The sequence below is a fragment of the Diorhabda carinulata genome, chromosome 4 (assembly GCF_026250575.1).
Source record: "Diorhabda carinulata isolate Delta chromosome 4, icDioCari1.1, whole genome shotgun sequence".
Classification (NCBI taxonomy): domain Eukaryota; kingdom Metazoa; phylum Arthropoda; class Insecta; order Coleoptera; family Chrysomelidae; genus Diorhabda; species Diorhabda carinulata.
In genome coordinates this window covers 16,627,460-17,204,175 of record NC_079463.1, presented here as the reverse complement: position 1 = coordinate 17,204,175, position 576,716 = coordinate 16,627,460, and positions in this window count along the sequence as shown.

The following is a 576,716-nucleotide window of genomic DNA, read 5'->3' as shown; positions in this document are numbered from 1 at the left end:
TATATAAGAAATGTTGAAATTCGACTTCAAATTAGGAAGATTGACTTTGAAAATTTTCAATCAACACAAAGTGACAATCGACCTCAATGGGCTTCAATGAATGTTTATCGACGATATCTGACAAAGTTAGATGCAAACTCACTCAAATATATAAGAAATGTTAAAATTCGACTTCAAATTAGGAAGATAGACTTTGAAAATTTTCAATCAACACAAAGTGACAATCGACCTCAATGGGCTTCGATGGATGTTTATCGACGATATCTGACAAAGTTAGTTGCAAACTCACTCAAATATATAAGAAATGTTAAAATTCGACTTCAAATTAGGAAGATAGACTTTGAAAATTTTCAATCAACACAAAGTGACAATCGACCTCAATGGGCTTCAATAAATGTTTATCGACGATATCTGACAAAGTTAGATGCAAACTCACTCAAATATATAGGAAATGTTGAAATTCGACTTCAAATTAGGAAGATAGACTTTGAAAATTTTCAATCAACACAAAGTGACAATCGACCTCAATGAGCTTCAATGAATGTTTATCGACGATATCTGACAATGTTAGATGCAAACTCACTCGAATATATGAGAAATGTTGAAATTCGACTCCAAATTAGGAAGATAGACTTTGAAAATTTTCAATCAACACAAAGTGACAATCGACCTCAATGGGCTTCAATAAATGTTTATCGACGATATCTGACAAAGTTAGATGCAAACTCACTCAAATATATAAGAAATGTTAAATTTGACTTCAAATTAGGAAGATAGACTTTGAAAATTTTCAATCAACACAAAGTGACAATCGACCTCAATGGGCTTCAATGGATGTTAATCGACGATATCTGACAAAGTTAGATGCAAACTCACTCAAATATATAGGAAATGTTGAAATTCGACTTCAAATTAGGAAGATTGACTTTGAAAATTTTCAATCAACACAAAGTGACAATCGACCTCAATGGGCTTCAATGAATGTTTATCGACGATATCTGACAATGTAAGATGCAAACTCACTCAAATATATAAGAAATGTTAAAATTCGACTTCAAATTAGGAAGATAGACTTTGAAAATTTTCAATCAACACAAAGTGACAATCGACCTCAATGGGCTTCAATGGATGTTAATCGACGATACCTGACAATGTTAGATGCAAACTTACTCAAATATATAAGAAATGTTGAAATTCGACTTCAAATTAGGAAGATTGACTTTGAAAATTTTCAATCAACACAAAGTGACAATCGACCTCAATGGGCTTCAATGAATGTTTATCGACGATATCTGACAAAGTTAGATGCAAACTAACTCGAATATATGAGAAATGTTAAAATTCGACTTCAAATTAGGAAGATAGACTTTGAAAATTTTCAATCAACACAAAGTGACAATCGACCTCAATGGGCTTCAATGGATGTTAATCGACGATACCTGACAATGTTAGATGCAAACTTACTCAAATATATAAGAAATGTTGAAATTCGACTTCAAATTAGGAAGATTGACTTTGAAAATTTTCAATCAACACAAAGTGACAATCGACCTCAATGGGCTTCAATGAATGTTTATCGACGATATCTGACAAAGTTAGATGCAAACTAACTCGAATATATGAGAAATGTTAAAATTCGACTTCAAATTAGGAAGATAGACTTTGAAAATTTTCAATCAACACAAAGGGACAATCGACCTCAATGGGCTTCAATGGATGTTAATCGACGATATCTGACAATGTTAGATGCAAACTTACTCAAATATATAAGAAATGTTGAAATTCGACTTCAAATTAGGAAGATTGACTTTGAAAATTTTCAATCAACACAAAGTGACAATCGACCTCAATGGGCTTCGATGGATGTTTATCGACGATATCTGACAAAGTTGGATGCCAGCTCACTCAAATATATGAGAAATGTTGAAATTCGACTTCAAATTAGGAAGATAGACTTTGAAAATTTTCAATCAACACAAAGTGACAATCGACCTCAATGGGCTTCAATGGATGTTAATCGACGATATCTGACAATGTTAGATGCAAACTCACTCAAATATATAGGAAATGTTGAAATTCGACTTCAAATTAGGAAGATTGACTTTGAAAATTTTCAATCAACACAAAGTGACAATCGACCTCAATGGGCTTCAATGGATGTTAATCGACGATATCTGACAAAGTTAGATGCAAACTCACTCAAATATATAGGAAATGTTGAAATTCGACTTCAAATTAGGAAGATTGACTTTGAAAATTTTCAATCAACACAAAGTGACAATCGACCTCAATGGGCTTCAATAGATGTTAATCGACGATATCTGACAAAGTTAGATGCAAACTCACTCAAACATATAAGAAATGTTAAAATTCGACTTCAAATTAGGAAGATAGACTTTGAAAATTTTCAATCAACACAAAGTGACAATCGACCTCAATGGGCTTCGATGGATGTTTATCGACGATATCTGACAAAGTTGGATGCCAGCTCACTCAAATATATGAGAAATGTTGAAATTCGACTCCAAATTAGGAAGATAGACTTTGAAAATTTTCAATCAACACAAAGTGACAATCGACCTCAATGGGCTTCGATGGATGTTTATCGACGATATCTGACAAAGTTGGATGCCAGCTCACTCAAATATATGAGAAATGTTGAAATTCGACTCCAAATTAGGAAGATAGACTTTGAAAATTTTCAATCAACACAAAGTGACAATCGACCTCAATGGGCTTCAATAAATGTTTATCGACGATATCTGACAAAGTTAGATGCAAACTCACTCAAATATATAAGAAATGTTAAATTCGACTTCAAATTAGGAAGATAGACTTTGAAAATTTTCAATCAACACAAAGTGACAATCGACCTCAATGGGCTTCAATGGATGTTAATCGAGGATATCTGACAAAGTTAGATGCAAACTCACTCAAATATATAAGAAATGTTGAAATTCGACTTCAAATTAGGAAGATAGACTTTGAAAATTTTCAATCAACACAAAGTGACAATCGACCTCAATGGGCTTCAATGAATGTTTATCGACGATATCTGACAAAGTTAGATGCAAATTCACTCAAATATAAATAGAAATGTTGAAATTCGACTTCAAATTAGGAAGATTGACTTTGAAAATTTTCAATCAACACAAAGTGACAATCGACCTCAATGGGCTTCAATGAATGTTTATCGACGATATCTGACAAAGTTAGATGCAAACTAACTCGAATATATGAGAAATGTTAAAATTCGACTTCAAATTAGGAAGATAGACTTTGAAAATTTTCAATCAACACAAAGGGACAATCGACCTCAATGGGCTTCAATGGATGTTAATCGACGATATCTGACAATGTTAGATGCAAACTTACTCAAATATATAAGAAATGTTGAAATTCGACTTCAAATTAGGAAGATTGACTTTGAAAATTTTCAATCAACACAAAGTGACAATCGACCTCAATGGGCTTCGATGGATGTTTATCGACGATATCTGACAAAGTTGGATGCCAGCTCACTCAAATATATGAGAAATGTTGAAATTCGACTTCAAATTAGGAAGATAGACTTTGAAAATTTTCAATCAACACAAAGTGACAATCGACCTCAATGGGCTTCAATGGATGTTAATCGACGATATCTGACAATGTTAGATGCAAACTCACTCAAATATATAGGAAATGTTGAAATTCGACTTCAAATTAGGAAGATTGACTTTGAAAATTTTCAATCAACACAAAGTGACAATCGACCTCAATGGGCTTCAATGGATGTTAATCGACGATATCTGACAAAGTTAGATGCAAACTCACTCAAATATATAGGAAATGTTGAAATTCGACTTCAAATTAGGAAGATTGACTTTGAAAATTTTCAATCAACACAAAGTGACAATCGACCTCAATGGGCTTCAATAGATGTTAATCGACGATATCTGACAAAGTTAGATGCAAACTCACTCAAACATATAAGAAATGTTAAAATTCGACTTCAAATTAGGAAGATAGACTTTGAAAATTTTCAATCAACACAAAGTGACAATCGACCTCAATGGGCTTCGATGGATGTTTATCGACGATATCTGACAAAGTTGGATGCCAGCTCACTCAAATATATGAGAAATGTTGAAATTCGACTCCAAATTAGGAAGATAGACTTTGAAAATTTTCAATCAACACAAAGTGACAATCGACCTCAATGGGCTTCGATGGATGTTTATCGACGATATCTGACAAAGTTGGATGCCAGCTCACTCAAATATATGAGAAATGTTGAAATTCGACTCCAAATTAGGAAGATAGACTTTGAAAATTTTCAATCAACACAAAGTGACAATCGACCTCAATGGGCTTCAATAAATGTTTATCGACGATATCTGACAAAGTTAGATGCAAACTCACTCAAATATATAAGAAATGTTAAATTCGACTTCAAATTAGGAAGATAGACTTTGAAAATTTTCAATCAACACAAAGTGACAATCGACCTCAATGGGCTTCAATGGATGTTAATCGACGATATCTGACAAAGTTAGATGCAAACTCACTCAAATATATAAGAAATGTTGAAATTCGACTTCAAATTAGGAAGATAGACTTTGAAAATTTTCAATCAACACAAAGTGACAATCGACCTCAATGGGCTTCAATGAATGTTTATCGACGATATCTGACAAAGTTAGATGCAAATTCACTCAAATATAAATAGAAATGTTAAAATTCGACTTCAAATTAGGATGATAGACTTTGAAAATTTTCAATCAACACAAAGTGACAATCGACCTCAATGGGCTTCAATGGATGTTAATCGACGATATCTGACAATGTTAGATGCAAACTTACTCAAATATATAAGAAATGTTGAAATTCGACTTCAAATTAGGAAGATTGACTTTGAAAATTTTCAATCAACACAAAGTGACAATCGACCTCAATGGGCTTCAATGAATGTTTATCGACGATATCTGACAAAGTTAGATGCAAACTCACTCAAATATATAGGAAATGTTGAAATTCGACTTCAAATTAGGAAGATAGACTTTGAAAATTTTCAATCAACACAAAGTGACAATCGACCTCAATGGGCTTCAATGAATGTTTATCGACGATATCTGACAATGTTAGATGCAAACTCACTCGAATATATGAGAAATGTTGAAATTCGACTCCAAATTAGGAAGATAGACTTTGAAAATTTTCAATCAACACAAAGTGACAATCGACCTCAATGGGCTCCAATAAATGTTTATCGACGATATCTGACAAAGTTAGATGCAAACTCACTCAAATATATAAGAAATGTTAAATTCGACTTCAAATTAGGAAGATAGACTTTGAAAATTTTCAATCAACACAAAGTGACAATCGACCTCAATGGGCTTCAATGGATGTTAATCGACGATATCTGACAAAGTTAGATGCAAACTCACTCAAATATATAGGAAATGTTGAAATTCGACTTCAAATTAGGAAGATTGACTTTGAAAATTTTCAATCAACACAAAGTGACAATCGACCTCAATGGGCTTCAATGAATGTTTATCGACGATATCTGACAATGTAAGATGCAAACTCACTCAAATATATAAGAAATGTTAAAATTCGACTTTAAATTAGGAAGATAGACTTTGAAAATTTTCAATCAACACAAAGTGACAATCGACTTCAATGGGCTTCAATGGATGTTAATCGACGATACCTGACAATGTTAGATGCAAACTTACTCAAATATATAAGAAATGTTGAAATTCGACTTCAAATTAGGAAGATTGACTTTGAAAATTTTCAATCAACATAAAGTGACAATCGACCTCAATGGGCTTCAATGAATGTTTATCGACGATATCTGACAAAGTTAGATGCAAACTAACTCGAATATATGAGAAATGTTAAAATTCGACTTCAAATTAGGAAGATAGACTTTGAAAATTTTCAATCAACACAAAGTGACAATCGACCTCAATGGGCTTCAATGGATGTTAATCGACGATATCTGACAATGTTAGATGCAAACTTACTCAAATATATGAGAAATGTTGAAATTCGACTTCAAATTAGGAAGATAGACTTTGAAAATTTTCAATCAACACAAAGTGACAATCGACCTCAATGGGCTTCAATGGATGTTAATCGACGATATCTGACAATGTTAGATGCAAACTCACTCAAATATATAGGAAATGTTGAAATTCGACTTCAAATTAGGAAGATTGACTTTGAAAATTTTCAATCAACACAAAGTGACAATCGACCTCAATGGGCTTCAATAGATGTTAATCGACGATATCTGACAAAGATGGATGCAAACTCACTCAAATATATGAGAAATGTTGAAATTCGACTTCAAATTAGGAAGATAGACTTTGAAAATTTTCAATCAACACAAAGTGACAATCGACCTCAATGGGCTTCAATAAATGTTTATCGACGATATCTGACAAAGTTAGATGCAAACTCACTCAAATATATGAGAAATGTTGAAATTCGACTTCAAATTAGGAAGATAGACTTTGAAAATTTTTAATCAACACAAAGTGACAATCGACCTCAATGGGCTTCAATGAATGTTTATCGACGATATCTGACAAAGTTAGATGCAAATTCACTCAAATATAAATAGAAATGTTAAAATTCGACTTCAAATTAGGATGATAGACTTTGAAAATTTTCAATCAACACAAAGTGACAATCGACCTCAATGGGCTTCAATGGATGTTAATCGACGATATCTGACAATGTTAGATGCAAACTTACTCAAATATATAAGAAATGTTGAAATTCGACTTCAAATTAGGAAGATTGACTTTGAAAATTTTCAATCAACACAAAGTGACAATCGACCTCAATGGGCTTCAATAAATGTTTATCGACGATATCTGACAAAGTTAGTTGCAAACTCACTCAAATATATAAGAAATGTTAAAATTCGACTTCAAATTAGGAAGATAGACTTTGAAAATTTTCAATCAACACAAAGTGACAATCGACCTCAATGGGCTTCAATGGATGTTAATCGACGATATCTGACAATGTTAGATGCAAACTTACTCAAATATATAAGAAATGTTGAAATTCGACTTCAAATTAGGAAGATTGACTTTGAAAATTTTCAATCAACACAAAGTGACAATCGACCTCAATGGGCTTCAATGAATGTTTATCGACGATATCTGACAAAGTTAGATGCAAACACACTCAAATATATAGGAAATGTTGAAATTCGGCTTCAAATTAGGAAGATAGACTTTGAAAATTTTCAATCAACACAAAGTGACAATCGACCTCAATGGGCTTCAATGAATGTTTATCGACGATATCTGACAATGTTAGATGCAAACTCACTCGAATATATGAGAAATGTTGAAATTCGACTCCAAATTAGGAAGATAGACTTTGAAAATTTTCAATCAACACAAAGTGACAATCGACCTCAATGGGCTTCAATAAATGTTTATCGACGATATCTGACAAAGTTAGATGCAAACTCACTCAAATATATAAGAAATGTTGAATTCGACTTCAAATTAGGAAGATAGACTTTGAAAATTTTCAATCAACACAAAGTGACAATTGACCTCAATGGGCTTCAATGGATGTTAATCGACGATATCTGACAATGTTAGATGCAAACTTACTCAAATATATAAGAAATGTTGAAATTCGACTTCAAATTAGGAAGATAGACTTTGAAAATTTTCAATCAACACAAAGTGACAATCGACCTCAATGGGCTTCAATGGATGTTAATCGACGATATCTGACAATGTTACATGCAAACTTACTCAAATATATAAGAAATGTTGAAATTCGACTTCAAATTAGGAAGATAGACTTTGAAAATTTTCAATCAACACAAAGTGACAATCGACCTCAATGGGCTTCAATGGATGTTAATCGACGATATCTGACAAAGTTAGAATGCAAACTCACTCAAATATATAGGAAATGTTGAAATTCGACTTCAAATTAGGAAGATTGACTTTGAAAATTTTCAATCAACACAAAGTGACAATCGACCTCAATGGGCTTCAATGAATGTTTATCGACGATATCTGACAATGTAAGATGCAAACTCACTCAAATATATAAGAAATGTTAAAATTCGACTTCAAATTAGGAAGATAGACTTTGAAAATTTTCAATCAACACAAAGTGACAATCGACCTCAATGGGCTTCAATGGATGTTAATCGACGATACCTGACAATGTTAGATGCAAACTTACTCAAATATATAAGAAATGTTGAAATTCGACTTCAAATTAGGAAGATTGACTTTGAAAATTTTCAATCAACACAAAGTGACAATCGACCTCAATGGGCTTCAATGAATGTTTATCGACGATATCTGACAAAGTTAGATGCAAACTAACTCGAATATATGAGAAATGTTGAAATTCGACTCCAAATTAGGAAGATAGACTTTGAAAATTTTCAATCAACACAAAGTGACAATCGACCTCAATGGGCTTCAATGGATGTTAATCGACGATATCTGACAAAGTTAGATGCAAACTCACTCAAATATATAAGAAATGTTGAAATTCGACTTCAAATTAGGAAGATTGACTTTGAAAATTTTCAATCAACACAAAGTGACAATCGACCTCAATGGGCTTCAATAGATGTTAATCGACGATATCTGACAAAGTTAGATGCAAACTCACTCAAATATATAAGAAATGTTAAAATTCGACTTCAAATTAGGAAGATAGACTTTGAAAATTTTCAATCAACACAAAGTGACAATCGACCTCAATGGGCTTCAATGGATGTTATTCGACGATACCTGACAATGTTAGATGCAAACTTACTCAAATATATAAGAAATGTTGAAATTCGACTTCAAATTAGGAAGATTGACTTTGAAAATTTTCAATCAACACAAAGTGACAATCGACCTCAATGGGCTTCAATAGATGTTAATCGACGATATCAGACAAAGTTGGATGCAAACTCACTCAAATATATGAGAAATGTTGAAATTCGACTTCAAATTAGGATGATAGACTTTGAAAATTTTCAATCAACACAAAGTGACAATCGACCTCAATGGGCTTCAATGGATGTTAATCGACGATATCTGACAATGTTAGATGCAAACTTACTCAAATATATAAGAAATGTTGAAATTCGACTTCAAATTAGGAAGATTGACTTTGAAAATTTTCAATCAACACAAAGTGACAATCGACCTCAATGGGCTTCAATGAATGTTTATCGACGATATCTGACAAAGTTAGATGCAAACTCACTCAAATATATAGGAAATGTTGAAATTCGGCTTCAAATTAGGAAGATAGACTTTGAAAATTTTCAATCAACACAAAGTGACAATCGACCTCAATGGGCTTCAATGAATGTTTATCGACGATATCTGACAATGTTAGATGCAAACTCACTCGAATATATGAGAAATGTTGAAATTCGACTCCAAATTAGGAAGATAGACTTTGAAAATTTTCAATCAACACAAAGTGACAATCGACCTCAATGGGCTTCAATAAATGTTTATCGACGATATCTGACAAAGTTAGATGCAAACTCACTCAAATATATAAGAAATGTTGAATTCGACTTCAAATTAGGAAGATAGACTTTGAAAATTTTCAATCAACACAAAGTGACAATTGACCTCAATGGGCTTCAATGGATGTTAATCGACGATATCTGACAATGTTAGATGCAAACTTACTCAAATATATAAGAAATGTTGAAATTCGACTTCAAATTAGGAAGATAGACTTTGAAAATTTTCAATCAACACAAAGTGACAATCGACCTCAATGGGCTTCAATGGATGTTAATCGACGATATCTGACAATGTTACATGCAAACTTACTCAAATATATAAGAAATGTTGAAATTCGACTTCAAATTAGGAAGATAGACTTTGAAAATTTTCAATCAACACAAAGTGACAATCGACCTCAATGGGCTTCAATGGATGTTAATCGACGATATCTGACAAAGTTAGATGCAAACTCACTCAAATATATAGAAAATGTTGAAATTCGACTTCAAATTAGGAAGATTGACTTTGAAAATTTTCAATCAACACAAAGTGACAATCGACCTCAATGGGCTTCAATGAATGTTTATCGACGATATCTGACAATGTTAGATGCAAACTCACTCAAATATATAAGAAATGTTGAAATTCGACTTCAAATTAGGAAGATTGACTTTGAAAATTTTCAATCAACACAAAGTGACAATCGACCTCAATGGGCTTCAATAGATGTTAATCGACGATATCTGACAAAGTTAGATGCAAACTCACTCAAATATATAAGAAATGTTAAAATTCGACTTCAAATTAGGAAGATAGACTTTGAAAATTTTCAATCAACACAAAGTGACAATCGACCTCAATGGGCTTCAATGGATGTTATTCGACGATACCTGACAATGTTAGATGCAAACTTACTCAAATATATAAGAAATGTTGAAATTCGACTTCAAATTAGGAAGATTGACTGAAAATTTTCAATCAACACAAAGTGACAATCGACCTCAATGGGCTTCAATGAATGTTTATCGACGATATCTGACAAAGTTAGATGCAAATTCACTCAAATATATAAGAAATGTTAAAATTCGACTTCAAATTAGGAAGATAGACTTTGAAAATTTTCAATCAACACAAAGTGACAATCGACCTCAATGGGCTTCAATAGATGTTAATCGACGATATCAGACAAAGTTGGATGCAAACTCACTCAAATATATAAGAAATGTTAAAATTCGACTTCAAATTAGGAAGATAGACTTTGAAAATTTTCAATCAACACAAAGTGACAATCGACCTCAATGGGCTTCAATGGATGTTATTCGACGATACCTGACAATGTTAGATGCAAACTTACTCAAATATATAAGAAATGTTGAAATTCGACTTCAAATTAGGAAGATTGACTTTGAAAATTTTCAATCAACACAAAGTGACAATCGACCTCAATGGGCTTCGATGGATGTTAATCGACGATATCTGACAATGTTAGATGCAAACTTACTCAAATATATAAGAAATGTTGAAATTCGACTTCAAATTAGGAAGATTGACTGAAAATTTTCAATCAACACAAAGTGACAATCGACCTCAATGGGCTTCAATGAATGTTTATCGACGATATCTGACAAAGTTAGATGCAAATTCACTCCAATATATAAGAAATGTTAAAATTCGACTTCAAATTAGGAAGATAGACTTTGAAAATTTTCAATCAACACAAAGTGACAATCGACCTCAATGGGCTTCAATAGATGTTAATCGACGATATCAGACAAAGTTGGATGCAAACTCACTCAAATATATAAGAAATGTTGAAATTCGACTTCAAATTAGGAAGATTGACTTTGAAAATTTTCAATCAACACAAAGTGACAATCGACCTCAATGGGCTTCAATGAATGTTTATCGACGATATCTGACAAAGTTAGATGCAAACTCACTCAAATATATAGGAAATGTTGAAATTCGACTTCAAATTAGGAAGATTGACTTTAAAAATTTTCAATCAACACAAAGTGACAATCGACCTCAATGGCCTTCAATGAACGTTTATCGACGATATCTGACAAGTTAGATGCAAACTCACGAAAATATATGAGAAATGTTAAAATTCGACTTCAAATTAGGAAGATAGACTTTGAAAATTTTCAATCATCACAAAGTGACAATCGACCTCAATGGGATTCAATAGATGTTAATCGACGATATCTGACAAAGTTAGATGCAAACTCACTCAAATATATGAGAAATGTTGAAATTCGACTTCAAATTAGGAAGATTGACTTTGAAAATTTTCAATCAACACAAAGTGACAATCGACCTCAATGGGCTTCAATGAATGTTTATCGACGATATCTGACAAAGTTAGATGCAAACTCACTCAAATATATAGGAAATGTTGAAATTCGGCTTCAAATTAGGAAGATAGACTTTGAAAATTTTCAATCAACACAAAGTGACAATCGACCTCAATGGGCTTCAATGAATGTTTATCGACGATATCTGACAATGTTAGATGCAAACTCACTCGAATATATGAGAAATGTTGAAATTCGACTCCAAATTAGGAAGATAGACTTTGAAAATTTTCAATCAACACAAAGTGACAATCGACCTCAATGGGCTTCAATAAATGTTTATCGACGATATCTGACAAAGTTAGATGCAAACTCACTCAAATATATAAGAAATGTTGAATTCGACTTCAAATTAGGAAGATAGACTTTGAAAATTTTCAATCAACACAAAGTGACAATTGACCTCAATGGGCTTCAATAGATGTTAATCGACGATATCTGACAATGTTAGATGCAAACTTACTCAAATATATAAGAAATGTTGAAATTCGACTTCAAATTAGGAAGATAGACTTTGAAAATTTTCAATCAACACAAAGTGACAATCGACCTCAATGGGCTTCAATGGATGTTAATCGACGATATCTGACAATGTTACATGCAAACTTACTCAAATATATAAGAAATGTTGAAATTCGACTTCAAATTAGGAAGATAGACTTTGAAAATTTTCAATCAACACAAAGTGACAATCGACCTCAATGGGCTTCAATGGATGTTAATCGACGATATCTGACAAAGTTAGATGCAAACTCACTCAAATATATAGAAAATGTTGAAATTCGACCTCAAATTAGGAAGATTGACTTTGAAAATTTTCAATCAACACAAAGTGACAATCGACCTCAATGGGCTTCAATGAATGTTTATCGACGATATCTGACAATGTAAGATGCAAACTCACTCAAATATATAAGAAATGTTAAAATTCGACTTCAAATTAGGAAGATAGACTTTGAAAATTTTCAATCAACACAAAGTGACAATCGACCTCAATGGGCTTCAATGGATGTTAATCGACGATACCTGACAATGTTAGATGCAAACTTACTCAAATATATAAGAAATGTTGAAATTCGACTTGAAATTAGGAAGATTGACTTTGAAAATTTTCAATCAACACAAAGTGACAATCGACCTCAATGGGCTTCAATGAATGTTTATCGACGATATCTGACAAAGTTAGATGCAAACTTACTCAAATATATAAGAAATGTTGAAATTCGACTTCAAATTAGGAAGATTGACTGAAAATTTTCAATCAACACAAAGTGACAATCGACCTCAATGGGCTTCAATGAATGTTTATCGACGATATCTGACAAAGTTAGATGCAAATTCACTCAAATATATAAGAAATGTTAAAATTCGACTCCAAATTAGGAAGATAGACTTTGAAAATTTTCAATCAACACAAAGTGACAATCGACCTCAATGGGCTTCAATAGATGTTAATCGACGATATCAGACAAAGTTGGATGCAAACTCACTCAAATATATACGAAATGTTGAAATTCGACTTCAAATTAGGAAGATAGACTTTGAAAATTTTCAATCAACACAAAGTGACAATCGACCTCAATGGGCTTCAATAGATGTTAATCGACGATATCAGACAAAGTTGGATGCAAACTCACTCAAATATATGAGAAATGTTGAAATTCGACTCCAAATTAGGAAGATAGACTTTGAAAATTTTCAATCAACACAAAGTGACAATCGACCTCAATGGGCTTCAATGGATGTTAATCGACGATATCTGACAAAGTTAGATGCAAACTCACTCAAATATATAAGAAATGTTGAAATTCGACTTCAAATTAGGAAGATTGACTTTGAAAATTTTCAATCAACACAAAGTGACAATCGACCTCAATGGGCTTCAATAGATGTTAATCGACGATATCTGACAAAGTTAGATGCAAACTCACTCAAATATATAAGAAATGTTAAAATTCGACTTCAAATTAGGAAGATAGACTTTGAAAATTTTCAATCAACACAAAGTGACAATCGACCTCAATGGGCTTCAATGGATGTTATTCGACGATACCTGACAATGTTAGATGCAAACATACTCAAATATATAAGAAATGTTGAAATTCGACTTGAAATTAGGAAGATTGACTTTGAAAATTTTCAATCAACACAAAGTGACAATCGACCTCAATGGGCTTCAATGAATGTTTATCGACGATATCTGACAAAGTTAGATGCAAACTTACTCAAATATATAAGAAATGTTGAAATTCGACTTCAAATTAGGAAGATTGACTGAAAATTTTCAATCAACACAAAGTGACAATCGACCTCAATGGGCTTCAATGAATGTTTATCGACGATATCTGACAAAGTTAGATGCAAATTCACTCAAATATATAAGAAATGTTAAAATTCGACTCCAAATTAGGAAGATAGACTTTGAAAATTTTCAACAACACAAAGTGACAATCGACCTCAATGGGCTTCAATAGATGTTAATCGACGATATCAGACAAAGTTGGATGCAAACTCACTCAAATATATACGAAATGTTGAAATTCGACTTCAAATTAGGAAGATAGACTTTGAAAATTTTCAATCAACACAAAGTGACAATCGACCTCAATGGGCTTCAATAGATGTTAATCGACGATATCAGACAAAGTTGGATGCAAACTCACTCAAATATATGAGAAATGTTGAAATTCGACTCCAAATTAGGAAGATAGACTTTGAAAATTTTCAATCAACACAAAGTGACAATCGACCTCAATGGGCTTCAATGGATGTTAATCGACGATATCTGACAAAGTTAGATGCAAACTTACTCAAATATATAAGAAATGTTGAAATTCGACTTCAAATTAGGAAGATTGACTTTGAAAATTTTCAATCAACACAAAGTGACAATCGACCTCAATGGGCTTCAATAGATGTTAATCGACGATATCTGACAAAGTTAGATGCAAACTAACTCGAATATATGAGAAATGTTGAAATTCGACTCCAAATTAGGAAGATAGACTTTGAAAATTTTCAATCAACACAAAGTGACAATCGACCTCAATGGGCTTCAATGGATGTTAATCGACGATATCTGACAAAGTTAGATGCAAACTCACTCAAATATATAGGAAATGTTGAAATTCGACTTCAAATTAGGAAGATTGACTTTGAAAATTTTCAATCAACACAAAGTGACAATCGACCTCAATGGGCTTCAATGGATGTTTATCGACGATATCTGACAAAGTTGGATGCAAACTCACTCAAATATATGAGAAATGTTGAAATTCGACTTCAAATTAGGAAGATAGACTTTGGAAATTTTCAATCAACACAAAGTGACAATCGACCTCAATGGGCTTCAATGAATGTTTATCGACGATATCTGACAAAGTTAGATGCAAATTCACTCAAATATATAAGAAATGTTAAAATTCGACTTCAAATTAGGAAGATAGACTTTGAAAATTTTCAATCAACACAAAGTGACAATCGACCTCAATGGGCTTCAATAGACGTTAATCGACGATATCAGACAAAGTTGGATGCAAACTCACCCAAATATATGCGAAATGTTGAAATTCGACTTCAAATTAGGAAGATAGACTTTGAAAATTTTCAATCAACACAAAGTGACAATCGACCTCAATGGGCTTCAATAGATGTTAATCGACGATATCAGACAAAGTTGGATGCAAACTCACTCAAATATATGAGAAATGTTGAAATTCGACTCCAAATTAGGAAGATAGACTTTGAAAATTTTCAATCAACACAAAGTGACAATCGACCTCAATGGGCTTCAATGGATGTTAATCGACGATATCTGACAAAGTTAGATGCAAACTCACTCAAATATATAGGAAATGTTGAAATTCGACTTCAAATTAGGAAGATTGACTTTGAAAATTTTCAATCAACACAAAGTGACAATCGACCTCAATGGGCTTCAATGAATGTTTATCGACGATATCTGACAAAGTTGGATGCAAACTCACTCAAATATATGCGAAATGTTGAAATTCGACTTCAAATTAGGAAGATAGACTTTGAAAATTTTCAATCAACACAAAGTGACAATCGACCTCAATGGGCCTCAATAGATGTTAATCGACGATATCAGACAAAGTTGGATGCAAACTCACTCAAATATATGAGAAATGTTGAAATTCGACTCCAAATTAGGAAGATAGACTTTGAAAATTTTCAATCAACACAAAGTGACAATCGACCTCAATGGGCTTCAATGGATGTTTATCGACGATATCTGACAAAGTTGGATGCAAACTCACTCAAATATATGACAAATGTTGAAATTCGACTTCAAATTAGGAAGATAGACTTTGGAAATTTTCAATCAACACAAAGTGACAATCGACCTCAATGGGCTTCAATGAATGTTTATCGACGATATCTGACAAAGTTAGATGCAAATTCACTCAAATATATAAGAAATGTTAAAATTCGACTTCAAATTAGGAAGATAGACTTTGAAAATTTTCAATCAACACAAAGTGACAATCGACCTCAATGGGCTTCAATAGATGTTAATCGACGATATCAGACAAAGTTGGATGCAAACTCACTCAAATATATGCGAAATGTTGAAATTCGACTTCAAATTAGGAAGATAGACTTTGAAAATTTTCAATCAACACAAAGTGACAATCGACCTCAATGGGCTTGAATAGATGTTAATCGACGATATCAGACAAAGTTGGATGCAAACTCACTCAAATATATGAGAAATGTTGAAATTCGACTCCAAATTAGGAAGATAGACTTTGAAAATTTTCAATCAACACAAAGTGACAATCGACCTCAATGGGCTTCAATGAATGTTTATCGACGATATCTGACAAAGTTAGATGCAAACTCACTCAAATATATAAGAAATGTTGAAATTCGACTTCAAATTAGGAAGATTGACTTTGAAAATTTTCAATCAACACAAAGTGACAATCGACCTCAATGGGCTTCAATGGATGTTTATCGACGATATCTGACAAAGTTGGATGCAAACTCACTCAAATATATGAGAAATGTTGAAATCCGACTTCAAATTAGGAAGATAGACTTTGAAAATTTTCAATCAACACAAAGTGACAATCGACCTCAATGGGCTTCAATGAATGTTTATCGACGATATCTGACAAAGTTAGATGCAAACTCACTCAAATATATAAGAAATGTTAAAATGCGACTTCAAATTAGGAAGATAGACTTTGAAAATTTTCAATCAACACAAAGTGACAATCGACCTCAATGGGCTTCAATGGATGTTAATCGACGATATCTGACAAAGTTAGATGCAAACTAACTCGAATATATGAGAAATGTTGAATGGGCTTCAATGGATGTTAATCGACGATATCTGACAATGTTAGATGCAAACTTACTCAAATATATAAGAAATGTTGAAATTCGACTTCAAATTAGGAAGATTGACTTTGAAAATTTTCAATCAACACAAAGTGACAATCGACCTCAATGGGCTTCAATGGATGTTAATCGACGATATCTGACAATGTTAGATGCAAACTTACTCAAATATATAAGAAATGTTGAAATTCGACTTCAAATTAGGAAGATTGACTTTGAAAATTTTCAATCAACACAAAGTGACAATCGACCTCAATGGGCTTCAATGGATGTTAATCGACGATATCTGACAAAGTTAGATGCAAACTCACTCAAATATATAAGAAATGTTAAAATTCGACTTCAAATTAGGAAGATAGACTTTGAAAATTTTCAATCAACACAAAGTGACAATCGACCTCAATGGGCTTCAATGGATGTTATTCGACGATACCTGACAATGTTAGATGCAAACTTACTCAAATATATAAGAAATGTTGAAATTCGACTTCAAATTAGGAAGATTGACTTTGAAAATTTTCAATCAACACAAAGTGACAATCGACCTCAATGGGCTTCAATGAATGTTTATCGACGATATCTGACAAAGTTAGATGCAAACTTACTCAAATATATAAGAAATGTTGAAATTCGACTTCAAATTAGGAAGATTGACTGAAAATTTTCAATCAACACAAAGTGACAATCGACCTCAATGGGCTTCAATGAATGTTTATCGACGATATCTGACAAAGTTAGATGCAAATTCACTCAAATATATAAGAAATGTTAAAATTCGACTTCAAATTAGGAAGATAGACTTTGAAAATTTTCAATCAACACAAAGTGACAATCGACCTCAATGGGCTTCAATAGATGTTAATCGACGATATCAGACAAAGTTGGATGCAAACTCACTCAAATATATGCGAAATGTTGAAATTCGACTTCAAATTAGGAAGATAGACTTTGAAAATTTTCAATCAACACAAAGTGACAATCGACCTCAATGGGCTTCAATAGATGTTAATCGACGATATCAGACAAAGTTGGATGCAAACTCACTCAAATATATGAGAAATGTTGAAATTCGACTCCAAATTAGGAAGATAGACTTTGAAAATTTTCAATCAACACAAAGTGACAATCGACCTCAATGGGCTTCAATGGATGTTAATCGACGATATCTGACAAAGTTAGATGCAAACTTACTCAAATATATAAGAAATGTTGAAATTCGACTTCAAATTAGGAAGATTGACTTTGAAAATTTTCAATCAACACAAAGTGACAATCGACCTCAATGGGCTTCAATAGATGTTAATCGACGATATCTGACAAAGTTAGATGCAAACTAACTCGAATATATGAGAAATGTTGAAATTCGACTCCAAATTAGGAAGATAGACTTTGAAAATTTTCAATCAACACAAAGTGACAATCGACCTCAATGGGCTTCAATGGATGTTAATCGACGATATCTGACAAAGTTAGATGCAAACTCACTCAAATATATAGGAAATGTTGAAATTCGACTTCAAATTAGGAAGATTGACTTTGAAAATTTTCAATCAACACAAAGTGACAATCGACCTCAATGGGCTTCAATGGATGTTTATCGACGATATCTGACAAAGTTGGATGCAAACTCACTCAAATATATGAGAAATGTTGAAATTCGACTCCAAATTAGGAAGATAGACTTTGAAAATTTTCAATCAACACAAAGTGACAATCGACCTCAATGGGCTTCAATGGATGTTAATCGACGATATCTGACAAAGTTAGATGCAAATTCACTCAAATATATAAGAAATGTTAAAATTCGACTTCAAATTAGGAAGATAGACTTTGAAAATTTTCAATCAACACAAAGTGACAATCGACCTCAATGGGCTTCAATAGACGTTAATCGACGATATCAGACAAAGTTGGATGCAAACTCACCCAAATATATGCGAAATGTTGAAATTCGACTTCAAATTAGGAAGATAGACTTTGAAAATTTTCAATCAACACAAAGTGACAATCGACCTCAATGGGCTTCAATGGATGTTAATCGACGATATCTGACAAAGTTAGATGCAAACTCACTCAAATATATAGGAAATGTTGAAATTCGACCTCAAATTAGGAAGATTGACTTTGAAAATTTTCAATCAACACAAAGTGACAATCGACCTCAATGGGCTTCAATGAATGTTTATCGACGATATCTGACAAAGTTAGATGCAAACTTACTCAAATATATAAGAAATGTTGAAATTCGACTTCAAATTAGGAAGATTGACTGAAAATTTTCAATCAACACAAAGTGACAATCGACCTCAATGGGCTTCAATGAATGTTTATCGACGATATCTGACAAAGTTAGATGCAAATTCACTCAAATATATAAGAAATGTTAAAATTCGACTTCAAATTAGGAAGATAGACTTTGAAAATTTTCAATCAACACAAAGTGACAATCGACCTCAATGGGCTTCAATAGATGTTAATCGACGATATCAGACAAAGTTGGATGCAAACTCACTCAAATATATGAGAAATGTTGAAATTCGACTCCAAATTAGGAAGATAGACTTTGAAAATTTTCAATCAACACACAGTGACAATCGACCTCAATGGGCTTCAATGGATGTTAATCGACGATATCTGACAAAGTTAGATGCAAACTCACTCAAATATATAGGAAATGTTGAAATTCGACTTCAAATTAGGAAGATTGACTTTGAAAATTTTCAATCAACACAAAGTGACAATCGACCTCAATGGGCTTCAATGAATGTTTATCGACGATATCTGACAAAGTTGGATGCAAACTCACTCAAATATATGAGAAATGTTAAAATTCGACTTCAAATTAGGAAGATAGACTTTGAAAATTTTCAATCAACACAAAGTGACAATCGACCTCAATGGGCTTCAATGGATGTTAATCGACGATATCTGACAAAGTTAGATGCAAACTAACTCGAATATATGAGAAATGTTGAATGGGCTTCAATGGATGTTAATCGACGATATCTGACAATGTTAGATGCAAACTTACTCAAATATATAAGAAATGTTGAAATTCGACTTCAAATTAGGAAGATTGACTTTGAAAATTTTCAATCAACACAAAGTGACAATCGACCTCAATGGGCTTCAATGGATGTTAATCGACGATATCTGACAATGTTAGATGCAAACTTACTCAAATATATAAGAAATGTTGAAATTCGACTTCAAATTAGGAAGATTGACTTTAAAAATTTTCAATCAACACAAAGTGACAATCGACCTCAATGGGCTTCAATGGATGTTTATCGACGATATCTGACAAAGTTGGATGCAAACTCACTCAAATATATGAGAAATGTTGAAATTCGACTTCAAATTAGGAAGATTGACTTTGAAAATTTTCAATCAACACAAAGTGACAATCGACCTCAATGGGCTTCAATAGATGTTAATCGACGATATCTGACAAAGTTAGATGCAAACTAACTCGAATATATGAGAAATGTTGAAATTCGACTCCAAATTAGGAAGATAGACTTTGAAAATTTTCAATCAACACAAAGTGACAATCGACCTCAATGGGCTTCAATGGATGTTAATCGACGATATCTGACAATGTTAGATGCAAACTTACTCAAATATATAAGAAATGTTGAAATTCGACTTCAAATTAGGAAGATTGACTTTGAAAATTTTCAATCAACACAAAGTGACAATCGACCTCAATGGGCTTCAATAGATGTTAATCGACGATATCTGACAAAGTTAGATGCAAACTCACTCAAATATATAAGAAATGTTGAAATTCGACTTCAAATTAGGAAGATTGACTTTGAAAATTTTCAATCAACACAAAGTGACAATCGACCTCAATGGGCTTCAATGGATGTTTATCGACGATATCTGACAAAGTTAGATGCAAACTCACTCAAATATATAGGAAATGTTGAAATTCGACTTCAAATTAGGAAGATTGACTTTGAAAATTTTCAATCAACACAAAGTGACAATCGACCTCAATGGGCTTCAATGAATGTTTATCGACGATATCTGACAATGTAAGATGCAAACTCACTCAAATATATAAGAAATGTTGAAATTCGACTTCAAATTAGGAAGATTGACTTTGAAAATTTTCAATCAACACAAAGTGACAATCGACCTCAATGGGCTTCAATAGATGTTAATCGACGATATCTGACAAAGTTAGATGCAAACTCACTCAAATATATAAGAAATGTTAAAATTCGACTTCAAATTAGGAAGATAGACTTTGAAAATTTTCAATCAACACAAAGTGACAATCGACCTCAATGGGCTTCAATGGATGTTAATCGACGATACCTGACAATGTTAGATGAAAACTTACTCAAATATATAAGAAATGTTGAAATTCGACTTCAAATTAGGAAGATTGACTTTGAAAATTTTCAATAAACACAAAGTGACAATCGACCTCAATGGGCTTCAATGAATGTTTATCGACGATATCTGACAAAGTTAGATGCAAACTTACTCAAATATATAAGAAATGTTGAAATTCGACTTCAAATTAGGAAGATTGACTGAAAATTTTCAATCAACACAAAGTGACAATCGACCTCAATGGGCTTCAATGAATGTTTATCGACGATATCTGACAAAGTTAGATGCAAATTCACTCAAATATATAAGAAATGTTGAAATTCGACTTCAAATTAGGAAGATAGACTTTGAAAATTTTCAATCAACACAAAGTGACAATCGACCTCAATGGGCTTCAATAGATGTTAATCGACGATATCAGACAAAGTTGGATGCAAACTCACTCAAATATATGCGAAATGTTGAAATTCGACTTCAAATTAGGAAGATAGACTTTGAAAATTTTCAATCAACACAAAGTGACAATCGACCTCAATGGGCTTCAATAGATGTTAATCGACGATATCAGACAAAGTTGGATGCAAACTCACTCAAATATATGAGAAATGTTGAAATTCGACTCCAAATTAGGAAGATAGACTTTGAAAATTTTCAATCAACACAAAGTGACAATCGACCTCAATGGGCTTCAATGGATGTTAATCGACGATATCTGACAAAGTTAGATGCAAACTTACTCAAATATATGAGAAATGTTGAAATTCGACTTCAAATTAGGAAGATTGACTTTGAAAATTTTCAATCAACACAAAGTGACAATCGACCTCAATGGGCTTCAATAGATGTTAATCGACGATATCTGACAAAGTTAGATGCAAACTAACTCGAATATATGAGAAATGTTGAAATTCGACTCCAAATTAGGAAGATAGACTTTGAAAATTTTCAATCAACACAAAGTGACAATCGACCTCAATGGGCTTCAATGGATGTTAATCGACGATACCTGACAAAGTTAGATGCAAACTAACTCGAATATATGAGAAATGTTGAAATTCGACTCCAAATTAGGAAGATAGACTTTGAAAATTTTCAATCAACACAAAGTGACAATCGACCTCAATGGGCTTCAATGGATGTAAATCGACGATATCTGACAAAGTTAGATGCAAACTCACTCAAATATATAAGAAATGTTAAAATTCGACTTCAAATTAGGAAGATAGACTTTGAAAATTTTCAATCAACACAAAGTGACAATCGACCTCAATGGGCTTCAATGGATGTTAATCGACGATATCTGACAAAGTTAGATGCAAACTAACTCGAATATATGAGAAATGTTGAAATTCGACTCCAAATTAGGAAGATAGACTTTGAAAATTTTCAATCAACACAAAGTGACAATCGACCTCAATGGGCTTCAATGGATGTTAATCGACGATATCTGACAAAGTTAGATGCAAACTCACTCAAATATATAGGAAATGTTGAAATTCGACTTCAAATTAGGAAGATTGACTTTGAAAATTTTCAATCAACACAAAGTGACAATCGACCTCAATGGGCTTCAATGAATGTTTATCGACGATATCTGACAAAGTTAGATGCAAACTTACTCAAATATATAAGAAATGTTGAAATTCGACTTCAAATTAGGAAGATTGACTGAAAATTTTCAATCAACACAAAGTGACAATCGACCTCAATGGGCTTCAATGAATGTTTATCGACGATATCTGACAAAGTTAGATGCAAATTCACTCAAATATATAAGAAATGTTGAAATTCGACCTCAAATTAGGAAGATAGACTTTGAAAATTTTCAATCAACACAAAGTGACAATCGACCTCAATGGGCTTCAATAGATGTTAATCGACGATATCTGACAAAGTTGGATGCAAACTCACTCAAATATATGCGAAATGTTGAAATTCGACTTCAAATTAGGAAGATTGACTTTGAAAATTTTCAATAAACACAAAGTGACAATCGACCTCAATGGGCTTCAATGAATGTTTATCGACGATATCTGACAAAGTTAGATGCAAACTTACTCAAATATATAAGAAATGTTGAAATTCGACTTCAAATTAGGAAGATTGACTGAAAATTTTCAATCAACACAAAGTGACAATCGACCTCAATGGGCTTCAATGAATGTTTATCGACGATATCTGACAAAGTTAGATGCAAATTCACTCAAATATATAAGAAATGTTGAAATTCGACTTCAAATTAGGAAGATAGACTTTGAAAATTTTCAATCAACACAAAGTGACAATCGACCTCAATGGGCTTCAATAGATGTTAATCGACGATATCAGACAAAGTTGGATGCAAACTCACTCAAATATATGCGAAATGTTGAAATTCGACTTCAAATTAGGAAGATAGACTTTGAAAATTTTCAATCAACACAAAGTGACAATCGACCTCAATGGGCTTCAATAGATGTTAATCGACGATATCAGACAAAGTTGGATGCAAACTCACTCAAATATATGAGAAATGTTGAAATTCGACTCCAAATTAGGAAGATAGACTTTGAAAATTTTCAATCAACACAAAGTGACAATCGACCTCAATGGGCTTCAATGGATGTTAATCGACGATATCTGAGAAAGTTAGATGCAAACTTACTCAAATATATGAGAAATGTTGAAATTCGACTTCAAATTAGGAAGATTGACTTTGAAAATTTTCAATCAACACAAAGTGACAATCGACCTCAATGGGCTTCAATAGATGTTAATCGACGATATCTGACAAAGTTAGATGCAAACTAACTCGAATATATGAGAAATGTTGAAATTCGACTCCAAATTAGGAAGATAGACTTTGAAAATTTTCAATCAACACAAAGTGACAATCGACCTCAATGGGCTTCAATGGATGTTAATCGACGATATCTGACAAAGTTAGATGCAAACTCACTCAAATATATAGGAAATGTTGAAATTCGACTTCAAATTAGGAAGATTGACTTTGAAAATTTTCAATCAACACAAAGTGACAATCGACCTCAATGGGCTTCAATGGATGTTTATCGACGATATCTGACAAAGTTGGATGCAAACTCACTCAAATATATGAGAAATGTTGAAATCCGACTTCAAATTAGGAAGATAGACTTTGAAAATTTTCAATCAACACAAAGTGACAATCGACCTCAATGGGCTTCAATGAATGTTTATCGACGATATCTGACAAAGTTAGATGCAAACTCACTCAAATATATAAGAAATGTTAAAATTCGACTTCAAATTAGGAAGATAGACTTTGAAAATTTTCAATCAACACAAAGTGACAATCGACCTCAATGGGCTTCAATGGATGTTTATCGACGATATCTGACAAAGTTAGATGCAAACTAACTCGAATATATGAGAAATGTTGAAATTCGACTCCAAATTAGGAAGATAGACTTTGAAAATTTTCAATCAACACAAAGTGACAATCGACCTCAATGGGCTTCAATGGATGTTAATCGACGATATCTGACAAAGTTAGATGCAAACTCACTCAAATATATAGGAAATGTTGAAATTCGACTTCAAATTAGGAAGATTGACTTTGAAAATTTTCAATCAACACAAAGTGACAATCGACCTCAATGGGCTTCAATGAATGTTTATCGACGATATCTGACAATGTAAGATGCAAACTCACTCAAATATATAAGAAATGTTAAAATTCGACTTCAAATTAGGAAGATAGACTTTGAAAATTTTCAATCAACACAAAGTGACAATCGACCTCAATGGGCTTCAATGGATGTTAATCGACGATACCTGACAAAGTTAGATGCAAACTAACTCGAATATATGAGAAATGTTGAAATTCGACTCCAAATTAGGAAGATAGACTTTGAAAATTTTCAATCAACACAAAGTGACAATCGACCTCAATGGGCTTCAATGGATGTTAATCGACGATATCTGACAATGTTAGATGTAAACTTACTCAAATATATAAGAAATGTTGAAATTCGACTTCAAATTAGGAAGATTGACTTTGAAAATTTTCAATCAACACAAAGTGACAATCGACCTCAATGGGCTTCAATAGATGTTAATCGACGATATCTGACAAAGTTTGATGCAAACTCACTCAAATATATAAGAAATGTTGAAATTCGACTTCAAATTAGGAAGATTGACTTTGAAAATTTTCAATCAACACAAAGTGACAATCGACCTCAATGGGCTTCAATGGATGTTTATCGACGATATCTGACAAAGTTGGATGCAAACTCACTCAAATATATGAGAAATGTTGAAATTCGACTTCAAATTAGGAAGATAGACTTTGAAAATTTTCAATCAACACAAAGTGACAATCGACCTCAATGGGCTTCAATAGATGTTAATCGACGATATCTGACAAAGTTAGATGCAAACTCACTCAAATATATAAGAAATGTTGAAATCCGACTTCAAATTAAGAAGATTGACTTTGAAAATTTTCAATCAACACAAAGTGACAATCGACCTCAATGGGCTTCAATGGATGTTAATCGACGATATCTGACAAAGTTAGATGCAAACTAACTCGAATATATGAGAAATGTTGAATGGGCTTCAATGGATGTTAATCGACGATATCTGACAAAGTTAGATGCAAACTAACTCGAATATATGAGAAATGTTGAAATTCGACTCCAAATTAGGAAGATAGACTTTGAAAATTTTCAATCAACACAAAGTGACAATCGACCTCAATGGGCTTCAATGGATGTTAATCGACGATATCTGACAAAGTTAGATGCAAACTCACTCAAATATATAGGAAATGTTGAAATTCGACTTCAAATTAGGAAGATTGACTTTGAAAATTTTCAATCAACACAAAGTGACAATCGACCTCAATGGGCTTCAATGGATGTTTATCGACGATATCTGACAAAGTTGGATGCAAACTCACTCAAATATATGAGAAATGTTGAAATCCGACTTCAAATTAGGAAGATAGACTTTGAAAATTTTCAATCAACACAAAGTGACAATCGACCTCAATGGGCTTCAATGAATGTTTATCGACGATATCTGACAAAGTTAGATGCAAACTCACTCAAATATATAAGAAATGTTAAAATTCGACTTCAAATTAGGAAGATAGACTTTGAAAATTTTCAATCAACACAAAGTGACAATCGACCTCAATGGGCTTCAATGGATGTTAATCGACGATATCTGACAAAGTTAGATGCAAACTAACTCGAATATATGAGAAATGTTGAAATTCGACTCCAAATTAGGAAGATAGACTTTGAAAATTTTCAATCAACACAAAGTGACAATCGACCTCAATGGGCTTCAATGGATGTTAATCGACGATATCTGACAAAGTTAGATGCAAACTCACTCAAATATATAGGAAATGTTGAAATTCGACTTCAAATTAGGAAGATTGACTTTGAAAATTTTCAATCAACACAAAGTGACAATCGACCTCAATGGGCTTCAATGAATGTTTATCGACGATATCTGACAATGTAAGATGCAAACTCACTCAAATATATAAGAAATGTTAAAATTCGACTTCAAATTAGGAAGAAAGACTTTGAAAATTTTCAATCAACACAAAGTGACAATCGACCTCAATGGGCTTCAATGGATGTTAATCGACGATACCTGACAAAGTTAGATGCAAACTAACTCGAATATATGAGAAATGTTGAAATTCGACTCCAAATTAGGAAGATAGACTTTGAAAATTTTCAATCAACACAAAGTGACAATCGACCTCAATGGGCTTCAATGGATGTAAATCGACGATATCTGACAATGTTAGATGTAAACTTACTCAAATATATAAGAAATGTTGAAATTCGACTTCAAATTAGGAAGATTGACTTTGAAAATTTTCAATCAACACAAAGTGACAATCGACCTCAATGGGCTTCAATAGATGTTAATCGACGATATCTGACAAAGTTAGATGCAAACTCACTCAAATATATAAGAAATGTTGAAATTCGACTTCAAATTAGGAAGATTGACTTTGAAAATTTTCAATCAACACAAAGTGACAATCGACCTCAATGGGCTTCAATGGATGTTTATCGACGATATCTGACAAAGTTGGATGCAAACTCACTCAAATATATGAGAAATGTTGAAATTCGACTTCAAATTAGGAAGATAGACTTTGAAAATTTTCAATCAACACAAAGTGACAATCGACCTCAATGGGCTTCAATAGATGTTAATCGACGATATCTGACAAAGTTAGATGCAAACTCACTTAAATATATAAGAAATGTTGAAATTCGACTTCAAATTAAGAAGATTGACTTTGAAAATTTTCAATCAACACAAAGTGACAATCGACCTCAATGGGCTTCAATGGATGTTAATCGACGATATCTGACAAAGTTAGATGCAAACTAACTCGAATATATGAGAAATGTTGAATGGGCTTCAATGGATGTTAATCGACGATATCTGACAATGTTAGATGCAAACTTACTCAAATATATAAGAAATGTTGAAATTCGACTTCAAATTAGGAAGATTGACTTTGAAAATTTTCAATCAACACAAAGTGACAATCGACCTCAATGGGCTTCAATGGATGTTAATCGACGATATCTGACAATGTTAGATGCAAACTTACTCAAATATATAAGAAATGTTGAAATTCGACTTCAAATTAGGAAGATTGACTTTAAAAATTTTCAATCAACACAAAGTGACAATCGACCTCAATGGGCTTCAATGGATGTTTATCGACGATATCTGACAAAGTTGGATGCAAACTCACTCAAATATATGAGAAATGTTGAAATTCGACTTCAAATTAGGAAGATTGACTTTGAAAATTTTCAATCAACACAAAGTGACAATCGACCTCAATGGGCTTCAATAGATGTTAATCGACGATATCTGACAAAGTTAGATGCAAACTAACTCGAATATATGAGAAATGTTGAAATTCGACTCCAAATTAGGAAGATAGACTTTGAAAATTTTCAATCAACACAAAGTGACAATCGACCTCAATGGGCTTCAATGGATGTTAATCGACGATATCTGACAATGTTAGATGCAAACTTACTCAAATATATAAGAAATGTTGAAATTTGACTTCAAATTAGGAAGATTGACTTTGAAAATTTTCAATCAACACAAAGTGACAATCGACCTCAATGGGCTTCAATAGATGTTAATCGACGATATCTGACAAAGTTAGATGCAAACTCACTCAAATATATAAGAAATGTTGAAATTCGACTTCAAATTAGGAAGATTGACTTTGAAAATTTTCAATCAACACAAAGTGACAATCGACCTCAATGGGCTTCAATGGATGTTTATCGACGATATCTGACAAAGTTAGATGCAAACTCACTCAAATATATAGGAAATGTTGAAATTCGACTTCAAATTAGGAAGATTGACTTTGAAAATTTTCAATCAACACAAAGTGACAATCGACCTCAATGGGCTTCAATGAATGTTTATCGACGATATCTGACAATGTAAGATGCAAACTCACTCAAATATATAAGAAATGTTGAAATTCGACTTCAAATTAGGAAGATTGACTTTGAAAATTTTCAATCAACACAAAGTGACAATCGACCTCAATGGGCTTCAATAGATGTTAATCGACGATATCTGACAAAGTTAGATGCAAACTCACTCAAATATATAAGAAATGTTAAAATTCGACTTCAAATTAGGAAGATAGACTTTGAAAATTTTCAATCAACACAAAGTGACAATCGACCTCAATGGGCTTCAATGGATGTTAATCGACGATACCTGACAATGTTAGATGCAAACTTACTCAAATATATAAGAAATGTTGAAATTCGACTTCAAATTAGGAAGATTGACTTTGAAAATTTTCAATCAACACAAAGTGACAATCGACCTCAATGGGCTTCAATGAATGTTTATCGACGATATCTGACAAAGTTAGATGCAAACTTACTCAAATATATAAGAAATGTTGAAATTCGACTTCAAATTAGGAAGATTGACTGAAAATTTTCAATCAACACAAAGTGACAATCGACCTCAATGGGCTTCAATGAATGTTTATCGACGATATCTGACAAAGTTAGATGCAAATTCACTCAAATATATAAGAAATGTTAAAATTCGACTTCAAATTAGGAAGATAGACTTTGAAAATTTTCAATCAACACAAAGTGACAATCGACCTCAATGGGCTTCAATAGATGTTAATCGACGATATCAGACAAAGTTGGATGCAAACTCACTCTAATATATGCGAAATGTTGAAATTCGACTTCAAATTAGGAAGATAGACTTTGAAAATTTTCAATCAACACAAAGTGACAATCGACCTCAATGGGCTTCAATAGATGTTAATCGACGATATCAGACAAAGTTGGATGCAAACTCACTCAAATATATGAGAGATGTTGAAATTCGACTCCAAATTAGGAAGATAGACTTTGAGAATTTTCAATCAACACAAAGTGACAATCGACCTCAATGGGCTTCAATGGATGTTAATCGACGATATCTGACAAAGTTAGATGCAAACTTACTCAAATATATGAGAAATGTTGAAATTCGACTTCAAATTAGGAAGATTGACTTTGAAAATTTTCAATCAACACAAAGTGACAATCGACCTCAATGGGCTTCAATAGATGTTAATCGACGATATCTGACAAAGTTAGATGCAAACTAACTCGAATATATGAGAAATGTTGAAATTCGACTCCAAATTAGGAAGATAGACTTTGAAAATTTTCAATCAACACAAAGTGACAATCGACCTCAATGGGCTTCAATGGATGTTAATCGACGATATCTGACAAAGTTAGATGCAAACTCACTCAAATATATAGGAAATGTTGAAATTCGACTTCAAATTAGGAAGATTGACTTTGAAAATTTTCAATCAACACAAAGTGACAATCGACCTCAATGGGCTTCAATGGATGTTTATCGACGATATCTGACAAAGTTGGATGCAAACTCACTCAAATATATGAGAAATGTTGAAATCCGACTTCAAATTAGGAAGATAGACTTTGAAAATTTTCAATCAACACAAAGTGACAATCGACCTCAATGGGCTTCAATGAATGTTTATCGACGATATCTGACAAAGTTAGATGCAAACTCACTCAAATATATAAGAAATGTTAAAATTCGACTTCAAATTAGGAAGATAGACTTTGAAAATTTTCAATCAACACAAAGTGACAATCGACCTCAATGGGCTTCAATGGATGTTAATCGACGATATCTGACAAAGTTAGATGCAAACTAACTCGAATATATGAGAAATGTTGAAATTCGACTCCAAATTAGGAAGATAGACTTTGAAAATTTTCAATCAACACAAAGTGACAATCGACCTCAATGGGCTTCAATGGATGTTAATCGACGATATCTGACAAAGTTAGATGCAAACTCACTCAAATATATAGGAAATGTTGAAATTCGACTTCAAATTAGGAAGATTGACTTTGAAAATTTTCAATCAACACAAAGTGACAATCGACCTCAATGGGCTTCAATGAATGTTTATCGACGATATCTGACAATGTAAGATGCAAACTCACTCAAATATATAAGAAATGTTAAAATTCGACTTCAAATTAGGAAGATAGACTTTGAAAATTTTCAATCAACACAAAGTGACAATCGACCTCAATGGGCTTCAATGGATGTTAATCGACGATACCTGACAAAGTTAGATGCAAACTAACTCGAATATATGAGAAATGTTGAAATTCGACTCCAAATTAGGAAGATAGACTTTGAAAATTTTCAATCAACACAAAGTGACAATCGACCTCAATGGGCTTCAATGGATGTTAATCGACGATATCTGACAATGTTAGATGTAAACTTACTCAAATATATAAGAAATATTGAAATTCGACTTCAAATTAGGAAGATTGACTTTGAAAATTTTCAATCAACACAAAGTGACAATCGACCTCAATGGGCTTCAATAGATGTTAATCGACGATATCTGACAAAGTTAGATGCAAACTCACTCAAATATATAAGAAATGTTGAAATTCGACTTCAAATTAGGAAGATTGACTTTGAAAATTTTCAATCAACACAAAGTGACAATCGACCTCAATGGGCTTCAATGGATGTTTATCGACGATATCTGACAAAGTTGGATGCAAACTCACTCAAATATATGAGAAATGTTGAAATTCGACTTCAAATTAGGAAGATAGACTTTGAAAATTTTCAATCAACACAAAGTGACAATCGACCTCAATGGGCTTCAATAGATGTTAATCGACGATATCTGACAAAGTTAGATGCAAACTCACTCAAATATATAAGAAATGTTGAAATTCGACTTCAAATTAAGAAGATTGACTTTGAAAATTTTCAATCAACACAAAGTGACAATCGACCTTAATGGGCTTCAATGGATGTTAATCGACGATATCTGACAATGTTAGATGCAAACTTACTCAAATATATAAGAAATGTTGAAATTCGACTTCAAATTAGGAAGATTGACTTTAAAAATTTTCAATCAACACAAAGTGACAATCGACCTCAATGGGCTTCAATGGATGTTTATCGACGATATCTGACAAAGTTGGATGCAAACTCACTCAAATATATGAGAAATGTTGAAATTCGACTTCAAATTAGGAAGATTGACTTTGAAAATTTTCAATCAACACAAAGTGACAATCGACCTCAATGGGCTTCAATAGATGTTAATCGACGATATCTGACAAAGTTAGATGCAAACTAACTCGAATATATGAGAAATGTTGAAATTCGACTCCAAATTAGGAAGATAGACTTTGAAAATTTTCAATCAACACAAAGTGACAATCGACCTCAATGGGCTTCAATGGATGTTAATCGACGATATCTGACAATGTTAGATGCAAACTTACTCAAATATATAAGAAATGTTGAAATTCGACTTCAAATTAGGAAGATTGACTTTGAAAATTTTCAATCAACACAAAGTGACAATCGACCTCAATGGGCTTCAATAGATGTTAATCGACGATATCTGACAAAGTTAGATGCAAACTCACTCAAATATATAAGAAATGTTGAAATTCGACTTCAAATTAGGAAGATTGACTTTGAAAATTTTCAATCAACACAAAGTGACAATCGACCTCAATGGGCTTCAATGGATGTTTATCGACGATATCTGACAAAGTTGGATGCAAACTCACTCAAATATATGAGAAATGTTGAAATTCGACTTCAAATTAGGAAGATAGACTTTGAAAATTTTCAATCAACACAAAGTGACAATCGACCTCAATGGGCTTCAATGGATGTTAATCGACGATATCTGACAATGTTAGATGCAAACTTACTCAAATATATAAGAAATGTTGAAATTCGACTTCAAATTAGGAAGATTGACTTTGAAAATTTTCAATCAACACAAAGTGACAATCGACCTCAATGGGCTTCAATAGATGTTAATCGACGATATCTGACAAAGTTAGATGCAAACTCACTCAAATATATAAGAAATGTTGAAATTCGACTTCAAATTAGGAAGATTGACTTTGAAAATTTTCAATCAACACAAAGTGACAATCGACCTCAATGGGCTTCAATAGATGTTAATCGACGATATCTGACAACGTTAGATGCAAACTCACTCAAATATATAAGAAATGTTGAAATTCGACTTCAAATTAGGAAGATTGACTTTAAAAATTTTCAATCAACACAAAGTGACAATCGACCTCAATGGGCTTCAATGGATGTTTATCGACGATATCTGCCAAAGTTGGATGCAAACTCACTCAAATATATGAGAAATGTTGAAATTCGACTTCAAATTAGGAAGATTGACTTTGAAAATTTTCAATCAACACAAAGTGACAATCGACCTCAATGGGCTTCAATAGATGTTAATCGACGATATCTGACAAAGTTAGATGCAAACTAACTCGAATATATGAGAAATGTTGAAATTCGACTTCAAATTAGGAAGATAGACTTTGAAAATTTTCAATCAACACAAAGTGACAATCGACCTCAATGGGCTTCAATGGATGTTTATCGACGATATCTGACAAAGTTGGATGCAACTCACTCAAATTTATGAGAAATGTTGAAATTCGACTTCAAATTAGGAAGATAGACTTTGAAAATTTTCAATCAACACAAAGTGACAATCGACCTCAATGGGCTTCAATAAATGTTTATCGACGATATCTGACAAAGTTAGATGCAAACTCACTCAAATATATAGGAAATGTTAAAATTCGACTTCAAATTAGGAAGATAGACTTTGAAAATTTTCAATCAACACAAAGTGACAATCGACCTCAATGGGCTTCAATGAATGTTTATCGACGATATCTGACAATGTAAGATGCAAACTCACTCAAATATATAAGAAATGTTAAAATTCGACTTCAAATTAGGAAGATAGACTTTGAAAATTTTCAATCATCACAAAGTGACAATCGACCTCAATGGGCTTCAATGGATGTTAATCGACGATATCTGACAAAGTTAGATGCAAACTTACTCAAATATATGAGAAATGTTGAAATTCGACTTCAAATTAGGAAGATTGACTTAAAAAATTTTCAATCAACACAAAGTGACAATCGACCTCAATGGGCTTCAATGGATGTTAATCGACGATATCTGACAAAGTTAGATGCAAACTCACTCAAATATATGAGAAATGTTGAAATTCGACTTCAAATTAGGAAGATAGACTTTGAAAATTTTCAATCATCACAAAGTGACAATCGACCTCAATGGGCTTCAATAGATGTTAATCGACGATATCTGACAATGTTAGATGCAAACTCACTCAAATATATAAGAAATGTTAAAATTCGACTTCAAATTAGGAAGATTGACTTTGAAAATTTTCAATCAACACAAAGTGACAATCGACCTCAATGGGCTTCAATGGATGTTAATCGACGATATCTGACAAAGTTAGATGCAAACTTACTCAAATATATAAGAAATGTTGAAATTCGACTTCAAATTAGGAAGATTGACTTTGAAAATTTTCAATCAACACAAAGTGACAATCGACCTCAATGGGCTTCAATGGATGTTAATCGACGATATCTGACAAAGTTAGATGCAAACTCACTCAAATATATGAGAAATGTTGAAATTCGACTTCAAATTAGGAAGATTGACTTTGAAAATTTTCAATCAACACAAAGTGACAATCGACCTCAATGGGCTTCAATGGATGTTAATCGACGATATCTGACAAAGTTAGATGCAAACTTACTCAAATATATAAGAAATGTTGAAATTCGACTTCAAATTAGGAAGATTGACTTTGAAAATTTTCAATCAACACAAAGTGACAATCGACCTCAATGGGATTCAATAGATGTTAATCGACGATATCTGACAAAGTTAGATGCAAACTAACTCGAATATATGAGAAATGTTGAAATTCGACTCCAAATTAGGAAGATAGACTTTGAAAATTTTCAATCCACACAAAGTGACAATCGACCTCAATGGGCTTCAATGGATGTTAATCGACGATATCTGACAAAGTTAGATGCAAACTCACTCAAATATATAGGAAATGTTGAAATTCGACTTCAAATTAGGAAGATAGACTTTGAAAATTTTCAATCATCACAAAGTGACAATCGACCTCAATGGGCTTCAATAGATGTTAATCGACGATATCTGACAATGTTAGATGCAAACTCACTCAAATATATAAGAAATGTTAAAATTCGACTTCAAATTAGGAAGATAGACTTTGAAAATTTTCAATCAACACAAAGTGACAATCGACCTCAATGGGCTTCAATGGATGTTAATCGACGATATCTGACAAAGTTAGATGCAAACTTACTCAAATATATAAGAAATGTTGAAATTCGACTTCAAATTAGGAAGATTGACTTTGAAAATTTTCAATCAACACAAAGTGACAATCGACCTCAATGGGCTTCAATGGATGTTAATCGACGATATCTGACAAAGTTAGATGCAAACTAACTCGAATATATGAGAAATGTTGAAATTCGACTCCAAATTAGGAAGATAGACTTTGAAAATTTTCAATCAACACAAAGTGACAATCGACCTCAATGGGCTTCAATGGATGTTAATCGACGATATCTGACAAAGTTAGATGCAAACTCACTCAAATATATGAGAAATGTTGAAATTCGACTTCAAATTAGGAAGATTGACTTTGAAAATTTTCAATCAACACAAAGTGACAATCGACCTCAATGGGCTTCAATGGATGTTAATCGACGATATCTGACAAAGTTAGATGCAAACTTACTCAAATATATAAGAAATGTTGAAATTCGACTTCAAATTAGGAAGATTGACTTTGAAAATTTTCAATCAACACAAAGTGACAATCGACCTCAATGGGCTTCAATAGATGTTAATCGACGATATCTGACAAAGTTAGATGCAAACTAACTCGAATATATGAGAAATGTTGAAATTCGACTCCAAATTAGGAAGATAGACTTTGAAAATTTTCAATCCACACAAAGTGACAATCGACCTCAATGGGCTTCAATGGATGTTAATCGACGATATCTGACAAAGTTAGATGCAAACTTACTCAAATATATGAGAAATGTTGAAATTCGACTTCAAATTAGGAAGATTGACTTTAAAAATTTTCAATCAACACAAAGTGACAATCGACCTCAATGGGCTTCAATGGATGTTAATCGACGATATCTGACAAAGTTAGATGCAAACTCACTCAAATATATGAGAAATGTTGAAATTCGACTTCAAATTAGGAAGATAGACTTTGAAAATTTTCAATCATCACAAAGTGACAATCGACCTCAATGGGCTTCAATAGATGTTAATCGACGATATCTGACAATGTTAGATGCAAACTCACTCAAATATATAAGAAATGTTAAAATTCGACTTCAAATTAGGAAGATAGACTTTGAAAATTTTCAATCAACACAAAGTGACAATCGACCTCAATGGGCTTCAATGGATGTTAATCGACGATATCTGACAAAGTTAGATGCAAACTCACTCAAATATATAGGAAATGTTGAAATTCGACTTCAAATTAGGAAGATTGACTTTGAAAATTTTCAATCAACACAAAGTGACAATCGACCTCAATGGGCTTCAATGGATGTTTATCGACGATATCTGACAAAGTTGGATGCAAACTCACTCAAATATATGAGAAATGTTGAAATCCGACTTCAAATTAGGAAGATAGACTTTGAAAATTTTCAATCAACAAAAAGTGACAATCGACCTCAATGGGCTTCAATGAATGTTTATCGACGATATCTGACAAAGTTAGATGCAAACTCACTCAAATATATAAGAAATGTTAAAATTCGACTTCAAATTAGGAAGATAGACTTTGAAAATTTTCAATCAACACAAAGTGACAATCGACCTCAATGGGCTTCAATGGATGTTAATCGACGATATCTGACAAAGTTAGATGCAAACTAACTCGAATATATGAGAAATGTTGAAATTCGACTCCAAATTAGGAAGATAGACTTTGAAAATTTTCAATCAACACAAAGTGACAATCGACCTCAATGGGCTTCAATGGATGTTAATCGACGATATCTGACAAAGTTAGATGCAAACTCACTCAAATATATAGGAAATGTTGAAATTCGACTTCAAATTAGGAAGATAGACTTTGAAAATTTTCAATCAACACAAAGTGACAATCGACCTCAATGGGCTTCAATAGATGTTAATCGACGATATCTGACAAAGTTAGATGCAAACTCACTCAAATATATAAGAAATGTTGAAATTCGACTTCAAATTAAGAAGATTGACTTTGAAAATTTTCAATCAACACAAAGTGACAATCGACCTCAATGGGCTTCAATGGATGTTAATCGACGATATCTGACAATGTTAGATGCAAACTTACTCAAATATATAAGAAATGTTGAAATTCGACTTCAAATTAGGAAGATTGACTTTAAAAATTTTCAATCAACACAAAGTGACAATCGACCTCAATGGGCTTCAATGGATGTTTATCGACGATATCTGACAAAGTTGGATGCAAACTCACTCAAATATATGAGAAATGTTGAAATTCGACTTCAAATTAGGAAGATTGACTTTGAAAATTTTCAATCATCACAAAGTGACAATCGACCTCAATGGGCTTCAATAGATGTTAATCGACGATATCTGACAAAGTTAGATGCAAACTAACTCGAATATATGAGAAATGTTGAAATTCGACTCCAAATTAGGAAGATAGACTTTGAAAATTTTCAATCAACACAAAGTGACAATCGACCTCAATGGGCTTCAATGGATGTTAATCGACGATATCTGACAATGTTAGATGCAAACTTACTCAAATATATAAGAAATGTTGAAATTCGACTTCAAATTAGGAAGATTGACTTTGAAAATTTTCAATCAACACAAAGTGACAATCGACCTCAATGGGCTTCAATGGATGTTAATCGACGATATCTGACAATGTTAGATGCAAACTTACTCAAATATATAAGAAATGTTGAAATTCGACTTCAAATTAGGAAGATTGACTTTGAAAATTTTCAATCAACACAAAGTGACAATCGACCTCAATGGGCTTCAATAGATGTTAATCGACGATATCTGACAAAGTTAGATGCAAACTCACTCAAATATATAAGAAATGTTGAAATTCGACTTCAAATTAGGAAGATTGACTTTGAAAATTTTCAATCAACACAAAGTGACAATCGACCTCAATGGGCTTCAATAGATGTTAATCGACGATATCTGACAAAGTTAGATGCAAACTCACTCAAATATATAAGAAATGTTGAAATTCGACTTCAAATTAGGAAGATTGACTTTAAAAATTTTCAATCAACACAAAGTGACAATCGACCTCAATGGGCTTCAATGGATGTTTATCGACGATATCTGACAAAGTTGGATGCAAACTCACTCAAATATATGAGAAATGTTGAAATTCGACTTCAAATTAGGAAGATTGACTTTGAAAATTTTCAATCAACACAAAGTGACAATCGACCTCAATGGGCTTCAATAGATGTTAATCGACGATATCTGACAAAGTTAGATGCAAACTAACTCGAATATATGAGAAATGTTGAAATTCGACTTCAAATTAGGAAGATAGACTTTGAAAATTTTCAATCAACACAAAGTGACAATCGACCTCAATGGGCTTCAATGGATGTTTATCGACGATATCTGACAAAGTTGGATGCAACTCACTCAAATTTATGAGAAATGTTGAAATTCGACTTCAAATTAGGAAGATAGACTTTGAAAATTTTCAATCAACACAAAGTGACAATCGACCTCAATGGGCTTCAATAAATGTTTATCGACGATATCTGACAAAGTTAGATGCAAACTCACTCAAATATATAGGAAATGTTAAAATTCGACTTCAAATTAGGAAGATAGACTTTGAAAATTTTCAATCAACACAAAGTGACAATCGACCTCAATGGGCTTCAATAAATGTTTATCGACGATATCTGACAATGTAAGATGCAAACTCACTCAAATATATAAGAAATGTTAAAATTCGACTTCAAATTAGGAAGATAGACTTTGAAAATTTTCAATCATCACAAAGTGACAATCGACCTCAATGGGCTTCAATGGATGTTAATCGACGATATCTGACAAAGTTAGATGCAAACTTACTCAAATATATGAGAAATGTTGAAATTCGACTTCAAATTAGGAAGATTGACTTTGAAAATTTTCAATCAACACAAAGTGACAATCGACCTCAATGGGCTTCAATGGATGTTAATCGACGATATCTGACAAAGTTAGATGCAAACTTACTCAAATATATAAGAAATGTTGAAATTCGACTCCAAATTAGGAAGATAGACTTTGAAAATTTTCAATCCACACAAAGTGACAATCGACCTCAATGGGCTTCAATAAATGTTTATCGACGATATCTGACAAAGTTAGATGCAGACTCACTCAAATATATAGGAAATGTTAAAATTCGACTTCAAATTAGGAAGATAGACTTTGAAAATTTTCAATCAACACAAAGTGACAATCGACCTCAATGGGCTTCAATAAATGTTTATCGACGATATCTGACAATGTAAGATGCAAACTCACTCAAATATATAAGAAATGTTAAAATTCGACTTCAAATTAGGAAGATAGACTTTGAAAATTTTCAATCATCACAAAGTGACAATCGACCTCAATGGGCTTCAATGGATGTTAATCGACGATATCTGACAAAGTTAGATGCAAACTTACTCAAATATATGAGAAATGTTGAAATTCGACTTCAAATTAGGAAGATTGACTTTAAAAATTTTCAATCAACACAAAGTGACAATCGACCTCAATGGGCTTCAATGGATGTTAATCGACGATATCTGACAAAGTTAGATGCAAACTCACTCAAATATATGAGAAATGTTGAAATTCGACTTCAAATTAGGAAGATAGACTTTGAAAATTTTCAATCATCACAAAGTGACAATCGACCTCAATGGGCTTCAATAGATGTTAATCGACGATATCTGACAATGTTAGATGCAAACTCACTCAAATATATAAGAAATGTTAAAATTCGACTTCAAATTAGGAAGATAGACTTTGAAAATTTTCAATCAACACAAAGTGACAATCGACCTCAATGGGCTTCAATGGATGTTAATCGACGATATCTGACAAAGTTAGATGCAAACTTACTCAAATATATAAGAAATGTTGAAATTCGACTTCAAATTAGGAAGATTGACTTTGAAAATTTTCAATCAACACAAAGTGACAATCGACCTCAATGGGCTTCAATGGATGTTAATCGACGATATCTGACAAAGTTAGATGCAAACTCACTCAAATATATGAGAAATGTTGAAATTCGACTTCAAATTAGGAAGATTGACTTTGAAAATTTTCAATCAACACAAAGTGACAATCGACCTCAATGGGATTCAATAGATGTTAATCGACGATATCTGACAAAGTTAGATGCAAACTAACTCGAATATATGAGAAATGTTGAAATTCGACTCCAAATTAGGAAGATAGACTTTGAAAATTTTCAATCCACACAAAGTGACAATCGACCTCAATGGGCTTCAATGGATGTTAATCGACGATATCTGACAAAGTTAGATGCAAACTCACTCAAATATATAGGAAATGTTGAAATTCGACTTCAAATTAGGAAGATAGACTTTGAAAATTTTCAATCATCACAAAGTGACAATCGACCTCAATGGGCTTCAATAGATATTAATCGACGATATCTGACAATGTTAGATGCAAACTCACTCAAATATATAAGAAATGTTAAAATTCGACTTCAAATTAGGAAGATAGACTTTGAAAATTTTCAATCAACACAAAGTGACAATCGACCTCAATGGGCTTCAATGGATGTTAATCGACGATATCTGACAAAGTTAGATGCAAACTTACTCAAATATATAAGAAATGTTGAAATTCGACTTCAAATTAGGAAGATTGACTTTGAAAATTTTCAATCAACACAAAGTGACAATCGACCTCAATGGGCTTCAATGGATGTTAATCGACGATATCTGACAAAGTTAGATGCAAACTAACTCGAATATATGAGAAATGTTGAAATTCGACTCCAAATTAGGAAGATAGACTTTGGAAATTTTCAATCCACACAAAGTGACAATCGACCTCAATGGGCTTCAATGGATGTTAATCGACGATATCTGACAAAGTTAGATGCAAACTCACTCAAATATATAGGAAATGTTGAAATTCGACTTCAAATTAGGAAGATAGACTTTGAAAATTTTCAATCAACACAAAGTGACAATCGACCTCAATGGGCTTCAATGGATGTTAATCGACGATATCTGACAAAGTTAGATGCAAACTTACTCAAATATATAAGAAATGTTGAAATTCGACTTCAAATTAGGAAGATTGACTTTGAAAATTTTCAATCATCACAAAGTGACAATCGACCTCAATGGGCTTCAATAGATGTTAATCGACGATATCTGACAATGTTAGATGCAAACTCACTCAAATATATAAGAAATGTTAAAATTCGACTTCAAATTAGGAAGATAGACTTTGAAAATTTTCAATCAACACAAAGTGACAATCGACCTCAATGGGCTTCAATGGATGTTAATCGACGATATCTGACAAAGTTAGATGCAAACTTACTCAAATATATAAGAAATGTTGAAATTCGACTTCAAATTAGGAAGATTGACTTTGAAAATTTTCAATCAACACAAAGTGACAATCGACCTCAATGGGCTTCAATGGATGTTAATCGACGATATCTGACAAAGTTAGATGCAAACTAACTCGAATATATGAGAAATGTTGAAATTCGACTCCAAATTAGGAAGATAGACTTTGAAAATTTTCAATCCACACAAAGTGACAATCGACCTCAATGGGCTTCAATGGATGTTAATCGACGATATCTGACAAAGTTAGATGCAAACTCACTCAAATATATAGGAAATGTTGAAATTCGACTTCAAATTAGGAAGATAGACTTTGAAAATTTTCAATCAACACAAAGTGACAATCGACCTCAATGGGCTTCAATGGATGTTAATCGACGATATCTGACAAAGTTAGATGCAAACTTACTCAAATATATAAGAAATGTTGAAATTCGACTTCAAATTAGGAAGATTGACTTTGAAAATTTTCAATCAACACAAAGTGACAATCGACCTCAATGGGCTTCAATGGATGTTAATCGACGATATCTGACAAAGTTAGATGCAAACTCACTCAAATATATAAGAAATGTTAAAATTCGACTTCAAATTAGGAAGATAGACTTTGAAAATTTTCAATCAACACAAAGTGACAATCGACCTCAATGGGCTTCAATGGATGTTAATCGACGATATCTGACAAAGTTAGATGCAAACTTACTCAAATATATAAGAAATGTTGAAATTCGACTTCAAATTAGGAAGATTGACTTTGAAAATTTTCAATCAACACAAAGTGACAATCGACCTCAATGGGCTTCAATGGATGTTAATCGACGATATCTGACAAAGTTAGATGCAAACTTACTCAAATATATAAGAAATGTTGAAATTCGACTCCAAATTAGGAAGATAGACTTTGAAAATTTTCAATCCACACAAAGTGACAATCGACCTCAATGGGCTTCAATAAATGTTTATCGACGATATCTGACAAAGTTAGATGCAAACTCACTCAAATATATAGGAAATGTTAAAATTCGACTTCAAATTAGGAAGATAGACTTTGAAAATTTTCAATCAACACAAAGTGACAATCGACCTCAATGGGCTTCAATAAATGTTTATCGACGATATCTGACAATGTAAGATGCAAACTCACTCAAATATATAAGAAATGTTAAAATTCGACTTCAAATTAGGAAGATAGACTTTGAAAATTTTCAATCATCACAAAGTGACAATCGACCTCAATGGGCTTCAATGGATGTTAATCGACGATATCTGACAAAGTTAGATGCAAACTTACTCAAATATATGAGAAATGTTGAAATTCGACTTCAAATTAGGAAGATTGACTTTAAAAATTTTCAATCAACACAAAGTGACAATCGACCTCAATGGGCTTCAATGGATGTTAATCGACGATATCTGACAAAGTTAGATGCAAACTTACTCAAATATATAAGAAATGTTGAAATTCGACTTCAAATTAGGAAGATTGACTTTGAAAATTTTCAATCAACACAAAGTGACAATCGACCTCAATGGGCTTCAATGGATGTTAATCGACGATATCTGACAAAGTTAGATGCAAACTAACTCGAATATATGAGAAATGTTGAAATTCGACTCCAAATTAGGAAGATAGACTTTGAAAATTTTCAATCAACACAAAGTGACAATCGACCTCAATGGGCTTCAATGGATGTTAATCGACGATATCTGACAAAGTTAGATGCAAACTTACTCAAATATATAAGAAATGTTGAAATTCGACTTCAAATTAGGAAGATTGACTTTGAAAATTTTCAATCAACACAAAGTGACAATCGACCTCAATGGGCTTCAATGGATGTTAATCGACGATATCTGACAAAGTTAGATGCAAACTCACTCAAATATATAAGAAATGTTAAAATTCGACTTCAAATTAGGAAGATAGACTTTGAAAATTTTCAATCAACACAAAGTGACAATCGACCTCAATGGGCTTCAATGGATGTTAATCGACGATATCTGACAAAGTTAGATGCAAACTTACTCAAATATATAAGAAATGTTGAAATTCGACTTCAAATTAGGAAGATTGACTTTGAAAATTTTCAATCAACACAAAGTGACAATCGACCTCAATGGGCTTCAATGGATGTTAATCGACGATATCTGACAAAGTTAGATGCAAACTAACTCGAATATATGAGAAATGTTGAAATTCGACTCCAAATTAGGAAGATAGACTTTGAAAATTTTCAATCAACACAAAGTGACAATCGACCTCAATGGGCTTCAATGGATGTTAATCGACGATATCTGACAAAGTTAGATGCAAACTCACTCAAATATATGAGAAATGTTGAAATTCGACTTCAAATTAGGAAGATTGACTTTGAAAATTTTCAATCAACACAAAGTGACAATCGACCTCAATGGGCTTCAATGGATGTTAATCGACGATATCTGACAAAGTTAGATGCAAACTTACTCAAATATATAAGAAATGTTGAAATTCGACTTCAAATTAGGAAGATTGACTTTGAAAATTTTCAATCAACACAAAGTGACAATCGACCTCAATGGGCTTCAATGGATGTTAATCGACGATATCTGACAAAGTTAGATGCAAACTTACTCAAATATATAAGAAATGTTGAAATTCGACTTCAAATTAGGAAGATTGACTTTGAAAATTTTCAATCAACACAAAGTGACAATCGACCTCAATGGGCTTCAATGGATGTTATTCGACGATATCTGACAAAGTTAGATGCAAACTCACTCAAATATATAGGAAATGTTGAAATTCGACTTCAAATTAGGAAGATAGACTTTGAAAATTTTCAATCATCACAAAGTGACAATCGACCTCAATGGGCTTCAATAGATATTAATCGACGATATCTGACAATGTTAGATGCAAACTCACTCAAATATATAAGAAATGTTAAAATTCGACTTCAAATTAGGAAGATAGACTTTGAAAATTTTCAATCAACACAAAGTGACAATCGACCTCAATGGGCTTCAATGGATGTTAATCGACGATATCTGACAAAGTTAGATGCAAACTTACTCAAATATATAAGAAATGTTGAAATTCGACTTCAAATTAGGAAGATTGACTTTGAAAATTTTCAATCAACACAAAGTGACAATCGACCTCAATGGGCTTCAATGGATGTTAATCGACGATATCTGACAAAGTTAGATGCAAACTAACTCGAATATATGAGAAATGTTGAAATTCGACTCCAAATTAGGAAGATAGACTTTGGAAATTTTCAATCCACACAAAGTGACAATCGACCTCAATGGGCTTCAATGGATGTTAATCGACGATATCTGACAAAGTTAGATGCAAACTCACTCAAATATATAGGAAATGTTGAAATTCGACTTCAAATTAGGAAGATAGACTTTGAAAATTTTCAATCAACACAAAGTGACAATCGACCTCAATGGGCTTCAATGGATGTTAATCGACGATATCTGACAAAGTTAGATGCAAACTTACTCAAATATATAAGAAATGTTGAAATTCGACTTCAAATTAGGAAGATTGACTTTGAAAATTTTCAATCAACACAAAGTGACAATCGACCTCAATGGGCTTCAATGGATGTTAATCGACGATATCTGACAAAGTTAGATGCAAACTCACTCAAATATATAAGAAATGTTAAAATTCGACTTCAAATTAGGAAGATAGACTTTGAAAATTTTCAATCAACACAAAGTGACAATCGACCTCAATGGGCTTCAATGGATGTTAATCGACGATATCTGACAAAGTTAGATGCAAACTTACTCAAATATATAAGAAATGTTGAAATTCGACTTCAAATTAGGAAGATTGACTTTGAAAATTTTCAATCAACACAAAGTGACAATCGACCTCAATGGGCTTCAATGGATGTTAATCGACGATATCTGACAAAGTTAGATGCAAACTAACTCGAATATATGAGAAATGTTGAAATTCGACTCCAAATTAGGAAGATAGACTTTGAAAATTTTCAATCAACACAAAGTGACAATCGACCTCAATGGGCTTCAATGGATGTTAATCGACGATATCTGACAAAGTTAGATGCAAACTCACTCAAATATATGAGAAATGTTGAAATTCGACTTCAAATTAGGAAGATTGACTTTGAAAATTTTCAATCAACACAAAGTGACAATCGACCTCAATGGGCTTCAATGGATGTTAATCGACGATATCTGACAAAGTTAGATGCAAACTTACTCAAATATATAAGAAATGTTGAAATTCGACTTCAAATTAGGAAGATTGACTTTGAAAATTTTCAATCAACACAAAGTGACAATCGACCTCAATGGGCTTCAATGGATGTTAATCGACGATATCTGACAAAGTTAGATGCAAACTTACTCAAATATATAAGAAATGTTGAAATTCGACTCCAAATTAGGAAGATAGACTTTGAAAATTTTCAATCCACACAAAGTGACAATCGACCTCAATGGGCTTCAATAAATGTTTATCGACGATATCTGACAAAGTTAGATGCAAACTCACTCAAATATATAGGAAATGTTAAAATTCGACTTCAAATTAGGAAGATAGACTTTGAAAATTTTCAATCAACACAAAGTGACAATCGACCTCAATGGGCTTCAATAAATGTTTATCGACGATATCTGACAATGTAAGATGCAAACTCACTCAAATATATAAGAAATGTTAAAATTCGACTTCAAATTAGGAAGATAGACTTTGAAAATTTGCAATCATCACAAAGTGACAATCGACCTCAATGGGCTTCAATGGATGTTAATCGACGATATCTGACAAAGTTAGATGCAAACTTACTCAAATATATGAGAAATGTTGAAATTCGACTTCAAATTAGGAAGATTAACTTTAAAAATTTTCAATCAACACAAAGTGACAATCGACCTCAATGGGCTTCAATGGATGTTAATCGACGATATCTGACAAAGTTAGATGCAAACTTACTCAAATATATAAGAAATGTTGAAATTCGACTTCAAATTAGGAAGATTGACTTTGAAAATTTTCAATCAACACAAAGTGACAATCGACCTCAATGGGCTTCAATGGATGTTAATCGACGATATCTGACAAAGTTAGATGCAAACTAACTCGAATATATGAGAAATGTTGAAATTCGACTCCAAATTAGGAAGATAGACTTTGAAAATTTTCAATCAACACAAAGTGACAATCGACCTCAATGGGCTTCAATGGATGTTAATCGACGATATCTGACAAAGTTAGATGCAAACTTACTCAAATATATAAGAAATGTTGAAATTCGACTTCAAATTAGGAAGATTGACTTTGAAAATTTTCAATCAACACAAAGTGACAATCGACCTCAATGGGCTTCAATGGATGTTAATCGACGATATCTGACAAAGTTAGATGCAAACTTACTCAAATATATAAGAAATGTTGAAATTCGACTTCAAATTAGGAAGATTGACTTTGAAAATTTTCAATCAACACAAAGTGACAATCGACCTCAATGGGCTTCAATGGATGTTAATCGACGACATCTGACAAAGTTAGATGCAAACTAACTCGAATATATGAGAAATGTTGAAATTCGACTCCAAATTAGGAAGATAGACTTTGAAAATTTTTAATCAACACAAAGTGACAATCGACCTCAATGGGCTTCAATGGATGTTAATCGACGATATCTGACAAAGTTAGATGCAAACTCACTCAAATATATGAGAAATGTTGAAATTCGACTTCAAATTAGGAAGATTGACTTTGAAAATTTTCAATCAACACAAAGTGACAATCGACCTCAATGGGCTTCAATGGATGTTAATCGACGATATCTGACAAAGTTAGATGCAAACTTACTCAAATATATAAGAAATGTTGAAATTCGACTTCAAATTAGGAAGATTGACTTTGAAAATTTTCAATCAACACAAAGTGACAATCGACCTCAATGGGCTTCAATGGATGTTAATCGACGATATCTGACAAAGTTAGATGCAAACTTACTCAAATATATAAGAAATGTTGAAATTCGACTCCAAATTAGGAAGATAGACTTTGAAAATTTTCAATCCACACAAAGTGACAATCGACCTCAATGGGCTTCAATAAATGTTTATCGACGATATCTGACAAAGTTAGATGCAGACTCACTCAAATATATAGGAAATGTTAAAATTCGACTTCAAATTAGGAAGATAGACTTTGAAAATTTTCAATCAACACAAAGTGACAATCGACCTCAATGGGCTTCAATAAATGTTTATCGACGATATCTGACAATGTAAGATGCAAACTCACTCAAATATATAAGAAATGTTAAAATTCGACTTCAAATTAGGAAGATAGACTTTGAAAATTTTCAATCATCACAAAGTGACAATCGACCTCAATGGGCTTCAATGGATGTTAATCGACGATATCTGACAAAGTTATATGCAAACTTACTCAAATATATGAGAAATGTTGAAATTCGACTTCAAATTAGGAAGATTGACTTTAAAAATTTTCAATCAACACAAAGTGACAATCGACCTCAATGGGCTTCAATGGATGTTAATCGACGATATCTGACAAAGTTAGATGCAAACTCACTCAAATATATGAGAAATGTTGAAATTCGACTTCAAATTAGGAAGATAGACTTTGAAAATTTTCAATCATCACAAAGTGACAATCGACCTCAATGGGCTTCAATAGATGTTAATCGACGATATCTGACAATGTTAGATGCAAACTCACTCAAATATATAAGAAATGTTAAAATTCGACTTCAAATTAGGAAGATAGACTTTGAAAATTTTCAATCAACACAAAGTGACAATCGACCTCAATGGGCTTCAATGGATGTTAATCGACGATATCTGACAAAGTTAGATGCAAACTTACTCAAATATATAAGAAATGTTGAAATTCGACTTCAAATTAGGAAGATTGACTTTGAAAATTTTCAATCAACACAAAGTGACAATCGACCTCAATGGGCTTCAATGGATGTTAATCGACGATATCTGACAAAGTTAGATGCAAACTCACTCAAATATATGAGAAATGTTGAAATTCGACTTCAAATTAGGAAGATTGACTTTGAAAATTTTCAATCAACACAAAGTGACAATCGACCTCAATGGGCTTCAATGGATGTTAATCGACGATATCTGACAAAGTTAGATGCAAACTAACTCAAATATATAAGAAAGGTTGAAATTCGACTTCAAATTAGGAAGATTGACTTTGAAAATTTTCAATCAACACAAAGTGACAATCGACCTCAATGGGATTCAATAGATGTTAATCGACGATATCTGACAAAGTTAGATGCAAACTAACTCGAATATATGAGAAATGTTGAAATTCGACTCCAAATTAGGAAGATAGACTTTGAAAATTTTCAATCCACACAAAGTGACAATCGACCTCAATGGGCTTCAATGGATGTTAATCGACGATATCTGACAAAGTTAGATGCAAACTCACTCAAATATATAGGAAATGTTGAAATTCGACTTCAAATTAGGAAGATAGACTTTGAAAATTTTCAATCATCACAAAGTGACAATCGACCTCAATGGGCTTCAATAGATGTTAATCGACGATATCTGACAATGTTAGATGCAAACTCACTCAAATATATAAGAAATGTTAAAATTCGACTTCAAATTAGGAAGATAGACTTTGAAAATTTTCAATCAACACAAAGTGACAATCGACCTCAATGGGCTTCAATGGATGTTAATCGACGATATCTGACAAAGTTAGATGCGAACTTACTCAAATATATAAGAAATGTTGAAATTCGACTTCAAATTAGGAAGATTGACTTTGAAAATTTTCAATCAACACAAAGTGACAATCGACCTCAATGGGCTTCAATGGATGTTAATCGACGATATCTGACAAAGTTAGATGCAAACTAACTCGAATATATGAGAAATGTTGAAATTCGACTCCAAATTAGGAAGATAGACTTTGAAAATTTTCAATCCACACAAAGTGACAATCGACCTCAATGGGCTTCAATGGATGTTAATCGACGATATCTGACAAAGTTAGATGCAAACTCACTCAAATATATAGGAAATGTTGAAATTCGACTTCAAATTAGGAAGATAGACTTTGAAAATTTTCAATCAACACAAAGTGACAATCGACCTCAATGGGCTTCAATGGATGTTAATCGACGATATCTGACAAAGTTAGATGCAAACTTACTCAAATATATAAGAAATGTTGAAATTCGACTTCAAATTAGGAAGATTGACTTTGAAAATTTTCAATCATCACAAAGTGACAATCGACCTCAATGGGCTTCAATAGATGTTAATCGACGATATCTGACAATGTTAGATGCAAACTCACTCAAATATATAAGAAATGTTAAAATTCGACTTCAAATTAGGAAGATAGACTTTGAAAATTATCAATCAACACAAAGTGACAATCGACCTCAATGGGCTTCAATGGATGTTAATCGACGATATCTGACAAAGTTAGATGCAAACTTACTCAAATATATAAGAAATGTTGAAATTCGACTTCAAATTAGGAAGATTGACTTTGAAAATTTTCAATCAACACAAAGTGACAATCGACCTCAATGGGCTTCAATGGATGTTAATCGACGATATCTGACAAAGTTAGATGCAAACTAACTCGAATATATGAGAAATGTTGAAATTCGACTCCAAATTAGGAAGATAGACTTTGAAAATTTTCAATCCACACAAAGTGACAATCGACCTCAATGGGCTTCAATGGATGTTAATCGACGATATCTGACAAAGTTAGATGCAAACTCACTCAAATATATAGGAAATGTTGAAATTCGACTTCAAATTAGGAAGATAGACTTTGAAAATTTTCAATCAACACAAAGTGACAATCGACCTCAATGGGCTTCAATGGATGTTAATCGACGATATCTGACAAAGTTAGATGCAAACTTACTCAAATATATAAGAAATGTTGAAATTCGACTTCAAATTAGGAAGATTGACTTTGAAAATTTTCAATCAACACAAAGTGACAATCGACCTCAATGGGCTTCAATGGATGTTAATCGACGATATCTGACAAAGTTAGATGCAAACTCACTCAAATATATAAGAAATGTTAAAATTCGACTTCAAATTAGGAAGACAGACTTTGAAAATTTTCAATCAACACAAAGTGACAATCGACCTCAATGGGCTTCAATGGATGTTAATCGACGATATCTGACAAAGTTAGATGCAAACTTACTCAAATATATAAGAAATGTTGAAATTCGACTTCAAATTAGGAAGATTGACTTTGAAAATTTTCAATCAACACAAAGTGACAATCGACCTCAATGGGCTTCAATGGATGTTAATCGACGATATCTGACAAAGTTAGATGCAAACTAACTCGAATATATGAGAAATGTTGAAATTCGACTCCAAATTAGGAAGATAGACTTTGAAAATTTTCAATCAACACAAAGTGACAATCGACCTCAATGGGCTTCAATGGATGTTAATCGACGATATCTGACAAAGTTAGATGCAAACTCACTCAAATATATGAGAAATGTTGAAATTCGACTTCAAATTAGGAAGATTGACTTTGAAAATTTTCAATCAACACAAAGTGACAATCGACCTCAATGGGCTTCAATGGATGTTAATCGACGATATCTGACAAAGTTAGATGCAAACTTACTCAAATATATAAGAAATGTTGAAATTCGACTTCAAATTAGGAAGATTGACTTTGAAAATTTTCAATCAACACAAAGTGACAATCGACCTCAATGGGCTTCAATGGATGTTAATCGACGATATCTGACAAAGTTAGATGCAAACTTACTCAAATATATAAGAAATGTTGAAATTCGACTCCAAATTAGGAAGATAGACTTTGAAAATTTTCAATCCACACAAAGTGACAATCGACCTCAATGGGCTTCAATAAATGTTTATCGACGATATCTGACAAAGTTAGATGCAAACTCACTCAAATATATAGGAAATGTTAAAATTCGACTTCAAATTAGGAAGATAGACTTTGAAAATTTTCAATCAACACAAAGTGACAATCGACCTCAATGGGCTTCAATAAATGTTTATCGACGATATCTGACAATGTAAGATGCAAACTCACTCAAATATATCAGAAATGTTAAAATTCGACTTCAAATTAGGAAGATAGACTTTGAAAATTTTCAATCAACACAAAGTGACAATCGACCTCAATGGGCTTCAATGGATGTTAATCGACGATATCTGACAAAGTTAGATGCAAACCTACTCAAATATATAAGAAATGTTGAAATTCGACTTCAAATTAGGAAGATTGACTTTGAAAATTTTCAATCAACACAAAGTGACAATCGACCTCAATGGGCTTCAATGGATGTTAATCGACGATATCTGACAAAGTTAGATGCAAACTCACTCAAATATATGAGAAATGTTGAAATTCGACTTCAAATTAGGAAGATTGACTTTGAAAATTTTCAATCAACACAAAGTGACAATCGACCTCAATGGGCTTCAATGGATGTTAATCGACGATATCTGACAAAGTTAGATGCAAACTAACTCAAATATATAAGAAATGTTGAAATTCGACTTCAAATTAGGAAGATTGACTTTGAAAATTTTCAATCAACACAAAGTGACAATCGACCTCAATGGGATTCAATAGATGTTAATCGACGATATCTGACAAAGTTAGATGCAAACTAACTCGAATATATGAGAAATGTTGAAATTCGACTCCAAATTAGGAAGATAGACTTTGAAAATTTTCAATCCACACAAAGTGACAATCGACCTCAATGGGCTTCAATGGATGTTAATCGACGATATCTGACAAAGTTAGATGCAAACTCACTCAAATATATAGGAAATGTTGAAATTCGACTTCAAATTAGGAAGATAGACTTTGAAAATTTTCAATCATCACAAAGTGACAATCGACCTCAATGGGCTTCAATAGATGTTAATCGACGATATCTGACAATGTTAGATGCAAACTCACTCAAATATATAAGAAATGTTAAAATTCGACTTTAAATTAGGAAGATAGACTTTGAAAATTTTCAATCAACACAAAGTGACAATCGACCTCAATGGGCTTCAATGGATGTTAATCGACGATATCTGACAAAGTTAGATGCAAACTTACTCAAATATATAAGAAATGTTGAAATTCGACTTCAAATTAGGAAGATTGACTTTGAAAATTTTCAATCAACACAAAGTGACAATCGACCTCAATGGGCTTCAATGGATGTTAATCGACGATATCTGACAAAGTTAGATGCAAACTAACTCGAATATATGAGAAATGTTGAAATTCGACTCCAAATTAGGAAGATAGACTTTGAAAATTTTCAATCAACACAAACTGACAATCGACCTCAATGGGCTTCAATGGATGTTAATCGACGATATCTGACAAAGTTAGATGCAAACTAACTCGAATATATGAGAAATGTTGAAATTCGACTCCAAATTAGGAAGATAGACTTTGAAAATTTTCAATCAACACAAACTGACAATCGACCTCAATGGGCTTCAATGGATGTTAATCGACGATATCTGACAAAGTTAGATGCAAACTCACTCAAATATATAGGAAATGTTGAAATTCGACTTCAAATTAGGAAGATTGACTTTGAAAATTTTCAATCAACACAAAGTGACAATCGACCTCAATGGGCTTCAATGAATGTTTATCGACGATATCTGACAATGTAAGATGCAAACTCACTCAAATATATAAGAAATGTTAAAATTCGACTTCAAATTAGGAAGATAGACTTTGGAAATTTTCAATCAACACAAAGTGACAATCGACCTCAATGGGCTTCAATGGATGTTAATCGACGATACCTGACAATGTTAGATGCAAACTTACTCAAATATATAAGAAATGTTGAAATTCGACTTCAAATTAGGAAGATAGACTTTGAAAATTTTCAATCAACACAAAGTGACAATCGACCTCAATGGGCTTCAATGAATGTTTATCGACGATATCTGACAAAGTTAGATGCAAACTCACTCAAATATATAAGAAATGTTAAAATTCGACTTCAAATTAGGAAGATAGACTTTGAAAATTTTCAATCAACACAAAGTGACAATCGACCTCAATGGGCTTCAATGGATGTTAATCGACGATATCTGACAAAGTTAGATGCAAACTAACTCGAATATATGAGAAATGTTGAAATTCGACTCCAAATTAGGAAGATAGACTTTGAAAATTTTCAATCAACACAAACTGACAATCGACCTCAATGGGCTTCAATGGATGTTAATCGACGATATCTGACAAAGTTAGATGCAAACTCACTCAAATATATAGGAAATGTTGAAATTCGACTTCAAATTAGGAAGATTGACTTTGAAAATTTTCAATCAACACAAAGTGACAATCGACCTCAATGGGCTTCAATGAATGTTTATCGACGATATCTGACAATGTAAGATGCAAACTCACTCAAATATATAAGAAATGTTAAAATTCGACTTCAAATTAGGAAGATAGACTTTGAAAATTTTCAATCAACACAAAGTGACAATCGACCTCAATGGGCTTCAATGGATGTTAATCGACGATACCTGACAATGTTAGATGCAAACTTACTCAAATATATAAGAAATGTTGAAATTCGACTTCAAATTAGGAAGATAGACTTTGAAAATTTTCAATCAACACAAAGTGACAATCGACCTCAATGGGCTTCAATGAATGTTTATCGACGATATCTGACAAAGTTAGATGCAAACTCACTCAAATATATAAGAAATGTTAAAATTCGACTTCAAATTAGGAAGATAGACTTTGAAAATTTTCAATCAACACAAAGTGACAATCGACCTCAATGGGCTTCAATGGATGTTAATCGACGATATCTGACAAAGTTAGATGCAAACTAACTCGAATATATGAGAAATGTTGAAATTCGACTCCAAATTAGGAAGATAGACTTTGAAAATTTTCAATCAACACAAAGTGACAATCGACCTCAATGGGCTTCAATGGATGTTAATCGACGATATCTGACAAAGTTAGATGCAAACTCACTCAAATATATAGGAAATGTTGAAATTCGACTTCAAATTAGGAAGATTGACTTTGAAAATTTTCAATCAACACAAAGTGACAATCGACCTCAATGGGCTTCAATGAATGTTTATCGACGATATCTGACAATGTAAGATGCAAACTCACTCAAATATATAAGAAATGTTAAAATTCGACTTCAAATTAGGAAGATAGACTTTGAAAATTTTCAATCAACACAAAGTGACAATCGACCTCAATGGGCTTCAATGGATGTTAATCGACGATATCTGACAAAGTTAGATGCAAACTTACTCAAATATATGAGAAATGTTGAAATTCGACTTCAAATTAGGAAGATTGACTTTAAAAATTTTCAATCAACACAAAGTGACAATCGACCTCAATGGGCTTCAATGGATGTTAATCGACGATATCTGACAAAGTTAGATGCAAACTCACTCAAATATATGAGAAATGTTGAAATTCGACTTCAAATTAGGAAGATAGACTTTGAAAATTTTCAATCATCACAAAGTGACAATCGACCTCAATGGGCTTCAATGGATGTTAATCGACGATATCTGACAATGTTAGATGCAAACTCACTCAAATATATAAGAAATGTTAAAATTCGACTTCAAATTAGGAAGATAGACTTTGAAAATTTTCAATCAACACAAAGTGACAATCGACCTCAATGGGCTTCAATGGATGTTAATCGACGATATCTGACAAAGTTAGATGCGAACTAACTCGAATATATGAGAAATGTTGAAATTCGACTCCAAATTAGGAAGATAGACTTTGAAAATTTTCAATCAACACAAAGTGACAATCGACCTCAATGGGCTTCAATGGATGTTTATCGACGATATCTGACAAAGTTGGATGCAAACTCACTCAAATATATGAGAAATGTTGAAATTCGACTTCAAATTAGGAAGATAGACTTTGAAAATTTTCAATCAACACAAAGTGACAATCGACCTCAATGGGCTTCAATAGATGTTAATCGACGATATCTGACAAAGTTAGATGCAAACTCACTCAAATATATAAGAAATGTTGAAATTCGACTTCAAATTAAGAAGATTGACTTTGAAAATTTTCAATCAACACAAAGTGACAATCGACCTCAATGGGCTTCAATGGATGTTAATCGACGATATCTGACAAAGTTAGATGCAAACTAACTCGAATATATGAGAAATGTTGAAATTCGACTCCAAATTAGGAAGATAGACTTTGAAAATTTTCAATCAACACAAACTGACAATCGACCTCAATGGGCTTCAATGGATGTTAATCGACGATATCTGACAAAGTTAGATGCAAACTAACTCGAATATATGAGAAATGTTGAAATTCGACTCCAAATTAGGAAGATAGACTTTGAAAATTTTCAATCAACACAAAGTGACAATCGACCTCAATGGGCTTCAATGGATGTTAATCGACGATATCTGACAATGTTAGATGCAAACTTACTCAAATATATAAGAAATGTTGAAATTCGACTTCAAATTAGGAAGATTGACTTTGAAAATTTTCAATCAACACAAAGTGACAATCGACCTCAATGGGCTTCAATAGATGTTAATCGACGATATCTGACAAAGTTAGATGCAAACTCACTCAAATATATAAGAAATGTTGAAATTCGACTTCAAATTAGGAAGATTGACTTTGAAAATTTTCATTCAACACAAAGTGACAATCGACCTCAATGGGCTTCAATGGATGTTTATCGACGATATCTGACAAAGTTGGATGCAAACTCACTCAAATATATGAGAAATGTTGAAATTCGACTTCAAATTAGGAAGATAGACTTTGAAAATTTTCAATCAACACAAAGTGACAATCGACCTCAATGGGCTTCAATGGATGTTAATCGACGATATCTGACAATGTTAGATGCAAACTTACTCAAATATATAAGAAATGTTGAAATTCGACTTCAAATTAGGAAGATTGACTTTGAAAATTTTCAATCAACACAAAGTGACAATCGACCTCAATGGGCTTCAATAGATGTTAATCGACGATATCTGACAAAGTTAGATGCAAACTCACTCAAATATATAAGAAATGTTGAAATTCGACTTCAAATTAGGAAGATTGACTTTGAAAATTTTCAATCAACACAAAGTGACAATCGACCTCAATGGGCTTCAATAGATGTTAATCGACGATATCTGACAAAGTTAGATGCAAACTCACTCAAATATATAAGAAATGTTGAAATTCGACTTCAAATTAGGAAGATTGACTTTAAAAATTTTCAATCAACACAAAGTGACAATCGACCTCAATGGGCTTCAATGGATGTTTATCGACGATATCTGACAAAGTTGGATGCAAACTCACTCAAATATATGAGAAATGTTGAAATTCGACTTCAAATTAGGAAGATTGACTTTGAAAATTTTCAATCAACACAAAGTGACAATCGACCTCAATGGGCTTCAATAGATGTTAATCGACGATATCTGACAAAGTTAGATGCAAACTAACTCGAATATATGAGAAATGTTGAAATTCGACTTCAAATTAGGAAGATAGACTTTGAAAATTTTCAATCAACACTAAGTGACAATCGACCTCAATGGGCTTCAATGGATGTTTATCGACGATATCTGACAATGTTGGATGCAACTCACTCAAATTTATGAGAAATGTTGAAATTCGACTTCAAATTAGGAAGATAGACTTTGAAAATTTTCAATCAACACAAAGTGACAATCGACCTCAATGGGCTTCAATAAATGTTTATCGACGATATCTGACAAAGTTAGATGCAAACGCACTCAAATATATAAGAAATGTTGAAATTCGACTTCAAATTAGGAAGATTGACTTTGAAAATTTTCAATCAACACAAAGTGACAATCGACCTCAATGGGCTTCAATGGATGTTAATCGACGATATCTGACAAAGTTAGATGCAAACTCACTCAAATATATGAGAAATGTTGAAATTCGACTTCAAATTAGGAAGATTGACTTTGAAAATTTTCAATCAACACAAAGTGACAATCGACCTCAATGGGCTTCAATGGATGTTAATCGACGATATCTGACAAAGTTAGATGCAAACTAACTCAAATATATAAGAAATGTTGAAATTCGACTTCAAATTAGGAAGATTGACTTTGAAAATTTTCAATCAACACAAAGTGACAATCGACCTCAATGGGATTCAATAGATGTTAATCGACGATATCTGACAAAGTTAGATGCAAACTAACTCGAATATATGAGAAATGTTGAAATTCGACTCCAAATTAGGAAGATAGACTTTGAAAATTTTCAATCCACACAAAGTGACAATCGACCTCAATGGGCTTCAATGGATGTTAATCGACGATATCTGACAAAGTTAGATGCAAACTCACTCAAATATATAGGAAATGTTGAAATTCGACTTCAAATTAGGAAGATAGACTTTGAAAATTTTCAATCATCACAAAGTGACAATCGACCTCAATGGGCTTCAATAGATGTTAATCGACGATATCTGACAATGTTAGATGCAAACTCACTCAAATATATAAGAAATGTTAAAATTCGACTTTAAATTAGGAAGATAGACTTTGAAAATTTTCAATCAACACAAAGTGACAATCGACCTCAATGGGCTTCAATGGATGTTAATCGACGATATCTGACAAAGTTAGATGCAAACTTACTCAAATATATAAGAAATGTTGAAATTCGACTTCAAATTAGGAAGATTGACTTTGAAAATTTTCAATCAACACAAAGTGACAATCGACCTCAATGGGCTTCAATGGATGTTAATCGACGATATCTGACAAAGTTAGATGCAAACTAACTCGAATATATGAGAAATGTTGAAATTCGACTCCAAATTAGGAAGATAGACTTTGAAAATTTTCAATCAACACAAACTGACAATCGACCTCAATGGGCTTCAATGGATGTTAATCGACGATATCTGACAAAGTTAGATGCAAACTAACTCGAATATATGAGAAATGTTGAAATTCGACTCCAAATTAGGAAGATAGACTTTGAAAATTTTCAATCAACACAAACTGACAATCGACCTCAATGGGCTTCAATGGATGTTAATCGACGATATCTGACAAAGTTAGATGCAAACTCACTCAAATATATAGGAAATGTTGAAATTCGACTTCAAATTAGGAAGATTGACTTTGAAAATTTTCAATCAACACAAAGTGACAATCGACCTCAATGGGCTTCAATGAATGTTTATCGACGATATCTGACAATGTAAGATGCAAACTCACTCAAATATATAAGAAATGTTAAAATTCGACTTCAAATTAGGAAGATAGACTTTGGAAATTTTCAATCAACACAAAGTGACAATCGACCTCAATGGGCTTCAATGGATGTTAATCGACGATACCTGACAATGTTAGATGCAAACTTACTCAAATATATAAGAAATGTTGAAATTCGACTTCAAATTAGGAAGATAGACTTTGAAAATTTTCAATCAACACAAAGTGACAATCGACCTCAATGGGCTTCAATGAATGTTTATCGACGATATCTGACAAAGTTAGATGCAAACTCACTCAAATATATAAGAAATGTTAAAATTCGACTTCAAATTAGGAAGATAGACTTTGAAAATTTTCAATCAACACAAAGTGACAATCGACCTCAATGGGCTTCAATGGATGTTAATCGACGATATCTGACAAAGTTAGATGCAAACTAACTCGAATATATGAGAAATGTTGAAATTCGACTCCAAATTAGGAAGATAGACTTTGAAAATTTTCAATCAACACAAACTGACAATCGACCTCAATGGGCTTCAATGGATGTTAATCGACGATATCTGACAAAGTTAGATGCAAACTCACTCAAATATATAGGAAATGTTGAAATTCGACTTCAAATTAGGAAGATTGACTTTGAAAATTTTCAATCAACACAAAGTGACAATCGACCTCAATGGGCTTCAATGAATGTTTATCGACGATATCTGACAAAGTTAGATGCAAACTCACTCAAATATATAAGAAATGTTAAAATTCGACTTCAAATTAGGAAGATAGACTTTGAAAATTTTCAATCAACACAAAGTGACAATCGACCTCAATGGGCTTCAATGGATGTTAATCGACGATATCTGACAAAGTTAGATGCAAACTAACTCGAATATATGAGAAATGTTGAAATTCGACTCCAAATTAGGAAGATAGACTTTGAAAATTTTCAATCAACACAAAGTGACAATCGACCTCAATGGGCTTCAATGGATGTTAATCGACGATATCTGACAAAGTTAGATGCAAACTCACTCAAATATATAGGAAATGTTGAAATTCGACTTCAAATTAGGAAGATTGACTTTGAAAATTTTCAATCAACACAAAGTGACAATCGACCTCAATGGGCTTCAATGAATGTTTATCGACGATATCTGACAATGTAAGATGCAAACTCACTCAAATATATAAGAAATGTTAAAATTCGACTTCAAATTAGGAAGATAGACTTTGAAAATTTTCAATCAACACAAAGTGACAATCGACCTCAATGGGCTTCAATGGATGTTAATCGACGATATCTGACAAAGTTAGATGCAAACTTACTCAAATATATGAGAAATGTTGAAATTCGACTTCAAATTAGGAAGATTGACTTTAAAAATTTTCAATCAACACAAAGTGACAATCGACCTCAATGGGCTTCAATGGATGTTAATCGACGATATCTGACAAAGTTAGATGCAAACTCACTCAAATATATGAGAAATGTTGAAATTCGACTTCAAATTAGGAAGATAGACTTTGAAAATTTTCAATCATCACAAAGTGACAATCGACCTCAATGGGCTTCAATGGATGTTAATCGACGATATCTGACAATGTTAGATGCAAACTCACTCAAATATATAAGAAATGTTAAAATTCGACTTCAAATTAGGAAGATAGACTTTGAAAATTTTCAATCAACACAAAGTGACAATCGACCTCAATGGGCTTCAATGGATGTTAATCGACGATATCTGACAAAGTTAGATGCGAACTAACTCGAATATATGAGAAATGTTGAAATTCGACTCCAAATTAGGAAGATAGACTTTGAAAATTTTCAATCAACACAAAGTGACAATCGACCTCAATGGGCTTCAATAGATGTTAATCGACGATATCTGACAAAGTTAGATGCAAACTCACTCAAATATATAAGAAATGTTGAAATTCGACTTCAAATTAAGAAGATTGACTTTGAAAATTTTCAATCAACACAAAGTGACAATCGACCTCAATGGGCTTCAATGGATGTTAATCGACGATATCTGACAAAGTTAGATGCAAACTAACTCGAATATATGAGAAATGTTGAAATTCGACTCCAAATTAGGAAGATAGACTTTGAAAATTTTCAATCAATACAAACTGACAATCGACCTCAATGGGCTTCAATGGATGTTAATCGACGATATCTGACAAAGTTAGATGCAAACTAACTCGAATATATGAGAAATGTTGAAATTCGACTCCAAATTAGGAAGATAGACTTTGAAAATTTTCAATCAACACAAAGTGACAATCGACCTCAATGGGCTTCAATGGATGTTAATCGACGATATCTGACAATGTTAGATGCAAACTTACTCAAATATATAAGAAATGTTGAAATTCGACTTCAAATTAGGAAGATTGACTTTGAAAATTTTCAATCAACACAAAGTGACAATCGACCTCAATGGGCTTCAATAGATGTTAATCGACGATATCTGACAAAGTTAGATGCAAACTCACTCAAATATATAAGAAATGTTGAAATTCGACTTCAAATTAGGAAGATTGACTTTGAAAATTTTCAATCAACACAAAGTGACAATCGACCTCAATGGGCTTCAATGGATGTTTATCGACGATATCTGACAAAGTTGGATGCAAACTCACTCAAATATATGAGAAATGTTGAAATTCGACTTCAAATTAGGAAGATAGACTTTGAAAATTTTCAATCAACACAAAGTGACAATCGACCTCAATGGGCTTCAATGGATGTTAATCGACGATATCTGACAATGTTAGATGCAAACTTACTCAAATATATAAGAAATGTTGAAATTCGACTTCAAATTAGGAAGATTGACTTTGAAAATTTTCAATCAACACAAAGTGACAATCGACCTCAATGGGCTTCAATAGATGTTAATCGACGATATCTGACAAAGTTAGATGCAAACTCACTCAAATATATAAGAAATGTTGAAATTCGACTTCAAATTAGGAAGATTGACTTTGAAAATTTTCAATCAACACAAAGTGACAATCGACCTCAATGGGCTTCAATAGATGTTAATCGACGATATCTGACAAAGTTAGATGCAAACTCACTCAAATATATAAGAAATGTTGAAATTCGACTTCAAATTAGGAAGATTGACTTTAAAAATTTTCAATCAACACAAAGTGACAATCGACCTCAATGGGCTTCAATGGATGTTTATCGACGATATCTGACAAAGTTGGATGCAAACTCACTCAAATATATGAGAAATGTTGAAATTCGACTTCAAATTAGGAAGATTGACTTTGAAAATTTTCAATCAACACAAAGTGACAATCGACCTCAATGGGCTTCAATAGATGTTAATCGACGATATCTGACAAAGTTAGATGCAAACTAACTCGAATATATGAGAAATGTTGAAATTCGACTTCAAATTAGGAAGATAGACTTTGAAAATTTTCAATCAACACTAAGTGACAATCGACCTCAATGGGCTTCAATGGATGTTTATCGACGATATCTGACAATGTTGGATGCAACTCACTCAAATTTATGAGAAATGTTGAAATTCGACTTCAAATTAGGAAGATAGACTTTGAAAATTTTCAATCAACACAAAGTGACAATCGACCTCAATGGGCTTCAATAAATGTTTATCGACGATATCTGACAAAGTTAGATGCAAACGCACTCAAATATATAGGAAATGTTAAAATTCGACTTCAAATTAGGAAGATAGACTTTGAAAATTTTCAATCAACACAAAGTGACAATCGACCTCAATGGGCTTCAATGAATGTTTATCGACGATATCTGACAATGTAAGATGCAAACTCACTCAAATATATAAGAAATGTTAAAATTCGACTTCAAATTAGGAAGATAGACTTTGAAAATTTTCAATCATCACAAAGTGACAATCGACCTCAATGGGCTTCAATGGATGTTAATCGACGATATCTGAAAAAGTTAGATGCAAACTTACTCAAATATATGAGTAATGTTGAAATTCGACTTCAAATTAGGAAGATTGACTTTAAAAATTTTCAATCAACACAAAGTGACAATCGACCTCAATGGGCTTCAATGGATGTTAATCGACGATATCTGACAAAGTTAGATGCAAACTCACTCAAATATATGAGAAATGTTGAAATTCGACTTCAAATTAGGAAGATAGACTTTGAAAATTTTCAATCATCACAAAGTGACAATCGACCTCAATGGGCTTCAATAGATGTTAATCGACGATATCTGACAATGTTAGATGCAAACTCACTCAAATATATAAGAAATGTTAAAATTCGACTTCAAATTAGGAAGATAGACTTTGAAAATTTTCAATCAACACAAAGTGACAATCGACCTCAATGGGCTTCAATGGATGTTAATCGACGATATCTGACAAAGTTAGATGCAAACTTACTCAAATATATAAGAAATGTTGAAATTCGACTTCAAATTAGGAAGATTGACTTTGAAAATTTTCAATCAACACAAAGTGACAATCGACCTCAATGGGCTTCAATGGATGTTAATCGACGATATCTGACAAAGTTAGATGCAAACTCACTCAAATATATGAGAAATGTTGAAATTCGACTTCAAATTAGGAAGATTGACTTTGAAAATTTTCAATCAACACAAAGTGACAATCGACCTCAATGGGCTTCAATGGATGTTAATCGACGATATCTGACAAAGTTAGATGCAAACTTACTCAAATATATAAGAAATGTTGAAATTCGACTTCAAATTAGGAAGATTGACTTTGAAAATTTTCAATCAACACAAAGTGACAATCGACCTCAATGGGATTCAATAGATGTTAATCGACGATATCTGACAAAGTTAGATGCAAACTAACTCGAATATATGAGAAATGTTGAAATTCGACTCCAAATTAGGAAGATAGACTTTGAAAATTTTCAATCCACACAAAGTGACAATCGACCTCAATGGGCTTCAATGGATGTTAATCGACGATATCTGACAAAGTTAGATGCAAACTCACTCAAATATATAGGAAATGTTGAAATTCGTCTTCAAATTAGGAAGATAGACTTTGAAAATTTTCAATCATCACAAAGTGACAATCGACCTCAATGGGCTTCAATAGATGTTAATCGACGATATCTGACAATGTTAGATGCAAACTCACTCAAATATATAAGAAATGTTAAAATTCGACTTCAAATTAGGAAGATAGACTTTAAAAATTTTCAATCAACACAAAGTGACAATCGACCTCAATGGGCTTCAATGGATGTTAATCGACGATATCTGACAAAGTTAGATGCAAACTCACTCAAATATATGAGAAATGTTGAAATTCGACTTCAAATTAGGAAGATAGACTTTGAAAATTTTCAATCATCACAAAGTGACAATCGACCTCAATGGGCTTCAATGGATGTTAATCGACGATATCTGACAAAGTTAGATGCAAACTTACTCAAATATATAAGAAATGTTGAAATTCGACTTCAAATTAGGAAGATTGACTTTGAAAATTTTCAATCAACACAAAGTGACAATCGACCTCAATGGGCTTCAATGGATGTTAATCGACGATATCTGACAAAGTTAGATGCAAACTAACTCGAATATATGAGAAATGTTGAAATTCGACTCCAAATTAGGAAGATAGACTTTGAAAATTTTCAATCAACACAAAGTGACAATCGACCTCAATGGGCTTCAATGGATGTTAATCGACGATATCTGACAAAGTTAGATGCAAACTCACTCAAATATATGAGAAATGTTGAAATTCGACTTCAAATTAGGAAGATAGACTTTGAAAATTTTCAATCATCACAAAGTGACAATCGACCTCAATGGGCTTCAATAGATGTTAATCGACGATATCTGACAATGTTAGATGCAAACTCACTCAAATATATAAGAAATGTTAAAATTCGACTTCAAATTAGGAAGATAGACTTTGAAAATTTTCAATCAACACAAAGTGACAATCGACCTCAATGGGCTTCAATGGATGTTAATCGACGATATCTGACAAAGTTAGATGCAAACTTACTCAAATATATAAGAAATGTTGAAATTCGACTTCAAATTAGGAAGATTGACTTTGAAAATTTTCAATCAACACAAAGTGACAATCGACCTCAATGGGCTTCAATGGATGTTAATCGACGATATCTGACAAAGTTAGATGCAAACTCACTCAAATATATGAGAAATGTTGAAATTCGACTTCAAATTAGGAAGATTGACTTTGAAAATTTTCAATCAACACAAAGTGACAATCGACCTCAATGGGCTTCAATGGATGTTAATCGACGATATCTGACAAAGTTAGATGCAAACTTACTCAAATATATAAGAAATGTTGAAATTCGACTTCAAATTAGGAAGATTGACTTTGAAAATTTTCAATCAACACAAAGTGACAATCGACCTCAATGGGATTCAATAGATGTTAATCGACGATATCTGACAAAGTTAGATGCAAACTAACTCGAATATATGAGAAATGTTGAAATTCGACTCCAAATTAGGAAGATAGACTTTGAAAATTTTCAATCCACACAAAGTGACAATCGACCTCAATGGGCTTCAATGGATGTTAATCGACGATATCTGACAAAGTTAGATGCAAACTCACTCAAATATATAGGAAATGTTGAAATTCGTCTTCAAATTAGGAAGATAGACTTTGAAAATTTTCAATCATCACAAAGTGACAATCGACCTCAATGGGCTTCAATAGATGTTAATCGACGATATCTGACAATGTTAGATGCAAACTCACTCAAATATATAAGAAATGTTAAAATTCGACTTCAAATTAGGAAGATAGACTTTAAAAATTTTCAATCAACACAAAGTGACAATCGACCTCAATGGGCTTCAATGGATGTTAATCGACGATATCTGACAAAGTTAGATGCAAACTCACTCAAATATATGAGAAATGTTGAAATTCGACTTCAAATTAGGAAGATAGACTTTGAAAATTTTCAATCATCACAAAGTGACAATCGACCTCAATGGGCTTCAATGGATGTTAATCGACGATATCTGACAAAGTTAGATGCAAACTTACTCAAATATATAAGAAATGTTGAAATTCGACTTCAAATTAGGAAGATTGACTTTGAAAATTTTCAATCAACACAAAGTGACAATCGACCTCAATGGGCTTCAATGGATGTTAATCGACGATATCTGACAAAGTTAGATGCAAACTAACTCGAATATATGAGAAATGTTGAAATTCGACTCCAAATTAGGAAGATAGACTTTGAAAATTTTCAATCAACACAAAGTGACAATCGACCTCAATGGGCTTCAATGGATGTTAATCGACGATATCTGACAAAGTTAGATGCAAACTAACTCGAATATATGAGAAATGTTGAAATTCGACTCCAAATTAGGAAGATAGACTTTGAAAATTTTCAATCAACACAAAGTGACAATCGACCTCAATGGGCTTCAATGGATGTTAATCGACGATATCTGACAAAGTTAGATGCAAACTCACTCAAATATATAGGAAATGTTGAAATTCGACTTCAAATTAGGAAGATTGACTTTGAAAATTTTCAATCAACACAAAGTGACAATCGACCTCAATGGGCTTCAATGAATGTTTATCGACGATATCTGACAATGTAAGATGCAAACTCACTCAAATATATAAGAAATGTTAAAATTCGACTTCAAATTAGGAAGATAGACTTTGAAAATTTTCAATCAACACAAAGTGACAATCGACCTCAATGGGCTTCAATGGATGTTAATCGACGATACCTGACAATGTTAGATGCAAACTTACTCAAATATATAAGAAATGTTGAAATTCGACTTCAAATTAGGAAGATAGACTTTGAAAATTTTCAATCAACACAAAGTGACAATCGACCTCAATGGGCTTCAATGAATGTTTATCGACGATATCTGACAAAGTTAGATGCAAACTCACTCAAATATATAAGAAATGTTAAAATTCGACTTCAAATTAGGAAGATAGACTTTGAAAATTTTCAATCAACACAAAGTGACAATCGACCTCAATGGGCTTCAATGGATGTTAATCGACGATATCTGACAAAGTTAGATGCAAACTAACTCGAATATATGAGAAATGTTGAAATTCGACTCCAAATTAGGAAGATAGACTTTGAAAATTTTCAATCAACACAAAGTGACAATCGACCTCAATGGGCTTCAATGGATGTTAATCGACGATATCTGACAAAGTTAGATGCAAACTCACTCAAATATATAGGAAATGTTGAAATTCGACTTCAAATTAGGAAGATTGACTTTGAAAATTTTCAATCAACACAAAGTGACAATCGACCTCAATGGGCTTCAATGAATGTTTATCGACGATATCTGACAATGTAAGATGCAAACTCACTCAAATATATAAGAAATGTTAAAATTCGACTTCAAATTAGGAAGATAGACTTTGAAAATTTTCAATCAACACAAAGTGACAATCGACCTCAATGGGCTTCAATGGATGTTAATCGACGATACCTGACAATGTTAGATGCAAACTTACTCAAATATATAAGAAATGTTGAAATTCGACTTCAAATTAGGAAGATTGACTTTGAAAATTTTCAATCAACACAAAGTGACAATCGACCTCAATGGGCTTCAATGAATGTTTATCGACGATATCTGACAAAGTTAGATGCAAACTAACTCGAATATATGAGAAATGTTGAAATTCGACTCCAAATTAGGAAGATAGACTTTGAAAATTTTCAATCAACACAAAGTGACAATCGACCTCAATGGGCTTCAATGGATGTTAATCGACGATATCTGACAATGTTAGATGTAAACTTACTCAAATATATAAGAAATGTTGAAATTCGACTTCAAATTAGGAAGATTGACTTTGAAAATTTTCAATCAACACAAAGTGACAATCGACCTCAATGGGCTTCAATAGATGTTAATCGACGATATCTGACAAAGTTAGATGCAAACTCACTCAAATATAAAAGAAATGTTGAAATTCGACTTCAAATTAGGAAGATTGACTTTGAAAATTTTCAATCCACACAAAGTGACAATCGACCTCAATGGGCTTCAATGGATGTTAATCGACGATATCTGACAAAGTTAGATGCAAACTTACTCAAATATATGAGAAATGTTGAAATTCGACTTCAAATTAGGAAGATTGACTTTAAAAATTTTCAATCAACACAAAGTGACAATCGACCTCAATGGGCTTCAATGGATGTTAATCGACGATATCTGACAAAGTTAGATGCAAACTCACTCAAATATATAAGAAATGTTGAAATTCGACTTCAAATTAGGAAGATAGACTTTGAAAATTTTCAATCAACACAAAGTGACAATCGACCTCAATGGGCTTCAATGGATGTTAATCGACGATATCTGACAAAGTTAGATGCAAACTAACTCGAATATATGAGAAATGTTGAAATTCGACTCCAAATTAGGAAGATAGACTTTGAAAATTTTCAATCATCACAAAGTGACAATCGACCTCAATGGGCTTCAATGGATGTTAATCGACGATATCTGACAAAGTTAGATGCAAACTCACTCAAATATATAAGAAATGTTGAAATTCGACTTCAAATTAGGAAGATAGACTTTGAAAATTTTCAATCAACACAAAGTGACAATCGACCTCAATTGGCTTCAATGGATGTTAATCGACGATATCTGACAAAGTTAGATGCAAACTAACTCGAATATATGAGAAATGTTGAAATTCGACTCCAAATTAGGAAGATAGACTTTGAAAATTTTCAATCAACACAAAGTGACAATCGACCTCAATGGGCTTCAATGGATGTTAATCGACGATATCTGACAAAGTTAGATGCAAACTCACTCAAATATATAGGAAATGTTGAAATTCGACTTCAAATTAGGAAGATTGACTTTGAAAATTTTCAATCAACACAAAGTGACAATCGACCTCAATGGGCTTCAATGAATGTTTATCGACGATATCTGACAATGTAAGATGCAAACTCACTCAAATATATAAGAAATGTTAAAATTCGACTTCAAATTAGGAAGATAGACTTTGAAAATTTTCAATCAACACAAAGTGACAATCGACCTCAATGGGCTTCAATGGATGTTAATCGACGATACCTGACAATGTTAGATGCAAACTTACTCAAATATATAAGAAATGTTGAAATTCGACTTCAAATTAGGAAGATTGACTTTGAAAATTTTCAATCAACACAAAGTGACAATCGACCTCAATGGGCTTCAATGAATGTTTATCGACGATATCTGACAAAGTTAGATGCAAACTAACTCGAATATATGAGAAATGTTGAAATTCGACTCCAAATTAAGAAGATAGACTTTGAAAATTTTCAATCAACACAAAGTGACAATCGACCTCAATGGGCTTCAATGGATGTTAATCGACGATATCTGACAATGTTAGATGTAAACTTACTCAAATATATAAGAAATGTTGAAATTCGACTTCAAATTAGGAAGATTGACTTTGAAAATTTTCAATCAACACAAAGTGACAATCGACCTCAATGGGCTTCAATAGATGTTAATCGACGATATCTGACAAAGTTAGATGCAAACTCACTCAAATATATAAGAAATGTTGAAATTCGACTTCAAATTAGGAAGATTGACTTTGAAAATTTTCAATCAACACAAAGTGACAATCGACCTCAATGGGCTTCAATGGATGTTTATCGACAATATCTGACAAAGTTGGATGCAAACTCACTCAAATATATGAGAAATGTTGAAATTCGACTTCAAATTAGGAAGATAGACTTTGAAAATTTTCAATCAACACAAAGTGACAATCGACCTCAATGGGCTTCAATAGATGTTAATCGACGATATCTGACAAAGTTAGATGCAAACTCACTCAAATATATAAGAAATGTTGAAATTCGACTTCAAATTAAGAAGATTGACTTTGAAAATTTTCAATCAACACAAAGTGACAATCGACCTCAATGGGCTTCAATGGATGTTAATCGACGATATCTGACAATGTTAGATGCAAACTTACTCAAATATATAAGAAATGTTGAAATTCGACTTCAAATTAGGAAGATTGACTTTAAAAATTTTCAATCAACACAAAGTGACAATCGACCTCAATGGGCTTCAATGGATGTTTATCGACGATATCTGACAAAGTTGGATGCAAACTCACTCAAATATATGAGAAATGTTGAAATTCGACTTCAAATTAGGAAGATTGACTTTGAAAATTTTCAATCAACACAAAGTGACAATCGACCTCAATGGGCTTCAATAGATGTTAATCGACGATATCTGACAAAGTTAGATGCAAACTAACTCGAATATATGAGAAATGTTGAAATTCGACTCCAAATTAGGAAGATAGACTTTGAAAATTTTCAATCAACACAAAGTGACAATCGACCTCAATGGGCTTCAATGGATGTTAATCGACGATATCTGACAATGTTAGATGCAAACTTACTCAAATATATAAGAAATGTTGAAATTCGACTTCAAATTAGGAAGATTGACTTTGAAAATTTTCAATCAACACAAAGTGACAATCGACCTCAATGGGCTTCAATAGATGTTAATCGACGATATCTGACAAAGTTAGATGCAAACTCACTCAAATATATAAGAAATGTTGAAATTCGACTTCAAATTAGGAAGATTGACTTTGAAAATTTTCAATCAACACAAAGTGACAATCGACCTCAATGGGCTTCAATGGATGTTTATCGACGATATCTGACAAAGTTGGATGCAAACTCACTCAAATATATGAGAAATGTTGAAATTCGACTTCAAATTAGGAAGATAGACTTTGAAAATTTTCAATCAACACAAAGTGACAATCGACCTCAATGGGCTTCAATGGATGTTAATCGACGATATCTGACAATGTTAGATGCAAACTTACTCAAATATATAAGAAATGTTGAAATTCGACTTCAAATTAGGAAGATTGACTTTGAAAATTTTCAATCAACACAAAGTGACAATCGACCTCAATGGGCTTCAATAGATGTTAATCGACGATATCTGACAAAGTTAGATGCAAACTCACTCAAATATATAAGAAATGTTGAAATTCGACTTCAAATTAGGAAGATTGACTTTGAAAATTTTCAATCAACACAAAGTGACAATCGACCTCAATGGGCTTCAATAGATGTTAATCGACGATATCTGACAAAGTTAGATGCAAACTCACTCAAATATATAAGAAATGTTGAAATTCGACTTCAAATTAGGAAGATTGACTTTAAAAATTTTCAATCAACACAAAGTGACAATCGACCTCAATGGGCTTCAATGGATGTTTATCGACGATATCTGACAAAGTTGGATGCAAACTCACTCAAATATATGAGAAATGTTGAAATTCGACTTCAAATTAGGAAGATTGACTTTGAAAATTTTCAATCAACACAAAGTGACAATCGACCTCAATGGGCTTCAATAGATGTTAATCGACGATATCTGACAAAGTTAGATGCAAACTAACTCGAATATATGAGAAATGTTGAAATTCGACTTCAAATTAGGAAGATAGACTTTGAAAATTTTCAATCAACACAAAGTGACAATCGACCTCAATGGGCTTCAATGGATGTTTATCGACGATATCTGACAAAGTTGGATGCAACTCACTCAAATTTATGAGAAATGTTGAAATTCGACTTCAAATTAGGAAGATAGACTTTGAAAATTTTCAATCAACACAAAGTGACAATCGACCTCAATGGGCTTCAATAAATGTTTATCGACGATATCTGACAAAGTTAGATGCAAACGCACTCAAATATATAGGAAATGTTAAAATTCGACTTCAAATTAGGAAGATAGACTTTGAAAATTTTCAATCAACACAAAGTGACAATCGACCTCAATGGGCTTCAATGAATGTTTATCGACGATATCTGACAATGTAAGATGCAAACTCACTCAAATATATAAGAAATGTTAAAATTCGACTTCAAATTAGGAAGATAGACTTTGAAAATTTTCAATCATCACAAAGTGACAATCGACCTCAATGGGCTTCAATGGATGTTAATCGACGATATCTGACAAAGTTAGATGCAAACTTACTCAAATATATGAGTAATGTTGAAATTCGACTTCAAATTAGGAAGATTGACTTTAAAAATTTTCAATCAACACAAAGTGACAATCGACCTCAATGGGCTTCAATGGATGTTAATCGACGATATCTGACAAAGTTAGATGCAAACTCACTCAAATATATGAGAAATGTTGAAATTCGACTTCAAATTAGGAAGATAGACTTTGAAAATTTTCAATCAACACAAAGTGACAATCGACCTCAATGGGCTTCAATGGATGTTAATCGACGATATCTGACAAAGTTAGATGCAAACTCACTCAAATATATGAGAAATGTTGAAATTCGACTTCAAATTAGGAAGATTGACTTTGAAAATTTTCAATCAACACAAAGTGACAATCGACCTCAATGGGCTTCAATGGATGTTAATCGACGATATCTGACAAAGTTAGATGCAAACTTACTCAAATATATAAGAAATGTTGAAATTCGACTTCAAATTAGGAAGATTGACTTTGAAAATTTTCAATCAACACAAAGTGACAATCGACCTCAATGGGATTCAATAGATGTTAATCGACGATATCTGACAAAGTTAGATGCAAACTAACTCGAATATATGAGAAATGTTGAAATTCGACTCCAAATTAGGAAGATAGACTTTGAAAATTTTCAATCCACACAAAGTGACAATCGACCTCAATGGGCTTCAATGGATGTTAATCGACGATATCTGACAAAGTTAGATGCAAACTCACTCAAATATATAGGAAATGTTGAAATTCGACTTCAAATTAGGAAGATAGACTTTGAAAATTTTCAATCATCACAAAGTGACAATCGACCTCAATGGGCTTCAATAGATGTTAATCGACGATATCTGACAATGTTAGATGCAAACTCACTCAAATATATAAGAAATGTTAAAATTCGACTTCAAATTAGGAAGATAGACTTTAAAAATTTTCAATCAACACAAAGTGACAATCGACCTCAATGGGCTTCAATGGATGTTAATCGACGATATCTGACAAAGTTAGATGCAAACTCACTCAAATATATGAGAAATGTTGAAATTCGACTTCAAATTAGGAAGATAGACTTTGAAAATTTTCAATCATCACAAAGTGACAATCGACCTCAATGGGCTTCAATGGATGTTAATCGACGATATCTGACAAAGTTAGATGCAAACTTACTCAAATATATAAGAAATGTTGAAATTCGACTTCAAATTAGGAAGATTGACTTTGAAAATTTTCAATCAACACAAAGTGACAATCGACCTCAATGGGCTTCAATGGATGTTAATCGACGATATCTGACAAAGTTAGATGCAAACTTACTCAAATATATAAGAAATGTTGAAATTCGACTTCAAATTAGGAAGATTGACTTTGAAAATTTTCAATCAACACAAAGTGACAATCGACCTCAATGGGATTCAATAGATGTTAATCGACGATATCTGACAAAGTTAGATGCAAACTAACTCGAATATATGAGAAATGTTGAAATTCGACTCCAAATTAGGAAGATAGACTTTGAAAATTTTCAATCCACACAAAGTGACAATCGACCTCAATGGGCTTCAATGGATGTTAATCGACGATATCTGACAAAGTTAGATGCAAACTCACTCAAATATATAGGAAATGTTGAAATTCGACTTCAAATTAGGAAGATAGACTTTGAAAATTTTCAATCAACATTAAGTGACAATCGACCTCAATGGGCTTCAATGGATGTTTATCGACGATATCTGACAAAGTTGGATGCAACTCACTCAAATTTATGAGAAATGTTGAAATTCGACTTCAAATTAGGAAGATAGACTTTGAAAATTTTCAATCAACACAAAGTGACAATCGACCTCAATGGGCTTCAATGAATGTTTATCGACGATATCTGACAAAGTTAGATGCAAACTCACTCAAATATATAAGAAATGTTGAAATTCGACTTCAAATTAGGAAGATAGACTTTGAAAATTTTCAATCATCACAAAGTGACAATCGACCTCAATGGGCTTCAATGGATGTTAATCGACGATATCTGACAAAGTTAGATGCAAACTTACTCAAATATATGAGAAATGTTGAAATTCGACTTCAAATTAGGAAGATTGACTTTAAAAATTTTCAATCAACACAAAGTGACAATCGACCTCAATGGGCTTCAATGGATGTTAATCGACGATATCTGACAAAGTTAGATGCAAACTCACTCAAATATATGAGAAATGTTAAAATTCGACTTCAAATTAGTAAGATAGACTTTGAAAATTTTCAATCATCACAAAGTGACAATCGACCTCAATGGGATTCAATAGATGTTAATCGACGATATCTGACAAAGTTAGATGCAAACTCACTCAAATATATAAGAAATGTTGAAATTCGACTTCAAATTAGGAAGATTGACTTTGAAAATTTTCAATCAACACAAGTGACAATCGACCTCAATGGGCTTCAATGAATGTTAATCGACGATATCTGACAAAGTTAGATGCAAACTCACTCAAATATATAAAAAATGTTGAAATTCGACTTCAAATTAGGAAGATAGACTTTGAAAATTTTCAATCATCACAAAGTGACAATCGACCTCAATGGGCTTCAATGGATGTTAATCGACGATATCAGACAAAGTTAGATGCAAACTTACTCAAATATATAAGAAATGTTGAAATTCGACTTCAAATTAGGAAGATTGACTTTAAAAATTTTCAATCAACACAAGTGACAATCGACCTCAATGGGCTTCAATGAATGTTAATCGACGATATCTGACAAAGTTAGATGCAAACTCACTCAAATATATAAAAAATGTTGAAATTCGACTTCAAATTAGGAAGATAGACTTTGAAAATTTTCAATCATCACAAAGTGACAATCGACCTCAATGGGCTTCAATGGATGTTAATCGACGATATCAGACAAAGTTAGATGCAAACTTACTCAAATATATAAGAAATGTTGAAATTCGACTTCAAATTAGGAAGATTGACTTTAAAAATTTTCAATCAACACAAAGTGACAATCGACCTCAATGGGATTCAATAGATGTTAATCGACGATATCTGACAAAGTTAGATGCAAACTCACTCAAATATATAAGAAATGTTGAAATTCGACTTCAAATTAGGAAGATTGACTTTGAAAATTTTCAATCAACACAAGTGACAATCGACCTCAATGGGCTTCAATGAATGTTAATCGACGATATCTGACAAAGTTAGATGCAAACTCACTCAAATATATAAAAAATGTTGAAATTCGACTTCAAATTAGGAAGATAGACTTTGAAAATTTTCAATCATCACAAAGTGACAATCGACCTCAATGGGCTTCAATGGATGTTAATCGACGATATCAGACAAAGTTAGATGCAAACTTACTCAAATATATAAGAAATGTTGAAATTCGACTTCAAATTAGGAAGATTGACTTTAAAAATTTTCAATCAACACAAAGTGACAATCGACCTCAATGGGCTTCAATGGATGTTAATCGACGATATCTGACAAAGTTAGATGCAAACTCACTCAAATATATGAGAAATGTTGAAATTCGACTTCAAATTAGGAAGATAGACTTTGAAAATTTTCAATCATCCCAAAGTGACAATCGACCTCAATGGGCTTCAATAGATGTTAATCGACGATATCTGACAAAGTTAGATGCAAACTTACTCAAATATATAAGAAATGTTGAAATTCGACTTCAAATTAGGAAGATTGACTTTAAAAATTTTCAATCAACACGAAGTGACAATCGACCTCAATGGGCTTCAATGGATGTTAATCGACGATATCTGACAAAGTTAGATGCAAACTCACTCAAATATATGAGAAATGTTGAAATTCGACTTCAAATTAGGAAGATAGACTTTGAAAATTTTCAATCATCACAAAGTGACAATCGACCTCAATGGGCTTCAATAGATGTTAATCGACGATATCTGACAATGTTAGATGCAAACTCACTCAAATATATAAGAAATGTTAAAATTCGACTTCAAATTAGGAAGATAGACTTTGAAAATTTTCAATCAACACAAAGTGACAATCGACCTCAATGGGCTTCAATGGATGTTAATCGACGATATCTGACAAAGTTAGATGCAAACTTACTCAAATATATAAGAAATGTTGAAATTCGACTTCAAATTAGGAAGATTGACTTTGAAAATTTTCAATCAACACAAAATGACAATCGACCTCAATGGGATTCAATAGATGTTAATCGACGATATCTGACAAAGTTAGATGCAAACTAACTCGAATATATGAGAAATGTTGAAATTCGACTCCAAATTAGGAAGATAGACTTTGAAAATTTTCAATCCACACAAAGTGACAATCGACCTCAATGGGCTTCAATGGATGTTAATCGACGATATCTGACAAAGTTAGATGCAAACTCACTCAAATATATAGGAAATGTTGAAATTCGACTTCAAATTAGGAAGATAGACTTTGAAAATTTTCAATCATCACAAAGTGACAATCGACCTCAATGGGCTTCAATAGATGTTAATCGACGATATCTGACAATGTTAGATGCAAACTCACTCAAATATATAAGAAATGTTAAAATTCGACTTCAAATTAGGAAGATAGACTTTGAAAATTTTCAATCAACACAAAGTGACAATCGACCTCAATGGGCTTCAATGGATGTTAATCGACGATATCTGACAAAGTTAGATGCAAACTTACTCAAATATATAAGAAATGTTGAAATTCGACTTCAAATTAGGAAGATTGACTTTGAAAATTTTCAATCAACACAAAGTGACAATCGACCTCAATGGGATTCAATAGATGTTAATCGACGATATCTGACAAAGTTAGATGCAAACTCACTCAAATATATGAGAAATGTTGAAATTCGACTTCAAATTAGGAAGATTGACTTTAAAAATTTTCAATCAACACAAAGTGACAATCGACCTCAATGGCCTTCAATGAACGTTTATCGACGATATCTGACAATGTTAGATGCAAACTCACGAAAATATATAAGAAATGTTAAAATTCGACTTCAAATTAGGAAGATAGACTTTGAAAATTTTCAATCATCACAGAGTGACAATCGACCTCAATGGGATTCAATAGATGTTAATCGACGATATCTGACAAAGTTAGATGCAAACTCACTCAAATATATGAGAAATGTTGAAATTCGACTTCAAATTAGGAAGATTGACTTTGAAAATTTTCAATCAACACAAAGTGACAATCGACCTCAATGGGCTTCAATGAATGTTTATCGACGATATCTGACAAAGTTAGATGCAAATTCACTCAAATATATGAGAAATGTTGAAATTCGACTTCAAATTAGGAAGATTGACTTTGAAAATTTTCAATCAACACAAAGTGACAATCGACCTCAATGGCCTTCAATGAACGTTTATCGACGATATCTGACAAAGTTAGATGCAAACTCACTCAAATATATAAGAAATGTTAAAATTCGACTTCAAATTAGGAAGATAGACCTTAAAAATTTTCAATCAACACGAAGTGACAATCGACCTCAATGGGCTTCAATGGATGTTAATCGACGATATCTGACAAAGTTAGATGCAAACTCACTCAAATATATGAGAAATGTTGAAATTCGACTTCAAATTAGGAAGATAGACTTTGAAAATTTTCAATCATCACAAAGTGACAATCGACCTCAATGGGCTTCAATAGATGTTAATCGACGATATCTGACAATGTTAGATGCAAACTCACTCAAATATATAAGAAATGTTAAAATTCGACTTCAAATTAGGAAGATAGACTTTGAAAATTTTCAATCAACACAAAGTGACAATCGACCTCAATGGGCTTCAATGGATGTTAATCGACGATATCTGACAAAGTTAGATGCAAACTTACTCAAATAAATAAGAAATGTTGAAATTCGACTTCAAATTAGGAAGATTGACTTTGAAAATTTTCAATCAACACAAAGTGACAATCGACCTCAATGGGATTCAATAGATGTTAATCGACGATATCTGACAAAGTTAGATGCAAACTAACTCGAATATATGAGAAATGTTGAAATTCGACTCCAAATTAGGAAGATAGACTTTGAAAATTTTCAATCCACACAAAGTGACAATCGACCTCAATGGGCTTCAATGGATGTTAATCGACGATATCTGACAAAGTTAGATGCAAACTCACTCAAATATATAGGAAATGTTGAAATTCGACTTCAAATTAGGAAGATAGACTTTGAAAATTTTCAATCATCACAAAGTGACAATCGACCTCAATGGGCTTCAATAGATGTTAATCGACGATATCTGACAATGTTAGATGCAAACTCACTCAAATATATAAGAAATGTTAAAATTCGACTTCAAATTAGGAAGATAGACTTTGAAAATTTTCAATCAACACAAAGTGACAATCGACCTCAATGGGCTTCAATGGATGTTAATCGACGATATCTGACAAAGTTAGATGCAAACTTACTCAAATATATAAGAAATGTTGAAATTCGACTTCAAATTAGGAAGATTGACTTTGAAAATTTTCAATCAACACAAAGTGACAATCGACCTCAATGGGCTTCAATGGATGTTAATCGACGATATCTGACAAAGTTAGATGCAAACTTACTCAAATATATAAGAAATGTTGGAATTCGACTTCAAATTAGGAAGATTGACTTTGAAAATTTTCAATCAACACAAAGTGACAATCGACCTCAATGGGCTTCAATGGATGTTAATCGACGATATCTGACAAAGTTAGATGCAAACTTACTCAAATATATAAGAAATGTTAAAATTCGACTTCAAATTAGGAAGATAGACCTTGAAAATTTTCAATCAACACAAAGTGACAATCGACCTCAATGGGCTTCAATGGATGTTAATCGACGATATCTGACAAAGTTAGATGCAAACTTACTCAAATATATAAGAAATGTTGAAATTCGACTTCAAATTAGGAAGATTGACTTTAAAAATTTTCAATCAACACAAAGTGACAATCGACCTCAATGGGCTTCAATGGATGTTAATCGACGATATCTGACAAAGTTAGATGCAAACTCACTCAAATATATGTGAAATGTTGAAATTCGACTTCAAATTAGGAAGATTGACTTTGAAAATTTTCAATCAACACAAAGTGACAATCGACCTCAATGAGCTTCAATAGATGTTAATCGACGATATCTGACAAAGTTAGATGCAAACTAACTCGAATATATGAGAAATGTTGAAATTCGACTTCAAATTAGGAAGATTGACTTTGAAAATTTTCAATCAACACAAAGTGACAATCGACCTCAATGGGCTTCAATGGATGTTAATCGACGATATCTGACAAAGTTAGATGCAAACTTACTCAAATATATAAGAAATGTTAAGATTCGACTTCAAATTAGGAAGATAGACCTTGAAAATTTTCAATCAACACAAAGTGACAATCGACCTCAATGGGCTTCAATGGATGTTAATCGACGATATCTGACAAAGTTAGATGCAAACTTACTCAAATATATAAGAAATGTTGAAATTCGACTTCAAATTAGGAAGATTGACTTTAAAAATTTTCAATCAACACAAAGTGACAATCGACCTCAATGGGCTTCAATGGATGTTAATCGACGATACCTGACAAAGTTAGATGCAAACTCACTCAAATATATGAGAAATGTTGAAATTCGACTTCAAATTAGGAAGATAGACTTTGAAAATTTTCAATCATCACAAAGTGACAATCGACCTCAATGGGCTTCAATAGATGTTAATCGACGATATCTGACAATGTTAGATGCAAACTCACTCAAATATATGAGAAATGTTAAAATTCGACTTCAAATTAGGAGGATAGACTTTGAAAATTTTCAATCAACACAAAGTGACAATCGACCTCAATGGGCTTCAATGGATGTTAATCGACGATATCTGACAAAGTTAGATGCAAACTTACTCAAATATATAAGAAATGTTGAAATTCGACTTCAAATTAGGAAGATTGACTTTGAAAATTTTCAGTCAACACAAAGTGACAATCGACCTCAATGGGATTCAATAGATGTTAATCGACGATATCTGACAAAGTTAGATGCAAACTAACTCGAATATATGAGAAATGTTGAAGTTCGACTCCAAATTAGGAAGATAGACTTTGAAAATTTTCAATCCACACAAAGTGACAATCGACCTCAATGGGCTTCAATGGATGTTAATCGACGATATCTGACAAAGTTAGATGCAAACTCACTCAAATATATAGGAAATGTTGAAATTCGACTTCAAATTAGGAAGATAGACTGAAAATTTTCAATCATCACAAAGTGACAATCGACCTCAATGGGCTTCAATAGATGTTAATCGACGATATCTGACAATGTTAGATGCAAAACTCACTCAAATATATAAGAAATGTTAAAATTCGACTTCAAATTAGGAAGATAGACTTTGAAAATTTTCAATCAACACAAAGTGACAATCGACCTCAATGGGCTTCAATGGATGTTAATCGACGATATCTGACAAAGTTAGATGCAAACTTACTCAAATATATAAGAAATGTTGAAATTCGACTTCAAATTAGGAAGATTGACTTTGAAAATTTTCAATCAACACAAAGTGACAATCGACCTCAATGGGCTTCAATGGATGTTAATCGACGATATCTGACAAAGTTAGATGCAAACTTACTCAAATATATAAGAAATGTTGAAATTCGACTTCAAATTAGGAAGATTGACTTTGAAAATTTTCAATCAACACAAAGTGACAATCGACCTCAATGAGCTTCAATAGATGTTAATCGACGATATCTGACGAAGTTAGATGCTAACTAACTCGAATATATGAGAAATGTTGAAATTCGACTCCAAATTAGGAAGATAGACTTTGAAAATTTTCAATCAACACAAAGTGACAATCGACCTCAATGGGCTTCAATGGATGTTAATCGACGATATCTGACAAAGTTAGATGCAAACTTACTCAAATATATAAGAAATGTTGAAATTCGACTTCAAATTAGGAAGATTGACTTTGAAAATTTTCAATCAACACAAAGTGACAATCGACCTCAATGGGCTTCAATGAATGTTAATCGACGATATCTGACAAAGTTAGATGCAAACTCACTCAAATATATAAGAAATGTTGAAATTCGACTTCAAATTAGGAAGATAGACTTTGAAAATTTTCAATCATCACAAAGTGACAATCGACCTCAATGGGCTTCAATGGATGTTAATCGACGATATCTGACAAAGTTAGATGCAAACTCACTCAAATATATGAGAAATGTTGAAATTCGACTTCAAATTAGGAAGATAGACTTTGAAAATTTTCAATCATCACAAAGTGACAATCGACCTCAATGGGCTTCAATAGATGTTAATCGACGATATCTGACAATGTTAGATGCAAACTCACGAAAATATATAAGAAATGTTAAAATTCGACTTCAAATTAGGAAGATAGACTTTGAAAATTTTCAATCATCACAAAGTGACAATCGACCTCAATGGGATTCAATAGATGTTAATCGACGATATCTGACAAAGTTAGATGCAAACTCACTCAAATATATGAGAAATGTTGAAATTCGACTTCAAATTAGGAAGATTGACTTTAAAAATTTTCAATCAACACAAAGTGACAATCGACCTCAATGGGCTTCAATGAATGTTTATCGACGATATCTGACAAAGTTAGATGCAAACTCACTCAAATATATGAGAAATGTTGAAATTCGACTTCAAATTAGGAAGATTGACTTTGAAAATTTTCAATCAACACAAAGTGACAATCGACCTCAATGGGCTTCAATGAATGTTTATCGACGATATCTGACAAAGTTAGATGCAAACTTACTCAAATATATAAGAAATGTTGAAATTCGACTTCAAATTAGGATGATTGACTTTAAAAATTTTCAATCAACACAAAGTGACAATCGACCTCAATGGGCTTCAATGAATGTTTATCGACGATATCTGACAAAGTTAGATGCAAATTCACTCAAATATATGAGAAATGTTGAAATTCGACTTCAAATTAGGAAGATTGACTTTGAAAATTTTCAATCATCACAAAGTGACAATCGACCTCAATGGGCTTCAATAGATGTTAATCGACGATATCTGACAATGTTAGATGTAAACTCACGAAAATATATAAGAAATGTTAAAATTCGACTTCAAATTAGGAAGATAGACTTTGAAAATTTTCAATCATCACAAAGTGACAATCGACCTCAATGGGATTCAATAGATGTTAATCGACGATATCTGACAAAGTTAGATGCAAACTCACTCAAATATATGAGAAATGTTGAAATTCGACTTCAAATTAGGAAGATTGACTTTAAAAATTTTCAATCAACACAAAGTGACAATCGACCTCAATGGGCTTCAATGAATGTTTATCGACGATATCTGACAAAGTTAGATGCAAATTCACTCAAATATATGAGAAATGTTGAAATTCGACTTCAAATTAGGAAGATTGACTTTGAAAACTTTCAATCAACACAAAGTGACAATCGACCTCAATGGCCTTCAATGAACGTTTATCGACGATATCTGACAATGTTAGATGCAAACTCACGAAAATATATAAGAAATGTTAAAATTCGACTTCAAATTAGGAAGATAGACTTTGAAAATTTTCAATCATCACAAAGTGACAATCGACCTCAATGGGATTCAATAGATGTTAATCGACGATATCTGACAAAGTTAGATGCAAAACTCACTCAAATATATAAGAAATGTTAAAATTCGACTTCAAATTAGGAAGATAGACTTTGAAAATTTTCAATCAACACAAAGTGACAATCGACCTCAATGGGCTTCAATGGATGTTAATCGACGATATCTGACAAAGTTAGATGCAAACTTACTCAAATATATAAGAAATGTTGAAATTCGACTTCAAATTAGGAAGATTGACTTTGAAAATTTTCAATCAACACAAAGTGACAATCGACCTCAATGAGCTTCAATAGATGTTAATCGACGATATCTGACAAAGTTAGATGCAAACTAACTCGAATATATGAGAAATGTTGAAATTCGACTCCAAATTAGGAAGATAGACTTTGAAAATTTTCAATCAACACAAAGTGACAATCGACCTCAATGGGCTTCAATGGATGTTAATCGACGATATCTGACAAAGTTAGATGCAAACTTACTCAAATATATAAGAAATGTTGAAATTCGACTTCAAATTAGGAAGATTGACTTTGAAAATTTTCAATCAACACAAAGTGACAATCGACCTCAATGGCCTTCAATGAACGTTTATCGACGATATCTGACAAAGTTAGATGCAAACTTACTCAAATATATAAGAAATGTTGAAATTCGACTTCAAATTAGGAAGATTGACTTTGAAAATTTTCAATCAACACAAAGTGACAATCGACCTCAATGGGCTTCAATGAATGTTAATCGACGATATCTGACAAAGTTAGATGCAAACTCACTCAAATATATAAGAAATGTTGAAATTCGACTTCAAATTAGGAAGATAGACTTTGAAAATTTTCAATCATCACAAAGTGACAATCGACCTCAATGGGCTTCAATGGATGTTAATCGACGATATCTGACAAAGTTAGATGCAAACTCACTCAAATATATGAGAAATGTTGAAATTCGACTTCAAATTAGGAAGATAGACTTTGAAAATTTTCAATCATCACAAAGTGACAATCGACCTCAATGGGCTTCAATAGATGTTAATCGACGATATCTGACAATGTTAGATGCAAACTCACGAAAATATATAAGAAATGTTAAAATTCGACTTCAAATTAGGAAGATAGACTTTGAAAATTTTCAATCATCACAAAGTGACAATCGACCTCAATGGGATTCAATAGATGTTAATCGACGATATCTGACAAAGTTAGATGCAAACTCACTCAAATATATGAGAAATGTTGAAATTCGACTTCAAATTAGGAAGATTGACTTTAAAAATTTTCAATCAACACAAAGTGACAATCGACCTCAATGGGCTTCAATGAATGTTTATCGACGATATCTGACAAAGTTAGATGCAAATTCACTCAAATATATGAGAAATGTTGAAATTCGACTTCAAATTAGGAAGATTGACTTTGAAAATTTTCAATCAACACAAAGTGACAATCGACCTCAATGGCCTTCAATGAACGTTTATCGATGATATCTGACAATGTTAGATGCAAACTCACGAAAATATATAAGAAATGTTAAAATTCGACTTCAAATTAGGAAGATAGACTTTGAAAATTTTCAATCATCACAAAGTGACAATCGACCTCAATGGGATTCAATAGATGTTAATCGACGATATCTGACAAAGTTAGATGCAAACTCACTCAAATATATGAGAAATGTTGAAATTCGACTTCAAATTAGGAAGATTGACTTTGAAAATTTTCAATCAACACAAAGTGACAATCGACCTCAATGGGCTTCAATGAATGTTTATCGACGATATCTGACAAAGTTAGATGCAAACTTACTCAAATATATAAGAAATGTTGAAATTCGACTTCAAATTAGGATGATTGACTTTAAAAATTTTCAATCAACACAAAGTGACAATCGACCTCAATGGGCTTCAATGAATGTTTATCGACGATATCTGACAAAGTTAGATGCAAATTCACTCAAATATATGAGAAATGTTGAAATTCGACTTCAAATTAGGAAGATTGACTTTGAAAATTTTCAATCAACACAAAGTGACAATCGACCTCAATGGCCTTCAATGAACGTTTATCGACGATATCTGACAAAGTTAGATGCAAACTCACTCAAATATATAAGAAATGTTAAAATTCGACTTCAAATTAGGAAGATAGACCTTGAAAATTTTCAATCAACACAAAGTGACAATCGACCTCAATGGGCTTCAATGGATGTTAATCGACGATATCTGACAAAGTTAGATGCAAACTTACTCAAATATATAAGAAATGTTGAAATTCGACTTCAAATTAGGAAGATTGACTTTGAAAATTTTCAATCAACACAAAGTGACAATCGACCTCAATGGGCTTCAATGAATGTTAATCGACGATATCTGACAAAGTTAGATGCAAACTCACTCAAATATATGAGAAATGTTGAAATTCGACTTCAAATTAGGAAGATAGACTTTGAAAATTTTCAATCATCACAAAGTGACAATCGACCTCAATGGGCTTCAATTGATGTTAATCGACGATATCTGACAAAGTTAGATGCAAACTTACTCAAATATATAAGAAATGTTGAAATTCGACTTCAAATTAGGAAGATTGACTTTGAAAATTTTCAATCAACACAAAGTGACAATCGACCTCAATGGGATTCAATAGATGTTAATCGACGATATCTGACAAAGTTAGATGCAAACTTACTCAAATATATGAGAAATGTTGAAATTCGACTTCAAATTAGGAAGATTGACTTTGAAAATTTTCAATCAACACAAAGTGACAATCGACCTCAATGGCCTTCAATGAACGTTTATCGACGATATCTGACAATGTTAGATGCAAACTCACGAAAATATATAAGAAATGTTAAAATTCGACTTCAAATTAGGAAGATAGACTTTGAAAATTTTCAATCATCACAAAGTGACAATCGACCTCAATGGGATTCAATAGATGTTAATCGACGATATCTGACAAAGTTAGATGCAAACTCACTCAAATATATGAGAAATGTTGAAATTCGACTTCAAATTAGGAAGATTGACTTTGAAAATTTTCAATCAACACAAAGTGACAATCGACCTCAATGGGCTTCAATGAATGTTTATCGACGATATCTGACAAAGTTAGATGCAAACTTACTCAAATATATAAGAAATGTTGAAATTCCACTTCAAATTAGGATGATTGACTTTAAAAATTTTCAATCAACACAAAGTGACAATCGACTTCAATGGGCTTCAATGAATGTTTATCGACGATATCTGACAAAGTTAGATGCAAATTCACTCAAATATATGAGAAATGTTGAAATTCGACTTCAAATTAGGAAGATTGACTTTGAAAATTTTCAATCAACACAAAGTGACAATCGACCTCAATGGCCTTCAATGAACGTTTATCGACGATATCTGACAAAGTTAGATGCAAACTCACTCAAATATATAAGAAATGTTAAAATTCGACTTCAAATTAGGAAGATAGACCTTGAAAATTTTCAATCAACACAAAGTGACAATCGACCTCAATGGGCTTCAATGGATGTTAATCGACGATATCTGACAAAGTTAGATGCAAACTTACTCAAATATATAAGAAATGTTAAAATTCGACTTCAAATTAGGAAGATTGACTTTGAAAATTTTCAATCAACACAAAGTGACAATCGACCTCAATGGGCTTCAATGAATGTTAATCGACGATATCTGACAAAGTTAGATGCAAACTCACTCAAATATATGAGAAATGTTGAAATTCGACTTCAAATTAGGAAGATAGACTTTGAAAATTTTCAATCATCACAAAGTGACAATCGACCTCAATGGGCTTCAATTGATGTTAATCGACGATATCTGACAAAGTTAGATGCAAACTTACTCAAATATATAAGAAATGTTGAAATTCGACTTCAAATTAGGAAGATTGACTTTGAAAATTTTCAATCAACACAAAGTGACAATCGACCTCAATGGGATTCAATAGATGTTAATCGACGATATCTGACAAAGTTAGATGCAAACTAACTCGAATATATGAGAAATGTTGAAATTCGACTCCAAATTAGGAAGATAGACTTTGAAAATTTTCAATCAACACAAAGTGACAATCGACCTCAATGGGCTTCAATGAACGTTTATCGACGATATCTGACAAAGTTAGATGCAAACTTACTCAAATATATAAGAAATGTTGAAATTCGACTTCAAATTAGGAAGATTGACTTTGAAAATTTTCAATCAACACAAAGTGACAATCGACCTCAATGGGCTTCAATGGATGTTAATCGACGATATCTGACAAAGTTAGATGCAAACTTACTCAAATATATAAGAAATGTTGAAATTCGACTTCAAATTAGGAAGATTGACTTTGAAAATTTTCAATCAACACAAAGTGACAATCGACCTCAATGGGCTTCAATGAATGTTAATCGACGATATCTGACAAAGTTAGATGCAAACTCACTCAAATATATGAGAAATGTTGAAATTCGACTTCAAATTAGGAAGATAGACTTTGAAAATTTTCAATCATCACAATGTGACAATCGACCTCAATGGGCTTCAATGGATGTTAATCGACGATATCTGACAAAGTTAGATGCAAACTTACTCAAATATATAAGAAATGTTGAAATTCGACTTCAAATTAGGAAGATTGACTTTGAAAATTTTCAATCAACACAATGTGACAATCGACCTCAATGGGCTTCAATGGATGTTAATCGACGATATCTGACAAAGTTAGATGCAAACTTACTCAAATATATAAGAAATGTTGAAATTCGACTTCAAATTAGGAAGATTGACTTTAAAAATTTTCAATCAACACAAAGTGACAATCGACCTCAATAGGCTTCAATGGATGTTAATCGACGATATCTGACAAAGTTAGTTGCAAACTCACTCAAATATATGAGAAATGTTGAAATTCGACTTCAAATTAGGAAGATAGACTTTGAAAATTTTCAATCATCACAAAATGACAATCGACCTCAATGGGCTTCAATAGATGTTAATCGACGATATCTGACAATGTTAGATGCAAACTCACTCAAATATATAAGAAATGTTAAAATTCGACTTCAAATTAGGAAGATAGACTTTGAAAATTTTCAATCAACACAATGTGACAATCGACCTCAATGGGCTTCAATGGATGTTAATCGACGATATCTGACAAAGTTAGATGCAAACTCACTCAAATATATAAGAAATGTTGAAATTCGACTTCAAATTAGGAAGATTGACTTTGAAAATTTTCAATCAACACAAAGTGACAATCGACCTCAATGGGCTTCGATGGATGTTAATCGACGATATCTGACAATGTTAGATGCAAACTTACTCAAATATATATGAAATGTTGAAATTCGACTTCAAATTAGGAAGATTGACTTTGAAAATTTTCAATCAACACAAAGTGACAATCGACCTCAATGGGCTTCAATGAATGTTTATCGACGATATCTGACAATGTTAGATGCAAACTCACTCAAATATATAAGAAATGTTAAAATTCGACTTCAAATTAGGAAGATAGACTTTGAAAATTTTCAATCAACACAAAGTGACAATCGACCTCAATGGGCTTCGATGGATGTTTATCGACGATATCTGACAAAGTTGGATGCAAACTCACTCAAATATATGAGAAATGTTGAAATTCGACTTCAAATTAGGAAGATAGACTTTGAAAATTTTTAATCAACACAAAGTGACAATCGACCTCAATGGGCTTCAATGAATGTTAATCGACGATATCTGACAAAGTTAGATGCAAACTCACTCAAATATATGAGAAATGTTGAAATTCGACTTCAAATTAGGAAGATAGACTTTGAAAATTTTCAATCATCACAAAGTGACAATCGACCTCAATGGGCTTCAATAGATGTTAATCGACGATATCTGACAATGTTAGATGCAAACTCACGAAAATATATAAGAAATGTTAAAATTCGACTTCAAATTAGGAAGATAGACTTTGAAAATTTTCAATCATCACAAAGTGACAATCGACCTCAATGGGATTCAATAGATGTTAATCGACGATATCTGACAAAGTTAGATGCAAACTCACTCAAATATATGAGAAATGTTGAAATTCGACCTCAAATTAGGAAGATAGACTTTAAAAATTTTCAATCAACACAAAGTGACAATCGACCTCAATGGGCTTCAATGAATGTTTATCGACGATATCTGACAAAGTTAGATGCAAATTCACTCAAATATATGAGAAATGTTGAAATTCGACTTCAAATTAGGAAGATTGACTTTGAAAATTTTCAATCAACACAAAGTGACAATCGACCTCAATGGCCTTCAATGAACGTTTATCGACGATATCTGACAATGTTAGATGCAAACTCACGAAAATATATAAGAAATGTTAAAATTCGACTTCAAATTAGGAAGATAGACTTTGAAAATTTTCAATCATCACAAAGTGACAATCGACCTCAATGGGATTCAATAGATGTTAATCGACGATATCTGACAAAGTTAGATGCAAACTCACTCAAATATATGAGAAATGTTGAAATTCGACTTCAAATTAGGAAGATTGACTGAAAATTTTCAATCAACACAAAGTGACAATCGACCTCAATGGGCTTCAATGAATGTTTATCGACGATATCTGACAAAGTTAGATGCAAACTTACTCAAATATATAAGAAATGTTGAAATTCGACTTCAAATTAGGAAGATTGACTTTAAAAATTTTCAATCAACACAAAGTGACAATCGACCTCAATGGGCTTCAATGAATGTTTATCGACGATATCTGACAAAGTTAGATGCAAACTTACTCAAATATATGAGAAATGTTGAAATTCGACTTCAAATTAGGAAGATTGACTTTGAAAATTTTCAATCAACACAAAGTGACAATCGACCTCAATGGCCTTCAATGAACGTTTATCGACGATATCTGACAATGTTAGATGCAAACTCACGAAAATATATAAGAAATGTTAAAATTCGACTTCAAATTAGGAAGATAGACTTTGAAAATTTTCAATCATCACAAAGTGACAATCGACCTCAATGGGATTCAATAGATGTTAATCGACGATATCTGACAAAGTTAGATGCAAACTCACTCAAATATATGAGAAATGTTGAAATTCGACTTCAAATTAGGAAGATTGACTTTGAAAATTTTCAATCAACACAAAGTGACAATCGACCTCAATGGGCTTCAATGAATGTTTATCGACGATATCTGACAAAGTTAGATGCAAACTTACTCAAATATATAAGAAATGTTGAAATTCCACTTCAAATTAGGATGATTGACTTTAAAAATTTTCAATCAACACAAAGTGACAATCGACTTCAATGGGCTTCAATGAATGTTTATCGACGATATCTGACAAAGTTAGATGCAAATTCACTCAAATATATGAGAAATGTTGAAATTCGACTTCAAATTAGGAAGATTGACTTTGAAAATTTTCAATCAACACAAAGTGACAATCGACCTCAATGGCCTTCAATGAACGTTTATCGACGATATCTGACAAAGTTAGATGCAAACTCACTCAAATATATAAGAAATGTTAAAATTCGACTTCAAATTAGGAAGATAGACCTTGAAAATTTTCAATCAACACAAAGTGACAATCGACCTCAATGGGCTTCAATGGATGTTAATCGACGATATCTGACAAAGTTAGATGCAAACTTACTCAAATATATAAGAAATGTTGAAATTCGACTTCAAATTAGGAAGATTGACTTTGAAAATTTTCAATCAACACAAAGTGACAATCGACCTCAATGGGCTTCAATGAATGTTAATCGACGATATCTGACAAAGTTAGATGCAAACTCACTCAAATATATGAGAAATGTTGAAATTCGACTTCAAATTAGGAAGATAGACTTTGAAAATTTTCAATCATCACAAAGTGACAATCGACCTCAATGGGCTTCAATTGATGTTAATCGACGATATCTGACAAAGTTAGATGCAAACTTACTCAAATATATAAGAAATGTTGAAATTCGACTTCAAATTAGGAAGATTGACTTTGAAAATTTTCAATCAACACAAAGTGACAATCGACCTCAATGGGATTCAATAGATGTTAATCGACGATATCTGACAAAGTTAGATGCAAACTAACTCGAATATATGAGAAATGTTGAAATTCGACTCCAAATTAGGAAGATAGACTTTGAAAATTTTCAATCAACACAAAGTGACAATCGACCTCAATGGGCTTCAATGAACGTTTATCGACGATATCTGACAAAGTTAGATGCAAACTTACTCAAATATATAAGAAATGTTGAAATTCGACTTCAAATTAGGAAGATAGACCTTGAAAATTTTCAATCAACACAAAGTGACAATCGACCTCAATGGGCTTCAATGGATGTTAATCGACGATATCTGACAAAGTTAGATGCAAACTTACTCAAATATATAAGAAATGTTGAAATTCGACTTCAAATTAGGAAGATTGACTTTGAAAATTTTCAATCAACACAAAGTGACAATCGACCTCAATGGGATTCAATAGATGTTAATCGACGATATCTGACAAAGTTAGATGCAAACTAACTCGAATATATGAGAAATGTTGAAATTCGACTCCAAATTAGGAAGATAGACTTTGAAAATTTTCAATCAACACAAAGTGACAATCGACCTCAATGGGCTTCAATGAACGTTTATCGACGATATCTGACAAAGTTAGATGCAAACTTACTCAAATATATAAGAAATGTTGAAATTCGACTTCAAATTAGGAAGATAGACCTTGAAAATTTTCAATCAACACAAAGTGACAATCGACCTCAATGGCCTTCAATGAACGTTTATCGACGATATCTGACAAAGTTAGATGCAAACTCACTCAAATATATAAGAAATGTTAAAATTCGACTTCAAATTAGGAAGATAGACCTTGAAAATTTTCAATCAACACAAAGTGACAATCGACCTCAATGGGCTTCAATGGATGTTAATCGACGATATCTGACAAAGTTAGATGCAAACTTACTCAAATATATAAGAAATGTTGAAATTCGACTTCAAATTAGGAAGATTGACTTTGAAAATTTTCAATCAACACAAAGTGACAATCGACCTCAATGGGCTTCAATGAATGTTAATCGACGATATCTGACAAAGTTAGATGCAAACTCACTCAAATATATGAGAAATGTTGAAATTCGACTTCAAATTAGGAAGATAGACTTTGAAAATTTTCAATCATCACAAAGTGACAATCGACCTCAATGGGCTTCAATTGATGTTAATCGACGATATCTGACAAAGTTAGATGCAAACTTACTCAAATATATAAGAAATGTTGAAATTCGACTTCAAATTAGGAAGATTGACTTTGAAAATTTTCAATCAACACAAAGTGACAATCGACCTCAATGGGATTCAATAGATGTTAATCGACGATATCTGACAAAGTTAGATGCAAACTAACTCGAATATATGAGAAATGTTGAAATTCGACTCCAAATTAGGAAGATAGACTTTGAAAATTTTCAATCAACACAAAGTGACAATCGACCTCAATGGGCTTCAATGAACGTTTATCGACGATATCTGACAAAGTTAGATGCAAACTTACTCAAATATATAAGAAATGTTGAAATTCGACTTCAAATTAGGAAGATAGACCTTGAAAATTTTCAATCAACACAAAGTGACAATCGACCTCAATGGGCTTCAATGGATGTTAATCGACGATATCTGACAAAGTTAGATGCAAACTTACTCAAATATATAAGAAATGTTGAAATTCGACTTCAAATTAGGAAGATTGACTTTGAAAATTTTCAATCAACACAAAGTGACAATCGACCTCAATGGGCTTCAATGAATGTTAATCGACGATATCTGACAAAGTTAGATGCAAACTCACTCAAATATATGAGAAATGTTGAAATTCGACTTCAAATTAGGAAGATAGACTTTGAAAATTTTCAATCATCACAAAGTGACAATCGACCTCAATGGGCTTCAATTGATGTTAATCGACGATATCTGACAAAGTTAGATGCAAACTTACTCAAATATATAAGAAATGTTGAAATTCGACTTCAAATTAGGAAGATTGACTTTGAAAATTTTCAATCAACACAAAGTGACAATCGACCTCAATGGGATTCAATAGATGTTAATCGACGATATCTGACAAAGTTAGATGCAAACTAACTCGAATATATGAGAAATGTTGAAATTCGACTCCAAATTAGGAAGATAGACTTTGAAAATTTTCAATCAACACAAAGTGACAATCGACCTCAATGGGCTTCAATGAACGTTTATCGACGATATCTGACAAAGTTAGATGCAAACTTACTCAAATATATAAGAAATGTTGAAATTCGACTTCAAATTAGGAAGATTGACTTTAAAAATTTTCAATCAACACAAAGTGACAATCGACCTCAATAGGCTTCAATGGATGTTAATCGACGATATCTGACAAAGTTAGTTGCAAACTCACTCAAATATATGAGAAATGTTGAAATTCGACTTCAAATTAGGAAGATAGACTTTGAAAATTTTCAATCATCACAAAGTGACAATCGACCTCAATGGGCTTCAATAGATGTTAATCGACGATATCTGACAATGTTAGATGCAAACTCACTCAAATATATAAGAAATGTTAAAATTCGACTTCAAATTAGGAAGATAGACTTTGAAAATTTTCAATCAACACAATGTGACAATCGACCTCAATGGGCTTCAATGGATGTTAATCGACGATATCTGACAAAGTTAGATGCAAACTCACTCAAATATATAAGAAATGTTGAAATTCGACTTCAAATTAGGAAGATTGACTTTGAAAATTTTCAATCAACACAAAGTGACAATCGACCTCAATGGGCTTCGATGGATGTTAATCGACGATATCTGACAATGTTAGATGCAAACTTACTCAAATATATATGAAATGTTGAAATTCGACTTCAAATTAGGAAGATTGACTTTGAAAATTTTCAATCAACACAAAGTGACAATCGACCTCAATGGGCTTCAATGAATGTTTATCGACGATATCTGACAATGTTAGATGCAAACTCACTCAAATATATAAGAAATGTTAAAATTCGACTTCAAATTAGGAAGATAGACTTTGAAAATTTTCAATCAACACAAAGTGACAATCGACCTCAATGGGCTTCGATGGATGTTTATCGACGATATCTGACAAAGTTGGATGCAAACTCACTCAAATATATGAGAAATGTTGAAATTCGACTTCAAATTAGGAAGATAGACTTTGAAAATTTTTAATCAACACAAAGTGACAATCGACCTCAATGGGCTTCAATGAATGTTAATCGACGATATCTGACAAAGTTAGATGCAAACTCACTCAAATATATGAGAAATGTTGAAATTCGACTTCAAATTAGGAAGATAGACTTTGAAAATTTTCAATCATCACAAAGTGACAATCGACCTCAATGGGCTTCAATAGATGTTAATCGACGATATCTGACAATGTTAGATGCAAACTCACGAAAATATATAAGAAATGTTAAAATTCGACTTCAAATTAGGAAGATAGACTTTGAAAATTTTCAATCATCACAAAGTGACAATCGACCTCAATGGGATTCAATAGATGTTAATCGACGATATCTGACAAAGTTAGATGCAAACTCACTCAAATATATGAGAAATGTTGAAATTCGACCTCAAATTAGGAAGATAGACTTTAAAAATTTTCAATCAACACAAAGTGACAATCGACCTCAATGGGCTTCAATGAATGTTTATCGACGATATCTGACAAAGTTAGATGCAAATTCACTCAAATATATGAGAAATGTTGAAATTCGACTTCAAATTAGGAAGATTGACTTTGAAAATTTTCAATCAACACAAAGTGACAATCGACCTCAATGGCCTTCAATGAACGTTTATCGACGATATCTGACAATGTTAGATGCAAACTCACGAAAATATATAAGAAATGTTAAAATTCGACTTCAAATTAGGAAGATAGACTTTGAAAATTTTCAATCATCACAAAGTGACAATCGACCTCAATGGGATTCAATAGATGTTAATCGACGATATCTGACAAAGTTAGATGCAAACTCACTCAAATATATGAGAAATGTTGAAATTCGACTTCAAATTAGGAAGATTGACTGAAAATTTTCAATCAACACAAAGTGACAATCGACCTCAATGGGCTTCAATGAATGTTTATCGACGATATCTGACAAAGTTAGATGCAAACTTACTCAAATATATAAGAAATGTTGAAATTCGACTTCAAATTAGGAAGATTGACTTTAAAAATTTTCAATCAACACAAAGTGACAATCGACCTCAATGGGCTTCAATGAATGTTTATCGACGATATCTGACAAAGTTAGATGCAAACTTACTCAAATATATGAGAAATGTTGAAATTCGACTTCAAATTAGGAAGATTGACTTTGAAAATTTTCAATCAACACAAAGTGACAATCGACCTCAATGGCCTTCAATGAACGTTTATCGACGATATCTGACAATGTTAGATGCAAACTCACGAAAATATATAAGAAATGTTAAAATTCGACTTCAAATTAGGAAGATAGACTTTGAAAATTTTCAATCATCACAAAGTGACAATCGACCTCAATGGGATTCAATAGATGTTAATCGACGATATCTGACAAAGTTAGATGCAAACTCACTCAAATATATGAGAAATGTTGAAATTCGACTTCAAATTAGGAAGATTGACTTTGAAAATTTTCAATCAACACAAAGTGACAATCGACCTCAATGGGCTTCAATGAATGTTTATCGACGATATCTGACAAAGTTAGATGCAAACTTACTCAAATATATAAGAAATGTTGAAATTCCACTTCAAATTAGGATGATTGACTTTAAAAATTTTCAATCAACACAAAGTGACAATCGACTTCAATGGGCTTCAATGAATGTTTATCGACGATATCTGACAAAGTTAGATGCAAATTCACTCAAATATATGAGAAATGTTGAAATTCGACTTCAAATTAGGAAGATTGACTTTGAAAATTTTCAATCAACACAAAGTGACAATCGACCTCAATGGCCTTCAATGAACGTTTATCGACGATATCTGACAAAGTTAGATGCAAACTCACTCAAATATATAAGAAATGTTAAAATTCGACTTCAAATTAGGAAGATAGACCTTGAAAATTTTCAATCAACACAAAGTGACAATCGACCTCAATGGGCTTCAATGGATGTTAATCGACGATATCTGACAAAGTTAGATGCAAACTTACTCAAATATATAAGAAATGTTGAAATTCGACTTCAAATTAGGAAGATTGACTTTGAAAATTTTCAATCAACACAAAGTGACAATCGACCTCAATGGGCTTCAATGAATGTTAATCGACGATATCTGACAAAGTTAGATGCAAACTCACTCAAATATATGAGAAATGTTGAAATTCGACTTCAAATTAGGAAGATAGACTTTGAAAATTTTCAATCATCACAAAGTGACAATCGACCTCAATGGGCTTCAATTGATGTTAATCGACGATATCTGACAAAGTTAGATGCAAACTTACTCAAATATATAAGAAATGTTGAAATTCGACTTCAAATTAGGAAGATTGACTTTGAAAATTTTCAATCAACACAAAGTGACAATCGACCTCAATGGGATTCAATAGATGTTAATCGACGATATCTGACAAAGTTAGATGCAAACTAACTCGAATATATGAGAAATGTTGAAATTCGACTCCAAATTAGGAAGATAGACTTTGAAAATTTTCAATCAACACAAAGTGACAATCGACCTCAATGGGCTTCAATGAACGTTTATCGACGATATCTGACAAAGTTAGATGCAAACTTACTCAAATATATAAGAAATGTTGAAATTCGACTTCAAATTAGGAAGATAGACCTTGAAAATTTTCAATCAACACAAAGTGACAATCGACCTCAATGGGCTTCAATGGATGTTAATCGACGATATCTGACAAAGTTAGATGCAAACTTACTCAAATATATAAGAAATGTTGAAATTCGACTTCAAATTAGGAAGATTGACTTTGAAAATTTTCAATCAACACAAAGTGACAATCGACCTCAATGGGCTTCAATGAATGTTAATCGACGATATCTGACAAAGTTAGATGCAAACTCACTCAAATATATGAGAAATGTTGAAATTCGACTTCAAATTAGGAAGATAGACTTTGAAAATTTTCAATCATCACAAAGTGACAATCGACCTCAATGGGCTTCAATTGATGTTAATCGACGATATCTGACAAAGTTAGATGCAAACTTACTCAAATATATAAGAAATGTTGAAATTCGACTTCAAATTAGGAAGATTGACTTTGAAAATTTTCAATCAACACAAAGTGACAATCGACCTCAATGGGATTCAATAGATGTTAATCGACGATATCTGACAAAGTTAGATGCAAACTAACTCGAATATATGAGAAATGTTGAAATTCGACTCCAAATTAGGAAGATAGACTTTGAAAATTTTCAATCAACACAAAGTGACAATCGACCTCAATGGGCTTCAATGAACGTTTATCGACGATATCTGACAAAGTTAGATGCAAACTTACTCAAATATATAAGAAATGTTGAAATTCGACTTCAAATTAGGAAGATTGACTTTGAAAATTTTCAATCAACACAAAGTGACAATCGACCTCAATGGGCTTCAATGGATGTTAATCGACGATATCTGACAAAGTTAGATGCAAACTTACTCAAATATATAAGAAATGTTGAAATTCGACTTCAAATTAGGAAGATTGACTTTGAAAATTTTCAATCAACACAAAGTGACAATCGACCTCAATGGGCTTCAATGAATGTTAATCGACGATATCTGACAAAGTTAGATGCAAACTCACTCAAATATATGAGAAATGTTGAAATTCGACTTCAAATTAGGAAGATAGACTTTGAAAATTTTCAATCATCACAATGTGACAATCGACCTCAATGGGCTTCAATGGATGTTAATCGACGATATCTGACAAAGTTAGATGCAAACTTACTCAAATATATAAGAAATGTTGAAATTCGACTTCAAATTAGGAAGATTGACTTTAAAAATTTTCAATCAACACAAAGTGACAATCGACCTCAATAGGCTTCAATGGATGTTAATCGACGATATCTGACAAAGTTAGTTGCAAACTCACTCAAATATATGAGAAATGTTGAAATTCGACTTCAAATTAGGAAGATAGACTTTGAAAATTTTCAATCATCACAAAGTGACAATCGACCTCAATGGGCTTCAATAGATGTTAATCGACGATATCTGACAATGTTAGATGCAAACTCACTCAAATATATAAGAAATGTTAAAATTCGACTTCAAATTAGGAAGATAGACTTTGAAAATTTTCAATCAACACAATGTGACAATCGACCTCAATGGGCTTCAATGGATGTTAATCGACGATATCTGACAAAGTTAGATGCAAACTCACTCAAATATATAAGAAATGTTGAAATTCGACTTCAAATTAGGAAGATTGACTTTGAAAATTTTCAATCAACACAAAGTGACAATCGACCTCAATGGGCTTCGATGAATGTTAATCGACGATATCTGACAATGTTAGATGCAAACTTACTCAAATATATATGAAATGTTGAAATTCGACTTCAAATTAGGAAGATTGACTTTGAAAATTTTCAATCAACACAAAGTGACAATCGACCTCAATGGGCTTCAATGAATGTTTATCGACGATATCTGACAATGTTAGATGCAAACTCACTCAAATATATAAGAAATGTTAAAATTCGACTTCAAATTAGGAAGATAGACTTTGAAAATTTTCAATCAACACAAAGTGACAATCGACCTCAATGGGCTTCGATGGATGTTTATCGACGATATCTGACAAAGTTGGATGCAAACTCACTCAAATATATGAGAAATGTTGAAATTCGACTTCAAATTAGGAAGATAGACTTTGAAAATTTTTAATCAACACAAAGTGACAATCGACCTCAATGGGCTTCAATGAATGTTAATCGACGATATCTGACAAAGTTAGATGCAAACTCACTCAAATATATGAGAAATGTTGAAATTCGACTTCAAATTAGGAAGATAGACTTTGAAAATTTTCAATCATCACAAAGTGACAATCGACCTCAATGGGCTTCAATAGATGTTAATCGACGATATCTGACAATGTTAGATGCAAACTCACGAAAATATATAAGAAATGTTAAAATTCGACTTCAAATTAGGAAGATAGACTTTGAAAATTTTCAATCATCACAAAGTGACAATCGACCTCAATGGGATTCAATAGATGTTAATCGACGATATCTGACAAAGTTAGATGCAAACTCACTCAAATATATGAGAAATGTTGAAATTCGACTTCAAATTAGGAAGATAGACTTTAAAAATTTTCAATCAACACAAAGTGACAATCGACCTCAATGGGCTTCAATGAATGTTTATCGACGATATCTGACAAAGTTAGATGCAAATTCACTCAAATATATGAGAAATGTTGAAATTCGACTTCAAATTAGGAAGATTGACTTTGAAAATTTTCAATCAACACAAAGTGACAATCGACCTCAATGGCCTTCAATGAACGTTTATCGACGATATCTGACAATGTTAGATGCAAACTCACGAAAATATATAAGAAATGTTAAAATTCGACTTCAAATTAGGAAGATAGACTTTGAAAATTTTCAATCATCACAAAGTGACAATCGACCTCAATGGGATTCAATAGATGTTAATCGACGATATCTGACAAAGTTAGATGCAAACTCACTCAAATATATGAGAAATGTTGAAATTCGACTTCAAATTAGGAAGATTGACTGAAAATTTTCAATCAACACAAAGTGACAATCGACCTCAATGGGCTTCAATGAATGTTTATCGACGATATCTGACAAAGTTAGATGCAAACTTACTCAAATATATAAGAAATGTTGAAATTCGACTTCAAATTAGGAAGATTGACTTTAAAAATTTTCAATCAACACAAAGTGACAATCGACCTCAATGGGCTTCAATGAATGTTTATCGACGATATCTGACAAAGTTAGATGCAAATTCACTCAAATATATGAGAAATGTTGAAATTCGACTTCAAATTAGGAAGATTGACTTTGAAAATTTTCAATCAACACAAAGTTACAATTGACCTCAATGGCCTTCAATGAACGTTTATCGACGATATCTGACAAAGTTAGATGCAAACTCACTCAAATATATAAGAAATGTTAAAATTCGACTTCAAATTAGGAAGATAGACCTTGAAAATTTTCAATCAACACAAAGTGACAATCGACCTCAATGGGCTTCAATGAATGTTTATCGACGATATCTGACAAAGTTAGATGCAAACTTACTCAAATATATAAGAAATGTTGAAATTCGACTTCAAATTAGGAAGATTGACTTTGAAAATTTTCAATCAACACAAAGTGACAATCGACCTCAATGGGCTTCAATGAATGTTAATCGACGATATCTGACAAAGTTAGATGCAAACTCACTCAAATATATGAGAAATGTTGAAATTCGACTTCAAATTAGGAAGATAGACTTTGAAAATTTTCAATCATCACAAAGTGACAATCGACCTCAATGGGCTTCAATGGATGTTAATCGACGATATCTGACAAAGTTAGATGCAAACTTACTCAAATATATAAGAAATGTTGAAATTCGACTTCAAATTAGGAAGATTGACTTTAAAAATTTTCAATCAACACAAAGTGACCATCGACCTCAATGGGCTTCAATGGATGTTAATCGACGATATCTGACAATGTTAGATGCAAACTTACTCAAATATATAAGAAATGTTGAAATTCGACTTCAAATTAGGAAGATTGACTTTGAAAATTTTCAATCAACACAAAGTGACAATCGACCTCAATGGGATTCAATAGATGTTAATCGACGATATCTGACAAAGTTAGATGCAAACTAACTCGAATATATGAGAAATGTTGAAATTCGACTCCAAATTAGGAAGATAGACTTTGAAAATTTTCAATCAACACAAAGTGACAATCGACCTCAATGGGCTTCAATGAATGTTAATCGACGATATCTGACAAAGTTAGATGCAAACTTACTCAAATATATAAGAAATGTTGAAATTCGACTTCAAATTAGGAAGATTGACTTTGAAAATTTTCAATCATCACAAAGTGACAATCGACCTCAATGGGATTCAATAGATGTTAATCGACGATATCTGACAAAGTTAGATGCAAACTCACTCAAATATATGAGAAATGTTGAAATTCGACTTCAAATTAGGAAGATTGACTTTGAAAATTTTCAATCAACACAAAGTGACAATTGACCTCAATGGCCTTCAATGAACGTTTATCGACGATATCTGACAAAGTTAGATGCAAACTCACTCAAATATATAAGAAATGTTGAAATTCGACTTCAAATTAGGAAGATAGACCTTGAAAATTTTCAATCAACACAAAGTGACAATCGACCTCAATGGGCTTCAATGGATGTTAATCGACGATATCTGACAAAGTTAGATGCAAACTTACTCAAATATATAAGAAATGTTGAAATTTGACTTCAAATTAGGAAGATTGACTTTGAAAATTTTCAATCAACACAAAGTGACAATCGACCTCAATGGGCTTCAATGAATGTTAATCGAGGATATCTGACAAAGTTAGATGCAAACTCACTCAAATATATGAGAAATGTTGAAATTCGACTTCAAATTAGGAAGATAGACTTTGAAAATTTTCAATCATCACAAAGTGACAATCGACCTCAATGGGCTTCAATGGATGTTAATCGACGATATCTGACAAAGTTAGATGCAAACTTACTCAAATATATAAGAAATGTTGAAATTCGACTTCAAATTAGGAAGATTGACTTTAAAAATTTTCAATCAACACAAAGTGACAATCGACCTCAATGGGCTTCAATGGATGTTAATCGACGATATCTGACAATGTTAGATGCAAACTTACTCAAATATATAAGAAATGTTGAAATTCGACTTCAAATTAGGAAGATTGACTTTGAAAATTTTCAATCAACACAAAGTGACAATCGACCTCAATGGGATTCAATAGATGTTAATCGACGATATCTGACAAAGTTAGATGCAAACTAACTCGAATATATGAGAAATGTTGAAATTCGACTCCAAATTAGGAAGATAGACTTTGAAAATTTTCAATCAACACAAAGTGACAATCGACCTCAATGGGCTTCAATGAATGTTAATCGACGATATCTGACAAAGTTAGATGCAAACTCACTCAAATATATAAGAAATGTTAAAATTCGACTTCAAATCAGGAAGATAGACTTTGAAAATTTTCAATCATCACAAAGTGACAATCGACCTCAATGGGATTCAATAGATGTTAATCGACGATATCTGACAAAGTTAGATGCAAACTCACTCAAATATATGAGAAATGTTGAAATTCGACTTCAAATTAGGAAGATTGACTTTGAAAATTTTCAATCAACACAAAGTGACAATCGACCTCAATGGGCTTCAATGAATGTTTATCGACGATATCTGACAAAGTTAGATGCAAACTTACTCAAATATATAAGAAATGTTGAAATTCGACTTCAAATTAGGAAGATTGACTTTAAAAATTTTCAATCAACACAAAGTGACAATCGACCTCAATGGGCTTCAATGAATGTTTATCGACGATATCTGACAAAGTTAGATGCAAATTCACTCAAATATATGAGAAATGTTGAAATTCGACTTCAAATTAGGAAGATTGACTTTGAAAATTTTCAATCAACACAAAGTGACAATCGACCTCAATGGGCTTCAATGAATGTTTATCGACGATATCTGACAAAGTTAGATGCAAACTTACTCAAATATATAAGAAATGTTGAAATTCGACTTCAAATTAGGATGATTGACTTTAAAAATTTTCAATCAACACAAAGTGACAATCGACCTCAATGGGCTTCAATGAATGTTTATCGACGATATCTGACAAAGTTAGATGCAAACTCACGAAAATATATAAGAAATGTTGAAATTCGACTTCAAATTAGGAAGATTGACTTTGAAAATTTTCAATCATCACAAAGTGACAATCGACCTCAATGGGCTTCAATAGATGTTAATCGACGATATCTGACAATGTTAGATGCAAACTCACGAAAATATATAAGAAATGTTAAAATTCGACTTCAAATTAGGAAGACAGACTTTGAAAATTTTCAATCATCACAAAGTGACAATCGACCTCAATGGGATTCAATAGATGTTAATCGACGATATCTGACAAAGTTAGATGCAAACTCACTCAAATATATGAGAAATGTTGAAATTCGACTTCAAATTAGGAAGATTGACTTTAAAAATTTTCAATCAACACAAAGTGACAATCGACCTCAATGGGCTTCAATGAATGTTTATCGACGATATCTGACAAAGTTAGATGCAAATTCACTCAAATATATGAGAAATGTTGAAATTCGACTTCAAATTAGGAAGATTGACTTTGAAAATTTTCAATCAACACAAAGTGACAATCGACCTCAATGGCCTTCAATGAACGTTTATCGACGATATCTGACAATGTTAGATGCAAACTCACGAAAATATATAAGAAATGTTGAAATTCGACTTCAAATTAGGAAGATAGACTTTGAAAATTTTCAATCATCACAAAGTGACAATCGACCTCAATGGGATTCAATAGATGTTAATCGACGATATCTGACAAAGTTAGATGCAAAACTCACTCAAATATATAAGAAATGTTAAAATTCGACTTCAAATTAGGAAGATAGACTTTGAAAATTTTCAATCAACACAAAGTGACAATCGACCTCAATGGGCTTCAATGGATGTTAATCGACGATATCTGACAAAGTTAGATGCAAACTTACTCAAATATATAAGAAATGTTGAAATTCGACTTCAAATTAGGAAGATTGACTTTGAAAATTTTCAATCAACACAAAGTGACAATCGACCTCAATGGCCTTCAATGAACGTTTATCGACGATATCTGACAAAGTTAGATGCAAACTTACTCAAATATATAAGAAATGTTGAAATTCGACTTCAAATTAGGAAGATTGACTTTGAAAATTTTCAATCAACACAAAGTGACAATCGACCTCAATGGGCTTCAATGAATGTTAATCGACGATATCTGACAAAGTTAGATGCAAACTCACTCAAATATATAAGAAATGTTGAAATTCGACTTCAAATTAGGAAGATAGACTTTGAAAATTCTCAATCATCACAAAGTGACAATCGACCTCAATGGGCTTCAATGGATGTTAATCGACGATATCTGACAAAGTTAGATGCAAACTCACTCAAATATATGAGAAATGTTGAAATTCGACTTCAAATTAGGAAGATAGACTTTGAAAATTTTCAATCATCACAAAGTGACAATCGACCTCAATGGGCTTCAATAGATGTTAATCGACGATATCTGACAATGTTAGATGCAAACTCACGAAAATATATAAGAAATGTTAAAATTCGACTTCAAATTAGGAAGATAGACTTTGAAAATTTTCAATCATCACAAAGTGACAATCGACCTCAATGGGATTCAATAGATGTTAATCGACGATATCTGACAAAGTTAGATGCAAACTCACTCAAATATATGAGAAATGTTGAAATTCGACTTCAAATTAGGAAGATTGACTTTAAAAATTTTCAATCAACACAAAGTGACAATCGACCTCAATGGGCTTCAATGAATGTTTATCGACGATATCTGACAAAGTTAGATGCAAATTCACTCAAATATATGAGAAATGTTGAAATTCGACTTCAAATTAGGAAGATTGACTTTGAAAATTTTCAATCAACACAAAGTGACAATCGACCTCAATGGCCTTCAATGAACGTTTATCGACGATATCTGACAATGTTAGATGCAAACTCACGAAAATATATAAGAAATGTTAAAATTCGACTTCAAATTAGGAAGATAGACTTTGAAAATTTTCAATCATCACAAAGTGACAATCGACCTCAATGGGATTCAATAGATGTTAATCGACGATATCTGACAAAGTTAGATGCAAACTCACTCAAATATATGAGAAATGTTGAAATTCGACTTCAAATTAGGAAGATTGACTTTGAAAATTTTCAATCAACACAAAGTGACAATCGACCTCAATGGGCTTCAATGAATGTTTATCGACGATATCTGACAAAGTTAGATGCAAACTTACTCAAATATATAAGAAATGTTGAAATTCGACTTCAAATTAGGATGATTGACTTTAAAAATTTTCAATCAACACAAAGTGACAATCGACCTCAATGGGCTTCAATGAATGTTTATCGACGATATCTGACAAAGTTAGATGCGAATTCACTCAAATATATGAGAAATGTTGAAATTCGACTTCAAATTAGGAAGATTGACTTTGAAAATTTTCAATCAACACAAAGTGACAATCGACCTCAATGGCCTTCAATGAACGTTTATCGACGATATCTGACAAAGTTAGATGCAAACTCACTCAAATATATAAGAAATGTTAAAATTCGACTTCAAATTAGGAAGATAGACCTTGAAAATTTTCAATCAACACAAAGTGACAATCGACCTCAATGGGCTTCAATGGATGTTAATCGACGATATCTGACAAAGTTAGATGCAAACTTACTCAAATATATAAGAAATGTTGAAATTCGACTTCAAATTAGGAAGATAGACTTTGAAAATTTTCAATCAACACAAAGTGACAATCGACCTCAATGGGCTTCAATGAATGTTAATCGACGATATCTGACAAAGTTAGATGCAAACTCACTCAAATATATGAGAAATGTTGAAATTCGACTTCAAATTAGGAAGATAGACTTTGAAAATTTTCAATCATCACAAAGTGACAATCGACCTCAATGGGCTTCAATGGATGTTAATCGACGATATCTGACAAAGTTAGATGCAAACTTACTCAAATATATAAGAAATGTTGAAATTCGACTTCAAATTAGGAAGATTGACTTTGAAAATTTTCAATCAACACAAAGTGACAATCGACCTCAATGGGATTCAATAGATGTTAATCGACGATATCTGACAAAGTTAGATGCAAACTAACTCGAATATATGAGAAATGTTGAAATTCGACTCCAAATTAGGAAGATAGACTTTGAAAATTTTCAATCAACACAAAGTGACAATCGACCTCAATGGGCTTCAATGAACGTTTATCGACGATATCTGACAAAGTTAGATGCAAACTCACTCAAATATATAAGAAATGTTAAAATTCGACTTCAAATTAGGAAGATAGACTTTGAAAATTTTCAATCAACACAAAGTGACAATCGACCTCAATGGGCTTCAATGGATGTTAATCGACGATATCTGACAAAGTTAGATGCAAACTTACTCAAATATATAAGAAATGTTGAAATTCGACTTCAAATTAGGAAGATTGACTTTGAAAATTTTCAATCAACACAAAGTGACAATCGACCTCAATGGGCTTCAATGAATGTTAATCGACGATATCTGACAAAGTTAGATGCAAACTCACTCAAATATATGAGAAATGTTGAAATTCGACTTCAAATTAGGAAGATTGACTTTAAAAATTTTCAATCAACACAAAGTGACAATCGACCTCAATGGGCTTCAATGGATGTTAATCGACGATATCTGACAAAGTTAGATGCAAACTCACTCAAATATATAAGAAATGTTGAAATTCGACTTCAAATTAGGAAGATTGACTTTGAAAATTTTCAATCAACACAAAGTGACAATCGACCTCAATGGGCTTCGATGGATGTTAATCGACGATATCTGACAATGTTAGATGCAAACTTACTCAAATATATATGAAATGTTGAAATTCGACTTCAAATTAGGAAGATTGACTTTGAAAATTTTCAATCAACACAAAGTGACAATCGACCTCAATGGGCTTCAATGAATGTTAATCGACGATATCTGACAAAGTTAGATGCAAACTCACTCAAATATATGAGAAATGTTGAAATTCGACTTCAAATTAGGAAGATAGACTTTGAAAATTTTCAATCATCACAAAGTGACAATCGACCTCAATGGGCTTCAATAGATGTTAATCGACGATATCTGACAATGTTAGATGCAAACTCACGAAAATATATAAGAAATGTTAAAATTCGACTTCAAATTAGGAAGATTGACTTTAAAAATTTTCAATCAACACAAAGTGACAATCGACCTCAATGGGCTTCAATGGATGTTAATCGACGATATCTGACAAAGTTAGTTGCAAACTCACTCAAATATATAAGAAATAATGAAATTCGACTTCAAATTAGGAAGATAGACTTTGAAAATTTTCAATCATCACAAAGTGACAATCGACCTCAATGGGCTTCAATAGATGTTAATCGACGATATCTGACAAAGTTAGATGCAAACTCACTCAAATATATGAGAAATGTTGAAATTCGACTTCAAATTAGGAAGATTGACTTTAAAAATTTTCAATCAACACAAAGTGACAATCGACCTCAATGGGCTTCAATGAATGTTTATCGACGATATCTGACAAAGTTAGATGCAAATTCACTCAAATATATGAGAAATGTTGAAATTCGACTTCAAATTAGGAAGATTGACTTTGAAAATTTTCAATCAACACAAAGTGACAATCGACCTCAATGGCCTTCAATGAACGTTTATCGACGATATCTGACAATGTTAGATGCAAACTCACGAAAATATATAAGAAATGTTAAAATTCGACTTCAAATTAGGAAGATAGACTTTGAAAATTTTCAATCATCACAAAGTGACAATCGACCTCAATGGGATTCAATAGATGTTAATCGACGATATCTGACAAAGTTAGATGCAAACTCACTCAAATATATGAGAAATGTTGAAATTCGACTTCAAATTAGGAAGATTGACTTTGAAAATTTTCAATCAACACAAAGTGACAATCGACCTCAATGGGCTTCAATGAATGTTTATCGACGATATCTGACAAAGTTAGATGCAAACTTACTCAAATATATAAGAAATGTTGAAATTCGACTTCAAATTAGGATGATTGACTTTAAAAATTTTCAATCAACACAAAGTGACAATCGACCTCAATGGGCTTCAATGAATGTTTATCGACGATATCTGACAAATTTAGATGCGAATTCACTCAAATATATGAGAAATGTTGAAATTCGACTTCAAATTAGGAAGATTGACTTTGAAAATTTTCAATCAACACAAAGTGACAATCGACCTCAATGGCCTTCAATGAACGTTTATCGACGATATCTGACAAAGTTAGATGCAAACTCACTCAAATATATAAGAAATGTTAAAATTCGACTTCAAATTAGGAAGATAGACCTTGAAAATTTTCAATCAACACAAAGTGACAATCGACCTCAATGGGCTTCAATGGATGTTAATCGACGATATCTGACAAAGTTAGATGCAAACTTACTCAAATATATAAGAAATGTTGAAATTCGACTTCAAATTAGGAAGATAGACTTTGAAAATTTTCAATCAACACAAAGTGACAATCGACCTCAATGGGCTTCAATGAATGTTAATCGACGATATCTGACAAAGTTAGATGCAAACTCACTCAAATATATGAGAAATGTTGAAATTCGACTTCAAATTAGGAAGATAGACTTTGAAAATTTTCAATCATCACAAAGTGACAATCGACCTCAATGGGCTTCAATGGATGTTAATCGACGATATCTGACAAAGTTAGATGCAAACTTACTCAAATATATAAGAAATGTTGAAATTCGACTTCAAATTAGGAAGATTGACTTTGAAAATTTTCAATCAACACAAAGTGACAATCGACCTCAATGGGATTCAATAGATGTTAATCGACGATATCTGACAAAGTTAGATGCAAACTAACTCGAATATATGAGAAATGTTGAAATTCGACTCCAAATTAGGAAGATAGACTTTGAAAATTTTCAATCAACACAAAGTGACAATCGACCTCAATGGGCTTCAATGAACGTTTATCGACGATATCTGACAAAGTTAGATGCAAACTCACTCAAATATATAAGAAATGTTAAAATTCGACTTCAAATTAGGAAGATAGACTTTGAAAATTTTCAATCAACACAAAGTGACAATCGACCTCAATGGGCTTCAATGGATGTTAATCGACGATATCTGACAAAGTTAGATGCAAACTTACTCAAATATATAAGAAATGTTGAAATTCGACTTCAAATTAGGAAGATTGACTTTGAAAATTTTCAATCAACACAAAGTGACAATCGACCTCAATGGGCTTCAATGAATGTTAATCGACGATATCTGACAAAGTTAGATGCAAACTCACTCAAATATATGAGAAATGTTGAAATTCGACTTCAAATTAGGAAGATTGACTTTAAAAATTTTCAATCAACACAAAGTGACAATCGACCTCAATGGGCTTCAATGGATGTTAATCGACGATATCTGACAAAGTTAGATGCAAACTCACTCAAATATATAAGAAATGTTGAAATTCGACTTCAAATTAGGAAGATTGACTTTGAAAATTTTCAATCAACACAAAGTGACAATCGACCTCAATGGGCTTCGATGGATGTTAATCGACGATATCTGACAATGTTAGATGCAAACTTACTCAAATATATATGAAATGTTGAAATTCGACTTCAAATTAGGAAGATTGACTTTGAAAATTTTCAATCAACACAAAGTGACAATCGACCTCAATGGGCTTCAATGAATGTTAATCGACGATATCTGACAAAGTTAGATGCAAACTCACTCAAATATATGAGAAATGTTGAAATTCGACTTCAAATTAGGAAGATAGACTTTGAAAATTTTCAATCATCACAAAGTGACAATCGACCTCAATGGGCTTCAATAGATGTTAATCGACGATATCTGACAATGTTAGATGCAAACTCACGAAAATATATAAGAAATGTTAAAATTCGACTTCAAATTAGGAAGATTGACTTTAAAAATTTTCAATCAACACAAAGTGACAATCGACCTCAATGGGCTTCAATGGATGTTAATCGACGATATCTGACAAAGTTAGTTGCAAACTCACTCAAATATATAAGAAATAATGAAATTCGACTTCAAATTAGGAAGATAGACTTTGAAAATTTTCAATCATCACAAAGTGACAATCGACCTCAATGGGCTTCAATAGATGTTAATCGACGATATCTGACAATGTTAGATGCAAACTCACTCAAATATATAAGAAATGTTAAAATTCGACTTCAAATTAGGAAGATAGACTTTGAAAATTTTCAATCAACACAAAGTGACAATCGACCTCAATGGGCTTCAATGGATGTTAATCGACGATATCTGACAAAGTTAGATGCAAACTCACTCAAATATATAAGAAATGTTGAAATTCGACTTCAAATTAGGAAGATTGACTTTGAAAATTTTCAATCAACACAAAGTGACAATCGACCTCAATGGGCTTCGATGGATGTTAATCGACGATATCTGACAATGTTAGATGCAAACTTACTCAAATATATATGAAATGTTGAAATTCGACTTCAAATTAGGAAGATTGACTTTGAAAATTTTCAATCAACACAAAGTGACAATCGACCTCAATGGGCTTCAATGAATGTTTATCGACGATATCTGACAATGTTAGATGCAAACTCACTCAAATATATAAGAAATGTTAAAATTCGACTTCAAATTAGGAAGATAGACTTTGAAAATTTTCAATCAACACAAAGTGACAATCGACCTCAATGGGCTCGATGGATGTTTATCGACGATATCTGACAAAGTTGGATGCAAACTCACTCAAATATATGAGAAATGTTGAAATTCGACTTCAAATTAGGAAGATAGACTTTGAAAATTTTTAATCAACACAAAGTGACAATCGACCTCAATGGGCTTCAATGAATGTTAATCGACGATATCTGACAAAGTTAGATGCAAACTCACTCAAATATATGAGAAATGTTGAAATTCGACTTCAAATTAGGAAGATAGACTTTGAAAATTTTCAATCATCACAAAGTGACAATCGACCTCAATGGGCTTCAATAGATGTTAATCGACGATATCTGACAATGTTAGATGCAAACTCACGAAAATATATAAGAAATGTTAAAATTCGACTTCAAATTAGGAAGATAGACTTTGAAAATTTTCAATCATCACAAAGTGACAATCGACCTCAATGGGATTCAATAGATGTTAATCGACGATATCTGACAAAGTTAGATGCAAACTCACTCAAATATATGAGAAATGTTGAAATTCGACTTCAAATTAGGAAGATAGACTTTAAAAATTTTCAATCAACAGAAAGTGACAATCGACCTCAATGGGCTTCAATGAATGTTTATCGACGATATCTGACAAAGTTAGATGCAAATTCACTCAAATATATGAGAAATGTTGAAATTCGACTTCAAATTAGGAAGATTGACTTTGAAAATTTTCAATCAACACAAAGTGACAATCGACCTCAATGGCCTTCAATGAACGTTTATCGACGATATCTGACAATGTTAGATGCAAAATCACGAAAATATATAAGAAATGTTAAAATTCGACTTCAAATTAGGAAGATAGACTTTGAAAATTTTCAATCATCACAAAGTGACAATCGACCTCAATGGGATTCAATAGATGTTAATCGACGATATCTGACAAAGTTAGATGCAAACTCACTCAAATATATGAGAAATGTTGAAATTCGACTTCAAATTAGGAAGATTGACTTTGAAAATTTTCAATCAACACAAAGTGACAATTGACCTCAATGGCCTTCAATGAACGTTTATCGACGATATCTGACAAAGTTAGATGCAAACTCACTCAAATATATAAGAAATGTTAAAATTCGACTTCAAATTAGGAAGATAGACCTTGAAAATTTTCAATCAACACAAAGTGACAATCGACCTCAATGGGCTTCAATGGATGTTAATCGACGATATCTGACAAAGTTAGATGCAAACTTACTCAAATATATAAGAAATGTTGAAATTCGACTTCAAATTAGGAAGATTGACTTTGAAAATTTTCAATCAACACAAAGTGACAATCGACCTCAATGGGCTTCAATGAATGTTAATCGACGATATCTGACAAAGTTAGATGCAAACTCACTCAAATATATGAGAAATGTTGAAATTCGACTTCAAATTAGGAAGATTGACTTTAAAAATTTTCAATCAACACAAAGTGACAATCGACCTCAATGGGCTTCAATGGATGTTAATCGACGATATCTGACAATGTTAGATGCAAACTTACTCAAATATATAAGAAATGTTGAAATTCGACTTCAAATTAGGAAGATTGACTTTGAAAATTTTCAATCAACACAAAGTGACAATCGACCTCAATGGGTTTCAATAGATGTTAATCGACGATATCTGACAAAGTTAGATGCAAACTAACTCGAATATATGAGAAATGTTGAAATTCGACTCCAAATTAGGAAGATAGACTTTGAAAATTTTCAATCAACACAAAGTGACAATCGACCTCAATGGGCTTCAATGAATGTTAATCGACGATATCTCACAAAGTTAGATGCAAACTCACTCAAATATATAAGAAATGTTGAAATTCGACTTCAAATTAGGAAGATAGACTTTGAAAATTTTCAATCAACACAAAGTGACAATCGACCTCAATGAGCTTCAATGGATGTTAATCGACGATATCTGACAATGTTAGATGCAAACTTACTCAAATATATAAGAAATGTTGAAATTCGACTTCAAATTAGGAAGATTGACTTTGAAAATTTTCAATCATCACAAAGTGACAATCGACCTCAATGGGATTCAATAGATGTTAATCGACGATATCTGACAAAGTTAGATGCAAACTCACTCAAATATATGAGAAATGTTGAAATTCGACTTCAAATTAGGAAGATTGACTTTGAAAATTTTCAATCAACACAAAGTGACAATTGACCTCAATGGCCTTCAATGAACGTTTATCGACGATATCTGACAAAGTTAGATGCAAACTCACTCAAATATATAAGAAATGTTAAAATTCGACTTCAAATTAGGAAGATAGACCTTGAAAATTTTCAATCAACACAAAGTGACAATCGACCTCAATGGGCTTCAATGGATGTTAATCGACGATATCTGACAAAGTTAGATGCAAACTTACTCAAATATATAAGAAATGTTGAAATTCGACTTCAAATTAGGAAGATTGACTTTGAAAATTTTCAATCAACACAAAGTGACAATCGACCTCAATGGGCTTCAATGAATGTTAATCGAGGATATCTGACAAAGTTAGATGCAAACTCACTCAAATATATGAGAAATGTTGAAATTCGACTTCAAATTAGGAAGATAGACTTTGAAAATTTTCAATCATCACAAAGTGACAATCGACCTCAATGGGATTCAATAGATGTTAATCGACGATATCTGACAAAGTTAGATGCAAACTAACTCGAATATATGAGAAATGTTGAAATTCGACTCCAAATTAGGAAGATAGACTTTGAAAATTTTCAATCAACACAAAGTGACAATCGACCTCAATGGGCTTCAATGAATGTTAATCGACGATATCTGACAAAGTTAGATGCAAACTCTTTCAAATATATAAGAAATGTTAAAATTCGACTTCAAATTAGGAAGATAGACTTTGAAAATTTTCAATCATCACAAAGTGACAATCGACCTCAATGGGATTCAATAGATGTTCATCGACGATATCTGACAAAGTTAGATGCAAACTCACTCAAATATATGAGAAATGTTGAAATTCGACTTCAAATTAGGAAGATTGACTTTGAAAATTTTCAATCAACACAAAGTGACAATCGACCTCAATGGGCTTCAATGAATGTTTATCGACGATATCTGACAAAGTTAGATGCAAACTTACTCAAATATATAAGAAATGTTGAAATTCGACTTCAAATTAGGAAGATTGACTTTAAAAATTTTCAATCAACACAAAGTGACAATCGACCTCAATGGGCTTCAATGAATGTTTATCGACGATATCTGACAAAGTTAGATGCAAATTCACTCAAATATATGAGAAATGTTGAAATTCGACTTCAAATTAGGAAGATTGACTTTGAAAATTTTCAATCAACACAAAGTGACAATTGACCTCAATGGCCTTCAATGAACGTTTATCGACGATATCTGACAAAGTTAGATGCAAACTCACTCAAATATATAAGAAATGTTAAAATTCGACTTCAAATTAGGAAGATAGACCTTGAAAATTTTCAATCAACACAAAGTGACAATCGACCTCAATGGGATTCAATAGATGTTAATCGACGATATCTGACAAAGTTAGATGCAAACTAACTCGAATATATGAGAAATGTTGAAATTCGACTCCAAATTAGGAAGATAGACTTTGAAAATTTTCAATCAACACAAAGTGACAATCGACCTCAATGGGCTTCAATGAATGTTAATCGACGATATCTGACAAAGTTAGATGCAAACTCACTCAAATATATAAGAAATGTTAAAATTCGACTTCAAATTAGGAAGATAGACTTTGAAAATTTTCAATCAACACAAAGTGACAATCGACCTCAATGAGCTTCAATGGATGTTAATCGACGATATCTGACAATGTTAGATGCAAACTTACTCAAATATATAAGAAATGTTGAAATTCGACTTCAAATTAGGAAGATTGACCTTGAAAATTTTCAATCAACACAAAGTGACAATCGACCTCAATGGGCTTCAATGGATGTTAATCGACGATATCTGACAAAGTTAGATGCAAACTTACTCAAATATATAAGAAATGTTGGAATTCGACTTCAAATTAGGAAGATTGACTTTGAAAATTTTCAATCAACACAAAGTGACAATCGACCTCAATGGGCTTCAATGAATGTTAAACGAGGATATCTGACAAAGTTAGATGCAAACTCACTCAAATATATGAGAAATGTTGAAATTCGACTTCAAATTAGGAAGATAGACTTTGAAAATTTTCAATCATCACAAAGTGACAATCGACCTTAATGGGCTTCAATGGATGTTAATCGACGATATCTGACAATGTTAGATGCAAACTTACTCAAATATATAAGAAATGTTGAAATTCGACTTCAAATTAGGAAGATTGACTTTAAAAATTTTCAATCAACACAAAGTGACAATCGACCTCAATGGGCTTCAATGGATGTTAATCGACGATATCTGACAATGTTAGATGCAAACTTACTCAAATATATAAGAAATGTTGAAATTCGACTTCAAATTAGGAAGATTGACTTTGAAAATTTTCAATCAACACAAAGTGACAATCGACCTCAATGGGATTCAATAGATGTTAATCGACGATATCTGACAAAGTTAGATGCAAACTAACTCGAATATATGAGAAATGTTGAAATTCGACTCCAAATTAGGAAGATAGACTTTGAAAATTTTCAATCAACACAAAGTGACAATCGACCTCAATGGGCTTCAATGAATGTTAATCGACGATATCTGACAAAGTTAGATGCAAACTCACTCAAATATATAAGAAATGTTAAAATTCGACTTCAAATTAGGAAGATAGACTTTGAAAATTTTCAATCAACACAAAGTGACAATCGACCTCAATGAGCTTCAATGGATGTTAATCGACGATATCTGACAATGTTAGATGCAAACTTACTCAAATATATAAGAAATGTTGAAATTCGACTTCAAATTAGGAAGATTGACTTTGAAAATTTTCAATCAACACAAAGTGACAATCGACCTCAATGGGCTTCGATGGATGTTAATCGACGATATCTGACAATGTTAGATGCAAACTTACTCAAATATATAAGAAATGTTGAAATTCGACTTCAAATTAGGAAGATAGACTTTGAAAATTTTCAATCAACACAAAGTGACAATCGACCTCAATGGGCTTCAATGAATGTTTATCGACGATATTTGACAATGTTAGATGCAAACTCACTCAAATATATAAGAAATGTTAAAATTCGACTTCAAATTAGGAAGATAGACTTTGAAAATTTTCAATCAACACAAAGTGACAATCGACCTCAATGGGCTTCGATGGATGTTTATCGACGATATCTGACAAAGTTGGATGCAAACTCACTCAAATATATGAGAAATGTTGAAATTCGACTTCAAATTAGGAAGATAGACTTTGAAAATTTTTAATCAACACAAAGTGACAATCGACCTCAATGGGCTTCAATGAATGTTAATCGACGATATCTGACAAAGTTAGATGCAAACTCACTCAAATATATAAGAAATGTTGAAATTCGACTTCAAATTAGGAAGATAGACTTTGAAAATTTTCAATCATCACAAAGTGACAATCGACCTCAATGGGCTTCAATGGATGTTAATCGACGATATCTGACAAAGTTAGATGCAAACTTACTCAAATATATAAGAAATGTTGAAATTCGACTTCAAATTAGGAAGATTGACTTTAAAAATTTTCAATCAACACAAAGTGACAATCGACCTCAATGGGCTTCAATGGATGTTAATCGTCGATATCTGACAAAGTTAGATGCAAACTTACTCAAATATATAAGAAATGTTGAAATTCGACTTCAAATTAGGAAGATTGACTTTAAAAATTTTCAATCAACACAAAGTGACAATCGACCTCAATGGGGTTCAATGAATGTTTATCGACGATATCTGACAAATTTAGATGCAAACTTACTAAAATATATAAGATATGTTGAAATTCGACTTCAAATTAGGAAGATTGACTTTAAAAATTTTCAATCAACACAAAGTGACAATCGACCTCAATGGGCTTCAATGAATGTTTATCGACGATATCTGACAAAGTTAGATGCAAACTCACTCAAATATATAAGAAATGTTGAAATTCGACTTCAAATTAGGAAGATTGACTTTGAAAATTTTCAATCAACACAAAGTGACAATCGACCTCAATGGGATTCAATAGATGTTAATCGACGATATCTGACAAAGTTAGATGCAAACTAACTCGAATATATGAGAAATGTTGAAATTCGACTCCAAATTAGGAAGATAGACTTTGAAAATTTTCAATCAACACAAAGTGACAATCGACCTCAATGGGCTTCAATGAATGTTAATCGACGATATCTGACAAAGTTAGATGCAAACTCACTCAAATATATGAGAAATGTTGAAATTCGACTTCAAATTAGGAAGATAGACTTTGAAAATTTTCAATCATCACAAAGTGACAATCGACCTCAATGGGCTTCAATGGATGTTAATCGACGATATCTGACAAAGTTAGATGCAAACTTACTCAAATATATAAGAAATGTTGAAATTCGACTTCAAATTAGGAAGATTGACTTTAAAAATTTTCAATCAACACAAAGTGACAATCGACCTCAATGGGCTTCAATGGATGTTAATCGACGATATCTGACAATGTTAGATGCAAACTTACTCAAATATATAAGAAATGTTGAAATTCGACTTCAAATTAGGAAGATTGACTTTGAAAATTTTCAATCAACACAAAGTGACAATCGACCTCAATGGGATTCAATAGATGTTAATCGACGATATCTGACAAAGTTAGATGCAAACTAACTCGAATATATGAGAAATGTTGAAATTCGACTCCAAATTAGGAAGATAGACTTTGAAAATTTTCAATCAACACAAAGTGACAATCGACCTCAATGGGCTTCAATGAATGTTAATCGACGATATCTGACAAAGTTAGATGCAAACTCACTCAAATATATAAGAAATGTTAAAATTCGACTTCAAATTAGGAAGATAGACTTTGAAAATTTTCAATCAACACAAAGTGACAATCGACCTCAATGAGCTTCAATGGATGTTAATCGACGATATCTGACAATGTTAGATGCAAACTTACTCAAATATATAAGAAATGTTGAAATTCGACTTCAAATTAGGAAGATTGACTTTGAAAATTTTCAATCATCACAAAGTGACAATCGACCTCAATGGGATTCAATAGATGTTAATCGACGATATCTGACAAAGTTAGATGCAAACTCACTCAAATATATGAGAAATGTTGAAATTCGACTTCAAATTAGGAAGATAGACTTTGAAAATTTTCAATCATCACAAAGTGACAATCGACCTCAATGGGCTTCAATGGATGTTAATCGACGATATCTGACAAAGTTAGATGCAAACTTACTCAAATATATAAGAAATGTTGAAATTCGACTTCAAATTAGGAAGATTGACTTTAAAAATTTTCAATCAACACAAAGTGACAATCGACCTCAATGGGCTTCAATGGATGTTAATCGTCGATATCTGACAAAGTTAGATGCAAACTTACTCAAATATATAAGAAATGTTGAAATTCGACTTCAAATTAGGAAGATTGACTTTAAAAATTTTCAATCAACACAAAGTGACAATCGACCTCAATGGGGTTCAATGAATGTTTATCGACGATATCTGACAAATTTAGATGCAAACTTACTAAAATATATAAGATATGTTGAAATTCGACTTCAAATTAGGAAGATTGACTTTAAAAATTTTCAATCAACACAAAGTGACAATCGACCTCAATGGGCTTCAATGAATGTTTATCGACGATATCTGACAAAGTTAGATGCAAACTCACTCAAATATATAAGAAATGTTGAAATTCGACTTCAAATTAGGAAGATTGACTTTGAAAATTTTCAATCAACACAAAGTGACAATCGACCTCAATGGGATTCAATAGATGTTAATCGACGATATCTGACAAAGTTAGATGCAAACTAACTCGAATATATGAGAAATGTTGAAATTCGACTCCAAATTAGGAAGATAGACTTTGAAAATTTTCAATCAACACAAAGTGACAATCGACCTCAATGGGCTTCAATGAATGTTAATCGACGATATCTGACAAAGTTAGATGCAAACTCACTCAAATATATGAGAAATGTTGAAATTCGACTTCAAATTAGGAAGATAGACTTTGAAAATTTTCAATCATCACAAAGTGACAATCGACCTCAATGGGCTTCAATGGATGTTAATCGACGATATCTGACAAAGTTAGATGCAAACTTACTCAAATATATAAGAAATGTTGAAATTCGACTTCAAATTAGGAAGATTGACTTTAAAAATTTTCAATCAACACAAAGTGACAATCGACCTCAATGGGCTTCAATGGATGTTAATCGACGATATCTGACAATGTTAGATGCAAACTTACTCAAATATATAAGAAATGTTGAAATTCGACTTCAAATTAGGAAGATTGACTTTGAAAATTTTCAATCAACACAAAGTGACAATCGACCTCAATGGGATTCAATAGATGTTAATCGACGATATCTGACAAAGTTAGATGCAAACTAACTCGAATATATGAGAAATGTTGAAATTCGACTCCAAATTAGGAAGATAGACTTTGAAAATTTTCAATCAACACAAAGTGACAATCGACCTCAATGGGCTTCAATGAATGTTAATCGACGATATCTGACAAAGTTAGATGCAAACTCACTCAAATATATGAGAAATGTTGAAATTCGACTTCAAATTAGGAAGATTGACTTTGAAAATTTTCAATCAACACAAAGTGACAATCGACCTCAATGGGCTTCAATGGATGTTAATCGACGATATCTGACAATGTTAGATGCAAACTTACTCAAATATATAAGAAATGTTGAAATTCGACTTCAAATTAGGAAGATTGACTTTGAAAATTTTCAATCATCACAAAGTGACAATCGACCTCAATGGGATTCAATAGATGTTAATCGACGATATCTGACAAAGTTAGATGCAAACTCACTCAAATATATGAGAAATGTTGAAATTCGACTTCAAATTAGGAAGATTGACTTTGAAAATTTTCAATCAACACAAAGTGACAATCGACCTCAATGAGCTTCAATGGATGTTAATCGACGATATCTGACAAAGTTAGATGCAAACTCACTCAAATATATAAGAAATGTTAAAATTCGACTTCAAATTAGGAAGATAGACCTTGAAAATTTTCAATCAACACAAAGTGACAATCGACCTCAATGGGCTTCAATGGATGTTAATCGACGATATCTGACAAAGTTAGATGCAAACTTACTCAAATATATAAGAAATGTTGAAATTCGACTTCAAATTAGGAAGATTGACTTTGAAAATTTTCAATCAACACAAAGTGACAATCGACCTCAATGGGCTTCAATGAATGTTAATCGAGGATATCTGACAAAGTTAGATGCAAACTCACTCAAATATATGAGAAATGTTGAAATTCGACTTCAAATTAGGAAGATAGACTTTGAAAATTTTCAATCATCACAAAGTGACAATCGACCTCAATGGGCTTCAATGGATGTTAATCGACGATATCTGACAAAGTTAGATGCAAACTTACTCAAATATATAAGAAATGTTGAAATTCGACTTCAAATTAGGAAGATTGACTTTAAAAATTTTCAATCAACACAAAGTGACAATCGACCTCAATGGGCTTCAATGGATGTTAATCGACGATATCTGACAATGTTAGATGCAAACTTACTCAAATATATAAGAAATGTTGAAATTCGACTTCAAATTAGGAAGATTGACTTTGAAAATTTTCAATCAACACAAAGTGACAATCGACCTCAATGGGATTCAATAGATGTTAATCGACGATATCTGACAAAGTTAGATGCAAACTAACTCGAATATATGAGAAATGTTGAAATTCGACTCCAAATTAGGAAGATAGACTTTGAAAGTTTTCAATCAACACAAAGTGACAATCGACCTCAATAGTCTTCAATGAATGTTAATCGACGATATCTGACAAAGTTAGATGCAAACTCACTCAAATATATAAGAAATGTTAAAATTCGACTTCAAATTAGGAAGATAGACTTTGAAAATTTTCAATCAACACAAAGTGACAATCGACCTCAATGAGCTTCAATGGATGTTAATCGACGATATCTGACAAAGTTAGATGCAAACTCACTCAAATATATAAGAAATGTTAAAATTCGACTTCAAATTAGGAAGATAGACTTTGAAAATTTTCAATCAACACAAAGTGACAATCGACCTCAATGAGCTTCAATGGATGTTAATCGACGATATCTGACAATGTTAGATGCAAACTTACTCAAATATATAAGAAATGTTGAAATTCGACTTCAAATTAGGAAGATTGACTTTGAAAATTTTCAATCATCACAAAGTGACAATCGACCTCAATGGGATTCAATAGATGTTAATCGACGATATCTGACAAAGTTAGATGCAAACTCACTCAAATATATGAGAAATGTTGAAATTCGACTTCAAATTAGGAAGATTGACTTTGAAAATTTTCAATCAACACAAAGTGACAATCGACCTCAATGGGCTTCAATGGATGTTAATCGACGATATCTGACAAAGTTAGATGCAAACTCACTCAAATATATAAGAAATGTTAAAATTCGACTTCAAATTAGGAAGATAGACCTTGAAAATTTTCAATCAACACAAAGTGACAATCGACCTCAATGGGCTTCAATGGATGTTAATCGACGATATCTGACAAAGTTAGATGCAAACTTACTCAAATATATAAGAAATGTTGAAATTCGACTTCAAATTAGGAAGATTGACTTTGAAAATTTTCAATCAACACAAACTGACAATCGACCTCAATGGGCTTCAATGAATGTTAATCGAGGATATCTGACAAAGTTAGATGCAAACTCACTCAAATATATGAGAAATGTTGAAATTCGACTTCAAATTAGGAAGATAGACTTTGAAAATTTTCAATCATCACAAAGTGACAATCGACCTCAATGGGCTTCAATGGATGTTAATCGACGATATCTGACAAAGTTAGATGCAAACTTACTCAAATATATAAGAAATGTTGAAATTCGACTTCAAATTAGGAAGATTGACTTTGAAAATTTTCAATCAACACAAAGTGACAATCGACCTCAATGGGCTTCAATAGATGTTAATCGACGATATCTGACAAAGTTAGATGCAAACTAACTCGAATATATGAGAAATGTTGAAATTCGACTCCAAATTAGGAAGATAGACTTTGAAAATTTTCAATCAACACAAAGTGACAATCGACCTCAATGGGCTTCAATGGATGTTAATCGACGATATCTGACAAAGTTAGATGCAAACTCACTCAAATATATAAGAAATGTTAAAATTCGACTTCAAATTAGGAAGATAGACTTTGAAAATTTTCAATCGACACAAAGTGACAATCGACCTCAATGGGCTTCAATGGATGTTAATCGTCGATATCTGACAAAGTTAGATGCAAACTTACTCAAATAAATAAGAAATGTTGAAATTCGACTTCAAATTAGGAAGATTGACTTTAAAAATTTTCAATCAACACAAAGTGACAATCGACCTCAATGGGCTTCAATGAATGTTTATCGACGATATCTGACAAATTTAGATGCAAACTTACTCAAATATATAAGATATGTTGAAATTCGACTTCAAATTAGGAAGATTGACTTTAAAAATTTTCAATCAACACAAAGTGACAATCGACCTCAATGGGCTTTAATGAATGTTTATCGACGATATCTGACAAAGTTAGATGCAAACTCACTCAAATATATAAGAAATGTTGAAATTCGACTTCAAATTAGGAAGATTGACTTTGAAAATTTTCAATCAACACAAAGTGACAATCGACCTCAATGGGATTCAATAGATGTTAATCGACGATATCTGACAAAGTTAGATGCAAACTAACTCGAATATATGAGAAATGTTGAAATTCGACTCCAAATTAGGAAGATAGACTTTGAAAATTTTCAATCAACACAAAGTGACAATCGACCTCAATGGGCTTCAATGAATGTTAATCGACGATATCTGACAAAGTTAGATGCAAACTCACTCAAATATATAAGAAATGTTAAAATTCGACTTCAAATTAGGAAGATAGACTTTGAAAATTTTCAATCGACACAAAGTGACAATCGACCTCAATGGGCTTCAATGGATGTTAATCGACGATATCTGACAATGTTAGATGCAAACTTACTCAAATATATAAGAAATGTTGAAATTCGACTTCAAATTAGGAAGATTGACTTTGAAAATTTTCAATCAACACAAAGTGACAATCGACCTCAATGGGCTTCAATAGATGTTAATCGACGATATCTGACAAAGTTAGATGCAAACTAACTCGAATATATGAGAAATGTTGAAATTCGACTCCAAATTAGGAAGATAGACTTTGAAAATTTTCAATCAACACAAAGTGACAATCGACCTCAATGGGCTTCAATGGATGTTAATCGACGATATCTGACAATGTTAGATGCAAACTCACTCAAATATATAGGAAATGTTGAAATTCGACTTCAAATTAGGAAGATAGACTTTGAAAATTTTCAATCAACACAAAGTGACAATCGACCTCAATGGGCTTCAATAGATGTTAATCGACGATATCTGACAAAGTTAGATGCAAACTAACTCAAATATATAAGAAATGTTGAAATTCGACTTCAAATTAGGAAGATTGACTTTGAAAATTTTCAATCAACACAAAGTGACAATCGACCTCAATGGGCTTCAATGAATGTTTATCGACGATATCTGACAAAGTTAGATGCAAACTCACTCAAATATATAGGAAATGTTGAAATTCGACTTCAAATTAGGAAGATAGACTTTGAAAATTTTCAATCAACACAAAGTGACAATCGACCTCAATGGGCTTCAATGAATGTTTATCGACGATATCTGACAATGTTAGATGCAAACTCACTCGAATATATGAGAAATGTTGAAATTCGACTCCAAATTAGGAAGATAGACTTTGAAAATTTTCAATCAACACAAAGTGACAATCGACCTCAATGGGCTTCAATAAATGTTTATCGACGATATCTGACAAAGTTAGATGCAAACTCACTCAAATATATGAGAAATGTTGAAATTCGACTTCAAATTAGGAAGATAGACTTTGAAAATTTTCAATCAACACAAAGTGACAATCGACCTCAATGGGCTTCAATGAATGTTTATCGACGATATCTGACAAAGTTAGATGCAAATTCACTCAAATATAAATAGAAATGTTAAAATTCGACTTCAATTTAGGAAGATAGACTTTGAAAATTTTCAATCAACACAAAGTGACAATCGACCTCAATGGGCTTCAATGAATGTTTATCGACGATATCTGACAATGTTAGATGCAAACTCACTCAAATATATAAGAAATGTTAAAATTCGACTTCAAATTAGGAAGATAGACTTTGAAAATTTTCAATCAACACAAAGTGACAATCGACCTCAATGGGCTTCAATGGATTTTAATCGACGATATCTGACAATGTTAGATGCAAACTTACTCAAATATATAAGAAATGTTGAAATTCGACTTCAAATTAGGAAGATTGACTTTGAAAATTTTCAATCAACACAAAGTGACAATCGACCTCAATGGGCTTCAATGAATGTTTATCGACGATATCTGACAAAGTTGGATGCAAACTCACTCAAATATATGAGAAATGTTGAAATTCGACTTCAAATTAGGAAGATAGACTTTGAAAATTTTCAATCAACACAAAGTGACAATCGACCTCAATGGGCTTCAATAAATGTTTATCGACTATATCTGACAAAGTTAGATGCAAACTCACTCAAATATATGAGAAATGTTGAAATTCGACTTCAAATTAGGAAGATAGACTTTGAAAATTTTCAATCAACACAAAGTGACAATCGACCTCAATGGGCTTCAATGAATGTTAATCGACGATATCTGACAAAGTTAGATGCAAACTTACTCAAATATATAAGAAATGTTGAAATTCGACTTCAAATTAGGAAGATTGACTTTGAAAATTTTCAATCAACACAAAGTGACAATCGACCTCAATGGGCTTCAATAGATGTTAATCGACGATATCTGACAAAGTTAGATGCAAACTAACTCGAATATATGAGAAATGTTGAAATTCGACTTCAAATTAGGAAGATTGACTTTGAAAATTTTCAATCAACACAAAGTGACAATCGACCTCAATGGGCTTCAATGAATGTTAATCGACGATATCTGACAAAGTTAGATGCAAACTCACTCAAATATATAAGAAATGTTAAAATTCGACTTCAAATTAGGAAGATAGACTTTGAAAATTTTCAATCGACACAAAGTGACAATCGACCTCAATGGGCTTCAATGGATGTTAATCGACGATATCTGACAATGTTAGATGCAAACTTACTCAAATATATAAGAAATGTTGAAATTCGACTTCAAATTAGGAAGATTGACTTTGAAAATTTTCAATCAACACAAAGTGACAATCGACCTCAATGGGCTTCAATGAATGTTAATCGACGATATCTGACAAAGTTAGATGCAAACTTACTCAAATATATAAGAAATGTTGAAATTCGACTTCAAATTAGGAAGATTGACTTTGAAAATTTTCAATCAACACAAAGTGACAATCGACCTCAATGGGCTTCAATAGATGTTAATCGACGATATCTGACAAAGTTAGATGCAAACTAACTCGAATATATGAGAAATGTTGAAATTCGACTCCAAATTAGGAAGATAGACTTTGAAAATTTTCAATCAACACAAAGTGACAATCGACCTCAATGGGCTTCAATGGATGTTAATCGACGATATCTGACAATGTTAGATGCAAACTTACTCAAATATATAAGAAATGTTGAAATTCGACTTCAAATTAGGAAGATTGACTTTGAAAATTTTCAATCAACACAAAGTGACAATCGACCTCAATGGGCTTCAATGAATGTTTATCGACGATATCTGACAAAGTTAGATGCAAACTCACTCAAATATATAGGAAATGTTGAAATTCGACTTCAAATTAGGAAGATAGACTTTGAAAATTTTCAATCAACACAAAGTGACAATCGACCTCAATGGGCTTCAATGAATGTTTATCGACGATATCTGACAATGTTAGATGCAAACTCACTCGAATATATGAGAAATGTTGAAATTCGACTCCAAATTAGGAAGATAGACTTTGAAAATTTTCAATCAACACAAAGTGACAATCGACCTCAATGGGCTTCAATAAATGTTTATCGACGATATCTGACAAAGTTAGATGCAAACTCACTCAAATATATGAGAAATGTTGAAATTCGACTTCAAATTAGGAAGAAAGACTTTGAAAATTTTCAATCAACACAAAGTGACAATCGACCTCAATGGGCTTCAATGAATGTTTATCGACGATATCTGACAAAGTTAGATGCAAATTCACTCAAATATAAATAGAAATGTTAAAATTCGACTTCAATTTAGGAAGATAGACTTTGAAAATTTTCAATCAACACAAAGTGACAATCGACCTCAATGGGCTTCAATGAATGTTTATCGACGATATCTGACAATGTTAGATGCAAACTCACTCAAATATATAAGAAATGTTAAAATTCGACTTCAAATTAGGAAGATAGACTTTGAAAATTTTCAATCAACACAAAGTGACAATCGACCTCAATGGGCTTCAATGGATTTTAATCGACGATATCTGACAATGTTAGATGCAAACTTACTCAAATATATAAGAAATGTTGAAATTCGACTTCAAATTAGGAAGATTGACTTTGAAAATTTTCAATCAACACAAAGTGACAATCGACCTCAATGGGCTTCAATGAATGTTTATCGACGATATCTGACAAAGTTGGATGCAAACTCACTCAAATATATGAGAAATGTTGAAATTCGACTTCAAATTAGGAAGATAGACTTTGAAAATTTTCAATCAACACAAAGTGACAATCGACCTCAATGGGCTTCAATAAATGTTTATCGACGATATCTGACAAAGTTAGATGCAAACTCACTCAAATATATGAGAAATGTTGAAATTCGACTTCAAATTAGGAAGATAGACTTTGAAAATTTTCAATCAACACAAAGTGACAATCGACCTTAATGGGCTTCGATGGATGTTTATCGACGATATCTGACAAAGTTGGATGCAAACTCACTCAAATATATGAGAAATGTTGAAATTCGACTTCAAATTAGGAAGATAGACTTTGAAAATTTTTAATCAACACAAAGTGACAATCGACCTCAATGGGCTTCAATGAATGTTAATCGACGATATCTGACAAAGTTAGATGCAAACTCACTCAAATATATAAGAAATGTTGAAATTCGACTTCAAATTAGGAAGATAGACTTTGAAAATTTTCAATCATCACAAAGTGACAATCGACCTCAATGGGCTTCAATGGATGTTAATCGACGATATCTGACAAAGTTAGATGCAAACTTACTCAAATATATAAGAAATGTTGAAATTCGACTTCAAATTAGGAAGATTGACTTTAAAAATTTTCAATCAACACAAAGTGACAATCGACCTCAATGGGCTTCAATGGATGTTAATCGTCGATATCTGACAAAGTTAGATGCAAACTTACTCAAATAAATAAGAAATGTTGAAATTCGACTTCAAATTAGGAAGATTGACTTTAAAAATTTTCAATCAACACAAAGTGACAATCGACCTCAATGGGCTTCAATGAATGTTTATCGACGATATCTGACAAATTTAGATGCAAACTTACTCAAATATATAAGATATGTTGAAATTCGACTTCAAATTAGGAAGATTGACTTTAAAAATTTTCAATCAACACAAAGTGACAATCGACCTCAATGGGCTTCAATGAATGTTTATCGACGATATCTGACAAAGTTAGATGCAAACTCACTCAAATATATAAGAAATGTTGAAATTCGACTTCAAATTAGGAAGATTGACTTTGAAAATTTTCAATCAACACAAAGTGACAATCGACCTCAATGGGATTCAATAGATGTTAATCGACGATATCTGACAAAGTTAGATGCAAACTAACTCGAATATATGAGAAATGTTGAAATTCGACTCCAAATTAGGAAGATAGACTTTGAAAATTTTCAATCAACACAAAGTGACAATCGACCTCAATGGGCTTCAATGAATGTTAATCGACGATATCTGACAAAGTTAGATGCAAACTCACTCAAATATATAAGAAATGTTAAAATTCGACTTCAAATTAGGAAGATAGACTTTGAAAATTTTCAATCGACACAAAGTGACAATCGACCTCAATGGGCTTCAATGGATGTTAATCGACGATATCTGACAATGTTAGATGCAAACTTACTCAAATATATAAGAAATGTTGAAATTCGACTTCAAATTAGGAAGATTGACTTTGAAAATTTTCAATCAACACAAAGTGACAATCGACCTCAATGGGCTTCAATGAATGTTAATCGACGATATCTGACAAAGTTAGATGCAAACTTACTCAAATATATAAGAAATGTTGAAATTCGACTTCAAATTAGGAAGATTGACTTTGAAAATTTTCAATCAACACAAAGTGACAATCGACCTCAATGGGCTTCAATAGATGTTAATCGACGATATCTGACAAAGTTAGATGCAAACTAACTCGAATATATGAGAAATGTTGAAATTCGACTCCAAATTAGGAAGATAGACTTTGAAAATTTTCAATCAACACAAAGTGACAATCGACCTCAATGGGCTTCAATGGATGTTAATCGACGATATCTGACAATGTTAGATGCAAACTTACTCAAATATATAAGAAATGTTGAAATTCGACTTCAAATTAGGAAGATTGACTTTGAAAATTTTCAATCAACACAAAGTGACAATCGACCTCAATGGGCTTCAATGAATGTTTATCGACGATATCTGACAAAGTTAGATGCAAACTCACTCAAATATATAGGAAATGTTGAAATTCGACTTCAAATTAGGAAGATAGACTTTGAAAATTTTCAATCAACACAAAGTGACAATCGACCTCAATGGGCTTCAATGAATGTTTATCGACGATATCTGACAATGTTAGATGCAAACTCACTCGAATATATGAGAAATGTTGAAATTCGACTCCAAATTAGGAAGATAGACTTTGAAAATTTTCAATCAACACAAAGTGACAATCGACCTCAATGGGCTTCAATGAATGTTAATCGACGATATCTGACAAAGTTAGATGCAAATTCACTCAAATATAAATAGAAATGTTAAAATTCGACTTCAATTTAGGAAGATAGACTTTGAAAATTTTCAATCAACACAAAGTGACAATCGACCTCAATGGGCTTCAATGAATGTTTATCGACGATATCTGACAATGTTAGATGCAAACTCACTCAAATATATAAGAAATGTTAAAATTCGACTTCAAATTAGGAAGATAGACTTTGAAAATTTTCAATCAACACAAAGTGACAATCGACCTCAATGGGCTTCAATGGATTTTAATCGACGATATCTGACAATGTTAGATGCAAACTTACTCAAATATATAAGAAATGTTGAAATTCGACTTCAAATTAGGAAGATTGACTTTGAAAATTTTCAATCAACACAAAGTGACAATCGACCTCAATGGGCTTCAATGAATGTTTATCGACGATATCTGACAAAGTTGGATGCAAACTCACTCAAATATATGAGAAATGTTGAAATTCGACTTCAAATTAGGAAGATAGACTTTGAAAATTTTCAATCAACACAAAGTGACAATCGACCTCAATGGGCTTCAATAAATGTTTATCGACGATATCTGACAAAGTTAGATGCAAACTCACTCAAATATATGAGAAATGTTGAAATTCGACTTCAAATTAGGAAGATTGACTTTGAAAATTTTCAATCAACACAAAGTGACAATCGACCTCAATGGGCTTCAATGAATGTTTATCGACGATATCTGACAAAGTTAGATGCAAACTCACTCAAATATATAGGAAATGTTGAAATTCGACTTCAAATTAGGAAGATAGACTTTGAAAATTTTCAATCAACACAAAGTGACAATCGACCTCAATGGGCTTCAATGAATGTTTATCGACGATATCTGACAATGTTAGATGCAAACTCACTCGAATATATGAGAAATGTTGAAATTCGACTCCAAATTAGGAAGATAGACTTTGAAAATTTTCAATCAACACAAAGTGACAATCGACCTCAATGGGCTTCAATGAATGTTAATCGACGATATCTGACAAAGTTAGATGCAAACTCACTCAAATATATAGGAAATGTTGAAATTCGACTTCAAATTAGGAAGATAGACTTTGAAAATTTTCAATCAACACAAAGTGACAATCGACCTCAATGGGCTTCAATGAATGTTTATCGACGATATCTGACAATGTTAGATGCAAACTCACTCGAATATATGAGAAATGTTGAAATTCGACTCCAAATTAGGAAGATAGACTTTGAAAATTTTCAATCAACACAAAGTGACAATCGACCTCAATGGGCTTCAATAAATGTTTATCGACGATATCTGACAAAGTTAGATGCAAACTCACTCAAATATATGAGAAATGTTGAAATTCGACTTCAAATTAGGAAGATAGACTTTGAAAATTTTCAATCAACACAAAGTGACAATCGACCTCAATGGGCTTCAATGAATGTTTATCGACGATATCTGACAAAGTTAGATGCAAATTCACTCAAATATAAATAGAAATGTTAAAATTCGACTTCAATTTAGGAAGATAGACTTTGAAAATTTTCAATCAACACAAAGTGACAATCGACCTCAATGGGCTTCAATGAATGTTTATCGACGATATCTGACAATGTTAGATGCAAACTCACTCAAATATATAAGAAATGTTAAAATTCGACTTCAAATTAGGAAGATAGACTTTGAAAATTTTCAATCAACACAAAGTGACAATCGACCTCAATGGGCTTCAATGGATTTTAATCCACGATATCTGACAATGTTAGATGCAAACTTACTCAAATATATAAGAAATGTTGAAATTCGACTTCAAATTAGGAAGATTGACTTTGAAAATTTTCAATCAACACAAAGTGACAATCGACCTCAATGGGCTTCAATGAATGTTTATCGACGATATCTGACAAAGTTGGATGCAAACTCACTCAAATATATGAGAAATGTTGAAATTCGACTTCAAATTAGGAAGATAGACTTTGAAAATTTTCAATCAACACAAAGTGACAATCGACCTCAATGGGCTTCAATAAATGTTTATCGACGATATCTGACAAAGTTAGATTCAAACTCACTCAAATATATGAGAAATGTTGAAATTCGACTTCAAATTAGGAAGATAGACTTTGAAAATTTTCAATCAACACAAAGTGACAATCGACCTCAATGGGCTTCAATGAATGTTAATCGACGATATCTGACAAAGTTAGATGCAAACTAACTCGAATATATGAGAAATGTTGAAATTCGACTCCAAATTAGGAAGATAGACTTTGAAAATTTTCAATCAACACAAAGTGACAATCGACCTCAATGGGCTTCAATGGATGTTAATCGACGATATCTGACAATGTTAGATGCAAACTTACTCAAATATATAAGAAATGTTGAAATTCGACTTCAAATTAGGAAGATTGACTTTGAAAATTTTCAATCAACACAAAGTGACAATCGACCTCAATGGGCTTCAATGAATGTTTATCGACGATATCTGACAAAGTTAGATGCAAACTCACTCAAATATATAGGAAATGTTGAAATTCGACTTCAAATTAGGAAGATAGACTTTGAAAATTTTCAATCAACACAAAGTGACAATCGACCTCAATGGGCTTCAATGAATGTTTATCGACGATATCTGACAATGTTAGATGCAAACTCACTCGAATATATGAGAAATGTTGAAATTCGACTCCAAATTAGGAAGATAGACTTTGAAAATTTTCAATCAACACAAAGTGACAATCGACCTCAATGGGCTTCAATAAATGTTTATCGACGATATCTGACAAAGTTAGATGCAAACTCACTCAAATATATGAGAAATGTTGAAATTCGACTTCAAATTAGGAAGATAGACTTTGAAAATTTTCAATCAACACAAAGTGACAATCGACCTCAATGGGCTTCAATGAATGTTTATCGACGATATCTGACAAAGTTAGATGCAAATTCACTCAAATATAAATAGAAATGTTAAAATTCGACTTCAATTTAGGAAGATAGACTTTGAAAATTTTCAATCAACACAAAGTGACAATCGACCTCAATGGGCTTCAATGAATGTTTATCGACGATATCTGACAATGTTAGATGCAAACTCACTCGAATATATGAGAAATGTTGAAATTCGACTCCAAATTAGGAAGATAGACTTTGAAAATTTTCAATCAACACAAAGTGACAATCGACCTCAATGGGCTTCAATAAATGTTTATCGACGATATCTGACAAAGTTAGATGCAAACTCACTCAAATATATGAGAAATGTTGAAATTCGACTTCAAATTAGGAAGATAGACTTTGAAAATTTTCAATCAACACAAAGTGACAATCGACCTCAATGGGCTTCAATGAATGTTTATCGACGATATCTGACAATGTTAGATGCAAACTCACTCAAATATATAAGAAATGTTAAAATTCGACTTCAAATTAGGAAGATAGACTTTGAAAATTTTCAATCAACACAAAGTGACAATCGACCTCAATGGGCTTCAATGGATTTTAATCGACGATATCTGACAATGTTAGATGCAAACTTACTCAAATATATAAGAAATGTTGAAATTCGACTTCAAATTAGGAAGATTGACTTTGACAATTTTCAATCAACACAAAGTGACAATCGACCTCAATGGGCTTCAATGAATGTTTATCGACGATATCTGACAAAGTTGGATGCAAACTCACTCAAATATATGAGAAATGTTGAAATTCGACTTCAAATTAGGAAGATAGACTTTGAAAATTTTCAATCAACACAAAGTGACAATCGACCTCAATGGGCTTCAATAAATGTTTATCGACGATATCTGACAAAGTTAGATGCAAACTCACTCAAATATATGAGAAATGTTGAAATTCGACTTCAAATTAGGAAGATAGACTTTGAAAATTTTCAATCAACACAAAGTGACAATCGACCTCAATGGGCTTCAATGAATGTTTATCGACGATATCTGACAAAGTTAGATGCAAACTCACTCAAATATATAGAAAATGTTGAAATTCGACTTCAAATTAGGAAGATAGACTTTGAAAATTTTCAATCAACACAAAGTGACAATCGACCTCAATGGGCTTCAATGAATGTTTATCGACGATATCTGACAATGTTAGATGCAAACTCACTCGAATATATGAGAAATGTTGAAATTCGACTCCAAATTAGGAAGATAGACTTTGAAAATTTTCAATCAACACAAAGTGACAATCGACCTCAATGGGCTTCAATAAATGTTTATCGACGATATCTGACAAAGTTAGATGCAAACTCACTCAAATATATGAGAAATGTTGAAATTCGACTTCAAATTAGGAAGATAGACTTTGAAAATTTTCAATCAACACAAAGTGACAATCGACCTCAATGGGCTTCAATGAATGTTTATCGACGATATCTGACAAAGTTAGATGCAAATTCACTCAAATATAAATAGAAATGTTAAAATTCGACTTCAATTTAGGAAGATAGACTTTGAAAATTTTCAATCAACACAAAGTGACAATCGACCTCAATGGGCTTCAATGAATGTTTATCGACGATATCTGACAATGTTAGATGCAAACTCACTCAAATATATAAGAAATGTTAAAATTCGACTTCAAATTAGGAACATAGACTTTGAAAATTTTCAATCAACACAAAGTGACAATCGACCTCAATGGGCTTCAATGGATTTTAATCGACGATATCTGACAATGTTAGATGCAAACTTACTCAAATATATAAGAAATGTTGAAATTCGACTTCAAATTAGGAAGATTGACTTTGAAAATTTTCAATCAACACAAAGTGACAATCGACCTCAATGGGCTTCAATGAATGTTTATCGACGATATCTGACAAAGTTGGATGCAAACTCACTCAAATATATGAGAAATGTTGAAATTCGACTTCAAATTAGGAAGATAGACTTTGAAAATTTTCAATCAACACAAAGTGACAATCGACCTCAATGGGCTTCAATAAATGTTTATCGACGATATCTGACAAAGTTAGATGCAAACTCACTCAAATATATGAGAAATGTTGAAATTCGACTTCAAATTAGGAAGATAGACTTTGAAAATTTTCAATCAACACAAAGTGACAATCGACCTCAATGGGCTTCAATGAATGTTTATCGACGATATCTGACAAAGTTAGATGCAAATTCACTCAAATATAAATAGAAATGTTAAAATTCGACTTCAAATTAGGAAGATAGACTTTGAAAATTTTCAATCAACACAAAGTGACAATCGACCTCAATGGGCTTCAATGGATGTTAATCGACGATATCTGACAATGTTAGATGCAAACTTACTCAAATATATAAGAAATGTTGAAATTCGACTTCAAATTAGGAAGATTGACTTTGAAAATTTTCAATCAACACAAAGTGACAATCGACCTCAATGGGCTTCAATAAATGTTTATCGACGATATCTGACAAAGTTAGTTGCAAACTCACTCAAATATATAAGAAATGTTAAAATTCGACTTCAAATTAGGAAGATAGACTTTGAAAATTTTCAATCAACACAAAGTGACAATCGACCTCAATGGGCTTCAATGGATGTTAATCGACGATATCTGACAATGTTAGATGCAAACTTACTCAAATATATAAGAAATGTTGAAATTCGACTTCAAATTAGGAAGATTGACTTTGAAAATTTTCAATCAACACAAAGTGACAATCGACCTCAATGGGCTTCAATGAATGTTTATCGACGATATCTGACAAAGTTAGATGCAAACTCACTCAAATATATAGGAAATGTTGAAATTCGACTTCAAATTAGGAAGAGAGACTTTGAAAATTTTCAATCAACACAAAGTGACAATCGACCTCAATGGGCTTCAATGAATGTTTATCGACGATATCTGACAATGTTAGATGCAAACTCACTCGAATATATGAGAAATGTTGAAATTCGACTCCAAATTAGGAAGATAGACTTTGAAAATTTTCAATCAACACAAAGTGACAATCGACCTCAATGGGCTTCAATAAATGTTTATCGACGATATCTGACAAAGTTAGATGCAAACTCACTCAAATATATAAGAAATGTTAAATTCGACTACAAATTAGGAAGATAGACTTTGAAAATTTTCAATCAACACAAAGTGACAATTGACCTCAATGGGCTTCAATGGATGTTAATCGACGATATCTGACAATGTTAGATGCAAACTTACTCAAATATATAAGAAATGTTGAAATTCGACTTCAAATTAGGAAGATAGACTTTGAAAATTTTCAATCAACACAAAGTGACAATCGACCTCAATGGGCTTCAATGGATGTTAATCGACGATATCTGACAATGTTACATGCAAACTTACTCAAATATATAAGAAATGTTGAAATTCGACTTCAAATTAGGAAGATTGACTTTGAAAATTTTCAATCAACACAAAGTGACAATCGACCTCAATGGGCTTCAATAGATGTTAATCGACGATATCTGACAAAGTTAGATGCAAACTAACTCGAATATATGAGAAATGTTGAAATTCGACTCCAAATTAGGAAGATAGACTTTGAAAATTTTCAATCAACACAAAGTGACAATCGACCTCAATGGGCTTTAATGGATGTTAATCGACGATATCTGACAAAGTTAGATGCAAACTTACTCAAATATATAAGAAATGTTGAAATTCGACTTCAAATTAGGAAGATTGACTTTGAAAATTTTCAATCAACACAAAGTGACAATCGACCTCAATGGGCTTCAATAGATGTTAATCGACGATATCTGACAAAGTTAGATGCAAACTAACTCGAATATATGAGAAATGTTGAAATTCGACTTCAAATTAGGAAGATAGACTTTGAAAATTTTCAATCAACACAAAGTGACAATCGACCTCAATGGGCTTCAATGGATGTTTATCGACGATATCTGACAAAGTTGGATGCAACTCACTCAAATATATGAGAAATGTTGAAATTCGACTTCAAATTAGGAAGATAGACTTTGAAAATTTTCAATCAACACAAAGTGACAATCGACCTCAATGGGCTTCAATAAATGTTTATCGACGATATCTGACAAAGTTAGATGCAAACTCACCCAAATATATAAGAAATGTTAAAATTCGACTTCAAATTAGGAAGATAGACTTTGAAAATTTTCAATCAACACAAAGTGACAATCGACCTCAATGGGCTTCAATGGATGTTAATCGACGATATCTGACAATGTTAGATGCAAACTTACTCAAATATATAAGAAATGTTGAAATTCGACTTCAAATTAGGAAGATTGACTTTGAAAATTTTCAATCAACACAAAGTGACAATCGACCTCAATGGGCTTCAATGAATGTTAATCGACGATATCTGACAAAGTTAGATGCAAACTCACTCAAATATATAAGAAATGTTGAAATTCGACTTCAAATTAGGAAGATAGACTTTGAAAATTTTCAATCAACACAAAGTGACAATCGACCTCAATGGGCTTCAATGAATGTTTATCGACGATATCTGACAATGTTAGATGCAAACTCACTCAAATATATAAGAAATGTTGAAATTCGACTTCAAATTAGGAAGATAGACTTTGAAAATTTTCAATCAACACAAAGTGACAATCGACCTCAATGGGCTTCAATGAATGTTTATCGACGATATCTGACAATGTTAGATGCAAACTCACTCAAATATATAAGAAATGTTAAAATTCGATTTCAAATTAGGAAGATAGACTTTGAAAATTTTCAATCCACACAAAGTGACAATCGACCTCAATGGGCTTCAATGGATGTTAATCGACGATATCTGACAAAGTTAGATGCAAACTCACTCAAATATATAGGAAATGTTGAAATTCGACTTCAAATTAGGAAGATAGACTTTGAAAATTTTCAATCATCACAAAGTGACAATCGACCTCAATGGGCTTCAATAGATGTTAATCGACGATATCTGACAATGTTAGATGCAAACTCACTCAAATATATAAGAAATGTTAAAATTCGACTTCAAATTAGGAAGATAGACTTTGAAAATTTTCAATCAACACAAAGTGACAATCGACCTCAATGGGCTTCAATGGATGTTAATCGACGATATCTGACAAAGTTAGATGCAAACTTACTCAAATATATAAGAAATGTTGAAATTCGACTTCAAATTAGGAAGATTGACTTTGAAAATTTTCAATCAACACAAAGTGACAATCGACCTCAATGAGCTTCAATAGATGTTAATCGACGATATCTGACAAAGTTAGATGCAAACTTACTCAAATATATAAGAAATGTTGAAATTCGACTTCAAATTAGGAAGATTGACTTTGAAAATTTTCAATCAACACAAAGTGACAATTGACCTCAATGAGCTTCAATAGATGTTAATCGACGATATCTGACAAAGTTAGATGCAAACTTACTCAAATATATAAGAAATGTTGAAATTCGACTTCAAATTAGGAAGATTGACTTTGAAAATTTTCAATCAACACAAAGTGACAATCGACCTCAATGGGCTTCAATAGATGTTAATCGACGATATCTGACAAAGTTAGATGCAAACTCACTCAAATATATAAGAAATGTAAAATTCGACTACAAATTAGGAAGATAGACTTTGAAAATTTTCAATCAACACAAAGTGACAATTGACCTCAATGGGCTTCAATGGATGTTAATCGACGATATCTGACAATGTTAGATGCAAACTTACTCAAATATATAAGAAATGTTGAAATTCGACTTCAAATTAGGAAGATAGACTTTGAAAATTTTCAATCAACACAAAGTGACAATCGACCTCAATGGGCTTCAATGGATGTTAATCGACGATATCTGACAATGTTACATGCAAACTTACTCAAATATATAAGAAATGTTGAAATTCGACTTCAAATTAGGAAGATTGACTTTGAAAATTTTCAATCAACACAAAGTGACAATCGACCTCAATGGGCTTCAATAGATGTTAATCGACGATATCTGACAAAGTTAGATGCAAACTAACTCGAATATATGAGAAATGTTGAAATTCGACTCCAAATTAGAAAGATAGACTTTGAAAATTTTCAATCAACACAAAGTGACAATCGACCTTAATGGGCTTCAATGGATGTTAATCGACGATATCTGACAAAGTTAGATGCAAACTTACTCAAATATATAAGAAATGTTGAAATTCGACTTCAAATTAGGAAGATTGACTTTGAAAATTTTCAATCAACACAAAGTGACAATCGACCTCAATGGGCTTCAATAGATGTTAATCGACGATATCTGACAAAGTTAGATGCAAACTAACTCGAATATATGAGAAATGTTGAAATTCGACTTCAAATTAGGAAGATAGACTTTGAAAATTTTCAATCAACACAAAGTGACAATCGACCTCAATGGGCTTCAATGGATGTTTATCGACGATATCTGACAAAGTTGGATGCAACTCACTCAAATATATAAGAAATGTTAAAATTCGACTTCAAATTAGGAAGATAGACTTTGAAAATTTTCAATCATCACAAAGTGACAATCGACCTCAATGGGCTTCAATAGATGTTAATCGACGATATCTGACAATGTTAGATGCAAACTCACTCAAATATATAAGAAATGTTAAAATTCGACTTCAAATTTGGAAGATAGACTTTGAAAATTTTCAATCAACACAAAGTGACAATCGACCTCAATGGGCTTCAATGGATGTTAATCGACGATATCTGACAAAGTTAGATGCAAACTTACTCAAATATATAAGAAATGTTGAAATTCGACTTCAAATTAGGAAGATTGACTTTGAAAATTTTCAATCAACACAAAGTGACAATCGACCTCAATGGGATTCAATAGATGTTAATCGACGATATCTGACAAAGTTAGATGCAAACTAACTCGAATATATGAGAAATGTTGAAATTCGACTCCAAATTAGGAAGATAGACTTTGAAAATTTTCAATCCACACAAAGTGACAATCGACCTCAATGGGCTTCAATGGATGTTAATCGACGATATCTGACAAAGTTAGATGCAAACTCACTCAAATATATAGGAAATGTTGAAATTCGACTTCAAATTAGGAAGATAGACTTTGAAAATTTTCAATCATCACAAAGTGACAATCGACCTCAATGGGCTTCAATAGATGTTAATCGACGATATCTGACAATGTTAGATGCAAACTCACTCAAATATATAAGAAATGTTAAAATTCGACTTCAAATTAGGAAGATAGACTTTGAAAATTTTCAATCATCACAAAGTGACAATCGACCTCAATGGGATTCAATAGATGTTAATCGACGATATCTGACAAAGTTAGATGCAAACTCACTCAAATATATGAGAAATGTTGAAATTCGACTTCAAATTAGGAAGATTGACTTTAAAAATTTTCAATCAACACAAAGTGACAATCGACCTCAATGGCCTTCAATGAACGTTTATCGACGATATCTGACAATGTTAGATGCAAACTCACGAAAATATATAAGAAATGTTAAAATTCGACTTCAAATTAGGAAGATAGACTTTGAAAATTTTCAATCATCACAAAGTGACAATCGACCTCAATGGGATTCAATAGATGTTAATCGACGATATCTGACAAAGTTAGATGCAAACTCACTCAAATATATGAGAAATGTTGAAATTCGACTTCAAATTAGGAAGATTGACTTTGAAAATTTTCAATCAACACAAAGTGACAATCGACCTCAATGGGCTTCAATGAATGTTTATCGACGATATCTGACAAAGTTAGATGCAAATTCACTCAAATATATAAGAAATGTTGAAATTCGACTTCAAATTAGGAAGATTGACTTTGAAAATTTTCAATCAACACAAAGTGACAATCGACCTCAATGGCCTTCAATGAACGTTTATCGACGATATCTGACAAAGTTAGATGCAAACTCACTCAAATATATAAGAAATGTTAAAATTCGACTTCAAATTAGGAAGATAGACCTTGAAAATTTTCAATCAACACAAAGTGACAATCGACCTCAATGGGCTTCAATGGATGTTTATCGACGATATCTGACAAAGTTAGATGCAAACTTACTCAAATATATAAGAAATGTTGAAATTCGACTTCAAATTAGGAAGATTGACTTTAAAAATTTTCAATCAACACAAAGTGACAATCGACCTCAATGGGCTTCAATGGATGTTAATCGACGATATCTGACAAAGTTAGATGCAAACTCACTCAAATATATAGGAAATGTTGAAATTCGACTTCAAATTAGGAAGATAGACTTTGAAAATTTTCAATCATCACAAAGTGACAATCGACCTCAATGGGCTTCAATAGATGTTAATCGACGATATCTGACAATGTTAGATGCAAACTCACTCAAATATATAAGAAATGTTAAAATTCGACTTCAAATTAGGAAGATAGACTTTGAAAATTTTCAATCATCACAAAGTGACAATCGACCTCAATGGGATTCAATAGATGTTAATCGACGATATCTGACAAAGTTAGATGCAAACTCACTCAAATATATGAGAAATGTTGAAATTCGACTTCAAATTAGGAAGATTGACTTTAAAAATTTTCAATCAACACAAAGTGACAATCGACCTCAATGGCCTTCAATGAACGTTTATCGACGATATCTGACAATGTTAGATGCAAACTCACTCAAATATATAAGAAATGTTAAAATTCGACTTCAAATTAGGAAGATAGACTTTGAAAATTTTCAATCATCACAAAGTGACAATCGACCTCAATGGGATTCAATAGATGTTAATCGACGATATCTGACAAAGTTAGATGCAAACTCACTCAAATATATGAGAAATGTTGAAATTCGACTTCAAATTAGGAAGATTGACTTTGAAAATTTTCAATCAACACAAAGTGACAATCGACCTCAATGGGCTTCAATGAATGTTTATCGACGATATCTGACAAAGTTAGATGCAAATTCACTTAAATATATGAGAAATGTTGAAATTCGACTTCAAATTAGGAAGATTGACTTTGAAAATTTTCAATCAACACAAAGTGACAATCGACCTCAATGGCCTTCAATGAACGTTTATCGACGATATCTGACAAAGTTAGATGCAAACTCACTCAAATATATAAGAAATGTTAAAATTCGACTTCAAATTAGGAAGATAGACCTTGAAAATTTTCAATCAACACAAAGTGACAATCGACCTCAATGGGCTTCAATGGATGTTAATCGACGATATCTGACAAAGTTAGATGCAAACTCACTCAAATATATAAGAAATGTTAAATTCGACTACAAATTAGGAAGATAGACTTTGAAAATTTTCAATCAACACAAAGTGACAATTGACCTCAATGGGCTTCAATGAATGTTAATCGACGATATCTGACAAAGTTAGATGCAAACTCACTCAAATATATGAGAAATGTTGAAATTCGACTTCAAATTAGGAAGATTGACTTTAAAAATTTTCAATCAACACAAAGTGACAATCGACCTCAATGGCCTTCAATGAACGTTTATCGACGATATCTGACAATGTTAGATGCAAACTCACGAAAATATATAAGAAATGTTAAAATTCGACTTCAAATTAGGAAGATAGACTTTGAAAATTTTTAATCATCACAAAGTGACAATCGACCTCAATGGGATTCAATAGATGTTAATCGACGATATCTGACAAAGTTAGATGCAAACTCACTCAAATATATGAGAAATGTTGAAATTCGACTTCAAATTAGGAAGATTGACTTTGAAAATTTTCAATCAACACAAAGTGACAATCGACCTCAATGGGCTTCAATGAATGTTTATCGACGATATCTGACAAAGTTAGATGCAAATTCACTCAAATATATGAGAAATGTTGAAATTCGACTTCAAATTAGGAAGATTGACTTTGAAAATTTTCAATCAACACAAAGTGACAATCGACCTCAATGGCTTTCAATGAACGTTTATCGACGATATCTGACAAAGTTAGATGCAAACTCACTCAAATATATAAGAAATGTTAAAATTCGACTTCAAATTAGGAAGATAGACCTTGAAAATTTTCAATCAACACAAAGTGACAATCGACCTCAATGGGCTTCAATGGATGTTAATCGACGATATCTGACAAAGTTAGATGCAAACTTACTCAAATATATAAGAAATGTTGAAATTCGACTTCAAATTAGGAAGATTGACTTTAAAAATTTTCAATCAACACAAAGTGACAATCGACCTCAATGGGCTTCAATGGATGTTAATCGACGATATCTGACAAAGTTAGATGCAAACTCACTCAAATATATAGGAAATGTTGAAATTCGAATTCAAATTAGGAAGATAGACTTTGAAAATTTTCAATCATCACAAAGTGACAATCGACCTCAATGGGATTCAATAGATGTTAATCGACGATATCTGACAATGTTAGATGCAAACTTACTCAAATATATAAGAAATGTTAAAATTCGACTTCAAATTAGGAAGATAGACTTTGAAAATTTTCAATCATCACAAAGTGACAATCGACCTCAATGGGATTCAATAGATGTTAATCGACGATATCTGACAAAGTTAGATGCAAACTCACTCAAATATATGAGAAATGTTGAAATTCGACTTCAAATTAGGAAGATTGACTTTAAAAATTTTCAATCAACACAAAGTGACAATCGACCTCAATGGCCTTCAATGAACGTTTATCGACGATATCTGACAATGTTAGATGCAAACTCACTCAAATATATAAGAAATGTTAAAATTCGACTTCAAATTAGGAAGATAGACTTTGAAAATTTTCAATCATCACAAAGTGACAATCGACCTCAATGGGATTCAATAGATGTTAATCGACGATATCTGACAAAGTTAGATGCAAACTCACTCAAATATATGAGAAATGTTGAAATTCGATTCAAATTAGGAAGATTGACTTTGAAAATTTTCAATCAACACAAAGTGACAATCGACCTCAATGGGCTTCAATGAATGTTTATCGACGATATCTGACAAAGTTAGATGCAAATTCACTCAAATATATGAGAAATGTTGAAATTCGACTTCAAATTAGGAAGATTGACTTTGAAAATTTTCAATCAACACAAAGTGACAATTGACCTCAATGGGCTTCAATGGATGTTAATCGACGATATCTGACAATGTTAGATGCAAACTTACTCAAATATATAAGAAATGTTGAAATTCGACTTCAAATTAGGAAGATAGACTTTGAAAATTTTCAATCAACACAAAGTGACAATCGACCTCAATGGGCTTCAATGGATGTTAATCGACGATATCTGACAATGTTAGATGCAAACTTACTCAAATATATAAGAAATGTTGAAATTCGACTTCAAATTAGGAAGATTGACTTTGAAAATTTTCAATCAACACAAAGTGACAATCGACCTCAATGGGCTTCAATGAATGTTTATCGACGATATCTGACAAAGTTAGATGCAAACTCACTCAAATATATAGGAAATGTTGAAATTCGACTTCAAATTAGGAAGATAGACTTTGAAAATTTTCAATCAACACAAAGTGACAATCGACCTCAATGGGCTTCAATGAATGTTTATCGACGATATCTGACAATGTTAGATGCAAACTCACTCGAATATATGAGAAATGTTGAAATTCGACTCCAAATTAGGAAGATAGACTTTGAAAATTTTCAATCAACACAAAGTGACAATCGACCTCAATGGGCTTCAATAAATGTTTATCGACGATATCTGACAAAGTTAGATGCAAACTCACTCAAATATATAAGAAATGTTAAATTCGACTACAAATTAGGAAGATAGACTTTGAAAATTTTCAATCAACACAAAGTGACAATTGACCTCAATGGGCTTCAATGGATGTTAATCGACGATATCTGACAATGTTAGATGCAAACTTACTCAAATATATAAGAAATGTTGAAATTCGACTTCAAATTAGGAAGATAGACTTTGAAAATTTTCAATCAACACAAAGTGACAATCGACCTCAATGGGCTTCAATGGATGTTAATCGACGATATCTGACAATGTTACATGCAAACTTACTCAAATATATAAGAAATGTTGAAATTCGACTTCAAATTAGGAAGATTGACTTTGAAAATTTTCAATCAACACAAAGTGACAATCGACCTCAATGGGCTTCAATAGATGTTAATCGACGATATCTGACAAAGTTAGATGCAAACTAACTCGAATATATGAGAAATGTTGAAATTCGACTCCAAATTAGGAAGATAGACTTTGAAAATTTTCAATCAACACAAAGTGACAATCGACCTCAATGGGCTTCAATGGATGTTAATCGACGATATCTGACAAAGTTAGATGCAAACTTACTCAAATATATAAGAAATGTTGAAATTCGACTTCAAATTAGCAAGATTGACTTTGAAAATTTTCAATCAACACAAAGTGACAATCGACCTCAATGGGCTTCAATAGATGTTAATCGACGATATCTGACAAAGTTAGATGCAAACTGACTCGAATATATGAGAAATGTTGAAATTCGACTTCAAATTAGGAAGATAGACTTTGAAAATTTTCAATCAACACAAAGTGACAATGGACCTCAATGGGCTTCAATGGATGTTTATCGACGATATCTGACAAAGTTGGATGCAACTCACTCAAATATATGAGAAATGTTGAAATTCGACTTCAAATTAGGAAGATAGACTTTGAAAATTTTCAATCAACACAAAGTGACAATCGACCTCAATGGGCTTCAATAAATGTTTATCGACGATATCTGACAAAGTTAGATGCAAACTCACCCAAATATATAAGAAATGTTAAAATTCGACTTCAAATTAGGAAGATAGACTTTGAAAATTTTCAATCAACACAAAGTGACAATCGACCTCAATGGGCTTCAATGGATGTTAATCGACGATATCTGACAATGTTAGATGCAAACTTACTCAAATATATAAGAAATGTTGAAATTCGACTTCAAATTAGGAAGATTGACTTTGAAAATTTTCAATCAACACAAAGTGACAATCGACCTCAATGGGCTTCAATGAATGTTAATCGACGATATCTGACAAAGTTAGATGCAAACTCACTCAAATATATAAGAAATGTTGAAATTCGACTTCAAATTAGGAAGATAGACTTTGAAAATTTTCAATCAACACAAAGTGACAATCGACCTCAATGGGCTTCAATGAATGTTTATCGACGATATCTGACAATGTTAGATGCAAACTCACTCAAATATATAAGAAATGTTAAAATTCGATTTCAAATTAGGAAGATAGACTTTGAAAATTTTCAATCAACACAAAGTGACAATCGACCTCAATGGGCTTCAATGGATGTTAATCGACGATATCTGACAAAGTTAGATGCAAACTTACTCAAATATATAAGAAATGTTGAAATTCGACTTCAAATTAGGAAGATTGACTTTGAAAATTTTCAATCAACACAAAGTGACAATCGACCTCAATGGGCTTCAATAGATGTTAATCGACGATATCTGACAAAGTTAGATGCAAACTAAGTCGAATATATGAGAAATGTTGAAATTCGACTCCAAATTAGGAAGATAGACTTTGAAAATTTTCAATCCACACAAAGTGACAATCGACCTCAATGGGCTTCAATGGATGTTAATCGACGATATCTGACAAAGTTAGATGCAAACTCACTCAAATATATAGGAAATGTTGAAATTCGACTTCAAATTAGGAAGATAGACTTTGAAAATTTTCAATCATCACAAAGTGACAATCGACCTCAATGGGCTTCAATGGATGTTAATCGACGATATCTGACAATGTTACATGCAAACTTACTCAAATATATAAGAAATGTTGAAATTCGACTTCAAATTAGGAAGATTGACTTTGAAAATTTTCAATCAACACAAAGTGACAATCGACCTCAATGGGCTTCAATAGATGTTAATCGACGATATCTGACAAAGTTAGATGCAAACTAACTCGAATATATGAGAAATGTTGAAATTCGACTCCAAATTAGGAAGATAGACTTTGAAAATTTTCAATCAACACAAAGTGACAATCGACCTCAATGGGCTTCAATGGATGTTAATCGACGATATCTGACAAAGTTAGATGCAAACTTACTCAAATATATAAGAAATGTTGAAATTCGACTTCAAATTAGGAAGATTGACTTTGAAAATTTTCAATCAACACAAAGTGACAATCGACCTCAATGGGCTTCAATAGATGTTAATCGACGATATCTGACAAAGTTAGATGCAAACTGACTCGAATATATGAGAAATGTTGAAATTCGACTTCAAATTAGGAAGATAGACTTTGAAAATTTTCAATCAACACAAAGTGACAATGGACCTCAATGGGCTTCAATGGATGTTTATCGACGATATCTGACAAAGTTGGATGCAACTCACTCAAATATATGAGAAATGTTGAAATTCGACTTCAAATTAGGAAGATAGACTTTGAAAATTTTCAATCAACACAAAGTGACAATCGACCTCAATGGGCTTCAATAAATGTTTATCGACGATATCTGACAAAGTTAGATGCAAACTCACCCAAATATATAAGAAATGTTAAAATTCGACTTCAAATTAGGAAGATAGACTTTGAAAATTTTCAATCAACACAAAGTGACAATCGACCTCAATGGGCTTCAATGGATGTTAATCGACGATATCTGACAATGTTAGATGCAAACTTACTCAAATATATAAGAAATGTTGAAATTCGACTTCAAATTAGGAAGATTGACTTTGAAAATTTTCAATCAACACAAAGTGACAATCGACCTCAATGGGCTTCAATGAATGTTAATCGACGATATCTGACAAAGTTAGATGCAAACTCACTCAAATATATAAGAAATGTTGAAATTCGACTTCAAATTAGGAAGATAGACTTTGAAAATTTTCAATCAACACAAAGTGACAATCGACCTCAATGGGCTTCAATGAATGTTTATCGACGATATCTGACAATGTTAGATGCAAACTCACTCAAATATATAAGAAATGTTAAAATTCGATTTCAAATTAGGAAGATAGACTTTGAAAATTTTCAATCAACACAAAGTGACAATCGACCTCAATGGGCTTCAATGGATGTTAATCGACGATATCTGACAAAGTTAGATGCAAACTTACTCAAATATATAAGAAATGTTGAAATTCGACTTCAAATTAGGAAGATTGACTTTGAAAATTTTCAATCAACACAAAGTGACAATCGACCTCAATGGGCTTCAATAGATGTTAATCGACGATATCTGACAAAGTTAGATGCAAACTAACTCGAATATATGAGAAATGTTGAAATTCGACTCCAAATTAGGAAGATAGACTTTGAAAATTTTCAATCCACACAAAGTGACAATCGACCTCAATGGGCTTCAATGGATGTTAATCGACGATATCTGACAAAGTTAGATGCAAACTCACTCAAATATATAGGAAATGTTGAAATTCGACTTCAAATTAGGAAGATAGACTTTGAAAATTTTCAATCATCACAAAGTGACAATCGACCTCAATGGGCTTCAATAGATGTTAATCGACGATATCTGACAATGTTAGATGCAAACTCACTCAAATATATAAGAAATGTTAAAATTCGACTTCAAATTAGGAAGATAGACTTTGAAAATTTTCAATCAACACAAAGTGACAATCGACCTCAATGGGCTTCAATGGATGTTAATCGACGATATCTGACAAAGTTAGATGCAAACTTACTCAAATATATAAGAAATGTTGAAATTCGACTTCAAATTAGGAAGATTGACTTTGAAAATTTTCAATCAACACAAAGTGACAATCGACCTCAATGGGCTTCAATGGATGTTAATCGACGATATCTGACAAAGTTAGATGCAAACTTACTCAAATATATAAGAAATGTTGAAATTCGACTTCAAATTAGGAAGATTGACTTTGAAAATTTTCAATCAACACAAAGTGACAATCGACCTCAATGAGCTTCAATAGATGTTAATCGACGATATCTGACAAAGTTAGATGCAAACTTACTCAAATATATAAGAAATGTTGAAATTCGACTTCAAATTAGGAAGATTGACTTTGAAAATTTTCAATCAACACAAAGTGACAATCGACCTCAATGAGCTTCAATAGATGTTAATCGACGATATCTGACAAAGTTAGATGCAAACTTACTCAAATATATAAGAAATGTTGAAATTCGACTTCAAATTAGGAAGATTGACTTTGAAAATTTTCAATCAACACAAAGTGACAATCGACCTCAATGGGCTTCAATAGATGTTAATCGACGATATCTGACAAAGTTAGATGCAAACTAACTCGAATATATGAGAAATGTTGAAATTCGACTCCAAATTAGGAAGATAGACTTTGAAAATTTTCAATCAACACAAAGTGACAATCGACCTCAATGGGCTTCAATAAATGTTTATCGACGATATCTGACAAAGTTAGATGCAAACTCACTCAAATATATAAGAAATGTTAAATTCGACTACAAATTAGGAAGATAGACTTTGAAAATTTTCAATCAACACAAAGTGACAATTGACCTCAATGGGCTTCAATGGATGTTAATCGACGATATCTGACAATGTTAGATGCAAACTTACTCAAATATATAAGAAATGTTGAAATTCGACTTCAAATTAGGAAGATAGACTTTGAAAATTTTCAATCAACACAAAGTGACAATCGACCTCAATGGGCTTCAATGGATGTTAATCGACGATATCTGACAATGTTACATGCAAACTTACTCAAATATATAAGAAATGTTGAAATTCGACTTCAAATTAGGAAGATTGACTTTGAAAATTTTCAATCAACACAAAGTGACAATCGACCTCAATGGGCTTCAATAGATGTTAATCGACGATATCTGACAAAGTTAGATGCAAACTAACTCGAATATATGAGAAATGTTGAAATTCGACTCCAAATTAGGAAGATAGACTTTGAAAATTTTCAATCAACACAAAGTGACAATCGACCTCAATGGGCTTCAATGGATGTTAATCGACGATATCTGACAAAGTTAGATGCAAACTTACTCAAATATATAAGAAATGTTGAAATTCGACTTCAAATTAGGAAGATTGACTTTGAAAATTTTCAATCAACACAAAGTGACAATCGACCTCAATGGGCTTCAATAGATGTTAATCGACGATATCTGACAAAGTTAGATGCAAACTAACTCGAATATATGAGAAATGTTGAAATTCGACTTCAAATTAGGAAGATAGACTTTGAAAATTTTCAATCAACACAAAGTGACAATCGACCTCAATGGGCTTCAATGGATGTTTATCGACGATATCTGACAAAGTTGGATGCAACTCACTCAAATATATAAGAAATGTTAAAATTCGACTTCAAATTAGGAAGATAGACTTTGAAAATTTTCAATCAACACAAAGTGACAATCGACCTCAATGGGCTTCAATGGATGTTAATCGACGATATCTGACAAAGTTAGATGCAAACTTACTCAAATATATAAGAAATGTTGAAATTCGACTTCAAATTAGGAAGATTGACTTTGAAAATTTTCAATCAACACAAAGTGACAATCGACCTCAATGGGATTCAATAGATGTTAATCGACGATATCTGACAAAGTTAGATGCAAACTAACTCGAATATATGAGAAATGTTGAAATTCGACTTCAAATTAGGAAGATAGACTTTGAAAATTTTCAATCATCACAAAGTGACAATCGACCTCAATGGGCTTCAATAGATGTTAATCGACGATATCTGACAATGTTAGATGCAAACTCACTCAAATATATAAGAAATGTTAAAATTCGACTTCAAATTAGGAAGATAGACTTTGAAAATTTTCAATCAACACAAAGTGACAATCGACCTCAATGGGCTTCAATGGATGTTAATCGACGATATCTGACAAAGTTAGATGCAAACTTACTCAAATATATAAGAAATGTTGAAATTCGACTTCAAATTAGGAAGATTGACTTTGAAAATTTTCAATCAACACAAAGTGACAATCGACCTCAATGGGATTCAATAGATGTTAATCGACGATATCTGACAAAGTTAGATGCAAACTAACTCGAATATATGAGAAATGTTGAAATTCGACTCCAAATTAGGAAGATAGACTTTGAAAATTTTCAATCCACACAAAGTGACAATCGACCTCAATGGGCTTCAATGGATGTAAATCGACGATATCTGACAAAGTTAGATGCAAACTCACTCAAATATATAGGAAATGTTGAAATTCGACTTCAAATTAGGAAGATAGACTTTGAAAATTTTCAATCATCACAAAGTGACAATCGACCTCAATGGGCTTCAATAGATGTTAATCGACGATATCTGACAATGTTAGATGCAAACTCACTCAAATATATAAGAAATGTTAAAATTCGACTTCAAATTAGGAAGATAGACTTTGAAAATTTTCAATCATCACAAAGTGACAATCGACCTCAATGGGATTCAATAGATGTTAATCGACGATATCTGACAAAGTTAGATGCAAACTCACTCAAATATATGAGAAATGTTGAAATTCGACTTCAAATTAGGAAGATTGACTTTAAAAATTTTCAATCAACACAAAGTGACAATCGACCTCAATGGCCTTCAATGAACGTTTATCGACGATATCTGACAATGTTAGATGCAAACTCACGAAAATATATAAGAAATGTTAAAATTCGACTTCAAATTAGGAAGATAGACTTTGAAAATTTTCAATCATCACAAAGTGACAATCGACCTCAATGGGATTCAATAGATGTTAATCGACGATATCTGACAAAGTTAGATGCAAACTCACTCAAATATATGAGAAATGTTGAAATTCGACTTCAAATTAGGAAGATTGACTTTGAAAATTTTCAATCAACACAAAGTGACAATCGACCTCAATGGGCTTCAATGAATGTTTATCGACGATATCTGACAAAGTTAGATGCAAATTCACTCAAATATATGAGAAATGTTGAAATTCGACTTCAAATTAGGAAGATTGACTTTGAAAATTTTCAATCAACACAAAGTGACAATCGACCTCAATGGCCTTCAATGAACGTTTATCGACGATATCTGACAAAGTTAGATGCAAACTCACTCAAATATATGAGAAATGTTAAAATTCGACTTCAAATTAGGAAGATAGACCTTGAAAATTTTCAATCAACACAAAGTGACAATCGACCTCAATGGGCTTCAATGGATGTTAATCGACGATATCTGACAAAGTTAGATGCAAACTTACTCAAATATATAAGAAATGTTGAAATTCGACTTCAAATTAGGAAGATTGACTTTAAAAATTTTCAATCAACACAAAGTGACAATCGACCTCAATGGGCTTCAATGGATGTTAATCGACGATATCTGACAAAGTTAGATGCAAACTCACTCAAATATATAGGAAATGTTGAAATTCGACTTCAAATTAGGAAGATAGACTTTGAAAATTTTCAATCATCACAAAGTGACAATCGACCTCAATGGGCTTCAATAGATGTTAATCGACGATATCTGACAATGTTAGATGCAAACTCACTCAAATATATAAGAAATGTTAAAATTCGACTTCAAATTAGGAAGATAGACTTTGAAAATTTTCAATCATCACAAAGTGACAATCGACCTCAATGGGATTCAATAGATGTTAATCGACGATATCTGACAAAGTTAGATGCAAACTCACTCAAATATATGAGAAATGTTGAAATTCGACTTCAAATTAGGAAGATTGACTTTAAAAATTTTCAATCAACACAAAGTGACAATCGACCTCAATGGCCTTCAATGAACGTTTATCGACGATATCTGACAAGTTAGATGCAAACTCACGAAAATATATAAGAAATGTTAAAATTCGACTTCAAATTAGGAAGATAGACTTTGAAAATTTTCAATCATCACAAAGTGACAATCGACCTCAATGGGATTCAATAGATGTTAATCGACGATATCTGACAAAGTTAGATGCAAACTCACTCAAATATATGAGAAATGTTGAAATTCGACTTCAAATTAGGAAGATTGACTTTGAAAATTTTCAATCAACACAAAGTGACAATCGACCTCAATGGGCTTCAATGAATGTTTATCGACGATATCTGACAAAGTTAGATGCAAATTCACTCAAATATATGAGAAATGTTGAAATTCGACTTCAAATTAGGAAGATTGACTTTGAAAATTTTCAATCAACACAAAGTGACAATCGACCTCAATGGCCTTCAATGAACGTTTATCGACGATATCTGACAAAGTTAGATGCAAACTCACTCAAATATATAAGAAATGTTAAAATTCGACTTCAAATTAGGAAGATAGACCTTGAAAATTTTCAATCAACACAAAGTGACAATCGACCTCAATGGGCTTCAATGGATGTTAATCGACGATATCTGACAAAGTTAGATGCAAACTTACTCAAATATATAAGAAATGTTGAAATTCGACTTCAAATTAGGAAGATTGACTTTAAAAATTTTCAATCAACACAAAGTGACAATCGACCTCAATGGGCTTCAATAGATGTTAATCGACGATATCTGACAATGTTAGATGCAAACTCACTCAAATATATAAGAAATGTCAAAATTCGACTTCAAATTAGGAAGATAGACTTTGAAAATTTTCAATCAACACAAAGTGACAATCGACCTCAATGGGCTTCAATGGATGTTAATCGACGATATCTGAAAAAGTTAGATGCAAACTTACTCAAATATATAAGAAATGTTGAAATTCGACTTCAAATTAGGAAGATTGACTTTGAAAATTTTCAATCAACACAAAGTGACAATCGACCTCAATGGGATTCAATAGATGTTAATCGACGATATCTGACAAAGTTAGATGCAAACTAACTCGAATATATGAGAAATGTTGAAATTCGACTCCAAATTAGGAAGATAGACTTTGAAAATTTTCAATCCACACAAAGTGACAATCGACCTCAATGGGCTTCAATGGATGTTAATCGACGATATCTGACAAAGTTAGATGCAAACTCACTCAAATATATAGGAAATGTTGAAATTCGACTTCAAATTAGGAAGATAGACTTTGAAAATTTTCAATCATCACAAAGTGACAATCGACCTCAATGGGCTTCAATAGATGTTAATCGACGATATCTGACAATGTTAGATGCAAACTCACTCAAATATATAAGAAATGTTAAAATTCGACTTCAAATTAGGAAGATAGACTTTGAAAATTTTCAATCAACACAAAGTGACAATCGACCTCAATGGGCTTCAATGGATGTTAATCGACGATATCTGACAAAGTTAGATGCAAACTTACTCAAATATATAAGAAATGTTGAAATTCGACTTCAAATTAGGAAGATTGACTTTGAAAATTTTCAATCAACACAAAGTGACAATCGACCTCAATGGGCTTCAATGGATGTTAATCGACGATATCTGACAAAGTTAGATGCAAACTTACTCAAATATATAAGAAATGTTGAAATTCGACTTCAAATTAGGAAGATTGACTTTGAAAATTTTCAATCAACACAAAGTGACAATCGACCTCAATGAGCTTCAATAGATGTTAATCGACGATATCTGACAAAGTTAGATGCAAACTAACTCGAATATATGAGAAATGTTGAAATTCGACTCCAAATTAGGAAGATAGACTTTGAAAATTTTCAATCAACACAAAGTGACAATCGACCTCAATGGGCTTCAATGGATGTTAATCGACGATATCTGACAAAGTTAGATGCAAACTTACTCAAATATATAAGAAATGTTAAAATTCGACTTCAAATTAGGAAGATAGACCTTGAAAATTTTCAATCAACACAAAGTGACAATCGACCTCAATGGGCTTCAATGGATGTTAATCGACGATATCTGACAAAGTTAGATGCAAACTTACTCAAATATATAAGAAATGTTAAAATTCGACTTCAAATTAGGAAGATAGACTTTGAAAATTTTCAATCAACACGAAGTGACAATCGACCTCAATGGGCTTCAATGGATGTTAATCGACGATATCTGACAAAGTTAGATGCAAACTTACTCAAATATATAAGAAATGTTGAAATTCGACTTCAAATTAGGAAGATTGACTTTGAAAATTTTCAATCAACACAAAGTGACAATCGACCTCAATGGGCTTCAATGGATGTTAATCGACGATATCTGACAAAGTTAGATGCAAACTTACTCAAATATATAAGAAATGTTGAAATTCGACTTCAAATTAGGAAGATTGACTTTGAAAATTTTCAATCAACACAAAGTGACAATCGACCTCAATGGGCTTCAATGGATGTTAATCGACGATATCTGACAAAGTTAGATGCAAATTCACTCAAATATATGAGAAATGTTGAAATTCGACTCCAAATTAGGAAGATAGACTTTGAAAATTTTCAATCAACACAAAGTGACAATCGACCTCAATGGGCTTCAATGGATGTTAATCGACGATATCTGACAAAGTTAGATGCAAACTTACTCAAATATATAAGAAATGTTAAAATTCGACTTCAAATTAGGAAGATAGACCTTGAAAATTTTCAATCAACACAAAGTGACAATCGACCTCAATGGGCTTCAATGGATGTTAATCGACGATATCTGACAAAGTTAGATGCAAACTTACTCAAATATATAAGAAATGTTAAAATTCGACTTCAAATTAGGAAGATAGACTTTGAAAATTTTCAATCAACACGAAGTGACAATCGACCTCAATGGGCTTCAATGGATGTTAATCGACGATATCTGACAAAGTTAGATGCAAACTTACTCAAATATATAAGAAATGTTGAAATTCGACTTCAAATTAGGAAGATTGACTTTGAAAATTTTCAATCAACACAAAGTGACAATCGACCTCAATGGGCTTCAATGGATGTTAATCGACGATATCTGACAAAGTTAGATGCAAACTTACTCAAATATATAAGAAATGTTGAAATTCGACTTCAAATTAGGAAGATTGACTTTGAAAATTTTCAATCAACACAAAGTGACAATCGACCTCAATGGGCTTCAATGGATGTTAATCGACGATATCTGACAAAGTTAGATGCAAATTCACTCAAATATATGAGAAATGTTGAAATTCGACTTCAAATTAGGAAGATTGACTTTGAAAATTTTCAATCAACACAAAGTGACAATCGACCTCAATGGCCTTCAATGAACGTTTATCGACGATATCTGACAAAGTTAGATGCAAACTTACTCAAATATATAAGAAATGTTGAAATTCGACTCCAAATTAGGAAGATAGACTTTGAAAATTTTCAATCCACACAAAGTGACAATCGACCTCAATGGGCTTCAATGGATGTTAATCGACGATATCTGACAAAGTTAGATGCAAACTCACTCAAATATATAGGAAATGTTGAAATTCGACTTCAAATTAGGAAGATAGACTTTGAAAATTTTCAATCATCACAAAGTGACAATCGACCTCAATGGGCTTCAATAGATGTTAATCGACGATATCTGACAATGTTAGATGCAAACTCACTCAAATATATAAGAAATGTTAAAATTCGACTTCAAATTAGGAAGATAGACTTTGAAAATTTTCAATCAACACAAAGTGACAATCGACCTCAATGGGCTTCAATGGATGTTAATCGACGATATCTGACAAAGTTAGATGCAAACTTACTCAAATATATAAGAAATGTTGAAATTCGACTTCAAATTAGGAAGATTGACTTTGAAAATTTTCAATCAACACAAAGTGACAATCGACCTCAATGGGCTTCAATGGATGTTAATCGACGATATCTGACAAAGTTAGATGCAAACTCACTCAAATATATAGGAAATGTTGAAATTCGACTTCAAATTAGGAAGATAGACTTTGAAAATTTTCAATCATCACAAAGTGACAATCGACCTCAATGGGCTTCAATAGATGTTAATCGACGATATCTGACAATGTTAGATGCAAACTCACTCAAATATATAAGAAATGTTAAAATTCGACTTCAAATTAGGAAGATAGACTTTGAAAATTTTCAATCATCACAAAGTGACAATCGACCTCAATGGGATTCAATAGATGTTAATCGACGATATCTGACAAAGTTAGATGCAAACTCACTCAAATATATGAGAAATGTTGAAATTCGACTTCAAATTAGGAAGATTGACTTTAAAAATTTTCAATCAACACAAAGTGACAATCGACCTCAATGGCCTTCAATGAACGTTTATCGACGATATCTGACAATGTTAGATGCAAACTCACGAAAATATATAAGAAATGTTAAAATTCGACTTCAAATTAGGAAGATAGACTTTGAAAATTTTCAATCATCACAAAGTGACAATCGACCTCAATGGGATTCAATAGATGTTAATCGACGATATCTGACAAAATTAGATGCAAACTCACTCAAATATATGAGAAATGTTGAAATTCGACTTCAAATTAGGAAGATTGACTTTGAAAATTTTCAATCAACACAAAGTGACAATCGACCTCAATGGGCTTCAATGAATGTTTATCGACGATATCTGACAAAGTTAGATGCAAATTCACTCAAATATTTGAGAAATGTTGAAATTCGACTTCAAATTAGGAAGATTGACTTTGAAAATTTTCAATCAACACAAAGTGACAATCGACCTCAATGGGCTTCAATGGATGTTAATCGACGATATCTGACAAAGTTAGATGCAAACTTACTCAAATATATAAGAAATGTTGAAATTCGACTTCAAATTAGGAAGATTGACTTTAAAAATTTTCAATCAACACAAAGTGACAATCGACATCAATGGGCTTCAATAGATGTTAATCGACGATATCTGACAATGTTAGATGCAAACTCACTCAAATATATAAGAAATGTTAAAATTCGACTTCAAATTAGGAAGATAGACTTTGAAAATTTTCAATCAACACAAAGTGACAATCGACCTCAATGGGCTTCAATGGATGTTAATCGACGATATCTGACAAAGTTAGATGCAAACTTACTCAAATATATAAGAAATGTTAAAATTCGACTTCAAATTAGGAAGATAGACCTTGAAAATTTTCAATCAACACAAAGTGACAATCGACCTCAATGGGCTTCAATGGATGTTAATCGACGATATCTGACAAAGTTAGATGCAAACTTACTCAAATATATAAGAAATGTTAAAATTCGACTTCAAATTAGGAAGATAGACTTTGAAAATTTTCAATCAACACGAAGTGACAATCGACCTCAATGGGCTTCAATGGATGTTAATCGACGATATCTGACAAAGTTAGATGCAAACTTACTCAAATATATAAGAAATGTTGAAATTCGACTTCAAATTAGGAAGATTGACTTTGAAAATTTTCAATCAACACAAAGTGACAATCGACCTCAATGGGCTTCAATGGATGTTAATCGACGATATCTGACAAAGTTAGATGCAAACTTACTCAAATATATAAGAAATGTTGAAATTCGACTTCAAATTAGGAAGATTGACTTTGAAAATTTTCAATCAACACAAAGTGACAATCGACCTCAATGGGCTTCAATGGATGTTAATCGACGATATCTGACAAAGTTAGATGCAAATTCACTCAAATATATGAGAAATGTTGAAATTCGACTTCAAATTAGGAAGATTGACTTTGAAAATTTTCAATCAACACAAAGTGACAATCGACCTCAATGGCCTTCAATGAACGTTTATCGACGATATCTGACAAAGTTAGATGCAAACTTACTCAAATATATAAGAAATGTTGAAATTCGACTCCAAATTAGGAAGATAGACTTTGAAAATTTTCAATCCACACAAAGTGACAATCGACCTCAATGGGCTTCAATGGATGTTAATCGACGATATCTGACAAAGTTAGATGCAAACTCACTCAAATATATAGGAAATGTTGAAATTCGACTTCAAATTAGGAAGATAGACTTTGAAAATTTTCAATCATCACAAAGTGACAATCGACCTCAATGGGCTTCAATAGATGTTAATCGACGATATCTGACAATGTTAGATGCAAACTCACTCAAATATATAAGAAATGTTAAAATTCGACTTCAAATTAGGAAGATAGACTTTGAAAATTTTCAATCAACACAAAGTGACAATCGACCTCAATGGGCTTCAATGGATGTTAATCGACGATATCTGACAAAGTTAGATGCAAACTTACTCAAATATATAAGAAATGTTGAAATTCGACTTCAAATTAGGAAGATTGACTTTGAAAATTTTCAATCAACACAAAGTGACAATCGACCTCAATGGGCTTCAATGGATGTTAATCGACGATATCTGACAAAGTTAGATGCAAACTCACTCAAATATATAGGAAATGTTGAAATTCGACTTCAAATTAGGAAGATAGACTTTGAAAATTTTCAATCATCACAAAGTGACAATCGACCTCAATGGGCTTCAATAGATGTTAATCGACGATATCTGACAATGTTAGATGCAAACTCACTCAAATATATAAGAAATGTTAAAATTCGACTTCAAATTAGGAAGATAGACTTTGAAAATTTTCAATCATCACAAAGTGACAATCGACCTCAATGGGATTCAATAGATGTTAATCGACGATATCTGACAAAGTTAGATGCAAACTCACTCAAATATATGAGAAATGTTGAAATTCGACTTCAAATTAGGAAGATTGACTTTAAAAATTTTCAATCAACACAAAGTGACAATCGACCTCAATGGCCTTCAATGAACGTTTATCGACGATATCTGACAATGTTAGATGCAAACTCACGAAAATATATAAGAAATGTTAAAATTCGACTTCAAATTAGGAAGATAGACTTTGAAAATTTTCAATCATCACAAAGTGACAATCGACCTCAATGGGATTCAATAGATGTTAATCGACGATATCTGACAAAATTAGATGCAAACTCACTCAAATATATGAGAAATGTTGAAATTCGACTTCAAATTAGGAAGATTGACTTTGAAAATTTTCAATCAACACAAAGTGACAATCGACCTCAATGGGCTTCAATTAATGTTTATCGACGATATCTGACAAAGTTAGATGCAAATTCACTCAAATATTTGAGAAATGTTGAAATTCGACTTCAAATTAGGAAGATTGACTTTGAAAATTTTCAATCAACACAAAGTGACAATCGACCTCAATGGCCTTCAATGAACGTTTATCGACGATATCTGACAAAGTTAGATGCAAACTCACTCAAATATATAAGAAATGTTAAAATTCGACTTCAAATTAGGAAGATAGACCTTGAAAATTTTCAATCAACACAAAGTGACAATCGACCTCAATGGGCTTCAATGGATGTTAATCGACGATATCTGACAAAGTTAGATGCAAACTTACTCAAATATATAAGAAATGTTGAAATTCGACTTCAAATTAGGAAGATTGACTTTAAAAATTTTCAATCAACACAAAGTGACAATCGACCTCAATGGGCTTCAATAGATGTTAATCGACGATATCTGACAATGTTAGATGCAAACTCACTCAAATATATAAGAAATGTTAAAATTCGACTTCAAATTAGGAAAATAGACTTTGAAAATTTTCAATCAACACAAAGTGACAATCGACCTCAATGGGCTTCAATGGATGTTAATCGACGATATCTGACAAAGTTAGATGCAAACTTACTCAAATATATAAGAAATGTTGAAATTCGACTTCAAATTAGGAAGATTGACTTTGAAAATTTTCAATCAACACAAAGTGACAATCGACCTCAATGGGATTCAATAGATGTTAATCGACGATATCTGACAAAGTTAGATGCAAACTAACTCGAATATATGAGAAATGTTGAAATTCGACTCCAAATTAGGAAGATAGACTTTGAAAATTTTCAATCCACACAAAGTGACAATCGACCTCAATGGGCTTCAATGGATGTTAATCGACGATATCTGACAAAGTTAGATGCAAACTCACTCAAATATATAGGAAATGTTGAAATTCGAATTCAAATTAGGAAGATAGACTTTGAAAATTTTCAATCATCACAAAGTGACAATCGACCTCAATGGGCTTCAATAGATGTTAATCGACGATATCTGACAATGTTAGATGCAAACTCACTCAAATATATAAGAAATGTTAAAATTCGACTTCAAATTAGGAAGATAGACTTTGAAAATTTTCAATCAACACAAAGTGACAATCGACCTCAATGGGCTTCGATGGATGTTTATCGACGATATCTGACAAAGTTGGATGCAAACTAACTCGAATATATGAGAAATGTTGAAATTCGACTTCAAATTAGGAAGATTGACTTTGAAAATTTTCAATCAACACAAAGTGACAATCGACCTCAATGGCCTTCAATGAACGTTTATCGACGATATCTGACAATGTTAGATGCAAACTCACGAAAATATATAAGAAATGTTAAAATTCGACTTCAAATTAGGAAGATAGACTTTGAAAATTTTCAATCATCACAAAGTGACAATCGACCTCAATGGGATTCAATAGATGTTAATCGACGATATCTGACAAAGTTAGATGCAAACTCACTCAAATATATGAGAAATGTTGAAATTCGACTTCAAATTAGGAAGATTGACTTTGAAAATTTTCAATCAACACAAAGTGACAATCGACCTCAATGGGCTTCAATGAATGTTTATCGACGATATCTGACAAAGTTAGATGCAAACTTACTCAAATATATAAGAAATGTTGAAATTCGACTTCAAATTAGGAAGATTGACTTTGAAAATTTTCAATCAACACAAAGTGACAATCGACCTCAATGGGCTTCAATGAATGTTTATCGACGATATCTGACAAAGTTAGATGCAAACTTACTCAAATATATAAGAAATGTTGAAATTCGACTTCAAATTAGGAAGATTGACTTTAAAAATTTTCAATCAACACAAAGTGACAATCGACCTCAATGGGCTTCAATGAATGTTTATCGACGATATCTGACAAAGTTAGATGCAAACTCACTCAAATATATAAGAAATGTTAAAATTCGACTTCAAATTAGGAAGATTGACTTTAAAAATTTTCAATCAACACAAAGTGACAATCGACCTCAATGGGCTTCAATGAATGTTTATCGACGATATCTGACAAAGTTAAATGCAAACTAACTCGAATATATGAGAAATGTTGAAATTCGACTCCAAATTAGGAAGATAGACTTTGAAAATTTTCAATCCACACAAAGTGACAATCGACCTCAATGGGCTTCAATGGATGTTAATCGACGATATCTGACAAAGTTAGATGCAAACTCACTCAAATATATAAGAAATGTTAAAATTCGACTTCAAATTAGGAAGATTGACTTTGAAAATTTTCAATCAACACAAAGTGACAATCGACCTCAATGGGCTTCAATGGATGTTAATCGACGATATCTGACAAAGTTAGATGCAAACTTACTCAAATATATAAGAAATGTTGAAATTCGACTTCAAATTAGGAAGATTGACTTTGAAAATTTTCAATCAACACAAAGTGACAATCGACCTCAATGAGCTTCAATAGATGTTAATCGACGATATCTGACAAAGTTAGATGCAAACTAACTCGAATATATGAGAAATGTTGAAATTCGACTCCAAATTAGGAAGATAGACTTTGAAAATTTTCAATCAACACAAAGTGACAATCGACCTCAATGGGCTTCAATGGATGTTAATCGACGATATCTGACAAAGTTAGATGCAAACTTACTCAAATATATAAGAAATGTTAAAATTCGACTTCAAATTAGGAAGATAGACCTTGAAAATTTTCAATCAACACAAAGTGACAATCGACCTCAATGGGCTTCAATGGATGTTAATCGACGATATCTGACAAAGTTAGATGCAAACTTACTCAAATATATAAGAAATGTTAAAATTCGACTTCAAATTAGGAAGATAGACTTTGAAAATTTTCAATCAACACGAAGTGACAATCGACCTCAATGGGCTTCAATGGATGTTAATCGACGATATCTGACAAAGTTAGATGCAAACTTACTCAAATATATAAGAAATGTTGAAATTCGACTTCAAATTAGGAAGATTGACTTTGAAAATTTTCAATCAACACAAAGTGACAATCGACCTCAATGGGCTTCAATGGATGTTAATCGACGATATCTGACAAAGTTAGATGCAAACTTACTCAAATATATAAGAAATGTTGAAATTCGACTTCAAATTAGGAAGATTGACTTTGAAAATTTTCAATCAACACAAAGTGACAATCGACCTCAATGGGCTTCAATGGATGTTAATCGACGATATCTGACAAAGTTAGATGCAAACTTACTCAAATATATAAGAAATGTTGAAATTCGACTTCAAATTAGGAAGATTGACTTTGAAAATTTTCAATCAACACAAAGTGACAATCGACCTCAATGGGCTTCAATGGATGTTAATCGACGATATCTGACAAAGTTAGATGCAAACTTACTCAAATATATAAGAAATGTTGAAATTCGACTCCAAATTAGGAAGATAGACTTTGAAAATTTTCAATCCACACAAAGTGACAATCGACCTCAATGGGCTTCAATGGATGTTAATCGACGATATCTGACAAAGTTAGATGCAAACTCACTCAAATATATAGGAAATGTTGAAATTCGACTTCAAATTAGGAAGATAGACTTTGAAAATTTTCAATCATCACAAAGTGACAATCGACCTCAATGGGCTTCAATGGATGTTAATCGACGATATCTGACAATGTTAGATGCAAACTCACTCAAATATATAAGAAATGTTAAAATTCGACTTCAAATTAGGAAGATAGACTTTGAAAATTTTCAATCAACACAAAGTGACAATCGACCTCAATGGGCTTCAATGGATGTTAATCGACGATATCTGACAAAGTTAGATGCAAACTTACTCAAATATATAAGAAATGTTGAAATTCGACTTCAAATTAGGAAGATTGACTTTGAAAATTTTCAATCAACACAAAGTGACAATCGACCTCAATGAGCTTCAATAGATGTTAATCGACGATATCTGACAAAGTTAGATGCAAACTAACTCGAATATATGAGAAATGTTGAAATTCGACTCCAAATTAGGAAGATAGACTTTGAAAATTTTCAATCAACACAAAGTGACAATCGACCTCAATGGGCTTCAATGGATGTTAATCGACGATATCTGACAAAGTTAGATGCAAACTTACTCAAATATATAAGAAATGATGAAATTCGACTTCAAATTAGGAAGATTGACTTTGAAAATTTTCAATTAACACAAAGTGACAATCGACCTCAATGGCCTTCAATGAACGTTTATCGACGATATCTGACAAAGTTAGATGCAAACTTACTCAAATATATAAGAAATGTTGAAATTCGACTTCAAATTAGGAAGATTGACTTTGAAAATTTTCAATCAACACAAAGTGACAATCGACCTCAATGGGCTTCAATGAATGTTAATCGACGATATCTGACAAAGTTAGATGCAAACTCACTCAAATATATAAGAAATGTTGAAATTCGACTTCAAATTAGGAAGATAGACTTTGAAAATTTTCAATCATCACAAAGTGACAATCGACCTCAATGGGCTTCAATGGATGTTAATCGACGATATCTGACAAAGTTAGATGCAAACTCACTCAAATATATGAGAAATGTTGAAATTCGACTTCAAATTAGGAAGATAGACTTTGAAAATTTTCAATCATCACAAAGTGACAATCGACCTCAATGGGCTTCAATAGATGTTAATCGACGATATCTGACAATGTTAGATGCAAACTCACGAAAATATATAAGAAATGTTAAAATTCGACTTCAAATTAGGAAGATAGACTTTGAAAATTTTCAATCATCACAAAGTGACAATCGACCTCAATGGGCTTCAATGGATGTTAATCGACGATATCTGACAATGTTAGATGCAAACTCACTCAAATATATAAGAAATGTTAAAATTCGACTTCAAATTAGGAAGATAGACTTTTAAAATTTTCAATCATCACAAAGTGACAATCGACCTCAATGGGCTTCAATAGATGTTAATCGACGATATCTGACAATGTTAGATGCAAACTCACGAAAATATATAAGAAATGTTAAAATTCGACTTCAAATTAGGAAGATAGACTTTGAAAATTTTCAATCATCACAAAGTGACAATCGACCTCAATGGGCTTCAATAGATGTTAATCGACGATATCTGACAATGTTAGATGCAAACTCACTCAAATATATAAGAAATGTTAAAATTCGACTTCAAATTAGGAAGATAGACTTTGAAAATTTTCAATCAACACAAAGTGACAATCGACCTCAATGGGCTTCAATGGATGTTAATCGACGATATCTGACAAAGTTAGATGCAAACTTACTCAAATATATAAGAAATGTTGAAATTCGACTTCAAATTAGGAAGATTGACTTTGAAAATTTTCAATCAACACAAAGTGACAATCGACCTCAATGGGCTTCAATGGATGTTAATCGACGATATCTGACAAAGTTAGATGCAAACTTACTCAAATATATAAGAAATGTTGAAATTCGACTTCAAATTAGGAAGATTGACTTTGAAAATTTTCAATCAACACAAAGTGACAATCGACCTCAATGAGCTTCAATAGATGTTAATCGACGATATCTGACAAAGTTAGATGCAAACTAACTCGAATATATGAGAAATGTTGAAATTCGACTCCAAATTAGGAAGATAGACTTTGAAAATTTTCAATCAACACAAAGTGACAATCGACCTCAATGGGCTTCAATGGATGTTAATCGACGATATCTGACAAAGTTAGATGCAAACTTACTCAAATATATAAGAAATGTTAAAATTCGACTTCAAATTAGGAAGATAGACCTTGAAAATTTTCAATCAACACAAAGTGACAATCGACCTCAATGGGCTTCAATGGATGTTAATCGACGATATCTGACAAAGTTAGATGCAAACTTACTCAAATATATAAGAAATGTTAAAATTCGACTTCAAATTAGGAAGATAGACTGAAAATTTTCAATCAACACGAAGTGACAATCGACCTCAATGGGCTTCAATGGATGTTAATCGACGATATCTGACAAAGTTAGATGCAAACTTACTCAAATATATAAGAAATGTTGAAATTCGACTTCAAATTAGGAAGATTGACTTTGAAAATTTTCAATCAACACAAAGTGACAATCGACCTCAATGGGCTTCAATGGATGTTAATCGACGATATCTGACAAAGTTAGATGCAAACTTACTCAAATATATAAGAAATGTTGAAATTCGACTTCAAATTAGGAAGATTGACTTTGAAAATTTTCAATCAACACAAAGTGACAATCGACCTCAATGGGCTTCAATGGATGTTAATCGACGATATCTGACAAAGTTAGATGCAAACTTACTCAAATATATAAGAAATGTTGAAATTCGACTTCAAATTAGGAAGATTGACTTTGAAAATTTTCAATCAACACAAAGTGACAATCGACCTCAATGGGCTTCAATGGATGTTAATCGACGATATCTGACAAAGTTAGATGCAAACTTACTCAAATATATAAGAAATGTTGAAATTCGACTCCAAATTAGGAAGATAGACTTTGAAAATTTTCAATCCACACAAAGTGACAATCGACCTCAATGGGCTTCAATGGATGTTAATCGACGATATCTGACAAAGTTAGATGCAAACTCACTCAAATATATAGGAAATGTTGAAATTCGACTTCAAATTAGGAAGATAGACTTTGAAAATTTTCAATCATCACAAAGTGACAATCGACCTCAATGGGCTTCAATGGATGTTAATCGACGATATCTGACAATGTTAGATGCAAACTCACTCAAATATATAAGAAATGTTAAAATTCGACTTCAAATTAGGAAGATAGACTTTGAAAATTTTCAATCAACACAAAGTGACAATCGACCTCAATGGGCTTCAATGGATGTTAATCGACGATATCTGACAAAGTTAGATGCAAACTTACTCAAATATATAAGAAATGTTGAAATTCGACTTCAAATTAGGAAGATTGACTTTGAAAATTTTCAATCAACACAAAGTGACAATCGACCTCAATGAGCTTCAATAGATGTTAATCGACGATATCTGACAAAGTTAGATGCAAACTAACTCGAATATATGAGAAATGTTGAAATTCGACTCCAAATTAGGAAGATAGACTTTGAAAATTTTCAATCAACACAAAGTGACAATCGACCTCAATGGGCTTCAATGGATGTTAATCGACGATATCTGACAAAGTTAGATGCAAACTTACTCAAATATATAAGAAATGATGAAATTCGACTTCAAATTAGGAAGATTGACTTTGAAAATTTTCAATTAACACAAAGTGACAATCGACCTCAATGGCCTTCAATGAACGTTTATCGACGATATCTGACAAAGTTAGATGCAAACTTACTCAAATATATAAGAAATGTTGAAATTCGACTTCAAATTAGGAAGATTGACTTTGAAAATTTTCAATCAACACAAAGTGACAATCGACCTCAATGGGCTTCAATGAATGTTAATCGACGATATCTGACAAAGTTAGATGCAAACTCACTCAAATATATAAGAAATGTTGAAATTCGACTTCAAATTAGGAAGATAGACTTTGAAAATTTTCAATCATCACAAAGTGACAATCGACCTCAATGGGCTTCAATGGATGTTAATCGACGATATCTGACAAAGTTAGATGCAAACTCACTCAAATATATGAGAAATGTTGAAATTCGACTTCAAATTAGGAAGATAGACTTTGAAAATTTTCAATCATCACAAAGTGACAATCGACCTCAATGGGCTTCAATAGATGTTAATCGACGATATCTGACAATGTTAGATGCAAACTCACGAAAATATATAAGAAATGTTAAAATTCGACTTCAAATTAGGAAGATAGACTTTGAAAATTTTCAATCATCACAAAGTGACAATCGACCTCAATGGGATTCAATAGATGTTAATCGACGATATCTGACAAAGTTAGATGCAAACTCACTCAAATATATGAGAAATGTTGAAATTCGACTTCAAATTAGGAAGATTGACTTTAAAAATTTTCAATCAACACAAAGTGACAATCGACCTCAATGGGCTTCAATGAATGTTTATCGACGATATCTGACAAAGTTAGATGCAAATTCACTCAAATATATGAGAAATGTTGAAATTCGACTTCAAATTAGGAAGATTGACTTTGAAAATTTTCAATCAACACAAAGTGACAATCGACCTCAATGGCCTTCAATGAACGTTTATCGACGATATCTGACAAAGTTAGATGCAAACTTACTCAAATATATAAGAAATGTTGAAATTCGACTTCAAATTAGGAAGATTGACTTTGAAAATTTTCAATCAACACAAAGTGACAATCGACCTCAATGGGCTTCAATGGATGTTAATCGACGATATCTGACAAAGTTAGATGCAAACTAACTCGAATATATGAGAAATGTTGGAATTCGACTCCAAATTAGGAAGATTGACTTTGAAAATTTTCAATCAACACAAAGTGACAATCGACCTCAATGAGCTTCAATAGATGTTAATCGACGATATCTGACAAAGTTAGATGCAAACTAACTCGAATATATGAGAAATGTTGAAATTCGACTCCAAATTAGGAAGATAGACTTTGAAAATTTTCAATCAACACAAAGTGACAATCGACCTCAATGGGCTTCAATGGATGTTAATCGACGATATCTGACAAAGTTAGATGCAAACTTACTCAAATATATAAGAAATGATGAAATTCGACTTCAAATTAGGAAGATTGACTTTGAAAATTTTCAATTAACACAAAGTGACAATCGACCTCAATGGCCTTCAATGAACGTTTATCGACGATATCTGACAAAGTTAGATGCAAACTTACTCAAATATATAAGAAATGTTGAAATTCGACTTCAAATTAGGAAGATTGACTTTGAAAATTTTCAATCAACACAAAGTGACAATCGACCTCAATGGGCTTCAATGAATGTTAATCGACGATATCTGACAAAGTTAGATGCAAACTCACTCAAATATATAAGAAATGTTGAAATTCGACTTCAAATTAGGAAGATAGACTTTGAAAATTTTCAATCATCACAAAGTGACAATCGACCTCAATGGGCTTCAATAGATGTTAATCGACGATATCTGACAATGTTAGATGCAAACTCACGAAAATATATAAGAAATGTTAAAATTCGACTTCAAATTAGGAAGATAGACTTTGAAAATTTTCAATCATCACAAAGTGACAATCGACCTCAATGGGATTCAATAGATGTTAATCGACGATATCTGACAAAGTTAGATGCAAACTCACTCAAATATATGAGAAATGTTGAAATTCGACTTCAAATTAGGAAGATTGACTTTAAAAATTTTCAATCAACACAAAGTGACAATCGACCTCAATGGGCTTCAATGAATGTTTATCGACGATATCTGACAAAGTTAGATGCAAATTCACTCAAATATATGAGAAATGTTGAAATTCGACTTCAAATTAGGAAGATTGACTTTGAAAATTTTCAATCAACACAAAGTGACAATCGACCTCAATGGCCTTCAATGAACGTTTATCGACGATATCTGACAAAGTTAGATGCAAACTTACTCAAATATATAAGAAATGTTGAAATTCGACTTCAAATTAGGAAGATTGACTTTGAAAATTTTCAATCAACACAAAGTGACAATCGACCTCAATGGGCTTCAATGGATGTTAATCGACGATATCTGACAAAGTTAGATGCAAACTAACTCGAATATATGAGAAATGTTGAAATTCGACTCCAAATTAGGAAGATTGACTTTGAAAATTTTCAATCAACACAAAGTGACAATCGACCTCAATGAGCTTCAATAGATGTTAATCGACGATATCTGACAAAGTTAGATGCAAACTAACTCGAATATATGAGAAATGTTGAAATTCGACTCCAAATTAGGAAGATAGACTTTGAAAATTTTCAATCAACACAAAGTGACAATCGACCTCAATGGGCTTCAATGGATGTTAATCGACGATATCTGACAAAGTTAGATGCAAACTTACTCAAATATATAAGAAATGATGAAATTCGACTTCAAATTAGGAAGATTGACTTTGAAAATTTTCAATTAACACAAAGTGACAATCGACCTCAATGGCCTTCAATGAACGTTTATCGACGATATCTGACAAGGGTAGATGCAAACTTACTCAAATATATAAGAAATGTTGAAATTCGACTTCAAATTAGGAAGATAGACTTTGAAAATTTTCAATCATCACAAAGTGACAATCGACCTCAATGGGCTTCAATGGATGTTAATCGACGATATCTGACAAAGTTAGATGCAAACTCACTCAAATATATGAGAAATGTTGAAATTCGACTTCAAATTAGGAAGATAGACTTTGAAAATTTTCAATCATCACAAAGTGACAATCGACCTCAATGGGCTTCAATAGATGTTAATCGACGATATCTGACAATGTTAGATGCAAACTCACGAAAATATATAAGAAATGTTAAAATTCGACTTCAAATTAGGAAGATAGACTTTGAAAATTTTCAATCATCACAAAGTGACAATCGACCTCAATGGGATTCAATAGATGTTAATCGACGATATCTGACAAAGTTAGATGCAAACTCACTCAAATATATGAGAAATGTTGAAATTCGACTTCAAATTAGGAAGATTGACTTTAAAAATTTTCAATCAACACAAAGTGACAATCGACCTCAATGGGCTTCAATGAATGTTTATCGACGATATCTGACAAAGTTAGATGCAAATTCACTCAAATATATGAGAAATGTTGAAATTCGACTTCAAATTAGGAAGATTGACTTTGAAAATTTTCAATCAACACAAAGTGACAATCGACCTCAATGGCCTTCAATGAACGTTTATCGACGATATCTGACAAAGTTAGATGCAAACTTACTCAAATATATAAGAAATGTTGAAATTCGACTTCAAATTAGGAAGATTGACTTTGAAAATTTTCAATCAACACAAAGTGACAATCGACCTCAATGGGCTTCAATGAATGTTAATCGACGATATCTGACAAAGTTAGATGCAAACTCACTCAAATATATGAGAAATGTTGAAATTCGACTTCAAATTAGGAAGATAGACTTTGAAAATTTTCAATCATCACAAAGTGACAATCGACCTCAATGGGCTTCAATGGATGTTAATCGACGATATCTGACAAAGTTAGATGCAAACTCACTCAAATATATGAGAAATGTTGAAATTCGACTTCAAATTAGGAAGATAGACTTTGAAAATTTTCAATCATCACAAAGTGACAATCGACCTCAATGGGCTTCAATAGATGTTAATCGACGATATCTGACAATGTTAGATGCAAACTCACGAAAATATATAAGAAATGTTAAAATTCGACTTCAAATTAGGAAGATAGACTTTGAAAATTTTCAATCATCACAAAGTGACAATCGACCTCAATGGGATTCAATAGATGTTAGTCGACGATATCTGACAAAGTTAGATGCAAACTCACTCAAATATATGAGAAATGTTGAAATTCGACTTCAAATTAGGAAGATTGACTTTAAAAATTTTCAATCAACACAAAGTGACAATCGACCTCAATGGGCTTCAATGAATGTTTATCGACGATATCTGACAAAGTTAGATGCAAATTCACTCAAATATATGAGAAATGTTGAAATTCGACTTCAAATTAGGAAGATTGACTTTGAAAATTTTCAATCAACACAAAGTGACAATCGACCTCAATGGCCTTCAATGAACGTTTATCGACGATATCTGACAATGTTAGATGCAAACTCACGAAAATATATAAGAAATGTTAAAATTCGACTTCAAATTAGGAAGATAGACTTTGAAAATTTTCAATCATCACAAAGTGACAATCGACCTCAATGGGATTCAATAGATGTTAATCGACGATATCTGACAAAGTTAGATGCAAACTCACTCAAATATATGAGAAATGTTGAAATTCGGTTTCAAATTAGGAAGATTGACTTTGAAAATTTTCAATCAACACAAAGTGACAATCGACCTCAATGGGCTTCAATGAATGTTTATCGACGATATCTGACAAAGTTAGATGCAAACTTACTCAAATATATAAGAAATGTTAAAATTCGACTTCAAATTAGGAAGATAGACTTTGAAAATTTTCAATCAACACGAAGTGACAATCGACCTCAATGGGCTTCAATGGATGTTAATCGACGATATCTGACAAAGTTAGATGCAAACTTACTCAAATATATAAGAAATGTTGAAATTCGACTTCAAATTAGGAAGATTGACTTTGAAAATTTTCAATCAACACAAAGTGACAATCGACCTCAATGAGCTTCAATAGATGTTAATCGACGATATCTGACAAAGTTAGATGCAAACTAACTCGAATATATGAGAAATGTTGAAATTCGACTCCAAATTAGGAAGATAGACTTTGAAAATTTTCAATCAACACAAAGTGACAATCGACCTCAATGGGCTTCAATGGATGTTAATCGACGATATCTGACAAAGTTAGATGCAAACTTACTCAAATATATAAGAAATGTTAAAATTCGACTTCAAATTAGGAAGATAGACCTTGAAAATTTTCAATCAACACAAAGTGACAATCGACCTCAATGGGCTTCAATGGATGTTAATCGACGATATCTGACAAAGTTAGATGCAAACTTACTCAAATATATAAGAAATGTTAAAATTCGACTTCAAATTAGGAAGATAGACTTTGAAAATTTTCAATCAACACGAAGTGACAATCGACCTCAATGGGCTTCAATGGATGTTAATCGACGATATCTGACAAAGTTAGATGCAAACTTACTCAAATATATAAGAAATGTTGAAATTCGACTTCAAATTAGGAAGATTGACTTTGAAAATTTTCAATCAACACAAAGTGACAATCGACCTCAATGGGCTTCAATGGATGTTAATCGACGATATCTGACAAAGTTAGATGCAAACTTACTCAAATATATAAGAAATGTTGAAATTCGACTTCAAATTAGGAAGATTGACTTTGAAAATTTTCAATCAACACAAAGTGACAATCGACCTCAATGGGTTCAATGGATGTTAATCGACGATATCTGACAAAGTTAGATGCAAACTTACTCAAATATATAAGAAATGTTGAAATTCGACTTCAAATTAGGAAGATTGACTTTGAAAATTTTCAATCAACACAAAGTGACAATCGACCTCAATGGGCTTCAATGGATGTTAATCGACGATATCTGACAAAGTTAGATGCAAACTTACTCAAATATATAAGAAATGTTGAAATTCGACTCCAAATTAGGAAGATAGACTTTGAAAATTTTCAATCCACACAAAGTGACAATCGACCTCAATGGGCTTCAATGGATGTTAATCGACGATATCTGACAAAGTTAGATGCAAACTCACTCAAATATATAGGAAATGTTGAAATTCGACTTCAAATTAGGAAGATAGACTTTGAAAATTTTCAATCATCACAAAGTGACAATCGACCTCAATGGGCTTCAATGGATGTTAATCGACGATATCTGACAATGTTAGATGCAAACTCACTCAAATATATAAGAAATGTTAAAATTCGACTTCAAATTAGGAAGATAGACTTTGAAAATTTTCAATCCACACAAAGTGACAATCGACCTCAATGGGCTTCAATGGATGTTAATCGACGATATCTGACAAAGTTAGATGCAAACTAACTCGAATATATGAGAAATGTTGAAATTCGACTCCAAATTAGGAAGATAGACTTTGAAAATTTTCAATCAACACAAAGTGACAATCGACCTCAATGGGCTTCAATGGATGTTAATCGACGATATCTGACAAAGTTAGATGCAAACTCACTAAAATATATAGGAAATGTTGAAATTCGACTTCAAATTAGGAAGATTGACTTTGAAAATTTTCAATCAACACAAAGTGACAATCGACCTCAATGGCCTTCAATGAACGTTTATCGACGATATCTGACAAAGTTAGATGCAAACTCACTCAAATATATAAGAAATGTTAAAATTCGACTTCAAATTAGGAAGATAGACCTTGAAAATTTTCAATCAACACAAAGTGACAATCGACCTCAATGGGCTTCAATGGATGTTAATCGACGATATCTGACAAAGTTAGATGCAAACTTACTCAAATATATAAGAAATGTTGAAATTTGAATTCAAATTAGGAAGATTGACTTTGAAAATTTTCAATCAACACAAAGTGACAATCGACCTCAATGGCCTTCAATGAACGTTTATCGACGATATCTGACAAAGTTAGATGCAAATTCACTCAAATATATGAGAAATGTTGAAATTCGACTTCAAATTAGGAAGATTGACTTTGAAAATTTTCAATCAACACAAAGTGACAATCGACCTCAATGGGCTTCAATGGATGTTAATCGACGATATCTGACAAAGTTAGATGCAAACTTACTCAAATATATAAGAAATGTTGAAATTTGAATTCAAATTAGGAAGATTGACTTTGAAAATTTTCAATCAACACAAAGTGACAATCGACCTCAATGGGCTTCAATGAATGTTTATCGACGATATCTGACAAAGTTAGATGCAAATTCACTCAAATATATGAGAAATGTTGAAATTCGACTTCAAATTAGGAAGATTGACTTTGAAAATTTTCAATCAACACAAAGTGACAATCGACCTCAATGGCCTTCAATGAACGTTTATCGACGATATCTGACAAAGTTAGATGCAAACTCACTCAAATATATAAGAAATGTTAAAATTCGACTTCAAATTAGGAAGATAGACCTTGAAAATTTTCAATCAACACAAAGTGACAATCGACCTCAATGGGCTTCAATGGATGTTAATCGACGATATCTGACAAAGTTAGATGCAAACTTACTCAAATATATAAGAAATGTTGAAATTTGAATTCAAATTAGGAAGATTGACTTTGAAAATTTTCAATCAACACAAAGTGACAATCGACCTCAATGGGCTTCAATGAATGTTAATCGACGATATCTGACAAAGTTAGATGCAAACTCACTCAAATATATGAGAAATGTTGAAATTCGACTTCAAATTAGGAAGATAGACTTTGAAAATTTTCAATCATCACAAAGTGACAATCGACCTCAATGGGCTTCAATGGATGTTAATCGACGATATCTGACAAAGTTAGATGCAAACTTACTCAAATATATAAGAAATGTTGAAATTCGACTCCAAATTAGGAAGATAGACTTTGAAAATTTTCAATCCACACAAAGTGACAATCGACCTCAATGGGCTTCAATGGATGTTAATCGACGATATCTGACAAAGTTAGATGCAAACTAACTCGAATATATGAGAAATGTTGAAATTCGACTCCAAATTAGGAAGATAGACTTTGAAAATTTTCAATCAACACAAAGTGACAATCGACCTCAATGGGCTTCAATGGATGTTAATCGACGATATCTGACAAAGTTAGATGCAAACTCACTAAAATATATAGGAAATGTTGAAATTCGACTTCAAATTAGGAAGATTGACTTTGAAAATTTTCAATCAACACAAAGTGACAATCGACCTCAATGGGATTCAATAGATGTTAATCGACGATATCTGACAAAGTTAGATGCAAACTAACTCGAATATATGAGAAATGTTGAAATTCGACTCCAAATTAGGAAGATAGACTTTGAAAATTTTCAATCAACACAAAGTGACAATCGACCTCAATGGGCTTCAATGAACGTTTATCGACGATATCTGACAATGTTAGATGCAAACTTACTCAAATATATAAGAAATGTTGAAATTCGACTTCAAATTAGGAAGATTGACTTTGAAAATTTTCAATCAACACAAAGTGACAATCGACCTCAATGGGATTCAATAGATGTTAATCGACGATATCTGACAAAGTTAGATGCAAACTAACTCGAATATATGAGAAATGTTGAAATTCGACTCCAAATTAGGAAGATAGACTTTGAAAATTTTCAATCATCACAAAGTGACAATCGACCTCAATGGGCTTCAATGGATATTAATCGACGATATCTGACAAAGTTAGATGCAAACTCACTCAAATATATAGGAAATGTTGAAATTCGACTTCAAATTAGGAAGATTGACTTTGAAAATTTTCAATCAACACAAAGTGACAATCGACCTCAATGGGCTTCAATGGATGTTAATCGACGATACCTGACAAAGTTAGATGCAAACTCACTCAAATATATAAGAAATGTTGAAATTCGACTTCAAATTAAGAAGATAGACCTTGAAAATTTTCAATCAACACAAAGTGACAATCGACCTCAATGGGCTTCAATGGATGTTAATCGACGATATCTGACAAAGTTAGATGCAAACTTACTCAAATATATAAGAAATGTTGAAATTCGACTTCAAATTAGGAAGATTGACTTTGAAAATTTTCAATCAACACAAAGTGACAATCGACCTCAATGGGCTTCAATGAATGTTAATCGACGATATCTGACAAAGTTAGATGCAAACTCACTCAAATATATGAGAAATGTTGAAATTCGACTTCAAATTAGGAAGATAGACTTTGAAAATTTTCAATCATCACAAAGTGACAATCGACCTCAATGGGCTTCAATGGATGTTAATCGACGATATCTGACAAAGTTAGATGCAAACTTACTCAAATATATAAGAAATGTTGAAATTCGACTTCAAATTAGGAAGATTGACTTTAAAAATTTTCAATCAACACAAAGTGACAATCGACCTCAATGGGCTTCAATGGATGTTAATCGACGATATCTGACAAAGTTAGATGCAAACTCACTCAAATATATGAGAAATGTTGAAATTCGACTTCAAATTAGGAAGATAGACTTTGAAAATTTTCAATCATCACAAAGTGACAATCGACCTCAATGGGCTTCAATAGATGTTAATCGACGATATCTGACAATGTTAGATGCAAACTCACTCAAATATATAAGAAATGTTAAAATTCGACTTCAAATTAGGAAGATAGACTTTGAAAATTTTCAATCAACACAAAGTGACAATCGACCTCAATGGGCTTCAATGGATGTTAATCGACGATATCTGACAAAGTTAGATGCAAACTTACTCAAATATATAAGAAATGTTGAAATTCGACTTCAAATTAGGAAGATTGACTTTGAAAATTTTCAATCAACACAAAGTGACAATCGACCTCAATGGGATTCAATAGATGTTAATCGACGATATCTGACAAAGTTAGATGCAAACTAACTCGAATATATGAGAAATGTTGAAATTCGACTCCAAATTAGGAAGATAGACTTTGAAAATTTTCAATCAACACAAAGTGACAATCGACCTCAATGGGCTTCAATGGATGTTAATCGACGATATCTGACAAAGTTAGATGCAAACTCACTCAAATATATAAGAAATGTTAAAATTCGACTTCAAATTAGGAAGATAGACTTTGAAAATTTTCAATCAACACAAAGTGACAATCGACCTCAATGGGCTTCAATGGATGTTAATCGACGATATCTGACAATGTTAGATGCAAACTTACTCAAATATATATGAAATGTTGAAATTCGAATTCAAATTAGGAAGATTGACTTTGAAAATTTTCAATCAACACAAAGTGACAATCGACCTCAATGAGCTTCAATGAATGTTAATCGACGATATCTGACAAAGTTAGATGCAAACTCACTCAAATATATAAGAAATGTTGAAATTCGACTTCAAATTAGGAAGATTGACTTTGAAAATTTTCAATCAACACAAAGTGACAATCGACCTCAATGGGCTTCGATGGATGTTAATCGACGATATCTGACAATGTTAGATGCAAACTTACTCAAATATATATGAAATGTTGAAATTCGACTTCAAATTAGGAAGATTGACTTTGAAAATTTTCAATCAACACAAAGTGACAATCGACCTCAATGGGCTTCAATGAATGTTTATCGACGATATCTGACAATGTTAGATGCAAACTCACTCAAATATATAAGAAATGTTAAAATTCGACTTCAAATTAGCAAGATAGACTTTGAAAATTTTCAATCAACACAAAGTGACAATCGACCTCAATTGGCTTCGATGGATGTTTATCGACGATATCTGACAAAGTTGGATGCAAACTCACTCAAATATATGAGAAATGTTGAAATTCGACTTCAAATTAGGAAGATAGACTTTGAAAATTTTTAATCAACACAAAGTGACAATCGACCTCAATGGGCTTCAATGAATGTTAATCGACGATATCTGACAAAGTTAGATGCAAACTAACTCGAATATATGAGAAATGTTGAAATTCGACTCCAAATTAGGAAGATAGACTTTGAAAATTTTCAATCAACACAAAGTGACAATCGACCTCAATGGGCTTCAATGGATGTTAATCGACGATATCTGACAAAGTTAGATGCAAACTCACTCAAATATATGAGAAATGTTGAAATTCGACTTCAAATTAGGAAGATAGACTTTGAAAATTTTCAATCATCACAAAGTGACAATCGACCTCAATGGGCTTCAATGGATGTTAATCGACGATATCTGACAAAGTTAGATGCAAACTTACTCAAATATATAAGAAATGTTGAAATTCGACTTCAAATTAGGAAGATTGACTTTGAAAATTTTCAATCAACACAAAGTGACAATCGACCTCAATGGGATTCAATAGATGTTAATCGACGATATCTGACAAAGTTAGATGCAAACTAACTCGAATATATGAGAAATGTTGAAATTCGACTCCAAATTAGGAAGATAGACTTTGAAAATTTTCAATCAACACAAAGTGACAATCGACCTCAATGGGCTTCAATGAACGTTTATCGACGATATCTGACAATGTTAGATGCAAACTCACGAAAATATATAAGAAATGTTAAAATTCGACTTCAAATTAGGAAGATAGACTTTGAAAATTTTCAATCATCACAAAGTGACAATCGACCTCAATGGGCTTCAATGGATGTTAATCGACGATATCTGACAAAGTTAGATGCAAACTCACTCAAATATATAGGAAATGTTGAAATTCGACTTCAAATTAGGAAGATAGACTTTGAAAATTTTCAATCATCACAAAGTGACAATCGACCTCAATGGGCTTCAATGGATGTTAATCGACGATATCTGACAAAGTTAGATGCAAACTTACTCAAATATATAAGAAATGTTGAAATTCGACTTCAAATTAGGAAGATTGACTTTGAAAATTTTCAATCAACACAAAGTGACAATCGACCTCAATGGGATTCAATAGATGTTAATCGACGATATCTGACAAAGTTAGATGCAAACTAACTCGAATATATGAGAAATGTTGAAATTCGACTCCAAATTAGGAAGATAGACTTTGAAAATTTTCAATCAACACAAAGTGACAATCGACCTCAATGGGCTTCAATGAACGTTTATCGACGATATCTGACAATGTTAGATGCAAACTCACGAAAATATATAAGAAATGTTAAAATTCGACTTCAAATTAGGAAGATAGACTTTGAAAATTTTCAATCATCACAAAGTGACAATCGACCTCAATGGGCTTCAATGGATGTTAATCGACGATATCTGACAAAGTTAGATGCAAACTCACTCAAATATATAGGAAATGTTGAAATTCGACTTCAAATTAGGAAGATTGACTTTGAAAATTTTCAATCAACACAAAGTGACAATCGACCTCAATGGGCTTCAATGGATGTTAATCGACGATACCTGACAAAGTTAGATGCAAACTCACTCAAATATATAAGAAATGTTGAAATTCGACTTCAAATTAGGAAGATAGACCTTGAAAATTTTCAATCAACACAAAGTGACAATCGACCTCAATGGGCTTCAATGGATGTTAATCGACGATATCTGACAAAGTTAGATGCAAACTCACTCAAATATATAAGAAATGTTGAAATTCGACTTCAAATTAGAAAGATTGACTTTGAAAATTTTCAATCAACACAAAGTGACAATCGACCTCAATGGGCTTCAATGAATGTTAATCGACGATATCTGACAAAGTTAGATGCAAACTCACTCAAATATATGAGAAATGTTGAAAGTCGACTTCAAATTAGGAAGATAGACTTTGAAAATTTTCAATCATCACAAAGTGACAATCGACCTCAATGGGCTTCAATGGATGTTAATCGACGATATCTGACAAAGTTAGATGCAAACTTACTCAAATATATAAGAAATGTTGAAATTCGACTTCAAATTAGGAAGATTGACTTTAAAAATTTTCAATCAACACAAAGTGACAATCGACCTCAATGGGCTTCAATGGATGTTAATCGACGATATCTGACAAAGTTAGATGCAAACTCACTCAAATATATGAGAAATGTTGAAATTCGACTTCAAATTAGGAAGATAGACTTTGAGAATTTTCAATCATCACAAAGTGACAATCGACCTCAATGGGCTTCAATAGATGTTAATCGACGATATCTGACAATGTTAGATGCAAACTCACTCAAATATATAAGAAATGTTAAAATTCGACTTCAAATTAGGAAGATAGACTTTGAAAATTATCAATCAACACAAAGTGACAATCGACCTCAATGGGCTTCAATGGATGTTAATCGACGATATCTGACAATGTTAGATGCAAACTTACTCAAATATATATGAAATGTTGAAATTCGAATTCAAATTAGGAAGATTGACTTTGAAAATTTTCAATCAACACAAAGTGACAATCGACCTCAATGGGCTTCAATGAATGTTAATCGACAATATCTGACAAAGTTAGATGCAAACTCACTCAAATATATAAGAAATGTTGAAATTCGACTTCAAATTAGGAAGATTGACTTTGAAAATTTTCAATCAACACAAAGTGACAATCGACCTCAATGGGCTTCAATGAATGTTTATCGACGATATCTGACAATGTTAGATGCAAACTCACTCAAATATATAAGAAATGTTAAAATTCGACTTCAAATTAGCAAGATAGACTTTGAAAATTTTCAATCAACACAAAGTGACAATCGACCTCAATGGGCTTCGATGGATGTTTATCGACGATATCTGACAAAGTTGGATGCAAACTCACTCAAATATATGAGAAATGTTGAAATTCGACTTCAAATTAGGAAGATAGACTTTGAAAATTTTTAATCAACACAAAGTGACAATCGACCTCAATGGGCTTCAATGAATGTTAATCGACGATATCTGACAAAGTTAGATGCAAACTTACTCAAATATATAAGAAATGTTGGAATTCGACTTCAAATTAGGAAGATTGACTTTGAAAATTTTCAATCATCACAAAGTGACAATCGACCTCAATGGGATTCAATAGATGTTAATCGACGATATCTGACAAAGTTAGATGCAAACTCACTCAAATATATGAGAAATGTTGAAATTCGACTCCAAATTAGGAAGATAGACTTTGAAAATTTTCAATCAACACAAAGTGACAATCGACCTCAATGGGCTTCAATGGATGTTAATCGACGATATCTGACAAAGTTAGATGCAAACTTACTCAAATATATAAGAAATGTTGAAATTCGACTTCAAATTAGGAAGATTGACTTTGAAAATTTTCAATCAACACAAAGTGACAATCGACCTCAATGGCCTTCAATGAACGTTTATCGACGATATCTGACAAAGTTAGATGCAAACTTACTCAAATATATAAGAAATGTTGAAATTCGACTTCAAATTAGGAAGATTGACTTTGAAAATTTTCAATCAACACAAAGTGACAATCGACCTCAATGGGCTTCAATGAATGTTAATCGACGATATCTGACAAAGTTAGATGCAAACTCACTCAAATATATAAGAAATGTTGAAATTCGACTTCAAATTAGGAAGATAGACTTTGAAAATTTTCAATCATCACAAAGTGACAATCGACCTCAATGGGCTTCAATGGATGTTAATCGACGATATCTGACAAAGTTAGATGCAAACTCACTCAAATATATGAGAAATGTTGAAATTCGACTTCAAATTAGGAAGATAGACTTTGAAAATTTTCAATCATCACAAAGTGACAATCGACCTCAATGGGCTTCAATAGATGTTAATCGACGATATCTGACAATGTTAGATGCAAACTCACGAAAATATATAAGAAATGTTAAAATTCGACTTCAAATTAGGAAGATAGACTTTGAAAATTTTCAATCATCACAAAGTGACAATCGACCTCAATGGGATTCAATAGATGTTAATCGACGATATCTGACAAAGTTAGATGCAAACTCACTCAAATATATGAGAAATGTTGAAATTCGACTTCAAATTAGGAAGATTGACTTTAAAAATTTTCAATCAACACAAAGTGACAATCGACCTCAATGGGCTTCAATGGATGTTAATCGACGATATCTGACAAAGTTAGATGCAAACTCACTCAAATATATGAGAAATGTTGAAATTCGACTTCAAATTAGGAAGATAGACTTTGAGAATTTTCAATCATCACAAAGTGACAATCGACCTCAATGGGCTTCAATAGATGTTAATCGACGATATCTGACAATGTTAGATGCAAACTCACTCAAATATATAAGAAATGTTAAAATTCGACTTCAAATTAGGAAGATAGACTTTGAAAATTATCAATCAACACAAAGTGACAATCGACCTCAATGGGCTTCAATGGATGTTAATCGACGATATCTGACAATGTTAGATGCAAACTTACTCAAATATATATGAAATGTTGAAATTCGAATTCAAATTAGGAAGATTGACTTTGAAAATTTTCAATCAACACAAAGTGACAATCGACCTCAATGGGCTTCAATGAATGTTAATCGACAATATCTGACAAAGTTAGATGCAAACTCACTCAAATATATAAGAAATGTTGAAATTCGACTTCAAATTAGGAAGATTGACTTTGAAAATTTTCAATCAACACAAAGTGACAATCGACCTCAATGGGCTTCAATGAATGTTTATCGACGATATCTGACAATGTTAGATGCAAACTCACTCAAATATATAAGAAATGTTAAAATTCGACTTCAAATTAGCAAGATAGACTTTGAAAATTTTCAATCAACACAAAGTGACAATCGACCTCAATGGGCTTCGATGGATGTTTATCGACGATATCTGACAAAGTTGGATGCAAACTCACTCAAATATATGAGAAATGTTGAAATTCGACTTCAAATTAGGAAGATAGACTTTGAAAATTTTTAATCAACACAAAGTGACAATCGACCTCAATGGGCTTCAATGAATGTTAATCGACGATATCTGACAAAGTTAGATGCAAACTTACTCAAATATATAAGAAATGTTGGAATTCGACTTCAAATTAGGAAGATTGACTTTGAAAATTTTCAATCATCACAAAGTGACAATCGACCTCAATGGGATTCAATAGATGTTAATCGACGATATCTGACAAAGTTAGATGCAAACTCACTCAAATATATGAGAAATGTTGAAATTCGACTCCAAATTAGGAAGATAGACTTTGAAAATTTTCAATCAACACAAAGTGACAATCGACCTCAATGGGCTTCAATGGATGTTAATCGACGATATCTGACAAAGTTAGATGCAAACTTACTCAAATATATAAGAAATGTTGAAATTCGACTTCAAATTAGGAAGATTGACTTTGAAAATTTTCAATCAACACAAAGTGACAATCGACCTCAATGGCCTTCAATGAACGTTTATCGACGATATCTGACAAAGTTAGATGCAAACTTACTCAAATATATAAGAAATGTTGAAATTCGACTTCAAATTAGGAAGATTGACTTTGAAAATTTTCAATCAACACAAAGTGACAATCGACCTCAATGGGCTTCAATGAATGTTAATCGACGATATCTGACAAAGTTAGATGCAAACTCACTCAAATATATAAGAAATGTTGAAATTCGACTTCAAATTAGGAAGATAGACTTTGAAAATTTTCAATCATCACAAAGTGACAATCGACCTCAATGGGCTTCAATGGATGTTAATCGACGATATCTGACAAAGTTAGATGCAAACTCACTCAAATATATGAGAAATGTTGAAATTCGACTTCAAATTAGGAAGATAGACTTTGAAAATTTTCAATCATCACAAAGTGACAATCGACCTCAATGGGCTTCAATAGATGTTAATCGACGATATCTGACAATGTTAGATGCAAACTCACGAAAATATATAAGAAATGTTAAAATTCGACTTCAAATTAGGAAGATAGACTTTGAAAATTTTCAATCATCACAAAGTGACAATCGACCTCAATGGGATTCAATAGATGTTAATCGACGATATCTGACAAAGTTAGATGCAAACTCACTCAAATATATGAGAAATGTTGAAATTCGACTGCAAATTAGGAAGATTGACTTTAAAAATTTTCAATCAACACAAAGTGACAATCGACCTCAATGGGCTTCAATGAATGTTTATCGACGATATCTGACAAAGTTAGATGCAAATTCACTCAAATATATGAGAAATGTTGAAATTCGACTTCAAATTAGGAAGATTGACTTTGAAAATTTTCAATCAACACAAAGTGACAATCGACCTCAATGGCCTTCAATGAACGTTTATCGACGATATCTGACAATGTTAGATGCAAACTCACGAAAATATATAAGAAATGTTAAAATTCGACTTCAAATTAGGAAGATAGACTTTGAAAATTTTCAATCATCACAAAGTGACAATCGACCTCAATGGGATTCAATAGATGTTAATCGACGATATCTGACAAAGTTAGATGCAAACTCACTCAAATATATGAGAAATGTTGAAATTCGACTTCAAATTAGGAAGATTGACTTTGAAAATTTTCAATCAACACAAAGTGACAATCGACCTCAATGGGCTTCAATGAATGTTTATCGACGATATCTGACAAAGTTAGATGCAAATTCACTCAAATATATGAGAAATGTTGAAATTCGACTTCAAATTAGGAAGATTGACTTTGAAAATTTTCAATCAACACAAAGTGACAATCGACCTCAATGGGATTCAATAGATGTTAATCGACGATATCTGACAAAGTTAGATGCAAACTTACTCAAATATATAAGAAATGTTGAAATTCGACTTCAAATTAGGAAGATTGACTTTGAAAATTTTCAATCAACACAAAGTGACAATCGACCTCAATGGGCTTCAATGAATGTTTATCGACGATATCTGACAAAGTTAGATGCAAACTTACTCAAATATATAAGAAATGTTGAAATTCGACTTCAAATTAGGAAGATTGACTTTGAAAATTTTCAATCAACACAAAGTGACAATCGACCTCAATGGGCTTCAATGAATGTTAATCGACGATATCTGACAAAGTTAGATGCAAACTCACTCAAATATATGAGAAATGTTGAAATTCGACTTCAAATTAGGAAGATAGACTTTGAAAATTTTCAATCATCACAAAGTGACAATCGACCTCAATGGGCTTCAATGGATGTTAATCGACGATATCTGACAAAGTTAGATGCAAACTTACTCAAATATATAAGAAATGTTGAAATTCGACTTCAAATTAGGAAGATTGACTTTGAAAATTTTCAATCAACACAAAGTGACAATCGACCTCAATGGGATTCAATAGATGTTAATCGACGATATCTGACAAAGTTAGATGCAAACTAACTCGAATATATGAGAAATGTTGAAATTCGACTCCAAATTAGGAAGATAGACTTTGAAAATTTTCAATCAACACAAAGTGACAATCGACCTCAATGGGCTTCAATGAACGTTTATCGACGATATCTGACAATGTTAGATGCAAACTCACGAAAATATATAAGAAATGTTAAAATTCGACTTCAAATTAGGAAGATAGACTTTGAAAATTTTCAATCATCACAAAGTGACAATCGACCTCAATGGGCTTCAATGGATGTTAATCGACGATATCTGACAAAGTTAGATGCAAACTCACTCAAATATATAGGAAATGTTGAAATTCGACTTCAAATTAGGAAGATTGACTTTGAAAATTTTCAATCAACACAAAGTGACAATCGACCTCAATGGGCTTCAATGGATGTTAATCGACGATATCTGACAAAGTTAGATGCAAACTCACTCAAATATATAAGAAATGTTGAAATTCGACTTCAAATTAGGAAGATAGACCTTGAAAATTTTCAATCAACACAAAGTGACAATCGACCTCAATGGGCTTCAATGGATGTTAATCGACGATATCTGACAAAGTTAGATGCAAACTTACTCAAATATATAAGAAATGTTGAAATTCGACTTCAAATTAGGAAGATTGACTTTAAAAATTTTCAATCAACACAAAGTGACAATCGACCTCAATGGGCTTCAATGGATGTTAATCGACGATATCTGACAAAGTTAGATGCAAACTCACTCAAATATATAAGAAATGTTGAAATTCGACTTCAAATTAGGAAGATAGACTTTGAAAATTTTCAATCATCACAAAGTGACAATCGACCTCAATGGGCTTCAATGGATGTTAATCGACGATATCTGACAAAGTTAGATGCAAACTTACTCAAATATATAAGAAATGTTGAAATTCGACTTCAAATTAGGAAGATTGACTTTAAAAATTTTCAATCAACACAAAGTGACAATCGACCTCAATGGGCTTCAATGGATGTTAATCGACGATATCTGACAAAGTTAGATGCAAACTCACTCAAATATATGAGAAATGTTGAAATTCGACTTCAAATTAGGAAGATAGACTTTGAAAATTTTCAATCATCACAAAGTGACAATCGACCTCAATGGGCTTCAATAGATGTTAATCGACGATATCTGACAATGTTAGATGCAAACTCACTCAAATATATAAGAAATGTTAAAATTCGACTTCAAATTAGGAAGATAGACTTTGAAAATTTTCAATCAACACAAAGTGACAATCGACCTCAATGGGCTTCAATGGATGTTAATCGACGATATCTGACAAAGTTAGATGCAAACTTACTTAAATATATAAGAAATGTTGAAATTCGACTTCAAATTAGGAAGATTGACTTTGAAAATTTTCAATCAACACAAAGTGACAATCGACCTCAATGGGATTCAATAGATGTTAATCGACGATATCTGACAAAGTTAGATGCAAACTAACTCGAATATATGAGAAATGTTGAAATTCGACTCCAAATTAGGAAGATAGACTTTGAAAATTTTCAATCAACACAAAGTGACAATCGACCTCAATGGGCTTCAATGAATGTTAATCGACGATATCTGACAAAGTTAGATGCAAACTCACTCAAATATATAAGAAATGTTAAAATTCGACTTCAAATTAGGAAGATTGACTTTAAAAATTTTCAATCAACACAAAGTGACAATCGACCTCAATGGGCTTCAATGAATGTTTATCGACGATATCTGACAAAGTTAGATGCAAATTCACTCAAATATATGAGAAATGTTGAAATTCGACTTCAAATTAGGAAGATTGACTTTGAAAATTTTCAATCAACACAAAGTGACAATCGACCTCAATGGCCTTCAATGAACGTTTATCGACGATATCTGACAATGTTAGATGCAAACTCACGAAAATATATAAGAAATGTTAAAATTCGACTTCAAATTAGGAAGATAGACTTTGAAAATTTTCAATCATCACAAAGTGACAATCGACCTCAATGGGATTCAATAGATGTTAATCGACGATATCTGACAAAGTTAGATGCAAACTCACTCAAATATATGAGAAATGTTGAAATTCGACTTCAAATTAGGAAGATTGACTTTGAAAATTTTCAATCAACACAAAGTGACAATCGACCTCAATGGGCTTCAATGAATGTTTATCGACGATATCTGACAAAGTTAGATGCAAACTTACTCAAATATATAAGAAATGTTGAAATTCGACTTCAAATTAGGATGATTGACTTTAAAAATTTTCAATCAACACAAAGTGACAATCGACCTCAATGGGCTTCAATGAATGTTTATCGACGATATCTGACAAAGTTAGATGCAAATTCACTCAAATATATGAGAAATGTTGAAATTCGACTTCAAATTAGGAAGATTGACTTTGAAAATTTTCAATCAACACAAAGTGACAATCGACCTCAATGGCCTTCAATGAACGTTTATCGACGATATCTGACAAAGTTAGATGCAAACTCACTCAAATATATAAGAAATGTTAAAATTCGACTTCAAATTAGGAAGATAGACCTTGAAAATTTTCAATCAACACAAAGTGACAATCGACCTCAATGGGCTTCAATGGATGTTAATCGACGATATCTGACAAAGTTAGATGCAAACTTACTCAAATATATAAAAAATGTTGAAATTCGACTTCAAATTAGGAAGATTGACTTTGAAAATTTTCAATCAACACAAAGTGACAATCGACCTCAATGGGCTTCAATGAATGTTAATCGACGATATCTGACAAAGTTAGATGCAAACTCACTCAAATATATGAGAAATGTTGAAATTCGATTTCAAATTAGGAAGATAGACTTTGAAAATTTTCAATCATCACAAAGTGACAATCGACCTCAATGGGCTTCAATGGATGTTAATCGACGATATCTGACAAAGTTAGATGCAAACTTACTCAAATATATAAGAAATGTTGAAATTCGACTTCAAATTAGGAAGATTGACTTTGAAAATTTTCAATCAACACAAAGTGACAATCGACCTCAATGGGATTCAATAGATGTTAATCGACGATATCTGACAAAGTTAGATGCAAACTAACTCGAATATATGAGAAATGTTGAAATTCGACTCCAAATTAGGAAGATAGACTTTGAAAATTTTCAATCAACACAAAGTGACAATCGACCTCAATGGGCTTCAATGAACGTTTATCGACGATATCTGACAATGTTAGATGCAAACTCACGAAAATATATAAGAAATGTTAAAATTCGACTTCAAATTAGGAAGATAGACTTTGAAAATTTTCAATCATCACAAAGTGACAATCGACCTCAATGGGCTTCAATGGATGTTAATCGACGATATCTGACAAAGTTAGATGCAAACTCACTCAAATATATAGGAAATGTTGAAATTCGACTTCAAATTAGGAAGATTGACTTTGAAAATTTTCAATCAACACAAAGTGACAATCGACCTCAATGGGCTTCAATGGATGTTAATCGACGATATCTGACAAAGTTAGATGCAAACTCACTCAAATATATATGAAATGTTGAAATTCGACTTCAAATTAGGAAGATAGACCTTGAAAATTTTCAATCAACACAAAGTGACAATCGACCTCAATGGGCTTCAATGGATGTTAATCGACGATATCTGACAAAGTTAGATGCAAACTTACTCAAATATATAAGAAATGTTGAAATTCGACTTCAAATTAGGAAGATTGACTTTGAAAATTTTCAATCAACACAAAGTGACAATCGACCTCAATGGGCTTCAATGAATGTTAATCGACGATATCTGACAAAGTTAGATGCAAACTCACTCAAATATATGAGAAATGTTGAAATTCGACTTCAAATTAGGAAGATAGACTTTGAAAATTTTCAATCATCACAAAGTGACAATCGACCTCAATGGGCTTCAATGGATGTTAATCGACGATATCTGACAAAGTTAGATGCAAACTTACTCAAATATATAAGAAATGTTGAAATTCGACTTCAAATTAGGAAGATTGACTTTGAAAATTTTCAATCAACACAAAGTGACAATCGACCTCAATGGGATTCAATAGATGTTAATCGACGATATCTGACAAAGTTAGATGCAAACTAACTCGAATATATGAGAAATGTTGAAATTCGACTCCAAATTAGGAAGATAGACTTTGAAAATTTTCAATCAACACAAAGTGACAATCGACCTCAATGGGCTTCAATGAATGTTAATCGACGATATCTGACAAAGTTAGATGCAAACTCACTCAAATATATAAGAAATGTTAAAATTCGACTTCAAATTAGGAAGATAGACTTTGAAAATTTTCAATCAACACAAAGTGACAATCGACCTCAATGGGCTTCAATGGATGTTAATCGACGATATCTGACAATGTTAGATGCAAACTTACTCAAATATATATGAAATGTTGAAATTCGAATTCAAATTAGGAAGATTGACTTGAAAATTTTCAATCAACACAAAGTGACAATCGACCTCAATGGGCTTCAATGAATGTTAATCGACGATATCTGACAAAGTTAGATGCAAACTCACTCAAATATATAAGAAATGTTGAAATTCGACTTCAAATTAGGAAGATTGACTTTGAAAATTTTCAATCAACACAAAGTGACAATCGACCTCAATGGGCTTCGATGGATGTTAATCGACGATATCTGACAATGTTAGATGCAAACTTACTCAAATATATATGAAATGTTGAAATTCGACTTCAAATTAGGAAGATTGACTTTGAAAATTTTCAATCAACACAAAGTGACAATCGACCTCAATGGGCTTCAATGAATGTTTATCGACGATATCTGACAATGTTAGATGCAAACTCACTCAAATATATAAGAAATGTTAAAATTCGACTTCAAATTAGCAAGATAGACTTTGAAAATTTTCAATCAACACAAAGTGACAATCGACCTCAATGGGCTTCGATGGATGTTTATCGACGATATCTGACAAAGTTGGATGCAAACTCACTCAAATATATGAGAAATGTTGAAATTCGACTTCAAATTAGGAAGATAGACTTTGAAAATTTTCAATCATCACAAAGTGACAATCGACCTCAATGGGCTTCAATAGATGTTAATCGACGATATCTGACAATGTTAGATGCAAACTCACGAAAATATATAAGAAATGTTAAAATTCGACTTCAAATTAGGAAGATAGACTTTGAAAATTTTCAATCATCACAAAGTGACAATCGACCTCAATGGGATTCAATAGATGTTAATCGACGATATTTGACAAAGTTAGATGCAAACTCACTCAAATATATGAGAAATGTTGAAATTCGACTTCAAATTAGGAAGATTGACTTTAAAAATTTTCAATCAACACAAAGTGACAATCGACCTCAATGGGCTTCAATGAATGTTTATCGACGATATCTGACAAAGTTAGATGCAAATTCACTCAAATATATGAGAAATGTTGAAATTCGACTTCAAATTAGGAAGATTGACTTTGAAAATTTTCAATCAACACAAAGTGACAATCGACCTCAATGGCCTTCAATGAACGTTTATCGACGATATCTGACAATGTTAGATGCAAACTCACGAAAATATATAAGAAATGTTAAAATTCGACTTCAAATTAGGAAGATAGACTTTGAAAATTTTCAATCATCACAAAGTGACAATCGACCTCAATGGGATTCAATAGATGTTAATCGACGATATCTGACAAAGTTAGATGCAAACTCACTCAAATATATGAGAAATGTTGAAATTCGACTTCAAATTAGGAAGATTGACTTTGAAAATTTTCAATCAACACAAAGTGACAATCGACCTCAATGGGCTTCAATGAATGTTTATCGACGATATCTGACAAAGTTAGATGCAAACTTACTCAAATATATAAGAAATGTTGAAATTCGACTTCAAATTAGGAAGATTGACTTTAAAAATTTTCAATCAACACAAAGTGACAATCGACCTCAATGGGCTTCAATGAATGTTTATCGACGATATCTGACAAAGTTAGATGCAAATTCACTCAAATATATGAGAAATGTTGAAATTCGACTTCAAATTAGGAAGATTGACTTTGAAAATTTTCAATCAACACAAAGTGACAATTGACCTCAATGGCCTTCAATGAACGTTTATCGACGATATCTGACAAAGTTAGATGCAAACTCACTCAAATATATAAGAAATGTTAAAATTCGACTTCAAATTAGGAAGATAGACCTTGAAAATTTTCAATCAACACAAAGTGACAATCGACCTCAATGGGCTTCAATGGATGTTAATCGACGATATCTGACCAAGTTAGATGCAAACTTACTCAAATATATAAGAAATGTTGAAATTCGACTTCAAATTAGGAAGATTGACTTTGAAAATTTTCAATCAACACAAAGTGACAATCGACCTCAATGGGCTTCAATGAATGTTAATCGACGATATCTGACAAAGTTAGATGCGAACTCACTCAAATATATGAGAAATGTTGAAATTCGACTTCAAATTAGGAAGATAGACTTTGAAAATTTTCAATCATCACAAAGTGACAATCGACCTCAATGGGCTTCAATGGATGTTAATCGACGATATCTGACAATGTTAGATGCAAACTTACTCAAATATATAAGAAATGTTGAAATTCGACTTCAAATTAGGAAGATTGACTTTGAAAATTTTCAATCAACACAAAGTGACAATCGACCTCAATGGGATTCAATAGATGTTAATCGACGATATCTGACAAAGTTAGATGCAAACTAACTCGAATATATGAGAAATGTTGAAATTCGACTCCAAATTAGGAAGATAGACTTTGAAAATTTTCAATCAACACAAAGTGACAATCGACCTCAATGGGCTTCAATGAATGTTAATCGACGATATCTGACAAAGTTAGATGCAAACTCACTCAAATATATAAGAAATGTTAAAATTCGACTTCAAATTAGGAAGATAGACTTTGAAAATTTTCAATCAACACAAAGTGACAATCGACCTCAATGAGCTTCAATGGATGTTAATCGACGATATCTGACAATGTTAGATGCAAACTTACTCAAATATATAAGAAATGTTGAAATTCGACTTCAAATTAGGAAGATTGACTTTGAAAATTTTCAATCAACACAAAGTGACAATCGACCTCAATGGGATTCAATAGATGTTAATCGACGATATCTGACAAAGTTAGATGCAAACTAACTCGAATATATGAGAAATGTTGAAATTCGACTCCAAATTAGGAAGATAGACTTTGAAAATTTTCAATCAACACAAAGTGACAATCGACCTCAATGGGCTTCAATGAATGTTAATCGACGATATCTGACAAAGTTAGATGCAAACTCACTCAAATATATAAGAAATGTTAAAATTCGACTTCAAATTAGGAAGATAGACTTTGAAAATTTTCAATCAACACAAAGTGACAATCGACCTCAATGAGCTTAAATGGATGTTAATCGACGATATCTGACAATGTTAGATGCAAACTTACTCAAATATATAAGAAATGTTGAAATTCGACTTCAAATTAGGAAGATTGACTTTGAAAATTTTCAATCAACACAAAGTGACAATCGACCTCAATGGGCTTCGATGGATGTTAATCGACGATATCTGACAATGTTAGATGCAAACTTACTCAAATATATAAGAAATGTTGAAATTCGACTTCAAATTAGGAAGATAGACTTTGAAAATTTTCAATCAACACAAAGTGACAATCGACCTCAATGGGCTTCGATGGATGTTAATCGACGATATCTGACAAAGTTAGATGCAAACTCACTCAAATATATAAGAAATGTTAAAATTCGACTTCAAATTAGGAAGATAGACTTTGAAAATTTTCAATCAACACAAAGTGACAATCGACCTCAATGAGCTTCAATGGATGTTAATCGACGATATCTGACAATGTTAGATGCAAACTTACTCAAATATATAAGAAATGTTGAAATTCGACTTCAAATTAGGAAGATAGACTTTGAAAATTTTCAATCAACACAAAGTGACAATCGACCTCAATGGGCTTCAATGAATGTTTATCGACGATATTTGACAATGTTAGATGCAAACTCACTCAAATATATAAGAAATGTTAAAATTCGACTTCAAATTAGGAAGATAGACTTTGAAAATTTTCAATCAACACAAAGTGACAATCGACCTCAATGGGCTTCGATGGATGTTTATCGACGATATCTGACAAAGTTGGATGCAAACTCACTCAAATATATGAGAAATGTTGAAATTCGACTTCAAATTAGGAAGATAGACTTTGAAAATTTTTAATCAACACAAAGTGACAATCGACCTCAATGGGCTTCAATGAATGTTAATCGACGATATCTGACAAAGTTAGATGCAAACTCACTCAAATATATAAGGAATGTTGAAATTCGACTTCAAATTAGGAAGATAGACTTTGAAAATTTTCAATCATCACAAAGTGACAATCGACCTCAATGGGCTTCAATGGATGTTAATCGACGATATCTGACAAAGTTAGATGCAAACTTACTCAAATATATAAGAAATGTTGAAATTCGACTTCAAATTAGGAAGATTGACTTTAAAAATTTTCAATCAACACAAAGTGACAATCGACCTCAATGGGCTTCAATGAATGTTTATCGACGATATCTGACAAATTTAGATGCAAACTTACTCAAATATATAAGATATGTTGAAATTCGACTTCAAATTAGGAAGATTGACTTTAAAAATTTTCAATCAACACAAAGTGACAATCGACCTCAATGGGCTTCAATGAATGTTTATCGACGATATCTGACAAAGTTAGATGCAAACTCACTCAAATATATGAGAAATGTTGAAATTCGACTTCAAATTAGGAAGATTGACTTTGAAAATTTTCAATCAACACAAAGTGACAATCGACCTCAATGGCCTTCAATGAACGTTTATCGACGATATCTGACAATGTTAGATGCAAACTCACGAAAATATATAAGAAATGTTAAAATTCGACTTCAAATTAGGAAGATAGACTTTGAAAATTTTCAATCATCACAAAGTGACAATCGACCTCAATGGGATTCAATAGATGTTAATCGACGATATCTGACAAAGTTAGATGCAAACTTACTCAAATATATAAGAAATGTTGAAATTCGACTTCAAATTAGGAAGATTGACTTTGAAAATTTTCAATCAACACAAAGTGACAATCGACCTCAATGGGCTTCAATGAATGTTAATCGACGATATCTGACAAAGTTAGATGCAAACTCACTCAAATATATGAGAAATGTTGAAATTCGACTTCAAATTAGGAAGATAGACTTTGAAAATTTTCAATCATCACAAAGTGACAATCGGCCTCAATGGGCTTCAATGGATGTTAATCGACGATATCTGACAAAGTTAGATGCAAACTTACTCAAATATATAAGAAATGTTGAAATTCGACTTCAAATTAGGAAGATAGACTTTGAAAATTTTCAATCATCACAAAGTGACAATCGACCTCAATGGGCTTCAATAGATGTTAATCGACGATATCTGACAATGTTAGATGCAAACTCACTCAAATATATAAGAAATGTTAAAATTCGACTTCAAATTAGGAAGATAGACTTTGAAAATTTTCAATCAACACAAAGTGACAATCGACCTCAATGGGCTTCAATGGATGTTAATCGACGATATCTGACAAAGTTAGATGCAAACTTACTCAAATATATAAGAAATGTTGAAATTCGACTTCAAATTAGGAAGATTGACTTTGAAAATTTTCAATCAACACAAAGTGACAATCGACCTCAATGGGATTCAATAGATGTTAATCGACGATATCTGACAAAGATAGATGCAAACTAACTCGAATATATGAGAAATGTTGAAATTCGACTCCAAATTAGGAAGATAGACTTTGAAAATTTTCAATCAACACAAAGTGACAATCGACCTCAATGGGCTTCAATGAATGTTAATCGACGATATCTGACAAAGTTAGATGCAAACTCACTCAAATATATGAGAAATGTTGAAATTCGACTTCAAATTAGGAAGATAGACTTTGAAAATTTTCAATCATCACAAAGTGACAATCGACCTCAATGGGCTTCAATAGATGTTAATCGACGATATCTGACAATGTTAGATGCAAACTCACGAAAATATATAAGAAATGTTAAAATTCGACTTCAAATTAGGAAGATAGACTTTGAAAATTTTCAATCATCACAAAGTGACAATCGACCTCAATGGGATTCAATAGATGTTAATCGACGATATCTGACAAAGTTAGATGCAAACTCACTCAAATATATGAGAAATGTTGAAATTCGACTTCAAATTAGGAAGATTGACTTTAAAAATTTTCAATCAACACAAAGTGACAATCGACCTCAATGGGCTTCAATGAATGTTTATCGACGATATCTGACAAAGTTAGATGCAAATTCACTCAAATATATGAGAAATGTTGAAATTCGACTTCAAATTAGGAAGATTGACTTTGAAAATTTTCAATCAACACAAAGTGACAATCGACCTCAATGGCCTTCAATGAACGTTTATCGACGATATCTGACAATGTTAGATGCAAACTCACGAAAATATATAAGAAATGTTAAAATTCGACTTCAAATTAGGAAGATAGACTTTGAAAATTTTCAATCATCACAAAGTGACAATCGACCTCATTGGGATTCAATAGATGTTAATCGACGATATCTGACAAAGTAAGATGCAAACTCACTCAAATATATGAGAAATGTTGAAATTCGACTTCAAATTAGGAAGATTGACTTTGAAAATTTTCAATCATCACAAAGTGACAATCGACCTCAATGGGCTTCAATGAATGTTTATCGACGATATCTGACAAAGTTAGATGCAAATTCACTCAAATATATGAGGAATGTTGAAATTCGACTTCAAATTAGGAAGATTGACTTTGAAAATTTTCAATCAACACAAAGTGACAATTGACCTCAATGGCCTTCAATGAACGTTTATCGACGATATCTGACAAAGTTAGATGCAAACTCACTCAAATATATAAGAAATGTTAAAATTCGACTTCAAATTAGGAAGATAGACCTTGAAAATTTTCAATCAACACAAAGTGACAATCGACCTCAATGGGCTTCAATGAATGTTTATCGACGATATTTGACAATGTTAGATGCAAACTCACTCAAATATATAAGAAATGTTAAAATTCGACTTCAAATTAGGAAGATAGACTTTGAAAATTTTCAATCAACACAAAGTGACAATCGACCTCAATGGGCTTCGATGGATGTTTATCGACGATATCTGACAAAGTTGGATGCAAACTCACTCAAATATATGAGAAATGTTGAAATTCGACTTCAAATTAGGAAGATAGACTTTGAAAATTTTTAATCAACACAAAGTGACAATCGACCTCAATGGGCTTCAATGAATGTTAATCGACGATATCTGACAAAGTTAGATGCAAACTCACTCAAATATATAAGGAATGTTGAAATTCGACTTCAAATTAGGAAGATAGACTTTGAAAATTTTCAATCATCACAAAGTGACAATCGACCTCAATGGGCTTCAATGGATGTTAATCGACGATATCTGACAAAGTTAGATGCAAACTTACTCAAATATATAAGAAATGTTGAAATTCGACTTCAAATTAGGAAGATTGACTTTAAAAATTTTCAATCAACACAAAGTGACAATCGACCTCAATGGGCTTCAATGAATGTTTATCGACGATATCTGACAAATTTAGATGCAAACTTACTCAAATATATAAGATATGTTGAAATTCGACTTCAAATTAGGAAGATTGACTTTAAAAATTTTCAATCAACACAAAGTGACAATCGACCTCAATGGGCTTCAATGAATGTTTATCGACGATATCTGACAAAGTTAGATGCAAACTCACTCAAATATATGAGAAATGTTGAAATTCGACTTCAAATTAGGAAGATTGACTTTGAAAATTTTCAATCAACACAAAGTGACAATCGACCTCAATGGCCTTCAATGAACGTTTATCGACGATATCTGACAATGTTAGATGCAAACTCACGAAAATATATAAGAAATGTTAAAATTCGACTTCAAATTAGGAAGATAGACTTTGAAAATTTTCAATCATCACAAAGTGACAATCGACCTCAATGGGATTCAATAGATGTTAATCGACGATATCTGACAAAGTTAGATGCAAACTTACTCAAATATATAAGAAATGTTGAAATTCGACTTCAAATTAGGAAGATTGACTTTGAAAATTTTCAATCAACACAAAGTGACAATCGACCTCAATGGGCTTCAATGAATGTTAATCGACGATATCTGACAAAGTTAGATGCAAACTCACTCAAATATATGAGAAATGTTGAAATTCGACTTCAAATTAGGAAGATAGACTTTGAAAATTTTCAATCATCACAAAGTGACAATCGGCCTCAATGGGCTTCAATGGATGTTAATCGACGATATCTGACAAAGTTAGATGCAAACTTACTCAAATATATAAGAAATGTTGAAATTCGACTTCAAATTAGGAAGATAGACTTTGAAAATTTTCAATCATCACAAAGTGACAATCGACCTCAATGGGCTTCAATAGATGTTAATCGACGATATCTGACAATGTTAGATGCAAACTCACTCAAATATATAAGAAATGTTAAAATTCGACTTCAAATTAGGAAGATAGACTTTGAAAATTTTCAATCAACACAAAGTGACAATCGACCTCAATGGGCTTCAATGGATGTTAATCGACGATATCTGACAAAGTTAGATGCAAACTTACTCAAATATATAAGAAATGTTGAAATTCGACTTCAAATTAGGAAGATTGACTTTGAAAATTTTCAATCAACACAAAGTGACAATCGACCTCAATGGGATTCAATAGATGTTAATCGACGATATCTGACAAAGATAGATGCAAACTAACTCGAATATATGAGAAATGTTGAAATTCGACTCCAAATTAGGAAGATAGACTTTGAAAATTTTCAATCAACACAAAGTGACAATCGACCTCAATGGGCTTCAATGAATGTTAATCGACGATATCTGACAAAGTTAGATGCAAACTCACTCAAATATATGAGAAATGTTGAAATTCGACTTCAAATTAGGAAGATAGACTTTGAAAATTTTCAATCATCACAAAGTGACAATCGACCTCAATGGGCTTCAATAGATGTTAATCGACGATATCTGACAATGTTAGATGCAAACTCACGAAAATATATAAGAAATGTTAAAATTCGACTTCAAATTAGGAAGATAGACTTTGAAAATTTTCAATCATCACAAAGTGACAATCGACCTCAATGGGATTCAATAGATGTTAATCGACGATATCTGACAAAGTTAGATGCAAACTCACTCAAATATATGAGAAATGTTGAAATTCGACTTCAAATTAGGAAGATTGACTTTAAAAATTTTCAATCAACACAAAGTGACAATCGACCTCAATGGGCTTCAATGAATGTTTATCGACGATATCTGACAAAGTTAGATGCAAATTCACTCAAATATATGAGAAATGTTGAAATTCGACTTCAAATTAGGAAGATTGACTTTGAAAATTTTCAATCAACACAAAGTGACAATCGACCTCAATGGCCTTCAATGAACGTTTATCGACGATATCTGACAATGTTAGATGCAAACTCACGAAAATATATAAGAAATGTTAAAATTCGACTTCAAATTAGGAAGATAGACTTTGAAAATTTTCAATCATCACAAAGTGACAATCGACCTCATTGGGATTCAATAGATGTTAATCGACGATATCTGACAAAGTAAGATGCAAACTCACTCAAATATATGAGAAATGTTGAAATTCGACTTCAAATTAGGAAGATTGACTTTGAAAATTTTCAATCAACACAAAGTGACAATCGACCTCAATGGGCTTCAATGAATGTTTATCGACGATATCTGACAAAGTTAGATGCAAATTCACTCAAATATATGAGGAATGTTGAAATTCGACTTCAAATTAGGAAGATTGACTTTGAAAATTTTCAATCAACACAAAGTGACAATTGACCTCAATGGCCTTCAATGAACGTTTATCGACGATATCTGACAAAGTTAGATGCAAACTCACTCAAATATATAAGAAATGTTAAAATTCGACTTCAAATTAGGAAGATAGACCTTGAAAATTTTCAATCAACACAAAGTGACAATCGACCTTAATGGGCTTCAATGGATGTTAATCGACGATATCTGACAAAGTTAGATGCAAACTTACTCAAATATATAAGAAATGTTGAAATTCGACTTCAAATTAGGAAGATTGACTTTGAAAATTTTCAATCAACACAAAGTGACAATCGACCTCAATGGGCTTCAATGAATGTTAATCGACGATATCTGACAAAGTTAGATGCAAACTCACTCAAATATATGAGAAATGTTGAAATTCGACTTCAAATTAGGAAGATAGACTTTGAAAATTTTCAATCATCACAAAGTGACAATCGACCTCAATGGGCTTCAATGGATGTTAATCGACGATATCTGACAATGTTAGATGCAAACTTACTCAAATATATAAGAAATGTTGAAATTCGACTTCAAATTAGGAAGATTGACTTTGAAAATTTTCAATCAACACAAAGTGACAATCGACCTCAATGGGATTCAATAGATGTTAATCGACGATATCTGACAAAGTTAGATGCAAACTAACTCGAATATATGAGAAATGTTGAAATTCGACTCCAAATTAGGAAGATAGACTTTGAAAATTTTCAATCAACACAAAGTGACAATCGACCTCAATGGGCTTCAATGGATGTTAATCGACGATATCTGACAAAGTTAGATGCAAACTTACTCAAATATATAAGAAATGTTGAAATTCGACTTCAAATTAGGAAGATTGACTTTGAAAATTTTCAATCAACACAAAGTGACAATCGACCTCAATGGGCTTCAATGAATGTTAATCGACGATATCTGACAAAGTTAGATGCAAACTTACTCAAATATATAAGAAATGTTGAAATTCGACTTCAAATTAGGAAGATTGACTTTGAAAATTTTCAATCAACACAAAGTGACAATCGACCTCAATGGGCTTCAATGAATGTTAATCGACGATATCTGACAAAGTTAGATGCAAACTCACTCAAATATATGAGAAATGTTGAAATTCGACTTCAAATTAGGAAGATAGACTTTGAAAATTTTCAATCATCACAAAGTGACAATCGACCTCAATGGGCTTCAATGGATGTTAATCGACGATATCTGACAATGTTAGATGCAAACTTACTCAAATATATAAGAAATGTTGAAATTCGACTTAAAATTAGGAAGATTGACTTTGAAAATTTTCAATCAACACAAAGTGACAATCGACCTCAATGGGATTCAATAGATGTTAATCGACGATATCTGACAAAGTTAGATGCAAACTAACTCGAATATATGAGAAATGTTGAAATTCGACTCCAAATTAGGAAGATAGACTTTGAAAATTTTCAATCAACACAAAGTGACAATCGACCTCAATGGGCTTCAATGAATGTTAATCGACGATATCTGACAAAGTTAGATGCAAACTCACTCAAATATATAAGAAATGTTAAAATTCGACTTCAAATTAGGAAGATAGACTTTGAAAATTTTCAATCAACACAAAGTGACAATCGACCTCAATGAGCTTCAATGGATGTTAATCGACGATATCTGACAATGTTAGATGCAAACTTACTCAAATATATAAAAATGTTGAAATTCGACTTCAAATTAGGAAGATTGACTTTGAAAATTTTCAATCAACACAAAGTGACAATCGACCTCAATGGGCTTCGATGGATGTTAATCGACGATATCTGACAATGTTAGATGCAAACTTACTCAAATATATAAGAAATGTTGAAATTCGACTTCAAATTAGGAAGATAGACTTTGAAAATTTTCAATCAACACAAAGTGACAATCGACCTCAATGGGCTTCAATGAATGTTTATCGACGATATTTGAGAATGTTAGATGCAAACTCACTCAAATATATAAGAAATGTTAAAATTCGACTTCAAATTAGGAAGATAGACTTTGAAAATTTTCAATCAACACAAAGTGACAATCGACCTCAATGGGCTTCGATGGATGTTTATCGACGATATCTGACAAAGTTGGATGCAAACTCACTCAAATATATGAGAAATGTTGAAATTCGACTTCAAATTAGGAAGATAGACTTTGAAAATTTTTAATCAACACAAAGTGACAATCGACCTCAATGGGCTTCAATGAATGTTAATCGACGATATCTGACAAAGTTAGATGCAAACTCACTCAAATATATAAGAAATGTTGAAATTCGACTTCAAATTAGGAAGATAGACTTTGAAAATTTTCAATCATCACAAAGTGACAATCGACCTCAATGGGCTTCAATGGATGTTAATCGACGATATCTGACAAAGTTAGATGCAAACTTACTCAAATATATAAGAAATGTTGAAATTCGACTTCAAATTAGGAAGATTGACTTTAAAAATTTTCAATCAACACAAAGTGACAATCGACCTCAATGGGCTTCAATGAATGTTAATCGACGATATCTGACAAAGTTAGATGCAATCTCACTCAAATATATAAGAAATGTTAAAATTCGACTTCAAATTAGGAAGATAGACTTTGAAAATTTTCAATCAACACAAAGTGACAATCGACCTCAATGAGCTTCAATGGATGTTAATCGACGATATCTGACAATGTTAGATGCAAACTTACTCAAATATATAAGGAATGTTGAAATTCGACTTCAAATTAGGAAGATTGACTTTGAAAATTTTCAATCAACACAAAGTGACAATCGACCTCAATGGGCTTCGATGGATGTTAATCGACGATATCTGACAATGTTAGATGCAAACTTACTCAAATATATAAGAAATGTTGAAATTCGACTTCAAATTAGGAAGATAGACTTTGAAAATTTTCAATCAACACAAAGTGACAATCGACCTCAATGGGCTTCAATGAATGTTTATCGACGATATTTGAGAATGTTAGATGCAAACTCACTCAAATATATAAGAAATGTTAAAATTCGACTTCAAATTAGGAAGATAGACTTTGAAAATTTTCAATCAACACAAAGTGACAATCGACCTCAATGGGCTTCGATGGATGTTTATCGACGATATCTGACAAAGTTGGATGCAAACTCACTCAAATATATGAGAAATGTTGAAATTCGACTTCAAATTAGGAAGATAGACTTTGAAAATTTTTAATCAACACAAAGTGACAATCGACCTCAATGGGCTTCAATGAATGTTAATCGACGATATCTGACAAAGTTAGATGCAAACTCACTCAAATATATAAGAAATGTTGAAATTCGACTTCAAATTAGGAAGATAGACTTTGAAAATTTTCAATCATCACAAAGTGACAATCGACCTCAATGGGCTTCAATGGATGTTAATCGACGATATCTGACAAAGCTAGATGCAAACTTACTCAAATATATAAGAAATGTTGAAATTCGACTTCAAATTAGGAAGATTGACTTTAAAAATTTTCAATCAACACAAAGTGACAATCGACCTCAATGGGCTTCAATGAATGTTTATCGACGATATCTGACAAAGTTAAATGCAAACTCACTCAAATATATGAGAAATGTTGAAATTCGACTTCAAATTAGGAAGATTGACTTTGAAAATTTTCAATCAACACAAAGTGACAATCGACCTCAATGGCCTTCAATGAACGTTTATCGACGATATCTGACAATGTTAGATGCAAACTCACGAAAATATATAAGAAATGTTGAAATTCGACTTCAAATTAGGAAGATAGACTTTGAAAATTTTCAATCATCACAAAGTGACAATCGACCTCAATGGGATTCAATAGATGTTAATCGACGATATCTGACAAAGTTAGATGCAAACTTACTCAAATATATAAGAAATGTTGAAATTCGACTTCAAATTAGGAAGATTGACTTTGAAAATTTTCAATCAACACAAAGTGACAATCGACCTCAATGGGCTTCAATGAATGTTAATCGACGATATCTGACAAAGTTAGATGCAAACTCACTCAAATATATGAGAAATGTTGAAATTCGACTTCAAATTAGGAAGATAGACTTTGAAAATTTTCAATCATCACAAAGTGACAATCGACCTCAATGGGCTTCAATGGATGTTAATCGACGATATCTGACAAAGTTAGATGCAAACTTACTCAAATATATAAGAAATGTTGAAATTCGACTTCAAATTAGGAAGATTGACTTTAAAAATTTTCAATCAACACAAAGTGACAATCGACCTCAATGGGCTTCAATGGATGTTAATCGACGATATCTGACAAAGTTAGATGCAAACTCACTCAAATATATGAGAAATGTTGAAATTCGACTTCAAATTAGGAAGATAGACTTTGAAAATTTTCAATCATCACAAAGTGACAATCGACCTCAATGGGCTTCAATAGATGTTAATCGACGATATCTGACAATGTTAGATGCAAACTCACTCAAATATATAAGAAATGTTAAAATTCGACTTCAAATTAGGAAGATAGACTTTGAAAATTTTCAATCAACACAAAGTGACAATCGACCTCAATGGGCTTCAATGGATGTTAATCGACGATATCTGACAAAGTTAGATGCAAACTTACTCAAATATATAAGAAATGTTGAAATTCGACTTCAAATTAGGAAGATTGACTTTGAAAATTTTCAATCAACACAAAGTGACAATCGACCTCAATGGGATTCAATAGATGTTAATCGACGATATCTGACAAAGTTAGATGCAAACTAACTCGAATATATGAGAAATGTTGAAATTCGACTCCAAATTAGGAAGATAGACTTTGAAAATTTTCAATCAACACAAAGTGACAATCGACCTCAATGGGCTTCAATGAATGTTAATCGACGATATCTGACAAAGTTAGATGCAAACTCACTCAAATATATAAGAAATGTTAAAATTCGACTTCAAATTAGGAAGATAGACTTTGAAAATTTTCAATCAACACAAAGTGACAATCGACCTCAATGGGCTTCAATGGATGTTAATCGACGATATCTGACAATGTTAGATGCAAACTTACTCAAATATATAAGAAATGTTGAAATTCGACTTCAAATTAGGAAGATTGACTTTGAAAATTTTCAATCAACACAAAGTGACAATCGACCTCAATGGGCTTCAATGAATGTTTATCGACGATATCTGACAATGTTAGATGCAAACTCACTCAAATATATAAGAAATGTTAAAATTCGACTTCAAATTAGGAAGATAGACTTTGAAAATTTTCAATCAACACAAAGTGACAATCGACCTCAATGGATGTTAATCGACGATATCTGACAATGTTAGATGCAAACTCACTCAAATATATAGGAAATGTTGAAATTCGACTTCAAATTAGGAAGATTGACTTTGAAAATTTTCAATCAACACAAAGTGACAATCGACCTCAATGGGCTTCAATAGATGTTAATCGACGATATCTGACAAAGTTGGATGCAAACTCACTCAAATATATGAGAAATGTTGGAATTCGACTTCAAATTAGGAAGATAGACTTTGAAAATTTTCAATCAACACAAAGTGACAATCGACCTCAATGGACTTCAATAAATGTTTATCGACGATATCTGACAAAGTTAGATGCAAATTCACTCAAATATAAATAGAAATGTTAAAATTCGACTTCAAATTAGGAAGATAGACTTTGAAAATTTTCAATCAACACAAAGTGACAATCGACCTCAATGGGCTTCAATGGATGTTAATCGACGATATCTGACAATGTTAGATGCAAACTTACTCAAATATATAAGAAATGTTGAAATTCGACTTCAAATTAGGAAGATTGACTTTGAAAATTTTCAATCAACACAAAGTGACAATCGACCTCAATGGGCTTCAATAAATGTTTATCGACGATATCTGACGAAGTTAGTTGCAAACTCACTCAAATATATAAGAAATGTTAAAATTCGACTTCAAATTAGGAAGATAGACTTTGAAAATTTTCAATCAACACAAAGTGACAATCGACCTCAATGGGCTTCAATGGATGTTAATCGACGATATCTGACAATGTTAGATGCAAACTTACTCAAATATATAAGAAATGTTGAAATTCGACTTCAAATTAGGAAGATTGACTTTGAAAATTTTCAATCAACACAAAGTGACAATCGACCTCAATGGGCTTCAATGAATGTTTATCGACGATATCTGACAAAGTTAGATGCAAACTCACTCAAATATATAGGAAATGTTGAAATTCGACTTCAAATTAGGAAGATAGACTTTGAAAATTTTCAATCAACACAAAGTGACAATCGACCTCAATGGGCTTCAATGAATGTTTATCGACGATATCTGACAATGTTAGATGCAAACTCACTCGAATATATGAGAAATGTTGAAATTCGACTCCAAATTAGGAAGATAGACTTTGAAAATTTTCAATCAACACAAAGTGACAATCGACCTCAATGGGCTTCAATAAATGTTTATCGACGATATCTGACAAAGTTAGATGCAAACTCACTCAAATATATAAGAAATGTTAAATTCGACTTCAAATTAGGAAGATAGACTTTGAAAATTTTCAATCAACACAAAGTGACAATCGACCTCAATGGGCTTCAATAGATGTTAATCGACGATATCTGACAAAGTTAGATGCAAACTAACTCGAATATATGAGAAATGTTGAAATTCGACTCCAAATTAGGAAGATAGACTTTGAAAATTTTCAATCAACACAAAGTGACAATCGACCTCAATGGGCTTCAATGGATGTTAATCGACGATATCTGACAATGTTAGATGCAAACTTACTCAAATATATAAGAAATGTTGAAATTCGACTTCAAATTAGGAAGATTGACTTTGAAAATTTTCAATCAACACAAAGTGACAATCGACCTCAATGGGCTTCAATAGATGTTAATCGACGATATCTGACAAAGTTAGTTGCAAACTAACTCGAATATATGAGAAATGTTGAAATTCGACTCCAAATTAGGAAGATAGACTTTGAAAATTTTCAATCAACACAAAGTGACAATCGACCTCAATGGGCTTCAATGAATGTTTATCGACGATATCTGACAATGTTAGATGCAAACTCACTCAAATATATAAGAAATGTTAAAATTCGACTTCAAATTAGGAAGATAGACTTTGAAAATTTTCAATCAACACAAAGTGACAATCGACCTCAATGGGCTTCAATGGATGTTAATCGACGATATCTGACAATGTTAGATGCAAACTTACTCAAATATATAAGAAATGTTGAAATTCGACTTCAAATTAGGAAGATTGACTTTGAAAATTTTCAATCAACACAAAGTGACAATCGACCTCAATGGGCTTCAATGAATGTTTATCGACGATATCTGACAATGTTAGATGCAAACTCACTCAAATATATAAGAAATGTTAAAATTCGACTTCAAATTAGGAAGATAGACTTTGAAAATTTTCAATCAACACAAAGTGACAATCGACCTCAATGGATGTTAATCGACGATATCTGACAATGTTAGATGCAAACTCACTCAAATATATAGGAAATGTTGAAATTCGACTTCAAATTAGGAAGATTGACTTTGAAAATTTTCAATCAACACAAAGTGACAATCGACCTCAATGGGCTTCAATAGATGTTAATCGACGATATCTGACAAAGTTGGATGCAAACTCACTCAAATATATGAGAAATGTTGGAATTCGACTTCAAATTAGGAAGATAGACTTTGAAAATTTTCAATCAACACAAAGTGACAATCGACCTCAATGGACTTCAATAAATGTTTATCGACGATATCTGACAAAGTTAGATGCAAATTCACTCAAATATAAATAGAAATGTTAAAATTCGACTTCAAATTAGGAAGATAGACTTTGAAAATTTTCAATCAACACAAAGTGACAATCGACCTCAATGGGCTTCAATGGATGTTAATCGACGATATCTGACAATGTTAGATGCAAACTTACTCAAATATATAAGAAATGTTGAAATTCGACTTCAAATTAGGAAGATTGACTTTGAAAATTTTCAATCAACACAAAGTGACAATCGACCTCAATGGGCTTCAATAAATGTTTATCGACGATATCTGACGAAGTTAGTTGCAAACTCACTCAAATATATAAGAAATGTTAAAATTCGACTTCAAATTAGGAAGATAGACTTTGAAAATTTTCAATCAACACAAAGTGACAATCGACCTCAATGGGCTTCAATGGATGTTAATCGACGATATCTGACAATGTTAGATGCAAACTTACTCAAATATATAAGAAATGTTGAAATTCGACTTCAAATTAGGAAGATTGACTTTGAAAATTTTCAATCAACACAAAGTGACAATCGACCTCAATGGGCTTCAATGAATGTTTATCGACGATATCTGACAAAGTTAGATGCAAACTCACTCAAATATATAGGAAATGTTGAAATTCGACTTCAAATTAGGAAGATAGACTTTGAAAATTTTCAATCAACACAAAGTGACAATCGACCTCAATGGGCTTCAATGAATGTTTATCGACGATATCTGACAATGTTAGATGCAAACTCACTCGAATATATGAGAAATGTTGAAATTCGACTCCAAATTAGGAAGATAGACTTTGAAAATTTTCAATCAACACAAAGTGACAATCGACCTCAATGGGCTTCAATAAATGTTTATCGACGATATCTGACAAAGTTAGATGCAAACTCACTCAAATATATGAGAAATGTTGAAATTCGACTCCAAATTAGGAAGATAGACTTTGAAAATTTTCAATCAACACAAAGTGACAATCGACCTCAATGGGCTTCAATGGATGTTAATCGACGATATCTGACAATGTTACATGCAAACTTACTCAAATATATAAGAAATGTTGAAATTCGACTTCAAATTAGGAAGATTGACTTTGAAAATTTTCAATCAACACAAAGTGACAATCGACCTCAATGGGCTTCAATGAATGTTTATCGACGATATCTGACAATGTTAGATGCAAACTCACTCGAATATATGAGAAATGTTGAAATTCGACTCCAAATTAGGAAGATAGACTTTGAAAATTTTCAATCAACACAAAGTGACAATCGACCTCAATGGGCTTCAATAGATGTTAATCGACGATATCTGACAAAGTTAGATGCAAACTAACTCGAATATATGAGAAATGTTGAAATTCGACTCCAAATTAGGAAGATAGACTTTGAAAATTTTCAATCAACACAAAGTGACAATCGACCTCAATGGGCTTCAATGGATGTTAATCGACGATATCTGACAATGTTACATGCAAACTTACTCAAATATATAAGAAATGTTGAAATTCGACTTCAAATTAGGAAGATTGACTTTGAAAATTTTCAATCAACACAAAGTGACAATCGACCTCAATGGGCTTCAATAGATGTTAATCGACGATATCTGACAAAGTTAGATGCAAACTAACTCGAATATATGAGAAATGTTGAAATTCGACTCCAAATTAGGAAGATAGACTTTGAAAATTTTCAATCAACACAAAGTGACAATCGACCTCAATGGGCTTCAATGGATGTTAATCGACGATATCTGACAAAGTTAGATGCAAACTTACTCAAATATATAAGAAATGTTGAAATTCGACTTCAAATTAGGAAGATTGACTTTGAAAATTTTCAATCAACACAAAGTGACAATCGACCTCAATGGGCTTCAATAGATGTTAATCGACGATATCTGACAAAGTTAGATGCAAACTAACTCGAATATATGAGAAATGTTGAAATTCGACTTCAAATTAGGAAGATAGACTTTGAAAATTTTCAATCAACACAAAGCGACAATCGACCTCAATGGGCTTCAATGGATGTTTATCGACGATATCTGACAAAGTTGGATGCAACTCACTCAAATATATGAGAAATGTTGAAATTCGACTTCAAATTAGGAAGATAGACTTTGAAAATTTTCAATCAACACAAAGTGACAATCGACCTCAATGGGCTTCAATAAATGTTTATCGACGATATCTGACAAAGTTAGATGCAAACTCACCCAAATATATAAGAAATGTTGAAATTCGACTTCAAATTAGGAAGATAGACTTTGAAAATTTTCAATCAACACAAAGTGACAATCGACCTCAATGGGCTTCAATGGATGTTAATCGACGATATCTGACAATGTTAGATGCAAACTTACTCAAATATATAAGAAATGTTGAAATTCGACTTCAAATTAGGAAGATTGACTTTGAAAATTTTCAATCAACACAAAGTGACAATCGACCTCAATGGGCTTCAATGAATGTTAATCGACGATATCTGACAAAGTTAGATGCAAACTCACTCAAATATATAAGAAATGTTGAAATTCGACTTCAAATTAGGAAGATAGACTTTGAAAATTTTCAATCAACACAAAGTGACAATCGACCTCAATGGGCTTCAATGAATGTTTATCGACGATATCTGACAATGTTAGATGCAAACTCACTCAAATATATAAGAAATGTTAAAATTCGATTTCAAATTAGGAAGATAGACTTTGAAAATTTTCAATCAACACAAAGTGACAATCGACCTCAATGGGCTTCAATGGATGTTAATCGACGATATCTGACAAAGTTAGATGCAAACTTACTCAAATATATAAGAAATGTTGAAATTCGACTTCAAATTAGGAAGATTGACTTTGAAAATTTTCAATCAACACAAAGTGACAATCGACCTCAATGGGCTTCAATAGATGTTAATCGACGATATCTGACAAAGTTAGATGCAAACTAACTCGAATATATGAGAAATGTTGAAATTCGACTCCAAATTAGGAAGATAGACTTTGAAAATTTTCAATCCACACAAAGTGACAATCGACCTCAATGGGCTTCAATGGATGTTAATCGACGATATCTGACAATGTTAGATGCAAACTTACTCAAATATATAAGAAATGTTGAAATTCGACTTCAAATTAGGAAGATTGACTTTGAAAATTTTCAATCAACACAAAGTGACAATCGACCTCAATGGGCTTCAATGAATGTTAATCGACGATATCTGACAAAGTTAGATGCAAACTCACTCAAATATATAAGAAATGTTGAAATTCGACTTCAAATTAGGAAGATAGACTTTGAAAATTTTCAATCAACACAAAGTGACAATCGACCTCAATGGGCTTCAATGAATGTTTATCGACGATACCTGACAATGTTAGATGCAAACTCACTCAAATATATAAGAAATGTTAAAATTCGATTTCAAATTAGGAAGATAGACTTTGAAAATTTTCAATCAACACAAAGTGACAATCGACCTCAATGGGCTTCAATGGATGTTAATCGACGATATCTGACAAAGTTAGATGCAAACTTACTCAAATATATAAGAAATGTTGAAATTCGACTTCAAATTAGGAAGATTGACTTTGAAAATTTTCAATCAACACAAAGTGACAATCGACCTCAATGGGCTTCAATAGATGTTAATCGACGATATCTGACAAAGTTAGATGCAAACTAACTCGAATATATGAGAAATGTTGAAATTCGACTCCAAATTAGGAAGATAGACTTTGAAAATTTTCAATCCACACAAAGTGACAATCGACCTCAATGGGCTTCAATGGATGTTAATCGACGATATCTGACAAAGTTAGATGCAAACTCACTCAAATATATAGGAAATGTTGAAATTCGACTTCAAATTAGGAAGATAGACTTTGAAAATTTTCAATCATCACAAAGTGACAATCGACCTCAATGGGCTTCAATAGATGTTAATCGACGATATCTGACAATGTTAGATGCAAACTCACTCAAATATATAAGAAATGTTAAAATTCGACTTCAAATTAGGAAGATAGACTTTGAAAATTTTCAATCAACACAAAGTGACAATCGACCTCAATGGGCTTCAATGGATGTTAATCGACGATATCTGACAAAGTTAGATGCAAACTTACTCAAATATATAAGAAATGTTGAAATTCGACTTCAAATTAGGAAGATTGACTTTGAAAATTTTCAATCAACACAAAGTGACAATCGACCTCAATGGGCTTCAATGGATGTTAATCGACGATATCTGACAAAGTTAGATGCAAACTTACTCAAATATATAAGAAATGTTGAAATTCGACTTCAAATTAGGAAGATTGACTTTGAAAATTTTCAATCAACACAAAGTGACAATCGACCTCAATGAGCTTCAATAGATGTTAATCGACGATATCTGACAAAGTTAGATGCAAACTTACTCAAATATATAAGAAATGTTGAAATTCGACTTCAAATTAGGAAGATTGACTTTGAAAATTTTCAATCAACACAAAGTGACAATCGACCTCAATGAGCTTCAATAGATGTTAATCGACGATATCTGACAGAGTTAGATGCAAACTTACTCAAATATATAAGAAATGTTGAAATTCGACTTCAAATTAGGAAGATTGACTTTGAAAATTTTCAATCAACACAAAGTGACAATCGACCTCAATGGGCTTCAATAGATGTTAATCGACGATATCTGACAAAGTTAGATGCAAACTAACTCGAATATATGAGAAATGTTGAAATTCGACTTCAAATTAGGAAGATAGACTTTGAAAATTTTCAATCAACACAAAGTGACAATCGACCTCAATGGGCTTCAATGGATGTTAATCGACGATATCTGACAATGTTAGATGCAAACTTACTCAAATATATAAGAAATGTTGAAATTCGACTTCAAATTAGGAAGATTGACTTTGAAAATTTTCAATCAACACAAAGTGACAATCGACCTCAATGGGCTTCAATAGATGTTAATCGACGATATCTAACAAAGTTAGATGCAAACTCACTCAAATATATAAGAAATGTTAAAATTCGACTTCAAATTAGGAAGATAGACTTTGAAAATTTTCAATCAACACAAAGTGACCATCGACCTCAATGGGATTCGATGGATGTTTATCGACGATATCTGACAAAGTTGGATGCAAACTCACTCAAATATATGAGAAATGTTGAAATTCGACTTCAAATTAGGAAGATAGACTTTGAAAATTTTCAATCAACACAAAGTGACAATCGACCTCAATGGATGTTAATCGACGATATCTGACAATGTTAGATGCAAACTCACTCAAATATATAGGAAATGTTGAAATTCGACTTTAAATTAGGAAGATTGACTTTGAAAATTTTCAATCAACACAAAGTGACAATCGACCTCAATGGGCTTCAATAGATGTTAATCGACGATATCTGACAAAGTTGGATGCAAACTCACTCAAATATATGAGAAATGTTGAAATTCGACTTCAAATTAGGAAGATAGACTTTGAAAATTTTCAATCAACACAAAGTGACAATCGACCTCAATGGGCTTCAATAAATGTTTATCGACGATATCTGACAAAGTTCGATGCAAACTCACTCAAATATATGAGAAATGTTGAAATTCGACTTCAAATTAGGAAGATAGACTTTGAAAATTTTCAATCAACACAAAGTGACAATCGACCTCAATGGGCTTCAATGAATGTTTATCGACGATATCTGACAAAGTTAGATGCAAATTCACTCAAATATAAATAGAAATGTTAAAATTCGACTTCAAATTAGGAAGATAGACTTTGAAAATTTTCAATCAACACAAAGTGACAATCGACCTCAATGGGCTTCAATGGATGTTAATCGACGATATCTGACAATGTTAGATGCAAACTTACTCAAATATATAAGAAATGTTGAAATTCGACTTCAAATTAGGAAGATTGACTTTGAAAATTTTCAATCAACACAAAGTGACAATCGACCTCAATGGGCTTCAATAAATGTTTATCGACGATATCTGACAAAGTTAGTTGCAAACTCACTCAAATATATAAGAAATGTTAAAATTCGACTTCAAATTAGGAAGATAGACTTTGAAAATTTTCAATCAACACAAAGTGACAATCGACCTCAATGGGCTTCAATGGATGTTAATCGACGATATCTGACAATGTTAGATGCAAACTTACTCAAATATATAAGAATTGTTGAAATTCGACTTCAAATTAGGAAGATTGACTTTGAAAATTTTCAATCAACACAAAGTGACAATCGACCTCAATGGGCTTCAATGAATGTTTATCGACGATATCTGACAAAGTTAGATGCAAACTCACTCAAATATATAGGAAATGTTGAAATTCGACTTCAAATTAGGAAGATAGACTTTGAAAATTTTCAATCAACACAAAGTGACAATCGACCTCAATGGGCTTCAATGAATGTTTATCGACGATATCTGACAATGTTAGATGCAAACTCACTCGAATATATGAGAAATGTTGAAATTCGACTCCAAATTAGGAAGATAGACTTTGAAAATTTTCAATCAACACAAAGTGACAATCGACCTCAATGGGCTTCAATAAATGTTTATCGACGATATCTGACAAAGTTAGATGCAAACTCACTCAAATATATAAGAAATGTTAAATTCGACTTCAAATTAGGAAGATAGACTTTGAAAATTTTCAATCAACACAAAGTGACAATTGACCTCAATGGGCTTCAATGGATGTTAATCGACGATATCTGACAATGTTAGATGCAAACTTACTCAAATATATAAGAAATGTTGAAATTCGACTTCAAATTAGGAAGATAGACTTTGAAAATTTTCAATCAACACAAAGTGACAATCGACCTCAATGGGCTTCAATGGATGTTAATCGACGATATCTGACAATGTTACATGCAAACTTACTCAAATATATAAGAAATGTTGAAATTCGACTTCAAATTAGGAAAATTGACTTTGAAAATTTTCAATCAACACAAAGTGACAATCGACCTCAATGGGCTTCAATAGATGTTAATCGACGATATCTGACAAAGTTAGATGCAAACTAACTCGAATATATGAGAAATGTTGAAATTCGACTCCAAATTAGGAAGATAGACTTTGAAAATTTTCAATCAACACAAAGTGACAATCGACCTCAATGGGCTTCAATGGATGTTAATCGACGATATCTGACAAAGTTAGATGCAAACTAACTCGAATATATGAGAAATGTTGAAATTCGACTTCAAATTAGGAAGATAGACTTTGAAAATTTTCAATCATCACAAAGTGACAATCGACCTCAATGGGCTTCAATAGATGTTAATCGACGATATCTGACAATGTTAGATGCAAACTCACTCAAATATATAAGAAATGTTAAAATTCGACTTCAAATTAGGAAGATAGACTTTGAAAATTTTCAATCAACACAAAGTGACAATCGACCTCAATGGATGTTAATCGACGATATCTGACAATGTTAGATGCAAACTCACTCAAATATATAAGAAATGTTAAAATTCGACTTCAAATTAGGAAGATAGACTTTGAAAATTTTCAATCATCACAAAGTGACAATCGACCTCAATGGGCTTCAATAGATGTTAATCGACGATATCTGACAATGTTAGATGCAAACTCACTCAAATATATAAGAAATGTTAAAATTCGACTTCAAATTAGGAAGATAGACTTTGAAAATTTTCAATCAACACAAAGTGGCAATCGACCTCAATGGATGTTAATCGACGATATCTGACAATGTTAGATGCAAACTCACTCAAATATATAGGAAATGTTGAAATTCGACTTCAAATTAGGAAGATTGACTTTGAAAATTTTCAATCAACACAAAGTGACAATCGACCTCAATGGGCTTCAATGGATGTTAATCGACGATATCTGACAAAGTTAGATGCAAACTTACTCAAATATATAAGAAATGTTGAAATTCGACTTCAAATTAGGAAGATTGACTTTGAAAATTTTCAATCAACACAAAGTGACAATCGACCTCAATGGGCTTCAATAGATGTTAATCGACGATATCTGACAAAGTTAGATGCAAACTAACTCGAATATATGAGAAATGTTGAAATTCGACTCCAAATTAGGAAGATAGACTTTGAAAATTTTCAATCCACACAAAGTGACAATCGACCTCAATGGGCTTCAATGGATGTTAATCGACGATATCTGACAAAGTTAGATGCAAACTCACTCAAATATATAGGAAATGTTGAAATTCGACTTCAAATTAGGAAGATAGACTTTGAAAATTTTCAATCATCACAAAGTGACAATCGACCTCAATGGGCTTCAATAGATGTTAATCGACGATATCTGACAATGTTAGATGCAAACTCACTCAAATATATAAGAAATGTTAAAATTCGACTTCAAATTAGGAAGATAGACTTTGAAAATTTTCAATTAACACAAAGTGACAATCGACCTCAATGGGCTTCAATGGATGTTAATCGACGATATCTGACAAAGTTAGATGCAAACTTACTCAAATATATAAGAAATGTTGAAATTCGACTTCAAATTAGGAAGATTGACTTTGAAAATTTTCAATCAACACAAAGTGACAATCGACCTCAATGGGCTTCAATGGATGTTAATCGACGATATCTGACAAAGTTAGATGCAAACTTACTCAAATATATAAGAAATGTTGAAATTCGACTTCAAATTAGGAAGATTGACTTTGAAAATTTTCAATCAACACAAAGTGACAATCGACCTCAATGAGCTTCAATAGATGTTAATCGACGATATCTGACAAAGTTAGATGCAAACTTACTCAAATATATAAGAAATGTTGAAATTCGACTTCAAATTAGGAAGATTGACTTTGAAAATTTTCAATCAACACAAAGTGACAATCGACCTCAATGAGCTTCAATAGATGTTAATCGACGATATCTGACAAAGTTAGATGCAAACTTACTCAAATATATAAGAAATGTTGAAATTCGACTTCAAATTAGGAAGATTGACTTTGAAAATTTTCAATCAACACAAAGTGACAATCGACCTCAATGGGCTTCAATAGATGTTAATCGACGATATCTGACAAAGTTAGATGCAAACTAACTCGAATATATGAGAAATGTTGAAATTCGACTTCAAATTAGGAAGATAGACTTTGAAAATTTTCAATCAACACAAAGTGACAATCGACCTCAATGGGCTTCAATGGATGTTAATCGACGATATCTGACAATGTTAGATGCAAACTTACTCAAATATATAAGAAATGTTGAAATTCGACTTCAAATTAGGAAGATTGACTTTGAAAATTTTCAATCAACACAAAGTGACAATCGACCTCAATGGGCTTCAATAGATGTTAATCGACGATATCTAACAAAGTTAGATGCACACTCACTCAAATATATAAGAAATGTTAAAATTCGACTTCAAATTAGGAAGATAGACTTTGAAAATTTTCAATCAACACAAAGTGACAATCGACCTCAATGGGCTTCGATGGATGTTAATCGACGATATCTGACAATGTTAGATGCAAACTCACTCAAATATATAGGAAATGTTGAAATTCGACTTCAAATTAGGAAGATTGACTTTGAAAATTTTCAATCAACACAAAGTGACAATCGACCTCAATGGGCTTCAATAGATGTTAATCGACGATATCTGACAAAGTTGGATGCAAACTCACTCAAATATATGAGAAATGTTGAAATTCGACTTCAAATTAGGAAGATAGACTTTGAAAATTTTCAATCAACACAAAGTGACAATCGACCTCAATGGGCTTCAATAAATGTTTATCGACGATATCTGACAAAGTTAGATGCAAACTCACTCAAATATATGAGAAATGTTGAAATTCGACTTCAAATTAGGAAGATAGACTTTGAAAATTTTCAATCAACACAAAGTGACAATCGACCTCAATGGGCTTCAATGAATGTTTATCGACGATATCTGACAAAGTTAGATGCAAATTCACTCAAATATAAATAGAAATGTTAAAATTCGACTTCAAATTAGGAAGATAGACTTTGAAAATTTTCAATCAACACAAAGTGACAATCGACCTCAATGGGCTTCAATGAATGTTTATCGACGATATCTGACAATGTTAGATGCAAACTCACTCGAATATATGAGAAATGTTGAAATTCGACTCCAAATTAGGAAGATAGACTTTGAAAATTTTCAATCAACACAAAGTGACAATCGACCTCAATGGGCTTCAATAAATGTTTATCGACGATATCTGACAAAGTTAGATGCAAACTCACTCAAATATATAAGAAATGTTAAATTCGACTTCAAATTAGGAAGATAGACTTTGAAAATTTTCAATCAACACAAAGTGACAATTGACCTCAATGGGCTTCAATGGATGTTAATCGACGATATCTGACAATGTTAGATGCAAACTTACTCAAATATATAAGAAATGTTGAAATTCGACTTCAAATTAGGAAGATAGACTTTGAAAATTTTCAATCAACACAAAGTGACAATCGACCTCAATGGGCTTCAATGGATGTTAATCGACGATATCTGACAATGTTACATGCAAACTTACTCAAATATATAAGAAATGTTGAAATTCGACTTCAAATTAGGAAGATTGACTTTGAAAATTTTCAATCAACACAAAGTGACAATCGACCTCAATGGGCTTCAATAGATGTTAATCGACGATATCTGACAAAGTTAGATGCAAACTAACTCGAATATATGAGAAATGTTGAAATTCGACTCCAAATTAGGAAGATAGACTTTGAAAATTTTCAATCAACACAAAGTGACAATCGACCTCAATGGGCTTCAATGGATGTTAATCGCCGATATCTGACAAAGTTAGATGCAAACTAACTCGAATATATGAGAAATGTTGAAATTCGACTTCAAATTAGGAAGATAGACTTTGAAAATTTTCAATCAACACAAAGTGACAATCGACCTCAATGGATGTTAATCGACGATATCTGACAATGTTAGATGCAAACTCACTCAAATATATAGGAAATGTTGAAATTCGACTTCAAATTAGGAAGATTGACTTTGAAAATTTTCAATCAACACAAAGTGACAATCGACCTCAATGGGCTTCAATGGATGTTAATCGACGATATCTGACAAAGTTAGATGCAAACTTACTCAAATATATAAGAAATGTTGAAATTCGACTTCAAATTAGGAAGATTGACTTTGAAAATTTTCAATCAACACAAAGTGACAATCGACCTCAATGGGCTTCAATAGATGTTAATCGACGATATCTGACAAAGTTAGATGCAAACTAACTCGAATATATGAGAAATGTTGAAATTCGACTCCAAATTAGGAAGATAGACTTTGAAAATTTTCAATCCACACAAAGTGACAATCGACCTCAATGGGCTTCAATGGATGTTAATCGACGATATCTGACAAAGTTAGATGCAAACTCACTCAAATATATAGGAAATGTTGAAATTCGACTTCAAATTAGGAAGATAGACTTTGAAAATTTTCAATCATCACAAAGTGACAATCGACCTCAATGGGCTTCAATAGATGTTAATCGACGATATCTGACAATGTTAGATGCAAACTCACTCAAATATATAAGAAATGTTAAAATTCGACTTCAAATTAGGAAGATAGACTTTGAAAATTTTCAATTAACACAAAGTGACAATCGACCTCAATGGGCTTCAATGGATGTTAATCGACGATATCTGACAAAGTTAGATGCAAACTTACTCAAATATATAAGAAATGTTGAAATTCGACTTCAAATTAGGAAGATTGACTTTGAAAATTTTCAATCAACACAAAGTGACAATCGACCTCAATGGGCTTCAATGGATGTTAATCGACGATATCTGACAAAGTTAGATGCAAACTTACTCAAATATATAAGAAATGTTGAAATTCGACTTCAAATTAGGAAGATTGACTTTGAAAATTTTCAATCAACACAAAGTGACAATCGACCTCAATGAGCTTCAATAGATGTTAATCGACGATATCTGACAAAGTTAGATGCAAACTTACTCAAATATATAAGAAATGTTGAAATTCGACTTCAAATTAGGAAGATAGACTTTGAAAATTTTCAATCAACACAAAGTGACAATCGACCTCAATGGGCTTCAATAAATGTTTATCGACGATATCTGACAAAGTTAGATGCAAACTCACTCAAATATATAAGAAATGTTAAATTCGACTTCAAATTAGGAAGATAGACTTTGAAAATTTTCAATCAACACAAAGTGACAATTGACCTCAATGGGCTTCAATGGATGTTAATCGACGATATCTGACAATGTTAGATGCAAACTTACTCAAATATATAAGAAATGTTGAAATTCGACTTCAAATTAGGAAGATAGACTTTGAAAATTTTCAATCAACACAAAGTGACAATCGACCTCAATGGGCTTCAATGGATGTTAATCGACGATATCTGACAATGTTACATGCAAACTTACTCAAATATATAAGAAATGTTGAAATTCGACTTCAAATTAGGAAGATTGACTTTGAAAATTTTCAATCAACACAAAGTGACAATCGACCTCAATGGGCTTCAATAGATGTTAATCGACGATATCTGACAAAGTTAGATGCAAACTAACTCGAATATATGAGAAATGTTGAAATTCGACTCCAAATTAGGAAGATAGACTTTGAAAATTTTCAATCAACACAAAGTGACAATCGACCTCAATGGGCTTCAATGGATGTTAATCGACGATATCTGACAAAGTTAGATGCAAACTAACTCGAATATATGAGAAATGTTGAAATTCGACTTCAAATTAGGAAGATAGACTTTGAAAATTTTCAATCAACACAAAGTGACAATCGACCTCAATGGATGTTAATCGACGATATCTGACAATGTTAGATGCAAACTCACTCAAATATATAGGAAATGTTGAAATTCGACTTCAAATTAGGAAGATTGACTTTGAAAATTTTCAATCAACACAAAGTGACAATCGACCTCAATGGGCTTCAATGGATGTTAATCGACGATATCTGACAAAGTTAGATGCAAACTTACTCAAATATATAAGAAATGTTGAAATTCGACTTCAAATTAGGAAGATTGACTTTGAAAATTTTCAATCAACACAAAGTGACAATCGACCTCAATGGGCTTCAATAGATGTTAATCGACGATATCTGACAAAGTTAGATGCAAACTAACTCGAATATATGAGAAATGTTGAAATTCGACTCTAAATTAGGAAGATAGACTTTGAAAATTTTCAATCCACACAAAGTGACAATCGACCTCAATGGGCTTCAATGGATGTTAATCGACGATATCTGACAAAGTTAGATGCAAACTCACTCAAATATATAGGAAATGTTGAAATTCGACTTCAAATTAGGAAGATAGACTTTGAAAATTTTCAATCATCACAAAGTGACAATCGACCTCAATGGGCTTCAATAGATGTTAATCGACGATATCTGACAATGTTAGATGCAAACTCACTCAAATATATAAGAAATGTTAAAATTCGACTTCAAATTAGGAAGATAGACTTTGAAAATTTTCAATTAACACAAAGTGACAATCGACCTCAATGGGCTTCAATGGATGTTAATCGACGATATCTGACAAAGTTAGATGCAAACTTACTCAAATATATAAGAAATGTTGAAATTCGACTTCAAATTAGGAAGATTGACTTTGAAAATTTTCAATCAACACAAAGTGACAATCGACCTCAATGGGCTTCAATGGATGTTAATCGACGATATCTGACAAAGTTAGATGCAAACTTACTCAAATATATAAGAAATGTTGAAATTCGACTTCAAATTAGGAAGATTGACTTTGAAAATTTTCAATCAACACAAAGTGACAATCGACCTCAATGGGCTTCAATAGATGTTAATCGACGATATCTGACAAAGTTAGATGCAAACTAACTCGAATATATGAGAAATGTTGAAATTCGACTCCAAATTAGGAAGATAGACTTTGAAAATTTTCAATCCACACAAAGTGACAATCGACCTCAATGGGCTTCAATGGATGTTAATCGACGATATCTGACAAAGTTAGATGCAAACTCACTCAAATATATAGGAAATGTTGAAATTCGACTTCAAATTAGGAAGATAGACTTTGAAAATTTTCAATCATCACAAAGTGACAATCGACCTCAATGGGCTTCAATAGATGTTAATCGACGATATCTGACAATGTTAGATGCAAACTCACTCAAATATATAAGAAATGTTAAAATTCGACTTCAAATTAGGAAGATAGACTTTGAAAATTTTCAATTAACACAAAGTGACAATCGACCTCAATGGGCTTCAATGGATGTTAATCGACGATATCTGACAAAGTTAGATGCAAACTTACTCAAATATATAAGAAATGTTGAAATTCGACTTCAAATTAGGAAGATTGACTTTGAAAATTTTCAATCAACACAAAGTGACAATCGACCTCAATGGGCTTCAATGGATGTTAATCGACGATATCTGACAAAGTTAGATGCAAACTTACTCAAATATATAAGAAATGTTGAAATTCGACTTCAAATTAGGAAGATTGACTTTGAAAATTTTCAATCAACACAAAGTGACAATCGACCTCAATGAGCTTCAATAGATGTTAATCGACGATATCTGACAAAGTTAGATGCAAACTTACTCAAATATATAAGAAATGTTGAAATTCGACTTCAAATTAGGAAGATAGACTTTGAAAATTTTCAATCAACACAAAGTGACAATCGACCTCAATGGGCTTCAATAAATGTTTATCGACGATATCTGACAAAGTTAGATGCAAACTCACTCAAATATATAAGAAATGTTAAATTCGACTTCAAATTAGGAAGATAGACTTTGAAAATTTTCAATCAACACAAAGTGACAATTGACCTCAATGGGCTTCAATGGATGTTAATCGACGATATCTGACAATGTTAGATGCAAACTTACTCAAATATATAAGAAATGTTGAAATTCGACTTCAAATTAGGAAGATAGACTTTGAAAATTTTCAATCAACACAAAGTGACAATCGACCTCAATGGGCTTCAATGGATGTTAATCGACGATATCTGACAATGTTACATGCAAACTTACTCAAATATATAAGAAATGTTGAAATTCGACTTCAAATTAGGAAGATTGACTTTGAAAATTTTCAATCAACACAAAGTGACAATCGACCTCAATGGGCTTCAATAGATGTTAATCGACGATATCTGACAAAGTTAGATGCAAACTAACTCGAATATATGAGAAATGTTGAAATTCGACTCCAAATTAGGAAGATAGACTTTGAAAATTTTCAATCAACACAAAGTGACAATCGACCTCAATGGGCTTCAATGGATGTTAATCGACGATATCTGACAAAGTTAGATGCAAACTAACTCGAATATATGAGAAATGTTGAAATTCGACTTCAAATTAGGAAGATAGACTTTGAAAATTTTCAATCAACACAAAGTGACAATCGACCTCAATGGATGTTAATCGACGATATCTGACAATGTTAGATGCAAACTCACTCAAATATATAGGAAATGTTGAAATTCGACTTCAAATTAGGAAGATTGACTTTGAAAATTTTCAATCAACACAAAGTGACAATCGACCTCAATGGGCTTCAATGGATGTTAATCGACGATATCTGACAAAGTTAGATGCAAACTTACTCAAATATATAAGAAATGTTGAAATTCGACTTCAAATTAGGAAGATTGACTTTGAAAATTTTCAATCAACACAAAGTGACAATCGACCTCAATGGGCTTCAATAGATGTTAATCGACGATATCTGACAAAGTTAGATGCAAACTAACTCGAATATATGAGAAATGTTGAAATTCGACTCTAAATTAGGAAGATAGACTTTGAAAATTTTCAATCCACACAAAGTGACAATCGACCTCAATGGGCTTCAATGGATGTTAATCGACGATATCTGACAAAGTTAGATGCAAACTCACTCAAATATATAGGAAATGTTGAAATTCGACTTCAAATTAGGAAGATAGACTTTGAAAATTTTCAATCATCACAAAGTGACAATCGACCTCAATGGGCTTCAATAGATGTTAATCGACGATATCTGACAATGTTAGATGCAAACTCACTCAAATATATAAGAAATGTTAAAATTCGACTTCAAATTAGGAAGATAGACTTTGAAAATTTTCAATTAACACAAAGTGACAATCGACCTCAATGGGCTTCAATGGATGTTAATCGACGATATCTGACAAAGTTAGATGCAAACTTACTCAAATATATAAGAAATGTTGAAATTCGACTTCAAATTAGGAAGATTGACTTTGAAAATTTTCAATCAACACAAAGTGACAATCGACCTCAATGGGCTTCAATGGATGTTAATCGACGATATCTGACAAAGTTAGATGCAAACTTACTCAAATATATAAGAAATGTTGAAATTCGACTTCAAATTAGGAAGATTGACTTTGAAAATTTTCAATCAACACAAAGTGACAATCGACCTCAATGAGCTTCAATAGATGTTAATCGACGATATCTGACAAAGTTAGATGCAAACTTACTCAAATATATAAGAAATGTTGAAATTCGACTTCAAATTAGGAAGATTGACTTTGAAAATTTTCAATCAACACAAAGTGACAATCGACCTCAATGGGCTTCAATAGATGTTAATCGACGATATCTGACAAAGTTAGATGCAAACTAACTCGAATATATGAGAAATGTTGAAATTCGACTTCAAATTAGGAAGATAGACTTTGAAAATTTTCAATCAACACAAAGTGACAATCGACCTCAATGGGCTTCAATGGATGTAAATCGACGATATCTGACAATGTTAGATGCAAACTTACTCAAATATATAAGAAATGTTGAAATTCGACTTCAAATTAGGAAGATTGACTTTGAAAATTTTCAATCAACACAAAGTGACAATCGACCTCAATGGGCTTCAATAGATGTTAATCGACGATATCTAACAAAGTTAGATGCAAACTCACTCAAATATATAAGAAATGTTAAAATTCGACTTCAAATTAGGAAGATAGACTTTGAAAATTTTCAATCAACACAAAGTGACAATCGACCTCAATGGGCTTCGATGGATGTTTATCGACGATATCTGACAAAGTTGGATGCAAACTCACTCAAATATATGAGAAATGTTGAAATTCGACTTCAAATTAGGAAGATAGACTTTGAAAATTTTCAATCAACACAAAGTGACAATCGACCTCAATGGATGTTAATCGACGATATCTGACAATGTTAGATGCAAACTCACTCAAATATATAGGAAATGTTGAAATTCGACTTCAAATTAGGAAGATTGACTTTGAAAATTTTCAATCAACACAAAGTGACAATCGACCTCAATGGGCTTCAATAGATGTTAATCGACGATATCTGACAAAGTTGGATGCAAACTCACTCAAATATATGAGAAATGTTGAAATTCGACTTCAAATTAGGAAGATAGACTTTGAAAATTTTCAATCAACACAAAGTGACAATCGACCTCAATGGGCTTCAATAAATGTTTATCGACGATATCTGACAAAGTTAGATGCAAACTCACTCAAATATATGAGAAATGTTGAAATTCGACTTCAAATTAGGAAGATAGACTTTGAAAATTTTCAATCAACACAAAGTGACAATCGACCTCAATGGGCTTCAATGAATGTTTATCGACGATATCTGACAAAGTTAGATGCAAATTCACTCAAATATAAATAGAAATGTTAAAATTCGACTTCAAATTAGGAAGATAGACTTTGTAAATTTTCAATCAACACAAAGTGACAATCGACCTCAATGGGCTTCAATGAATGTTTATCGACGATATCTGACAATGTTAGATGCAAACTCACTCGAATATATGAGAAATGTTGAAATTCGACTCCAAATTAGGAAGATAGACTTTGAAAATTTTCAATCAACACAAAGTGACAATCGACCTCAATGGGCTTCAATAAATGTTTATCGACGATATCTGACAAAGTTAGATGCAAACTCACTCAAATATATAAGAAATGTTAAATTCGACTTCAAATTAGGAAGATAGACTTTGAAAATTTTCAATCAACACAAAGTGACAATTGACCTCAATGGGCTTCAATGGATGTTAATCGACGATATCTGACAATGTTAGATGCAAACTTACTCAAATATATAAGAAATGTTGAAATTCGACTTCAAATTAGGAAGATAGACTTTGAAAATTTTCAATCAACACAAAGTGACAATCGACCTCAATGGGCTTCAATGGATGTTAATCGACGATATCTGACAATGTTACATGCAAACTTACTCAAATATATAAGAAATGTTGAAATTCGACTTCAAATTAGGAAGATTGACTTTGAAAATTTTCAATCAACACAAAGTGACAATCGACCTCAATGGGCTTCAATAGATGTTAATCGACGATATCTGACAAAGTTAGATGCAAACTAACTCGAATATATGAGAAATGTTGAAATTCGACTCCAAATTAGGAAGATAGACTTTGAAAATTTTCAATCAACACAAAGTGACAATCGACCTCAATGGGCTTCAATGGATGTTAATCGACGATATCTGACAAAGTTAGATGCAAACTAACTCGAATATATGAGAAATGTTGAAATTCGACTTCAAATTAGGAAGATAGACTTTGAAAATTTTCAATCAACACAAAGTGACAATCGACCTCAATGGATGTTAATCGACGATATCTGACAATGTTAGATGCAAACTCACTCAAATATATAGGAAATGTTGAAATTCGACTTCAAATTAGGAAGATTGACTTTGAAAATTTTCAATCAACACAAAGTGACAATCGACCTCAATGGGCTTCAATGGATGTTAATCGACGATATCTGACAAAGTTAGATGCAAACTTACTCAAATATATAAGAAATGTTGAAATTCGACTTCAAATTAGGAAGATTGACTTTGAAAATTTTCAATCAACACAAAGTGACAATCGACCTCAATGGGCTTCAATAGATGTTAATCGACGATATCTGACAAAGTTAGATGCAAACTAACTCGAATATATGAGAAATGTTGAAATTCGACTCCAAATTAGGAAGATAGACTTTGAAAATTTTCAATCCACACAAAGTGACAATCGACCTCAATGGGCTTCAATGGATGTTAATCGACGATATCTGACAAAGTTAGATGCAAACTCACTCAAATATATAGGAAATGTTGAAATTCGACTTCAAATTAGGAAGATAGACTTTGAAAATTTTCAATCATCACAAAGTGACAATCGACCTCAATGGACTTCAATAGATGTTAATCGACGATATCTGACAATGTTAGATGCAAACTCACTCAAATATATAAGAAATGTTAAAATTCGACTCCAAATTAGGAAGATATACTTTGAAAATTTTCAATTAACACAAAGTGACAATCGACCTCAATGGGCTTCAATGGATGTTAATCGACGATATCTGACAAAGTTAGATGCAAACTAACTCGAATATATGAGAAATGTTGAAATTCGACTCCAAATTAGGAAGATAGACTTTGAAAATTTTCAATCAACACAAAGTGACAATCGACCTCAATGGGCTTCAATAGATGTTAATCGACGATATCTGACAAAGTTAGATGCAAACTAACTCGAATATATGAGAAATGTTGAAATTCGACTCCAAATTAGGAAGATAGACTTTGAAAATTTTCAATCAACACAAAGTGACAATCGACCTCAATGGGCTTCAATGGATGTTAATCGACGATATCTGACAAAGTTAGATGCAAACTAACTCGAATATATGAGAAATGTTGAAATTCGACTTCAAATTAGGAAGATAGACTTTGAAAATTTTCAATCAACACAAAGTGACAATCGACCTCAATGGATGTTAATCGACGATATCTGACAATGTTAGATGCAAACTCACTCAAATATATAGGAAATGTTGAAATTCGACTTCAAATTAGGAAGATTGACTTTGAAAATTTTCAATCAACACAAAGTGACAATCGACCTCAATGGGCTTCAATGGATGTTAATCGACGATATCTGACAAAGTTAGATGCAAACTTACTCAAATATATAAGAAATGTTGAAATTCGACTTCAAATTAGGAAGATTGACTTTGAAAATTTTCAATCAACACAAAGTGACAATCGACCTCAATGGGCTTCAATAGATGTTAATCGACGATATCTGACAAAGTTAGATGCAAACTAACTCGAATATATGAGAAATGTTGAAATTCGACTCTAAATTAGGAAGATAGACTTTGAAAATTTTCAATCCACACAAAGTGACAATCGACCTCAATGGGCTTCAATGGATGTTAATCGACGATATCTGACAAAGTTAGATGCAAACTCACTCAAATATATAGGAAATGTTGAAATTCGACTTCAAATTAGGAAGATAGACTTTGAAAATTTTCAATCATCACAAAGTGACAATCGACCTCAATGGGCTTCAATAGATGTTAATCGACGATATCTGACAATGTTAGATGCAAACTCACTCAAATATATAAGAAATGTTAAAATTCGACTTCAAATTAGGAAGATAGACTTTGAAAATTTTCAATTAACACAAAGTGACAATCGACCTCAATGGGCTTCAATGGATGTTAATCGACGATATCTGACAAAGTTAGATGCAAACTTACTCAAATATATAAGAAATGTTGAAATTCGACTTCAAATTAGGAAGATTGACTTTGAAAATTTTCAATCAACACAAAGTGACAATCGACCTCAATGGGCTTCAATGGATGTTAATCGACGATATCTGACAAAGTTAGATGCAAACTTACTCAAATATATAAGAAATGTTGAAATTCGACTTCAAATTAGGAAGATTGACTTTGAAAATTTTCAATCAACACAAAGTGACAATCGACCTCAATGAGCTTCAATAGATGTTAATCGACGATATCTGACAAAGTTAGATGCAAACTTACTCAAATATATAAGAAATGTTGAAATTCGACTTCAAATTAGGAAGATTGACTTTGAAAATTTTCAATCAACACAAAGTGACAATCGACCTCAATGGGCTTCAATAGATGTTAATCGACGATATCTGACAAAGTTAGATGCAAACTAACTCGAATATATGAGAAATGTTGAAATTCGACTTCAAATTAGGAAGATAGACTTTGAAAATTTTCAATCAACACAAAGTGACAATCGACCTCAATGGGCTTCAATGGATGTTAATCGACGATATCTGACAATGTTAGATGCAAACTTACTCAAATATATAAGAAATGTTGAAATTCGACTTCAAATTAGGAAGATTGACTTTGAAAATTTTCAATCAACACAAAGTGACAATCGACCTCAATGGGCTTCAATAGATGTTAATCGACGATATCTAACAAAGTTAGATGCAAACTCACTCAAATATATAAGAAATGTTAAAATTCGACTTCAAATTAGGAAGATAGACTTTGAAAATTTTCAATCAACACAAAGTGACAATCGACCTCAATGGGCTTCGATGGATGTTTATCGACGATATCTGACAAAGTTGGATGCAAACTCACTCAAATATATGAGAAATGTTGAAATTCGACTTCAAATTAGGAAGATAGACTTTGAAAATTTTCAATCAACACAAAGTGACAATCGACCTCAATGGATGTTAATCGACGATATCTGACAATGTTAGATGCAAACTCACTCAAATATATAGGAAATGTTGAAATTCGACTTCAAATTAGGAAGATTGACTTTGAAAATTTTCAATCAACACAAAGTGACAATCGACCTCAATGGGCTTCAATAGATGTTAATCGACGATATCTGACAAAGTTGGATGCAAACTCACTCAAATATATGAGAAATGTTGAAATTCGACTTCAAATTAGGAAGATAGACTTTGAAAATTTTCAATCAACACAAAGTGACAATCGACCTCAATGGGCTTCAATAAATGTTTATCGACGATATCTGACAAAGTTAGATGCAAACTCACTCAAATATATGAGAAATGTTGAAATTCGACTTCAAATTAGGAAGATAGACTTTGAAAATTTTCAATCAACACAAAGTGACAATCGACCTCAATGGGCTTCAATGAATGTTTATCGACGATATCTGACAAAGTTAGATGCAAATTCACTCAAATATAAATAGAAATGTTAAAATTCGACTTCAAATTAGGAAGATAGACTTTGTAAATTTTCAATCAACACAAAGTGACAATCGACCTCAATGGGCTTCAATGAATGTTTATCGACGATATCTGACAATGTTAGATGCAAACTCACTCGAATATATGAGAAATGTTGAAATTCGACTCCAAATTAGGAAGATAGACTTTGAAAATTTTCAATCAACACAAAGTGACAATCGACCTCAATGGGCTTCAATAAATGTTTATCGACGATATCTGACAAAGTTAGATGCAAACTCACTCAAATATATAAGAAATGTTAAATTCGACTTCAAATTAGGAAGATAGACTTTGAAAATTTTCAATCAACACAAAGTGACAATTGACCTCAATGGGCTTCAATGGATGTTAATCGACGATATCTGACAATGTTAGATGCAAACTTACTCAAATATATAAGAAATGTTGAAATTCGACTTCAAATTAGGAAGATAGACTTTGAAAATTTTCAATCAACACAAAGTGACAATCGACCTCAATGGGCTTCAATGGATGTTAATCGACGATATCTGACAATGTTACATGCAAACTTACTCAAATATATAAGAAATGTTGAAATTCGACTTCAAATTAGGAAGATTGACTTTGAAAATTTTCAATCAACACAAAGTGACAATCGACCTCAATGGGCTTCAATAGATGTTAATCGACGATATCTGACAAAGTTAGATGCAAACTAACTCGAATATATGAGAAATGTTGAAATTCGACTCCAAATTAGGAAGATAGACTTTGAAAATTTTCAATCAACACAAAGTGACAATCGACCTCAATGGGCTTCAATGGATGTTAATCGACGATATCTGACAAAGTTAGATGCAAACTAACTCGAATATATGAGAAATGTTGAAATTCGACTTCAAATTAGGAAGATAGACTTTGAAAATTTTCAATCAACACAAAGTGACAATCGACCTCAATGGATGTTAATCGACGATATCTGACAATGTTAGATGCAAACTCACTCAAATATATAGGAAATGTTGAAATTCGACTTCAAATTAGGAAGATTGACTTTGAAAATTTTCAATCAACACAAAGTGACAATCGACCTCAATGGGCTTCAATGGATGTTAATCGACGATATCTGACAAAGTTAGATGCAAACTTACTCAAATATATAAGAAATGTTGAAATTCGACTTCAAATTAGGAAGATTGACTTTGAAAATTTTCAATCAACACAAAGTGACAATCGACCTCAATGGGCTTCAATAGATGTTAATCGACGATATCTGACAAAGTTAGATGCAAACTAACTCGAATATATGAGAAATGTTGAAATTCGACTCCAAATTAGGAAGATAGACTTTGAAAATTTTCAATCCACACAAAGTGACAATCGACCTCAATGGGCTTCAATGGATGTTAATCGACGATATCTGACAAAGTTAGATGCAAACTCACTCAAATATATAGGAAATGTTGAAATTCGACTTCAAATTAGGAAGATAGACTTTGAAAATTTTCAATCATCACAAAGTGACAATCGACCTCAATGGACTTCAATAGATGTTAATCGACGATATCTGACAATGTTAGATGCAAACTCACTCAAATATATAAGAAATGTTAAAATTCGACTTCAAATTAGGAAGATATACTTTGAAAATTTTCAATTAACACAAAGTGACAATCGACCTCAATGGGCTTCAATGGATGTTAATCGACGATATCTGACAAAGTTAGATGCAAACTTACTCAAATATATAAGAAATGTTGAAATTCGACTTCAAATTAGGAAGATTGACTTTGAAAATTTTCAATCAACACAAAGTGACAATCGACCTCAATGGGCTTCAATGGATGCTAATCGACGATATCTGACAAAGTTAGATGCAAACTTACTCAAATATATAAGAAATGTTGAAATTCGACTTCAAATTAGGAAGATTGACTTTGAAAATTTTCAATCAACACAAAGTGACAATCGACCTCAATGAGCTTCAATAGATGTTAATCGACGATATCTGACAAAGTTAGATGCAAACTTACTCAAATATATAAGAAATGTTGAAATTCGACTTCAAATTAGGAAGATTGACTTTGAAAATTTTCAATCAACACAAAGTGACAATCGACCTCAATGAGCTTCAATAGATGTTAATCGACGATATCTGACAAAGTTAGATGCAAACTTACTCAAATATATAAGAAATGTTGAAATTCGACTTCAAATTAGGAAGATTGACTTTGAAAATTTTCAATCAACACAAAGTGACAATCGACCTCAATGGGCTTCAATAGATGTTAATCGACGATATCTGACAAAGTTAGATGCAAACTAACTCGAATATATGAGAAATGTTGAAATTCGACTTCAAATTAGGAAGATAGACTTTGAAAATTTTCAATCAACACAAAGTGACAATCGACCTCAATGGGCTTCAATGGATGTTAATCGACGATATCTGACAATGTTAGATGCAAACTTACTCAAATATATAAGAAATGTTGAAATTCGACTTCAAATTAGGAAGATTGACTTTGAAAATTTTCAATCAACACAAAGTGACAATCGACCTCAATGGGCTTCAATAGATGTTAATCGACGATATCTGACAAAGTTAGATGCAAACTCACTCAAATATATAAGAAATGTTAAAATTCGACTTCAAATTAGGAAGATAGACTTTGAAAATTTTCAATCAACACAAAGTGACAATCGACCTCAATGGGCTTCGATGGATGTTTATCGACGATATCTGACAAAGTTGGATGCAAACTCACTCAAATATATGAGAAATGTTGAAATTCGACTTCAAATTAGGAAGATGGACTTTGAAAATTTTCAATCAACACAAAGTGACAATCGACCTCAATGGATGTTAATCGACGATATCTGACAATGTTAGATGCAAACTCACTCAAATATATAGGAAATGTTGAAATTCGACTTCAAATTAGGAAGATTGACTTTGAAAATTTTCAATCAACACAAAGTGACAATCGACCTCAATGGGCTTCAATAGATGTTAATCGACGATATCTGACAAAGTTGGATGCAAACTCACTCAAATATATGAGAAATGTTGAAATTCGACTTCAAATTAGGAAGATAGACTTTGAAAATTTTCAATCAACACAAAGTGACAATCGACCTCAATGGGCTTCAATAAATGTTTATCGACGATATCTGACAAAGTTAGATGCAAACTCACTCAAATATATGAGAAATGTTGAAATTCGACTTCAAATTAGGAAGATAGACTTTGAAAATTTTCAATCAACACAAAGTGACAATCGACCTCAATGGGCTTCAATGAATGTTTATCGACGATATCTGACAAAGTTAGATGCAAATTCACTCAAATATAAATAGAAATGTTAAAATTCGACTTCAAATTAGGAAGATAGACTTTGAAAATTTTCAATCAACACAAAGTGACAATCGACCTCAATGGGCTTCAATGGATGTTAATCGACGATATCTGACAATGTTAGATGCAAACTTACTCAAATATATAAGAAATGTTGAAATTCGACTTCAAATTAGGAAGATTGACTTTGAAAATTTTCAATCAACACAAAGTGACAATCGACCTCAATGGGCTTCAATGAATGTTAATCGACGATATCTGACAAAGTTAGATGCAAACTCACTCAAATATATAAGAAATGTTGAAATTCGACTTCAAATTAGGAAGATAGACTTTGAAAATTTTCAATCAACACAAAGTGACAATCGACCTCAATGGGCTTCAATGAATGTTTATCGACGATATCTGACAATGTTAGATGCAAACTCACTCAAATATATAAGAAATGTTAAAATTCGATTTCAAATTAGGAAGATAGACTTTAAAAATTTTCAATCAACACAAAGTGACAATCGACCTCAATGGGCTTCAATGGATGTTAATCGACGATATCTGACAAAGTTAGATGCAAACTTACTCAAATATATAAGAAATGTTGAAATTCGACTTCAAATTAGGAAGATTGACTTTGAAAATTTTCAATCAACACAAAGTGACAATCGACCTCAATGGGCTTCAATAGATGTTAATCGACGATATCTGACAAAGTTAGATGCAAACTAACTCGAATATATGAGAAATGTTGAAATTCGACTCCAAATTAGGAAGATAGACTTTGAAAATTTTCAATCCACACAAAGTGACAATCGACCTCAATGGGCTTCAATGGATGTTAATCGACGATATCTGACAAAGTTAGATGCAAACTCACTCAAATATATAGGAAATGTTGAAATTCGACTTCAAATTAGGAAGATAGACTTTGAAAATTTTCAATCATCACAAAGTGACAATCGACCTCAATGGGCTTCAATAGATGTTTATCGACGATATCTGACAAAGTTAGATGCAAACTCACTCAAATATATAAGAAATGTTAAATTCGACTTCAAATTAGGAAGATAGACTTTGAAAATTTTCAATCAACACAAAGTGACAATTGACCTCAATGGGCTTCAATGGATGTTAATCGACGATATCTGACAATGTTAGATGCAAACTTACTCAAATATATAAGAAATGTTGAAATTCGACTTCAAATTAGGAAGATAGACTTTGAAAATTTTCAATCAACACAAAGTGACAATCGACCTCAATGGGCTTCAATGGATGTTAATCGACGATATCTGACAATGTTACATGCAAACTTACTCAAATATATAAGAAATGTTGAAAATCGACTTCAAATTAGGAAGATTGACTTTGAAAATTTTCAATCAACACAAAGTGACAATCGACCTCAATGGGCTTCAATAGATGTTAATCGACGATATCTGACAAAGTTAGATGCAAACTAACTCGAATATATGAGAAATGTTGAAATTCGACTCCAAATTAGGAAGATAGACTTTGAAAATTTTCAATCAACACAAAGTGACAATCGACCTCAATGGGCTTCAATGGATGTTAATCGACGATATCTGACAAAGTTAGATGCAAACTAACTCGAATATATGAGAAATGTTGAAATTCGACTTCAAATTAGGAAGATAGACTTTGAAAATTTTCAATCAACACAAAGTGACAATCGACCTCAATGGATGTTAATCGACGATATCTGACAATGTTAGATGCAAACTCACTCAAATATATAGGAAATGTTGAAATTCGACTTCAAATTAGGAAGATTGACTTTGAAAATTTTCAATCAACACAAAGTGACAATCGACCTCAATGGGCTTCAATGGATGTTAATCGACGATATCTGACAAAGTTAGATGCAAACTTACTCAAATATATAAGAAATGTTGAAATTCGACTTCAAATTAGGAAGATTGACTTTGAAAATTTTCAATCAACACAAAGTGACAATCGACCTCAATGGGCTTCAATAGATGTTAATCGACGATATCTGACAAAGTTAGATGCAAACTAACTCGAATATATGAGAAATGTTGAAATTCGACTCCAAATTAGGAAGATAGACTTTGAAAATTTTCAATCCACACAAAGTGACAATCGACCTCAATGGGCTTCAATGGATGTTAATCGACGATATCTGACAAAGTTAGATGCAAACTCACTCAAATATATAGGAAATGTTGAAATTCGACTTCAAATTAGGAAGATAGACTTTGAAAATTTTCAATCATCACAAAGTGACAATCGACCTCAATGGACTTCAATAGATGTTAATCGACGATATCTGACAATGTTAGATGCAAACTCACTCAAATATATAAGAAATGTTAAAATTCGACTTCAAATTAGGAAGATAGACTTTGAAAATTTTCAATTAACACAAAGTGACAATCGACCTCAATGGGCTTCAATGGATGTTAATCGACGATATCTGACAAAGTTAGATGCAAACTTACTCAAATATATAAGAAATGTTGAAATTCGACTTCAAATTAGGAAGATTGACTTTGAAAATTTTCAATCAACACAAAGTGACAATCGACCTCAATGGGCTTCAATGGATGTTAATCGACGATATCTGACAAAGTTAGATGCAAACTTACTCAAATATATAAGAAATGTTGAAATTCGACTTCAAATTAGGAAGATTGACTTTGAAAATTTTCAATCAACACAAAGTGACAATCGACCTCAATGAGCTTCAATAGATGTTAATCGACGATATCTGACAAAGTTAGATGCAAACTTACTCAAATATATAAGAAATGTTGAAATTCGACTTCAAATTAGGAAGATTGACTTTGAAAATTTTCAATCAACACAAAGTGACAATCGACCTCAATGAGCTTCAATAGATGTTAATCGACGATATCTGACAAAGTTAGATGCAAACTTACTCAAATATATAAGAAATGTTGAAATTCGACTTCAAATTAGGAAGATTGACTTTGAAAATTTTCAATCAACACAAAGTGACAATCGACCTCAATGGGCTTCAATAGATGTTAATCGACGATATCTGACAAAGTTAGATGCAAACTAACTCGAATATATGAGAAATGTTGAAATTCGACTTCAAATTAGGAAGATAGACTTTGAAAATTTTCAATCAACACAAAGTGACAATCGACCTCAATGGGCTTCAATGGATGTTAATCGACGATATCTGACAATGTTAGATGCAAACTTACTCAAATATATAAGAAATGTTGAAATTCGACTTCAAATTAGGAAGATTGACTTTGAAAATTTTCAATCAACACAAAGTGACAATCGACCTCAATGGGCTTCAATAGATGTTAATCGACGATATCTGACAAAGTTAGATGCAAACTCACTCAAATATATAAGAAATGTTAAAATTCGACTTCAAATTAGGAAGATAGACTTTGAAAATTTTCAATCAACACAAAGTGACAATCGACCTCAATGGGCTTCGATGGATGTTTATCGACGATATCTGACAAAGTTGGATGCAAACTCACTCAAATATATGAGAAATGTTGAAATTCGACTTCAAATTAGGAAGATGGACTTTGAAAATTTTCAATCAACACAAAGTGACAATCGACCTCAATGGATGTTAATCGACGATATCTGACAATGTTAGATGCAAACTCACTCAAATATATAGGAAATGTTGAAATTCGACTTCAAATTAGGAAGATTGACTTTGAAAATTTTCAATCAACACAAAGTGACAATCGACCTCAATGGGCTTCAATAGATGTTAATCGACGATATCTGACAAAGTTGGATGCAAACTCACTCAAATATATGAGAAATGTTGAAATTCGACTTCAAATTAGGAAGATAGACTTTGAAAATTTTCAATCAACACAAAGTGACAATCGACACCTCAATGGGCTTCAATAAATGTTTATCGACGATATCTGACAAAGTTAGATGCAAACTCACTCAAATATATGAGAAATGTTGAAATTCGACTTCAAATTAGGAAGATAGACTTTGAAAATTTTCAATCAACACAAAGTGACAATCGACCTCAATGGGCTTCAATGAATGTTTATCGACGATATCTGACAAAGTTAGATGCAAATTCACTCAAATATAAATAGAAATGTTAAAATTCGACTTCAAATTAGGAAGATAGACTTTGAAAATTTTCAATCAACACAAAGTGACAATCGACCTCAATGGGCTTCAATGGATGTTAATCGACGATATCTGACAATGTTAGATGCAAACTTACTCAAATATATAAGAAATGTTGAAATTCGACTTCAAATTAGGAAGATTGACTTTGAAAATTTTCAATCAACACAAAGTGACAATCGACCTCAATGGGCTTCAATGGATGTTAATCGACGATATCTGACAAAGTTAGATGCAAACTTACTCAAATATATAAGAAATGTTGAAATTCGACTTCAAATTAGGAAGATTGACTTTGAAAATTTTCAATCAACACAAAGTGACAATCGACCTCAATGAGCTTCAATAGATGTTAATCGACGATATCTGACAAAGTTAGATGCAAACTTACTCAAATATATAAGAAATGTTGAAATTCGACTTCAAATTAGGAAGATTGACTTTGAAAATTTTCAATCAACACAAAGTGACAATCGACCTCAATGAGCTTCAATAGATGTTAATCGACGATATCTGACAAAGTTAGATGCAAACTTACTCAAATATATAAGAAATGTTGAAATTCGACTTCAAATTAGGAAGATTGACTTTGAAAATTTTCAATCAACACAAAGTGACAATCGACCTCAATGGGCTTCAATAGATGTTAATCGACGATATCTGACAAAGTTAGATGCAAACTAACTCGAATATATGAGAAATGTTGAAATTCGACTTCAAATTAGGAAGATAGACTTTGAAAATTTTCAATCAACACAAAGTGACAATCGACCTCAATGGGCTTCAATGGATGTTAATCGACGATATCTGACAATGTTAGATGCAAACTTACTCAAATATATAAGAAATGTTGAAATTCGACTTCAAATTAGGAAGATTGACTTTGAAAATTTTCAATCAACACAAAGTGACAATCGACCTCAATGGGCTTCAATAGATGTTAATCGACGATATCTGACAAAGTTAGATGCAAACTCACTCAAATATATAAGAAATGTTAAAATTCGACTTCAAATTAGGAAGATAGACTTTGAAAATTTTCAATCAACACAAAGTGACAATCGACCTCAATGGGCTTCGATGGATGTTTATCGACGATATCTGACAAAGTTGGATGCAAACTCACTCAAATATATGAGAAATGTTGAAATTCGACTTCAAATTAGGAAGATGGACTTTGAAAATTTTCAATCAACACAAAGTGACAATCGACCTCAATGGATGTTAATCGACGATATCTGACAATGTTAGATGCAAACTCACTCAAATATATAGGAAATGTTGAAATTCGACTTCAAATTAGGAAGATTGACTTTGAAAATTTTCAATCAACACAAAGTGACAATCGACCTCAATGGGCTTCAATAGATGTTAATCGACGATATCTGACAAAGTTGGATGCAAACTCACTCAAATATATGAGAAATGTTGAAATTCGACTTCAAATTAGGAAGATAGACTTTGAAAATTTTCAATCAACACAAAGTGACAATCGACCTCAATGGGCTTCAATAAATGTTTATCGACGATATCTGACAAAGTTAGATGCAAACTCACTCAAATATATGAGAAATGTTGAAATTCGACTTCAAATTAGGAAGATAGACTTTGAAAATTTTCAATCAACACAAAGTGACAATCGACCTCAATGGGCTTCAATGAATGTTTATCGACGATATCTGACAAAGTTAGATGCAAATTCACTCAAATATAAATAGAAATGTTAAAATTCGACTTCAAATTAGGAAGATAGACTTTGAAAATTTTCAATCAACACAAAGTGACAATCGACCTCAATGGGCTTCAATGGATGTTAATCGACGATATCTGACAATGTTAGATGCAAACTTACTCAAATATATAAGAAATGTTGAAATTCGACTTCAAATTAGGAAGATTGACTTTGAAAATTTTCAATCAACACAAAGTGACAATCGACCTCAATGAGCTTCAATAGATGTTAATCGACGATATCTGACAAAGTTAGATGCAAACTCACTCAAATATATAAGAAATGTTGAAATTCGACTTCAAATTAGGAAGATAGACTTTGAAAATTTTCAATCAACACAAAGTGACAATCGACCTCAATGGGCTTCAATGAATGTTTATCGACGATATCTGACAATGTTAGATGCAAACTCACTCAAATATATAAGAAATGTTAAAATTCGATTTCAAATTAGGAAGATAGACTTTGAAAATTTTCAATCAACACAAAGTGACAATCGACCTCAATGGGCTTCAATGGATGTTAATCGACGATATCTGACAATGTTAGATGCAAACTTACTCAAATATATAAGAAATGTTGAAATTCGACTTCAAATTAGGAAGATTGTTTTTGAAAATTTTCAATCAACACAAAGTGACAATCGACCTCAATGGGCTTCAATAGATGTTAATCGACGATATCTGACAAAGTTAGATGCAAACTCACTCAAATATATAAGAAATGTTAAAATTCGACTTCAAATTAGGAAGATAGACTTTGAAAATTTTCAATCCACACAAAGTGACAATCGACCTCAATGGGCTTCAATGGATGTTAATCGACGATATCTGACAAAGTTAGATGCAAACTCACTCAAATATATAGGAAATGTTGAAATTCGACTTCAAATTAGGAAGATAGACTTTGAAAATTTTCAATCATCACAAAGTGACAATCGACCTCAATGGGCTTCAATAGATGTTAATCGACGATATCTGACAATGTTAGATGCAAACTCACTCAAATATATAAGAAATGTTAAAATTCGACTTCAAATTAGGAAGATAGACTTTGAAAATTTTCAATCAACACAAAGTGACAATCGACCTCAATGGGCTTCAATGGATGTTAATCGACGATATCTGACAAAGTTAGATGCAAACTTACTCAAATATATAAGAAATGTTGAAATTCGACTTCAAATTAGGAAGATTGACTTTGAAAATTTTCAATCAACACAAAGTGACAATCGACCTCAATGGGCTTCAATGGATGTTAATCGACGATATCTGACAAAGTTAGATGCAAACTTACTCAAATATATAAGAAATGTTGAAATTCGACTTCAAATTAGGAAGATTGACTTTGAAAATTTTCAATCAACACAAAGTGACAATCGACCTCAATGAGCTTCAATAGATGTTAATCGACGATATCTGACAAAGTTAGATGCAAACTTACTCAAATATATAAGAAATGTTGAAATTCGACTTCAAATTAGGAAGATTGACTTTGAAAATTTTCAATCAACACAAAGTGACAATCGACCTCAATGAGCTTCAATAGATGTTAATCGACGATATCTGACAAAGTTAGATGCAAACTTACTCAAATATATAAGAAATGTTGAAATTCGACTTCAAATTAGGAAGATTGACTTTGAAAATTTTCAATCAACACAAAGTGACAATCGACCTCAATGGGCTTCAATAGATGTTAATCGACGATATCTGACAAAGTTAGATGCAAACTAACTCGAATATATGAGAAATGTTGAAATTCGACTTCAAATTAGGAAGATAGACTTTGAAAATTTTCAATCAACACAAAGTGACAATCGACCTCAATGGGCTTCAATAGATGTTAATCGACGATATCTGACAATGTTAGATGCAAACTTACTCAAATATATAAGAAATGTTGAAATTCGACTTCAAATTAGGAAGATTGACTTTGAAATTTTTCAATCAACACAAAGTGACAATCGACCTCAATGGGCTTCAATAGATGTTAATCGACGATATCTGACAAAGTTAGATGCAAACTCACTCAAATATATAAGAAATGTTAAAATTCGACTTCAAATTAGGAAGATAGACTTTGAAAATTTTCAATCAACACAAAGTGACAATCGACCTCAATGGGCTTCGATGGATGTTTATCGACGATATCTGACAAAGTTGGATGCAAACTCACTCAAATATATGAGAAATGTTGAAATTCGACTTCAAATTAGGAAGATAGACTTTGAAAATTTTCAATCAACACAAAGTGACAATCGACCTCAATGGATGTTAATCGACGATATCTGACAATGTTAGATGCAAACTCACTCAAATATATAGGAAATGTTGAAATTCGACTTCAAATTAGGAAGATTGACTTTGAAAATTTTCAATCAACACAAAGTGACAATCGACCTCAATGGGCTTCAATAGATGTTAATCGACGATATCTGACAAAGTTGGATGCAAACTCACTCAAATATATGAGAAATGTTGAAATTCGACTTCAAATTAGGAAGATAGACTTTGAAAATTTTCAATCAACACAAAGTGACAATCGACCTCAATGGGCTTCAATAAATGTTTATCGACGATATCTGACAAAGTTAGATGCAAACTCACTCAAATATATGAGAAATGTTGAAATTCGACTTCAAATTAGGAAGATAGACTTTGAAAATTTTCAATCAACACAAAGTGACAATCGACCTCAATGGGCTTCAATGAATGTTTATCGACGATATCTGACAAAGTTAGATGCAAATTCACTCAAATATAAATAGAAATGTTAAAATTCGACTTCAAATTAGGAAGATAGACTTTGAAAATTTTCAATCAACACAAAGTGACAATCGACCTCAATGGGCTTCAATGGATGTTAATCGACGATATCTGACAATGTTAGATGCAAACTTACTCAAATATATAAGAAATGTTGAAATTCGACTTCAAATTAGGAAGATTGACTTTGAAAATTTTCAATCAACACAAAGAGACAATCGACCTCAATGGGCTTCAATAAATGTTTATCGACGATATCTGACAAAGTTAGTTGCAAACTCACTCAAATATATAAGAAATGTTAAAATTCGACTTCAAATTAGGAAGATAGACTTTGAAAATTTTCAATCAACACAAAGTGACAATCGACCTCAATGGGCTTCAATGGATGTTAATCGACGATATCTGACAATGTTAGATGCAAACTTACTCAAATAAATAAGAAATGTTGAAATTCGACTTCAAATTAGGAAGATTGACTTTGAAAATTTTCAATCAACACAAAGTGACAATCGACCTCAATGGGCTTCAATGAATGTTTATCGACGATATCTGACAAAGTTAGATGCAAACTCACTCAAATATATAGGAAATGTTGAAATTCGACTTCAAATTAGGAAGATAGACTTTGAAAATTTTCAATCAACACAAAGTGACAATCGACCTCAATGGGCTTCAATGAATGTTTATCGACGATATCTGACAATGTTAGATGCAAACTCACTCGAATATATGAGAAATGTTGAAATTCGACTCCAAATTAGGAAGATAAACTTTGAAAATTTTCAATCAACACAAAGTGACAATCGACCTCAATGGGCTTCAATAAATGTTTATCGACGATATCTGACAAAGTTAGATGCAAACTCACTCAAATATATAAGAAATGTTAAATTCGACTTCAAATTAGGAAGATAGACTTTGAAAATTTTCAATCAACACAAAGTGACAATTGACCTCAATGGGCTTCAATGGATGTTAATCGACGATATCTGACAATGTTACATGCAAACTTACTCAAATATATAAGAAATGTTGAAATTCGACTTCAAATTAGGAAGATTGACTTTGAAAATTTTCAATCAACACAAAGTGACAATCGACCTCAATGGGCTTCAATAGATGTTAATCGACGATATCTGACAAAGTGAGATGCAAACTAACTCGAATATATGAGAAATGTTGAAATTCGACTCCAAATTAGGAAGATAGACTTTGAAAATTTTCAATCAACACAAAGTGACAATCGACCTCAAAGGGCTTCAATGGATGTTAATCGACGATATCTGACAAAGTTAGATGCAAACTAACTCGAATATATGAGAAATGTTGAAATTCGACTTCAAATTAGGAAGATAGACTTTGAAAATTTTCAATCAACACAAAGTGACAATCGACCTCAATGGGCTTCAATGGATGTTAATCGACGATATCTGACAAAGTTAGATGCAAACTTACTCAAATATATAAGAAATGTTGAAATTCGACTTCAAATTAGGAAGATTGACTTTGAAAATTTTCAATCAACACAAAGTGACAATCGACCTCAATGGGCTTCAATAGATGTTAATCGACGATATCTGACAAAGTTAGATGCAAACTAACTCGAATATATGAGAAATGTTGAAATTCGACTCCAAATTAGGAAGATAGACTTTGAAAATTTTCAATCCACACAAAGTGACAATCGACCTCAATGGGCTTCAATGGATGTTAATCGACGATATCTGACAAAGTTAGATGCAAACTCACTCAAATATATAGGAAATGTAGAAATTCGACTTCAAATTAGGAAGATAGACTTTGAAAATTTTCAATCATCACAAAGTGACAATCGACCTCAATGGGCTTCAATAGATGTTAATCGACGATATCTGACAATGTTAGATGCAAACTCACTCAAATATATAAGAAATGTTAAAATTCGACTTCAAATTAGGAAGATAGACTTTGAAAATTTTCAATCAACACAAAGTGACAATCGACCTCAATGGGCTTCAATGGATGTTAATCGACGATATCTGACAAAGTTAGATGCAAACTTACTCAAATATATAAGAAATGTTGAAATTCGACTTCAAATTAGGAAGATTGACTTTGAAAATTTTCAATCAACACAAAGTGACAATCGACCTCAATGGGCTTCAATAGATGTTAATCGACGATATCTGACAAAGTTAGATGCAAACTAACTCGAATATATGAGAAATGTTGAAATTCGACTCCAAATTAGGAAGATAGACTTTGAAAATTTTCAATCCACACAAAGTGACAATCGACCTCAATGGGCTTCAATGGATGTTAATCGACGATATCTGACAAAGTTAGATGCAAACTCACTCAAATATATAGGAAATGTAGAAATTCGACTTCAAATTAGGAAGATAGACTTTGAAAATTTTCAATCATCACAAAGTGACAATCGACCTCAATGGGCTTCAATAGATGTTAATCGACGATATCTGACAATGTTAGATGCAAACTCACTCAAATATATAAGAAATGTTAAAATTCGACTTCAAATTAGGAAGATAGACTTTGAAAATTTTCAATCAACACAAAGTGACAATCGACCTCAATGGGCTTCAATGGATGTTAATCGACGATATCTGACAAAGTTAGATGCAAACTTACTCAAATATATAAGAAATGTTGAAATTCGACTTCAAATTAGGAAGATTGACTTTGAAAATTTTCAATCAACACAAAGTGACAATCGACCTCAATGGGCTTCAATGGATGTTAATCGACGATATCTGACAAAGTTAGATGCAAACTTACTCAAATATATAAGAAATGTTGAAATTCGACTTCAAATTAGGAAGATTGACTTTGAAAATTTTCAATCAACACAAAGTGACAATCGACCTCAATGAGCTTCAATAGATGTTAATCGACGATATCTGACAAAGTTAGATGCAAACTTACTCAAATATATAAGAAATGTTGAAATTCGACTTCAAATTAGGAAGATTGACTTTGAAAATTTTCAATCAACACAAAGTGACAATCGACCTCAATGAGCTTCAATAGATGTTAATCGACGATATCTGACAAAGTTAGATGCAAACTTACTCAAATATATAAGAAATGTTGAAATTCGACTTCAAATTAGGAAGATTGACTTTGAAAATTTTCAATCAACACAAAGTGACAATCGACCTCAATGGGCTTCAATAGATGTTAATCGACGATATCTGACAAAGTTAGATGCAAACTAACTCGAATATATGAGAAATGTTGAAATTCGACTTCAAATTAGGAAGATAGACTTTGAAAATTTTCAATCAACACAAAGTGACAATCGACCTCAATGGGCTTCAATGGATGTTAATCGACGATATCTGACAATGTTAGATGCAAACTTACTCAAATATATAAGAAATGTTGAAATTCGACTTCAAATTAGGAAGATTGACTTTGAAAATTTTCAATCAACACAAAGTGACAATCGACCTCAATGGGCTTCAATAGATGTTAATCGACGATATCTGACAAAGTTAGATGCAAACTCACTCAAATATATAAGAAATGTTAAAATTCGACTTCAAATTAGGAAGATAGACTTTGAAAATTTTCAATCAACACAAAGTGACAATCGACCTCAATGGATGTTAATCGACGATATCTGACAATGTTAGATGCAAACTCACTCAAATATATAGGAAATGTTGAAATTCGACTTCAAATTAGGAAGATTGACTTTGAAAATTTTCAATCAACACAAAGTGACAATCGACCTCAATGGGCTTCAATAGATGTTAATCGACGATATCTGAGAAAGTTGGATGCAAACTCACTCAAATATATGAGAAATGTTGAAATTCGACTTCAAATTAGGAAGATAGACTTTGAAAATTTTCAATCAACACAAAGTGACAATCGACCTCAATGGGCTTCAATAAATGTTTATCGACGATATCTGACAAAGTTAGATGCAAACTCACTCAAATATATGAGAAATGTTGAAATTCGACTTCAAATTAGGAAGATAGACTTTGAAAATTTTCAATCAACACAAAGTGACAATCGACCTCAATGGGCTTCAATGAATGTTTATCGACGATATCTGACAAAGTTAGATGCAAATTCACTCAAATATAAATAGAAATGTTAAAATTCGACTTCAAATTAGGAAGATAGACTTTGAAAATTTTCAATCAACACAAAGTGACAATCGACCTCAATGGGCTTCAATGGATGTTAATCGACGATATCTGACAATGTTAGATGCAAACTTACTCAAATATATAAGAAATGTTGAAATTCGACTTCAAATTAGGAAGATTGACTTTGAAAATTTTCAATCAACACAAAGTGACAATCGACCTCAATGAGCTTCAATAGATGTTAATCGACGATATCTGACAAAGTTAGATGCAAACTTACTCAAATATATAAGAAATGTTGAAATTCGACTTCAAATTAGGAAGATTGACTTTGAAAATTTTCAATCAACACAAAGTGACAATCGACCTCAATGAGCTTCAATAGATGTTAATCGACGATATCTGACAAAGTTAGATGCAAACTTACTCAAATATATAAGAAATGTTGAAATTCGACTTCAAATTAGGAAGATTGACTTTGAAAATTTTCAATCAACACAAAGTGACAATCGACCTCAATGGGCTTCAATAGATGTTAATCGACGATATCTGACAAAGTTAGATGCAAACTAACTCGAATATATGAGAAATGTTGAAATTCGACTTCAAATTAGGAAGATAGACTTTGAAAATTTTCAATCAACACAAAGTGACAATCGACCTCAATGGGCTTCAATGGATGTTAATCGACGATATCTGACAAAGTTAGATGCAAACTTACTCAAATATATAAGAAATGTTGAAATTCGACTTCAAATTAGGAAGATTGACTTTGAAAATTTTCAATCAACACAAAGTGACAATCGACCTCAATGAGCTTCAATAGATGTTAATCGACGATATCTGACAAAGTTAGATGCAAACCTACTCAAATATATAAGAAATGTTGAAATTCGACTTCAAATTAGGAAGATTGACTTTGAAAATTTTCAATCAACACAAAGTGACAATCGACCTCAATTGCTTCAATAGATGTTAATCGACGATATCTGACAAAGTTAGATGCAAACTTACTCAAATATATAAGAAATGTTTAAATTCGACTTCAAATTAGGAAGATTGACTTTGAAAATTTTCAATCAACACAAAGTGACAATCGACCTCAATGGGCTTCAATAGATGTTAATCGACGATATCTGACAAAGTTAGATGCAAACTCACTCAAATATATAAGAAATGTTAAAATTCGACTTCAAATTAGGAAGATAGACTTTGAAAATTTTCAATCAACACAAAGTGACAATCGACCTCAATGGATGTTAATCGACGATATCTGACAATGTTAGATGCAAACTCACTCAAATATATAGGAAATGTTGAAATTCGACTTCAAATTAGGAAGATTGACTTTGAAAATTTTCAATCAACACAAAGTGACAATCGACCTCAATGGGCTTCAATAGATGTTAATCGACGATATCTGAGAAAGTTGGATGCAAACTCACTCAAATATATGAGAAATGTTGAAATTCGACTTCAAATTAGGAAGATAGACTTTGAAAATTTTCAATCAACACAAAGTGACAATCGACCTCAATGGGCTTCAATAAATGTTTATCGACGATATCTGACAAAGTTAGATGCAAACTCACTCAAATATATGAGAAATGTTGAAATTCGACTTCAAATTAGGAAGATAGACTTTGAAAATTTTCAATCAACACAAAGTGACAATCGACCTCAATGGGCTTCAATGAATGTTTATCGACGATATCTGACAAAGTTAGATGCAAATTCACTCAAATATAAATAGAAATGTTAAAATTCGACTTCAAATTAGGAAGATAGACTTTGAAAATTTTCAATCAACACAAAGTGACAATCGACCTCAATGGGCTTCAATGGATGTTAATCGACGATATCTGACAATGTTAGATGCAAACTTACTCAAATATATAAGAAATGTTGAAATTCGACTCCAAATTAGGAAGATTGACTTTGAAAATTTTCAATCAACACAAAGTGACAATCGACCTCAATGGGCTTCAATAAATGTTTATCGACGATATCTGACAAAGTTAGTTGCAAACTCACTCAAATATATAAGAAATGTTGAAATTCGACTTCAAATTAGGAAGATAGACTTTGAAAATTTTCAATCAACACAAAGTGACAATCGACCTCAATGGGCTTCAATGGATGTTAATCGACGATATCTGACAATGTTAGATGCAAACTTACTCAAATATATAAGAAATGTTGAAATTCGACTTCAAATTAGGAAGATTGACTTTGAAAATTTTCAATCAACACAAAGTGACAATCGACCTCAATGGGCTTCAATGAATGTTTATCGACGATATCTGACAAAGTTAGATGCAAACTCACTCAAATATATAGGAAATGTTGAAATTCGACTTCAAATTAGGAAGATAGACTTTGAAAATTTTCAATCAACACAAAGTGACAATCGACCTCAATGGGCTTCAATGAATGTTTATCGACGATATCTGACAATGTTAGATGCAAACTCACTCGAATATATGAGAAATGTTGAAATTCGACTCCAAATTAGGAAGATAGACTTTGAAAATTTTCAATCAACACAAAGTGACAATCGACCTCAATGGGCTTCAATAAATGTTTATCGACGATATCTGACAAAGTTAGATGCAAACTCACTCAAATATATAAGAAATGTTAAATTCGACTTCAAATTAGGAAGATAGACTTTGAAAATTTTCAATCAACACAAAGTGACAATTGACCTCAATGGGCTTCAATGGATGTTAATCGACGATATCTGACAATGTTAGATGCAAACTTACTCAAATATATAAGAAATGTTGAAATTCGACTTCAAATTAGGAAGATAGACTTTGAAAATTTTCAATCAACACAAAGTGACAATCGACCTCAATGGGCTTCAATGGATGTTAATCGACGATATCTGACAATGTTACATGCAAACTTACTCAAATATATAAGAAATGTTGAAATTCGACTCCAAATTAGGAAGATAGACTTTGAAAATTTTCAATCAACACAAAGTGACAATCGACCTCAATGGGCTTCAATAAATGTTTATCGACGATATCTGACAAAGTTAGATGCAAACTCACTCAAATATATAAGAAATGTTAAATTCGACTTCAAATTAGGAAGATAGACTTTGAAAATTTTCAATCAACACAAAGTGACAATTGACCTCAATGGGCTTCAATGGATGTTAATCGACGATATCTGACAATGTTAGATGCAAACTTACTCAAATATATAAGAAATGTTGAAATTCGACTTCAAATTAGGAAGATAGACTTTGAAAATTTTCAATCAACCAAAGTGACAATCGACCTCAATGGGCTTCAATGGATGTTAATCGACGATATCTGACAATGTTACATGCAAACTTACTCAAATATATAAGAAATGTTGAAATTCGACTTCAAATTAGGAAGATTGACTTTGAAAATTTTCAATCAACACAAAGTGACAATCGACCTCAATGGGCTTCAATGGATGTTAATCGACGATATCTGACAAAGTTAGATGCAAACTAACTCGAATATATGAGAAATGTTGAAATTCGACTTCAAATTAGGAAGATAGACTTTGAAAATTTTCAATCAACACAAAGTGACAATCGACCTCAATGGGCTTCAATGGATGTTTATCGACGATATCTGACAAAGTTGGATGCAACTCACTCAAATATATGAGAAATGTTGAAATTCGACTTCAAATTAGGAAGATAGACTTAGAAAATTTTCAATCAACACAAAGTGACAATCGACCTCAATGGGCTTCAATAAATGTTTATCGACGATATCTGACAAAGTTAGATGCAAACTCACCCAAATATATAAGAAATGTTAAAATTCGACTTCAAATTAGGAAGATAGACTTTGAAAATTTTCAATCAACACAAAGTGACAATCGACCTCAATGGGCTTCAATGGATGTTAATCGACGATATCTGACAATGTTAGATGCAAACTTACTCAAATATATAAGAAATGTTGAAATTCGACTTCAAATTAGGAAGATTGACTTTGAAAATTTTCAATCAACACAAAGTGACAATCGACCTCAATGGGCTTCAATGAATGTTTATCGACGATATCTGACAATGTTAGATGCAAACTCACTCAAATATATAAGAAATGTTAAAATTCGATTTCAAATTAGGAAGTTAGACTTTGAAAATTTTCAATCAACACAAAGTGACAATCGACCTCAATGGGCTTCAATGGATGTTAATCGACGATATCTGACAAATTTAGATGCAAACTTACTCAAATATATAAGAAATGTTGAAATTCGACTTCAAATTAGGAAGATTGACTTTGAAAATTTTCAATCAACACAAAGTGACAATCGACCTCAATGGGCTTCAATAGATGTTAATCGACGATATCTGACAAAGTTAGATGCAAACTAACTCGAATATATGAGAAATGTTGAAATTCGACTCCAAATTAGGAAGATAGACTTTGAAAATTTTCAATCCACACAAAGTGACAATCGACCTCAATGGGCTTCAATGGATGTTAATCGACGATATCTGACAAAGTTAGATGCAAACTCACTCAAATATATAGGAAATGTTGAAATTCGACTTCAAATTAGGAAGATAGACTTTGAAAATTTTCAATCATCACAAAGTGACAATCGACCTCAATGGGCTTCAATAGATGTTAATCGACGATATCTGACAATGTTAGATGCAAACTCACTCAAATATATAAGAAATGTTAAAATTCGACTTCAAATTAGGAAGATAGACTTTGAAAATTTTCAATCAACACAAAGTGACAATCGACCTCAATGGGCTTCAATGGATGTTAATCGACGATATCTGACAAAGTTAGATGCAAACTTACTCAAATATATAAGAAATGTTGAAATTCGACTTCAAATTAGGAAGATTGACTTTGAAAATTTTCAATCAACACAAAGTGACAATCGACCTCAATGAGCTTCAATAGATGTTAATCGACGATATCTGACAATGTTAGATGCAAACTCACTCAAATATATAAGAAATGTTAAAATTCGACTTCAAATTAGGAAGATAGACTTTGAAAATTTTCAATCAACACAAAGTGACAATCGACCTCAATGGGCTTCAATGGATGTTAATCGACGATATCTGACAAAGTTAGATGCAAACTTACTCAAATATATAAGAAATGTTGAAATTCGACTTCAAATTAGGAAGATTGACTTTGAAAATTTTCAATCAACACAAAGTGACAATCGACCTCATTGGGCTTCAATGGATGTTTATCGACGATATCTGACAAAGTTAGATGCAAACTAACTCGAATATATGAGAAATGTTGAAATTCGACTCCAGATTAGGAAGATAGACTTTGAAAATTTTCAATCAACACAAAGTGACAATCGACCTCAATGGGCCTCAATGAATGTTTATCGACGATATCTGACAATGTTAGATGCAAACTCACTCAAATATATAAGAAATGTTAAAATTCGACTTCAAATTAGGAAGATAGACTTTGAAAATTTTCAATCAACACAAAGTGACAATCGACCTCAATGGATGTTAATCGACGATATCTGACAATGTTAGATGCAAACTTACTCAAATATATAAGAAATGTTGAAATTCGACTTCAAATTAGGAAGATTGACTTTGAAAATTTTCAATCAACACAAAGTGACAATCGACCTCAATGGGCTTCAATGGATGTTAATCGACGATATCTGACAATGTTAGATGCAAACTTACTCAAATATATAAGAAATGTTAAAATTCGACTTCAAATTAGGAAGATAGACTTTGAAAATTTTCAATCAACACAAAGTGACAATCGACCTCAATGGGCTTCAATGGATGTTAATCGACGATATCTGACAATGTTACATGCAAACTTACTCAAATATATAAGAAATGTTGAAATTCGACTTCAAATTAGGAAGATTGACTTTGAAAATTTTCAATCAACACAAAGTGACAATCGACCTCAATGGATGTTAATCGACGATATCTGACAATGTTAGATGCAAACTCACTCAAATATATAGGAAATGTTGAAATTCGACTTCAAATTAGGAAGATTGACTTTGAAAATTTTCAATCAACACAAAGTGACAATCGACCTCAATGGGCTTCAATAGATGTTAATCGACGATATCTGACAAAGTTGGATGCAAACTCACTCAAATATATGAGAAATGTTGAAATTCGACTTCAAATTAGGAAGATAGACTTTGAAAATTTTCAATCAACACAAAGTGACAATCGACCTCAATGGGCTTCAATAAATGTTTATCGACGATATCTGACAAAGTTAGATGCAAACTCACTCAAATATATGAGAAATGTTGAAATTCGACTTCAAATTAGGAAGATAGACTTTGAAAATTTTCAATCAACACAAAGTGACAATCGACCTCAATGGGCTTCAATGGATGTTAATCGACGATATCTGACAATGTTAGATGCAAACTTACTCAAATATATAAGAAATGTTGAAATTCGACTTCAAATTAGGAAGATTGACTTTGAAAATTTTCAATCAACACAAAGTGACAATCGACCTCAATGGGCTTCAATAAATGTTTATCGACGATATCTGACAAAGTTAGTTGCAAACTCACTCAAATATATAAGAAATGTTAAAATTCGACTTCAAATTAGGAAGATAGACTTTGAAAATTTTCAATCAACACAAAGTGACAATCGACCTCAATGGGCTTCAATGGATGTTAATCGACGATATCTGACAATGTTAGATGCAAACTTACTCAAATATATAAGAAATGTTAAAATTCGACTTCAAATTAGGAAGATAGACTTTGAAAATTTTCAATCAACACAAAGTGACAATCGACCTCAATGGGCTTCGATGGATGTTTATCGACGATATCTGACAAAGTTGGATGCAAACTCACTCAAATATATGAGAAATGTTGAAATTCGACTTCAAATTAGGAAGATAGACTTTGAAAATTTTCAATCAACACAAAGTGACAATCGACCTCAATGGATGTTAATCGACGATATCTGACAATGTTAGATGCAAACTCACTCAAATATATAGGAAATGTTGAAATTCGACTTCAAATTAGGAAGATTGACTTTGAAAATTTTCAATCAACACAAAGTGACAATCGACCTCAATGGGCTTCAATAGATGTTAATCGACGATATCTGACAAAGTTGGATGCAAACTCACTCAAATATATGAGAAATGTTGAAATTCGACTTCAAATTAGGAAGATAGACTTTGAAAATTTTCAATCAACACAAAGTGACAATCGACCTCAATGGGCTTCAATAAATGTTTATCGACGATATCTGACAAAGTTAGATGCAAACTCACTCAAATATATGAGAAATGTTGAAATTCGACTTCAAATTAGGAAGATAGACTTTGAAAATTTTCAATCAACACAAAGTGACAATCGACCTCAATGGGCTTCAATGGATGTTAATCGACGATATCTGACAATGTTAGATGCAAACTTACTCAAATATATAAGAAATGTTGAAATTCGACTTCAAATTAGGAAGATAGACTTTGAAAATTTTCAATCAACACAAAGTGACAATCGACCTCAATGGGCTTCAATGGATGTTAATCGACGATATCTGACAATGTTACATGCAAACTTACTCAAATATATAAGAAATGTTGAAATTCGACTTCAAATTAGGAAGATTGACTTTGAAAATTTTCAATCAACACAAAGTGACAATCGACCTCAATGGGCTTCAATAGATGTTAATCGACGATATCTGACAAAGTTAGATGCAAACTAACTCGAATATATGAGAAATGTTGAAATTCGACTCCAAATTAGGAAGATAGACTTTGAAAATTTTCAATCAACACAAAGTGACAATCGACCTCAATGGGCTTCAATGGATGTTAATCGACGATATCTGACAAAGTTAGATGCAAACTTACTCAAATATATAAGAAATGTTGAAATTCGACTTCAAATTAGGAAGATTGACTTTGAAAATTTTCAATCAACACAAAGTGACAATCGACCTCAATGGGCTTCAATAGATGTTAATCGACGATATCTGACAAAGTTAGATGCAAACTAACTCGAATATATGAGAAATGTTGAAATTCGACTTCAAATTAGGAAGATAGACTATGAAAATTTTCAATCAACACAAAGTGACAATCGACCTCAATGGGCTTCAATGGATGTTTATCGACGATATCTGACAAAGTTGGATGCAACTCACTCAAATATATGAGAAATGTTGAAATTCGACTTCAAATTAGGAAGATAGACTTTGAAAATTTTCAATCAACACAAAGTGACAATCGACCTCAATGGGCTTCAATGGATGTTTATCGACGATATCTGACAAAGTTGGATGCAACTCACTCAAATATATGAGAAATGTTGAAATTCGACTTCAAATTAGGAGATAGACTTTGAAAATTTTCAATCAACACAAAGTGACAATCGACCTCAATGGGCTTCAATAAATGTTTATCGACGATATCTGACAAAGTTAGATGCAAACTCACCCAAATATATAAGAAATGTTAAAATTCGACTTCAAATTAGGAAGATAGACTTTGAAAATTTTCAATCAACACAAAGTGACAATCGACCTCAATGGGCTTCAATAAATGTTTATCGACGATATCTGACAAAGTTAGATGCAAACTCACCCAAATATATAAGAAATGTTAAAATTCGACTTCAAATTAGGAAGATTGACTTTGAAAATTTTCAATCAACACAAAGTGAAAATCGACCTCAATGGGCTTTAATGAATGTTTATCGACGATATCTGACAAAGTTAGATGCAAACTTACTCAAATATATAAGAAATGTTAAAATTCGACTTCAAATTAGGAAGATAGACTTTGAAAATTTTCAATCAACACAAAGTGACAATCGACCTCAATGGGCTTCAATGGATGTTAATCGACGATATCTGATAATGTTAGATGCAAACTTACTCAAATATATAAGAAATGTTGAAATTCGACTTCAAATTAGGAAGATTGTTTTTAAAAATTTTCAATCAACAAAAAGTGACAATCGACCTCAATGGGCTTCAATGGATGTTTATCGACGATATCTGACAAAGTTGGATGCAAACTCACTCAAATATATGAGAAATGTTGAAATTCGACTTCAAATTAGGAAGATAGACTTTGAAAATTTTCAATCAACACAAAGTGACAATCGACCTCAATGGGCTTCAATGGATGTTAATCGACGATATCTGACAATGTTAGATGCAAACTTACTCAAATATATAAGAAATGTTGAAATTCGACTTCAAATTAGGAAGATTGACTTTGAAAATTTTCAATCAACACAAAGTGACAATCGACCTCAATGGGCTTCAATAGATGTTAATCGACGATATCTGACAAAGTTAGATGCAAACTCACTCAAATATATAAGAAATGTTGAAATTCGACTTCAAATTAGGAAGATTGACTTTGAAAATTTTCAATCAACACAAAGTGACAATCGACCTCAATGGGCTTCAATGGATGTTAATCGACGATACCTGACAATGTTAGATGCAAACTTACTCAAATATATAAGAAATGTTGAAATTCGACTTCAAATTAGGAAGATTGACTTTGAAAATTTTCAATCAACACAAAGTGACAATCGACCTCAATGGGCTTCAATGAATGTTTATCGACGATATCTGACAAAGTTAGATGCAAACTAACTCGAATATATGAGAAATGTTGAAATTCGACTCCAAATTAGGAAGATAGACTTTGAAAATTTTCAATCAACACAAAGTGACAATCGACCTCAATGGGCTTCAATGGATGTTAATCGACGATATCTGACAAAGTTAGATGCAAACTCACTCAAATATATAAGAAATGTTGAAATTCGACTTCAAATTATGAAGATTGACTTTGAAAATTTTCAATCAACACAAAGTGACAATCGACCTCAATGGGCTTCAATGGATGTTAATCGACGATACCTGACAATGTTAGATGCAAACTTACTCAAATATATAAGAAATGTTGAAATTCGACTTCAAATTAGGAAGATTGACTTTGAAAATTTTCAATCAACACAAAGTGACAATCGACCTCAATGGGCTTCAATGAATGTTTATCGACGATATCTGACAAAGTTAGATGCAAACTTACTCAAATATATAAGAAATGTTGAAATTCGACTTCAAATTAGGAAGATTGACTGAAAATTTTCAATCAACACAAAGTGACAATCGACCTCAATGGGCTTCAATGAATGTTTATCGACGATATCTGACAAAGTTAGATGCAAATTCACTCAAATATATAAGAAATGTTAAAATTCGACTTCAAATTAGGAAGATAGACTTTGAAAATTTTCAATCAACACAAAGTGACAATCGACCTCAATGGGCTTCAATAGATGTTAATCGACGATATCAGACAAAGTTGGATGCAAACTCACTCAAATATATGCGAAATGTTGAAATTCGACTTCAAATTAGGAAGATAGACTTTGAAAATTTTCAATCAACACAAAGTGACAATCGACCTCAATGGGCTTCAATAGATGTTAATCGACGATATCAGACAAAGTTGGATGCAAACTCACTCAAATATATGAGAAATGTTGAAATTCGACTCCAAATTAGGAAGATAGACTTTGAAAATTTTCAATCAACACAAAGTGACAATCGACCTCAATGGGCTTCAATGGATGTTAATCGACGATATCTGACAAAGTTAGATGCAAACTAACTCGAATATATGAGAAATGTTGAAATTCGACTCCAAATTAGGAAGATAGACTTTGAAAATTTTCAATCAACACAAAGTGACAATCGACCTCAATGGGCTTCAATGGATGTTAATCGACGATATCTGACAAAGTTAGATGCAAACTCACTCAAATATATAGGAAATGTTGAAATTCGACTTCAAATTAGGAAGATTGACTTTGAAAATTTTCAATCAACACAAAGTGACAATCGACCTCAATGGGCTTCAATGGATGTTTATCGACGATATCTGACAAAGTTGGATGCAAACTCACTCAAATATATGAGAAATGTTGAAATTCGACTTCAAATTAGGAAGATAGACTTTGAAAATTTTCAATCAACACAAAGTGACAATCGACCTCAATGGGCTTCAATGGATGTTAATCGACGATATCTGACAAAGTTAGATGCAAATTCACTCAAATATATAAGAAATGTTAAAATTCGACTTCAAATTAGGAAGATAGACTTTGAAAATTTTCAATCAACACAAAGTGACAATCGACCTCAATGGGCTTCAATAGATGTTAATCGACGATATCAGACAAAGTTGGATGCAAACTCACTCAAATATATGCGAAATGTTGAAATTCGACTTCAAATTAGGAAGATAGACTTTAAAAATTTTCAATCAACACAAAGTGACAATCGACCTCAATGGGCTTCAATGAATGTTTATCGACGATATCTGACAAAGTTAGATGCAAATTCACTCAAATATATAAGAAATGTTAAAATTCGACTTCAAATTAGGAAGATAGACTTTGAAAATTTTCAATCAACACAAAGTGACAATCGACCTCAATGGGCTTCAATAGATGTTAATCGACGATATCAGACAAAGTTGGATGCAAACTCACTCAAATATATGAGAAATGTTGAAATTCGACTCCAAATTAGGAAGATAGACTTTGAAAATTTTCAATCAACACAAAGTGACAATCGACCTCAATGGGCTTCAATGGATGTTAATCGACGATATCTGACAAAGCTAGATGCAAACTTACTCAAATATATAAGAAATGTTGAAATTCGACTTCAAATTAGGAAGATTGACTGAAAATTTTCAATCAACACAAAGTGACAATCGACCTCAATGGGCTTCAATGAATGTTTATCGACGATATCTGACAAAGTTAGATGCAAATTCACTCAAATATATACGAAATGTTAAAATTCGACTTCAAATTAGGAAGATAGACTTTGAAAATTTTCAATCAACACAAAGTGACAATCGACCTCAATGGGCTTCAATGGATGTTAATCGACGATATCTGACAAAGTTAGATGCAAACTAACTCGAATATATGAGAAATGTTGAAATTCGACTCCAAATTAGGAAGATTGACTTTGAAAATTTTCAATCAACACAAAGTGACAATCGACCTCAATGGGCTTCAATGGATGTTAATCGACGATACCTGACAATGTTAGATGCAAACTTACTCAAATATATAAGAAATGTTGAAATTCGACTTCAAATTAGGAAGATTGACTTTGAAAATTTTCAATCAACACAAAGTGACAATCGACCTCAATGGGCTTCAATGAATGTTTATCGACGATATCTGACAAAGTTAGATGCGAACTAACTCGAATATATGAGAAATGTTGAAATTCGACTCCAAATTAGGAAGATAGACTTTGAAAATTTTCAATCAACACAAAGTGACAATCGACCTCAATGGGCTTCAATGGATGTTAATCGACGATATCTGACAAAGTTAGATGCAAACTCACTCAAATATATAAGAAATGTTGAAATTCGACTTCAAATTAGGAAGATTGACTTTGAAAATTTTCAATCAACACAAAGTGACAATCGACCTCAATGGGCTTCAATGGATGTTAATCGACGATACCTGACAATGTTAGATGCAAACTTACTCAAATATATAAGAAATGTTGAAATTCGACTTCAAATTAGGAAGATTGACTTTGAAAATTTTCAATCAACACAAAGTGACAATCGACCTCAATGGGCTTCAATGAATGTTTATCGACGATATCTGACAAAGTTAGATGCAAACTTACTCAAATATATAAGAAATGTTGAAATTCGACTTCAAATTAGGAAGATTGACTGAAAATTTTCAATCAACACAAAGTGACAATCGACCTCAATGGGCTTCAATGAATGTTTATCGACGATATCTGACAAAGTTAGATGCAAATTCACTCAAATATATAAGAAATGTTAAAATTCGACTTCAAATTAGGAAGATAGACTTTGAAAATTTTCAATCAACACAAAGTGACAATCGACCTCAATGGGCTTCAATAGATGTTAATCGACGATATCAGACAAAGTTGGATGCAAACTCACTCAAATATATGCGAAATGTTGAAATTCGACTTCAAATTAGGAAGATAGACTTTAAAAATTTTCAATCAACACAAAGTGACAATCGACCTCAATGGCCTTCAATGAACGTTTATCGACGATATCTGACAATGTTAGATGCAAACTCACGAAAATATATAAGAAATGTTAAAATTCGACTTCAAATTAGGAAGATAGACTTTGAAAATTTTCAATCATCACAAAGTGACAATCGACCTCAATGGGATTCAATAGATGTTAATCGACGATATCTGACAAAGTTAGATGCAAACTCACTCAAATATAAGAGAAATGTTGAAATTCGACTTCAAATTAGGAAGATAGACTTTGAAAATTTTCAATCAACACAAAGTGACAATCGACCTCAATGGGCTTCAATGGATGTTAATCGACGATATCTGACAATGTTAGATGCAAGCTTACTCAAATATATAAGAAATGTTGAAATTCGACTTCAAATTAGGAAGATTGACTTTGAAAATTTTCAATCAACACAAAGTGACAATCGACCTCAATGGGCTTCAATAGATGTTAATCGACGATATCTGACAAAGTTAGATGCAAACTCACTCAAATATATAAGAAATGTTGAAATTCGACTTCAAATTAGGAAGATTGACTTTGAAAATTTTCAATCAACACAAAGTGACAATCGACCTCAATGGGCTTCAATGGATGTTAATCGACGATATCTGACAAAGTTAGATGCAAACTAACTCGAATATATGAGAAATGTTGAAATTCGACTCCAAATTAGGAAGATAGACTTTGAAAATTTTCAATCAACACAAAGTGACAATCGACCTCAATGGGCTTCAATGGATGTTAATCGACGATATCTGACAAAGTTAGATGCAAACTCACTCAAATATATAGGAAATGTTGAAATTCGACTTCAAATTAGGAAGATTGACTTTGAAAATTTTCAATCAACACAAAGTGACAATCGACCTCAATGGGCTTCAATGGATGTTTATCGACGATATCTGACAAAGTTGGATGCAAACTCACTCAAATATATGAGAAATGTTGAAATTCGACTTCAAATTAGGAAGATAGACTTTGAAAATTTTCAATCAACACAAAGTGACAATCGACCTCAATGGGCTTCAATGAATGTTTATCGACGATATCTGACAAAGTTAGATGGAAATTCACTCAAATATATAAGAAATGTTAAAATTCGACTTCAAATTAGGAAGATAGACTTTGAAAATTTTCAATCAACACAAAGTGACAATCGACCTCAATGGGCTTCAATAGATGTTAATCGACGATATCAGACAAGTTGGATGCAAACTCACTCAAATATATGCGAAATGTTGAAATTCGACTTCAAATTAGGAAGATAGACTTTAAAAATTTTCAATCAACACAAAGTGACAATCGACCTCAATGGGCTTCAATGAATGTTTATCGACGATATCTGACAAAGTTAGATGCAAATTCACTCAAATATATAAGAAATGTTAAAATTCGACTTCAAATTAGGAAGATAGACTTTGAAAATTTTCAATCAACACAAAGTGACAATCGACCTCAATGGGCTTCAATAGATGTTAATCGACGATATCAGACAAAGTTGGATGCAAACTCACTCAAATATATGAGAAATGTTGAAATTCGACTCCAAATTAGGAAGATAGACTTTGAAAATTTTCAATCAACACAAAGTGACAATCGACCTCAATGGGCTTCAATGGATGTTAATCGACGATATCTGACAAAGTTAGATGCAAACTTACTCAAATATATAAGAAATGTTGAAATTCGACTTCAAATTAGGAAGATTGACTGAAAATTTTCAATCAACACAAAGTGACAATCGACCTCAATGGGCTTCAATGAATGTTTATCGACGATATCTGACAAAGTTAGATGCAAATTCACTCAAATATATACGAAATGTTAAAATTCGACTTCAAATTAGGAAGATAGACTTTGAAACTTTTCAATCAACACAAAGTGACAATCGACCTCAATGGGCTTCAATGGATGTTAATCGACGATATCTGACAAAGTTAGATGCAAACTAACTCGAATATATGAGAAATGTTGAAATTCGACTCCAAATTAGGAAGATTGACTTTGAAAATTTTCAATCAACACAAAGTGACAATCGACCTCAATGGGCTTCAATGGATGTTAATCGACGATACCTGACAATGTTAGATGCAAACTCACGAAAATATATAAGAAATGTTAAAATTCGACTTCAAATTAGGAAGATAGACTTTGAAAATTTTCAATCATCACAAAGTGACAATCGACCTCAATGGGCTTCAATAGATGTTAATCGACGATATCAGACAAAGTTGGATGCAAACTAACTCGAATATATGAGAAATGTTGAAATTCGACTCCAAATTAGGAAGATAGACTTTGAAAATTTTCAATCAACACAAAGTGACAATCGACCTCAATGGGCTTCAATGGATGTTAATCGACGATATCTGACAAAGTTAGATGCAAACTCACTCAAATATATAAGAAATGTTGAAATTCGACTTCAAATTAGGAAGATTGACTTTGAAAATTTTCAATCAACACAAAGTGACAATCGACCTCAATGGGCTTCAATGGATGTTAATCGACGATACCTGACAATGTTAGATGCAAACTTACTCAAATATATAAGAAATGTTGAAATTCGACTTCAAATTAGGAAGATTGACTTTGAAAATTTTCAATCAACACAAAGTGACAATCGACCTCAATGGGCTTCAATGAATGTTTATCGACGATATCTGACAAAGTTAGATGCAAACTTACTCAAATATATAAGAAATGTTGAAATTCGACTTCAAATTAGGAAGATTGACTGAAAATTTTCAATCAACACAAAGTGACAATCGACCTCAATGGGCTTCAATGAATGTTTATCGACGATATCTGACAAAGTTAGATGCAAATTCACTCAAATATATAAGAAATGTTAAAATTCGACTTCAAATTAGGAAGATAGACTTTGAAAATTTTCAATCAACACAAAGTGACAATCGACCTCAATGGGCTTCAATAGATGTTAATCGACGATATCAGACAAAGTTGGATGCAAACTCACTCAAATATATGCGAAATGTTGAAATTCGACTTCAAATTAGGAAGATAGACTTTAAAAATTTTCAATCAACACAAAGTGACAATCGACCTCAATGGCCTTCAATGAACGTTTATCGACGATATCTGACAATGTTAGATGCAAACTCACGAAAATATATAAGAAATGTTAAAATTCGACTTCAAATTAGGAAGAGAGACTTTGAAAATTTTCAATCATCACAAAGTGACAATCGACCTCAATGGGATTCAATAGATGTTAATCGACGATATCTGACAAAGTTAGATGCAAACTCACTCAAATATAAGAGAAATGTTGAAATTCGACTTCAAATTAGGAAGATAGACTTTGAAAATTTTCAATCAACACAAAGTGACAATCGACCTCAATGGGCTTCAATGGATGTTAATCGACGATATCTGACAATGTTAGATGCAAACTTACTCAAATATATAAGAAATGTTAAAATTCGACTTCAAATTAGGAAGATTGACTTTGAAAATTTTCAATCAACACAAAGTGACAATCGACCTCAATGGGCTTCAATAGATGTTAATCGACGATATCTGACAAAGTTAGATGCAAACTCACTCAAATATATAAGAAATGTTGAAATTCGACTTCAAATTAGGAAGATTGACTTTGAAAATTTTCAATCAACACAAAGTGACAATCGACCTCAATGGGCTTCAATGGATGTTTATCGACGATATCTGACAAAGTTGGATGCAAACTCACTCAAATATATGAGAAATGTTGAAATTCGACTTCAAATTAGGAAGATAGACTTTGAAAATTTTCAATCAACACAAAGTGACAATCGACCTCAATGGGCTTCAATGGATGTTTATCGACGATATCTGACAAAGTTAGATGCAAACTCACTCAAATATATGAGAAATGTTGAAATTCGACTTCAAATTAGGAAGATTGACTTTGAAAATTTCCAATCAACACAAAGTGACAATCGACCTCAATGGGCTTCAATGAATGTTTATCGACGATATCTGACAAAGTTAGATGCAAATTCATTCAAATATAAATAGAAATGTTAAAATTCGACTTCAAATTAGGAAGATAGACTTTGAAAATTTTCAATCAACACAAAGTGACAATCGACCTCAATGGGCTTCAATGGATGTTAATCGACGATATCTGACAATGTTAGATGCAAACTTACTCAAATATATAAGAAATGTTGAAATTCGACTTCAAATTAGGAAGATTGACTTTGAAAATTTTCAATCAACACAAAGTGACAATCGACCTCAATGGGCTTCAATAAATGTTTATCGACGATATCTGACAAAGTTAGTTGCAAACTCACTCAAATATATAAGAAATGTTAAAATTCGACTTCAAATTAGGAAGATAGACTTTGAAAATTTTCAATCAACACAAAGTGACAATCGACCTCAATGGGCTTCAATGGATGTTAATCGACGATATCTGACAATGTTAGATGCAAACTTACTCAAATATATAAGAAATGTTGAAATTCGACTTCGAATTAGGAAGATTGACTTTGAAAATTTTCAATCAACACAAAGTGACAATCGACCTCAATGGGCTTCAATGAATGTTTATCGACGATATCTGACAAAGTTAGATGCAAACTCACTCAAATATATAGGAAATGTTGAAATTCGACTTCAAATTAGGAAGATAGACTTTGAAAATTTTCAATCAACACAAAGTGACAATCGACCTCAATGGGCTTCAATGAATGTTTATCGACGATATCTGACAATGTTAGATGCAAACTCACTCGAATATATGAGAAATGTTGAAATTCGACTCCAAATTAGGAAGATAGACTTTGAAAATTTTCAATCAACACAAAGTGACAATCGACCTCAATGGGCTTCAATAAATGTTTATCGACGATATCTGACAAAGTTAGATGCAAACTCACTCAAATATATAAGAAATGTTAAATTCGACTTCAAATTAGGAAGATAGACTTTGAAAATTTTCAATCAACACAAAGTGACAATTGACCTCAATGGGCTTCAATGGATGTTAATCGACGATATCTGACAATGTTAGATGCAAACTTACTCAAATATATAAGAAATGTTGAAATTCGACTTCAAATTAGGAAGATAGACTTTGAAAATTTTCAATCAACACAAAGTGACAATCGACCTCAATGGGCTTCAATGGATGTTAATCGACGATATCTGACAATGTTACATGCAAACTTACTCAAATATATAAGAAATGTTGAAATTCGACTTCAAATTAGGAAGATTGACTTTGAAAATTTTCAATCAACACAAAGTGACAATCGACCTCAATGGGCTTCAATAGATGTTAATCGACGATATCTGACAAAGTTAGATGCAAACTAACTCGAATATATGAGAAATGTTGAAATTCGACTCCAAATTAGGAAGATAGACTTTGAAAATTTTCAATCAACACAAAGTGACAATCGACCTCAATGGGCTTCAATGGATGTTTATCGACGATATCTGACAAAGTTGGATGCAACTCACTCAAATATATGAGAAATGTTGAAATTCGACTTCAAATTAGGAAGATAGACTTTGAAAATTTTCAATCAACACAAAGTGACAATCGACCTCAATGGGCTTCAATGGATGTTAATCGACGATATCTGACAATGTTAGATGCAAACTTACTCAAATATATAAGAAATGTTGAAATTCGACTTCAAATTAGGAAGATTGACTTTGAAAATTTTCAATCAACACAAAGTGACAATCGACCTCAATGGGCTTTAATGAATGTTTATCGACGATATCTGACAAAGTTAGATGCAAACTCACTCAAATATATAAGAAATGTTAAAATTCGACTTCAAATTAGGAAGATAGACTTTGAAAATTTTCAATCAACACAAAGTGACAATCGACCTCAATGGGCTTCAATGGATGTTAATCGACGATATCTGACAATGTTAGATGCAAACTTACTCAAATATATAAGAAATGTTGAAATTCGACTTCAAATTAGGAAGATTGACTTTGAAAATTTTCAATCAACACAAAGTGACAATCGACCTCAATGGGCTTCAATAGATGTTAATCGACGATATCTGACAAAGTTAGATGCAAACTCACTCAAATATATAAGAAATGTTGAAATTCGACTTCAAATTAGGAAGATTGACTTTGAAAATTTTCAATCAACACAAAGTGACAATCGACCTCAATGGGCTTCAATGAATGTTTATCGACGATATCTGACAATGTTAGATGCAAACTCACTCGAATATATGAGAAATGTTGAAATTCGACTCCAAATTAGGAAGATAGACTTTGAAAATTTTCAATCAACACAAAGTGACAATCGACCTCAATGGGCTTCAATAAATGTTTATCGACGATATCTGACAAAGTTAGATGCAAACTCACTCAAATATATAAGAAATGTTAAATTCGACTTCAAATTAGGAAGATAGACTTTGAAAATTTTCAATCAACACAAAGTGACAATTGACCTCAATGGGCTTCAATGGATGTTAATCGACGATATCTGACAATGTTAGATGCAAACTTACTCAAATATATAAGAAATGTTGAAATTCGACTTCAAATTAGGAAGATAGACTTTGAAAATTTTCAATCAACACAAAGTGACAATCGACCTCAATGGGCTTCAATGGATGTTAATCGACGATATCTGACAATGTTACATGCAAACTTACTCAAATATATAAGAAATGTTGAAATTCGACTTCAAATTAGGAAGATTGACTTTGAAAATTTTCAATCAACACAAAGTGACAATCGACCTCAATGGGCTTCAATAGATGTTAATCGACGATATCTGACAAAGTTAGATGCAAACTAACTCGAATATATGAGAAATGTTGAAATTCGACTCCAAATTAGGAAGATAGACTTTGAAACTTTTCAATCAACACAAAGTGACAATCGACCTCAATGGGCTTCAATGGATGTTTATCGACGATATCTGACAAAGTTGGATGCAACTCACTCAAATATATGAGAAATGTTGAAATTCGACTTCAAATTAGGAAGATAGACTTTGAAAATTTTCAATCAACACAAAGTGACAATCGACCTCAATGGGCTTCAATAAATGTTTATCGACGATATCTGACAAAGTTAGATGCAAACTCACCCAAATATATAAGAAATGTTGAAATTCGACTTCAAATTAGGAAGATTGACTTTGAAAATTTCCAATCAACACAAAGTGACAATCGACCTCAATGGGCTTCAATGAATGTTTATCGACGATATCTGACAAAGTTAGATGCAAATTCATTCAAATATAAATAGAAATGTTAAAATTCGACTTCAAATTAGGAAGATAGACTTTGAAAATTTTCAATCAACACAAAGTGACAATCGACCTCAATGGGCTTCAATGGATGTTAATCGACGATATCTGACAATGTTAGATGCAAACTTACTCAAATATATAAGAAATGTTGAAATTCGACTTCAAATTAGGAAGATTGACTTTGAAAATTTTCAATCAACACAAAGTGACAATCGACCTCAATGGGCTTCAATAAATGTTTATCGACGATATCTGACAAAGTTAGTTGCAAACTCACTCAAATATATAAGAAATGTTAAAATTCGACTTCAAATTAGGAAGATAGACTTTGAAAATTTTCAATCAACACAAAGTGACAATCGACCTCAATGGGCTTCAATGGATGTTAATCGACGATATCTGACAATGTTAGATGCAAACTTACTCAAATATATAAGAAATGTTGAAATTCGACTTCGAATTAGGAAGATTGACTTTGAAAATTTTCAATCAACACAAAGTGACAATCGACCTCAATGGGCTTCAATGAATGTTTATCGACGATATCAGACAAAGTTGGATGCAAACTCACTCAAATATATGAGAAATGTTGAAATTCGACTCCAAATTAGGAAGATAGACTTTGAAAATTTTCAATCAACACAAAGTGACAATCGACCTCAATGGGCTTCAATGGATGTTAATCGACGATATCTGACAAAGTTAGATGCAAACTAACTCGAATATATGAGAAATGTTGAAATTCGACTCCAAATTAGGAAGATAGACTTTGAAAATTTTCAATCAACACAAAGTGACAATCGACCTCAATGGGCTTCAATGGATGTTAATCGACGATATCTGACAAAGTTAGATGCAAACTCACTCAAATATATAGGAAATGTTGAAATTCGACTTCAAATTAGGAAGATTGACTTTGAAAATTTTCAATCAACACAAAGTGACAATCGACCTCAATGGGCTTCAATGGATGTTTATCGACGATATCTGACAAAGTTGGATGCAAACTCACTCAAATATATGAGAAATGTTGAAATTCGACTTCAAATTAGGAAGATAGACTTTGAAAATTTTCAATCAACACAAAGTGACAATCGACCTCAATGGGCTTCAATGAATGTTTATCGACGATATCTGACAAAGTTAGATGCAAATTCACTCAAATATATAAGAAATGTTAAAATTCGACTTCAAATTAGGAAGATAGACTTTGAAAATTTTCAATCAACACAAAGTGACAATCGACCTCAATGGGCTTCAATAGATGTTAATCGACGATATCAGACAAAGTTGGATGCAAACTCACTCAAATATATGCGAAATGTTGAAATTCGACTTCAAATTAGGAAGATAGACTTTGAAAATTTTCAATCAACACAAAGTGACAATCGACCTCAATGGGCTTCAATGAATGTTTATCGACGATATCTGACAAAGTTAGATGCAAATTCACTCAAATATATAAGAAATGTTAAAATTCGACTTCAAATTAGGAAGATAGACTTTGAAAATTTTCAATCAACACAAAGTGACAATCGACCTCAATGGGCTTCAATAGATGTTAATCGACGATATCAGACAAAGTTGGATGCAAACTCACTCAAATATATGCGAAATGTTGAAATTCGACTTCAAATTAGGAAGATAGACTTTAAAAATTTTCAATCAACACAAAGTGACAATCGACCTCAATGGGCTTCAATGAATGTTTATCGACGATATCTGACAAAGTTAGATGCAAATTCACTCAAATATATAAGAAATGTTAAAATTCGACTTCAAATTAGGAAGATAGACTTTGAAAATTTTCAATCAACACAAAGTGACAATCGACCTCAATGGGCTTCAATAGATGTTAATCGACGATATCAGACAAAGTTGGATGCAAACTCACTCAAATATATGAGAAATGTTGAAATTCGACTCCAAATTAGGAAGATAGACTTTGAAAATTTTCAATCAACACAAAGTGACAATCGACCTCAATGGGCTTCAATGGATGTTAATCGACGATATCTGACAATGTTAGATGCAAACTTACTCAAATATATAAGAAATGTTGAAATTCGACTTCAAATTAGGAAGATTGACTGAAAATTTTCAATCAACACAAAGTGACAATCGACCTCAATGGGCTTCAATGAATGTTTATCGACGATATCTGACAAAGTTAGATGCAAATTCACTCAAATATATAAGAAATGTTAAAATTCGACTTCAAATTAGGAAGATAGACTTTGAAAATTTTCAATCAACACAAAGTGACAATCGACCTCAATGGGCTTCAATGGATGTTAATCGACGATATCTGACAAAGTTAGATGCAAACTAACTCGAATATATGAGAAATGTTGAAATTCGACTCCAAATTAGGAAGATTGACTTTGAAAATTTTCAATCAACACAAAGTGACAATCGACCTCAATGGGCTTCAATGGATGTTAATCGACGATACCTGACAATGTTAGATGCAAACTTACTCAAATATATAAGAAATGTTGAAATTCGACTTCAAATTAGGAAGATTGACTTTGAAAATTTTCAATCAACACAAAGTGACAATCGACCTCAATGGGCTTCAATGAATGTTTATCGACGATATCTGACAAAGTTAGATGCAAACTAACTCGAATATATGAGAAATGTTGAAATTCGACTCCAAATTAGGAAGATAGACTTTGAAAATTTTCAATCAACACAAAGTGACAATCGACCTCAATGGGCTTCAATGGATGTTAATCGACGATATCTGACAAAGTTAGATGCAAACTCACTCAAATATATAAGAAATGTTGAAATTCGACTTCAAATTAGGAAGATTGACTTTGAAAATTTTCAATCAACACAAAGTGACAATCGACCTCAATGGGCTTCAATGGATGTTAATCGACGATACCTGACAATGTTAGATGCAAACTTACTCAAATATATAAGAAATGTTGAAATTCGACTTCAAATTAGGAAGATTGACTTTGAAAATTTTCAATCAACACAAAGTGACAATCGACCTCAATGGGCTTCAATGAATGTTTATCGACGATATCTGACAAAGTTAGATGCAAACTCACTCAAATATATAAGAAATGTTGAAATTCGACTTCAAATTAGGAAGATTGACTGAAAATTTTCAATCAACACAAAGTGACAATCGACCTCAATGGGCTTCAATGAATGTTTATCGACGATATCTGACAAAGTTAGATGCAAATTCACTCAAATATATAAGAAATGTTAAAATTCGACTTCAAATTAGGAAGATAGACTTTGAAAATTTTCAATCAACACAAAGTGACAATCGACCTCAATGGGCTTCAATAGATGTTAATCGACGATATCAGACAAAGTTGGATGCAAACTCACTCAAATATATGCGAAATGTTGAAATTCGACTTCAAATTAGGAAGATAGACTTTGAAAATTTTCAATCAACACAAAGTGACAATCGACCTCAATGGGCTTCAATAGATGTTAATCGACGATATCAGACAAAGTTGGATGCAAACTCACTCAAATATATGAGAAATGTTGAAATTCGACTCCAAATTAGGAAGATAGACTTTGAAAATTTTCAATCAACACAAAGTGACAATCGACCTCAATGGGCTTCAATGGATGTTAATCGACGATATCTGACAAAGTTAGATGCAAACTAACTCGAATATATGAGAAATGTTGAAATTCGACTCCAAATTAGGAAGATAGACTTTGAAAATTTTCAATCAACACAAAGTGACAATCGACCTCAATGGGCTTCAATGGATGTTAATCGACGATATCTGACAAAGTTAGATGCAAACTCACTCAAATATATAGGAAATGTTGAAATTCGACTTCAAATTAGGAAGATTGACTTTGAAAATTTTCAATCAACACAAAGTGACAATCGACCTCAATGGGCTTCAATGGATGTTTATCGACGATATCTGACAAAGTTGGATGCAAACTCACTCAAATATATGAGAAATGTTGAAATTCGACTTCAAATTAGGAAGATAGACTTTGAAAATTTTCAATCAACACAAAGTGACAATCGACCTCAATGGGCTTCAATGAATGTTTATCGACGATATCTGACAAAGTTAGATGCAAATTCACTCAAATATATAAGAAATGTTAAAATTCGACTTCAAATTAGGAAGATAGACTTTGAAAATTTTCAATCAACACAAAGTGACAATCGACCTCAATGGGCTTCAATAGATGTTAATCGACGATATCAGACAAAGTTGGATGCAAACTCACTCAAATATATGCGAAATGTTGAAATTCGACTTCAAATTAGGAAGATAGACTTTGAAAATTTTCAATCAACACAAAGTGACAATCGACCTCAATGGGCTTCAATGAATGTTTATCGACGATATCTGACAAAGTTAGATGCAAATTCACTCAAATATATAAGAAATGTTAAAATTCGACTTCAAATTAGGAAGATAGACTTTGAAAATTTTCAATCAACACAAAGTGACAATCGACCTCAATGGGCTTCAATGAATGTTTATCGACGATATCTGACAAAGTTAGATGCAAACTTACTCAAATATATAAGAAATGTTGAAATTCGACTTCAAATTAGGAAGATTGACTGAAAATTTTCAATCAACACAAAGTGACAATCGACCTCAATGGGCTTCAATGAATGTTTATCGACGATATCTGACAAAGTTAGATGCAAATTCATTCAAATATATAAGAAATGTTAAAATTCGACTTCAAATTAGGAAGATAGACTTTAAAAATTTTCAATCAACACAAAGTGACAATCGACCTCAATGGGCTTCAATAGATGTTTATCGACGATATCTGACAAAGTTAGATGCAAACTCACTCAAATATATAAGAAATGTTAAAATTCGACTTCAAATTAGGAAGATAGACTTTGAAAATTTTCAATCAACACAAAGTGACAATCGACCTCAATGGGCTTCAATGAATGTTTATCGACGATATCTGACAATGTTAGATGCAAACTTACTCAAATATATAAGAAATGTTGAAATTCGACTTCAAATTAGGAAGATTGACTTTAAAAATTTTCAATCAACACAAAGTGACAATCGACCTCAATGGGCTTCATTGGATGTTTATCGACGATATCTGACAAAGTTGGATGCAAACTCACTCAAATATATGAGAAATGTTGAAATTCGACTTCAAATTAGGAAGATAGACTTTGAAAATTTTCAATCAACACAAAGTGACAATCGACCTCAATGGGCTTCAATGAATGTTTATCGACGATATCTGACAAAGTTAGATGCAAACTTACTCAAATATATAAGAAATGTTGAAATTCGACTTCAAATTAGGAAGATTGACTGAAAATTTTCAATCAACACAAAGTGACAATCGACCTCAATGGGCTTCAATGAATGTTTATCGACGATATCTGACAAAGTTAGATGCAAATTCACTCAAATATATAAGAAATGTTAAAATTCGACTTCAAATTAGGAAGATAGACTTTGAAAATTTCCAATCAACACAAAGTGACAATCGACCTCAATGGGCTTCAATGGATGTTAATCGACGATATCTGACAAAGTTAGATGCAAACTTACTCAAATATATAAGAAATGTTGAAATTCGACTTCAAATTAGGAAGATTGACTTTGAAAATTTTCAATCAACACAAAGTGACAATCGACCTCAATGGGCTTCAATAGATGTTAATCGACGATATCTGACAAAGTTAGATGCAAACTAACTCGAATATATGAGAAATGTTGAAATTCGACTCCAAATTAGGAAGATAGACTTTGAAAATTTTCAATCAACACAAAGTGACAATCGACCTCAATGGGCTTCAATGGATGTTAATCGACGATATCTGACAAAGTTAGATGCAAACTCACTAAAATATATAGGAAATGTTGAAATTCGACTTCAAATTAGGAAGATTGACTTTGAAAATTTTCAATCAACACAAAGTGACAATCGACCTCAATGGGCTTCAATGGATGTTTATCGACGATATCTGACAAAGTTGGATGCAAACTCACTCAAATATATGAGAAATGTTAAAATCCGACTTCAAATTAGGAAGATAGACTTTGAAAATTTTCAATAAACACAAAGTGACAATCGACCTCAATGGGCTTCAATGAATGTTTATCGACGATATCTGACAAAGTTAGATGCAAACTCACTCAAATATATAAGAAATGTTAAAATTCGACTTCAAATTAGGAAGATAGACTTTGAAAATTTTCAATCAACACAAAGTGACAATCGACCTCAATGGGCTTCAATGGATGTTAATCGACGATATCTGACAAAGTTAGATGCAAACTAACTCGAATATATGAGAAATGTTGAAATTCGACTCCAAATTAGGAAGATAGACTTTGAAAATTTTCAATCAACACAAAGTGACAATCGACCTCAATGGGCTTCAATGGATGTTAATCGACGATATCTGACAAAGTTAGATGCAAACTCACTCAAATATATAGGAAATGTTGAAATTCGACTTCAAATTAGGAAGATTGACTTTGAAAATTTTCAATCAACACAAAGTGACAATCGACCTCAATGGGCTTCAATGAATGTTTATCGACGATATCTGACAAAGTTAGATGCAAACTTACTCAAATATATAAGAAATGTTGAAATTCGACTTCAAATTAGGAAGATTGACTGAAAATTTTCAATCAACACAAAGTGACAATCGACCTCAATGGGCTTCAATGAATGTTTATCGACGATATCTGACAAAGTTAGATGCAAATTCACTCAAATATATAAGAAATGTTAAAATTCGACTTCAAATTAGGAAGATAGACTTTGAAAATTTTCAATCAACACAAAGTGACAATCGACCTCAATGGGCTTCAATAGATGTTTATCGACGATATCTGACAAAGTTAGATGCAAACTCACTCAAATATATAAGAAATGTTAAAATTCGACTTCAAATTAGGAAGATAGACTTTGAAAATTTTCAATCAACACAAAGTGACAATCGACCTCAATGGGCTTCAATGAATGTTTATCGACGATATCTGACAATGTTAGATGCAAACTTACTCAAATATATAAGAAATGTTGAAATTCGACTTCAAATTAGGAAGATTGACTTTAAAAATTTTCAATCAACACAAAGTGACAATCGACCTCAATGGGCTTCAATGGATGTTTATCGACGATATCTGACAAAGTTGGATGCAAACTCACTCAAATATATGAGAAATGTTGAAATTCGACTTCAAATTAGGAAGATAGACTTTGAAAATTTTCAATCAACACAAAGTGGCAATCGACCTCAATGGGCATCAATGAATGTTTATCGACGATATCTGACAAAGTTAGATGCAAACTTACTCAAATATATAAGAAATGTTGAAATTCGACTTCAAATTAGGAAGATTGACTGAAAATTTTCAATCAACACAAAGTGACAATCGACCTCAATGGGCTTCAATGAATGTTTATCGACGATATCTGACAAAGTTAGATGCAAATTCACTCAAATATATAAGAAATGTTAAAATTCGACTTCAAATTAGGAAGATAGACTTTGAAAATTTTCAATCAAGACAAAGTGACAATCGACCTCAATGGGCTTCAATGAATGTTTATCGACGATATCTGACAAAGTTAGATGCAAACTAACTCGAATATATGAGAAATGTTGAAATTCGACTCCAAATTAGGAAGATAGACTTTGAAAATTTTCAATCAACACAAAGTGACAATCGACCTCAATGGGCTTCAATGGATGTTAATCGACGATATCTGACAAAGTTAGATGCAAACTCACTCAAATATATAAGAAATGTTGAAATTCGACTTCAAATTAGGAAGATTGACTTTGAAAATTTTCAATCAACACAAAGTGACAATCGACCTCAATGGGCTTCAATGGATGTTAATCGACGATATCTGACAAAGTTAGATGCAAACTCACTCAAATATATAGGAAATGTTGAAATTCGACTTCAAATTAGGAAGATTGACTTTGAAAATTTTCAATCAACACAAAGTGACAATCGACCTCAATGGGCTTCAATGAATGTTTATCGACGATATCTGACAAAGTTAGATGCAAACTTACTCAAATATATAAGAAATGTTGAAATTCGACTTCAAATTAGGAAGATTGACTGAAAATTTTCAATCAACACAAAGTGACAATCGACCTCAATGGGCTCCAATGAATGTTTATCGACGATATCTGACAAAGTTAGATGCAAACTCACTCAAATATATGCGAAATGTTGAAATTCGACTTCAAATTAGGAAGATAGACTTTGAAAATTTTCAATCAACACAAAGTGACAATCGACCTCAATGGGCTTCAATGAATGTTTATCGACGATATCTGACAATGTTAGATGCAAACTTACTCAAATATATAAGAAATGTTGAAATTCGACTTCAAATTAGGAAGATTGACTTTAAAAATTTTCAATCAACACAAAGTGACAATCGACCTCAATGGGCTTCAATGGATGTTTATCGACGATATCTGACAAAGTTGGATGCAAACTCACTCAAATATATGAGAAATGTTGAAATTCGACTTCAAATTAGGAAGATAGACTTTGAAAATTTTCAATCAACACAAAGTGACAATCGACCTCAATGGGCATCAATGAATGTTTATCGACGATATCTGACAAAGTTAGATGCAAACTTACTCAAATATATAAGAAATGTTGAAATTCGACTTCAAATTAGGAAGATTGACTGAAAATTTTCAATCAACACAAAGTGACAATCGACCTCAATGGGCTTCAATGAATGTTTATCGACGATATCAGACAAAGTTGGATGCAAATTCACTCAAATATATAAGAAATGTTAAAATTCGACTTCAAATTAGGAAGATAGACTTTGAAAATTTTCAATCAACACAAAGTGACAATCGACCTCAATGGGCTTCAATGAATGTTTATCGACGATATCTGACAATGTTAGATGCAAACTTACTCAAATATATAAGAAATGTTGAAATTCGACTTCAAATTAGGAAGATTGACTTTAAAAATTTTCAATCAACACAAAGTGACAATCGACCTCAATGGGCTTCAATGGATGTTTATCGACGATATCTGACAAAGTTGGATGCAAACTCACTCAAATATATGAGAAATGTTGAAATTCGACTTCAAATTAGGAAGATAGACTTTGAAAATTTTCAATCAACACAAAGTGACAATCGACCTCAATGGGCATCAATGAATGTTTATCGACGATATCTGACAAAGTTAGATGCAAACTTACTCAAATATATAAGAAATGTTGAAATTCGACTTCAAATTAGGAAGATTGACTGAAAATTTTCAATCAACACAAAGTGACAATCGACCTCAATGGGCTTCAATGAATGTTTATCGACGATATCTGACAAAGTTAGATGCAAATTCACTCAAATATATAAGAAATGTTAAAATTCGACTTCAAATTAGGAAGATAGACTTTGAAAATTTTCAATCAAGACAAAGTGACAATCGACCTCAATGGGCTTCAATGAATGTTTATCGACGATATCTGACAAAGTTAGATGCAAACTAACTCGAATATATGAGAAATGTTGAAATTCGACTCCAAATTAGGAAGATAGACTTTGAAAATTTTCAATCAACACAAAGTGACAATCGACCTCAATGGGCTTCAATGGATGTTAATCGACGATATCTGACAAAGTTAGATGCAAACTCACTCAAATATATAAGAAATGTTGAAATTCGACTTCAAATTAGGAAGATTGACTTTGAAAATTTTCAATCAACACAAAGTGACAATCGACCTCAATGGGCTTCAATGGATGTTAATCGACGATATCTGACAAAGTTAGATGCAAACTCACTCAAATATATAGGAAATGTTGAAATTCGACTTCAAATTAGGAAGATTGACTTTGAAAATTTTCAATCAACACAAAGTGACAATCGACCTCAATGGGCTTCAATGAATGTTTATCGACGATATCTGACAATGTTAGATGCAAACTTACTCAAATATATAAGAAATGTTGAAATTCGACTTCAAATTAGGAAGATTGACTTTAAAAATTTTCAATCAACACAAAGTGACAATCGACCTCAATGGGCTTCATTGGATGTTTATCGACGATATCTGACAAAGTTGGATGCAAACTCACTCAAATATATGAGAAATGTTGAAATTCGACTTCAAATTAGGAAGATAGACTTTGAAAATTTTCAATCAACACAAAGTGACAATCGACCTCAATGGGCTTCAATGAATGTTTATCGACGATATCTGACAAAGTTAGATGCAAACTTACTCAAATATATAAGAAATGTTGAAATTCGACTTCAAATTAGGAAGATTGACTGAAAATTTTCAATCAACACAAAGTGACAATCGACCTCAATGGGCTTCAATGAATGTTTATCGACGATATCTGACAAAGTTAGATGCAAATTCACTCAAATATATAAGAAATGTTAAAATTCGACTTCAAATTAGGAAGATAGACTTTGAAAATTTCCAATCAACACAAAGTGACAATCGACCTCAATGGGCTTCAATGGATGTTAATCGACGATATCTGACAAAGTTAGATGCAAACTTACTCAAATATATAAGAAATGTTGAAATTCGACTTCAAATTAGGAAGATTGACTTTGAAAATTTTCAATCAACACAAAGTGACAATCGACCTCAATGGGCTTCAATAGATGTTAATCGACGATATCTGACAAAGTTAGATGCAAACTAACTCGAATATATGAGAAATGTTGAAATTCGACTCCAAATTAGGAAGATAGACTTTGAAAATTTTCAATCAACACAAAGTGACAATCGACCTCAATGGGCTTCAATGGATGTTAATCGACGATATCTGACAAAGTTAGATGCAAACTCACTAAAATATATAGGAAATGTTGAAATTCGACTTCAAATTAGGAAGATTGACTTTGAAAATTTTCAATCAACACAAAGTGACAATCGACCTCAATGGGCTTCAATGGATGTTTATCGACGATATCTGACAAAGTTGGATGCAAACTCACTCAAATATATGAGAAATGTTAAAATCCGACTTCAAATTAGGAAGATAGACTTTGAAAATTTTCAATAAACACAAAGTGACAATCGACCTCAATGGGCTTCAATGAATGTTTATCGACGATATCTGACAAAGTTAGATGCAAACTCACTCAAATATATAAGAAATGTTAAAATTCGACTTCAAATTAGGAAGATAGACTTTGAAAATTTTCAATCAACACAAAGTGACAATCGACCTCAATGGGCTTCAATGGATGTTAATCGACGATATCTGACAAAGTTAGATGCAAACTAACTCGAATATATGAGAAATGTTGAAATTCGACTCCAAATTAGGAAGATAGACTTTGAAAATTTTCAATCAACACAAAGTGACAATCGACCTCAATGGGCTTCAATGGATGTTAATCGACGATATCTGACAAAGTTGGATGCAAACTCACTCAAATATATGAGAAATGTTGAAATTCGACTCCAAATTAGGAAGATAGACTTTGAAAATTTTCAATCAACACAAAGTGACAATCAACCTCAATGGGCTTCAATGGATGTTAATCGACGATATCTGACAAAGTTAGATGCAAACTCACTCAAATATATAAGAAATGTTGAAATTCGACTTCAAATTAGGAAGATTGACTTTGAAAATTTTCAATCAACACAAAGTGACAATCGACCTCAATGGGCTTCAATGGATGTTAATCGACGATATCTGACAAAGTTAGATGCAAACTCACTCAAATATATAGGAAATGTTGAAATTCGACTTCAAATTAGGAAGATTGACTTTGAAAATTTTCAATCAACACAAAGTGACAATCGACCTCAATGGGCTTCAATGAATGTTTATCGACGATATCTGACAAAGTTAGATGCAAACTTACTCAAATATATAAGAAATGTTGAAATTCGACTTCAAATTAGGAAGATTGACTGAAAATTTTCAATCAACACAAAGTGACAATCGACCTCAATGGGCTTCAATGAATGTTTATCGACGATATCTGACAAAGTTAGATGCAAACTTACTCAAATATATAAGAAATGTTGAAATTCGACTTCAAATTAGGAAGATTGACTGAAAATTTTCAATCAACACAAAGTGACAATCGACCTCAATGGGCTTCAATGAATGTTTATCGACGATATCTGACAAAGTTAGATGCAAATTCACTCAAATATATAAGAAATGTTAAAATTCGACTTCAAATTAGGAAGATAGACTTTGAAAATTTTCAATCAACACAAAGTGACAATCGACCTCAATGGGCTTCAATAGATGTTTATCGACGATATCTGACAAAGTTAGATGCAAACTCACTCAAATATATAAGAAATGTTAAAATTCGACTTCAAATTAGGAAGATAGACTTTGAAAATTTTCAATCAACACAAAGTGACAATCGACCTCAATGGGCTTCAATAGATGTTAATCGACGATATCAGACAAAGTTGGATGCAAACTCACTCAAATATATGAGAAATGTTGAAATTCGACTCCAAATTAGGAAGATAGACTTTGAAAATTTTCAATCAACACAAAGTGACAATCGACCTCAATGGGCTTCAATGGATGTTAATCGACGATATCTGACAAAGTTAGATGCAAACTCACTCAAATATATAAGAAATGTTGAAATTCGACTTCAAATTAGGAAGATTGACTTTGAAAATTTTCAATCAACACAAAGTGACAATCGACCTCAATGGGCTTCAATGGATGTTAATCGACGATATCTGACAAAGTTAGATGCAAACTCACTCAAATATATAGGAAATGTTGAAATTCGACTTCAAATTAGGAAGATTGACTTTGAAAATTTTCAATCAACACAAAGTGACAATCGACCTCAATGGGCTTCAATGAATGTTTATCGACGATATCTGACAAAGTTAGATGCAAACTTACTCAAATATATAAGAAATGTTGAAATTCGACTTCAAATTAGGAAGATTGACTGAAAATTTTCAATCAACACAAAGTGACAATCGACCTCAATGGGCTTCAATGAATGTTTATCGACGATATCTGACAAAGTTAGATGCAAACTTACTCAAATATATAAGAAATGTTGAAATTCGACTTCAAATTAGGAAGATTGACTGAAAATTTTCAATCAACACAAAGTGACAATCGACCTCAATGGGCTTCAATGAATGTTTATTGACGATATCTGACAAAGTTAGATGCAAATTCACTCAAATATATAAGAAATGTTAAAATTCGACTTCAAATTAGGAAGATAGACTTTGAAAATTTTCAATCAACACAAAGTGACAATCGACCTCAATGGGCTTCAATAGATGTTTATCGACGATATCTGACAAAGTTAGATGCAAACTCACTCAAATATATAAGAAATGTTAAAATTCGACTTCAAATTAGGAAGATAGACTTTGAAAATTTTCAATCAACACAAAGTGACAATCGACCTCAATGGGCTTCAATGAATGTTTATCGACGATATCTGACAATGTTAGATGCAAACTTACTCAAATATATAAGAAATGTTGAAATTCGACTTCAAATTAGGAAGATTGACTTTAAAAATTTTCAATCAACACAAAGTGACAATCGACCTCAATGGGCTTCAATGGATGTTTATCGACGATATCTGACAAAGTTGGATGCAAACTCACTCAAATATATGAGAAATGTTGAAATTCGACTTCAAATTAGGAAGATAGACTTTGAAAATTTTCAATCAACACAAAGTGACAATCGACCTCAATGGGCATCAATGAATGTTTATCGACGATATCTGACAAAGTTAGATGCAAACTTACTCAAATATATAAGAAATGTTGAAATTCGACTTCAAATTAGGAAGATTGACTGAAAATTTTCAATCAACACAAAGTGACAATCGACCTCAATGGGCTTCAATGAATGTTTATCGACGATATCTGACAAAGTTAGATGCAAATTCACTCAAATATATAAGAAATGTTAAAATTCGACTTCAAATTAGGAAGATAGACTTTGAAAATTTTCAATCAAGACAAAGTGACAATCGACCTGAATGGGCTTCAATGAATGTTTATCGACGATATCTGACAAAGTTAGATGCAAACTAACTCGAATATATGAGAAATGTTGAAATTCGACTCCAAATTAGGAAGATAGACTTTGAAAATTTTCAATCAACACAAAGTGACAATCGACCTCAATGGGCTTCAATGGATGTTAATCGACGATATCTGACAAAGTTAGATGCAAACTCACTCAAATATATAAGAAATGTTGAAATTCGACTTCAAATTAGGAAGATTGACTTTGAAAATTTTCAATCAACACAAAGTGACAATCGACCTCAATGGGCTCCAATGAATGTTTATCGACGATATCTGACAAAGTTAGATGCAAATTCACTCAAATATATAAGAAATGTTAAAATTCGACTTCAAATTAGGAAGATAGACTTTGAAAATTTTCAATCAACACAAAGTGACAATCGACCTCAATGGGCTTCAATAGATGTTAATCGACGATATCAGACAAAGTTGGATGCAAACTCACTCAAATATATGAGAAATGTTGAAATTCGACTCCAAATTAGGAAGATAGACTTTGAAAATTTTCAATCAACACAAAGTGACAATCGACCTCAATGGGCTTCAATGGATGTTAATCGACGATATCTGACAAAGTTAGATGCAAACTCACTCAAATATATAAGAAATGTTGAAATTCGACTTCAAATTAGGAAGATAGACTTTGAAAATTTTCAATCAACACAAAGTGACAATCGACCTCAATGGGCTTCAATGAATGTTTATCGACGATATCTGACAATGTTAGATGCAAACTTACTCAAATATATAAGAAATGTTGAAATTCGACTTCAAATTAGGAAGATTGACTTTAAAAATTTTCAATCAACACAAAGTGACAATCGACCTCAATGGGCTTCAATGGATGTTTATCGACGATATCTGACAAAGTTGGATGCAAACTCACTCAAATATATGAGAAATGTTGAAATTCGACTTCAAATTAGGAAGATAGACTTTGAAAATTTTCAATCAACACAAAGTGACAATCGACCTCAATGGGCTTCAATGAATGTTTATCGACGATATCTGACAAAGTTAGATGCAAACTTACTCAAATATATAAGAAATGTTGAAATTCGACTTCAAATTAGGAAGATTGACTGAAAATTTTCAATCAACACAAAGTGACAATCGACCTCAATGGGCTTCAATGAATGTTTATCGACGATATCTGACAAAGTTAGATGCAAATTCACTCAAATATATAAGAAATGTTAAAATTCGACTTCAAATTAGGAAGATAGACTTTGAAAATTTTCAATCAACACAAAGTGACAATCGACCTCAATGGGCTTCAATGGATGTTAATCGACGATATCTGACAAAGTTAGATGCAAACTTACTCAAATATATAAGAAATGTTGAAATTCGACTTCAAATTAGGAAGATTGACTTTGAAAATTTTCAATCAACACAAAGTGACAATCGACCTCAATGGGCTTCAATAGATGTTAATCGACGATATCTGACAAAGTTAGATGCAAACTAACTCGAATATATGAGAAATGTTGAAATTCGACTCCAAATTAGGAAGATAGACTTTGAAAATTTTCAATCAACACAAAGTGACAATCGACCTCAATGGGCTTCAATGGATGTTAATCGACGATATCTGACAAAGTTAGATGCAAACTCACTAAAATATATAGGAAATGTTGAAATTCGACTTCAAATTAGGAAGATTGACTTTGAAAATTTTCAATCAACACAAAGTGACAATCGACCTCAATGGGCTTCAATGGATGTTTATCGACGATATCTGACAAAGTTGGATGCAAACTCACTCAAATATATGAGAAATGTTGAAATCCGACTTCAAATTAGGAAGATAGACTTTGAAAATTTTCAATAAACACAAAGTGACAATCGACCTCAATGGGCTTCAATGAATGTTTATCGACGATATCTGACAAAGTTAGATGCAAACTCACTCAAATATATAAGAAATGTTAAAATTCGACTTCAAATTAGGAAGATAGACTTTGAAAATTTTCAATCAACACAAAGTGACAATCGACCTCAATGGGCTTCAATGGATGTTAATCGACGATATCTGACAAAGTTAGATGCAAACTAACTCGAATATATGAGAAATGTTGAAATTCGACTCCAAATTAGGAAGATAGACTTTGAAAATTTTCAATCAACACAAAGTGACAATCGACCTCAATGGGCTTCAATGGATGTTAATCGACGATATCTGACAAAGTTAGATGCAAACTCACTCAAATATATAGGAAATGTTGAAATTCGACTTCAAATTAGGAAGATTGACTTTGAAAATTTTCAATCAACACAAAGTGACAATCGACCTCAATGGGCTTCAATGAATGTTTATCGACGATATCTGACAAAGTTAGATGCAAACTTACTCAAATATATAAGAAATGTTGAAATTCGACTTCAAATTAGGAAGATTGACTGAAAATTTTCAATCAACACAAAGTGACAATCGACCTCAATGGGCTTCAATGAATGTTTATCGACGATATCTGACAAAGTTAGATGCAAATTCACTCAAATATATAAGAAATGTTAAAATTCGACTTCAAATTAGGAAGATAGACTTTGAAAATTTTCAATCAACACAAAGTGACAATCGACCTCAATGGGCTTCAATAGATGTTTATCGACGATATCTGACAAAGTTAGATGCAAACTCACTCAAATATATAAGAAATGTTAAAATTCGACTTCAAATTAGGAAGATAGACTTTGAAAATTTTCAATCAACACAAAGTGACAATCGACCTCAATGGGCTTCAATGAATGTTTATCGACGATATCTGACAATGTTAGATGCAAACTTACTCAAATATATAAGAAATGTTGAAATTCGACTTCAAATTAGGAAGATTGACTTTAAAAATTTTCAATCAACACAAAGTGACAATCGACCTCAATGGGCTTCAATGGATGTTTATCAACGATATCTGACAAAGTTGGATGCAAACTCACTCAAATATATGAGAAATGTTGAAATTCGACTTCAAATTAGGAAGATAGACTTTGAAAATTTTCAATCAACACAAAGTGACAATCGACCTCAATGGGCTTCAATGAATGTTTATCGACGATATCTGACAAAGTTAGATGCAAACTTACTCAAATATATAAGAAATGTTGAAATTCGACTTCAAATTAGGAAGATTGACTGAAAATTTTCAATCAACACAAAGTGACAATCGACCTCAATGGGCTTCAATGAATGTTTATCGACGATATCTGACAAAGTTAGATGCAAATTCACTCAAATATATAAGAAATGTTAAAATTCGACTTCAAATTAGGAAGATAGACTTTGAAAATTTTCAATCAACACAAAGTGACAATCGACCTCAATGGGCTTCACTGGATGTTAATCGACGATATCTGACAAAGTTAGATGCAAACTAACTCGAATATATGAGAAATGTTGAAATTCGACTCCAAATTAGGAAGATTGACTTTGAAAATTTTCAATCAACACAAAGTGACAATCGACCTCAATGGGCTTCAATGGATGTTAATCGACGATACCTGACAATGTGAGATGCAAACTTACTCAAATATATAAGAAATGTTGAAATTCGACTTCAAATTAGGAAGATTGACTTTGAAAATTTTCAATCAAGACAAAGTGACAATCGACCTCAATGGGCTTCAATGAATGTTTATCGACGATATCTGACAAAGTTAGATGCAAACTAACTCGAATATATGAGAAATGTTGAAATTCGACTCCAAATTAGGAAGATAGACTTTGAAAATTTTCAATCAACACAAAGTGACAATCGACCTCAATGGGCTTCAATGGATGTTAATCGACGATATCTGACAAAGTTAGATGCAAACTCACTCAAATATATAAGAAATGTTGAAATTCGACTTCAAATTAGGAAGATTGACTTTGAAAATTTTCAATCAACACAAAGTGACAATCGACCTCAATGGGCTTCAATGGATGTTAATCGACGATACCTGACAATGTTAGATGCAAACTTACTCAAATATATAAGAAATGTTGAAATTCGACTTCAAATTAGGAAGATTGACTTTGAAAATTTTCAATCAACACAAAGTGACAATCGACCTCAATGGGCTTCAATGAATGTTTATCGACGATATCTGACAAAGTTAGATGCAAACTTACTCAAATATATAAGAAATGTTGAAATTCGACTTCAAATTAGGAAGATTGACTGAAAATTTTCAATCAACACAAAGTGACAATCGACCTCAATGGGCTTCAATGAATGTTTATCGACGATATCTGACAAAGTTAGATGCAAATTCACTCAAATATATAAGAAATGTTAAAATTCGACTTCAAATTAGGAAGATAGACTTTGAAAATTTTCAATCAACACAAAGTGACAATCGACCTCAATGGGCTTCAATAGATGTTAATCGACGATATCAGACAAAGTTGGATGCAAACTCACTCAAATATATGCGAAATGTTGAAATTCGACTTCAAATTAGGAAGATAGACTTTGAAAATTTTCAATCAACACAAAGTGACAATCGACCTCAATGGGCTTCAATAGATGTTAATCGACGATATCAGACAAAGTTGGATGCAAACTCACTCAAATATATGAGAAATGTTGAAATTCGACTCCAAATTAGGAAGATAGACTTAGAAAATTTTCAATCAACACAAAGTGACAATCGACCTCAATGGGCTTCAATGGATGTTAATCGACGATATCTGACAAAGTTAGATGCAAACTAACTCGAATATATGAGAAATGTTGAAATTCGACTCCAAATTAGGAAGATAGACTTTGAAAATTTTCAATCAACACAAAGTGACAATCGACCTCAATGGGCTTCAATGGATGTTAATCGACGATATCTGACAAAGTTAGATGCAAACTCACTCAAATATATAGGAAATGTTGAAATTCGACTTCAAATTAGGAAGATTGACTTTGAAAATTTTCAATCAACACAAAGTGACAATCGACCTCAATGGGCTTCAATGGAATTTTATCGACGATATCTGACAAAGTTGGATGCAAACTCACTCAAATATATGAGAAATGTTGAAATTTGACTTCAAATTAGGAAGATAGACTTTGAAAATTTTCAATCAACACAAAGTGACAATCGACCTCAATGGGCTTCAATGAATGTTTATCGACGATATCTGACAAAGTTAGATGCAAATTCATTCAAATATATAAGAAATGTTTAAATTCGACTTCAAATTAGGAAGATAGACTTTGAAAATTTTCAATCAACACAAAGTGACAATCGACCTCAATGGGCTTCAATAGATGTTAATCGACGATATCAGACAAAGTTGGATGCAAACTCACTCAAATATATGCGAAATGTTGAAATTCGACTTCAAATTAGGAAGATAGACTTTGAAAATTTTCAATCAACACAAAGTGACAATCGACCTCAATGGGCTTCAATGAATGTTTATCGACGATATCTGACAAAGTTAGATGCAAATTCACTCAAATATATAAGAAATGTTAAAATTCGACTTCAAATTAGGAAGATAGACTTTGAAAATTTTCAATCAACACAAAGTGACAATCGACCTCAATGGGCTTCAATAGATGTTAATCGACAATATCAGACAAAGTTGGATGCAAACTCACTCAAATATATGAGAAATGTTGAAATTCGACTCCAAATTAGGAAGATAGACTTTGAAAATTTTCAATCAACACAAAGTGACAATCGACCTCAATGGGCTTCAATGGATGTTAATCGACGATATCTGACAAAGTTAGATGCAAACTTACTCAAATATATAAGAAATGTTGAAATTCGACTTCAAATTAGGAAGATTGACTTTGAAAATTTTCAATCAACACAAAGTGACAATCGACCTCAATGGGCTTCAATAGATGTTAATCGACGATATCTGACAAAGTTAGATGCAAACTAACTCGAATATATGAGAAATGTTGAAATTCGACTCCAAATTAGGAAGATAGACTTTGAAAATTTTCAATCAACACAAAGTGACAATCGACCTCAATGGGCTTCAATGGATGTTAATCGACGATATCTGACAAAGTTAGATGCAAACTCACTCAAATATATAGGAAATGTTGAAATTCGACTTCAAATTAGGAAGATTGACTTTGAAAATTTTCAATCAACACAAAGTGACAATCGACCTCAATGGGCTTCAATGGATGTTTATCGACGATATCTGACAAAGTTGGATGCAAACTCACTCAAATATATGAGAAATGTTGAAATCCGACTTCAAATTAGGAAGATAGACTTTGAAAATTTTCAATCAACACAAAGTGACAATCGACCTCAATGGGCTTCAATGAATGTTTATCGACGATATCTGACAAAGTTAGATGCAAACTCACTCAAATATATAAGAAATGTTAAAATTCGACTTCAAATTAGGAAGATAGACTTTGAAAATTTTCAATCAACACAAAGTGACAATCGACCTCAATGGGCTTCAATGAATGTTTATCGACGATATCTGACAATGTAAGATGCAAACTCACTCAAATATATAAGAAATGTTAAAATTCGACTTCAAATTAGGGAGATAGACTTTGAAAATTTTCAATCAACACAAAGTGACAATCGACCTCAATGGGCTTCAATAGATGTTAATCGACGATATCAGACAAAGTTGGATGCAAACTCACTCAAATATATGCGAAATGTTGAAATTCGACTTCAAATTAGGAAGATAGACTTTGAAAATTTTCAATCAACACAAAGTGACAATCGACCTCAATGGGCTTCAATGAATGTTTATCGACGATATCTGACAAAGTTAGATGCAAATTCACTCAAATATATAAGAAATGTTAAAATTCGACTTCAAATTAGGAAGATAGACTTTGAAAATTTTCAATCAACACAAAGTGACAATCGACCTCAATGGGCTTCAATAGATGTTAATCGACAATATCAGACAAATTTGGATGCAAACTCACTCAAATATATGAGAAATGTTGAAATTCGACTCCAAATTAGGAAGATAGACTTTGAAAATTTTCAATCAACACAAAGTGACAATCGACCTCAATGGGCTTCAATGGATGTTAATCGACGATATCTGACAAAGTTAGATGCAAACTTACTCAAATATATAAGAAATGTTGAAATTCGACTTCAAATTAGGAAGATTGACTTTGAAAATTTTCAATCAACACAAAGTGACAATCGACCTCAATGGGCTTCAATAGATGTTAATCGACGATATCTGACAAAGTTAGATGCAAACGAACTCGAATATATGAGAAATGTTGAAATTCGACTCCAAATTAGGAAGATAGACTTTGAAAATTTTCAATCAACACAAAGTGACAATCGACCTCAATGGGCTTCAATGGATGTTAATCGACGATATCTGACAAAGTTAGATGCAAACTCACTCAAATATATAGGAAATGTTGAAATTCGACTTCAAATTAGGAAGATTGACTTTGAAAATTTTCAATCAACACAAAGTGACAATCGACCTCAATGGGCTTCAATGGATGTTTATCGACGATATCTGACAAAGTTGGATGCAAACTCACTCAAATATATGAGAAATGTTGAAATCCGACTTCAAATTAGGAAGATAGACTTTGAAAATTTTCAATCAACACAAAGTGACAATCGACCTCAATGGGCTTCAATGAATGTTTATCGACGATATCTGACAAAGTTAGATGCAAACTCACTCAAATATATAAGAAATGTTAAAATTCGACTTCAAATTAGGAAGATTGACTTTGAAAATTTTCAATCAACACAAAGTGACAATCGACCTCAATGGGCTTCAATGGATGTTAATCGACGATATCTGACAAAGTTAGATGCAAACTAACTCGAATATATGAGAAATGTTGAAATTCGACTCCAAATTAGGAAGATAGACTTTGAAAATTTTCAATCAACACAAAGTGACAATCGACCTCAATGGGCTTCAATGGATGTTAATCGACGATATCTGACAAAGTTAGATGCAAACTCACTCAAATATATAGGAAATGTTGAAATTCGACTTCAAATTAGGAAGATTGACTTTGAAAATTTTCAATCAACACAAAGTGACAATCGACCTCAATGGGCTTCAATGAATGTTTATCGACGATATCTGACAATGTAAGATGCAAACTCACTCAAATATATAAGAAATGTTAAAATTCGACTTCAAATTAGGGAGATAGACTTTGAAAATTTTCAATCAACACAAAGTGACAATCGACCTCAATGGGCTTCAATGGATGTTAATCGACGATACCTGACAATGTTAGATGCAAACTTACTCAAATATATAAGAAATGTTGAAATTCGACTTCAAATTAGGAAGATTGACTTTGAAAATTTTCAATCAACACAAAGTGACAATCGACCTCAATGGGCTTCAATGAATGTTTATCGACGATATCTGACAAAGTTAGATGCAAACTAACTCGAATATATGAGAAATGTTGAAATTCGACTCCAAATTAGGAAGATAGACTTTGAAAATTTTCAATCAACACAAAGTGACAATCGACCTCAATGGGCTTCAATGAATGTTTATCGACGATATCTGACAAAGTTAGATGCAAATTCACTCAAATATATAAGAAATGTTAAAATTCGACTTCAAATTAGGAAGATAGACTTTGAAAATTTTCAATCAACACAAAGTGACAATCGACCTCAATGGGCTTCAATAGATGTTAATCGACGATATCAGACAAAGTTGGATGCAAACTCACTCAAATATATGAGAAATGTTGAAATTCGACTCCAAATTAGGAAGATAGACTTTGAAAATTTTCAATCAACACAAAGTGTCAATCGACCTCAATGGGCTTCAATGGATGTTAATCGACGATATCTGACAAAGTTAGATGCAAACTTACTCAAATATATAAGAAATGTTGAAATTCGACTTCAAATTAGGAAGATTGACTTTGAAAATTTTCAATCAACACAAAGTGACAATCGACCTCAATGGGCTTCAATAGATGTTAATCGACGATATCTGACAAAGTTAGATGCAAACTAACTCGAATATATGAGAAATGTTGAAATTCGACTCCAAATTAGGAAGATAGACTTTGAAAATTTTCAATCAACACAAAGTGACAATCGACCTCAATGGGCTTCAATGGATGTTAATCGACGATATCTGACAAAGTTAGATGCAAACTCACTCAAATATATAGGAAATGTTGAAATTCGACTTCAAATTAGGAAGATTGACTTTGAAAATTTTCAATCAACACAAAGTGACAATCGACCTCAATGGGCTTCAATGGATGTTTATCGACGATATCTGACAAAGTTGGATGCAAACTCACTCAAATATATGAGAAATGTTGAAATCCGACTTCAAATTAGGAAGATAGACTTTGAAAATTTTCAATCAACACAAAGTGACAATCGACCTCAATGGGCTTCAATGAATGTTTATCGACGATATCTGACAAAGTTAGATGCAAACTCACTCAAATATATAAGAAATGTTAAAATTCGACTTCAAATTAGGAAGATAGACTTTGAAAATTTTCAATCAACACAAAGTGACAATCGACCTCAATGGGCTTCAATGGATGTTAATCGACGATATCTGACAAAGTTAGATGCAAACTAACTCGAATATATGAGAAATGTTGAAATTCGACTCCAAATTAGGAAGATAGACTTTGAAAATTTTCAATCAACACAAAGTGACAATCGACCTCAATGGGCTTCAATGGATGTTAATCGACGATATCTGACAAAGTTAGATGCAAACTCACTCAAATATATAGGAAATGTTGAAATTCGACTTCAAATTAGGAAGATTGACTTTGAAAATTTTCAATCAACACAAAGTGACAATCGACCTCAATGGGCTTCAATGAATGTTTATCGACGATATCTGACAATGTAAGATGCAAACTCACTCAAATATATAAGAAATGTTAAAATTCGACTTCAAATTAGGAAGATAGACTTTGAAAATTTTCAATCAACACAAAGTGACAATCGACCTCAATGGGCTTCAATAGATGTTAATCGACGATATCAGACTAAGTTGGATGCAAACTCACTCAAATATATGAGAAATGTTTAAATTCGACTCCAAATTAGGAAGATAGACTTTGAAAATTTTCAATCAACACAAAGTGACAATCGACCTCAATGGGCTTCAATGGATGTTAATCGACGATATCTGACAAAGTTAGATGCAAACTTACTCAAATATATAAGAAATATTGAAATTCGACTTCAAATTAGGAAGATAGACTTTGAAAATTTTCAATCAACACAAAGTGACAATCGACCTCAATGGGCTTCAATGGATGTTAATCGACGATATCTGACAAAGTTAGATGCAAACTAACTCGAATATATGAGAAATGTTGAAATTCGACTCCAAATTAGGAAGATAGACTTTGAAAATTTTCAATCAACACAAAGTGACAATCGACCTCAATGGGCTTCAATGGATGTTAATCGACGATATCTGACAAAGTTAGATGCAAACTCACTCAAATATATAGGAAATGTTGAAATTCGACTTCAAATTAGGAAGATTGACTTTGAAAATTTTCAATCAACACAAAGTGACAATCGACCTCAATGGGCTTCAATGAATGTTTATCGACGATATCTGACAATGTAAGATGCAAACTCACTCAAATATATAAGAAATGTTAAAATTCGACTTCAAATTAGGGAGATAGACTTTGAAAATTTTCAATCAACACAAAGTGACAATCGACCTCAATGGGCTTCAATGGATGTTAATCGACGATACCTGACAATGTTAGATGCAAACTTACTCAAATATATAAGAAATGTTGAAATTCGACTTCAAATTAGGAAGATTGACTTTGAAAATTTTCAATCAACACAAAGTGACAATCGACCTCAATGGGCTTCAATGAATGTTTATCGACGATATCTGACAAAGTTAGATGCAAACTAACTCGAATATATGAGAAATGTTGAAATTCGACTCCAAATTAGGAAGATAGACTTTGAAAATTTTCAATCAACACAAAGTGACAATCGACCTCAATGGGCTTCAATGAATGTTTATCGACGATATCTGACAAAGTTAGATGCAAATTCACTCAAATATATAAGAAATGTTAAAATTCGACTTCAAATTAGGAAGATAGACTTTGAAAATTTTCAATCAACACAAAGTGACAATCGACCTCAATGGGCTTCAATAGATGTTAATCGACGATATCAGACAAAGTTGGATGAAAACTCACTCAAATATATGAGAAATGTTGAAATTCGACTCCAAATTAGGAAGATAGACTTTGAAAATTTTCAATCAACACAAAGTGACAATCGACCTCAATGGGCTTCAATGGATGTTAATCGACGATATCTGACAAAGTTAGATGCAAACTCACTCAAATATATAGGAAATGTTGAAATTCGACTTCAAATTAGGAAGATTGACTTTGAAAATTTTCAATCAACACAAAGTGACAATCGACCTCAATGGGCTTCAATGGATGTTTATCGACGATATCTGACAAAGTTGGATGCAAACTCACTCAAATATATGAGAAATGTTGAAATCCGACTTCAAATTAGGAAGATAGACTTTGAAAATTTTCAATCAACACAAAGTGACAATCGACCTCAATGGGCTTCAATGAATGTTTATCGACGATATCTGACAAAGTTAGATGCAAACTCACTCAAATATATAAGAAATGTTAAAATTCGACTTCAAATTAGGAAGATAGACTTTGAAAATTTTCAATCAACACAAAGTGACAATCGACCTCAATGGGCTTCAATGGATGTTAATCGACGATATCTGACAAAGTTAGATGCAAACTAACTCGAATATATGAGAAATGTTGAAATTCGACTCCAAATTAGGAAGATAGACTTTGAAAATTTTCAATCAACACAAAGTGACAATCGACCTCAATGGGCTTCAATGGATGTTAATCGACTATATCTGACAAAGTTAGATGCAAACTCACTCAAATATATAGGAAATGTTGAAATTCGACTTCAAATTAGGAAGATTGACTTTGAAAATTTTCAATCAACACAAAGTGACAATCGACCTCAATGGGCTTCAATGAATGTTCATCGACGATATCTGACAATGTAAGATGCAAACTCACTCAAATATATAGGAAATGTTGAAATTCGACTTCAAATTAGGAAGATAGACTTTGAAAATTTTCAATCAACACAAAGTGACAATCGACCTCAATGGGCTTCAATGGATGTTAATCGACGATATCTGACAAAGTTAGATGCAAACTTACTCAAATATATAAGAAATGTTGAAATTCGACTTCAAATTAGGAAGATTGACTTTGAAAATTTTCAATCAACACAAAGTGACAATCGACCTCAATGGGCTTCAATAGATGTTAATCGACGATATCTGACAAAGTTAGATGCAAACTAACTCGAATATATGAGAAATGTTGAAATTCGACTCCAAATTAGGAAGATAGACTTTGAAAATTTTCAATCAACACAAAGTGACAATCGACCTCAATGGGCTTCAATGGATGTTAATCGACGATATCTGACAAAGTTAGATGCAAACTCACTCAAATATATAGGAAATGTTGAAATTCGACTTCAAATTAGGAAGATTGACTTTGAAAATTTTCAATCAACACAAAGTGACAATCGACCTCAATGGGCTTCAATGGATGTTTATCGACGATATCTGACAAAGTTGGATGCAAACTCACTCAAATATATGAGAAATGTTGAAATCCGACTTCAAATTAGGAAGATAGACTTTGAAAATTTTCAATCAACACAAAGTGACAATCGACCTCAATGGGCTTCAATGGATGTTTATCGACGATATCTGACAAAGTTAGATGCAAACTCACTCAAATATATAAGAAATGTTGAAATTCGACTTCAAATTAGGAAGATAGACTTTGAAAATTTTCAATCAACACAAAGTGACAATCGACCTCAATGGGCTTCAATGGATGTTAATCGACGATATCTGACAAAGTTAGATGCAAACTAACTCGAATATATGAGAAATGTTGAAATTCGACTCCAAATTAGGAAGATAGACTTTGAAAATTTTCAATCAACACAAAGTGACAATCGACCTCAATGGGCTTCAATGGATGTTAATCGACGATATCTGACAAAGTTAGATGCAAACTCACTCAAATATATAGGAAATGTTGAAATTCGACTTCAAATTAGGAAGATTGACTTTGAAAATTTTCAATCAACACAAAGTGACAATCGACCTCAATGGGCTTCAATGAATGTTTATCGACGATATCTGACAATGTAAGATGCAAACTCACTCAAATATATAAGAAATGTTAAAATTCGACTTCAAATTAGAAGATAGACTTTGAAAATTTTCAATCAACACAAAGTGACAATCGACCTCAATGGGCTTCAATGGATGATGTTAATCGACGATACCTGACAATGTTAGATGCAAACTTACTCAAATATATAAGAAATGTTGAAATTCGACTTCAAATTAGGAAGATTGACTTTGAAAATTTTCAATCAACACAAAGTGACAATCGACCTCAATGGGCTTCAATGAATGTTTATCGACGATATCTGACAAAGTTAGATGCAAACTAACTCGAATATATGAGAAATGTTGAAATTCGACTCCAAATTAGGAAGATAGACTTTGAAAATTTTCAATCAACACAAAGTGACAATCGACCTCAATGGGCTTCAATGGATGTTAATCGACGATATCTGACAATGTTAGATGCAAACTTACTCAAATATATAAGAAATGTTGAAATTCGACTTCAAATTAGGAAGATTGACTTTGAAAATTTTCAATCAACACAAAGTGACAATCGACCTCAATGGGCTTCAATAGATGTTAATCGACGATATCTGACAAAGTTAGATGCAAACTCACTCAAATATATAAGAAATGTTGAAATTCGACTTCAAATTAGGAAGATTGACTTTGAAAATTTTCAATCAACACAAAGTGACAATCGACCTCAATGGGCTTCAATGGATGTTAATCGACGATATCTGACAAAGTTAGATGCAAACTAACTCGAATATATGAGAAATGTTGAAATTCGACTCCAAATTAGGAAGATAGACTTTGAAAATTTTCAATCAACACAAAGTGACAATCGACCTCAATGGGCTTCAATGGATGTTAATCGACGATATCTGACAAAGTTAGATGCAAACTCACTCAAATATATAGGAAATGTTGAAATTCGACTTCAAATTAGGAAGATTGACTTTGAAAATTTTCAATCAACACAAAGTGACAATCGACCTCAATGGGCTTCAATGAATGTTTATCGACGATATCTGACAATGTAAGATGCAAACTCACTCAAATATATAAGAAATGTTAAAATTCGACTTCAAATTAGAAGATAGACTTTGAAAATTTTCAATCAACACAAAGTGACAATCGACCTCAATGGGCTTCAATGGATGATGTTAATCGACGATACCTGACAATGTTAGATGCAAACTTACTCAAATATATAAGAAATGTTGAAATTCGACTTCAAATTAGGAAGATTGACTTTGAAAATTTTCAATCAACACAAAGTGACAATCGACCTCAATGGGCTTCAATGAATGTTTATCGACGATATCTGACAAAGTTAGATGCAAACTAACTCGAATATATGAGAAATGTTGAAATTCGACTCCAAATTAGGAAGATAGACTTTGAAAATTTTCAATCAACACAAAGTGACAATCGACCTCAATGGGCTTCAATGGATGTTAATCGACGATATCTGACAATGTTAGATGCAAACTTACTCAAATATATAAGAAATGTTGAAATTCGACTTCAAATTAGGAAGATTGACTTTGAAAATTTTCAATCAACACAAAGTGACAATCGACCTCAATGGGCTTCAATAGATGTTAATCGACGATATCTGACAAAGTTAGATGCAAACTCACTCAAATATATAAGAAATGTTGAAATTCGACTTCAAATTAGGAAGATTGACTTTGAAAATTTTCAATCAACACAAAGTGACAATCGACCTCAATGGGCTTCAATGGATGTTTATCGACGATATCTGACAAAGTTGGATGCAAACTCACTCAAATATATGAGAAATGTTGAAATTCGACTTCAAATTAGGAAGATAGACTTTGAAAATTTTCAATCAACACAAAGTGACAATCGACCTCAATGGGCTTCAATGGATGTTAATCGACGATATCTGACAATGTTAGATGCAAACTTACTCAAATATATAAGAAATGTTGAAATTCGACTTCAAATTAGGAAGATTGACTTTGAAAATTTTCAATCAACACAAAGTGACAATCGACCTCAATGGGCTTCAATAGATGTTAATCGACGATATCTGACAAAGTTAGATGCAAACTCACTCAAATATATAAGAAATGTTGAAATTCGACTTCAAATTAGGAAGATTGACTTTGAAAATTTTCAATCAACACAAAGTGACAATCGACCTCAATGGGCTTCAATAGATGTTAATCGACGATATCTGACAAAGTTAGATGCAAACTCACTCAAATATATGAGAAATGTTGAAATTCGACTTCAAATTAGGAAGATAGACTTTGAAAATTTTCAATCAACACAAAGTGACAATCGACCTCAATGGGCTTCAATGAATGTTTATCGACGATATCTGACAAAGTTAGATGCAAACTTACTCAAATATATGAGAAATGTTGAAATTCAACTCCAAATTAGGAAGATAGACTTTGAAAATTTTCAATCAACACAAAGTGACAATCGACCTCAATGGGCTTCAATGGATGTTAATCGACGATATCTGACAAAGTTAGATGCAAACTCACTCAAATATATAGGAAATGTTGAAATTCGACTTCAAATTAGGAAGATTGACTTTGAAAATTTTCAATCAACACAAAGTGACAATCGACCTCAATGGGCTTCAATAGATGTTAATCGACGATATCTGACAAAGTTAGATGCAAACTCACTCAAATATATAAGAAATGTTGAAATTCGACTTCAAATTAGGAAGATTGACTTTGAAAATTTTCAATCAACACAAAGTGACAATCGACCTCAATGGGCTTCAATGGATGTTTATCGACGATATCTGACAAAGTTGGATGCAAACTCACTCAAATATATGAGAAATGTTGAAATTCGACTTCAAATTAGGAAGATAGACTTTGAAAATTCTCAATCAACACAAAGTGACAATCGACCTCAATGGGCTTCAATGGATGTTAATCGACGATATCTGACAATGTTAGATGCAAACTTACTCAAATATATAAGGAATGTTGAAATTCGACTTCAAATTAGGAAGATTGACTTTGAAAATTTTCAATCAACACAAAGTGACAATCGACCTCAATGGGCTTCAATAGATGTTAATCGACGATATCTGACAAAGTTAGATGCAAACTCACTCAAATATATAAGAAATGTTGAAATTCGACTTCAAATTAGGAAGATTGACTTTGAAAATTTTCAATCAACACAAAGTGACAATCGACCTCAATGGGCTTCAATAGATGTTAATCGACGATATCTGACAAAGTTAGATGCAAACTCACTCAAATATATGAGAAATGTTGAAATTCGACTTCAAATTAGGAAGATAGACTTTGAAAATTTTCAATCAACACAAAGTGACAATCGACCTCAATGGGCTTCAATGAATGTTTATCGACGATATCTGACAAAGTTAGATGCAAACTTACTCAAATATATGAGAAATGTTGAAATTCAACTCCAAATTAGGAAGATAGACTTTGAAAATTTTCAATCAACACAAAGTGACAATCGACCTCAATGGGCTTCAATGGATGTTAATCGACGATATCTGACAAAGTTAGATGCAAACTCACTCAAATATATAGGAAATGTTGAAATTCGACTTCAAATTAGGAAGATTGACTTTGAAAATTTTCAATCAACACAAAGTGACAATCGACCTCAATGGGCTTCAATGAATGTTTATCGACGATATCTGACAATGTTAGATGCAAACTCACTTAAATATATAAGAAATGTTGAAATTCGACTTCAAATTAGGAAGATAGACTTTGAAAATTTTCAATCAACACAAAGTGACAATCGACCTCAATGGGCTTCAATAAATGTTTATCGACGATATCTGACAAAGTTAGATGCAAACTCACTCAAATATATAAGAAATGTTAAAATTCGACTTCAAATTAGGAAGATAGACTTTGAAAATTTTCAATCAACACAAAGTGACAATCGACCTCAATGGGCTTCAATGGATGTTAATCGACGATATCTGACAAAGTTAGATGCAAACTAACTCGAATATATGAGAAATGTTGAAATTCGACTTCAAATTAGGAAGATAGACTTTGAAAATTTTCAATCAACACAAAGTGACAATCGACCTCAATGTGCTTCAATGGATGTTTATCGACGATATCTGACAAAGTTGGATGCAAACTTACTCAAATATATAAGAAATGTTGAAATTCGACTTCAAATTAGGAAGATTGACTTTAAAAATTTTCAATCAACACAAAGTGACAATCGACCTCAATGGGCTTCAATGGATGTTTATCGACGATATCTGACAAAGTTGGATGCAAACTCCTCAAATATATGAGAAATGTTGAAATTCGACTTCAAATTAGGAAGATAGACTTTGAAAATTTTCAATCAACACAAAGTGACAATCGACCTCAATGGGCTTCAATGGATGTTAATCGACGATATCTGACAATGTTAGATGCAAACTTACTCAAATATATAAGAAATGTTGAAATTCGACTTCAAATTAGGAAGATTGACTTTGAAAATTTTCAATCAACACAAAGTGACAATCGACCTCAATGGGCTTCAATAAATGTTAATCGACGATATCAGACAAAGTTGGATGCAAACTCACTCAAATATATGAGAAATGTTGAAATTCGACTCCAAATTAGGAAGATAGACTTTGAAAATTTTCAATCAACACAAAGTGACAATCGACCTCAATGGGCTTCAATGGATGTTAATCGACGATATCTGACAAAGTTAGATGCAAACTTACTCAAATATATAAGAAATGTTGAAATTCGACTTCAAATTAGGAAGATTGACTTTGAAAATTTTCAATCAACACAAAGTGACAATCGACCTCAATGGGCTTCAATAAATGTTTATCGACGATATCTGACAAAGTTAGATGCAAACTCACTCAAATATATAAGAAATGTTAAAATTCGACTTCAAATTAGGAAGATAGACTTTGAAAATTTTCAATCAACACAAAGTGACAATCGACCTCAATGGGCTTCAATGGATGTTAATCGACGATATCTGACAAAGTTAGATGCAAACTAACTCGAATATATGAGAAATGTTGAAATTCGACTTCAAATTAGGAAGATAGACTTTGAAAATTTTCAATCAACACAAAGTGACAATCGACCTCAATGTGCTTCAATGGATGTTTATCGACGATATCTGACAAAGTTGGATGCAAACTTACTCAAATATATAAGAAATGTTGAAATTCGACTTCAAATTAGGAAGATTGACTTTAAAAATTTTCAATCAACACAAAGTGACAATCGACCTCAATGGGCTTCAATGGATGTTTATCGACGATATCTGACAAAGTTGGATGCAAACTCCTCAAATATATGAGAAATGTTGAAATTCGACTTCAAATTAGGAAGATAGACTTTGAAAATTTTCAATCAACACAAAGTGACAATCGACCTCAATGGGCTTCAATGGATGTTAATCGACGATATCTGACAATGTTAGATGCAAACTTACTCAAATATATAAGAAATGTTGAAATTCGACTTCAAATTAGGAAGATTGACTTTGAAAATTTTCAATCAACACAAAGTGACAATCGACCTCAATGGGCTTCAATAAATGTTAATCGACGATATCAGACAAAGTTGGATGCAAACTCACTCAAATATATGAGAAATGTTGAAATTCGACTCCAAATTAGGAAGATAGACTTTGAAAATTTTCAATCAACACAAAGTGACAATCGACCTCAATGGGCTTCAATGGATGTTAATCGACGATATCTGACAAAGTTAGATGCAAACTTACTCAAATATATAAGAAATGTTGAAATTCGACTTCAAATTAGGAAGATTGACTTTGAAAATTTTCAATCAACACAAAGTGACAATCGACCTCAATGGGCTTCAATAGATGTTAATCGACGATATCTGACAAAGTTAGATGCAAACTAACTCGAATATATGAGAAATGTTGAAATTCGACTCCAAATTAGGAAGATAGACTTTGAAAATTTTCAATCAACACAAAGTGACAATCGACCTCAATGGGCTTCAATGGATGTTAATCGACGATATCTGACAAAGTTAGATGCAAACTCACTCAAATATATAGGAAATGTTGAAATTCGACTTCAAATTAGGAAGATTGACTTTGAAAATTTTCAATCAACACAAAGTGACAATCGACCTCAATGGGCTTCAATAGATGTTAATCGACGATATCTGACAAAGTTAGATGCAAACTCACTCAAATATATAAGAAATGTTGAAATTCGACTTCAAATTAGGAAGATTGACTTTGAAAATTTTCAATCAACACAAAGTGACAATCGACCTCAATGGGCTTCAATGGATGTTTATCGACGATATCTGACAAAGTTGGATGCAAACTCACTCAAATATATGAGAAATGTTGAAATTCGACTTCAAATTAGGAAGATAGACTTTGAAAATTCTCAATCAACACAAAGTGACAATCGACCTCAATGGGCTTCAATGGATGTTAATCGACGATATCTGACAATGTTAGATGCAAACTTACTCAAATATATAAGGAATGTTGAAATTCGACTTCAAATTAGGAAGATTGACTTTGAAAATTTTCAATCAACACAAAGTGACAATCGACCTCAATGGGCTTCAATAGATGTTAATCGACGATATCTGACAAAGTTAGATGCAAACTCACTCAAATATATAAGAAATGTTGAAATTCGACTTCAAATTAGGAAGATTGACTTTGAAAATTTTCAATCAACACAAAGTGACAATCGACCTCAATGGGCTTCAATAGATGTTAATCGACGATATCTGACAAAGTTAGATGCAAACTCACTCAAATATATGAGAAATGTTGAAATTCGACTTCAAATTAGGAAGATAGACTTTGAAAATTTTCAATCAACACAAAGTGACAATCGACCTCAATGGGCTTCAATGAATGTTTATCGACGATATCTGACAAAGTTAGATGCAAACTTACTCAAATATATGAGAAATGTTGAAATTCAACTCCAAATTAGGAAGATAGACTTTGAAAATTTTCAATCAACACAAAGTGACAATCGACCTCAATGGGCTTCAATAGATGTTAATCGACGATATCTGACAAAGTTAGATGCAAACTAACTCGAATATATGAGAAATGTTGAAATTCGACTCCAAATTAGGAAGATAGACTTTGAAAATTTTCAATCAACACAAAGTGACAATCGACCTCAATGGGCTTCAATGGATGTTAATCGACGATATCTGACAAAGTTAGATGCAAACTCACTCAAATATATAGGAAATGTTGAAATTCGACTTCAAATTAGGAAGATTGACTTTGAAAATTTTCAATCAACACAAAGTGACAATCGACCTCAATGGGCTTCAATAGATGTTAATCGACGATATCTGACAAAGTTAGATGCAAACTCACTCAAATATATAAGAAATGTTGAAATTCGACTTCAAATTAGGAAGATTGACTTTGAAAATTTTCAATCAACACAAAGTGACAATCGACCTCAATGGGCTTCAATGGATGTTTATCGACGATATCTGACAAAGTTGGATGCAAACTCACTCAAATATATGAGAAATGTTGAAATTCGACTTCAAATTAGGAAGATAGACTTTGAAAATTCTCAATCAACACAAAGTGACAATCGACCTCAATGGGCTTCAATGGATGTTAATCGACGATATCTGACAATGTTAGATGCAAACTTACTCAAATATATAAGGAATGTTGAAATTCGACTTCAAATTAGGAAGATTGACTTTGAAAATTTTCAATCAACACAAAGTGACAATCGACCTCAATGGGCTTCAATAGATGTTAATCGACGATATCTGACAAAGTTAGATGCAAACTCACTCAAATATATAAGAAATGTTGAAATTCGACTTCAAATTAGGAAGATTGACTTTGAAAATTTTCAATCAACACAAAGTGACAATCGACCTCAATGGGCTTCAATAGATGTTAATCGACGATATCTGACAAAGTTAGATGCAAACTCACTCAAATATATGAGAAATGTTGAAATTCGACTTCAAATTAGGAAGATAGACTTTGAAAATTTTCAATCAACACAAAGTGACAATCGACCTCAATGGGCTTCAATGAATGTTTATCGACGATATCTGACAAAGTTAGATGCAAACTTACTCAAATATATGAGAAATGTTGAAATTCAACTCCAAATTAGGAAGATAGACTTTGAAAATTTTCAATCAACACAAAGTGACAATCGACCTCAATGGGCTTCAATGGATGTTAATCGACGATATCTGACAAAGTTAGATGCAAACTCACTCAAATATATAGGAAATGTTGAAATTCGACTTCAAATTAGGAAGATTGACTTTGAAAATTTTCAATCAACACAAAGTGACAATCGACCTCAATGGGCTTCAATGAATGTTTATCGACGATATCTGACAATGTTAGATGCAAACTCACTCAAATATATAAGAAATGTTAAAATTCGACTTCAAATTAGGAAGATAGACTTTGAAAATTTTCAATCAACACAAAGTGACAATCGACCTCAATGGGCTTCAATAAATGTTTATCGACGATATCTGACAAAGTTAGATGCAAACTCACTCAAATATATAAGAAATGTTAAAATTCGACTTCAAATTAGGAAGATAGACTTTGAAAATTTTCAATCAAGACAAAGTGACAATCGACCTGAATGGGCTTCAATGAATGTTTATCGACGATATCTGACAATGTTAGATGCAAACTCACTCAAATATATAAGAAATGTTAAAATTCGACTTCAAATTAGGAAGATAGACTTTGAAAATTTTCAATCAACACAAAGTGACAATCGACCTCAATGGGCTTCAATGGATGTTAATCGACGATATCTGACAAAGTTAGATGCAAACTAACTCGAATATATGAGAAATGTTGAAATTCGACTTCAAATTAGGAAGATAGACTTTGAAAATTTTCAATCAACACAAAGTGACAATCGACCTCAATGGGCTTCAATGGATGTTTATCGACGATATCTGACAAAGTTGGATGCAAACTTACTCAAATATATAAGAAATGTTGAAATTCGACTTCAAATTAGGAAGATTGACTTTAAAAATTTTCAATCAACACAAAGTGACAATCGACCTCAATGGGCTTCAATGGATGTTTATCGACGATATCTGACAAAGTTGGATGCAAACTCCTCAAATATATGAGAAATGTTGAAATTCGACTTCAAATTAGGAAGATAGACTTTGAAAATTTTCAATCAACACAAAGTGACAATCGACCTCAATGGGCTTCAATGGATGTTAATCGACGATATCTGACAATGTTAGATGCAAACTTACTCAAATATATAAGAAATGTTGAAATTCGACTTCAAATTAGGAAGATTGACTTTGAAAATTTTCAATCAACACAAAGTGACAATCGACCTCAATGGGCTTCAATAAATGTTAATCGACGATATCAGACAAAGTTGGATGCAAACTCACTCAAATATATGAGAAATGTTGAAATTCGACTCCAAATTAGGAAGATAGACTTTGAAAATTTTCAATCAACACAAAGTGACAATCGACCTCAATGGGCTTCAATGGATGTTAATCGACGATATCTGACAAAGTTAGATGCAAACTTACTCAAATATATAAGAAATGTTGAAATTCGACTTCAAATTAGGAAGATTGACTTTGGAAATTTTCAATCAACACAAAGTGACAATCGACCTCAATGGGCTTCAATAGATGTTAATCGACGATATCTGACAAAGTTAGATGCAAACTAACTCGAATATATGAGAAATGTTGAAATTCGACTCCAAATTAGGAAGATAGACTTTGAAAATTTTCAATCAACACAAAGTGACAATCGACCTCAATGGGCTTCAATGGATGTTAATCGACGATATCTGACAAAGTTAGATGCAAACTCACTCAAATATATAGGAAATGTTGAAATTCGACTTCAAATTAGGAAGATTGACTTTGAAAATTTTCAATCAACACAAAGTGACAATCGACCTCAATGGGCTTCAATGGATGTTTATCGACGATATCTGACAAAGTTGGATGCAAACTCACTCAAATATATGAGAAATGTTGAAATTCGACTTCAAATTAGGAAGATAGACTTTGAAAATTTTCAATCAACACAAAGTGACAATCGACCTCAATGGGCTTCAATGGATGTTAATCGACGATATCTGACAAAGTTAGATGCAAACTCACTCAAATATATAGGAAATGTTGAAATTCGACTTCAAATTAGGAAGATTGACTTTGAAAATTTTCAATCACTACAAAGTGACAATCGACCTCAATGGGCTTCAATGAATGTTTATCGACGATATCTGACAATGTTAGATGCAAACTCACTCAAATATATAAGAAATGTTAAAATTCGACTTCAAATTAGGAAGATAGACTTTGAAAATTTTCAATCAACACAAAGTGACAATCGACCTCATTGGGCTTCAATAAATGTTTATCGACGATATCTGACAAAGTTAGATGCAAACTCACTCAAATATATAAGAAATGTTAAAATTCGACTTCAAATTAGGAAGATAGACTTTGAAAATTTTCAATCAACACAAAGTGACAATCGACCTCAATGGTCTTCAATGGATGTTAATCGACGATATCTGACAATGTTAGATGCAAACTTACTCAAATATATAAGAAATGTTGAAATTCGACTTCAAATTAGGAAGATTGACTTTGAAAATTTTCAATCAACACAAAGTGACAATCGACCTCAATGGGCTTCAATAAATGTTAATCGACGATATCAGACAAAGTTGGATGCAAACTCACTCAAATATATGAGAAATGTTGAAATTCGACTCCAAATTAGGAAGATAGACTTTGAAAATTTTCAATCAACACAAAGTGACAATCGACCTCAATGGGCTTCAATGGATGTTAATCGACGATATCTGACAAAGTTAGATGCAAACTTACTCAAATATATAAGAAATGTTGAAATTCGACTTCAAATTAGGAAGATTGACTTCGAAAATTTTCAATCAACACAAAGTGACAATCGACCTCAATGGGCTTCAATAGATGTTAATCGACGATATCTGACAAAGTTAGATGCAAACTAACTCGAATATATGAGAAATGTTGAAATTCGACTCCAAATTAGGAAGATAGACTTTGAAAATTTTCAATCAACACAAAGTGACAATCGACCTCAATGGGCTTCAATGGATGTTAATCGACGATATCTGACAAAGTTAGATGCAAACTCACTCAAATATATAGGAAATGTTGAAATTCGCCTTCAAATTAGGAAGATTGACTTTGAAAATTTTCAATCAACACAAAGTGACAATCGACCTCAATGGGCTTCAATGGATGTTTATCGACGATATCTGACAAAGTTGGATGCAAACTCACTCAAATATATGAGAAATGTTGAAATTCGACTTCAAATTAGGAAGATAGACTTTGAAAATTTTCAATCAACACAAAGTGACAATCGACCTCAATGGGCTTCAATGGATGTTAATCGACGATATCTGACAAAGTTAGATGCAAACTCACTCAAATATATAGGAAATGTTGAAATTCGACTTCAAATTAGGAAGATTGACTTTGAAAATTTTCAATCACTACAAAGTGACAATCGACCTCAATGGGCTTCAATGAATGTTTATCGACGATATCTGACAATGTTAGATGCAAACTCACTCAAATATATAAGAAATGTTAAAATTCGACTTCAAATTAGGAAGATAGACTTTGAAAATTTTCAATCAACACAAAGTGACAATCGACCTCAATGGGCTTCAATAAATGTTTATCGACGATATCTGACAAAGTTAGATGCAAACTCACTCAAATATATAAGAAATGTTAAAATTCGACTTCAAATTAGGAAGATAGACTTTGAAAATTTTCAATCAACACAAAGTGACAATCGACCTCAATGGGCTTCAATGGATGTTAATCGACGATATCTGACAAAGTTAGATGCAAACTAACTCGAATATATGAGAAATGTTGAAATTCGACTTCAAATTAGGAAGATAGACTTTGAAAATTTTCAATCAACACAAAGTGACAATCGACCTCAATGGGCTTCAATGGATGTTTATCGACGATATCTGACAAAGTTGGATGCAAACTTACTCAAATATATAAGAAATGTTGAAATTCGACTTCAAATTAGGAAGATTGACTTTAAAAATTTTCAATCAACACAAAGTGACAATCGACCTCAAAGGGCTTCAATGGATGTTTATCGACGATATCTGACAAAGTTGGATGCAAACTTACTCAAATATATAAGAAATGTTGAAATTCGACTTCAAATTAGGAAGATTGACTTTGAAAATTTTCAATCAACACAAAGTGACAATCGACCTCAATGGGCTTCAATGGATGTTAATCGACGATATCTGACAAAGTTAGATGCAAACTCACTCAAATATATAGGAAATGTTGAAATTCGACTTCAAATTAGGAAGATTGACTTTGAAAATTTTCAATCACTACAAAGTGACAATCGACCTCAATGGGCTTCAATAGATGTTAATCGACGATATCTGACAAAGTTAGATGCAAACTAACTCGAATATATGAGAAATGTTGAAATTCGACTCCAAATTAGGAAGATAGACTTTGAAAATTTTCAATCAACACAAAGTGACAATCGACCTCAATGGGCTTCAATGGATGTTAATCGACGATATCTGACAAAGTTAGATGCAAACTTACTCAAATATATAAGAAATGTTGAAATTCGACTTCAAATTAGGAAGATTGACTTTGAAAATTTTCAATCAACACAAAGTGACAATCGACCTCAATGGGCTTCAATAGATGTTAATCGACGATATCTGACAAAGTTAGATGCAAACTAACTCGAATATATGAGAAATGTTGAAATTCGACTCCAAATTAGGAAGATAGACTTTGAAAATTTTCAATCAACACAAAGTGACAATCGACCTCAATGGGCTTCAATGGATGTTAATCGACGATATCTGACAAAGTTAGATGCAAACTCACTCAAATATATAGGAAATGTTGAAATTCGACTTCAAATTAGGAAGATTGACTTTGAAAATTTTCAATCAACACAAAGTGACAATCGACCTCAATGGGCTTCAATGGATGTTTATCGACGATATCTGAAAAAGTTGGATGCAAACTCACTCAAATATATGAGAAATGTTGAAATTCGACTTCAAATTAGGAAGATAGACTTTGAAAATTTTCAATCAACACAAAGTGACAATCGACCTCAATGGGCTTCAATGAATGTTTATCGACGATATCTGACAAAGTTAGATGCAAACTCACTCAAATATATAAGAAATTTTAAAATTCGACTCCAAATTAGGAAGATAGACTTTGAAAATTTTCAATCAACACAAAGTGACAATCGACCTCAATGGGCTTCAATGGATGTTAATCGACGATATCTGACAATGTTAGATGCAAACTTACTCAAATATATAAGAAATATTGAAATTCGACTTCAAATTAGGAAGATTGACTTTAAAAATTTTCAATCAACACAAAGTGACAATCGACCTCAATGGGCTTCAATGGATGTTTATCGACGATATCTGACAAAGTTGGATGCAAACTCCTCAAATATATGAGAAATGTTCAAATTCGACTTCAAATTAGGAAGATAGACTTTGAAAATTTTCAATCAACACAAAGTGACAATCGACCTCAGTGGGCTTCAATGGATGTTTATCGACGATATCTGACAATGTTAGATGCAAACTCACTCAAATATATAGGAAATGTTGAAATTCGACTTCAAATTAGGAAGATTGACTTTGAAAATTTTCAATCAACACAAAGTGACAATCGACCTCAATGGGCTTCAATGAATGTTTATCGACGATATCTGACAATGTAAGATGCAAACTCACTCAAATATATAAGAAATGTTAAAATTCGACTTCAAATTAGGAAGATAGACTTTGAAAATTTTCAATCAACACAAAGTGACAATCGACCTCAATGGGCTTCAATGGATGTTAATCGACGATACCTGACAATGTTAGATGCAAACTTACTCAAATATATAAGGAATGTTGAAATTCGACTTCAAATTAGGAAGATTGACTTTGAAAATTTTCAATCAACACAAAGTGACAATCGACCTCAATGGGCTTCAATGAATGTTTATCGACGATATCTGACAAAGTTAGATGCAAACTAACTCGAATATATGAGAAATGTTGAAATTCGACTCCAAATTAGGAAGATAGACTTTGAAAATTTTCAATCAACACAAAGTGACAATCGACCTCAATGGGCTTCAATGGATGTTAATCGACGATATCTGACAAAGTTAGATGCAAACTCACTCAAATATATAAGAAATGTTGAAATTCGACTTCAAATTAGGAAGATTGACTTTGAAAATTTTCAATCAACACAAAGTGACAATCGACCTCAATGGGCTTCAATGGATGTTAATCGACGATACCTGACAATGTTAGATGCAAACTTACTCAAATATATAAGAAATGTTGAAATTCGACTTCAAATTAGGAAGATTGACTTTGAAAATTTTCAATCAACACAAAGTGACAATCGACCTCAATGGGCTTCAATGAATGATTATCGACGATATCTGACAAAGTTAGATGCAAACTTACTCAAATATATAAGAAATGTTGAATTTCGACTTCAAATTAGGAAGATTGACTGAAAATTTTCAATCAACACAAAGTGACAATCGACCTCAATGGGCTTCAATAAATGTTAATCGACGATATCAGACAAAGTTGGATGCAAACTCACTCAAATATATGAGAAATGTTGAAATTCGACTCCAAATTAGGAAGATAGACTTTGAAAATTTTCAATCAACACAAAGTGACAATCGACCTCAATGGGCTTCAATGGATGTTAATCGACGATATCTGACAAAGTTAGATGCAAACTTACTCAAATATATAAGAAATGTTGAAATTCGACTTCAAATTAGGAAGATTGACTTTGAAAATTTTCAATCAACACAAAGTGACAATCGACCTCAATGGGCTTCAATAGATGTTAATCGACGATATCTGACAAAGTTAGATGCAAACTAACTCGAATATATGAGAAATGTTGGAATTCGACTCCAAATTAGGAAGATAGACTTTGAAAATTTTCAATCAACACAAAGTGACAATCGACCTCAATGGGCTTCAATGGATGTTAATCGACGATATCTGACAAAGTTAGATGCAAACTCACTCAAATATATAGGAAATGTTGAAATTCGACTTCAAATTAGGAAGATTGACTTTGAAAATTTTCAATCAACACAAAGTGACAATCGACCTCAATGGGCTTCAATGGATGTTTATCGACGATATCTGACAAAGTTGGATGCAAACTCACTCAAATATATGAGAAATGTTGAAATTCGACTTCAAATTAGGAAGATAGACTTTGAAAATTTTCAATCAACACAAAGTGACAATCGACCTCAATGGGCTTCAATGGATGTTAATCGACGATATCTGACAAAGTTAGATGCAAACTCACTCAAATATATAGGAAATGTTGAAATTCGACTTCAAATTAGGAAGATTGACTTTGAAAATTTTCAATCACTACAAAGTGACAATCGACCTCAATGGGCTTCAATGAATGTTTATCGACGATATCTGACAATGTTAGATGCAAACTTACTCAAATATATAAGAAATGTTGAAATTCGACTTCAAATTAGGAAGATTGACTTTGAAAATTTTCAATCAACACAAAGTGACAATCGACCTCAATGGGCTTCAATAAATGTTAATCGACGATATCAGACAAAGTTGGATGCAAACTCACTCAAATATATGAGAAATGTTGAAATTCGACTCCAAATTAGGAAGATAGACTTTGAAAATTTTCAATCAACACAAAGTGACAATCGACCTCAATGGACTTCAATGAATGTTTATCGACGATATCTGACAATGTTAGATGCAAACTTACTCAAATATATAAGAAATGTTGAAATTCGACTTCAAATTAGGAAGATTGACTTTGAAAATTTTCAATCAACACAAAGTGACAATCGACCTCAATGGGCTTCAATAAATGTTAATCGACGATATCAGACAAAGTTGGATGCAAACTCACTCAAATATATGAGAAATGTTGAAATTCGACTCCAAATTAGGAAGATAGACTTTGAAAATTTTCAATCAACACAAAGTGACAATCGACCTCAATGGGCTTCAATGGATGTTAATCGACGATATCTGACAAAGTTAGATGCAAACTTACTCAAATATATAAGAAATGTTGAAATTCGACTTCAAATTAGGAAGATTGACTTTGAAAATTTTCAATCAACACAAAGTGACAATCGACCTCAATGGGCTTCAATAGATGTTAATCGACGATATCTGACAAAGTTAGATGCAAACTAACTCGAATATATGAGAAATGTTGAAATTCGACTCCAAATTAGGAAGATAGACTTTGAAAATTTTCAATCAACACAAAGTGACAATCGACCTCAATGGGCTTCAATGGATGTTAATCGACGATATCTGACAAAGTTAGATGCAAACTCACTCAAATATATAGGAAATGTTGAAATTCGACTTCAAATTAGGAAGATTGACTTTGAAAATTTTCAATCAACACAAAGTGACAATCGACCTCAATGGGCTTCAATGGATGTTTATCGACGATATCTGACAAAGTTGGATGCAAACTCACTCAAATATATGAGAAATGTTGAAATTCGACTTCAAATTAGGAAGATAGACTTTGAAAATTTTCAATCAACACAAAGTGACAATCGACCTCAATGGGCTTCAATGGATGTTAATCGACGATATCTGACAAAGTTAGATGCAAACTCACTCAAATATATAGGAAATGTTGAAATTCGACTTCAAATTAGGAAGATTGACTTTGAAAATTTTCAATCACTACAAAGTGACAATCGACCTCAATGGGCTTCAATGAATGTTTATCGACGATATCTGACAATGTTAGATGCAAACTCACTCAAATATATAAGAAATGTTAAAATTCGACTTCAAATTAGGAAGATAGACTTTGAAAATTTTCAATCAACACAAAGTGACAATCGACCTCAATGGGCTTCAATAAATGTTTATCGACGATATCTGACAAAGTTAGATGCAAACTCACTCAAATATATAAGAAATGTTAAAATTCGACTTCAAATTAGGAAGATAGACTTTGAAAATTTTCAATCAACACAAAGTGACAATCGACCTCAATGGGCTTCAATGGATGTTAATCGACGATATCTGACAATGTTAGATGCAAACTTACTCAAATATATAAGAAATGTTGAAATTCGACTTCAAATTAGGAAGATTGACTGAAAATTTTCAATCAACACAAAGTGACAATCGACCTCAATGGGCTTCAATAAATGTTAATCGACGATATCAGACAAAGTTGGATGCAAACTCACTCAAATATATGAGAAATGTTGAAATTCGACTCCAAATTAGGAAGATAGACTTTGAAAATTTTCAATCAACACAAAGTGACAATCGACCTCAATGGGCTTCAATGGATGTTAATCGACGATATCTGACAAAGTTAGATGCAAACTTACTCAAATATATAAGAAATGTTGAAATTCGACTTCAAATTAGGAAGATTGACTTTGAAAATTTTCAATCAACACAAAGTGACAATCGACCTCAATGGGCTTCAATAGATGTTAATCGACGATATCTGACAAAGTTAGATGCAAACTAACTCGAATATATGAGAAATGTTGAAATTCGACTCCAAATTAGGAAGATAGACTTTGAAAATTTTCAATCAACACAAAGTGACAATCGACCTCAATGGGCTTCAATGGATGTTAATCGACGATATCTGACAAAGTTAGATGCAAACTCACTCAAATATATAGGAAATGTTGAAATTCGACTTCAAATTAGGAAGATTGACTTTGAAAATTTTTAATCAACACAAAGTGACAATCGACCTCAATGGGCTTCAATGGATGTTTATCGACGATATCTGACAAAGTTGGATGCAAACTCACTCAAATATATGAGAAATGTTGAAATTCGACTTCAAATTAGGAAGATAGACTTTGAAAATTTTCAATCAACACAAAGTGACAATCGACCTCAATGGGCTTCAATGGATGTTAATCGACGATATCTGACAAAGTTAGATGCAAACTCACTCAAATATATAGGAAATGTTGAAATTCGACTTCAAATTAGGAAGATTGACTTTGAAAATTTTCAATCACTACAAAGTGACAATCGACCTCAATGGGCTTCAATGAATGTTTATCGACGATATCTGACAATGTTAGATGCAAACTCACTCAAATATATAAGAAATGTTAAAATTCGACTTCAAATTAGGAAGATAGACTTTGAAAATTTTCAATCAACACAAAGTGACAATCGACCTCAATGGGCTTCAATAAATGTTTATCGACGATATCTGACAAAGTTAGATGCAAACTCACTCAAATATATAAGAAATGTTAAAATTCGACTTCAAATTAGGAAGATAGACTTTGAAAATTTTCAATCAACACAAAGTGACAATCGACCTCAATGGGCTTCAATGGATGTTAATCGACGATATCTGACAAAGTTAGATGCAAACTAACTCGAATATATGAGAAATGTTGAAATTCGACTTCAAATTAAAAAGATAGACTTTGAAAATTTTCAATCAACACAAAGTGACAATCGACCTCAATGGGCTTCAATGGATGTTTATCGACGATATCTGACAAAGTTGGATGCAAACTTACTCAAATATATAAGAAATGTTGAAATTCGACTTCAAATTAGGAAGATTGACTTTAAAAATTTTCAATCAACACAAAGTGACAATCGACCTCAATGGGCTTCAATGGATGTTTATCGACGATATCTGACAAAGTTGGATGCAAACTTACTCAAATATATAAGAAATGTTGAAATTCGACTTCAAATTAGGAAGATTGACTTTAAAAATTTTCAATCAACACAAAGTGACAATCGACCTCAATGGGCTTCAATGGATGTTAATCGACGATATCTGACAATGTTAGATGCAAACTTACTCAAATATATAAGAAATGTTGAAATTCGACTTCAAATTAGGAAGATTGACTTTGAAAATTTTCAATCAACACAAAGTGACAATCGACCTCAATGGGCTTCAATAAATGTTAATCGACGATATCAGACAAAGTTGGATGCAAACTCACTCAAATATATGAGAAATGTTGAAATTCGACTCCAAATTAGGAAGATAGACTTTGAAAATTTTCAATCAACACAAAGTGACAATCGACCTCAATGGGCTTCAATGGATGTTAATCGACGATATCTGACAAAGTTAGATGCAAACTTACTCAAATTTATAAGAAATGTTGAAATTCGACTTCAAATTAGGAAGATTGACTTTGAAAATTTTCAATCAACACAAAGTGACAATCGACCTCAATGGGCTTCAATAGATGTTAATCGACGATATCTGACAAAGTTAGATGCAAACTAACTCGAATATATGAGAAATGTTGAAATTCGACTCCAAATTAGGAAGATAGACTTTGAAAATTTTCAATCAACACAAAGTGACAATCGACCTCAATGGGCTTCAATGGATGTTAATCGACGATATCTGACAAAGTTAGATGCAAACTCACTCAAATATATAGGAAATGTTGAAATTCGACTTCAAATTAGGAAGATTGACTTTGAAAATTTTCAATCAACACAAAGTGACAATCGACCTCAATGGGCTTCAATGGATGTTTATCGACGATATCTGACAAAGTTGGATGCAAACTCACTCAAATATATGAGAAATGTTGAAATTCGACTTCAAATTAGGAAGATAGACTTTGAAAATTTTCAATCAACACAAAGTGACAATCGACCTCAATGGGCTTCAATGAATGTTTATCGACGATATCTGACAAAGTTAGATGCAAACTCACTCAAATATATAAGAAATTTTAAAATTCGACTTCAAATTAGGAAGATAGACTTTGAAAATTTTCAATCAACACAAAGTGACAATCGACCTCAATGGGCTTCAATGGATGTTAATCGACGATATCTGACAATGTTAGATGCAAACTTACTCAAATATATAAGAAATGTTGAAATTCGACTTCAAATTAGGAAGATTGACTTTAAAAATTTTCAATCAACACAAAGTGACAATCGACCTCAATGGGCTTCAATGGATGTTTATCGACGATATCTGACAAAGTTGGATGCAAACTCCTCAAATATATGAGAAATGTTCAAATTCGACTTCAAATTAGCAAGATTGACTTTGAAAATTTTCAATCAACACAAAGTGACAATCGACCTCAATGGGCTTCAATGGATGTTTATCGACGATATCTGACAAAGTTGGATGCAAACTCACTCAAATATATGAGAAATGTTGAAATTCGACTTCAAATTAGGAAGATAGACTTTGAAAATTTTCAATCAACACAAAGTGACAATCGACCTCAATGGGCTTCAATGGATGTTAATCGACGATATCTGACAAAGTTAGATGCAAACTCACTCAAATATATAGGAAATGTTGAAATTCGACTTCAAATTAGGAAGATTGACTTTGAAAATTTTCAATCACTACAAAGTGACAATCGACCTCAATGGGCTTCAATGAATGTTTATCGACGATATCTGACAATGTTAGATGCAAACTCACTCAAATATATAAGAAATGTTAAAATTCGACTTCAAATTAGGAAGATAGACTTTGAAAATTTTCAATCAACACAAAGTGACAATCGACCTCAATGGGCTTCAATAAATGTTTATCGACGATATCTGACAAAGTTAGATGCAAACTCACTCAAATATATAAGAAATGTTAAAATTCGACTTCAAATTAGGAAGATAGACTTTGAAAATTTTCAATCAACACAAAGTGACAATCGACCTCAATGGGCTTCAATGGATGTTAATCGACGATATCTGACAATGTTAGATGCAAACTTACTCAAATATATAAGAAATGTTGAAATTCGACTTCAAATTAGGAAGATTGACTTTGAAAATTTTCAATCAACACAAAGTGACAATCGACCTCAATGGGCTTCAATAAATGTTAATCGACGATATCAGACAAAGTTGGATGCAAACTCACTCAAATATATGAGAAATGTTGAAATTCGACTCCAAATTAGGAAGATAGACTTTGAAAATTTTCAATCAACACAAAGTGACAATCGACCTCAATGGGCTTCAATGGATGTTAATCGACGATATCTGACAAAGTTAGATGCAAACTTACTCAAATATATAAGAAATGTTGAAATTCGACTTCAAATTAGGAAGATTGACTTTGAAAATTTTCAATCAACACAAAGTGACAATCGACCTCAATGGGCTTCAATAGATGTTAATCGACGATATCTGACAAAGTTAGATGCAAACTAACTCGAATATATGAGAAATGTTGAAATTCGACTCCAAATTAGGAAGATAGACTTTGAAAATTTTCAATCAACACAAAGTGACAATCGACCTCAATGGGCTTCAATGGATGTTAATCGACGATATCTGACAAAGTTAGATGCAAACTCACTCAAATATATAGGAAATGTTGAAATTCGACTTCAAATTAGGAAGATTGACTTTGAAAATTTTTAATCAACACAAAGTGACAATCGACCTCAATGGGCTTCAATGGATGTTTATCGACGATATCTGACAAAGTTGGATGCAAACTCACTCAAATATATGAGAAATGTTGAAATTCGACTTCAAATTAGAAAGATAGACTTTGAAAATTTTCAATCAACACAAAGTGACAATCGACCTCAATGGGCTTCAATGGATGTTAATCGACGATATCTGACAAAGTTAGATGCAAACTCACTCAAATATATAGGAAATGTTGAAATTCGACTTCAAATTAGGAAGATTGACTTTGAAAATTTTCAATCACTACAAAGTGACAATCGACCTCAATGGGCTTCAATGAATGTTTATCGACGATATCTGACAATGTTAGATGCAAACTCACTCAAATATATAAGAAATGTTAAAATTCGACTTCAAATTAGGAAGATAGACTTTGAAAATTTTCAATCAACACAAAGTGACAATCGACCTCAATGGGCTTCAATAAATGTTTATCGACGATATCTGACAAAGTTAGATGCAAACTCACTCAAATATATAAGAAATGTTGAAATTCGGCTTCAAATTAGGAAGATTGACTTTGAAAATTTTCAATCAACACAAAGTGACAATCGACCTCAATGGGCTTCAATAAATGTTAATCGACGATATCAGACAAAGTTGGATGCAAACTCACTCAAATATATGAGAAATGTTGAAATTCGACTCCAAATTAGGAAGATAGACTTTGAAAATTTTCAATCAACACAAAGTGACAATCGACCTCAATGGGCTTCAATGGATGTTAATCGACGATATCTGACAAAGTTAGATGCAAACTTACTCAAATTTATAAGAAATGTTGAAATTCGACTTCAAATTAGGAAGATTGACTTTGAAAATTTTCAATCAACACAAAGTGACAATCGACCTCAATGGGCTTCAATAAATGTTAATCGACGATATCAGACAAAGTTGGATGCAAACTCACTCAAATATATGAGAAATGTTGAAATTCGACTCCAAATTAGGAAGATAGACTTTGAAAATTTTCAATCAACACAAAGTGACAATCGACCTCAATGGGCTTCAATGGATGTTAATCGACGATATCTGACAAAGTTAGATGCAAACTTACTCAAATATATAAGAAATGTTGAAATTCGACTTCAAATTAGGAAGATTGACTTTGAAAATTTTCAATCAACACAAAGTGACAATCGACCTCAATGGGCTTCAATAGATGTTAATCGACGATATCTGACAAAGTTAGATGCAAACTAACTCGAATATATGAGAAATGTTGAAATTCGACTCCAAATTAGGAAGATAGACTTTGAAAATTTTCAATCAACACAAAGTGACAATCGACCTCAATGGGCTTCAATGGATGTTAATCGACGATATCTGACAAAGTTAGATGCAAACTCACTCAAATATATAGGAAATGTTGAAATTCGACTTCAAATTAGGAAGATTGACTTTGAAAATTTTTAATCAACACAAAGTGACAATCGACCTCAATGGGCTTCAATGGATGTTTATCGACGATATCTGACAATGTTAGATGCAAACTTACTCAAATATATAAGAAATGTTGAAATTCGACTTCAAATTAGGAAGATTGACTTTAAAAATTTTCAATCAACACAAAGTGACAATCGACCTCAATGGGCTTCAATGGATGTTTATCGACGATATCTGACAAAGTTGGATGCAAACTCCTCAAATATATGAGAAATGTTCAAATTCGACTTCAAATTAGGAAGATTGACTTTGAAAATTTTCAATCAACACAAAGTGACAATCGACCTCAATGGGCTTCAATGGATGTTTATCGACGATATCTGACAAAGTTGGATGCAAACTCACTCAAATATATGAGAAATGTTGAAATTCGAATTCAAATTAGGAAGATAGACTTTGAAAATTTTCAATCAACACAAAGTGACAATCGACCTCAATGGGCTTCAATGGATGTTAATCGACGATATCTGACAAAGTTAGATGCAAACTCACTCAAATATATAGGAAATGTTGAAATTCGACTTCAAATTAGGAAGATTGACTTTGAAAATTTTCAATCACTACAAAGTGACAATCGACCTCAATGGGCTTCAATGAATGTTTATCGACGATATCTGACAATGTTAGATGCAAACTCACTCAAATATATAAGAAATGTTAAAATTCGACTTCAAATTAGGAAGATAGACTTTGAAAATTTTCAATCAACACAAAGTGACAATCGACCTCAATGGGCTTCAATAAATGTTTATCGACGATATCTGACAAAGTTAGATGCAAACTCACTCAAATATATAAGAAATGTTAAAATTCGACTTCAAATTAGGAAGATAGACTTTGAAAATTTTCAATCAACACAAAGTGACAATCGACCTCAATGGGCTTCGATGGATGTTAATCGACGATATCTGACAATGTTAGATGCAAACTTACTCAAATATATAAGAAATGTTGAAATTCGACTTCAAATTAGGAAGATTGACTTTGAAAATTTTCAATCAACACAAAGTGACAATCGACCTCAATGGGCTTCAATAAATGTTAATCGACGATATCAGACAAAGTTGGATGCAAACTCACTCAAATATATGAGAAATGTTGAAATTCGACTCCAAATTAGGAAGATAGACTTTGAAAATTTTCAATCAACACAAAGTGACAATCGACCTCAATGGGCTTCAATGGATGTTAATCGACGATATCTGACAAAGTTAGATGCAAACTTACTCAAATATATAAGAAATGTTGAAATTCGACTTCAAATTAGGAAGATTGACTTTGAAAATTTTCAATCAACACAAAGTGACAATCGACCTCAATGGGCTTCAATAGATGTTAATCGACGATATCTGACAAAGTTAGATGCAAACTAACTCGAATATATGAGAAATGTTGAAATTCGACTCCAAATTAGGAAGATAGACTTTGAAAATTTTCAATCAACACAAAGTGACAATCGACCTCAATGGGCTTCAATGGATGTTAATCGACGATATCTGACAAAGTTAGATGCAAACTCACTCAAATATATAGGAAATGTTGAAATTCGACTTCAAATTAGGAAGATTGACTTTGAAAATTTTTAATCAACACAAAGTGACAATCGACCTCAATGGGCTTCAATGGATGTTTATCGACGATATCTGACAAAGTTGGATGCAAACTCACTCAAATATATGAGAAATGTTGAAATTCGACTTCAAATTAGGAAGATAGACTTTGAAAATTTTCAATCAACACAAAGTGACAATCGACCTCAATGGGCTTCAATGGATGTTAATCGACGATATCTGACAAAGTTAGATGCAAACTCACTCAAATATATAGGAAATGTTGAAATTCGACTTCAAATTAGGAAGATTGACTTTGAAAATTTTCAATCACTACAAAGTGACAATCGACCTCAATGGGCTTCAATGAATGTTTATCGACGATATCTGACAATGTTAGATGCAAACTCACTCAAATATATAAGAAATGTTAAAATTCGACTTCAAATTAGGAAGATAGACTTTGAAAATTTTCAATCAACACAAAGTGACAATCGACCTCAATGGGCTTCAATAAATGTTTATCGACGATATCTGACAAAGTTAGATGCAAACTCACTCAAATATATAAGAAATGTTAAAATTCGACTTCAAATTAGGAAGATAGACTTTGAAAATTTTCAATCAACACAAAGTGACAATCGACCTCAATGGGCTTCAATGGATGTTAATCGACGATATCTGACAAAGTTAGATGCAAACTAACTCGAATATATGAGAAATGTTGAAATTCGACTTCAAATTAGGAAGATAGACTTTGAAAATTTTCAATCAACACAAAGTGACAATCGACCTCAATGGGCTTCAATGGATGTTTATCGACGATATCTGACAAAGTTGGATGCAAACTTACTCAAATATATAAGAAATGTTGAAATTCGACTTCAAATTAGGAAGATTGACTTTAAAAATTTTCAATCAACACAAAGTGACAATCGACCTCAATGGGCTTCAATGGATGTTTATCGACGATATCTGACAAAGTTGGATGCAAACTTACTCAAATATATAAGAAATGTTGAAATTCGACTTCAAATTAGGAAGATTGACTTTAAAAATTTTCAATCAACACAAAGTGACAATCGACCTCAATGGGCTTCAATGGATGTTAATCGACGATATCTCACAATGTTAGATGCAAACTTACTCAAATATATAAGAAATGTTGAAATTCGACTTCAAATTAGGAAGATTGACTTTGAAAATTTTCAATCAACACAAAGTGACAATCGACCTCAATGGGCTTCAATAAATGTTAATCGACGATATCAGACAAAGTTGGATGCAAACTCACTCAAATATATGAGAAATGTTGAAATTCGACTCCAAATTAGGAAGATAGACTTTGAAAATTTTCAATCAACACAAAGTGACAATCGACCTCAATGGGCTTCAATGGATGTTAATCGACGATATCTGACAAAGTTAGATGCAAACTTACTCAAATTTATAAGAAATGTTGAAATTCGACTTCAAATTAGGAAGATTGACTTTGAAAATTTTCAATCAACACAAAGTGACAATCGACCTCAATGGGCTTCAATAGATGTTAATCGACGATATCTGACAAAGTTAGATGCAAACTAACTCGAATATATGAGAAATGTTGAAATTCGACTCCAAATTAGGAAGATAGACTTTGAAAATTTTCAATCAACACAAAGTGACAATCGACCTCAATGGGCTTCAATGGATGTTAATCGACGATATCTGACAAAGTTAGATGCAAACTCACTCAAATATATAGGAAATGTTGAAATTCGACTTCAAATTAGGAAGATTGACTTTGAAAATTTTCAATCAACACAAAGTGACAATCGACCTCAATGGGCTTCAATGGATGTTTATCGACGATATCTGACAAAGTTGGATGCAAACTCACTCAAATATATGAGAAATGTTGAAATTCGACTTCAAATTAGGAAGATAGACTTTGAAAATTTTCAATCAACACAAAGTGACAATCGACCTCAATGGGCTTCAATGAATGTTTATCGACGATATCTGACAAAGTTAGATGCAAACTCACTCAAATATATAAGAAATTTTAAAATTCGACTTCAAATTAGGAAGATAGACTTTGAAAATTTTCAATCAACACAAAGTGACAATCGACCTCAATGGGCTTCAATGGATGTTAATCGACGATATCTGACAATGTTAGATGCAAACTTACTCAAATATATAAGAAATGTTGAAATTCGACTTCAAATTAGGAAGATTGACTTTAAAAATTTTCAATCAACACAAAGTGACAATCGACCTCAATGGGCTTCAATGGATGTTTATCGACGATATCTGACAAAGTTGGATGCAAACTCCTCAAATATATGAGAAATGTTGAAATTCGACTTCAAATTAGGAAGATAGACTTTGAAAATTTTCAATCAACACAAAGTGACAATCGACCTCAGTGGGCTTCAATGGATGTTTATCGACGATATCTGACAATGTTAGATGCAAACTCACTCAAATATATAGGAAATGTTGAAATTCGACTTCAAATTAGGAAGATTGACTTTGAAAATTTTCAATCAACACAAAGTGACAATCGACCTCAATGGGCTTCAATGAATGTTTATCGACGATATCTGACAATGTAAGATGCAAACTCACTCAAATATATAAGAAATGTTAAAATTCGACTTCAAATTAGGAAGATAGACTTTGAAAATTTTCAATCAACACAAAGTGACAATCGACCTCAATGGGCTTCAATGGATGTTAATCGACGATACCTGACAATGTTAGATGCAAACTTACTCAAATATATAAGGAATGTTGAAATTCGACTTCAAATTAGGAAGATTGACTTTGAAAATTTTCAATCAACACAAAGTGACAATCGACCTCAATGGGCTTCAATGAATGTTTATCGACGATATCTGACAAAGTTAGATGCAAACTAACTCGAATATATGAGAAATGTTGAAATTCGACTCCAAATTAGGAAGATAGACTTTGAAAATTTTCAATCAACACAAAGTGACAATCGACCTCAATGGGCTTCAATGGATGTTAATCGACGATATCTGACAAAGTTAGATGCAAACTCACTCAAATATATAAGAAATGTTGAAATTCGACTTCAAATTAGGAAGATTGACTTTGAAAATTTTCAATCAACACAAAGTGACAATCGACCTCAATGGGCTTCAATGGATGTTAATCGACGATACCTGACAATGTTAGATGCAAACTTACTCAAATATATAAGAAATGTTGAAATTCGACTTCAAATTAGGAAGATTGACTTTGAAAATTTTCAATCAACACAAAGTGACAATCGACCTCAATGGGCTTCAATGAATGTTTATCGACGATATCTGACAAAGTTAGATGCAAACTTACTCAAATATATAAGAAATGTTGAATTTCGACTTCAAATTAGGAAGATTGACTGAAAATTTTCAATCAACACAAAGTGACAATCGACCTCAATGGGCTTCAATGAATGTTTATCGACGATATCTGACAAAGTTAGATGCAAATTCACTCAAATATATAAAAAATGTTAAAATTCGACTTCAAATTAGGAAGATAGACTTTGAAAATTTTCAATCAACACAAAGTGACAATCGACCTCAATGGGCTTCAATAGATGTTAATCGACGATATCAGACAAAGTTGGATGCAAACTCACTCAAATATATGCGAAATGTTGAAATTCGACTTCAAATTAGGAAGATAGACTTTGAAAATTTTCAATCAACACAAAGTGACAATCGACCTCAATGGGCTTCAATGAATATCAATCGACGATATCTGACAAATTTAGATGCAAACTCACTCAAATATATAAGAAATGTTGAAATTCGACTTCAAATTAGGAAAATTGACTGAAAATTTTCAATCAACACAAAGTGACAATCGACCTCAATGGGCTTCAATGAATGTTTATCGACGATATCTGACAAAGTTAGATGCAAATTCACTCAAATATATAAGAAATGTTAAAATTCGACTTCAAATTAGGAAGATAGACTTTGAAAATTTTCAATCAACACAAAGTGACAATCGACCTCAATGGGCTTCAATAGATGTTAATCGACGATATCAGACAACGTTGGATGCAAACTCACTCAAATATATGAGAAATGTTGAAATTCGACTCCAAATTAGGAAGATAGACTTTGAAAATTTTCAATCAACACAAAGTGACAATCGACCTCAATGGCCTTCAATGGATGTTAATCGACGATATCTGACAAAGTTAGATGCAAACTTACTCAAATATATAAGAAATGTTGAAATTCGACTTCAAATTAGGAAGATTGACTTTGAAAATTTTCAATCAACACAAAGTGACAATCGACCTCAATGGGCTTCAATAGATGTTAATCGACGATATCTGACAAAGTTAGATGCGAACTAACTCGAATATATGAGAAATGTTGAAATTCGACTCCAAATTAGGAAGATAGACTTTGAAAATTTTCAATCAACACAAAGTGACAATCGACCTCAATGGGCTTCAATGGATGTTAATCGACGATATCTGACAAAGTTAGATGCAAACTCACTCAAATATATGAGAAATGTTGAAATTCGACTCCAAATTAGGAAGATAGACTTTGAAAATTTTCAATCAACACAAAGTGACAATCGACCTCAATGGGCTTCAATGGATGTTAATCGACGATATCTGACAAAGTTAGATGCAAACTCACTCAAATATATAGGAAATGTTGAAATTCGACTTCAAATTAGGAAGATAGACTTTGAAAATTTTCAATCAACACAAAGTGACAATCGACCTCAATGGGCTTCAATGGATGTTTATCGACGATATCTGACAAAGTTGGATGCAAACTTACTCAAATATATAAGAAATGTTGAAATTTGACTTCAAATTAGGAAGATTGACTTTAAAAATTTTCAATCAACACAAAGTGACAATCGACCTCAATGGGCTTCAATGGATGTTTATCGACGATATCTGACAAAGTTGGATGCAAACTCCTCAAATATATGAGAAATGTTGAAATTCGACTTCAAATTAGGAAGATAGACTTTGAAAATTTTCAATCAACACAAAGTGACAATCGACCTCAATGGGCTTCAATGGATGTTAATCGACGATATCTGACAAAGTTAGATGCAAACTTACTTAAATATATAAGAAATGTTGAAATTCGACTTCAAATTAGGAAGATTGACTTTGAAAATTTTCAATCAACACAAAGTGACAATCGACCTCAATGGGCTTCAATAGATGTTAATCGACGATATCTGACAAAGTTAGATGCGAACTAACTCGAATATATGAGAAATGTTGAAATTCGACTCCAAATTAGGAAGATAGACTTTGAAAATTTTCAATCAACACAAAGTGACAATCGACCTCAATGGGCTTCAATGGATGTTTATCGACGATATCTGACAAAGTTGGATGCAAACTCCTCAAATATATGAGAAATGTTGAAATTCGACTCCAAATTAGGAAGATAGACTTTGAAAATTTTCAATCAACACAAAGTGACAATCGACCTCAATGGGCTTCAATGGATGTTTATCGACGATACCTGACAATGTTAGATGCAAACTTACTCAAATATATAAGAAATGTTGAAATTCGACTTCAAATTAGGAAGATTGACTTTGAAAATTTTCAATCAACACAAAGTGACAATCGACCTCAATGGGCTTCAATAGATGTTAATCGACGATATCTGACAATGTTAGATGCAAACTTACTCAAATATATAAGGAATGTTGAAATTCGACTTCAAATTAGGAAGATTGACTTTGAAAATTTTCAATCAGCACAAAGTGACAATCGACCTCAATGGGCTTCAATGAATGTTTATCGACGATATCTGACAAAGTTAGATGCAAACTAACTCGAATATATGAGAAATGTTGAAATTCGACTCCAAATTAGGAAGATAGACTTTGAAAATTTTCAATCAACACAAAGTGACAATCGACCTCAATGGGCTTCAATGGATGTTAATCGACGATATCTGACAAAGTTAGATGCAAACTCACTCAAATATATAGGAAATGTTGAAATTCGACTTCAAATTAGGAAGATAGACTTTGAAAATTTTCAATCAACACAAAGTGACAATCGACCTCAATGGGCTTCAATGGATGTTTATCGACGATATCTGACAAAGTTGGATGCAAACTTACTCAAATATATAAGAAATGTTGAAATTTGACTTCAAATTAGGAAGATTGACTTTAAAAATTTTCAATCAACACAAAGTGACAATCGACCTCAATGGGCTTCAATGGATGTTTATCGACGATATCTGACAAAGTTGGATGCAAACTCCTCAAATATATGAGAAATGTTGAAATTCGACTTCAAATTAGGAAGATAGACTTTGAAAATTTTCAATCAACACAAAGTGACAATCGACCTCAATGGGCTTCAATGGATGTTAATCGACGATATCTGACAAAGTTAGATGCAAACTTACTCAAATATATAAGAAATGTTGAAATTCGACTTCAAATTAGGAAGATTGACTTTGAAAATTTTCAATCAACACAAAGTGACAATCGACCTCAATGGGCTTCAATAGATGTTAATCGACGATATCTGACAAAGTTAGATGCGAACTAACTCGAATATATGAGAAATGTTGAAATTCGACTCCAAATTAGGAAGATAGACTTTGAAAATTTTCAATCAACACAAAGTGACAATCGACCTCAATGGGCTTCAATGGATGTTAATCGACGATATCTGACAAAGTTAGATGCAAACTCACTCAAATATATGAGAAATGTTGAAATTCGACTCCAAATTAGGAAGATAGACTTTGAAAATTTTCAATCAACACAAAGTGACAATCGACCTCAATGGGCTTCAATGGATGTTAATCGACGATATCTGACAAAGTTAGATGCAAACTCACTCAAATATATAGGAAATGTTGAAATTCGACTTCAAATTAGGAAGATAGACTTTGAAAATTTTCAATCAACACAAAGTGACAATCGACCTCAATGGGCTTCAATGGATGTTTATCGACGATATCTGACAAAGTTGGATGCAAACTTACTCAAATATATAAGAAATGTTGAAATTTGACTTCAAATTAGGAAGATTGACTTTAAAAATTTTCAATCAACACAAAGTGACAATCGACCTCAATGGGCTTCAATGGATGTTTATCGACGATATCTGACAAAGTTGGATGCAAACTCCTCAAATATATGAGAAATGTTGAAATTCGACTTCAAATTAGGAAGATAGACTTTGAAAATTTTCAATCAACACAAAGTGACAATCGACCTCAATGGGCTTCAATGGATGTTAATCGACGATATCTGACAAAGTTAGATGCAAACTTACTCAAATATATAAGAAATGTTGAAATTCGACTTCAAATTAGGAAGATTGACTTTGAAAATTTTCAATCAACACAAAGTGACAATCGACCTCAATGGGCTTCAATAGATGTTAATCGACGATATCTGACAAAGTTAGATGCGAACTAACTCGAATATATGAGAAATGTTGAAATTCGACTCCAAATTAGGAAGATAGACTTTGAAAATTTTCAATCAACACAAAGTGACAATCGACCTCAATGGGCTTCAATGGATGTTTATCTACGATATCTGACAAAGTTGGATGCAAACTCCTCAAATATATGAGAAATGTTGAAATTCGACTCCAAATTAGGAAGATAGACTTTGAAAATTTTCAATCAACACAAAGTGACAATCGACCTCAATGGGCTTCAATGGATGTTTATCGACGATACCTGACAATGTTAGATGCAAACTTACTCAAATATATAAGAAATGTTGAAATTCGACTTCAAATTAGGAAGATTGACTTTGAAAATTTTCAATCAACACAAAGTGACAATCGACCTCAATGGGCTTCAATAGATGTTAATCGACGATATCTGACAATGTTAGATGCAAACTTACTCAAATATATAAGGAATGTTGAAATTCGACTTCAAATTAGGAAGATTGACTTTGAAAATTTTCAATCAACACAAAGTGACAATCGACCTCAATGGGCTTCAATGAATGTTTATCGACGATATCTGACAAAGTTAGATGCAAACTAACTCGAATATATGAGAAATGTTGAAATTCGACTCCAAATTAGGAAGATAGACTTTGAAAATTTTCAATCAACACAAAGTGACAATCGACCTCAATGGGCTTCAATGGATGTTAATCGACGATATCTGACAAAGTTAGATGCAAACTCACTCAAATATATAAGAAATGTTGAAATTCGACTTCAAATTAGGAAGATTGACTTTGAAAATTTTCAATCAACACAAAGTGACAATCGACCTCAATGGGCTTCAATGGATGTTAATCGACGATACCTGACAATGTTAGATGCAAACTTACTCAAATATATAAGAAATGTTGAAATTCGACTTCAAATTAGGAAGATTGACTTTGAAAATTTTCAATCAACACAAAGTGACAATCGACCTCAATGGGCTTCAATGAATGTTTATCGACGATATCTGACAAAGTTAGATGCAAACTTACTCAAATATATAAGAAATGTTGAATTTCGACTTCAAATTAGGAAGATTGACTGAAAATTTTCAATCAACACAAAGTGACAATCGACCTCAATGGGCTTCAATGAATGTTTATCGACGATATCTGACAAAGTTAGATGCAAATTCACTCAAATATATAAAAAATGTTAAAATTCGACTTCAAATTAGGAAGATAGACTTTGAAAATTTTCAATCAACACAAAGTGACAATCGACCTCAATGGGCTTCAATAGATGTTAATCGACGATATCAGACAAAGTTGGATGCAAACTCACTCAAATATATGCGAAATGTTGAAATTCGACTTCAAATTAGGAAGATAGACTTTGAAAATTTTCAATCAACACAAAGTGACAATCGACCTCAATGGGCTTCAATGAATGTCAATCGACGATATCTGACAAATTTAGATGCAAACTCACTCAAATATATAAGAAATGTTGAAATTCGACTTCAAATTAGGAAAATTGACTGAAAATTTTCAATCAACACAAAGTGACAATCGACCTCAATGGGCTTCAATGAATGTTTATCGACGATATCTGACAAAGTTAGATGCAAATTCACTCAAATATATAAGAAATGTTAAAATTCGACTTCAAATTAGGAAGATAGACTTTGAAAATTTTCAATCAACACAAAGTGACAATCGACCTCAATGGGCTTCAATAGATGTTAATCGACGATATCAGACAACGTTGGATGCAAACTCACTCAAATATATGAGAAATGTTGAAATTCGACTCCAAATTAGGAAGATAGACTTTGAAAATTTTCAATCAACACAAAGTGACAATCGACCTCAATGGCCTTCAATGGATGTTAATCGACGATATCTGACAAAGTTAGATGCAAACTTACTCAAATATATAAGAAATTTTGAAATTCGACTTCAAATTAGGAAGATTGACTTTGAAAATTTTCAATCAACACAAAGTGACAATCGACCTCAATGGGCTTCAATAGATGTTAATCGACGATATCTGACAAAGTTAGATGCGAACTAACTCGAATATATGAGAAATGTTGAAATTCGACTCCAAATTAGGAAGATAGACTTTGAAAATTTTCAATCAACACAAAGTGACAATCGACCTCAATGGGCTTCAATGGATGTTAATCGACGATATCTGACAAAGTTAGATGCAAACTCACTCAAATATATGAGAAATGTTGAAATTCGACTCCAAATTAGGAAGATAGACTTTGAAAATTTTCAATCAACACAAAGTGACAATCGACCTCAATGGGCTTCAATGGATGTTAATCGACGATATCTGACAAAGTTAGATGCAAACTCACTCAAATATATAGGAAATGTTGAAATTCGACTTCAAATTAGGAAGATAGACTTTGAAAATTTTCAATCAACACAAAGTGACAATCGACCTCAATGGGCTTCAATGGATGTTTATCGACGATATCTGACAAAGTTGGATGCAAACTTACTCAAATATATAAGAAATGTTGAAATTTGACTTCAAATTAGGAAGATTGACTTTAAAAATTTTCAATCAACACAAAGTGACAATCGACCTCAATGGGCTTCAATGGATGTTTATCGACGATATCTGACAAAGTTGGATGCAAACTCCTCAAATATATGAGAAATGTTGAAATTCGACTTCAAATTAGGAAGATAGACTTTGAAAATTTTCAATCAACACAAAGTGACAATCGACCTCAATGGGCTTCAATGGATGTTAATCGACGATATCTGACAAAGTTAGATGCAAACTTACTCAAATATATAAGAAATGTTGAAATTCGACTTCAAATTAGGAAGATTGACTTTGAAAATTTTCAATCAACACAAAGTGACAATCGACCTCAATGGGCTTCAATAGATGTTAATCGACGATATCTGACAAAGTTAGATGCGAACTAACTCGAATATATGAGAAATGTTGAAATTCGACTCCAAATTAGGAAGATAGACTTTGAAAATTTTCAATCAACACAAAGTGACAATCGACCTCAATGGGCTTCAATGGATGTTTATCGACGATATCTGACAAAGTTGGATGCAAACTCCTCAAATATATGAGAAATGTTGAAATTCGACTCCAAATTAGGAAGATAGACTTTGAAAATTTTCAATCAACACAAAGTGACAATCGACCTCAATGGGCTTCAATGGATGTTTATCGACGATACCTGACAATGTTAGATGCAAACTTACTCAAATATATAAGAAATGTTGAAATTCGACTTCAAATTAGGAAGATTGACTTTGAAAATTTTCAATCAACACAAAGTGACAATCGACCTCAATGGGCTTCAATAGATGTTAATCGACGATATCTGACAATGTTAGATGCAAACTTACTCAAATATATAAGAAATGTTGAAATTCGACTTCAAATTAGGAAGATTGACTTTAAAAATTTTCAATCAACACAAAGTGACAATCGACCTCAATGGGCTTCAATGGATGTTTATCGACGATATCTGACAAAGTTGGATGCAAACTCCTCAAATATATGAGAAATGTTGAAATTCGACTTCAAATTAGGAAGATAGACTTTGAAAATTTTCAATCAACACAAAGTGACAATCGACCTCAGTGGGCTTCAATGGATGTTTATCGACGATATCTGACAATGTTAGATGCAAACTCACTCAAATATATAGGAAATGTTGAAATTCGACTTCAAATTAGGAAGATTGACTTTGAAAATTTTCAATCAACACAAAGTGACAATCGACCTCAATGGGCTTCAATGAATGTTTATCGACGATATCTGACAATGTAAGATGCAAACTCACTCAAATATATAAGAAATGTTAAAATTCGACTTCAAATTAGGAAGATAGACTTTGAAAATTTTCAATCAACACAAAGTGACAATCGACCTCAATGGGCTTCAATGGATGTTAATCGACGATACCTGACAATGTTAGATGCAAACTTACTCAAATATATAAGGAATGTTGAAATTCGACTTCAAATTAGGAAGATTGACTTTGAAAATTTTCAATCAACACAAAGTGACAATCGACCTCAATGGGCTTCAATGAATGTTTATCGACGATATCTGACAAAGTTAGATGCAAACTAACTCGAATATATGAGAAATGTTGAAATTCGACTACAAATTAGGAAGATAGACTTTGAAAATTTTCAATCAACACAAAGTGACAATCGACCTCAATGGGCTTCAATGGATGTTAATCGACGATATCTGACAAAGTTAGATGCAAACTCACTCAAATATATAAGAAATGTTGAAATTCGACTTCAAATTAGGAAGATTGACTTTGAAAATTTTCAATCAACACAAAGTGACAATCGACCTCAATGGGCTTCAATGGATGTTAATCGACGATACCTGACAATGTTAGATGCAAACTTACTCAAATATATAAGAAATGTTGAAATTCGACTTCAAATTAGGAAGATTGACTTTGAAAATTTTCAATCAACACAAAGTGACAATCGACCTCAATGGGCTTCAATGAATGTTTATCGACGATATCTGACAAAGTTAGATGCAAACTTACTCAAATATATAAGAAATGTTGAATTTCGACTTCAAATTAGGAAGATTGACTGAAAATTTTCAATCAACACAAAGTGACAATCGACCTCAATGGGCTTCAATGAATGTTTATCGACGATATCTGACAAAGTTAGATGCAAATTCACTCAAATATATAAAAAATGTTAAAATTCGACTTCAAATTAGGAAGATAGACTTTGAAAATTTTCAATCAACACAAAGTGACAATCGACCTCAATGGGCTTCAATAGATGTTAATCGACGATATCAGACAAAGTTGGATGCAAACTCACTCAAATATATGCGAAATGTTGAAATTCGACTTCAAATTAGGAAGATAGACTTTGAAAATTTTCAATCAACACAAAGTGACAATCGACCTCAATGGGCTTCAATGAATGTCAATCGACGATATCTGACAAATTTAGATGCAAACTCACTCAAATATATAAGAAATGTTGAAATTCGACTTCAAATTAGGAAAATTGACTGAAAATTTTCAATCAACACAAAGTGACAATCGACCTCAATGGGCTTCAATGAATGTTTATCGACGATATCTGACAAAGTTAGATGCAAATTCACTCAAATATATAAGAAATGTTAAAATTCGACTTCAAATTAGGAAGATAGACTTTGAAAATTTTCAATCAACACAAAGTGACAATCGACCTCAATGGGCTTCAATAGATGTTAATCGACGATATCAGACAAAGTTGGATGCAAACTCACTCAAATATATGAGAAATGTTGAAATTCGACTCCAAATTAGGAAGATAGACTTTGAAAATTTTCAATCAACACAAAGTGACAATCGACCTCAATGGCCTTCAATGGAGGTTAATCGACGATATCTGACAATGTTAGATGCAAACTTACTCAAATATATAAGAAATGTTGAAATTCGACTTCAAATTAGGAAGATTGACTTTGAAAATTTTCAATCAACACAAAGTGACAATCGACCTCAATGGGCTTCAATAGATGTTAATCGACGATATCTGACAAAGTTAGATGCGAACTAACTCGAATATATGAGAAATGTTGAAATTCGACTCCAAATTAGGAAGATAGACTTTGAAAATTTTCAATCAACACAAAGTGACAATCGACCTCAATGGGCTTCAATGGATGTTAATCGACGATATCTGACAAAGTTAGATGCAAACTCACTCAAATATATGAGAAATGTTGAAATTCGACTCCAAATTAGGAAGATAGACTTTGAAAATTTTCAATCAACACAAAGTGACAATCGACCTCAATGGGCTTCAATGGATGTTAATCGACGATATCTGACAAAGTTAGATGCAAACTCACTCAAATATATAGGAAATGTTGAAATTCGACTTCAAATTAGGAAGATAGACTTTGAAAATTTTCAATCAACACAAAGTGACAATCGACCTCAATGGGCTTCAATGGATGTTTATCGACGATATCTGACAAAGTTGGATGCAAACTTACTCAAATATATAAGAAATGTTGAAATTTGACTTCAAATTAGGAAGATTGACTTTAAAAATTTTCAATCAACACAAAGTGACAATCGACCTCAATGGGCTTCAATGGATGTTTATCGACGATATCTGACAAAGTTGGATGCAAACTCCTCAAATATATGAGAAATGTTGAAATTCGACTTCAAATTAGGAAGATAGACTTTGAAAATTTTCAATCAACACAAAGTGACAATCGACCTCAATGGGCTTCAATGGATGTTAATCGACGATATCTGACAATGTTAGATGCAAACTCACTCAAATATATAGGAAATGTTGAAATTCGACTTCAAATTAGGAAGATTGACTTTGAAAATTTTCAATCAACACAAAGTGACAATCGACCTCAATGGGCTTCAATGAATGTTTATCGATGATATCTGACAATGTAAGATGCAAACTCACTCAAATATATAAGAAATGTTAAAATTCGACTTCAAATTAGGAAGATAGACTTTGAAAATTTTCAATCAACACAAAGTGACAATCGACCTCAATGGGCTTCAATGGATGTTAATCGACGATATCTGACAATGTTAGATGCAAACTTGCTCAAATATATAAGAAATGTTGAAATTCGACTTCAAATTAGGAAGATAGACTTTGAAAATTTTCAATCAACACAAAGTGACAATCGACCTCAATGGGCTTCAATGAATGTTTATCGACGATATCTGACAAAGTTGGATGCAAACTCACTCAAATATATGAGAAATGTTGAAATTCGACTTCAAATTTGGAAGATAGACTTTGAAAATTTTCAATCAACACAAAGTGACAATCGACCTCAATGGGCTTCAATGAATGTTTATCGACGATATCTGACAAAGTTAGATGCAAACTCACTCAAATATATAGGAAATGTTGAAATTCGACTTCAAATTAGGAAGATTGACTTTGAAAATTTTCAATCAACACAAAGTGACAATCGACCTCAATGGGCTTCAATAGATGTTAATCGACGATATCTGACAAAGTTAGATGCAAACTCACTCAAATATATAAGAAATGTTGAAATTCGACTTCAAATTAGGAAGATTGACTTTGAAAATTTTCAATCAACACAAAGTGACAATCGACCTCAATGGGCTTCAATGGATGTTTATCGACGATATCTGACAAAGTTGGATGCAAACTCACTCAAATATATGAGAAATGTTGAAATTCGACTTCAAATTGGGAAGATAGACTTTGAAAATTTTCAATCAACACAAAGTGACAATCGACCTCAATGGGCTTCAATGGATGTTAATCGACGATATCTGACAATGTTAGATGCAAACTTACTCAAATATATAAGAAATGTTGAAATTCGACTTCAAATTAGGAAGATTGACTTTGAAAATTTTCAATCAACACAAAGTGACAATCGACCTCAATGGGCTTCAATAGATGTTAATCGACGATATCTGACAAAGTTAGATGCAAACTCACTCAAATATATAAGAAATGTTGAAATTCGACTTCAAATTAGGAAGATTGACTTTGAAAATTTTCAATCAACACAGTGACAATCGACCTCAATGGGCTTCAATAGATGTTAATCGACGATATCTGACAAAGTTAGATGCAAACTCACTCAAATATATGAGAAATGTTGAAATTCGACTTCAAATTAGGAAGATAGACTTTGAAAATTTTCAATCAACACAAAGTGACAATCGACCTCAATGGGCTTCAATGAATGTTTATCGACGATATCTGACAAAGTTAGATGCAAACTTACTCAAATATATGAGAAATGTTGAAATTCAACTCCAAATTAGGAAGATAGACTTTGAAAATTTTCAATCAACACAAAGTGACAATCGACCTCAATGGGCTTCAATGGATGTTAATCGACGATATCTGACAAAGTTAGATGCAAACTCACTCAAATATATAGGAAATGTTGAAATTCGACTTCAAATTAGGAAGATTGACTTTGAAAATTTTCAATCAACACAAAGTGACAATCGACCTCAATGGGCTTCAATGAATGTTTATCGACGATATCTGACAATGTTAGATGCAAACTCACTCAAATATATAAGAAATGTTAAAATTCGACTTCAAATTAGGAAGATAGACTTTGAAAATTTTCAATCAACACAAAGTGACAATCGACCTCAATGGGCTTCAATAAATGTTTATCGACGATATCTGACAAAGTTAGATGCAAACTCACTCAAATATATAAGAAATGTTGAAATTCGACTTCAAATTAGGAAGATAGACTTTGAAAATTTTCAATCAACACAAAGTGACAATCGACCTCAATGGGCTTCAATGAATGTTTATCGACGATATCTGACAAAGTTAGATGCAAACTTACTCAAATATATGAGAAATGTTGAAATTCAACTCCAAATTAGGAAGATAGACTTTGAAAATTTTCAATCAACACAAAGTGACAATCGACCTCAATGGGCTTCAATGGATGTTAATCGACGATATCTGACAATGTTAGATGCAAACTCACTCAAATATATAAGAAATGTTGAAATTCGACTTCAAATTAGGAAGATTGACTTTGAAAATTTTCAATCAACACAAAGTGACAATCGACCTCAATGGGCTTCAATGAATGTTTATCGACGATATCTGACAATGTTAGATGCAAACTCACTCAAATATATAAGAAATGTTAAAATTCGACTTCAAATTAGGAAGATAGACTTTGAAAATTTTCAATCAACACAAAGTGACAATCGACCTCAATGGGCTTCAATGAATGTTTATCGACGATATCTGACAAAGTTGGATGCAAACTCACTCGAATATATGAGAAATGTTGAAATTCGACTTCAAATTAGGAAGATAGACTTTGAAAATTTTCAATCAACACAAAGTGACAATCGACCTCAATGGGCTTCAATGGATGTTTATCGACGATATCTGACAAAGTTGGATGCAAACTTACTCAAATATATAAGAAATGTTGAAATTCGACTTCAAATTAGGAAGATTGACTTTGAAAATTTTCAATCAACACAAAGTGACAATCGACCTCAATGGGCTTCAATGAATGTTTATCGACGATATCTGACAATGTTAGATGCAAACTCACTCAAATATATAAGAAATGTTAAAATTCGACTTCAAATTAGGAAGATAGACTTTGAAAATTTTCAATCAACACAAAGTGACAATCGACCTCAATGGGCTTCAATGAATGTTTATCGACGATATCTGACAAAGTTGGATGCAAACTCACTCGAATATATGAGAAATGTTGAAATTCGACTTCAAATTAGGAAGATAGACTTTGAAAATTTTCAATCAACACAAAGTGACAATCGACCTCAATGGGCTTCAATGGATGTTTATCGACGATATCTGACAATGTTAGATGCAAACTCACTCAAATATATAAGAAATGTTAAAATTCGACTTCAAATTAGGAAGATAGACTTTGAAAATTTTCAATCAACACAAAGTGACAATCGACCTCAATGGGCTTCAATGAATGTTTATCGACGATATCTGACAAAGTTGGATGCAAACTCACTCAAATATATGAGAAATGTTGAAATTCGACTCCAAATTAGGAAGATAGACTTTGAAAATTTTCAATCAACACAAAGTGACAATCGACCTCAATGGCCTTCAATGGAGGTTAATCGACGATATCTGACAATGTTAGATGCAAACTTACTCAAATATATAAGAAATGTTGAAATTCGACTTCAAATTAGGAAGATTGACTTTGAAAATTTTCAATCAACACAAAGTGACAATCGACCTCAATGGGCTTCAATAGATGTTAATCGACGATATCTGACAAAGTTAGATGCGAACTAACTCGAATATATGAGAAATGTTGAAATTCGACTCCAAATTAGGAAGATAGACTTTGAAAATTTTCAATCAACACAAAGTGACAATCGACCTCAATGGGCTTCAATGGATGTTAATCGACGATATCTGACAAAGTTAGATGCAAACTCACTCAAATATATGAGAAATGTTGAAATTCGACTCCAAATTAGGAAGATAGACTTTGAAAATTTTCAATCAACACAAAGTGACAATCGACCTCAATGGGCTTCAATGGATGTTAATCGACGATATCTGACAAAGTTAGATGCAAACTCACTCAAATATATAGGAAATGTTGAAATTCGACTTCAAATTAGGAAGATAGACTTTGAAAATTTTCAATCAACACAAAGTGACAATCGACCTCAATGGGCTTCAATGGATGTTTATCGACGATATCTGACAAAGTTGGATGCAAACTTACTCAAATATATAAGAAATGTTGAAATTTGACTTCAAATTAGGAAGATTGACTTTAAAAATTTTCAATCAACACAAAGTGACAATCGACCTCAATGGGCTTCAATGGATGTTTATCGACGATATCTGACAAAGTTGGATGCAAACTCCTCAAATATATGAGAAATGTTGAAATTCGACTTCAAATTAGGAAGATAGACTTTGAAAATTTTCAATCAACACAAAGTGACAATCGACCTCAATGGGCTTCAATGGATGTTAATCGACGATATCTGACAATGTTAGATGCAAACTCACTCAAATATATAGGAAATGTTGAAATTCGACTTCAAATTAGGAAGATTGACTTTGAAAATTTTCAATCAACACAAAGTGACAATCGACCTCAATGGGCTTCAATGAATGTTTATCGATGATATCTGACAATGTAAGATGCAAACTCACTCAAATATATAAGAAATGTTAAAATTCGACTTCAAATTAGGAAGATAGACTTTGAAAATTTTCAATCAACACAAAGTGACAATCGACCTCAATGGGCTTCAATGGATGTTAATCGACGATATCTGACAATGTTAGATGCAAACTTGCTCAAATATATAAGAAATGTTGAAATTCGACTTCAAATTAGGAAGATAGACTTTGAAAATTTTCAATCAACACAAAGTGACAATCGACCTCAATGGGCTTCAATGAATGTTTATCGACGATATCTGACAAAGTTGGATGCAAACTCACTCAAATATATGAGAAATGTTGAAATTCGACTTCAAATTTGGAAGATAGACTTTGAAAATTTTCAATCAACACAAAGTGACAATCGACCTCAATGGGCTTCAATGAATGTTTATCGACGATATCTGACAAAGTTAGATGCAAACTCACTCAAATATATAGGAAATGTTGAAATTCGACTTCAAATTAGGAAGATTGACTTTGAAAATTTTCAATCAACACAAAGTGACAATCGACCTCAATGGGCTTCAATAGATGTTAATCGACGATATCTGACAAAGTTAGATGCAAACTCACTCAAATATATAAGAAATGTTGAAATTCGACTTCAAATTAGGAAGATTGACTTTGAAAATTTTCAATCAACACAAAGTGACAATCGACCTCAATGGGCTTCAATGGATGTTTATCGACGATATCTGACAAAGTTGGATGCAAACTCACTCAAATATATGAGAAATGTTGAAATTCGACTTCAAATTGGGAAGATAGACTTTGAAAATTTTCAATCAACACAAAGTGACAATCGACCTCAATGGGCTTCAATGGATGTTAATCGACGATATCTGACAATGTTAGATGCAAACTTACTCAAATATATAAGAAATGTTGAAATTCGACTTCAAATTAGGAAGATTGACTTTGAAAATTTTCAATCAACACAAAGTGACAATCGACCTCAATGGGCTTCAATAGATGTTAATCGACGATATCTGACAAAGTTAGATGCAAACTCACTCAAATATATAAGAAATGTTGAAATTCGACTTCAAATTAGGAAGATTGACTTTGAAAATTTTCAATCAACACAGTGACAATCGACCTCAATGGGCTTCAATAGATGTTAATCGACGATATCTGACAAAGTTAGATGCAAACTCACTCAAATATATGAGAAATGTTGAAATTCGACTTCAAATTAGGAAGATAGACTTTGAAAATTTTCAATCAACACAAAGTGACAATCGACCTCAATGGGCTTCAATGAATGTTTATCGACGATATCTGACAAAGTTAGATGCAAACTTACTCAAATATATGAGAAATGTTGAAATTCAACTCCAAATTAGGAAGATAGACTTTGAAAATTTTCAATCAACACAAAGTGACAATCGACCTCAATGGGCTTCAATGGATGTTAATCGACGATATCTGACAAAGTTAGATGCAAACTCACTCAAATATATAGGAAATGTTGAAATTCGACTTCAAATTAGGAAGATTGACTTTGAAAATTTTCAATCAACACAAAGTGACAATCGACCTCAATGGGCTTCAATGAATGTTTATCGACGATATCTGACAATGTTAGATGCAAACTCACTCAAATATATAAGAAATGTTAAAATTCGACTTCAAATTAGGAAGATAGACTTTGAAAATTTTCAATCAACACAAAGTGACAATCGACCTCAATGGGCTTCAATAAATGTTTATCGACGATATCTGACAAAGTTAGATGCAAACTCACTCAAATATATAAGAAATGTTGAAATTCGACTTCAAATTAGGAAGATAGACTTTGAAAATTTTCAATCAACACAAAGTGACAATCGACCTCAATGGGCTTCAATGAATGTTTATCGACGATATCTGACAAAGTTAGATGCAAACTTACTCAAATATATGAGAAATGTTGAAATTCAACTCCAAATTAGGAAGATAGACTTTGAAAATTTTCAATCAACACAAAGTGACAATCGACCTCAATGGGCTTCAATGGATGTTAATCGACGATATCTGACAATGTTAGATGCAAACTCACTCAAATATATAAGAAATGTTGAAATTCGACTTCAAATTAGGAAGATTGACTTTGAAAATTTTCAATCAACACAAAGTGACAATCGACCTCAATGGGCTTCAATGAATGTTTATCGACGATATCTGACAATGTTAGATGCAAACTCACTCAAATATATAAGAAATGTTAAAATTCGACTTCAAATTAGGAAGATAGACTTTGAAAATTTTCAATCAACACAAAGTGACAATCGACCTCAATGGGCTTCAATGAATGTTTATCGACGATATCTGACAAAGTTGGATGCAAACTCACTCGAATATATGAGAAATGTTGAAATTCGACTTCAAATTAGGAAGATAGACTTTGAAAATTTTCAATCAACACAAAGTGACAATCGACCTCAATGGGCTTCAATGGATGTTTATCGACGATATCTGACAAAGTTGGATGCAAACTTACTCAAATATATAAGAAATGTTGAAATTCGACTTCAAATTAGGAAGATTGACTTTAAAAATTTTCAATCAACACAAAGTGACAATCGACCTCAATGGGCTTCAATGGATGTTAATCGACGATATCTGACAATGTTAGATGCAAACTCACTCAAATATATAAGAAATGTTGAAATTCGACTTCAAATTAGGAAGATTGACTTTGAAAATTTTCAATCAACACAAAGTGACAATCGACCTCAATGGGCTTCAATGAATGTTTATCGACGATATCTGACAAAGTTGGATGCAAACTCACTCGAATATATGAGAAATGTTGAAATTCGACTTCAAATTAGGAAGATAGACTTTGAAAATTTTCAATCAACACAAAGTGACAATCGACCTCAATGGGCTTCAATGGATGTTTATCGACGATATCTGACAAAGTTGGATGCAAACTTACTCAAATATATAAGAAATGTTGAAATTCGACTTCAAATTAGGAAGATTGACTTTAAAAATTTTCAATCAACACAAAGTGACAATCGACCTCAATGGGCTTCAATGGATGTTTATCGACGATATCTGACAAAGTTGGATGCAAACTCCTCAAATATATGAGAAATGTTGAAATTCGACTTCAAATTAGGAAGATAGACTTTGAAAATTTTCAATCAACACAAAGTGACAATCGACCTCAATGGGCTTCAATGGATGTTAATCGACGATATCTGACAATGTTAGATGCAAACTTACTCAAATATATAAGGAATGTTGAAATTCGACTTCAAATTAGGAAGATTGACTTTGAAAATTTTCAATCAACACAAAGTGACAATCGACCTCAATGGGCTTCAATAAATGTTAATCGACGATATCAGACAAAGTTGGATGCAAACTCACTCAAATATATGAGAAATGTTGAAATTCGACTCCAAATTAGGAAGATAGACTTTGAAAATTTTCAATCAACACAAAGTGACAATCGACCTCAATGGGCTTCAATGGATGTTAATCGACGATATCTGACAAAGTTAGATGCAAACTTACTCAAATATATAAGAAATGTTGAAATTCGACTTCAAATTAGGAAGATTGACTTTGAAAATTTTCAATCAACACAAAGTGACAATCGACCTCAATGGGCTTCAATAGATGTTAATCGACGATATCTGACAAAGTTAGATGCAAACTAACTCGAATATATGAGAAATGTTGAAATTCGACTCCAAATTAGGAAGATAGACTTTGAAAATTTTCAATCAACACAAAGTGACAATCGACCTCAATGGGCTTCAATGGATGTTAATCGACGATATCTGACAAAGTTAGATGCAAACTCACTCAAATATATAGGAAATGTTGAAATTCGACTTCAAATTAGGAAGATTGACTTTGAAAATTTTCAATCAACACAAAGTGACAATCGACCTCAATGGGCTTCAATGGATGTTTATCGACGATATCTGACAAAGTTGGATGCAAACTCACTCAAATATATGAGAAATGTTGAAATTCGACTTCAAATTAGGAAGATAGACTTTGAAAATTTTCAATCAACACAAAGTGACAATCGACCTCAATGGGCTTCAATGGATGTTAATCGACGATATCTGACAAAGTTAGATGCAAACTCACTCAAATATATAGGAAATGTTGAAATTCGACTTCAAATTAGGAAGATTGACTTTGAAAATTTTCAATCACTACAAAGTGACAATCGACCTCAATGGGCTTCAATGAATGTTTATCGACGATATCTGACAATGTTAGATGCAAACTCACTCAAATATATAAGAAATGTTAAAATTCGACTTCAAATTAGGAAGATAGACTTTGAAAATTTTCAATCAACACAAAGTGACAATCGACCTCAATGGGCTTCAATGGATGTTTATCGACGATATCTGACAAAGTTGGATGCAAACTTACTCAAATATATAAGAAATGTTGAAATTCGACTTCAAATTAGGAAGATTGACTTTGAAAATTTTCAATCAACACAAAGTGACAATCGACCTCAATGGGCTTCAATAAATGTTTATCGACGATATCTGACAAAGTTAGATGCAAACTCACTCAAATATATAAGAAATGTTAAAATTCGACTTCAAATTAGGAAGATAGACTTTGAAAATTTTCAATCAACACAAAGTGACAATCGACCTCAATGGGCTTCAATGGATGTTTATCGACGATATCTGACAAAGTTGGATGCAAACTCACTCAAATATATGAGAAATGTTGAAATTCGACTTCAAATTAGGAAGATAGACTTTGAAAATTTTCAATCAACACAAAGTGACAATCGACCTCAATGGGCTTCAATGGATGTTTATCGACGATATCTGACAAAGTTGGATGCAAACTCACTCAAATATATGAGAAATGTTGAAATTCGACTTCAAATTGGGAAGATAGACTTTGAAAATTTTCAATCAACACAAAGTGACAATCGACCTCAATGGGCTTCAATGGATGTTAATCGACGATATCTGACAATGTTAGATGCAAACTTACTCAAATATATAAGAAATGTTGAAATTCGACTTCAAATTAGGAAGATTGACTTTGAAAATTTTCAATCAACACAAAGTGACAATCGACCTCAATGGGCTTCAATAGATGTTAATCGACGATATCTGACAAAGTTAGATGCAAACTCACTCAAATATATAAGAAATGTTGAAATTCGACTTCAAATTAGGAAGATTGACTTTGAAAATTTTCAATCAACACAGTGACAATCGACCTCAATGGGCTTCAATAGATGTTAATCGACGATATCTGACAAAGTTAGATGCAAACTCACTCAAATATATGAGAAATGTTGAAATTCGACTTCAAATTAGGAAGATAGACTTTGAAAATTTTCAATCAACACAAAGTGACAATCGACCTCAATGGGCTTCAATGAATGTTTATCGACGATATCTGACAAAGTTAGATGCAAACTTACTCAAATATATGAGAAATGTTGAAATTCAACTCCAAATTAGGAAGATAGACTTTGAAAATTTTCAATCAACACAAAGTGACAATCGACCTCAATGGGCTTCAATGGATGTTAATCGACGATATCTGACAAAGTTAGATGCAAACTCACTCAAATATATAGGAAATGTTGAAATTCGACTTCAAATTAGGAAGATTGACTTTGAAAATTTTCAATCAACACAAAGTGACAATCGACCTCAATGGGCTTCAATGAATGTTTATCGACGATATCTGACAATGTTAGATGCAAACTCACTCAAATATATAAGAAATGTTAAAATTCGACTTCAAATTAGGAAGATAGACTTTGAAAATTTTCAATCAACACAAAGTGACAATCGACCTCAATGGGCTTCAATAAATGTTTATCGACGATATCTGACAAAGTTAGATGCAAACTCACTCAAATATATAAGAAATGTTGAAATTCGACTTCAAATTAGGAAGATAGACTTTGAAAATTTTCAATCAACACAAAGTGACAATCGACCTCAATGGGCTTCAATGAATGTTTATCGACGATATCTGACAAAGTTAGATGCAAACTTACTCAAATATATGAGAAATGTTGAAATTCAACTCCAAATTAGGAAGATAGACTTTGAAAATTTTCAATCAACACAAAGTGACAATCGACCTCAATGGGCTTCAATGGATGTTAATCGACGATATCTGACAATGTTAGATGCAAACTCACTCAAATATATAAGAAATGTTGAAATTCGACTTCAAATTAGGAAGATTGACTTTGAAAATTTTCAATCAACACAAAGTGACAATCGACCTCAATGGGCTTCAATGAATGTTTATCGACGATATCTGACAATGTTAGATGCAAACTCACTCAAATATATAAGAAATGTTAAAATTCGACTTCAAATTAGGAAGATAGACTTTGAAAATTTTCAATCAACACAAAGTGACAATCGACCTCAATGGGCTTCAATGAATGTTTATCGACGATATCTGACAAAGTTGGATGCAAACTCACTCGAATATATGAGAAATGTTGAAATTCGACTTCAAATTAGGAAGATAGACTTTGAAAATTTTCAATCAACACAAAGTGACAATCGACCTCAATGGGCTTCAATGGATGTTTATCGACGATATCTGACAAAGTTGGATGCAAACTTACTCAAATATATAAGAAATGTTGAAATTCGACTTCAAATTAGGAAGATTGACTTTAAAAATTTTCAATCAACACAAAGTGACAATCGACCTCAATGGGCTTCAATGGATGTTAATCGACGATATCTGACAATGTTAGATGCAAACTCACTCAAATATATAAGAAATGTTGAAATTCGACTTCAAATTAGGAAGATTGACTTTGAAAATTTTCAATCAACACAAAGTGACAATCGACCTCAATGGGCTTCAATGAATGTTTATCGACGATATCTGACAAAGTTGGATGCAAACTCACTCGAATATATGAGAAATGTTGAAATTCGACTTCAAATTAGGAAGATAGACTTTGAAAATTTTCAATCAACACAAAGTGACAATCGACCTCAATGGGCTTCAATGGATGTTTATCGACGATATCTGACAAAGTTGGATGCAAACTTACTCAAATATATAAGAAATGTTGAAATTCGACTTCAAATTAGGAAGATTGACTTTAAAAATTTTCAATCAACACAAAGTGACAATCGACCTCAATGGGCTTCAATGGATGTTTATCGACGATATCTGACAAAGTTGGATGCAAACTCCTCAAATATATGAGAAATGTTGAAATTCGACTTCAAATTAGGAAGATAGACTTTGAAAATTTTCAATCAACACAAAGTGACAATCGACCTCAATGGGCTTCAATGGATGTTAATCGACGATATCTGACAATGTTAGATGCAAACTTACTCAAATATATAAGGAATGTTGAAATTCGACTTCAAATTAGGAAGATTGACTTTGAAAATTTTCAATCAACACAAAGTGACAATCGACCTCAATGGGCTTCAATAAATGTTAATCGACGATATCAGACAAAGTTGGATGCAAACTCACTCAAATATATGAGAAATGTTGAAATTCGACTCCAAATTAGGAAGATAGACTTTGAAAATTTTCAATCAACACAAAGTGACAATCGACCTCAATGGGCTTCAATGGATGTTAATCGACGATATCTGACAAAGTTAGATGCAAACTTACTCAAATATATAAGAAATGTTGAAATTCGACTTCAAATTAGGAAGATTGACTTTGAAAATTTTCAATCAACACAAAGTGACAATCGACCTCAATGGGCTTCAATAGATGTTAATCGACGATATCTGACAAAGTTAGATGCAAACTAACTCGAATATATGAGAAATGTTGAAATTCGACTCCAAATTAGGAAGATAGACTTTGAAAATTTTCAATCAACACAAAGTGACAATCGACCTCAATGGGCTTCAATGGATGTTAATCGACGATATCTGACAAAGTTAGATGCAAACTCACTCAAATATATAGGAAATGTTGAAATTCGACTTCAAATTAGGAAGATTGACTTTGAAAATTTTCAATCAACACAAAGTGACAATCGACCTCAATGGGCTTCAATGGATGTTTATCGACGATATCTGACAAAGTTGGATGCAAACTCACTCAAATATATGAGAAATGTTGAAATTCGACTTCAAATTAGGAAGATAGACTTTGAAAATTTTCAATCAACACAAAGTGACAATCGACCTCAATGGGCTTCAATGGATGTTAATCGACGATATCTGACAAAGTTAGATGCAAACTCACTCAAATATATAGGAAATGTTGAAATTCGACTTCAAATTAGGAAGATTGACTTTGAAAATTTTCAATCACTACAAAGTGACAATCGACCTCAATGGGCTTCAATGAATGTTTATCGACGATATCTGACAATGTTAGATGCAAACTCACTCAAATATATAAGAAATGTTAAAATTCGACTTCAAATTAGGAAGATAGACTTTGAAAATTTTCAATCAACACAAAGTGACAATCGACCTCAATGGGCTTCAATAAATGTTTATCGACGATATCTGACAAAGTTAGATGCAAACTCACTCAAATATATAAGAAATGTTAAAATTCGACTTCAAATTAGGAAGATAGACTTTGAAAATTTTCAATCAACACAAAGTGACAATCGACCTCAATGGGCTTCAATGGATGTTAATCGACGATATCCGACAAAGTTAGATGCAAACTAACTCGAATATATGAGAAATGTTGAAATTCGACTTCAAATTAGGAAGATAGACTTTGAAAATTTTCAATCAACACAAAGTGACAATCGACCTCAATGGGCTTCAATGGATGTTTATCGACGATATCTGACAAAGTTGGATGCAAACTTACTCAAATATATAAGAAATGTTGAAATTCGACTTCAAATTAGGAAGATTGACTTTAAAAATTTTCAATCAACACAAAGTGACAATCGACCTCAATGGGCTTCAATGGATGTTTATCGACGATATCTGACAAAGTTGGATGCAAACTCACTCAAATATATGAGAAATGTTGAAATTCGACTTCAAATTGGGAAGATAGACTTTGAAAATTTTCAATCAACACAAAGTGACAATCGACCTCAATGGGCTTCAATGGATGTTAATCGACGATATCTGACAATGTTAGATGCAAACTTACTCAAATATATAAGAAATGTTGAAATTCGACTTCAAATTAGGAAGATTGACTTTGAAAATTTTCAATCAACACAAAGTGACAATCGACCTCAATGGGCTTCAATAGATGTTAATCGACGATATCTGACAAAGTTAGATGCAAACTCACTCAAATATATAAGAAATGTTGAAATTCGACTTCAAATTAGGAAGATTGACTTTGAAAATTTTCAATCAACACAAAGTGACAATCGACCTCAATGGGCTTCAATAGATGTTAATCGACGATATCTGACAAAGTTAGATGCAAACTCACTCAAATATATGAGAAATGTTGAAATTCGACTTCAAATTAGGAAGATAGACTTTGAAAATTTTCAATCAACACAAAGTGACAATCGACCTCAATGGGCTTCAATGAATGTTTATCGACGATATCTGACAAAGTTAGATGCAAACTTACTCAAATATATGAGAAATGTTGAAATTCAACTCCAAATTAGGAAGATAGACTTTGAAAATTTTCAATCAACACAAAGTGACAATCGACCTCAATGGGCTTCAATGGATGTTAATCGACGATATCTGACAAAGTTAGATGCAAACTCACTCAAATATATAGGAAATGTTGAAATTCGACTTCAAATTAGGAAGATTGACTTTGAAAATTTTCAATCAACACAAAGTGACAATCGACCTCAATGGGCTTCAATGAATGTTTATCGACGATATCTGACAATGTTAGATGCAAACTCACTCAAATATATAAGAAATGTTAAAATTCGACTTCAAATTAGGAAGATAGACTTTGAAAATTTTCAATCAACACAAAGTGACAATCGACCTCAATGGGCTTCAATAAATGTTTATCGACGATATCTGACAAAGTTAGATGCAAACTCACTCAAATATATAAGAAATGTTGAAATTCGACTTCAAATTAGGAAGATAGACTTTGAAAATTTTCAATCAACACAAAGTGACAATCGACCTCAATGGGCTTCAATGAATGTTTATCGACGATATCTGACAAAGTTAGATGCAAACTTACTCAAATATATGAGAAATGTTGAAATTCAACTCCAAATTAGGAAGATAGACTTTGAAAATTTTCAATCAACACAAAGTGACAATCGACCTCAATGGGCTTCAATGGATGTTAATCGACGATATCTGACAATGTTAGATGCAAACTCACTCAAATATATAAGAAATGTTGAAATTCGACTTCAAATTAGGAAGATTGACTTTGAAAATTTTCAATCAACACAAAGTGACAATCGACCTCAATGGGCTTCAATGAATGTTTATCGACGATATCTGACAATGTTAGATGCAAACTCACTCAAATATATAAGAAATGTTAAAATTCGACTTCAAATTAGGAAGATAGACTTTGAAAATTTTCAATCAACACAAAGTGACAATCGACCTCAATGGGCTTCAATGAATGTTTATCGACGATATCTGACAAAGTTGGATGCAAACTCACTCGAATATATGAGAAATGTTGAAATTCGACTTCAAATTAGGAAGATAGACTTTGAAAATTTTCAATCAACACAAAGTGACAATCGACCTCAATGGGCTTCAATGGATGTTTATCGACGATATCTGACAAAGTTGGATGCAAACTTACTCAAATATATAAGAAATGTTGAAATTCGACTTCAAATTAGGAAGATTGACTTTAAAAATTTTCAATCAACACAAAGTGACAATCGACCTCAATGGGCTTCAATGGATGTTAATCGACGATATCTGACAATGTTAGATGCAAACTCACTCAAATATATAAGAAATGTTGAAATTCGACTTCAAATTAGGAAGATTGACTTTGAAAATTTTCAATCAACACAAAGTGACAATCGACCTCAATGGGCTTCAATGAATGTTTATCGACGATATCTGACAATGTTAGATGCAAACTCACTCAAATATATAAGAAATGTTAAAATTCGACTTCAAATTAGGAAGATAGACTTTGAAAATTTTCAATCAACACAAAGTGACAATCGACCTCAATGGGCTTCAATGAATGTTTATCGACGATATCTGACAAAGTTGGATGCAAACTCACTCGAATATATGAGAAATGTTGAAATTCGACTTCAAATTAGGAAGATAGACTTTGAAAATTTTCAATCAACACAAAGTGACAATCGACCTCAATGGGCTTCAATGGATGTTTATCGACGATATCTGACAAAGTTGGATGCAAACTTACTCAAATATATAAGAAATGTTGAAATTCGACTTCAAATTAGGAAGATTGACTTTAAAAATTTTCAATCAACACAAAGTGACAATCGACCTCAATGGGCTTCAATGGATGTTTATCGACGATATCTGACAAAGTTGGATGCAAACTCCTCAAATATATGAGAAATGTTGAAATTCGACTTCAAATTAGGAAGATAGACTTTGAAAATTTTCAATCAACACAAAGTGACAATCGACCTCAATGGGCTTCAATGGATGTTAATCGACGATATCTGACAATGTTAGATGCAAACTTACTCAAATATATAAGAAATGTTGAAATTCGACTTCAAATTAGGAAGATTGACTTTGAAAATTTTCAATCAACACAAAGTGACAATCGACCTCAATGGGCTTCAATAAATGTTAATCGACGATATCAGACAAAGTTGGATGCAAACTCACTCAAATATATGAGAAATGTTGAAATTCGACTCCAAATTAGGAAGATAGACTTTGAAAATTTTCAATCAACACAAAGTGACAATCGACCTCAATGGGCTTCAATGGATGTTAATCGACGATATCTGACAAAGTTAGATGCAAACTTACTCAAATATATAAGAAATGTTGAAATTCGACTTCAAATTAGGAAGATTGACTTTGAAAATTTTCAATCAACACAAAGTGACAATCGACCTCAATGGGCTTCAATAGATGTTAATCGACGATATCTGACAAAGTTAGATGCAAACTAACTCGAATATATGAGAAATGTTGAAATTCGACTCCAAATTAGGAAGATAGACTTTGAAAATTTTCAATCAACACAAAGTGACAATCGACCTCAATGGGCTTCAATGGATGTTAATCGACGATATCTGACAAAGTTAGATGCAAACTCACTCAAATATATAGGAAATGTTGAAATTCGACTTCAAATTAGGAAGATTGACTTTGAAAATTTTCAATCAACACAAAGTGACAATCGACCTCAATGGGCTTCAATGGATGTTTATCGACGATATCTGACAAAGTTGGATGCAAACTCACTCAAATATATGAGAAATGTTGAAATTCGACTTCAAATTAGGAAGATAGACTTTGGAAATTTTCAATCAACACAAAGTGACAATCGACCTCAATGGGCTTCAATGAATGTTTATCGACGATATCTGACAAAGTTAGATGCAAACTCACTCAAATATATAAGAAATTTTAAAATTCGACTTCAAATTAGGAAGATAGACTTTGAAAATTTTCAATCAACACAAAGTGACAATCGACCTCAATGGGCTTCAATGGATGTTAATCGACGATATCTGACAATGTTAGATGCAAACTTACTCAAATATATAAGAAATGTTGAAATTCGACTTCAAATTAGGAAGATTGACTTTAAAAATTTTCAATCAACACAAAGTGACAATCGACCTCAATGGGCTTCAATGGATGTTTATCGACGATATCTGACAAAGTTGGATGCAAACTCCTCAAATATATGAGAAATGTTCAAATTCGACTTCAAATTAGGAAGATAGACTTTGAAAATTTTCAATCAACACAAAGTGACAATCGACCTCAGTGGGCTTCAATGGATGTTAATCGACGATATCTGACAATGTTAGATGCAAACTCACTCAAATATATAGGAAATGTTGAAATTCGACTTCAAATTAGGAAGATTGACTTTGAAAATTTTCAATCAACACAAAGTGACAATCGACCTCAATGGGCTTCAATGAATGTTTATCGACGATTTCTGACAATGTAAGATGCAAACTCACTCAAATATATAAGAAATGTTAAAATTCGACTTCAAATTAGGAAGATAGACTTTGAAAATTTTCAATCAACACAAAGTGACAATCGACCTCAATGGGCTTCAATGGATTTTAATCGACGATACCTGACAATGTTAGATGCAAACTTACTCAAATATATAAGAAATGTTGAAATTCGACTTCAAATTAGGAAGATTGACTTTGAAAATTTTCAGTCAACACAAAGTGACAATCGACCTCAATGGGCTTCAATGAATGTTTATCGACGATATCTGACAAAGTTAGATGCAAACTAACTCGAATATATGAGAAATGTTGAAATTCGACTCCAAATTAGGAAGATAGACTTTGAAAATTTTCAATCAACACAAAGTGACAATCGACCTCAATGGGCTTCAATGGATGTTAATCGACGATATCTGACAAAGTTAGATGCAAACTCACTCAAATATATAAGAAATGTTGAAATTCGACTTCAAATTAGGAAGATTGACTTTGAAAATTTTCAATCAACACAAAGTGACAATCGACCTCAATGGGCTTCAATGGATGTTAATCGACGATACCTGACAATGTTAGATGCAAACTTACTCAAATATATAAGAAATGTTGAAATTCGACTTCAAATTAGGAAGATTGACTTTGAAAATTTTCAATCAACACAAAGTGACAATCGACCTCAATGGCCTTCAATGGATGTTAATCGACGATATCTGACAAAGTTAGATGCAAACTTACTCAAATATATAAGAAATGTTGAAATTCGACTTCAAATTAGGAAGATTGACTTTGAAAATTTTCAATCAACACAAAGTGACAATCGACCTCAATGGGCTTCAATAGATGTTAATCGACGATATCTGACAAAGTTAGATGCAAACTAACTCGAATATATGAGAAATGTTGAAATTCGACTCCAAATTAGGAAGATAGACTTTGAAAATTTTCAATCAACACAAAGTGACAATCGACCTCAATGGGCTTCAATGGATGTTAATCGACGATATCTGACAAAGTTAGATGCAAACTCACTCAAATATATGAGAAATGTTGAAATTCGACTCCAAATTAGGAAGATAGACTTTGAAAATTTTCAATCAACACAAAGTGACAATCGACCTCAATGGGCTTCAATGGATGTTAATCGACGATATCTGACAATGTTAGATGCAAACTCACTCAAATATATAGGAAATGTTGAAATTCGACTTCAAATTAGGAAGATAGACTTTGAAAATTTTCAATCAACACAAAGTGACAATCGACCTCAATGGGCTTCAATAGATGTTAATCGACGATATCAGACAAAGTTGGATGCAAACTTACTCAAATATATAAGAAATGTTGAAATTCGACTTCAAATTAGGAAGATAGACTTTGGAAATTTTCAATCAACACAAAGTGACAATCGACCTCAATGGGCTTCAATGGATGTTTATCGACGATATCTGACAAAGTTGGATGCAAACTCCTCAAATATATGAGAAATTTTGAAATTCGACTTCAAATTAGGAAGATAGACTTTGAAAATTTTCAATCAACACAAAGTGACAATCGACCTCAATGGGCTTCAATGGATGTTAATCGACGATATCTGACAATGTTAGATGCAAACTCACTCAAATATATAGGAAATGTTGAAATTCGACTTCAAATTAGGAAGATTGACTTTGAAAATTTTCAATCAACACAAAGTGACAATCGACCTCAATGGGCTTCAATGAATGTTTATCGACGATATCTGACAATGTAAGATGCAAACTCACTCAAATATATAAGAAATGTTAAAATTCGACTTCAAATTAGGAAGATAGACTTTGAAAATTTTCAATCAACACAAAGTGACAATCGACCTCAATGGGCTTCAATGGATGTTAATCGACGATATCTGACAATGTTAGATGCAAACTTGCTAAAATATATAAGAAATGTTGAAATTCGACTTCAAATTAGGAAGATAGACTTTGAAAATTTTCAATCAACACAAAGTGACAATCGACCTCAATGGGCTTCAATGAATGTTTATCGACGATATCTGACAATGTTAGATGCAAACTTGCTCAAATATATGAGAAATGTTGAAATTCGACTTCAAATTAGGAAGATAGACTTTGAAAATTTTCAATCAACACAAAGTGACAATCGACCTCAATGGGCTTCAATGAATGTTTATCGACGATATCTGACAAAGTTAGATGCAAACTCACTCAAATATATAGGAAATGTTGAAATTCGACTTCAAATTAGGAAGATTGACTTTGAAAATTTTCAATCAACACAAAGTGACAATCGACCTCAATGGGCTTCAATAGATGTTAATCGACGATATCTGACAAAGTTAGATGCAAACTCACTCAAATATATAAGAAATGTTGAAATTCGACTTCAAATTAGGAAGATTGACTTTGAAAATTTTCAATCAACACAAAGTGACAATCGACCTCAATGGGCTTCAATGGATGTTTATCGACGATATCTGACAAAGTTGGATGCAAACTCACTCAAATATATGAGAAATGTTGAAATTCGACTTCAAATTGGGAAGATAGACTTTGAAAATTTTCAATCAACACAAAGTGACAATCGACCTCAATGGGCTTCAATGGATGTTAATCGACGATATCTGACAATGTTAGATGCAAACTTACTCAAATATATTAGAAATGTTGAAATTCGACTTCAAATTAGGAAGATTGACTTTGAAAATTTTCAATCAACACAAAGTGACAATCGACCTCAATGGGCTTCAATAGATGTTAATCGACGATATCTGACAAAGTTAGATGCAAACTCACTCAAATATATAAGAAATGTTGAAATTCGACTTCAAATTAGGAAGATTGACTTTGAAAATTTTCAATCAACACAAAGTGACAATCGACCTCAATGGGCTTCAATAGATGTTAATCGACGATATCTGACAAAGTTAGATGCAAACTCACTCAAATATATGAGAAATGTTGAAATTCGACTTCAAATTAGGAAGATAGACTTTGAAAATTTTCAATCAATACAAAGTGACAATCGACCTCAATGGGCTTCAATGAATGTTTATCGACGATATCTGACAAAGTTAGATGCAAACTTACTCAAATATATGAGAAATGTTGAAATTCAACTCCAAATTAGGAAGATAGACTTTGAAAATTTTCAATCAACACAAAGTGACAATCGACCTCAATGGGCTTCAATGGATGTTAATCGACGATATCTGACAAAGTTAGATGCAAAATCACTCAAATATATAGGAAATGTTGAAATTCGACTTCAAATTAGGAAGATTGACTTTGAAAATTTTCAATCAACACAAAGTGACAATCGACCTCAATGGGCTTCAATGAATGTTTATCGACGATATCTGACAATGTTAGATGCAAACTCACTCAAATATATAAGAAATGTTAAAATTCGACTTCAAATTAGGAAGATAGACTTTGAAAATTTTCAATCAACACAAAGTGACAATCGACCTCAATGGGCTTCAATAAATGTTTATCGACGATATCTGACAAAGTTAGATGCAAACTCACTCAAATATATAAGAAATGTTGAAATTCGACTTCAAATTAGGAAGATAGACTTTGAAAATTTTCAATCAACACAAAGTGACAATCGACCTCAATGGGCTTCAATGAATGTTTATCGACGATATCTGACAAAGTTAGATGCAAACTTACTCAAATATATGAGAAATGTTGAAATTCAACTCCAAATTAGGAAGATAGACTTTGAAAATTTTCAATCAACACAAAGTGACAATCGACCTCAATGGGCTTCAATGGATGTTAATCGACGATATCTGACAAAGTTAGATGCAAACTCACTCAAATATATAGGAAATGTTGAAATTCGACTTCAAATTAGGAAGATTGACTTTGAAAATTTTCAATCAACACAAAGTGACAATCGACCTCAATGGGCTTCAATGAATGTTTATCGACGATATCTGACAATGTTAGATGCAAACTCACTCAAATATATAAGAAATGTTAAAATTCGACTTCAAATTAGGAAGATAGACTTTGAAAATTTTCAATCAACACAAAGTGACAATCGACCTCAATGGGCTTCAATGAATGTTTATCGACGATATCTGACAAAGTTGGATGCAAACTCACTCAAATATATAAGAAATGTTAAAATTCGACTTCAAATTAGGAAGATAGACTTTGAAAATTTTCAATCAACACAAAGTGACAATCGACCTCAATGGGCTTCAATGGATGTTTATCGACGATATCTGACAAAGTTGGATGCAAACTTACTCAAATATATAAGAAATGTTGAAATTCGACTTCAAATTAGGAAGATTGACTTTAAAAATTTTCAATCAACACAAAGTGACAATCGACCTCAATGGGCTTCAATGGATGTTTATCGACGATATCTGACAAAGTTGGATGCAAACTCCTCAAATATATGAGAAATGTTGAAATTCGACTCCAAATTAGGAAGATAGACTTTGAAAATTTTCAATCAACACAAAGTGACAATCGACCTCAATGGGCTTCAATGGATGTTAATCGACGATATCTGACAAAGTTAGATGCAAACTCACTCAAATATATGAGAAATGTTGAAATTCGACTCCAAATTAGGAAGATAGACTTTGAAAATTTTCAATCAACACAAAGTGACAATCGACCTCAATGGGCTTCAATGGATGTTAATCGACGATATCTGACAATGTTAGATGCAAACTCACTCAAATATATAGGAAATGTTGAAATTCGACTTCAAATTAGGAAGATAGACTTTGAAAATTTTCAATCAACACAAAGTGACAATCGACCTCAATGGGCTTCAATAGATGTTAATCGACGATATCAGACAAAGTTGGATGCAAACTTACTCAAATATATAAGAAATGTTGAAATTCGACTTCAAATTAGGAAGATAGACTTTGAAAATTTTCAATCAACACAAAGTGACAATCGACCTCAATGAGCTTCAATGGATGTTTATCGACGATATCTGACAAAGTTGGATGCAAACTCCTCAAATATATGAGAAATGTTGAAATTCGACTTCAAATTAGGAAGATAGACTTTGAAAATTTTCAATCAACACAAAGTGACAATCGACCTCAATGGGCTTCAATGAATGTTTATCGACGATATCTGACAATGTTAGATGCAAACTTGCTCAAATATATGAGAAATGTTGAAATTCGACTTCAAATTAGGAAGATAGACTTTGAAAATTTACAATCAACACAAAGTGACAATCGACCTCAATGGGCTTCAATGAATGTTTATCGACGATATCTGACAAAGTTAGATGCAAACTCACTCAAATATATAGGAAATGTTGAAATTCGACTTCAAATTAGGAAGATTGACTTTGAAAATTTTCAATCAACACAAAGTGACAATCGACCTCAATGGGCTTCAATAGATGTTAATCGACGATATCTGACAAAGTTAGATGCAAACTCACTCAAATATATAAGAAATGTTGAAATTCGACTTCAAATTAGGAAGATTGACTTTGAAAATTTTCAATCAACACAAAGTGACAATCGACCTCAATGGGCTTCAATGGATGTTTATCGACGATATCTGACAAAGTTGGATGCAAACTCACTCAAATATATGAGAAATGTTGAAATTCGACTTCAAATTGGGAAGATAGACTTTGAAAATTTTCAATCAACACAAAGTGACAATCGACCTCAATGGGCTTCAATGGATGTTAATCGACGATATCTGACAATGTTAGATGCAAACTCACTCAAATATATAGGAAATGTTGAAATTCGACTTCAAATTAGGAAGATAGACTTTGAAAATTTTCAATCAACACAAAGTGACAATCGACCTCAATGGGCTTCAATAGATGTTAATCGACGATATCTGACAAAGTTAGATGCAAACTAACTCGAATATATGAGAAATGTTGAAATTCGACTCCAAATTAGGAAGATAGACTTTGAAAATTTTCAATCAACACAAAGTGACAATCGACCTCAATGGGCTTCAATGGATGTTAATCGACGATATCTGACAAAGTTAGATGCAAACTCACTCAAATATATGAGAAATGTTGAAATTCGACTCCAAATTAGGAAGATAGACTTTGAAAATTTTCAATCAACACAAAGTGACAATCGACCTCAATGGGCTTCAATGGATGTTAATCGACGATATCTGACAATGTTAGATGCAAACTCACTCAAATATATAGGAAATGTTGAAATTCGACTTCAAATTAGGAAGATAGACTTTGAAAATTTTCAATCAACACAAAGTGACAATCGACCTCAATGGGCTTCAATAGATGTTAATCGACGATATCAGACAAAGTTGGATGCAAACTTACTCAAATATATAAGAAATGTTGAAATTCGACTTCAAATTAGGAAGATAGACTTTGGAAATTTTCAATCAACACAAAGTGACAATCGACCTCAATGGGCTTCAATGGATGTTTATCGACGATATCTGACAAAGTTGGATGCAAACTCCTCAAATATATGAGAAATTTTGAAATTCGACTTCAAATTAGGAAGATAGACTTTGAAAATTTTCAATCAACACAAAGTGACAATCGACCTCAATGGGCTTCAATGGATGTTAATCGACGATATCTGACAATGTTAGATGCAAACTCACTCAAATATATAGGAAATGTTGAAATTCGACTTCAAATTAGGAAGATTGACTTTGAAAATTTTCAATCAACACAAAGTGACAATCGACCTCAATGGGCTTCAATGAATGTTTATCGACGATATCTGACAATGTAAGATGCAAACTCACTCAAATATATAAGAAATGTTAAAATTCGACTTCAAATTAGGAAGATAGACTTTGAAAATTTTCAATCAACACAAAGTGACAATCGACCTCAATGGGCTTCAATGGATGTTAATCGACGATATCTGACAATGTTAGATGCAAACTTGCTCAAATATATAAGAAATGTTGAAATTCGACTTCAAATTAGGAAGATAGACTTTGAAAATTTTCAATCAACACAAAGTGACAATCGACCTCAATGGGCTTCAATGAATGTTTATCGACGATATCTGACAATGTTAGATGCAAACTTGCTCAAATATATGAGAAATGTTGAAATTCGACTTCAAATTAGGAAGATAGACTTTGAAAATTTTCAATCAACACAAAGTGACAATCGACCTCAATGGGCTTCAATGAATGTTTATCGACGATATCTGACAAAGTTAGATGCAAACTCACTCAAATATATAGGAAATGTTGAAATTCGACTTCAAATTAGGAAGATTGACTTTGAAAATTTTCAATCAACACAAAGTGACAATCGACCTCAATGGGCTTCAATAGATGTTAATCGACGATATCTGACAAAGTTAGATGCAAACTCACTCAAATATATAAGAAATGTTGAAATTCGACTTCAAATTAGGAAGATTGACTTTGAAAATTTTCAATCAACACAAAGTGACAATCGACCTCAATGGGCTTCAATGGATGTTTATCGACGATATCTGACAAAGTTGGATGCAAACTCACTCAAATATATGAGAAATGTTGAAATTCGACTTCAAATTGGGAAGATAGACTTTGAAAATTTTCAATCAACACAAAGTGACAATCGACCTCAATGGGCTTCAATGGATGTTAATCGACGATATCTGACAATGTTAGATGCAAACTTACTCAAATATATTAGAAATGTTGAAATTCGACTTCAAATTAGGAAGATTGACTTTGAAAATTTTCAATCAACACAAAGTGACAATCGACCTCAATGGGCTTCAATAGATGTTAATCGACGATATCTGACAAAGTTAGATGCAAACTCACTCAAATATATAAGAAATGTTGAAATTCGACTTCAAATTAGGAAGATTGACTTTGAAAATTTTCAATCAACACAAAGTGACAATCGACCTCAATGGGCTTCAATAGATGTTAATCGACGATATCTGACAAAGTTAGATGCAAACTCACTCAAATATATGAGAAATGTTGAAATTCGACTTCAAATTAGGAAGATAGACTTTGAAAATTTTCAATCAATACAAAGTGACAATCGACCTCAATGGGCTTCAATGAATGTTTATCGACGATATCTGACAAAGTTAGATGCAAACTTACTCAAATATATGAGAAATGTTGAAATTCAACTCCAAATTAGGAAGATAGACTTTGAAAATTTTCAATCAACACAAAGTGACAATCGACCTCAATGGGCTTCAATGGATGTTAATCGACGATATCTGACAAAGTTAGATGCAAAATCACTCAAATATATAGGAAATGTTGAAATTCGACTTCAAATTAGGAAGATTGACTTTGAAAATTTTCAATCAACACAAAGTGACAATCGACCTCAATGGGCTTCAATGAATGTTTATCGACGATATCTGACAATGTTAGATGCAAACTCACTCAAATATATAAGAAATGTTAAAATTCGACTTCAAATTAGGAAGATAGACTTTGAAAATTTTCAATCAACACAAAGTGACAATCGACCTCAATGGGCTTCAATAAATGTTTATCGACGATATCTGACAAAGTTAGATGCAAACTCACTCAAATATATAAGAAATGTTGAAATTCGACTTCAAATTAGGAAGATAGACTTTGAAAATTTTCAATCAACACAAAGTGACAATCGACCTCAATGGGCTTCAATGAATGTTTATCGACGATATCTGACAAAGTTAGATGCAAACTTACTCAAATATATGAGAAATGTTGAAATTCAACTCCAAATTAGGAAGATAGACTTTGAAAATTTTCAATCAACACAAAGTGACAATCGACCTCAATGGGCTTCAATGGATGTTAATCGACGATATCTGACAAAGTTAGATGCAAACTCACTCAAATATATAGGAAATGTTGAAATTCGACTTCAAATTAGGAAGATTGACTTTGAAAATTTTCAATCAACACAAAGTGACAATCGACCTCAATGGGCTTCAATGAATGTTTATCGACGATATCTGACAATGTTAGATGCAAACTCACTCAAATATATAAGAAATGTTAAAATTCGACTTCAAATTAGGAAGATAGACTTTGAAAATTTTCAATCAACACAAAGTGACAATCGACCTCAATGGGCTTCAATGAATGTTTATCGACGATATCTGACAAAGTTGGATGCAAACTCACTCAAATATATAAGAAATGTTAAAATTCGACTTCAAATTAGGAAGATAGACTTTGAAAATTTTCAATCAACACAAAGTGACAATCGACCTCAATGGGCTTCAATGGATGTTTATCGACGATATCTGACAAAGTTGGATGCAAACTTACTCAAATATATAAGAAATGTTGAAATTCGACTTCAAATTAGGAAGATTGACTTTAAAAATTTTCAATCAACACAAAGTGACAATCGACCTCAATGGGCTTCAATGGATGTTTATCGACGATATCTGACAAAGTTGGATGCAAACTCCTCAAATATATGAGAAATGTTGAAATTCGACTCCAAATTAGGAAGATAGACTTTGAAAATTTTCAATCAACACAAAGTGACAATCGACCTCAATGGGCTTCAATGGATGTTAATCGACGATATCTGACAAAGTTAGATGCAAACTCACTCAAATATATGAGAAATGTTGAAATTCGACTCCAAATTAGGAAGATAGACTTTGAAAATTTTCAATCAACACAAAGTGACAATCGACCTCAATGGGCTTCAATGGATGTTAATCGACGATATCTGACAATGTTAGATGCAAACTCACTCAAATATATAGGAAATGTTGAAATTCGACTTCAAATTAGGAAGATAGACTTTGAAAATTTTCAATCAACACAAAGTGACAATCGACCTCAATGGGCTTCAATAGATGTTAATCGACGATATCAGACAAAGTTGGATGCAAACTTACTCAAATATATAAGAAATGTTGAAATTCGACTTCAAATTAGGAAGATAGACTTTGAAAATTTTCAATCAACACAAAGTGACAATCGACCTCAATGAGCTTCAATGGATGTTTATCGACGATATCTGACAAAGTTGGATGCAAACTCCTCAAATATATGAGAAATGTTGAAATTCGACTTCAAATTAGGAAGATAGACTTTGAAAATTTTCAATCAACACAAAGTGACAATCGACCTCAATGGGCTTCAATGAATGTTTATCGACGATATCTGACAATGTTAGATGCAAACTTGCTCAAATATATGAGAAATGTTGAAATTCGACTTCAAATTAGGAAGATAGACTTTGAAAATTTACAATCAACACAAAGTGACAATCGACCTCAATGGGCTTCAATGAATGTTTATCGACGATATCTGACAAAGTTAGATGCAAACTCACTCAAATATATAGGAAATGTTGAAATTCGACTTCAAATTAGGAAGATTGACTTTGAAAATTTTCAATCAACACAAAGTGACAATCGACCTCAATGGGCTTCAATAGATGTTAATCGACGATATCTGACAAAGTTAGATGCAAACTCACTCAAATATATAAGAAATGTTGAAATTCGACTTCAAATTAGGAAGATTGACTTTGAAAATTTTCAATCAACACAAAGTGACAATCGACCTCAATGGGCTTCAATGAATGTTTGTCGACGATATCTGACAATGTTAGATGCAAACTCACTCAAATATATAAGAAATGTTAAAATTCGACTTCAAATTAGGAAGATAGACTTTGAAAATTTTCAATCAACACAAAGTGACAATCGACCTCAATGGGCTTCAATGAATGTTTATCGACGATATCTGACAAAGTTGGATGCAAACTCACTCAAATATATAAGAAATGTTAAAATTCGACTTCAAATTAGGAAGATAGACTTTGAAAATTTTCAATCAACACAAAGTGACAATCGACCTCAATGGGCTTCAATGGATGTTTATCGACGATATCTGACAAAGTTGGATGCAAACTTACTCAAATATATAAGAAATGTTGAAATTCGACTTCAAATTAGGAAGATTGACTTTAAAAATTTTCAATCAACACAAAGTGACAATCGACCTCAATGGGCTTCAATGGATGTTTATCGACGATATCTGACAAAGTTGGATGCAAACTCCTCAAATATATGAGAAATGTTGAAATTCGACTCCAAATTAGGAAGATAGACTTTGAAAATTTTCAATCAACACAAAGTGACAATCGACCTCAATGGGCTTCAATGGATGTTAATCGACGATATCTGACAAAGTTAGATGCAAACTCACTCAAATATATGAGAAATGTTGAAATTCGACTCCAAATTAGGAAGATAGACTTTGAAAATTTTCAATCAACACAAAGTGACAATCGACCTCAATGGGCTTCAATGGATGTTAATCGACGATATCTGACAATGTTAGATGCAAACTCACTCAAATATATAGGAAATGTTGAAATTCGACTTCAAATTAGGAAGATAGACTTTGAAAATTTTCAATCAACACAAAGTGACAATCGACCTCAATGGGCTTCAATAGATGTTAATCGACGATATCAGACAAAGTTGGATGCAAACTTACTCAAATATATAAGAAATGTTGAAATTCGACTTCAAATTAGGAAGATAGACTTTGAAAATTTTCAATCAACACAAAGTGACAATCGACCTCAATGAGCTTCAATGGATGTTTATCGACGATATCTGACAAAGTTGGATGCAAACTCCTCAAATATATGAGAAATGTTGAAATTCGACTTCAAATTAGGAAGATAGACTTTGAAAATTTTCAATCAACACAAAGTGACAATCGACCTCAATGGGCTTCAATGAATGTTTATCGACGATATCTGACAATGTTAGATGCAAACTTGCTCAAATATATGAGAAATGTTGAAATTCGACTTCAAATTAGGAAGATAGACTTTGAAAATTTACAATCAACACAAAGTGACAATCGACCTCAATGGGCTTCAATGAATGTTTATCGACGATATCTGACAAAGTTAGATGCAAACTCACTCAAATATATAGGAAATGTTGAAATTCGACTTCAAATTAGGAAGATTGACTTTGAAAATTTTCAATCAACACAAAGTGACAATCGACCTCAATGGGCTTCAATAGATGTTAATCGACGATATCTGACAAAGTTAGATGCAAACTCACTCAAATATATAAGAAATGTTGAAATTCGACTTCAAATTAGGAAGATTGACTTTGAAAATTTTCAATCAACACAAAGTGACAATCGACCTCAATGGGCTTCAATGGATGTTTATCGACGATATCTGACAAAGTTGGATGCAAACTCACTCAAATATATGAGAAATGTTGAAATTCGACTTCAAATTGGGAAGATAGACTTTGAAAATTTTCAATCAACACAAAGTGACAATCGACCTCAATGGGCTTCAATGGATGTTAATCGACGATATCTGACAATGTTAGATGCAAACTTACTCAAATATATTAGAAATGTTGAAATTCGACTTCAAATTAGGAAGATTGACTTTGAAAATTTTCAATCAACACAAAGTGACAATCGACCTCAATGGGCTTCAATAGATGTTAATCGACGATATCTGACAAAGTTAGATGCAAACTCACTCAAATATATAAGAAATGTTGAAATTCGACTTCAAATTAGGAAGATTGACTTTGAAAATTTTCAATCAACACAAAGTGACAATCGACCTCAATGGGCTTCAATAGATGTTAATCGACGATATCTGACAAAGTTAGATGCAAACTCACTCAAATATATGAGAAATGTTGAAATTCGACTTCAAATTAGGAAGATAGACTTTGAAAATTTTCAATCAACACAAAGTGACAATCGACCTCAATGGGCTTCAATGAATGTTTATCGACGATATCTGACAAAGTTAGATGCAAACTTACTCAAATATATGAGAAATGTTGAGAATCAACTCCAAATTAGGAAGATAGACTTTGAAAATTTTCAATCAACACAAAGTGACAATCGACCTCAATGGGCTTCAATGGATGTTAATCGACGATATCTGACAAAGTTAGATGCAAACTCACTCAAATATATAGGAAATGTTGAAATTCGACTTCAAATTAGGAAGATTGACTTTGAAAATTTTCAATCAACACAAAGTGACAATCGACCTCAATGGGCTTCAATGAATGTTTATCGACGATATCTGACAATGTTAGATGCAAACTCACTCAAATATATAAGAAATGTTAAAATTCGACTTCAAATTAGGAAGATAGACTTTGAAAATTTTCAATCAACACAAAGTGACAATCGACCTCAATGGGCTTCAATGAATGTTTATCGACGATATCTGACAAAGTTGGATGCAAACTCACTCAAATATATAAGAAATGTTAAAATTCGACTTCAAATTAGGAAGATAGACTTTGAAAATTTTCAATCAACACAAAGTGACAATCGACCTCAATGGGCTTCAATGGATGTTTATCGACGATATCTGACAAAGTTGGATGCAAACTTACTCAAATATATAAGAAATGTTGAAATTCGACTTCAAATTAGGAAGATTGACTTTAAAAATTTTCAATCAACACAAAGTGACAATCGACCTCAATGGGCTTCAATGGATGTTTATCGACGATATCTGACAAAGTTGGATGCAAACTCCTCAAATATATGAGAAATGTTGAAATTCGACTTCAAATTAGGAAGATAGACTTTGAAAATTTTCAATCAACACAAAGTGACAATCGACCTCAATGGGCTTCAATGGATGTTAATCGACGATATCTGACAATGTTAGATGCAAACTTACTCAAATATATAAGAAATGTTGAAATTCGACTTCAAATTAGGAAGATTGACTTTGAAAATTTTCAATCAACACAAAGTGACAATCGACCTCAATGGGCTTCAATAAATGTTAATCGACGATATCAGACAAAGTTGGATGCAAACTCACTCAAATATATGAGAAATGTTGAAATTCGACTCCAAATTAGGAAGATAGACTTTGAAAATTTTCAATCAACACAAAGTGACAATCGACCTCAATGGGCTTCAATGGATGTTAATCGACGATATCTGACAAAGTTAGATGCAAACTTACTCAAATATATAAGAAATGTTGAAATTCGACTTCAAATTAGGAAGATTGACTTTGAAAATTTTCAATCAACACAAAGTGACAATCGACCTCAATGGGCTTCAATAGATGTTAATCGACGATATCTGACAAAGTTAGATGCAAACTAACTCGAATATATGAGAAATGTTGAAATTCGACTCCAAATTAGGAAGATAGACTTTGAAAATTTTCAATCAACACAAAGTGACAATCGACCTCAATGGGCTTCAATGGATGTTAATCGACGATATCTGACAAAGTTAGATGCAAACTCACTCAAATATATAGGAAATGTTGAAATTCGACTTCAAATTAGGAAGATTGACTTTGAAAATTTTCAATCAACACAAAGTGACAATCGACCTCAATGGGCTTCAATGGATGTTTATCGACGATATCTGACAAAGTTGGATGCAAACTCACTCAAATATATGAGAAATGTTGAAATTCGACTTCAAATTAGGAAGATAGACTTTGAAAATTTTCAATCAACACAAAGTGACAATCGACCTCAATGGGCTTCAATGGATGTTAATCGACCATATCTGACAAAGTTAGATGCAAACTCACTCAAATATATAGGAAATGTTGGAATTCGACTTCAAATTAGGAAGATTGACTTTGAAAATTTTCAATCACTACAAAGTGACAATCGACCTCAATGGGCTTCAATGAATGTTTATCGACGATATCTGACAAAGTTGGATGCAAACTCACTCAAATATATGAGAAATGTTGAAATTCGACTCCAAATTAGGAAGATAGACTTTGAAAATTTTCAATCAACACAAAGTGACAATCGACCTCAATGGGCTTCAATGGATGTTAATCGACGATATCTGACAAAGTTAGATGCAAACTCACTCAAATATATAGGAAATGTTGAAATTCGACTTCAAATTAGGAAGATAGACTTTGAAAATTTTCAATCAACACAAAGTGACAATCGACCTCAATGGGCTTCAATGGATGTTTATCGACGATATCTGACAAAGTTGGATGCAAACTTACTCAAATATATAAGAAATGTTGAAATTCGACTTCAAATTAGGAAGATTGACTTTAAAAATTTTCAATCAACACAAAGTGACAATCGACCTCAATGGGCTTCAATGGATGTTTATCGACGATATCTGACAAAGTTGGATGCAAACTCCTCAAATATATGAGAAATGTTGAAATTCGACTTCAAATTAGGAAGATAGACTTTGAAAATTTTCAATCAACACAAAGTGACAATCGACCTCAATGGGCTTCAATGGATGTTAATCGACGATATCTGACAATGTTAGATGCAAACTCACTCAAATATATAGGAAATGTTGAAATTCGACTTCAAATTAGGAAGATTGACTTTGAAAATTTTCAATCAACACAAAGTGACAATCGACCTCAATGGGCTTCAATGAATGTTTATCGACGATATCTGACAATGTAAGATGCAAACTCACTCAAATATATAAGAAATGTTAAAATTCGACTTCAAATTAGAAAGATAGACTTTGAAAATTTTCAATCAACACAAAGTGACAATCGACCTCAATGGGCTTCAATGGATGTTAATCGACGATATCTGACAATGTTAGATGCAAACTTGCTCAAATATATAAGAAATGTTGAAATTCGACTTCAAATTAGGAAGATAGACTTTGAAAATTTTCAATCAACACAAAGTGACAATCGACCTCAATGGGCTTCAATGAATGTTTATCGACGATATCTGACAAAGTTGGATGCAAACTCACTCAAATATATGAGAAATGTTGAAATTCGACTTCAAATTTGGAAGATAGACTTTGAAAATTTTCAATCAACACAAAGTGACAATCGACCTCAATGGGCTTCAATGGATGTTAATCGACGATATCTGACAAAGTTAGATGCAAACTCACTCAAATATATAGGAAATGTTGAAATTCGACTTCAAATTAGGAAGATTGACTTTGAAAATTTTCAATCAACACAAAGTGACAATCGACCTCAATGGGCTTCAATAGATGTTAATCGACGATATCTGACAAAGTTAGATGCAAACTCACTCAAATATATAAGAAATGTTGAAATTCGACTTCAAATTAGGAAGATTGACTTTGAAAATTTTCAATCAACACAAAGTGACAATCGACCTCAATGGGCTTCAATGGATGTTTATCGACGATATGTGACAAAGTTGGATGCAAACTCACTCAAATATATGAGAAATGTTGAAATTCGACTTCAAATTGGGAAGATAGACTTTGAAAATTTTCAATCAACACAAAGTGACAATCGACCTCAATGGGCTTCAATGGATGTTAATCGACGATATCTGACAATGTTAGATGCAAACTTACTCAAATATATAAGAAATGTTGAAATTCGACTTCAAATTAGGAAGATTGACTTTGAAAATTTTCAATCAACACAAAGTGACAATCGACCTCAATGGGCTTCAATGAATGTTTATCGACGATATCTGACAAAGTTGGATGCAAACTCACTCAAATATATGAGAAATGTTGAAATTCGACTTCAAATTTGGAAGATAGACTTTGAAAATTTTCAATCAACACAAAGTGACAATCGACCTCAATGGGCTTCAATGGATGTTAATCGACGATATCTGACAAAGTTAGATGCAAACTCACTCAAATATATAGGAAATGTTGAAATTCGACTTCAAATTAGGAAGATTGACTTTGAAAATTTTCAATCAACACAAAGTGACAATCGACCTCAATGGGCTTCAATAGATGTTAATCGACGATATCTGACAAAGTTAGATGCAAACTCACTCAAATATATAAGAAATGTTGAAATTCGACTTCAAATTAGGAAGATTGACTTTGAAAATTTTCAATCAACACAAAGTGACAATCGACCTCAATGGGCTTCAATGGATGTTAATCGACGATATCTGACAATGTTAGATGCAAACTTACTCAAATATATAAGAAATGTTGAAATTCGACTTCAAATTAGGAAGATTGACTTTGAAAATTTTCAATCACTACAAAGTGACAATCGACCTCAATGGGCTTCAATGAATGTTTATCGACGATATCTGACAAAGTTGGATGCAAACTCACTCAAATATATGAGAAATGTTGAAATTCGACTCCAAATTAGGAAGATAGACTTTGAAAATTTTCAATCAACACAAAGTGACAATCGACCTCAATGGGCTTCAATGGATGTTAATCGACGATATCTGACAAAGTTAGATGCAAACTCACTCAAATATATAGGAAATGTTGAAATTCGACTTCAAATTAGGAAGATAGACTTTGAAAATTTTCAATCAACACAAAGTGACAATCGACCTCAATGGGCTTCAATGGATGTTTATCGACGATATCTGACAAAGTTGGATGCAAACTTACTCAAATATATAAGAAATGTTGAAATTCGACTTCAAATTAGGAAGATTGACTTTAAAAATTTTCAATCAACACAAAGTGACAATCGACCTCAATGGGCTTCAATGGATGTTTATCGACGATATCTGACAAAGTTGGATGCAAACTCCTCAAATATATGAGAAATGTTGAAATTCGACTTCAAATTAGGAAGATAGACTTTAAAAATTTTCAATCAACACAAAGTGACAATCGACCTCAATGGGCTTCAATGGATGTTAATCGACGATATCTGACAATGTTAGATGCAAACTCACTCAAATATATAGGAAATGTTGAAATTCGACTTCAAATTAGGAAGATTGACTTTGAAAATTTTCAATCAACACAAAGTGACAATCGACCTCAATGGGCTTCAATGAATGTTTATCGACGATATCTGACAATGTAAGATGCAAACTCACTCAAATATATAAGAAATGTTAAAATTCGACTTCAAATTAGGAAGATAGACTTTGAAAATTTTCAATCAACACAAAGTGACAATCGACCTCAATGGGCTTCAATGAATGTTTATCGACGATATCTGACAAAGTTGGATGCAAACTCACTCAAATATATGAGAAATGTTGAAATTCGACTTCAAATTTGGAAGATAGACTTTGAAAATTTTCAATCAACACAAAGTGACAATCGACCTCAATGGGCTTCAATGAATGTTTATCGACGATATCTGACAAAGTTAGATGCAAACTCACTCAAATATATAGGAAATGTTGAAATTCGACTTCAAATTAGGAAGATTGACTTTGAAAATTTTCAATCAACACAAAGTGACAATCGACCTCAATGGGCTTCAATAGATGTTAATCGACGATATCTGACAAAGTTAGATGCAAACTCACCCAAATATATAAGAAATGTTGAAATTCGACTTCAAATTAGGAAGATTGACTTTGAAAATTTTCAATCAACACAAAGTGACAATCGACCTCAATGGGCTTCAATGGATGTTAATCGACGATATCTGACAATGTTAGATGCAAACTTACTCAAATATATAAGAAATGTTGAAATTCGACTTCAAATTAGGAAGATTGACTTTGAAAATTTTCAATCAACACAAAGTGACAATCGACCTCAATTGGCTTCAATAGATGTTAATCGACGATATCTGACAAAGTTAGATGCAAACTCACTCAAATATATAAGAAATGTTGAAATTCGACTTCAAATTAGGAAGATTGACTTTGAAAATTTTCAATCAACACAAAGTGACAATCGACCTCAATGGGCTTCAATAGATGTTAATCGACGATATCTGACAAAGTTAGATGCAAACTCACTCAAATATATGAGAAATGTTGAAATTCGACTTCAAATTAGGAAGATAGACTTTGAAAATTTTCAATCAACACAAAGTGACAATCGACCTCAATGGGCTTCAATGAATGTTTATCGACGATATCTGACAAAGTTAGATGCAAACTTACTCAAATATATGAGAAATGTTGAAATTCAACTCCAAATTAGGAAGATAGACTTTGAAAATTTTCAATCAACACAAAGTGACAATCGACCTCAATGGGCTTCAATGGATGTTAATCGACGATATCTGACAAAGTTAGATGCAAACTCACTCAAATATATAGGAAATGTTGAAATTCGACTTCAAATTAGGAAGATTGACTTTGAAAATTTTCAATCAACACAAAGTGACAATCGACCTCAATGGGCTTCAATGAATGTTTATCGACGATATCTGACAAAGTTGGATGCAAACTCACTCAAATATATAAGAAATGTTAAAATTCGACTTCAAATTAGGAAGATAGACTTTGAAAATTTTCAATCAACACAAAGTGACAATCGACCTCAATGGGCTTCAATGAATGTTTATCGACGATATCTGACAAAGTTGGATGCAAACTCACTCAAATATATAAGAAATGTTAAAATTCGACTTCAAATTAGGAAGATAGACTTTGAAAATTTTCAATCAACACAAAGTGACAATCGACCTCAATGGGCTTCAATGGATGTTTATCGACGATATCTGACAAAGTTGGATGCAAACTTACTCAAATATATAAGAAATGTTGAAATTCGACTTCAAATTAGGAAGATTGACTTTAAAAATTTTCAATCAACACAAAGTGACAATCGACCTCAATGGGCTTCAATGGATGTTTATCGACGATATCTGACAAAGTTGGATGCAAACTCCTCAAATATATGAGAAATGTTGAAATTCGACTTCAAATTAGGAAGATAGACTTTGAAAATTTTCAATCAACACAAAGTGACAATCGACCTCAATGGGCTTCAATGGATGTTAATCGACGATATCTGACAATGTTAGATGCAAACTTACTCAAATATATAAGAAATGTTGAAATTCGACTTCAAATTAGGAAGATTGACTTTGAAAATTTTCAATCAACACAAAGTGACAATCGACCTCAATGGGCTTCAATAAATGTTAATCGACGATATCAGACAAAGTTGGATGCAAACTCACTCAAATATATGAGAAATGTTGAAATTCGACTCCAAATTAGGAAGATAGACTTTGAAAATTTTCAATCAACACAAAGTGACAATCGACCTCAATGGGCTTCAATGGATGTTAATCGACGATATCTGACAAAGTTAGATGCAAACTTACTCAAATATATAAGAAATGTTGAAATTCGACTTCAAATTAGGAAGATTGACTTTGAAAATTTTCAATCAACACAAAGTGACAATCGACCTCAATGGGCTTCAATAGATGTTAATCGACGATATCTGACAAAGTTAGATGCAAACTAACTCGAATATATGAGAAATGTTGAAATTCGACTCCAAATTAGGAAGATAGACTTTGAAAATTTTCAATCAACACAAAGTGACAATCGACCTCAATGGGCTTCAATGGATGTTAATCGACGATATCTGACAAAGTTAGATGCAAACTCACTCAAATATATAGGAAATGTTGAAATTCGACTTCAAATTAGGAAGATTGACTTTGAAAATTTTCAATCAACACAAAGTGACAATCGACCTCAATGGGCTTCAATGGATGTTTATCGACGATATCTGACAAAGTTGGATGCAAACTCACTCAAATATATGAGAAATGTTGAAATTCGACTTCAAATTAGGAAGATAGACTTTGAAAATTTTCAATCAACACAAAGTGACAATCGACCTCAATGGGCTTCAATGGATGTTAATCGACGATATCTGACAAAGTTAGATGCAAACTCACTCAAATATATAGGAAATGTTGAAATTCGACTTCAAATTAGGAAGATTGACTTTGAAAATTTTCAATCACTACAAAGTGACAATCGACCTCAATGGGCTTCAATGAATGTTTATCGACGATATCTGACAATGTTAGATGCAAACTCAGTCAAATATATAAGAAATGTTAAAATTCGACTTCAAATTAGGAAGATAGACTTTGAAAATTTTCAATCAACACAAAGTGACAATCGACCTCAATGGGCTTCAATAAATGTTTATCGACGATATCTGACAAAGTTAGATGCAAACTCACTCAAATATATAAGAAATGTTAAAATTCGACTTCAAATTAGGAAGATAGACTTTGAAAATTTTCAATCAACACAAAGTGACAATCGACCTCAATGGGCTTCAATGGATGTTTATCGACGATATCTGACAAAGTTGGATGCAAACTTACTCAAATATATAAGAAATGTTGAAATTCGACTTCAAATTAGGAAGATTGACTTTAAAAATTTTCAATCAACACAAAGTGACAATCGACCTCAATGGGCTTCAATGGATGTTTATCGACGATATCTGACAAAGTTGGATGCAAACTTACTCAAATATATAAGAAATGTTGAAATTCGACTTCAAATTAGGAAGATTGACTTTAAAAATTTTCAATCAACACAAAGTGACAATCGACCTCAATGGGCTTCAATGGATGTTAATCGACGATATCTGACAAAGTTAGATGCAAACTCACTCAAATATATAGGAAATGTTGAAATTCGACTTCAAATTAGGAAGATTGACTTTGAAAATTTTCAATCAACACAAAGTGACAATCGACCTCAATGGGCTTCAATGGATGTTTATCGACGATATCTGACAAAGTTGGATGCAAACTCACTCAAATATATGAGAAATGTTGAAATTCGACTTCAAATTAGGAAGATAGACTTTGAAAATTTTCAATCAACACAAAGTGACAATCGACCTCAATGGGCTTCAATGAATGTTTATCGACGATATCTGACAAAGTTAGATGCAAACTCACTCAAGTATATAAGAAATTTTAAAATTCGACTTCAAATTAGGAAGATAGACTTTGAAAATTTTCAATCAACACAAAGTGACAATCGACCTCAATGGGCTTCAATGGATGTTAATCGACGATATCTGACAATGTTAGATGCAAACTTACTCAAATATATAAGAAATGTTAAAATTCGACTTCAAATTAGGAAGATAGACTTTGAAAATTTTCAATCAACACAAAGTGACAATCGACCTCAATGGGCTTCAATGGATGTTAATCGACGATACCTGACAATGTTAGATGCAAACTTACTCAAATATATAAGAAATGTTGAAATTCGACTTCAAATTAGGAAGATTGACTTTAAAAATTTTCAATCAACACAAAGTGACAATCGACCTCAATGGGCTTCAATGGATGTTTATCGACGATATCTGACAAAGTTGGATGCAAACTCCTCAAATATATGAGAAATGTTGAAATTCGACTTCAAATTAGGAAGATAGACTTTGAAAATTTTCAATCAACACAAAGTGACAATCGACCTCAGTGGGCTTCAATGGATGTTAATCGACGATATCTGACAATGTTAGATGCAAACTCACTCAAATATATAGGAAATGTTGAAATTCGACTTCAAATTAGGAAGATTGACTTTGAAAATTTTCAATCAACACAAAGTGACAATCGACCTCAATGGGCTTCAATGAATGTTTATCGACGATATCTGACAATGTAAGATGCAAACTCACTCAAATATATAAGAAATGTTAAAATTCGACTTCAAATTAGGAAGATAGACTTTGAAAATTTTCAATCAACACAAAGTGACAATCGACCTCAATGGGCTTCAATGGATGTTAATCGACGATACCTGACAATGTTAGATGCAAACTTACTCAAATATATAAGAAATGTTGAAATTCGACTTCAAATTAGGAAGATTGACTTTGAAAATTTTCAATCAACACAAATTGACAATCGACCTCAATGGGCTTCAATGAATGTTTATCGACGATACCTGACAATGTTAGATGCAAACTAACTCGAATATATGAGAAATGTTGAAATTCGACTCCAAATTAGGAAGATAGACTTTGAAAATTTTCAATCAACACAAAGTGACAATCGACCTCAATGGGCTTCAATGGATGTTTATCGACGATATCTGACAAAGTTGGATGCAAACTTACTCAAATATATAAGAAATGTTGAAATTCGACTTCAAATTAGGAAGATTGACTTTAAAAATTTTCAATCAACACAAAGTGACAATCGACCTCAATGGGCTTCAATGGATGTTTATCGACGATATCTGACAAAGTTGGATGCAAACTCCTCAAATATATGAGAAATGTTGAAATTCGACTTCAAATTAGGAAGATAGACTTTGAAAATTTTCAATCAACACAAAGTGACAATCGACCTCAATGGGCTTCAATGGATGTTAATCGACGATATCTGACAATGTTAGATGCAAACTTACTCAAATATATAAGAAATGTTGAAATTCGACTTCAAATTAGGAAGATTGACTTTGAAAATTTTCAATCAACACAAAGTGACAATCGACCTCAATGGGCTTCAATAAATGTTAATCGACGATATCAGACAAAGTTGGATGCAAACACACTCAAATATATGAGAAATGTTGAAATTCGACTCCAAATTAGGAAGATAGACTTTGAAAATTTTCAATCAACACAAAGTGACAATCGACCTCAATGGGCTTCAATGGATGTTAATCGACGATATCTGACAAAGTTAGATGCAAACTTACTCAAATATATAAGAAATGTTGAAATTCGACTTCAAATTAGGAAGATTGACTTTGAAAATTTTCAATCAACACAAAGTGACAATCGACCTCAATGGGCTTCAATAGATGTTAATCGACGATATCTGACAAAGTTAGATGCAAACTAACTCGAATATATGAGAAATGTTGAAATTCGACTCCAAATTAGGAAGATAGACTTTGAAAATTTTCAATCAACACAAAGTGACAATCGACCTCAATGGGCTTCAATGGATGTTAATCGACGATATCTGACAAAGTTAGATGCAAACTCACTCAAATATATAGGAAATGTTGAAATTCGACTTCAAATTAGGAAGATTGACTTTGAAAATTTTCAATCAACACAAAGTGACAATCGACCTCAATGGGCTTCAATGGATGTTTATCGACGATATCTGACAAAGTTGGATGCAAACTCACTCAAATATATGAGAAATGTTGAAATTCGACTTCAAATTAGGAAGATAGACTTTGAAAATTTTCAATCAACACAAAGTGACAATCGACCTCAATGGGCTTCAATGGATGTTAATCGACGATATCTGACAAAGTTAGATGCAAACTCACTCAAATATATAGGAAATGTTGAAATTCGACTTCAAATTAGGAAGATTGACTTTGAAAATTTTCAATCACTACAAAGTGACAATCGACCTCAATGGGCTTCAATGAATGTTTATCGACGATATCTGACAATGTTAGATGCAAACTCACTCAAATATATAAGAAATGTTAAAATTCGACTTCAAATTAGGAAGATAGACTTTGAAAATTTTCAATCAACACAAAGTGACAATCGACCTCAATGGGCTTCAATAAATGTTTATCGACGATATCTGACAAAGTTAGATGCAAACTCACTCAAATATATAAGAAATGTTAAAATTCGACTTCAAATTAGGAAGATAGACTTTGAAAATTTTCAATCAACACAAAGTGACAATCGACCTCAATGGGCTTCAATGGATGTTTATCGACGATATCTGACAAAGTTGGATGCAAACTTACTCAAATATATAAGAAATGTTGAAATTCGACTTCAAATTAGGAAGATTGACTTTAAAAATTTTCAATCAACACAAAGTGACAATCGACCTCAATGGGCTTCAATGGATGTTTATCGACGATATCTGACAAAGTTGGATGCAAACTTACTCAAATATATAAGAAATGTTGAAATTCGACTTCAAATTAGGAAGATTGACTTTAAAAATTTTCAATCAACACAAAGTGACAATCGACCTCAATGGGCTTCAATGGATGTTAATCGACGATATCTGACAAAGTTAGATGCAAACTCACTCAAATATATAGGAAATGTTGAAATTCGACTTCAAATTAGGAAGATTGACTTTGAAAATTTTCAATCAACACAAAGTGACAATCGACCTCAATGGGCTTCAATGGATGTTTATCGACGATATCTGACAAAGTTGGATGCAAACTCACTCAAATATATGAGAAATGTTGAAATTCGACTTCAAATTAGGAAGATAGACTTTGAAAATTTTCAATCAACACAAAGTGACAATCGACCTCAATGGGCTTCAATGAATGTTTATCGACGATATCTGACAAAGTTAGATGCAAACTAACTCGAATATATGAGAAATGTTGAAATTCGACTCCAAATTAGGAAGATAGACTTTGAAAATTTTCAATCAACACAAAGTGACAATCGACCTCAATGGACTTCAATGGATGTTAATCGACGATATCTGACAAAGTTAGATGCAAACTCACTCAAATATATAAGAAATGTTGAAATTCGACTTCAAATTAGGAAGATTGACTTTGAAAATTTTTAATCAACACAAAGTGACAATCGACCTCAATGGGCTTCAATGGATGTTAATCGACGATACCTGACAATGTTAGATGCAAACTTACTCAAATATATAAGAAATGTTGAAATTCGACTTCAAATTAGGAAGATTGACTTTGAAAATTTTCAATCAACACAAAGTGACAATCGACCTCAATGGGCTTCAATGAATGTTTATCGACGATATCTGACAAAGTTAGATGCAAACTCACTCAAATATATAAGAAATGTTAAAATTCGACTTCAAATTAGGAAGATAGACTTTGAAAATTTTCAATCAACACAAAGTGACAATCGACCTCAATGGGCTTCAATGGATGTTAATCGACGATACCTGACAATGTTAGATGCAAACTTACTCAAATATATAAGAAATGTTGAAATTCGACTTCAAATTAGGAAGATTGACTTTAAAAATTTTCAATCAACACAAAGTGACAATCGACCTCAATGGGCTTCAATGGATGTTTATCGACGATATCTGACAAAGTTGGATGCAAACTCCTCAAATATATGAGAAATGTTGAAATTCGACTTCAAATTAGGAAGATAGACTTTGAAAATTTTCAATCAACACAAAGTGACAATCGACCTCAGTGGGCTTCAATGGATGTTAATCGACGATATCTGACAATGTTAGATGCAAACTCACTCAAATATATAGGAAATGTTGAAATTCGACCTCAAATTAGGAAGATTGACTTTGAAAATTTTCAATCAACACAAAGTGACAATCGACCTCAATGGGCTTCAATGAATGTTTATCGACGATATCTGACAATGTAAGATGCAAACTCACTCAAATATATAAGAAATGTTAAAATTCGACTTCAAATTAGGAAGATAGACTTTGAAAATTTTCAATCAACACAAAGTGACAATCGACCTCAATGGGCTTCAATGGATGTTAATCGACGATACCTGACAATGTTAGATGCAAACTTACTCAAATATATAAGAAATGTTGAAATTCGACTTCAAATTAGGAAGATTGACTTTGAAAATTTTCAATCAACACAAAGTGACAATCGACCTCAATGGGCTTCAATGAATGTTTATCGACGATATCTGACAAAGTTAGATGCAAACTAACTCGAATATATGAGAAATGTTGAAATTCGACTCCAAATTAGGAAGATAGACTTTGAAAATTTTCAATCAACACAAAGTGACAATCGACCTCAATGGACTTCAATGGATGTTAATCGACGATATCTGACAAAGTTAGATGCAAACTCACTCAAATATATAAGAAATGTTGAAATTCGACTTCAAATTAGGAAGATTGACTTTGAAAATTTTTAATCAACACAAAGTGACAATCGACCTCAATGGGCTTCAATGGATGTTAATCGACGATACCTGACAATGTTAGATGCAAACTTACTCAAATATATAAGAAATGTTGAAATTCGACTTCAAATTAGGAAGATTGACTTTGAAAATTTTCAATCAACACAAAGTGACAATCGACCTCAATGGGCTTCAATGAATGTTTATCGACGATATCTGACAAAGTTAGATGCAAACTTACTCAAATATATAAGAAATGTTGAAATTCGACTTCAAATTAGGAAGATTGACTGAAAATTTTCAATCAACACAAAGTGACAATCGACCTCAATGGGCTTCAATGAATGTTTATCGACGATATCTGACAAAGTTAGATGCAAATTCACTCAAATATATAAGAAATGTTAAAATTCGACTTCAAATTAGGAAGATAGACTTTGAAAATTTTCAATCAACACAAAGTGACAATCGACCTCAATGGGCTTCAATAGATGTTAATCGACGATATCAGACAAAGTTGGATGCAAACTCACTCAAATATATGCGAAATGTTGAAATTCGACTTCAAATTAGGAAGATAGACTTTGAAAATTTTCAATCAACACAAAGTGACAATCGACCTCAATGGGCTTCAATAGATGTTAATCGACGATATCTGACAAAGTTAGATGCAAACTAACTCGAATATATGAGAAATGTTGAAATTCGACTCCAAATTAGGAAGATAGACTTTGAAAATTTTCAATCAACACAAAGTGACAATCGACCTCAATGGGCTTCAATGGATGTTAATCGACGATATCTGACAAAGTTAGATGCAAACTCACTCAAATATATAGGAAATGTTGAAATTCGACTTCAAATTAGGAAGATTGACTTTGAAAATTTTCAATCACTACAAAGTGACAATCGACCTCAATGGGCTTCAATGGATGTTTATCGACGATATCTGACAAAGTTGGATGCAAACTCACTCAAATATATGAGAAATGTTGAAATTCGACTTCAAATTAGGAAGATTGACTTTAAAAATTTTCAATCAACACAAAGTGACAATCGACCTCAATGGGCTTCAATGGATGTTTATCGACGATATCTGACAAAGTTGGATGCAAACTTACTCAAATATATAAGAAATGTTGAAATTCGACTTCAAATTAGGAAGATTGACTTTAAAAATTTTCAATCAACACAAAGTGACAATCGACCTCAATGGGCTTCAATGGATGTTAATCGACGATATCTGACAAAGTTAGATGCAAACTCACTCAAATATATAGGAAATGTTGAAATTCGACTTCAAATTAGGAAGATTGACTTTGAAAATTTTCAATCAACACAAAGTGACAATCGACCTCAATGGGCTTCAATGGATGTTTATCGACGATATCTGACAAAGTTGGATGCAAACTCACTCAAATATATGAGAAATGTTGAAATTCGACTTCAAATTAGGAAGATAGACTTTGAAAATTTTCAATCAACACAAAGTGACAATCGACCTCAATGGGCTTCAATGAATGTTTATCGACGATATCTGACAAAGTTAGATGCAAACTCACTCAAATATATAAGAAATGTTAAAATTCGACTTCAAATTAGGAAGATAGACTTTGAAAATTTTCAATCAACACAAAGTGACAATCGACCTCAATGGGCTTCAATGGATGTTAATCGACGATACCTGACAATGTTAGATGCAAACTTACTCAAATATATAAGAAATGTTGAAATTCGACTTCAAATTAGGAAGATTGACTTTAAAAATTTTCAATCAACACAAAGTGACAATCGACCTCAATGGGCTTCAATGGATGTTTATCGACGATATCTGACAAAGTTGGATGCAAACTCCTCAAATATATGAGAAATGTTGAAATTCGACTTCAAATTAGGAAGATAGACTTTGAAAATTTTCAATCAACACAAAGTGACAATCGACCTCAATGGGCTTCAATGGATGTTAATCGACGATATCTGACAAAGTTAGATGCAAACTCACTCAAATATATAGGAAATGTTGAAATTCGACTTCAAATTAGGAAGATAGACTTTGAAAATTTTCAATCACTACAAAGTGACAATCGACCTCAATGGGCTTCAATAAATGTTTATCGACGATATCTGACAAAGTTAGATGCAAACTCACTCAAATATATAAGAAATGTTAAAATTCGACTTCAAATTAGGAAGATAGACTTTGAAAATTTTCAATCAACACAAAGTGACAATCGACCTCAATGGGCTTCAATGGATGTTTATCGACGATATCTGACAAAGTTGGATGCAAACTTACTCAAATATATAAGAAATGTTGAAATTCGACTTCAAATTAGGAAGATTGACTTTAAAAATTTTCAATCAACACAAAGTGACAATCGACCTCAATGGGCTTCAATGGATGTTTATCGACGATATCTGACAAAGTTGGATGCAAACTTACTCAAATATATAAGAAATGTTGAAATTCGACTTCAAATTAGGAAGATTGACTTTAAAAATTTTCAATCAACACAAAGTGACAATCGACCTCAATGGGCTTCAATGGATGTTAATCGACGATATCTGACAAAGTTAGATGCAAACTCACTCAAATATATAGGAAATGTTGAAATTCGACTTCAAATTAGGAAGATTGACTTTGAAAATTTTCAATCAACACAAAGTGACAATCGACCTCAATGGGCTTCAATGGATGTTTATCGACGATATCTGACAAAGTTGGATGCAAACTCACTCAAATATATGAGAAATGTTGAAATTCGACTTCAAATTAGGAAGATAGACTTTGAAAATTTTCAATCAACACAAAGTGACAATCGACCTCAATGGGCTTCAATGAATGTTTATCGACGATATCTGACAAAGTTAGATGCAAACTCACTCAAATATATAAGAAATGTTAAAATTCGACTTCAAATTAGGAAGATAGACTTTGAAAATTTTCAATCAACACAAAGTGACAATCGACCTCAATGGGCTTCAATGGATGTTAATCGACGATACCTGACAATGTTAGATGCAAACTTACTCAAATATATAAGAAATGTTGAAATTCGACTTCAAATTAGGAAGATTGACTTTAAAAATTTTCAATCAACACAAAGTGACAATCGACCTCAATGGGCTTCAATGGATGTTTATCGACGATATCTGACAAAGTTGGATGCAAACTCCTCAAATATATGAGAAATGTTGAAATTCGACTTCAAATTAGGAAGATAGACTTTGAAAATTTTCAATCAACACAAAGTGACAATCGACCTCAGTGGGCTTCAATGGATGTTAATCGACGATATCTGACAATGTTAGATGCAAACTCACTCAAATATATAGGAAATGTTGAAATTCGACTTCAAATTAGGAAGATTGACTTTGAAAATTTTCAATCAACACAAAGTGACAATCGACCTCAATGGGCTTCAATGAATGTTTATCGACGATATCTGACAATGTAAGATGCAAACTCACTCAAATATATAAGAAATGTTAAAATTCGACTTCAAATTAGGAAGATAGACTTTGAAAATTTTCAATCAACACAAAGTGACAATCGACCTCAATGGGCTTCAATGGATGTTAATCGACGATACCTGACAATGTTAGATGCAAACTTACTCAAATATATAAGAAATGTTGAAATTCGACTTCAAATTAGGAAGATTGACTTTGAAAATTTTCAATCAACACAAAGTGACAATCGACCTCAATGGGCTTCAATGAATGTTTATCGACGATATCTGACAAAGTTAGATGCAAACTAACTCGAATATATGAGAAATGTTGAAATTCGACTCCAAATTAGGAAGATAGACTTTGAAAATTTTCAATCAACACAAAGTGACAATCGACCTCAATGGACTTCAATGGATGTTAATCGACGATATCTGACAAAGTTAGATGCAAACTCACTCAAATATATAAGAAATGTTGAAATTCGACTTCAAATTAGGAAGATAGACTTTGAAAATTTTCAATCAACACAAAGTGACAATCGACCTCAATGGGCTTCAATAGATGTTAATCGACGATATCAGACAAAGTTGGATGCAAACTCACTCAAATATATGCGAAATGTTGAAATTCGACTTCAAATTAGGAAGATAGACTTTGAAAATTTTCAATCAACACAAAGTGACAATCGACCTCAATGGGCTTCAATAGATGTTAATCGACGATATCTGACAAAGTTAGATGCAAACTAACTCGAATATATGAGAAATGTTGAAATTCGACTCCAAATTAGGAAGATAGACTTTGAAAATTTTCAATCAACACAAAGTGACAATCGACCTCAATGGGCTTCAATGGATGTTAATCGACGATATCTGACAAAGTTAGATGCAAACTCACTCAAATATATAGGAAATGTTGAAATTCGACTTCAAATTAGGAAGATTGACTTTGAAAATTTTCAATCACTACAAAGTGACAATCGACCTCAATGGGCTTCAATGGATGTTTATCGACGATATCTGACAAAGTTGGATGCAAACTCCTCAAATATATGAGAAATGTTGAAATTCGACTTCAAATTAGGAAGATAGACTTTGAAAATTTTCAATCAACACAAAGTGACAATCGACCTCAATGGGCTTCAATGGATGTTAATCGACGATATCTGACAAAGTTAGATGCAAACTCACTCAAATATATAGGAAATGTTGAAATTCGACTTCAAATTAGGAAGATAGACTTTGAAAATTTTCAATCACTACAAAGTGACAATCGACCTCAATGGGCTTCAATAAATGTTTATCGACGATATCTGACAAAGTTAGATGCAAACTCACTCAAATATATAAGAAATGTTAAAATTCGACTTCAAATTAGGAAGATAGACTTTGAAAATTTTCAATCAACACAAAGTGACAATCGACCTCAATGGGGTTCAATGGATGTTTATCGACGATATCTGACAAAGTTGGATGCAAACTTACTCAAATATATAAGAAATGTTGAAATTCGACTTCAAATTAGGAAGATTGACTTTAAAAATTTTCAATCAACACAAAGTGACAATCGACCTCAATGGGCTTCAATGGATGTTTATCGACGATATCTGACAAAGTTGGATGCAAACTTACTCAAATATATAAGAAATGTTGAAATTCGACTTCAAATTAGGAAGATTGACTTTAAAAATTTTCAATCAACACAAAGTGACAATCGACCTCAATGGGCTTCAATGGATGTTAATCGACGATATCTGACAAAGTTAGATGCAAACTCACTCAAATATATAGGAAATGTTGAAATTCGACTTCAAATTAGGAAGATTGACTTTGAAAATTTTCAATCAACACAAAGTGACAATCGACCTCAATGGGCTTCAATGGATGTTTATCGACGATATCTGACAAAGTTGGATGCAAACTCACTCAAATATATGAGAAATGTTGAAATTCGACTTCAAATTAGGAAGATAGACTTTGAAAATTTTCAATCAACACAAAGTGACAATCGACCTCAATGGGCTTCAATGAATGTTTATCGACGATATCTGACAAAGTTAGATGCAAACTCACTCAAATATATAAGAAATGTTAAAATTCGACTTCAAATTAGGAAGATAGACTTTGAAAATTTTCAATCAACACAAAGTGACAATCGACCTCAATGGGCTTCAATGGATGTTAATCGACGATACCTGACAATGTTAGATGCAAACTTACTCAAATATATAAGAAATGTTGAAATTCGACTTCAAATTAGGAAGATTGACTTTAAAAATTTTCAATCAACACAAAGTGACAATCGACCTCAATGGGCTTCAATGGATGTTTATCGACGATATCTGACAAAGTTGGATGCAAACTCCTCAAATATATGAGAAATGTTGAAATTCGACTTCAAATTAGGAAGATAGACTTTGAAAATTTTCAATCAACACAAAGTGACAATCGACCTCAGTGGGCTTCAATGGATGTTAATCGACGATATCTGACAATGTTAGATGCAAACTCACTCAAATATATAGGAAATGTTGAAATTCGACTTCAAGTTAGGAAGATTGACTTTGAAAATTTTCAATCAACACAAAGTGACAATCGACCTCAATGGGCTTCAATGAATGTTTATCGACGATATCTGACAATGTAAGATGCAAACTCACTCAAATATATAAGAAATGTTAAAATTCGACTTCAAATTAGGAAGATAGACTTTGAAAATTTTCAATCAACACAAAGTGACAATCGACCTCAATGGGCTTCAATGGATGTTAATCGACGATACCTGACAATGTTAGATGCAAACTTACTCAAATATATAAGAAATGTTGAAATTCGACTTCAAATTAGGAAGATTGACTTTGAAAATTTTCAATCAACACAAAGTGACAATCGACCTCAATGGGCTTCAATGAATGTTTATCGACGATATCTGACAAAGTTAGATGCAAACTAACTCGAATATATGAGAAATGTTGAAATTCGACTCCAAATTAGGAAGATAGACTTTGAAAATTTTCAATCAACACAAAGTGACAATCGACCTCAATGGACTTCAATGGATGTTAATCGACGATATCTGACAAAGTTAGATGCAAACTCACTCAAATATATAAGAAATGTTGAAATTCGACTTCAAATTAGGAAGATAGACTTTGAAAATTTTCAATCAACACAAAGTGACAATCGACCTCAATGGGCTTCAATAGATGTTAATCGACGATATCAGACAAAGTTGGATGCAAACTCACTCAAATATATGCGAAATGTTGAAATTCGACTTCAAATTAGGAAGATAGACTTTGAAAATTTTCAATCAACACAAAGTGACAATCGACCTCAATGGGCTTCAATAGATGTTAATCGACGATATCTGACAAAGTTAGATGCAAACTAACTCGAATATATGAGAAATGTTGAAATTCGACTCCAAATTAGGAAGATAGACTTTGAAAATTTTCAATCAACACAAAGTGACAATCGACCTCAATGGGCTTCAATGGATGTTAATCGACGATATCTGACAAAGTTAGATGCAAACTCACTCAAATATATAGGAAATGTTGAAATTCGACTTCAAATTAGGAAGATTGACTTTGAAAATTTTCAATCACTACAAAGTGACAATCGACCTCAATGGGCTTCAATGGATGTTTATCGACGATATCTGACAAAGTTGGATGCAAACTCACTCAAATATATGAGAAATGTTGAAATTCGACTTCAAATTAGGAAGATAGACTTTGAAAATTTTCAATCAACACAAAGTGACAATCGACCTCAATGGGCTTCAATGGATGTTAATCGACGATATCTGACAAAGTTAGATGCAAACTCACTCAAATATATAGGAAATGTTGAAATTCGACTTCAAATTAGGAAGATAGACTTTGAAAATTTTCAATCACTACAAAGTGACAATCGACCTCAATGGGCTTCAATAAATGTTTATCGACGATATCTGACAAAGTTAGATGAAAACTCACTCAAATATATAAGAAATGTTAAAATTCGACTTCAAATTAGGAAGATAGACTTTGAAAATTTTCAATCAACACAAAGTGACAATCGACCTCAATGGGCTTCAATGGATGTTTATCGACGATATCTGACAAAGTTGGATGCAAACTTACTCAAATATATAAGAAATGTTGAAATTCGACTTCAAATTAGGAAGATTGACTTTGAAAATTTTCAATCAACACAAAGTGACAATCGACCTCAATGGGCTTCAATAGATGTTAATCGACGATATCAGACAAAGTTGGATGCAAACTCACTCAAATATATGCGAAATGTTGAAATTCGACTTCAAATTAGGAAGATAGACTTTGAAAATTTTCAATCAACACAAAGTGACAATCGACCTCAATGGGCTTCAATAGATGTTAATCGACGATATCTGACAAAGTTAGATGCAAACTAACTCGAATATATGAGAAATGTTGAAATTCGACTCCAAATTAGGAAGATAGACTTTGAAAATTTTCAATCACTACAAAGTGACAATCGACCTCAATGGGCTTCAATGGATGTTTATCGACGATATCTGACAAAGTTGGATGCAAACTCACTCAAATATATGAGAAATGTTGAAATTCGACTTCAAATTAGGAAGATAGACTTTGAAAATTTTCAATCAACACAAAGTGACAATCGACCTCAATGGGCTTCAATGGATGTTAATCGACGATATCTGACAAAGTTAGATGCAAACTCACTCAAATATATAGGAAATGTTGAAATTCGACTTCAAATTAGGAAGATAGACTTTGAAAATTTTCAATCACTACAAAGTGACAATCGACCTCAATGGGCTTCAATAAATGTTTATCGACGATATCTGACAAAGTTAGATGCAAACTCACTCAAATATATAAGAAATGTTAAAATTCGACTTCAAATTAGGAAGATAGACTTTGAAAATTTTCAATCAACACAAAGTGACAATCGACCTCAATGGGCTTCAATGGATGTTTATCGACGATATCTGACAAAGTTAGATGCAAACTCACTCAAATATATAAGAAATGTTGAAATTCGACTTCAAATTAGGAAGATTGACTTTGAAAATTTTTAATCAACACAAAGTGACAATCGACCTCAATGGGCTTCAATGGATGTTAATCGACGATACCTGACAATGTTAGATGCAAACTTACTCAAATATATAAGAAATGTTGAAATTCGACTTCAAATTAGGAAGATTGACTTTGAAAATTTTCAATCAACACAAAGTGACAATCGACCTCAATGGGCTTCAATGAATGTTTATCGACGATATCTGACAAAGTTAGATGCAAACTCACTCAAATATATAAGAAATGTTAAAATTCGACTTCAAATTAGGAAGATAGACTTTGAAAATTTTCAATCAACACAAAGTGACAATCGACCTCAATGGGCTTCAATGGATGTTAATCGACGATACCTGACAATGTTAGATGCAAACTTACTCAAATATATAAGAAATGTTGAAATTCGACTTCAAATTAGGAAGATTGACTTTAAAAATTTTCAATCAACACAAAGTGACAATCGACCTCAATGGGCTTCAATGGATGTTTATCGACGATATCTGACAAAGTTGGATGCAAACTCCTCAAATATATGAGAAATGTTGAAGTTCGACTTCAAATTAGGAAGATAGACTTTGAAAATTTTCAATCAACACAAAGTGACAATCGACCTCAGTGGGCTTCAATGGATGTTAATCGACGATATCTGACAATGTTAGATGCAAACTCACTCAAATATATAGGAAATGTTGAAATTCGACCTCAAATTAGGAAGATTGACTTTGAAAATTTTCAATCAACACAAAGTGACAATCGACCTCAATGGGCTTCAATGAATGTTTATCGACGATATCTGACAATGTAAGATGCAAACTCACTCAAATATATAAGAAATGTTAAAATTCGACTTCAAATTAGGAAGATAGACTTTGAAAATTTTCAATCAACACAAAGTGACAATCGACCTCAATGGGCTTCAATGGATGTTAATCGACGATACCTGACAATGTTAGATGCAAACTTACTCAAATATATAAGAAATGTTGAAATTCGACTTCAAATTAGGAAGATTGACTTTGAAAATTTTCAATCAACACAAAGTGACAATCGACCTCAATGGGCTTCAATGAATGTTTATCGACGATATCTGACAAAGTTAGATGCAAACTAACTCGAATATATGAGAAATGTTGAAATTCGACTCCAAATTAGGAAGATAGACTTTGAAAATTTTCAATCAACACAAAGTGACAATCGACCTCAATGGACTTCAATGGATGTTAATCGACGATATCTGACAAAGTTAGATGCAAACTCACTCAAATATATAAGAAATGTTGAAATTCGACTTCAAATTAGGAAGATTGACTTTGAAAATTTTTAATCAACACAAAGTGACAATCGACCTCAATGGGCTTCAATGGATGTTAATCGACGATACCTGACAATGTTAGATGCAAACTTACTCAAATATATAAGAAATGTTGAAATTCGACTTCAAATTAGGAAGATTGACTTTGAAAATTTTCAATCAACACAAAGTGACAATCGACCTCAATGGGCTTCAATGAATGTTTATCGACGATATCTGACAAAGTTAGATGCAAACTTACTCAAATATATAAGAAATGTTGAAATTCGACTTCAAATTAGGAAGATTGACTGAAAATTTTCAATCAACACAAAGTGACAATCGACCTCAATGGGCTTCAATGAATGTTTATCGACGATATCTGACAAAGTTAGATGCAAATTCACTCAAATATATAAGAAATGTTAAAATTCGACTTCAAATTAGGAAGATAGACTTTGAAAATTTTCAATCAACACAAAGTGACAATCGACCTCAATGGGCTTCAATAGATGTTAATCGACGATATCAGACAAAGTTGGATGCAAACTCACTCAAATATATGCGAAATGTTGAAATTCGACTTCAAATTAGGAAGATAGACTTTGAAAATTTTCAATCAACACAAAGTGACAATCGACCTCAATGGGCTTCAATAGATGTTAATCGACGATATCTGACAAAGTTAGATGCAAACTAACTCGAATATATGAGAAATGTTGAAATTCGACTCCAAATTAGGAAGATAGACTTTGAAAATTTTCAATCAACACAAAGTGACAATCGACCTCAATGGGCTTCAATGGATGTTAATCGACGATATCTGACAAAGTTAGATGCAAACTCACTCAAATATATAGGAAATGTTGAAATTCGACTTCAAATTAGGAAGATTGACTTTGAAAATTTTCAATCACTACAAAGTGACAATCGACCTCAATGGGCTTCAATGGATGTTTATCGACGATATCTGACAAAGTTGGATGCAAACTCAATCAAATATATGAGAAATGTTGAAATTCGACTTCAAATTAGGAAGATAGACTTTGAAAATTTTCAATCAACACAAAGTGACAATCGACCTCAATGGGCTTCAATGGATGTTAATCGACGATATCTGACAAAGTTAGATGCAAACTCACTCAAATATATAGGAAATGTTGAAATTCGACTTCAAATTAGGAAGATAGACTTTGAAAATTTTCAATCACTACAAAGTGACAATCGACCTCAATGGGCTTCAATAAATGTTTATCGACGATATCTGACAAAGTTAGATGCAAACTCACTCAAATATATAAGAAATGTTAAAATTCGACTTCAAATTAGGAAGATAGACTTTGAAAATTTTCAATCAACACAAAGTGACAATCGACCTCAATGGGCTTCAATGGATGTTTATCGACGATATCTGACAAAGTTGGATGCAAACTTACTCAAATATATAAGAAATGTTGAAATTCGACTTCAAATTAGGAAGATTGACTTTAAAAATTTTCAATCAACACAAAGTGACAATCGACCTCAATGGGCTTCAATGGATGTTTATCGACGATATCTGACAAAGTTGGATGCAAACTTACTCAAATATATAAGAAATGTTGAAATTCGACTTCAAATTAGGAAGATTGACTTTAAAAATTTTCAATCAACACAAAGTGACAATCGACCTCAATGGGCTTCAATGGATGTTTATCGACGATATCTGACAAAGTTGGATGCAAACTCCTCAAATATATGAGAAATGTTGAAATTCGACTTCAAATTAGGAAGATAGACTTTGAAAATTTTCAATCAACACAAAGTGACAATCGACCTCAGTGGGCTTCAATGGATGTTAATCGACGATATCTGACAATGTTAGATGCAAACTCACTCAAATATATAGGAAATGTTGAAATTCGACTTCAAATTAGGAAGATTGACTTTGAAAATTTTCAATCAACACAAAGTGACAATCGACCTCAATGGGCTTCAATGAATGTTTATCGACGATATCTGACAAAGTTAGATGCAAACTCACTCAAATATATAAGAAATGTTAAAATTCGACTTCAAATTAGGAAGATAGACTTTGAAAATTTTCAATCAACACAAAGTGACAATCGACCTCAATGGGCTTCAATGGATGTTAATCGACGATACCTGACAATGTTAGATGCAAACTTACTCAAATATATAAGAAATGTTGAAATTCGACTTCAAATTAGGAAGATTGACTTTAAAAATTTTCAATCAACACAAAGTGACAATCGACCTCAATGGGCTTCAATGGATGTTTATCGACGATATCTGACAAAGTTGGATGCAAACTCCTCAAATATATGAGAAATGTTGAAATTCGACTTCAAATTAGGAAGATAGACTTTGAAAATTTTCAATCAACACAAAGTGACAATCGACCTCAGTGGGCTTCAATGGATGTTAATCGACGATATCTGACAATGTTAGATGCAAACTCACTCAAATATATAGGAAATGTTGAAATTCGACCTCAAATTAGGAAGATTGACTTTGAAAATTTTCAATCAACACAAAGTGACAATCGACCTCAATGGGCTTCAATGAATGTTTATCGACGATATCTGACAATGTAAGATGCAAACTCACTCAAATATATAAGAAATGTTAAAATTCGACTTCAAATTAGGAAGATAGACTTTGAAAATTTTCAATCAACACAAAGTGACAATCGACCTCAATGGGCTTCAATGGATGTTAATCGACGATACCTGACAATGTTAGATGCAAACTTACTCAAATATATAAGAAATGTTGAAATTCGACTTCAAATTAGGAAGATTGACTTTGAAAATTTTCAATCAACACAAAGTGACAATCGACCTCAATGGGCTTCAATGAATGTTTATCGACGATATCTGACAAAGTTAGATGCAAACTAACTCGAATATATGAGAAATGTTGAAATTCGACTCCAAATTAGGAAGATAGACTTTGAAAATTTTCAATCAACACAAAGTGACAATCGACCTCAATGGACTTCAATGGATGTTAATCGACGATATCTGACAAAGTTAGATGCAAACTCACTCAAATATATAAGAAATGTTGAAATTCGACTTCAAATTAGGAAGATTGACTTTGAAAATTTTTAATCAACACAAAGTGACAATCGACCTCAATGGGCTTCAATGGATGTTAATCGACGATACCTGACAATGTTAGATGCAAACTTACTCAAATATATAAGAAATGTTGAAATTCGACTTCAAATTAGGAAGATTGACTTTGAAAATTTTCAATCAACACAAAGTGACAATCGACCTCAATGGGCTTCAATGAATGTTTATCGACGATATCTGACAAAGTTAGATGCAAACTTACTCAAATATATAAGAAATGTTGAAATTCGACTTCAAATTAGGAAGATTGACTGAAAATTTTCAATCAACACAAAGTGACAATCGACCTCAATGGGCTTCAATGAATGTTTATCGACGATATCTGACAAAGTTAGATGCAAATTCACTCAAATATATAAGAAATGTTAAAATTCGACTTCAAATTAGGAAGATAGACTTTGAAAATTTTCAATCAACACAAAGTGACAATCGACCTCAATGGGCTTCAATAGATGTTAATCGACGATATCAGACAAAGTTGGATGCAAACTCACTCAAATATATGCGAAATGTTGAAATTCGACTTCAAATTAGGAAGATAGACTTTGAAAATTTTCAATCAACACAAAGTGACAATCGACCTCAATGGGCTTCAATAGATGTTAATCGACGATATCTGACAAAGTTAGATGCAAACTAACTCGAATATATGAGAAATGTTGAAATTCGACTCCAAATTAGGAAGATAGACTTTGAAAATTTTCAATCAACACAAAGTGACAATCGACCTCAATGGGCTTCAATGGATGTTAATCGACGATATCTGACAAAGTTAGATGCAAACTCACTCAAATATATAGGAAATGTTGAAATTCGACTTCAAATTAGGAAGATTGACTTTGAAAATTTTCAATCACTACAAAGTGACAATCGACCTCAATGGGCTTCAATGGATGTTTATCGACGATATCTGACAAAGTTGGATGCAAACTCACTCAAATATATGAGAAATGTTGAAATTCGACTTCAAATTAGGAAGATAGACTTTGAAAATTTTCAATCAACACAAAGTGACAATCGACCTCAATGGGCTTCAATGGATGTTAATCGACGATATCTGACAAAGTTAGATGCAAACTCACTCAAATATATAGGAAATGTTGAAATTCGACTTCAAATTAGGAAGATAGACTTTGAAAATTTTCAATCACTACAAAGTGACAATCGACCTCAATGGGCTTCAATAAATGTTTATCGACGATATCTGACAAATTTAGATGCAAACTCACTCAAATATATAAGAAATGTTAAAATTCGACTTCAAATTAGGAAGATAGACTTTGAAAATTTTCAATCAACACAAAGTGACAATCGACCTCAATGGGCTTCAATGGATGTTTATCGACGATATCTGACAAAGTTGGATGCAAACTTACTCAAATATATAAGAAATGTTGAAATTCGACTTCAAATTAGGAAGATTGACTTTAAAAATTTTCAATCAACACAAAGTGACAATCGACCTCAATGGGCTTCAATGGATGTTTATCGACGATATCTGACAAAGTTGGATGCAAACTTACTCAAATATATAAGAAATGTTGAAATTCGACTTCAAATTAGGAAGATTGACTTTAAAAATTTTCAATCAACACAAAGTGACAATCGACCTCAATGGGCTTCAATGGATGTTAATCGACGATATCTGACAAAGTTAGATGCAAACTCACTCAAATATATAGGAAATGTTGAAATTCGACTTCAAATTAGGAAGATTGACTTTGAAAATTTTCAATCAACACAAAGTGACAATCGACCTCAATGGGCTTCAATGGATGTTTATCGACGATATCTGACAAAGTTGGATGCAAACTCACTCAAATATATGAGAAATGTTGAAATTCGACTTCAAATTAGGAAGATAGACTTTGAAAATTTTCAATCAACACAAAGTGACAATCGACCTCAATGGGCTTCAATGAATGTTTATCGACGATATCTGACAAAGTTAGATGCAAACTCACTCAAATATATAAGAAATGTTAAAATTCGACTTCAAATTAGGAAGATAGACTTTGAAAATTTTCAATCAACACAAAGTGACAATCGACCTCAATGGGCTTCAATGGATGTTAATCGACGATACCTGACAATGTTAGATGCAAACTTACTCAAATATATAAGAAATGTTGAAATTCGACTTCAAATTAGGAAGATTGACTTTAAAAATTTTCAATCAACACAAAGTGACAATCGACCTCAATGGGCTTCAATGGATGTTTATCGACGATATCTGACAAAGTTGGATGCAAACTCCTCAAATATATGAGAAATGTTGAAATTCGACTTCAAATTAGGAAGATAGACTTTGAAAATTTTCAATCAACACAAAGTGACAATCGACCTCAGTGGGCTTCAATGGATGTTAATCGACGATATCTGACAATGTTAGATGCAAACTCACTCAAATATATAGGAAATGTTGAAATTCGACTTCAAATTAGGAAGATTGACTTTGAAAATTTTCAATCAACACAAAGTGACAATCGACCTCAATGGGCTTCAATGAATGTTTATCGACGATATCTGACAATGTAAGATGCAAACTCACTCAAATATATAAGAAATGTTAAAATTCGACTTCAAATTAGGAAGATAGACTTTGAAAATTTTCAATCAACACAAAGTGACAATCGACCTCAATGGGCTTCAATGGATGTTAATCGACGATACCTGACAATGTTAGATGCAAACTTACTCAAATATATAAGAAATGTTGAAATTCGACTTCAAATTAGGAAGATTGACTTTGAAAATTTTCAATCAACACAAAGTGACAATCGACCTCAATGGGCTTCAATGAAAGTTTATCGACGATATCTGACAAAGTTAGATGCAAACTAACTCGAATATATGAGAAATGTTGAAATTCGACTCCAAATTAGGAAGATAGACTTTGAAAATTTTCAATCAACACAAAGTGACAATCGACCTCAATGGACTTCAATGGATGTTAATCGACGATATCTGACAAAGTTAGATGCAAACTCACTCAAATATATAAGAAATGTTGAAATTCGACTTCAAATTAGGAAGATAGACTTTGAAAATTTTCAATCAACACAAAGTGACAATCGACCTCAATGGGCTTCAATAGATGTTAATCGACGATATCAGACAAAGTTGGATGCAAACTCACTCAAATATATGCGAAATGTTGAAATTCGACTTCAAATTAGGAAGATAGACTTTGAAAATTTTCAATCAACACAAAGTGACAATCGACCTCAATGGGCTTCAATAGATGTTAATCGACGATATCTGACAAAGTTAGATGCAAACTAACTCGAATATATGAGAAATGTTGAAATTCGACTCCAAATTAGGAAGATAGACTTTGAAAATTTTCAATCAACACAAAGTGACAATCGACCTCAATGGGCTTCAATGGATGTTAATCGACGATATCTGACAAAGTTAGATGCAAACTCACTCAAATATATAGGAAATGTTGAAATTCGACTTCAAATTAGGAAGATTGACTTTGAAAATTTTCAATCACTACAAAGTGACAATCGACCTCAATGGGCTTCAATGGATGTTTATCGACGATATCTGACAAAGTTGGATGCAAACTCACTCAAATATATGAGAAATGTTGAAATTCGACTTCAAATTAGGAAGATAGACTTTGAAAATTTTCAATCAACACAAAGTGACAATCGACCTCAATGGGCTTCAATGGATGTTAATCGACGATATCTGACAAAGTTAGATGCAAACTCACTCAAATATATAGGAAATGTTGAAATTCGACTTCAAATTAGGAAGATAGACTTTGAAAATTTTCAATCACTACAAAGTGACAATCGACCTCAATGGGCTTCAATAAATGTTTATCGACGATATCTGACAAAGTTAGATGCAAACTCACTCAAATATATAAGAAATGTTAAAATTCGACTTCAAATTAGGAAGATAGACTTTGAAAATTTTCAATCAACACAAAGTGACAATCGACCTCAATGGGCTTCAATGGATGTTTATCGACGATATCTGACAAAGTTGGATGCAAACTTACTCAAATATATAAGAAATGTTGAAATTCGACTTCAAATTAGGAAGATTGACTTTAAAAATTTTCAATCAACACAAAGTGACAATCGACCTCAATGGGCTTCAATGGATGTTTATCGACGATATCTGACAAAGTTGGATGCAAACTTACTCAAATATATAAGAAATGTTGAAATTCGACTTCAAATTAGGAAGATTGACTTTAAAAATTTTCAATCAACACAAAGTGACAATCGACCTCAATGGGCTTCAATGGATGTTAATCGACGATATCTGACAAAGTTAGATGCAAACTCACTCAAATATATAGGAAATGTTGAAATTCGACTTCAAATTAGGAAGATTGACTTTGAAAATTTTCAATCAACACAAAGTGACAATCGACCTCAATGGGCTTCAATGGATGTTTATCGACGATATCTGACAAAGTTGGATGCAAACTCACTCAAATATATGAGAAATGTTGAAATTCGACTTCAAATTAGGAAGATAGACTTTGAAAATTTTCAATCAACACAAAGTGACAATCGACCTCAATGGGCTTCAATGAATGTTTATCGACGATATCTGACAAAGTTAGATGCAAACTCACTCAAATATATAAGAAATGTTAAAATTCGACTTCAAATTAGGAAGATAGACTTTGAAAATTTTCAATCAACACAAAGTGACAATCGACCTCAATGGGCTTCAATGGATGTTAATCGACGATACCTGACAATGTTAGATGCAAACTTACTCAAATATATAAGAAATGTTGAAATTCGACTTCAAATTAGGAAGATTGACTTTAAAAATTTTCAATCAACACAAAGTGACAATCGACCTCAATGGGCTTCAATGAGCTCTGACAAAGTTGGATGCAAACTCACTCAAATATATGAGAAATGTTGAAATTCGACTTCAAATTAGGAAGATAGACTTTGAAAATTTTCAATCAACACAAAGTGACAATCGACCTCAATGGGCTTCAATGAATGTTTATCGACGATATCTGACAAAGTTAGATGCAAACTCACTCAAATATATAAGAAATGTTAAAATTCGACTTCAAATTAGGAAGATAGACTTTGAAAATTTTCAATCAACACAAAGTGACAATCGACCTCAATGGGCTTCAATGGATGTTAATCGACGATACCTGACAATGTTAGATGCAAACTTACTCAAATATATAAGAAATGTTGAAATTCGACTTCAAATTAGGAAGATTGACTTTAAAAATTTTCAATCAACACAAAGTGACAATCGACCTCAATGGGCTTCAATGGATGTTTATCGACGATATCTGACAAAGTTGGATGCAAACTCCTCAAATATATGAGAAATGTTGAAATTCGACTTCAAATTAGGAAGATAGACTTTGAAAATTTTCAATCAACACAAAGTGACAATCGACCTCAGTGGGCTTCAATGGATGTTAATCGACGATATCTGACAATGTTAGATGCAAACTCACTCAAATATATAGGAAATGTTGAAATTCGACTTCAAATTAGGAAGATTGACTTTGAAAATTTTCAATCAACACAAAGTGACAATCGACCTCAATGGGCTTCAATGAATGTTTATCGACGATATCTGACAATGTAAGATGCAAACTCACTCAAATATATAAGAAATGTTAAAATTCGACTTCAAATTAGGAAGATAGACTTTGAAAATTTTCAATCAACACAAAGTGACAATCGACCTCAATGGGCTTCAATGAGCTCTGACAAAGTTGGATGCAAACTCACTCAAATATATGAGAAATGTTGAAATTCGACTTCAAATTAGGAAGATAGACTTTGAAAATTTTCAATCAACACAAAGTGACAATCGACCTCAATGGGCTTCAATGAATGTTTATCGACGATATCTGACAAAGTTAGATGCAAACTCACTCAAATATATAAGAAATGTTAAAATTCGACTTCAAATTAGGAAGATAGACTTTGAAAATTTTCAATCAACACAAAGTGACAATCGACCTCAATGGGCTTCAATGGATGTTAATCGACGATACCTGACAATGTTAGATGCAAACTTACTCAAATATATAAGAAATGTTGAAATTCGACTTCAAATTAGGAAGATTGACTTTAAAAATTTTCAATCAACACAAAGTGACAATCGACCTCAATGGGCTTCAATGAGCTCTGACAAAGTTGGATGCAAACTCACTCAAATATATGAGAAATGTTGAAATTCGACTTCAAATTAGGAAGATAGACTTTGAAAATTTTCAATCACTACAAAGTGACAATCGACCTCAATGGGCTTCAATAAATGTTTATCGACGATATCTGACAAAGTTAGATGCAAACTCACTCAAATATATAAGAAATGTTAAAATTCGACTTCAAATTAGGAAGATAGACTTTGAAAATTTTCAATCAACACAAAGTGACAATCGACCTCAATGGGCTTCAATGGATGTTTATCGACGATATCTGACAAAGTTGGATGAAAACTTACTCAAATATATAAGAAATGTTGAAATTCGACTTCAAATTAGGAAGATTGACTTTAAAAATTTTCAATCAACACAAAGTGACAATCGACCTCAATGGGCTTCAATGGATGTTTATCGACGATATCTGACAAAGTTGGATGCAAACTTACTCAAATATATAAGAAATGTTGAAATTCGACTTCAAATTAGGAAGATTGACTTTAAAAATTTTCAATCAACACAAAGTGACAATCGACCTCAATGGGCTTCAATGGATGTTAATCGACGATATCTGACAAAGTTAGATGCAAACTCACTCAAATATATAGGAAATGTTGAAATTCGACTTCAAATTAGGAAGATTGACTTTGAAAATTTTCAATCAACACAAAGTGACAATCGACCTCAATGGGCTTCAATGGATGTTTATCGACGATATCTGACAAAGTTGGATGCAAACTCACTCAAATATATGAGAAATGTTGAAATTCGACTTCAAATTAGGAAGATAGACTTTGAAAATTTTCAATCAACACAAAGTGACAATCGACCTCAATGGGCTTCAATGAATGTTTATCGACGATATCTGACAAAGTTAGATGCAAACTCACTCAAATATATAAGAAATGTTAAAATTCGACTTCAAATTAGGAAGATAGACTTTGAAAATTTTCAATCAACACAAAGTGACAATCGACCTCAATGGGCTTCAATGGATGTTAATCGACGATACCTGACAATGTTAGATGCAAACTTACTCAAATATATAAGAAATGTTGAAATTCGACTTCAAATTAGGAAGATTGACTTTAAAAATTTTCAATCAACACAAAGTGACAATCGACCTCAATGGGCTTCAATGAGCTCTGACAAAGTTGGATGCAAACTCACTCAAATATATGAGAAATGTTGAAATTCGACTTCAAATTAGGAAGATAGACTTTGAAAATTTTCAATCAACACAAAGTGACAATCGACCTCAATGGGCTTCAATGAATGTTTATCGACGATATCTGACAAAGTTAGATGCAAACTCACTCAAATATATAAGAAATGTTAAAATTCGACTTCAAATTAGGAAGATAGACTTTGAAAATTTTCAATCAACACAAAGTGACAATCGACCTCAATGGGCTTCAATGGATGTTAATCGACGATACCTGACAATGTTAGATGCAAACTTACTCAAATATATAAGAAATGTTGAAATTCGACTTCAAATTAGGAAGATTGACTTTAAAAATTTTCAATCAACACAAAGTGACAATCGACCTCAATGGGCTTCAATGGATGTTTATCGACGATATCTGACAAAGTTGGATGCAAACTCCTCAAATATATGAGAAATGTTGAAATTCGACTTCAAATTAGGAAGATAGACTTTGAAAATTTTCAATCAACACAAAGTGACAATCGACCTCAGTGGGCTTCAATGGATGTTAATCGACGATATCTGACAATGTTAGATGCAAACTCACTCAAATATATAGGAAATGTTGAAATTCGACTTCAAATTAGGAAGATTGACTTTGAAAATTTTCAATCAACACAAAGTGACAATCGACCTCAATGGGCTTCAATGAATGTTTATCGACGATATCTGACAATGTAAGATGCAAACTCACTCAAATATATAAGAAATGTTAAAATTCGACTTCAAATTAGGAAGATAGACTTTGAAAATTTTCAATCAACACAAAGTGACAATCGACCTCAATGGGCTTCAATGGATGTTAATCGACGATACCTGACAATGTTAGATGCAAACTTACTCAAATATATAAGAAATGTTGAAATTCGACTTCAAATTAGGAAGATTGACTTTGAAAATTTTCAATCAACACAAAGTGACAATCGACCTCAATGGGCTTCAATGAATGTTTATCGACGATATCTGACAAAGTTAGATGCAAACTAACTCGAATATATGAGAAATGTTGAAATTCGACTCCAAATTAGGAAGATAGACTTTGAAAATTTTCAATCAACACAAAGTGACAATCGACCTCAATGGACTTCAATGGATGTTAATCGACGATATCTGACAAAGTTAGATGCAAACTCACTCAAATATATAAGAAATGTTGAAATTCGACTTCAAATTAGGAAGATTGACTTTGAAAATTTTTAATCAACACAAAGTGACAATCGACCTCAATGGGCTTCAATGGATGTTAATCGACGATACCTGACAATGTTAGATGCAAACTTACTCAAATATATAAGAAATGTTGAAATTCGACTTCAAATTAGGAAGATTGACTTTGAAAATTTTCAATCAACACAAAGTGACAATCGACCTCAATGGGCTTCAATGAATGTTTATCGACGATATCTGACAAAGTTAGATGCAAACTTACTCAAATATATAAGAAATGTTGAAATTCGACTTCAAATTAGGAAGATTGACTGAAAATTTTCAATCAACACAAAGTGACAATCGACCTCAATGGGCTTCAATGAATGTTTATCGACGATATCTGACAAAGTTAGATGCAAATTCACTCAAATATATAAGAAATGTTAAAATTCGACTTCAAATTAGGAAGATAGACTTTGAAAATTTTCAATCAAAACAAAGTGACAATCGACCTCAATGGGCTTCAATAGATGTTAATCGACGATATCAGACAAAGTTGGATGCAAACTCACTCAAATATATGCGAAATGTTGAAATTCGACTTCAAATTAGGAAGATAGACTTTGAAAATTTTCAATCAACACAAAGTGACAATCGACCTCAATGGGCTTCAATAGATGTTAATCGACGATATCAGACAAAGTTGGATGCAAACTCACTCAAATATATGAGAAATGTTGAAATTCGACTCCAAATTAGGAAGATAGACTTTGAAAATTTTCAATCAACACAAAGTGACAATCGACCTCAATGGGCTTCAATGGATGTTAATCGACGATATCTGACAAAGTTAGATGCAAACTTACTCAAATATATAAGAAATGTTGAAATTCGACTTCAAATTAGGAAGATTGACTTTGAAAATTTTCAATCAACACAAAGTGACAATCGACCTCAATGGGCTTCAATAGATGTTAATCGACGATATCTGACAAAGTTAGATGCAAACTAACTGGAATATATGAGAAATGTTGAAATTCGACTCCAAATTAGGAAGATAGACTTTGAAAATTTTCAATCAACACAAAGTGACAATCGACCTCAATGGGCTTCAATGGATGTTAATCGACGATATCTGACAAAGTTAGATGCAAACTCAATCAAATATATGAGAAATGTTGAAATTCGACTCCAAATTAGGAAGATAGACTTTGAAAATTTTCAATCAACACAAAGTGACAATCGACCTCAATGGGCTTCAATGGATGTTAATCGACGATATCTGACAAAGTTAGATGCAAACTCACTCAAATATATAGGAAATGTTGAAATTCGACTTCAAATTAGGAAGATAGACTTTGAAAATTTTCAATCAACACAAAGTGACAATCGACCTCAATGGGCTTCAATGGATGTTTATCGACGATATCTGACAAAGTTGGATGCAAACTTACTCAAATATATAAGAAATGTTGAAATTCGACTTCAAATTAGGAAGATTGACTTTGAAAATTTTCAATCAACACAAAGTGACAATCGACCTCAATGGGCTTCAATGGATGTTTATCGACGATATCTGACAAAGTTGGATGCAAACTCCTCAAATATATGAGAAATGTTGAAATTCGACTTCAAATTAGGAAGATAGACTTTGAAAATTTTCAATCAACACAAAGTGACAATCGACCTCAATGGGCTTCAATGGATGTTAATCAACGATATCTGACAATGTTAGATGCAAACTCACTCAAATATATGGGAAATGTTGGAATTCGACTTCAAATTAGGAAGATTGACTTTGAAAATTTTCAATCAACACAAAGTGACAATCGACCTCAATGGGCTTCAATGAATGTTTATCGACGATATCTGACAATGTAAGATGCAAACTCACTCAAATATATAAGAAATGTTAAAATTCGACTTCAAATTAGGAAGATAGACTTTGAAAATTTTCAATCAACACAAAGTGACAATCGACCTCAATGGGCTTCAATGGATGTTAATCGACGATACCTGACAATGTTAGATGCAAACTTACTCAAATATATAAGAAATGTTGAAATTCGACTTCAAATTAGGAAGATTGACTTTGAAAATTTTCAATCAACACAAAGTGACAATCGACCTCAATGGGCTTCAATGAATGTTTATCGACGATATCTGACAAAGTTAGATGCAAACTAACTCGAATATATGAGAAATGTTGAAATTCGACTCCAAATTAGGAAGATAGACTTTGAAAATTTTCAATCAACACAAAGTGACAATCGACCTCAATGGGCTTCAATGGATGTTAATCGACGATATCTGACAAAGTTAGATGCAAACTCACTCAAATATATAAGAAATGTTGAAATTCGACTTCAAATTAGGAAGATTGACTTTGAAAATTTTCAATCAACACAAAGTGACAATCGACCTCAATGGGCTTCAATGGATGTTTATCGACGATATCTGACAAAGTTAGATGCAAACTTACTCAAATATATAAGAAATGTTGAAATTCGACTTCAAATTAGGAAGATTGACTGAAAATTTTCAATCAACACAAAGTGACAATCGACCTCAATGGGCTTCAATGAATGTTTATCGACGATATCTGGCAAAGTTAGATGCAAATTCACTCAAATATATAAGAAATGTTAAAATTCGACTTCCAATTAGGAAGATAGACTTTGAAAATTTTCAATCAACACAAAGTGACAATCGATCTCAATGGGCTTCAATAGATGTTAATCGACGATATCAGACAAAGTTGGATGCAAACTCACTCAAATATATGCGAAATGTTGAAATTCGACTTCAAATTAGGAAGATTGACTTTGAAAATTTTCAATCAACACAAAGTGACAATCGACCTCAATGGGCTTCAATAGATGTTAATCGACGATATCTGACAAAGTTAGATGCAAACTAACTCGAATATATGAGAAATGTTGAAATTCGACTCCAAATTAGGAAGATAGACTTTGAAAATTTTCAATCAACACAAAGTGACAATCGACCTCAATGGGCTTCAATGGATGTTAATCGACGATATCTGACAAAGATAGATGCAAACTCACTCAAATATATAGGAAATGTTGAAATTCGACTTCAAATTAGGAAGATTGACTTTGAAAATTTTCAATCAACACAAAGTGACAATCGACCTCAATGGGCTTCAATGGATGTTTATCGACGATATCTGACAAAGTTGGATGCAAACTCACTCAAATATATGAGAAATGTTGAAATTCGACTTCAAATTAGGAAGATTGACTTTAAAAATTTTCAATCACTACAAAGTGACAATCGACCTCAATGGGCTTCAATGAATGTTTATCGACGATATCTGACAATGTTAGATGCAAACTCACTCAAATATATAAGAAATGTTAAAATTCGACTTCAAATTAGGAAGATAGACTTTGAAAATTTTCAATCAACACAAAGTGACAATCGACCTCAATGGGCTTCAATAAATGTTTATCGACGATATCTGACAAAGTTAGATGCAAACTCACTCAAATATATAAGAAATGTTAAAATTCGACTTCAAATTAGGAAGATAGACTTTGAAAATTTTCAATCAACACAAAGTGACAATCGACCTCAATGGGCTTCAATAAATGTTTATCGACGATATCTGACAAAGTTAGATGCAAACTCACTCAAATATATAAGAAATGTTAAAATTCGACTTCAAATTAGGAAGATAGACTTTGAAAATTTTCAATCAACACAAAGTGACAATCGACCTCAATGGGCTTCAATGGATGTTTATCGACGATATCTGACAAAGTTGGATGCAAACTTACTCAAATATATAAGAAATGTTGAAATTCGACTTCAAATTAGGAAGATTGACTTTAAAAATTTTCAATCAACACAAAGTGACAATCAACCTCAATGGGCTTCAATGGATGTTTATCGACGATATCTGACAAAGTTGGATGCAAACTTACTCAAATATATAAGAAATGTTGAAATTCGACTTCAAATTAGGAAGATTGACTTTAAAAATTTTCAATCAACACAAAGTGACAATCGACCTCAATGGGCTTCAATGGATGTTAATCGACGATATCTGACAAAGTTAGATGCAAACTCACTCAAATATATAGGAAATGTTGAAATTCGACTTCAAATTAGGAAGATTGACTTTGAAAATTTTCAATCAACACAAAGTGACAATCGACCTCAATGGGCTTCAATGGATGTTTATCGACGATATCTGACAAAGTTGGATGCAAACTCACTCAAATATATGAGAAATGTTGAAATTCGACTTCAAATTAGGAAGATAGACTTTGAAAATTTTCAATCAACACAAAGTGACAATCGACCTCAATGGGCTTCAATGAATGTTTATCGACGATATCTGACAAAGTTAGATGCAAACTCACTCAAATATATAAGAAATGTTAAAATTCGACTTCAAATTAGGAAGATAGACTTTGAAAATTTTCAATCAACACAAAGTGACAATCGACCTCAATGGGCTTCAATGGATGTTAATCGACGATACCTGACAATGTTAGATGCAAACTTACTCAAATATATAAGAAATGTTGAAATTCGACTTCAAATTAGGAAGATTGACTTTAAAAATTTTCAATCAACACAAAGTGACAATCGACCTCAATGGGCTTCAATGGATGTTTATCGACGATATCTGACAAAGTTGGATGCAAACTCCTCAAATATATGAGAAATGTTGAAATTCGACTTCAAATTAGGAAGATAGACTTTGAAAATTTTCAATCAACACAAAGTGACAATCGACCTCAGTGGGCTTCAATGGATGTTAATCGACGATATCTGACAATGTTAGATGCAAACTCACTCAAATATATAGGAAATGTTGAAATTCGACTTCAAATTAGGAAGATTGACTTTGAAAATTTTCAATCAACACAAAGTGACAATCGACCTCAATGGGCTTCAATGAATGTTTATCGACGATATCTGACAATGTAAGATGCAAACTCACTCAAATATATAAGAAATGTTAAAATTCGACTTCAAATTAGGAAGATAGACTTTGAAAATTTTCAATCAACACAAAGTGACAATCGACCTCAATGGGCTTCAATGGATGTTAATCGACGATACCTGACAATGTTAGATGCAAACTTACTCAAATATATAAGAAATGTTGAAATTCGACTTCAAATTAGGAAGATTGACTTTGAAAATTTTCAATCAACACAAAGTGACAATCGACCTCAATGGGCTTCAATGAATGTTTATCGACGATATCTGACAAAGTTAGATGCAAACTAACTCGAATATATGAGAAATGTTGAAATTCGACTCCAAATTAGGAAGATAGACTTTGAAAATTTTCAATCAACACAAAGTGACAATCGACCTCAATGGACTTCAATGGATGTTAATCGACGATATCTGACAAAGTTAGATGCAAACTCACTCAAATATATAAGAAATGTTGAAATTCGACTTCAAATTAGGAAGATTGACTTTGAAAATTTTTAATCAACACAAAGTGACAATCGACCTCAATGGGCTTCAATGGATGTTAATCGACGATACCTGACAATGTTAGATGCAAACTTACTCAAATATATAAGAAATGTTGAAATTCGACTTCAAATTAGGAAGATTGACTGAAAATTTTCAATCAACACAAAGTGACAATCGACCTCAATGGGCTTCAATGAATGTTTATCGACGATATCTGGCAAAGTTAGATGCAAATTCACTCAAATATATAAGAAATGTTAAAATTCGACTTCCAATTAGGAAGATAGACTTTGAAAATTTTCAATCAACACAAAGTGACAATCGATCTCAATGGGCTTCAATAGATGTTAATCGACGATATCAGACAAAGTTGGATGCAAACTCACTCAAATATATGCGAAATGTTGAAATTCGACTTCAAATTAGGAAGATTGACTTTGAAAATTTTCAATCAACACAAAGTGACAATCGACCTCAATGGGCTTCAATAGATGTTAATCGACGATATCTGACAAAGTTAGATGCAAACTAACTCGAATATATGAGAAATGTTGAAATTCGACTCCAAATTAGGAAGATAGACTTTGAAAATTTTCAATCAACACAAAGTGACAATCGACCTCAATGGGCTTCAATGGATGTTAATCGACGATATCTGACAAAGATAGATGCAAACTCACTCAAATATATAGGAAATGTTGAAATTCGACTTCAAATTAGGAAGATTGACTTTGAAAATTTTCAATCAACACAAAGTGACAATCGACCTCAATGGGCTTCAATGGATGTTTATCGACGATATCTGACAAAGTTGGATGCAAACTCACTCAAATATATGAGAAATGTTGAAATTCGACTTCAAATTAGGAAGATTGACTTTAAAAATTTTCAATCACTACAAAGTGACAATCGACCTCAATGGGCTTCAATGAATGTTTATCGACGATATCTGACAATGTTAGATGCAAACTCACTCAAATATATAAGAAATGTTAAAATTCGACTTCAAATTAGGAAGATAGACTTTGAAAATTTTCAATCAACACAAAGTGACAATCGACCTCAATGGGCTTCAATAAATGTTTATCGACGATATCTGACAAAGTTAGATGCAAACTCACTCAAATATATAAGAAATGTTAAAATTCGACTTCAAATTAGGAAGATAGACTTTGAAAATTTTCAATCAACACAAAGTGACAATCGACCTCAATGGGCTTCAATAAATGTTTATCGACGATATCTGACAAAGTTAGATGCAAACTCACTCAAATATATAAGAAATGTTAAAATTCGACTTCAAATTAGGAAGATAGACTTTGAAAATTTTCAATCAACACAAAGTGACAATCGACCTCAATGGGCTTCAATGGATGTTTATCGACGATATCTGACAAAGTTGGATGCAAACTTACTCAAATATATAAGAAATGTTGAAATTCGACTTCAAATTAGGAAGATTGACTTTAAAAATTTTCAATCAACACAAAGTGACAATCGACCTCAATGGGCTTCAATGGATGTTTATCGACGATATCTGACAAAGTTGGATGCAAACTTACTCAAATATATAAGAAATGTTGAAATTCGACTTCAAATTAGGAAGATTGACTTTAAAAATTTTCAATCAACACAAAGTGACAATCGACCTCAATGGGCTTCAATGGATGTTAATCGACGATATCTGACAAAGTTAGATGCAAACTCACTCAAATATATAGGAAATGTTGAAATTCGACTTCAAATTAGGAAGATTGACTTTGAAAATTTTCAATCAACACAAAGTGACAATCGACCTCAATGGGCTTCAATGGATGTTTATCGACGATATCTGACAAAGTTGGATGCAAACTCACTCAAATATATGAGAAATGTTGAAATTCGACTTCAAATTAGGAAGATAGACTTTGAAAATTTTCAATCAACACAAAGTGACAATCGACCTCAATGGGCTTCAATGAATGTTTATCGACGATATCTGACAAAGTTAGATGCAAACTCACTCAAATATATAAGAAATGTTAAAATTCGACTTCAAATTAGGAAGATAGACTTTGAAAATTTTCAATCAACACAAAGTGACAATCGACCTCAATGGGCTTCAATGGATGTTAATCGACGATACCTGACAATGTTAGATGCAAACTTACTCAAATATATAAGAAATGTTGAAATTCGACTTCAAATTAGGAAGATTGACTTTAAAAATTTTCAATCAACACAAAGTGACAATCGACCTCAATGGGCTTCAATGGATGTTTATCGACGATATCTGACAAAGTTGGATGCAAACTCCTCAAATATATGAGAAATGTTGAAATTCGACTTCAAATTAGGAAGATAGACTTTGAAAATTTTCAATCAACACAAAGTGACAATCGACCTCAGTGGGCTTCAATGGATGTTAATCGACGATATCTGACAATGTTAGATGCAAACTCACTCAAATATATAGGAAATGTTGAAATTCGACTTCAAATTAGGAAGATTGACTTTGAAAATTTTCAATCAACACAAAGTGACAATCGACCTCAATGGGCTTCAATGAATGTTTATCGACGATATCTGACAATGTAAGATGCAAACTCACTCAAATATATAAGAAATGTTAAAATTCGACTTCAAATTAGGAAGATAGACTTTGAAAATTTTCAATCAACACAAAGTGACAATCGACCTCAATGGGCTTCAATGGATGTTAATCGACGATACCTGACAATGTTAGATGCAAACTTACTCAAATATATAAGAAATGTTGAAATTCGACTTCAAATTAGGAAGATTGACTTTGAAAATTTTCAATCAACACAAAGTGACAATCGACCTCAATGGGCTTCAATGAATGTTTATCGACGATATCTGACAAAGTTAGATGCAAACTAACTCGAATATATGAGAAATGTTGAAATTCGACTCCAAATTAGGAAGATAGACTTTGAAAATTTTCAATCAACACAAAGTGACAATCGACCTCAATGGACTTCAATGGATGTTAATCGACGATATCTGACAAAGTTAGATGCAAACTCACTCAAATATATAAGAAATGTTGAAATTCGACTTCAAATTAGGAAGATTGACTTTGAAAATTTTCAATCAACACAAAGTGACAATCGACCTCAATGGGCTTCAATGAATGTTTATCGACGATATCTGACAAAGTTAGATGCAAACTTACTCAAATATATAAGAAATGTTGAAATTCGACTTCAAATTAGGAAGATTGACTGAAAATTTTCAATCAACACAAAGTGACAATCGACCTCAATGGGCTTCAATGAATGTTTATCGACGATATCTGACAAAGTTAGATGCAAATTCACTCAAATATATAAGAAATGTTAAAATTCGACTTCAAATTAGGAAGATAGACTTTGAAAATTTTCAATCAACACAAAGTGACAATCGACCTCAATGGGCTTCAATAGATGTTAATCGACGATATCAGACAAAGTTGGATGCAAACTCACTCAAATATATGCGAAATGTTGAAATTCGACTTCAAATTAGGAAGATAGACTTTGAAAATTTTCAATCAACACAAAGTGACAATCGACCTCAATGGGCTTCAATAGATGTTAATCGACGATATCAGACAAAGTTGGATGCAAACTCACTCAAATATATGAGAAATGTTGAAATTCGACTCCAAATTAGGAAGATAGACTTTAAAAATTTTCAATCAACACAAAGTGACAATCGACCTCAATGGGCTTCAATGGATGTTAATCGACGATATCTGACAAAGTTAGATGCAAACTTACTCAAATATATAAGAAATGTTGAAATTCGACTTCAAATTAGGAAGATTGACTTTGAAAATTTTCAATCAACACAAAGTGACAATCGACCTCAATGGGCTTCAATAGATGTTAATCGACGATATCTGACAAAGTTAGATGCAAACTAACTGGAATATATGAGAAATGTTGAAATTCGACTCCAAATTAGGAAGATAGACTTTGAAAATTTTCAATCAACACAAAGTGACAATCGACCTCAATGGGCTTCAATGGATGTTAATCGACGATATCTGACAAAGTTAGATGCAAACTCACTCAAATATATGAGAAATGTTGAAATTCGACTCCAAATTAGGAAGATAGACTTTGAAAATTTTCAATCAACACAAAGTGACAATCGACCTCAATGGGCTTCAATGGATGTTAATCGACGATATCTGACAAAGTTAGATGCAAACTCACTCAAATATATAGGAAATGTTGAAATTCGACTTCAAATTAGGAAGATAGACTTTGAAAATTTTCAATCAACACAAAGTGACAATCGACCTCAATGGGCTTCAATGGATGTTTATCGACGATATCTGACAAAGTTGGATGCAAACTTACTCAAATATATAAGAAATGTTGAAATTCGACTTCAAATTAGGAAGATTGACTTTGAAAATTTTCAATCAACACAAAGTGACAATCGACCTCAATGGGCTTCAATGGATGTTTATCGACGATATCTGACAAAGTTGGATGCAAACTCCTCAAATATATGAGAAATGTTGAAATTCGACTTCAAATTAGGAAGATAGACTTTGAAAATTTTCAATCAACACAAAGTGACAATCGACCTCAATGGGCTTCAATGGATGTTAATCAACGATATCTGACAATGTTAGATGCAAACTCACTCAAATATATGGGAAATGTTGGAATTCGACTTCAAATTAGGAAGATTGACTTTGAAAATTTTCAATCAACACAAAGTGACAATCGACCTCAATGGGCTTCAATGAATGTTTATCGACGATATCTGACAATGTAAGATGCAAACTCACTCAAATATATAAGAAATGTTAAAATTCGACTTCAAATTAGGAAGATAGACTTTGAAAATTTTCAATCAACACAAAGTGACAATCGACCTCAATGGGCTTCAATGGATGTTAATCGACGATACCTGACAATGTTAGATGCAAACTTACTCAAATATATAAGAAATGTTGAAATTCGACTTCAAATTAGGAAGATTGACTTTGAAAATTTTCAATCAACACAAAGTGACAATCGACCTCAATGGGCTTCAATGAATGTTTATCGACGATATCTGACAAAGTTAGATGCAAACTAACTCGAATATATGAGAAATGTTGAAATTCGACTCCAAATTAGGAAGATAGACTTTGAAAATTTTCAATCAACACAAAGTGACAATCGACCTCAATGGGCTTCAATGGATGTTAATCGACGATATCTGACAAAGTTAGATGCAAACTCACTCAAATATATAAGAAATGTTGAAATTCGACTTCAAATTAGGAAGATTGACTTTGAAAATTTTCAATCAACACAAAGTGACAATCGACCTCAATGGGCTTCAATGGATGTTTATCGACGATATCTGACAAAGTTAGATGCAAACTTACTCAAATATATAAGAAATGTTGAAATTCGACTTCAAATTAGGAAGATTGACTGAAAATTTTCAATCAACACAAAGTGACAATCGACCTCAATGGGCTTCAATGAATGTTTATCGACGATATCTGACAAAGTTAGATGCAAATTCACTCAAATATATAAGAAATGTTAAAATTCGACTTCCAATTAGGAAGATAGACTTTGAAAATTTTCAATCAACACAAAGTGACAATCGATCTCAATGGGCTTCAATAGATGTTAATCGACGATATCAGACAAAGTTGGATGCAAACTCACTCAAATATATGCGAAATGTTGAAATTCGACTTCAAATTAGGAAGATTGACTTTGAAAATTTTCAATCAACACAAAGTGACAATCGACCTCAATGGGCTTCAATAGATGTTAATCGACGATATCTGACAAAGTTAGATGCAAACTAACTCGAATATATGAGAAATGTTGAAATTCGACTCCAAATTAGGAAGATAGACTTTGAAAATTTTCAATCAACACAAAGTGACAATCGACCTCAATGGGCTTCAATGGATGTTAATCGACGATATCTGACAAAGATAGATGCAAACTCACTCAAATATATAGGAAATGTTGAAATTCGACTTCAAATTAGGAAGATTGACTTTGAAAATTTTCAATCAACACAAAGTGACAATCGACCTCAATGGGCTTCAATGGATGTTTATCGACGATATCTGACAAAGTTGGATGCAAACTCACTCGAATATATGAGAAATGTTGAAATTCGACTTCAAATTAGGAAGATAGACTTTGAAAATTTTCAATCAACACAAAGTGACAATCGACCTCAATGGGCTTCAATGAATGTTTATCGACGATATCTGACAAAGTTAGATGCAAATTCACTCAAATATATAAGAAATGTTAAAATTCGACTTCAAATTAGGAAGATAGACTTTGAAAATTTTCAATCAACACAAAGTGACAATCGACCTCAATGGGCTTCAATAGATGTTAATCGACGATATCAGACAAAGTTGGATGCAAACTCACTCAAATATATGCGAAATGTTGAAATTCGACTTCAAATTAGGGAGATAGACTTTGAAAATTTTCAATCAACACAAAGTGACAATCGACCTCAATGGGCTTCAATAGATGTTAATCGACGATTTCAGACAAAGTTGGATGCAAACTCACTCAAATATATGAGAAATGTTGAAATTCGACTCCAAATTAGGAAGATAGACTTTGAAAGTTTTCAATCAACACAAAGTGACAATCGACCTCAATGGGCTTCAATGGATGTTTATCGACGATATCTGACAAAGTTGGATGCAAACTCACTCAAATATATGAGAAATGTTGAAATTCGACTTCAAATTAGGAAGATTGACTTTGAAAATTTTCAATCAACACAAAGTGACAATCGACCTCAATGGGCTTCAATAGATGTTAATCGACGATATCTGACAAAGTTAGATGCAAACTAACTCGAATATATGAGAAATGTTGAAATTCGACTCCAAATTAGGAAGATAGACTTTGAAAATTTTCAATCAACACAAAAAGACAATCGACCTCAATGGGCTTCAATGGATGTTAATCGACGATATCTGACAAAGTTAGATGCAAACTCACTCAAATATATAGGAAATGTTGAAATTCGACTTCAAATTAGGAAGATTGACTTTAAAAATTTTCAATCAACACAAAGTGACAATCGACCTCAATGGGCTTCAATGGATGTTTATCGACGATATCTGACAAAGTTGGATGCAAACTCCTCAAATATATGAGAAATGTTGAAATTCGACTCCAAATTAGGAAGATAGACTTTGAAAATTTTCAATCAACACAAAGTGACAATCGACCTCAATGGACTTCAATGGATGTTAATCGACGATATCTGACAAAGTTAGATGCAAACTTACTCAAATATATAAGAAATGTTGAAATTCGACTCCAAATTAGGAAGATAGACTTTGAAAATTTTCAATCAACACAAAGTGACAATCGACCTCAATTGGCTTCAATGGATGTTAATCGACGATATCTGACAAAGTTAGATGCAAACTCACTCAAATATATAGGAAATGTTGAAATTCGACTTCAAATTAGGAAGATTGACTTTGAAAATTTTCAATCAACACAAAGTGACAATCGACCTCAATGGGCTTCAATGGATGTTTATCGACGATATCTGACAAAGTTGGATGCAAACTCACTCAAATATATGAGAAATGTTGAAATTCGACTTCAAATTAGGAAGATAGACTTTGAAAATTTTCAATCAACACAAAGTGACAATCGACCTCAATGGGCTTCAATGAATGTTTATCGACGATATCTGACAAAGTTAGATGCAAACTCACTCAAATATATAAGAAATGTTAAAATTCGACTTCAAATTAGGAAGATAGACTTTGAAAATTTTCAATCAACACAAAGTGACAATCGACCTCAATGGGCTTCAATGGATGTTAATCGACGATATCTGACAATGTTAGATGCAAACTTACTCAAATATATAAGAAATGTTGAAATTCGACTTCAAATTAGGAAGATTGACTTTGAAAATTTTCAATCAACACAAAGTGACAATCGACCTCAATGGGCTTCAATGAATGTTTATCGACGATATCTGACAAAGTTAGATGCAAACTTACTCAAATATATGAGAAATGTTGAAATTCGACTCCAAATTAGGAAGATAGACTTTGAAAATTTTCAATCAACACAAAGTGACAATCGACCTCAATGGGCTTCAATGGATGTTAATCGACGATATCTGACAAAGTTAGATGCAAACTCACTCAAATATATAGGAAATGTTGAAATTCGACTTCAAATTAGGAAGATAGACTTTGAAAATTTTCAATCAACACAAAGTGACAATCGACCTCAATGGGCTTCAATGGATGTTTATCGACGATATCTGACAAAGTTGGATGCAAACTTACTCAAATATATAAGAAATGTTGAAATTCGACTTCAAATTAGGAAGATTGACTTTAAAAATTTTCAATCAACACAAAGTGACAATCGACCTCAATGGGCTTCAATGGATGTTTATCGACGATATCTGACAAAGTTGGATGCAAACTCCTCAAATATATGAGAAATGTTGAAATTCGACTTCAAATTAGGAAGATAGACTTTGAAAATTTTCAATCAACACAAAGTGACAATCGACCTCAATGGGCTTCAATAAATGTTTATCGACGATATCTGACAAAGTTAGATGCAAACTCACTCAAATATATAAGAAATGTTAAAATTCGACTTCAAATTAGGAAGATAGACTTTGAAAATTTTCAATCAACACAAAGTGACAATCGACCTCAATGGGCTTCAATGGATGTTAATCGACGATATCTGACAATGTTAGATGCAAACTTACTCAAATATATAAGAAATGTTGAAATTCGACTTCAAATTAGGAAGATAGACTTTGAAAATTTTCAATCAACACAAAGTGACAATCGACCTCAATGGGCTTCAATGGATGTTAATCGACGATATCTGACTATGTTAGATGCAAACTTACTCAAATATATAAGAAATGTTGAAATTCGACTTCAAATTAGGAAGATAGACTTTGAAAATTTTCAATCAACACAAAGTGACAATCGACCTCAATGGGCTTCAATGGATGTTAATCGACGATATCTGACAAAGTTAGATGCAAACTTACTCAAATATATAAGAAATGTTGAAATTCGACTTCAAATTAGGAAGATTGACTTTGAAAATTTTCAATCAACACAAAGTGACAATCGACCTCAATGGGCTTCAATAGATGTTAATCGACGATATCTGACAAAGTTAGATGCAAACTAACTCGAATATATGAGAAATGTTGAAATTCGACTCCAAATTAGGAAGATAGACTTTGAAAATTTTCAATCAACACAAAGTGACAATCGACCTCAATGGGCTTCAATGGATGTTAATCGACGATATCTGACAAAGTTAGATGCAAACTCACTCAAATATATAGGAAATGTTGAAATTCGACTTCAAATTAGGAAGATTGACTTTGAAAATTTTCAATCAACACAAAGTGACAATCGACCTCAATGGGCTTCAATGAATGTTTATCGACGATATCTGACAATGTTAGATGCAAACTCACTCGAATATATGAGAAATGTTGAAATTCGACTCCAAATTAGGAAGATAGACTTTGAAAATTTTCAATCAACACAAAGTGACAATCGACCTCAATGGGCTTCAATAAATGTTTATCGACGATATCTGACAAAGTTAGATGCAAACTCACTCAAATATATAAGAAATGTTAAATTCGACTTCAAATTAGGAAGATAGACTTTGAAAATTTTCAATCAACACAAAGTGACAATCGACCTCAATGGGCTTCAATGGATGTTAATCGACGATATCTGACAATGTTAGATGCAAACTTACTCAAATATATAAGAAATGTTGAAATTCGACTTCAAATTAGGAAGATAGACTTTGAAAATTTTCAATCAACACAAAGTGACAATCGACCTCAATGGGCTTCAATGGATGTTAATCGACGATATCTGACAAAGTTAGATGCAAACTTACTCAAATATATAAGAAATGTTGAAATTCGACTTCAAATTAGGAAGATTGACTTTGAAAATTTTCAATCAACACAAAGTGACAATCGACCTCAATGGGCTTCAATAAATGTTTATCGACGATATCTGACAAAGTTAGATGCAAACTCACTCAAATATATAAGAAATGTTAAAATTCGACTTCAAATTAGGAAGATAGACTTTGAAAACTTTCAATCAACACAAAGTGACAATCGACCTCAATGGGCTTCAATGGATGTTAATCGACGATATCTGACAATGTTAGATGCAAACTTACTCAAATATATAAGAAATGTTGAAATTCGACTTCAAATTAGGAAGATTGACTTTGAAAATTTTCAATCAACACAAAGTGACAATCGACCTCAATGGGCTTCAATAAATGTTAATCGACGATATCAGACAAAGTTGGATGCAAACTCACTCAAATATATGAGAAATGTTGAAATTCGACTCCAAATTAGGAAGATAGACTTTGAAAATTTTCAATCAACACAAAGTGACAATCGACCTCAATGGGCTTCAATGGATGTTTATCGACGATATCTGACAAAGTTGGATGCAAACTCACTCAAATATATGAGAAATGTTGAAATTCGACTTCAAATTAGGAAGATAGACTTTGAAAATTTTCAATCAACACAAAGTGACAATCGACCTCAATGGGCTTCAATGGATGTTAATCGACGATATCTGACAAAGTTAGATGCAAACTCACTCAAATATATAGGAAATGTTGAAATTCGACTTCAAATTAGGAAGATTGACTTTAAAAATTTTCAATCAACACAAAGTGACAATCGACTTCAATGGGCTTCAATGGATGTTTATCGACGATATCTGACAAAGTTGGATGCAAACTCACTCAAATATATAGGAAATGTTGAAATTCGACTTCAAATTAGGAAGATAGACTTTGAAAATTTTCAATCAACACAACGTGACAATCGACCTCAATGGGCTTCAATGGATGTTTATCGACGATATCTGACAAAGTTGAATGCAAACTTACTCAAATATATAAGAAATGTTGAAATTCGACTTCAAATTAGGAAGATTGACTTTAAAAATTTTCAATCAACACAAAGTGACAATCGACCTCAATGGGCTTCAATGGATGTTTATCGACGATATCTGACAAAGTTGGATGCAAACTCCTCAAATATATGAGAAATGTTGAAATTCGACTTCAAATTAGGAAGATAGACTTTGAAAATTTTCAATCAACACAAAGTGACAATCGACCTCAATGGGCTTCAATGGATGTTAATCGACGATATCTGACAATGTTAGATGCAAACTTACTCAAATATATAAGAAATGTTGAAATTCGACTTCAAATTAGGAAGATTGACTTTGAAAATTTTCAATCAACACAAAGTGACAATCGACCTCAATGGGCTTCAATAAATGTTTATCGACGATATCTGACAAAGTTAGATGCAAACTCACTCAAATATATAAGAAATGTTAAAATTCGACTTCAAATTAGGAAGATAGACTTTGAAAATTTTCAATCAACACAAAGTGACAATCGACCTCAATGGGCTTCAATGGATGTTAATCGACGATATCTGACAATGTTAGATGCAAACTTACTCAAATATATAAGAAATGTTGAAATTCGACTTCAAATTAGGAAGATAGACTTTGAAAATTTTCAATCAACACAAAGTGACAATCGACCTCAATGGGCTTCAATGGATGTTAATCGACGATATCTGACAATGTTAGATGCAAACTTACTCAAATATATAAGAAATGTTGAAATTCGACTTCAAATTAGGAAGATAGACTTTGAAAATTTTCAATCAACACAAAGTGACAATCGACCTCAATGGGCTTCAATGGATGTTAATCGACGATATCTGACAAAGTTAGATGCAAACTCACTCAAATATATAGGAAATGTTGAAATTCGACTTCAAATTAGGAAGATTGACTTTGAAAATTTTCAATCAACACAAAGTGACAATCGACCTCAATGGGCTTCAATGGATGTTTATCGACGATATCTGACAAAGTTGGATGCAAACTTACTCAAATATATAAGAAATGTTGAAATTCGACTTCAAATTAGGAAGATAGACTTTGAAAATTTTCAATCAACACAAAGTGATAATCGACTTCAATGGGCTTCAATGGATGTTTATCGACGATATCTGACAAAGTTGGATGCAAACTCACTCAAATATATGGGAAATGTTGAAATTCGACTTCAAATTAGGAAGATAGACTTTGAAAATTTTCAATCAACACAAAGTGACAATCGACCTCAATGGGCTTCAATGGATGTTTATCGACGATATCTGACAAAGTTGAATGCAAACTCACTCAAATATATAAGAAATGTTAAAATTCGACTTCAAATTAGGAAGATAGACTTTGAAAATTTTCAATCAACACAAAGTGACAATGGACCTCAATGGGCTTCAATGGATGTTAATCGACGATATCTGACAATGTTAGATGCAAACTCCTCAAATATATGAGAAATGTTGAAATTCGACTTCAAATTAGGAAGATAGACTTTGAAAATTTTCAATCAACACAAAGTGACAATCGACCTCAATGGGCTTCAATGGATGTTAATCGACGATATCTGACAATGTTAGATGCAAACTTACTCAAATATATAAGAAATGTTGAAATTCGACTTCAAATTAGGAAGATAGACTTTGAAAATTTTCAATCAACACAAAGTGACAATCGACCTCAATGGGCTTCAATGGATGTTAATCGACGATATCTGACAAAGTTAGATGCAAACTTACTCAAATATATAAGAAATGTTGAAATTCGACCTCAAATTAGGAAGATTGACTTTGAAAATTTTCAATCAACACAAAGTGACAATCGACCTCAATGGGCTTCAATAGATGTTAATCGACGATATCTGACAAAGTTAGATGCAAACTAACTCGAATATATGAGAAATGTTGAAATTCGACTCCAAATTAGGAAGATAGACTTTGAAAATTTTCAATCAACACAAAGTGACAATCGACCTCAATGGGCTTCAATGAATGTTTATCGACGATATCTGACAATGTTAGATGCAAACTCACTCGAATATATGAGAAATGTTGAAATTCGACTCCAAATTAGGAAGATAGACTTTGAAAATTTTCAATCAACACAAAGTGACAATCGACCTCAATGGGCTTCAATGGATGTTAATCGACGATATCTGACAAAGTTAGATGCAAACTCACTCAAATATATAGGAAATGTTGAAATTCGACTTCAAATTAGGAAGATTGACTTTGAAAATTTTCAATCAACACAAAGTGACAATCGACCTCAATGGGCTTCAATGAATGTTTATCGACGATATCTGACAATGTTAGATGCAAACTCACTCGAATATATGAGAAATGTTGAAATTCGACTCCAAATTAGGAAGATAGACTTTGAAAATTTTCAATCAACACAAAGTGACAATCGACCTCAATGGGCTTCAATAAATGTTTATCGACGATATCTGACAAAGTTAGATGCAAACTAACTCGAATATATGAGAAATGTTAAATTCGACTTCAAATTAGGAAGATAGACTTTGAAAATTTTCAATCAACACAAAGTGACAATCGACCTCAACGGGCTTCAATGGATGTTAATCGACGATATCTGACAAAGTTAGATGCAAACTCCTCAAATATATGAGAAATGTTGAAATTCGACTTCAAATTAGGAAGATAGACTTTGAAAATTTTCAATCAACACAAAGTGACAATCGACCTCAATGGGCTTCAATGGATGTTAATCGACGATATCTGACAATGTTAGATGCAAACTTACTCAAATATATAAGAAATGTTGAAATTCGACTTCAAATTAGGAAGATTGACTTTGAAAATTTTCAATCAACATAAAGTGACAATCGACCTCAATGGGCTTCAATAAATGTTAATCGACGATATCAGACAAAGTTGGATGCAAACTCACTCAAATATATGAGAAATGTTGAAATTCGACTTCAAATTAGGAAGATAGACTTTGAAAATTTTCAATCAACACAAAGTGACAATCGACCTCAATGGGCTTCAATAAATGTTAATCGACGATATCAGACAAAGTTAGATGCAAACTCCTCAAATATATGAGAAATGTTGAAATTCGACTTCAAATTAGGAAGATAGACTTTGAAAATTTTCAATCAACACAAAGTGACAATCGACCTCAATGGGCTTCAATGGATGTTAATCGACGATATCTGACAATGTTAGATGCAAACTTACTCAAATATATAAGAAATGTTGAAATTCGACTTCAAATTAGGAAGATTGACTTTGAAAATTTTCAATCAACACAAAGTGACAATCGACCTCAATGGGCTTCAATAAATGTTAATCGACGATATCAGACAAAGTTGGATGCAAACTCACTCAAATATATGAGAAATGTTGAAATTCGACTCCAAATTAGGAAGATAGACTTTGAAAATTTTCAATCAACACAAAGTGACAATCGACCTCAATGGCCTCAATGGATGTTTATCGACGATATCTGACAAAGTTGGATGCAAACTCACTCAAATATATGAGAAATGTTGAAATTCGACTTCAAATTAGGAAGATAGACTTTGAAAATTTTCAATCAACACAAAGTGACAATCGACCTCAATGGGCTTCAATGAATGTTTATCGACGATATCTGACAAAGTTAGATGCAAACTTACTCAAATATATAAGAAATGTTGAAATTCGACTTCAAATTAGGAAGATAGACTTTGAAAATTTTCAATCAACACAAAGTGACAATCGACCTCAATGGGCTTCAATGGATGTTAATCGACGATATCTGACAATGTTAGATGCAAACTTACTCAAATATATAAGAAATGTTGAAATTCGACTTCAAATTAGGAAGATTGACTTTGAAAATTTTCAATCAACACAAAGTGACAATCGACCTCAATGGGCTTCAATAAATGTTAATCGACGATATCAGACAAAGTTGGATGCAAACTCACTCAAATATATGAGAAATGTTGAAATTCGACTCCAAATTAGGAAGATAGACTTTGAAAATTTTCAATCAACACAAAGTGACAATCGACCTCAATGGGCTTCAATGGATGTTAATCGACGATATCTGACAAAGTTAGATGCAAACTCACTCAAATATATAGGAAATGTTGAAATTCGACTTCAAATTAGGAAGATTGACTTTGAAAATTTTCAATCAACACAAAGTGACAATCGACCTCAATGGGCTTCAATGGATGTTTATCGACGATATCTGACAAAGTTGGATGCAAACTCACTCAAATATATGAGAAATGTTGAAATTCGACTTCAAATTAGGAAGATAGACTTTGAAAATTTTCAATCAACACAAAGTGACAATCGACCTCAATGGGCTTCAATAGATGTTAATCGACGATATCTGACAAAGTTAGATGCAAACTCACTCAAATATATAAGAAATGTTAAAATTCGACTTCAAATTAGGAAGATAGACTTTGAAAATTTTCAATCAACACAAAGTGACAATCGACCTCAATGGGCTTCAATGGATGTTAATCGACGATACCTGACAATGTTAGATGCAAACTTACTCAAATATATAAGAAATGTTGAAATTCGACTTCAAATTAGGAAGATAGACTTTGAAAATTTTCAATCAACACAAAGTGACAATCGACCTCAATGGGCTTCAATGGATGTTAATCGACGATATCTGACAATGTTAGATGCAAACTTACTCAAATATATAAGAAATGTTGAAATTCGACTTCAAATTAGGAAGATTGACTTTGAAAATTTTCAATCAACACAAAGTGACAATCGACCTCAATGGGCTTCAATAAATGTTAATCGACGATATCAGACAAAGTTGGATGCAAACTCACTCAAATATATGAGAAATGTTGAAATTCGACTCCAAATTAGGAAGATAGACTTTGAAAATTTTCAATCAACACAAAGTGACAATCGACCTCAATGGGCTTCAATGGATGTTAATCGACGATATCTGACAAAGTTAGATGCAAACTCCTCAAATATATGAGAAATGTTGAAATTCGACTTCAAATTAGGAAGATAGACTTTGAAAATTTTCAATCAACACAAAGTGACAATCGACCTCAATGGGCTTCAATGGATGTTAATCGACGATATCTGACAATGTTAGATGCAAACTTACTCAAATATATAAGAAATGTTGAAATTCGACTTCAAATTAGGAAGATTGACTTTGAAAATTTTCAATCAACACAAACTGACAATCGACCTCAATGGGCTTCAATAAATGTTAATCGACGATATCAGACAAAGTTGGATGCAAACTCACTCAAATATATGAGAAATGTTGAAATTCGACTCCAAATTAGGAAGATAGACTTTGAAAATTTTCAATCAACACAAAGTGACAATCGACCTCAATGGGCTTCAATGGATGTTTATCGACGATATCTGACAAAGTTGGATGCAAACTCACTCAAATATATAAGAAATGTTGAAATTCGACTTCAAATTAGGAAGATAGACTTTGAAAATTTTCAATCAACACAAAGTGACAATCGACCTCAATGGGCTTCAATAAATGTTAATCGACGATATCAGACAAAGTTGGATGCAAACTCACTCAAATATATGAGAAATGTTGAAATTCGACTCCAAATTAGGAAGATAGACTTTGAAAATTTTCAATCAACACAAAGTGACAATCGACCTCAATGGGCTTCAATGGATGTTAATCGACGATATCTGACAATGTTAGATGCAAACTTACTCAAATATATAAGAAATGTTGAAATTCGACTTTAAATTAGGAAGATTGACTTTGAAAATTTTCAATCAACACAAAGTGACAATCGACCTCAATGGGCTTCAATAAATGTTAATCGACGATATCAGACAAAGTTGGATGCAAACTCACTCAAATATATGAGAAATGTTGAAATTCGACTCCAAATTAGGAAGATAGACTTTGAAAATTTTCAATCAACACAAAGTGACAATCGACCTCAATGGGCTTCAATGGATGTTAATCGACGATATCTGACAAAGTTAGATGCAAACTCACTCAAATATATAGGAAATGTTGAAATTCGACTTCAAATTAGGAAGATTGACTTTGAAAATTTTCAATCAACACAAAGTGACAATCGACCTCAATGGGCTTCAATGGATGTTTATCGACGATATCTGACAAAGTTGGATGCAAACTCACTCAAATATATGAGAAATGTTGAAATTCGACTTCAAATTAGGAAGATAGACTTTGAAAATTTTCAATCAACACAAAGTGACAATCGACCTCAATGGGCTTCAATAGATGTTAATCGACGATATCTGACAAAGTTAGATGCAAACTCACTCAAATATATAAGAAATGTTAAAATTCGACTTCAAATTAGGAAGATAGACTTTGAAAATTTTCAATCAACACAAAGTGACAATCGACCTCAATGGGCTTCAATGGATGTTAATCGACGATACCTGACAATGTTAGATGCAAACTTACTCAAATATATAAGAAATGTTGAAATTCGACTTCAAATTAGGAAGATTGACTTTGAAAATTTTCAATCAACACAAAGTGACAATCGACCTCAATGGGCTTCAATGAATGTTTATCGACGATATCTGACAAAGTTAGATGCAAACTTACTCAAATATATAAGAAATGTTGAAATTCGACTTCAAATTAGGAAGATAGACTTTGAAAATTTTCAATCAACACAAAGTGACAATCGACCTCAATGGGCTTCAATAAATGTTAATCGACGATATCAGACAAAGTTGGATGCAAACTCACTCAAATATATGAGAAATGTTGAAATTCGACTCCAAATTAGGAAGATAGACTTTGAAAATTTTCATTCAACACAAAGTGACAATCGACCTCAATGGGCTTCAATGGATGTTAATCGACGATATCTGACAAAGTTAGATGCAAACTCCTCAAATATATGAGAAATGTTGAAATTCGACTTCAAATTAGGAAGATAGACTTTGAAAATTTTCAATCAACACAAAGTGACAATCGACCTCAATGGGCTTCAATGGATGTTAATCGACGATATCTGACAATGTTAGATGCAAACTTACTCAAATATATAAGAAATGTTGAAATTCGACTTCAAATTAGGAAGATTGACTTTGAAAATTTTCAATCAACACAAAGTGACAATCGACCTCAATGGGCTTCAATAAATGTTAATCGACGATATCAGACAAAGTTGGATGCAAACTCACTCAAATATATGAGAAATGTTGAAATTCGACTCCAAATTAGGAAGATAGACTATGAAAATTTTCAATCAACACAAAGTGACAATCGACCTCAATGGGCTTCAATGGATGTTTATCGACGATATCTGACAAAGTTGGATGCAAACTCACTCAAATATATAAGAAATGTTGAAATTCGACTTCAAATTAGGAAGATAGACTTTGAAAATTTTCAATCAACACAAAGTGACAATCGACCTCAATGGGCTTCAATGGATGTTAATCGACGATATCTGACAATGTTAGATGCAAACTTACTCAAATATATAAGAAATGTTGAAATTCGACTTCAAATTAGGAAGATTGACTTTGAAAATTTTCAATCAACACAAAGTGACAATCGACCTCAATGGGCTTCAATAAATGTTAATCGACGATATCAGACAAAGTTGGATGCAAACTCACTCAAATATATGAGAAATGTTGAAATTCGACTCCAAATTAGGAAGATAGACTTTGAAAATTTTCAATCAACACAAAGTGACAATCGACCTCAATGGGCTTCAATGGATGTTAATCGACGATATCTGAAAAAGTTAGATGCAAACTCACTCAAATATATAGGAAATGTTGAAATTCGACTTCAAATTAGGAAGATTGACTTTGAAAATTTTCAATCAACACAAAGTGACAATCGACCTCAATGGGCTTCAATGGATGTTTATCGACGATATCTGACAAAGTTGGATGCAAACTCACTCAAATATATGAGAAATGTTGAAATTCGACTTCAAATTAGGAAGATAGACTTTGAAAATTTTCAATCAACACAAAGTGACAATCGACCTCAATGGGCTTCAATAGATGTTAATCGACGATATCTGACAAAGTTAGATGCAAACTCACTCAAATATATAAGAAATGTTAAAATTCGACTTCAAATTAGGAAGATAGACTTTGAAAATTTTCAATCAACACAAAGTGACAATCGACCTCAATGGGCTTCAATGGATGTTAATCGACGATACCTGACAATGTTAGATGCAAACTTACTCAAATATATAAGAAATGTTGAAATTCGACTTCAAATTAGGAAGATTGACTTTGAAAATTTTCAATCAACACAAAGTGACAATCGACCTCAATGGGCTTCAATGAATGTTTATCGACGATATCTGACAAAGTTAGATGCAAACTTACTCAAATATATAAGAAATGTTGAAATTCGACTTCAAATTAGGAAGATAGACTTTGAAAATTTTCAATCAACACAAAGTGACAATCGACCTCAATGGGCTTCAATGGATGTTAATCGACGATATCTGACAATGTTAGATGCAAACTTACTCAAATATATAAGAAATGTTGAAATTCGACTTCAAATTAGGAAGATTGACTTTGAAAATTTTCAATCAACACAAAGTGACAATCGACCTCAATGGGCTTCAATGGATGTTAATCGACGATATCTGACAAAGTTAGATGCAAACTTTTTCAAATTTATAAGAAATGTTGAAATTCGACTTCAAATTAGGAAGATTGACTTTAAAAATTTTCAATCAACACAAAGTGACAATCGACCTCAATGGGCTTCAATAGATGTTAATCGACGATATCTGACAAAGTTAGATGCAAACTAACTCGAATATATGAGAAATGTTGAAATTCGACTCCAAATTAGGAAGATAGACTTTGAAAATTTTCAATCAACACAAAGTGACAATCGACCTCAATGGGCTTCAATAAATGTTAATCGACGATATCAGACAAAGTTAGATGCAAACTCCTCAAATATATGAGAAATGTTGAAATTCGACTTCAAATTAGGAAGATAGACTTTGAAAATTTTCAATCAACACAAAGTGACAATCGACCTCAATGGGCTTCAATGGATGTTAATCGACGATATCTGACAATGTTAGATGCAAACTTACTCAAATATATAAGAAATGTTGAAATTCGACTTCAAATTAGGAAGATTGACTTTGAAAATTTTCAATCAACACAAAGTGACAATCGACCTCAATGGGCTTCAATAAATGTTAATCGACGATATCAGACAAAGTTGGATGCAAACTCACTCAAATATATGAGAAATGTTGAAATTCGACTCCAAATTAGGAAGATAGACTTTGAAAATTTTCAATCAACACAAAGTGACAATCGACCTCAATGGGCTTCAATGGATGTTAATCGACGATATCTGAAAAAGTTAGATGCAAACTCACTCAAATATATAGGAAATGTTGAAATTCGACTTCAAATTAGGAAGATTGACTTTGAAAATTTTCAATCAACACAAAGTGACAATCGACCTCAATGGGCTTCAATGGATGTTTATCGACGATATCTGACAAAGTTGGATGCAAACTCACTCAAATATATGAGAAATGTTGAAATTCGACTTCAAATTAGGAAGATAGACTTTGAAAATTTTCAATCAACACAAAGTGACAATCGACCTCAATGGGCTTCAATAGATGTTAATCGACGATATCTGACAATGTTAGATGCAAACTTACTCAAATATATAAGAAATGTTGAAATTCGACTTCAAATTAGGAAGATTGACTTTGAAAATTTTCAATCAACACAAAGTGACAATCGACCTCAATGGGCTTCAATGGATGTTAATCGACGATATCTGACAAAGTTAGATGCAAACTTTTTCAAATATATAAGAAATGTTGAAATTCGACTTCAAATTAGGAAGATTGACTTTAAAAATTTTCAATCAACACAAAGTGACAATCGACCTCAATGGGCTTCAATAGATGTTAATCGACGATATCTGACAAAGTTAGATGCAAACTAACTCGAATATATGAGAAATGTTGAAATTCGACTCCAAATTAGGAAGATAGACTTTGAAAATTTTCAATCAACACAAAGTGACAATCGACCTCAATGGGCTTCAATGGATGTTAATCGACGATATCTGACAAAGTTAGATGCAAACTCACTCAAATATATAGGAAATGTTGAAATTCGACTTCAAATTAGGAAGATTGACTTTGAAAATTTTCAATCAACACAAAGTGACAATCGACCTCAATGGGCTTCAATGGATGTTTATCGACGATATCTGACAAAGTTGGATGCAAACTCACTCGAATATATGAGAAATGTTGAAATTCGACTCCAAATTAGGAAGATAGACTTTGAAAATTTTCAATCAACACAAAGTGACAATCGACCTCAATGGGCTTCAATAAATGTTTATCGACGATATCTGACAGAGTTAGATGCAAACTCACTCAAATATATAAGAAATGTTAAATTCGACTTCAAATTAGGAAGATAGACTTTGAAAATTTTCAATCAACACAAAGTGACAATCGACCTCAATGGGCTTCAATGGATGTTAATCGACGATATCTGACAATGTTAGATGCAAACTTACTCAAATATATAAGAAATGTTGAAATTCGACTTCAAATTAGGAAGATAGACTTTGAAAATTTTCAATCAACACAAAGTGACAATCGACCTCAATGGGCTTCAATGGATGTTAATCGACGATATCTGACAATGTTACATGCAAACTTACTCAAATATATAAGAAATGTTGGAATTCGACTTCAAATCAGGAAGATTGACTTTGAAAATTTTCAATCAACACAAAGTGACAATCGACCTCAATGGGCTTCAATAGATGTTAATCGACGATATCTGACAAAGTTAGATGCAAACTCACTCAAATATATAAGAAATGTTAAAATTCGACTTCAAATTAGGAAGATAGACTTTGAAAATTTTCAATCAACACAAAGTGACAATCGACCTCAATGGGCTTCAATGGATGTTAATCGACGATACCTGACAATGTTAGATGCAAACTTACTCAAATATATAAGAAATGTTGAAATTCGACTTCAAATTAGGAAGATAGACTTTGAAAATTTTCAATCAAAACAAAGTGACAATCGACCTCAATGGGCTTCAATGGATGTTAATCGACGATATCTGACAATGTTAGATGCAAACTTACTCAAATATATAAGAAATGTTGAAATTCGACTTCAAATTAGGAAGATTGACTTTGAAAATTTTCAATCAACACAAAGTGACAATCGACCTCAATGGGCTTCAATAAATGTTAATCGACGATATCAGACAAAGTTGGATGCAAACTCACTCAAATATATGAGAAATGTTGAAATTCGACTTCAAATTAGGAAGATTGACTTTGAAAATTTTCAATCAACACAAAGTGACAATCGACCTCAATGGGCTTCAATGGATGTTAATCGACGATATCTGACAAAGTTAGATGCAAACTTTTTCAAATATATAAGAAATGTTGAAATTCGACTTCAAATTAGAAAGATTGACTTTAAAAATTTTCAATCAACACAAAGTGACAATCGACCTCAATGGGCTTCAATGGATGTTAATCGACGATATCTGACAAAGTTAGATGCAAACTTTTTCAAATATATAAGAAATGTTGAAATTCGACTTCAAATTAGGAAGATTGACTTTAAAAATTTTCAATCAACACAAAGTGACAATCGACCTCAATGGGCTTCAATGGATGTTAATCGACGATATCTGACAATGTTAGATGCAAACTTACTCAAATATATAAGAAATGTTGAAATTCGACTTCAAATTAGGAAGATTGACTTTGAAAATTTTCAATCAACACAAAGTGACAATCGACCTCAATGGGCTTCAATAAATGTTAATCGACGATATCAGACAAAGTTGGATGCAAACTCACTCAAATATATGAGAAATGTTGAAATTCGACTTCAAATTAGGAAGATTGACTTTGAAAATTTTCAATCAACACAAAGTGACAATCGACCTCAATGGGCTTCAATGGATGTTAATCGACGATATCTGACAAAGTTAGATGCAAACTAACTCGAATATATGAGAAATGTTGAAATTCGACTCCAAATTAGGAAGATAGACTTTGAAAATTTTCAATCAACACAAAGTGACAATCGACCTCAATGGGCTTCAATAGATGTTAATCGACGATATCTGAAAAAGTTAGATGCAAACTAACTCGAATATATGAGAAATGTTGAAATTCGACTCCAAATTAGGAAGATAGACTTTGAAAATTTTCAATCAACACAAAGTGACAATCGACCTCAATGGGCTTCAATGGATGTTAATCGACGATATCTGACAAAGTTAGATGCAAACTCACTCAAATATATAGGAAATGTTGAAATTCGACTTCAAATTAGGAAGATTGACTTTGAAAATTTTCAATCAACACAAAGTGACAATCGACCTCAATGGGCTTCAATGGATGTTTATCGACGATATCTGACAAAGTTGGATGCAAACTCACTCGAATATATGAGAAATGTTGAAATTCGACTCCAAATTAGGAAGATAGACTTTGAAAATTTTCAATCAACACAAAGTGACAATCGACCTCAATGGGCTTCAATAAATGTTTATCGACGATATCTGACAGAGTTAGATGCAAACTCACTCAAATATATAAGAAATGTTAAATTCGACTTCAAATTAGGAAGATAGACTTTGAAAATTTTCAATCAACACAAAGTGACAATCGACCTCAATGGGCTTCAATGGATGTTAATCGACGATATCTGACAATGTTAGATGCAAACTTTCTCAAATATATAAGAAATGTTGAAATTCGACTTCAAATTAGGAAGATTGACTTTAAAAATTTTCAATCAACACAAAGTGACAATCGACCTCAATGGGCTTCAATAGATGTTAATCGACGATATCTGACAAAGTTAGATGCAAACTAACTCGAATATATGAGAAATGTTGAAATTCGACTCCAAATTAGGAAGATAGACTTTGAAAATTTTCAATCAACACAAAGTGACAATCGACCTCAATGGGCTTCAATGGATGTTAATCGACGATATCTGACAAAGTTAGATGCAAACTCACTCAAATATATAGGAAATGTTGAAATTCGACTTCAAATTAGGAAGATTGACTTTGAAAATTTTCAATCAACACAAAGTGACAATCGACCTCAATGGGCTTCAATGGATGTTTATCGACGATATCTGACAAAGTTGGATGCAAACTCACTCGAATATATGAGAAATGTTGAAATTCGACTCCAAATTAGGAAGATAGACTTTGAAAATTTTCAATCAACACAAAGTGACAATCGACCTCAATGGGCTTCAATGGATGTTAATCGACGATATCTGACAAAGTTAGATGCAAACTCACTCAAATATATAGGAAATGTTGAAATTCGACTTCAAATTAGGAAGATTGACTTTGAAAATTTTCAATCAACACAAAGTGACAATCGACCTCAATGGGCTTCAATGGATGTTTATCGACGATATCTGACAAAGTTGGATGCAAACTCACTCGAATATATGAGAAATGTTGAAATTCGACTCCAAATTAGGAAGATAGACTTTGAAAATTTTCAATCAACACAAAGTGACAATCGACCTCAATGGGCTTCAATGGATGTTAATCGACGATATCTGACAAAGTTAGATGCAAACTCACTCAAATATATAGGAAATGTTGAAATTCGACTTCAAATTAGGAAGATTGACTTTGAAAATTTTCAATCAACACAAAGTGACAATCGACCTCAATGGGCTTCAATGGATGTTTATCGACGATATCTGACAAAGTTGGATGCAAACTCACTCGAATATATGAGAAATGTTGAAATTCGACTCCAAATTAGGAAGATAGACTTTGAAAATTTTCAATCAACACAAAGTGACAATCGACCTCAATGGGCTTCAATAAATGTTTATCGACGATATCTGACAGAGTTAGATGCAAACTCACTCAAATATATAAGAAATGTTAAATTCGACTTCAAATTAGGAAGATAGACTTTGAAAATTTTCAATCAACACAAAGTGACAATCGACCTCAATGGGCTTCAATGGATGTTAATCGACGATATCTGACAATGTTAGATGCAAACTTACTCAAATATATAAGAAATGTTGAAATTCGACTTCAAATTAGGAAGATAGACTTTGAAAATTTTCAATCAACACAAAGTGACAATCGACCTCAATGGGCTTCAATGGATGTTAATCGACGATATCTGACAATGTTACATGCAAACTTACTCAAATATATAAGAAATGTTGGAATTCGACTTCAAATCAGGAAGATTGACTTTGAAAATTTTCAATCAACACAAAGTGACAATCGACCTCAATGGGCTTCAATAGATGTTAATCGACGATATCTGACAAAGTTAGATGCAAACTCACTCAAATATATAAGAAATGTTAAAATTCGACTTCAAATTAGGAAGATAGACTTTGAAAATTTTCAATCAACACAAAGTGACAATCGACCTCAATGGGCTTCAATGGATGTTAATCGACGATACCTGACAATGTTAGATGCAAACTTACTCAAATATATAAGAAATGTTGAAATTCGACTTCAAATTAGGAAGATAGACTTTGAAAATTTTCAATCAAAACAAAGTGACAATCGACCTCAATGGGCTTCAATGGATGTTAATCGACGATATCTGACAATGTTAGATGCAAACTTACTCAAATATATAAGAAATGTTGAAATTCGACTTCAAATTAGGAAGATTGACTTTGAAAATTTTCAATCAACACAAAGTGACAATCGACCTCAATGGGCTTCAATAAATGTTAATCGACGATATCAGACAAAGTTGGATGCAAACTCACTCAAATATATGAGAAATGTTGAAATTCGACTTCAAATTAGGAAGATTGACTTTGAAAATTTTCAATCAACACAAAGTGACAATCGACCTCAATGGGCTTCAATGGATGTTAATCGACGATATCTGACAAAGTTAGATGCAAACTTTTTCAAATATATAAGAAATGTTGAAATTCGACTTCAAATTAGAAAGATTGACTTTAAAAATTTTCAATCAACACAAAGTGACAATCGACCTCAATGGGCTTCAATGGATGTTAATCGACGATATCTGACAAAGTTAGATGCAAACTTTTTCAAATATATAAGAAATGTTGAAATTCGACTTCAAATTAGGAAGATTGACTTTAAAAATTTTCAATCAACACAAAGTGACAATCGACCTCAATGGGCTTCAATGGATGTTAATCGACGATATCTGACAATGTTAGATGCAAACTTACTCAAATATATAAGAAATGTTGAAATTCGACTTCAAATTAGGAAGATTGACTTTGAAAATTTTCAATCAACACAAAGTGACAATCGACCTCAATGGGCTTCAATAAATGTTAATCGACGATATCAGACAAAGTTGGATGCAAACTCACTCAAATATATGAGAAATGTTGAAATTCGACTTCAAATTAGGAAGATTGACTTTGAAAATTTTCAATCAACACAAAGTGACAATCGACCTCAATGGGCTTCAATGGATGTTAATCGACGATATCTGACAAAGTTAGATGCAAACTTTTTCAAATATATAAGAAATGTTGAAATTCGACTTCAAATTAGAAAGATTGACTTTAAAAATTTTCAATCAACACAAAGTGACAATCGACCTCAATGGGCTTCAATAGATGTTAATCGACGATATCTGAAAAAGTTAGATGCAAACTAACTCGAATATATGAGAAATGTTGAAATTCGACTCCAAATTAGGAAGATAGACTTTGAAAATTTTCAATCAACACAAAGTGACAATCGACCTCAATGGGCTTCAATGGATGTTAATCGACGATATCTGACAAAGTTAGATGCAAACTCACTCAAATATATAGGAAATGTTGAAATTCGACTTCAAATTAGGAAGATTGACTTTGAAAATTTTCAATCAACACAAAGTGACAATCGACCTCAATGGGCTTCAATGGATGTTTATCGACGATATCTGACAAAGTTGGATGCAAACTCACTCGAATATATGAGAAATGTTGAAATTCGACTCCAAATTAGGAAGATAGACTTTGAAAATTTTCAATCAACACAAAGTGACAATCGACCTCAATGGGCTTCAATAAATGTTTATCGACGATATCTGACAGAGTTAGATGCAAACTCACTCAAATATATAAGAAATGTTAAATTCGACTTCAAATTAGGAAGATAGACTTTGAAAATTTTCAATCAACACAAAGTGACAATCGACCTCAATGGGCTTCAATGGATGTTAATCGACGATATCTGACAATGTTAGATGCAAACTTTCTCAAATATATAAGAAATGTTGAAATTCGACTTCAAATTAGGAAGATTGACTTTAAAAATTTTCAATCAACACAAAGTGACAATCGACCTCAATGGGCTTCAATAGATGTTAATCGACGATATCTGACAAAGTTAGATGCAAACTAACTCGAATATATGAGAAATGTTGAAATTCGACTCCAAATTAGGAAGATAGACTTTGAAAATTTTCAATCAACACAAAGTGACAATCGACCTCAATGGGCTTCAATGGATGTTAATCGACGATATCTGACAAAGTTAGATGCAAACTCACTCAAATATATAGGAAATGTTGAAATTCGACTTCAAATTAGGAAGATTGACTTTGAAAATTTTCAATCAACACAAAGTGACAATCGACCTCAATGGGCTTCAATGGATGTTTATCGACGATATCTGACAAAGTTGGATGCAAACTCACTCGAATATATGAGAAATGTTGAAATTCGACTCCAAATTAGGAAGATAGACTTTGAAAATTTTCAATCAACACAAAGTGACAATCGACCTCAATGGGCTTCAATAAATGTTTATCGACGATATCTGACAGAGTTAGATGCAAACTCACTCAAATATATAAGAAATGTTAAATTCGACTTCAAATTAGGAAGATAGACTTTGAAAATTTTCAATCAACACAAAGTGACAATCGACCTCAATGGGCTTCAATGGATGTTAATCGACGATATCTGACAATGTTAGATGCAAACTTACTCAAATATATAAGAAATGTTGAAATTCGACTTCAAATTAGGAAGATAGACTTTGAAAATTTTCAATCAACACAAAGTGACAATCGACCTCAATGGGCTTCAATGGATGTTAATCGACGATATCTGACAATGTTACATGCAAACTTACTCAAATATATAAGAAATGTTGGAATTCGACTTCAAATCAGGAAGATTGACTTTGAAAATTTTCAATCAACACAAAGTGACAATCGACCTCAATGGGCTTCAATAGATGTTAATCGACGATATCTGACAAAGTTAGATGCAAACTCACTCAAATATATAAGAAATGTTAAAATTCGACTTCAAATTAGGAAGATAGACTTTGAAAATTTTCAATCAACACAAAGTGACAATCGACCTCAATGGGCTTCAATGGATGTTAATCGACGATACCTGACAATGTTAGATGCAAACTTACTCAAATATATAAGAAATGTTGAAATTCGACTTCAAATTAGGAAGATAGACTTTGAAAATTTTCAATCAAAACAAAGTGACAATCGACCTCAATGGGCTTCAATGGATGTTAATCGACGATATCTGACAATGTTAGATGCAAACTTACTCAAATATATAAGAAATGTTGAAATTCGACTTCAAATTAGGAAGATTGACTTTGAAAATTTTCAATCAACACAAAGTGACAATCGACCTCAATGGGCTTCAATAAATGTTAATCGACGATATCAGACAAAGTTGGATGCAAACTCACTCAAATATATGAGAAATGTTGAAATTCGACTTCAAATTAGGAAGATTGACTTTGAAAATTTTCAATCAACACAAAGTGACAATCGACCTCAATGGGCTTCAATGGATGTTAATCGACGATATCTGACAAAGTTAGATGCAAACTTTTTCAAATATATAAGAAATGTTGAAATTCGACTTCAAATTAGAAAGATTGACTTTAAAAATTTTCAATCAACACAAAGTGACAATCGACCTCAATGGGCTTCAATGGATGTTAATCGACGATATCTGACAAAGTTAGATGCAAACTTTTTCAAATATATAAGAAATGTTGAAATTCGACTTCAAATTAGGAAGATTGACTTTAAAAATTTTCAATCAACACAAAGTGACAATCGACCGCAATGGGCTTCAATGGATGTTAATCGACGATATCTGACAATGTTAGATGCAAACTTACTCAAATATATAAGAAATGTTGAAATTCGACTTCAAATTAGGAAGATTGACTTTGAAAATTTTCAATCAACACAAAGTGACAATCGACCTCAATGGGCTTCAATAAATGTTAATCGACGATATCAGACAAAGTTGGATGCAAACTCACTCAAATATATGAGAAATGTTGAAATTCGACTTCAAATTAGGAAGATTGACTTTGAAAATTTTCAATCAACACAAAGTGACAATCGACCTCAATGGGCTTCAATGGATGTTAATCGACGATATCTGACAAAGTTAGATGCAAACTTTTTCAAATATATAAGAAATGTTGAAATTCGACTTCAAATTAGAAAGATTGACTTTAAAAATTTTCAATCAACACAAAGTGACAATCGACCTCAATGGGCTTCAATAGATGTTAATCGACGATATCTGACAAAGTTAGATGCAAACTAACTCGAATATATGAGAAATGTTGAAATTCAACTCCAAATTAGGAAGATAGACTTTGAAAATTTTCAATCAACACAAAGTGACAATCGACCTCAATGGGCTTCAATGGATGTTAATCGACGATATCTGACAAAGTTAGATGCAAACTCACTCAAATATATAGGAAATGTTGAAATTCGACTTCAAATTAGGAAGATTGACTTTGAAAATTTTCAATCAACACAAAGTGACAATCGACCTCAATGGGCTTCAATGGATGTTTATCGACGATATCTGACAAAGTTGGATGCAAACTCACTCGAATATATGAGAAATGTTGAAATTCGACTCCAAATTAGGAAGATAGACTTTGAAAATTTTCAATCAACACAAAGTGACAATCGACCTCAATGGGCTTCAATAAATGTTTATCGACGATATCTGACAGAGTTAGATGCAAACTCACTCAAATATATAAGAAATGTTAAATTCGACTTCAAATTAGGAAGATTGACTTTGAAAATTTTCAATCAACACAAAGTGACAATCGACCTCAATGGGCTTCAATAGATGTTAATCGACGATATCTGACAAAGTTAGATGCAAACTCACTCAAATATATAAGAAATGTTAAAATTCGACTTCAAATTAGGAAGATAGACTTTGAAAATTTTCAATCAACACAAAGTGACAATCGACCTCAATGGGCTTCAATGGATGTTAATCGACGATACCTGACAATGTTAGATGCAAACTTACTCAAATATATAAGAAATGTTGAAATTCGACTTCAAATTAGGAAGATTGACTTTGAAAATTTTCAATCAACACAAAGTGACAATCGACCTCAATGGGCTTCAATGAATGTTTATCGACGATATCTGACAAAGTTAGATGCAAACTTACTCAAATATATAAGAAATGTTGAAATTCGACTTCAAATTAGGAAGATAGACTTTGAAAATTTTCAATCAACACAAAGTGACAATCGACCTCAATGGGCTTCAATGGATGTTAATCGACGATATCTGACAATGTTAGATGCAAACTTACTCAAATATATAAGAAATGTTGAAATTCGACTTCAAATTAGGAAGATTGACTTTGAAAATTTTCAATCAACACAAAGTGACAATCGACCTCAATGGGCTTCAATAAATGTTAATCGACGATATCAGACAAAGTTGGATGCAAACTCACTCAAATATATGAGAAATGTTGAAATTCGACTCCAAATTAGGAAGATAGACTTTGAAAATTTTCAATCAACACAAAGTGACAATCGACCTCAATGGGCTTCAATGGATGTTAATCGACGATATCTGACAATGTTAGATGCAAACTTACTCAAATATATAAGAAATGTTGAAATTCGACTTCAAATTAGGAAGATTGACTTTGAAAATTTTCAATCAACACAAAGTGACAATCGACCTCAATGGGCTTCAATAAATGTTAATCGACGATATCAGACAAAGTTGGATGCAAACTCACTCAAATATATGAGAAATGTTGAAATTCGACTCCAAATTAGGAAGATAGACTTTGAAAATTTTCAATCAACACAAAGTGACAATCGACCTCAATGGGCTTCAATGGATGTTTATCGACGATATCTGACAAAGTTGGATGCAAACTCACTCAAATATATAAGAAATGTTGAAATTCGACTTCAAATTAGGAAGATAGACTTTGAAAATTTTCAATCAACACAAAGTGACAATCGACCTCAATGGGCTTCAATGGATGTTAATCGACGATATCTGACAATGTTAGATGCAAACTTACTCAAATATATAAGAAATGTTGAAATTCGACTTCAAATTAGGAAGATTGACTTTGAAAATTTTCAATCAACACAAAGTGACAATCGACCTCAATGGGCTTCAATAAATGTTAATCGACGATATCAGACAAAGTTGGATGCAAACTCACTCAAATATATGAGAAATGTTGAAATTCGACTCCAAATTAGGAAGATAGACTTTGAAAATTTTCAATCAACACAAAGTGACAATCGACCTCAATGGGCTTCAATGGATGTTAATCGACGATATCTGACAAAGTTAGATGCAAACTCACTCAAATATATAGGAAATGTTGAAATTTGACTTCAAATTAGGAAGATTGACTTTGAAAATTTTCAATCAACACAAAGTGACAATCGACCTCAATGGGCTTCAATGGATGTTTATCGACGATATCTGACAAAGTTGGATGCAAACTCACTCAAATATATGAGAAATGTTGAAATTCGACTTCAAATTAGGAAGATAGACTTTGAAAATTTTCAATCAACACAAAGTGACAATCGACCTCAATGGGCTTCAATAGATGTTAATCGACGATATCTGACAAAGTTAGATGCAAACTCACTCAAATATATAAGAAATGTTAAAATTCGACTTCAAATTAGGAAGATAGACTTTGAAAATTTTCAATCAACACAAAGTGACAATCGACCTCAATGGGCTTCAATGGATGTTAATCGACGATACCTGACAATGTTAGATGCAAACTTACTCAAATATATAAGAAATGTTGAAATTCGACTTCAAATTAGGAAGATTGACTTTGAAAATTTTCAATCAACACAAAGTGACAATCGACCTCAATGGGCTTCAATGAATGTTTATCGACGATATCTGACAAAGTTAGATGCAAACTTACTCAAATATATAAGAAATGTTGAAATTCGACTTCAAATTAGGAAGATAGACTTTGAAAATTTTCAATCAACACAAAGTGACAATCGACCTCAATGGGCTTCAATGGATGTTAATCGACGATATCTGACAATGTTAGATGCAAACTTACTCAAATATATAAGAAATGTTGAAATTCGACTTCAAATTAGGAAGATTGACTTTGAAAATTTTCAATCAACACAAAGTGACAATCGACCTCAATGGGCTTCAATGGATGTTAATCGACGATATCTGACAAAGTTAGATGCAAACTTACTCAAATATATAAGAAATGTTGAAATTCGACTTCAAATTAGGAAGATTGACTTTAAAAATTTTCAATCAACACAAAGTGACAATCGACCTCAATGGGCTTCAATAGATGTTAATCGACGATATCTGACAAAGTTAGATGCAAACTAACTCGAATATATGAGAAATGTTGAAATTCGACTCCAAATTAGGAAGATAGACTTTGAAAATTTTCAATCAACACAAAGTGACAATCGACCTCAATGGGCTTCAATGGATGTTAATCGACGATATCTGACAAAGTTAGATGCAAACTCACTCAAATATATAGGAAATGTTGAAATTCGACTTCAAATTAGGAAGATTGACTTTGAAAATTTTCAATCAACACAAAGTGACAATCGACCTCAATGGGCTTCAATGGATGTTTATCGACGATATCTGACAAAGTTGGATGCAAACTCACTCAAATATATGAGAAATGTTGAAATTCGACTTCAAATTAGGAAGATAGACTTTGAAAATTTTCAATCAACACAAAGTGACAATCGACCTCAATGGGCTTCAATAGATGTTAATCGACGATATCTGACAAAGTTAGATGCAAACTCACTCAAATATATAAGAAATGTTAAAATTCGACTTCAAATTAGGAAGATAGACTTTGAAAATTTTCAATCAACACAAAGTGACAATCGACCTCAATGGGCTTCAATGGATGTTAATCGACGATATCTGACAATGTTAGATGCAAACTTACTCAAATATATAAGAAATGTTGAAATTCGACTTCAAATTAGGAAGATTGACTTTGAAAATTTTCAATCAACACAAAGTGACAATCGACCTCAATGGGCTTCAATAAATGTTAATCGACGATATCAGACAAAGTTGGATGCAAACTCACTCAAATATATGAGAAATGTTGAAATTCGACTCCAAATTAGGAAGATAGACTTTAAAAATTTTCAATCAACACAAAGTGACAATCGACCTCAATGGGCTTCAATGGATGTTTATCGACGATATCTGACAATGTTAGATGCAAACTTACTCAAATATATAAGAAATTTTGAAATTCGACTTCAAATTAGGAAGATTTACTTTAAAAATTTTCAATCAACAGAAAGTGACAATCGACCTCAATGGGCTTCAATAGATGTTAATCGACGATATCTGACAATGTTAGATGCAAACTAACTCAAATATATGAGAAATGTTGAAATTCGACTCCAAATTAGGAAGATAGACTTTGAAAATTTTCAATCAACACAAAGTGACAATCGACCTCAATGGGCTTCAATAAATGTTAATCGACGATATCAGACAAAGTTGGATGCAAACTCACTCAAATATATGAGAAATGTTGAAATTCGACTCCAAATTAGGAAGATAGACTTTAAAAATTTTCAATCAACACAAAGTGACAATCGACCTCAATGGGCTTCAATGGATGTTAATCGACGATATCTGACAAAGTTAGATGCAAACTTACTCAAATATATAAGAAATTTTGAAATTCGACTTCAAATTAGGAAGATTTACTTTAAAAATTTTCAATCAACAGAAAGTGACAATCGACCTCAATGGGCTTCAATGGATGTTAATCGACGATATCTGACAAAGTTAGATGCAAACTCACTCAAATATATAGGAAATGTTGAAATTCGACTTCAAATTAGGAAGATAGACTTTGAAAATTTTCAATCAACACAAAGTGACAATCGACCTCAATGGGCTTCAATGGATGTTAATCGACGATATCTGACAAAGTTAGATGCAAACTCACTCAAATATATAGGAAATGTTGAAATTCGACTTCAAATTAGGAAGATTGACTTTGAAAATTTTCAATCAACACAAAGTGACAATCGACCTCAATGGGCTTCAATGAATGTTTATCGACGATATCTGACAATGTTAGATGCAAACTCACTCAAATATATAAGAAATGTTAAAATTCGACTTCAAATTAGGAAGATAGACTTTGAAAATTTTCAATCAACACAATGTGACAATCGACCTCAATGGTCTTCAATAAATGTTTATCGACGATATCTGACAAAGTTAGATGCAAACTCACTCAAATATATAAGAAATGTTAAAATTCGACTTCAAATTAGGAAGATAGACTTTGAAAATTTTCAATCAACACAAAGTGACAATCGACCTCAATGGGCTTCAATGGATGTTTATCGACGATATCTGACAATGTTAGATGCAAACTCACTCGAATATATGAGAAATGTTGAAATTCGACTCCAAATTAGGAAGATAGACTTTGAAAATTTTCAATCAACACAAAGTGACAATCGACCTCAATGGGCTTCAATAAATATTTATCGACGATATCTGACAAAGTTAGATGCAAACTCACTCAAATATATAAGAAATGTTAAATTCGACTTCAAATTAGGAAGATAGACTTTGAAAATTTTCAATCAACACAAAGTGACAATCGACCTCAATGGGCTTCAATGGATGTTAATCGACGATATCTGACAATGTTAGATGCAAACTTACTCAAATATATAAGAAATGTTGAAATTCGACTTCAAATTAGGAAGATAGACTTTGAAAATTTTCAATCAACACAAAGTGACAATCGACCTCAATGGGCTTCAATGGATGTTTATCGACGATATCTGACAAAGTTGGATGCAAACTCCTCAAATATATGAGAAATGTTGAAATTCGACTTCAAATTAGGAAGATAGACTTTGAAAATTTTCAATCAACACAAAGTGACAATCGACCTCAATGGGCTTCAATGGATGTTAATCGACGATATCTGACAATGTTAGATGCAAACTTACTCAAATATATAAGAAATGTTGAAATTCGACTTCAAATTAGGAAGATTGACTTTGAAAATTTTCAATCAACACAAAGTGACAATCGACCTCAATGGGCTTCAATAAATGTTTATCGACGATATCTGACAAAGTTAGATGCAAACTCACTCAAATATATAAGAAATGTTGAAATTCGACTTCAAATTAGGAAGATTGACTTTAAAAATTTTCAATCAACACAAAGTGACAATCGACCTCAATGGGCTTCAATAGATGTTAATCGACGATATCTGACAAAGTTAGATGCAAACTAACTCGAATATATGAGAAATGTTGAAATTCGACTCCAAATTAGGAAGATAGACTTTGAAAATTTTCAATCAACACAAAGTGACAATCGACCTCAATGGGCTTCAATGGATGTTAATCGACGATATCTGACAAAGTTAGATGCAAACTCACTCAAATATATAGGAAATGTTGAAATTCGACTTCAAATTAGGAAGATTGACTTTGAAAATTTTCAATCAACACAAAGTGACAATCGACCTCAATGGGCTTCAATGGATGTTTATCGACGATATCTGACAAAGTTGGATGCAAACTCACTCAAATATATGAGAGATGTTGAAATTCGACTTCAAATTAGGAAGATAGACTTTGAAAATTTTCAATCAACACAAAGTGACAATCGACCTCAATGGGCTTCAATAGATGTTAATCGACGATATCTGATAAAGTTAGATGCAAACTCACTCAAATATATAAGAAATGTTAAAATTCGACTTCAAATTAGGAAGATAGACTTTGAAAATTTTCAATCAACACAAAGTGACAATCGACCTCAATGGGCTTCAATGGATGTTAATCGACGATACCTGACAATGTTAGATGCAAACTTACTCAAATATATAAGAAATGTTGAAATTCGACTTCAAATTAGGAAGATTGACTTTGAAAATTTTCAATCAACACAAAGTGACAATCGACCTCAATGGGCTTCAATGAATGTTTATCGACGATATCTGACAAAGTTAGATGCAAACTTACTCAAATATATAAGAAATGTTGAAATTCGACTTCAAATTTGGAAGATTGACTTTGAAAATTTTCAATCAACACAAAGTGACAATCGACCTCAATGGGCTTCAATAAATGTTAATCGACGATATCAGACAAAGTTGGATGCAAACTCACTCAAATATATGAGAAATGTTGAAATTCGACTCCAAATTAGGAAGATAGACTTTGAAAATTTTCAATCAACACAAAGTGACAATCGACCTCAATGGGCTTCAATGGATGTTAATCGACGATATCTGACAAAGTTAGATGCAAACTTACTCAAATATATAAGAAATGTTGAAATTCGACTTCAAATTAGGAAGATTGACTTTAAAAATTTTCAATCAACACAAAGTGACAATCGACCTCAATGGGCTTCAATAGATGTTAATCGACGATATCTGACAAAGTTAGATGCAAACTAACTCGAATATATGAGAAATGTTGAAATTCGACTCCAAATTAGGAAGATAGACTTTGAAAATTTTCAATCAACACAAAGTGACAATCGACCTCAATGGGCTTCAATGGATGTTAATCGACGATATCTGACAAAGTTAGATGCAAACTCACTCAAATATATAGGAAATGTTGAAATTCGACTTCAAATTAGGAAGATTGACTTTGAAAATTTTCAATCAACACAAAGTGACAATCGACCTCAATGGGCTTCAATGGATGTTTATCGACGATAGCTGACAAAGTTGGATGCAAACTCACTCAAATATATGAGAAATGTTGAAATTCGACTTCAAATTAGGAAGATAGACTTTGAAAATTTTCAATCAACACAAAGTGACAATCGACCTCAATGGGCTTCAATGGATGTTAATCGACGATACCTGACAATGTTAGATGCAAACTTACTCAAATATATAAGAAATGTTGAAATTCGACTTCTAATTAGGAAGATTGACTTTGAAAATTTTCAATCAACACAAAGTGACAATCGACCTCAATGGGCTTCAATGAATGTTTATCGACGATATCTGACAAAGTTAGATGCAAACTTACTCAAATATATAAGAAATGTTGAAATTCGACTTCAAATTAGGAAGATAGACTTTGAAAATTTTCAATCAACACAAAGTGACAATCGACCTCAATGGGCTTCAATGGATGTTAATCGCCGATATCTGACAATGTTAGATGCAAACTTACTCAAATATATAAGAAATGTTGAAATTCGACTTCAAATTAGGAAGATTGACTTTGAAAATTTTCAATCAACACAAAGTGACAATCGACCTCAATGGGCTTCAATAAATGTTAATCGACGATATCAGACAAAGTTGGATGCAAACTCACTCAAATATATGAGAAATGTTGAAATTCGACTCCAAATTAGGAAGATAGACTTTGAAAATTTTCAATCAACACAAAGTGACAATCGACCTCAATGGGCTTCAATGGATGTTAATCGACGATATCTGACAAAGTTAGATGCAAACTTACTCAAATATATAAGAAATGTTGAAATTCGACTTCAAATTAGGAAGATTGACTTTAAAAATTTTCAATCAACACAAAGTGACAATCGACCTCAATGGGCTTCAATAGATGTTAATCGACGATATCTGACAAAGTTAGATGCAAACTAACTCGAATATATGAGAAATGTTGAAATTCGACTCCAAATTAGGAAGATAGACTTTGAAAATTTTCAATCAACACAAAGTGACAATCGACCTCAATGGGCTTCAATGGATGTTAATCGACGATATCTGACAAAGTTAGATGCAAACTCACTCAAATATATAGGAAATGTTGAAATTCGACTTCAAATTAGGAAGATAGACTTTGAAAATTTTCAATCAACACAATGTGACAATCGACCTCAATGGTCTTCAATAAATGTTTATCGACGATATCTGACAAAGTTAGATGCAAACTCACTCAAATATATAAGAAATGTTAAAATTCGACTTCAAATTAGGAAGATAGACTTTGAAAATTTTCAATCAACACAAAGTGACAATCGACCTCAATGGGCTTCAATGGATGTTTATCGACGATATCTGACAATGTTAGATGCAAACTCACTCGAATATATGAGAAATGTTGAAATTCGACTCCAAATTAGGAAGATAGACTTTGAAAATTTTCAATCAACACAAAGTGACAATCGACCTCAATGGGCTTCAATAAATATTTATCGACGATATCTGACAAAGTTAGATGCAAACTCACTCAAATATATAAGAAATGTTAAATTCGACTTCAAATTAGGAAGATAGACTTTGAAAATTTTCAATCAACACAAAGTGACAATCGACCTCAATGGGCTTCAATGGATGTTAATCGACGATATCTGACAATGTTAGATGCAAACTTACTCAAATATATAAGAAATGTTGAAATTCGACTTCAAATTAGGAAGATAGACTTTGAAAATTTTCAATCAACACAAAGTGACAATCGACCTCAATGGGCTTCAATGGATGTTTATCGACGATATCTGACAAAGTTGGATGCAAACTCCTCAAATATATGAGAAATGTTGAAATTCGACTTCAAATTAGGAAGATAGACTTTGAAAATTTTCAATCAACACAAAGTGACAATCGACCTCAATGGGCTTCAATGGATGTTAATCGACGATATCTGACAATGTTAGATGCAAACTTACTCAAATATATAAGAAATGTTGAAATTCGACTTCAAATTAGGAAGATTGACTTTGAAAATTTTCAATCAACACAAAGTGACAATCGACCTCAATGGTCTTCAATAAATGTTTATCGACGATATCTGACAAAGTTAGATGCAAACTCACTCAAATATATAAGAAATGTTAAAATTCGACTTCAAATTAGGAAGATAGACTTTGAAAATTTTCAATCAACACAAAGTGACAATCGACCTCAATGGGCTTCAATGGATGTTTATCGACGATATCTGACAATGTTAGATGCAAACTCACTCGAATATATGAGAAATGTTGAAATTCGACTCCAAATTAGGAAGATAGACTTTGAAAATTTTCAATCAACACAAAGTGACAATCGACCTCAATGGGCTTCAATAAATATTTATCGACGATATCTGACAAAGTTAGATGCAAACTCACTCAAATATATAAGAAATGTTAAATTCGACTTCAAATTAGGAAGATAGACTTTGAAAATTTTCAATCAACACAAAGTGACAATCGACCTCAATGGGCTTCAATGGATGTTAATCGACGATATCTGACAATGTTAGATGCAAACTTACTCAAATATATAAGAAATGTTGAAATTCGACTTCAAATTAGGAAGATAGACTTTGAAAATTTTCAATCAACACAAAGTGACAATCGACCTCAATGGGCTTCAATGGATGTTTATCGACGATATCTGACAAAGTTGGATGCAAACTCCTCAAATATATGAGAAATGTTGAAATTCGACTTCAAATTAGGAAGATAGACTTTGAAAATTTTCAATCAACACAAAGTGACAATCGACCTCAATGGGCTTCAATGGATGTTAATCGACGATATCTGACAATGTTAGATGCAAACTTACTCAAATATATAAGAAATGTTGAAATTCGACTTCAAATTAGGAAGATTGACTTTGAAAATTTTCAATCAACACAAAGTGACAATCGACCTCAATGGGCTTCAATAAATGTTTATCGACGATATCTGACAAAGTTAGATGCAAACTCACTCAAATATATAAGAAATGTTGAAATTCGACTTCAAATTAGGAAGATTGACTTTAAAAATTTTCAATCAACACAAAGTGACAATCGACCTCAATGGGCTTCAATAGATGTTAATCGACGATATCTGACAAAGTTAGATGCAAACTAACTCGAATATATGAGAAATGTTGAAATTCGACTCCAAATTAGGAAGATAGACTTTGAAAATTTTCAATCAACACAAAGTGACAATCGACCTCAATGGGCTTCAATGGATGTTAATCGACGATATCTGACAAAGTTAGATGCAAACTCACTCAAATATATAGGAAATGTTGAAATTCGACTTCAAATTAGGAAGATTGACTTTGAAAATTTTCAATCAACACAAAGTGACAATCGACCTCAATGGGCTTCAATGGATGTTTATCGACGATATCTGACAAAGTTGGATGCAAACTCACTCAAATATATGAGAGATGTTGAAATTCGACTTCAAATTAGGAAGATAGACTTTGAAAATTTTCAATCAACACAAAGTGACAATCGACCTCAATGGGCTTCAATAGATGTTAATCGACGATATCTGATAAAGTTAGATGCAAACTCACTCAAATATATAAGAAATGTTAAAATTCGACTTCAAATTAGGAAGATAGACTTTGAAAATTTTCAATCAACACAAAGTGACAATCGACCTCAATGGGCTTCAATGGATGTTAATCGACGATACCTGACAATGTTAGATGCAAACTTACTCAAATATATAAGAAATGTTGAAATTCGACTTCAAATTAGGAAGATTGACTTTGAAAATTTTCAATCAACACAAAGTGACAATCGACCTCAATGGGCTTCAATGAATGTTTATCGACGATATCTGACAAAGTTAGATGCAAACTTACTCAAATATATAAGAAATGTTGAAATTCGACTTCAAATTTGGAAGATTGACTTTGAAAATTTTCAATCAACACAAAGTGACAATCGACCTCAATGGGCTTCAATAAATGTTAATCGACGATATCAGACAAAGTTGGATGCAAACTCACTCAAATATATGAGAAATGTTGAAATTCGACTCCAAATTAGGAAGATAGACTTTGAAAATTTTCAATCAACACAAAGTGACAATCGACCTCAATGGGCTTCAATGGATGTTAATCGACGATATCTGACAAAGTTAGATGCAAACTTACTCAAATATATAAGAAATGTTGAAATTCGACTTCAAATTAGGAAGATTGACTTTAAAAATTTTCAATCAACACAAAGTGACAATCGACCTCAATGGGCTTCAATAGATGTTAATCGACGATATCTGACAAAGTTAGATGCAAACTAACTCGAATATATGAGAAATGTTGAAATTCGACTCCAAATTAGGAAGATAGACTTTGAAAATTTTCAATCAACACAAAGTGACAATCGACCTCAATGGGCTTCAATGGATGTTAATCGACGATATCTGACAAAGTTAGATGCAAACTCACTCAAATATATAGGAAATGTTGAAATTCGACTTCAAATTAGGAAGATAGACTTTGAAAATTTTCAATCAACACAAAGTGACAATCGACCTCAATGGGCTTCAATAAATGTTTATCGACGATATCTGACAAAGTTAGATGCAAACTCACTCAAATATATAAGAAATGTTAAAATTCGACTTCAAATTAGGAAGATAGACTTTGAAAATTTTCAATCAACACAAAGTGACAATCGACCTCAATGGGCTTCAATGGATGTTAATCGACGATATCTGACAAAGTTAGATGCAAACTAACTCGAATATATGAGAAATGTTGAAATTCGACTTCAAATTAGGAAGATAGACTTTGAAAATTTTCAATCAACACAAAGTGACAATTGACCTCAATGGGCTTCAATGGATGTTTATCGACGATATCTGACAAAGTTGGATGCAAACTTACTCAAATATATAAGAAATGTTGAAATTCGACTTCAAATTAGGAAGATTGACTTTAAAAATTTTCAATCAACACAAAGTGACAATCGACCTCAATGGGCTTCAATGGATGTTTATCGACGATATCTGACAAAGTTGGATGCAAACTCCTCAAATATATGAGAAATGTTGAAATTCGACTTCAAATTAGGAAGATAGACTTTGAAAATTTTCAATCAACACAAAGTGACAATCGACCTCAATGGGCTTCAATGGATGTTAATCGACGATATCTGACAATGTTAGATGCGAACTTACTCAAATATATAAGAAATGTTGAAATTCGACTTCAAATTAGGAAGATTGACTTTGAAAATTTTCAATCAACACAAAGTGACAATCGACCTCAATGGGCTTCAATGGATGTTAATCGACGATATCTGACAATGTTAGATGCAAACTTACTCAAATATATAAGAAATGTTGAAATTCGACTTCAAATTAGGAAGATTGACTTTGAAAATTTTCAATCAACACAAAGTGACAATCGACCTCAATGGGCTTCAATGAATGTTTATCGACGATATCTGACAAAGTTGGATGCAAACTCACTCAAATATATAGGAAATGTTGAAATTCGACTTCAAATTAGGAAGATAGACTTTGAAAATTTTCAATCAACACAAAGTGACAATCGACCTCAATGGGCTTCAATGAATGTTTATCGACGATATCTGACAATGTTAGATGCAAACTCACTCGAATATATGAGAAATGTTGAAATTCGACTCCAAATTAGGAAGTTAGACTTTGAAAATTTTCAATCAACACAAAGTGACAATCGACCTCAATGGGCTTCAATAAATGTTAATCGACGATATCAGACAAAGTTGGATGCAAACTCACTCAAATATATGAGAAATGTTGAAATTCGACTCCAAATTAGGAAGATAGACTTTGAAAATTTTCAATCAACACAAAGTGACAATCGACCTCAATGGGCTTCAATGGATGTTAATCGACGATATCTGACAAAGTTAGATGCAAACTTACTCAAATATATAAGAAATGTTGAAATTCGACTTCAAATTAGGAAGATTGACTTTAAAAATTTTCAATCAACACAAAGTGACAATCGACCTCAATGGGCTTCAATAGATGTTAATCGACGATATCTGACAAAGTTAGATGCAAACTAACTCGAATATATGAGAAATGTTGAAATTCGACTCCAAATTAGGAAGATAGACTTTGAAAATTTTCAATCAACACAAAGTGACAATCGACCTCAATGGGCTTCAATGGATGTTAATCGACGATATCTGACAAAGTTAGATGCAAACTAACTCAAATATATAGGAAATGTTGAAATTCGACTTCAAATTAGGAAGATTGACTTTGAAAATTTTCAATCAACACAAAGTGACAATCGACCTCAATGGGCTTCAATGGATGTTTATCGACGATATCTGACAAAGTTGGATGCAAACTCACTCAAATATATGGGAAATGTTGAAATTCGACTTCAAATTAGGAAGATAGACTTTGAAAATTTTCAATCAACACAAAGTGACAATCGACCTCAATGGGCTTCAATGGATGTTTATCGACGATATCTGACAAAGTTAGATGCAAACTTTCTCAAATATATGAGAAATGTTGAAATTCGACTCCAAATTAGGAAGATAGACTTTGAAAATTTTCAATCAACACAAAGTGACAATCGACCTCAATGGGCTTCAATGGATGTTAATCGACGATATCTGACAAAGTTAGATGCAAACTCACTCAAATATATAGGAAATGTTGAAATTCGACTTCAAATTAGGAAGATAGACTTTGAAAATTTTCAATCAACACAAAGTGACAATCGACCTCAATGGGCTTCAATAAATGTTTATCGACGATATCTGACAAAGTTAGATGCAAACTCACTCAAATATATAAGAAATGTTAAAATTCGACTTCAAATTAGGAAGATAGACTTTGAAAATTTTCAATCAACACAAAGTGACAATCGACCTCAATGGGCTTCAATGGATGTTAATCGACGATATCTGACAAAGTTAGATGCAAACTAACTCGAATATATGAGAAATGTTGAAATTCGACTTCAAATTAGGAAGATAGACTTTGAAAATTTTCAATCAACACAAAGTGACAATTGACCTCAATGGGCTTCAATGGATGTTTATCGACGATATCTGACAAAGTTGGATGCAAACTTACTCAAATATATAAGAAATGTTGAAATTCGACTTCAAATTAGGAAGATTGACTTTAAAAATTTTCAATCAACACAAAGTGACAATCGACCTCAATGGGCTTCAATGGATGTTTATCGACGATATCTGACAAAGTTGGATGCAAACTCCTCAAATATATGAGAAATGTTGAAATTCGACTTCAAATTAGGAAGATAGACTTTGAAAATTTTCAATCAACACAAAGTGACAATCGACCTCAATGGGCTTCAATGGATGTTAATCGACGATATCTGACAATGTTAGATGCAAACTTACTCAAATATATAAGAAATGTTGAAATTCGACTTCAAATTAGGAAGATTGACTTTGAAAATTTTCAATCAACACAAAGTGACAATCGACCTCAATGGGCTTCAATAAATGTTTATCGACGATATCTGACAAAGTTAGATGCAAACTCACTCAAATATATAAGAAATGTTAAAATTCGACTTCAAATTAGGAAGATAGACTTTGAAAATTTTCAATCAACACAAAGTGACAATCGACCTCAATGGGCTTCAATGGATGTTAATCGACGATATCTGACAATGTTAGATGCAAACTTACTCAAATATATAAGAAATGTTGAAATTCGACTTCAAATTAGGAAGATTGACTTTGAAAATTTTCAATCAACACAAAGTGACAATCGACCTCAATGGGCTTCAATGAATGTTTATCGACGATATCTGACAAAGTTGGATGCAAACTCACTCAAATATATAGGAAATGTTGAAATTCGACTTCAAATTAGGAAGATAGACTTTGAAAATTTTCAATCAACACAAAGTGACAATCGACCTCAATGGGCTTCAATGAATGTTTATCGACGATATCTGACAATGTTAGATGCAAACTCACTCGAATATATGAGAAATGTTGAAATTCGACTCCAAATTAGAAAGATAGACTTTGAAAATTTTCAATCAACACAAAGTGACAATCGACCTCAATGGGCTTCAATAAATGTTAATCGACGATATCAGACAAAGTTGGATGCAAACTCACTCAAATATATGAGAAATGTTGAAATTCGACTCCAAATTAGGAAGATAGACTTTGAAAATTTTCAATCAACACAAAGTGACAATCGACCTCAATGGGCTTCAATGGATGTTAATCGACGATATCTGACAAAGTTAGATGCAAACTTACTCAAATATATGAGAAATGTTGAAATTCGACTTCAAATTAGGAAGATTGACTTTGAAAATTTTCAATCAACACAAAGTGACAATCGACCTCAATGGTCTTCAATGAATGTTTATCGACGATATCTGACAATGTTAGATGCAAACTCACTCAAATATATAAGAAATGTTAAAATTCGACTTCAAATTAGGAAGATAGACTTTGAAAATTTTCAATCAACACAAAGTGACAATCGACCTCAATGGGCTTCAATAAATGTTTATCGACGATATCTGACAAAGTTAGATGAAAACTCACTCAAATATATAAGAAATTTTAAAATTCGACTTCAAATTAGGAAGATAGACTTTGAAAATTTTCAATCAACACAAAGTGACAATCGACCTCAATGGGCTTCAATGGATGTTAATCGACGATATCTGACAAAGTTAGATGCAAACTAACTCGAATATATGAGAAATGTTGAAATTCGACTTCAAATTAGGAAGATAGACTTTGAAAATTTTCAATCAACACAAAGTGACAATCGACCTCAATGGGCTTCAATGGATGTTTATCGACGATATCTGACAAAGTTGGATGCAAACTCACTCAAATATATGGGAAATGTTGAAATTCGACTTCAAATTAGGAAGATAGACTTTGAAAATTTTCAATCAACACAAAGTGACAATCGACCTCAATGGGCTTCAATGAATGTTTATCGACGATATCTGACAAAGTTAGATGCAAACTCACTCAAATATATAAGAAATGTTAAAATTCGACTTCAAATTAGGAAGATAGACTTTGAAAATTTTCAATCAACACAAAGTGACAATCGACCTCAATGGGCTTCAATGGATGTTAATCGACGATATCTGACAATGTTAGATGCAAACTTACTCAAATATATAAGAAATGTTGAAATTCGACTTCAAATTAGGAAGATTGACTTTGAAAATTTTCAATCAACACAAAGTGACAATCGACCTCAATGGGCTTCAATGGATGTTTATCGACGATATCTGACAAAGTTAGATGCAAACTTTCTCAAATATATGAGAAATGTTGAAATTCGACTTCAAATTAGGAAGATTGACTTTGAAAATTTTCAATCAACACAAAGTGACAATCGACCTCAATGGGCTTCAATGGATGTTTATCGACGATATCTGACAAAGTTAGATGCAAACTTTCTCAAATATATGAGAAATGTTGAAATTCGACTCCAAATTAGGAAGATTGACTTTGAAAATTTTCAATCAACACAAAGTGACAATCGACCTCAATGGGCTTCAATGAATGTTTATCGACGATATCTGACAATGTTAGATGCAAACTTACTCAAATATATAAGAAATGTTGAAATTCGACTTCAAATTAGGAAGATTGACTTTGAAAATTTTCAATCAACACAAAGTGACAATCGACCTCAATGGGCTTCAATGAATGTTTATCGACGATATCTGACAAAGTTGGATGCAAACTCACTCAAATATATAGGAAATGTTGAAATTCGACTTCAAATTAGGAAGATAGACTTTGAAAATTTTCAATCAACACAAAGTGACAATCGACCTCAATGGGCTTCAATGAATGTTTATCGACGATATCTGACAATGTTAGATGCAAACTCACTCGAATATATGAGAAATGTTGAAATTCGACTCCAAATTAGGAAGATAGACTTTGAAAATTTTCAATCAACACAAAGTGACAATCGACCTCAATGGGCTTCAATAAATGTTTATCGACGATATCTGACAAAGTTAGATGCAAACTCACTCAAATATATAAGAAATGTTAAATTCGACTTCAAATTAGGAAGATAGACTTTGAAAAATTTCAATCAACACAAAGTGACAATCGACCTCAATGGGCTTCAATGGATGTTAATCGACGATATCTGACAATGTTAGATGCAAACTTACTCAAATATATAAGAAATGTTGAAATTCGACTTCAAATTAGGAAGATAGACTTTGAAAATTTTCAATCAACACAAAGTGACAATCGACCTCAATGGGCTTCAATGGATGTTAATCGACGATATCTGACAATGTTACATGCAAACTTACTCAAATATATAAGAAATGTTGAAATTCGACTTCAAATTAGGAAGATTGACTTTGAAAATTTTCAATCAACACAAAGTGACAATCGACTTCAATGGGCTTCAATGAATGTTTATCGACGATATCTGACAAAGTTGGATGCAAACTCACTCAAATATATAGGAAATGTTGAAATTCGACTTCAAATTAGGAAGATAGACTTTGAAAATTTTCAATCAACACAAAGTGACAATCGACCTCAATGGGCTTCAATGAATGTTTATCGACGATATCTGACAATGTTAGATGCAAACTCACTCGAATATATGAGAAATGTTGAAATTCGACTCCAAATTAGGAAGATAGACTTTGAAAATTTTCAATCAACACAAAGTGACAATCGACCTCAATGGGCTTCAATGGATGTTAATCGACGATATCTGACAAAGTTAGATGCAAACTTACTCAAATATATAAGAAATGTTGAAATTCGACTTCAAATTAGGAAGATTGACTTTAAAAATTTTCAATCAACACAAAGTGACAATCGACCTCAATGGGCTTCAATAGATGTTAATCGACGATATCTGACAAAGTTAGATGCAAACTAACTCGAATATATGAGAAATGTTGAAATTCGACTCCAAATTAGGAAGATAGACTTTGAAAATTTTCAATCAACACAAAGTGACAATCGACCTCAATGGGCTTCAATGGATATTAATCGACGATATCTGACAAAGTTAGATGCAAACTCACTCAAATATATAGGAAATGTTGAAATTCGACTTCAAATTAGGAAGATTGACTTTGAAAATTTTCAATCAACACAAAGTGACAATCGACCTCAATGGGCTTCAATGGATGTTAATCGACGATATCTGACAAAGTTAGATGCAAACTCACTCAAATATATAGGAAATGTTGAAATTCGACTTCAAATTAGGAAGATTGACTTTGAAAATTTTCAATCAACACAAAGTGACAATCGACCTCAATGGTCTTCAATGAATGTTTATCGACGATATCTGACAATGTTAGATGCAAACTCACTCAAATATATAAGAAATGTTAAAATTCGACTTCAAATTAGGAAGATAGACTTTGAAAATTTTCAATCAACACAAAGTGACAATCGACCTCAATGGGCTTCAATAGATGTTTATCGACGATATCTGACAAAGTTAGATGCAAACTCACTCAAATATATAAGAAATTTTAAAATTCGACTTCAAATTAGGAAGATAGACTTTGAAAATTTTCAATCAACACAAAGTGACAATCGACCTCAATGGGCTTCAATGGATGTTAATCGACGATATCTGACAAAGTTAGATGCAAACTAACTCGAATATATGAGAAATGTTGAAATTCGACTTCAAATTAGGAAGATAGACTTTGAAAATTTTCAATCAACACAAAGTGACAATCGACCTCAATGGGCTTCAATGGATGTTAATCGACGATATCTGACAATGTTAGATGCAAACTTACTCAAATATATAAGAAATGTTGAAATTCGACTTCAAATTAGGAAGATTGACTTTGAAAATTTTCAATCAACACAAAGTGACAATCGACCTCAATGGGCTTCAATGAATGTTTATCGACGATATCTGACAAAGTTGGATGCAAACTCACTCAAATATATAGGAATTGTTGAAATTCGACTTCAAATTAGGAAGATAGACTTTGAAAATTTTCAATCAACACAAAGTGACAATCGACCTCAATGGGCTTCAATGGATGTTAATCGACGATATCTGACAATGTTAGATGCAAACTTACTCAAATATATAAGAAATGTTGAAATTCGACTTCAAATTAGGAAGATTGACTTTGAAAATTTTCAATCAACACAAAGTGACAATCGACCTCAATGGGCTTCAATAGATGTTAATCGACGATATCTGACAAAGTTAGATGCAAACTCACTCAAATATATAAGAAATGTTAAAATTCGACTTCAAATTAGGAAGATAGACTTTGAAAATTTTCAATCAACACAAAGTGACAATCGACCTCAATGGGCTTCAATGGATGTTAATCGACGATATCTGACAATGTTAGATGCAAACTTACTCAAATATATAAGAAATGTTGAAATTCGACTTCAAATTAGGAAGATTGACTTTGAAAATTTTCAATCAACACAAAGTGACAATCGACCTCAATGGGCTTCAATGAATGTTTATCGACGATATCTGACAAAGTTGGATGCAAACTCACTCAAATATATAGGAAATGTTGAAATTCGACTTCAAATTAGGAAGATAGACTTTGAAAATTTTCAATCAACACAAAGTGACAATCGACCTCAATGGGCTTCAATGGATGTTAATCGACGATATCTGACAAAGTTAGATGCAAACTCACTCAAATATATGAGAAATGTTGAAATTCGACTTCAAATTAGGAAGATAGACTTTGAAAATTTTCAATCAACACAAAGTGACAATCGACCTCAATGGGCTTCAATGGATGTTTATCGACGATATCTGACAAAGTTGGATGCAAACTCACTCAAATATATGAGAAATGTTGAAATTCGACTTCAAATTAGGAAGATAGACTTTGAAAATTTTCAATCAACACAAAGTGACAATCGACCTCAATGGGCTTCAATGAATGTTTATCGACGATATCTGACAAAGTTAGATGCAAACTCACTCAAATATATAAGAAATTTTAAAATTCGACTTCAAATTAGGAAGATAGACTTTGAAAATTTTCAATCAACACAAAGTGACAATCGACCTCAATGGGCTTCAATGGATGTTTATCGACGATATCTGACAAAGTTGGATGCAAACTCACTCAAATATATGAGAAATGTTGAAATTCGACTTCAAATTAGGAAGATAGACTTTGAAAATTTTCAATCAACACAAAGTGACAATCGACCTCAATGGGCTTCAATGAATGTTTATCGACGATATCTGACAAAGTTAGATGCAAACTCACTCAAATATATAAGAAATTTTAAAATTCGACTTCAAATTAGGAAGATAGACTTTGAAAATTTTCAATCAACACAAAGTGACAATCGACCTCAATGGGCTTCAATGGATGTTAATCGACGATATCTGACAAAGTTAGATGCAAACTAACTCGAATATATGAGAAATGTTGAAATTCGACTTCAAATTAGGAAGATAGACTTTGAAAATTTTCAATCAACACAAAGTGACAATCGACCTCAATGGGCTTCAATGGATGTTTATCGACGATATCTGACAAAGTTGGATGCAAACTCACTCAAATATATGAGAAATGTTGAAATTCGACTTCAAATTAGGAAGATAGACTTTGAAAATTTTCAATCAACACAAAGTGACAATCGACCTCAATGGGCTTCAATGAATGTTTATCGACGATATCTGACAAAGTTAGATGCAAACTTACTCAAATATATAAGAAATGTTGAAATTCGACTTCAAATTAGGAAGATAGACTTTGAAAATTTTCAATCAACACAAAGTGACAATCGACCTCAATGGGCTTCAATGGATGTTAATCGACGATATCTGACAATGTTACATGCAAACTTACTCAAATATATAAGAAATGTTGAAATTCGACTTCAAATTAGGAAGATAGACTTTGAAAATTTTCAATCAACACAAAGTGACAATCGACCTCAATGGGCTTCAATGGATGTTAATCGACGATATCTGACAATGTTAGATGCAAACTTACTCAAATATATAAGAAATGTTGAAATTCGACTTCAAATTAGGAAGATTGACTTTGAAAATTTTCAATCAACACAAAGTGACAATCGACCTCAATGGGCTTCAATGAATGTTTATCGACGATATCTGACAAAGTTGGATGCAAACTCACTCAAATATATAGGAAATGTTGAAATTCGACTTCAAATTAGGAAGATAGACTTTGAAAATTTTCAATCAACACAAAGTGACAATCGACCTCAATGTGCTTCAATGGATGTTAATCGACGATATCTGACAATGTTACATGCAAACTTACTCAAATATATAAGAAATGTTGAAATTCGACTTCAAATTAGGAAGATTGACTTTGAAAATTTTCAATCAACACAAAGTGACAATCGACCTCAATGGGCTTCAATAGATGTTAATCGACGATATCTGACAAAGTTAGATGCAAACTCACTCAAATATATAAGAAATGTTAAAATTCGACTTCAAATTAGGAAGATAGACTTTGAAAATTTTCAATCAACACAAAGTGACAATCGACCTCAATGGGCTTCAATGTATGTTAATCGACGATACCTGACAATGTTAGATGCAAACTTACTCAAATATATAAGAAATGTTGAAATTCGACTTCAAATTAGGAAGATTGACTTTGAAAATTTTCAATCAACACAAAGTGACAATCGACCTCAATGGGCTTCAATGAATGTTTATCGACGATATCTGACAAAGTTAGATGCAAACTTACTCAAATATATAAGAAATGTTGAAATTCGACTTCAAATTAGGAAGATAGACTTTGAAAATTTTCAATCAACACAAAGTGACAATCGACCTCAATGGGCTTCAATGGATGTTAATCGACGATATCTGACAATGTTACATGCAAACTTACTCAAATATATAGGAAATGTTGAAATTCGACTTCAAATTAGGAAGATTGACTTTAAAAATTTTCAATCAACACAAAGTGACAATCGACTTCCATGGGCTTCAATAGATGTTAATCGACGATATCTGACAAAGTTAGATGCAAATTCACTCAAATATATAAGAAATGTTGAAATTCGACTTCAAATTAGGGAGATAGACTTTGAAAATTTTCAATCAACACAAAGTGACAATCGACCTCAATGGGCTTCAATAGATGTTAATCGACGATATCAGACAAAGTTGGATGCAAACTTACTCGAATATATAAGAAATGTTGAAATTCGACTTCAAATTAGGAAGATTGACTTTGAAAATTTTCAAACAACACAAAGTGACAATCGACCTCAATGGGCTTCAATGGATGTTTATCGACGATATCTGACAAAGTTGGATGCAAACTCACTCAAATATATGAGAAATGTTAAAATTCGACTTCAAATTAGGAAGATAGACTTTGAAAATTTTCAATCAACACAAAGTGACAATCGACCTCAATGGGCTTCAATGGATGTTAATCGACGATATCTGACAATGTTAGATGCAAACTCACTCAAATATATAAGAAATGTTGAAATTCGACTTCAAATTAGGAAGATTGACTTTGAAAATTTTCAATCAACACAAAGTGACAATCGACCTCAATGGGCTTCAATGGATGTTTATCGACGATATCTGACAAAGTTGGATGCAAACTCACTCAAATATATGAGAAATGTTGAAATTCGACTTCAAATTAGGAAGATAGACTTTGAAAATTTTCAATCAACACAAAGTGACAATCGACCTCAATGGGCTTCAATGAATGTTTATCGACGATATCTGACAAAGTTAGATGCAAACTCACTCAAATATATGAGAAATGTTGAAATTCGACTTCAAATTAGGAAGATAGACTTTGAAAATTTTCAATCAACACAAAGTGACAATCGACCTCAATGGGCTTCAATGGATGTTAATCGACGATATCTGACAATGTTAGATGCAAACTTACTCAAATATATAGGAAATGTTGAAATTCGACTTCAAATTAGGAAGATTGACTTTGAAAATTTTCAATCAACACAAAGTGACAATCGACCTCAATGGGCTTCAATGGATGTTTATCGACGATATCTGACAAAGTTGGATGCAAACTCACTCAAATATATGAGAAATGTTAAAATTCGACTTCAAATTAGGAAGATTGACTTTGAAAATTTTCAATCAACACAAAGTGACAATCGACCTCAATGGGCTTCAATGGAAGTTTATCGACGATATCTGACAAAGTTGGATGCAAACTCACTCAAATATATGAGAAATGTTGAAATTCGACTTCAAATTAGGAAGATAGACTTTGAAAATTTTCAATCAACACAAAGTGACAATCGACCTCAATGGGCTTCAATGAATGTTTATCGACGATATCTGACAAAGTTAGATGCAAACTCACTCAAATATATAAGAAATGTTAAAATTCGACTTCAAATTAGGAAGATAGACTGAAAATTTTCAATCAACACAAAGTGACAATCGACCTCAATGGGCTTCAATGGATGTTAATCGACGATATCTGACAATGTTAGATGCAAACTTACTCAAATATATAAGAAATGTTGAAATTCGACTTCAAATTAGGAAGATTGACTTTGAAAATTTTCAATCAACACAAAGTGACAATCGACCTCAATGGGCTTCAATAGATGTTAATCGACGATATCAGACAAAGTTGGATGCAAACTTACTCAAATATATAAGAAATGTTGAAATTCGACTTCAAATTAGGAAGATTGACTTTGAAAATTTTCAAACAACACAAAGTGACAATCGACCTCAATGGGCTTCAATGGATGTTTATCGACGATATCTGACAAAGTTGGATGCAAACTCACTCAAATATATGAGAAATGTTAAAATTCGACTTCAAATTAGGAAGATAGACTTTGAAAATTTTCAATCAACACAAAGTGACAATCGACCTCAATGGGCTTCAATGGATGTTAATCGACGATATCTGACAATGTTAGATGCAAACTCACTCAAATATATAAGAAATGTTGAAATTCGACTTCAAATTAGGAAGATTGACTTTGAAAATTTTCAATCAACACAAAGTGACAATCGACCTCAATGGGCTTCAATGGATGTTTATCGACGATATCTGACAAAGTTGGATGCAAACTCACTCAAATATATGAGAAATGTTGAAATTCGACTTCAAATTAGGAAGATAGACTTTGAAAATTTTCAATCAACACAAAGTGACAATCGACCTCAATGGGCTTCAATGAATGTTTATCGACGATATCTGACAAAGTTAGATGCAAACTCACTCAAATATATGAGAAATGTTGAAATTCGACTTCAAATTAGGAAGATAGACTTTGAAAATTTTCAATCAACACAAAGTGACAATCGACCTCAATGGGCTTCAATGGATGTTAATCGACGATATCTGACAATGTTAGATGCAAACTTACTCAAATATATAGGAAATGTTGAAATTCGACTTCAAATTAGGAAGATTGACTTTGAAAATTTTCAATCAACACAAAGTGACAATCGACCTCAATGGGCTTCAATGGATGTTTATCGACGATATCTGACAAAGTTGGATGCAAACTCACTCAAATATATAAGAAATGTTAAAATTCGACTTCAAATTAGGAAGATTGACTTTGAAAATTTTCAATCAACACAAAGTGACAATCGACCTCAATGGGCTTCAATGGATGTTTATCGACGATATCTGACAAAGTTGGATACAAACTCACTCAAATATATGAGAAATGTTGAAATTCGACTTCAAATTAGGAAGATAGACTTTGAAAATTTTCAATCAACACAAAGTGACAATCGACCTCAATGGGCTTCAATGAATGTTTATCGACGATATCTGACAAAGTTAGATGCAAACTCACTCAAATATATAAGAAATGTTAAAATTCGACTTCAAATTAGGAAGATAGACTGAAAATTTTCAATCAACACAAAGTGACAATCGACCTCAATGGGCTTCAATGGATGTTAATCGACGATATCTGACAATGTTAGATGCAAACTTACTCAAATATATAAGAAATGTTGAAATTCGACTTCAAATTAGGAAGATTGACTTTGAAAATTTTCAATCAACACAAAGTGACAATCGACCTCAATGGGCTTCAATGGATGTTAATCGACGATATCTGACAAAGTTAGATGCAAACTCACTCAAATATATAGGAAATGTTGAAATTCGACTTCAAATTAGGAAGATTGACTTTGAAAATTTTCAATCAACACAAAGTGACAATCGACCTCAATGGGCTTCAATGAATGTTTATCGACGATATCTGACAATGTTAGATGCAAACTCACTCAAATATATAAGAAATGTTAAAATTCGACTTCAAATTAGGAAGATAGACTTTGAAAATTTTCAATCAACACAAAGTGACAATCGACCTCAATGGGCTTCAATAGATGTTAATCGACGATATCAGACAAAGTTGGATGCAAACTTACTCAAATATATAAGAAATGTTGAAATTCGACTTCAAATTAGGAAGATTGACTTTGAAAATTTTCAAACAACACAAAGTGACAATCGACCTTAATGGGCTTCAATGGATGTTTATCGACGATATCTGACAAAGTTGGATGCAAACTCACTCAAATATATAAGAAATGTTAAAATTCGACTTCAAATTAGGAAGATAGACTTTGAAAATTTTCAATCAACACAAAGTGACAATCGACCTCAATGGGCTTCAATGGATGTTAATCGACGATATCTGACAATGTTAGATGCAAACTCACTCAAATATATAAGAAATGTTGAAATTCGACTTCAAATTAGGAAGATTGACTTTAAAAATTTTCAATCAACACAAAGTGACAATCGCCCTCAATGGGCTTCAATGAATGTTTATCGACGATATCTGACAAAGTTAGATGCAAATTCACTCAAATATATAAGAAATGTTGAAATTCGACTTCAAATTAGGAAGATAGACTTTGAAAATTTTCAATCAACACAAAGTGACAATCGACCTCAATGGGCTTCAATGGATGTTAATCGACGATATCTGACAATGTTACATGCAAACTTACTCAAATATATAAGAAATGTTGAAATTCGACTTCAAATTAGGAAGATTGACTTTGAAAATTTTCAATCAACACAAAGTGACAATCGACCTCAATGGGCTTCAATGAATGTTTATCGACGATATCTGACAAAGTTAGATGCAAACTTACTCAAATATATAAGAAATGTTGAAATTCGACTTCAAATTAGGAAGATAGACTTTGAAAATTTTCAATCAACACAAAGTGACAATCGACCTCAATGGGCTTCAATGGATGTTAATCGACGATATCTGACAATGTTACATGCAAACTTACTCAAATATATAGGAAATGTTGAAATTCGACTTCAAATTAGGAAGATTGACTTTAAAAATTTTCAATCAACACAAAGTGACAATCGACTTCCATGGGCTTCAATAGATGTTAATCGACGATATCTGACAAAGTTAGATGCAAATTCACTCAAATATATAAGAAATGTTGAAATTCGACTTCAAATTAGGGAGATAGACTTTGAAAATTTTCAATCAACACAAAGTGACAATCGACCTCAATGGGCTTCAATAGATGTTAATCGACGATATCAGACAAAGTTGGATGCAAACTTACTCGAATATATAAGAAATGTTGAAATTCGACTTCAAATTAGGAAGATTGACTTTGAAAATTTTCAAACAACACAAAGTGACAATCGACCTCAATGGGCTTCAATGGATGTTTATCGACGATATCTGACAAAGTTGGATGCAAACTCACTCAAATATATGAGAAATGTTAAAATTCGACTTCAAATTAGGAAGATAGACTTTGAAAATTTTCAATCAACACAAAGTGACAATCGACCTCAATGGGCTTCAATGGATGTTAATCGACGATATCTGACAATGTTAGATGCAAACTCACTCAAATATATAAGAAATGTTGAAATTCGACTTCAAATTAGGAAGATTGACTTTGAAAATTTTCAATCAACACAAAGTGACAATCGACCTCAATGGGCTTCAATGGATGTTTATCGACGATATCTGACAAAGTTGGATGCAAACTCACTCAAATATATGAGAAATGTTGAAATTCGACTTCAAATTAGGAAGATAGACTTTGAAAATTTTCAATCAACACAAAGTGACAATCGACCTCAATGGGCTTCAATGAATGTTTATCGACGATATCTGACAAAGTTAGATGCAAACTCACTCAAATATATGAGAAATGTTGAAATTCGACTTCAAATTAGGAAGATAGACTTTGAAAATTTTCAATCAACACAAAGTGACAATCGACCTCAATGGGCTTCAATGGATGTTAATCGACGATATCTGACAATGTTAGATGCAAACTTACTCAAATATATAGGAAATGTTGAAATTCGACTTCAAATTAGGAAGATTGACTTTGAAAATTTTCAATCAACACAAAGTGACAATCGACCTCAATGGGCTTCAATGGATGTTTATCGACGATATCTGACAAAGTTGGATGCAAACTCACTCAAATATATGAGAAATGTTAAAATTCGACTTCAAATTAGGAAGATTGACTTTGAAAATTTTCAATCAACACAAAGTGACAATCGACCTCAATGGGCTTCAATGGAAGTTTATCGACGATATCTGACAAAGTTGGATGCAAACTCACTCAAATATATGAGAAATGTTGAAATTCGACTTCAAATTAGGAAGATAGACTTTGAAAATTTTCAATCAACACAAAGTGACAATCGACCTCAATGGGCTTCAATGGATGTTTATCGACGATATCTGACAAAGTTGGATGCAAACTCACTCAAATATATGAGAAATGTTGAAATTCGACTTCAAATTAGGAAGATAGACTTTGAAAATTTTCAATCAACACAAAGTGACAATCGACCTCAATGGGCTTCAATGAATGTTTATCGACGATATCTGACAAAGTTAGATGCAAACTCACTCAAATATATGAGAAATGTTGAAATTCGACTTCAAATTAGGAAGATAGACTTTGAAAATTTTCAATCAACACAAAGTGACAATCGACCTCAATGGGCTTCAATGGATGTTAATCGACGATATCTGACAATGTTAGATGCAAACTTACTCAAATATATAGGAAATGTTGAAATTCGACTTCAAATTAGGAAGATTGACTTTGAAAATTTTCAATCAACACAAAGTGACAATCGACCTCAATGGGCTTCAATGGATGTTTATCGACGATATCTGACAAAGTTGGATGCAAACTCACTCAAATATATAAGAAATGTTAAAATTCGACTTCAAATTAGGAAGATTGACTTTGAAAATTTTCAATCAACACAAAGTGACAATCGACCTCAATGGGCTTCAATGGATGTTTATCGACGATATCTGACAAAGTTGGATACAAACTCACTCAAATATATGAGAAATGTTGAAATTCGACTTCAAATTAGGAAGATAGACTTTGAAAATTTTCAATCAACACAAAGTGACAATCGACCTCAATGGGCTTCAATGAATGTTTATCGACGATATCTGACAAAGTTAGATGCAAACTCACTCAAATATATAAGAAATGTTAAAATTCGACTTCAAATTAGGAAGATAGACTGAAAATTTTCAATCAACACAAAGTGACAATCGACCTCAATGGGCTTCAATGGATGTTAATCGACGATATCTGACAATGTTAGATGCAAACTTACTCAAATATATAAGAAATGTTGAAATTCGACTTCAAATTAGGAAGATTGACTTTGAAAATTTTCAATCAACACAAAGTGACAATCGACCTCAATGGGCTTCAATGGATGTTAATCGACGATATCTGACAAAGTTAGATGCAAACTCACTCAAATATATAGGAAATGTTGAAATTCGACTTCAAATTAGGAAGATTGACTTTGAAAATTTTCAATCAACACAAAGTGACAATCGACCTCAATGGGCTTCAATGAATGTTTATCGACGATATCTGACAATGTTAGATGCAAACTCACTCAAATATATAAGAAATGTTAAAATTCGACTTCAAATTAGGAAGATAGACTTTGAAAATTTTCAATCAACACAAAGTGACAATCGACCTCAATGGGCTTCAATAGATGTTAATCGACGATATCAGACAAAGTTGGATGCAAACTTACTCAAATATATAAGAAATGTTGAAATTCGACTTCAAATTAGGAAGATTGACTTTGAAAATTTTCAAACAACACAAAGTGACAATCGACCTTAATGGGCTTCAATGGATGTTTATCGACGATATCTGACAAAGTTGGATGCAAACTCACTCAAATATATAAGAAATGTTAAAATTCGACTTCAAATTAGGAAGATAGACTTTGAAAATTTTCAATCAACACAAAGTGACAATCGACCTCAATGGGCTTCAATGGATGTTAATCGACGATATCTGACAATGTTAGATGCAAACTCACTCAAATATATAAGAAATGTTGAAATTCGACTTCAAATTAGGAAGATTGACTTTAAAAATTTTCAATCAACACAAAGTGACAATCGCCCTCAATGGGCTTCAATGAATGTTTATCGACGATATCTGACAAAGTTAGATGCAAATTCACTCAAATATATAAGAAATGTTGAAATTCGACTTCAAATTAGGAAGATAGACTTTGAAAATTTTCAATCAACACAAAGTGACAATCGACCTCAATGGGCTTCAATGGATGTTAATCGACGATATCTGACAATGTTACATGCAAACTTACTCAAATATATAAGAAATGTTGAAATTCGACTTCAAATTAGGAAGATTGACTTTAAAAATTTTCAATCAACACAAAGTGACAATCGCCCTCAATGGGCTTCAATGAATGTTTATCGACGATATCTGACAAAGTTAGATGCAAATTCACTCAAATATATAAGAAATGTTGAAATTCGACTTCAAATTAGGAAGATAGACTTTGAAAATTTTCAATCAACACAAAGTGACAATCGACCTCAATGGGCTTCAATGGATGTTTATCGACGATATCTGACAAAGTTGGATGCAAACTCACTCAAATATATGAGAAATGTTGAAATTCGACTTCAAATTAGGAAGATAGACTTTGAAAATTTTCAATCAACACAAAGTGACAATCGACCTCAATGGGCTTCAATGAATGTTTATCGACGATATCTGACAAAGTTAGATGCAAACTCACTCAAATATATAAGAAATGTTAAAATTCGACTTCAAATTAGGAAGATAGACTTTGAAAATTTTCAATCAACACAAAGTGACAATCGACCTCAATGGGCTTCAATGGATGTTAATCGACGATATCTGACAAAGTTAGATGCAAACTTACTCAAATATATAAGAAATGTTGAAATTCGACTTCAAATTAGGAAGATTGACTTTGAAAATTTTCAATCAACACAAAGTGACAATCGACCTCAATGGGCTTCAATAGATGTTAATCGACGATATCTGACAAAGTTAGATGCAAACTAACTCAAATATATAGGAAATGTTGAAATTCGACTTCAAATTAGGAAGATTGACTTTGAAAATTTTCAATCAACACAAAGTGACAATCGACCTCAATGGGCTTCAATGGATGTTAATCGACGATATCTGACAATGTTAGATGCAAACTTACTCAAATATATAAGAAATGTTGAAATTTGACTTCAAATTAGGAAGATTGACTTTGAAAATTTTCAATCAACACAAAGTGACAATCGACCTCAATGGGCTTCAATGGATGTTTATCGACGATATCTGACAAAGTTAGATGCAAACTTACTCAAATATATGAGAAATGTTGAAATTCGACTCCAAATTAGGAAGATAGACTTTGAAAATTTTCAATCAACACAAAGTGACAATCGACCTCAATGGGCTTCAATGGATGTTAATCGACGATATCTGACAAAGTTAGATGCAAACTCACTCAAATGTATAGGAAATGTTGAAATTCGACTTCAAATTAGGAAGATTGACTTTGAAAATTTTCAATCAACACAAAGTGACAATCGACCTCAATGGGCTTCAATGAATGTTTATCGACGATATCTGACAATGTTAGATGCAAACTCACTCAAATATATAAGAAATGTTAAAATTCGACTTCAAATTAGGAAGATAGACTTTGAAAATTTTCAATCAACACAAAGTGACAATCGACATCAATGGGCTTCAATAAATGTTTATCGACGATATCTGACAAAGTTAGATGCAAACTCACTCAAATATATAAGAAATGTTAAAATTCGACTTCAAATTAGGAAGATAGACTTTGAAAATTTTCAATCAACACAAAGTGACAATCGACCTCAATGGGTTTCAATGGATGTTAATCGACGATATCTGACAAAGGTAGATGCAAACTAACTCGAATATATGAGAAATGTTGAAATTCGACTTCAAATTAGGAAGATAGACTTTGAAAATTTTCAATCAACACAAAGTGACAATTGACCTCAATGGGCTTCAATGGATGTTTATCGACGATATCTGACAAAGTTGGATGCAAACTTACTCAAATATATAAGAAATGTTGAAATTCGACTTCAAATTAGGAAGATTGACTTTAAAAATTTTTAATCAACACAAAGTGACAATCGACCTCAATGGGCTTCAATGGATGTTTATCGACGATATCTGACAAAGTTGGATGCAAACTCCTCAAATATATGAGAAATGTTGAAATTCGACTTCAAATTAGGAAGATAGACTTTGAAAATTTTCAATCAACACAAAGTGACAATCGACCTCAATGGGCTTCAATGGATGTTAATCGACGATATCTGACAATGTTAGATGCAATCTTACTCAAATATATAAGAAATGTTGAAATTCGACTTCAAATTAGGAAGATTGACTTTGAAAATTTTCAATCAACACAAAGTGACAATCGACCTCAATGGGCTTCAATAAATGTTTATCGACGATATCTGACAAAGTTAGATGCAAACTCACTCAAATATATAAGAAATGTTAAAATTCGACTTCAAATTAGGAAGATAGACTTTGAAAATTTTCAATCAACACAAAGTGACAATCGACCTCAATGGGCTTCAATGGATGTTCATCGACGATATCTGACAATGTTAGATGCAAACTTACTCAAATATATAAGAAATGTTGAAATTCGACTTCAAATTAGGAAGATTGACTTTGAAAATTTTCAATCAACACAAAGTGACAATCGACCTCAATGGGCTTCAATGAATGTTTATCGACGATATCTGACAATGTTAGATGCAAACTCACTCGAATATATGAGAAATGTTGAAATTCGACTCCAAATTAGGAAGATAGACTTTGAAAATTTTCAATCAACACAAAGTGACAATCGACCTCAATGGGCTTCAATAAATGTTAATCGACGATATCAGACAAAGTTGGATGCAAACTCACTCAAATATATGAGAAATGTTGAAATTCGACTCCAAATTAGGAAGATAGACTTTGAAAATTTTCAATCAACACAAAGTGACAATCGACCTCAATGGGCTTCAATGGATGTTAATCGACGATATCTGACAAAGTTAGATGCAAACTCACTCAAATATATAGGAAATGTTGAAATTCGACTTCAAATTAGGAAGATTGACTTTGAAAATTTTCAATCAACACAAAGTGACAATCGACCTCAATGGGCTTCAATGGATGTTCATCGACGATATCTGACAAAGTTGGATGCAAACTCACTCAAATATATGAGAAATGTTGAAATTCGACTTCAAATTAGGAAGATAGACTTTGAAAATTTTCAATCAACACAAAGTGACAATCGACCTCAATGGGCTTCAATGAATGTTTATCGACGATATCTGACAAAGTTAGATGCAAACTCACTCAAATATATAAGAAATGTTAAAATTCGACTTCAAATTAGGAAGATTGACTTTGAAAATTTTCAATCAACACAAAGTGACAATCGACCTCAATGGGCTTCAATGGATGTTTATCGACGATATCTGACAAAGTTGGATGCAAACTCACTCAAATATATGAGAAATGTTGAAATTCGACTTCAAATTAGGAAGATAGACTTTGAAAATTTTCAATCAACACAAAGTGACAATCGACCTCAATGGGCTTCAATGGATGTTTATCGACGATATCTGACAAAGTTGGATGCAAACTTCTCAAATATATGAGAAATGTTGAAATTCGACTTAAAATTAGGAAGATAGACTTTGAAAATTTTCAATCAACACAAAGTGACAATCGACCTCAATGGGCTTCAATGGATGTTAATCGACGATATCTGACAATGTTAGATGCAAACTTACTCAAATATATAAGAAATGTTGAAATTCGACTTCAAATTAGGAAGATAGACTTTGAAAATTTTCAATCAACACAAAGTGACAATCGACCTCAATGGGCTTCAATGGATGTTAATCGACGATATCTGACAAAGTTAGATGCAAACTAACTCGAATATATGAGAAATGTTGAAATTCGACTTCAAATTAGGAAGATAGACTTTGAAAATTTTCAATCAACACAAAGTGACAATCGACCTCAATGGGCTTCAATGGATGTTTATCGACGATATCTGACAAAGTTGGATGCAAACTTACTCAAATATATAAGAAATGTTGAAATTCGACTTCAAATTAGGAAGATTGACTTTAAAAATTTTCAATCAACACAAAGTGACAATCGACCTCAATGGGCTTCAATGGATGTTTATCGACGATATCTGACAAAGTTGGATGCAAACTCCTCAAATATATGAGAAATGTTGAAATTCGACTTCAAATTAGGAAGATAGACTTTTAAAATTTTCAATCAACACAAAGTGACAATCGACCTCAATGGGCTTCAATGGATGTTAATCGACGATATCTGACAATGTTATATGCAAACTTACTCAAATATATAAGAAATGTTGAAATTCGACTTCAAATTAGGAAGATTGACTTAGAAAATTCTCAATCAACACAAAGTGACAATCGACCTCAATGGGCTTCAATAAATGTTTATCGACGATATCTGACAAAGTTGGATGCAAACTCACTCAAATATATAGGAAATGTTGAAATTCGACTTCAAATTAGGAAGATAGACTTTGAAAATTTTCAATCAACACAAAGTGACAATCGACCTCAATGGGCTTCAATGAATGTTTATCGACGATATCTGACAATGTTAGATGCAAACTCACTCGAATATATGAGAAATGTTGAAATTCGACTCCAAATTAGGAAGATAGACTTTGAAAATTTTCAATCAACACAAAGTGACAATCGACCTCAATGGGCTTCAATGAATGTTTATCGACGATATCTGACAAAGTTAGATGCAAACTCACTCAAATATATAAGAAATGTTGAAATTCGACTTCAAATTAGGAAGATTGACTTTGAAAATTTTCAATCAACACAAAGTGACAATCGACCTCAATGGGCTTCAATGAATGTTTATCGACGATATCTGACAAAGTTAGATGCAAACTTACTCAAATATATAAGAAATGTTGAAATTCGACTTCAAATTAGGAAGATAGACTTTGAAAATTTTCAATCAACACAAAGTGACAATCGACCTCAATGGGCTTCAATAGATGTTAATCGACGATTTCAGACAAAGTTGGATGCAAACTCACTCAAATATATGAGAAATGTTAAAATTCGACTTCAAATTAGGAAGATAGACTTTGAAAATTTTCAATCAACACAAAGTGACAATCGACCTCAATGGGCTTCAATGGATGTTTATCGACGATATCTGACAAAGTTGGATGCAAACTCACTCAAATATATGAGAAATGTTAAAATTCGACTTCAAATTAGGAAGATAGACTTTGAAAATTTTCAATCAACACAAAGTGACAATCGACCTCAATGGGCTTCAATGGATGTTAATCGACGATATCTGACAATGTTAGATGCAAACTAACTCAAATATATAAGAAATGTTGAAATTCGACTTCAAATTAGGAAGATTGACTTTGAAAATTTTCAATCAACACAAAGTGACAATCGACCTCAATGGGCTTCAATGGATGTTTATCGACGATATCTGACAAAGTTGGATGCAAACTCACTCAAATATATAAGAAATGTTAAAATTCGACTTCAAATTAGGAAGATAGACTTTGAAAATTTTCAATCAACACAAAGTGACAATCGACCTCAATGGGCTTCAATAGATGTTAATCGACGATATCAGACAAAGTTGGATGCAAACTTACTCAAATATATAAGAAATGTTGAAATTCGACTTCAAATTAGGAAGATTGACTTTGAAAATTTTCAAACAACACAAAGTGACAATCGACCTCAATGGGCTTCAATGGATGTTTATCGACGATATCTGACAAAGTTGGATGCAAACTCACTCAAATATATGAGAAATGTTAAAATTCGACTTCAAATTAGGAAGATAGACTTTGAAAATTTTCAATCAACACAAAGTGACAATCGACCTCAATGGGCTTCAATGGATGTTAATCGACGATATCTGACAATGTTAGATGCAAACTCACTCAAATATATAAGAAATGTTGAAATTCGACTTCAAATTAGGAAGATTGACTTTGAAAATTTTCAATCAACACAAAGTGACAATCGACCTCAATGGGCTTCAATGGATGTTTATCGACGATATCTGACAAAGTTGGATGCAAACTCACTCAAATATATGAGAAATGTTGAAATTCGACTTCAAATTAGGAAGATAGACTTTGAAAATTTTCAATCAACACAAAGTGACAATCGACCTCAATGGGCTTCAATGAATGTTTATCGACGATATCTGACAAAGTTAGATGCAAACTTACTCAAATATATAAGAAATGTTGAAATTCGACTTCAAATTAGGAAGATAGACTTTGAAAATTTTCAATCAACACAAAGTGACAATCGACCTCAATGGGCTTCAATGGATGTTAATCGACGATATCTGACAATGTTACATGCAAACTTACTCAAATATATAAGAAATGTTGAAATTCGACTTCAAATTAGGAAGATTGACTTTAAAAATTTTCAATCAACACAAAGTGACAATCGCCCTCAATGGGCTTCAATGAATGTTTATCGACGATATCTGACAAAGTTAGATGCAAATTCACTCAAATATATAAGAAATGTTGAAATTCGACTTCAAATTAGGAAGATAGACTTTGAAAATTTTCAATCAACACAAAGTGACAATCGACCTCAATGGGCTTCAATGAATGTTTATCGACGATATCTGACAAAGTTAGATGCAAACTCACTCAAATATATAAGAAATGTTAAAATTCGACTTTAAATTAGGAAGATAGACTTTGAAAATTTTCAATCAACACAAAGTGACAATCGACCTCAATGGGCTTCAATGGATGTTAATCGACGATATCTGACAAAGTTAGATGCAAACTTACTCAAATATATAAGAAATGTTGAAATTCGACTTCAAATTAGGAAGATTGACTTTGAAAATTTTCAATCAACACAAAGTGACAATCGACCTCAATGGGCTTCAATAGATGTTAATCGACGATATCTGACAAAGTTAGATGCAAACTAACTCAAATATATAGGAAATGTTGAAATTCGACTTCAAATTAGGAAGATTGACTTTGAAAATTTTCAATCAACACAAAGTGACAATCGATCTCAATGGGCTTCAATGGATGTTTATCGACGATATCTGACAAAGTTGGATGCAAACTCACTCAAATATATGAGAAATGTTGAAATTCGACTTCAAATTAGGAAGATAGACTTTGAAAATTTTCAATCAACACAAAGTGACAATCGACCTCAATGGGCTTCAATGAATGTTTATCGACGATATCTGACAAAGTTAGATGCAAACTCACTCAAATATATAAGAAATGTTAAAATTCGACTTCAAATTAGGAAGATTGACTTTGAAAATTTTCAATCAACACAAAGTGACAATCGACCTCAATGGGCTTCAATGGATGTTTATCGACGATATCTGACAAAGTTGGATGCAAACTCACTCAAATATATGAGAAATGTTGAAATTCGACTTCAAATTAGGAAGATAGACTTTGAAAATTTTCAATCAACACAAAGTGACAATCGACCTCAATGGGCTTCAATGGATGTTTATCGACGATATCTGACAAAGTTGGATGCAAACTTCTCAAATATATGAGAAATGTTGAAATTCGACTTCAAATTAGGAAGATAGACTTTGAAAATTTTCAATCAACACAAAGTGACAATCGACCTCAATGGGCTTCAATGGATGTTAATCGACGATATCTGACAATGTTAGATGCAAACTTACTCAAATATATAAGAAATGTTGAAATTCGACTTCAAATTAGGAAGATAGACTTTGAAAATTTTCAATCAACACAAAGTGACAATCGACCTCAATGGGCTTCAATGGATGTTAATCGACGATATCTGACAAAGTTAGATGCAAACTAACTCGAATATATGAGAAATGTTGAAATTCGACTTCAAATTAGGAAGATAGACTTTGAAAATTTTCAATCAACACAAAGTGACAATCGACCTCAATGGGCTTCAATGGATGTTTATCGACGATATCTGACAAAGTTGGATGCAAACTTACTCAAATATATAAGAAATGTTGAAATTCGACTTCAAATTAGGAAGATTGACTTTAAAAATTTTCAATCAACACAAAGTGACAATCGACCTCAATGGGCTTCAATGGATGTTTATCGACGATATCTGACAAAGTTGGATGCAAACTCCTCAAATATATGAGAAATGTTGAAATTCGACTTCAAATTAGGAAGATAGACTTTGAAAATTTTCAATCAACACAAAGTGACAATCGACCTCAATGGGCTTCAATGGATGTTAATCGACGATATCTGACAATGTTAGATGCAAACTTACTCAAATATATAAGAAATGTTGAAATTCGACTTCAAATTAGGAAGATTGACTTAGAAAATTCTCAATCAACACAAAGTGACAATCGACCTCAATGGGCTTCAATAAATGTTTATCGACGATATCTGACAAAGTTGGATGCAAACTCACTCAAATATATAGGAAATGTTGAAATTCGACTTCAAATTAGGAAGATAGACTTTGAAAATTTTCAATCAACACAAAGTGACAATCGACCTCAATGGGCTTCAATGAATGTTTATCGACGATATCTGACAATGTTAGATGCAAACTCACTCGAATATATGAGAAATGTTGAAATTCGACTCCAAATTAGGAAGATAGACTTTGAAAATTTTCAATCAACACAAAGTGACAATCGACCTCAATGGGCTTCAATGAATGTTTATCGACGATATCTGACAAAGTTAGATGCAAACTCACTCAAATATATAAGAAATGTTGAAATTCGACTTCAAATTAGGAAGATTGACTTTGAAAATTTTCAATCAACACAAAGTGACAATCGACCTCAATGGGCTTCAATGAATGTTTATCGACGATATCTGACAAAGTTAGATGCAAACTTACTCAAATATATAAGAAATGTTGAAATTCGACTTCAAATTAGGAAGATAGACTTTGAAAATTTTCAATCAACACAAAGTGACAATCGACCTCAATGGGCTTCAATAGATGTTAATCGACGATTTCAGACAAAGTTGGATGCAAACTAACTCAAATATATGAGAAATGTTAAAATTCGACTTCAAATTAGGAAGATAGACTTTGAAAATTTTCAATCAACACAAAGTGACAATCGACCTCAATGGGCTTCAATGGATGTTTATCGACGATATCTGACAAAGTTGGATGCAAACTTCTCAAATATATGAGAAATGTTGAAATTCGACTTCAAATTAGGAAGATAGACTTTGAAAATTTTCAATCAACACAAAGTGACAATCGACCTCAATGGGCTTCAATGGATGTTAATCGACGATATCTGACAAAGTTAGATGCAAACTAAGTCGAATATATGAGAAATGTTGAAATTCGACTTCAAATTAGGAAGATAGACTTTGAAAATTTTCAATCAACACAAAGTGACAATCGACCTCAATGGGCTTCAATGAATGTTTATCGACGATATCTGACAAAGTTGGATAAAAACTCACTCAAATATATAGGAAATGTTGAAATTCGACTTCAAATTAGGAAGATAGACTTTGAAAATTTTCAATCAACACAAAGTGACAATCGACCTCAATGGGCTTCAATGAATGTTTATCGACGATATCTGACAATGTTAGATGCAAACTCACTCGAATATATGAGAAATGTTGAAATTCGACTCCAAATTAGGAAGATAGACTTTGAAAATTTTCAATCAACACAAAGTGACAATCGACCTCAATGGGCTTCAATGAATGTTTATCGACGATATCTGACAAAGTTAGATGCAAACTCACTCAAATATATAAGAAATGTTAAAATTCGACTTCAAATTAGGAAGATAGACTTTGAAAATTTTCAATCAACACAAAGTGACAATCGACCTCAATGGGCTTCAATGAATGTTTATCGACGATATCTGACAAAGTTAGATGCAAACTCACTCAAATATATAAGAAATGTTAAAATTCGACTTCAAATTAGGAAGATAGACTTTGAAAATTTTCAATCAACACAAAGTGACAATCGACCTCAATGGGCTTCAATGGATGTTAATCGACGATATCTGACAAAGTTAGATGCAAACTTACTCAAATATATTAGAAATGTTGAAATTCGACTTCAAATTAGGAAGATTGACTTTGAAAATTTTCAATCAACACAAAGTGACAATCGACCTCAATGGGCTTCAATAGATGTTAATCGACGATATCTGACAAAGTTAGATGCAAACTAACTCAAATATATAGGAAATGTTGAAATTCGACTTCAAATTAGGAAGATTGACTTTGAAAATTTTCAATCAACACAAAGTGACAATCGACCTCAATGGGCTTCAATGGATGTTTATCGACGATATCTGACAAAGTTGGATGCAAACTCACTCAAATATATGAGAAATGTTGAAATTCGACTTCAAATTAGGAAGATAGACTTTGGAAATTTTCAATCAACACAAAGTGACAATCGACCTCAATGGGCTTCAATGAATGTTTATCGACGATATCTGACAAAGTTAGATGCAAACTCACTCAAATATATAGGAAATGTTGAAATTCGACTTCAAATTAGGAAGATTGACTTTGAAAATTTTCAATCAACACAAAGTGACAATCGACCTCAATGGGCTTCAATGAATGTTTATCGACGATATCTGACAATGTTAGATGCAAACTCACTCGAATATATGAGAAATGTTGAAATTCGACTCCAAATTAGGAAGATAGACTTTGAAAATTTTCAATCAACACAAAGTGACAATCGACCTCAATGGGCTTCAATGAATGTTTATCGACGATATCTGACAAAGTTAGATGCAAACTCACCCAAATATATAAGAAATGTTGAAATTCGACTTCAAATTAGGAAGATTGACTTTGAAAATTTTCAATCAACACAAAGTGACAATCGACCTCAATGGGCTTCAATGAATGTTTATCGACGATATCTGACAAAGTTAGATGCAAACTTACTCAAATATATAAGAAATGTTGAAATTCGACTTCAAATTAGGAAGATAGACTTTGAAAATTTTCAATCAACACAAAGTGACAATCGACCTCAATGGGCTTCAATAGATGTTAATCGACGATTTCAGACAAAGTTGGATGCAAACTCACTCAAATATATGAGAAATGTTAAAATTCGACTTCAAATTAGGAAGATAGACTTTGAAAATTTTCAATCAACACAAAGTGACAATCGACCTCAATGGGCTTCAATGGATGTTTATCGACGATATCTGACAAAGTTGGATGCAAACTTCTCAAATATATAAGAAATGTTGAAATTCGACTTCAAATTAGGAAGATAGACTTTGAAAATTTTCAATCAACACAAAGTGACAATCGACCTCAATGGGCTTCAATGGATGTTTATCGACGATATCTGACAAAGTTGGATGCAAACTCCTCAAATATATGAGAAATGTTGAAATTCGACTTCAAATTAGGAAGATAGACTTTGAAAATTTTCAATCAACATAAAGTGACAATCGACCTCAATGGGCTTCAATGGATGTTAATCGACGATATCTGACAAAGTTAGATGCAAACTAACTCGAATATATGAGAAATGTTGAAATTCGACTTCAAATTAGGAAGATAGACTTTGAAAATTTTCAATCAACACAAAGTGACAATCGACCTCAATGGGCTTCAATGAATGTTTATCGACGATATCTGACAAAGTTGGATGCAAACTCACTCAAATATATAGGAAATGTTGAAATTCGACTTCAAATTAGGAAGATAGACTTTGAAAATTTTCAATCAACACAAAGTGACAATCGACCTCAATGGGCTTCAATGAATGTTTATCGACGATATCTGACAATGTTAGATGCAAACTCACTCGAATATATGAGAAATGTTGAAATTCGACTCCAAATTAGGAAGATAGACTTTGAAAATTTTCAATCAACACAAAGTGACAATCGACCTCAATGGGCTTCAATGAATGTTTATCGACGATATCTGACAAAGTTAGATGCAAACTCACTCAAATATATAAGAAATGTTAAAATTCGACTTCAAATTAGGAAGATAGACTTTGAAAATTTTCAATCAACACAAAGTGACAATCGACCTCAATGGGCTTCAATGAATGTTTATCGACGATATCTGACAAAGTTAGATGCAAACTCACTCAAATATATAAGAAATGTTAAAATTCGACTTCAAATTAGGAAGATTGACTTTGAAAATTTTCAATCAACACAAAGTGACAATCGACCTCAATGGGCTTCAATAGATGTTAATCGACGATATCTGACAAAGTTAGATGCAAACTAACTCAAATATATAGGAAATGTTGAAATTCGACTTCAAATTAGGAAGATTGACTTTGAAAATTTTCAATCAACACAAAGTGACAATCGACCTCAATGGGCTTCAATGGATGTTTATCGACGATATCTGACAAAGTTGGATGCAAACTCACTCAAATATATGAGAAATGTTGAAATTCGACTTCAAATTAGGAAGATAGACTTTGAAAATTTTCAATCAACACAAAGTGACAATCGACCTCAATGGGCTTCAATGAATGTTTATCGACGATATCTGACAAAGTTAGATGCAAACTCACTCAAATATATAAGAAATGTTAAAATTCGACTTCAAATTAGGAAGATTGACTTTGAAAATTTTCAATCAACACAAAGTGACAATCGACCTCAATGGGCTTCAATGGATGTTTATCGACGATATCTGACAAAGTTGGATGCAAACTCACTCAAATATATGAGAAATGTTGAAATTCGACTTCAAATTAGGAAGATAGACTTTGAAAATTTTCAATCAACACAAAGTGACAATCGACCTCAATGGGCTTCAATGGATGTTTATCGACGATATCTGACAAAGTTGGATGCAAACTTCTCAAATATATGAGAAATGTTGAAATTCGACTTCAAATTAGGAAGATAGACTTTGAAAATTTTCAATCAACACAAAGTGACAATCGACCTCAATGGGCTTCAATGGATGTTAATCGACCATATCTGACAATGTTAGATGCAAACTTACTCAAATATATAAGAAATGTTGAAATTCGACTTCAAATTAGGAAGATAGACTTTGAAAATTTTCAATCAACACAAAGTGACAATCGACCTCAATGGGCTTCAATGGATGTTAATCGACGATATCTGACAAAGTTAGATGCAAACTAACTCGAATATATGAGAAATGTTGAAATTCGACTTCAAATTAGGAAGATAGACTTTGAAAATTTTCAATCAACACAAAGTGACAATCGACCTCAATGGGCTTCAATGGATGTTTATCGACGATATCTGACAAAGTTGGATGCAAACTTACTCAAATATATAAGAAATGTTGAAATTCGACTTCAAATTAGGAAGATTGACTTTAAAAATTTTCAATCAACACAAAGTGACAATCGACCTCAATGGGCTTCAATGGATGTTTATCGACGATATCTGACAAAGTTGGATGCAAACTCCTCAAATATATGAGAAATGTTGAAATTCGACTTCAAATTAGGAAGATAGACTTTGAAAATTTTCAATCAACACAAAGTGACAATCGACCTCAATGGGCTTCAATGGATGTTAATCGACGATATCTGACAATGTTAGATGCAAACTTACTCAAATATATAAGAAATGTTGAAATTCGACTTCAAATTAGGAAGATTGACTTAGAAAATTCTCAATCAACACAAAGTGACAATCGACCTCAATGGGCTTCAATAAATGTTTATCGACGATATCTGACAAAGTTGGATGCAAACTCACTCAAATATATAGGAAATGTTGAAATTCGACTTCAAATTAGGAAGATAGACTTTGAAAATTTTCAATCAACACAAAGTGACAATCGACCTCAATGGGCTTCAATGAATGTTTATCGACGATATCTGACAAAGTTGGATGCAAACTCACTCAAATATATAGGAAATGTTGAAATTCGACTTCAAATTAGGAAGATAGACTTTGAAAATTTTCAATCAACACAAAGTGACAATCGACCTCAATGGGCTTCAATGAATGTTTATCGACGATATCTGACAATGTTAGATGCAAACTCACTCGAATATATGAGAAATGTTGAAATTCGACTCCAAATTAGGAAGATAGACTTTGAAAATTTTCAATCAACACAAAGTGACAATCGACCTCAATGGGCTTCAATGAATGTTTATCGACGATATCTGACAAAGTTAGATGCAAACTCACTCAAATATATAAGAAATGTTAAAATTCGACTTCAAATTAGGAAGATAGACTTTGAAAATTTTCAATCAACACAAAGTGACAATCGACCTCAATGGGCTTCAATGGATGTTAATCGACGATATCTGACAATGTTAGATGCAAACTTACTCAAATATATAAGAAATGTTGAAATTCGACTTCAAATTAGGAAGATTGACTTTGAAAATTTTCAATCAACACAAAGTGACAATCGACCTCAATGGGCTTCAATGAATGTTTATCGACGATATCTGACAAAGTTAGATGCAAACTTACTCAAATATATGAGAAATGTTGAAATTCGACTCCAAATTAGGAAGATTGACTTTGAAAATTTTCAATCAACACAAAGTGACAATCGACCTCAATGGGCTTCAATAAATGTTTATCGACGATATCTGACAAAGTTAGATGCAAACTCACTCAAATATATAAGAAATGTTAAAATTCGACTTCAAATTAGGAAGATAGACTTTGAAAATTTTCAATCAACACAAAGTGACAATCGACCTCAATGGGCTTCAATGGATGTTAATCGACGATATCTGACAATGTTAGATGCAAACTTACTCAAATATATAAGAAATGTTGAAATTCGACTTCAAATTAGGAAGATTGACTTTGAAAATTTTCAATCAACACAAAGTGACAATCGACCTCAATGGGCTTCAATGAATGTTTATCGACGATATCTGACAAAGTTGGATGCAAACTCACTCAAATATATAGGAAATGTTGAAATTCGACTTCAAATTAGGAAGATAGACTTTGAAAATTTTCAATCAACACAAAGTGACAATCGACCTCAATGGGCTTCAATGAATGTTTATCGACGATATCTGACAATGTTAGATGCAAACTCACTCGAATATATGAGAAATGTTGAAATTCGACTCCAAATTAGGAAGATAGACTTTGAAAATTTTCAATCAACACAAAGTGACAATCGACCTCAATGGGCTTCAATAAATGTTTATCGACGATATCTGACAAAGTTAGATGCAAACTCACTCAAATATATAAGAAATGTTAAATTCGACTTCAAATTAGGAAGATAGACTTTGAAAATTTTCAATCAACACAAAGTGACAATCGACCTCAATGGGCTTCAATGGATGTTAATCGACGATATCTGACAATGTTAGATGCAAACTTACTCAAATATATAAGAAATGTTGAAATTCGACTTCAAATTAGGAAGATAGACTTTGAAAATTTTCAATCAACACAAAGTGACAATCGACCTCAATGGGCTTCAATGGATGTTAATCGACGATATCTGACAAAGTTAGATGCAAACTTACTCAAATATATAAGAAATGTTGAAATTCGACTTCAAATTAGGAAGATAGACTTTGAAAATTTTCAATCAACACAAAGTGACAATCGACCTCAATGGGCTTCAATGGATGTTAATCGACGATATCTGACAATGTTAGATGCAAACTTACTCAAATATATAAGAAAGTTGAAATTCGACTTCAAATTAGGAAGATTGACTTTGAAAATTTTCAATCAACACAAAGTGACAATCGACCTCAATGGGCTTCAATGGATGTTTATCGACGATATCTGACAAAGTTGGATGCAAACTTACTCAAATATATAAGAAATGTTGAAATTCGACTTCAAATTAGGAAGATAGACTTTGAAAATTTTCAATCAACACAAAGTGACAATCGACCTCAATGGGCTTCAATGGATGTTAATCGACGATATCTGACAATGTTAGATGCAAACTTACTCAAATATATAAGAAATGTTGAAATTCGACTTCAAATTAGGAAGATAGACTTTGAAAATTTTCAATCAACACAAAGTGACAATCGACCTCAATGGGCTTCAATGGATGTTTATCGACGATATCTGACAAAGTTGGATGCAAACTTACTCAAATATATAAGAAATGTTGAAATTCGACTTCAAATTAGGAAGATTGACTTTAAAAATTTTCAATCAACACAAACTGACAATCGACCTCAATGGGCTTCAATGGATGTTTATCGACGATATCTGACAAAGTTGGATGCAAACTCCTCAAATATATGAGAAATGTTGAAATTCGACTTCAAATTAGGAAGATAGACTTTGAAAATTTTCAATCAACACAAAGTGACAATCGACCTCAATGGGCTTCAATGGATGTTAATCGACGATATCTGACAATGTTAGATGCAAACTTACTCAAATATATAAGAAATGTTGAAATTCGACTTCAAATTAGGAAGATTGACTTTGAAAATTTTCAATCAACACAAAGTGACAATCGACCTCAATGGGCTTCAATGGATGTTAATCGACGATATCTGACAATGTTAGATGCAAACTTACTCAAATATATGAGAAATGTTGAAATTCGACTTCAAATTAGGAAGATTGACTTTAAAAATTTTCAATCAACACAAAGTGACAATCGACCTCAATGGGCTTCAATGGATGTTTATCGACGATATCTGACAAAGTTGGATGCAAACTCCTCAAATATATGAGAAATGTTGAAATTCGACTTCAAATTAGGAAGATAGACTTTGAAAATTTTCAATCAACACAAAGTGACAATCGACCTCAATGGGCTTCAATGGATGTTAATCGACGATATCTGACAATGTTAGATGCAAACTTACTCAAATATATAAGAAATGTTGAAATTCGACTTCAAATTAGGAAGATTGACTTTGAAAATTTTCAATCAACACAAAGTGACAATCGACCTCAATGGGCTTCAATAAATGTTTATCGACGATATCTGACAAAGTTAGATGCAAACTCACTCAAATATATAAGAAATGTTAAAATTCGACTTCAAATTAGGAAGATAGACTTTGAAAATTTTCAATCAACACAAAGTGACAATCGACCTCAATGGGCTTCAATGGATGTTAATCGACGATATCTGACAAAGTTAGATGCAAACTAACTCGAATATATGAGAAATGTTGAAATTCGACTTCAAATTAGGAAGATAGACTTTGAAAATTTTCAATCAACACAAAGTGACAATCGACCTCAATGGGCTTCAATGAATGTTTATCGACGATATCTGACAAAGTTGGATGCAAACTCACTCAAATATATAGGAAATGTTGAAATTCGACTTCAAATTAGGAAGATAGACTTTGAAAATTTTCAATCAACACAAAGTGACAATCGACCTCAATGGGCTTCAATGAATGTTTATCGACGATATCTGACAATGTTAGATGCAAACTCACTCGAATATATGAGAAATGTTGAAATTCGACTCCAAATTAGGAAGATAGACTTTGAAAATTTTCAATCAACACAAAGTGACAATCGACCTCAATGGGCTTCAATGAATGTTTATCGACGATATCTGACAAAGTTAGATGCAAACTCACTCAAATATATAAGAAATGTTAAAATTCGACTCCAAATTAGGAAGATAGACTTTGAAAATTTTCAATCAACACAAAGTGACAATCGACCTCAATGGGCTTCAATGGATGTTTATCGACGATATCTGACAAAGTTGGATGCAAACTTACTCAAATATATAAGAAATGTTGAAATTCGACTTCAAATTAGGAAGATTGACTTTAAAAATTTTCAATCAACACAAAGTGACAATCGACCTCAATGGGCTTCAATGGATGTTTATCGACGATATCTGACAAAGTTGGATGCAAACTCCTCAAATATATGAGAAATGTTGAAATTCGACTTCAAATTAGGAAGATAGACTTTGAAAATTTTCAATCAACACAAAGTGACAATCGACCTCAATGGGCTTCAATGGATGTTAATCGACGATATCTGACAATGTTAGATGCAAACTCACTCAAATATATAAGAAAGTTGAAATTCGACTTCAAATTAGGAAGATTGACTTAGAAAATTTTCAATCAACACAAAGTGACAATCGACCTCAATGGGCTTCAATAAATGTTTATCGACGATATCTGACAAAGTTGGATGCAAACTCACTCAAATATATAGGAAATGTTAAAATTCGACTTCAAATTAGGAAGATAGACTTTGAAAATTTTCAATCAACACAAAGTGACAATCGACCTCAATGGGCTTCAATGGATGTTAATCGACGATATCTGACAAAGTTAGATGCAAACTAACTCGAATATATGAGAAATGTTGAAATTCGACTTCAAATTAGGAAGATAGACTTTGAAAATTTTCAATCAACACAAAGTGACAATCGACCTCAATGGGCTTCAATGGATGTTTATCGACGATATCTGACAAAGTTGGATGCAAACTTACTCAAATATATAAGAAATGTTGAAATTCGACTTCAAATTAGGAAGATTGACTTTAAAAATTTTCAATCAACACAAAGTGACAATCGACCTCAATGGGCTTCAATGGATGTTTATCGACGATATCTGACAAAGTTGGATGCAAACTCCTCAAATATATGAGAAATGTTGAAATTCGACTTCAAATTAGGAAGATAGACTTTGAAAATTTTCAATCAACACAAAGTGACAATCGACCTCAATGGGCTTCAATGGATGTTAATCGACGATATCTGACAATGTTAGATGCAAACTTACTCAAATATATAAGAAATGTTGAAATTCGACTTCAAATTAGGAAGATTGACTTTGAAAATTTTCAATCAACACAAAGTGACAATCGACCTCAATGGGCTTCAATAAATGTTTATCGACGATATCTGACAAAGTTGGATGCAAACTCCTCAAATATATGAGAAATGTTGAAATTCGACTTCAAATTAGGAAGATAGACTTTGAAAATTTTCAATCAACACAAAGTGACAATCGACCTCAATGGGCTTCAATGGATGTTAATCGACGATATCTGACAATGTTAGATGCAAACTTACTCAAATATATAAGAAATGTTGAAATTCGACTTCAAATTAGGAAGATTGACTTTGAAAATTTTCAATCAACACAAAGTGACAATCGACCTCAATGGGCTTCAATAAATGTTTATCGACGATATCTGACAAAGTTAGATGCAAACTCACTCAAATATATAAGAAATGTTAAAATTCGACTTCAAATTAGGAAGATAGACTTTGAAAATTTTCAATCAACACAAAGTGACAATCGACCTCAATGGGCTTCAATGGATGTTAATCGACAATATCTGACAATGTTAGATGCAAACTTACTCAAATATATAAGAAATGTTGAAATTCGACTTCAAATTAGGAAGATTGACTTTAAAAATTTTCAATCAACACAAAGTGACAATCGACCTCAATGGGCTTCAATGGATGTTTATCGACGATATCTGACAAAGTTGGATGCAAACTCCTCAAATATATGAGAAATGTTGAAATTCGACTTCAAATTAGGAAGATAGACTTTGAAAATTTTCAATCAACACAAAGTGACAATCGACCTCAATGGGCTTCAATGGATGTTAATCGACGATATCTGACAATGTTAGATGCAAACTTACTCAAATATATAAGAAATGTTGAAATTCGACTTCAAATTAGGAAGATTGACTTTGAAAATTTTCAATCAACACAAAGTGACAATCGACCTCAATGGGCTTCAATAAATGTTTATCGACGATATCTGACAAAGTTAGATGCAAACTCACTCAAATATATAAGAAATGTTAAAATTCGACTTCAAATTAGGAAGATAGACTTTGAAAATTTTCAATCAACACAAAGTGACAATCGACCTCAATGGGCTTCAATGGATGTTAATCGACGATATCTGACAAAGTTAGATGCAAACTAACTCGAATATATGAGAAATGTTGAAATTCGACTTCAAATTAGGAAGATAGACTTTGAAAATTTTCAATCAACACAAAGTGACAATCGACCTCAATGGGCTTCAATGGATGTTTATCGACGATATCTGACAAAGTTGGATGCAAACTTACTCAAATATATAAGAAATGTTGAAATTCGACTTCAAATTAGGAAGATTGACTTTAAAAATTTTCAATCAACACAAAGTGACAATCGACCTCAATGGGCTTCAATGGATGTTTATCGACGATATCTGACAAAGTTGGATGCAAACTCCTCAAATATATGAGAAATGTTGAAATTCGACTTCAAATTAGGAAGATAGACTTTGAAAATTTTCAATCAACACAAAGTGACAATCGACCTCAATGGGCTTCAATGGATGTTAATCGACGATATCTGACAATGTTAGATGCAAACTTACTCAAATATATAAGAAATGTTGAAATTCGACTTCAAATTAGGAAGATTGACTTTGAAAATTTTCAATCAACACAAAGTGACAATCGACCTCAATGGGCTTCAATAAATGTTTATCGACGATATCTGACAAAGTTAGATGCAAACTCACTCAAATATATAAGAAATGTTAAAATTCGACTTCAAATTAGGAAGATAGACTTTGAAAATTTTCAATCAACACAAAGTGACAATCGACCTCAATGGGCTTCAATGGATGTTAATCGACGATATCTGACAATGTTAGATGCAAACTTACTCAAATATATAAGAAATGTTGAAATTCGACTTCAAATTAGGAAGATTGACTTTAAAAATTTTCAATCAACACAAAGTGACAATCGACCTCAATGGGCTTCAATGGATGTTTATCGACGATATCTGACAAAGTTGGATGCAAACTCCTCAAATATATGAGAAATGTTGAAATTCGACTTCAAATTAGGAAGATAGACTTTGAAAATTTTCAATCAACACAAAGTGACAATCGACCTCAATGGGCTTCAATGGATGTTAATCGACGATATCTGACAATGTTAGATGCAAACTTACTCAAATATATAAGAAATGTTGAAATTCGACTTCAAATTAGGAAGATTGACTTTGAAAATTTTCAATCAACACAAAGTGACAATCGACCTCAATGGGCTTCAATAAATGTTTATCGACGATATCTGACAAAGTTAGATGCAAACTCACTCAAATATATAAGAAATGTTAAAATTCGACTTCAAATTAGGAAGATAGACTTTGAAAATTTTCAATCAACACAAAGTGACAATCGACCTCAATGGGCTTCAATGGATGTTAATCGACGATATCTGACAAAGTTAGATGCAAACTAACTCGAATATATGAGAAATGTTGAAATTCGACTTCAAATTAGGAAGATAGACTTTGAAAATTTTCAATCAACACAAAGTGACAATCGACCTCAATGGGCTTCAATGGATGTTTATCGACGATACCTGACAAAGTTGGATGCAAACTTACTCAAATATATAAGAAATGTTGAAATTCGACTTCAAATTAGGAAGATTGACTTTAAAAATTTTCAATCAACACAAAGTGACAATCGACCTCAATGGGCTTCAATGGATGTTTATCGACGATATCTGACAAAGTTGGATGCAAACTCCACAAATATATGAGAAATGTTGAAATTCGACTTCAAATTAGGAAGATAGACTTTGAAAATTTTCAATCAACACAAAGTGACAATCGACCTCAATGGGCTTCAATGGATGTTAATCGACGATATCTGACAATGTTAGATGCAAACTTACTCAAATATATAAGAAATGTTGAAATTCGACTTCAAATTAGGAAGATTGACTTTAAAAATTTTCAATCAACACAAAGTGACAATCGACCTCAATGGGCTTCAATAAATGTTTATCGACGATATCTGACAAAGTTGGATGCAAACTCCTCAAATATATGAGAAATGTTGAAATTCGACTTCAAATTAGGAAGATAGACTTTGAAAATTTTCAATCAACACAAAGTGACAATCGACCTCAATGGGCTTCAATGGATGTTAATCGACGATATCTGACAATGTTAGATGCAAACTTACTCAAATATATAAGAAATGTTGAAATTCGACTTCAAATTAGGAAGATAGACTTTGAAAATTTTCAATCAACACAAAGTGACAATCGACCTCAATGGGCTTCAATAAATGTTTATCGACGATATCTGACAAAGTTAGATGCAAACTCACTCAAATATATAAGAAATGTTAAAATTCGACTTCAAATTAGGAAGATAGACTTTGAAAATTTTCAATCAACACAAAGTGACAATCGACCTCAATGGGCTTCAATGGATGTTAATCGACGATATCTGACAAAGTTAGATGCAAACTAACTCGAATATATGAGAAATGTTGAAATTCGACTTCAAATTAGGAAGATAGACTTTGAAAATTTTCAATCAACACAAAGTGACAATCGACCTCAATGGGCTTCAATGGATGTTTATCGACGATATCTGACAAAGTTGGATGCAAACTTACTCAAATATATAAAAAATGTTGAAATTCGACTTCAAATTAGGAAGATTGACTTTAAAAATTTTCAATCAACACAAAGTGACAATCGACCTCAATGGGCTTCAATGGATGTTTATCGACGATATCTGACAAAGTTGGATGCAAACTCCTCAAATATATGAGAAATGTTGAAATTCGACTTCAAATTAGGAAGATAGACTTTGAAAATTTTCAATCAACACAAAGTGACAATCGACCTCAATGGGCTTCAATGGATGTTAATCGACGATATCTGACAATGTTAGATGCAAACTTACTCAAATATATAAGAAATGTTGAAATTCGACTTCAAATTAGGAAGATTGACTTTGAAAATTTTCAATCAACACAAAGTGACAATCGACCTCAATGGGCTTCAATAAATGTTTATCGACGATATCTGACAAAGTTAGATGCAAACTCACTCAAATATATAAGAAATGTTAAAATTCGACTTCAAATTAGGAAGATAGACTTTGAAAATTTTCAATCAACACAAAGTGACAATCGACCTCAATGGGCTTCAATGGATGTTAATCGACGATATCTGACAATGTTAGATGCAAACTTACTCAAATATATAAGAAATGTTGAAATTCGACTTCAAATTAGGAAGATTGACTTTGAAAATTTTCAATCAACACAAAGTGACAATCGACCTCAATGGGCTTCAATGAATGTTTATCGACGATATCTGACAAAGTTGGATGCAAACTCACTCAAATATATAGGAAATGTTGAAATTCGACTTCAGATTAGGAAGATAGACTTTGAAAATTTTCAATCAACACAAAGTGACAATCGACCTCAATGGGCTTCAATGAATGTTTATCGACGATATCTGACAATGTTAGATGCAAACTCACTCGAATATATGAGAAATGTTGAAATTCGACTCCAAATTAGGAAGATAGACTTTGAAAATTTTCAATCAACACAAAGTGACAATCGACCTCAATGGGCTTCAATAAATGTTTATCGACGATATCTGACAATGTTAGATGCAAACTTACTCAAATATATAAGAAATGTTGAAATTCGACTTCAAATTAGGAAGATTGACTTTGAAAATTTTCAATCAACACAAAGTGACAATCGACCTCAATGGGCTTCAATGGATGTTTATCGACGATATCTGACAAAGTTGGATGCAAACTCACTCAAATATATGAGAAATGTTGAAATTCGACTTCAAATTAGGAAGATAGACTTTGAAAATTTTCAATCAACACAAAGTGACAATCGACCTCAATGGGCTTCAATGAATGTTTATCGACGATATCTGACAAAGTTAGATGCAAACTCACTCAAATATATAAGAAATGTTAAAATTCGACTTCAAATTAGGAAGATAGACTTTGAAAATTTTCAATCAACACAAAGTGACAATCGACCTCAATGGGCTTCAATGAATGTTTATCGACGATATCTGACAAAGTTAGATGCAAACTCACTCAAATATATAAGAAATGTTAAAATTCGACTTCAAATTAGGAAGATTGACTTTGAAAATTTTCAATCAACACAAAGTGACAATCGACCTCAATGGGCTTCAATGGATGTTTATCGACGATATCTGACAAAGTTGGATGCAAACTCCTCAAATATATGAGAAATGTTGAAATTCGACTTCAAATTAGGAAGATAGACTTTGAAAATTTTCAATCAACACAAAGTGACAATCGACCTCAATGGGCTTCAATGGATGTTAATCGACGATATCTGACAATGTTAGATGCAAACTTACTCAAATATATAAGAAATGTTGAAATTCGACTTCAAATTAGGAAGATAGACTTTGAAAATTTTCAATCAACACAAAGTGACAATCGACCTCAATGGGCTTCAATAAATGTTTATCGACGATATCTGACAAAGTTAGATGCAAACTCACTCAAATATATAAGAAATGTTAAAATTCGACTTCAAATTAGGAAGATAGACTTTGAAAATTTTCAATCAACACAAAGTGACAATCGACCTCAATGGGCTTCAATGGATGTTAATCGACGATATCTGACAAAGTTAGATGCAAACTAACTCGAATATATGAGAAATGTTGAAATTCGACTTCAAATTAGGAAGATAGACTTTGAAAATTTTCAATCAACACAAAGTGACAATCGACCTCAATGGGCTTCAATGGATGTTTATCGACGATATCTGACAAAGTTGGATGCAAACTTACTCAAATATATAAGAAATGTTGAAATTCGACTTCAAATTAGGAAGATTGACTTTGAAAATTTTCAATCAACACAAAGTGACAATCGACCTCAATGGGCTTCAATGGATGTTTATCGACGATATCTGACAAAGTTGGATGCAAACTCACTCAAATATATGAGAAATGTTGAAATTCGACTTCAAATTAGGAAGATAGACTTTGAAAATTTTCAATCAACACAAAGTGACAATCGACCTCAATGGGCTTCAATGAATGTTTATCGACGATATCTGACAAAGTTAGATGCAAACTCACTCAAATATATAAGAAATGTTAAAATTCGACTTCAAATTAGGAAGATTGACTTTGAAAATTTTCAATCAACACAAAGTGACAATCGACCTCAATGGGCTTCAATGTATGTTTATCGACGATATCTGACAAAGTTGGATGCAAACTCACTCAAATATATGAGAAATGTTGAAATTCGACTTCAAATTAGGAAGATAGACTTTGAAAATTTTCAATCAACACAAAGTGACAATCGACCTCAATGGGCTTCAATGGATGTTTATCGACGATATCTGACAAAGTTGGATGCAAACTTACTCAAATATATAAGAAATGTTGAAATTCGACTTCAAATTAGGAAGATTGACTTTAAAAATTTTCAATCAACACAAAGTGACAATCGACCTCAATGGGCTTCAATGGATGTTTATCGACGATATCTGACAAAGTTGGATGCAAACTCCTCAAATATATGAGAAATGTTGAAATTCGACTTCAAATTAGGAAGATAGACTTTGAAAATTTTCAATCAACACAAAGTGACAATCGACCTCAATGGGCTTCAATGGATGTTAATCGACGATATCTGACAATGTTAGATGCAAACTTACTCAAATATATAAGAAATGTTGAAATTCGACTTCAAATTAGGAAGATAGACTTTGAAAATTTTCAATCAACACAAAGTGACAATCGACCTCAATGGGCTTCAATAAATGTTTATCGACGATATCTGACAAAGTTAGATGCAAACTCACTCAAATATATAAGAAATGTTGAAATTCGACTTCAAATTAGGAAGATAGACTTTGAAAATTTTCAATCAACACAAAGTGACAATCGACCTCAATGGGCTTCAATGAATGTTTATCGACGATATCTGACAAAGTTGGATGCAAACTCACTCAAATATATAGGAAATGTTGAAATTCGACTTCAAATTAGGAAGATAAACTTTGAAAATTTTCAATCAACACAAAGTGACAATCGACCTCAATGGGCTTCAATGAATGTTTATCGACGATATCTGACAATGTTAGATGCAAACTCACTCGAATATATGAGAAATGTTGAAATTCGACTCCAAATTAGGAAGATAGACTTTGAAAATTTTCAATCAACACAAAGTGACAATCGACCTCAATGGGCTTCAATGAATGTTTATCGACGATATCTGAAAAGTTAGATGCAAACTTACTCAAATATATAAGAAAAGTTAAAATTCGACTTCAAATTAGGAAGATTGACTTTGAAAATTTTCAATCAACACAAAGTGACAATCGACCTCAATGGGCTTCAATGAATGTTTATCGACGATATCTGACAAAATTAGATGCAAACTTACTCAAATATATGAGAAATGTTGAAATTCGACTCCAAATTAGGAAGATAGACTTTGAAAATTTTCAATCAACACAAAGTGACAATCGACCTCAATGGGCTTCAATGGATGTTAATCGACGATATCTGACAAAGTTAGATGCAAACTCACTCAAATATATAGGAAATGTTGAAATTCGACTTCAAATTAGGAAGATTGACTTTGAAAATTTTCAATCAACACAAAGTGACAATCGACCTCAATGGGCTTCAATGAATGTTTATCGACGATATCTGACAATGTTAGATGCAAACTCACTCAAATATATAAGAAATGTTAAAATTCGACTTCAAATTAGGAAGATAGACTTTGAAAATTTTCAATCAACACAAAGTGACAATCGACCTCAATGGGCTTCAATAAATGTTTATCGACGATATCTGACAAAGTTAGATGCAAACTCACTCAAATATATAAGAAATGTTAAAATTCGACTTCAAATTAGGAAGATAGACTTTGAAAATTTTCAATCAACACAAAGTGACAATCGACCTCAATGGGCTTCAATGGATGTTAATCGACGATATCTGACAAAGTTAGATGCAAACTAACTCGAATATATGAGAAATGTTGAAATTCGACTTCAAATTAGGAAGATAGACTTTGAAAATTTTCAATCAACACAAAGTGACAATCGACCTCAATGGGCTTCAATGGATGTTTATCGACGATATCTGACAAAGTTGGATGCAAACATACTCAAATATATAAGAAATGTTGAAATTCGACTTCAAATTAGGAAGATTGACTTTAAAAATTTTCAATCAACACAAAGTGACAATCGACCTCAATGGGCTTCAATGGATGTTTATCGACGATATCTGACAAAGTTGGATGCAAACTCCTCAAATATATGAGAAATGTTGAAATTCGACTTCAAATTAGGAAGATAGACTTTGAAAATTTTCAATCAACACAAAGTGACAATCGACCTCAATGGGCTTCAATGGATGTTAATCGACGATATCTGACAATGTTAGATGCAAACTTACTCAAATATATAAGAAATGTTGAAATTCGACTTCAAATTAGGAAGATTGACTTTGAAAATTTTCAATCAACACAAAGTGACAATCGACCTCAATGGGCTTCAATGAATGTTTATCGACGATATCTGACAAAGTTGGATGCAAACTCACTCAAATATATAGGAAATGTTGAAATTCGACTTCAGATTAGGAAGATAGACTTTGAAAATTTTCAATCAACACAAAGTGACAATCGACCTCAATGGGCTTCAATGAATGTTTATCGACGATATCTGACAATGTTAGATGCAAACTCACTCGAATATATGAGAAATGTTGAAATTCGACTCCAAATTAGGAAGATAGACTTTGAAAATTTTCAATCAACACAAAGTGACAATCGACCTCAATGGGCTCCAATAAATGTTTATCGACGATATCTGACAATGTTAGATGCAAACTTACTCAAATATATAAGAAATGTTGAAATTCGACTTCAAATTAGGAAGATTGACTTTGAAAATTTTCAATCAACACAAAGTGACAATCGACCTCAATGGGCTTCAATGGATGTTTATCGACGATATCTGACAAAGTTGGATGCAAACTCACTCAAATATATGAGAAATGTTGAAATTCGACTTCAAATTAGGAAGATAGACTTTGAAAATTTTCAATCAACACAAAGTGACAATCGACCTCAATGGGCTTCAATGAATGTTTATCGACGATATCTGACAAAGTTAGATGCAAACTCACTCAAATATATAAGAAATGTTAAAATTCGACTTCAAATTAGGAAGATAGACTTTGAAAATTTTCAATCAACACAAAGTGACAATCGACCTCAATGGGCTTCAATGAATGTTTATCGACGATATCTGACAAAGTTAGATGCAAACTCACTCAAATATATAAGAAATGTTAAAATTCGACTTCAAATTAGGAAGATTGACTTTGAAAATTTTCAATCAACACAAAGTGACAATCGACCTCAATGGGCTTCAATGGATGTTTATCGACGATATCTGACAAAGTTGGATGCAAACTCCTCAAATATATGAGAAATGTTGAAATTCGACTTCAAATTAGGAAGATAGACTTTGAAAATTTTCAATCAACACAAAGTGACAATCGACCTCAATGGGCTTCAATGGATGTTAATCGACGATATCTGACAATGTTAGATGCAAACTTACTCAAATATATAAGAAATGTTGAAATTCGACTTCAAATTAGGAAGATAGACTTTGAAAATTTTCAATCAACACAAAGTGACAATCGACCTCAATGGGCTTCAATAAATGTTTATCGACGATATCTGACAAAGTTAGATGCAAACTCACTCAAATATATAAGAAATGTTAAAATTCGACTTCAAATTAGGAAGATAGACTTTGAAAATTTTCAATCAACACAAAGTGACAATCGACCTCAATGGGCTTCAATGGATGTTAATCGACGATATCTGACAAAGTTAGATGCAAACTAACTCGAATATATGAGAAATGTTGAAATTCGACTTCAAATTAGGAAGATAGACTTTGAAAATTTTCAATCAACACAAAGTGACAATCGACCTCAATGGGCTTCAATGGATGTTTATCGACGATATCTGACAAAGTTGGATGCAAACTTACTCAAATATATAAGAAATGTTGAAATTCGACTTCAAATTAGGAAGATTGACTTTGAAAATTTTCAATCAACACAAAGTGACAATCGACCTCAATGGGCTTCAATGGATGTTTATCGACGATATCTGACAAAGTTGGATGCAAACTCACTCAAATATATGAGAAATGTTGAAATTCGACTTCAAATTAGGAAGATAGACTTTGAAAATTTTCAATCAACACAAAGTGACAATCGACCTCAATGGGCTTCAATGAATGTTTATCGACGATATCTGACAAAGTTAGATGCAAACTCACTCAAATATATAAGAAATGTTAAAATTCGACTTCAAATTAGGAAGATTGACTTTGAAAATTTTCAATCAACACAAAGTGACAATCGACCTCAATGGGCTTCAATGTATGTTTATCGACGATATCTGACAAAGTTGGATGCAAACTCACTCAAATATATGAGAAATGTTGAAATTCGACTTCAAATTAGGAAGATAGACTTTGAAAATTTTCAATCAACACAAAGTGACAATCGACCTCAATGGGCTTCAATGGATGTTTATCGACGATATCTGACAAAGTTGGATGCAAACTTACTCAAATATATAAGAAATGTTGAAATTCGACTTCAAATTAGGAAGATTGACTTTAAAAATTTTCAATCAACACAAAGTGACAATCGACCTCAATGGGCTTCAATGGATGTTTATCGACGATATCTGACAAAGTTGGATGCAAACTCCTCAAATATATGAGAAATGTTGAAATTCGACTTCAAATTAGGAAGATAGACTTTGAAAATTTTCAATCAACACAAAGTGACAATCGACCTCAATGGGCTTCAATGGATGTTAATCGACGATATCTGACAATGTTAGATGCAAACTTACTCAAATATATAAGAAATGTTGAAATTCGACTTCAAATTAGGAAGATAGACTTTGAAAATTTTCAATCAACACAAAGTGACAATCGACCTCAATGGGCTTCAATAAATGTTTATCGACGATATCTGACAAAGTTAGATGCAAACTCACTCAAATATATAAGAAATGTTGAAATTCGACTTCAAATTAGGAAGATAGACTTTGAAAATTTTCAATCAACACAAAGTGACAATCGACCTCAATGGGCTTCAATGAATGTTTATCGACGATATCTGACAAAGTTGGATGCAAACTCACTCAAATATATGGGAAATGTTGAAATTCGACTTCAAATTAGGAAGATAAACTTTGAAAATTTTCAATCAACACAAAGTGACAATCGACCTCAATGGGCTTCAATGAATGTTTATCGACGATATCTGACAATGTTAGATGCAAACTCACTCGAATATATGAGAAATGTTGAAATTCGACTCCAAATTAGGAAGATAGACTTTGAAAATTTTCAATCAACACAAAGTGACAATCGACCTCAATGGGCTTCAATGAATGTTTATCGACGATATCTGACAAAGTTAGATGCAAACTTACTCAAATATATAAGAAAAGTTAAAATTCGACTTCAAATTAGGAAGATAGACTTTGAAAATTTTCAATCAACACAAAGTGACAATCGACCTCAATGGGCTTCAATGGATGTTAATCGACGATATCTGACAAAGTTAGATGCAAACTAACTCGAATATATGAGAAATGTTGAAATTCGACTTCAAATTAGGAAGATAGACTTTGAAAATTTTCAATCAACACAAAGTGACAATCGACCTCAATGGGCTTCAATGGATGTTTATCGACGATATCTGACAAAGTTGGATGCAAACATACTCAAATATATAAGAAATGTTGAAATTCGACTTCAAATTAGGAAGATTGACTTTAAAAATTTTCAATCAACACAAAGTGACAATCGACCTCAATGGGCTTCAATGGATGTTTATCGACGATATCTGACAAAGTTGGATGCAAACTCCTCAAATATATGAGAAATGTTGAAATTCGACTTCAAATTAGGAAGATAGACTTTGAAAATTTTCAATCAACACAAAGTGACAATCGACCTCAATGGGCTTCAATGGATGTTAATCGACGATATCTGACAATGTTAGATGCAAACTTACTCAAATATATAAGAAATGTTGAAATTCGACTTCAAATTAGGAAGATTGACTTTGAAAATTTTCAATCAACACAAAGTGACAATCGACCTCAATGGGCTTCAATGAATGTTTATCGACGATATCTGACAATGTTAGATGCAAACTCACTCGAATATATGAGAAATGTTGAAATTCGACTCCAAATTAGGAAGATAGACTTTAAAAATTTTCAATCAACACAAAGTGACAATCGACCTCAATGGGCTTCAATAAATGTTTATCGACGATATCTGACAAAGTTAGATGCAAACTCACTCAAATATATAAGAAATGTTAAATTCGACTTCAAATTAGGAAGATAGACTTTGAAAATTTTCAATCAACACAAAGTGACAATCGACCTCAATGGGCTTCAATGGATGTTAATCGACGATATCTGACAATGTTAGATGCAAACTTACTCAAATATATAAGAAATGTTGAAATTCGACTTCAAATTAGGAAGATAGACTTTGAAAATTTTCAATCAACACAAAGTGACAATCGACCTCAATGGGCTTCATTGGATGTTAATCGACGATATCTGACAATGTTACATGCAAACTTACTCAAATATATAAGAAATGTTGAAATTCGACTTCAAATTAGGAAGATAGACTTTGAAAATTTTCAATCAACACAAAGTGACAATCGACCTCAATGGGCTTCAATGGATGTTAATCGACGATATCTGACAATGTTAGATGCAAACTTACTCAAATATATAAGAAATGTTCAAATTCGACTTCAAATTAGGAAGATAGACTTTGAAAATTTTCGATCAACACAAAGTGACAATCGACCTCAATGGGCTTCAATGGATGTTAATCGACGATATCTGACAATGTTAGATGCAAACTTACTCAAAAATATAAGAAATGTTGGAATTCGACTTCAAATTAGGAAGATTGACTTTGAAAATTTTCAATCAACACAAAGTGACAATCGACCTCAATGGGCTTCAATAAATGTTTATCGACGATATCTGACAAAGTTAGATGCAAACTCACTCAAATATATAAGAAATGTTAAAATTCGACTTCAAATTAGGAAGATAGACTTTGAAAATTTTCAATCAACACAAAGTGACAATCGACCTCAATGGGCTTCAATGGATGTTAATCGACGATATCTGACAATGTTAGATGCAAACTTACTCAAATATATAAGAAATGTTGAAATTCGACTTCAAATTAGGAAGATTGACTTTGAAAATTTTCAATCAACACAAAGTGACAATCGACCTCAATGGGCTTCAATGAATGTTTATCGACGATATCTGACAATGTTAGATGCAAACTCACTCGAATATATGAGAAATGTTGAAATTCGACTCCAAATTAGGAAGATAGACTTTAAAAATTTTCAATCAACACAAAGTGACAATCGACCTCAATGGGCTTCAATAAATGTTTATCGACGATATCTGACAAAGTTAGATGCAAACTCACTCAAATATATAAGAAATGTTAAATTCGACTTCAAATTAGGAAGATAGACTTTGAAAATTTTCAATCAACACAAAGTGACAATCGACCTCAATGGGCTTCAATGGATGTTAATCGACGATATCTGACAATGTTAGATGCAAACTTACTCAAATATATAAGAAATGTTGAAATTCGACTTCAAATTAGGAAGATAGACTTTGAAAATTTTCAATCAACACAAAGTGACAATCGACCTCAATGGGCTTCATTGGATGTTAATCGACGATATCTGACAATGTTACATGCAAACTTACTCAAATATATAAGAAATGTTGAAATTCGACTTCAAATTAGGAAGATAGACTTTGAAAATTTTTAATCAACACAAAGTGACAATCGACCTCAATGGGCTTCAATGGATGTTAATCGACGATATCTGACAATGTTAGATGCAAACTTACTCAAATATATAAGAAATGTTCAAATTCGACTTCAAATTAGGAAGATAGACTTTGAAAATTTTCAATCAACACAAAGTGACAATCGACCTCAATGGGCTTCAATGGATGTTAATCGACGATATCTGACAAAGTTAGATGCAAACTCACTCAAATATATAGGAAATGTTGAAATTCGACTTCAAATTAGGAAGATTGACTTTGAAAATTTTCAATCAACACAAAGTGACAATCGACCTCAATGGGCTTCAATAAATGTTTATCGACGATATCTGACAAAGTTAGATGCAAACTCAATCAAATATATAAGAAATGTTAAAATTCGACTTCAAATTAGGAAGATAGACTTTGAAAATTTTCAATCAACACAAAGTGACAATCGACCTCAATGGGCTTCAATGGATGTTAATCGACGATATCTGACAAAGTTAGATGCAAACTAACTCGAATATATGAGAAATGTTGAAATTCGACTTCAAATTAGGAAGATAGACTTTGAAAATTTTCAATCAACACAAAGTGACAATCGACCTCAATGGGCTTCAATGGATGTTTATCGACGATATCTGACAAAGTTGGATGCAAACTTACTCAAATATATAAGAAATGTTGAAATTCGACTTCAAATTAGGAAGATTGACTTTAAAAATTTTCAATCAACACAAAGTGACAATCGACCTCAATGGGCTTCAATGGATGTTTATCGACGATATCTGACAAAGTTGGATGCAAACTCCTCAAATATATGAGAAATGTTGAAATTCGACTTCAAATTAGGAAGATAGACTTTGAAAATTTTCAATCAACACAAAGTGACAATCGACCTCAATGGGCTTCAATGGATGTTAATCGACGATATCTGACAATGTTAGATGCAAACTTACTCAAATATATAAGAAATGTTGAAATTCGACTTCAAATTAGGAAGATTGACTTTGAAAATTTTCAATCAACACAAAGTGACAATCGACCTCAATGGGCTTCAATGGATGTTAATCGACGATATCTGACAATGTTAGATGCAAACTTACTCAAATATATAAGAAATGTTGAAATTCGACTTCAAATTAGGAAGATTGACTTTGAAAATTTTCAATCAACACAAAGTGACAATCGACCTCAATGGGCTTCAATGAATGTTTATCGACGATATCTGACAATGTTAGATGCAAACTCACTCGAATATATGAGAAATGTTGAAATTCGACTCCAAATTAGGAAGATAGACTTTAAAAATTTTCAATCAACACAAAGTGACAATCGACCTCAATGGGCTTCAATAAATGTTTATCGACGATATCTGACAAAGTTAGATGCAAACTCACTCAAATATATAAGAAATGTTAAATTCGACTTCAAATTAGGAAGATAGACTTTGAAAATTTTCAATCAACACAAAGTGACAATCGACCTCAATGGGCTTCAATGGATGTTAATCGACGATATCTGACAATGTTAGATGCAAACTTACTCAAATATATAAGAAATGTTGAAATTCGACTTCAAATTAGGAAGATAGACTTTGAAAATTTTCAATCAACACAAAGTGACAATCGACCTCAATGGGCTTCATTGGATGTTAATCGACGATATCTGACAATGTTACATGCAAACTTACTCAAATATATAAGAAATGTTGAAATTCGACTTCAAATTAGGAAGATAGACTTTGAAAATTTTCAATCAACACAAAGTGACAATCGACCTCAATGGGCTTCAATGGATGTTAATCGACGATATCTGACAATGTTAGATGCAAACTTACTCAAATATATAAGAAATGTTCAAATTCGACTTCAAATTAGGAAGATAGACTTTGAAAATTTTCAATCAACACAAAGTGACAATCGACCTCAATGGGCTTCAATGGATGTTAATCGACGATATCTGACAAAGTTAGATGCAAACTCACTAAAATATATAGGAAATGTTGAAATTCGACTTCAAATTAGGAAGATTGACTTTGAAAATTTTCAATCAACACAAAGTGACAATCGACCTCAATGGGCTTCAATAAATGTTTATCGACGATATCTGACAAAGTTAGATGCAAACTCAATCAAATATATAAGAAATGTTAAAATTCGACTTCAAATTAGGAAGATAGACTTTGAAAATTTTCAATCAACACAAAGTGACAATCGACCTCAATGGGCTTCAATGGATGTTAATCGACGATATCTGACAAAGTTAGATGCAAACTAACTCGAATATATGAGAAATGTTGAAATTCGACTTCAAATTAGGAAGATAGACTTTGAAAATTTTCAATCAACACAAAGTGACAATCGACCTCAATGGGCTTCAATGGATGTTTATCGACGATATCTGACAAAGTTGGATGCAAACTTACTCAAATATATAAGAAATGTTGAAATTCGACTTCAAATTAGGAAGATTGACTTTAAAAATTTTCAATCAACACAAAGTGACAATCGACCTCAATGGGCTTCAATGGATGTTTATCGACGATATCTGACAAAGTTGGATGCAAACTCCTCAAATATATGAGAAATGTTGAAATTCGACTTCAAATTAGGAAGATAGACTTTGAAAATTTTCAATCAACACAAAGTGACAATCGACCTCAATGGGCTTCAATGGATGTTAATCGACGATATCTGACAATGTTAGATGCAAACTTACTCAAATATATAAGAAATGTTGAAATTCGACTTCAAATTAGGAAGATTGACTTTGAAAATTTTCAATCAACACAAAGTGACAATCGACCTCAATGGGCTTCAATAAATGTTTATCGACGATATCTGACAAAGTTAGATGCAAACTCACTCAAATATATAAGAAATGTTAAAATTCGACTTCAAATTAGGAAGATAGACTTTGAAAATTTTCAATCAACACAAAGTGACAATCGACCTCAATGGGCTTCAATGGATGTTAATCGACGATATCTGACAAAGTTAGATGCAAACTAACTCGAATATATGAGAAATGTTGAAATTCGACTCCAAATTAGGAAGATAGACTTTGAAAATTTTCAATCAACACAAAGTGACAATCGACCTCAATGGGCTTCAATGGATGTTAATCGACGATATCTGACAAAGTTAGATGCAAACTCACTCAAATATATAGGAAATGTTGAAATTCGACTTCAAATTAGGAAGATTGACTTTGAAAATTTTCAATCAACACAAAGTGACAATCGACCTCAATGGGCTTCAATGAATGTTTATCGACGATATCTGACAATGTTAGATGCAAACTCACTCAAATATATAAGAAATGTTAAAATTCGACTTCAAATTAGGAAGATAGACTTTGAAAATTTTCAATCAACACAAAGTGACAATCGACCTCAATGGGCTTCAATAAATGTTTATCGACGATATCTGACAAAGTTAGATGCAAACTCACTCAAATATATAAGAAATGTTAAAATTCGACTTCAAATTAGGAAGATAGACTTTGAAAATTTTCAATCAACACAAAGTGACAATCGACCTCAATGGGCTTCAATGGATGTTAATCGACGATATCTGACAATGTTAGATGCAAACTTACTCAAAAATATAAGAAATGTTGAAATTCGACTTCAAATTAGGAAGATTGACTTTGAAAATTTTCAATCAACACAAAGTGACAATCGACCTCAATGGGCTTCAATAAATGTTTATCGACGATATCTGACAAAGTTAGATGCAAACTCACTCAAATATATAAGAAATGTTAAAATTCGACTTCAAATTAGGAAGATAGACTTTGAAAATTTTCAATCAACACAAAGTGACAATCGACCTCAATGGGCTTCAATGGATGTTAATCGACGATATCTGACAATGTTAGATGCAAACTTACTCAAATATATAAGAAATGTTGAAATTCGACTTCAAATTAGGAAGATTGACTTTGAAAATTTTCAATCAACACAAAGTGACAATCGACCTCAATGGGCTTCAATGAATGTTTATCGACGATATCTGACAATGTTAGATGCAAACTCACTCGAATATATGAGAAATGTTGAAATTCGACTCCAAATTAGGAAGATAGACTTTAAAAATTTTCAATCAACACAAAGTGACAATCGACCTCAATGGGCTTCAATAAATGTTTATCGACGATATCTGACAAAGTTAGATGCAAACTCACTCAAATATATAAGAAATGTTAAATTCGACTTCAAATTAGGAAGATAGACTTTGAAAATTTTCAATCAACACAAAGTGACAATCGACCTCAATGGGCTTCAATGGATGTTAATCGACGATATCTGACAATGTTAGATGCAAACTTACTCAAATATATAAGAAATGTTGAAATTCGACTTCAAATTAGGAAGATAGACTTTGAAAATTTTCAATCAACACAAAGTGACAATCGACCTCAATGGGCTTCATTGGATGTTAATCGACGATATCTGACAATGTTACATGCAAACTTACTCAAATATATAAGAAATGTTGAAATTCGACTTCAAATTAGGAAGATAGACTTTGAAAATTTTCAATCAACACAAAGTGACAATCGACCTCAATGGGCTTCAATGGATGTTAATCGACGATATCTGACAATGTTAGATGCAAACTTACTCAAATATATAAGAAATGTTCAAATTCGACTTCAAATTAGGAAGATAGACTTTGAAAATTTTCAATCAACACAAAGTGACAATCGACCTCAATGGGCTTCAATGGATGTTAATCGACGATATCTGACAAAGTTAGATGCAAACTCACTAAAATATATAGGAAATGTTGAAATTCGACTTCAAATTAGGAAGATTGACTTTGAAAATTTTCAATCAACACAAAGTGACAATCGACCTCAATGGGCTTCAATAAATGTTTATCGACGATATCTGACAAAGTTAGATGCAAACTCAATCAAATATATAAGAAATGTTAAAATTCGACTTCAAATTAGGAAGATAGACTTTGAAAATTTTCAATCAACACAAAGTGACAATCGACCTCAATGGGCTTCAATGGATGTTAATCGACGATATCTGACAAAGTTAGATGCAAACTAACTCGAATATATGAGAAATGTTGAAATTCGACTTCAAATTAGGAAGATAGACTTTGAAAATTTTCAATCAACACAAAGTGACAATCGACCTCAATGGGCTTCAATGGATGTTTATCGACGATATCTGACAAAGTTGGATGCAAACTTACTCAAATATATAAGAAATGTTGAAATTCGACTTCAAATTAGGAAGATTGACTTTAAAAATTTTCAATCAACACAAAGTGACAATCGACCTCAATGGGCTTCAATGGATGTTTATCGACGATATCTGACAAAGTTGGATGCAAACTCCTCAAATATATGAGAAATGTTGAAATTCGACTTCAAATTAGGAAGATAGACTTTGAAAATTTTCAATCAACACAAAGTGACAATCGACCTCAATGGGCTTCAATGGATGTTAATCGACGATATCTGACAATGTTAGATGCAAACTTACTCAAATATATAAGAAATGTTGAAATTCGACTTCAAATTAGGAAGATTGACTTTGAAAATTTTCAATCAACACAAAGTGACAATCGACCTCAATGGGCTTCAATAAATGTTTATCGACGATATCTGACAAAGTTAGATGCAAACTCACTCAAATATATAAGAAATGTTAAAATTCGACTTCAAATTAGGAAGATAGACTTTGAAAATTTTCAATCAACACAAAGTGACAATCGACCTCAATGGGCTTCAATGGATGTTAATCGACGATATCTGACAAAGTTAGATGCAAACTAACTCGAATATATGAGAAATGTTGAAATTCGACTTCAAATTAGGAAGATAGACTTTGAAAATTTTCAATCAACACAAAGTGACAATCGACCTCAATGGGCTTCAATGGATGTTTATCGACGATATCTGACAAAGTTGGATGCAAACATACTCAAATATATAAGAAATGTTGAAATTCGACTTCAAATTAGGAAGATTGACTTTAAAAATTTTCAATCAACACAAAGTGACAATCGACCTCAATGGGCTTCAATGGATGTTTATCGACGATATCTGACAAAGTTGGATGCAAACTCCTCAAATATATGAGAAATGTTGAAATTCGACTTCAAATTAGGAAGATAGACTTTGAAAATTTTCAATCAACACAAAGTGACAATCGACCTCAATGGGCTTCAATGGATGTTAATCGACGATATCTGACAATGTTAGATGCAAACTTACTCAAAAATATAAGAAATGTTGAAATTCGACTTCAAATTAGGAAGATAGACTTTGAAAATTTTCAATCAACACAAAGTGACAATCGACCTCAATGGGCTTCAATGGATGTTTATCGACGATATCTGACAAAGGTGGATGCAAACATACTCAAATATATAAGAAATGTTGAAATTCGACTTCAAATTAGGAAGATTGACTTTAAAAATTTTCAATCAACACAAAGTGACAATCGACCTCAATGGGCTTCAATGGATGTTTATCGACGATATCTGACAAAGTTGGATGCAAACTCCTCAAATATATGAGAAATGTTGAAATTCGACTTCAAATTAGGAAGATAGACTTTGAAAATTTTCAATCAACACAAAGTGACAATCGACCTCAATGGGCTTCAATGGATGTTAATCGACGATATCTGACAATGTTAGATGCAAACTTACTCAAAAATATAAGAAATGTTGAAATTCGACTTCAAATTAGGAAGATTGACTTTGAAAATTTTCAATCAACACAAAGTGACAATCGACCTCAATGGGCTTCAATAAATGTTTATCGACGATATCTGACAAAGTTAGATGCAAACTCACTCAAATATATAAGAAATGTTAAAATTCGACTTCAAATTAGGAAGATAGACTTTGAAAATTTTCAATCAACACAAAGTGACAATCGACCTCAATGGGCTTCAATGGATGTTAATCGACGATATCTGACAATGTTAGATGCAAACTTACTCAAATATATAAGAAATGTTGAAATTCGACTTCAAATTAGGAAGATTGACTTTGAAAATTTTCAATCAACACAAAGTGACAATCGACCTCAATGGGCTTCAATGAATGTTTATCGACGATATCTGACAATGTTAGATGCAAACTCACTCGAATATATGAGAAATGTTGAAATTCGACTCCAAATTAGGAAGATAGACTTTAAAAATTTTCAATCAACACAAAGTGACAATCGACCTCAATGGGCTTCAATAAATGTTTATCGACGATATCTGACAAAGTTAGATGCAAACTCACTCAAATATATAAGAAATGTTAAATTCGACTTCAAATTAGGAAGATAGACTTTGAAAATTTTCAATCAACACAAAGTGACAATCGACCTCAATGGGCTTCAATGGATGTTAATCGACGATATCTGACAATGTTAGATGCAAACTTACTCAAATATATAAGAAATGTTGAAATTCGACTTCAAATTAGGAAGATAGACTTTGAAAATTTTCAATCAACACAAAGTGACAATCGACCTCAATGGGCTTCATTGGATGTTAATCGACGATATCTGACAATGTTACATGCAAACTTACTCAAATATATAAGAAATGTTGAAATTCGACTTCAAATTAGGAAGATAGACTTTGAAAATTTTCAATCAACACAAAGTGACAATCGACCTCAATGGGCTTCAATGGATGTTAATCGACGATATCTGACAATGTTAGATGCAAACTTACTCAAATATATAAGAAATGTTCAAATTCGACTTCAAATTAGGAAGATAGACTTTGAAAATTTTCAATCAACACAAAGTGACAATCGACCTCAATGGGCTTCAATGGATGTTAATCGACGATATCTGACAAAGTTAGATGCAAACTCACTCAAATATATAGGAAATGTTGAAATTCGACTTCAAATTAGGAAGATTGACTTTGAAAATTTTCAATCAACACAAAGTGACAATCGACCTCAATGGGCTTCAATAAATGTTTATCGACGATATCTGACAAAGTTAGATGCAAACTCAATCAAATATATAAGAAATGTTAAAATTCGACTTCAAATTAGGAAGATAGACTTTGAAAATTTTCAATCAACACAAAGTGACAATCGACCTCAATGGGCTTCAATGGATGTTAATCGACGATATCTGACAAAGTTAGATGCAAACTAACTCGAATATATGAGAAATGTTGAAATTCGACTTCAAATTAGGAAGATAGACTTTGAAAATTTTCAATCAACACAAAGTGACAATCGACCTCAATGGGCTTCAATGGATGTTTATCGACGATATCTGACAAAGTTGGATGCAAACTTACTCAAATATATAAGAAATGTTGAAATTCGACTTCAAATTAGGAAGATTGACTTTAAAAATTTTCAATCAACACAAAGTGACAATCGACCTCAATGGGCTTCAATGGATGTTTATCGACGATATCTGACAAAGTTGGATGCAAACTCCTCAAATATATGAGAAATGTTGAAATTCGACTTCAAATTAGGAAGATAGACTTTGAAAATTTTCAATCAACACAAAGTGACAATCGACCTCAATGGGCTTCAATGGATGTTAATCGACGATATCTGACAATGTTAGATGCAAACTTACTCAAATATATAAGAAATGTTGAAATTCGACTTCAAATTAGGAAGATTGACTTTGAAAATTTTCAATCAACACAAAGTGACAATCGACCTCAATGGGCTTCAATAAATGTTTATCGACGATATCTGACAAAGTTAGATGCAAACTCACTCAAATATATAAGAAATGTTAAAATTCGACTTCAAATTAGGAAGATAGACTTTGAAAATTTTCAATCAACACAAAGTGACAATCGACCTCAATGGGCTTCAATGGATGTTAATCGACGATATCTGACAAAGTTATATGCAAACTAACTCGAATATATGAGAAATGTTGAAATTCGACTTCAAATTAGGAAGATAGACTTTGAAAATTTTCAATCAACACAAAGTGACAATCGACCTCAATGGGCTTCAATGGATGTTTATCGACGATATCTGACAAAGTTGGATGCAAACATACTCAAATATATAAGAAATGTTGAAATTCGACTTCAAATTAGGAAGATTGACTTTAAAAATTTTCAATCAACACAAAGTGACAATCGACCTCAATGGGCTTCAATGGATGTTTATCGACGATATCTGACAAAGTTGGATGCAAACTCCTCAAATATATGAGAAATGTTGAAATTCGACTTCAAATTAGGAAGATAGACTTTGAAAATTTTCAATCAACACAAAGTGACAATCGACCTCAATGGGCTTCAATGGATGTTAATCGACGATATCTGACAATGTTAGATGCAAACTTACTCAAAAATATAAGAAATGTTGAAATTCGACTTCAAATTAGGAAGATTGACTTTGAAAATTTTCAATCAACACAAAGTGACAATCGACCTCAATGGGCTTCAATAAATGTTTATCGACGATATCTGACAAAGTTAGATGCAAACTCACTCAAATATATAAGAAATGTTAAAATTCGACTTCAAATTAGGAAGATAGACTTTGAAAATTTTCAATCAACACAAAGTGACAATCGACCTCAATGGGCTTCAATGGATGTTAATCGACGATATCTGACAATGTTAGATGCAAACTTACTCAAATATATAAGAAATGTTGAAATTCGACTTCAAATTAGGAAGATTGACTTTGAAAATTTTCAATCAACACAAAGTGACAATCGACCTCAATGGGCTTCAATGAATGTTTATCGACGATATCTGACAATGTTAGATGCAAACTCACTCGAATATATGAGAAATGTTGAAATTCGACTCCAAATTAGGAAGATAGACTTTAAAAATTTTCAATCAACACAAAGTGACAATCGACCTCAATGGGCTTCAATAAATGTTTATCGACGATATCTGACAAAGTTAGATGCAAACTCACTCAAATATATAAGAAATGTTAAATTCGACTTCAAATTAGGAAGATAGACTTTGAAAATTTTCAATCAACACAAAGTGACAATCGACCTCAATGGGCTTCAATGGATGTTAATCGACGATATCTGACAATGTTAGATGCAAACTTACTCAAATATATAAGAAATGTTGAAATTCGACTTCAAATTAGGAATATAGACTTTGAAAATTTTCAATCAACACAAAGTGACAATCGACCTCAATGGGCTTCAATGGATGTTAATCGACGATATCTGACAAAGTTAGATGCAAACTCACTCAAATATATAGGAAATGTTGAAATTCGACTTCAAATTAGGAAGATTGACTTTGAAAATTTTCAATCAACACAAAGTGACAATCGACCTCAATGGGCTTCAATGGATGTTAATCGACGATATCTGACAATGTTAGATGCAAACTTACTCAAATATATAAGAAATGTTGAAATTCGACTTCAAATTAGGAATATAGACTTTGAAAATTTTCAATCAACACAAAGTGACAATCGACCTCAATGGGCTTCAATGGATGTTAATCGACGATATCTGACAAAGTTAGATGCAAACTCACTCAAATATATAGGAAATGTTGAAATTCGACTTCAAATTAGGAAGATTGACTTTGAAAATTTTCAATCAACACAAAGTGACAATCGACCTCAATGGGCTTCAATGGATGTTAATCGACGATATCTGACAATGTTAGATGCAAACTTACTCAAAAATATAAGAAATGTTGAAATTCGACTTCAAATTAGGAAGATAGACTTTGAAAATTTTCAATCAACACAAAGTGACAATCGACCTCAATGGGCTTCATTGGATGTTAATCGACGATATCTGACAAAGTTAGATGCAAACTAACTCGAATATATGAGAAATGTTGAAATTCGACTCCAAATTAGGAAGATAGACTTTGAAAATTTTCAATCAACACAAAGTGACAATCGACCTCAATGGGCTTCAATGGATGTTAATCGACGATATCTGACAATGTTAGATGCAAACTTACTCAAATATATAAGAAATGTTGAAATTCGACTTCAAATTAGGAAGATTGACTTTAAAAATTTTCAATCAACACAAAGTGACAATCGAACTCAATGGGCTTCAATGAATGTTTATCGACGATATCTGACAAAGTTAGATGCAAATTCACTCAAATATATGAGAAATGTTAAAATTCGACTTCAAATTAGGAAGATTGACTTTGAAAATTTTCAATCAACACAAAGTGACAATCGACCTCAATGGGCTTCAATGAATGTTTATCGACGATATCTGACAAAGTTAGATGCAAATTCACTCAAATATATAAGAAATGTTAAAATTCGACTTCAAATTAGGAAGATAGACTTTGAAAATTTTCAATCAACACAAAGTGACAATCGACCTCAATGGGCTTCAATAGATGTTAATCGACGATATCAGACAAAGTTGGATGCAAACTCACTCAAATATATGAGAAATGTTGAAATTCGACTTCAAATTAGGAAGATAGACTTTGAAAATTTTCAATCAACACAAAGTGACAATCGACCTCAATGGGCTTCAATGAATGTTTATCGACGATATCTGACAAAGTTAGATGCAAATTCACTCAAATATATAAGAAATGTTAAAATTCGACTTCAAATTAGGAAGATAGACTTTGAAAATTTTCAATCAACACAAAGTGACAATCGACCTCAATGGGCTTCAATGGATGTTAATCGACGATATCTGACAAAGTTAGATGCAAACTGACTCAAATATATAAGAAATGTTGAAATTCGACTTCAAATTAGGAAGATTGACTTTGAAAATTTTCAATCAACACAAAGTGACAATCGACCTCAATGGGCTTCAATAGATGTTAATCGACGATATCTGACAAAGTTAGATGCAAACTAACTCGAATATATGAGAAATGTTGAAATTCGACTCCAAATTAGGAAGATAGACTTTGAAAATTTTCAATCAACACAAAGTGACAATCGACCTCAATGGGCTTCAATGGATGTTAATCGACGATATCTGACAAAGTTAGATGCAAACTCACTCAAATATATAGGAAATGTTGAAATTCGACTTCAAATTAGGAAGATTGACTTTGAAAATTTTCAATCAACACAAAGTGACAATCGACCTCAATGGGCTTCAATGGATGTTTATCGACGATATCTGACAAAGTTGGATGCAAACTCACTCAAATATATGAGAAATGTTGAAATTCGACTTCAAATTAGGAAGATAGACTTTGAAAATTTTCAATCAACACAAAGTGACAATCGACCTCAATGGGCTTCAATGAATGTTTATCGACGATATCTGACAATGTTAGATGCAAATTCACTCAAATATATGAGAAATGTTGAAATTCGACTTCAAATTAGGAAGATAGACTTTGAAAATTTTCAATCAACACAAAGTGACAATCGACCTCAATGGGCTTCAATGAATGTTTATCGACGATATCTGACAATGTTAGATGCAAACTTACTCAAATATATAAGAAATGTTGAAATTCGACTTCAAATTAGGAAGATTGACTTTGAAAATTTTCAATCAACACAAAGTGACAATCGACCTCAATGGGCTTCGATGAATGTTTATCGACGATATCTGACAAAGTTAGATGCAAACTTACTCAAATATATAAGAAATGTTGAAATTCGACTGCAAATTAGGAAGATTGACTTTAAAAATTTTCAATCAACACAAAGTGACAATCGACCTCAATGGGCTTCAATGGATGTTTATCGACGATATCTGACAAAGTTGGATGCAAACTCACTCAAATATATGAGAAATGTTGAAATTCGACTTCAAATTAGGAAGATAGACTTTGAAAATTTTCAATCAACACAAAGTGACAATCGACCTCAATGGGCTTCAATGAATGTTTATCGACGATATCTGACAAAGTTAGATGCAAATTCACTCAAATATATAAGAAATGTTAAGATTCGACTTCAAATTAGGAAGATAGACTTTGAAAATTTTCAATCAACACAAAGTGACAATCGACCTCAATGGGCTTCAATGGATGTTAATCGACGATATCTGACAAAGTTAGATGCAAATTCACTCAAATATATAAGAAATGTTGAAATTCGACTTCAAATTAGGAAGATTGACTTTGAAAATTTTCAATCAACACAAAGTGACAATCGACCTCAATGGGCTTCAATGAATGTTTATCGACGATATCTGACAAAGTTAGATGCAAATTCACTCAAATATATAAGAAATGTTAAAATTCGACTTCAAATTAGGAAGATAGACTTTGAAAATTTTCAATCAACACAAAGTGACAATCGACCTCAATGGGCTTCAATGGATGTCAATCGACGATATCTGACAAAGTTAGATGCAAACTTACTCAAATATATAAGAAATGTTGAAATTCGACTTCAAATTAGGAAGATTGACTTTAAAAATTTTCAATCAACACAAAGTGACAATCGACCTCAATGGGCTTCAATGGATGTTTATCGACGATATCTGACAAAGTTGGATGCAAACTCCTCAAATATATGAGAAATGTTGAAATTCGACTTCAAATTAGGAAGATAGACTTTGAAAATTTTCAATCAACACAAAGTGACAATCGACCTCAATGGGCTTCAATGGATGTTAATCGACGATATCTGACAATGTTAGATGCAAACTTACTCAAATATATAAAAAATGTTGAAATTCGACTTCAAATTAGGAAGATTGACTTTGAAAATTTTCAATCAACACAAAGTGACAATCGACCTCAATGGGCTTCAATAAATGTTTATCGACGATATCTGACAAAGTTAGATGCAAACTCACTCAAATATATAAGAAATGTTAAAATTCGACTTCAAATTAGGAAGATAGACTTTGAAAATTTTCAATCAACACAAAGTGACAATCGACCTCAATGGGCTTCAATGGATGTTAATCGACGATATCTGACAATGTTAGATGCAAACTTACTCAAATATATAAGAAATGTTGAAATTCGACTTCAAATTAGGAAGATTGACTTTGAAAATTTTCAATCAACACAAAGTGACAATCGACCTCAATGGGCTTCAATGAATGTTTATCGACGATATCTGACAAAGTTGGATGCAAACTCACTCAAATATATAGGAAATGTTGAAATTCGACTTCAAATTAGAAAGATAGACTTTGAAAATTTTCAATCAACACAAAGTGACAATCGACCTCAATGGGCTTCAATGAATGTTTATCGACGATATCTGACAATGTTAGATGCAAACTCACTCGAATATATGAGAAATGTTGAAATTCGACTCCAAATTAGGAAGATAGACTTTGAAAATTTTCGATCAACACAAAGTGACAATCGACCTCAATGGGCTTCAATAAATGTTTATCGACGATATCTGACGAAGTTAGATGCAAACTCACTCAAATATATAAGAAATGTTAAATTCGACTTCAAATTAGGAAGATTGACTTTGAAAATTTTCAATCAACACAAAGTGACAATCGACCTCAATGGGCTTCAATGGATGTTAATCGACGATATCTGACAATGTTAGATGCAAACATACTCAAATATATAAGAAATGTTGAAATTCGACTTCAAATTAGGAAGATAGACTTTGAAAATTTTCAATCAACACAAAGTGACAATCGACCTCAATGGGCTTCAATGAATGTTTATCGACGATATCTGACAAAGTTAGATGCAAACTCACTCAAATATATAAGAAATGTTAAAATTCGACTTCAAATTAGGAAGATAGACTTTGAAAATTTTCAATCAACACAAAGTGACAATCGACCTCAATGGGCTTCAATGGATGTTAATCGACGATATCTGACAATGTTAGATGCAAACTTACTCAAATATATAAGAAATGTTGAAATTCGACTTCAAATTAGGAAGATTGACTTTGAAAATTTTCAATCAACACAAAGTGACAATCGACCTCAATGGGCTTCGATGAATGTTTATCGACGATATCTGACAAAGTTAGATGCAAACTTACTCAAATATATAAGAAATGTTGAAATTCGACTTCAAATTAGGAAGATTGACTTTAAAAATTTTCAATCAACACAAAGTGACAATCGACCTCAATGGGCTTCAATGGATGTTTATCGACGATATCTGACAAAGTTGGACGCAAACTCACTCAAATATATGAGAAATGTTGAAATTCGACTTCAAATTAGGAAGATAGACTTTGAAAATTTTCAATCAACACAAAGTGACAATCGACCTCAATGGGCTTCAATGAATGTTTATCGACGATATCTGACAAAGTTAGATGCAAACTCACTCAAATATATAAGAAATGTTAAAATTCGACTTCAAATTAGGAAGATAGACTTTGAAAATTTTCAATCAACACAAAGTGACAATCGACCTCAATGGGCTTCAATGGATGTTAATCGACGATATCTGACAATGTTAGATGCAAACTTACTCAAATATATAAGAAATGTTGAAATTCGACTTCAAATTAGGAAGATTGACTTTAAAAATTTTCAATCAACACAAAGTGACAATCGACCTCAATGGGCTTCAATGGATGTTTATCGACGATATCTGACAAAGTTGGATGCAAACTCACTCAAATATATGAGAAATGTTGAAATTCGACTTCAAATTAGGAAGATTGACTTTGAAAATTTTCAATCAACACAAAGTGACAATCGACCTCAATGGGCTTCAATGGATGTTAATCGACGATATCTGACAATGTTAGATGCAAACTTACTCAAATATATAAGAAATGTTGAAATTCGACTTCAAATTAGGAAGATAGACTTTGAAAATTTTCAATCAACACAAAGTGACAATCGACCTCAATGGGCTTCAATGGATGTTAATCGACGATATCTGACAATGTTAGATGCAAACTTACTCAAATATATAAGAAATGTTGAAATTCGACTTCAAATTAGGAAGATAGACTTTGAAAATTTTCAATCAACACAAAGTGACAATCGACCTCAATGGGCTTCAATGGATGTTTATCGACGATATCTGACAAAGTTGGATGCAAACTCACTCAAATATATGAGAAATGTTGAAATTCGACTTCAAATTAGGAAGATTGACTTTGAAAATTTTCAATCAACACAAAGTGACAATCGACCTCAATGGGCTTCAATGAATGTTTATCGACGATATCTGACAAAGTTAGATGCAAATTCACTCAAATATATAAGAAATGTTAAAATTCGACTTCAAATTAGGAAGATTGACTTTGAAAATTTTCAATCAACACAAAGTGACAATCGACCTCAATGGGCTTCAATGGATGTTAATCGACGATATCTGACAATGTTAGATGCAAACTTACTCAAATATATAAGAAATGTTGAAATTCGACTTCAAATTAGGAAGATTGACTTTGAAAATTTTCAATCAACACAAAGTGACAATCGACCTCAATGGGCTTCAATGGATGTTAATCGACGATATCTGACAATGTTAGATGCAAACTTACTCAAATATATAAGAAATATTGAAATTCGACTTCAAATTAGGAAGATTGACTTTGAAAATTTTCAATCAACACAAAGTGACAATCGACCTCAATGGGCTTCAATGGATGTTAATCGACGATATCTGACAATGTTAGATGCAAACTTACTCAAATATATAAGAAATGTTGAAATTCGACTTCAAATTAGGAAGATTGACTTTGAAAATTTTCAATCAACACAAAGTGACAATCGACCTCAATGGGCTTCAATGAATGTTTATCGACGATATCTGACAAAGTTAGATGCAAACTTACTCAAATATATGAGAAATGTTGAAATTCGACTCCAAATTAGGAAGATAGACTTTGAAAATTTTCAATCAACACAAAGTGACAATCGACCTCAATGGGCTTCAATGGATGTTAATCGACGATATCTGACAAAGTTAGATGCAAACTCACTCAAATATATAGGAAATGTTGAAATTCGACTTCAAATTAGGAAGATTGACTTTGAAAATTTTCAATCAACACAAAGTGACAATCGACCTCAATGGGCTTCAATGAATGTTTATCGACGATATCTGACAAAGTTAGATGCAAACTCACTCAAATATATAAGAAATGTTAAAATTCGACTTCAAATTAGGAATATAGACTTTGAAAATTTTCAATCAACACAAAGTGACAATCGACCTCAATGGGCTTCAATAAATGTTTATCGATGATATCTGACAAAGTTAGATGCAAACTCACTCAAATATATAAGAAATGTTAAAATTCGACTTCAAATTAGGAAGATAGACTTTGAAAATTTTCAATCAACACAAAGTGACAATCGACCTCAATGGGCTTCAATGGATGTTAATCGACGATATCTGACAAAGTTAGATGCAAACTAACTCGAATATATGAGAAATGTTGAAATTCGACTTCAAATTAGGAAGATAGACTTTGAAAATTTTCAATCAACACAAAGTGACAATCGACCTCAATGGGCTTCAATGGATGTTTATCGACGATATCTGACAAAGTTGGATGCAAACTTACTCAAATATATAAGAAATGTTGAAATTCGACTTCTAATTAGGAAGATTGACTTTAAAAATTTTCAATCAACACAAAGTGACAATCGACCTCAATGGGCTTCAATGGATGTTTATCGACGATATCTGACAAAGTTGGATGCAAACTCCTCAAATATATGAGAAATGTTGAAATTCGACTTCAAATTAGGAAGATAGACTTTGAAAATTTTCAATCAACACAAAGTGACAATCGACCTCAATGGGCTTCAATGGATGTTAATCGACGATATCTGACAATGTTAGATGCAAACTTGCTCAAATATATAAGAAATGTTGAAATTCGACTTCAAATTAGGAAGATTGACTTTGAAAATTTTCAATCAACACAAAGTGACAATCGACCTCAATGGGCTTCAATGAATGTTTATCGACGATATCTGACAAAGTTGGATGCAAACTCACTCAAATATATAGGAAATGTTGAAATTCGACTTCAAATTAGGAAGATAGACTTTGAAAATTTTCAATCAACACAAAGTGACAATCGACCTCAATGGGCTTCAATGAATGTTTATCGACGATATCTGACAAAGTTGGATGCAAACTCACTCAAATATATGAGAAATGTTGAAATTCGACTTCAAATTAGGAAGATAGACTTTGAAAATTTTCAATCAACACAAAGTGACAATCGACCTCAATGGGCTTCAATGGATGTTAATCGACGATATCTGACAATGTTACATGCAAACTTACTCAAATATATAAGAAATGTTGAAATTCGACTTCAAATTAGGAAGATTGACTTTGAAAATTTTCAATCAACACAAAGTGACAATCGACCTCAATGGGCTTCAATGAATGTTTATCGACGATATCTGACAAAGTTGGATGCAAACTCACTCAAATATATGAGAAATGTTGAAATTCGACTTCAAATTAGGAAGATTGACTTTAAAAATTTTCAATCAACACAAAGTGACAATCGACCTCAATGGGCTTCAATGAATGTTTATCGACGATATCTGACAAAGTTAGATGCAAATTCACTCAAGTATATAAGAAATGTTAAAATTCGACTTCAAATTAGGAAGATAGACTTTGAAAATTTTCAATCAACACAAAGTGACAATCGACCTCAATGGGCTTCAATAGATGTTAATCGACGATATCAGACAAAGTTAGATGCAAACTTACTCAAATATATAAGAAATGTTGAAATTCGACTTCAAATTAGGAAGATTGACTTTGAAAATTTTCAATCAACACAAAGTGACAATCGACCTCAATGGGCTTCAATGGATGTTAATCGACGATATCTGACAATGTTAGATGCAAACTTACTCAAATATATAAGAAATGTTGAAATTCGACTTCAAATTAGGAAGATTGACTTTGAAAATTTTCAATCAACACAAAGTGACAATCGACCTCAATGGGCTTCAATGGATGTTAATCGACGATATCTGACAATGTTAGATGCAAACTTACTCAAATATATAAGAAATGTTGAAATTCGACTTCAAATTAGGAAGATTGACTTTGAAAATTTTCAATCAACACAAAGTGACAATCGACTTCAATGGGCTTCAATGAATGTTTATCGACGATATCTGACAAAGTTAGATGCAAACTTACTCAAATATATGAGAAATGTTGAAATTCGACTCCAAATTAGGAAGATAGACTTTGAAAATTTTCAATCAACACAAAGTGACAATCGACCTCAATGGGCTTCAATGGATGTTAATCGACGATATCTGACAAAGTTAGATGCAAACTCACTCAAATATATAGGAAATGTTGAAATTCGACTTCAAATTAGGAAGATTGACTTTGAAAATTTTCAATCAACACAAAGTGACAATCGACCTCAATGGGCTTCAATGAATGTTTATCGACGATATCTGACAAAGTTAGATGCAAACTCACTCAAATATATAAGAAATGTTAAAATTCGACTTCAAATTAGGAATATAGACTTTGAAAATTTTCAATCAACACAAAGTGACAATCGACCTCAATGGGCTTCAATAAATGTTTATCGACGATATCTGACAAAGTTAGATGCAAACTCACTCAAATATATAAGAAATGTTAAAATTCGACTTCAAATTAGGAAGATAGACTTTGAAAATTTTCAATCAACACAAAGTGACAATCGACCTCAATGGGCTTCAATGGATGTTAATCGACGATATCTGACAAAGTTAGATGCAAACTAACTCGAATATATGAGAAATGTTGAAATTCGACTTCAAATTAGGAAGATAAACTTTGAAAATTTTCAATCAACACAAAGTGACAATCGACCTCAATGGGCTTCAATGGATGTTTATCGACGATATCTGACAAAGTTGGATGCAAACTTACTCAAATATATAAGAAATGTTGAAATTCGACTTCTAATTAGGAAGATTGACTTTAAAAATTTTCAATCAACACAAAGTGACAATCGACCTCAATGGGCTTCAATGAATGTTTATCGACGATATCTGACAAAGTTGGATGCAAACTCCTCAAATATATGAGAAATGTTGAAATTCGACTTCAAATTAGGAAGATAGACTTTGAAAATTTTCAATCAACACAAAGTGACAATCGACCTCAATGGGCTTCAATGGATGTTAATCGACGATATCTGACAATGTTACATGCAAACTTACTCAAATATATAAGAAATGTTGAAATTCGACTTCAAATTAGGAAGATTGACTTTAAAAATTTTCAATCAACACAAAGTGACAATCGACCTCAATGGGCTTCAATGAATGTTTATCGACGATATCTGACAAAGTTAGATGCAAATTCACTCAAATATATAAGAAATGTTAAAATTCGACTTCAAATTAGGAAGATAGACTTTGAAAATTTTCAATCAACACAAAGTGACAATCGACCTCAATGGGCTTCAATAGATGTTAATCGACGATATCAGACAAAGTTAGATGCAAACTTACTCAAATATATAAGAAATGTTGAAATTCGACTTCAAATTAGGAAGATTGACTTTGAAAATTTTCAATCAACACAAAGTGACAATCGACCTCAATGGGCTTCAATGGATGTTAATCGACGATATCTGACAATGTTAGATGCAAACTTACTCAAATATATAAGAAATGTTGAAATTCGACTTCAAATTAGGAAGATTGACTTTGAAAATTTTCAATCAACACAAAGTGACAATCGACCTCAATGGGCTTCAATGGATGTTAATCGACGATATCTGACAATGTTAGATGCAAACTTACTCAAATATATAAGAAATGTTGAAATTCGACTTCAAATTAGGAAGATTGACTTTGAAAATTTTCAATCAACACAAAGTGACAATCGACCTCAATGGGCTTCAATGGATGTTAATCGACGATATCTGACAAAGTTAGATGCAAACTTACTCAAATATATGAGAAATGTTGAAATTCGACTCCAAATTGGGAAGATAGACTTTGAAAATTTTCAATCAACACAAAGTGACAATCGACCTCAATGGGCTTCAATGAATGTTTATCGACGATATCTGACAAAGTTAGATGCAAACTCACTCAAATATATAAGAAATGTTAAAATTCGACTTCAAATTAGGAATATAGACTTTGAAAATTTTCAATCAACACAAAGTGACAATCGACCTCAATGGGCTTCAATAAATGTTTATCGACGATATCTGACAAAGTTAGATGCAAATTCACTCAAATATATAAGAAATGTTAAAATTCGACTTCAAATTAGGAAGATAGACTTTGAAAATTTTCAATCAACACAAAGTGACAATCGACCTCAATGGGCTTCAATGGATGTTAATCGACGATATCTGACAAAGTTAGATGCAAACTAACTCGAATATATGAGAAATGTTGAAATTCGACTTCAAATTAGGAAGATAAACTTTGAAAATTTTCAATCAACACAAAGTGACAATCGACCTTAATGGGCTTCAATGGATGTTTATCGACGATATCTGACAAAGTTGGATGCAAACTTACTCAAATATATAAGAAATGTTGAAATTCGACTTCTAATTAGGAAGATTGACTTTAAAAATTTTCAATCAACACAAAGTGACAATCGACCTCAATGGGCTTCAATGGATGTTTATCGACGATATCTGACAAAGTTGGATGCAAACTCCTCAAATATATGAGAAATGTTGAAATTCGACTTCAAATTAGGAAGATAGACTTTGAAAATTTTCAATCAACACAAAGTGACAATCGACCTCAATGGGCTTCAATGGATGTTAATCGACGATATCTGACAATGTTAGATGCAAACTTGCTCAAATATATAAGAAATGTTGAAATTCGACTTCAAATTAGGAAGATTGACTTTGAAAATTTTCAATCAACACAAAGTGACAATCGACCTCAATGGGCTTCAATGAATGTTTATCGACGATATCTGACAAAGTTAGATGCAAACTCACTCAAATATATAAGAAATGTTAAAATTCGACTTCAAATTAGGAAGATAGACTTTGAAAATTTTCAATCAACACAAAGTGACAATCGACCTCAATGGGCTTCAATGGATGTTAATCGACGATATCTGACAAAGTTAGATGCAAACTTACTCAAATATATAAGAAATGTTGAAATTCGACCTCAAATTAGGAAGATTGACTTTGAAAATTTTCAATCAACACAAAGTGACAATCGACCTCAATGGGCTTCAATAGATGTTAATCGACGATATCTGACAAAGTTAGATGCAAACTAACTCGAATATATGAGAAATGTTGAAATTCGACTCCAAATTAGGAAGATAGACTTTGAAAATTTTCAATCAACACAAAGTGACAATCGACCTCAATGGGCTTCAATGGATGTTAATCGACGATATCTGACAAAGTTAGATGCAAACTCACTCAAATATATAGGAAATGTTGAAATTCGACTTCAAATTAGGAAGATTGACTTTGAAAATTTTCAATCAACACAAAGTGACAATCGACCTCAATGGGCTTCAATGGATGTTTATCGACGATATCTGACAAAGTTGGATGCAAACTCACTCAAATATATGAGAAATGTTGAAATTCGACTTCAAATTAGGAAGATAGACTTTGAACATTTTCAATCAACACAAAGTGACAATCGACCTCAATGGGCTTCACTGAATGTTTATCGACGATATCTGACAAAGTTAGATGCAAACTCACTCAAATATATAAGAAATGTTAAAATTCGACTTCAAATTAGGAAGATAGACTTTGAAAATTTTCAATCAACACAAAGTGACAATCGACCTCAATGGGCTTCAATGGATGTTAATCGACGATATCTGACAATGTTACATGCAAACTTACTCAAATATATAAGAAATGTTGAAATTCGACTTCAAATTAGGAAGATTGACTTTGAAAATTTTCAATCAACACAAAGTGACAATCGACCTCAATGGGCTTCAATGGATGTTTATCGACGATATCTGACAAAATTGGATGCAAACTCACTCAAATATATGAGAAATGTTGAAATTCGACTTCAAATTAGGAAGATAGACTTTGAAAATTTTCAATCAACACAAAGTGACAATCGACCTCAATGGGCTTCAATGAATGTTTATCTACGATATCTGACAAAGTTAGATGCAAACTCACTCAAATATATAAGAAATGTTAAAATTCGACTTCAAATTAGGAAGATAGACTTTGAAAATTTTCAATCAACACAAAGTGACAATCGACCTCAATGGGCTTCAATGGATGTTAATCGACGATATCTGACAATGTTAGATGCAAACTTACTCAAATATATAAGAAATGTTGAAATTCGACTTCAAATTAGGAAGATTGACTTTGAAAATTTTCAATCAACACAAAGTGACAATCGACCTCAATGGGCTTCAATGAATGTTTATCGACGATATCTGACAAAGTTGGATGCAAACTCACTCAAATATATAGGAAATGTTGAAATTCGACTTCAAATTAGGAAGATAGACTTTGAAAATTTTCAATCAACACAAAGTGACAATCGACCTCAATGGGCTTCAATGAATGTTTATCGACGATATCTGACAATGTTAGATGCAAACTCACTCGAATATATGAGAAATGTTGAAATTCGACTCCAAATTAGGAAGATAGACTTTGAAAATTTTCAATCAACACAAAGTGACAATCGACCTCAATGGGCTTCAATAAATGTTTATCGACGATATCTGACAAAGTAAGATGCAAACTCACTCAAATATATAAGAAATGTTAAATTCGACTTCAAATTAGGAAGATAGACTTTGAAAATTTTCAATCAACACAAAGTGACAATCGACCTCAATGGGCTTCAATGGATGTTAATCGACGATATCTGACAATGTTAGATGCAAACTTACTCAAATATATAAGAAATGTTGAAATTCGACTTCAAATTAGGAAGATAGACTTTGAAAATTTTCAATCAACACAAAGTGACAATCGACCTCAATGGGCTTCAATGGATGTTAATCGACGATATCTGACAATGTTACATGCAAACTTACTCAAATATATAAGAAATGTTGAAATTCGACTTCAAATTAGGAAGATTGACTTTGAAAATTTTCAATCAACACAAAGTGACAATCGACCTCAATGGGCTTCAATAGATGTTAATCGACGATATCTGACAAAGTTAGATGCAAACTCACTCAAATATATAAGAAATGTTAAAATTCGACTTCAAATTAGGAAGATAGACTTTGAAAATTTTCAATCAACACAAAGTGACAATCGACCTCAATGGGCTTCAATGGATGTTAATCGACCATACCTGACAATGTTAGATGCAAACTTACTCAAATATATAAGAAATGTTGAAATTCGACTTCAAATTAGGAAGATTGACTTTGAAAATTTTCAATCAACACAAAGTGACAATCGACCTCAATGGGCTTCAATGAATGTTTATCGACGATATCTGACAAAGTTAGATGCAAACTTACTCAAATATATAAGAAATGTTGAAATTCGACTTCAAATTAGGAAGATAGACTTTGAAAATTTTCAATCAACACAAAGTGACAATCGACCTCAATGGGCTTCAATGGATGTTTATCGACGATATCTGACAAAGTTGGATGCAAACTCACTCAAATATATGAGAAATGTTGAAATTCGACTTCAAATTAGGAAGATAGACTTTGAAAATTTTCAATCAACACAAAGTGACAATCGACCTCAATGGGCTTCAATGAATGTTTATCTACGATATCTGACAAAGTTAGATGCAAACTCACTCAAATATATAAGAAATGTTAAAATTCGACTTCAAATTAGGAAGATAGACTTTGAAAATTTTCAATCAACACAAAGTGACAATCGACCTCAATGGGCTTCAATGGATGTTAATCGACGATATCTGACAATGTTACATGCAAACTTACTCAAATATATAAGAAATGTTGAAATTCGACTTCAAATTAGGAAGATTGACTTTGAAAATTTTCAATCAACACAAAGTGACAATCGACCTCAATGGGCTTCAATGGATGTTTATCGACGATATCTGACAAAGTTGGATGCAAACTCACTCAAATATATGAGAAATGTTGAAATTCGACTTCAAATTAGGAAGATAGACTTTGAAAATTTTCAATCAACACAAAGTGACAATCGACCTCAATGGGCTTCAATGAATGTTTATCTACGATATCTGACAAAGTTAGATGCAAACTCACTCAAATATATAAGAAATGTTAAAATTCGACTTCAAATTAGGAAGATAGACTTTGAAAATTTTCAATCAACACAAAGTGACAATCGACCTCAATGGGCTTCAATGGATGTTAATCGACGATATCTGACAATGTTAGATGCAAACTTACTCAAATATATAAGAAATGTTGAAATTCGACTTCAAATTAGGAAGATTGACTTTGAAAATTTTCAATAAACACAAAGTGACAATCGACCTCAATGGGCTTCAATGAATGTTTATCGACGATATCTGACAAAGTTGGATGCAAACTCACTCAAATATATAGGAAATGTTGAAATTCGACTTCAAATTAGGAAGATAGACTTTGGAAATTTTCAATCAACACAAAGTGACAATCGACCTCAATGGGCTTCAATGAATGTTTATCGACGATATCTGACAATGTTAGATGCAAACTCACTCGAATATATGAGAAATGTTGAAATTCGACTCCAAATTAGGAAGATAGACTTTGAAAATTTTCAATCAACACAAAGTGACAATCGACCTCAATGGGCTTCAATAAATGTTTATCGACGATATCTGACAAAGTTAGATGCAAACTCACTCAAATATATAAGAAATGTTAAATTCGACTTCAAATAAGGAAGATAGACTTTGAAAATTTTCAATCAACACAAAGTGACAATCGACCTCAATGGGCTTCAATGGATGTTAATCGACGATATCTGACAATGTTAGATGCAATCTTACTCAAATATATAAGAAATGTTGAAATTCGACTTCAAATTAGGAAGATAGACTTTGAAAATTTTCAATCAACACAAAGTGACAATCGACCTCAATGGGCTTCAATGGATGTTAATCGACGATATCTGACAATGTTACATGCAAACTTACTCAAATATATAAGAAATGTTGAAATTCGACTTCAAATTAGGAAGATTGACTTTGAAAATTTTCAATCAACACAAAGTGACAATCGACCTCAATGGGCTTCAATAGATGTTAATCGACGATATCTGACAAAGTTAGATGCAAACTCACTCAAATATATAAGAAATGTTAAAATTCGACTTCAAATTAGGAAGATAGACTTTGAAAATTTTCAATCAACACAAAGTGACAATCGACCTCAATGGGCTTCAATGGATGTTAATCGACGATACCTGACAATGTTAGATGCAAACTTACTCAAATATATAAGAAATGTTGAAATTCGACTTCAAATTAGGAAGATTGACTTTGAAAATTTTCAATCAACACAAAGTGACAATCGACCTCAATGGGCTTCAATGAATGTTTATCGACGATATCTGACAAAGTTAGATGCAAACTTACTCAAATATATAAGAAATGTTGAAATTCGACTTCAAATTAGGAAGATAGACTTTGAAAATTTTCAATCAACACAAAGTGACAATCGACCTCAATGGGCTTCAATGGATGTTAATCGACGATATCTGACAATGTTACATGCAAACTTACTCAAATATATAAGAAATGTTGAAATTCGACTTCAAATTAGGAAGATTGACTTTAAAAATTTTCAATCAACACAAAGTGACAATCGACCTCAATGGGCTTCAATGAATGTTTATCGACGATATCTGACAAAGTTAGATGCAAATTCACTCAAATATATAAGAAATGTTAAAATTCGACTTCAAATTAGGAAGATAGACTTTGAAAATTTTCAATCAACACAAAGTGACAATCGACCTCAATGGGCTTCAATAGATGTTAATCGACGATATCAGACAAAGTTAGATGCAAACTTACTCAAATATATAAGAAATGTTGAAATTCGACTTCAAATTAGGAAGATTGACTTTGAAAATTTTCAATCAACACAAAGTGACAATCGACCTCAATGGGCTTCAATGGATGTTAATCGACGATATCTGACAATGTTAGATGCAAACTTACTCAAATATATAAGAAATGTTGAAATTCGACTTCAAATTAGGAAGATTGACTTTGAAAATTTTCAATCAACACAAAGTGACAATCGACCTCAATGGGCTTCAATGGATGTTAATCGACGATATCTGACAATGTTAGATGCAAACTAACTCGAATATATGAGAAATGTTGAAATTCGACTCCAAATTAGGAAGATAGACTTTGAAAATTTTCAATCAACACAAAGTGACAATCGACCTCAATGGGCTTCAATGAATGTTTATCGACGATATCTGAGAAAGTTAGATGCAAACTTACTCAAATATATAAGAAATGTTGAAATTCGACTTCAAATTAGGAAGATAGACTTTGAAAATTTTCAATCAACACAAAGTGACAATCGACCTCAATGGGCTTCAATGGATGTTAATCGACGATATCTGACAATGTTACATGCAAACTTACTCAAATATATAAGAAATGTTGAAATTCGACTTCAAATTAGGAAGATTGATTTTAAAAATTTTCAATCAACACAAAGTGACAATCGACCTCAATGGGCTTCAATGAATGTTTATCGACGATATCTGACAAAGTTAGATGCAAACTTACTCAAATATATAAGAAATGTTGAAATTCGACTTCAAATTAGGAAGATAGACTTTGAAAATTTTCAATCAACACAAAGTGACAATCGACCTCAATGGGCTTCAATGGATGTTAATCGACGATATCTGACAATGTTACATGCAAACTTACTCAAATATATAAGAAATGTTGAAATTCGACTTCAAATTAGGAAGATTGATTTTAAAAATTTTCAATCAACACAAAGTGACAATCGACCTCAATGGGCTTCAATGAATGTTTATCGACGATATCTGACAAAGTTAGATGCAAATTCACTCAAATATATAAGAAATGTTAAAATTCGACTTCAAATTAGGAAGATAGACTTTGAAAATTTTCAATCAACACAAAGTGACAATCGACCTCAATGGGCTTCAATAGATGTTAATCGACGATATCAGACAAAGTTGGATGCAAACTTACTCAAATATATAAGAAATGTTGAAATTCGACTTCAAATTAGGAAGATTGACTTTGAAAATTTTCAATCAACACAAAGTGACAATCGACCTCAATGGGCTTCAATGGATGTTTATCGACGATATCTGACAAAGTTGGATGCAAACTCACTCAAATATATGAGAAATGTTGAAATTCGACTTCAAATTAGGAAGATAGACTTTGAAAATTTTCAATCAACACAAAGTGACAATCGACCTCAATGGGCTTCAATGAATGTTTATCTACGATATCTGACAAAGTTAGATGCAAACTCACTCAAATATATAAGAAATGTTAAAATTCGACTTCAAATTAGGAAGATAGACTTTGAAAATTTTCAATCAACACAAAGTGACAATCGACCTCAATGGGCTTCAATGGATGTTAATCGACGATATCTGACAATGTTAGATGCAAACTTACTCAAATATATAAGAAATGTTGAAATTCGACTTCAAATTAGGAAGATTGACTTTGAAAATTTTCAATCAACACAAAGTGACAATCGACCTCAATGGGCTTCAATGAATGTTTATCGACGATATCTGACAAAGTTGGATGCAAACTCACTCAAATATATAGGAAATGTTGAAATTCGACTTCAAATTAGGAAGATAGACTTTGAAAATTTTCAATCAACACAAAGTGACAATCGACCTCAATGGGCTTCAATGAATGTTTATCGACGATATCTGACAATGTTAGATGCAAACTCACTCGAATATATGAGAAATGTTGAAATTCGACTCCAAATTAGGAAGATAGACTTTGAAAATTTTCAATCAACACAAAGTGACAATCGACCTCAATGGGCTTCAATAAATGTTTATCGACGATATCTGACAAAGTTAGATGCAAACTCACTCAAATATATAAGAAATGTTGAAATTCAACTTCAAATTAGGAAGATTGACTTTGAAAATTTTCAATCAACACAAAGTGACAATCGACCTCAATGGGCTTCAATGGATGTTAATCGACGATATCTGACAATGTTAGATGCAAACTTACTCAAATATATAAGAAATGTTGGAATTCGACTTCAAATTAGGAAGATAGACTTTGAAAATTTTCAATCAACACAAAGTGACAATCGACCTCAATGGGCTTCAATGGATGTTAATCGACGATATCTGACAATGTTACATGCAAACTTACTCAAATATATGAGAAATGTTGAAATTCGACTTCAAATTAGGAAGATTGACTTTGAAAATTTTCAATCAACAAAAAGTGACAATCGACCTCAATGGGCTTCAATAGATGTTAATCGACGATATCTGACAAAGTTAGATGCAAACTCACTCAAATATATAAGAAATGTTAAAATTCGACTTCAAATTAGGAAGATAGACTTTGAAAATTTTCAATCAACACAAAGTGACAATCGACCTCAATGGGCTTCAATGGATGTTAATCGACGATACCTGACAATGTTAGATGCAAACTTACTCAAATATATAAGAAATGTTGAAATTCGACTTCAAATTAGGAAGATTGACTTTGAAAATTTTCAATCAACACAAAGTGACAATCGACCTCAATGGGCTTCAATGAATGTTTATCGACGATATCTGACAAAGTTAGATGCAAACTTACTCAAATATATAAGAAATGTTGAAATTCGACTTCAAATTAGGAAGATAGACTTTGAAAATTTTCAATCAACACAAAGTGACAATCGACCTCAATGGGCTTCAATGGATGTTAATCGACGATATCTGACAATGTTACATGCAAACTTACTCAAATATATAAGAAATGTTGAAATTCGACTTCAAATTAGGAAGATTGACTTTAAAAATTTTCAATCAACACAAAGTGACAATCGACCTCAATGGGCTTCAATGAATGTTTATCGACGATATCTGACAAAGTTAGATGCAAACTCACTCAAATATATAAGAAATGTTAAATTCGACTTCAAATTAGGAAGATTGACTTTGAAAATTTTCAATCAACACAAAGTGACAATCGACCTCAATGGGCTTCAATGAATGTTTATCGACGATATCTGACAAAGTTGGATGCAAACTCACTCAAATATATAGGAAATGTTGAAATTCGACTTCAAATTAGGAAGATAGACTTAGAAAATTTTCAATCAACACAAAGTGACAATCGAACTCAATGGGCTTCAATAGATGTTAATCGACGATATCAGACAAAGTTAGATGCAAACTTACTCAAATATATAAGAAATGTTGAAATTCGACTTCAAATTAGGAAGATTGACTTTGAAAATTTTCAATCAACACAAAGTGACAATCGACCTCAATGGGCTTCAATGGATGTTAATCGACGATATCTGACAATGTTAGATGCAAACTTACTCAAATATATAAGAAATGTTGAAATTCGACTTCAAATTAGGAAGATTGACTTTGAAAATTTTCAATCAACACAAAGTGACAATCGACCTCAATGGGCTTCAATGAATGTTTATCGACGATATCTGACAAAGTTAGATGCAAACTTACTCAAATATATGAGAAATGTTGAAATTCGACTCCAAATTAGGAAGATAGACTTTGAAAATTTTCAATCAACACAAAGTGACAATCGACCTCAATGGGCTTCAATGGATGTTAATCGACGATATCTGACAAAGTTAGATGCAAACTCACTCAAATATATAGGAAATGTTGAAATTCGACTTCAAATTAGGAAGATTGACTTTGAAAATTTTCAATCAACACAAAGTGACAATCGACCTCAATGGGCTTCAATGAATGTTTATCGACGATATCTGACAATGTTAGATGCAAACTCACTCAAATATATAAGAAATGTTAAAATTCGACTTCAAATTAGGAATATAGACTTTGAAAATTTTCAATCAACACAAAGTGACAATCGACCTCAATGGGCTTCAATGGATGTTTATCGACGATATCTGACAAAGTTGGATGCAAACTTACTCAAATATATAAGAAATGTTGAAATTCGATTTCTAATTAGGAAGATTGACTTTAAAAATTTTCAATCAACACAAAGTGACAATCGACCTCAATGGGCTTCAATGGATGTTTATCGACGATATCTGACAAAGTTGGATGCAAACTCCTCAAATATATGAGAAATGTTGAAATTCGACTTCAAATTAGGAAGATAGACTTTGAAAATTTTCAATCAACACAAAGTGACAATCGACCTCAATGGGCTTCAATGAATGTTTATCGACGATATCTGACAAAGTTAGATGCAAACTTACTCAAATATATGAGAAATGTTGAAATTCGACTCCAAATTAGGAAGATAGACTTTGAAAATTTTCAATCAACACAAAGTGACAATCGACCTCAATGGGCTTCAATGGATGTTAATCGACGATATCTGACAAAGTTAGATGCAAACTCACTCAAATATATAGGAAATGTTGAAATTCGACTTCAAATTAGGAAGATTGACTTTGAAAATTTTCAATCAACACAAAGTGACAATCGACCTCAATGGGCTTCAATGAATGTTTATCGACGATATCTGACAATGTTAGATGCAAACTCACTCAAATATATAAGAAATGTTAAAATTCGACTTCTAATTAGGAATATAGACTTTGAAAATTTTCAATCAACACAAAGTGACAATCGACCTCAATGGGCTTCAATGGATGTTTATCGACGATATCTGACAAAGTTGGATGCAAACTTACTCAAATATATAAGAAATGTTGAAATTCGACTTCTAATTAGGAAGATTGACTTTAAAAATTTTCAATCAACACAAAGTGACAATCGACCTCAATGGGCTTCAATGGATGTTTATCGACGATATCTGACAAAGTTGGATGCAAACTCCTCAAATATATGTGAAATGTTGAAATTCGACTTCAAATTAGGAAGATAGACTTTGAAAATTTTCAATCAACACAAAGTGACAATCGACCTCAATGGGCTTCAATGGATGTTAATCGACGATATCTGACAATGTTAGATGCAAACTTGCTCAAATATATAAGAAATGTTGAAATTCGACTTCAAATTAGGAAGATTGACTTTAAAAATTTTCAATCAACACAAAGTGACAATCGACCTCAATGGGCTTCAATGGATGTTTATCGACGATATCTGACAAAGTTGGATGCAAACTCCTCAAATATATGAGAAATGTTGAAATTCGACTTCAAATTAGGAAGATAGACTTTGAAAATTTTCAATCAACACAAAGTGACAATCGACCTCAATGGGCTTCAATGGATGTTAATCGACGATATCTGACAATGTTAGATGCAAACTTGCTCAAATATATAAGAAATGTTGAAATTCGACTTCAAATTAGGAAGATTGACTTTGAAAATTTTCAATCAACACAAAGTGACAATCGACCTCAATGGGCTTCAATGAATGTTTATCGACGATATCTGACAAAGTTGGATGCAAACTCACTCAAATATATAGGAAATGTTGAAATTCGACTTCAAATTAGGAAGATAGACTTTGAAAATTTTCAATCAACACAAAGTGACAATCGACCTCAATGGGCTTCAATGAATGTTTATCGACGATATCTGACAAAGTTGGATGCAAACTCACTCAAATATATGAGAAATGTTGAAATTCGACTTCAAATTAGGAAGATAGACTTTGAAAATTTTCAATCAACACAAAGTGACAATCGACCTCAATGGGCTTCAATGAATGTTTATCGACGATATCTGACAAAGTTAGATGCAAACTCACTCAAATATATAAGAAATGTTAAAATTCGACTTCAAATTAGGAAGATAGACTTTGAAAATTTTCAATCAACACAAAGTGACAATCGACCTCAATGGGCTTCAATGGATGTTAATCGACGATATCTGACAAAGTTAGATGCAAACTTACTCAAATATATAAGAAATGTTGAAATTCGACTTCAAATTAGGAAGATTGACTTTGAAAATTTTCAATCAACACAAAGTGACAATCGACCTCAATGGGCTTCAATAGATGTTAATCGACGATATCTGACAAAGTTAGATGCAAACTAACTCGAATATATGAGAAATGTTGAAATTCGACTCCAAATTAGGAAGATAGACTTTGAAAATTTTCAATCAACACAAAGTGACAATCGACCTCAATGGGCTTCAATGGATGTTAATCGACGATATCTGACAAAGTTAGATGCAAACTTACTCAAATATATAAGAAATGTTGAAATTCGACTCCAAATTAGGAAGATAGACTTTGAAAATTTTCAATCAACACAAAGTGACAATCGACCTCAATGGGCTTCAATGAATGTTTATCGACGATATCTGACAAAGTTGGATGCAAACTCACTCAAATATATAGGAAATGTTGAAATTCGACTTCAAATTAGGAAGATTGACTTTGAAAATTTTCAATCAACACAAAGTGACAATCGACCTCAATGGGCTTCAATGGATGTTTATCGACGATATCTGACAAAGTTGGATGCAAACTCACTCAAATATATGAGAAATGTTGAAATTCGACTTCAAATTAGGAAGATAGACTTTGAAAATTTTCAATCAACACAAAGTGACAATCGACCTCAATGGGCTTCAATGAATGTTTATCGACGATATCTGACAAAGTTAGATGCAAACTCACTCAAATATATAAGAAATGTTAAAATTCGACTTCAAATTAGGAAGATAGACTTTGAAAATTTTCAATCAACACAAAGTGACAATCGACCTCAATGGGCTTCAATGGATGTTTATCGACGATATCTGACAATGTTAGATGCAAACTTACTCAAATATATAAGAAATGTTGAAATTCGACTTCAAATTAGGAAGATTGACTTTGAAAATTTTCAATCAACACAAAGTGACAATCGACCTCAATGGGCTTCAATGAATGTTTATCGACGATATCTGACAAAGTTGGATGCAAACTCACTCAAATATATGAGAAATGTTGAAATTCGACTTCAAATTAGGAAGATAGACTTTGAAAATTTTCAATCCACACAAAGTGACAATCGACCTCAATGGGCTTCAATAAATGTTTATCGACGATATCTGACAAAGTTAGATGCAAACTCACTCAAATATATAAGAAATGTTAAATTCGACTTCAAATTAGGAAGATAGACTTTGAAAATTTTCAATCAACACAAAGTGACAATCGACCTCAATGGGCTTCAATGGATGTTAATCGACGATATCTGACAATGTTAGATGCAAACTTACTCAAATATATAAGAAATGTTGAAATTCGACTTCAAATTAGGAAGATTGACTTTGAAAATTTTCAATCAACACAAAGTGACAATCGACCTCAATGGGCTTCAATAGATGTTAATCGACGATATCTGACAAAGTTAGATGCAAACTCACTCAAATATATAAGAAATGTTAAAATTCGACTTCAAATTAGGAAGATAGACTTTGAAAATTTTCAATCAACACAAAGTGACAATCGACCTCAATGGGCTTCAATGGATGTTAATCGACGATACCTGACAATGTTAGATGCAAACTTACTCAAATATATAAGAAATGTTGAAATTCGACTTCAAATTAGGAAGATTGACTTTGAAAATTTTCAATCAACACAAAGTGACAATCGACCTCAATGGGCTTCAATGAATGTTTATCGACGATATCTGACAAAGTTAGATGCAAACTTACTCAAATATATAAGAAATGTTGAAATTCGACTTCAAATTAGGAAGATAGACTTTGAAAATTTTCAATCAACACAAAGTGACAATCGACCTCAATGGGCTTCAATGGATGTTAATCGACGATATCTGACAATGTTACATGCAAACTTACTCAAATATATAAGAAATGTTGAAATTCGACTTCAAATTAGGAAGATTGATTTTAAAAATTTTCAATCAACACAAAGTGACAATCGACCTCAATGGGCTTCAATGAATGTTTATCGACGATATCTGACAAAGTTAGATGCAAATTCACTCAAATATATAAGAAATGTTAAAATTCGACTTCAAATTAGGAAGATAGACTTTGAAAATTTTCAATCAACACAAAGTGACAATCGACCTCAATGGGCTTCAATAGATGTTAATCGACGATATCAGACAAAGTTGGATGCAAACTTACTCAAATATATAAGAAATGTTGAAATTCGACTTCAAATTAGGAAGATTGACTTTGAAAATCTTCAATCAACACAAAGTGACAATCGACCTCAATGGGCTTCAATGGATGTTTATCGACGATATCTGACAAAGTTGGATGCAAACTCACTCAAATATATGAGAAATGTTGAAATTCGACTTCAAATTAGGAAGATAGACTTTGAAAATTTTCAATCAACACAAAGTGACAATCGACCTCAATGGGCTTCAATGAATGTTTATCTACGATATCTGACAAAGTTAGATGCAAACTCACTCAAATATATAAGAAATGTTAAAATTCGACTTCAAATTAGGAAGATAGACTTTGAAAATTTTCAATCAACACAAAGTGACAATCGACCTCAATGGGCTTCAATGGATGTTAATCGACGATATCTGACAATGTTAGATGCAAACTTACTCAAATATATAAGAAATGTTGAAATTCGACTTCAAATTAGGAAGATTGACTATGAAAATTTTCAATCAACACAAAGTAACAATCGACCTCAATGGGCTTCAATGAATGTTTATCGACGATATCTGACAAAGTTGGATGCAAACTCACTCAAATATATAGGAAATGTTGAAATTCGACTTCAAATTAGGAAGATAGACTTTGAAAATTTTCAATCAACACAAAGTGACAATCGACCTTAATGGGCTTCAATGAATGTTTATCGACGATATCTGACAATGTTAGATGCAAACTCACTCGAATATATGAGAAATGTTGAAATTCGACTCCAAATTAGGAAGATAGACTTTGAAAATTTTCAATCAACACAAAGTGACAATCGACCTCAATGGGCTTCAATAAATGTTTATCGACGATATCTGACAAAGTTAGATGCAAACTCACTCAAATATATAAGAAATGTTAAATTCGACTTCAAATTAGGAAGATTTACTTTGAAAATTTTCAATCAACACAAAGTGACAATCGACCTCAATGGGCTTCAATGAATGTTTATCGACGATATCTGACAAAGTTGGATGCAAACTCACTCAAATATATAGGAAATGTTGAAATTCGACTTCAAATTAGGAAGATAGACTTTGAAAATTTTCAATCAACACAAAGTGACAATCGACCTCAATGGGCTTCAATGAATGTTTATCGACGATATCTGACAATGTTAGATGCAAACTCACTCGAATATATGAGAAATGTTGAAATTCGACTCCAAATTAGGAAGATAGACTTTGAAAATTTTCAATCAACACAAAGTGACAATCGACCTCAATGGGCTTCAATAAATGTTTATCGACGATATCTGACAAAGTTAGATGCAAACTCACTCAAATATATAAGAAATGTTGAAATTCAACTTCAAATTAGGAAGATTGACTTTGAAAATTTTCAATCAACACAAAGTGACAATCGACCTCAATGGGCTTCAATGGATGTTAATCGACGATATCTGACAATGTTAGATGCAAACTTACTCAAATATATAAGAAATGTTGGAATTCGACTTCAAATTAGGAAGATAGACTTTGAAAATTTTCAATCAACACAAAGTGACAATCGACCTCAATGGGCTTCAATGGATGTTAATCGACGATATCTGACAATGTTACATGCAAACTTACTCAAATATATAAGAAATGTTGAAATTCGACTTCAAATTAGGAAGATTGACTTTGAAAATTTTCAATCAACAAAAAGTGACAATCGACCTCAATGGGCTTCAATAGATGTTAATCGACGATATCTGACAAAGTTAGATGCAAACTCACTCAAATATATAAGAAATGTTAAAATTCGACTTCAAATTAGGAAGATAGACTTTGAAAATTTTCAATCAACACAAAGTGACAATCGACCTCAATGGGCTTCAATGGATGTTAATCGACGATACCTGACAATGTTAGATGCAAACTTACTCAAATATATAAGAAATGTTGAAATTCGACTTCAAATTAGGAAGATAGACTTTGAAAATTTTCAATCAACACAAAGTGACAATCGACCTCAATGGGCTTCAATGAATGTTTATCTACGATATCTGACAAAGTTAGATGCAAACTCACTCAAATATATAAGAAATGTTAAAATTCGACTTCAAATTAGGAAGATAGACTTTGAAAATTTTCAATCAACACAAAGTGACAATCGACCTCAATGGGCTTCAATGGATGTTAATCGACGATATCTGACAATGTTAGATGCAAACTTACTCAAATATATAAGAAATGTTGAAATTCGACTTCAAATTAGGAAGATTGACTATGAAAATTTTCAATCAACACAAAGTAACAATCGACCTCAATGGGCTTCAATGAATGTTTATCGACGATATCTGACAAAGTTGGATGCAAACTCACTCAAATATATAGGAAATGTTGAAATTCGACTTCAAATTAGGAAGATAGACTTTGAAAATTTTCAATCAACACAAAGTGACAATCGACCTTAATGGGCTTCAATGAATGTTTATCGACGATATCTGACAATGTTAGATGCAAACTCACTCGAATATATGAGAAATGTTGAAATTCGACTCCAAATTAGGAAGATAGACTTTGAAAATTTTCAATCAACACAAAGTGACAATCGACCTCAATGGGCTTCAATAAATGTTTATCGACGATATCTGACAAAGTTAGATGCAAACTCACTCAAATATATAAGAAATGTTAAATTCGACTTCAAATTAGGAAGATTTACTTTGAAAATTTTCAATCAACACAAAGTGACAATCGACCTCAATGGGCTTCAATGAATGTTTATCGACGATATCTGACAAAGTTGGATGCAAACTCACTCAAATATATAGGAAATGTTGAAATTCGACTTCAAATTAGGAAGATAGACTTTGAAAATTTTCAATCAACACAAAGTGACAATCGACCTCAATGGGCTTCAATGGATGTTAATCGACGATATCTGACAATGTTAGATGCAAACTTACTCAAATATATAAGAAATGTTGAAATTCGACTTCAAATTAGGAAGATAGACTTTGAAAATTTTCAATCAACACAAAGTGACAATCGACCTCAATGGGCTTCAATGGATGTTAATCGACGATATCTGACAATGTTACATGCAAACTTACTCAAATATATAAGAAATGTTGAAATTCGACTTCAAATTAGGAAGATTGACTTTGAAAATTTTCAATCAACACAAAGTGACAATCGACCTCAATGGGCTTCAATAGATGTTAATCGACGATATCTGACAAAGTTAGATGCAAACTCACTCAAATATATAAGAAATGTTGAAATTCGACTTCAAATTAGGAAGATAGACTTTGAAAATTTTCAATCAACACAAAGTGACAATCGACCTCAATGGGCTTCAATGGATGTTAATCGACGATACCTGACAATGTTAGATGCAAACTTACTCAAATATATAAGAAATGTTGAAATTCGACTTCAAATTAGGAAGATTGACTTTGAAAATTTTCAATCAACACAAAGTGACAATCGACTTCAATGGGCTTCAATGGATGTTAATCGACGATATCTGACAATGTTAGATGCAAACTTACTCAAATATATAAGAAATGTTGAAATTCGACTTCAAATTAGGAAGATTGACTTTGAAAATTTTCAATCAACACAAAGTGACAATCGACCTCAATGGGCTTCAATGAATGTTTATCGACGATATCTGACAAAGTTAGATGCATACTTACTCAAATATATGAGAAATGTTGAAATTCGACTCCAAATTAGGAAGATAGACTTTGAAAATTTTCAATCAACACAAAGTGACAATCGACCTCAATGGGCTTCAATGGATGTTAATCGACGATATCTGACAAAGTTAGATGCAAACTCACTCAAATATATAGGAAATGTTGAAATTCGACTTCAAATTAGGAAGATTGACTTTGAAAATTTTCAATCAACACAAAGTGACAATCGACCTCAATGGGCTTCAATGAATGTTTATCGACGATATCTGACAATGTTAGATGCAAACTCACTCAAATATATAAGAAATGTTAAAATTCGACTTCAAATTAGGAAGATAGACTTTGAAAATTTTCAATCAACACAAAGTGACAATCGACCTCAATGGGCTTCAATGGACGTTAATCGACGATATCTGACATTGTTAGATGCAAACTTACTCAAATATATAAGAAATGTTGAAATTCGACTTCAAATTAGGAAGATTGACTTTGAAAATTTTCAATCAACACAAAGTGACAATCGACCTCAATGGGCTTCAATGAATGTTTATCGACGATATCTGACAAAGTTAGATGCAAACTCACTCAAATATATAGGAAATGTTGAAATTCGACTTCAAATTAGGAAGATTGACTTTGAAAATTTTCAATCAACACAAAGTGACAATCGACCTCAATGGGCTTCAATAGATGTTAATCGACGATATCTGACAAAGTTAGATGCAAACTAACTCGAATATATGAGAAATGTTGAAATTCGACTCCAAATTAGGAAGATAGACTTTGAAAATTTTCAATCAACACAAAGTGACAATCGACCTCAATGGGCTCCAATGGATGTTAATCGACGATATCTGACAAAGTTAGATGCAAACTCACTCAAATATATAGGAAATGTTGAAATTCGACTTCAAATTAGGAAGATTGACTTTGAAAATTTTCAATCAACACAAAGTGACAATCGACCTCAATGGGCTTCAATGGATGTTAATCGACGATATCTGACAAATTTAGATGCAAACTAACTCGAATATATGAGAAATGTTGAAATTCGACTTCAAATTAGGAAGATAGACTTTGAAAATTTTCAATCAACACAAAGTGACAATCGACCTCAATGGGCTTCAATGGATGTTTATCGACGATATCTGACAAAGTTGGATGCAAACTTACTCAAATATATAAGAAATGTTGAAATTCGACTTCTAATTAGGAAGATTGACTTTAAAAATTTTCAATCAACACAAAGTGACAATCGACCTCAATGGGCTTCAATGGATGTTTATCGACGATATCTGACAAAGTTGGATGCAAACTCCTCAAATATATGAGAAATGTTGAAATTCGACTTCAAATTAGGAAGATAGACTTTGAAAATTTTCAATCAACACAAAGTGACAATCGACCTCAATGGGCTTCAATGGATGTTAATCGACGATATCTGACAATGTTAGATGCAAACTTACTCAAATATATAAGAAATGTTGAAATTCGACTTCAAATTAGGAAGATTGACTATGAAAATTTTCAATCAACACAAAGTAACAATCGACCTCAATGGGCTTCAATGAATGTTTATCGACGATATCTGACAAAGTTGGATGCAAACTCACTCAAATATATAGGAAATGTTGAAATTCGACTTCAAATTAGGAAGATAGACTTTGAAAATTTTCAATCAACACAAAGTGACAATCGACCTTAATGGGCTTCAATGAATGTTTATCGACGATATCTGACAATGTTAGATGCAAACTCACTCGAATATATGAGAAATGTTGAAATTCGACTCCAAATTAGGAAGATAGACTTTGAAAATTTTCAATCAACACAAAGTGACAATCGACCTCAATGGGCTTCAATAAATGTTTATCGACGATATCTGACAAAGTTAGATGCAAACTCACTCAAATATATAAGAAATGTTAAATTCGACTTCAAATTAGGAAGATTTACTTTGAAAATTTTCAATCAACACAAAGTGACAATCGACCTCAATGGGCTTCAATGAATGTTTATCGACGATATCTGACAAAGTTGGATGCAAACTCACTCAAATATATAGGAAATGTTGAAATTCGACTTCAAATTAGGAAGATAGACTTTGAAAATTTTCATTCAACACAAAGTGACAATCGACCTCAATGGGCTTCAATGAATGTTTATCTACGATATCTGACAAAGTTAGATGCAAACTCACTCAAATATATAAGAAATGTTAAAATTCGACTTCAAATTAGGAAGATAGACTTTGAAAATTTTCAATCAACACAAAGTGACAATCGACCTCAATGGGCTTCAATGGATGTTAATCGACGATATCTGACAATGTTAGATGCAAACTTACTCAAATATATAAGAAATGTTGAAATTCGACTTCAAATTAGGAAGATAGACTTTGAAAATTTTCAATCAACACAAAGTGACAATCGACCTCAATGGGCTTCAATGGATGTTAAGTGACGATATCTGACAATGTTACATGCAAACTTACTCAAATATATAAGAAATGTTGAAATTCGACTTCAAATTAGGAAGATTGACTTTGAAAATTTTCAATCAACACAAAGTGACAATCGACCTCAATGGGCTTCAATAGATGTTAATCGACGATATCTGACAAAGTTAGATGCAAACTCACTCAAATATATAAGAAATGTTGAAATTCGACTTCAAATTAGGAAGATAGACTTTGAAAATTTTCAATCAACACAAAGTGACAATCGACCTCAATGGGCTTCAATGGATGTTAATCGACGATACCTGACAAAGTTAGATGCAAACTTACTCGAATATATGAGAAATGTTGAAATTCGACTCCAAATTAGGAAGATAGACTTTGAAAATTTTCAATCAACACAAAGTGACAATCGACCTCAATGGGCTTCAATGGATGTTAATCGACGATATCTGAAAAAGTTAGATGCAAACTCACTCAAATATATAAGAAATGTTGAAATTCGACTTCAAATTAGGAAGATAGACTTTGAAAATTTTCAATCAACACAAAGTGACAATCGACCTCAATGGGCTTCAATGAATGTTTATCGACGATATCTGACAAAGTTAGATGCAAACTTACTCAAATATATGAGAAATGTTGAAATTCGACTCCAAATTAGGAAGATAGACTTTGAAAATTTTCAATCAACACAAAGTGACAATCGACCTCAATGGGCTTCAATGGATGTTAATCGACGATATCTGACAAAGTTAGATGCAAACTCACTCAAATATATAGGAAATGTTGAAATTCGACTTCAAATTAGGAAGATTGACTTTGAAAATTTTCAATCAACACAAAGTGACAATCGACCTCAATGGGCTTCAATGAATGTTTATCGACGATATCTGACAATGTTAGATGCAAACTCACTCAAATATATGAGAAATGTTAAAATTCGACTTCAAATTAGGAAGATAGACTTTGAAAATTTTCAATCAACACAAAGTGACAATCGACCTCAATGGGCTTCAATGGATGTTAATCGACGATATCTGACAATGTTAGATGCAAACTTTTTCAAATATATAAGAAATGTTGAAATTCGACTTCAAATTAGGAAGATTGACTTTGAAAATTTTCAATCAACACAAAGTGACAATCGACCTCAATGGGCTTCAATGAATGTTTATTGACGATATCTGACAAAGTAAGATGCAAACTCACTCAAATATATAGGAAATGTTGAAATTCGACTTCAAATTAGGAAGATTGACTTTGAAAATTTTCAATCAACACAAAGTGACAATCGACCTCAATGGGCTTCAATAGATGTTAATCGACGATATCTGACAAAGTTAGATGCAAACTAACTCGAATATATGAGAAATGTTGAAATTCGACTCCAAATTAGGAAGATAGACTTTGAAAATTTTCAATCAACACAAAGTGACAATCGACCTCAATGGGCTCCAATGGATGTTAATCGACGATATCTGACAAAGTTAGATGCAAACTCACTCAAATATATAGGAAATGTTGAAATTCGACTTCAAATTAGGAAGATTGACTTTGAAAATTTTAAATCAACACAAAGTGACAATCGACCTCAATGGGCTTCAATGGATGTTTATCGACGATATCTGACAAAGTTGGATGCAAACTTGCTCAAATATATAAGAAATGTTGAAATTCGACTTCAAATTAGGAAGATAGACTTTGAAAATTTTCAATCAACACAAAGTGACAATCGACCTCAATGGGCTTCAATGAATGTTTATCGACGATATCTGACAAAGTTAGATGCAAACTTACTCAAATATATGAGAAATGTTGAAATTCGACTCCAAATTAGGAAGATAGACTTTGAAAATTTTCAATCAACACAAAGTGACAATCGACCTCAATGGGCTCCAATGGATGTTAATCGACGATATCTGACAAAGTTAGATGCAAACTCACTCAAATATATAGGAAATGTTGAAATTCGACTTCAAATTAGGAAGATTGACTTTGAAAATTTTAAATCAACACAAAGTGACAATCGACCTCAATGGGCTTCAATGGATGTTTATCGACGATATCTGACAAAGTTGGATGCAAACTTGCTCAAATATATAAGAAATGTTGAAATTCGACTTCAAATTAGGAAGATAGACTTTGAAAATTTTCAATCAACACAAAGTGACAATCGACCTCAATGGGCTTCAATGAATGTTTATCGACGATATCTGACAAAGTTAGATGCAAACTTACTCAAATATATGAGAAATGTTGAAATTCGACTCCAAATTAGGAAGATAGACTTTGAAAATTTTCAATCAACACAAAGTGACAATCGACCTCAATGGGCTTCAATGGATGTTAATCGACGATATCTGACAAAGTTAGATGCAAACTCACTCAAATATATAGGAAATGTTGAAATTCGACTTCAAATTAGGAAGATTGACTTTGAAAATTTTCAATCAACACAAAGTGACAATCGACCTCAATGGGCTTCAATGAATGTTTATCGACGATATCTGACAATGTTAGATGCAAACTCACTCAAATATATAAGAAATGTTAAAATTCGACTTCAAATTAGGAAGATAGACTTTGAAAATTTTCAATCAACACAAAGTGACAATCGACCTCAATGGGCTTCAATGGATGTTAATCGACGATATCTGACAATGTTAGATGCAAACTTTTTCAAATATATAAGAAATGTTGAAATTCGACTTCAAATTAGGAAGATTGACTTTGAAAATTTTCAATCAACACAAAGTGACAATCGACCTCAATGGGCTTCAATGAATGTTTATTGACGATATCTGACAAAGTTAGATGCAAACTCACTCAAATATATAGGAAATGTTGAAATTCGACTTCAAATTAGGAAGATTGACTTTGAAAATTTTCAATCAACACAAAGTGACAATCGACCTCAATGGGCTTCAATAGATGTTAATCGACGATATCTGACAAAGTTAGATGCAAACTAACTCGAATATATGAGAAATGTTGAAATTCGACTCCAAATTAGGAAGATAGACTTTGAAAATTTTCAATCAACACAAAGTGACAATCGACCTCAATGGGCTCCAATGGATGTTAATCGACGATATCTGACAAAGTTAGATGCAAACTCACTCAAATATATAGGAAATGTTGAAATTCGACTTCAAATTAGGAAGATTGACTTTGAAAATTTTCAATCAACACAAAGTGACAATCGACCTCAATGGGCTTCAATGGATGTTAATCGACGATATCTGACAAAGTTAGATGCAAACTAACTCGAATATATGAGAAATGTTGAAATTCGACTTCAAATTAGGAAGATAGACTTTGAAAATTTTCAATCAACACAAAGTGACAATCGACCTCAATGGGCTTCAATGGATGTTTATCGACGATATCTGACAAAGTTGGATGCAAACTTACTCAAATATATAAGAAATGTTGAAATTCGACTTCTAATTAGGAAGATTGACTTTAAAAATTTTCAATCAACACAAAGTGACAATCGACCTCAATGGGCTTCAATGGATGTTTATCGACGATATCTGACAAAGTTGGATGCAAACTAACTCGAATATATGAGAAATGTTGAAATTCGACTTCAAATTAGGAAGATAGACTTTGAAAATTTTCAATCAACACAAAGTGACAATCGACCTCAATGGGCTTCAATGGATGTTAATCGACGATATCTGACAATGTTAGATGCAAACTTGCTCAAATATATAAGAAATGTTGAAATTCGACTTCAAATTAGGAAGATTGACTTTGAAAATTTTCAATCAACACAAAGTGACAATCGACCTCAATGGGCTTCAATGAATGTTTATCGACGATATCTGACAAAGTTGGATGCAAACTCACTCAAATATATAGGAAATGTTGAAATTCGACTTCAAATTAGGAAGATAGACTTTGAAAATTTTCAATCAACACAAAGTGACAATCGACCTCAATGGGCTTCAATGAATGTTTATCGACGATATCTGACAAAGTTGGATGCAAACTCACTCAAATATATGAGAAATGTTGAAATTCGACTTCAAATTAGGAAGATAGACTTTGAAAATTTTCAATCAACACAAAGTGACAATCGACCTCAATGGGCTTCAATGAATGTTTATCGACGATATCTGACAAAGTTAGATGCAAACTCACTCAAATATATAAGAAATGTTAAAATTCGACTTCAAATTAGGAAGATAGACTTTGAAAATTTTCAATCAACACAAAGTGACAATCGACCTCAATGGCTTCAATGGATGTTAATCGACGATATCTGACAAAGTTAGATGCAAACTTACTCAAATATATAAGAAATGTTAAAATTCGACTTCAAATTAGGAAGATTGACTTTGAAAATTTTCAATCAACACAAAGTGACAATCGACCTCAATGGGCTTCAATAGATGTTAATCGACGATATCTGACAAAGTTAGATGCAAACTAACTCGAATATATGAGAAATGTTGAAATTCGACTCCAAATTAGGAAGATAGACTTTGAAAATTTTCAATCAACACAAAGTGACAATCGACCTCAATGGGCTTCAATGGATGTTAATCGACGATATCTGAAAAAGTTAGATGCAAACTCACTCAAATATATAGGAAATGTTGAAATTCGACTTCAAATTAGGAAGATTGACTTTGAAAATTTTAAATCAACACAAAGTGACAATCGACCTCAATGGGCTTCAATGGATGTTTATCGATGATATCTGACAAAGTTGGATGCAAACTTGCTCAAATATATAAGAAATGTTGAAATTCGACTTCAAATTAGGAAGATTGACTTTGAAAATTTTCAATCAACACAAAGTGACAATCGACCTCAATGGGCTCCAATGGATGTTAATCGACGATATCTGACAAAGTTAGATGCAAACTAACTCGAATATATGAGAAATGTTGAAATTCGACTCCAAATTAGGAAGATAGACTTTGAAAATTTTCAATCAACACAAAGTGACAATCGACCTCAATGGGCTTCAATGGATGTTAATCGACGATATCTGAAAAAGTTAGATGCAAACTCACTCAAATATATAGGAAATGTTGAAATTCGACTTCAAATTAGGAAGATTGACTTTGAAAATTTTAAATCAACACAAAGTGACAATCGACCTCAATGGGCTTCAATGGATGTTTATCGACGATATCTGACAAAGTTGGATGCAAACTTGCTCAAATATATGAGAAATGTTGAAATTCGACTTCAAATTAGGAAGATAGACTTTGAAAATTTTCAATCAACACAAAGTGACAATCGACCTCAATGGGCTTCAATAGATGTTAATCGACGATATCTGACAAAGTTAGATGCAAACTAACTCGAATATATGAGAAATGTTGAAATTCGACTCCAAATTAGGAAGATAGACTTTGAAAATTTTCAATCAACACAAAGTGACAATCGACCTCAATGGGCTCCAATGGATGCTAATCGACGATATCTGACAAAGTTAGATGCAAACTCACTCAAATATATAGGAAATGTTGAAATTCGACTTCAAATTAGGAAGATTGACTTTGAAAATTTTCAATCAACACAAAGTGACAATCGACCTCAATGGGCTTCAATGGATGTTAATCGACGATATCTGACAAAGTTAGATGCAAACTAACTCGAATATATGAGAAATGTTGAAATTCGACTTCAAATTAGGAAGATAGACTTTGAAAATTTTCAATCAACACAAAGTGACAATCGACCTCAATGGGCTTCAATGGATGTTTATCGACGATATCTGACAAAGTTGGATGCAAACTTACTCAAATATATAAGAAATGTTGAAATTCGACTTCTAATTAGGAAGATTGACTTTAAAAATTTTCAATCAACACAAAGTGACAATCGACCTCAATGGGCTTCAATGGATGTTTATCGACGATATCTGACAAAGTTGGATGCAAACTCCTCAAATATATGAGAAATGTTGAAATTCGACTTCAAATTAGGAAGATTGACTTTGAAAATTTTCAATCAACACAAAGTGACAATCGACCTCAATGGGCTTCAATGGATGTTAATCGACGATATCTGACAATGTTAGATGCAAACTTGCTCAAATATATAAGAAATGTTGAAATTCGACTTCAAATTAGGAAGATTGACTTTGAAAATTTTCAATCAACACAAAGTGACAATCGACCTCAATGGGCTTCAATGAATGTTTATCGACGATATCTGACAAAGTTGGATGCAAACTCACTGAAATATATAGGAAATGTTGAAATTCGACTTCAAATTAGGAAGATAGACTTTGAAAATTTTCAATCAACACAAAGTGACAATCGACCTCAATGGGCTTCAATGAATGTTTATCGACGATATCTGACAAAGTTGGATGCAAACTCACTCAAATATATGAGAAATGTTGAAATTCGACTTCAAATTAGGAAGATAGACTTTGAAAATTTTCAATCAACACAAAGTGACAATCGACCTCAATGGGCTTCAATGAATGTTTATCGACGATATCTGACAAAGTTAGATGCAAACTTACTCAAATATATGAGAAATGTTGAAATTCGACTCCAAATTAGGAAGATAGACTTTGAAAATTTTCAATCAACACAAAGTGACAATCGACCTCAATGGGCTTCAATGGATGTTAATCGACGATATCTGACAAAGTTAGATGCAAACTCACTCAAATATATAGGAAATGTTGAAATTCGACTTCAAATTAGGAAGATTGACTTTGAAAATTTTCAATCAACACAAAGTGACAATCGACCTCAATGGGCTTCAATGAATGTTTATCGACGATATCTGACAATGTTAGATGCAAACTCACTCAAATATATAAGAAATGTTAAAATTCGACTTCAAATTAGGAAGATAGACTTTGAAAATTTTCAATCAACACAAAGTGACAATCGACCTCAATGGGCTTCAATGGATGTTAATCGACGATATCTGACAATGTTAGATGCAAACTTTTTCAAATATATAAGAAATGTTGAAATTCGACTTCAAATTAGGAAGATTGACTTTGAAAATTTTCAATCAACACAAAGTGACAATCGACCTCAATGGGCTTCGATGAATGTTTATCGACGATATCTGACAAAGTTAGATGCAAACTCACTCAAATATATAGGAAATGTTGAAATTCGACTTCAAATTAGGAAGATTGACTTTGAAAATTTTCAATCAACACAAAGTGACAATCGACCTCAATGGGCTTCAATAGATGTTAATCGACGATATCTGACAAAGTTAGATGCAAACTAACTCGAATATATGAGAAATGTTGAAATTCGACTCCAAATTAGGAAGATAGACTTTGAAAATTTTCAATCAACACAAAGTGACAATCGACCTCAATGGGCTCCAATGGATGTTAATCGACGATATCTGACAAAGTTAGATGCAAACTCACTCAAATATATAGGAAATGTTGAAATTCGACTTCAAATTAGGAAGATTGACTTTGAAAATTTTCAATCAACACAAAGTGACAATCGACCTCAATGGGCTTCAATGGATGTTAATCGACGATATCTGACAAAGTTAGATGCAAACTAACTCGAATATATGAGAAATGTTGAAATTCGACTTCAAATTAGGAAGATAGACTTTGAAAATTTTCAATCAACACAAAGTGACAATCGACCTCAATGGGCTTCAATGGATGTTTATCGACGATATCTGACAAAGTTGGATGCAAACTTACTCAAATATATAAGAAATGTTGAAATTCGACTTCTAATTAGGAAGATTGACTTTAAAAATTTTCAATCAACACAAAGTGACAATCGACCTCAATGGGCTTCAATGGATGTTTATCGACGATATCTGACAAAGTTGGATGCAAACTCCTCAAATATATGAGAAATGTTGAAATTCGACTTCAAATTAGGAAGATAGACTTTGAAAATTTTCAATCAACACAAAGTGACAATCGACCTCAATGGGCTTCAATGGATGTTAATCGACGATATCTGACAATGTTAGATGCAAACTTGCTCAAATATATAAGAAATGTTGAAATTCGACTTCAAATTAGGAAGATTGACTTTGAAAATTTTCAATCAACACAAAGTGACAATCGACCTCAATGGGCTTCAATGAATGTTTATCGACGATATCTGACAAAGTTGGATGCAAACTCACTCAAATATATAGGAAATGTTGAAATTCGACTTCAAATTAGGAAGATAGACTTTGAAAATTTTCAATCAACACAAAGTGACAATCGACCTCAATGGGCTTCAATGAATGTTTATCGACGATATCTGACAAAGTTGGATGCAAACTCACTCAAATATATGAGAAATGTTGAAATTCGACTTCAAATTAGGAAGATAGACTTTGAAAATTTTCAATCAACACAAAGTGACAATCGACCTCAATGGGCTTCAATGAATGTTTATCGACGATATCTGACAAAGTTAGATGCAAACTCACTCAAATATATAAGAAATGTTAAAATTCGACTTCAAATTAGGAAGATAGACTTTGAAAATTTTCAATCAACACAAAGTGACAATCGACCTCAATGGGCTTCAATGGATGTTAATCGACGATATCTGACAAAGTTAGATGCAAACTTACTCAAATATATAAGAAATGTTAAAATTCGACTTCAAATTAGGAAGATTGACTTTGAAAATTTTAAATCAACACAAAGTGACAATCGACCTCAATGGGCTTCAATAGATGTTAATCGACGATATCTGACAAAGTTAGATGCAAACTAACTCGAATATATGAGAAATGTTGAAATTCGACTCCAAATTAGGAAGATAGACTTTGAAAATTTTCAATCAACACAAAGTGACAATCGACCTCAATGGGCTTCAATGAATGTTTATCGACGATATCTGAAAAAGTTAGATGCAAACTCACTCAAATATATAGGAAATGTTGAAATTCGACTTCAAATTAGGAAGATAGACTTTGAAAATTTTCAATCAACTCAAAGTGACAATCGACCTCAATGGGCTTCAATGAATGTTTATCGACGATATCTGACAAAGTTGGATGCAAACTCACTCTAATATATGAGAAATGTTGAAATTCGACTTCAAATTAGGAAGATAGACTTTGAAAATTTTCAATCAACACAAAGTGACAATCGACCTCAATGGGCTTCAATGAATGTTTATCGACGATATCTGACAAAGTTAGATGCAAACTCACTCAAATATATAAGAAATGTTAAAATTCGACTTCAAATTAGGAAGATAGACTTTGAAAATTTTCAATCAACACAAAGTGACAATCGACCTCAATGGGCTTCAATGGATGTTAATCGACGATATCTGACAAAGTTAGATGCAAACTTACTCAAATATATAAGAAATGTTAAAATTCGACTTCAAATTAGGAAGATTGACTTTGAAAATTTTCAATCAACACAAAGTGACAATCGACCTCAATGGGCTTCAATAGATGTTAATCGACGATATCTGACAAAGTTAGATGCAAACTAACTCGAATATATGAGAAATGTTGAAATTCGACTCCAAATTAGGAAGATAGACTTTGAAAATTTTCAATCAACACAAAGTGACAATCGACCTCAATGGGCTTCAATGGATGTTAATCGACGATATCTGAAAAAGTTAGATGCAAACTCACTCAAATATATAGGAAATGTTGAAATTCGACTTCAAATTAGGAAGATTGACTTTGAAAATGTTAAATCAACACAAAGTGACAATCGACCTCAATGGGCTTCAATGGATGTTTATCGACGATATCTGACAAAGTTGGATGCAAACTCACTCAAATATATGAGAAATGTTGAAATTCGACTTCAAATTAGGAAGATAGACTTTGAAAATTTTCAATCAACACAAAGTGACAATCGACCTCAATGGGCTTCAATGAATGTTTATCGACGATATCTGACAAAGTTAGATGCAAACTCACTCAAATATATAAGAAATGTTAAAATTCGACTTCAAATTAGGAAGATAGACTTTGAAAATTTTCAATCAACACAAAGTGACAATCGACCTCAATGGGCTTCAATGGATGTTAATCGACGATATCTGACAATGTTAGATGCAAACTTACTCAAATATATAGGAAATGTTGAAATTCGACTTCAAATTAGGAAGATAGACTTTGAAAATTTTCAATCAACACAAAGTGACAATCGACCTCAATGGGCTTCAATGAATGTTTATCGACGATATCTGACAAAGTTAGATGCAAACTCACTCAAATATATAAGAAATGTTAAAATTCGACTTCAAATTAGGAAGATAGACTTTGAAAATTTTCAATCAACACAAAGTGACAATCGACCTCAATGGGCTTCAATGGATGTTAATCGACGATATCTGACAAAGTTGGATGCAAACTCACTCAAATATATAGGAAATGTTGAAATTCGACTTCAAATTAGGAAGATAGACTTTGAAAATTTTCAATCAACACAAAGTGACAATCGACCTCAATGGGCTTCAATGAATGTTTATCGACGATATCTGACAAAGTTGGATGCAAACTCACTCAAATATATGAGAAATGTTGAAATTCGACTTCAAATTAGGAAGATAGACTTTGAAAATTTTCAATCAACACAAAGTGACAATCGACCTCAATGGGCTTCAATGAATGTTTATCGACGATATCTGACAAAGTTAGATGCAAACTCACTCAAATATATAAGAAATGTTAAAATTCGACTTCAAATTAGGAAGATAGACTTTGAAAATTTTCAATCAACACAAAGTGACAATCGAACTCAATGGGCTTCAATGGATGTTAATCGACGATATCTGACAAAGTTAGATGCAAACTTACTCAAATATATAAGAAATGTTAAAATTCGACTTCAAATTAGGAAGATTGACTTTGAAAATTTTCAATCAACACAAAGTGACAATCGACCTCAATGGGCTTCAATAGATGTTAATCGACGATATCTGACAAAGTTAGATGCAAACTAACTCGAATATATGAGAAATGTTGAAATTCGACTCCAAATTAGGAAGATAGACTTTGAAAATTTTCAATCAACACAAAGTGACAATCGACCTCAATGGGCTTCAATGGATGTTAATCGACGATATCTGAAAAAGTTAGATGCAAACTCACTCAAATATATAGGAAATGTTGAAATTCGACTTCAAATTAGGAAGATTGACTTTGAAAATTTTAAATCAACACAAAGTGACAATCGACCTCAATGGGCTTCAATGGATGTTTATCGACGATATCTGACAAAGTTGGATGCAAACTTGCTCAAATATATAAGAAATGTTGAAATTCGACTTCAAATTAGGAAGATTGACTTTGAAAATTTTCAATCAACACAAAGTGACAATCGACCTCAATGGGCTTCAATGAATGTTTATCGACGATATCTGACAAAGTTGGATGCAAACTCACTCAAATATATAGGAAATGTTGAAATTCGACTTCAAATTAGGAAGATAGACTTTGAAAATTTTCAATCAACACAAAGTGACAATCGACCTCAATGGGCTTCAATGAATGTTTATCGACGATATCTGACAAAGTTGGATGCAAACTCACTCAAATATATGAGAAATGTTGAAATTCGACTTCAAATTAGGAAGATAGACTTTGAAAATTTTCAATCAACACAAAGTGACAATCGACCTCAATGGGCTTCAATGAATGTTTATCGACGATATCTGACAAAGTTAGATGCAAACTCACTCAAATATATAAGAAATGTTAAAATTCGACTTCAAATTAGGAAGATAGACTTTGAAAATTTTCAATCAACACAAAGTGACAATCGACCTCAATGGGCTTCAATGGATGTTAATCGACGATATCTGACAAAGTTAGATGCAAACTTACTCAAATATATAAGAAATGTTAAAATTCGACTTCAAATTAGGAAGATTGACTTTGAAAATTTTCAATCAACACAAAGTGACAATCGACCTCAATGGGCTTCAATAGATGTTAATCGACGATATCTGACAAAGTTAGATGCAAACTAACTCGAATATATGAGAAATGTTGAAATTCGACTCCAAATTAGGAAGATAGACTTTGAAAATTTTCAATCAACACAAAGTGACAATCGACCTCAATGGGCTTCATTGGATGTTAATCGACGATATCTGAAAAAGTTAGATGCAAACTCACTCAAATATATAGGAAATGTTGAAATTCGACTTCAAATTAGGAAGATTGACTTTGAAAATTTTAAATCAACACAAAGTGACAATCGACCTCAATGGGCTTCAATGGAAGTTTATCGACGATATCTGACAAAGTTGGATGCAAACTCACTCAAATATATGAGAAATGTTGAAATTCGACTTCAAATTAGGAAGATAGACTTTGAAAATTTTCAATCAACACAAAGTGACAATCGACCTCAATGGGCTTCAATGAATGTTTATCGACGATATCTGACAAAGTTAGATACAAACTCACTCAAATATATAAGAAATGTTAAAATTCGACTTCAAATTAGGAAGATAGACTTTGAAAATTTTCAATCAACACAAAGTGACAATCGACCTCAATGGGCTTCAATGGATGTTAATCGACGATATCTGACAATGTTAGATGCAAACTTACTCAAATATATAAGAAATGTTGAAATTCGACTTCAAATTAGGAAGATTGACTTTGAAAATTTTCAATCAACACAAAGTGACAATCGACCTCAATGGGCTTCAATGAATGTTTATCGACGATATCTGACAAAGTTGGATGCAAACTCACTCAAATATATGAGAAATGTTAAAATTCGACTTCAAATTAGGAAGATAGACTTTGAAAATTTTCAATCAACACAAAGTGACAATCGACCTCAATGGGCTTCAATGGATGTTAATCGACGATATCTGACAATGTTAGATGCAAACTTACTCAAATATATAAGAAATGTTGAAATTCGACTTCAAATTAGGAAGATTGACTTTGAAAATTTTCAATCAACACAAAGTGACAATCGACCTCAATGGGCTTCAATGAATGTTTATCGACGATATCTGACAAATTTAGATGCAAACTCACTCAAATATATAAGAAATGTTAAAATTCGACTTCAAATTAGGAAGATAGACTTTGAAAATTTTCAATCAACACAAAGTGACAATCGACCTCAATGGGCTTCAATGGATGTTAATCGACGATATCTGACAAAGTTAGATGCAAACTCACTCAAATATATAGGAAATGTTGAAATTCGACTTCAAATTAGGAAGATTGACTTTGAAAATTTTCAATCAACACAAAGTGACAATCGACCTCAATGGGCTTCAATGGATGTTTATCGACGATATCTGACAAAGTTGGATGCAAACTCACTCAAATATATGAGAAATGTTGAAATTCGACTTCAAATTAGGAAGATAGACTTTGAAAATGTTCAATCAACACAAAGTGACAATCGACCTCAATGGGCTTCAATAAATGTTTATCGACGATATCTGACAAAGTTAGATGCAAACTCACTCAAATATATAAGAAATGTTAAAATTCGACTTCAAATTAGGAAGATAAACTTTGAAAATTTTCAATCAACACAAAGTGACAATCGACCTCAATGGGCTTCAATGGATGTTAATCGACGATATCTGACAATGTTAGATGCAAACTTACTCAAATATATAAGAAATGTTGAAATTCGACTTCAAATTAGGAAGATTGACTTTGAAAATTTTCAATCAACACAAAGTGACAATCGACCTCAATGGGCTTCAATGAATGTTTATCGACAATATCTGACAAAGTTAGATGCAAACTTACTCAAATATATGAGAAATGTTGAAATTCGACTCCAAATTAGGAAGATAGACTTTGAAAATTTTCAATCAACACAAAGTGACAATCGACCTCAATGGGCTTCAATGGATGTTAATCGACGATATCTGACAAAGTTAGATGCAAACTCACTCAAATATATAGGAAATGTTGAAATTCGACTTCAAATTAGGAAGATTGACTTTGAAAATTTTCAATCAACACAAAGTGACAATCGACCTCAATGGGCTTCAATGAATGTTTATCGACGATATCTGACAATGTTAGATGCAAACTCACTCAAATATATAAGAAATGTTAAAATTCGACTTCAAATTAGGAAGATAGACTTTGAAAATTTTCAATCAACACAAAGTGACAATCGACCTCAATGGGCTTCAATGGATGTTAATCGACGATATCTGACAAAGTTAGATGCAAACTAACTCGAATATATGAGAAATGTTGAAATTCGACTTCAAATTAGGAAGATTGACTTTGAAAATTTTCAATCAACACAAAGTGACAATCGACCTCAATGGGCTTCAATGAATGTTTATCGACGATATCTGACAATGTTAGATGCAAACTCACTCAAATATATAAGAAATGTTAAAATTCGACTTCAAATTAGGAATATAGACTTTGAAAATTTTCAATCAACACAAAGTGACAATCGACCTCAATGGGCTTCAATAAATGTTTATCGACGATATCTGACAATGTTAGATGCAAACTCACTCAAATATATAAGAAATGTTAAAATTCGACTTCAAATTAGGAATATAGACTTTGAAAATTTTCAATCAACACAAAGTGACAATCGACCTCAATGGGCTTCAATGAATGTTTATCGACGATATCTGACAAAGTTAGATGCAAACTAACTCGAATATATGAGAAATGTTGAAATTCGACTTCAAATTAGGAAGATTGACTTTGAAAATTTTCAATCAACACAAAGTGACAATCGACCTCAATGGGCTTCAATGAATGTTTATCGACGATATCTGACAATGTTAGATGCAAACTCACTCAAATATATAAGAAATGTTAAAATTCGACTTCAAATTAGGAATATAGACTTTGAAAATTTTCAATCAACACAAAGTGACAATCGACCTCAATGGGCTTCAATAAATGTTTATCGACGATATCTGACAAAGTTAGATGCAAACTCACTCAAATATATAAGAAATGTTAAAATTCGACTTCAAATTAGGAAGATAGACTTTGAAAATTTTCAATCAACACAAAGTGACAATCGACCTCAATGGGCTTCAATGGATGTTAATCGACGATATCTGACAAAGTTAGATGCAAACTAACTCGAATATATGAGAAATGTTGAAATTCGACTTCAAATTAGGAAGATAGACTTTGAAAATTTTCAATCAACACAAAGTGACAATCGACCTCAATGGGCTTCAATGGATGTTTATCGACGATATCTGACAAAGTTGGATGCAAACTTACTCAAATATATAAGAAATGTTGAAATTCGACTTCTAATTAGGAAGATTGACTTTAAAAATTTTCAATCAACACAAAGTGACAATCGACCTCAATGGGCTTCAATGGATGTTTATCGACGATATCTGACAAAGTTGGATGCAAACTCCTCAAATATATAAGAAATGTTGAAATTCGACTTCAAATTAGGAAGATAGACTTTGAAAATTTTCAATCAACACAAAGTGACAATCGACCTCAATGGGCTTCAATGGATGTTAATCGACGATATCTGACAATGTTAGATGCAAACTTACTCAAATATATAAGAAATGTTGAAATTCGACTTCAAATTAGGAAGATTGACTTTGAAAATTTTCAATCAACACAAAGTGACAATCGACCTCAATGGGCTTCAATGAATGTTTATCGACGATATCTGACAAAGTTGGATGCAAACTCACTCAAATATATAGGAAATGTTGAAATTCGACTTCAAATTAGGAAGATAGACTTTGAAAATTTTCAATCAACACAAAGTGACAATCGACCTCAATGGGCTTCAATGAATGTTTATCGACGATATCTGACAATGTTAGATGCAAACTCACTCGAATATATGAGAAATGTTGAAATTCGACTCCAAATTAGGAAGATAGACTTTGAAAATTTTCAATCAACACAAAGTGACAATCGACCTCAATGGGCTTCAATAAATGTTTATCGACGATATCTGACAAAGTTAGATGCAAACTCTCTCAAATATATAAGAAATGTTAAATTCGACTTCAAATTAGGAAGATAGACTTTGAAAATTTTCAATCAACACAAAGTGACAATCGACCTCAATGGGCTTCAATGGATGTTAATCGACGATATCTGACAAAGTTAGATGCAAACTAACTCGAATATATGAGAAATGTTGAAATTCGACTTCAAATTAGGAAGATAGACTTTGAAAATTTTCAATCAACACAAAGTGACAATCGACCTCAATGGGCTTCAATGGATGTTTATCGACGATATCTGACAAAGTTGGATGCAAACTTACTCAAATATATAAGAAATGTTGAAATTCGACTTCTAATTAGGAAGATTGACTTTAAAAATTTTCAATCAACACAAAGTGACAATCGACCTCAATGGGCTTCAATGGATGTTTATCGACGATATCTGACAAAGTTGGATGCAAACTCCTCAAATATATGAGAAATGTTGAAATTCGACTTCAAATTAGGAAGATAGACTTTGAAAATTTTCAATCAACACAAAGTGACAATCGACCTCAATGGGCTTCAATGGATGTTAATCGACGATATCTGACAATGTTAGATGCAAACTTACTCAAATATATAAGAAATGTTGAAATTCGACTTCAAATTAGGAAGATTGACTTTGAAAATTTTCAATCAACACAAAGTGACAATCGACCTCAATGGGCTTCAATAAATGTTTATCGACGATATCTGACAAAGTTAGATGCAAACTCACTCAAATATATAAGAAATGTTAAAATTCGACTTCAAATTAGGAAGATAGACTTTGAAAATTTTCAATCAACACAAAGTGACAATCGACCTCAATGGGCTTCAATGGATGTTAATCGACGATATCTGACAATGTTAGATGCAAACTTACTCAAATATATAAGAAATGTTGAAATTCGACTTCAAATTAGGAAGATTGACTTTGAAAATTTTCAATCAACACAAAGTGACAATCGACCTCAATGGGCTTCAATGAATGTTTGTCGACGATATCTGACAAAGTTGGATGCAAACTCACTCAAATATATAGGAAATGTTGAAATTCGACTTCAAATTAGGAAGATAGACTTTGAAAATTTTCAATCAACACAAAGTGACAATCGACCTCAATGGGCTTCAATGAATGTTTATCGACGATATCTGACAATGTTAGATGCAAACTCACTCGAATATATGAGAAATGTTGAAATTCGACTCCAAATTAGGAAGATAGACTTTGAAAATTTTCAATCAACACAAAGTGACAATCGACCTTAATGGGCTTCAATAAATGTTTATCGACGATATCTGACAAAGTTAGATGCAAACTCTCTCAAATATATAAGAAATGTTAAATTCGACTTCAAATTAGGAAGATAGACTTTGAAAATTTTCAATCAACACAAAGTGACAATCGACCTCAATGGGCTTCAATGGATGTTAATCGACGATATCTGACAATGTTAGATGCAAACTTACTCAAATATATAAGAAATGTTGAAATTCGACTTCAAATTAGGAAGATAGACTTTGAAAATTTTCAATCAACACAAAGTGACAATCGACCTCAATGGGCTTCAATGGATGTTAATCGACGATATCTGACAATGTTACATGCAAACTTACTCAAATATATGAGAAATGTTGAAATTCGACTTCAAATTAGGAAGATTGACTTTGAAAATTTTCAATCAACACAAAGTGACAATCGACCTCAATGGGCTTCAATGGATGTTAATCGACGATATCTGACAAAGTTAGATGCAAACTCACTCAAATATATAGGAAATGTTGAAATTCGACTTCAAATTAGGAAGATTGACTTTGAAAATTTTCAATCAACACAAAGTGACAATCGACCTCAATGGGCTTCAATGGATGTTTATCGACGATATCTGACAAAGTTGGATGCAAACTCACTCAAATATATGAGAAATGTTGAAATTCGACTTCAAATTAGGAAGATAGACTTTGAAAATTTTCAATCAACACAAAGTGACAATCGACCTCAATGGGCTTCAATGAATGTTTATCGACGATATCTGACAAAGTTAGATGCAAACTCACTCAAATATATAAGAAATGTTAAAATTCGACTTCAAATTAGGAAGATAGATTTTGAAAATTTTCAATCAACACAAAGTGACAATCGACCTCAATGGGCTTCAATGGATGTTAATCGACGATATCTGACAATGTTAGATGCAAACTTACTCAAATATATAAGAAATGTTGAAATTCGACTTCAAATTAGGAAGATTGACTTTGAAAATTTTCAATCAACACAAAGTGACAATCGACCTCAATGGGCTTCAATGAATGTTTATCGACGATATCTGACAATGTTAGATGCAAACTTACTCAAATATATAAGAAATGTTGAAATTCGACTTCAAATTAGGAAGATTGACTCTGAAAATTTTCAATCAACACAAAGTGACAATCGACCTCAATGGGCTTCAATGAATGTTTATCGACGATATCTGACAAAGTTAGATGCAAACTTACTCAAATATATGAGAAATGTTGAAATTGGACTCCAAATTAGGAAGATAGACTTTGAAAATTTTCAATCAACACAAAGTGACAATCGACCTCAATGGGCTTCAATGAATGTTTATCGACGATATCTGACAAAGTTAGATGCAAATTCACTCAAATATATAAGAAATGTTAAAATTCGACTTCAAATTAGGAAGATAGACTTTGACAATTTTCAATCAACACAAAGTGACAATCGACCTCAATGGGCTTCAATGGATGTTAATCGACGATATCTGACAAAGTTAGATGCAAACTTACTCAAATATATAAGAAATGTTGAAATTCGACTTCAAATTAGGAAGATTGACTTTGAAAATTTTCAATCAACACAAAGTGACAATCGACCTCAATGGGCTTCAATAGATGTTAATCGACGATATCTGACAAAGTTGGATGCAAACTAACTCGAATATATGAGAAATGTTGGAATTCGACTCCAAATTAGGAAGATAGACTTTGAAAATTTTCAATCAACACAAAGTGACAATCGACCTCAATGGGCTTCAATGAATGTTTATCGACGATATCTGACAATGTTAGATGCAAACTCACTCAAATATATAAGAAATGTTAAAATTCGACTTCAAATTAGGAAGATAGACTTTGAAAATTTTCAATCAACACAAAGTGACAATCGACCTCAATGGGCTTCAATGGATGTTAATCGACGATATCTGACAATGTTAGATGCAAACTTACTCAAATATATAAGAAATGTTGAAATTCGACTTCAAATTAGGAAGATAGACTTTGAAAATTTTCAATCAACACAAAGTGACAATCGACCTCAATGGGCTTCAATGGATGTTTATCGACGATATCTGACAAAGTTGGATGCAAACTCACTCAAATATATGAGAAATGTTGAAATTCGACTTCAAATTAGGAAGATAGACTTTGAAAATTTTCAATCAACACAAAGTGACAATCGACCTCAATGGGCTTCAATGAATGTTATCGACGATATCTGACAATGTTAGATGCAAACTTACTCAAATATATAAGAAATGTTGAAATTCGACTTCAAATTAGGAAGATTGACTTTGAAAATTTTCAATCAACACAAAGTGACAATCGACCTCAATGGGCTTCAATGAATGTTTATCGACGATATCTGACAAAGTTAGATGCAAACTTACTCAAATATATAAGAAATGTTGAAATTCGACTTCAAATTAAGAAGATTGACTTTGAAAATTTTCAATCAACACAAAGTGACAATCGACCTCAATGGGCTTCAATAGATGTTAATCGACGATATCTGACAAAGTTGGATGCAAACTAACTCGAATATATGAGAAATGTTGGAATTCGACTCCAAATTAGGAAGATTGACTTTGAAAATTTTCAATCAACACAAAGTGACAATCGACCTCAATGGGCTTCAATGAATGTTTATCGACGATATCTGACAATGTTAGATGCAAACTCACTCAAATATATAAGAAATGTTAAAATTCGACTTCAAATTAGGAAGATAGACTTTGAAAATTTCCAATCAACACAAAGTGACAATCGACCTCAATGGGCTTCAATGGATGTTAATCGACGATATCTGACAATGTTAGATGCAAACTTACTCAAATATATAAGAAATGTTGAAATTCGACTTCAAATTAGGAAGATAGACTTTGAAAATTTTCAATCAACACAAAGTGACAATCGACCTCAATGGGCTTCAATAGATGTTAATCGACGATATCTGACAAAGTTAGATGCAAACTCACTCAAATATATAAGAAATGTTGAAATTCGACTTCAAATTAGGAAGATAGACTTTGAAAATTTTCAATCAACACAAAGTGACAATCGACCTCAATGGGCTTCAATGGATGTTATCGACGATATCTGACAATGTTAGATGCAAACTTACTCAAATATATAAGAAATGTTGAAATTCGACTTCAAATTAGGAAGATTGACTTTGAAAATTTTCAATCAACACAAAGTGACAATCGACCTCAATGGGCTTCAATGAATGTTTATCGACGATATCTGACAAAGTTAGATGCAAACTTACTCAAATATATAAGAAATGTTGAAATTCGACTTCAAACTAGGAAGATTGACTTTAAAAATTTTCAATCAACACAAAGTGACAATCGACCTCAATGGGCTTCAATAGATGTTAATCGACGATATCTGACAAAGTTAGATGCAAACTAACTCGAATATATGAGAAATGTTGAAATTCGACTCCAAATTAGGAAGATAGACTTTGAAAATTTTCAATCAACACAAAGTGACAATCGACCTCAATGGGCTTCAATGGATGTTAATCGACGATATCTGACAATGTTAGATGCAAACTTACTCAAATATGTAAGAAATGTTGAAATTGACTTCAAATTAGGAAGATTGACTTTAAAAATTTTCAATCAACACAAAGTGACAATCGACCTCAATGGGCTTCAATGGATGTTTATCGACGATATCTGACAATGTTAGATGCAAACTTACTCAAATATATGAGAAATGTTGAAATTCGACTTCAAATTAGGAAGATAGACTTTGAAAATTTTCAATCAACACAAAGTGTCAATCGACCTCAATGGGCTTCAATGAATGTTTATCGACGATATCTGACAAAGTTAGATGCAAACTCACTCAAATATATAAGAAATGTTAAAATTCGACTTCAAATTAGGAAGATAGACTTTGAAAATTTTCAATCAACACAAAGTGACAATCGACCTCAATGGGCTTCAATGGATGTTAATCGTCGATATCTGACAATGTTAGATGCAAACTTACTCAAATATATAAGAAATGTAGAAATTCGACTTCAAATTAGGAAGATTGACTTTGAAAATTTCCAATCAACACAAAGTGACAATCGACCTCAATGGGCTTCAATGGATGTTAATCGACGATATCTGACAAAGTTGGATGCAAACTCACTCAAATATATGAGAAATGTTGAATTTCGACTTCAAATTAGGAAGATAGACTTTGAAAATTTTCAATCAACACAAAGTGTCAATCGACCTCAATGGGCTTCAATGAATGTTTATCGACGATATCTGACAAAGTTAGATGCAAATTCACTCAAATATATAAGAAATGTTAAAATTCGACTTCAAATTAGGAAGATAGACTTTAAAAATTTTCAATCAACACAAAGTGACAATCGACCTCAATGGGCTTCAATGGATGTTAATCGACGATATCTGACAAAGTTAGATGCAAACTAACTCGAATATATGAGAAATGTTGAAATTCGACTCCAAATTAGGAAGATAGACTTTGAAAATTTTCAATCAACACAAAGTGACAATCGACCTCAATGGGCTTCAATGGATGTTAATCGACGATATCTGACAAAGTTAGATGCAAACTCACTCAAATATATAGGAAATGTTGAAATTCGACTTCAAATTAGGAAGATTGACTTTGAAAATTTTCAATCAACACAAAGTGACAATCGACCTCAATGGGCTTCAATGAATGTTTATCGACGATATCTGACAATGTTAGATGCAAACTTACTCAAATATGTAAGAAATGTTGAAATTGACTTCAAATTAGGAAGATTGACTTTAAAAATTTTCAATCAACACAAAGTGACAATCGACCTCAATGGGCTTCAATGGATGTTTATCGACGATATCTGACAATGTTAGATGCAAACTTACTCAAATATATGAGAAATGTTGAAATTCGACTTCAAATTAGGAAGATAGACTTTGAAAATTTTCAATCAACACAAAGTGTCAATCGACCTCAATGGGCTTCAATGAATGTTTATCGACGATATCTGACAAAGTTAGATGCAAACTCACTCAAATATATAAGAAATGTTAAAATTCGACTTCAAATTAGGAAGATAGACTTTGAAAATTTTCAATCAACACAAAGTGACAATCGACCTCAATGGGCTTCAATGGATGTTAATCGACGATATCTGACAATGTTAGATGCAAACTTACTCAAATATATAAGAAATGTTGAAATTCGACTTCAAATTAGGAAGATTGACTTTGAAAATTTTCAATCAACACAAAGTGACAATCGACCTCAATGGGCTTCAATGGATGTTAATCGACGATATCTGACAAAGTTGGATGCAAACTCACTCAAATATATGAGAAATGTTGAATTTCGACTTCAAATTAGGAAGATAGACTTTGAAAATTTTCAATCAACACAAAGTGTCAATCGACCTCAATGGGCTTCAATGAATGTTTATCGACGATATCTGACAAAGTTAGATGCAAATTCACTCAAATATATAAGAAATGTTAAAATTCGACTTCAAATTAGGAAGATAGACTTTAAAAATTTTCAATCAACACAAAGTGACAATCGACCTCAATGGGCTTCAATGGATGTTAATCGACGATATCTGACAAAGTTAGATGCAAACTAACTCGAATATATGAGAAATGTTGAAATTCGACTCCAAATTAGGAAGATAGACTTTGAAAATTTTCAATCAACACAAAGTGACAATCGACCTCAATGGGCTTCAATGGATGTTAATCGACGATATCTGACAAAGTTAGATGCAAACTCACTCAAATATATAGGAAATGTTGAAATTCGACTTCAAATTAGGAAGATTGACTTTGAAAATTTTCAATCAACACAAAGTGACAATCGACCTCAATGGGCTTCAATGAATGTTTATCGACGATATCTGACAATGTTAGATGCAAACTTACTCAAATATATAAGAAATGTTGAAATTCGACTTCAAATTAGGAAGATTGACTTTAAAAATTTTCAATCAACACAAAGTGACAATCGACCTCAATGGGCTTCAATGGATGTTTATCGACGATATCTGACAAAGTTGGATGCAAACTCACTCAAATATATAAGAAATGTTGAAATTCGACTCCAAATTAGGAAGATAGACTTTGAAAATTTTCAATCAACACAAAGTGACAATCGACCTCAATGGGCTTCAATGGATGTTAATCGACGATATCTGACAAAGTTAGATGCAAACTCACTCAAATATATAGGAAATGTTGAAATTCGACTTCAAATTAGGAAGATTGACTTTGAAAATTTTCAATCAACACAAAGTGACAATCGACCTCAATGGGCTTCAATGGATGTTTATCGACGATATCTGACAAAGTTGGATGCAAACTCACTCAAATATATGAGAAATGTTGAAATTCGACTTCAAATTAGGAAGATAGACTTTGAAAATTTTCAATCAACACAAAGTGACAATCGACCTCAATGGGCTTCAATAAATGTTTATCGACGATATCTGACAAAGTTAGATGCAAACTCACTCAAATATATAAGAAATGTTAAAATTCGACTTCAAATTAGGAAGATAGACTTTGAAAATTTTCAATCAACACAAAGTGACAATCGACCTCAATGGGCTTCAATGGATGTTAATTGACGATATCTGACAAAGTTAGATGCAAACTCACTCAAATATATAAGAAATGTTGAAATTCGACTTCAAATTAGGAAGATTGACTTTGAAAATTTTCAATCAACACAAAGTGACAATCGACCTCAATGGGCTTCAATGAATGTTTATTGACGATATCTGACAAAGTTAGATGCAAACTTACTCAAATATATAAGAAATGTTGAAATTCGACTTCAAATTAGGAAGATTGACTTTAAAAATTTTCAATCAACACAAAGTGACAATCGACCTCAATGGGCTTCAATGGATGTTTATCGACGATATCTGACAAAGTTGGATGCAAACTCACTCAAATATATGAGAAATGTTGAAATTCGACTTCAAATTAGGAAGATAGACTTTGAAAATTTTCAATCAACACAAAGTGACAATCGACCTCAATAGGCTTCAATGGATGTTAATCGACGATATCTGACAAAGTTAGATGCAAACTTACTCAAATATATAAGAAATGTTGAAATTCGACTTCAAATTAGGAAGATTGACTTTGAAAATTTTCAATCAACACAAAGTGACAATCGACCTCAATAGGCTTCGATAGATGTTAATCGACGATATCTGACAAAGTTGGATGCAAACTAACTCGAATATATCAGAAATGTTGGAATTCGACTCCAAATTAGGAAGATAGACTTTGAAAATTTTCAATCAACACAAAGTGACAATCGACCTCAATGGGCTTCAATGGATGTTAATCGACGATATCTGACAAAGTTAGATGCAAACTCACTCAAATTTATAGGAAATGTTGAAATTCGACTTCAAATTAGGAAGATTGACTTTGAAAATTTTCAATCAACACAAAGTGACAATCGACCTCAATGGGCTTCAATGAATTTTTATCGACGATATCTGACAATGTTAGATGCAAACTCACTCATATATATAAGAAATGTTAAAATTCGACTTCAAATTAGGAAGATAGACTTTGAAAATTTTCAATCAACACAAAGTGACAATCGACCTCGATGGGCTTCAATGGATGTTAATCGACGATATCTGACAATGTTAGATGCAAACTTACTCAAATATATAAGAAATGTTGAAATTCGACTTCAAATTAGGAAGATAGACTTTGAAAATTTTCAATCAACACAAAGTGACAATCGACCTCAATGGGCTTCAATAGATGTTAATCGACGATATCTGACAAAGTTGGATGCAAACTAACTCGAATATATGAGAAATGTTGGAATTCGACTCCAAATTGGGAAGATTGACTTTGAAAATTTTCAATCAACACAAAGTGACAATCGACCTCAATGGGCTTCAATGAATGTTTATCGACGATATCTGACAATGTTAGATGCAAACTCACTCAAATATATAAGAAATGTTAAAATTCGACTTCAAATTAGGAAGATAGACTTTGAAAATTTTCAATCAACACAAAGTGACAATCGACCTCAATGGGCTTCAATGGATGTTAATCGACGATATCTGACAATGTTAGATGCAAACTTACTCAAATATATAAGAAATGTTGAAATTCGACTTCAAATTAGGAAGATAGACTTTGAAAATTTTCAATCAACACAAAGTGACAATCGACCTCAATGGGCTTCAATAGATGTTAATCGACGATATCTGACAAAGTTAGATGCAAACTCACTCAAATATATAAGAAATGTTGAAATTCGACTTCAAATTAGGAAGATAGACTTTGAAAATTTTCAATCAACACAAAGTGACAATCGACCTCAATGGGCTTCAATAGATGTTAATCGACGCTATCTGACAAAGTTGGATGCAAACTCACTCGAATATATGAGAAATGTTGGAATTCGACTCCAAATTAGGAAGATTGACTTTGAAAATTTTCAATCAACACAAAGTGACAATCGACCTCAATGGGCTTCAATGAATATTTATCGACGATATCTGACAATGTTAGATGCAAACTCACTCAAATATATAAGAAATGTTAAAATTCGACTTCAAATTAGGAAGATAGACTTTGAAAATTTTCAATCAACACAAAGTGACAATCGACCTCAATGGGCTTCAATGGATGTTAATCGACGATATCTGACAAAGTTAGATGCAAACTCACTCAAATATATAAGAAATGTTGAAATTCGACTTCAAATTAGGAAGATAGACTTTGAAAATTTTCAATCAACACAAAGTGACAATCGACCTCAATGGGCTTCAATGGATGTTATCGACGATATCTGACAATGTTAGATGCAAACTTACTCAAATATATAAGAAATGTTGGAATTCGACTCCAAATTAGGAAGATTGACTTTGAAAATTTTCAATCAACACAAAGTGACAATCGACCTCAATGGGCTTCAATGAATGTTTATCGACGATATCTGACAAAGTTAGATGCAAATTCACTCAAATATATAAGAAATGTTAAAATTCGACTTCAAATTAGGAAGATAGACTTTGAAAATTTTCAATCAACACAAAGTGACAATCGACCTCAATGGGCTTCAATAGATGTTAATCGACGATATCTGACAAAGTTAGATGCAAACTAACTCGAATATATGAGAAATGTTGAAATTCGACTTCAAATTAGGAAGATAGACTTTGAAAATTTTCAATCAACACAAAGTGACAATCGACCTCAATGGGCTTCAATAGATGTTAATCGACGCTATCTGACAAAGTTGGATGCAAACTAACTCGAATATATGAGAAATGTTGGAATTCGACTCCAAATTAGGAAGATTGACTTTGAAAATTTTCAATCAACACAAAGTGACAATCGACCTCAATGGGCTTCAATGAATATTTATCGACGATATCTGACAATGTTAGATGCAAACTCACTCAAATATATAAGAAATGTTAAAATTCGACTTCAAATTAGGAAGATAGACTTTGAAAATTTTCAATCAACACAAAGTGACAATCGACCTCAATGGGCTTCAATGGATGTTAATCGACGATATCTGACAAAGTTAGATGCAAACTTACTCAAATATATAAGAAATGTTGAAATTCGACTTCAAATTAGGAAGATAGACTTTGAAAATTTTCAATCAACACAAAGTGACAATCGACCTCAATGGGCTTCAATAGATGTTAATCGACGATATCTGACAAAGTTAGATGCAAACTAACTCGAATATATGAGAAATGTTGAAATTCGACTTCAAATTAGGAAGATAGACTTTGAAAATTTTCAATCAACACAAAGTGACAATCGACCTCAATGGGCTTCAATAGATGTTAATCGACGCTATCTGACAAAGTTGGATGCAAACTAACTCGAATATATGAGAAATGTTGGAATTCGACTCCAAATTAGGAAGATTGACTTTGAAAATTTTCAATCAACACAAAGTGACAATCGACCTCAATGGGCTTCAATGAATATTTATCGACGATATCTGACAATGTTAGATGCAAACTCACTCAAATATATAAGAAATGTTAAAATTCGACTTCAAATTAGGAAGATAGACTTTGAAAATTTTCAATCAACACAAAGTGACAATCGACCTCAATGGGCTTCAATGGATGTTAATCGACGATATCTGACAAAGTTAGATGCAAACTCACTCAAATATATAAGAAATGTTGAAATTCGACTTCAAATTAGGAAGATAGACTTTGAAAATTTTCAATCAACACAAAGTGACAATCGACCTCAATGGGCTTCAATGGATGTTATCGACGATATCTGACAATGTTAGATGCAAACTTACTCAAATATATAAGAAATGTTGAAATTCGACTTCAAATTAGGAAGATTGACTTTGAAAATTTTCAATCAACACAAAGTGACAATCGAACTCAATGGGCTTCAATGAATGTTTATCGACGATATCTGACAAAGTTAGATGCAAATTCACTCAAATATATAAGAAATGTTAAAATTCGACTTCAAATTAGGAAGATAGACTTTGAAAATTTTCAATCAACACAAAGTGACAATCGACCTCAATGGGCTTCAATGGATGTTAATCGACGATATCTGACAAAGTTAGATGCAAACTTACTCAAATATATAAGAAATGTTGAAATTCGACTTCAAATTAGGAAGATTGACTTTGAAAATTTTCAATCAACACAAAGTGACAATCGACCTCAATGGGCTTCAATGAATGTTTATCGACGATATCTGACAAAGTTGGATGCAAACTCACTCAAATATATAGGAAATGTTGAAATTCGACTTCAAATTAGGAAGATAGACTTTGAAAATTTTCAATCAACACAAAGTGACAATCGACCTCAATGGGCTTCAATGAATGTTTATCGACGATATCTGACAAAGTTGGATGCAAACTCACTTAAATATATGAGAAATGTTGAAATTCGACTTCAAATTAGGAAGATAGACTTTGAAAATTTTCAATCAACACAAAGTGACAATCGACCTCAATGGGCCTCAATGGATGTTAATCGACGATATCTGACAATGTTAGATGCAAACTTACTCAAATATATAAGAAATGTTGAAATTCGACTTCAAATTAGGAAGATTGACTTTGAAAATTTTCAATCAACACAAAGTGACAATCGACCTCGATGGGCTTCAATGGATGTTAATCGACGATATCTGACAATGTTAGATGCAAACTTACTCAAATATATAAGAAATGTTGAAATTCGACTTCAAATTAGGAAGATAGACTTTGAAAATTTTCAATCAACACAAAGTGACAATCGACCTCAATGGGCTTCAATAGATGTTAATCGACGATATCTGACAAAGTTGGATGCAAACTAACTCGAATATATGAGAAATGTTGGAATTCGACTCCAAATTGGGAAGATTGACTTTGAAAATTTTCAATCAACACAAAGTGACAATCGACCTCAATGGGCTTCAATGAATGTTTATCGACGATATCTGACAATGTTAGATGCAAACTCACTCAAATATATAAGAAATGTTAAAATTCGACTTCAAATTAGGAAGATAGACTTTGAAAATTTTCAATCAACACAAAGTGACAATCGACCTCAATGGGCTTCAATGGATGTTAATCGACGATATCTGACAATGTTAGATGCAAACTTACTCAAATATATAAGAAATGTTGAAATTCGACTTCAAATTAGGAAGATAGACTTTGAAAATTTTCAATCAACACAAAGTGACAATCGACCTCAATGGGCTTCAATAGATGTTAATCGACGATATCTGACAAAGTTAGATGCAAACTCACTCAAATATATAAGAAATGTTGAAATTCGACTTCAAATTAGGAAGATAGACTTTGAAAATTTTCAATCAACACAAAGTGACAATCGACCTCAATGGGCTTCAATAGATGTTAATCGACGCTATCTGACAAAGTTGGATGCAAACTCACTCGAATATATGAGAAATGTTGGAATTCGACTCCAAATTAGGAAGATTGACTTTGAAAATTTTCAATCAACACAAAGTGACAATCGACCTCAATGGGCTTCAATGAATATTTATCGACGATATCTGACAATGTTAGATGCAAACTCACTCCAATATATAAGAAATGTTAAAATTCGACTTCAAATTAGGAAGATAGACTTTGAAAATTTTCAATCAACACAAAGTGACAATCGACCTCAATGGGCTTCAATGAATGTTTATCGACGATATCTGACAAAGTTAGATGCAAATTCTCTCAAATATATAAGAAATGTTAAAATTCGACTTCAAATTAGGAAGATAGACTTTGAAAATTTTCAATCAACACAAAGTGACAATCGACCTCAATGGGCTTCAATGGATGTTAATCGACGATATCTGACAAAGTTAGATGCAAACTTACTCAAATATTTAAGAAATGTTGAAATTCGACTTCAAATTAGGAAGATAGACTTTGAAAATTTTCAATCAACACAAAGTGACAATCGACCTCAATGGGCTTCAATAGATGTTAATCGACGATATCTGACAAAGTTAGATGCAAACTAACTCGAATATATGAGAAATGTTGAAATTCGACTTCAAATTAGGAAGATAGACTTTGAAAATTTTCAATCAACACAAAGTGACAATCGACCTCAATGGGCTTCAATAGATGTTAATCGACGCTATCTGACAAAGTTGGATGCAAACTAACTCGAATATATGAGAAATGTTGGAATTCGACTCCAAATTAGGAAGATTGACTTTGAAAATTTTCAATCAACACAAAGTGACAATCGACCTCAATGGGCTTCAATGAATATTTATCGACGATATCTGACAATGTTAGATGCAAACTAACTCGAATATATGAGAAATGTTGGAATTCGACTCCAAATTGGGAAGATTGACTTTGAAAATTTTCAATCAACACAAAGTGACAATCGACCTCAATGGGCTTCAATGGATGTTAATCGACGATATCTGACAATGTTAGATGCAAACTCACTCAAATATATAAGAAATGTTAAAATTCGACTTCAAATTAGGAAGATAGACTTTGAAAATTTTCAATCAACACAAAGTGACAATCGACCTCAATGGGCTTCAATGGATGTTAATCGACGATATCTGACAATGTTAGATGCAAACTTACTCAAATATATAAGAAATGTTGAAATTCGACTTCAAATTAGGAAGATTGACTTTGAAAATTTTCAATCAACACAAAGTGACAATCGACCTCGATGGGCTTCAATGGATGTTAATCGACGATATCTGACAATGTTAGATGCAAACTTACTCAAATATATAAGAAATGTTAAAATTCGACTTCAAATTAGGAAGATAGACTTTGAAAATTTTCAATCAACACAAAGTGACAATCGACCTCAATGGGCTTCAATGAATGTTTATCGACGATATCTGACAAAGTTAGATGCAAATTCTCTCAAATATATAAGAAATGTTAAAATTCGACTTCAAATTAGGAAGATAGACTTTGAAAATTTTCAATCAACACAAAGTGACAATCGACCTCAATGGGCTTCAATGGATGTTAATCGACGATATCTGACAATGTTAGATGCAAACTTACTCAAATATATAAGAAATGTTGAAATTCGACTTCAAATTAGGAAGATAGACTTTGAAAATTTTCAATCAACACAAAGTGACAATCGACCTCAATGGGCCTCAATGGATGTTAATCGACGATATCTGACAATGTTAGATGCAAACTTACTCAAATATATAAGAAATGTTGAAATTCGACTTCAAATTAGGAAGATTGACTTTGAAAATTTTCAATCAACACAAAGTGACAATCGACCTCGATGGGCTTCAATGGATGTTAATCGACGATATCTGACAATGTTAGATGCAAACTTACTCAAATATATAAGAAATGTTGAAATTCGACTTCAAATTAGGAAGATAGACTTTGAAAATTTTCAATCAACACAAAGTGACAATCGACCTCAATGGGCTTCAATAGATGTTAATCGACGATATCTGACAAAGTTGGATGCAAACTAACTCGAATATATGAGAAATGTTGGAATTCGACTCCAAATTGGGAAGATTGACTTTGAAAATTTTCAATCAACACAAAGTGACAATCGACCTCAATGGGCTTCAATGAATGTTTATCGACGATATCTGACAATGTTAGATGCAAACTCACTCAAATATATAAGAAATGTTAAAATTCGACTTCAAATTAGGAAGATAGACTTTGAAAATTTTCAATCAACACAAAGTGACAATCGACCTCAATGGGCTTCAATGGATGTTAATCGACGATATCTGACAATGTTAGATGCAAACTTACTCAAATATATAAGAAATGTTGAAATTCGACTTCAAATTAGGAAGATAGACTTTGAAAATTTTCAATCAACACAAAGTGACAATCGACCTCAATGGGCTTCAATAGATGTTAATCGACGATATCTGACAAAGTTAGATGCAAACTCACTCAAATATATAAGAAATGTTGAAATTCGACTTCAAATTAGGAAGATAGACTTTGAAAATTTTCAATCAACACAAAGTGACAATCGACCTCAATGGGCTTCAATAGATGTTAATCGACGCTATCTGACAAAGTTGGATGCAAACTCACTCGAATATATGAGAAATGTTGGAATTCGACTCCAAATTAGGAAGATTGACTTTGAAAATTTTCAATCAACACAAAGTGACAATCGACCTCAATGGGCTTCAATGAATATTTATCGACGATATCTGACAATGTTAGATGCAAACTCACTCCAATATATAAGAAATGTTAAAATTCGACTTCAAATTAGGAAGATAGACTTTGAAAATTTTCAATCAACACAAAGTGACAATCGACCTCAATGGGCTTCAATGAATGTTTATCGACGATATCTGACAAAGTTAGATGCAAATTCTCTCAAATATATAAGAAATGTTAAAATTCGACTTCAAATTAGGAAGATAGACTTTGAAAATTTTCAATCAACACAAAGTGACAATCGACCTCAATGGGCTTCAATGGATGTTAATCGACGATATCTGACAAAGTTAGATGCAAACTTACTCAAATATATAAGAAATGTTGAAATTCGACTTCAAATTAGGAAGATAGACTTTGAAAATTTTCAATCAACACAAAGTGACAATCGACCTCAATGGGCTTCAATGAATGTTTATCGACGATATCTGACAAAGTTGGATGCAAACTCACTTAAATATATGAGAAATGTTGAAATTCGACTTCAAATTAGGAAGATAGACTTTGAAAATTTTCAATCAACACAAAGTGACAATCGACCTCAATGGGCCTCAATGGATGTTAATCGACGATATCTGACAATGTTAGATGCAAACTTACTCAAATATATAAGAAATGTTGAAATTCGACTTCAAATTAGGAAGATTGACTTTGAAAATTTTCAATCAACACAAAGTGACAATCGACCTCGATGGGCTTCAATGGATGTTAATCGACGATATCTGACAATGTTAGATGCAAACTTACTCAAATATATAAGAAATGTTGAAATTCGACTTCAAATTAGGAAGATAGACTTTGAAAATTTTCAATCAACACAAAGTGACAATCGACCTCAATGGGCTTCAATAGATGTTAATCGACGATATCTGACAAAGTTGGATGCAAACTAACTCGAATATATGAGAAATGTTGGAATTCGACTCCAAATTGGGAAGATTGACTTTGAAAATTTTCAATCAACACAAAGTGACAATCGACCTCAATGGGCTTCAATGAATGTTTATCGACGATATCTGACAATGTTAGATGCAAACTCACTCAAATATATAAGAAATGTTAAAATTCGACTTCAAATTAGGAAGATAGACTTTGAAAATTTTCAATCAACACAAAGTGACAATCGACCTCAATGGGCTTCAATGGATGTTAATCGACGATATCTGACAATGTTAGATGCAAACTTACTCAAATATATAAGAAATGTTGAAATTCGACTTCAAATTAGGAAGATAGACTTTGAAAATTTTCAATCAACACAAAGTGACAATCGACCTCAATGGGCTTCAATAGATGTTAATCGACGATATCTGACAAAGTTGGATGCAAACTCACTCGAATATATGAGAAATGTTGGAATTCGACTCCAAATTAGGAAGATTGACTTTGAAAATTTTCAATCAACACAAAGTGACAATCGACCTCAATGGGCTTCAATGAATATTTATCGACGATATCTGACAATGTTAGATGCAAACTCACTCCAATATATAAGAAATGTTAAAATTCGACTTCAAATTAGGAAGATAGACTTTGAAAATTTTCAATCAACACAAAGTGACAATCGACCTCAATGGGCTTCAATGAATGTTTATCGACGATATCTGACAAAGTTAGATGCAAATTCTCTCAAATATATAAGAAATGTTAAAATTCGACTTCAAATTAGGAAGATAGACTTTGAAAATTTTCAATCAACACAAAGTGACAATCGACCTCAATGGGCTTCAATGGATGTTAATCGACGATATCTGACAAAGTTAGATGCAAACTTACTCAAATATATAAGAAATGTTGAAATTCGACTTCAAATTAGGAAGATAGACTTTGAAAATTTTCAATCAACACAAAGTGACAATCGACCTCAATGGGCTTCAATAGATGTTAATCGACGATATCTGACAAAGTTAGATGCAAACTAACTCGAATATATGAGAAATGTTGAAATTCGACTTCAAATTAGGAAGATAGACTTTGAAAATTTTCAATCAACACAAAGTGACAATCGACCTCAATGGGCTTCAATAGATGTTAATCGACGCTATCTGACAAAGTTGGATGCAAACTAACTCGAATATATGAGAAATGTTGGAATTCGACTCCAAATTAGGAAGATTGACTTTGAAAATTTTCAATCAACACAAAGTGACAATCGACCTCAATGGGCTTCAATGAATATTTATCGACGATATCTGACAATGTTAGATGCAAACTCACTCAAATATATAAGAAATGTTAAAATTCGACTTCAAATTAGGAAGATAGACTTTGAAAATTTTCAATCAACACAAAGTGACAATCGACCTCAATGGGCTTCAATGGATGTTAATCGACGATATCTGACAAAGTTAGATGCAAACTTACTCAAATATATAAGAAATGTTGAAATTCGACTTCAAATTAGGAAGATAGACTTTGAAAATTTTCAATCAACACAAAGTGACAATCGACCTCAATGGGCTTCAATAGATGTTAATCGACGATATCTGACAAAGTTAGATGCAAACTAACTCGAATATATGAGAAATGTTGAAATTCGACTTCAAATTAGGAAGATAGACTTTGAAAATTTTCAATCAACACAAAGTGACAATCGACCTCAATGGGCTTCAATAGATGTTAATCGACGCTATCTGACAATGTTGGATGCAAACTAACTCGAATATATGAGAAATGTTGGAATTCGACTCCAAATTAGGAAGATTGACTTTGAAAATTTTCAATCAACACAATGTGACAATCGACCTCAATGGGCTTCAATGAATATTTATCGACGATATCTGACAATGTTAGATGCAAACTCACTCAAATATATAAGAAATGTTAAAATTCGACTTCAAATTAGGAAGATAGACTTTGAAAATTTTCAATCAACACAAAGTGACAATCGACCTCAATGGGCTTCAATGGATGTTAATCGACGATATCTGACAAAGTTAGATGCAAACTCACTCAAATATATAAGAAAGGTTGAAATTCGACTTCAAATTAGGAAGATAGACTTTGAAAATTTTCAATCAACACAAAGTGACAATCGACCTCAATGGGCTTCAATGGATGTTATCGACGATATCTGACAATGTTAGATGCAAACTTACTCAAATATATAAGAAATGTTGAAATTCGACTTCAAATTAGGAAGATTGACTTTGAAAATTTTCAATCAACACAAAGTGACAATCGACCTCAATGGGCTTCAATGAATGTTTATCGACGATATCTGACAAAGTTAGATGCAAATTCACTCAAATATATAAGAAATGTTAAAATTCGACTTCAAATTAGGAAGATAGACTTTGAAAATTTTCAATCAACACAAAGTGACAATCGACCTCAATGGGCTTCAATGGATGTTAATCGACGATATCTGACAAAGTTAGATGCAAACTTACTCAAATATATAAGAAATGTTGAAATTCGACTTCAAATTAGGAAGATTGACTTTGAAAATTTTCAATCAACACAAAGTGACAATCGACCTCAATGGGCTTCAATGAATGTTTATCGACGATATCTGACAAAGTTGGATGCAAACTCACTCAAATATATAGGAAATGTTGAAATTCGACTTCAAATTAGGAAGATAGACTTTGAAAATTTTCAATCAACACAAAGTGACAATCGACCTCAATGGGCTTCAATGAATGTTTATCGACGATATCTGACAAAGTTGGATGCAAACTCACTTAAATATATGAGAAATGTTGAAATTCGACTTCAAATTAGGAAGATAGACTTTGAAAATTTTCAATCAACACAAAGTGACAATCGACCTCAATGGGCCTCAATGGATGTTAATCGACGATATCTGACAATGTTAGATGCAAACTTACTCAAATATATAAGAAATGTTGAAATTCGACTTCAAATTAGGAAGATTGACTTTGAAAATTTTCAATCAACACAAAGTGACAATCGACCTCAATGGGCTTCAATGAATGTTTATTGAAGATATCTGACAAAGTTAGATGCAAACTTACTCAAATATATAAGAAATGTTGAAATTCGACTTCAAATTAGGAAGATAGACTTTGAAAATTTTCAATCAACACAAAGTGACAATCGACCTCAATGGGCTTCAATGGATGTTTATCGACGATATCTGACAAAGTTGGATGCAAACTCACTCAAATATATGAGAAATGTTGAAATTCGACTTCAAATTAGGAAGATAGACTTTGAAAATTTTCAATCAACACAAAGTGACAATCGACCTCAATGGGCCTCAATGGATGTTAATCGACGATATCTGACAAAGTTAGATGCAAACTCACTCAAATATATAGGAAATGTTGAAATTCGACTTCAAATTAGGAAGATTCACTTTGAAAATTTTCAATCAACACAAAGTGACAATCGACCTCAATGGGCTTCAATGAATGTTTATCGACGATATCTGACAATGTTAGATGCAAACTTACTCAAATATATAAGAAATGTTGAAATTCGACTTCAAATTAGGAAGATTGACTTTAAAAATTTTCAATCAACACAAAGTGACAATCGACCTCAATGGGCTTCAATGGATGTTTATCGACGATATCTGACAAAGTTGGATGCAAACTCACTCAAATATATAAGAAATGTTGAAATTCGACTCCAAATTAGGAAGATAGACTTTGAAAATTTTCAATCAACACAAAGTGACAATCGACCTCAATGGGCTTCAATGGATGTTAATCGACGATATCTGACAAAGTTAGATGCAAACTCACTCAAATATATAGGAAATGTTGAAATTCGACTTCAAATTAGGAAGATAGACTTTGAAAATTTTCAATCAACACAAAGTGACAAACGACCTCAATGGGCTTCAATGGATGTTAATCGACGATATCTGACAAAGTTAGATGCAAACTAACTCGAATATATGAGAAATGTTGAAATTCGACTCCAAATTAGGAAGATAGACTTTGAAAATTTTCAATCAACACAAAGTGACAATCGACCTCAATGGGCTTCAATGGATGTTAATCGACGATATCTGACAAAGTTAGATGCAAACTCACTCAAATATATAGGAAATGTTGAAATTCGACTTCAAATTAGGAAGATTGACTTTGAAAATTTTCAATCAACACAAAGTGACAATCGACCTCAATGGGCTTCAATGAATGTTTATCGACGATATCTGACAATGTTAGATGCAAACTTACTCAAATATATAAGAAATGTTGAAATTCGACTTCAAATTAGGAAGATTGACTTTAAAAATTTTCAATCAACACAAAGTGACAATCGACCTCAATGGGCTTCAATGGATGTTAATCGACGATATCTGACAAAGTTGGATGCAAACTCACTCAAATATATAGGAAATGTTGAAATTCGACTTCAAATTAGGAAGATTGACTTTGAAAATTTTCAATCAACACAAAGTGACAATCGACCTCAATGGGCTTCAATGGATGTTTATCGACGATATCTGACAAAGTTGGATGCAAACTCACTTAAATATATGAGAAATGTTGAAATTCGACTTCAAATTAGGAAGATTGACTTTGAAAATTTTCAATCAACACAAAGTGACAATCGACCTCAATGGGCCTCAATGGATGTTAATCGACGATATCTGACAATGTTAGATGCAAACTTACTCAAATATATAAGAAATGTTGAAATTCGACTTCAAATTAGGAAGATTGACTTTGAAAATTTTCAATCAACACAAAGTGACAATCGACCTCAATGGGCTTCAATGAATGTTTATTGAAGATATCTGACAAAGTTAGATGCAAACTTACTCAAATATATAAGAAATGTTGAAATTCGACTTCAAATTAGGAAGATAGACTTTGAAAATTTTCAATCAACACAAAGTGACAATCGACCTCAATGGGCTTCAATGGATGTTTATCGACGATATCTGACAAAGTTGGATGCAAACTCACTCAAATATATGAGAAATGTTGAAATTCGACTTCAAATTAGGAAGATAGACTTTGAAAATTTTCAATCAACACAAAGTGACAATCGACCTCAATGGGCCTCAATGGATGTTAATCGACGATATCTGACAAAGTTAGATGCAAACTCACTCAAATATATAGGAAATGTTGAAATTCGACTTCAAATTAGGAAGATTGACTTTGAAAATTTTCAATCAACACAAAGTGACAATCGACCTCAATGGGCTTCAATGAATGTTTATCGACGATATCTGACAATGTTAGATGCAAACTTACTCAAATATATAAGAAATGTTGGAATTCGACTTCAAATTAGGAAGATTGACTTTAAAAATTTTCAATCAACACAAAGTGACAATCGACCTCAATGGGCTTCAATGGATGTTTATCGACGATATCTGACAAAGTTGGATGCAAACTCACTCAAATATATAAGAAATGTTGAAATTCGACTCCAAATTAGGAAGATAGACTTTGAAAATTTTCAATCAACACAAAGTGACAATCGACCTCAATGGGCTTCAATGGATGTTAATCGACGATATCTGACAAAGTTAGATGCAAACTCACTCAAATATATAGGAAATGTTGAAATTCGACTTCAAATTAGGAAGATTGACTTTGAAAATTTTCAATCAACACAAAGTGACAATCGACCTCAATGGGCTTCAATGGATGTTTATCGACGATATCTGACAAAGTTGGATGCAAACTCACTCAAATATATGAGAAATGTTGAAATTCGACTTCAAATTAGGAAGATAGACTTTGAAAATTTTCAATCAACACAAAGTGACAATCCGACCTCAATGGGCTTCAATGAATGTTTATCGACGATATCTGACAAAGTTAGATGCAAATTCACTCAAATATATAAGAAATGATGAAATTCGACTTCAAATTAGGAAGATAGACTTTGAAAATTTTCAATCAACACAAAGTGACAATCGACCTCAATGGGCTTCAATGGATGTTAATCGACGATATCTGACAAAGTTAGATGCTAACTTACTCAAATATATAAGAAATGTTGAAATTCGACTTCAAATTAGGAAGATTGACTTTGAAAATTTTCAATCAACACAAAGTGACAATCCACCTCAATAGGCTTCAATAGATGTTAATCGACGATATCTGACAAAGTTGGATGCAAACTAACTCGAATATATGAGAAATGTTGGAATTCGACTCCAAATTAGGAAGATAGACTTTGAAAATTTTCAATCAACACAAAGTGACAATCGACCTCAATGGGCTTCAATGGATGTTAATCGACGATATCTGTCAAAGTTAGATGCAAACTCACTCAAATTTATAGGAAATGTTGAAATTCGACTTCAAATTAGGAAGATTGACTTTGAAAATTTTCAATCAACACAAAGTGACAATCGACCTCAATGGGCTTCAATGAATGTTTATCGACGATACCTGACAATGTTAGATGCAAACTCACTCAAATATATAAGAAATGTTAAAATTCGACTTCAAATTAGGAAGATAGACTTTGAAAATTTTCAATCAACACAAAGTGACAATCGACCTCAATGGGCTTCAATGGATGTTAATCGACGATATCTGACAAAGTTAGATGCAAACTCACTCAAATATATAGGAAATGTTGAAATTCGACTTCAAATTAGGAAGATAGACTTTGAAAATTTTCAATCAACACAAAGTGACAATCGACCTCAATGGGCTTCAATGGATGTTAATCGACGATATCTGACAAAGTTAGATGCAAACTAACTCGAATATATGAGAAATGTTGAAATTCGACTCCAAATTAGGAAGATAGACTTTGAAAACTTTCAATCAACACAAAGTGACAATCGACCTCAATGGGCTTCAATGGATGTTAATCGACGATATCTGACAAAGTTAGATGCAAACTCACTCAAATATATAAGAAATGTTAAAATTCGACTTCAAATTAGGAAGATAGACTTTGAAAATTTTCAATCAACACAAAGTGACAATCGACCTCAATGGGCCTCAATGGATGTTAATCGACGATATCTGACAAAGTTAGATGCAAACTCACTCAAATATATAGGAAATGTTGAAATTCGACTTCAAATTAGGAAGATTGACTTTGAAAATTTTCAATCAACACAAAGTGACAATCGACCTCAATGGGCTTCAATGAATGTTTATCGACGATATCTGACAATGTTAGATGCAAACTTACTCAAATATATAAGAAATGTTGAAATTCGACTTCAAATTAGGAAGATTGACTTCAAAAATTTTCAATCAACACAAAGTGACAATCGACCTCAATGGGCTTCAATGGATGTTTATCGACGATATCTGACAAAGTTGGATGCAAACTCACTCAAATATATAAGAAATGTTGAAATTCGACTCCAAATTAGGAAGATAGACTTTGAAAATTTTCAATCAACACAAAGTGACAATCGACCTCAATGGGCTTCAATGGATGTTAATCGACGATATCTGACAAAGTTAGATGCAAACTCACTCAAATATATAGGAAATGTTGAAATTCGACTTCAAATTAGGAAGATTGACTTTGAAAATTTTCAATCAACACAAAGTGACAATCGACCTCAATGGGCTTCAATGGATGTTTATCGACGATATCTGACAAAGTTGGATGCAAACTCACTCAAATATATGAGAAATGTTGAAATTCGACTTCAAATTAGGAAGATAGACTTTGAAAATTTTCAATCAACACAAAGTGACAATCGACCTCAATGGGCTTCAATGAATGTTTATCGACGATATCTGACAAAGTTAGATGCAAATTCACTCAAATATATAAGAAATGATGAAATTCGACTTCAAATTAGGAAGATAGACTTTGAAAATTTTCAATCAACACAAAGTGACAATCGACCTCAATGGGCTTCAATGGATGTTAATCGACGATATCTGACAAAGTTAGATGCAAACTTACTCAAATATATAAGAAATGTTGAAATTCGACTTCAAATTAGGAAGATTGACTTTGAAAATTTTCAATCAACACAAAGTGACAATCCACCTCAATAGGCTTCAATAGATGTTAATCGACGATATCTGACAAAGGTGGATGCAAACTAACTCGAATATATGAGAAATGTTGGAATTCGACTCCAAATTAGGAAGATAGACTTTGAAAATTTTCAATCAACACAAAGTGACAATCGACCTCAATGGGCTTCAATGGATGTTAATCGACGATATCTGTCAAAGTTAGATGCAAACTCACTCAAATTTATAGGAAATGTTGAAATTCGACTTCAAATTAGGAAGATTGACTTTGAAAATTTTCAATCAACACAAAGTGACAATCGACCTCAATGGGCTTCAATGAATGTTTATCGACGATACCTGACAATGTTAGATGCAAACTCACTCAAATATATAAGAAATGTTAAAATTCGACTTCAAATTAGGAAGATAGACTTTGAAAATTTTCAATCAACACAAAGTGACAATCGACCTCAATGGGCTTCAATGGATGTTAATCGACGATATCTGACAAAGTTAGATGCAAACTCACTCAAATATATAGGAAATGTTGAAATTCGACTTCAAATTAGGAAGATAGACTTTGAAAATTTTCAATCAACACAAAGTGACAATCGACCTCAATGGGCTTCAATGGATGTTAATCGACGATATCTGACAAAGTTAGATGCAAACTAACTCGAATATATGAGAAATGTTGAAATTCGACTCCAAATTAGGAAGATAGACTTTGAAAACTTTCAATCAACACAAAGTGACAATCGACCTCAATGGGCTTCAATGGATGTTAATCGACGATATCTGACAAAGTTAGATGCAAACTCACTCAAATATATAAGAAATGTTAAAATTCGACTTCAAATTAGGAAGATAGACTTTGAAAATTTTCAATCAACACAAAGTGACAATCGACCTCAATGGGCCTCAATGGATGTTAATCGACGATATCTGACAAAGTTAGATGCAAACTCACTCAAATATATAGGAA